Consider the following 576,716-nt stretch of genomic DNA (forward strand, 5'->3'; position numbering starts at 1 on the left):
CTTTGGCCATCTTGACGGGCCAGCGAGGGATGACATCACTCCCTTGCATGCACAGAAGTACAGCCATCCTAGCACACAGGCAGTGTGCCAGAATGTAAACTGAGCTGCACCTGTACAACTCAATGTACATTCTACAGGGAATTGTGAACAAGCAGGTAAGTGTATTTTAGTGCAGAAGAAACAGTTAGTGTCTCTTTTGCAATAAAAGGCCTGTTTGCAATTTTTATTTTCCAACTTTAGTTCCAAGTTAAGGGAAGCAGCAACAGCACTACAAGCTACATTATCACTTGCGCCTTAGTACAAGTAATTGTTGTACATTAGAGCAAACCATTGTTGTGCATCAACACTGTTTTTTTTTGTTTTTTTTTTAAACTGCATCAAAATGCAAAGATGGTTTACATGTATGCATTGTGGCTTACTGAAAGGCATGAGCATTGAGGATTATTGGAGGAGTGTATTATTCAAAATGAATGGCACTGCAACACAGTAGATTGTGGATAGTGCAATACTGTATGTTTTGGTAAAACATCCATCTTGCTGATTGTAACTGAAATGTGCAAGTCTGAAAGGGGTCTAAAGCATAGAGTCACAAAAACAACCTTAGGACCTGTAATTTAATTTTTGATTAATGGATGCAGTACAAGTTATGTGGATGTTCAAATAAAAAGTCCTGAAAATTGAGGAATATTTATTTTCTATGTTACCAACTTCAAATTCAGATGTAATTGTCCATCAGCTGTGCTTTTGCAGCATTGCCAGAATGAACTGGCAAGGATCAATGAAACATTTATCTCAGCTAACATTGTTTTCAGTGTGTCGTCTGGTCTCTGGCAGTCTTTCTGCTTGAATCCCTGTGAGATCACAATCTAAATTTCCTTCCATGCAATCTCATCATGTGTTGAAGAGAATCATCTTAAGCCTGCTATAGACTGATCAAAATGAAACTGATTGAATTTTGATCCATATTTAGGCACCATGGTTGTACTTAATATGATCTATCAATTGACTTCTGTACAGCCAAGCCATTCTTTTCACTCGACCATTGTATTCTGGTGACTGGGAAACTTCCTGCTGTCAGAATACAACAGCGCAGCCAGAGGGTTTCCCCCATCAACTTTTGACTGTTTTAAGGGGGGAATCAAGCAATTTTCTAATCTTCAACCCCTGGTTGAAGGGAAGAAAATTGCATAAAATACAGGGAGTGCAGAATTATTAGGCAAGTTGTATTTTTGAGGATTAATTTTATTATTGAACAACAACCATGTTCTCAATGAACCCAAAAAACTCATTAATATCAAAGCTGAATATTTTTGGAAGTAGTTTTTAGTTTGTTTTTAGTTTTAGCTATTTTAGGGGGATATCTGTGTGTGCAGGTGACTATTACTGTGCATAATTATTAGGCAACTTAACAAAAAAAATATATATACCCATTTCAATTATTTATTTTTACCAGTGAAACCAATATAACATCTCAACATTCACAAATATACATTTCTGACATTCAAAAACAAAACAAAAACAAGTCAGTGACCAATATAGCCACCTTTCTTTGCAAGGACACTCAAAAGCCTGCCATCCATGGATTCTGTCAGTGTTTTGATCTGTTCACCATCAACATTGCGTGCAGCAGCAACCACAGCCTCCCAGACACTGTTCAGAGAGGTGTACTGTTTTCCCTCCTTGTAAATCTCACATTTGATGATGGACCACAGGTTCTCAATGGGGTTCAGATCAGGTGAACAAGGAGGCCATGTCATTAGTTTTTCTTCTTTTATACCCTTTCTTGCCAGCCACGCTGTGGAGTACTTGGACGCGTGTGATGGACCATTGTCCTGCATGAAAATCATGTTTTTCTTGAAGGATGCAGACTTCTTCCTGTACCACTGCTTGAAGAAGGTCTCTTCCATAATCTGGCAGTAGGACTGGGAGTTGAGCTTGACTCCATCCTCAACCCGAAAAGGCCCCACAAGCTCATCTTTGATGATACCAGCCCAAACCAGTACTCCACCACCACCTTGCTGGCGTCTGAGTCGGACTGGAGCTCTCTGCCCTTTACCAATCCAGCCACGGGCCCATCCATCTGGCCCATCAAGACTCACTCTCATTTCATCAGTCCATAAAACCTTAGAAAAATCAGTCTTGAGATATTTCTTGGCCCAGTCTTGACGTTTCAGCTTGTGTGTCTTGTTCAGTGGTGGTCGTCTTTCAGCCTTTCTTACCTTGGCCATGTCTCTGAGTATTGCACACCTTGTGCTTTTGGGCACTCCAGTGATGTTGCAGCTCTGAAATATGGCCAAACTGGTGGCAAGTGGCATCTTGGCAGCTGCACGCTTGACTTTTCTCAGTTCATGGGCAGTTATTTTGCGCCTTGGTTTTTCCACACGCTTCTTGCGACCCTGTTGACTATTTTGAATGAAACGCTTGATTGTTCGATAATCACGCTTCAGAAGCTTTGCAATTTTAAGAGTGCTGCATCCCTCTGCAAGATATCTCACTATTTTTGACTTTTCTGAGCCTGTCAAGTCCTTCTTTTGACCCATTTTGCCAAAGGAAAGGAAGTTGACTAATAATTATGCACACCTGATATAGGGTGTTGATGTCATTAGACCACACACCTTCTCATTACAGAGATGCACATCACCTAATATGCTTAATTGGTAGTAGGGTTTCGAGCCTATACAGCTTGGAGTAAGACAACATGCATAAAGAGGATGATGTGGTCAAAATACTAATTTGCCTAATAATTCTGCACTCCCTGTATTTTAGCAGGATGGAATTCTTATGCCCCGTACACACGATCGGATTTTCCGTCTGAAAAACGTGGATGTTTTTTCCGACGGAATTCTGCTCAAGCTTGGCTTGCATACACACGGTCACACAAAAGTTCTCTGAACTTTCAACCGTCAAGAATGCTGTGACGTACAACACTACGATGAGCCGAGAAAATGAAGTATAATGCTTCCGAATATGCGTCAAATAGTTTCCGAGCATGCGTCAGAATTTTGCACGTCGGAATTGCTACAGACGAACAGATTTTGCGATAGGAATTTTTTCCATCTGAAAAATTGAGAACCAGCTCTCAATCTTTTGCTGGCAGAAATTCCGACGGCAAAAGTCCGATGGAACATACACACGGTCGGAATTTCCATTCAAAAGCTCACTTCGGACTTTTGCTGTTGGAAAATCCGATCATGTGTACAGGGCATTAAAATTGTACCGTTTGATGATCTACAGGTCTTAAGTTAGAAAAATATTGATCCAAATTCAGCCGGTTCCGCATGGATCAGCCAAATTTGGCTTCATCTATGGCCATTGCTGTTCCAGAGAAGTCAATCCTGATGAACAAATTTTCTCGAACTGGCTTGTTGGAAAATTGTCCTTTGATAAGCGATGCAGTAGTAGGGGTCTCATCATAGAAGTAATTGGATGACTCTGTCTAATCACCCAAGCAATGGCTCCGCATGAAAAAAAAAAGTCAGGTTATTTAGAAAGTATTAAAAGCAGTATATTATCCTCACAGCCCAAAAAAATTGAATTTTCAGAATGGGGTCACTTAGTAATAATTTTGGTACAGAAAAATTATTTAAAGACAAACCCACACTCTAAACTAATAATAAGATACATTATTTTGAATCACTGAGCTGTCCTGGTCCACTGAATATAACCTATTAATCTGGTTTCAATGTCAATCACACTATGGCTAATGAAACATGAGTGACTTTTTGCAGAAATTTGTCACCGCTACAAAACACTAAATGCCAGTGACTAACAACTAAGTCGTGATTTAATCACATCACTAAAGGCACTGGTTGTTTTCTACAGCATTGGGTTGTGCTCAGTTGCATTGTTTTCAGATCTCTCTGTGGACTACAGAACACCTCTCCTCAATGTTTTGGAGAGAAGGCAATGATAGAGAAGCTCTGTGATCATTAAACACTTCCTGTCATAGGGTGCCAACACTGTTCCTTCGTAGATACAGTATGGTAAATAAGAATTGTAATCCTAGGACAGGAAATATCTTACCGGCTATGATCCAAGGCTGCTATCTTTTCTAAGGACTAGTACATTAAGATATAATTTTTTTCTTAGGTTTAGATATGATTTAAAGTGGTAGAAAGGGCAGATGGAAACATTGGCCATTGGCTCCCACTGCTGTTAATTAAATTCAGTGATGAGGGAGCAGGGGGCAGGGCCGAGCCACACTGTGTATATCTATAGATGTACACAGTGAGGCTTGGGAGAGAGCCTGCATGAGTACTCCCCAGAAAGCTGCATGCTTTGTGGGTATTGGAAGGCAGGAGGAACCAGAAGCGTCGGTGGGGGACCCCAGAAGAGGTGGATCAGGGGCTGCTCTGTGCAAAACCAGGTAAGTATAACATGTTTGTTATTTAAAAAAAAAAACAAGACTTTAGTATCACTTTAAGTCAAATATATATTGGCTAAGAGAAGCCACAAAAAAATCTAGCCAAGCGATTTAATTTATAATCGGTTATTACGTACAAAAATTATCCAAAAGGTAGAGTACAAGGACAATACTATGTGAGTAGCCTCTTACCCTAAATCTTCCATATATATTAGGTGCTTTTCACCTAAAGTATTTTACTCTGGTACAATTTCTGTGAATTCACAGGACTTGTCCCGTTGGGATCCTGCAAATGAGGGGCTCAGGGTGATAGCTACTTGCCAAAAGAAGTGTATTTGCAACTGTTTCTGTACTAAACGTTTTTGTAATTATTCTATTATCTTCAATTGATACAAGTAGGTGAAAGATATTTTTTCTTTGTCACAATTATAAGTCAATTTAAGCTTGTGAATACCTCTATTGAGTTTTAATAAAATTACGTGGTTCTTAAAGATATAAGCACTATGTAGCTTGTTTCCATCCACATGTCACGGTGGAGATTGATCCAAGGATAAACACAGGAGCCTGGAGATTCCTTGTTAATTGAGCCCAGGGATGGCTCATCAGAGCTGATAGACCAAACTTAAGTGTGAGGTCACATATCCTGACATGAGGATATTTCCATGGGGGAGCACAAGAGTGGTGACACTTTGATAATACGTCGAGCACTTTCGAACAGATAACACTAAGAAGTTTACAAAGGATTTACATTGATGGACTTGTGTTTTTAAGATATAGAAGCAGTATTTAGAAGAACATTAATTTTGCATGTTTTTTTTAATATCTTTTGCACTTGATTTATATTTTTTTCAGTTTATCGCGATTATTATTCAATATAAAGTGTTAAGCAAATATATTATTTAGAACAACACTTGGATGTATGAATAGCGCAGCACTATATATTATTTTGAATATGATTTGGCATATGTATATGGGAATGTGAACAGTTTCAGCAGCTGTATTTAATTATTTTCAATCTATTTGAACATTATAATAAGGCACAGTGAACACACAAGGTAGCCCGCAAGGCTTTTTACATATAATAAGCCAATCCACTTGTTTTTATTTAGTGGCAGCATTTTCTTCGATCTAACTACTAAATTGTCACTCCTCTTCCAATTTGCTCATATATTTTCATTACAGGGGGAATCCCCTTAATTTTCATCAAGAATGTAGACTATGAGGTTGAATTAGTGACACTGGAAAATGCAAAATCTGGTGCAGCTGTGCATGGTAGCTAATTAGCTTCTAACTTCAGCTTGTTCAACTAGGCTTTGACAAAAAAAAACTGACGCGAGTTTTCGTGAAAAGAATGCCACGGGATGGGTCCCTTCCTTGAGGCCTTGACGTTGTGATACAATGGCCCCAACTGCTCTTTCTAAAGCATCCACCTCTACACTATAGGGTAAGGTAGAGTCTGGGTGACTTAAGACAGGAGCAATAGTAAACTTTTTTTTTTATGTTTCAAAAGCGGCTTGTGCCTCAGTCCAACAGAAGCGGATACCTTGTTACTTCAGCTGTGTAATGGGGTGAATGATAGACTAAAAGTGATAAATAAATTTGCGATAAAAGTTGGCAAAGCCCACAAAGCGTTGTATTTCCTTTTTGTATGTAGGGGCTGGCAAATCTAGTATCGCTGAGACTGTCTGTGGGTCCATCTTGATTTCTTTGGTCGAAATGATCAGCCCTAAGAACTGGATGCTCCGTTGCTCAAAGTCGCATTTCTCAGCCGTGGGTTGTAGGCCGGTAACCAGGGTAAGCCCAGGATGACGGGAAATAAGGGTGAAGAGATTTTGTCCAAACACAGCAGCTCTCGATGGTTGGTGAAAGAGATGGTCAGCATCGATGGGGTCTCCTTGGTTACCAGTCCAGATTTAATGAGACCCATCGGCCAGGAATACAGTGAGTCCCTGTTCTCTGTTTTTTAGAGGAATGAGTTGATGAACTGCAAAGAACTGATCGATGAAACAGCTGCACGCTCTAGAATCAATAATAGAGGTCACTGATATGGTTCTTCACAGCAGCTGCAAGGAAACAGGCAGAGCGATATAAGCTGAGCTAGCAGACAAGGCAGGTAGGGGTGACTGGTTGAGTAAACAAAGGGAAAGACACTTACGCAGCTTGGCAGGACAAGTACGTACAAAGTGACCAACTTCTTCACAGTACAGGCAGAGATTATTTACTTGTTGGCATTGGTATAGATCTATCAATATAGAAAAAAACATGCCCAATTGCATGGGTTCAGGCACCTTTGGACCGGGAAAAGTGGAGCTTCCAGGAGCTGGGTTAGGGGAGCAAGGATCTTAGGTAACATCCAGGTTGGACGGAACTACTGTGTGGTTCTTTCAAACCTGCGTTCTCGTAGCCGGCGTTACTAGTAAAAAGTAAATAAATAATAAAAATGCCATAAATGTATCCCCTATTTTGTAGGGTCTGCCAGGAAATTGCAACCGTCCCTCCGTTTTCCTGACCAGTAGTCTTGTTATCCCGGTATCAGGTGGGGGGACGGCTGAGATCCTGCAGCCAGGAAATAAGGGACCGCAATGGATGGTGCAGACAGCCTAACCAAAACCCCCAGCAACAACTCACAGTTAGTAGAGGCAAAGGCTGGAACCCAGGAGGAAAAAGGATAATTCAAGTAACGCAGTCAAGAACGAGCCAGCCGGGGGCCGGCAACCAGATGAGCAAAGTCCAAGGGAAAATCCAGGTATCAAAGTCAAGAACGAGCCAGGCAGGGTCAGCAACAAGATAATCAAATCAAGAGCCAAGTCTGCAACCAAAACTAAGAGCATCCACAAACAGCATCAACAGAAACCTATACTAGGGAACGGACAGGAAGGGGGAGTGGAGGTTTATAGGGTCGCCGATCAGATAACTACAAACAGCTTGTCCCAGGGTGGAGCCAACATCAAACACATAAAGCAGAAAGTAACCAGGATTCAAAACATAAAACAAGTTCCCTGGTGGTTCAGGACATAGAAAACCATCCATGAACACCAGGTCCAGGATCAAATCCCGGACACGGTGTGACAGTAGATGCCATAATTTTGCGCAAACCAATCAGTATACGCTTATTGCGATCTGTATATGTTTCCTTTATAGAGTCCAGTGCAATATGAATACCAAAAGTGTAGTCACCATGCAATTAAAATACATTTCTTACAGTGTCATCCCTGCACCTTACATGAAATATTTAACCAAGCACACGTGGAACACACGTCTTGCCATCAAACATGGACAAAAAGAGCAGGAATACATGTGAAAGAGAATTGAATAGGGGGTACACTTTAATATCAGGAATTAGGCAATATCGCCACCTAGTTGTTTCAGTGCTTTGTGATCGAGAAAGCCAGGGGGGTACAAAATAAAAAGAACAATTCCATGCTGAATCTTGTAGGAAAATACAGAAGTGTGTTTGTAAAATTCAGAAAAGGTTTAACTCCTGAAGACATCAGATGTAGGCTGACGAAACTGCATTGGGTGGTGTTTGAGATATGTCATGTTCGGTCAGCTGGAACGCAGGCAGAGCGCTAACCGGCGATTCCTATACAATACATGCTGATCCCTGTCTTCTTTGATGTAAGTGCAATACAACCTTTTTTTTTTTAATAAACTATTTGAATTACTGCACAATGAAAGCGTTCTTTCCTCTCCTTCTCTATATGGTAAAACTGGAGCTTTGAATACGCTATCTACATACATATTGAATGGATGACAGCAGTGGTTTGGATTCATTCCTGTGACCTCATGTATGACATCTTGGATTTTCCCATATGCTTAATTTGACTCCCTGTAATAGGGGTCAATTAAGGCCCTTTTCACACGGGGCGGATAAGTAATGATCCACCCCGTGAACCTCCACTTGCTCAGCGGGGATCGCTCCGTTGATCCCCGCTGAGCCAGCGGATGACAGGGCGGTCCCCGCACACTGTGCAGGGACCGCCCTGTCTTTTCTCCGCTCTCCCCTATGGAGGGATCAGATGAACACGGACCGTCTCACGGACCGGATGGAAAAGTAGGTTTTTCCTCCGTCACACTTTGGCAGATTGGAGCGGATCGGATGTCAGCGGGCATGTCACCGACATGTCGGCCCGTTCAGGTCCTCCTAAAAAACTGGCAGGCGGACCTGAACGGTCTCCCCGTGTAAAAGAGCCCTTAGTCTGGTGAGTGCATAGTGTGTCTGCATGCGGGTGGAGAGGAACCTTTCCTATATTTCCCAGTGAGGATGTTATGCGTGGGATCTATATATGGACTTCACAATTAATTTTTTTTATCATTTGAATGAAGATGGGTTTATTTATATATTTATTCACTATTGTTTATTCACTATGTATCTTATGATTTAAGAGCGTGGTTTCTTTGTTTCTTTTTGCGTCATATGTGTTTTTTACACTTTACAACATGCAACTCTTTCTTGTAGTTTGTTTGTTTTTTTGGTCATTGATTTGCACAGGTTTGGAACCTATTGGTTCTTATATTTTCTTCAATGTTTCACAGTTCATATGCTCACAAAAATAAATAAAATAGAAAAAGAAAAAATGAAAGACAAAAAGGACAAATGAACAATATGTGAAAGTCTATATATCCAGCTTCCCACATGCAGTTCTGAATGGATGATCGTGCTAAGAATCAACGAATCCCACATGGAGAAGCTGTCACCACCGTGCTGAATATGTAATGTAAGCTGCTTACCAGAAAGATTGATCCCACCAAGAGATTATATAAACATGTGTGGATCCTCTCTGTAGGGCGAATGACTAGCCAGCTTCAGAGCATGGAATCAGGCTTGAGTCGCTCCTTGTTTCCAAAGGGCACATTGGGCAATGTATAGGGCAAAGGAAGAGGCTCATAGTGCATTACTGTATGTAAAACTTATTTAATGAATAAAAAATGAAAGAACTTACATTCACAAAGATGAGACTGAGCAAATAACAGTTGGTACAGATGGAATTGGTGGGCTAGCTCCGATCCAACGTGTTTCCTTTTAGGAGACCATGACTGGGAATAGATATTAGTGGATTTAGGAGATATCCATTGCCATTTACCACCAAATGAAAGCCAAATTTGTCCTAAAAAAGCATGGTATAATCCAACTGGATGCACAAAGTAGTTCTGATAATATGTACAGTTTTACTAACACATGTCAAAGTTTAAAAATTCTGCTTAGGCATTAAGATTTGTTTTACCCTAAGGCCTTGTACACACCAGCGGATCTGTCCGCTGAAAACGGACCGTTTTCAGTGGACATGTCTGCTGCGTCGGCTGCCGGATTTCTGTCTGATGGTTGTACACACCATCAGACAGAAATCCACGCGGACACGATACGCGGTGACGTGGCCGCGGCGACGTGCGCGCCCTGGAAGGTCAATGCTTCCACGCATGCGTCGAATCACTTTGACGCATGCCAGGGCTTTCGGCCGATCGGACATGTCCGGTGAGTCTGTACAGACGACCGAACATGTCCGACGGACAGGCTTCCAGCGGACATGTTTCTTTGCATGCTAAGAAACATTTGTCTGCTGGAAACTGTCCGGTCGGCCATACACACGACCGAACATGTCTGCTGAAACTGGTCCGTCGGACCCTTTTTTAGCGGACATGTTCGGTCGTGTGTACGGGGCCTTAGATGCGAAGGGGTCAAGCTAATGTGTATATTGGACAGTCTAAGGCAGTGGTTATCAACCCTGTCCTCAAGTACCCCAACAGGCCATGTTGGCAGGTTTTCCTTTTTTTTTGCACATGTGCTTGGTATTTTGGACAGCTATTTTATCTAAGAGAAACTCCCAAAACATGGCCTGTTGGGGGTACTTGAGGACAAGGTCGAGAACCACTGCTCTAAGGCATCTGGTTACTCTGCACCTCTACACAGCTATTGGTACCCAGTGTGATCTCAGGAACGATGCACAGTACAAGAGGGTACTCTCAGTCTCTCAGTGCAGGACATTGTTGAGCATGGGGGGTAGCCAGTATCTGAGACCCTATTAGAGCTCTCACAGTCCAAGCAACCTTTGGCGCTTATAACTCAAAAGCATATAGTCACTAGGAATCCATTCAGGGTAATTACTTACAAGCCCCCAGGACAGCTACCTTTGGTGCTGTACTGCAGTCAGTTTCAAGCAACTTCCAAGTCCCATCTCTGCCACCACTGAGACCTCACAGAGCATCAACACAGTCCATAGGCTGCCTCAGGGTCAATAACCCCCTGAGGTTTGGAACTCTCCTAGCTGGTGGAATAGACCATCTCTCCAGACTATTTGTCAGCTTATACCCAGCCACTATCCGGGCACACCTCCCCAGGGATTGGATAGGCCCTGATCATATTCAGGCTAGTTATTTGAATTATCCCTCACTAAGCTCTAAAAACTTTTCTAAAGGCAGGGGGAAGCAATCAAACTCCCAGCCTCTGAAACCCTGAACAGACCAAATCAAGAAATCACTGCTCCTTTGATTACATAAGGAGCCATAAACTAAATTAACCTAGCATCCTATGCTAGGAAGGCGCTACAGGTGTCCTTACTTCCACCTGGGGTTCAATGTTAAAGAAAGAAATGGCATGCCATTCCCTTACAACATTTAAAAGCCCAGCATACCAGGCCAGTATTCCTGTGTCTGTATAACAGCAAGCCTGCAGACCTGCCACCTTGCTGTTACCATCCTTATATGCTTCAAGAGGTGTGCCATTAGAAATGTGGCCTCCCTCCCAATAAAGCAGTCTAATAGGTCATAGCCGCTAGTATAAGCTTGGGCAGGAGGGCCCACATACTAGCTTTCCTTCAGCTATGGATTTATCAACCTAAATAGCTGATGTGTTGGGCATCACTTGTTTTTCCTATAGTGGGAAGTGCCATCTTGTTTCACCATGATTATAATGGGGTACAAAAAAGTTAAAGTATTAACGCACTTTCTGAATTTCCTATTCCACAGTAATTCAGTTATTTGGGTTCAAGCACAAATACAGCAACGTTGTCTGCAGGTAGGAAGGAGCTCAACCATCAGTGCAGGCGGCTCTTACCGTTATGGCTGTTAGACTTTGTGGTGTATTATGTCTTCTATACTTTTTGCTATATGCATATTAGAGCCTGTTAGTGTCCATGTTGCTGCACTCCAAAGCCTAACCCCTCAGCCACAAAGTGGGAACTGAGCAATTTGCCTTATTACCTAGATATTAGAGTTGGCCTTTAGAGGGAACTTGACAGTGGAAAAAGCTTTTAGAAGTGTAATTTATTACATTTTTACCTAACTTTAGATCCTCAAACATTTTGAAAACCAAGGTATGTAGCTAAAATAAATTTGCTAACCATGATGTTGGGTTGAACTGGATTAAATAAACGCCAGGAGCGTCAGCTGGGGACCCCAGAAGAGGAGGATCAGGGGTGCTCTGTGCAAAGCCTTTGCACAAAATATTACATATTTGTTAATTTAAAACAAATACCATTAAAATCACTTTAACCAGTTGCCGATCACTTTAACCAGTTGCTCGGCTACGCAAATCAACATACTAGTACGTCGGTTCATGCACTGGCTTTTTCAGGAGCACGTTAGTCGCCGGTCATGGGAAAGAGAGGCAGAACGGGGATCTGCCTTTGTAAACAAGGCAGATCCCAGTTCTGACAGGGGAGGAGAGAGAGCAGCTGTTCCTAGTGGTCAGGAACAGCGACCTATCTCCCTGACAGTTAGAAAGCAACTCCCTAGTGAACACTTAACCCTTTGATCACCACTAGTGTTAACATCTTCCCTGTCAGTGTCATTTATACAGTGATCAGTGCATTTTTGCAGCACTGATCACTGTATTGGTGTCACTGGTAACCAAAAAGTTTCACTTAGGGTCAGATTTGTCGGTTGCAATGTCACAATCCCACTAAAAATTGTTGCCATTACTAGTAAAAACATCTTTCTCCTATTTTCTAGACGCTAAAACTTTTGCGCAAACCAATCAATATACCCTTATTACCAAAAATATGTAGCAAAATACATATTTGCCTAAACTGATGAATACATTAGTTTTTTTTATATATTTTTTTTGGATATGCACTATAGCAGAAAGTAAATTTTTTTTTTCTTCAAAATTGTCGGTATTTTTTGTTTATAGCGCAAGAACTAAAAATCACAGAGGTGATCAAATACCACAAAAAGAAAGCTTGTGGGGGGAAAAATGTCACCAATTTTGTTTGGGTTAGGGGCCTGCGCAATTGTCAGTTAAAATAATGCAGTGCCATATTGCAAAAAATGGCCTGGTCAGGAAGTAAGTAAATCCTTCAGGGGGTGAAGTGGTTAAGTAAATTAGCCCCACTGGCTAATGCACATCACTGCTCTTTTCAATAGCACATGCTACCATTTTATGACTATTTACTCTCTATGGATAAGAAATTGCCTAATGCTGCCATCTACTGGATAAAGCTATTATTGCATACAACATTTTGAAATTGTGCTAATACTGTTTAGCAACACAGAAACACATTTGCATAAAAACTTATACATTTTTTGTATACACAAACTGTTTGCAAATTTCCCTCTTATTTGTTGGAAATATACAAGTAAGTTAATATTAGTGGTGAATTATTTAAACCAAAAACTAGTCAATACTGTATGCTTCATTTATAAAAATCAAGTGTGATTTTTCACTAAAAGTGTATTTTCTCCTGTTTCTGTGTCCTTTGTCAGTAAATAAGCACACTTTTCATATTTATTTAATTTCTAAAAAAAAATTGTAACTGATATTTATTTTATATTTCAATATTTTATTTGAAAATAAACAATGTTGTATAAGGCACAAGTGACAAAGACTAAAATAACAATCGAGCTCTGTCAGATTATAGTACTCATACAAATAATCGTAAATATAAAACCTATAGAAAAAAAAGAGACCCAACACAAAATGCAGTTAGCGGAAAAGCCCGTTAACATAGCCATATGACATAAGAATAGTCAAGGAAAAACACAATGTCCCCTTTTTACCGTATCTTTCCCCTCTTCAGATGTTAAATTATTCATTGAATGGTAAAAAATGTTTTAAATAAAAAATAAAATAAGAGTAAAGCTAATGAGATATATTCTTGACTCCCTAGGGTCCAACTGGTGGTTGTCCCAGGAAGCCACATTAACCCATAATCTTAAGAATGATTCTCACAGGGAGAAAGATGTATAGTATAAAGAACAGGGGAGGAAGAGAGGAAGAAAGAAGGGAAGAAAAAGGAGGGGGGGTTGGGAAGGATAGGGAAGGATAAGGAAGGGTAGGGAAGGGGAGAGAAATGGGAACCCCTCCGTATACTTCTACCAGCATCATGTCAACGTAGAAATAGAAATTCCGTCAAAGCATCCCATAGTTAGCAACAATGTATTTATTTATTTTAAATGTCATTTATTTTGCTTGTTAATTGTTTAATGTCACATAAAGAAAATGCACAAAAGTGAAACAAATATAATTTTTTATTTGCAAATACCTTTGTTAACATTGTCTTAGAAACTACATTTTTACTGACGTTTTAAATAGGACAACTTATAGAACAAAATGTATATTTTTTTACATATAGATTAACTATAATTTTTAAACTGACGGTGGTAACGTCACAGGTCCCAGAAGACTGCCCTGCCACTAAGGAGGCGACGCATGTCTCGAGCATGCACAGTGCGCACCCTACTGTGAAGCGGCAAGCCCACACTTGTAACGCCAATGCCGGGGAGAGGCGAGCGAGAGAGCCGAGGGTTCGGGCCGCAGCATCACTGGATCATGGGACAGGTGAGTGAGTTTAATAAAAGTCAGCACCTATGTTTTTTGTAGCTGCTGACAAATAATAAACACAAAAATCACTGGAACGCTGCTTTAACCACATAACCGCTTGCCGACCAGCCGCCGCAGTTTTACGGCGGCAGGTCGGCTCTGCTGGGCGAGATCATGTATGTATACGTCATCTTGCCGAGCAGCCAATAGGGGTGCGCGTGCCCGGCGCGATCAACGCCGGGCACACGCGATCGCTCGTTACAGAGCGAGAACCGGGAGCTGTGTGTGTAAACACGCAGCTCCCGGTCCTGTCAGGGGGAGAAATGCCTGACCGTCTGTTCATACAATGTATGAACAGCGATCAGTCATTTCCCCAAGTCAGTCCACCCCCCCCCCTTCAGTTAGAACACACCCAGGGAACATACTTAAGCCCTTCCTTGCCCCCTAGTGTTAACCCCTTCCCTGCCAGTGTAATTTTTATAGTAATCAATGCATTTTTATAGCACTGATCGCTATAAAAATGCCAATGGTCCCAAAAATGTGTCAAAAGTGTCCGAAGTGTCCGCCATAATAAAAATCGCTGATCGCTTCCATTACTAGTAAAAAAAAATATTAATAAAAATGCCATCAAACTATCCCCTATTTTGTAAACACTATAACTTTTGCGCAAACCAATCAATAAACGCTTATTGCGATTTTTTTACGAAAAATATGTAGATAAATACGTATCGGCCTAAACTGAGGAAAAAAATAGTTTTTTAATATATTTTTGGGGGATATTTATTACAGCAAAAAGTAAAAAATATTATTTTTTTTCAAAATTGTCGCTCTATTTTTGTTTATAGCGCAAAAACTAAAAACCGCAGAGGTGATCAAATGCCACCAAAAGAAAGCTCTATTTGTGGGGAAAAAAAGGACGCCAATTTTGTTTGGGAGCCACGTCGCACGGCCGCGCAATTGTCAGTTAAAGTGACGCAGTGCCAAATCGCAAAAAGTGGCAAGGTCCTTAACCTGCATAATGGTCCGGGTCTTAACCAGTTAAATACAAAATTGTCATGTCTGACTGGAGTGTACCTTTAACACACAGACCGAAAAAGTCAACATTTGTTTTCTGCTGGTTGACCTTGTGTCGTCATAATTTCCACATGAACTTTATGTGAACTATCTCTTTCAACTAGGTGCATGGTTTGCTCTTCAATTTTTTAACCACTTAATTCCCGGAAGATTTGGCTGCTCAATGATCAGGCCATTTTTTGCGATACGGCACTGTGTCTCTTTAACTGACAATTGTATGGTCGTGCGACGCTGTACCCAAAAAAATTGACGTCCTTTTTTTCCCCACAAATAGAGCTTTCTTTTGGTGGTATTTGATCACCTCTGCGGTTTTTATTTTTTGTGCTATAAATAAAAGAAGAGCGCCAATTTTGAAAAAAAAAACACTATCTTTTACTTTTTGCTATAATAAATATCCCAATTTGTTTTTTTTAAAAAAAAAAGAATCCTCAATTTAGACCGATATTTATTTTTCTATTTATTTTTGGTAAAAAAAGTCACAATAAGTGTATATTGGTTTGCGCAAAGGTTATAGCGTCTACAAAATAGGGGATAGATTTATGAAATTTTTATTATTTTGTTTATTTTTTTATAAACTCTTTATTACAATTTTTTCTTACAAGTTAATTTACATAGTTTTACATTTGTTACATAGTTTAACATATATTTCTATTTTCATTTCATCTCTTTCTACTCATTCCTTCCTACTCATCCATCTTACAGTTACTATTTCCTTCCCCATTCTTTTCACTTTATGCTATATTTTCAGATATTCCTGTATCCGTTGTTAAATACCATCTATTCCACTTTGCCTTAATATTTTCATATTTTTGCACATTTCCCCTTTGTTCATACATTATTCTCTCGTGTGGTATGACTTGGTTTACAGCTCTCACCAATTGACTTATTGTTGGTGGTTTTGGCTGGATCCATTTTTCTACTTTTTGTTTTCGTGCCAGTAATAGTAAAATATCCTAGTATGTCTACACCTTCTTTCTTCTTTTAATACCCCCAGCAAACATAATTCCACTGTGGCCATAATAGGTTCAGTTATAACTTTTTCTAATCTGCTGACCACCTGTTGCCAATAGTACTCCCACAGTACCACATCAAGTGGAGGAAGTCCGCACCCCCCTGCCCACATCTTGTGCAATTTGGTGCAGGCATCCTCCCCATTCTGTACAGTCTGTTCGGAGCCAGGTATTTCTGATGTATTATATTTAATTGAATTATCCTATTATTCATTGCTGGGGATACTTTCAGGTGAGAAGAGCAGATTTCATCCCAATCCCGATCGCTCATATCTGGGATGACTACCTGCCATTTATCCCTTGCTCCCACCGGTTCTCCACTTATTTTACTCTGTAACAGGTGCGAATATAATTTGGATGTCAATCCCTTTGGTCCTTGTGATCTCAAGATGCCTATAAAGCCTCGTACACACGATCAGTCCATCCGATGAAAACGGTCTGAAGGACAGTTGTCCTAGGTTAACCTATGAAGCTGACTGATGGTCCATCGTGCGTACACACCATAGGTTAAATAACTGAACGCGGTGACGTAAAACACAACGACGTGCTGAAAAAAACAAAGTCCAATGCCTCCAAGCATGCGTCGACTTGATTCTGAGCATGCGCGGGTTTTTAACCGATGGTTTTGCATACCAACGATCGGTTTAGACCTATCGGTTACCATTCATAGGTTACATTTTAAAGCAAGTTGCCATTTTTTTAACCTAAGGTTAAATAACCTTTGGGGCCTACACACGATCGGTTTGGACTGATGAAAACGGTCCTTTAGACCATTTTCATCAGTTTAACCTATCGTGTGTACGAGCCTTAAGAGGGTATTTCGATATTTTTAGTTCCTTTCTTCCAAACTGTACCTGTAGTAAATGTCTAAGCTGTAAATACCTATAGAACTGCTCGGGAGGTTATATTGTTTACACAGGTTCTTATATGACACTATTATATTATATATTTCCAAACTTTACTATCTTCAAACACCTCCAATTGCTCGAATGTTGGATTATTCCAAAAGGCGGTTTCTGGTGGGATATCCTTGAATCCCGTCAGATTTTTTGCCTCCTTCCAAACTGACCTAGCCAGTTTTAGAAGGTGAATTTTTACTCCGACCCTCTTCAAGTCCATTATTTCTAGTCCTACCAATAGGTCTCTTACCTTTATTCTATTTAGCAAGTATTCCTCCACCCTCGTTTCTTGTTCCTGCGTTACCCAGGTTCTTAAATGTTTTAGTTGCCACGCCAAGTAATATAAATATAAGTCTGGTATTGCCAACCCTGCTGCAGTTGTAGGTCTTTGTAACGTTGTAAATTTGAATTTACATCTCCCATATGCCCAGATAAACCTGGTCAGCTGGGAGTTTAATTTTTTAAATGTGTGTTTTGGTATCTTTACCGCAGAATGCGCAAACACATATAGACACTTCTGCAGTATAATAGATTTAATTAACTGTATTCTCCCTGCCATTCACAACGGTAAATTTTGCCATATTCCCAATTTATTATTAACATATTCTACCACTGGGTCTATATTTGCTTTCAGGGCTTCCTCTGGGTCCAGAGTATTATTTATTCCTAGATATTTAAACGTGACCCCTAAATGATAATGGGCTACATATCCTCAACAAGGAGGGGGTACCTAGCCAGGGAGCACGACCTAGCAAAACACCTTATCCTTATTTTAATGAGGACAAGGGCCTCTTTGCCAAAATGCTGGCCTAGTGGTTTTGCGGGTCTGCGGACAAAGAGATTATCGGAATCTGGAAGCCCACTTTACCAATAAGGGAGTTGCTTTGCTTTGCCTCTATTAGGGTTCTTGCAGTAAACCCAAAAAGCTTAGACCTCTGTAGTGTATTAACATGCTTTTACTAAACAAAAATGCTACACATACAAACTATTACAATTTGAGAAATACAATACAAGACTGACAGATATTACAAAATATGTCTACAACGTACAAGCCTTCTATTAGACATGTGCATAATGGAAAATTTTGATTCGTTTTGGATATATTCGTTTTGCTACTAATTTAGTTTCGTTTTGGATTTTGTTTAATGTCAATTCGGAATTTGTTTATCCAAGGTTATTCCAAGGGAAAATCCGATTGTGTGTACAGGGCATAAGTGTTCGGCAGACAGGGAGAAGCTAGAGCAGCACTAGAGACTGTATGAAGGTGACAGGTGGACACAGTCATACTAAAGCAGCCTGTCTTAAGGTGGTGGGAACAGAAGTTGGCATAGAAGTTTCTGGGCAGCTTTAGTAGATTAAACTGGCGTGGAACTTCCTAAGCTATCATTAAATTTTTATTCCACCATGGATTCTGTCAGTGAAAAGGAAAATTAAAACGGCAGAGATTACTTTAACCTGCCTGGCGGTCTTCCCGAGACTGACTCGGGGTTAGATTTTCCTGCTACGATCGGAAACCCCGAGTCAGTCTCGGGCTTGCCTCGCTGGATCCACAGGCACTTTTTACTTACCTTGTCCCTGGATCCAGCGATGCCACCGCGCTGTGTGAGCGAGCGGGACCTCGCTCGATTCACATAGTGCCTCCGTGTGACGCCGATCTCCGTTCCCTGCGACGTTACGACGCACGGGGACGGAGAACGGCGCCAAATTCAAAAACGTAAACAAACACTATACATACAGTATTCTTATAGATTACAGTACTGTATGTAAAAAAAACACACCCCCCCTGTCCCTAGTGGTCTGTCCTGTGTCATGCATGTCATTTTATATAATAAAAACGTTTCTTTCTCCCTGCAAACTGTAGATTGTCCATAGCAACCAAAAGTGTCCCTTTATGTCAAAAATAGTTTTAGATCAGCTAAAAAACAGCGATAATAAATTATAATCACTTGCAGAATTGTGCGATAGCGATTTGTGGGGAAATTCGTCATAAAAAAAAAAAAATAATGACAGCAACAATTCTGCAACTGAGCAAATTTCAGTGATTTTAATTTGATTACATTATTGAATAATTTTTATTATAATTATATTATTATTTGTTATAATTATTTATAATTATTTATTATATTATAATTTATAATTTTGTTTTTAAAAAAATGTCATACCCGGGATGCCTATTAGAAGCTTGTTTGGTCAGATTTAAGTGAGTTATTTCTAAAAATTACAGACCTACAATATAAAACGCCAAATTTCCTTGCAAATAATGGTACCGCTTTCAGCATGTTTTTTTGGAAAGAATCATACCGCCAGGGAGGTTAAGCTATTTACTACTTTGAATTCTAATAACTGTGATATGTCTGTAGGTTCTTCCCTAATAGTACAGAGGCTGCTTTCCACTACAAGCACCAGTCCATTCACACAGGCTCCAATAACACAATCGAGGGGATGTCTTTTTAAGATTTATTGCTTAAAGAAACAGGAGAGGAGTTAAGGTATGGGATACTCCAAAGTGATTAGCATTTAGCAATTAGAGAACAATCTACTCCTTGAGAAAACATGAATGTTAGGCAGTCTAAACCCCAACAGCTGAAGACCATAAGGTCAATTTCTGAACAGGATAAGACACAACAGCTGAAGACCATGAGGCCTGTTTTTTGTACTAGTAGCCAATGCGATTTCCAGAACACTGCATGGTCACAGGGATCAATTAGGGTCTTTACTTACAAGTCCCCTAGACCAGTGGTCATCAACCCTGCCCTACAGGGCCCACTAACAGGCCAGGTATGCAAGATAACTGAAATACATCACAGATGATATCATTTGCTGCTCAGTGATTGCAGTATTCTAGACTGCATCTCCCCATGGTAATACATAAAACCTGGCCTGTTAGTGGGCCCTGTAGGGCAGGGTTGATGACCACTGCCCTAGACTGTTGGTACCTTTCAGCTTTCTCCAGACATAGACCAGTGAGTGACACAGTCCTTTTCTAGACCAGATCCCTTGGGGTAGTGTCCTGCAATCAGCTTCTAAGCAGATCCATCCAGGCCCTCATTTCTTACACCCCTGATGCCTCTAGAACAGCTGCACAGTCCATTGGCTGCATGAGGGCAGTAGCCCCCTCAGGCTCTGGGACCCTCCTGGGGAGAGAGAACCCAGCTATCCTGTGCTTCAGACTATTTAACACCATTCCAGCCCCCCCTCCTCTCTGGTTATTTTGAATCTCCCACTCTAAGCTTCTTTAAGAGGCGGGGAAAGCAATCAAACTCCCAGCCTGTGAAGCCCTGAACAGACCAGGCCAAACAATCATTGCTCCCTTGATTGCAGAAGAAGCCAAAAATGTAATTTACCTAGCATCCTACATGTCTTATAAAAAACTTTGAAATTATTGATGAAAACGCAACTGGCTTTGTGGCAGGTCTATAGACTTGAGCATGATATGCCTCGTTTAGAAGAAAAGGCTATGTTATATAATCATCCCATAGCAGTTTTCATCATACAGTAAACATATATTGGAGATGTTGGGAACAATCTTATAGGTTCTTGGCTGTTCTGTTGCAATTGGACTCCTCCTTTACCAGACATTTTATTCCATGTAGTAAAGAAATTAAAAACAAGGGCTCTTATTCAAAAAAAACATTTAATGGAACGGCTGCTTAGTTCCACTTCTATCGGATAGTGATGACAGAAGGACTAACAGCCATTGCCAAATGTAACTGTGTTCCAAAATAAACACTCAGGAGGTCTTGGAGGATGTAATAAAATGTTTCATAATTCGTTATCTTTAAAGCTGTTTATTTTGGACAAAACAACTTAAATGATTCTTTGCCTTTCTGGATAAAACCACAACAAACATGTAATACACGGATTTGTGGCTGTTTGTATCCACCAGGACTTTGCTATGCATATTCTAAACAGAGTGTCAAAGTCAATGGAATTTAAATGCTGCTACTCAATAAATGTTGAAACTAAACTTCAGGTAAGCGGCTAAATAAATGTTTGAGATACAAATTTTGTATAGAAGCTAAATTGACTACCAAATAATCTTCAGCTTTGTTGAGCCAGTCTTGAGATTTACACAGACCTGCCAGACAGTACAGCCAGGCTGGTGTCTTTGCTTTTAGTCGCTGTGGTTAGGCAGTACAGCTTGGTCACCTCCCTGCCCACATCCTGTGGTTGGATAAAGAGGCATCAGCAGTAAAATCATTACATAATTTTCTACTCTCTCATTCTGCCAGCAGGTTCTTTTATCAGCACATGTGCATTTTGCAGAACCTGACTGGCACTCCCAATCTCAGACCCCTTTCACACTGGGGCAATTTTCAAAGCGATTGTAAAGCGCCTGAAAGAAGCTGCCTCTGCATCTCCCAATGGGAAAGCCCAAGTGTTTTCACACTAAAGCGCCTGAAAAATGCCCCAGTGTGAAAGGGGTCTCAGCGTTAAAAAAAGCGACTGTAAAGTGCCTAAAAGAAGTCTCATCTGCAATCCCAATGTGAAAGCCCAATGTGTGGTTTGTTCCACACAGACCATCGGAATCCGACAGGATTTTTTTTCCATCGAAAAAAAATAAAATATGTTCTATTTCTAAACTCCGACAGAAAAAAGTCCGATGGGGCTCACACACGGTCGGAATATCCGATGAAAAAAATTCTGTTAGGCTTTTTTCATCAGAAATTTTTTTTTTTTTTAAATCCATTTTTATTTATTTGTTTTTCTTATTTCATACATAAATATGCCTAATTGGCATCCATTGCATTTCAATTGTCATAAATTATACAACATTTTTACATTCCTCTTGTGATCCACTATATGTCTCTATATTTTTACCATTTGTACCATTTATACAAGGCATAAATGGTACAAGTCTTAACTAAATAAAAAAAAAAAATTCGGGTTTACATTTACTTTAAGACTTGTAGTCTGGAAGGCTGAATAGTTATATGTATAATTTCAAAAAATGCAACCAGTATGAGAGAAGTACAGAACAATCATCATGACCACCCTGGAATAACTTACAAATAAGCAATAAAGTACATCAAAATTGAAGGTCATATACATACACAACGTTCAAAAAAAAACCACACATTATAATGCAAAATAGGTGTAGAATGATCTTTTTAACAAGTTTGTGGGCACTGTTTATGTAGGGACCTGGAGAGGTGGATGTTTATGCCCCCAGAGGCGGCTGGAGGTACAGTATATGCCTAAAAGTATGGTACTAAGGCTGCACTCCCTGTAATTAATGACACCCCCCCTGAAGACATTTAATAACTATTGGATCCTGTTACTTAGAGGAGAGAGTTATTTCATTAACCACTTCAGCTCCAGGAAGAATTTACCCCCTTCCTGACCAAAGCACTTTTTGCGATATGGCACTGCGCCGATTTAGCTGACAATTGCAGGGTCGTGCGACGTTGCACCAAAACAAAATTGACGTCCTTTTTAGAGCTTTCTTTTTGTGGTATTTGATCACCTCTGCAGTTTTTATTTTTTGCGCTATAAACTAAAGAAGTCCATTTTGGAGAAAAAAAAACAATATTTTGTACTTTTTGCTGTAATAAATAAAACAATCCTTTTCCTCAGTTTAGGCCGATATGTATTCTTCTAAAAAAAATCACAATAAGCGTATATTGATTGGTTTGCGCAAAAGTTATAGTGTCTACAAAATAGGGGATAGATTTATGGCATTTTTATTAACTAGTAATGCTATTTTTATCGTGACTGCGACATTATTGCAGACACATCGGACACTTTTGACACGATTTTGCGACCACTGTCATTTATACAGCGATCAGTGGTATAAAAATACACTGATTACTGTGTAAATGACACTGGCAGGGAAGGGGTTAAACACTAGGGGGCGATCAAGGGTTAAGTGTGTCCTAGGGAGTGATTCGAACTGTGGTGGGGATGGGCTACCACTGACATGACAGCGATTACTGATCCCAATGACAGGGAGCAGTAGATCCCTGTCATGTCACTAGGCTGAACAGGGAAATGCCTTACATAGGCATCTTCCCGTCCTGCCTCTTCTCACCACAATCGCGGGCTGCCAGTGAACATCGATTTCGCGGGACCCGCGGGCACACTCCCGAGGCACGCGGCAGGTGCGTCCGCTAGGCAGCAAATTCAAAGGGACATACAGGTACGCACATTTGCCAAGTTGTGTCATTCTGCCGAAGTATATTGCCGTGTGGCGGTAGAGAAGCGGTTAATATGCTTGCCCCTCTGTGCAGCATTTCTGAGCCGATGTCCCTGAGCATGCACTGGGCTCTACCGGGATAAGCAATCCTTCACCTCATCCCCGAGACACTGACATGCATGTTGGACTCTTTTTACTCTTTCTTAGATTTGTATCCCAGGAAGCTCTGTACCATGAGTTATCTGTACTTCTGATCTCTGTGGCCTTATTCCACTTTACATGACTCCCAGGCCAGGTCCCTTGGATGCCCTGTATAGCCATTGGACTCAAGTTGGGGCACCAATCGATAGGGAAGAAACCCATGCACACAGGCTCCCCTTTGCTACCTGGGACCTCCGTCACCTACACCAAGTCACCTCAGCTGCCCGACTGGCTGCAATAATGAACTTTGACACTAGTACTGTAGTAACTGGCAGGCATGTACTGGCCATCGGGACTACCGGGAGTTTCCCGGTGCTCAGTGGGCTGGTTTTAGTGACAGCCTTCAAATTATTGGCTACGTAACTTCCACAGCCATTAATTTGAGCACCGCTGTACTGCCCATGGCTAGGTATCTAGCTTCCAGATGCAGTGCGGCGCACTTCGGCTCTTTACGCCCCCCGCTCGGCTCTTTCCGAACACTGCACATATCTTCGGCCATCTCTAGCCCGCACTCGTCCTTTTCTGTCACTGTTTGACTTTCCCTGCCCCCTCTTCTCTGGCAGCTCTTCAGCTTCGTCCAGCAAAACTCGGCTATCTCCAGCGGCTCCCGTGATATTGGTCGCTGTTTAAATGAGCTGGAGCCGACCATGTGACATCCTGAGAGCAGCTGACCTGCAGAGAGGTCCCCGGAGCAGATGAGGGAGGTCTGAGGATGGTGGTGCTGCAGGAACCCATCCAGGTAACCTAACGGGCCGGCACGGCCATTGAATATATAGCAATGGATGTGGCACTAACTAAAATAACATCAAAAATCCATTCGGTGCAAATAATGATTCAAACAATATGCAAAATCCAACGTAGCTAAAAGTTCATCAAAAGTGTCAATTAATATTGAAATGTGCAAAAAAATAAGTGCATAAAAATATTTTCAGCAAAACAATCATATATAAACCATGCTTATAATTAAAACTTTTATATCCAAACTATGTCCAAAGTGCGAAAAAAATTCAAATTAGTCTCTTCGAATGTGCAGAGAAAAAAAATTGTGCAAAATATGCGATCAAAGCAATAAGAGTAAAGTGTCCCAGTGCAAGAGAGCCCACATGTGAAAGGTGGAAGCAAGTGGGATCACACTACTAGAGGTTTTTTCTTGCACTGGGACACTTTACTCGTAATGCTTTGATCGCATATTTTGCACAATTTTTTTTTCTCTGCACATTCGAAGAGACTAATTTGCAAAAAAATTTGCACTCTTTTTGCACTTTAACCGCTTGCCGACCAGCCGCCATCATTATACTTTGGCAGGTCAGCTTGTTCCCGAAGAACGTCTAAGCTGTATGTTGGTCCCTTTAAGCAGGATAGTGGACGAGCGCATGCCTGCTGCACAGCTGATGCTCGTAACCGGCGGTCGAGATGACTGATGGCCATGAGTGATCACAGGGGTCCCAGTCCAGCCCTGGTCACAGGTAATGACAGCCCAACCCAAGGCTTGTAGAAAGTCTATAAAGTCCATAATATTTATATCCTGGGAATCCTGACCAGGTTCTTGCCAAGGGAAGAACGTTAAGGGAAAGTTCAATCCCATAGCAACAAAATCTCCTCTCTAGTTCCCATAAATGGATTAAGCGACAGCCCCCTTTCAGCTGCTCTTCCCCTATTTATATCTGTATAGCTTATACTGAACTTAAATTACAGATGCACTCTATTTACTAATTGGGTGACTTCTGAAGGCAATTGGTTGCACCAGATTTAAGTTAGGAGTCTGAATACAAATGCACATCACATTTTTCAGATATTTTTTTTAAATTGAAAACCATTTATCATTTTTCTTGCACTTCACAATTATGTGCCACGTTGTGTTGGTCCATCACATAAAATTCCAATAAAATACATTTACATTGTTTGGTTGTAACATGACAAAATGTGGAAAATTCCAAGCAATATTAATACTTTTTTAAGGAACTGTATGCAGTAGTGTATTTAGGTTTTGTGTGGCCCTAGGCCTGACTGAACTTGTGCACCCCCTAATTTAAATATGACCAACCCATTGCTGTCAAGGCCACACCCCTTGCTGTTTAAGACCTGCCCTGAAAATTTTGAGTGGGGACACTAGTTCTGAGAGCCTGGGGGGGGGGGCAATAGAGTCCCTTAATTCGCATAGATTTCCTCTCACTTCCTGTTTCTGCTATGGGGCAGGAAGTGAAGGGAAATCTCTGCAATGGGACAGGGATGGAAAAAAATAAACTGACCGGGGCTATAACCTTACCTTACTCTATCCCCCAAAAAAAGTGTTGCCTATTGTTCTACTTTAGGCACAAATTTCTGATAATTTTATGGAGAGGACTAAGAAGATATAACCATGCCAATGGTGCTGCAGAAAATACATAGCACAGTGAGGAAGGGTTGTGGTCCAGGATGATAGGACAGTCAAAATTAGAAGCACCGCCCCATAAGACTGGCGCTACACTAAAAGTGTAGCGCAAGCCGGCGGGGACTCTTTCCATGCTGCACCACGGCAAAGTGCTGCCCTAGGCCTGGGACTTGTTGGCCTAGGCCAGGATACAGCGTTGATTGACTGTATGTATAGTTCTTTGCAATGTAGTACAATTTCTCTTTCTTTAGGTTCTGAACTGGCAAAGCTGTGATGATTCTGGGTAGTATAGGAGTTTGGTCTCTTCTTCCAGGCCTCCCATTTTTTTCCTATTGGGATGCTACCTTACAGACAGATAGGAATTTGTAGCAGGCAGACGGTAGTAGTAGGTACACCGCATTTATCCCACATTACCAGATAGTGCCAAAACTTTGTCTGGTCAAAATGCCACAAGTTTCAGACATTAGAGGGGGAGGGGGGGTAATGAAAGCTGCTTTATGTATTACCAGATAAATTCAAGTGTCTTCACATATATATAGTTGCTAACTGTTTTTTTTTTAAGTGACAGGGTCACGTTAAATGCAGATTTTTGTTTACAACATGCTCCCTTCAAACCATACAAAACCATTAGAAGCTCCATACTGTAATGCATATGTTGTTAATTCGGAAACTTCAGTCTAACTGACATGCAGGATATTGTTTTAAAATCAGTGCTGCTGAAATTATTTACAGAACATAAGACACGTTGTAAAATTAAAATCCACATACAGCATGTGAACTGTTTTACCTGCCAAAAGATTTGGAATTTTTGCTACTGTTGTGCAATCCAGAGGATCAGCAAAAGATAACACAATATGTTACAGAATCTGAACTTTCTTTTCTGACTTCCACACTGATATGAAACAGAGATTGAAGGTTTATAAAACTTTACAAGGCAATTATCTCTTAAAATGACTGGCATTGCTTTTGATCAGCCACATGCAAGCTTAATAGAAGCCTGCTTTCAGCAATAAAACTTTTAGCATGCAGTTTCCTAAAGAAAACTAAAAAAAATTATATTGTGTCAGCTTACCCCCTCCTCTGTGTCACCCCCTTCCTCTGTGTCACCCCCTCCTCTGTGTCACCCCCCCCCCCCCTCCTCTGTGTCAGCTTACCCCCCTTCCTCTGTGTCAGCTTACACCCCCTTCCTCTGTGTCACCCCCCCTCCTCTGTGTCAGCTTACCCCCCTTCCTCACTCTCACTCTCTCACTTAGCCCCTCGCTCACCTCCTCTCTCCCACCCACCACTCTTTCTCTAATCCCCCCTCTCTCTCTCTCATCCTCACCCCCTCCAACTCACCCCACCCCCTCTCTCTCACCCCCTCCTCTCTCCCACCCGCCCCTGGCACCCTGTGATTGGATCAAGTGGTCATGTGCGGCGGGCGGGCCTGGCCTATCCTCAATCGCGGGGAGCGGGGCTGGCCTTTGCTGCGAGCTGTGTATGACTGTACGCTCGCGGTATTCTCCGCCTCCTTCTCCTCAGGCTCTCCAGCGGAATTTGATCCATGAACATGTCCCTGTTTGGGCGGCCCGGGCATGCAGTGTGACAGGCGTCGGCAGTAGGAAGAAAAAAAAAGGTGAGAGACTCGTCTGCCTCGTGAGTTTTTGCTGCTGGCACGGGGAGTAGGTATTGGTCTGGGGAGAGGGAGGGAGCAGACAGAAAGTCATTGTGTAACGTGTTATGCCTCCATAGTAAAATGCTGGGGCTTTTACTATAGGAGGCATTGGTGGACTACAAGGCATTGGTGCAGTATTTTACTATAGGAGGCATTGGTGGACTACAAGGCCCAGCATTTTATTATAAGGGCATTGGTGGACTACAAGGCCCAGCATTTTACTATAGGAGGCATTGGTGGGACTAAAATGCTGGGCATTGTAGTCCACCAATGCCTTCTATAGTAAAATGCTGCAAAGAAAACTGGGGTTGGGACTTTAAATGAGGCGTATGAAAAACACATGCCTCCATCCCTATTGGATACAAAAAAAAGGGGGGTTTTGGGACTTTAAATGAGATGTGTTTTTAAACAAACAGTAGTATAAGTAAAATAGTAAACGTTTATAACCAGGCTCATACTTACCACCCAAACGGCAAGCCAAATTCAACTGTCTAACTGTATATGTTAAAAGCAGAGGATTGGTTGCACGCATTTGCAAGTACATGGGTACACATAGGTGCAAGTACACAATACCAAGCATAGGTGGAGGCGGGGACACACCCCTAGTCACCTGTCCTCCATCTACCCATCAGTCTTTACATGCGTCCATTGAGGAGACTTTAAAAGTTTAGTTAGGACTGCAGATCGCAGAGAGCCTTGTCGCTGGCTCTGCAGCTTACTCATGTACTTGCAAATGCGTGCAACCAATCCTCTACTTTTAACATATACCGTTAGACAGTTGAATTTGGCTTGCTGTTTGGGTGGTAAGTATGAGCCTGGTTATAAACGTTTACTATTTTACTTATACTACTGTTTGTTTAAAAACGCATCTCATTTAAAGTCCCCAAAAAAAACTTTTTTTTGTATAGTAAAATGCTGGGACTTGTAGTCCACCAATGCCCCCTATAGTAAAATGCTGGGCCTTGTAGTCCACCAATGCCCATATAGTAAAATGCTGGGCATTGTAGTCCACCAATGCCCCTATAGTAAAATGTTGGGCCTTTTAGTCCACCAATGCCTCCTAAAGTAAAATGCTGGACCTTGTAGTCCACCAATGCCTCTATAGTAAAATGCACCAATGCTGTCGTGTCAGTGTGTATTGTGTAGCGGTCAGTGTGTATTGTGTAGTGGTCTGTGGGTAGTTTATTGTGTAGTGGTCTGTGGGTAGTGTATTGTGTAGCGTTCAGTGTGTATTGTGTAGCGGTCAGTGTGTAGCCGGGGGGGGGGGGGGGGCGCCACAGGATTAGCTTGCAAAGGGCGCCTGAACACCTAAGGCCGGCCCTGAGTGTTGTATGTAGTATCCTGCAGCCACCAATCAGAATACACTATGCTGAAGCTAGACCACTGCACAATGAATTCTGATTGGCTTCCTAATGTGTTTATGATCCAGTAGTTGACACATATCTAAGACGAAATGGGCCTGGGTGCTCAGCAAAGCATGAAATACATATAATTCAAAAGATATGGTGACACATGAGGGACCCCCTCAACATACACATACATCGAAAGGCCCTCCTGCCAAACCTCACCCAGCTCTCTGCCTCTCTACAATACTATATACAGTAATAGAACTGATTACTCGGTCAATGAGCAATGCAATGAATATAGTGAATATACAACTCTAAATAGATAGTACTATAGCTAATCAGGATTGCCTGGCGTCCCAGGCCAAACTTCAATACAGTCTCCTGCTAATAGTTTGTGCACTTGTGCGTTGGCATGCGTTGGTGCGCAACACAAAACAACTGGGTAATAGTAAACTGTTAAAAGTTTCCTGAATAGTCAAACCGCAAAGATGGATATCAATGATCCGCCCTTCCGCAAGACAATCAGTACTTTCAGACAAGTGCCCGTCTCACCCAACCGGTTCAGGCCTTGTCCTTCTACGGCACACCGTCCGTCCGTCAGCAGTCTCCGGTCCTCAGACAGGTCGCAGGGTTACTGGGATCTCGTCCAATGACTCCAGCAGAACTCTGTTTCTTCTTCTCTAAGCCGCTCCGCCCAGGCGTATGTAGGCCTCAACTGCGGCCTACTCCCTGTGGAGACACTCCTGGCAGTGTACTCCTGGGTTGAAGAGGCGGTCCAGAGAGAGCCCGCCAAACATGTCCTCTCCCTTAAATTACCTTCCCCAGCTGGCGGTGCGGAAGGCAAAGCATCTTGGGGATGCACAGCTGCTCTCTGGGTAATGTAGTTCACTACAGGCCAGGGCAAATGGAGTCTCTTCTCCTTCTGAACTTAATTCCCCAAAATCCACTGCAGTACCAGAATGAAATGTAAACAACAGGTGGCTCTAACCCAACTCGGCCACAAGAGAAAGCTGAGATCCTTCACGATCAGCAATGGTAGCCTTTTGTATCACATCAGAAGGGCGATACCCCGCTACACAGAGAAAAACAATAAGTTATTATCCTAAAAAATCAAGCAAGAATGGGTAAAGATGGAAGTTCTGTCAATGGTGACAATGTGCCACTGAAAGGATCTGTTTCACAGGTAAGTCTTTCAAATTGTGCTAGTAAGCAGTGCATACTAGCACATTATGCCATTAACTTGTAGTGGAACTTTTTGTTTAAGATTTTTAACCTGCTCCATGTATTCCAGTCTCTAATCAATATTTTAAATTTACTGCACTGGGTGTCCCTAGAGAACATAGTCATAATGAATCTCTAACTGTACTCACTATTTAAGAGGCAGCAGGGGACAATTAGTTAACACTGCAAATTTGCCAGTGCCTGAGAGTTTCACCATGTGGTGTGGCTTAGAATGTTTTGCATTCTTTCCTAGCAGCTTCTTTTATCTTACCTTACTGTAACTCTTAGTGGACTACTTACAATGTATATTTATATATTCTCATGTGTTCCATTAGCCACGGCATTTTTCACAGCTACACATGATTCACATATTTGTTTTCCCAAAATGAAAGGACATGTGAACTTTGGATCATGAACATCTAACTGCAATTCCATTTACTGTTTCTAGAGGTGCACCGAAATTTCGGTCTAGGAAACATATCAGGCGAAATTTGTGTTTTTTTGCGATTGGTCAAAAGGGGGGCAGTCCTCCCTGAGTCCCCAGGTGCCACACATTGTGGGGTTTCATCCTGGTGCACCCCAGAGTCCTCCCCTCCAGCCTCCTCTCCTTTTCACGTAGAGCGGCGATCTCCCTCTGTGTCACAGAGCTGAATTGTTCCGCAACACCTGTAACAATGTCTCACATCCTGTGTTAAGCCTCGTACACATGGTCAGACATCCAACAAACTTTCCCTTGGATTTTTGTCCGAAGGGAGTTGTCCGGTCACACCCATAGCATACACACGCTCAGACTTTTCTGCAAACTTTTCTAAACATCACATGGTTTTTCTGCTCTTTACCGCCACCCTTTGGTTAACTTCTGCTATTGTTGGTTTATTTTAACATTGGTTCTGAGCATGCGTATTTGCACTTTGTACAAAAGTCAGATGGCTTGCTGTACACACGGTCAGACAAGGCACCATCGGACTGTTGTTGCCGAAAAGTTTGTCCGTTTGCAGACCCAACTTTTTGTCGGATGAAACCCGAAAAAGTTGGTCAGATGGAGCGTACACACAGTCGGACAAATTTGAAAACTTGCAGATTTTGAAGTTTGTTGGCAAAAAGTGTGACCGTGTGTATGGGGCTATAGACAGCACACTGATCCAATGCTGGGAAATTTAATCAGTGTGACTTGTATCATAGGAGGTAGGACTTTGTTACTGTGGCCGCCCCACTCAGGCAATTCAAATCCAGCTCCTTGACACAGCAGGAGATCGCCGACACAGAGGAGGGGGGTTAAGCTGACACAGAGGAGGGGGGTGACACAGAGGGGGGGATGGGGTGACACAGAGAAGGGGGGGTGACACAGATAAGGGGGGTAAGCTGACACAGAGGAGGGGGGGTGACAGAGGAGGGGGGGTAAGCTGACACAGAAGAGGGGAGGTAAGCTGACACAGAAGAGGGGGTGACACAGAGAAGGGGGTAAGCTGACATAGAGGAGGGGGGGTGACACAGATGAGGGGGGTGACACAGAAGAGGGGGGGTAAGCTGACACAGAAGAGGGGGGGTAAGCTGACACAGAAGAGGGGGGTGACACAGAAGAGGGGTTGTCACAGAGGAGGGGGTGAAACAGAGGAGGGGGGTAAGCTGACCGAGCAGATGAGCCCTCAGGAGACACACATCGGGAGGCAGGACTCCGGGAGCAAGCAGGCACGATTATGGAATCCACAGTGCAGCCCCGCCCCCGCCTCCACACATGACCAGCACCAGCTCTGCAGGGTCATTCACAGACCCCCCATGTCTGCTTCCCGGCCCGCCCCGCACATCGCACATGGCCCGTTCGGCCAATCACAGGGCGCCCGTTCGGCAAATCACAGGGCACCCACTGTAACAGCGATAGCGAGTACAGTACGGGATCATGCGTGCCACCCGTCTAAATGTATTGTCCGGAGACAGAGATCCGGGTGCTACTGGCCACAGGGCACATGTGTCAAAACCCAAAAGACTGTCCAGGTGCCCCTGTTACCTATGGCGCCCTGTGCGGGCACACAGCTCGCACACCCCAAAGGCCGGCCCTGACAACACTTTATCCCTGCTCTGCTTACTTACTCGAACTGAAAGGGGTTGTAAAGGTTTTTTTTTTTAAATAACAAACAAGTCATACTTACCGTATATACTCGAGTATAAGCCGACCCGAATATAAGCCGAGACACCTAATTTTACCACAAAAAATGGGAAAACTTATTGTCTCGAGTATAAGCCTAGAGTGCCCATCTGCATGCCTCACTGTGCCTCACTTTGCCTCACTGTGTCCATGTGCATGCCTCACTGTGTCCATGCCTCACTATGCCCATGCCTCACTGTGTCCATGACTAGACTGATGTTTAACATGGGAGTCTGTGGAAGGGGTGGCCGGCTATAAAAAATAGGTGCTCCCCGGCCGCAGGTCCACCGGACAAAAAACGTTGCACACTTGTAGAGGAAGAGTGGAGCTACATGTGTACCAAGTTTGGGGTCCAGAGGACCTACGGCCGGCCGGTACTGGGTCCCCAAATTCCAGGAGATCAGGCGCAAAAAGGTGACTCGAGTATAAGCCGAGGGGGGCATTTTCAAAACAAAAAAATTTGCTGAAAAACTCAGCTTATACTTGAGTATATACTGTACCTCCTCTGTGCAAGGGTTTTGCACAGAGCGGCCCCTGATCCTCCTCTTCTGGGGTCCCTCTGCGACTCCTCTTCTTGAGTGCCCCCACAGATAGACACTTTCCATGAGGGTACTCGTGGGGGCGCACTCCCGAGTCCTGCTGCTGGGTTCATTGACACAGACAACAGGACTCGGCCCCATCCCCTAGCTCCTGTGTCACTGGATTTGATTGACAGCAGTGAGAGCCAATGGCTCCTGCTGCTATCGATCTATCCAATGAGGACCCCAGACAGCTTCTGTGCTCGTCCCTATCACTGGAAGGATTGGGTTCAGGTAAGTAAAAGGGGGGCTGCTGCACTGCAGAAGGTTTTTTACCGGAATGCATAGAATACATTAAGGGGAAAAACCTTGAAGGTTTACAACCCCTTTAAAGCCCTCTATCTTTTGCAGCCAAGGAAGCTGCTATCATAGCCTCTGTGTGGTGTGCAGCTGCCATGGTACAGCACAAATAGTCAATTATGACACCAGCAATTGGATGGCTTGACAGTTTGGATGAAATCACAAGCAACTGTGATGGTTATCTATCACAGCATGCTTTGAATGTAACTGCTTGGGGAAACCGCTAAATCTATGGATTTTGTTCCCCTTTAATAAAGCATATATATCGTGGAATAAGCATAAACTGCACTCTGTTAGATTGTCTTTAGTTTTTTCAGCAAAGGTCAGTTGCAGCTTGTCTTCTACTCTTGTAACTTGCTCCACTCCCCTCCTTCCCATAATAGATCTTATACTAAGTGTGGCTCCAGACTACACCTCCCAGAGTCCTAGGTCACTGAATCTCAGCCTTCTATTATGACTCACAGTCACAGCTCTTTAAAACAAAGCAGGGGTATGAGGTTTGAACATAACATTCGCCTCTAATGAATACCACCTTGGTACGGATAGCAGCTCTGCACAGTCCTGGCAGCTGGAACCTGTTAGAATATTGATTTCTGGGGTTGTTTTTCACTGAGCTGACAGAGCATAGAAAGCTACAGAGTTCAGAGGTAAGACATACCACAGAATGGTTTTTATCTTTCCAAAGAAAAAGGATTGTAACATTTTGTTCCCAATTGCAAGTACTTTTATTGTCTGTAGACAGTTAGAAATGCAGTATTAATTATTAGGGTTTTCTGAATCAGATGAATCATACAGAACACTGAGCATCTAATTCAGTTACAATGTCTGTTTATTTGGAAAATAATCTTTCCTGGCCTTCCAAGTGCCTCACTTAGTCATTTGCTTGTTTTATTCAGCGTGTAAATTATATGGAATATGGTTGTTTTGTACCAGAAATACGCAGATAACCAAAAACGTTTACACGGATGTTTGTTTAAAAGTGGATTTACTGTCTCTAGTTATTTTCACATGCAAAAAATATGTTTTTGTATCCTATACAGTATTATTATAGCTTCAACTTTATAAAGTGTTATATATGCATAATTCTTTTTTATATTTTATAATTTCATTGCGTAGACAAAGTCTTAATCTTCCAGATAGTCACCAGTAATTACCTGTTAATTACACCAGAGGATTAATTAATAAGGCAAAGGACAAATACATACGTTAACCTAAAAACAAAGCTGTATTAAACCCAAAAATATAAATGTATTATATTGTAGCTTACCAATTGTGGTGACTGCATTTGTTTTCTACTTTTAGGCTTTTTTACCCTATATATATATATAGCAAGGATATGCAATTAGCGGACCTCCAGCTGTTGTAGAACTACAAATCCCATGAGGCATAGCAAGACTCTGACAGCCACAAGCATTACACCCAGGCAGAGGCATGATGGGACTTCTTGTAAAAAAAATAAATATATTATATCTTTTCATGTGACAACACTGAAGAAATGACACTTTTCTACAATGTAGTGAGTGTACGGCTTGTATAACAGTGTAAATCTGATGTCCCCTCAAAATAACTCAACACACAGCCATTAATACCTAAACTGCTGGCAACAAAAGTGAGTAAACCCCTAAGTGAAAATGTCCAAATTGGTCCCAAAGTGTCAATAATTTGTGTAGCCACCAATATTTTCCAGCACTGCCTTAACCCTCCACCATCTGTTTCAGGATGCCCCACAGATGCTCAATAGGATTTAGGTCTAGAGAAATGCTTGTCCAGTCCATCACCTTTACCCTCAGCTTCTTTAGCATGGCAGTGGTCGCCTTGGAGGTGTGTTTGGGGTCGTTATCATACTGGAATACTGCCCTGCGGCCCAGTCTCCGAAGGGAGGGGATCATGCTCTGCTTCAGTATGTCACAGTACATGTTGGCATACATTGTTTGCTTAAGAAACTGTAGTTTCCCAGTGCCCGCACCACTCATGCAGCCCCAGACCATGACACTCCCACCAGCATGCTTGACTGTAGGCAAGACACACTTGTCTTTGTACTCCTCACCTGGTTGCCGCCACAGACGCTTGATACCATCTGAACCAGATAATTTTATCTTGGTCTCATCAGACCACAGGACATGTTTCCATGTCCTTGGTCTGCTTGTTTTCAGCAAACTGTTTGCAGGCTTTCTTGTGCATCATCATTAGAAGAGGCTTCTTTCTGGGACAACAGCCATGCAGATCAATTTAAATCAAAGTGCGGCATATGGTCTGAGCACTGACAGGCTGACCCCCCACCCCTTCAACCTCTGCAGCAATGCTGACAGCCTGTTCTGAGTAGAGCATGTCCTGTTAATCCACTGTATGGTTTTGGCCACCGTGCTGCAGCTCAGTTTCAGGGTCTTGGCAATTTTCCTATAGCCTATGCCATCGTTACGTAGAGCAACAATTCTTTTTTATAAATCCTCAGAGAGTTCTTTCCCATGAGGTGCCATGTTGAACTTCCAGTGACCAGTATGAGAAAGTGAGAGCGAAAACACCAAATTTAACACAACTGATCCCCATTCACATTTGACACCTTGTAACACTACAAGTCTCACCGGGGAGGGAAAATGGCTAATTGGGCCCAATTTGGAAATTTTCACTTAGGAGTGTACTCACTTTTGTTGCCAGTGGTTTCGGCATTAATGGCTGTGTGTTGCATTATTTTGAGGGGACAGCAAATTTACACTGTTATACAAGCTGTACACTCACTACTTTACATTGTAGCAATGTGTTATTTCTTCAGTGTTGTCACATGAAAAGATATAATAAAATATTTACAAAAATGTGAGGGGTGTACTCACTTTTGTGAGATACCGTGTATATACATGTATTCATCTGGTGATTCAGCTAGTAAGTCTGTTATTTTTTTAGCTTCCTTTAATAAACAAAGCTGTCCAGAAAAAGTTAGAGGGTTAAGACAAACTATGTACAGGGGTGCTTAGAATAGTCAGCTTTTATTCATGTATGTAAAACGTTTATCCTAAAAGAGGAAGAAACTGTTGCTGTAACTGATTAGATGTGTGCATGTACGCGTGAGCGCGCGTGAGCGTGTGTTTTTTTTATTAATGGGTGCTACAGGAAATTAAAAAGTGGCATTTGGTCAGTTTAATGTTTTTGGATTTACACGTTTATTAATTTTTATTTTTAATTATGTATATAAAATCGCTGTTTTACAATTTAACATTTTTAAACATGGTAAATCTATGACAGTAAGTTCACAAAACACATAATGATCTAACACAAAAGTTGTACAAGCTAGGACTTAACCCTTGGGAGGTTCAGTAGATATACAGACGGCTAAAGCATAGATACCACAGTGTGGTTTTAAATGGGGTTCACTCAGAACAGAGACCAGTCAATAGTAGTGTACCACAAGGCTCTGTACTGGCTGGGTCCTGTTCTATTTAACCTGTATGTAAGGGATATAACTAAGGCCTCGTACACACGACCGAGAAACTCGACAGGCGAAACACATCGTTTTGCTCGTCGAGTTCCTTGTGAAGCCGTCGAAACTCGACAAGCCAATTTTCTCGATTCCCGTCAAGGAAATAGAGAACATGCTTTCATTTTGGCTCGTCGAGTTTCTCGACAGTTTCCTCAACGAAAATGTACACACGACCGGTTTCCTCTGCAAAAAAATATCTCCCAGCAAGTTTCTTGCTGTTTTTTGCCGAGAAACTCGGTCATGTGTACAAAGATTAAAGGTTTGTTAGGCAATGTCTGTCTTTTTGCTGTGTGTAATAGGGTCGATATCCCTGGAGGTGTCTGTAACATGATTTGGCATTGTTAGAAGATTGATCAAAGCAGTGGAGACTGAAGTTCAATGTTTCTAAAAGTAAAATAATGCACCTAGGGGAAAATAATCTCTTGAAGGAGTACAACATTTGAAATACCCCATGTTTAGGTACACAATGGGGTTTGTTTACTAAAGCTGGAAAGTGCAAAATCAGGCTCACTTCTGTATAGAAACCAATTAGCCTCCAGGTTTTATTACCAAAGCGTAATTGAACAAGCTGGGGTTAGAAGCTCATTGGTTTTTATGCAGAAGTGAGCCTTATTTTGCACTTTCCAGCTTTAGTAAATAAATCCTATTGTGTACTTAAAAGTGGGGTATGCCTGTATAGTGTTTGCAAGCACTACAGAAGAAAACGATTTGGGGGTACTTATTTCAGATGATTGCAAAATGAGCAAGTGGGAAAAGTGAAAAGAATTCTAAGAAGCATCACTAGAGGGACCACCAGCAGGAGGAATGAGGTCCTGATTCCCCTATGTAGATCTTTAGTGAGACCTCATTTAGAATACTGTGTCCAGTTCTGCAGACCTCACTTACAAAAAGATATTGATAGAATAGAACAAGTCCAGAGACAGGTAACAAAAATGGTGAAAGGTATGAGGGATAAAACATATCAAGGAGTGACTTCAAGAACTTAATATGTATAGTCTGGAGGAAAGAAGAGAAAGGGGAGACGTGATTGAAACCTTTAAATACATCTATGGGGTGAATACGGTTCAAAAGGGAAGTATTTTTAATATGAAACCAAAATCAAGAACACGAGGACATGACCTCAAACTAACTGGAGGAAAGTTCAAAACAAATCTTAGAAAGTATTATTTTACTGAAAGGATAGTTGATGCTTGGAATAAACTACCAGCAGAGGTAGTGCCACTGTCAACAGTAAATCGCTTCAAACATGCTTGGAACAAACATAGAACCATAGTCAGACAATAAAGTTAACAAAAAAAAAATGGGCATACTCGATGGACTACTTGGTCTTTTTCTGCCGGCACTTTTCTATGTTTCTAAAACATGTAGAACTGCATGCTTGTTAGCAACCCATTTATGACTAATACAGCCCATCGATGAGTCAACCCGCTGGTTGAATGAAAATAAAACTGGGCCAATTCCTCCATCCACACATTGGAGGTGGATGGGGGAATATTCCGCTATGGTATTCAGACAGTGGGGGGACTTCCCCCACGATCACAATACACTGATCAACACTGAAGGCTTTGGACTGTGTTGCTGATTGAGTGGGAAAATCTGCCAGGGCAGTTGTATAGAAGTCTATTGGTAGATCGACTTCTGTACAACTACAGAGCCCATACATGGATCGAAATTCATCAATTCCCTGCTGAATCAGATAAATTTCGACCCATGTATGGCTGGCTTGATCTAAGTGGTCCTATCTATGTATATAGAGAGCGAGATAAGGGATGCGTACCTCCTCTAAGTCATTCAACACCCTGTGTTCTCTTGCAACTTGAGTCATTTTCATAACAGTAGCATATTACAGAGCTTGAAGAAATCTGCTCTTCTGTTTGCAGTTTACCACTTTAACATTGTTATGCAATACTTATTTCCCAAATTAAAAATGATAACACATATTTCTACATATATAGCATTTGGTAAAATACTCCATAAATGCTTACTTTACAAACTGAGATCAGAGGAAGGGAGTAACCGCTCTAGTGTAGTTGCTGAACCTCTTCACTGGATCCAAAGCAACTGGTGCCGGCAATCCAATAGTAATGCAAAAAATAGGAAGGAAGGTTTGGACAGCTGCACTCCAAGAAATGGGTTCCTTTATTGTAAAATCAAATCAAATCACAAAAATACAAGCCACAGCAAAAAAAACAGATACAAGCTGACACGTTTCACACTGTAACTCAGTGCTCAAACTGAAATCAGGTGCCATTATGGATAATGTATGTACCTGGATAGAAATGTGGTTAAAGGAGCACGTCCAAAAGGTGGTGATAAATAACTTGTCTTCTGAATGGTCTGTAGTTGTAACTTAAATGAAATAGAGGTTAGGAATAAGTAGTTCAGTCTCAATGTTTGCTGACAATACAAAACAGTTTAGCAGTGTTGTAAAGCAATGTTCTTTGTTGTTCTTCTCAATGTTAACTCATCAGTCTGCTCAGGCCAAATTAAAATGGACTTTCTAGGTGACTTATTGATCTTCTCTCAGGAGTCATTTAACATGAGATAAGAATGTACAGCATGCTATTTAGATATAGACAGTAAATCAGATCCTTATGCGATCCATATATATGAAATACAATTATCAGTATATTAAAAATATAGATAGGTGTTACAATAGTGACAGGACACTGAAGTTTCATTTACAATGTAGAACTATCTAAAGTGCCCAAATACAGAGGAAACAAATTACATTTTCCAGTACTTCTCCAAGTAAAAAACTATTTGTACTTTGTTTCGATCTTCTCTATAACACTGAAGTATTGCTTCACAATTTCAGAATTTCACACATCTGCTTTAATGCATATTGAGACTAATATGGTAAGCTCTCAGTTCTAAAAGACACAATCCAGCTGTTAGCCAGTTAGACAGCACAAATACCATGACCTTTCATAGCAATGATTTATTAACCTCTGATTTAATGCAAATCCATGGAATGTGAACTATAATCAAAGTGCTGCAATGCATGATAAAATATCCAGAAATTGCAGTGTATTAAATGTAAGCTCTCAATAATCTTTAGGAGTATGAACACTGCAAATAAACATCATATACTGCTATACTGCATCATATACTGCTATTAAGCTTGAGGCGAGCACCAATTATGAAAATGATATATATGTGTGTATTGCTTTACCTACTAAAGGATTTGTTGGCTCAGAGTACTCACTCTCTCACTTTACTTTTCACAGTTTAAATAGTATGCAGTGATTTACAGGAACCTGAAATCTAAACCAATTTGGGTAATTACAGTGTTGTATTTAAAGATACATATCATTTTTAAAAGTCCATCTCCCCATTACCCTGCAAGTCTTAAGCCCCATACACACAACAGGACTTTTTCTGCAAACTTTCCCAAAATCACGTGATTTTTCTGATCTTTTCTGCTCTTTACCGCCACCCTTTGGTCAACTTCTGCTATTGTTGGTTGATTTTAACATTGGTTCTGGGCATGCGTGTTTGTACTTTGGACTAAAGTCCGATGGACTTTGCACTGTAGGACTTTTGTTGCCGAAAAGTTTGTCCGTCTGCAGAGCGAAATTTTGTCCAATGAAAACCGAAATAGTTTGTCCAATGGAGTGTACACACGGTTGGATTTTTTTGAAAACCTGCTCATTTTAAAGTTTGTTGTCAAAAAGTCAGATCATGTGTATGGGGCTTTATACTCACCTGTCCTTGATCCAGCAAGATATCAATGATGGTGTTGCCAGCAGATTACCAACCTTGTAGAGAAATGGGGCCAGGTAATGATATAGTGGTAATGATATAATGATATAGTGGCAGGTACTAGTACCACCTAGACCAATAACAATCACCCAGAAAAAGAGAGTATTTTAATAGACTTTCTCAGGAATGATAACAAACAATAAGTTGAATAAAAAATTATTTATTATACATAAAATGATACAACATTAAAACACATAAGCCAACCCCACAATAGATACAGCAGTTGTTGCTTACGGGTTACCCCGTAAGGTGTCTGTTGTTGTGGAGAATGGCCAAAGAAACCTCTACCGGTTTCGAGGGAAAACCGCTTCTTCAGGATGAATATCTGTGTCGTGGATAATACAATAACTAGCAGAACAAAAATTGCAAAAAATACATAAAGGTACACAATATATACACAGATTGTATAAAGTCATTGTGAATATCACACAGGTCTGCTTACCAGATTAAGGCCATGGACATTCCTCTGGCTCATTAGATGACCTCCCGCGGCGGACGAGGGGGATGTATGCGGCTCTCTAATAAATCAGTAATGTGTACAGTATTTAGAGTAATTTAAAAGAAAAATGGTAGGACAAGGGCACCATGTGAGCATATGGAACTGGAATTGTGTGGAGAGAGGGGGAATGGAGAGGAAAAGGAGGACAAGAAGCTGGAAATGTGAAAGGAAGTAAGGAGGGAGGGGGAAGGGAGAGGGCAAAAGGGGGAAAGGAAAAAAGGAGAGGAGCAGGAGAGGGGAAGGGAAGTGATAGGGACAGGGAAAGAAAGGGAAGGGGGAGGGGGAAGGGAAGAAAAGGGGGGAGACAAGGGGGCAAGAGGGGGGAGAGGGGAAAGGTGGCGAAAAGACAAGGGGAGGGAGGCAAAGAAGGAAGAAGGGAAAGAAGTACCAACCTTCTTTAGGAATAAATGAAAGTGCACTGTGTATGCACAGCTTGCCTCAGAAGATTTTCATTTACAAACGTTTTTATTAGGGTATTTAAGCCAGTGCAAAATATATATGCGCAGATAGGGTAAAAAATACATTCAAGACTCGAGGTGTGATTGTACAAGAATACAACTCTCATTGCGACATCAGATAAACGAGAGAACAAAATAACAGATCATAAAATAAAAATAAAATTATAATTAAAATAACAGCTTTGCTTCAGTAAGATGAAGAATATGACTACTGGGGTGAGTTTATGGTCATAATAAGCAGATCTATATGCCAAAATCAACCATACTTGATGAGTACTGATTGTATATGGGAGAAGGAGGAACCCCTAAATATAGATTAGACCTGGTAAGCTGACTAATTTGCCCATTTGCGTTCAAAAATGTGCATGAAATGCATGAGAGGGTGGTGCACTGTTTCCATCAGTCTAATAGATTCCATGCGAAGGAGCACCTGTGACCATGGAACCAAGGGGCATTGCCAATTTAGAGCAATAGCCTATTGGATGGCACTAAGAAGATTTTGAAGATCTGTAGTTTACTTACAATTTAGCATTAATCGTTCTACTGACCTGCTTATTATTTTGTCTAACTGGTGAATTGCTTGCATGCCAAATAGTTATTTTCTTGGTGACAGATTTTCTTTAGTAGTATTATAATATTAGTTGTACACTTATTAGTAGTAGTATACTTTTACTCTACCTCTAACATTTAACCCTTGTTGTCCCAAGGTCGAGTTTAAACTCTACATTGCAAACAAAACATTTTAAATAACTAAACGCATTCTGATTTTGAACACAACATTACCACTTTGCAGCTAGTAATTGTAGCTGATCAGCTGGCAAGAGTTCCTCCTATACACAATTTTGGTTCATTAAAATAATTTAATTTACATCAATAAAAATGGAAGAGAAATTAATTAGTGACATGAAATAGAAAAAAAACTCCCCATTTTTAGCCCTGCTCACCAGAGACCTCTCCGCAGTTCATGCACATTAAGATCACTCTGATCTGAATTAGTTACTCTTTTCATGAAATAGGTAACTTACAGTTCCATCTTGGCATGTTGTTAAGTGTTCCTTTGGGTGATGCTGTTTTATGCATTTACAGAATCTTGTTTTATTTTTAATGATTATGGAACATCAGAGCTTTATTTTATTTTTTTGAATTGCTTGATGTTTCACCGTAGTGATTACATTTTAATTTAGGAACACACATGATTAACTTGCTGTGAATAGAAATCATTTTGCTAAGAGGTTTTTACTATGATAGTCTATTTATATTACTACTACATCCACTCTCACAATTTATGGATCAATACTTACTGTGGGCATTTATTGAGAAATTGCACATTATTGTCATGAAGCTATTATGTATTTTTAGTAATTATCATTTGTGTGCTGGTAATTCTGCTGGATTGTGGCATGGCCCCTGATTCAATATGTAGCAATGTTATTTAAAAAAAATGTTTTTGATTTGCTTCTTTAGCAAACAACATTCATTAAGCTCCTACTCCCTTCCCCATGTCCAGCATATACTTTCCTTTCCTTAGCTCATCTTCCTCTTTATTAAGTGCTGGGCAGGTCAATGTGCTAATATATTTAGCATGCATGGCTCTCCTACATACATAACATGTGATAAATGAGGCTATTGCTTTTTCTTAATACGCCTTCTATAGGGCTCTCATCCTTATAATTCCTTTACTGACTGCAATGTCACTGTCCTAGAACAAACATGTATATGTCAACTGTACCTAATATGCACATCACTCTTCTGGGTTAGTGATTTTATTTTCCATTCATTTTTATTAACCACTTCAATACAGGGCAGTTTCACCCCCTTCCTGCCCAGACCAATTTTTAGTTTTCAACTCTGTCGCATTTTGAATGACAATTGCGCGGTCGTGCGACGTGGCTCCCAAACAAAATTGACGGTCTTTTTTTCACACAATTAGAGCTTTCTTTTGGTGGTATTTCATCACCTCTTCGTTTTTTATTTTTTGCACTATAAACAAAAGAAGAGCGACAATTTTGAAAAAAACACAATGGCCCGGATTCAGATACGAGTGCGGGCCGTCGTATCTATGCGCCTGATTCAGTGAATTAGTTACGCACAGATTTCCCTAAGATCTGACCGGCGTAAGTGTCATACACCGTCATATCTCAGGCTGTATATTTACGCTGGCCGCTAGGTGGTGCTTCCGTTTAGTTACGCAAGGAATATGCTAATTAGGTATTTATGCCGATTCAGAAACGTACATCCAGCCGGCGCATTTTTTTACGTTGTTTATGTTAGGCTTTTTCCGGCGTAAAGTTAATCCTGCTATATGAGGCGTAGCTAATGTTAAGTATGGACGTCTTTTCCGCGCCGAGTTTTGAAAATTTTACGACGTTTGCGCAAGTCGTTCGCTAATAGGGCTTTGTGTAAGTTCCGTTCACGTCAAAACCAATAAGGCTTTGCGGCGTAATTTCGAGCATGTGCACTGGGATTTTTTTTAAAACGTCAAATACGTGGGGTCACAGTGTATTTACATAAAACACGCCCACATCATCTCCATTTGAATTAGGCGGGCTTACGCCGACACACATACGTTACGCCGCCGTAACTAAGGGCGCAAGTTCTTTCTGCATACGGAACTTGCGCCCTAAGTTACGGTGGCATACCGTATGTGAGCTACGTTACGCCGCGCCGGCAGATACTGCAATGCATCTGAATCCGGCCCACTATCTTTTACTTTTTGATTTAATAAATATCATAATTAAAAAAAAAAAAAAAATATTTTCTCCTCAGTTTAGACAGATACGTATTCTTCTACATATTTTTGGTAAAAAAAATTGCAATAAGCGTATTTGATCCGTTTGCGCAAAAGTTCTAGCGTCTACAAAATAGGGAATAGAATTATGGCATTTTTTTTTTTTTTTACTAGTAATGGTGGCGATCTGCGATTTTTATTGTGACATTGCGGCCGACATATCGGACACTTTTGACACATTTTTGGGACCATTCACATTTACACAGCGATTAGTGCTATAAAACTGCACTGATTACTGTGCAAATGTGACTGGCAGGGAAGGGGTTAACACTAGGGGGCGCTGAAGGGGTTAAATATGTTCCCTAAAGTGTGTTCTAACTGTAGGGGGAGGGGGACTCACAAGGGGAGGAGATTGATGTGTGTTCCTCTGTACTGGGAACACACATCAGTCTCCTCACCACTGACAGGACATGGATCTGTGTATTTACACACACAGATCCATGGTCCTGCCGTGATTGCGGGCAATCGCGGGTGCCCGGCGGACATCGCGGCACGCCGGCCACGCGCACTGGTTCCCGAGCAATGCGGTGGGGAATGCAAGGACGTCATATGACGTCCAGTCGAAGGCCAAAAGGTCCCTGCCTACACCATTTTACTATGACTCGGTAGGGAAGTGGTTAAGGTTATAAATCATAAAGAAATAAAACCATACAATAGAGTATAGAAAAGTACTAGTAGAGGAACTGCATGACCAGAGATTAAGGGTTGCGTTTGTGATTTTCTAAGGCCGCTTTCACACCAAGGCGTTGGCAGCGGTAAAGCGGCAATTTACCATTGTTATTGAGGAGATATTCGGCCGCTAGTGGGACGCTTTATTTTATTTTTTTTTATTTTTTTTACGTGTATTTTGTGCGTGTACTCGAGAGAGGAGCCGGACTGCAGGAGTTGGGAGTAAGCAGGCCTCCCCCAGAGGCAATCTGCCACCTTTCTCCATGCCCCGGGTGGCAATGACAGGTGTGTGAGGGGGTCCTCCCACACAGCCCGCCCTACCTGCTCCGCTTTGAAGCCCAACGGGGCAGAGGGACTCCCTATAAGGGAGTGAGAGGATTTTCCCGCTCAACCAGCCCCATTAGTCCTTCGCCTCTCTTTTTTAGAGACCGCGTGGTCAAACTGCGTGCATGTTAACCCAATTTCGAGTGCATGTAAGTGTGGTGGTTTTTGTGGGAGGGGGGTGGGCGTACTAAGCGCAGGCTTACCTCGCATAGCACACCCACCGGGAGCCGGGCTGAGACCACCAAACTCAATTCACATGTAGCCGAGAGTGGGACGCTTTTAACCCCCGCTAGCGGCCGAAAAAGGGTTAAAACCACCCGGAAACCGCCGCTGCAGCAGCGCTTTGTTGGCGGTTCGGGTGTGCTGCCCATTCATTTCAATGTGCAGGAGCAGTGTATACACCGCTCCAAAGATGCTGCTTGCAGGAGTTTTTTTAATATCCTGCCAGCCCATTGCCTGAGGGCTTTCACACTGAGACTGCAGGGGAGCCATTTTTCAGGCGCTTTACAGGCACTATTTTTAGCCCAAAAGTGCCTGAAAAACACCCCAGCGTGAATGGGGTCTAAGTAATAAAGCAAGGATAATAAAGACAGCCCCAGAGCATGTACCCTTAAATACACAGCAGCAGTAAATCTCAAGTTTATATTCTGATAGGCTTTTAGATTGCTCAAATTTACACACATGAATACGCACACAAACAACACCACACACAATTTTAAAATTGCCTCCCAGAGCCCGTTCACACTTGTACCGTATTTATCGCGGTATAACGTGCTCCCGCGTATACCGCGCACCCCTAAAGTGGCCCCAATCCTGTGGAAAAAAAGTTTTTTTGTTTTTTGTACTTACAGTTTTGGTGTCATGTGCGGCATCCATCGGCGGCCTCGTCGGGTCCGCCGTCCTTCTGCGGCTTCGGGTGTCGTCTTCGGCGGGTCGGGTGTCCTCTTCGGCGGGTCGGGTGTCCTCTTCGGCGAGTCCGGCGTCCTTCTGCGGCGTCCTCCCCGCTCGTTTCCTGCCACGAGTTTGAATACTGCGCCGGCATATACCGAGCGCAGTACACTCTTGAATCTTCGGGCAGGCTCGGCAACTGTCACGCTGACGTCCTGTACGCTCAGGACGTCAGTGCGAGAGGCGCCGAGACTGCCCGAAGATTCATGAGTGTACTGCGCTCGGTATATGCCGGCACAGTATTCAAACTCGTGGCGGGAAAGCGGGTATCGGCGTATATCACGCACCCACGATTTTGCCCTGATTTTCAGGGCAAAATAGTGCGCGGTATACGCCGATAAATATGGTATATTGTGTCATGTATGCTATAACACACATTTCCACAATGCACTTGCTTTGTGTGAGCTTTTATTATCTCTGTCGAAGAGGAACTAAGGCGATACACTATATTACCAAAAGTATTGTGATGCCTGCATTTACATGCACATGAACTTTAATTGCATCCCAGTCTTAAGCCTCGTACACACGATCAGTCCATCCGATGAGAACGGTCTGATGGACCGTTGTCATAGGTTAACCGATGAAGCTGACTGATGGTCCGTCGTGCCGACACACCATCGGCTAAAAAAACGATTGTGTCAGAACGCGGTGACGTAAAACACAACGACGTGCTGAAAAAACGAAGTTCAATGCTTCCAAGCATGCCTCGACTTGATTCTGAGAATGCGTGGATTTTTAATAGATGGTTGTGCCTACTAACGATCGTTTTTTTCCCATCGGTTAGGAATCCACAGGTTAAATTTAAAGCAAGTTGGCTTTTTTTTAACCTATGGTAAAATAACCTATGGGGCCCACACACGATCGGTTTGGACCGATGAAAACGGTCCATCAGACCGTTGTCCTCTGGTTAACCTATTGTGTGTACGAGGCCTTAGTCCGTAGGGTTCAATATTGAGTTGACCCACCCTTTGGAGCTATAACAGCTTCAACTCTTCAGGGAAGGAAGTCCACAATGTTTAGAAGTGTGTATTTGGCAATGTTTAACCATTCTTCCAGAAGCGCATTTGTGAGGTCAGGCACTGGTGTTGGATGAGAAGGCCAGGCTCGCAGTCTCCGCTCTAATTCATCCCAAAGATGTTCTATCTGGTTAAGGTCAGGTAGGCCAGTCAAATTTGTCCACCCTAAACTCGCTCATTCATGTCTTTATGGACCTTGCTTTGTGTACTGTCCAAATCATATGGTGGAGGGGGGATTATGGTGTGGGGTGTTTTTTAAGGGTTTGGGCTTGACCCCTTAGTTCCAGAGAAGGGAACTTTTAAGGCGTCAGAATACCAAGACATTTTTAAAATTCCATGTTCCTAACTTTCTGGGAACAGTTTGGGGATGGCCCCTTCCTGTTCCAACATGACCACACACTAGTGCACAAAGCAAGGTCCATAAAGACATGGATAAGTGAGTTTGGGGGGGGGAGGAACTTGACTGGCCTGCACAGTCCTGATCTCAACCCGATAGAACACCTTTGGGATGAATTGATGGAGTGGAGACTGTGTGCCTGACCTCACAAATGCGCTTCTGGAAGAATGGTCAAACATTCCCATATTCTTAAACCTTGTGGACAGCCTTCCCAGAAGAGTTGAAGCTTGTATAGCTGCAAAGGGTGGGCCAACTCAGTATTGAACCCTACGGACTAAGACTGGGATGCCATTAAAGTTCATGTGTGTCTAAAGGCAGGTGTCCCAATACTTTTGGTATTATAGTGTATCTAAAGCGGTAATATAGTGTCCTTGAAACCTACCTGTGCTTCAGTAGTCTAATGCAGTGTTTCTCAACTCCAGTCCTCGGGGCGCACCAACAGGTCATGTTTTCAGGATTTCCCTCAGATCAAACTGCTGTGGTAATTACTAAGGCAGTGAAACTGATAAAATCACCTGTGCACAATAATGGAAAGCCTAAAAAAAAAAAGACCTGTTGGTGCGCCCCGAGGACTGGAGTTGAGAAACACTGGTCTAATGCCCAAGATGTTCCTCACTGGGGCTGGCATCTTCTCCATGTTTTTTTCCGAGTATTGATCTACAACCATTTTGATTAGCCGACACAGGGTGAAATTACTCCTGTGCAGGTGTTCAGTCATCCCAGAACACAGACACTGTACTAGAACAGTTCCGCAACCCTGTCCTCAGGGCCCACTAACAGGCCAGGTTTTATGTATTACCTTGGGGAAATGCAGACTAGAATACTGCAATTGTATAGGGGATATATGAAAAAAGAAAAATTGACTTTGTAGGCACTGGTTGAAAAAGTAAAAAATATATTTTAGTAAGAGAAAAGATACAAATTCACAACAAGATGCTACATGCATCCATAAAATACATAATATTAAAAAATGTTGTGAGAATATAGAACCAGATATGAGGACCACAGGTAGCGATTGTTGTTGTTGCTGTCACTGATATGAACTAGTCTGGCCTGGGTTCACTCTGTTCAATTCTTGACCTACATTCAAAACAGTTCCAGAGAATGCTCTACTAGTTTCGCGGGACGTGGCCGCTTCTTCGGGAGCTTTGGAACTAAAATATAAAGAACATCAAATAATAAACTGAAATAACATTGGAAAACAAAAAATGCTAGACAGCAAATTCCCTGCCGGGATCCTGATTTAGCATAAGAATATTTCCTTAGAGTGTACTCACCAATTTAAAGGTGTTTTAAATAAGGTGTTGCAGCATCGTTGCATTCCTCAAAGGTGGGAAGGCCCCCACTCAACTGGATCCAGCCGGGTCAGTGGAGATGAACTGTGCTCAAAGCCGAAGACCCAATGGTTGCTGTAGTGGTTCAGGTTACACACGAGGGGGTACAGCGGGTAACTAAAAAAGACGTGTTTGGTTTAGGCTGATGACCAAAACGTAATTAAAGAGGAAGGGGTTCCCTAGTTGCACCTCAAAATATTTGAAAAAGTATTATAAGAAAAATAAGGACATATAGTGGTGGAATAATGTTTTCAGGTTAAAAAAACAACTACTGTTTGAAAAATACTTTATTCACGAATAGGTTAATTAATAATGGAGGATTTTTAGGGGGATATATTTCTGGGTCTAAAGATATTAAGATAGGGTAATGCTATATATATTAACCACACCCTATATATTATTATACATACACACTTTAATATTATGTATTTTATGGATGCATGTAGCATCTTGTTGTGAATTTGTATATTTTCTCTTATTAAAATATATTTTTTACTTTTTCAACCAGTGCCTACAAAGTCAATTTTTATTTGTTCATATATACCCTATACAATTATTCAGGATGTGGCACTTTAATTACTAAGTATGTTGATTGCCATCCAAGGGCAAAGCAATCAGTTTCTAGAATACTGCAATCACTGAGCAGCAAATGGGCATTCCCCAGGTTTTTGTTGTTATCAGCAAATGATATCACCTGTGATGTATTTGAGTTATCTTGCAAACCTGGCCTGTTAGGCACCATGCCCACGAGAAGCAATTACAAACACCTCTAAACTCACGTTTTCAAAGGCAAAAACCGGCGTTTAAAACGCCCGTTTTTGCCGCAAATTGCGCGGCATTTTGCCGCGATTAGCGGCGTTTTACCGCATTTGAGGCTGTCAGCGCTTATCTCAAAGACATTGTAGACCCTCCCAAAGTTTAAAACGCAAAAATAAAACGCTTCTGAACCCAAAATGTTGCGTCTGTAAAAAACGGACATAAACCCAACTGCTTTAAAACGCCAAAAAACGTGATTGTGTGCATGGACACATAGGATAACATTAAATGTGTTCAGGGGCAGTTGAAAAAAATGCCCAAATGCCTCTGAACTCGAGTTTAGCAACGTCTCGTGTGCATGGGGCCTTAGTGGACCCTGAGGACAGGGTTGATGACCACTGTACTAGAACATAAACAGTGTACATTTTAAAGAAGACTGTGAACAGGCAGGTAGGCTTACTTTGCTGCAGAAGAGGCAGTTTTTTAATTTTAGATGTTAATTACCCTTTAAACTGTCTTATATTAACAAATGCATTATGCATATACATCAGGAATACACAGGCTTTACAAAGGCTGGACAACCGCATACTCATGCCTAAATACTGCGTTAGGTACACTTTAAGAGCGACACAGTTATAACTTTGCATATGTGTAAGTTGTCAGTGGATCTATTTATTATTATTATTATTATTATTATTATTATTATTATCATTATTATTATTATATGCAATATACACATTAGGCAATTATTGCAGCAATATTTAACTAGCAAGTTTAAACAATGGTAGGAAAACATCAGCCAGAGTACAGCAGGGTTATGTTGGTCACAGACTTCACTGTTGATTTGAGTTTGTCAGAGAGGCAGACCTGCTGTGCTGTTGATTACAGTCATATTCAATCAAACTGTCCGCACCCTTTCTGCATTTGCTTACAGAACAGCCAGACCTCAGCATTTCATCATAGAGGGAGCCTAAAAATAACACTTATATTAAAATTAGATAGATTATGTCTCTAGAACCAAAGTGTTCAACTTTCACCTGAATTCTAAACATTCTTTTTGTTCCCAGTATAATAAATAAAAATCCATACATTGAAGTTAGACTAGCTGCAAAAAAAAAACATTCCCTTCACATTCAGGAGTACAAAAGAACCTTCAACCTTTCATTCGTTTTGGACTGAGAGCCCCTCTTTCCAACCCACACACCTAGTGCTTCCAATCCACCATGTGTTTCTAATGCTCCAGTAATGGGGGACATCAGTCTGTATGCCTAGAGTGCCTGGATGTTATCTTTACTTTGGCGAGGGTAGGGCGCTTGTCATAATATTTGTAATGTAACAAACAAAACATTAAAAGTAAAGACAAAAAACCCAGCAGCAGTATTTCAAGTGATAGAGATAGAGATTCGTTAGAGATTCAATTGCAGGAAGTGATCTGGCAGAATTTAATTTGAGTGGTCTTTCAGTTATTTGTTCAGTTATGTTTATAAATGTATTGGCCAGAACAGAAAAAAAACAAGACCTGCTTAGTGGCTGGCAAATCTAGATGTCACAGGAATTGATGCATGCAGACCAAATGAGGTGTTCATGATACATTGATCTGTTTTAGAAAATATACACAGTACTGTATATATATATATAAAAAATCATACCTACCAACTTTTTGAGATGGGAATGAGGGACACCTATCAGCAAAAGTATGCAGGCATAGGACACACCCCTTGCCACACCCCCTTAAAGGAGAATTGTACAAAAAAAACAAGATTGGTTAAACCCACAAGTGTTTTTTTTTTTACCACTAATATTCCTTTATATTATATAGAAACAAGAGTGCAGCGCTAGGTTGTGCATGAAATTAAAGCAAAGGAGGAGATAAATTCAACTATGCAGTGCAATACAATAGTAAACAATACTGAAGTGATGCTCAAAATGTAAATTTTGCGACTACGTTAAGAGACCAAAGTCGCATGAAAAATACACCCAACAAAAATCAAGTGCAAAATTAAATGCTTGAATTTAGAAAACAAATCACAAAAGTTTGTAAATGTTGATATCCGATAAAGTGACTTCCAGTGCAGATATGTAGAAGCAGTGCTCAACACCTGTGTTGCCCCTCACCTCAGTAGGAAAAAAAGCTTACCAGAAAGCCTGTGACCGCCCTTACTCAGGGGGGTCAAACAAGGCTTAATCACCGAATCACTGTCAGGATGTTCAGATGTTCCTTTCCAAAGCAATCCATATACATCAGATAGAAGTCCAGTGTTGAGAGCAATACAATGATGGTATATCAAAAAGAGAAAGGAAAACTCCAATAGTGCGGAGAGTACTTCAAGTTTTGTTATTCTGTTATACCCTGTTATATTATGCTACTTCATATATAGCTTTATTCCATGCACAACCTAGTGCTGCACTCTTGTTTCTATATACTGTTGGTGCCCCATATCAGAGTTATAGTGTTCAGCTGCAGGTTATCTCTCACAGATTTATTCCATTTATTGATTTATTTATTTTATTTTATTTTTTAATATTCTTTTATATTGGCTTTTGGAATTTACAAATGCAGAAGGTTTAGCACTGGGAAACACTTTTTGAAAGATAAAAAATGCATTTTTATATACAACTATATAGATCAGACCAAAATGAGGGACAAATGGACATTGTTTCAAATCAAGGACAGTCCCTCCAAATCAGCAACAGTTGGGAGCTATATATATATGTATAGTGGTGGTGGGACTCTGTGCTACCTTAAAGATTGCTGGTTTATGCCAGATTTTGGAGAGAAAGACACACTGATTGCACAGCTGTATGTTTTGGCTATTTAGTTATGACCTGACTATGACTCAGAGCCCCACCCCACAGACAGGAAGTCTGTGCACTGGAGTCAGGTGGACTCCCATCCCTAAAGAGGCTGGGTTCACACTTGTCCGACAAACGCCCCGACATTGGGAGCTCATGTCGCATGACGTGTGAAAATCAATGTTTCCCTATTAGGCTGTCTTAACTGGTCCGACACAAGTCGGTCCGACTTTGAAAATGCTCCCTGTACTACTTTGGTCCGACATTGATCCTACTTCAGCCCATTAAATATTATTGAAGTCGGACCAAAGTAGGATCCTAGTCCTTACCATCCGACTTTTGACATCCGACATGTGATTACAGCAGCAGTAAAAGGAATTTATCTCACTCTGGGATTGTTTTAATTGGTCAAAGAACAAGTCAGACTATAACAAAGTAGGATCAAAGTAGTATCCTGTTCATGAAAGTAGGATGGATGTAGGACCAATGTAGGACCTATGTAGGGCAGATGTCGCAGAGCAAAGTAGGATGAAAGTCGTACTGCTGTCCTGTAGTATATTGTGAACCCAGCCTGAGAGTGATAGAACAGCAAGGCGCTGATTAGGAGTTTAACTCCAGGAAAGTCTTTTGGTCTCAGGAGCAGACCTAAGGCCTAGGGTAAAGCAGCCATATGGCAAGAATGTAAGCCAGGTGGCTAAAGTATTGCGTATACAAGATACAGTAAGACCCCTTTCACACTGAGGAGTTTTTCAGGCGGTACAGCGCTAAAAATAGCGCTGCTATACCGCCTGAAAAACTCCTGCCCAGCAACCTCAATGTGAAAGCCGGAGAGCTTTCACACTGAGGCGATGCGCTGGCAGGAGAGAAAAAAATCTCCTGCAAGCAGAATCTTTGGAGCGATGAGAGGAGCTGTATGTATACCGCTCCTTCACCGCTCCTTCCCATTTAAAACAATGGGAAACTGCAGTAATCCCGTCCGCAATGCGGCTCTGCAGAGGCACATTGCGGGCGGTATTAACCCTTTATCTGCTGCTAGCGGGGGTTAATACCGCACCACTAGCGGCCGAATCTCGTTGCAAATCCTACAGTATAGCGCCGCTATTTTTAGCGGCACTATACCGCCACCACGCCTCCCGCCCCTGTGTGTAAGGGGCCTAATGGTGGCACCCCCCTGTGAGGGCTACTGATGTATTTGTGAACTTTGTGCTTTTAAACAAAAGTGGGCTACCAGGCCATTAAAAATTCAGTTTTGGACTGGTGTACTCACTACAAACGCACCTACCGCTGGAGTCTGATCAACCCAATCTTACTATATGTATGTATATATATATATATATATATATAAGCACATGCATATAGAGGCGGAAAGAATAATGTAACATGATCAATCTATAAAAAAAAACATATAAGGACTAAATGTACAAGTGAAGGAAAAAAAATAACATATGAATAAAATATTACATAATACAAATTAGCCATCGTCATCCAGGTAAAGCATATAATCATTAAATCTAATACCTTGTGCGTTGATTTGTAGGGAAAATATCTTATATCTAAACCTACATTGTTCCACTTTTTTAGTGTACAAAACATGACTCCTGCAGTTAGATCTTTTAAGAATCAGAATTTCTTGGAATTGAAAACAGAATGCGTGAAAAAAGGAAGATTGTTTGAAGATCCAGAGTTCCCAGCGACTGATGAGTCCTTGTTCTACAGCAAAGCTCCCCCACACAGTATAGAGTGGAAACGGCCTGGGGTAAGATTTTTCTAACATAGCAGTGAACAAAATAATTATTATACTGTATATGTACTGACAGATAAATACAGAATTCAAAATATACAAGCTGCAAGCAAAGTAAAAAGACTACACAGTGCAAACAGCAATACAGAGCTCCTTGTACTGTGGAAATGTAAAGTTTTTTTTTTAAAAGACAGTATTACAGTACATCTAGATAGAAGCTGTTAACCATATGATACTATATTTTATAGACATTCCACTTCCCAGTAATCCCTTTATAACAAGTCTGGTTTCTTGGAAAATCCTTTTTTTTTTTTTTTTTTGTCTATCAATACTTTAGATAATACACTTTTCAACATCACAAGCTTTAGGGTCCATGCACAGTGGCCTGAGAACTGAGCAATCACATGACCACTGATTGCTCAGTTTCTGGTCTGGTTAGAAGGAGTCTGTGACAAAGTTGTATGTAATAAATAGTTCTCATATTACAAAGGAGTGCCAATGTGAACCAAGTGGAGACCAGTGTCGAATAGAGGGTTTAGAAGGTAGGAAAAGACAAAAGTATACCACTGGAGGTGAGGCTATAGACCATGGAACCATATCAAAGCAAGTGAAACTAGTGCAAGGTATGTGAGGCAATCCTTTTGTACAGAGAGTAACCAAAAAGAACAACCAAAGAATAGTGCAAAGCAGAGAAGAACCCATATGTGCCAGAATAGTTACCTTGTGTGTATATGTAGCGGTATCCCCATAGGGGCTGCTGAGTAATGTGGCCCACCTGTCACCCTGCCCAGCCCGGAATTCACTTCCAGTCACTCCAAGACAATGAACAAGTCCACCAGCTTTGTTTTTGTATTTTATTGAGGGATTTGAATTTTGGTGGGGTTAAGGAATTCATGGGATGCCCAGAAAATGATTCTTGCATGGTATGGGACAATTTAGATATTCTCCTTCTGCACAACACTTCCTGCAGACTATCTCTCTTTCTCCCTCAACACAGTTTTTTAGACTCAGTTAGCACATGGTTAGGCCTAACTCTGGTTTCAGCCAGGCCTCAGCAAAGTTCCTTATTACAGGCAGGGACTGTGGGCCCCTTCAGTGTAGCAACAAAAATAGCAAAAGTCTTTGGTGCTAGCTGACCTTTTGCAGCCAAGATTTGCAGCCTATGTTGAAGCAAGTGCATATAGACAGGAAGGACCAGATCCACATAGCGAGTACTGATACGCCGGCTTACTTTCAAATTACCCGCGTTGTATCTTTAGTTTGAATCCTCAAACCAAGATACGACGGCTTCTGGGTTCGATCCGACAGGCGTACGGCTTCGTACGCCTTCGGATCGTAGGTGCAATACTTTGGCGCCCGCTGGGTGGAGTTTGCGTTGTTTTCCGCGTCGGGTATGCAAATTAGCTTTTTCCGATAATCCACGAACGTACGCGCGGCCGTCGCATTCTCTTACCTCGTCTCTAGTCGGCTTTTTCCGGCGTATAGTTAAATCTGCTATTTTGCGGCGTATAGATAGACTTGCCATGTTAAAGTATGGCCGTCGTTCCCGCAACGAAATTTGAATAATTTTTTTGCGTAAGTCGTCCGTGAATAGGGATGGACATAAGTCACGTCTAAGTTCAAAAAATGACGTCGTTGCGACGTCATTTCGCGCAAAGCACGGCGGGAAATTTTGAAACGGAGCATGCGCAGTTCAATCGGCGCGGGGGCGCGCTTCATTTAAATGAATCACGCCCCCTACCCGCCGATTTGAATTCCGCTGCCAGAAATACACTACGCCGCCGTAACTTACGGCGCGAAATCTTCCTGGATTTGACTTAAAGCCAGGTAAGATACGGCGGCGTAGCGTATCTCTGATACGCTGCGCCTATCCAATTCTATGTGGATCTGGCCCGAAGTGTCCAAAAATGCTAAATGAGATTAGTAGCACTGAATTCCCAAAAATTTATAAAAAATAAGGTAAACAGTATTTTACAATTTTTTTCATGAATAAGTGTGACAATTCATTATGGTTTACAGTGCTTTTGAAAACTAAATGCCATCCAGTTGGGAATTAGATCTCCTTTAATAGTTTTGATGAATCAATCAATGTTTCCCATGCATATCTCATGTCTTATGCAATTCTATGACTGTAGCAGATGATGACATGAGGTTTGGTCGCCAAGAGATGTGACCTAGTAACTACTCTCATAAGTAAAGGAAAGTAAAGAGTATTCCAGATGTTTTCTAAACACTATTAGAAAATGAAGACATTTCTCTGTCTGGCAGACTCTTCTTTTGGAGCAGTACTAAATATCAAACAGTGTGTTGGGAATTGAAGTCCACTTTCTGAAAAGCGATCAAAAGTTGACTCTGGGTTCCCATTGTCTGATGATGAATTATTTGAATGCTGATCTATTTCCCATGCTATGGGAATCATTGGATGTTTTCTGAAATGCTCATTTAGTCGTGTATTATTTTCTATCACTGATTTACAATATAACACAATGTCAGGAGGCACATTAAGATGTCTAATGAGTAGATATGTGTTTGTCTTAAAATGTAGGGACTCTTGATACTGTAAATGCTGAAATAAGAGGGCTGTGTTGGGCCAGTGGATACCTTGATAGTATTTGACAAACTGGTAACAGACCTAACTTAGCCATAAACATTACATATCGATTTTATCATCTGAGCACCACAGGATTTTGCTGGCATAAACATTCACAATATTTTTTCATATATGTTCATTATTTATACGTAATGTCAGCCTTATCTCCAATAAAGGAAAATCTTTACACTTCTTTAAATGATAATGGTCAGCCAGGTGGTGTTCACATGGACCTTAAACTGGCCATACACATGGCAATTTTCAACAGTATCAATCAATTTAGATCCACTGCTGGCTCTACAACTTCTGCCTTTCCATTGGGGGATTCTGCCCCCCTCTGTGAATTTACAGAATGTGCTGGACCACAATGGCAGGTTCCTAGTCGCTATTTCTCCAGCTCTGTACCATCACGTGGAAGGCAATGTTGTGGCATCATTGGGGAAGGCAGTCAGCCACAAAGTCCACGTTAATGTTGACACGTGGTCCAGCAAGCATGGTCAGGGATGATATGTTTCATTCACAGCACGCTGGGTAACTCTGCTTGGAACAGAAGGATGCAGGACAAGGGCTCTGTGCTGCAGCTTTTTGTGCCCCCACATCTCCATACAGCTAGTGGTGATGATGCAAGATTTGTCAGCTCTACCCCCTCCACCTCTGCTTTATTGTCCTATAAACCACAAGTACCCCCTAAGCATCCAAAGGGGCTATTCAAGAAGTCAGGCTAAAAGGTGCCATGCAGTGCTTCAGCTGGTGTGTCTAGGGGACAGGAACCACACTGAAGCAGAGATTCTTGCAGCTCTGCAGGGGTAGGCCCAGAGGTGGTTCATGCCACGCCAGCTGGAGCGAGGAATGGTGTGCGAAAATGGAACAAACCTCCTGTCCGCCCCTTAGACAGGGAAAGTTGACACATGTGCCATGCCTAGCCCATGTCCTCAATTTGGGGGTGCAGCATTTCCTAAATAGGCACCCAGGGTTGGAAGATCTGCTAAAGCAGGCCAGAAGAGTCTGTAGCTATTTCAGATGGTCATACACAGCCAGTACTCGGTTGGCTGAAATTCAGTGGGAATTCCACCTGCCTGTAAACCGCCTGAATTGTGACATGCCCACCAGGAAAAACTCAACTTTGGAAATTCTGCAGCAGCTGCACATGCAGCAGAGGGCAGTCAACGAGTACTTGTGTGAGTATAGCACAATGACAGGCTCAGGCCGGTGTGACTTTTTTTTCCAAGCCAATGGCTGCTTAAAAAGAATGCATGCACTGTACTGTCACCATTTGAGAAGGCCACAAGGATGGTGAGCAATGACAATGCATGCATCAGTGACATAATCCCTGTTGCGTTCCTGCTGGAGTAGACTCTGCGTGGCATTATAGACAGGGCACTAGAGGCAGAGCAGCATGAGGAAAAGGAGGACTTCCTTTCCTCTTAGGCCCACTTTATGCAGACACCATTTTCTTTTTTATATAAATTCTTTATTTCTTCACAGCAATAGCAATATACATACGTACATTAGCACCTCCGACTTCCATTACAACTAGTATTTTCTTCAACCTTACCAATTACTACCACATAATACAACTCTGTGATATTTCCTACTCTTATTGGAATTACATTTTCCTTAACCAGGGATAGTCCTGGTTATCCTCCCCTGCAAAAACAAACATAATTATTAAGAAAAGAAAGAAATAGAAAGAGATATAGAGAAAAAAAAAGAAATCCCCCCCCCCCCCCAGAATAATATTATGCCCTTCCCCCCTCACCCAGGACCTTTATTTAAGAATTTTGTTCCCTAAATATATAATATAGGGAGTCCAGACCTCCCGATACTTCTCTTCTTGCTCTCTCAACATCATAATAAGGTTTTCCATTTGTTGGATCTCTGTTATTGTCCTCATCCATTGTATTTTAGTTAGGGCTACCGTACTTTTCCAGAGAATCGGAATACAGGCTTTTGCTGCCGTAAGCAATCCCAAAATATGTGTAGCATAGTGCCCTCTGCACCTTGGCAATGCCAGCATTGATTGGATACCTGTGGAAATATCCGGTTCAATACTGCCGGGGTTCTATACCACCTAGTCAAGATTTTATACCCTCCTTCTTGATATCTGGTTGCCATTGACGCTTTGTGCGTAAACAGAAATAATTTCCTTTTTCTGCATCTCAGAAAGCAGACACCACTATTCACACACCACAGAACAGACAAGAGGAGAGGGAGGAGGATGAGGATTCTGGCAGTTTTTGAGGCATTGAAGCAGAGGAAGAAATACGTCAAACAGTAAGAGATAGTTTTCCATACCCAGAACCTTTGGTAGCACGTGGCTGGAAGGAGGCAGTTCCAGATACTATAATCCTCAGTGACCCCAAGGAGTCTTCTCATGCCTCCACAAATTTGTTTTGCATGGGCCCCCTCATGTTTCAAAGCCTGCAAAAGGACCCAAGAATATGTGGCGTAAAGGAGAAGCATCACTATTGGTTGGCAACCCTTCTTGACCACAGTTACAGGGGGAAAGTTTCACAACTCATCCTGTCCCCACAGAGTGCAGAAGATGGAATCTTCTAAGGACATCTTAAAGAGGAGTTTATCAAATGCTTTTCCAGACTCTGGTAGGTTACAGTGTCGTGGAAAATGTTTTGAGGTTTCTATTGGTCAAGAGAGGAGCGGTGATGCCTAAGTGATGCATTTCACAATTTTGGGGCTGTCAGCTTTCACATCCCATTGGCACAGTCTGCATCGCATAGTGGATAATTATCTAGGAGCAAAAACAGAGATGGAGAGCTTTCCAATCGACAGTCCACTGGCTTACTGGGTAATGAGAATAGACCACTAGCCAGAATTTGCCTAGTATGCAATTGAGCTGCTGGGCTGCCCTGCATCCAGCATGCTTTCCGAACGAGCATTCAGTGTTGCTGGAGGTTTTGTTACTGATAATAGAACACGTCTGTCCACAGACTCCGTGGACTGTCTGACATTTATCAAAATGAATCAGTCCTGGATTACCAGCAGCTATGAAGCTCCTGATGCCAATGTTGCTGATCAAGTGTTTTTAGTATGTGGAATCTCTGCAGGACTTCTAGGCTGCCTAGTGTTGTGTGTGTTGATTTCATCTGGAAGAATGTTTTTGGTGTAGGTTTCATGGGCATAATTAACATCCAAAGACCATTTTTTCCACACCTGTTTGACAGGTGCATATCATTGCAATTTTTGGCCAATTCTTGCTTTTATTAAGAGTACCTCTTATAGGGTAACGGTGTGAGTGTGCAGCCAAAACCCAAAGACCAATTTTTCCGCACATGTTACTTCTATCCTTAAGTCTGTGGAAGAGATACCATAATTTATCCAAAAAATCTCTAATCTTATTTCCAGTGCACTACATTGTGGCCTCATCATACAGACTAGCTCTGAAAGCAGTTTTTACAAAATAAAGAAAGCTTGCTGGGAAAATAAAAATGTTTGGGCTTTATAATTGCAATTATTCTTGCAGCAACTTCTATACACAGTACAGATGTGCCACTTTACAGGTAGACTAAGCATTAATAAATCACTGCTCATTCAACCACTTAAGGCCCGGAAGGCTTTGCCCCCTTAATGACCAGGCCATTTTTTGTGATATGGCACTGCGTCGCTTTAACTGACATGTTGTACTCCAAACAATTTTTTTTCCCACAAATAGAGCTTTCTTTTGGTGATATTTGACCACCTCTGTTGTTTTTATTTTGTGCGCTATAAACAAAGAGCGACAATTTTGAAAAAAAAAATAATGTTTTTACTTTTTGCTGTAATACATATCCCCCCCAAAAAAAAATGCATTCATCAGTTTAGGCCAATATATATTCTTCTATATATTTTTGCTAAAAAGAAAATATCAATAGGCGTACATTGATTGGTTTACGCAAAAGTTATTGCGTCTACAATCTATGAGATAGATTTTTTTATGTAATTGTTTTTACTAGTAAAGGGGGCAATCTGCTATTTTTTGCGGGACTTGCGACAAGTTTGACCCCAAATTACCCATTTTGTGGACCAGTGACATAATTACATTGATCAGTGTTATAAAAATGCACTGATCAATGTAAAAATTACACTGGCAGAGAAGGGGTTAACACTAGGGGTCCATCAAGGGATAAGTGTGTTCCCTAGGTGTGTTCTAACTGTAGGGGGGATGGGCTTCCAGGGACTTGACAGAGATCACTGTTCCTAATCACTGGGAACAGAAGATCTTTGAAATGTCATCTGGCAGAACGGGGATCCACTTGTTTACACTGGCATATCCCCATTCTCCTTCTGTACAAGGTGATCGCGGGTCGCCGGCGGACATCTAATCCGCATGCACCGGGTGTGAAAGCCTGCCACCGGCCCGCAACTGCACCTGCACGAGCCGTTGTACAGCTACGGCGATTCGCACCAGAGAGCTGACCTGCCGCCGTATAAAGACAGCATCTGGTCAGCAAGTGGTTAAAACTGCAATTTTTTACCAACTTTTTTTATTGATACATGTCCCCCAGGACAGTACCCGGACAGCCATACCCATTTCATGGCCAAATACTTGTATATACTTTTTTTTTAACCGTTTTCCGACCGGCTCACGCAGATATACTGTGGCAGAATGGCTCTCCTGGGTGAAATCCTGTACATATAAGGCTTTGCCCAGGAGAGACACCAGAGGGCACACAATCGCCGATGTAAGGCTCAGCGGGGGACCCGATGCACGTGTCCGGCGGGCGCGATCAGCGTGCCCATGCACGATCGTGTGCACAAGTGGCAGCACAGGGGTTTGTGTGTGTAAACACACAAATCCCTGTGCTTTCAGAGGAGAGAAGACAGATTATATGTTTCTATAAAGTAGAAACAGTGATCTGTCATCTCTCCTAATTAGTCCCATCCCCCCAAAGTTAGAACACATACATAGGGAACACAGTTAAACCCCTTGATCACCCCCTAGTGTTAACCCCTTCCCTGCCAGTAATCCGTGCAAATTCATAAGTCTGATCGCTCTGTATGTCAATGGTCCCGAAAATGTGTCAAGTGTCCGACCTGTCCGCCGCAATGTCTCAATACCGCTAAAAATCGCAGATCACCGCCATTACTAGAAAAATAAATAATAATAAAAACGCCATATAAATGCCATAAATCTTTTCCATAATTTCTAGACGCTATAACTTTTGTGCAAACAAATCAATATACGCTTATTGCGATTTTGTTTTTACCAACAATATGTAGAAGAATACATATTGGCCTAAACTGAGAAACAAATATATATATATTTTTTTTTAAATTGGGATATTTACTTTAACAGAAAGTAAAAGATATTGGGCCAGATTCAGGTAAGACTTACGCCGACGTATCTTCTTATACGCCGCGTAAGTCCACGGATGCGCCGTCGTATCTATGCGCCGTATTCTTGAAACCAGATACGCCTGAATTCTGGCTCAATCCGACCGACGTAAGTCTCCTACGCCGTCGTATCTTGGGTGCATATTTACGCTGGCCGCTAGGGGCACTTCCATTGATTTACGCGTCGAATATGTAAATGACCTAGATACGCCGATTCACGAACGTACTTGCAGGCGTCGCAGTAAGCTACGCTGTTTACGTAAGGCGTACATCCAGCGTAAAAGTTATCCCACCTAAAGCAGGGGTAAGTCATGTTAAGGTATGGGCGCGGTAACAGCGTCGTATTTTACGTCGTTTACGTAATTCGTACGTGAATGGGGCTGGGCGTAGGTTACGTTCATGTCGTACGCATTGAGCCGTCGTATCTTAGGGAGGATATGCAACGTGATTCTGAGCATGCGCGCGCATGCGCCGTTTGTACGGCCATGCATTTACATGGGGTCGCGACTCATTTTAATACACGCCCACTACCTGCCTACTTTGAATTAGGTGGGCTTACGCCGGCCTATTTACGTTACGCTGGCGTAAATATGGGAGCAAGTGCTTTGTGAATACTCAGCTTGCCGCTCAATGTTACATCGGCGTAGCGCATATGAGAGGCGCTATGCCGGCTCAAAGATGCGCCGATGTACCTGAATCTGGCCCATTGTGGGTTATTTATGAAAGGCAAAGCCACTTTGCAAAGTGCACTTGAAATTGCAATGAAAGTGCACTTGGAAGTGCAGTCGCTGTAAATCTGAGGGGTAGATCTGAAATGAGGGGATGCTCTGCTTCCAATCATGTGCAAGCTAAGATGCTGTTTTTTATGTTTCTTACATGTCCCCCTCGGTTCTACAGCAACTGCACTTCCAAGTGCACTTTCAGTGCAATTTCAAGTGCATTTGCCTTATGTAAATAACCCCCATTATGTTTTATTTTTTTTCAAAATTGTCGCTCTTCTTTTGTTTAAAGCGCAAAAAAAAAAACACGCATCGGTGATTAAATACCACCAAAAGAAAGCTCTATTTGTGGGAAAAAAAGGATGTACATTTTTTTGGGGTACAACATCGCACGACCGCACACTTGTCAGTTAAAGCGACGCAGTGCCGTATCGCAATTCAAAAAAAGTGTGAGGTCGCTTTAAAATTCCATACCAGACCTTTATTCCAAGCATGCATCCTGACATGTCATGAAAGGTAGGGGAAAAGTGTGCGCCCCCTTCCCACCCCTCCTGAAACCATACCAGGCCACTTATCATGAGGGAGGTGATATTTTCATAATTTTCATAAATTATTGGCTTGTTCTTATTATTTCTTATTATGTCATGCTAACACTATCCAGATTCCAAGCCTGACTTCCATTTATTTGTTCAAATAATTAAATCAAATCACATGTCTTCCGCACTCATATTTCTTCTTAAGGAAAGTCTCCAGTGTATGTCTGGCTGTAGTCAACTTCATAAATCTTCATGACTTTATAAATTTATAAGGGACAAGTGATGAAAAAACTTTAGCAATAAAAAACTAGAGGTATTGTTCATGAACACTAACTATGCTTGCTTTTGTTTTCTTTGCCATTCTTGAAAAGGGACAGGCAGAAAAGATCAGGAATATTGTAAGTCTTGAAAATCCACAGCTTGAAGTAGCAGCCAAAGGCTTTAAATGCCACAAATCCTAAACTTTACTGAACTCAGCTTCATAAAATCTTAAAAAAATCTTAAAAAAATATTCTGAAGAAAGGAATGATTTGAATCTCAAAAAAACTTTAGCCTCAGACTGTAATGAAAGTGATTTCTTAAAGCGGAGTTCCGCCCGAAACAAAATAATTAAAAGTCAGCAGCTAGAAATACTGCAGCTGCTGACTTTTAATATTAGGATACTAACCTGTCCTGGGCGCCCGCGATGTGGGCACCTGAAGCCGATCTGTCCCTCGGATGTCAGGTGCCACCGCCGCGATCTTCGGTAAGGGAATCAGGAAGTGCGGCCTCACTTCCTGGTTCCCTACTGCACATGTGCGATGTTGTTGGGGAGAATGACAAGCTGCTTAGTTGAAGTTTGATTCTCCAGCAATATTGTTCCACCATACAACACAATGAGGAAAGTACCTATGGCAACACCGGCAAACAGTCCCTGCAAGAGGAGCCATCATATGTCAGTCCAGTTGAAAAGGAATGTGCAATTTCTGTAACCTCCTAGGACAATGATGAGGTCTGATTAACCTCAAACTTCGTAAAGAGGGGGGAGTTGTACTGAACAGAGTGATACCTTTATTTTTTCCTAAATTCACAAGGCGGTGCCAAATCCTCAGATTGAACAGTCAGCTACAGACACAAAACTGGCCATCATAAATTCTGTTTATCTATGGTCTGTAAGCCTCAAACAACTTTTAATTAAGCTGTGTTGTAAAATTGCTCTCTCATAAGACCTCAGCAACCGCCAATCAATCTTGCCTATGTTTGGGGAGGTTGTAGATCTCTGTTAGGACATAATTAGCAATGTTCTTGAGTTCAGTTTGCAGGACATTCACTAATATGATGAAAAAGTTCAGTAATTGTGTAAGTGAACCCCAGTCAATGACAACTGAAATTTGAAAATCAACACTTTTTGTTTTCAAGGCTAATAGGCAGGACCCATTGCCAATTAAAGACATTTCTCTGCCTCTTTGTTTATTCATACCAGACCTTTATTCTTCTTAAAAAAACTCATACCAAACTTCTATTTAGGATAAGGTTTAGGTAGGGATTTTGAAAGGGGACTACATACAATAAAGCAGCAATAAAAGGAGTGCCACCGTTTAAATACCATGCTAGACCTTTATCCATGCATTCAGCCAGGCTGGCCCTAAAAGGGAGGGGTAGTTAACATATGACCCCCCATCCTGAACTTTACTAAGCCATATGTCCTCACCATCGGGGTGAATACCTTGTACTGGGTTGATGAGGACAAGGGCCTCAGCTCCACATCTCTGGCACAGTGTATGTGGGATCTGTTTTCTGTTTTTCGAGTTTTATGCACTCCTGAGCTTGACACTTTGGAGGGGATTTATTGAAAGTGGAGCAGACAGAATCTGGAGCAGTTGTGCGTGGCAATCAATCAGCTTCTATCTTCCCCTTGTTCAGTTAAAGGGGTTGTAAAGGTTTGTGTTTTTTCACCTTAATGAATCCTATGCATTAAGGTGAAAAAACACCTGGCTGTCACGGGCCCCTCAGCCCCCCCCCCCCCCGTTTTATTTACCTGAGCCCGTTCACCTGCTCTGAGCATCCCCCGGCATCCCCCTCTACACTGAGTCTCTGCGTTAATTGGATAGATTGATAGCAGTGCAGCCACTGGCTTCCACTGCTGTCAATCAAATCCAATGACGCGGCCACCAGGGGGGTGGGACAAAGTCATACACTGTGTCTATGGACGCCGACTGTATCACACGGGAGCGTGCCCCGTAAGCTATCCCGCTCGGGAGAGAGCTTCCCAGAGGGGGTTAGCTATTGCAGGGAGAAGCCGAGACAGTCGCAGAGGGACCCCAGAACTGGAGGTTGGGGGCCACTCTGTGCAAAACAAACTGCACAGTGGAGGTAAGTATGACGTGTTTGTTAAATTAAACCTTTATAACCCCTTTAAGTTTTAAAAATTAAAGCCATGAATTAGTTGCCATGCCCTCCTGAGCCCTACCTTACAGTGCATTGGTAATTTTATACTCCTGAATGCTGCACTTTGTATGCTGGGCCATATATGACATCCTTCTTAACAGTGCATTCTAATACATTATATATTGATGACCCCTGCACTCGTTATGCTATATTGTACATCATATACTTATGATCCAAGTGTTTTTTGTCTCTGCTATTGTTTATTGTTAAGTAGCCAATGACCATATTGTAAAATTCCTCTAAGACAGACTGGTTGCACAAAAGCATATGTAATGGAAGATTAACATTTTTTAAATCCTGAAGTTTGTATTTGTTATTTAGATTGTTGCTTGTGGCACAGTAAGTAATGCATATTTTGGGGTTACCTGGACTGTGGAACATGTTTGTCATACATGTGAATCCAATGCCCCTTTAATCCTCTCCCTCTGTAAGTGTAATTTGGCCACAACCACCATTTGGCAAAAAACATGTAGCTCACTTCAATTTTCTCCTTTAGGTGCCCAATGGTGCCCTAGGTCTTTCACAATTCAAACTATTCCCCTATAATGAACATATGTACCAAAAAGTGGTATACTGAAGATTTTATCATTTATATTTATAAATTATTCCCTTGCAAATTTACTGTATTTTTTTTCCAAATCTTCACCCACCTTTAGTCAAACATTCACTGGATTCCCTGCACCCATAAAGTACTTTTTTTTATTTTTTAGCTGAGACCTCTGCCTTTGCTGCACTGAAGTCATTAGCAGTGTTATAAGACCTGACAGAAGTTCTGAACTACAGTACTGCTCTCTCCAATGAAGAGAAGGGATTTTTTTTTGCATTGGAGAACTGGGCAAGGTTGATAATACGGCTTGGAATTGTAGTCCAGCAGAGGCAGTGTTGTCAACTTGCTTCAGAAATTTAGATTAATGTACAAAAACTCTGGGTTTCTGGCAGATTAACATGCATTTTTGAGTAATTGCAGGTATACAACATGGCAAGGTGTCCATATATTGTAGAGATACACTGATTAGCATCATCTGGCCATGTAGATGCCAGCCCTTATAAGTCTTTAGAATGGGAAGGTATATTCTGAGAGTGGTTCCCCAAAAAACAGATTCTTCAGCAATCACAGTGCCGGGGGGGGGGGGGGGGGGGTCTGACAAGGCAGGGAGGCTAATGTCCTACCTAAAAGTTGTAACCGCCTATATGGCATACTGGTTAAGGAAAGTAAACAGAGGGCGTCATTCATTTTGGATAGTAACAGTTAAACAGTAACAGTTAAACACACAGCTGAAATATAAGCATATGAAGTCAATATACAAAGAAAAAGAGGCGCTGCTCCAGGTGTATGATGATAACCTGGGGTGGAATGTCTCGTAGATTGCCAGCCCCGGCCCGTCCTCTGTAGGAAACTTGTAAGAAAAGAAATGGCTGCACATCCAGGAATTCCGATTGCCTTTTATTGTTCAAAGTGATAACACCAAAGACACCAACACAAGGTCACGTAGACACGTTTCACACAAACATCTTGTGCTTAATCATGATTAAGCACAAGATGTTTGTGTGAAACCTGTCTACGTGACCTCGTGTTGGTGTCTTTGGTGTTATCACTTTGAACAATAAAAGGCAATCGGAATTCCTGAATGTGCAGCCATTTCGTTTTTTTTTATAAGCATATGAAGTGTTTTACCTGCCGGAGAATTTCACATTCTAAGATTTGTTAGAAAAGTTGGTTTGGTAGGCTGCTGCAGGTATGGCCCAGACTCCATACCTGTAACAGATAACCCGCCATATTCCAGTTTAAGATTCTCTCAGTATAGAGTGCCAAAACTTAAAAAAATAAAAACTCATGGATTTTAAAATCTATTCTTTTAGACATTCTTTTCCTTTTTACAATCACAGGAGCTTTGTAATGACCCATATTTGTTTGTGGAAGGAATCAGCCATCATGACTTACACCAAGGACAGCTGGGGAACTGCTGGTTTGTGGCTGCCTGTTCATGCCTGAGTCTTCATCGGGATCTCTGGAAAAAGGTACCAGTAAAGAGAACATGTACATCACTAGCCCACTGTTTAACATATAGAAACAGTTAAGCATGCAGTAACCCAAAGAATCCAATCAGAAACCATAGTTTTGTAGTCTCCCTACACTAAACCCCTGAAATCTGACATACTGCCATGGTTTTCTGAATGTTTTTGCATGTTATTAAAGAAACTGGCCATACATTATGCAATTTTCTTGTTCAAATTCTTTTAAATTTACCTTCAAGTATGTAGTGCAAGGGCCTGCCTGATTGCGTTCAAATAAAAAATGTTTAGTTTTGAACTCATATTTTATGTTTGTTTTTTGTTATTGTTGTTTTTAATCTAAAGAAAAATTGTACAAGACGATTGCCTTAGGCAATGTACAGTACAAACTGTAAAACAGAGATTTCTCTTCCTGCAGTTTACCTGTAGGCTGGCTTCAGTAAAAGATACAAATAAATTATGTCTACCCTTGAAGTGACTCCAGGGCCGCCATCAGGGGGGTACAGGCAGTACACCTGTAAGGGGCCTGGAGGTCCCCAGCGGCCCGGATGGCAACCCCCTTTAAAAAAAAAATAATAATATTTTTTTTCCCAGAGGCCCACAGGGCCCCAGATGGCCCGGAGGCCCACAGGGCCCCAGATGGCAACCCCCTTATTTTTTTTATATATTTTTTTTTATTTCTTTTTATATATATATATATATTTTTTATTATTATTATTAAAAGGCCATGATGGCAACCCCCCCCCCCCTCCTTTTTTTAATAAAAAAAATGCATTTTTTTTATATTATTTTATTTCTTTTTTATATATATATATATATATATATATATATATATATATATATATATATATATATATATATATATATATATATTTCTTTATTAAAGGGCTCAGAGGTCAGATGGCAACCCCCTTTTAAAAAAAAAATATATATATATTTTTGTAAAGGCCCCGCCGCTTCTCAAATCGCGGCAGCCCCCCCCCCCCCCCGCTTCTCAATTTCAGGCAGCAGCACCCACCCCCCGGTTCTCTGCTCCAGGAGGGCCCATGCCTGAAGCTGTGTAAGGGGCCCCATAATTCCTGATGGCGGCCCTGAGTGACTCTATGGCTAAATTTAACAACTACTTACCTGTCCTGCCACCCGTACTACTAATCTTTGCATCTGACACTTCCAGGAGTGTTGGGTGCCTGGTTCTCTTCTGAACTCTTTGGTTCCTCCCGAGCACACAGCAGTGAAGTACAGGCTGGCAGGTGGAGCCAGATTGGGGGACCAGGCATCCAACATGCCTGGCAGTGTTTTGGATGCTGAAGATCCACAGAGTGTGTAAATCAGTGCTGGAAAGATAAGTATTCATTTTAATTTACTTTAATGCAGTTAGCAATGCAGATCGCTTGTAATAAGGTCAAGAAAATCATATACAAGATGCAGTGTATGAGATTTCCTGCCTGTACAGAACTGCAACAACTGCTCACATCCATACAATGTATACATAAAATTGATACTATTAAATGATGTGGCTCTTTGCTATTTACTTCTTTGGTTATAGTGTATAATTATGTGTGGTGAAATAAAAATAAAGATGAAAAGTGTGTCTAAATAAACAAAGTAAATAGATATAAGTACACAAGTATAAATTCCAATATCCAACTCAATATGGGACGATAGTCAATGTTGAACTTCCAGTGAGTCACTTTTGTGAGATACTGTACATATTGTAAGTTAATATATATCAATAGCTAACATATGTATAGCTGTGTCATCCATTTCATGTCAATGAAGCTAAGATGGCATTTTTTTTGTTTGTTTATACATGTAATTTCACCCTTATGCTTATCTCTAAAATACCACAAGGATGTGTACTAGGGGACATATCAATGTATGCTAATGTTATGTTACTTGAGTAGCACTTGCTAAGAAAATCCTATAAAAGGGTGATCTGAATTCTATTAAATCAGAGCATGCTTTGACAGACTTGTATGTGTGTGCTCTCCATAACTATATAATATAATTACGTAACAAATAAATAGGATTTCAAACTCTCTCACTCTGAAGGTGTTTTCACAAGAGATAAAATCTCTATTCAGTACTTTATTTACATGATATGTGTAGCACCTGGCTACTTTCAGAGCCTGTGCTATGTTAAATTTTGGGAAGAATTCAGAGAAATAGTTAGCTCTGAATTAGTTTGACTGTTTAAATTTGGGTCTCTGCTCTAGCTTGGCTGTACTGTGGGCTGATCTTTTGTCCGGGGATTACCGTCACCCCGTACGGTAGGTGGCAGTAGTGGGGTCAAGTGAGTCTGAGTACCACTCCTTAGCAGCCAGTCAGGGGTTGGCCGCCTCGCTGTATAAAGGGGGAAAACGCCATTGCCTCAAGGTTCTTCCTCGTGTGGCGCCCACCATTGGGGTAGCCATTCCACGACATCCCCGCATATGGCCCTCCTGGCCGGGGTGTGCGTGGGTAGCAGTTTTCCTGGTTCCGGGACCACGTTGGCCATGAGCAATTGATCTGCTGTGTGGGCCCAGTGATCGACTGGGTCCCCAATCTGGAGGGGGTCCCGAGCTGTCTGTCCAATTGGAGGAAGCTGACCGATGAGGAGCCTGTCCGAAGAATACCAAGCACGAGGCTGGTGTTCCAGGAGGGGCCTGTCCATTCATCGGGGGACAACCTTGTTTCTGATAGGCTTGATGTTGGTCGCCTGTCAGTCGTTAACTTTGCAAAACTACCTGAAGGAGATCCGGGTGCTGAATATACTGAGAGAGGATTCCAAAACCATAATTGTCTCTATTCTTTTAGGAGGGTCAATGGCAGAGACTTGATCCTAAGTTCGAGTGACACTCTGGCTGCCAGTCTGGTGAGAGAGGTCTGTCCAGGTGCGCAATACCCACTCCGGCTGGAGTGGCAAAGTAAAGTGTTGTTGGAAGCAGGACTGTTTCCCGTATGCAGTTACACCTGGTCTGCTATCTTCTATTTGCTATCCCTTCACCTTTTCCACTGTTTGATCGTTTTTACCCGGGTGGGTAATAAAAGCACAAAAAAATACATTCCCTTTACTACAACTCTCATCAAATACCCTAGACGGCGGAGATACAGAGGTAACATGCCACCCAAAACAAACCAGCAGCTCCTTCGGGGGTAGTGCTACATATGGTATTATTGAGCACGGAGAGCACTTTATATATTGAAAGCATGGCATATGGATTTGTATTGAGTTGAACACATAAATTGGAATTTATAGTTGTTGATAGATATATTACATCTATTCACTTCATTTTGTTAGACACACATTTCATATTTATTTTTGTTTCACCACACAGAATTTTACACTATAACCAATGAATAACTAGCAAAGCGCCACATCATTTAACAGTATCAGTTATTATTATTATTAACTGTAAAATGATGATAATAATAATAATATCTTTATAAATGTCCTTTTGTCAAATATGTCTTTTAACTGCTACTATTTATGCTATGAACAAAATATGTTTTGTATTATAGGTTATACCAAACTGGAAGAAACAGGAGTGGGACCCAAAAAGACCACACAAATACGCAGGAATTTTCCATTTCCAGTTCTGGTGTTTAGGGGTTTGGGTGGATGTCGTCATTGATGACCGTTTGCCAAGCATAGATGGAAATTTGATCTATTGCCATTCCAATGTGAAGAATGAATTCTGGTGTGCACTGCTCGAGAAGGCTTATGCCAAGTAAGAATCTCATTTATTTATCAAACTATTAAAATGGAAGTAGTCCAGATGAACTAATAATTTATTACCATGGCAATGTTTAACATGAAGAAAGAGGGCTGTCTAGTCTATATCCACAAGGCATAACATTAATCATGCTTTCTAGACAATACGCTACACTCAACATAGATATCATACAGGTTATTATCTATTTATGTTTTTTTTTTATATTAAGAATGCAAAATGTGAGAAACATTCTCTCTGGTACATAAAAGAAAACCTAATACCTAATATTTGTGACAGTAGTCCAATAACCCCCCCCCCCCTATTTTAAACAGTTATGACCAGATTTCAGCTACGTGCAACCTCCATGACATGGCTTTCCATGACCATACATCTTTGTAGCCATGCTGTTCTAAATAACTCATAAGCATTATTATAACATGTTTCTTTTGTGGTTTTAAATCTTTCCTGAAGAGATGTAAAATAATATAACAAGATAACAAAAATCTATAACAACATTTTTTATTTTGTTTTAAATGGATAAAAGTTAACTTTTCTTTTAGGCCCTTATCTCTCTGACCCCACTATGGATATATTCCCTTTACCACAGTGTCTACCGTGCCTGTACAAGAAATAGGGGGGATTTTTGTTAGCGTAAAGAATAATGTAACCTGTATAAACCAGAGCAGCTAATGAGATTTCAGTTTACTATAGTCATTAGGGTTGTCCCGATACCACTTTTTTGAGACCGAGTACAAGTACCGATACTTTTTTTCAAGTACTCTCCGATACCGATAATTTTTTTAATGTCATGTGACAGTGGCAGTATTTTTTTATTTATTTTTTACAGTGATTTTTTTTGGGGGGGGGTGGATTGTCAGTGTGTTTTTTTTTTTATTTACATTTTATTTATTTATTTTTAAATATTTATTGCAATTATTTTTTTTTTTTTAATCAGCCCTGTTGGGGGTCTTTGGTGAGATTTCAGGGGTCTTAACAGACCGCTGACATCTCCCCTTTAAGACAGAGAAAGGGACTAAGGACACAGATTCCCTAGTCCCTTTCTCAGCAGCCTCAGCTGAAATGAATGGAGAGAAGCTTCTCTGCATTCATAAACTGAAGGAGGTTACGATGCTCAGTTATATGAATGGACAGAGTCGGTGATCACCGACTCTGTTCATTCGGAAAAGGTAGGAGCCGGGCTTAGCGGACGGACGGGGGAGAGAAAACTGCATGGACGGGGGAGAGAATGGCACGGACAGACGGACGGATGGGGGGGAGGAGAGAGAACTGCACGAACGGACAGGGGGAGGTGAGAGAGCAGCACGGACGGGGAAGACCACAGCACGGGGGGAAGACAACAGCACGGGGGGGAAGGACAACAGCACGGGGGGAAGACAACAGCATGGGGGGGGACAACAGCACGGACGGGGAAGACAACAGCACGGGGGGAAGACAACAGCACGGGGGTGAAGGACAACAGCACGGGGGGGAAGACAACAGCATGGGGGGGGACAACAGCACGGACGGGGAAGACCACAGCACGGGGGGAAGACAACAGCACGGGGGTGAAGGACAACAGCACGGGGGGGAAGACAACAGCATGGGGGGGGACAACAGCACGGACGGGGAAGACAACAGCACGGGGGGGAAGACAACAGCACGGGGGGGAAGACAACAGCACGGGGGGGAAGACAACAGCACGGGGGGAAGACAGCACTGAGCACGGGGGAGAGAAGACTTGCAACTCCCCTGCCTGCCCAGGTATCGGGTGAAGCATCGGGAGCATTTCCCTGAGTACAGGTACTCGGGGAAATGCTCGGTATCGGGACATCCCTAATAGTCATATTAGTGAAAGATGAATTCTGATTTGTTCCTGCAGGTTTTTAGGGCCTGTGTTGATGGGATGTGTTGATGGTATTTAGTCGTGTCTCCATGACATCAGTTTGACATCAGTCTGAGATGCTTCTGAGCTCATGCAACATTCCATGACAGGTGCATTTGACCTGCAATTGACCTTCTTCTTGATGGCATTTGACATGCTTCAAGAGATTTTTGCATTGCCATAGATTTGTATGGGGATGCAAAACAAAAGCCCATCGACACAGTACTTAAAGCGGCATTTCTGTAATTTTTTTCATCTTTCCATCTATTAAATCTTCTGCCCTTGTTGTTTTAACTTTGAATAGTAAAACATTTTTCTTTCTGCCAGTAAATACCTTATACAGCCCATTTCCTGTTTCTTGTCTGGTAAAAAGCCCAGGCGTATGACATCATGCATAACTCTCTCTCTCTCTCTCTCTCTCTCTCTCTCTCTCTCTCTCTCTCTCTCTCTCTCTCTCTCTCTCTCTCACATGAGAATTTGCCAGGAAGGGAGGGGAATGAGTCATAAGAGGGCCAATGAGAGCTTCAGAGCTAGAGGTATGTCTGTGTAAACCCAGAAAGTGAACAGGCAGCAGCTTCAGCTGCCCACAGTTAAAATGATTGCAGCCAGACTTAGTAAAGAGAGATTTTTGTAGCATATTTGGCAAGTACAGAATCACAGTAGATATAAAATAATATGAAAAGTGATTGGAGGGAAGCTTTAGAATGGCAAAGATGTTTTTATTACAAATTATGTAAGCAGACTGCAGTTCCTCTTTAATGTGCCATTTTTAGAATATTGTGTGCTCTACTACATACCTTAGGTTGTCAGGATCATATGAATCCCTAGATGGTGGCAGCACAGCAGATGCCATAGTGGATTTCACAGGAGCAGTTGTTGAAAATATCGACTTAACTGATGATAAATACAGTGTTAATGTGGCTGTGCAGACAAAGTTGTTTGAGGAGCTCCTAAAAGTTCATAGAGGAAGCGGGCTGATCTGCTCTCATCTAAAGGTAAGGTTGCTTTACTAATGGGGGGAAAAAAACATTAACAAAAGGGAAAAAAATGTAAATGCAATTGATGTAGCATAGTTTTGAAGGCCTAAGTTGAGGCTGAAATTATTATTTAAATCATTATAAATAAAAGGAATACCCAAAAAATTACATAAAATTGAACACCAGTCAAACAGCTAAAAACGCAACTGAAATGCATATTAAAGAGTTGATTATTGATGCTATAGACAGTTAGGCTCACAGGGTGTTTTGCTCCACTTGCACAACATCAGAATAAAAAAAAATGATTGATACATATCCATACATAATAATACATTCTGAGTATAATAAAATATAAACAAATATAATTTAAATAACAAAAATCAAATTATTTCGAATTTGGAGTTTTTATGTCAAAACTTTTATTTTAAGTTTTTGAATAGAGTTGTGAAGGATTAGAACCCCTGTCATGTTTTACTGCTACAGCACATCACATTGAAAATGGTTTCCCCAGAGAGGAAGTAGGGGGAAATCTGCAATAGGGACACATACAGCAATAAAAAGATGACAGGAATTGTAGTTTTTTCCTTTATTCTAGTGAAAAAAAATATGTTTCTGTCTATTTTGGCTGAGGCATTCGCTTTAAGGAATACAGTACAGTATATCCCCAAAAAATGTATAACCACATGGAAGATGTCTTAAAAAAGTCTTGGCAGAAAGGGTTTTCTCAAAGCCAAACTGAATAAGTATAGATAATGAAAATAATGGGAGGAAAATAATGGGTCAATACTCATAATTTGGGTCTGTTATTGGGAAATACCAACAGAGATAAGTAGACTGCATGCTGGGCCAATGAAATATGATAGATTGTGTGTTTACTTAACACCAGTTGCAATCACTTAACATTACATAAAAACGATCAATGTTTTATACTCCAGCAGGAAATAGTCTGAAGCATGTGCTGAAAGCCTGGATGAAATCTGCCCTGCCGCATTCCTGGATAAGTCCCAGGGGACCTGTTTGCAAATTTTTCATATGCATAATATGGATTTCTTGCTAACATTAAATAAACCTTTTTTTTATCTATTAGCCTCTCTGTAATTCTTACAATGTGTGTAATAACTCACTTAAATCTGTCCAAACAAGAGTCTAGTAGACATCTTGGGTATGATAAAGTTTGAAACACAAAATCATAAATTATAATATAATAAATAACTATAAATAATTATAACAAATAATAAAATAATTATAATAAAAATTATTCAATAATGTAATCAAATCAAAAACACTGACATTTGCTCAGTTGCATAATTGTCGCTGTCATTACTTTTAGTGTCTGACGGTGAATTTCCCCACAAATCGCTATCGCTCAATTCTTCAAGTGATTCTAATTTATTTATTTTAAATATTTTTTCTGTTGCGCGGATTCATTTCTCATCTTCATCCTAATTTATTATCGCTGTTTGCTAGCTGGTCTAAAAGCACTTTTGATGTAAAGGGACACTTTTGGTTGCTATGGACAATCTCCAGTTTCCAGGCAGAAAGAACAGTCTTTATAATATAAAAATACACGCAGGGCACTAACCACTAGGGACAAAGAGGATGTTTAATTATTTGATACAGTACTGTAATCTGTAAGATTACTGTATCTATATTGTGTTTTTATATTTTTTTAATTTGGCGCTGAACTCGTCGCAACGCTCGCAGAGAACGGAGCTTGGCACTGTGAATCGAGCGAGACATGGCGGCTCGCACACACAGCGGGGAGACATCGCAGGATTCAGGGGACAAGGTAAGTATGCTGCACCAGGATCCTGCAATGCAATCCCGAGTGTGGCTCGGGGTTACCGCTAATGGTACTGAAATTCCACCCCAAGTCACACTCGGGAATACCGCTAGGAAGGTTAAAATATTGTGCGCAATGGGGGATATTTACGAAAGGCAACTCCACTTTGCACTGCAAGTGCACTTGAAAGTGCTCTAAAAGTGCACTTGGAAGTGCAGTCGCTGTAGATCACAGGGACATGCAAGAAGAATAAAAAACTGAATTTTAGCTTGCACATGATTGGATGGTAAAATCAGCAGAGCTTCTCCTAATTTCAGATCTGCCTCTCAGATTTACAGCGACTGTACTTCCAAGTGCACTTGTAGTGCAAAGTGGATTTGCCTTATGTAAATACCTGTACCTTGCTCTTCTAATATGATACTTTCACTATTTGGGGAGAAGTCAATAAAGTTGCTGTGCCACTTTTATGACATTAATCTCCTGGCTAATTTGATGTGCCAATTTAATGAACCATCTGCGACACTTCTGGTTCTGACAACGACTTGTGCGCCACATTCATTTAGTTCTAAAATATGTACAAACATTGTATACTGTATGTATACATTGTCTATGCAATTGCAATGCCTGCAACAAATTCAAAATAAAATACCAACTGTTCGTATCTTACGAAAGTGGAACTGATTAAGACCAACTCGGTTTTGGTGTACAGAGACACAAATTTTGCAAAAGTGTCTCGCATGCATTGTAATTGTGGCACAGCATGAGCCAATTTTAGGTACAAGTACTAGCCAGGTCTGCGTCACCTTTAAGCCGCGTACACACGATCAGTCCATCCGATGAGAATGGACCGTTGTCATAGGTTAACCGATGAAGCTGACTGATGGTCCGTCGCGCCTACACATCATCGGTTAAAAACACAATCGTGTCAGAACGCAGTGACGTAAAACACAACGACGTGCTGAAAAAAACGAAGTTCAATGCTTCCAAGCATGCGTTGACTTAATTCTGAGCATATGTGAATTTTTAACCGATGGTTGTGCGTACTAATGATCGTTTTTTTCCCATCGGTTAGGAATCCATCGGTAAAATTTAAAGCAAGTTGGCTTTTTTTTAACCGATGGTTAAATAACTTATGGGGCCCACACACAATCGGTTTTGACCGATGAAAATGGTTCATCAGACCGTTGTGCTCTGTTTAACCTATCGTGTGTACGAGGCATTAGAATGCACATGAGACACTTTTGTCTGCACCAGACTTAATGAATTCCAGGTTATGTTTTCTATGTAATGATAATAAAACAAACCAATGCTCATATTTATACTACTTCATTCTTAGGCTCCTTCCTACAGTGACAGGGAGAAAGTCACACCTCTAGGACTTGTTAAAGGTCATGCATACTCTTTAACAAATATTAAAAAAGTGACATTGGGCGAGAAGACTCTTTGCTTTGGAAAGACTACTAAACTGTTTATGGTTAGAATGAGGAATCCATGGGGAAAGAGAGAGTGGAGAGGCACATGGAATGACAAGTAAGTATAACTTAGTGGGGTGCATTAAATAACATAAAACAGTGAATATTAATTTATTAATTTGTGACGACCTACCCAGGGCTCAAGTCCTGCGGGAACGCGTGGGAACGGAGTTCCTGCACTTTTTTCACAGCAGGAACGCAGTTCCCTTTGCAGTACTAGAGCAGCCAAGAGCAGCCGAGCCACCCGAGCCAATCCTTCACTAATCAGCGATGCCCAGCTCGCGTCACTATCAGGGGCAGGCGAACCTTAGTAATCCTTTATGTTACTGGCCGCTTCCTGTATATGAATTCATTAGGTAGTGTGCGGGTATTCCGTCACTTCCTCGATGCCGCAATGTCTCCTGGGAGCTTTTGTCATTGTTCCCAGGAGACATTGCGGAGGTCTGCAGTTATCGCGGGAATTAGAAAGAACTTGCGGTTTAGTAATTATGCATATGAGCGTATCATTTTTTTTTTTGGTGGGGGAGTGGATCTTGGGTGGGAGTTCCCACACTTTTTTCCCCAGGACTTGACCCCTGGACCTACCTAGCTTTTAAGTTTTATTTTTCTACCTGTACTATAAAAAAAACTGTCAAAATTCTGTAAACATAATAACAGACAACAAGCCAGAAACACAGCCAACTAGAATACAGGCGGTCCCCTAGTTACAAATATCCAACTTACAAACGACTCCTACTTACAAATGGAGGGAGACAACATGAAATTAGAGGAAATCTACGCCTAGGAAGGGAAATTCACTCTTGTAAGAGTTATTATGGGAAAAAAGGTGTCTCCACTGATGCGTTATCACCAAGGCTTGCTTCCATCAAAATCCAATTGTCATTGGGACAGAAAGTGAGGTGAAATCTTCTGAACGGGGGCACAGCAGTGTTACCAACATCCCGTATTTCTATGGGCAGCCCGTAAAAACAGGGCACTTTTCCCCCACCCATAAATGTTCGTAGCACGGGAAAAGTGCCAGTAAAAATGGATGTGACCAGCTTAGCTTGGAACGGCGCATGCAGGTGTTGGAAACTTGAGAGATACCCCTTCATTTTAATGCTTTAAGAGAAGTGCAAGGGTCTGAATTTCACTGACATGGTATGGGTAAGAACATAACAAGGCTAGAGCTTCTTAAAAACAAATATAAGGTGGCAATATGGATTAGAAGTTCATTGATCAGGAAGTGCCCAGGGATATAGTGTATGTTGTTCTAAATGAAAAGGGATATGTTGGCTTGGAGAACATATACAGAAACATCTGGTTATAGGCACATCCTGCTGGAATCATGCACTAACATGAGACTATGAAGTTCATATCTCCCAGCTGACGTGAGAATACAGTAGAATCCCTATGAACAAACTAAGGTACATGAATCTACACTGGACTGCTTTGCCTGCTATCCCCTGTAACCACAGCTAGGATGTTTGGATTAGAAAATATGGCAATGCTGCTGAGCTGAGCTGACTTGTGAAACTGGGCATACAAAATACTGAACATTTAAGCCCCTTTCACACTGGGGCGGGAGGCGCGGTGGTGGTATAGTGCCGCTAAAAATAGCGGCGCTATACCGTCGGATTTGCCGTGGGATTCGGCCGCTAGCGGTGCGGTATTAACCCCCGCTAGCGGCCGATAAAGGGTTAATACCGCCTGCAATGCGCCTCTGCAGTGGCGCATTGCGGGCGGTATTACCGCGGTTTCCCATTGTTTTAAATGGGAAGGAGCGATGAAGGAGCGGTATACATAGCGCCCCTCTCACTGCTCAAAAGATGCTGCTTGCAGGAGATTTTTTTTCTCTCCTACCAGTGCGTCGCCTCAGTGTGAAAGCCCTCGGGCATTCACAATGAGGTTGCTGGGCAGGAGTTTTTCAGGCGGTATAATATTTTTAGCGCTGTACCGCCTGAAAAACTCCTCAGTGTGAAAGGGGTCTTAGAATTTTGGGATATTTGTCATTGTTTTATACACAAATGATAACAATAATATCTATTATTGTTTTCTTTTCTTCTTTTTTTTAAGTTCTGAAGAATGGAACAAAGTTAGCAGGTCTGAGAAAGAAAAGCTTGGGCTTACTGTGCGAAATGATGGCGAGTTCTGGTAAGAGATTTATGCATGCCACCAATATATTGAAATAGAGATGCAAAAATGAATGAGCCCTTGAGTTCAACTCAGTGTGTAACATTCAACATCTATAATTAGGACCAGCAATGGGGCTTTTTAAAGGTTAATTAGTCATTCGTAAGTAAATCACACATTCTTTATTGAGTATCAGTCAGCAATGCATGGGATCAAGCTTATCATTAAAGCATCTTGGTGGCCAATAAAAACAAAATCAAAACGAAATAATGATTAGGAACTAATATTTGTATAGCATAATGGTCATCTCCATCTGTCACCATGCATGGGGTAATTCCCATAAAACACCATGTGGGTTATTTACAAAAGGCAAATCCACTTTGCAATACAAGTGCAAAGTGCCCTTGAAAGTGCATTAAAAGTGCACATGGAAGTGCAGTCACTGTAAATCTGAGGGATAGATCTGAAATGAGGGGAAGCTATGCTGATTTTTTTATCCAATCATGTGTAAGCTAAAATGCTGTTTTGTTATTTTCTTTGCATGTCCTCCTCGGATCTACAGCGACTACACTTCCAAGTGCACTTTCAGTGCAATTTCAAGTGCACTTTGCACTTGTATTGCAAAGTGTATTTTCCTTTCGTAAATAACCCCCCATGTGTCCTTTATATTCTAGGGAGTTCTTGAAAGCAAATATCAATGCATTTTTTCTGGTCCAGAGCCCAACACCTCCAACACTGCACCATCGGTAAACATAGTAAGGCACAGGATCTGGATGGGGAGGAACCAGGCTCCCAGCTAGGACAGCTGACCATTTGTTGTATACCTGGGCATCTGTGAATTTAGGAACTCAGGGTGCTGTATATAAAATCTGACCCAGGATCCCAGGGGCTGGAAATAGTAACTATACAATTTTTTTATGGAGAACATTGATTTGATTATAAGGAGACATCAAGGTGAAATTTAGTAATTAATATGTAAAGTCTAATGCAGGTGTGTATCAGGTAAACGCTCAAGAAAAAAAATGAATGTTTATTTTTGTAACGTACCTAAAAATTGCATGCAAGGTTTATTGCGTGCGGTTAGTTTTTAATTAGAAACCTTGTTGGAAAACAACTGGATGTTAAACATACAGTTCAACATTGAACAAAGCAAAGTTATTCTTTGTTTTCCCTCATTAGGAAATACAAGGAGTTTTATATTTTTCCACTAGTAAATGTAAGCATCTGAGACAACGGATGCAAGCTCTCTGGCTAATAAAAGTATATTTCCCCAACATTAATTTTTCCTGATCACTCTCCTTCTCCTGTCCCCTATAATTTTTTGGGAAAGGATTGTGTGGATGACAGGGTGATAGTGGATGTGAGGAGCTGGACACAGAAGGGTGAGTTGTTTCTGCATCTGAGAAGCCTAAGTCCCCGTACACACGGTCGGTTTGGTCCGATGAGAATGAACTGAAGTTCATTTTCATCGGACCAAACCGACCGTGTGTATAGGCTATCGGTCTGTTTTCCTTCGGTCCAACATTTTAAAACATGCTTCAAAACCGAACCGATGGACCGCTGCCCCATCGGACCAAACCGATGGTTAGTACAGAAAAGCATCGATTCAAAACCCGCGCATGCTCAGAATCAAGTCGACGCATGCTTGGAAGCATTGAACTTTGTTTTATTCAGCTCATCCGAGCGGTGGAAAGTCATTTAGAACAGCTTACTGAACACCTTACTGAGGAGGAACAGGAAGTGAGAAATTCGGACAAAGAAAAAAAACATTTAGAAGGGAAATCAAAAGAAAAGGAAAGTGAACCAACAATGCACGAGCTTAAAGTAACCTATTTAGAAAATAAAAAACAAACCTTTACAACCCCTTTAATATAAGAGGTATGTCTGGGTCCTCTACGCTTCCCCTGCGATTTGGGGACGATCCAGTTAAATGCAAAGAGTTTCTCAACCAGGTTGGGATATACTTTGAGATGCTGCCCCAGGCATTCCTCACGGACAGAAGCAAAGTAGGCTTCATTATTGCTTTGCTTTCTGATAGAGCCTATCAGAATTGTTTTCTTACTTTGTGAAGTTTCTGCTATCTCCAGTGTAGGCATCTGAAGCTAAAGTATCCCTCTTCCTGGATTCCGTGCATGCTGGCTACCCAGCATGCATTTAATAATCTCTTGCATGTGCGGTGCAATTTTGGTCAGCCTGACATAGCATAGCCATGCCAAGCTGGCCAAGAATTTCCATAGATGCCATGCCAAGCTGGCCAAGATCTCCCAGGAGCCAATGCAAAGCCAGAAATTACGTCTGCGGCTGTAGCCCCCTACAAGAGGAAGTGAAATTAGATATAGGAATAAATCGGGTAACAGAATTTTTTTAAATAAATTGCCAATTCATTTTAAGGATGCACATTAGTGCTGCATGGTGAGTAGTGAAAAATGTGTGTGAAACTCCGCTTTAAGCCAATAAGTTATACTGCAGGATTGAATAGTAGCAAGGGATATTCTAATAGGAAGTGAAAACAAAGTGACAGAGAAATGAGCTTAAAAATGTTCTGCTTCTCCTTCACTTCTCAAATACATACTTGTGGTGGGACAAGACCTTGTTGTATTACTGCAGTAGAAAAATGTCAAGTCTTAAGGTTAGCTGTGCTATCTGGCAGGGCAGTGTAATTGTCTGGACTGGATGGATAGAAATAGAAATTCTTTGGCAGGTAAAATATATTTCTCATGTATGTATTTCATCTGTGTATTTGGCTGCTTGCCTGGATTTTTGTTTTAAAGAATACTGTAAAGGAAATATATAGTGTTAATTTCTTTCTTAATGCATTGATTAATTATTATTAGATGTATCCTTGCGGTGTGTTTAATTCTACAAGAGACATTGTGTAATGAGACTAAAGTATTTTTACATATAATACTTTGGGCCAGATTCTCGTAGAATCGGCGTTGGCGTAGTGTAAGCCATTTACACTACGCCACTGCAACTTACTGGAGCAAGTGCCGTATTCTCCAAGAACTTGCTCCGTAATTTGCGACGGCGTAGTGTAAATGGCCCGGTGTATGGCCGCGTAATTCAAAGGGGGCGGCTTGTATTCAAATTAAGCGCGCCCCTGTTCCGATTGAACTGCGCATGCGCCGGGCTGAAAAATAGCCCAGTGCGCATGCTCCAGCTCACGACGGAAAACGTCAATGACGCCGACGTGAGCGTCATTGACGTAAAGTCGTATTCAAGAACGACTTAGGAAAACGACGTAACCGACGGAAAAAGCCGACGCGGACCCGACGCCATACTTAACATGGCATACGGCGGACTGGCGTAAGGTTACCCCTCATATAGCAGAGGTAACCTTACGCTTACGGAAACGACGTACACAACGCAAATTCGTTCGGGAATCAGCGTATCAGGCTCATTTGCATAGTCAAATGAGACCTGAACGTAAACGCCACCTAGCGGTCAGCGTTGTATTGCATTTAGGATCCGACGGTGTAAGGCCCCATACACACGACCGAGTTTCTCGGCAGAATTCAGCCAGAAACTCGGTCGGAGCTGGATTCTGCCGAGAAACTCGGTCGTGTGTACACTGTTCAGCGAGGAAGCCGACGAGGAACTCGTCGAGCCGAAAAGAGAACATGTTCTCTATTTCCTCGTTGTTCAATGAGGAAAGTCGGCCCGCCGAGATCTCGGCGGCTTCCACACTGAACTCGACGAGGAACTCGATGTGTTTGGCACGTCGAGTTCCTCGGACGTGTGTACGGGGCCTTAGTGACTTACACCAGTCGGATCCTAGCCTAATTCCGGCGTATCTTGTTTTGTGAATACAAAACAATGATACGCCGGCGGGAATTTCGAATTACGCCGGTGTATCAGTAGATACACCGGCGTAACTCTTTTGAGAATCTGGCCCAATGTTTTTATGTGGTGCTCATTCATGCAATGAAATTGCCAATATAATTTAGAAAAAAAACTATGAATATTACAGTTAGACACTTTAAGCCATTAGTATTTGTTCTGTCTTTTTGCTGATGTAGGATGACATTTGAGGATTGGTGTAAAAATTTCTCCAGTGCCGATGTGTGCCATGTAATAAACACCTCCTTGCTCAGCAAACACAAGACATGGGAAAAGGGAGAAGCACGTGGAAAATGGACAGTAAATGCAGACACTTTGCTGAATCGCTCTGGAGGGTGTTTCAATTACAAAAGTACTTTCCTTCAGAATCCGCAGGTGACTGAGATCTTGACTAGAATTTCATGATGTTTGACAGGAATAGCTTGCAGGGGTAAGGTTTTATGCTACTGGCTTGTTACTTAACTTGTCAACATTCTTCTAGCACAGCCATGCTCAACCATGGCTCCATCAAACACAAGGGCCCCTCCAGAGGTTGCTAGGAGTCCTCGAGCTCTGTTTTTTTCTCCTCCAGTTTGATCGTTTTTGCACAGTCTTGGAGCCATCTGCGCAATCTTGTTAGCTGTCTGTAAGGGTCATATTCTTACTGGTCACCAATAGTGTTGAGCAGAATATGCCATATTCGATTTCGCGATATATCTCGAATATATATTCGAATATTCAAGATATATTCGCTAAATTCGAATATTCGTGATATTTTATCGAAATTAATTGATTGCGATTTTTCGCTATTGCGAATGCGAAAATAATTGCGATTTTTTAATAACTGCGGTAGGAGCGCTCTGATTGGCTTAGAATATTCGTGATATTTTATCGAAATATCGCAACATGCGAATGCGATATTTATTGCGCAATTTCGAGATATGCTGGAGGAGCGCTCTGATTGGCTCAGAATATTCGTGATATTTTATCGAAATATCGCAACATGCGAATGCGATATTTATTGCGCAATTTCGAGATATGCTGGAGGAGCGCTCTGATTGGCTCAGAATATTCGTGATATTTTATCGAAATATCGCAACATGCGAATGCGAAATTTATTGCGCAATTTCGAGATATGCTGGAGGAGCGCTCTGATTGGCTCAGAATATTCGTGATATTTTATCGAAATATCGCAACATGCGAATGCGATATTTATTGCGCAATTTCGAGATATGCTGGAGGAGCGCTCTGATTGGCTCAGAATATTCCTGATATTTTATCGAAATATCGCAACATGCGAATGCGATATTTATTGCGCAATTTCGAGAAATGCTGGAGGAGCGCTCTGATTGGCTCACTCTGAAATCGAATATTCGAGATATTTTAACGCAATTTCACAAAATGCGAATGCGAAATTGATTGCAGATATTTCGAAAACTGCTGTAGCAGCACTCTGAAATCGAATATGTATGATATTTTAACCAAAAAACATATTACGATTTTTCGATCGCGCATGCGCAATTGCGCGAACAACACGCGACCATTTCCTGGAGCCTTGCCAGTTTCCAACTTATGATCGCAGCGCAATCACACAGCAACATGGTTGGAAGCAATTTCACTAAGTCTGAGGAAAAGTTGCTGATTTGTGTAAGTATTTTGACCACTGTTATTTCATCATCTTCAACTGCATTTTAGTCTAGTTTAAAAGTTAGTATATATGATCAGATATTAGTATTTCACAAAAAATGTGTCTCCTGCTTTTACAAAACTACAAGTCCCAGCATGCCTGGACAGCTGCAGACACCCTGGTTGGCAAATGTGTATTTAGGCACTTTTCCTTGTTATTTAGCATAATGAATTTAACATTTTTTTGGACATAGGACGTATGCGAACGTCCTGACTTCAGTGTCCTCAAGGCCCAAGGACGTTCGAATACATATTGCCCTTTAGATGTTGCAGAACTACAACTTCCAGCATGCCTGGGAATGCTGGCACTTCTAGTATTGTAAGTTCTGCAGGCCCCCATTTTTCAGGCCTTTATGCACGGGTCTCTAAACTGTGGCACCCTAGATGCAGCAAAAGTAAAATTCTTAGCATGCACTGACAGACCGTGGCTGATGGGAGTAGTAGTTTTGCAACAGCTGGAGGTGGACTGGTCGTGAAACCCAGAGTTAGGTAACAAACCCGTAGTGTTTTGCAACCATTCTGCCTCCAGCTGGTTTTTTTCTGTTGAAAAGCCTGTGGCGTGCAAAACACAACCCAAAAACTCCACCCGGTGGAACGAAAAATTTGCACACACCTAAAGAGTGACATCACAAAAAACTGCGACGGTTGCATACGTCAGTGGTCCTCCGAAAAGGTCCCGTCTCTGACCCCCCGGGGCGTTAGGCTCCTGACAGGGAAAAGAGTTACTGTGGTCCATACAGCCGAAGCCATATGGACCCATCTCGGTCCAAGCAGCGCAATCAACACGCGAACAACACGCGACCATTTCCTGGACCCTTGCCAGTTTCCAACTTTATGATCGCAACGCAATCGCAGAGCAAGATGGTTGGAAGTAATTTCACTGTATCTGAGGAAAATTTGCTGATTTGTGTAAGTATTTCGACCACTGTTATTTCATTATCTTCAACTGCATTTTAGTCTAGTTTAAAAGTTAGTATATATGATCAGATATTAGTATTTCACAAAAAATGTGTCTCCTGTTTTTACAAAACTACAAGTCCCAGCATGCCTGGACAGCTGCAGACACCCTGGTTGGCAAATGTGTATTTAGGCACTTTTCCTTGTTATTTAGCATAATGAATTTAACATTTTTTTGGACGTAGGACGTATGCGAACGTCCTGACTTCAGTGTCCTCAAGGCCCAAGGACGTTCGAATACATATTGCCCTTTAGATGTTGCAGAACTACAACTTCCAGCATGCCTGGGAATGCTGGCACTTCTAGTATTGTAAGTTCTGCAGGCCCCCGTTTTTCAGGCCTTTATGCACGGGTCTCTAAACTGTGGCACCCTAGATGCAGCAAAAGTAAAATTCTTAACATGCACTGACAGACCGTGGCTGATGGGAGTAGTAGTTTTGCAACAGCTGGAGGTGGACTGGTCTTGAAACCCAGAGTTAGGTAACAAACCCGTAGTGTTTTGCAACCATTCTGCCTCCAGCTGGTTTTTTTCTGTTGAAAAGCCTGTAGCGTGCAAAACACAACCCAAAAACTCCACCCGGATGCAGTGAAAAATGTGCACACACCTAAAGAGTGACATCACAAAAAACTGCGACGGGTACATACGTCAGTGGTCCTCCGAAAAGGTCCCGTCTCTGACCCCCCGGGGCGTTAGGCTCCTGACAGGGAAAAGAGTTAGCAACGCATATCTCCCCTATACGTGTATCCTGTGTTGTTAATAATATATTCATAATTATGCAAATGATAATGGCTGCTATATTTATGCAAAAAAGGTGGCGACCGAAATGGCAGGATATAAAATCTGTCATGTTACCCCTGTCATTGATTAATAAGGCGAGAATGCTTCCAATTGTTGAATAGCATACATTTACGTCATATATCCATAAGGCTGTCAACAGAAGTATTACAATATACTTTGTTCTTCATCTTGCAGAAGTTCCTGGAAACAGGATACGATGAGCTGCGGAGGCAGCAAGAAAAACAGGGAGTTATAAGCTCCCTGATTGAGGAACTAGGCGCCCAAAACGGCGAAGAACACACTCGCATGGCGATCCTCAAAAAGTGGTCCGACCTGAAGAGGCGCCAGATGAACCGGGTCAGGCGTATCCGGAATAAATATCATCCTGGTAAGTTATTGGTCACAGTTATGTTTTTTTTCCCCTAAAGTGTATTTTGTGCGTGTACTCGAGAGAGGAGCCGGACTGCAGGAGTTGGGAGTAGGCAGGCCTCCCCCAGAGGTAATCTGCCACCTTTTTCCATGCCCCGGGTGGCAATGGCGGGTGTGAGGGGGTCCTCCCACACAGACCGTCCTACCTGCTCCGCTTCGAAGCCCAACGGGGCAGAGGGACTCCCTATAAGGGAGTGAGAGGATTTGCCCGCTCAACCAGCCCCGTTAGTCCTTCGCCTCTCTTTTTAGAGACCGCATGGTCAGAGTGCGTGCATGTTAACCCAATTGCGAGTGCATGTGTAAGTGTGGTGGTTTTTGTGGGAGGGAGGTGGGCATACTAAGCGCAGGCTTACCTCGCATAGCACACCCACCGGGGGCCGAGCTGAGACCACCAAACTCAATTCACATGTAGCCGAGAGCGGGATCCGAACCCCTAGCTGCAGAGGTGAATGGCTTGTCAGCGCAGTGGCAATCGCGTTGAGCCAGCCCGGGTCCCTTGGGGACAGTTATGTAAGGTCATATGTAATTAATGTAAGGTCAGATGTTGTTAACCAAGACGCCATGTTGTTGTAACATATATCACCACCAGCCAAGGTATTCATAGTACTGTTGGAAAAAAACATGGGACAGCAGACAGGAACACAGAAGTTATGTGGGAACATACTTTTCCCATTGCTTTGCATGGGACTTTAAACAAAAAGCCCGACCCTCACCAATGGGGTAAGTTAAGGGATAAATTAACGATCCTATACTTTAAGTGGACGTATAGATAACATGTGACCAAGTGTTATCAAAATATCTACAGCTGTTATGAAGTAACATGTATTTCCCATAGAGTTGAATGGGACTTTAAAGAAAAACCCTGACCAAGGCAAATGGGGGTGGGTAAGGGTTAAACCACCTATCCTATGTTTGTGGCTGACATATAAGTAACCTGTGTGCCAAGTTTCATGTAAATATCTTTAGCCGTTTTGACGTGATGGTGGAACATACATACATACATGCATGCACACACACGTTGAGTTTTATATATATAGATTCCCACTAAATTCCTGTGTTAGGCGTGGGGTTGTTATAGTAATCCCGTGTACTCCATCAAGCCCTTTTTTTAACATGAGATCGTCTGAACAAAACAAAGGAGACAAAAACAGCTCATTTTACCATGGTGGCAGCCCAGCTCACGCTCAGTCCCCTGTAGTGCTCACAAGACCCTTTAATATAACATTGTCCCATTGGTTAACTGTCTATATAAATTAATTTTGTATTCATATACAATACAGCAGAGTACACAGAATTTGCATACGTCATTAGAAAACATTTTTATAATCTATGAACATTGTGTTATTATAGGAGCTCCGCTACCAACTGTGCGCCCCAAGCGCACAAGGCGACAGGCCGCAGAGGAGGAGGATGCGGCAGAGGAGGATGCGTCACAGGAGGAGAGGGATGAGGAGGAGCAGCCAGGGCCCTCCCACTCGCCAACCCCAGCTCCTGCTCAAGTTGAGGTGCCTGATGCAGAGCTTACCCCCTCCCCCCAAATTTCTGGTCAAATCGCGGCTGCAGGGGAGGTCGAGGAGGTGGAAGAGACCGTTGCTGTGAGCCTCGGTCAGGAGGGTAATTATGTGCACAAAGCTTAATAACATTTTAACAATAACATGTAGATATAAAAATTGACAACATTTAAAGCGCACCCGTCAGATTTCAGAACCATAATATGGTATTTATGATAGAAGTATACAGGTAGTGCAGAATTATTGGGCAAGTTGTATTTTTGAGGATTCATTTTATTATTGAACAACAACCATGTTCTCAATGAACCCAAAAAACTCATTAATATCAAAGCTGAATATTTTTTGAAGTAGTTTTTTTTAGTTTTACCAATTTTAGGGTGATATCTGTGTGTGCAGGTGACTACTATTACTGTGCATAATTATTAGGCAACTTAACAAAAAAAAAATATATACCCATTTCAATTAATTATTTTTACCAGTGAAACCAATATAACATCTGAACATTCTAAAATATACATTTCTGACATTCAAAAACAAAACCAAAACAAATAAGTGACCAATATAGCCACCTTTCTTTGCATGGACACTCAAAAGCCTGCCATCCATGGATTATGTCAATGTTTTGATCTGTTCACCATCAACATTTCGTGCAGTAGCAACCGCAGCCTCCCAGACACTGTTCAGAGAGGTGTACTGTTTTCCCTCCTTGTAAATCTCACATTTGATGATGGACCACAGGTTCTCAATGGGGTTCAGATCAGGTGAACAAGGAGGCCATGTCATTAGTTTTTCTTCTTTTATACCCTTTCTTGCCAGCCACGCTGTGGAGTACTTGGACGCGTGTGATGGAGCATTGTCCTGCATGAAAATCATGTTTTTCTTGAAGGATGCAGACTTCTTCCTGTACCACTGCTTGAAGAAGGTGTCTTCCAGAAACTGGCAGTAGGACTGGGAGTTGAGCTTGACTCCATCCTCAACCCGAAAAGGCCCCACAAGCTCATCTTTGATGATACCAGCCCAAACCAGTACTCCACCTCCACCTTGCTGGCGTCTGAGTCGGACTGGAGCTCTCTGCCCTTTACCATTCCAGCCACGGGCCCATCCATCTGGCCGATCAAGACTCACTCTCATTTCAGCAGTCCATAAAACTTTTGAAAAATCATTCTTGAGATATTTCTAGGCCCAGTCTTGACGTTTCAGCTTGTGTGTCTTGTTCAGTGGTCGTCGTTTTTCAGCCTTTCTTACCTTGGCCATGTCTCTGAGTATGGAACACCTTGTGCTTTTGGGCACTCCAGTGATGTTGCAGCTCTGAAATATAGCCAAACTGGTGGCAAGTGGCATCTTGGCAGCTGCACGCTTGACTTTTCTCAGTTCATGGGCAGTTATTTTGCGCCTTGGTTTTTCCACACGCTTCTTGCGACCCTGTTGACTATTTTGAATGAAACGCTTGATTGTTCGATGATCACGCTTCAGAAGCTTTACAATTTTAAGAGTGCTGCATCCCTCTGCAAGATATCTCACTATTTTTGACTTTTCAGAGCCTGTCAAGTCCTTCTCTTGGCCCATTTTGCAAAAGGAAAGGAAGTTGACTAATAATTATGCACACCTGATATAGAGTGTTGATGTCATTAGACCACACACCTTCTCATTACAGAGATGTACATTACCTAATATGCCAAATTGGTAGTAGGCTTTCGAGCCTATACAGCTTGTAAGACAACATGCATAAAGAGGATGATGTGGTCAAAATACTAATTTGCCCAATAATTCTTCACTCCCTGTATGTGCTAGACACATAACAAGTGTATAGACATGATAATGATTGTTTAATAAGCAACATAAATATTTTATTTATTTGGTAACGGTCTTTGAAATCACAATGTTTTTTTCTTATATCCTAACAGTTGCAAAAAAAATGCTGCAGAGGCAGGCTTTGATCCAAAAAACGAATGACAAGATCCTCTCGAATCAGGAAAAAATTCGTTACCTGGACCAGCAGAATCGTCAGCTGGAGCAGCAGCAATTAATAAATTATTCAAAGATGTCAGAGCTTCAGCAGCGCATGCTTAATTACATTTAATTTTTTTTTATGTTAATAAAAAATGTTATTTTTTTGAAATGTTTCCTTTCTTTTTGAGATAAATTTTTAGGTTTTTCAACACATCTAACTTCACATCTAACACATCAACATCAACACATCTAACTTCCTAATAAGCAAAAAAAATGTTATACTATTATTTTATGTAACACAAACCTAGGACAAACTAAAGTTCGCGGACACAGACACGACGAACACAAACTAAACTGTTGAAAAATTAACATAACAAAAGCAACAATATATATATATATATACAGAGAGAGAGCAAGAAAGAGAGAGAAAATGCAGTTTTGCTCTTGCAGACAGGCTAATGGTTGCAGTATAAAGGCCGCAAACCAGGCTTTAACATAAAGTTCATTGTTTTAGTTACACTTGCTGTTACGATCCGGTCTGGTAGCTTGTAGCGGAGGCTGTTGGTGGATCCGCTGTGCCAGAGAGGTCATGAAGCATTACTCAGCATGGAGGCAGCAGCAGTAGTATTAAAATGTAATGTAACTATAAAAGATACAATTTCAGGGTAAATTGTGCTGCGTGGTCTTGCCTCCACGAATACTACTGACTGGAGACGGTGCCCCTGGAGATGTAAATGTGATCCAACCGTGTGTGGATCCAGTTCGGTCCATTGCCCCATCAAAAACTGCTCCATCCAAAACTAGCCCATCAAAACTGCACCATCAAAACTAGTGCTGCGCAGCTTCACCCGTCTCACAATTCGATGCGATTACGATTATCAAGTCCACGATTCGATTCGATTCGATTCCGCAATGCATCACGATGCATCACGATTGCAGCGCAAGTGCGCATGTCTCTCCCCCCAAAATACTAAAGGAGATTATCAGAGACTGCAGACATAGTACAGCAGATGGTCAGAGACTGCAGACATAGTACAGTAGATGGTCAGAGACTGCAGACATAGTACAGGAGATGGTCAGAGACTGCGGACATAGTACAGGAGATGGTCAGAGACTGGGGACATGCTACACGAGATAAGAGACTGCGTGCATGCTACAGGAGATGGTCAGAGACTGGGGACATGCTACACGAGATAAGAGACTGCGTGCATGCTACACAAGATGATCAGAGAATGCGGACATGCTACAGGAAATGGTCAGAGACTGCGGAAATTATGCAGAAGATCAGTAGGTAAGTATGATTTTTATTTTTATTTTAATTTTAAAGAAGAAAATAATACCCTTTAGTATCACTTTAACAAAGCCATTGAGTCTTTTGGCAGCAACTTGCATAGTAAACAGGTCAACATCACTGCACAAATAAAAAAAAGGGAGACATTCCAATCAGCAAGAAATATACTGCTTGCAGATCAGTAGATGGTTCCAGAGGGGAGAGATGTTTGGGAAATCACAGCAAGAAATTAGACAGTGAAAGAGTTTGCCTTACACATTGGGGGCTGCACAAACAGTACACACACACACAGAGGATCGCTGCAGCAGGAATGGGGGGGATGCTGCCACCTCTCTACACTCACCCATATATCAAGCATGACAGGCTTATCTCTCACCTCTGGAGCACTTCCATCCCCCCCTCCTCTCAGCTCGTTTGTAGTTTGCAGAAGCCAAATTTATGGCTCATCGCACGGATGTTACAACAGCTCCGTGCAGTCATGATCTGTATGCCTCTGTCTCTCAGCTCCTCGTGCGGCTCGGCACCGCCCATCGGGGAGATGTTGCAAAACTACAAGTCCAATGAGGCATTGCAAGAATGACAGTTACCAGCATGACTCCCACAGGCAGAGGCATGATGGTAACTGTAGTTTTACAACAGCTGGAGGGCCACCAGTTTGAGACCCTTGCTTAACAGAGGAAAGTTCCCTCAACCTTGTGTGGGAGGAAACAACTCACCTCACAACTGTTTGTGAGGTGTTATTAAACTCCTCAGCTTTTCCTAGGAAACCAATTTTTGGGTTTGCAGGCTCTCTGTAAACACAGCAGAAATTGAGGAATGTTTTTTGAATACTTGTCCTTTACATTGTTCGATCTTAAAAACTATAAATCTCACAGTGAATATCTTTATAGTTTACGAATCACAAGACCCAGACCTACATTTTGATGTATAGTATGTCTCTGAAATAATAAAATTTAAGGCACAGTCGAAGTTTACAAATTCAACAGCAGATTTTAGTTTTATAAACTTTGACCTCCATTGACTTCCATTGAAATAATGGATGTCGTTGGTTGCAAACAAATCATCATATTGTGAATACCGTTTGATCATTCGCTTAGCCGTAAATTTGTGTAGGTCGGCTTGAAAATGAGGGAGTGGTCGCAGTTTACAAATCATGTGCTGATTTTTCCGGTGTTCACATTCCACACTCTAGCTCTCCTCATTCACTCCTATGGGAAAATTTCGCCGCAAAAATGACGATATTTCATGAATGATTAAGCGAAACGTTCCACAAAGTAATAGCACACCATTCTGGAACAATCCACACGTTTCGATATATTACTTGTCTATGTAGTGTAAAAACTGTGGGAGGAGATACCGTTTAAAAGTTGGCTATAATAAGAATAATATATATGTGAGATAACAATAAGTGCTCTTGCTATGCAAGACCACTTTACTCTCACACAGGCATCATTTACAAGGAGTATTGGTAATATTACTAGATAGCATCTAAACACGTGGGCAGGACTTTACAACATCAGTAATGACCATAGTAGTCAATAGTGTCAAATAACTTGTGACATAGGTGTCGTGAGCAGCAGCAGTATTAGTAACAGTAGACAATATAGTGTCAAATCACTCGGGAAAGAGGTGCCATGAACAGCAGCAGCAGCAGCAGTGGTAATAGTAGTATAGAGTGGCAATTAACTTGTGACATAGGTGTCTTGACTGAGCAGCAGTAGTAGTAGCAGACAGTGACAATAGAGAGTCAAATCACTTGGGCAGGAGGTGCCATGATGAACAGCAGTGAAAATAGTAGTATAGAGTGGTAAATAACTTCTGACATAGGTGTTTTGACTGAGCAGCAGTAGTAGTAGTAGTAGTAGTAGTAGTAGTAGACATTGACAATACAGTGTCAAATCCCTTGGCCAGGAGGTGCCATGATGAACAGCATTGTAATAGTAGTATAGAGTGGTAAATAACTGTTGACATAGGTGTCTTGACTGAGCAGCAGCAGTAGTACTATTAGCAGTAGTAGTTGATACGGAGTCATATCACTTGGGCAGGAGGTGCCATGATGAACAGCAGTGGTAATAGGAGTATATAGAGTGTGAAATAACTGCTGACATAGGTGTATTGACTGGGCGGCAGCAGCAGCAGAAGCAGCAGTAGTAGTATTACCAGTAGTAGTTGATACAGAGTCATATCACATGGGCAGGAGGTGCCATGATGAACAGCAGTAGGAATAGGAGTATATAGAGTGTCAAATAACTGCTGACATAGGTGTATTGACTGGGCGGCAGCAGCAGCAGAAGCAGCAGTAGTAGTATTACCAGTAGTAGTTGATACAGAGTCATATCACATGGGCAGGAGGTGCCATGATGAACAGCAGTAGGAATAGGAGTATATAGAGTGTCAAATAACTGCTGACATAGGTGTATTGACTGGGCGGCAGCAGCAGCAGAAGCAGCAGTAGTAGTATTAACAGTAGTAGTTGATACAGAGTCATATCACATGGGCAGGAGGTGCCATGATGAACAGCAGTAGGAATAGAAGTATATAGAGTGTGAAATAACTGCTGACATAGGTGTCTTGACTGGGCAGCAGCAGCAGAAGCAGCAGTAGTAGTATTAGCAGTAGTAGTTGATACAGAGTCATATCACTTGGGCAGGAGGTGCCATGATGAACAGCAGTATTAATAAGAGTATATAGGGTGTGAAATAACTGCTGACATAGGTGTCTTGACTGATCCAGAGGAGTCATGGGAGAAAATCATGTGGTCAGATGAGACCATAATATAACTTTTTGATCATAATTTCACTAACCGTGTTCGGAGGAAGAATAATGATGAGTACCATGCCAAGAACGCCATCCCTAATGTGAAGCATGGGGGTGGTAGCATCATGCTTTGGTGGTGTTTTTCTGCACATGGGACAGGGTGACTGCACTGTATTAAGGAGAGGATGACCGTGGCCATGTATTGCGAGATTTTGGGCAACAACCTCCTTCCCTGAGTTAGAGCTTTGAAGATGGGTCGAGGCTGGGTCTTCCAACATGACAATGACCCAAAGCACACAGCCAGGATAACCAAGGATTGGCTCTGTAAGGAGCATATCAAGGTTCTGGCGTGGCCTAGCCAGTCTCCAGACCTAAACCCAATAGAGAATCTTTGGAGGGAGCTCAAACTCCGTGTTTCTCAGCGAGAGCCCAGAAACATGACTGATGTAGAGAAGATCTGTGTGGAGGAGTGGGCCAAAATCCCTCCTCCAGTGTGTGCAAAGCTGGTGTAAAACTACAAGAAAGGTTTGACCGCTGTAATTGCAAAGAAAGCCTACTGTACCAAATATTAACATTGATTTTCTCTGATGTTAAAATAGTTATATTCAGCACTGTAAATACATCAGGTCCGGGGCTTCATCAGGGAATGCATGACAAGGGACCCTTCAGCGCCCTGAACCGACGACGGGTGCCAGAAAGTCACCGCCGATCCAGGACTCATTCATCTTTATGAATGTGAGTCTGTCCACGGAGTCTGTGGACAGACGGGTCCTCTTGTCCGTGACCACCCCACCTGCCGCGCTGAATGTCCGCTCAGACGCGGCAGGTGTCCAATCTGGCAACCCAGTACTCCATGGGGTCGTCGGTGCTCATACTGTCAGAAGCACCGACGGACGCCATGTAGTCTGCCACCATGTGGGCCAGCCGCTGGTGGTGACTGCTGCTGCTGCTGGTGCTGGTACTGGGTCGCTCGGTTTGGAAGAACATCCTCATCTCTTCCATTAGGTCCCCTGCTCGGCTGCTGCTGGGTGCAGCCACCTGCTGGGTGAGATGAGGGGGGACAACTGGAGGCCGGGGAGTTGCCTGCTCCAACCGTCTGACAATGCCTGCCTGCAGTTCCTCCATCCGGTGCTGCCTCCGGCTGGCTGGGATGAACTGCTCCAGTTTCCCCTTGCACCTGGGATCCAAAAGGGTGGCCATCCAGAAATCATCCCTCGCCTTGATGGTCTTAACCCGGGGGTCCCTCCTGAGGCATCTCAGCATGTGGGCAGCCATGGGGAAGAGCACAGCCCGCTGTGACTCCTCAATGCTGGCCAGGTGAATGAGGTGCGACTCTTCATCCCTGAGGCGCTGCTGGTCAAACTCAGAGATGCCCAACCCCCGGACTATCGGTGCCCCCAACACCGGCTCTCCCTCCTGACCAGGCCCTGACTCCGGGACGACACCAGCAACCACCTCCTCCTCATCATCATCATCCTCCTCCTCCTCCTCCTCCTCGTCCTGGCCCTGGTCTCGGTCGAGCATTGCTGACTCCTCCTGCTCCACCAAGGCACTCTCCCCAGCTTCGAGCAGGCGATCTAGTGTCCTCTCCAGCATGAACACTATTGGCAGCACGCTATTGAGGCCGATGTGCTCACTGCTGACCATCTTGGTCGCCTGCTCGAAGGAGGACAACACTTGGCAGACCTGGTTTATCTGCCCCCACTCCGCACAGGCGATGAAAGGGAGTTGTGGTGAAGCCCTCTCAGTGCCTAGTTCCATCAGGTACTCCCTCACCGCCCTTTGCTGCTCCCACAACCTCTTCAGCATGTGGAGGGTGGAGTTCCACCGCGTCACACTGTCCACAATCAGCCTGTGAAGGGGCAGACTGTAATTCCGCTGCAACTTGGACAGGGACGCGGTAGCGGTTGGGGAGCGCCTGAAGTGGCTGGCAATCCTACGCGCCTTTGCCACAATGTCACTCAACCCTGGATAAGTGCGCAGGAACTTCTGCACCACCAGGTTGAGGACATGTGCCAGACAGGGCACGTGGGTCAGACTGCCAGCACTAAGGGCGGCGAGTAGGTTGCTGCCGTTATCGCAGACAACCATACCTGCCTGGAGCCTTCGGGGTGTCAGCCACTTCTGGACCTGAGCCTGAAGTGCTTTCAGCACTTCTTCTCCAGTGTGTCTCCGGTCCCCTAAACTAACAAGCTGGAGCACGGCCTGACAGCGCATGTGCCCCACACTTGAGTAGCTACGGGGGCGCTTGCTGATAGGCTCAGCAGCTGCGGAGACAGTGGCTTGAGGGAGACCAGCAGTTCTCCCCTGGACACCCCGGGGCGGCACCACAAGATCGGTTGCCGCCGATCCCTCACCGACGCCTCGGAGGGAAACCCAATGGGCCGTGAAGCTGATGTAGCGTCCCTGCCCATGCCTGCTGGTCCAGCCATCCATTGTCAGATGAACCCTGTCGCTGACAGCGTGATCCAGCGACAGGGTTACATTCTGCACAATGTGCTGGTGTAGGGCAGGGACACCAGTCCTGGCAAAGAAATGGCGGCTGGGGACACGCCATTGGGGTTGGGCCTGCTCCAACATCTGCCTGAAGGGGTTGCTGTCAACTATGTTGAAGGGCAGCAGATGTTGGGCAATAACCCTTGCCAGGAGCCCATTGAGGGAACGCACACGTCGGTCTCCAGGGGGGAAGGGAGTGGTGCGGTCAAAGGCGTCTGAAATCGACGCCTGGCGCCGGACGGCAGTGCGGGACACAGACGTGGAGGGTGCTGTGGAAGTAGAGGTCTGGCTGCCGGTACCAGTACCTCTACTAGAGGGAGCGGGGGGCATGACCTGCTGGAAAGAGATGAAGATGTGGCAGGGGCTGCTGTACCCTGCTCACTTGTGGTGGTGGCGCTGCTACCACCACCACGCTTCATCTCGTCAAACACCGCCCAGTGGTTTATCCTCAGGTGCTGGTTCAGGGCTGTGGTACCCACCCGAGCCAAACACTTCCCTCTCTTCACCCTCACTTTACAAATCCGGCAGATGGCCACGGTAGGGTTGTCTGCCACCAGGGTAAAGTAATTCCAGACAGGTGACTTCAGCACCGCCCTCCTGTCAGATGGGGTGACGCTTACTTGCACCTGCTGGGACTCGGTGCGCACAGGTGGAGCTGCCTGCTGCTGCTGCTGCTCCTCCTCCTGACACCTCCTGCTGCCATCACCAGTGGAGACCCTGACGATGGTCTCCCTGGTGGTGACCTGGCGCACCGTTTCACCAGGGTGCCTACCTTCCCCGTCGTCACTGACGTAGTGAGCCGACGCGTCAGATGGCAACCATGATGGGTCACCCTCTTCGCCCCCAGAGATGTCAGACCAAGGGCTGAAATGTGTTGGTCTGAGGGAACCAACTGACATGGAGCCTCTAGCCTGGCTCCGCTGTCCCCTCACCCACGCCTGGGTCTGACTAGGTGCTGCTGTTTCCTGCACCAAAACAGCAGCACCAGTTTGAAGGGATGTCTCTGGGATACTGCCAGCAGGTATCCCATCCTCCTCATCCATCCCTTCAAAAAGGTCCTGACCATCAGGACAGAGCTGGAGGTCTGCCTGATGCATGGCCTCCCCCAAGAGATCCCTCTCACTGTCGCTGTCGAACAGTAAGATGCTGGACTCTTGGGGGCTGGGGGGGGGTAGTACAGGCACCGGTGTAATGGTGGTACTACTGTGAGTCGGGACCGACGACTCAGTGGCACTGCTGTGCCCCATGTAGTCCACCACTACTTCAGCCTGAGATGGCAATATCGGGCGGCTGCCCGATGGGAAGAACTCCCGGATCAGGCGTACTCCCCTTGCACCCGATCCTCTAACACTAGTAGGGGCACGAGAGGTACCCCGTGCTGGCAGCGATCCAGCACTGGGAGTAACTCCCCTACCCCTGCTGCCACGGCCACGGATGCCGCTCATTATTGCTGATATGTGTGTGGGGGGGGTAAACTTTATTGGGGGGGGGAAATGTGAACAAAATGTGTTTTTGTGTATTTTTTACAAGACAGGCACGCAGACAAAGACGTACACAGACAGCTACTAAACTATAAGAAAAGTAGTACACCAAAGACAAGGACTACAAAATGAAAGAAAAAAAAAAAACACTAAACAAACACTAACTTTTTTTTTTTTTTTTTTTTTTTAAACACAAAACACAGACACTAAACACACACTAAGCTAAGCTAGATGAAATAAATGTACACTAACAGTGTGTACACTTACTACACAAAATTTAACTAAACTGAACACAAAACTTAGCTTTTAGAAAAGCTCTTTAGGAAAAACTAAACAAAATGTGAACTGAGATGCCTAGCAAATATCACTGAACAGCGAACCTGCAAGATCTAACAGTAACACAAGATGAACAAAAATTAGCTTTTAGAAAAGCTCTTTTATAAAGCTCAGCAAAATGTGTACTGAAATCTCTAGCAAATATCACTGAACAGCGAGGATGCAGGATCAAACAGTAACACAAATGAACAAAACAGCACAAAACAGCACAAAACGTAGCTTTGAAAAAAGCTCTTGGGTCTATTGCTTTGAAAAAAGCAGTTGATATACTGGAAAAGATCCACTGGAATCACTAAATAGCAATGCTGGTGATGATCTAAATCAATCAGGAACAAAGACACAGGAACACAGAAACAGCCTCCACACTCTATAGCCAGCTTCTGAATCTGCAATGAAATGGTGTTGGGAGTGAGCTTATATAATGTCCATGCAGGCAGGTTCCTATTGGTTGCTAACCTCTGACGAGTGTGGAAGGAGAACTCTGATTGGCTCTGATGCAAAAGGGCGGAGCAAATAATCGCGCAATATTCCTATTGCCGAATATTCGCATTGCGAATATTCGGCAATATAAAATGATCGCTTCAGCTACTCGGCCCAAGGTCTCTAATCATTCCAGCAATGCTTTTAGACGTCTATGGAGATCACTAGGATGTGATCTGTTTTAAAAATGAAACTGTAAAAATCACTCTGATGCGGAAGATCGGGGCGAGGAAAGTAATCGCGCGATATTGCGTTTGCCGAATAATCGCATTGCGATCTTTCTGGAAAATTCAATGAACGCTTCAGCTACTCGGCCCAGGGTCTCTAATGATACCAGCAATGCTTTTAGACGTCGATGGAGATATCTAGGATGTGATCTGTTTTAAAAAAAAAATTGTAAAAAATCGAATATTCGGAATTGCGAATATTCACCGCGAATTTCGAAATATAGCGCGATTTCTCGAATATGCTATATTCGAGTCGAATATTCGCAATGCGAATATTCGTGAGCAACACTAGTCACCAATGTAAGGGGGGATTTTTCCAACTAACTCCCTATAAAATGGTTTTGGTTTCAGCTTGGGTTCACCTAGGCCTGAAAATTATTTCAAGGGTTTCTTGTGGAAAAAGATTGAGAAAGGCTGCTCTAACATGTGCAAAGTGCATACATGTAAATATAAAAAGTAAAAGTGGTCCTGTCATATTTTTCCTTAAAATAAAATTCCAGCCTCAATGTAACTTGTCTTAAAAATGTTCCCCGTCCCAACATCTATGCTGCCTAACCTTTGTAAAAAGATGTATATACTTACCTATTCTCAACCTGCTCAGGTCTGGCCATGTGATCCCCTGCCTCAGCCAGTGGCAACTGCAGGGGAGAGAAGAGAGAGCTCAAAAACAGCTGGGCGTGCCTGAGTGTTGACATCACTCATAGGAGTTCATTTACTAAAGTCAAATAGACTGTGCACTTTTCAAAGTGCAGTTACACTCTGCAAGACTGGTTACTCCAGAGTTACTCCAGAGCTCTGCTGACTTTCATCATCCAATCATGGGCAAGCAGGGAAGCTGTGTTTTTTTTCTTACACGTGATTGGGTATTTTTTGCAATGTGAAGCTTTACTACATTTACTAATCTCTGTGGCAACTGCACTTGCAAAGTCCAACTCCACTTTTCAAAGTGCACGGTCTATTTGCCTTTAGTAAATCAACCCCATAGGCTCCCATGTCCCATTAGTTGTCAGTGCTCCTCCGCTCCCATGCTGCCACAGCTGGCTGATACAGGAGAGTGGGATCACGTGACCGGACTAGTGCGGGTTGAAAATAATTAGGTACATACATCTTTTTTACTCACGTTAGTCAACATAGGTGTTATAGGGGTGGAAGGGGACATTTTTAAGGCTAGTTAGGTTTAGGCTGGAATTCCATTTTGAATGGGTGCTTAGGTTCGGCACATCACAGATCGGGTGGACAGGTTATTGGACGGGGCTGGGAAGGACCCAGCGGTCATGGTACATGTCACCAATGACAAAGTGAGTGGAAGGTGGAGAGCCCTAAAAAAATAATTTCAGGGACTTAGATTGAGGAAAGGGAGCTCCAAGGTAGTTTTCTCTAAAATACTACCTGTACCTAGAGCCACACCAGAGGCAGCAGGATCTTTGGGAACTGAACAAGTGGCTGAGGAATTGGTGTAGGAATAAGGAATTTGGGTTCCTGAAGAACTGGACTGACTTCTCAGTTGGTTACTGGCTCTTTAGTAAGGATGGGCTGCACCTTAATGGGGATGGTACAGCCCTATTGGGAAGAAAGATGGCCACAAAGTTGGAGGGCCTTTAAGGGGGGGTTAGAGGTAGCAATAACCATCCATGAGCATAGGATAGAGGGGAATAGTGGAGACACTAATGATATTCATAGGCGTGCACAGCCTATTGCATTAGGGTGTGCGCTCCAAAGCTCAAACACACAGCACCGATTACTTACTGTGTTCATTCAGAAAGGTAAGGGGCAGGTAAATTATATATTTACAGGCCTCTTCCCTCACTCATCCTAAAACATCCCCATGCGTGTGCCCGCAGCAGCAGCTGGTGGGAGAGAAGAAGAGGGAAGCCGGTAGCGCTGCGGGGGAGGAGGGAGCCAGGGCAGTAGGGGGAATCTGCACTGTACAGGGTGATTAGGATGTGCCCAGGCACACTTGCCACACCCTATGCATACTCCTATGGTGATATTATATATATGACATCTAATCCCAGGGTTAATAAGTTACCAGAGAAATCATATGGAAAAAAAAAGCATCAATCCAAAACTCAGGGGAATGTTTACAAACGACAGGGGCCTAGTCAATAAAAAGGAGGAACTGGAGGTGCTCATAAACTTGGTTTTACAGCTCACATGACTGGCTGGCAAACATCCAGGGGTACTGTTTGTATTAAAGGGACAAGGAGGGTAGGAGATGGGTGAGGGGTGTGTCTATATATCAAGGTGGAAGTAAGCGGGAAATTACTAGTGTGGGTATTTTACAGGCCCCCCTAACCTGAGGGAAGAGGTGGAGTTGGACCTCCTTTCACAGTTAGAAATAGCAACAACACAGGGAAATGTCATCATAATGGGGGACTTCAACTATCCCGATATTGACTCGGCAGAAGGGACAGCCCACTCATTAGAGGCTCACCTTTTCTTAAATGTTCTACAGGACAACTTCATGTCCCAATTGGTGAATTCCCTAACTAGAAGTAATGCATTGCTAGATCTTTTAATTACAAATGATACAGATCTGATTGCAGATGTGGAAACATGGGACAACTTGGAAACTAGCAACCACAGAATTATTACATTCCGCAATCATAGGAAAGGGAATCACAAGGGGAGTACAAGAACACTAAATTTCAAAAGAGCCAACTTTTTTAAACTGCGCTCAATGCAGGATATTCAGTGAGTCCAAATCCTTGAAACAGTCAACACAAATGGGAATGCTTTAGGAATATATAAAAAAAAATGTGTCATAGAGTGCATTGCAAGGGGTAATAAATATAGAAGAACAAAGGTTATACCTGGGTGGCTAAACTAAAATGTAAAATGTCATATTAAGGACAAAAAAATGGCCTTTAAAAAGTACAAAGTGGAGGGGTCATTGTCAGCATTCCATCGATACAAGGAATACAATGTGAGGTGTAAGAACACAATCAGGACGGCTAAAAAAAGACTATGAAAGACACATAGCAGAGGAGAGTAAAAATAATCTCAAGAAGTTTTTTAAATATATTAACGGTAAAAAGGCGAGGACGGAACACATAGGCCCCATAAAGGATGAGGAAGGGAAGGTGGTTACAGATGACAAGGAGCTGTACTAAATGCTTTCTTCTCTTCAGTCTTCACACAGTAAAAAAAGGGGTATACCTACCACGCCAGTATGGATTAGAGAAGCCTAGCATAAATAAATCACTGGGACCAGATGGCTTACACCCCAGAGTCCTTAAAGAACTCAGTCAGGTTATACCCAGAGCGCTATTTCTAATCTTCATGGCGTCATGCTGACAGGATTGGTAGCAGCTGATTGATAAAGGGCCCATGTGGTACCAATATTCAAAAAAGGGTAGAGATATATTCCTGGGAACTATAGGCCAGTCAGTCTAATGTCAGTAGTTTGTAAACTATTGGAGGGGATGATAAGGGACCATATCCAAGAATTTGCTGACAAAAACAGTATCATTAGCAGTAATCAGCATGGGTTTACGAAAGGTCTCTCTTGCCAACAAAAACTATTAACATTCTATGTGGAAGTGAGCTGCCATCTGGACAAAGGTAGGCCTGTGGATGTGATGTATCTGGATTTTGCAAAAGCATTTGATACAGTCCCCCACACATGCTTAATCTACAAGCTGAGGTCTGTAGTCATGGACCATAAGGTTTGTTATTGGATAGAAAACTGGTTAGGGGGTCGTGTCCAAAGGGTTGTGATAAATAACGTGTACTTAGAATGGTCTAGATTCGTTAGTGGGGTACCCCAAGATTCAGTCCTAGTACCAATTCTGTTTAATTTATTTATAAGTGAGGATGGGATACAATTTGTTTTGGTTTTTGCTGTCACAATGTAGAGTATATGATTTCCTATCATCTGTGCCCAGTCTTGCCACAAAGAGTTAATCCAGCTCTGAGCAATCCTCTTTTTTTTCTTTCAGTGAAATAAATGGACAAACAGGAGAAAACTTTTATCCATTCCTCCCCCTTGCTGTGAATGACAGGTTATTTACATATCTTATGCACTAGCCTGGAGACAGGCATTATTTTTTAATTCCCACCCCCACTCCTTTTCTGAAGTCGTGTGGTTAGTTTTCTGGATTTTGACTGGATGTTAGTGATCATAGCAGAATTTAGTGTAAGGGGAGTGTAGAGGTGGGCGGGGAGTCTACTGACATCACGACTCCACCCACCGAGCTTCAGACAACAGACCCACCCATAGAATCTGCAGTTTTTCAGTTCTTATAACACACAGAGGGGAGACATTTGACAGGTGAAGATATATGCAGGAGGCATGTATATCCTTATAGATCAGCACTATGGCAGTAGTTTAGAAAGGATGAGAGTGGGTTTACATCCACTTTAGGAGTGTATTAAAAATATGTGTGCAATCTTGTGGGTTGGGTTACAAATGGGGTGATGATTTTATTGGTGAGGTTAGAAGTGGGTGTGGTCAATAGGGTGTCCTCACATTTTATTTTGAAAATCTGGATGCATTACAACTTACCCAAGGGAGACAAATAAGACCATGCAGTATGCTAATGTATTTTTCTTTTCATCAGTACATATTTGAAGTAGAAAAAGAGGAAGATGAAGTGCTTGTTTCCATACAACAGGAAGATCAAAGAATTCACAGGAAGTCTGGCAAGGGAGACAGTTTTATTATAGGCTTTGAAATACTTAAGGTAAGTGTTATTTAGTATATTCATTGAAAGTATAAAAAGCCAAAACCTTTTGTTTGATTTGGAATAGAAGAGAATGATTGGATCCCTGTCATGTCCTATTAGGGAGATTACTAAACAATACAAAAAGGTGCGCTTAGCTCCAAATAGGTGAAATCAAAAATGGCTGCAATCAAACTCCTTCAATAGTGAGGAGAAAAAATATTGTAAAATAAATAAGATGCATTGTTTTTGACGGGGGTATTATCCTAAATATAATTAGGCAACATATGCAACAAATAATGTGCAATAAGCACAGGGCCGTCTTTAATATGGATTGGACCCTGGGCAAACATTTTCTTGCCCCCCCCCCCCCCTCTCATGAAATTTAGCTCTCCACCCCAACATCTCAAAAAACAAACACACACATAGAATTATAAAAAAAAATAAAGTTGACAGGCTGCAGAGACAAAACTGTGCCCCCCTGAATATTGCGCCCAGGGAAGCCGTACCGGCTGCCCCCCCCCCCATGCTACGCCACTGCATGCAGCATTTAAAAATTTCAGTGGACTTGAAATACACCCTGCTTTTGCACCGTGCGACTTACCTGCAGTTCCTGCACTGGCAAGCTTGCTGCGTTTTTATGTATGTGGGCCATGCATTTAAAAACACAGTGCGTTTGCATGACACAGTTAACGCAAATGTAGCAAGCTTGCCAGTGAAGGAACTGCAGGTAAGTCGCATGGTGCAAAAGCAGGATGTATTTCAAGGCCACTGAAATTTTAAAATGCTGCATGCACCTTTTTTTCTGTGGGAAATGCAGGCATAGCAGCCCATTCAAATGAATAGGATGCTGTGCCTTTGAAAATGTGGTCCCCAACCTGCATACATGTGAATCAGGCCTAAAGTAGGCCCATCAAGCAGTGTCTGGTCTGGTGGTGGCCCAGGCCATTCAAATAAATCCTTCTGGATTAACTACCTATATGGGGAGCAGGAGCCTAGGGAGGAGAAAGACCTACCTTGTCCGGTCCTGGCCAGCTCAGCTCGCTCTGATCAGTGGCTGCCTGAGCTGCCTCACTCACAGGAGCACTCTGCTTCGGCTCCACTGCGCAGTCCGACTCCTACCTCCCCGAGGCCTCCCGCCGTGTAGCGCACACACCATTCACGGCAAGGGGCGGGGTCAGAGCGTCAGTGGAGCTCAAGGCCCCGCCCACTCCTCTCTCCTCGCTCCTTGCTAGAGAAAATATTCAGCAGCAGAGACTGCACAGTGCGCCGATGCCAGGCCCGGCCGGGTGCTGGTTTCTGTGTGCAGTCAGGCGACGGGCGGACCGCGGCTTAAATTGGGCCCCTAAAGATTGACAGGGCCCTGGGCAGCTGCCCCTTTTTGCCCTGCGGTAAAGACGGCTATGAATAAGCAAAATCAAACAATACGGAATGTTTAAATGGCAAAGTGTCACTGGAAAAGTGAAAGTCTTGTTGGATAGAACGGTGTATCAATTAAATTACATCACAAATATTTTTGGGGGTAAATAGCCACGATCTGTTCACAAAAAAGACATAATAAATGGTGTAAAAAGTTAATAAATAGTCCAGTGCTCCACAACTCAATGTGTTTAGTGAAAAGATGATACTCTAACTTTTCCCACATGCAAATACAACAAACTGTGGTGCAGTTGAAATAATCCCTTATGGAAAATGTGTCACCGCTGTGCTCTATATGTGAAAAATGGCCACTTATTGAATCAAATGATCCCACCAAGAGATTATATGCGTGTGAATGGAAGTGCCTCTGAAGACAAGTGGTCAGCCAGCTCCAGGGAATGTATCCAGGCTTATGGCGCTCCTTTAATCTGGTTTGTGTAGTACGGGACTGTGCTTAGCACACTTGGCTGATATCCATTCACTGTGAATTTATGAGATCCTATTTCCTGCTTTCAGGTACACCCAAGGTACGCTTAGCTCATATTTGTTATGTAGATAAATTTGGACAGCTTAATAGCTGATGTGGGATTTTTGTATAGTACTTACAACCATTTAATGAATATCAAGATGAACCCCATTCTATGGAGGACCTCCCAAAGAAAGGGCCATTCCTCCCTTTTGGATGTCTAGGGGGGCCACCACCCTAGAACCCTCATTAAGATGTTGTGCGTGTATGTTAGTGAACCGTCCTCTCAAATTACAGTTGGTTGCTCTATGGGCCATAAAGCTGGTTTTGTCAGTCTCATTGGCAGTTGGTAATAGGGGCTGTAATCTCATGGTAAGTAGTTTAGTGAGGATTTTGAAATTAGAGCAAGTGACCTAAATGAGGCACATGAAGTAGGGTCTTTTGGTGCTTTGTAGACTATAATAACATGTGCATGACTCATAGAGACCGGGAGGGCACCATCAGTCAGACACTGGGGGCCAGATTCACAAAGAGTTACGCCGGCGTATCAGTAGATACGCTGACGTAACTCCGAATCTAAGCCCATCGTATGTTTAAGTGTATTCTCAAACTGAAATACACTTAAACATGCCTAAGATACGACTGCCCGCGCCACCTAGGGTGCAATATTTACGCTGGCCGCTAGGTGGCGCTTCCATTGCGGTCGGCGTAGAATATGCAAATGAGTCGTTACGCCGTTTCCGTAAGAGATACGCGGCGTAAAGATAAACATGCCCCCTAGGTGGCGTATCCAATGTTAAGTATGGCCGTCGTTCCCGCATCGCAAATTGAAAATTGTACGTTGTTTGCGTAAGTCGTCCGTGAATGGCGCTGGACGCCATTTACGTTCACGTCGAAACCAATGACGTCCTTGCGACGTCATTTACCGCAATGCACGTTGGGAAATTTTAGGGACGGCGCATGCGCAGTACGTTCGGCGCGGGAACGCGCCTAATTTAAATGATCCACGCCCCCTACCCGGATCATTTGAATTAGGCGGGCTTGCGCCGGAGGATTTACGTTACGCCGCCGCAACTTTACAGGCAAGTGCTTTGTGAATCAAGCACTTGCCCGTAAAACTTGCGGCGGCGTAACGTAAATGCGATACGTTACGCCGCCGCAGATCTACGTGAATCTGCCCCTGGGAGTATAACTGGGCCAGTTTAGGAGCAAGCAAATGCCCATGAGTCTTATAAAATTCCATGGGGAGGCTATCTGGGCCCAGGGATTTCCCAGCAGGGAATTTCCTCCAAAATCTCCTCCGGGGTGATTGGTCTCATCAAGATCTCTCTCTCCTCATCTGAAAGCCAGCCGAGTGCCAGTGGGTCCAGCCAGGGCACAAGGTCCCGAGGCTTAAAATCCAAAGGCAGCACAGAGGAGTAAAGGGAGCTATAATATTGGCGAAAAGTATCCAGAATATCTGGTAGAGAAGAGACCAATTCCCTCAAAGGGGTCACAATGTTAGGTATCACATTCAGGGGCTGGTCATGTTGCGCCAACATTGCCAGGAGGCGACCATTGCGGTCTCCCTGTTCAAAAAATATCTGTCTGTTCTGGTAAAGGTCTAGCCTGGTAACCTCAGCTAGGTGGAGATGAAGCTTGGCTGCCCTAAGGGAGTCAAAGTGAGTGTCCGTGGGGTCATCAGCATAGGTTTCTGTCTAGGTTTTCACAGTGTCATGCAGGGTAGTTGTAGTAACGGCTTGTTCTCTGTGGATACTGGTAATTGTGGAAATGTACTGCCCCCCTGTTGAATGCCTTGAAGGCATCCTAGGTGACTTCTGGAGAGGAGGACCCTGCATTGGGGTCCCAGTACTCTGCAAAGCGAGGAGGGATGGTGTTCATCAAATCAGCATGGGAGAGCAAATGAGTCCCCAGACGCCAGAGGATAGAAGTGCAGGAAGAAGGCACAGTGGTCTGAAAGCCCACTAGGTAAGTACAATATCAGTAAGTATAATATCAGATAGTATGTAATGTCAAGAATCAATAACACAGTTGCGATTATCCAACCATATAGACCACCTCTGGTAATCTGAGAAATAGAGAGATATGCTGCTAACAGTTTCTCCATTTGATGACAGTGGTTTAGAGTCATTAGGGTATCTCGTATACTCAGCACCTCAGGTGATTTTCGATTCCAAGTTATAGTAAGTTTATAGTAAGTTTAGCCGCTAAAAACAGGTGTATCAAACATTTTTTTTTTTAAATACACTAATGAATTTTAATGCAAAAAAAAACACAATATATAACCCAATTTTTTGATAAATTATAAAAGAAGTTACACAGAGTAAATAGATACCTAACATATCATGCTTTAAAATTGCACATGCTTGTGGAATGGCTACAAACTATGATAATTAAAAATCTCCATAGGCGACCCTTTAAGATTTTTTAAAGGTTACCTGTTTGGAGTTACAGAGGAGATCTAGTGCTACAATTATTGCTCTCACTATAGCGTTTGCGGCGATACTTCACATGTGTGGTACAAACACTGTTTACATATTCATGCGTGACTTACCTATGCATTCGCTTCTGCACACAAGCACAGAGGGATGGGGGCACTTTAGCACATCAGCATACCAAGACACTTTGAACAATTTCATGCTTCCAACTTTGTGGGTACAGTTTGGGGGTGGGCCCTTCCTGTTCCAACATGACTGCGCACCAGTGTGCAAAGCGAGGTCTATAAAGACATAGATGAGCAAGTTTGGGGTGGAGGAACTTGACTGGCCTGAACAGAGTCCGGAGCTGAACCTTGTGGACAGCCTTCCCAGAAGAGTTGAAACTGTTATAACTGCAAAGGGTGGGCCAACTGGGATGCCATTAAAGTTCATGTGCGTGTACTTTTGACATTTATAGTATATATATATATATATATATATATATATATATATATATATATATAGAAATATACATAACGTATCACCTCAATTTATACTATGTATTAATGTTTTGCTTCATGAGGTGGAACAGAATCGAGAGTGCAGGATCCATATGATGCAAGGACAGGTGAGGGCTGCATCTTCACCCTACATGAACCTAAGATCTGTCTTCTTAAGGAAAATTTTAAAAAGAGGAAGATACATCATTATTCCTACAACTTTTCATCCAGGCATAAGCTGTAACTTCATCCTGAGAATCTTTACAGATGTACCCTCTGATTTCAGGTATGCAGTTTTTACGTGTTGTTACCTCTTATTATTAAAGCCTAAGTTTCGTCAAAATAGAAAAACAAAAATCAGAACATGACTTGAGCCTCGTACACACGATCGGATTTTCCGCAGACAAAGCCTCAGACTTTTGTCCGAATGGCATTGGTCAAAAACTTGTCTTACATACAAGGGCATACAACTGTCGGCCAGCAAATGTGTTTTTTCAGCTCCACCCTTTGGGCACCTTCTGCTAATGTTGTGTTTGGTGAGCATTGCTTCGGAGCATGCGTGGTTGTACTTTGGACTTTTGTCCGACGGACTTGTGCACACACGATCGGAAAATCCAACAACAGACTGTTGTTCACTAAAAATTTAAAAGCTTGAAATCCAAAATTTGTCCGCAGAAAAAATCTGACAACAATTGTCCAATGGAGCATACAAACGGTTGGATTTTTGGCCAACAGGCTGTCAACACACAATTCCCGTCGGAAAATCCGATCGTGTGTACGAGGCTTTACTATTATTGCAATGTGTTCCTCATGCTGCTTGCTCCTGTTTTCCTGCAAACGCCACATATGTTCGGTTCGTTTGTGAACAATCGAACACCCGATGTTTGAGTCCAACTTGCGTTTAATTCAAACATCAGGACCATCCCTACTAACTACTAGAAGTGGCTGGTGGATGCCTAACCTGGCTCTAGCCTACGCTGGTCATCGATCCTCAAACTAAAACAAGCTATAGATACCCATAAGTGACAGGGCTAACTATAAAAAGCGCTGTATATAAACTTAATTACAATAAACAGGTTCTCCTACTAATATCCAGCAAGGTTACCACTACACATTTACAGTAGCACAGACTTATCTGGCACTATGCCCTGCGAGATAATAACAATAGGACAGAGATACTCTGTCTGTCACAATGATTTAAATATACACTCAGCAGCTGCAGTTGAACTATTAGAACATAGGAATACTTGCATAATAGTCCCTTCTGTTTTGGGTTTAGCAGCATAGTCAAGACATGTGGCTGAGACTTCCTATCTGTCTCTCCTCTTCCTCCTTCTGTGGTTTCAAAGCCAGTCCCCGAGAGACAGGAAGTGCTAATACATAATTTTATCTACCACAATGTTATTTACAGCTAAAAGTAGAGGGCAGCAGACTTGTTTGAGATGCATTTGCATTTCAAACTGACCATGATATTTTAAATACTGTATCAATGTACACTATCTATTAAGCTGTTATTTAAAAGCTTAAAGTCGGTTTCTAGAAAACTTTGTGCTAGATTATATTCGATAGGGTTGTGGGTGTATAGAGTGGAATAAAATTGAGGCATAATTCTGCTGACCTCTTGAGGAAGTGATTTAATATTACCTGTGGGATCGCTGAGAGAAGGTATAAAGGTTGGTCTGTGAGGACCTTTACATGGCTTGGCCAATAGTTTACCCGATTTGTTTCCAAATTTGTGGAAAGTAGCTTCTTTATGTGTGTGATTCATTAATTCTATTTTCTCGGCCCAGGTGTCAAAAGCTTGTTTAGCCTCATGACACTCAGATCTATGTTTAGGGGTTTGTATTAGATGCTAGGTTGCGCTGGGCTATATTAAGACTCAAACTAGTTTGGTGATATTGGGTCGAGGTCCGTTCCTAAAAGAGGCAGCATATAACCTGGCCCTTGAAAAAGGCCTTGCGCCTGCCTCCCAGAAAAGGTTGGGGTTATTTTTGTGGGTAGAGTTGGTGGATGAGAATTCTTCCCATGCTGTCTTTATAAAAGTTTGAAAGTCTGCATTGTTCGAGAGGTAGGAGGGGAAACGCCATAGGCGAGGATTATGTTGGGACACCGGGTTTTTTAATGATACAGACACTAGATGGTCCGAGATTGCAATGTCATGTATTTCTGCATCTAAAATTTGAGGGATAAGACTGTCAGTGCTGAAATCACAATCTATTCTGGAAAGTGTATTATGTGGGGAAGGGAAGAAGGTGAAATCTTTATCTGCCAGATGTAGAACACGCCAAACATCTGTTAAGTGTAATGGAATCTATGGTAGAAGCAAAAGGTTTTTCTAATGAGATGTTTAGATGTGGACCTGTCATCTGAGTGGTACATGACCGTATTGAAGTCTCCACCGATGAGATAAGCAATATGGGGGATGTCAAAAGTTTGGTTTATAATTTACAAAAGGATTGGCTTGGACTATTGAGAGCGTACACATTGGAAATCTGAAGATCTCTATTTGCTATGCGTAACCTGATCGTGATAAACGCCCTTGTTGGTCAGAGTCTACTGAGATTAGCTCACATTGGAGTTTCTTGTGCATTAACTGGTATTGGTATCGGTGCCGATACTAGGCATTTTCGCGAGCAACGGTACTTGCGAAAATGCTCCGATACCGGAAGTGACGTTGCGTGGGAGTGGACCGCCTCCTCGTCCCCTCCAGACAGTGCCATGCCATTCTCACTTCCTTCTCCTGTCATCGCGTGGTGCAGGCCCATCCGGCTTCCTGTCCTAACAGCCCACCAGCCTGTCTTCGCACTGCACACCTCCCTCCTCCAGCTCCCGGTCTCCAGCTCTCCCTGACGCTAAGGCTCTCCCTGAAGCTGAGGCAGAGAACAGGTATGTGAAGACACTGTACATACTATCCTGTTGTACGGAGCAGCAGGGCTATCTCCCTCCTCCTTGCAGTCCCTAACTGTCTTTTGTACAATGCCTGCAGCCCATAAATGTCTCCTGTACCATGCCTGCAGCCCCTAAATGTCTCCTGTACCATGCCATTGCCTGCAGCCCCTAAATGTCTCCTGTACCATGCTATTGCCTGTAGCCCCTGAGGCCTCGTACACACGACAGAGTTTCTCGGCAGAATTCACCGAGAAACTTGGTCAAACCCGGATTCTGCCGAGAAACTCTGTCGTCTGTACACTTTTGGCCCGATGGAGCCGCCGAGGAACTCGTCGAGAAAATAGAGAACATGTTCTCTATTTTCTCGTTGTTCTATGGGAGAAGGCGCCTCGCCGAGCTCCTTGGCGGCTTCATCCCTGAACTCACCGAGGAACTCGACGTGTTTGGCACGTCGAGTTCCTCGGCCGTGTGTACGGGGCCTAACTGTCTTCTGTACTATGCCATTGCCTGCAGTCCCTGTTTCCTGTACCATGCCATTGTCTGCAGTCCCTAACTGTCTCCTGTACCATGCCTGCAGCCCCAACCCTAACTGTCTCCTGTACCATGCCTGCAGTCCCTGACTGTCTCCTGTACCATGCCTGCAGTCCCTTCTGCCTATTGCCACCTCCTTCTCAGATTTTTACATACGGACCCTGGTTTTACTGAGGCTAGCAACCCTGATGGGGCCCCCTAGTGGCATGGGGCTCTCGGGCAGTGCCCGAAAGGCCAGTCCGCCCCTGAATGTCTGTTATTTTTTGGGGTGGATTTACTGACGTTGATAACAGTGGATTGTGCTTGTACAATGTGTGTTGAAATTACCACTTGTAGTCTCCATAAGCAGCCCATGTTACAGGGGTGTGTTACAGGGGTGAGGCTGAGGATATTTGTCCCCAAGGTCAGTACAAAATAAGATATCTTATTAAATAATACATATTTTGGACTGTTGAAAATGCAGTCAGTGACAGATGTTTTTGGATGGATAGTTACTTAGTTACATAGTTAGTCAGGTTGGAAAAAAGACACATAACTTGGTTGTGAATTCTCGTTCAACCAATAAAAAAAAATGATGGCATGGTATTATTTTAAGGCGAATGTGTGTAATTTTTTTCTCAGAGCAGCAGTCAGCTTGTTGAGCTAATAAAGTACTTTGTTGTTTACAATACATCTTTTACAATTACATTTTAGAGTATAGAGCATGCATTGTATAAGAGAATGTGCCACAGTAACCCCTGTCCTTTGAGACAACACCATGTCCACCAAACATGACAAATTCATATCACCCTGGTGACAATTCAGGAGCCCAATTGGGAGACTGGGACAACGTTTCGTATAAAGGGATGTGCCTAAACACAGACATTCATGTTAGGACCACCAAGTACAATTTTATTGAAAACTACAGAATTAAAATCTTTGAATAAACCTTTAAGATTATATTAACATGTTAATACGTATCTGAGATTTCAGAGGTTGTGTTTACATCTACTTTAATTCCATAATCAAACTTAATATTTTTAAGATTTAATTACACTTAAACAATGACCATGACATTAGAATCAGATTGAGGTGGACCTGTTATCCAGTTGTCTGATGTGCTCTGCAGGGAGCTTCGACTTGATAAACCAAGTGTGACCTGCTGGAACTTGCTATGGGGATACCCAAAAAGAGTCAGTCAGGTGTCAGTACGGAGTGTGGAAGAAGTACACCCACAGGGCGAAACAGAAGGTAATAGCATGCAAATATTCACTGAACTATACACATTAGTCAAAAGAGCAGCTCACAATCAAGTAAAAAGTGCATGTTCCAGGACCAAATAAGGCACAGAGTAAAGGGAACTTAGCCTGTTAATAAGATGAGCACTAATTTGTTAACTATATTTGTAAAATGTTTTGCAAAAATCATTTATTACATGACTTTCATATTTTTTCCATGCTTACTGTTTGGTATTTTCCTGATCCTCTCACACACTGATTTGCAGTTACTATTTAGTGTGCGCCTAACATTGTCCTCTGTTTCTGCTATCAGTTCACAAAAACATTTTTGAAGGATCTGGGATGCAGTATTTGAACTTTTAAATAAGCAGTATTGTATGGAGCAGTGCATACTGTATATCATTACCTCCATCATAAGCCACGTTATTCCTTCATACAAGTCAAACCTATTTTCAGTTGGTGTCAATCAGTCACGGACACAGACAGGAGAAGGGGGAAAATCTTCCCTACAAAGACCTAAATTCACAAAGTGTTTTTATTGCTACCAGTGAAACAAGATGATGTGAAAGGGAATACTCATCAACAAGTAGCTATGAAAGTCCAGCTCGAGGCACTGCTGAACAGTGTGAAACTCTGTCTGGTTTTACTGCTGTCTGTGTTTTCAGTTGGTTTGATTTCCCATAATTCCCTGTCCTGCTGAAACTTCATCACAACTTTACACTGGGGAAATCAATAGAAATCTACCCATCAGGGATACAATGAGCAATAACAATGTAGCATAATGTCCCCCCAATCTATTAAAATGTGTTTTTTTTATATTAGAGAAATCCTCCTGCACTTTTGACAGTGATGGGAATAAATAGTGAAGAGAAAACCAACTAAAAAGGACATTTTGGACAGGGTTGGACTCTACGTTAAAACTTATTTATTGGTCTCACAAAAAGATAAATGTGGGATTATTTATAGCAATTCCAAGATGGAACACTTGCAACTGTTTCAGATCAGCAAGCCAATAGTTTGAGGCTAGGTTCACACATATCCAGTGCAAATGTCTTCTCCATTTTCACAGCGAATTTCCTCAGCTGTGAATTTAGATGCGGTTCAGATGCAAATTTTTGGAGTCTGCGGCCATCAGCATCTTTAAACACTAGCTGGTTGTTAAGGAGTGGGCCAGGAAGCCAGTCGCCACATCCTTAACAATGATTGACTCATCAGCTGTAAGGGGGGTTCCCAACTAGCACAATGACAGTAAAGATGGCCAGTGTGTCCCCCTCACCAATATTACATCAGTAACATTACTGTTGTTCTTCCACATGTGGAGACTCTCATAAATTTATAGGATGAATGAAAAATTTATATTTTCTATGTTATAGGGCACATCTACAAATGTTAATTGTGCGTTAGCAATACCCTAAAAATCTACCTATTATCTGGAATTTATCCAAAATAGCAGTGCACCTTCTGGTATTTGACAGTGTCTAGGCACTCCTGTACCTAAAGCCTCATAAGTGTATATTTGCATTGTGAAATGTAAGGCAGTGTTGCCTTTTACTGCTAATCTCACTATGATGTCATGATTGTACTGCTCACTGTTCTGCTTGCTGGTGGCCCTGACATGAGGAAGCAAAGTCATGCCTCTATCAACTGTCTTCACACAGAGAACAAGGCAAAAGTGAGTAATAGAAAAAAAGAATAAAGAATAAATACAGGGAAACAACGGGCAATATTGGTGATGAGTCCTTTGCCCTCTGTTTGCCTTTTTTGACCACAGCTTCCTGAGTACCTATTAAAGCTGGCCTATTGAAGTTAATAGTAAAAGTACAGAAATGCTTGCACTATGCAGTTTTGTGCATTCTAAACACATTTAAACCAGGTTTCTTCCTCATCCAATACATGAACAAACAAAACATGTGAATATATGCATGCATGTGACCCCCTCCCAGGTTTCAATGCTACAGGGCCAGTTGCCAGGTCTGTACACTGCCAACTGACCAGGAGGAGGAAGAAGTAACCCCCATGTAAGCTCTGACACCATCTAACACAGTTATAAAACACTCTTAAAAGAGAACCTGTCAGTTTGCCATTAATGGACCAATGGCAAATGTCCTCTTTGCCTTCTTTAGTAAAGTGGCCCTGACAACAAAGCTGAGCACTCTAGCCATTCCCTCTCTAGATGTGCACTGAGTGCTTGGAAATTGCAACCTTTCTGGTTCACTTTGTGTTAAGGTTGTCTTTTTTTTTTTTGTTCTCTAGGCCTGTTTTTTCTGCTTACATAAATTGCTCTGTTCTAACGTGCAGGCACACATTTTATTAAGTCTCATAGGTGTACAATAACTGAATTTTTCATTCAAATTATTGCAAGTGTTACATAAATGTAAAAAAATTTGAGAACTATATTTATTTTCAGGAGATTTGTATGTTATTATAAGATGTGAACATAAGGGTGTCACGTCTCAAGTCCATCAAAATGCGACCAGTGCTGTTTTTGACATGAAAGCAATCTTCTATCGCAGGAGAACCAACAAGCCAATTGCTGTTGAGGTATGTGACTGTTCAACAATGCAAAGAAAATGTGATAGCCTTTGAATTTCCCATATAGTGGAAAGCCCCTTTATCTGCAGGGCATATTATAATATTTTTCTTTCTCTCAAGCTCCAATATCCCTTGAGAGATTTCATCACAACCCTTTGGCTTCTTTATTTTTAAATCTTGTATTCCAACATCTGTTTGAAAACCCGTATTTGATGGTTGGAGTCTGTCTGGGAGTTAACAAAAGATTTATTTCTAAGACGACTGTAGCTGTATTCCTAAAGGCATGTCATAAATAAGAAAAATATGCTGTTAGAGTCCATGTTTATTTAAATCAGACTTCCCTTGTATTCTCATTTGGGAGAACCAGAGATAGTGATCGTGGCTATTTGTCTACTGACATGAGAGAGTCCTGCAACTACACTTTGTTGTCCTTACTTCAAACCATATTCTTTCAGGTTGTTAGCATATGTGCTTACAGGAACACAGTGGTACCGATATGTATGAGGAACACGGAGGTGTACAGGGGTCCCAGGCAATGCAGGTACACATGATACAGTCTGAGTTGATGAGAAGTCTAGCACAGAAAGGATGCCTTTTGGTACTGATGGGGAAGGACAGTGAAGGGCTAAGGGGCAGAGACTCTTGTCTTCTCCAGAGCTCCTGAAGGTGGAGGTGGGTTGAGCTGCAGACCGTAACCTGGCTGCGGTCCTCTGACCACAAGAAACAGAGGCACTGGGAATGGGTAGTAGTGCACAGAGGCACACATGATCAATAGGAGCCAGTAACAAGAATTACTAAGAAGCAGGTAGCAAAAGCGCACAGGAAAACAACAGGAAAACAGACAAGCAATACACAAAAAGGCACCGATTTGGACTGCAGACACAGGTAACTGATTTTGAAAAGCAGGCTGAAACTCATACAAGGAAAAATGGAGGACAAGGACACTGAAATGCTCAGGGGATAGTACAGATACAAAGATTGCAGACAGGAACATATGGAGAGTCACTGGGAATGTGGGAATAGTGAGCTCACACTAGCAGACACTTGTGAACAGTCACAAGGATCAAGTGAGTCCAACTATAGGATCACTAAATATCTTAGGGTTACTAGCAGTCACTTAGAAGAGTCAGTGGTGCTCCAGGTGAGTGGAGACAAGGAGAAAAGAAGGGATAAAAAGCCATAGGAGAGATCCTTCTAAGAGCAGTATTCAGATAAACTTATATGGAAAGTATAGCAAAAAGTGTACTAGCAGTATACCCACATTCATACGGTTGCTATATGCAAGTTCTAGGGTCAAGCAACCTATTTTAGCACATATGGAGAATGTGACTGTCTCCAGGCATGCTTGTTTGGGTTTTCAAAAGATTCCTGTACTTAGGCTGTGGTCAGGTCCAGTGAATAATGGTAAAAGAGTTACCCAAAATGGAACCAATGTGTGGTTAGCAGAGGTACTCATTAAATATAAACATTTTTTGATCATAGTAGGTTAAAACACACCAGCAACGCGTTTCATAGCTCTAGTTGCCACTTCCACTTCCAACAGAAAAAGGTGTACAAAGAAATACGTAAAAATTTGAAAAAAATAAAATAAAAAAGGGTGAATCCAATAGGTGGAAGATATATATAAAAAATGTGTAATTAACCTCCCTGGCGGTATGATTCTGTCTGGAATTACGTACCAAAAGCGGTACAATTATTTTGCAAGGAAATTGGCGTTTTATACTGTAGGCCTGTAATTTTTAGAAATAACTCACTTAAATCTGACCAAGCAAGAGTCTTGTAGGCATCCCGGGTATGATTTTTTTTTTTAAAACAAAATTATAAATTATAATATAATAAATAATTATAAATAATTATAACAAATAATAATATAATTATAATAAAAATTATTCAATAATGTAATCAACTCAAAATCACTGAAATTTGCAGTTGCAGAATTGTCGCTGTCATTATTTTTTTTTTTTTATGACGAATTTCCCCGCAAATCGCTATCGCACATTTCTGCAAGTGATTATAATTTATTATCGCTGTTTTCTAGCTGATCTAAAACCATTTTTGACATAAAGGGACACTTTTGGACAATCTACAGTTTTTAGGCAGAAATTACATTTTTTATTATATAAAAGTACATGCAGACCACTAGGGACAAGGGGGGTGTGTATTTTTTACATACAGTACTGTAATCTATAAGATTACAGTATACTGTATGTAAAGTGTTTGTTTACTTTTTTGAATTTGGCGCCGTTCTCCGTCCCCGTGCGTCGTAACGTCGCAGGGAACGGAGATCGGCGTCACACGGGGACTGTGAATCGAGCGAGGAGGACCCGCTCGCTCACACAGCGGGTGGCATCGCTGGATCCAGGGACAAGGTAAGTAAATCAAGCCTGTGGATCCAGCGAAAGGTAAGCCCATCCAGCCCGAGCGTGACTCGGGTTTACCGATCCTAACATGAAAAACCAACCCCGAGTCACGCTCGGGTTTACCGTCAGGGGGGTTAAAAAGTGGTAAAAGTCCCTTAGTTGAAGTGATTATGAATAATTCATAAACAATGCAGTCGATTTACTAAAACTGGAGAGTGCAAAATCAGCTTTCATTTTTTTTTTTTAAAGCTTAATTGAACAAGCTGAAGTGAGAAGATGATTGGCTACCATGGCAAGTTGCACTCTCCAATTTTAGTAAATTAACCCCCTGGTTTACTGTAACCCCGAATATACATATACTAGGGATGCAACGGATCAAAAAACTCACGGATCGGATCGATCCTTGGATCAGGAGTCACGGATCGGATCATTTTCGGATCAGCAAAAAAAAAAAAATCCCTTTTCATCGGTCCAAAAAAAAAAAAAAAAAAAAAAAATATTTATATATATATATATATATATATATATATATATATATATATATATATATATATATATATATATATTCACATTCACACACACACTTAATAGTCATTGTCAGAACTGGGGGGAAATAACATGCAGTAGTAGTAAATAATCTTGCTGTAAAAACAGCAAGATTGTACTTTTAACAAGTCCTGTCCAAACAGCCTCTTTAATCCACCCTTGTGAATTGCTACTGTGCTCTTTTTTTTTTTTCCCCCCTCCTCTAAACCAGTGCTTCACTAACATTCCCTCTCCAAGTCTGCTTGCCAGAGCCCAGTGCACAGCGTGACACGCCTCCCCGGGGAGGCGTGTCACGCTGGGCTCTGGCAAGCAGACTGGGTGGAGCAAGATGGCCGCCGCTCCGGAGCTAGGCCGAAGCCAGGGACTTTCCTAGGCCTAGGCTCCGGAGCGCTCCGCGGATCGCGGGTGTGCCGATCCCAATGGGGTGACCCGTTCGGATCACGGATCGGTGACGATCCGTTGCACCCCTAACATATACCCATTACACTTTTTAACTTTAATGACTTTTACCTATATTATTTACTGCATAACTTTTTCTGATGAAGTGGCCACTAAAAAGTCATGGAACACATGCATGAGGTGTTTTAACCTGTTCTTAAGATTAATAAATACCAGCCTTCCCTTGGAAGCACCTTTTTGTTTATTAGGTACTTCTGCTGATCACAAATTGGTTATTTTTTTTGGACACTAGGAAGTACTGGGAACACTAGGAAACTTCTACACTACGTAAAACTGGGGAACTTCTAGGACATACAAAGTCCCTGGGAAACATTGGGGGGTTTGACCCCACTAGGAACACTAACTATTGCTTAAGCAATGTCTGGGAGAATTAACCCTGTTTAAACTGAAAGGGAGATCACCTGGCTGGGATGGGACTGGACATGTATCTAATTAACCACTTCAGCCCCGGAAAATTTGGCTGGTCAATGAGCAGGCCATTTTTTGCGATACGGCACTGCATCGCTTTAACTGACAATTGCGCAGTCGTGCAATGTTGAACCCAAACAAAATTGACCACCTTATTGTCCCACAAAAAGAGCTTTCTTTGGTGGTATTTTTTTTGTAAAATCTGTATTTATTTGAAAGACAAATATAAGACAAAGAAAACGACAATACAACTGTACTGTTTGTAGCTTCACAGTATTGCATGGTGAGCATATTAGCGCCCTCTTAGACCTAAAACAACAAACCAATGACAGCATAGTCCCTCTAAGATGTCGCTCGGGGGTAATGACGCCAGCGAAGGGGGGCCAAATCAGCCTCCATCAAACCTCCACCCGCGCCCCACCCAGCACGCAACACTTCATGATACAGTGGGGATCGAAAGTTTGGGCACCCCAGGTAAAAATTTGTATTAATGTGCATAACAAAGCCAAGGAAAGATGGAAAAATCTCCAAAAGGCATCAAATTACAGATTAGACATTCTTATAATATGTCAAAAAAAGTTAGATTTTATTTCCATCATTTACACTTTCAAAATTACAGAAAACAAAAAAATGGCGTCCGCAAAAGTTTGGGCACCCTGCAGAGTTAATATCTTGTACTGCCCCCTTTGGCAAGTATCACAGCTTGTAAACGCTTTTTGTAGCCAGCCAAGAGTCTTTCAATTCTTGTTTGAGGTATCTTTGCCCATTCTTCCTTACAAAAGTCTTCCAGTTCTTTGAGATCTCTGGGCTGTCTGTCACGCACTGCTCTTTTAAGGTCTATCCATAGATTTTTAATTATGTTGAGGTCAGGAGATTGTGAAGGCCATGGCAAAACCTTCAGTTTAAGCCTCTTGATGTATTCCCCTGTGGATTTTGAGGTGTGTTTAGGATCATTATCCATTTGTAGAAGCCATCCTCTCTTTAACTTCAGCTTTTTCACAGATGGCATCAAGTTACCATCCAAAATTTGCTGAAATGTTATTGAATCCATTTTTCCTTCTACTCGTGAAATGTTCCCTGTGCCACTCGCTGCAATACAACCCCAAAGCATGATTGATCCACCCCCATGCTTAACAGTTGGACAGAGGTTATTTTCATTAAATTCTGTGCCCTTTCTTCTCCAAACGTACCTTTGCTCATTCCGGCCAAAAAGTTCTATTTTAACCTCATCGGTCCACAGAACTTGTTTCCAAAATGCATCAGGCTTGTCTATATGTTCATTTGCAAAGTTCAAACGCTGATTTTTGTGGTGAGGACGTAGAAGAGGTACTCTTCCATGAAGACCATATTGTACAAGTATCTCTTTATAGTGGAATAGTGTACCACAACTCCAGTGTCTGCCAGATCTTTCTGGTGGGATCGTGCAGTCAAACGTGGGTTTTGAATTGCTTTTCTCACAATCCTGTGAGCTGTTCTGTCTGATATTTTTCTTGGTCTTCCAGATCTTGCTTTAACTTCCACTGTTCCTGATGACTGCCATTTCTTAATTACATTCCGAACAGAGGATATTGACATCTGAAAACGCTTTGCTATCTTCTTATAGCCTTCTCCAGCTTTGTGAGCGTCAACTATTTTCAGTTTCAGTTTTCTAGACAACTGCTTAGAAGAACCCATGGTGCCAATTGTTGGGGCAAGGTCAGATGAGTCTGGGCATTTAAAACCTTTGAGATTGACATCACCTGGTCAAGGGGCGTGACCGGAAGCCAGCCTGGAAGGAAGCATCCCCTGAGAGCTCCTCTCCAGCCCGCAGCACTTAGGCAGAAAACCGGGGGATTCTGCAGCCATCCATGGGCGGTTCGCGGACCACCAGATCCACAAAGGCACGGGGATCATCCCAACCCCCGCCAGGCTCCTCCACGACCTTCGAGCGCTACTTTAAGCCACCCGACATGCCGCCGGGTGAAGGGGACAAGATGGCGCCGGACGCGGCCACGTTCAACACAGGGACATCTCCCCCTCGCTCACCTCAGACCAGCCATCCAGAGCCATCCCCGACCCGATCGCAGACCTCGGCCTCCTCTGAGAGCCCGGATGGCTCCCAGCAACGGGTGAGTGGAACCCCGCACCCCTGCCCCCCTGCCGCGGACCATGCGGCACAGGCCACAACCATCCCCGACCCCCGGGACCGGGACACCCAATGTACGGGGGCCTTCCCCCGTCTGCTCCGCACCGCCCCGGATCAGGACTTCCAAAACGGGGCCCAGCACTCCTCCTCTCCCACGTTCACTGGGGAGGACTTTCCGGCTCTCCAAGCCCCCACCAACTCCCAGGCCTCCATGAGCTCCCCAGAGCAGGGCAGCGTCTCAGCCAGCGCTAGGCCTCAATACACCTCCCCTGCAGCCAGGGGACAGATCCATCAGGCCATCCAGCCCGAGGTCGGAGATCGGAGAGGGATCTCTCCCCCTTCATATGCAGCCATGGCCAGCAATAGCACCCCGTGGCACGGAGGGGCCCCCACCTCACTGGGGGATCAGGCTGAGGCCTGGTCCGAACCATGGGACTCATCCCATCAACCCCCCCCCCCCCTAGAGCCCAGAAGGCACGCAGAACTGGTCTCCAGCCACCGACCGTCCCCCACCGATCCACTTTATAACCCCACTGGCACCAGAGGAGCTCCCCAATATCCTCCCCCGCCATGGCAGTCCTATATGCAGGCCTTCCCCACGAAAGAGGATTTCAAACAATTGATTGAAGACGTTAAGGCGACATGCCGCACTGAAATACAGGCCCTACACACAGGCCTCAAGCACTTAGCTGACAGAGTGGAGATGGCGGAGGAGGAGATACAAGAGACTAAACTGGCGGTGCACCGCACCCAAACTCAGGCATCAGACCATCACCTTATGCTCAGGGACATGCAGCGGCACATTGAAGACCTGGACAATAGGGGGCGCCGCAACAATATCCGCATACGCGGTCTCCCCGAAGTCGACGGGGCGGAGGACCTCCAGCTGACCCTCCAGAATTTATTCAACGACATACTGGGCGCACCAGCTGACAAGCCCATTGAGATGGATAGAGCCCACAGAGCCCTTAAGCCAAAGGGTCCTGCCTCCAAACCGCGCGATGTTATATGCCGTGTAAACTCCTACCCGATGAAGGAAGCTATAATGCGTAAAGCGCGCCCCATTCGCAACCTAATCTTTCACAACAACCCACTACAGCTCTACCCGGACCTCTCCTGGATCACCCTGCAGAAACGACGGCTACTACAACCCCTGCTCCGTACCTTACAGGACAGAGACATTGTCTACCGATGGGGCTTTCCCTTTAGCCTGTCCGCCACCCACCAGGGGACCTCTGCCACCTTGCGTTACCCGGAGGACCTAGACGCCTTCTGCAGAACCCTGGACATCCCCGTCCCCCAGTTGCCGGATTGGGACCTTGTGGCCACGCCACCCCCTCCACCAGTGGTCTGGCAGAGAGTCCCCCCGCCCAGACGCCCCAGGGGACGTGACCCTGCCCGAAAATCCCCCAGGCACAGCCCCACCTGAGACGGCCGCCCTGGCCACAAGAGCCGCCCAGAAATCTACATGAAGCCCTCTTGATTTATTTTTATTTTTTTTTGTTATTATTCAGTTATTTTACCCCCCGGTTGCCCCAGCCCTACCTTAACGCTACACATCGGGCCTGTCTTGGACGAGACACCGTAGAGGCTGCCCTTCTGAGTACGGACCCCCCCCATGGCTGATAGCCTGAGAGTTCCTTCCTTCCCAATCCCCCTAGTGGAACCTCTCCACGCCACCCCCTTGCCCCCCCGACCCACATTTTTGGACATTTCGGTCGGGAGGTCCTTAAGGAACTGTTGGGACCTGAGGGCCCCTAGGCCACTCGGGCCCACGTTGTTGAATGTTGATGTGTGCTTTTTTTGGTCTTTTGCTCTCATCTTTCTCTTTCTTTTCAGACACCTCTCTCTCCCCCCCCCCGCAGGCAGGACCCGACGGCGCGTCCAGGTGGCTGTCGGCCCGGCGGCTCCTCCACTCGCCCTCCCAGAACCGAATGCAACGCACCTGACTCCAGCTAAGTATGAACCACGGTCACTCCACCCACAGTATGGCTAAGTTACTATCCCTGAACGTCCACGGGCTTAACTCCAACAGGAAACGTCATCTGGCACTTAGGGAATTTAGGCAGTCAGGGGCGGAGATAGTAATGGTACAGGAGTCGCACTTCTCTAAGGGCGACTCCTTTGCGTTCGCGTCCAGATATTTCCCCTTAATATATCAGGCCTTTAGCTCACGGAAACGGGCAGGGGTAGCAATTTTGGTAAAAAAGGGCACCCCCTTCACCTGCACAGATTCCTACATAGACCCCCTAGGCCAATTCATTATACTGCGGGGAACGTGGCACTCACGGGACATAACCCTATGCACGCTGTACGCCCCCAATGCACATCAGCATAGATTCCTAGGTCGGGTTTTTGCTCGTCTGGCCAGATCCCCCCACGACCTATTGGTAGTGGGAGGGGACTTTAATCTACCTCATTCGGCTACCTGGGATCGCCTGGTGGTGAATCCTCGGGCCTCGCAGGCAAGGGCCTTGCGGGACTCTAGGCTCTTCCGTCAGCTAACGAGGAGGCATGCTTTGTTTGATGCTTGGAGGGCGCTTCACCCAGGGGACCGCCAGTTTACATTTTACTCATCCCCCCACCATACGCACTCGCGCATAGATTATTTCCTACTAAACAACACCACGTTACGTGTTACTGAGACAGCACGGATTCTGCCCATCTCCTGGTCCGACCATGCCCCCATTACCTTGACCCTTGACCTGAACGCCCCCACCCGTAGGCCCTATAACTGGCGTCTAAATGATTTCCTTCTCAAGCACACCCCCTCTAAAATGGAAATAGACTCTGCCCTTCAACTCTACTTTAACGAAAATGACACCCAGGACATTTCCACTGCCACTCTATGGGCCGCGCATAAAGCGGTAATCAGAGGACGTTGCATGGCCATCTCTTCGGCCCTAAAACGGAACGCTGAGTCGGCTAGAGAGCAGGCGGAAACGCAGCTCCGAACCCTAGAAAATCGCCTACTGACCTCACCCTCCCTAATGCTCCTTAAACGTATCGCCCTGGTACGGTCAACACTCCGGGACCTGGCGCTGGGTCGAGTCGAGAAAGCCCTAATTCGCCTACGACAGGTATACTATGACAAGGGCAACAAGGCGCAAGCTTTATTGGCAAGGAAACTAACAGACCGCGCACTCGCCTCCACCCCGCACCAGGTCCAGGACAGATCGGGTAATATTGTATCACACCCCCAAAGTATTGCGGATGCATTCGCAGCATTTTACGCGGACTTGTACAACAAGCCAGAAATCCCCCATAACCCCCCCTCCCCGGACCTGTTAGATAGGATGACACGATACCTGACACAGGCGGGCATCCCTCGGCTAAAACCGGAGGACCTGGCCTCCCTAAACGCTCCCATTACAGGAGAGGAACTGACCTTGGCCATTAAGGCCCTACCCGCTCGCAAATCCCCAGGCCCAGACGGGTTCCCATACGAATATTACAAGACCTTCCTCCCCACACTCCTTCCCCATATGACGAAGCTCTTCAACGCCTTTCTACAACGCACCCCCATCCCACAAGACATGCAGCGATCATTTATCACCCTTATCCCTAAACCAGACAAGGACCCCGCATTATGCGCCAGCTACAGGCCAATAGCCCTGCTGAACTCAGATCTTAAGATCTTTACGAAGGTCCTCTCCCTCCGCTTAAACGTAGTCTTACCCTCCCTGGTCCATAAAGACCAGGTGGGCTTTGTCCCCCTCCGCCAAGCGGGAGACAACACGAGAAAGGTGATTGACCTAATTGACGTGGCGGGCAGGGAGGGCTCGGAGTCCTTGCTCCTGAGTCTAGACGCAGAAAAGGCGTTTGACCGCCTTGGCTGGCCCTTCATGCTCGCCACGTTAAGACACATGGGTTTTGGGGGACCTTTCCTCCAGGCGGTCCGACACCTCTATACTAATCCGATTTCACAGGTGAAAACTCCCTTTGCCACTTCATCCACCTTCCCCGTTACTAATGGCACTCGCCAGGGGTGCCCTCTGTCCCCCCTCCTCTTCGCCCTTTGCATAGAACCTCTAGCAGCAACGATTCGCGGCAACCCGGATATTCGGGGTATCCCAGTAAGGGGAAGGGAATTTAAAATTTCCCTCTTTGCCGACGACATCATTCTGACCTTGACGCGTCCCCGCATCTCCTTACCCAACTTACAAAGGGAACTGGAACGCTACGGGGTCCTTTCGGGTTATAAAACCAACACGTCCAAGTCTATGGCCATGCCAATTAATATGCCCGGACCCGAGGCCTTGCACTTACAGTCCGTTTTCCCGTACCACTGGGAGCGAACCTCCCTGAAATACCTGGGGGTCCAGCTCACCCCGAACTTCGCATCCTTGTACCAGGCCAATTTTCCCCCCCTATACAGCTCAATAAGGGCGTTGATCCATAAATGGAAGTCTCACCAGATATCCCTTTTGGGCCGGATAGCAGCCATAAAGATGGTGATCCTGCCAAAACTGCTGTACCTTTTCCAGACCTTACCAATCCCGGTCCCGTACGCTCACCTGCGCGCCCTACAAGCGGACCTCCTCCGGTATGTGTGGAACTACAAGCGCCACAGGATCCCACGTTCGGTCATGACGGCCGCGCGCACCGAGGGAGGACTGGCCTTCCCTGACCTGGTCAAATATTACCAGGCCTCGCAACTTCGAGCGGTGGCATCTTGGTTTCCCCAGAAGTCCTACAACAGGTGGACGGAGGTGGAAAAGATTTGGCTGGCCCCAATACACCCCAATAATCTTTTATGGAACGCAAACGCGACGGTGGAACCCGGACGTTTGCTGGGTTCCATGCGGCAGCTGCAAAGTACCTGGAGGAGGCTAGCCCAAGACTGTCGACTCACGTCTGATAGCTCCCTGCTGACCTCCTTCCTCTATAACCCTAAACTACCGACGAGTCTCACCCACCAGATGTCATGGCCCTGGGCATCGCGAAATCTGTTTCACTTTGGTCACCTAGTAGACCCCAGATCCCGCACCCTGCACTCCTTCACTGAGCTCCAAGCCAAACACGACATTCCACGACAAGCCTTTTTCAGCTACCTACAGATCCGCCACTACGCCCACACGATGGCCCCCCGGCTCCTTTTCTCAAAACCGACCCCATTTGAGCGCATCATACTCGAGGGCACAGCCCGCAGGGGCCTCATATCAGATATCTATCAAATTCTAAATGAATACCCCTTACAAACTAAAGGCAAACACACCTACATGCTCCGTTGGGAGAAGGAGCTGGGAGGGGAGCTCGAAGAGGATGAGTGGAGGGCGGTCTGGAGGCAGGCGGCCAAGAGCTCAATCTGCACCCTCTATAAGGAAAATACATATAAAGTGCTGTTCTTTTGGTACCTGACCCCAGACGTCCTCCACAGGATTTATCCTTCCACCTCTGACCGATGCTGGCGGTGCAACCAGGCCAGGGGCACATTGTTCCACATTTACTGGACCTGTCCATTGATAGTCCAGTTTTGGACTCGGGTGCAAGAGCTCCTGACCCGCCTCGTGGAGGCACCCATACCCCTCTCCCCGAAGCTGTTCCTACTGGGCCTATCCCAACCCCGCATAGCTAAACCCTATAAGAAACTCCTGAGACACATAACCACAGCTGCGAGGTGCCTGATAGCACTTTATTGGAAGAAACCAACGCCCCCACCCCAGGAAGCCCTTTATGCTAGGGTCAAGGATGTAGAGCTTATGGAAAAAATGACAGCTAGGATTCGGGATAGGCTGGAGGACCATGACCTGGTCTGGGAGAGGTGGCATTCGGTGGAGGACCCGCCGTGAGCTGACAACAGACCACCAAGGTACACTACCTCACCCGACACTCCTGCCTGCTCCCCCCCCCTCCCCTTCCCCCAGTCTCCCCCCTTCTCTTTCTTTTTTCTCTCTCTCCTCCCCCCTTTTTTTTCTTTTCTCTTCCTTCCCCATCTTCTTCTTCTACTCTACCCTCTCACTTCTTCTCCTCTCCTCTTTGTTACCTAGTTGTTTTATACGTTACTGAATGTATAACCAAGAATGTGGCCGCTGTGTAAGCACATTCAGCTGGAATTTTTGTATTACCTCTATTATCTTACACTTGAAATGCTGCTACATTCTGTATTGACCTTTTTTCGAAAATAAAAAATTGTTATTTGAAGGACATCACCTGGTCTTCCCAGACGATGATTGAGAACAATCCATGACACTGGCAGGTCTCAGCTTTGCAAAGGGGGCAGTGCATGCTATAAATTCTGCAGGGTGCCCAAACTTTTTCATATGGCATTTTTTTGTTTTCTGTAATTTTGAAAGTGTAAATGATGGAAATAAAATCTAACTTTTTTTGACATATTATAAGAATGTCTCATCTGTAATTTGATGCTTTTGGAGATTTTTCCATCTTTCCTTGGCTTCGTTATGCACATTAATACAAATTTTTACCTGGGGTGCCCGAACTTTCGATCCCCGCTGTACATGTTCTTTGCCAGGAGGGAGTAAGGATGTCCACACGTCTACGTCGGCTCTCCTCACATTCGCTAAATGGTATGACCATTGGTCCAACGAGAGCAAACAAAAAAGGAAAACCGCTTCCTAAACCATGCTGCCACGAGGCTACCGTTTGGAAGCACCACATGCTTGGCTTACCCAGCTTAAATAAGCTGAGTGTGCGCCAGGACGTTCTATGCGTGCATGCGCACACACGTGCGCGGTGCCAACAGAAGGGCATAGCAGTATTAGCATTTGATGCAAGTCTCCGTGCGCCAGAATAAAAGACTACTGCACACGTGCGGTGAAGCCTCTAGGAGGTGAAGCAGTGACTGCAGGATCGCTAAAACTCTGTCAGGATTTTTGTCATTACCTGGGTCACCTCCTACTAGTGACACTCTTGTGCCCAGAGTTTAAGGGCTCATTTCCAGTGGCCACCGGCAGGTGTCTCCCAGCAGCTGGGCTGTCTGAGTAATTAGGCTACACCTTTATGTGGGCTGCTGGAAGGAATATAATTCCACCCTTGACTGCAGTTTAGTGCTTCAGTGTTCTTCCTCTGAGCCTTGTCCCTACCTGATCTTGATCTTTTTCCTGTACCTAATTCTAAGACCTTCTCCTGGACCTGTGACCAGCTCCATGTACCCTGCTACCCTTGTTAACTGTCTCGGTCTTGACCTTGCCTTGCTTCGGGGGCTCTCTCCAGTTGTACATAGCCATTTAGGTTATTTGGGTTGCTGCACTTTCATGTTTATGTATCACTGATATTGTTTATGGTCTACTAGTGCTGAAATTGTATTATTTGTCTTAATAAACTTTTTTAAATTGAACTTCCTTCAACCGGGTTCCTGATTTCTTAAAGTACAGCCCACTGATCTGGTAATCCTTGTTGGATACCTCCATGTGGTATCCCTGACAACTGGAGAACCTGTCACTAGAGAAAAGTCTGACATAGGATCAATGTGTTATCTGCCATCTTGGGACGCAAAGCTCTCTAAGGATTTGAATGGCCATCTTGGATTCAAAGAGGTTATATATGTTATGTCAGAGAATGCCTGAATTATTAATTTAGTCAGCTAATTAGATTGCATCACAGTGCCTCCAATATAAAGTATATGTTATAAAATAATTTAACTGACTTCATTTGCCAAGCAGAGCTCTCTTTAGGAAGGCAACAATATATCAGTGTAGGTATAGACTGAAGCTATCAAATAATCAATAAATATTTATCACAATAAGTCACATACAAACACCACTAACAGTTTGATTAATAGGTGGACACAGACACTACAATTTTGCAACAAGGGTTCCAAGGGTTCAATGAGATCTATTACTGTATAATATATCTATGAGATTTCCCCCTTCTTGAGAGATCCTAACCGCTTGACTAATATTTTTCAGATAATAATCCACGTTTGACTAACTTCAGCTGTGAAACTTCTGCAATCAGATTCCCCTGGTGAAGTCTGTCCAAAGTTATGCCAATAAGACTTAAAATAAGACTTAAATAAGACTTATAACTTAAAATTACCAAACAAACTAGAATAAAATAATTGCAGGGACCCAATGCAGGTGGATGACAGCCACAATGTCTACCTGCCATTTGCGATTGCGGGCACGACAGCCAGAACGGGGATCTGGGTGTATGTAAACACCCAGATCCCTGTTCTGGCAGAAGTGGGGGGAGAGATAGATCTGCTGTTCCTAGTGATTAGGAACAGCGATAGGTCTCCTCCCCCAGTCAGTCCCATCCCCCCCACAGTTACAAACACACATGATGGAACACATTTAATACCTTGATCGCCCCCTATTGTTAACCTGTCAGTGACATTTATACAGTAATCAGTGCATTTTTATAGCACTGATGGCTGTATAAGTGTCAATTGTCCCAAAAAAGTTTCCAAACAATGTTGTAGTCCCGTTAAAAAAAAAAAAAACGCGGATTACAGCCCTTACTAGTAAAAAAAAATAATAATAATCTATCCGCTATTTTGTAGACGCTATAACTTTTGTGCAAACCAATCAATATATGTTTATTGCAATTTTTTTAATCAAAAATATGTAGGATATAATCGGCCTAAACTAGTGAAGAAATGTATTTTGTTTTGGGGGGGGGGGGGCATTTATTATAGTGAAATGTAAAAAAGTTATTTTTCAAAATTGGCGCTCTTTTAGCTTCTAGTGTAAAAAAATTTAAACCGCAGAGGTGATCAACTACCACCAAAATAAAGCTCTATTTGTGGGGAAAAAAGGACATAAATTTTGTTTGGGTACAACTTTTCACGATCGCACAATTGTCAGTTAAAACGATGCAGTGCTGAATCGCAACAAATGGCCTGGTCATTAAGGGGGAAAATCTTCCGGTCATCCGAAGATGGCTGCTGATTACAGGTTGTAGTTTGCCTTACCAAAACATCATCTAGCTATGCTGGAGCCTTGCATCCTAGACTCAGTAAAGTGTCAGATGATGGCTGTGTGTAGTCTGATCAGATGGTCTCAATGTTGTGTATTCAGATGAGGTTCCCTGTGTGTTCAGATGATGGTTTTTCAAATGTACCTGACTTGGTTTTTTTTATTGTGAAAAAAAAAGTTTTAAACACGCCAGAAGGTGTAACCTTATTCATAGATCTGTAGCATTAGAATTAAACTGCAAGTGTGAATAGTATAATTTTTGGTACAAAACATCTTTATACCATGTAGATAGTTCCTTGGGATGTGAATTTTAAACTATCGAAACATTCATGGGCATTGCCTTCTTTTTAGTGCATATAGCAAGGGCTTCCCTGCTTCAATACTTATTGAGTACCGGTAATTATTTTTGCCTGCAGACAATTTTAAAAAGATGTATATGCGTATATTTTACCATTTAACAATGGAAAATCTGTTGTGCAGTTCCTAGCCCATTTAATTTATATTAAGCAGTAAATAGTTTAAGGTATCCAATTTAAATTATGTCAAAATTATATGTACAATATTCATTTTGTTTACTGAACACATTTCATGGCATTGTTTGTGCTTTCCTAAAATTGTTTACTGAATCTGCACAGACTGAACACCAGGGGCAATGACTCACTATAATGCATTCAGACAGTGCTGGCTGCAGTAACATAACATAAAGCCAACTTTATATTCTTTGACTTTCAGGTCTGGGGGAGCAAGTTCATGTGTGACCAGTTCCTGGGCCAAGTGCTCCTGGCTGCATCGCCTAACGATTCACAAGAAGAACAGACTCTCCAGCTGCATAACAAGGATGGGCGGGAAGCAGAGAAGATGCCAGGACGGGTAAATGTCAAGGTTGTCTCTTCGGATGACCTGCTTGAACTGTGAATGTGAGATCATCCTCCAGCCACAGACAGTGCTGCGAGCTAGGAGACACTGGCCCGTCGAGCTTCTCTGCACAGACGTTGTCTCTGTTCACATGTATAGGCCCTAGAGATCTGCATCTGTGCTGTACACCAGAAGCATTCACATAACATACCCAACAGTATTTGCTTTTGTAATCATTCTACAGAACAATGTTAAGCTGGCCATACATAGCTTGAATTTCAGACCATTTCTAAAAAGCTGTCTGGAATTTGATTAGCAAGTGGTCCTCTTGTCCCTTGCATAGTGCTTTACATTATACAGCAAGACAGTACAGTTACAACACAAGTCAATTAAAAAAAAAAGTTAGAAGGGCTCTTCTCCTGAGAGCTTACAATCTAATAGGGAGAGAAACATGGAACAAAAGTTAACAACTGTGAGGGATGAGATGATGAGAAATAAAAGATCCAGTTGTTAGCTAAAGGTAGGTAGGCTTCCCTCAAGAGATGAGTTTTCAGGCATTTTCTTAATGTGGACAGAGTAGGAAAGTACTGGACAGATTGGGGTAGAAAATTCCAGAGAATGGGATAGACCAGAGATCCTCAAACTATGGCCCTCCAGCTGTTGTAGAACTACGCATCCCATGAGGCATTGTAACACACAGACATGACTGGGCATGATGGGAATTGTAGTTCCTGAACAACTGGAGGGCCGTAGTTTGAAGACCCCTGGGATAGACTCTGAAGACATTAAGGAGCATGGGAAGGGGAGAAATTGAGCAGTAGGGGGTCTTGGGAGAAATGGAGAGAATGGTTTGGGTGATCTACTGACACAGGATCAGTAATGTAGTTTTGAATGTTGTTAGTATTTTATTCACTGGACATTAAGAAGCCAATGGAGGAACTGCCAGAGGGGTAGTGGACACTGAGCAGTTGGTAAGGTAAATGAGTCTGGCAATAGGGTTCATGATCGACTGAAGCAGAGTGCCTGCATAAAGATAGAACTATGAGGAGGGAGTTGCAATAGTCAAGGTGAAAGATAAAAGGAATGGCTTACTTGGTGGTTTCATTATTTAACCACTTGACCACCGGGCCTATTTTGGCACTTCTCTCCTTCATGTAAAAATCTAAATTTTTTGGCTAGAAAATTAATCAGAACCCCCAAACATTATATATTTTTTTTAGCAGACATCCTACGGAATAAAATGGCAGTCATTGCAACTTTTTTTTCTTCGCACGGTATTTGCGCAATAATTTTTCAAACACCCTTTTTTAGGAAAAAAAAAAAAAAAAACAGTTTCATGAATTAAAAAAAATAACAAAACAGTAAAGTTAGCCCAATTTTTTTGTATAATGTGAAAGATGTCCCGCTTTAAAATTGCACACACTCATGGAATGGCGCCAAACTTCAGTACTTCAAAATCTCCATAGGCGACGCTTTAAATTTTTTACAGGTTACTGTTTTTGAGTTAGACAGGTCAGGGTCCAGGATTACATCCATCACAATGAGGGAGGAACTGATAGTTGTATTACTGATCCTGTTCTAGAAGCCAGGGCAGTGGCACGGGGAGTATTAGGAGCCAAGTTTTGGAACGATTGAGTTTGAGGAAGTGATGTGACATGGAAACTGAAGGGTTGAGGTGGGGAGTAGAGGGATTTATTTGGGTATCATCACCATAGAGATGGTATTGGAAGCCATGGCGGCTTAATGAATTAGGTGAGGCTCTGCTGATGTCGGTTATCTTTTGGGTATCCTTTAAATAGTGAATTTTAACCACATTCACCAAGCTAATGGACATTTACTTGCAAAGCAAAAATTCCATTGCAAAGCGAACAGTCTTTTTAATGCAAACTAAATGAAAAAACAAAGAAGGGAGATTAAGGCTTCCCAATAGTAATTCTATCAAGGTGCCAAAGTGCCCACACATACAAGATAAAAGCCATTCAATCCGGCCTGTATTTACTGTAGATTGATTAAACAATTTGTTGTATTCCTGTTTTTGATTTTCTGTATACATTGTACTAAGCAATAGATACCTGCTCGAAAAACTCCTTCTAGCTAATCCGCTTTTCATCTGACTACAAATATTCTGTACCACATAAAACATTTTTTTTTCAGAAAAAAAAATGAAGTATGCTATTCTATAGCAATCATAAATAAGCTCTTAACTGGAGGAACTACAGCAATCTGACCTCTGATTGTGTGCTTATGGTAAATGCATTTGACAGTTTGCAAACTTTGCACTTAGTACTATCTAAATGTAAATAATGTATACACATGTTAAAATATTTCCAGAACATAAATAATGGTAAAAATATTGTCTAACATTTGTTATGATGTAATGTAACCCTAAAACACAGCATTATTATTAGTCTCTGCCATGAAGCTTAAGAGATACATGAAGTTGTAATAAATCACTTTAATGCTACTTCATTATGTGCATGGGCTGGTCTGTCTATTATCCAATTTCTTTATACAGCTTTCATAAGTTACATAGTTAGCCAGGTTGAAAAAAGACACAAGTCCATCAAGTTCAACCATAAGAAATAAAATAATAATAATTCCGTACAATCACATATACCCAATTCTATACCCACAGTTGATCCAGAGGAAGGCAAAAAACCCCAGCAAAACATGATCCAATTTGCTACAGCAGGGAAAAAAATTCCTTCCTGATCCCCCATGAGGCAATCGGATATTTCCCGGATCAACTTTACCTATAAATGTTAGTACCCAGTTATATTATGTACATTTAGGAAAGTATCAAGGCCTTTCTTAAAGCACTTTACGGAGCTGGCCAGAACCACCTCTGCAGGGAGTCTATTCCACATCTCTTACTGTGAAGAAATCTTTCCGTATTTGGAGGTAAAATCTCTTTTCGTCTAGACGTAAGGAGTGCCCCCTTGTTCTCAGTGTTGACCGTAAAGTGAATAACTCAACAGCAAGTTCACTATATGGACCCCTTATATATTTGTACATGTTGATTATATCTCCCCATAATCTCCTCAAGAGTGAAAAAATTCAGTTCCTCTAATCTTTCCTCATAGCTGAGCTCCTTCATGCCTCTTATCAGTTTGGTTGCCCTTCTCTGCACTTTCTCCAGTTCCCCAATATTATTATTGAGAACTGGAGCCCAAAACTTAACTGCATATTCCAGATGAGGTCTTACTAATGATTTGTACAGGGGCACAATTATCTCTCTCTCTCTCTCTCTCTAGTCCATACCTCTCTTAATACAAGAAAGGACTTATTGTTAAGCATGACATTTAACAGAGGTTGATGAACTCAAGTGTTGCAACATATTAATATTTTTAGTGGAGTATTACATTTTATATACATTTTTTCTTCTATAGAGCAAGGTGGCAAACCATACTCCATTGCTTGGAATAGGTTTCCATTAATTTCATAATTTGGCCTTCTGCCCATGCAGAATCTGTAGGCCTGAAATATTTCCACTGTGCCCATAGCAAATGGAATGACTAAGTCATTAGAAGGTGGTGCCTAATCCCCAGTGGGTGTGCAGTATAATGGCTGGGGTGAAGTTTGTGGTGTTACCCTATAATGACTTCTAAGCTGATCCAGGGTCCTCTTGTTCAGTGACAAGGAAATTACAGCATTCGCTTAACATTTTTATATGCATCAGGTTAAATGTCACATTTGTCCACTTTTACATGTTTTAACCATAAACAATTGTTTTCAAATAAAATATGTTGTACAATTTTCTCCTTTATTCAGAAACATTTAGATAATAAAGTATGTCCTTCAGTCATTCCAGGAATTAACAACCCCAAACAATGGTATTTCTAACTTTTATTCACAATACTGCAGGTCCAGATTCAAACTGCAATATTTCTTTTTTTATTTTTTACACTCAAGACACAGTCATGCACAATCCATATTTCAATTTTTCTATTGCTTCAACCACAATTTAAATTAAACCTCCCCAAATAAAATGCAAAGAATTTTTGTTTAAAAATAAAAATAAAAAAAAAGTAGTCACTGAGGTATTCAGATCATACTGTATTCTCAGTGCTTACCCAACATAAATAACTTAATTCCAAAAAAAAAAAAAAAAAAAAAACTTTCCTTCAAAAAGTTACAGAATGATATCACTACACATTTTGTATTTTACAGATAACACGCCCTAAAAAAGAGGAATGTACAGCAAATGTGTTACAGTTGAGAGAGACAATGGAAATATATCATATCAATAACACCAGATTTCCCCCCGAAATTTCCATGTTTTATTTTTTGTTCTTGAAAGTTTGCAAAAATGACAATTCATCTAATCACAGTACTGGGAAAATAAGACAATAGAGGTACCCTGTGAAATATATTTTCTCGATTTTGTTCCTAGTCAAAGAAACTTTGAGATGTGTCCATTGCAAAACAAAAATTCTGGGTATTGAGGTTTTTTCTGTGATAGAATGACCACATATACACAAGCTATATTTTTTACTGTATAATGCAATGCATGGGACATAATCAAAGGACGGTGACTAGAGATAGGCATTTTTATATATGAGCAATAATCCTGTTTTTTTTTTATCTCCACTTACAAAATTTGAGAAAGGTTGTACCATAAATCAGAAATTGAGTAGCTACACTAAATTATTTAAACAACAGTTTTTCCAATATGGAGTGAAAAAAAAAAAATATTTATAGCTGATGTTAGTCCATTTTGGCTCGTACCAATGTTTGCTACATAGACATTTATTTACCATAAAAAGTTTAGTCCCCTGCAAAGAGCAACTGTGAAAACATTTACCCATGGTCTATTTTATTACAAGTGGTGGGTAATAAATAAATAAATTAAAGGCTCAGTAAGATTGTTTAACATGAAATTGTATAACATGAAATTGTATAATCCAACCAAAGAGCAGTGTGTGTGTGTATATTTATTCTTATTTTTTAATTTTATTTATTGCTTCACAAAAATATTTTTTATCTGAAAAATATGCACAAGGATGACACGCAAATTTGTAAAGCATTCCGTATTTTTATATTATCATGATTGCCTGATTGTACAGATGACGTTTTTGATGTCTTCTTGACGAATTCTTCAAATAAAATAATTTTTGTGCAGCAATCCCATTTTAATTTTCTCTATATTGAAGCTGGTGGGAAGGCTTAATTGCTATGCACTCTGTTGTGACTGACGTGCACCTCACCCTTTGTAGTATATATATATATATATATATATATATATATATATATATATATATATATATATATATATATATATATATATATATATATATATATATATATATATATTTTCCTTAAATCGTGGCAAAAAAATTGTATTTTTGAAAACTGAGTGGGTATATATGTTACATTGGATGTGTACTATCATAGAAAATGTGCCTTCCTTAACATACATCTGTACACCTTTTTTTCTTATATATACGAGCACTTAAAGATCATCTGAGCATAGATACAGACACCGAGCTAAACAGTCAATATAAGGAGTGCTGTACACAGATTCTTATAAGTCAATTCATATTAAGTTTGGATACAGGTATGAGTTTTTTTAATAACTGCTTTCAGCAATTCTTTGCATAAATACAACAAATGGCTTTATTACATGCAGTCGAGTAATTAACTAATGGAAGGTGCAGGGAAAACCAAAAGCAGCACACCAGAGGATTAGGGGACCAAGAGTATAACGCATCTAAAATTCTGATATCTTGTCTAGCCTTTTAGCACTACAGTGTATTGAAAACAATACTTGTATTTGGAAAAACTGTATATGTCATTTTGGTTCCACCTTGTGTATATAATATGTAGCTATCCCAAAAGCTTGCTTCTTAATAAAACAATAAAATAAAATTAGTCTAGTTAATGCAGAAAGTTTGGAGGTTTTCTTTTATTATTTGGTGGCCAACATTATGCAGAACTCTACTATAGCATAGACTTCCAAACGGAAGGTTGCGGTTCTCTTTCTTCAAGGGGTTATATTGCTAATTTGAGTAAAATGTTGGATTTGTGTGGGTTAACAGAGGGTTTATTTAACTCACGAAAATGATGGCTTTTTAAATCCAAAATAATGTTTCAACAGCCCTCCTCTAAAACCAGCCGCTGAAGCTTACTTTTAGATTTAACAAAACTGTTTATTCCCGAGTTGAATTAGCCCTCAATTAACTCACACTAGTCTAGCATTGCATTCAAACTAGTAGTTTAAGCCCTTAAAAATCTTTGACTTATTCACTTTGGACTTCTATGATGAAAAAAAAAAAAAACTCTGAAGCTCTTAAACCTTTGGTGTGCATGCATGTATGTATTCCCTACACCCACCAGTGTTCACCTGAGACCTTTTTGTGTTACAGCTGATTAACTATCAAGTCATTGTAAAATACAATATGGACTTAAAATTACATTAGAGAAGTAAACCAGTTCCAGATATGGCACCTCCCACTTACATCTTTAAAATATTAAATAATGTCACTATTGTCCATCATGTTGTTAGCTTGCAACTATCCTTCATTAAAACCCATCTCTGAGGCTGAGTTCACACTTAAAGCGGATGTGGCTGACAGCAGGGGTCAGGTTTGTCCCCGTTTCCATTTTAGAGATGATTCAGGCTCAATTATTTGCCTGAATTTGGACCTAAAGACAGCCGCCCCAGAGATGTGTAAACTGGCTCCATTGAGAGCCAGTCACAATCTCCTATCATGCGAATTGGATTTGCATAAGTGTGAACCCAGCATAAAGACAATGTAGGCTCCCATAGTTGATATTTTGAAAATGCTAGATGCCCGTCAGTCTCTTACCTTGATGGCGCGTAGACATGACCGTTTTTCATGATGAGAAAAATGCAATATTTTTAATTGGTCGTGAAAAACAAACAAACAGTCATGTGTATGCTCCAGAGCATTTTTCTTCGACGAGTAAAATGTCCGTTAAAAATTGTTTTGTTTTCACGTCGTTCCATTTCACGTTGTGAAAAACGATTGTGTAGGCTTTAATGAGGGGGAAAGAAACACACACGCTCAAAAGTTCTAGTAAAACTTCCATTTGTAATGGAGATAGCACATTCGTCACGCTGTAACAGACTGAAAAGCGCAAATCGTCTCTCACCAAACTTTTACCAACATGAAATCAGCAAAAGCAGCCCAAAGGGTGGCGCCATTCGAATAGAACTTCCCCTTTTTTAGTGCGGTCGTACGTCATCGTGCTTTGCTCGAGCATTTTTCACGATCGTGTGTATGCAAGGCAGGCTTGAGAGGAATCGCGTCGAGAAAAACGACGTTTTTTTGATGACATGAATAACGGTCGTGTGTACGCGGCATAATGCTTTTGAAGTCAAAGACCTGCAAGATGTATGCAGCCAAAGAAGTCAGAACTAATCTTTATACCTCCATTTGATCAGTGACTTCGTACTAAAGTCATGAGGCTTGGCAACAAGCAATTTCAGAAGGAAACTTCAGTTTTGGCAGTCTGCATATTGTTCTATAAAGTAAAATTTCCCTTTAAAATTACTCAATGCTTTATGCAAGAACATTTTGGAATACAAAAATAAATGTGAAAAAAAAAAAAATCTGAAATATTTTCTAGCACACTGCGGTCTTCTTGCTCGGTTGTCCCATATAAAAAAAAAAAAATCTGAATCATCAGTGTTATGGTCTATGTTAATAACTGGGTTTAAACTTGTAATAATGGCATCAATGTGAGAGGCTTCGGGGAACATTCAGAATTGACTGACAGATGATTTTGATCTCCTTCTGACCTGATCCAATTTTAACCTGAAATGGATAATAACATAAAAACAATACACAGCTGAAAAAGATAACTGCCATGTAACACTACCTAATTTTGTATAGATATATTAGAAAATTGAGTACTGTCCGTGATACTTTTTTTATTTGCACAAACACAATTTTTCAGGACAAGCTTTCGGGGTGTTTCCCTTTCAAGGTCCAAGCAGTACTGATTCACAAAAGAAGGGGAAACACCCCGAAAGCTGGTCCTGAAAAATTGTATGTTAGTGCAAATAAAAGTATCAAGGACAGTACTCAATTTTATCTGTCACAATTGCACCAATACAGCTACAATCACGTCAAGTGTAGATATTTGGCAAGACTTATGCTGGCCATACACTATACGAAAATTCGGCCGAAATTCGGTCTGTGATGGTGGGACTCTGTACTATGTGAAAGATTGCTGGTTTACGCCAGATTTTGGAGAGAAAGACACATTAATTGCACAGCTGTGTCTTGGGCTTTTTAGTTCTGACCTGACATGGCTCAGAGCCCCACCCAACAGACAGGAAGTCTGTTCCTGGTAATTAGGTGGATTCCCAATCCCTCTGAGAGGAGTCAGACGATGCATGGGTGCAGCTAGAGCATGCATGTCTGCAGGAGGCAGATGTCGTTTGATGATTGAGCAGCAAGGCACTGATCAGGAGAAAGCTAGGTTTGAGCTTATCCCTAGGAAACTGTTTGTTCTGAGGAACAGAACTTAGGCCTAGGCTAAAGGCCTGAAACAGCCGGATGGCAGGTATGGAAGCCAGGAGGCTAAACTGTTGAGTATGCAAGATGCAGAAATACTGTTGTATTTGTGAACTTTTGTGTTTTTAAATAAAAGTGGGCTACCAGGCCCTTAAAAACTCAGTTCTGGACTGGCGTACTCACTGGAAAACGCACCTACCGCTGGAGTCTGATCACCTCAATCTTACAGGTCGTTCAGACAGTTCATTCGTTTTTCAGCCAGTTAATGGGCACAAAAATCGATAATCGTTGGGATGTTTTTGAGCCGAAAAATACAAACGACACATTTGGAAATGTTCTGCCGAACGAACGATAAATCGAAAGGTTAATGCGTTTCCCATCCGAACTTTCTGCACTAGGTATATGTAAAAAAAAAAAACTAACCAAATTTTTTTTATTTATATCCACTGAACGATTTATCGGTCATTACATGATGGCACTATCGTTTGCGCTCAGGACCGAACGTTCGTTTTTCAAAAGTTTGTTCAGACCTTTTTTCGTGGAGTGTATGGCCAGCATAACCTGTTTATCTTTTAAGCAGTTCTTTTACATAAAGTATCTTTTTGGAGGACTGAAAAAAATCTTATGCTGAAATTGTTCTTGTTATGGTTTATGCATTTTGTTTTCATTATACAGTATATTGTGATTTTAGGCATAAATTTTGTGTCCTCTCCAGGCTACTATGCATTCCCATTAAGTGCAATTTGATTTTTTTTTCCTTTCAGTGGGGAGGGTGTTATTGCTGTCTTTATTCGCATTTAGCAGGATTTGCTGTTTCAGTGATGGTGCTCACCACGATACAAAGTAGGAATCTCTCCAACAAGGCAGAGACCACAATAAAAACACTTCAGCAGTGTAGTGGTTAGAAACTCTGTTGGGTTTTTATTATTGTATAGTGGCAGCGGTCATTGGTATCAGAGGTTAGGCCGAATCTACCCAAAAGAAGATAAAAATAGAAATCTTTAGGCATAGTTTTAACCCTTCCCTACTCTATCCACAATGAAGAAAAAAATTGTTTTATTTGAGGTTACACTTTAACTGTTTGCATTATTATATAGAGCTTTCCGGAAAAAATTAAGTTCAATGCTTCCAAGCATGCGTGGATTTTTGATCGATGGAGTTCCATACAGACGATCAAATTTTTCTATTGTTTTTTTATCCAAGGGAAAAATTTAAAACATGTTCTATTTTTTTACACCGATGGAAATAAAACCGATGGGGCCCACACACGATCGGTTTGTCTGATGAAAACCGTCCATCGGTCGGTTTTCAGCGGACAAACCGATCGTGTGTACAGGGCTTAAGTCTTAGTATGCATAATTTCCGTAAGACACAGCAAGAGGATACGTGGGTGGAGCTTTGTATCTACACAGAATAGTGAAGCATGCCAGCAAATGTCTTTATACATCCATTTGCATACGTTTTTGACGATTAGGATTTCCATTGTCTTTGATTTCAAACAGAATATAAAAACTGATTTTAGTTATTGCAATGAGCAGAATTTAGAGAACTTTGGATAATACTAAATGGTTTAAAATAAAATGCACCATAAAAAGTGAAAAGTCAAGATATAGGTTGACCGTTTATTCTGCCATTTACCTTTAGCAAGTTTAATTAATTTAGGTTTCTTACATGTTCAGTTTAAACATAGATTTAAGAACATTTACATAAATACACAACTGGGCTAAGCCCTATTTTAATATTTTTTGCCTGATATTTGAGTTTTGCTTTAAGGACAGTTTCTATGTAGCAATGAAAGCTCTCTTTTTAACATACTGTTGGGTGTCAGATATTTGACAGGCTATTATTGATAAAGGCAATCACAACTCAAAAACAGAAGTGAAAATCTGAAGCATGAACTACAATGAATTGCATCCGTTTCAGAGGAAAATATATATGAAAGCAACTGAGATTGGATTATAAAAGAAAAAAATAGAAAGAAAAAAACTTCCATTTAGGGCTGGGATATGCAATTAGCGGACCTCCAGCTGTTGCAAAACTACAAGTTCCATCATGCCTCTGCCTCTGGGTGTCATGCTTGTGGCTGTCAGAGTCTTGCTATGCCTCATGGGACTTGTAGTTCAGCAACAGCTGGAGGTCCGCTAATTGCATATCCCTGATTTAGGGGGTAAACTACCCCTGTTCCTGCCTCTGTCAAATTCTAATTGGTCTCTTGTCTTATCTATTTAATCCATTATACAAAAATGTACCCCTTCCTGCTGTCAGGTCCAAACATTTTTCTAACTTGTAATATTAATTGGTTTAATGCCAGAGCCTTTACTGGGAAATGAGGCTATTACTTTGGACTGTTGAATGGCAATTGTGCAGTGTAGCTTCAGGAAAGGCAATGGCTTAGTGCTGACTGGTCTAGAATGTGAGGCTCTGTATACAGCGCACATCCAGGACTCAGGAGCTTTACGATACATAGGAAATGATTAGAGGCTTTAATAATTTTTTATAATCTCAGGTGACAAAATAAAGAGCTGCACCAATGACAGTAAATACATTCCTAACCATCTAGGTATTTCACATTATTCATAGCATTTAGAGGTCCAAGATCCTTCAGCCAATATTGTGACTTGCTTTTTAACTCTATTTACTATAAAGTTGTGCAAAGAGCAAAAATAATGTTAAATGTATGGCATTAAACAAAAATCCAATGGGGAAAACACGAAATCAGATGATTCTCTTGTGTACTGGCTAGCGTGGGGAATTTTTGTGGATGCTGGGGACCTCCCCCCATGGGTTTAGTGTTTGTTTTGGCTCTTTTTAGGTGATATTAGCAAGCTTCCTAGGGGCCGGACTTTCTTTACTATACGCTTCCTTTGAACGAATATGGCTTTACCGCCATTACCCTAGATGTGTGGGTCTACATCCTTTGAGTTTTTACCAGTCCTGTTTGGTATAATACCTTCTCATTTTTGCCTAGATCATTTTTCCCCTGTGGACTGGTACTCCTTGGAAATACACATTCATTTTCATGCCATGATATAAAATTAAAATAATTCCACCACTTTAATATCCCTGAAGAAGACTCATACTCTCTACAAGTTGAAACGTGTTGGAGCCCACTGTTATAAGATAGACATACTTCATGCATTAAAGATGCTGTGTGGTAGTTCTCAATACATTTATTGCTTGTTTTGGGCATGTCTGTTTTTATTAGAACTATTGGACCTTTTGGCCTTTTTGTTTTGGTGTATATTAATAAAAATGATGTTGTATATTTATAACCATTGTGCTTAGTTTGGCACCTTTAAAGTCCCATTCCATATGTTGTTTAAATCATTAGGGATGTAGCATCTTCAATGAACTTTGGTCTAATCGAGGCAAGGATTTATTAAGAACAAAATGGGACTTTAATTATACCTAGTCCCATGTTCCGTTTTTCCCATGGGATTTTTTGTTTAATATTACATTTTTGGGAATGATACCTACCAGTATTGAATCTCATCTGCAATGATCCACTATAATAAGCTTTGATTGGTTGTTATAGGCTAAACAGCATTTCATATCACATCTCTTTGCACTGCCTTACTGCCAAATCATGTTATAGCTCAATAACTTATCCCATCATCGTAAGAACCTAATCAAATCATGATTAACTAAAAGGATTATGGCACCAACAAATCCCTTCTTAAAGCCACTTACGCCATCCAGGCATGTCATGGTTAAAAACCTTAGATACAGCCACTGAGCTGAAGCTAAAAACGTGACAATGGTAAAACATTTAACATTTTAAAGCTTGCACTAGTTGTGAAAGATCATTCAATAGACTGCCCCAATAGACTGCCCGTGTCTTTGGCTTTCAAGCATAAATTCGTTTCAGTTCTACAGAGAAATATCAGATAGAAAACTGCCACCAAAGAAATTAAAAGCCTAGTTTCATAATTCACTGCAAAGAATAATGGTGCCTAGCAATACATAGCAAGCAAAATTCACAAAGAGATTAACTTTAAAGGTAGCCTTCACTGAAGCCTTGAAATGCATTTCAACCTAAATAACCACCATCATTTGTATTTTGTTTTTTTTCATCCAGGCATAGTACTTTTTATAAAGCTAAATCACTGCTTTGAAACTGCCTTGTTGCCAATAATCTGTTGTCCTGGGAACACCTACTGCTATGACATTAGAATACACAGGTATTCTCACAGATCTTACCCACTATAAAATCCTTGCTGCCTCTAAAACATAGAAAAGGGACGTTGTCCAGTACTTATTCACTAACCTGAGGAAGTACACCCACCAAGAAGCACATGTGAAAAGCTTCCTGGAATGTAGCAGCATTAGATCACTTGACATTTAAAATTAAGGTAAAATAAGTGGACTTTCTGACATTAGCATAATTACAATGTTCCTGAACAGCATTAGGATTTCAATGATTCATTTCTTTCCTTGCCTAGAATTGCTCCTCATTTTATGTACCTACTGTATGGGTGCTCTTTGCAGATATATATATATATACACACACATACACACACACACACACACACACACAGCTTTTTTTCAGGGGGAACTCCGTTCCACCACCTCTGGCTCAGACCCTTTGGTGCCTGCTCATCACAATCACTTGTAAACACAGAAGTCTGGTTTCTGTGTTTACAAGCGACAGCTTTGTAACCCCCTGGACTCTGCACTCTGTATGTAATGCAATCCTGGTATTTAATGCCTCTTTAAGACCCTTCTACTGTTTGTGAAACCTGAACGGGTCGTGGTTGAGTTCCTGCACCTATTTTCTGAGAAAAAAAGCTCTGTGTGTATGTGTATATATATATATATATATATATATAGCAATTCTAACTTCCCTATACTACCCTTTTTTTCTATACACAACTCTTCGTGGTGAATTTATCATGTCAGCTGTCGATGTCTGAAGCAGAGCTCACATTTTATTAAGGCCAGCCATTTGCAGCAACAACATCTGGCCATGTCACATTTTAAAGCAGACCTTCACTATTTTATATAACTCAACCTCCCTGCATTCAGCCCCTGCACATGAAGTGAAAACATTGTTTTAGTGTTTTAGTTTTTTTCACTGTTCTTTTTTCTCTGGCCCTCCTGATATTTGTCTCCACAGCCTCCTAGGATACATGGTCACATATCCCAGGATACTGCAGGATCAGGGACAACCAGTAGCTGGTGACCCAACATGCAGTAGCAGGGGCTGGCTGCATGAACCTGGAAGAGGCAGCCAACTCCTGATCCTGGGCAATGGCAACATTGTGGCGAGGGACCCTGGCTGTGGAACCTGAGAAATGCTTCAGGGCAGGACAAAGTTAAATCCCCTACACAGGTAAGTATGTGAATCATGGACAACCCAGCATAACAGGAATAGGTGTTAAAAAAAAAAGGGGGAGTGAAGTTCCTATTTAAAATACAAAGAAAAGAATGACTCAGTAATGTGACTCATTCATTCATTGAGAAGGTTTTAGAGGCAAAGAAAGAAAAGGCATGTTGTGTATACACGTGTATATTATTTATATCTATTGTTTGTACTTGGGAAATCGACAATTTTGCTTTATTGGCACTTTTAACCCCATTATACACAAACATGTAATAACTAGCAAGCGTGTTCAATAAGAAAGTGCAAGGAGTAAGAATAATGTGTAAAGAGTGATAAACCAAAGCAACCAAGTACTTTTAATTATTTTTTTTTAGCTGGATCAGTTTAGAGGAATTCAGATTGGTTGCTTTGGTTTGTGACACTTTTCACAACATTGTTTCTGTTTGCACTACTTTACTGCCTAAGCCACATGATCGTAATAACAAATTTTATGGATTGAACCAGTGTGTAACATATCACTATGCTCCTTCGTTACATATACATTTACGAGTGGCTGAAATGAACAACACACATTCTTTCATATGATGCCCAAATTGACGCATGAATTGACAGTTATCCATTTTAAAATATTGATTCAGGCCATAAAAATGACTGTGCAGCACAGAACCATAGAACATAGTCATATAAGCCTTTTTGGCTAAAAAAAACTGTGCCAATGGGATCAACCAATGGAAAAATTACATATCACTCTGCTATGTAAGAAAAAAATTCCATAAAGCATTGGATGCAAACCACTACCTCCTCTTTGTACCCCATTTTTTGGGTGATGTAACTTTCATTTTTATAGCTCTCTTGCATCAAGGTGTACCTTCCCCTGTAGAGTGGTTACTCTCACATGCAAAATAGTACCGTAAGTAAACCGACCCTGTGCTGAAAACAGGGAAATAAGACTATCAGAGTAAATGGATGGTAAGGTCTACACAGACCAACAGACCTGTCAACGTTGCTGCATATTTGGAAATGCAGAGATTTTTTTTTTCAGTTTTTTGTTTCTTTAAAAATAAAGCAAAAAAAAAAAAAACACCCAGATCTTAAATTATTTGTTCCTTATGAAAGTACAACCCATCTATGGAAAATTTCTGCAGGGGATCAACGTGCGGACGTGCAGCACCAACTTCCAATGTGCCGAGTTGAACGTTGTAGTCCTGTTCCTACTTACAAAACAAAGGAAAAAAAGAGTTTAAGGAATCCATAAGGGCAAGTAGAAGACACGAGTAGGTGCATCATGGTGGGTCATGTCTCCCCACGACAGTAGTTGGTTAGCTTGTTAATCCTGCTGTGTGAGGGGATGAGGTTTTCTGATTCTGCTGAGTTCTGTGTTCTAATGCAGAGGCTACAGCTTTGTGTCCATCGTAGCTAGCGGCTGCTGTTCTTAATGGCTTCCTTTGCTGCTATAATCAGTGGAGTCAGGCTAGAAAGAGGCTTGGCTAGTTTTAAAAATGGATGCTGCAAGACACAAAACCATTTGACATCAGCCCAACATCCTGATATGAAAATATGAATACATTCAAAAAGACTTGTATTTTTCTGCACTGAAACTGCATGTTATAACAGTCCTCCCACTGGACCTTTAATGTATAAAACACCTGCACGTGACCCTAAAGCAACACATAGAAACTTGTGCCGCAATGAGAAAAAATGCACATGGATTTTGTGAGCCTATAGAAAATGGAATGGTGCACAGGAAAATGTATATACAACTTCAATTCCCAAAAAGTTTGCACACTGTGTAAAATCTACTTAAAAGCAGAATGCAATGATTTTCAAATCTCACAAATACATATTTTATTCACAATAGAAAACATCAAATGTTTAAAGTGAGAAAACTTCTCATTTAAGATAAAAATAAGGTAATTTAGAAATTGATGGCAGCAACACATCTCAAAAAAGTTGGGATATGGCCACATTTACCATGGTTTAGCATCTCCTCTTCTTTTAACACTCTGTAAACATCTGGGAACTGAGACCAGTTGCTTGAGTTTTGAGAGAGGAATGTTATCCCATTTTGCCTGATATACGATTCTGACTGCTCAACAGTCATTTTTAATTTTGCACCAAATATTTTCATATGGTGAAAGGTTTTGACTGCAGGCAGTACAGTTAAGCACCTAAACTCTTCTACTATGAAGCCAAACTGTTAGAATAGATGCAGTATAAAATGTCAGTGTCTGGGGGAATTTAATCAAGAGATAATTAAGGGTATTTTGGTCAATCAAGATATTCCAAAAGGCACTCGTGCATAACTCCCGAAATTCACCAATGAATTGTTGTACCATTGATGGTGGAATCAGTTTGTACCAAGTTTGATTATCCAAAATATCACGGGACATGACAGATTTGCTCTAAAATGTAGAGGGGATCCAAGTCCCTCCCGGATGCCCTACTCATGGCAGTTGATATTCAGGCTTTGTACTCGAGTATTCCCCACAAGCGGGGCATTCGGATGGCTGGATCCTTTCTCATGGCACAAGATCACACTACTTGGGCCCTAAATGGCTTTATTTTGAATCTACTTATTATTTATTTTTATGGAACACTATTTTACAGGTCCAAGGCTTGGCTATGGGCACATCATGTGCCCCTTCCTACGCCAACTTGTACATTGGTGCTTGGGAAAGAATGGTGTTCTCGGAAGATCAGTACATACCGTATCTCAATCACATTTTATGCTGGTACAGATTCATAGATGATCTGTTTTTGATTTGGACAGGCCCAAGGGATCTCCTGGTTTACATTTATCTGGCGTTTTACTTATAACTTTGATCTTGATTGCTTGACTTGGGGAGTCATCTATTTGACAACTTGGGTGCTGTGCCTTTTACGTAGAAAAAACAATTGCTGCGCCAGTGAATTGGTGACCACTTAAATTATTCAACAAATGGCAAATTCACTATGGTGGGACGCTAGATTGACCTCCATCATAGATTCAACCCTGAGGCAGTCCAATTTCTGGTCCTGAAGACCATCCCAGAGGTCACAGAGGGGGCAACTGGGATGTCATCATTCTACAGCAGGAAACTGTGTGGATCAAGAGGCTCAATGCCACCATCCCACCGGGCCTCAATGAGGTGTTGTACTATCGACCATTTCTGTGATAGGATGAAGCGTGGGATAAACGGATAGGATATTTGTTTTATTAATTTAATTTTTCCTCCTTTTTTAAAATGATGATTTGATTTCAGATTTCTATGTAACTTGCTATGGGCCTGTGTTGTATAATTGGATCTGTTTAGGCAATGTGGTCATTTGTGGGATCATTCAAGATATTTTACTGGGCTAGTTAATCTTGTTTGTTTTTCATGTTTTTGTTTTATTAATTTGTATATTTATGTAATCCAGTACATTATTATGCATATCAATTTTTTGTCAATTTTTGTAACCCTTCTGAACTAGGCATTTAATCGCTTTAAGGTGAACCCTGTCCATTGAGATGATTGGCATCAGCAGTGTCTCCGTTTCCCAGTGGCGGACATGTGATCTTCTGGGTGGGGGGCGGTGTCAGCAAACCATGTTTGACCCGCAGGCCCCGTCTGCAACATGCCGCGATACGCAACTTATGCACATGCACCTGTGCTTTTCACGTGTGAGAGAGGATGGAAGTAGGAATGGCGCTAGATTTTAAAGTGCAGTGCTGATGTGGTAAATAGTCTTACAGGCGCCTGTACTTAATAGTGAAAAACGCAGTGACGTATATTCAAATACAGGTAAATTGGTGCATTTTAATAAAACCTAATTTTGAAATCCTAGTACGGAAAGTAAAGGAAAATGCTGGTAATATCCAAAATGTGTGTGTAAATAGCAATGCGATTAAGTGAAAATAGATGATTTAGATTGCTTGTAATCCAAAAAAATATATAATAAAATAGTGCACCTTAATAAAATCCTTGTGCTACAAAGGCTAGCGATATCCACTCCAAAGGTGTGAGAAATGACAAAGAAAAAATTCATTAAGTGCCAATAATTATAAATAAATTAAATAAATAAAAATAAAAATTAGAAAAAGTACTTCATGCTGTTGTGAACGTCTGGTTCTATGCTTCACACAGTGATCCACTCCAATCTGTGCTCCTAAATGGACACGATTTGTGCCCCCTCTTTGGGTTTGCAGCATTCACAGTGTATGCCACTGTGCAGCACTCTTGCAAAGGCACGTCCTGCTGTGGTCCTGGTGGTGCTCTCAGTGTTTATCCCATATACAGGAAAAAAGAAGAAGGAAGGGGTCCCAAGATGGTGTAGTACCGTTTAAAAAATCAGCTTTTATTGGTAAAAGACAAATGGGTACTCACAATTTTGTTGAAATGACAGAGCATTACTTTAGCATGCAGAAAACGGAAGTGTTGTGGCGTTCTGTTGGATCGCTCAACACGCTTTTCACGTGTGCATTGTGGAAGATCTGACTCGGTGACGTCAGTCCTCGTGTCATCGGACGTCGAGTTGGGGACTATATCTAGTGGGCAAAGCACGCTGGATGGTGCGGTGAACAGTCAACCAGGGGAGGTTACTTACGGAGGCTCTATTGTTAGGAAAGCAGAGGAACAATATGCTGATCAGTGTATCGCAGTGCATGGAGATTTCCGTCCCTACTGCTCCATACAGCTGCTGAAGCGGCATTAGTAACCTCTTTGAGGATTTTTTTGCAATTTGTTTGATTGTTACTTCACCAACTTAAAGCGGTAGTTCCCCCTCCAAATTTTTTTTACCCTTAGTCTGATGCTCATTTTGTCTAGGGAAATCGGCTAGTTTTAAAATCGACTCTGTACTTACCGTTGTAGAGAGCGATCTTCTCCGCCGCTTCCGGGTATGGTCTTCAAGTATGGGCGTTCCTTCTTGATTGACAGTCTTCCGACAGTCGCATCCATCGCGTCACGATTTTCCGAAAGTAGCCGAACGTCGGTGCGCAGGCGCCGTATAGAGCCGCGCCGACGTTCAGCTTCTTTCGGCTACTCGTGACGCGATGGATGCGACCGTCGGAAGCCTGTCAATCAAGAAGGAACGCCTACTCCCGAAGACCCATACCCGGAAGCGGCGGAGAAGATCGCTCTCTACAACGGTAAGTACAGCGTCGATTTTAAAACAACTAGCCGATTCCCCTAGACAAAATGAGCATCAGACTAAGGGTAAAAAATATTTGGAGGGGGAACCACCGCTTTAAGGGGGTCCCACATCTTTTTTCCATCTCTAGGTCATGGATATTCACCCATAGCAGTGTACTGAGGCCAATCATACAACTTCCAATCACCATCATGGAGTGTATTTGAGTACCAGGGTCATGTCATCAATTTGTACAATTTTGCACAGCCATTACTATTGTATCTAGATGCTTTATTTTTCATTGTATATTAAAAAAGGAATTATATTTTTACCGGATGTTAAATCTGTTTAGGGTACCTTAGTCCATTTTTACCTACCCCCCCCCCCCCCCCGGAGACTCTCCTATGGGTAATTGTCTCCTTGCACACATTCATTCATTATAGCTATTCTGGATGATGGTACCCCCACAAGAATACTTTACCTTACTTAACTAGAGGATTCTTTATCCAAAAAAGACTATGGGCCAGATCCACGAAGCGCGGCGCTTCTATCCGTCCGGCGTAGCGTATCTCTGATACACTACGCCATCGTAACTTACAGCTTTTTTTGGTATCCTGAAAGAATTTGCGCCGTAAGTTACGGCGGCGTAGTGTAACTTTGGCGGCGTAAGGGCGCGCAATTCAAATGTATGTGATGGGGGCGTGTTTTATGTTAATACGTCTTGACCCGACCTAAATTACGTTTTTTTTTAACTGCGCATGCGCCATCAGTGGGGGTATCCCAGTGCGCATGCTCGAAATTAACCCGCAACAAGCCAATGCTTACGACGTGAACGTCATTCTACGCAAAGCCCTATTCGCGAACGACTTAAGCAAACAACGTAAAATTTTCAAATTTCAACGCGGGAACGACGGCCATACTTAACATAGGATACGCCTCATATAGCAGGGGTAACTATATGCTGAAAAAAGCCTTATGGAAACGACGTTAAAAAAATGCGTAAACATGCACCTTAGATCCGACTGGCGTACGTCTTAGTATGTGGATACAGAACAAAGATACGCCGGAGCAAAATAGAAGTTACGCGGCGTATCAATAGATACGTCAGCGTAACTTCTTTGAGGATCTGGCCCTATGTCTGGATAGGAGCATATGTTGCTCTAAAACCTAGATATATCTTTCTGCATTGATGGTGCTTTTCCAGACGTACAAGCTTCCCATTCCATATGCACCCCCATACCATCAGTGGTGTAGGCTGTTGAACTGACTGCCGACAAGCCAGAATGTACCTTTTCACTTTAGTCCAGAGGACGGGGTGCCCATGGTTGCCAAAAGAATGTAAAATTTTGATTAGTCTAACCACAGAACAGGTTTCCACTTTGCAATAGACCATTTTAAATGAGCTTTGGCCCACAGTAGAGGGCGGTGTGTCTAGACCATGCCTTTACCTTGCATTTTTGGATGGCACGGCGAACTGTCATCACATATAGTGATTTCTGGAAGTATTCCTGAGCCCATGCATTCCTGTTTTTAATGCAGTGCCATCTGAGGGCTCGAAGATCACGGGCATTCAATATTGCGCTTAGGCCTTGCGCACAGATTTCTCTCCAGATTCTCAGAATATTTTAATACTATGTACTGTAGATTATGATATATTTAAAGCCTTTGTAATTTTTATTACAAAATAGTTTGACAATTTTTGGTGCAGGTTTTTCACACATTGGTGAACCTCTCACCATCTTTACTTCCGAGACACTCCAAACCTCTAAGATGCTCTTTTTATACCCAATCATGTTACTGACCTGTTGCCAATTAACCAAATTAGTTGAACATTTTTATTAAAGCCCTATCTTGTTAGTACCACTTTGTTGCCATGTCCCAACTTTTTTGAGACCCGTTGCTGCCATGAATTTAAAAATAATCACTTTTTTTCCCCTAAAAGTGTACATTTCCTCAGTTTAACCATTTGTGAGATTTTCAGTTAATAAAAACAGGGTTTAAAAGATTTTCAAATCATTGCATTCTGTATTTATGTTGATTTTACACAGTGCCACAACTTTTTTGGAATTGGTGTTGTACATCAAAGTGTGTTGATTCATAAAGATAGCTGTAAAGTCGTGACATTTTTTTGTATTCATTACACCAATTTCGCCAGTATGTATTTAGTCAACACTAAGGGCTCTTTCACACGGGGCGGATCAGTGATGATCCGCCCCGTGAACCTCCGCTTGCTCAGCGGGGATCGCTCCGTAGATCCCCGCTGAGCCGGCGGATGACAGAGCCGTCTCTGCACACTGTCTGTCAGTGTTCACCCGATCCGATGACGGATGGAAAAATAGGGTTTTCCTCCGTCTGCAGAATCGGAGGATTGCGTAAAAGAGCCCTATGAGAAACGTTTTTGTTTAGGTAATCGGATTTTACACCGCTAAATTTTTTACTGCATGTTTATCATTTATTTATAATTTTTACTAGGTATAAGAAAAGCATTTACTTTACAACAAAAACATAAAAAAAAAAAAAAAAAACACACAGGACATCCATGACATGGGGTCACAGAGTGGTTTCTTTAAAATAAAGCACAGCAGTAGTACTGCAATTTGCTTTTAGACTCACTATCTAATTGAAAATCTGCATATAGCTAACAAAATAAAAGTGGGGATGAGTCACTCTTCTGACTTCAGATGTATTCAAAACTAGAAAGTATGCAATGAAATTGACTGTATAGCTATAAAATATTTAGAGTAATAAAGTTCCATTGACTGAATTGTTTCACCTAGTAATAAATAAACTTACAAGATGCATATGGCGCTCCAATGAATTCCTGCCCAAAAAAATCTTTTGCCTTACATAATCATACATTATGGAAGACAGTCAATCACCTATTTGTGAGACCCCCCACAACTCTGGGCATTCAGCAGTATTAGTCTCAGAGTAAAGGGATATTGTTAGATGTCTCTACTTAGTATGGTCTACGCATGGCAATGCACATCTCATAGGATATTTTATCCCCGTAATTACAACTATGAAAGACACGGTCGTCATTCCACAGCATAGGGATAGGTATTTTGGCGCCATCACACTATTGTGAGTTTTCTCCTTCGGTTTATATAGCTTTACATGTTAAAACCGTAGCTATACAAATGGCAAGGGTATACCTAATGAAGACTTGCTGCCACATTTTAGGTATTGTTACCTACTTGAAAATAGCCTACTCTAATGCAACCAAGTGAATTGTTTCTTAAATATGTTGAAAGTACTGTGCTCATGGTAAAGGAATATTCACATACCCATACATACATACATACACATATATTACACTGACCTGTAGAAGCTCCTTGGCAGAGCCTCTCCTATCCACATCCATCTCTAGGCATCGATTGAGGAAGTCTCTGAACACAGATGACAGCCTTTCTGGGTTCTGTAACTCTGGGGTTCCATTGGTAGCTATCAGGTACAGTGCCTTTACAACAAACAGAAAAAAATAGTAAAATGTTTCTGTCTGGCAGATAACTCCGATCCTCATACACACTTAGCACACATCAGGCATAGATTCAACAATGGCAACTAGTTGTGCGGTGAACTCATAACCTTAAAGTAGATTGACACCTTAATTCAATAACATTTAATTTAGTAAAGCACTGTGCATCATATAATAATGACATTGTTTTAATAAAGTACTTGCTTTCACCTCATTTTTATCTTCTGGTAATTCTCAGTGCTGCTAATCTTCTGCAGCATTATCCTGTCAACATGCATGCACTTTAGCAATGTCTGTACGGCATTCCTCAAGGCGGGTTTTCTGATGGTGACATCAGTGGACCATGCCTATGTAGCATATGGTAAAAATATGTTTTTTTTGTCATACCTGTAAAATCCTTTCCTTTGTGTACATCATGGGGCACAGAGTCAAGCCAACATTCATTACCTGCTGGGTTATACTTCATCATCAGTTGAATGGACACTGGTAGACCAACGGTCTTTAGAGAGGAAGTGATCTCCTATATAACAACCCCTCCCACATAGGAAGCACATCAATTTTGTAGCAAGAACTGAATCCTTTAAAAAAGAGGGGAGGGAGCTCTGTGTTCCATGATGTACTCAAAGTAAAAGGATTTTACATGCAAGTATGACGAAAAAATCCTATTTTCTTTTTCATACATCATGGGACACAGTCAGTCAGGCTAATATTCATTACCTGCTGAGACATCCCAGAGCAATAGCCTTGAGGGGAGGGAGACACCCTGCCAAACAATAGCCATCAGAACTTATACAGCAGCCCGCAGTACACTGCGGCCGAAAGCCAAATCCTCAGCTGATTGAACATCCACTTGATAAAATTTTGTGAACATATGCACTGAAGACCAGGTAGCAGCCTTACAAATTTAAGCCACAGATACCTGATGGCGAAAAGCCCAGGAGGTTTCTACACCCCTGGTAGAATGAGCTCTCACCCTAAAGGGAGAAGCTTTATGTTTCAGACCATAGGCCTGAATGACCAATTGACGGACTCAATTGGCAATGGAAACTACCTGTCTGTCTGATCTTAGAATCTCCGCAGATCTAGACAAATAAACCTTGACTGCCCAGACAATGTCCAAAGAATGCAGGCATGCAGTCGTCTCTCTTCTGCCGAACGAGGCAGAGAGAAAAAAGAAGGCAAAATAATCTCCTGATTTAAATGAAAGGCCGACAATTTCGGAAAAAAGGAAGGAACAGGTCGTAACATGACTCTGTCGTGATGAAGGATCAAGTACGATTCCCTGCATGAAAGGGCCGCCAACTCAGACACCCTTCTAGCCGAGGTGATAGCCATCAGGAAGGCTAGCTAGCGTGACAGAGTCTAATGGTATTTCCTTGATAGGTTCAAATGGTTGTTTCTGTAATACAGACAGCAGCAAATTAAAAGTCCCAAGGACACATAGGTGACCTAATGGGAGGGAACAACCGAGTTGCCCCTTGCATAAATCTTCAGTGAATTGGAGGCTAAAGGCCTTTGGAAGAATACGGATATGGCCGAAACTTGACCTTTGATTGTACTCAAAGCCAATTTGATTTCCACACCTGACTGTAGAAAAGAAAGAATTCTTCCAATCACATATTTCCAAGGATGCCATTTTCTGGCTTCACACCAGGCAATATAAGTCTTCCAGACTTTACTTTAAACCTTCCTAGTGACAGCTTTTCTAGCATTCACTAGAGTAGACAACACTGACCATGTCATCAAATTTAGAGAATGTAAATTGGGGTGGACTATAGGACCTTGAGACACTAGATCGGGGCCACATAGAATTGTCCATGGCCTGTCTATTGTCAGTCTCACAATCTCCGGGAACCAGGGCCTTCTGGGCCAGGCTGTTGCTACCAGAATGACTGGAACCCCCATTCTCCGAATCCTACGCAAAAAATGTGGAAGGAGAGGGATCGGAGAGAAAGCATAAACCAGCGAGTACTCACTCCATGGAACCATCGGAGCGCATCTGCTCCAATTGCCAGAGGATCTCTTGTTTGAGACACAAACTGCTGTAGCTTTTTGTTGATTCTGGATGCCAGTAGGTCGACCTCTGGCCATCCCCAACGTTGGAAAATATCCTGGAACATCCCTGGGTGTAGGGACTATTCCCCCCGGGCATATCTGCTGGCGGCTGAGGTAATCTGCCTTCCACTTCTCTACTCCCGGGATATGGACTGCAGATATCATTGGCACATGTCTATCTGCCCAGGCTAGCATGTAGTTCACCTCCTTCAGAGCTGAACGGCACCTGGTGCCACCTTGGTGGTTTATATAGGCCACTGCCGTGGCATTGTCAGACTGAACTCTGATGGGGCAGTCCTGAAGCTCCACTGTCCAGGACCATAGGACCAGACGTACTGCCCGTAATTCCAAGACGTTGATGGGCAGGATCTGCACTGTCCCTGAACATTTTCCCAGAGCTGTGGGCCCGTCTAGGGATTTTCCCTTTTGCAGGTTCTGATCCTGCAACCGCCAGTTTAGGCTTAAGCGTGCCCGAGGAGATAAGCACATTGGATAATCCAGGGCTGTTCTTCCTCTGTTCCAAGACAACAAGATGTCTTGTTGTAAAGGCCTGGAATGGAACTGGGCACGGCCTCAAAAGGAGGACACCATCCTCCCTAGAAGACTCATACAGAGCCCAATGAAGGGTTATCTGGTGCCCCTTATATGACACACCTGATCCTTCAGGGCACAGATCTTTACGGGTGGCAAGAATACTCTTGCTTGGACAATGTTTAGGATCAGACCTAAATACTTTAGATTTTGAGCTGGTCTCAAGGCTCACTTTTCTGTATTTATGATCCGGCCTAAGCTTTTCAAATACCGCACTGAGTACATTATGCTCTGTTCTAGAGCCTGTACTGAGCGATCTCTGAGGTCAGATACTCGAAAACCAGGATCCCTTGGGTCCTTAAAAGACCAAGTACTGGTGCTAGGACCTTTGTGAACACCCGGGGAGCTGTAGCAAGCTCGAAGGGTAGGGCCACAAATTGAAAATGAGGTTCCTCTACTGCAAAATGTAGGAACCTCTGATGAGGCTGAAAAATAGTTACGTGTAAATACACTTCTTTTAGATCGATGTAGGCTAGAAAGTCTCCCCTCTGGAGTGAGGTTACTACTGAGCAGACAGACTCTATCCTGACTGTAGATATTTGTTCAGGGACCATAGGTCCAAAATGGGCCTTGTGTCCCCGTTTGGTTTCTGAACCGTAAACAGGTTTGAGTAAAACCATGTGCCCTTTTCGAATACAGGAATCTCTACCATAACTCCTTGATGCACTAAATGATGTAGTAGCTGAAGCAATAAGTTTCTTTTTGGAGGATCCGAGGGGACGCTGGATCTTGGAAAACTCTGAGGGAGAACCCCCAGAAACTCCAGCTTGTAACCGCAAGATATAATGGAGTCGACCCACTCGTCCTGAATTGTTGTTTTCCAAATGTCCGCAAAGCGCAGCAGCCCCCCCCACCCCCGATGGAGTGGGGGCATCAACTCAAAAGGAGGGTTTTGTGCTGGGTTTAGAAGAATTTTGGACCCAGGGCCTTTTCTGGCCCTGGCCTTGCGGCGTGCCCCTGGCCCTAGCGTCCTGTTAAAACATTTGAGGAAGCAGTCCCAGGGGTTTAAACGAGGGACATATGGTGCTTTTCTTCACAGGAAGTGAACTCTTCCCTCCAGATTTTTTGGGGATATTTTCGTCCAAGTGATCACCGAATAAACATCCCCCATGAAAAGGGAAACCTGCCAATAACTTTTTACAAGGAAGCTCATCTGACCAGTTCTTAAGCCATAAAAGTCTGCACATATGTACAGACAAGAGAGCCATATGAGAAACCTGCTGTATTGAACCAGCAGCTTTGTGATGTCTTCATGGAGGAGTGGAAAAGGACTCTAGTGGCAACCTGTGAAGCTCTGGTGAACTCCATGCTCAAGAGGGTTAAGGCAGTGCTGGAAAATAATGGTGACACACAATATTGACACTTTGGGTCGAATTTGGACATTTTAACTTGGGGGTGTACTCACTTGTGTTGCCAGTGGTTTGGACAGTAATGGCTGTGAGTTAAGTTATTTTGAGGGGACAGCAAATGTACACCGTTATACAAGCTGTACACTCACTACTTTACATTGTAGCAAAGTGTCATTCCTTCAGTGTTGTCATGATGAAAATATATCCAAAAATGTGAGGAGTGTACTCACTTTTGTGAGATACTGTGTGTGTGTGTGTGTAAATATATATATATATATATATATATATATATATATATATATATATATATATATATATATATATATATATATATATATATATATATATATATATATAAAAATAAATATATATTTTATATATATATATAAAAAATAGACAATGAGACCAGTCTGAAGGAAAGGTAAAAATTAAGCCATAAACTTAAGTTGGGTAGCACAGCATACGCATGTTTTTCTATTACTGTGACTTACTCTGAGAGGATTCTCATTAAGGTAAGGTGGTTCTCCTTCAACCATCTCAATGGCCATGATTCCTAAAGACCAAATATCAACTTTTGGTCCATAGGCTTTTCTCGTTACCACTTCTGGTGCCATCCAGTAAGGCGTTCCCACCATCGTACTCCGTTTACTCTGCTCAGGCGTGATCTGAGCGCAAAAACCAAAGTCCGCTGAAAAAGTATGAAAAAACATATTCATTAAATATGTCATATGAATTTTTTTTCAAAATCAGAATTTATAGTCTATATGCAGCTGTGTATTACAGTCTATGAATGTGTAGTAATAAATTACACATTATTTTTTAAATAACAGTTTATGGGTTCTTTCACACTGGCAAAACTCTGCAAGTGGATCTACCTGCTCAGCAGGGGATCTCTCTGCTAATCCCTGCTAAGCATACGGATGACAGGTTCATGTCCGCTCTGCTGATGCAAAGCGGACACATTGGTGGTTGGATGGAAACGGACCACCTGTTTGATTACATCTGACTGTTGTCTAATTCACCAGACAGATGGGGGAACAGATCCCCACATCCGTCTGTTTTTTAGTGGATAAGATCAGATTGGATATCCGTTGATACCTGCGGCTCCATAGGAGGTACAATGGATGGTCTAATTGGATCCGCCTAAAAAAATGACAAGCGGACCTGATCGATCTGCCTGTGTGAAAGGGGCCTCGATCGGACCATCCATTGCCCATTGACACCCGCCAACATCCGGTCTGTTAAAAGCAAACAGATGAGGGATCTGTTCACCTTTTGTCTGGCAGATCAGATTGGATGACAGTTGGATATAAACAAACAGACAGGGTGTGAATTTACATCCAATCGACCATACAGGTAATCTGGCTGTGTCCATGTCCGCTTTGCAGAAGCATAACAATAAATAAAAGACATTAATATAGAATAGTTATTTATGTGGAGTGCAAGAGCCTAACTAGATATGGGCACATGAAACTGTAGTACTCACTAAGTTTTACTGATCCATCCATCCCAAGCAGGATATTGTCACTTTTAATATCTCTGTGTATCACTTGGTTTGAATGCAAGAAGTCCAAGGCTTGTAGACACTAAAAACAAACAACATATTGAAAAAACACACATAAAAAAAAAAAAATCAATGTAACAAACCTCTATTTTAATTTCAAATTGTGTGATTTGATTTGTCATCTTGGGGAAAGCCAATTGAAAAGTTTTGTAAAGCCTATCCAATCTCTACTGTCCCCCCACTCCCTTTCAGAGGTATGAAGTGCTGGAAGCTGTAGGTTCTCGCTTTCTCCTCCTTCCATTCAGATGAACATTCACACATGGGTGAGCCAAGCTTACAGGTTTCAGAAATGTTTATCTGGCCACCTTTACAGAAATTAACTTAGATTTTATAATATTACGAAACAAAAAAAACAAATAGTGAGACATCAAAGTAAAAAGAATAATCGTAAAATTATTATTTAATCAAAGAATCATTAATAAGTGTGTAAGAAGCAGCAAATACATCAAATATGAGCAGTTTACTAGGATAACTGTGCAGACAATCCCTAATGCATAGGGAAATTTGCTAATCGTAGCAGTTTCAAACAAGAAAAACCTGTCTTGTGCTTAGCATTTGCCAAGTGTTTTAAGCTGGATAAGACAGCATTAATGCTTGCAATCTTATACTGTATGTGAAGGTGTGGGTTCCTAATGAAGAGGAGTTACGTGACCATGCATGACCCTTAATTTGACATGCACTGTAGTAAATACACCAAAGCTATATCAGTACAACCATAATACCACAGTTAGAGTCGGTTCACACATAGGAGACACGACTTCGGGGGCGACTCTGCAAGTCGTCATGAGGACGACTTCAGAGGCGATTAGCAAAACGACTTCTGTATAGAAGTCAATGCAGATCGCCCCGAGCCGCCCCCGAAATACGTCAGGAACCTTTTTTCTAAGTCGGAGCAATTGCAGTGAATGGGACGCGACACGTCAGGCGGCTGTGCCGCCTGTCGTGTCGCCCCAGTGTGAACCGGGTCTTATGCAATATCTAGATGTTTTTTTAATAAACTACAACTGTATATCATTAAGCCCCACAAAGGTACATCACCCTGCCGTTGTTGGTAAAACTAAAAATACCTTAAAGATGTATCTCACATTGGGATGATGCAGTGATTTAGTTAAATATAATACATGCCTTGAAGGAAGTGTCTGGAAGCATGCAAGAAAGGAAATGTGCCATATGGAAGAAGAGTCTACTGTTTTTTTTTCAGTGTTGTATGAAATGTGGAACCCTAGGATCCCTTTAAATGTTCCTGAATGAAAAAACTTCATCCAGTGTGTCACTAGAGACCCAGTTATTACACCTATTGGTTGCAATTGTCTTGCCTTTCAAAGCACAGGTGAATGTAAAGCCAAACCATCAATCACAGCCCTAAGCTGGCTTTAAGCTAGCTTGACATGGATTTAAATTCAGACCAGCCGAATTTCGATCCATGTGTGGTCACATCGACTTCTGTTCAACAGCCATGTAGTATATTAGCCCCATCAGAGCCACAGCCAATAGGATGCAGTGCTGATCTTTGTATTCTGGTGGCAGGGAAGTCTCCCTGCTGTTGGAATACAATGACACAGCTGGGAGCATTCCTGCTGGCTGTTAAATCTGGCCATAAATTGGTCAGTTATTTTTGTCCAAAGTCATCTCACCCTTTCCTGACAATTATGTGCCACTGCTCTCTGCTGAGCAGGAAGCATAAAGCAACAATTTGGGGAGTGGTTGGGACTTCTGACAAAAAGATGAAATTTGCATATCTGTAACCGTTTTTTAGCTGCCTTGAGCTGGCCATACAAGGATCAAAATTTTGCTGGTTCAGGAAGGACTGGACGAATTTTGATCCATCTATCGGCACCTTGGTTCACAAGTCAATCAAATTGACTTGTGTACAACCAGCCGGTCAGGTTTTTCCTGAACAATTATAGCTATAGCCAGCAACACAATAATTGTGTTCTGCCGACAGGAAGGCTCCCCAAACTCCCCGTTGGCAGAACACAAAAGCACTGCAGGAGGAATTCTGTGGTGGAAGGAAAGAAAGTTTCATAATCCATGGCCAGCTTTAGGCTTCATGTTTTGGGGAAAGAAGAAGGAGTGTGAAATTATGCAGATAATTCACTTTAAAATTATGAACTCACCTCTCGACAGACAGCGGCAATTTGTCCTTCATCCATACACGTTTCTGTTACAACATCAGTCAAAGACCCTCCAGCTAGGTACTCCATCACTACCCAGAGTTCATCCCCCACCAGATAACTACAAGGCACAATAAAGTGTATTAAAATATTGTAAGACCGAATGTAAATGAGAAAAAAAAAAAACACAACAACAATAAAAAAAATTCTATACAAAATGTAGCAGAAAATTCATCCATAATATGTTTAATGCATCCCTGTGAACCTGATGACTCATTTGAAGAATTTAGGTGAAAACAGGCAAGGAAGCTGGTTTTATCCTTTCAGACTATAATGTAAATCCATTTGACAACAGTTGGATAATCAACTGGTGCTGAATTAATGCAATCCTTGTATAAATCAGAGATATTATATAGTGGTGTCCCCCCAATATCATCATATAGCAAAATCAATGTAAATTGATAATGTTCAAAACGTATTTTAATTAAAGTCAACTCAACTTCTTCACAGGGACAAATAGAAATTAATCAAAAATTTGGTTTTAAAATTCCCATTTTGAAATCTAAAATACCTGAAACAGATCTAGTTTTAAAAAAGTAAGATGGGAATTTTTCATTTGCAACAATAAAGGAAGCTTTATGATTCTCCCGAATCTGTGAAGTAATTGATTTGAATAAAAAATCAGGTTAAAAATAACAAAACATTGATATTGGTTTTTATCATTGATGTATTAAACATTAGTTAATGCCATACACCCATGCATTTCAGATCAAAACATGAAAACATCATTCAAATGCCAAATAATTTTTTTATCAATATGTGTTCAGTTCAAAACAGGAAGTTAATATGCATAAAAAAAAAAAAAAACACACCTTTTAAACAATTTGCGTCAAAGAATAGCATTTGGGTATTGGTATTCATCACACCAGTTATACTATATTTTCTTCATGTTTTCATTAAGATTGAAGATAAAAAAGGGAGCATGGTGTTAAAAAGCCTGCCCACAACTTACTGCATACAATTTGTATTAAAAACAAATTAGGCAGTATGGCTCTCTGTGGTCATCTGCTGACCATGCTGGTTTCAGCTCTTCAATGGAAATAATGGAACTGGTTACCAAGTGGTCCTCTGATCACACACACACTATAAACCTAAATGTGCTGTTAAAACCAGTAATCAAAAAATAGCAAAACCAAAGAAAAGAGCTACCGTATTTTTCGCTCTATAATACGCACCTAGGTTTTAGAGGAGGAAAACAAGAAAAAAAAATTCTGACCCAAATGGTGTACTTAAATATTTACCAGTGCCCATGAAATGCAGCCTGACCTGTGCCAAACAAATGCAGCATAACCATTGCCAATAATGCAGCCCGACCTGTGGCACTACAAATCCCAGCAGAGCAAGTTGCCATATTTCAGCCCACCACAGAGGCACTACAAGTCCCAGCAGAGCAGGTTGCCATATTTCAGCCCCCCCAGCAGAGCGGGCTGTGTCACCTGTCCTCCAAACACAGCATTAGGAGACTGCACAGCCTTCCATCCACTCACTCCTTGGCTGCCATAAACTCCTCCCCACTCTCCCCTTACACCTCAGTCTGGGCGGCATGTCGTGCTGCATAGTGGGGCAGTGGGCATGATCTCCCCTACTCTTAAGACATGTCCCGGCTCGCAGACCCCGGCCGCGAGTGCGCACTGACTGGGAATACTTTATCTGTGTGGGATGAGGCCGCGGGAACCAGGAGGAGGAAGTACAGGTAGGGGGGGGGGCAGCTTTTTTGCCGGCAGTGGTGGGGGGCTTTGACAGCGGCGGCGGGGGGTGGTGCCTGATTTACATTCGGACCATAAGACGCAGAGACATTTTCCCCCCATATTTTTTTGGGGAAAAAAGGTGCGTCTTATGGTCCGAAGAATATGGTAGTCTAAAAAGCCTCCATGAAGATACACTTGCTACCATCCCTATTCTTCACGTTAATTCATAATCCTATAAAAGCCTTTCTGACCTTTTTTTACTCTGGAGGAAGACTTGAAATCCTTTTTAGGCCTTCGGAAACCCCTGTTGAAATTGTTATTTTATAGATTGAGTTCAAGGTACATTAGTGTGATCACCAAGTTGCAGAAAGGAAAAAAAGATTGTGGCAAACATAGGGGGTTATTAATGAAAGGCAAATCTACTTTGCACTACAAGTGCAAACTACGAGTTCAAAGTGCACGTGGAAGTGCAGTCGCTGGAAATCTGAGGGGTAGATCTGAAATGAGGGGAAACTCTGCTGATTTTATTATCCAAGCTAAAATGTGGTTATTTATTTTCCTTTCATGTCCCCCTTAGATCTACAGCATCTGCACTTCCAAGTGCACTTTGCACTTGTAGTGCAAAGTGAATTTGCCTTTCGTAAATAACCCTCATAGTGTATGTGATAAAAAAGTGTAGCAATGTGCAAAAAACGCATGGGATAAATGGTAAGATAAAAAAAGTCCCAAAAAGTGGATAATGAATGTCCTTGTGTACAGAGTGCTTACCTTATGGCAGGTATATAACAGCTTGTATAAATATATCCAGGGATGGTTCCACTGAGTTGATCTCCAGCTGCTGTCTGTCACTGTGGATGGTTTCACAGGATCTCTCCTCAGTGTGTGCCAGAGTATAAAGCAAAAAGACATCCCATCGTGAAGTAAATCATGAACTTTAATTGATAAAAACGTAGAAACTTGCATAAAGGTTTGAAAAGCAATGTGAAACAGCGATTTAGCATTCAGTTCTTAGTGTTTCCTGGTGCATCAGGTACTTACTAGTTACGATGAAACCATGTGATGTGGCGTAACTAGTAAGTACCTGATGCACCAGGAAACACTAAGAACTGAATGCTAAATCGCTGTTTCACATTGCTTTTCAAACCTTTATGCAAGTTTCTATGTTTTTATCAATTAAAGTTCATGATTTACTTTACGATGGGATGTCTTTTTGCTTTATACTCTGGCACACACCGAGGAGAGATCCTGTGAAACCATCCACAGTGACAGACAGCAGCTGGAGATCAACTCAGTGGAACCATCCCTGGATATATTTATACAAGCTGTTATATACCTGCCATAAGGTAAGCGCTCTGTGAGCACAACTTATAGAAGAGCCACACAAGAAGACTGTGAAGACACCTTTGTCATTATCCACCTTTTGGGACTTTTTTGTCTTTACCATTCATCATATATATATATATATATATATATATATATATATATATATATATATATATATATATATATATATATATATATATATATATATATTTATATATATATTTATATATATATTTATTTCTTGCCTATTTTTTGCCATAAATTTTTTTTGGCATTTGACCACTAGTTACATCACTTTTAGTATCATTTATTCGTCCATTATTGATCTATTTAATTTATGCGCTGATCATTTTTTATCACATCCACTTTGAGGTATATAATCATTGATTTACTTATTCAGATTAAGCAGCATTTTGTTATTTTACCTTCATCTTTTATATTTGTGTGGTGTCGCGGAAGCACTTTTTACCTTTTTTTAACCCTCATAGTGTATTTAACTCCTACAGCTCATCTTTTGTTACCACATTTATACTATACGTGCCAAATTTTTATGAAGTAATAATCATGAAATTAAACAAAATTATAGCGTTGGACATAGTGGGCATTTTTCTATTGACTACCAGTGTAAGGAAACACTAAAATGTTCATTATCTGTGTTTATTTTCTAACCAATATTATAATATTTATTTCATGTCATGATTTTTGATTAAAAAAATGTCATGTAGTGCGGGAGGATGTTAAAAAATGATTTACTGTAGGAGTTAAATGCGTTTGTTATGTTAGGTCAGTGGAGAACTTCCTCCTTAAAGCGGGTGTAAACCGCTGAAAAAAAAAAAAACAGAAAAAAAATAAAAAAACAACAACAACCTGCAAGACATTAGCATAATGTGCTAGTATGCATTGTGCTAATATGCATTAGAACAAAGCCCCCTCAGTGGCTCCCAGTCATCGCTGAGGGAGTTGACATGCTGTGGGCGTTTCCTGTGTGTTCCGGTGCTGTGAGACATCACTCCCGCCATGTGTGCGGAATCCCTCCGTTTCGACAAGGAGCTCTGAAGTTCAGGCACGATACACTAGACCTTCAGAGCACAGGCGCAGCTCATGTCAGTGGCTGCATGCAGGGTGGATATCTCCTAAACCATGCAGGTTTAGGAGATATTCATTTTACCTACAGGTAAGCGTTATTATAGGCTCTACCTGTAGGTAAAAATCACCACGCAGGCAATACAACTGCTGTAAATTTGGGATTAGTGGAAAAGCTTCCCATTATATTGGTGGCCCCTAATAACCTGTGGAGAAACCCTATGGTGCCAAAGAACTCTGGTTGAGAAAGGCTGTCCTATAGGTTTTGACATTTAGACTAACTGAATGTTTTATTACCATTTTGCAAGCATTCAGAATGCTTTCTGACACACCATGGAGCTCAAATGATGACTAAAAGTCTAAAAAAACACCCAATTAATACTATAGAATTTATAGGTGCTCAACCTGTGGCCCTCTAGCTGTTAAGGAACTACAAATCTATTGCAGGACTGACAGTTACAAGCATGACTCCCAAAGACTGAGGTATGAGGGGACTTGTAGTTTGCTGCCAGACCAAGAGAGCCAAAGGTTAGGAACCTCTGCTATAGAGCAGTGGTTTACAACTCCTGCCCTTAGGACCCACCACCAGGCCAGATTTTAAGTATTACCTTGGGGAGATGCAGACTAGTATATTGCAGTCTCTGAGCAGCAAATGATATCACCTGCAATGTATTTCCGTTATCTTGCAAACCTGGCCTGTTAGTGGGTCCTGAGGACAGGAGTTGAGAACCACGCTAGAGAGGTTTGCCAAGTATTTAAATGTACTACCCTTGTAAGTACTTAGGTTTAAACTAAATATGTGACAACCCTAAACAATGTGCATAAAAAATAGGCTACCTCACTTCAAAAAAGGTAAAAAGGAAGTAGTGAAGCCCCAAGAAATGATGGTTAGTAAAGGCGCCCATGTATGACAGGTGTGTTAAAAGACTGTTTCTTCATAATGTTGGGGCTTTTCTACTTTTATTTATAGCAGTAAGGAGTCCGAGATCCCTGCCAAAAACAATCTAGGCAGGATGTTTTCAGAATTTAACCAGCACCATTTATCTTAATGGTTATAATTTGTATGAATAAACTCTGTGGCCCGGATTCACGTACCGCGGCATATCTTTGAGCGGGCGTAACGTATCCTATTTACGTTACGCCTCCGCAACTTAGACGGGCAAGTGCAGTATTCTCAAAGCACTTGCTCCGTAAGTTGCGGCGGCGTAGCGTAAATAGGCCGGCGTAAGCCCGCCTAATTCAAATGTGGAAGATGTGGACGTGTGTTATGTAAATGTTATGTGACCCCACGTAAATGATGCCGTCCGTGGACATATCCCAGTGTGCATTGCTCCAAAGTACGCCGCAAGGACGTATTGGTTTAGACGTGAGCGTAAATTACGTCCAGCCCCATTCACGGACGACTTACGCAAACGACGTAAAATTTTCAAAATTTGACGCGGAAAACATTCATACTTAACATTGGTACGCCGCATGTACACCTTATATAGCAGGGGTAACTTTACACCGGGAGAAGCCTAACGTAAACGGCGTACCTGTACTGCGTCGGCCGGGCGTATGTTCGTGAATACGCGTATCGAGCTGATTTACATATTTCTAGGCGTAAATCAGCGTACACGCCCCTAGCGCCCAGCGTAAATATGCAGTTAAGATCCGACAGGGTAAGAGACTTACGCCGGTCGGATCTAATACAAATCTATGCGTAACTGATTCTAAGAATCAGGCGCATAGATACGACGGCTCAGACTCAGAGATACGACGGCGTATCTGGAGATACTTGGTCGTATCTCCTTTGAGAATCTGGGCCTGTATGTTTGAAAGTATACTCTGTAAGGGCCTTGTTCATACATACTGCAGTGACCTGCGTTTGACTGCACTGGAAAAACGCAGGTCACACTGCAAGGAAACATAGAAAGCGATGGTGTCTTGTTCACACCACAATATTGGGGTCATGTGCTGAGTGTTGCATTAAATGCTACATTTTAATGCAACACAGTGCACATCAATGCAATGTAATTCTATTGAGTACAAAAGCTTGTATTTTATAAAAATGTGTGTTAGCATGACAAATCCACAAAACATGTATGCCTATGGAAGGCAATAAACATCAATTTTTCATGCATTTTCTTGCACTTTAATGCACCATTATGTGTGAACAGGTCCTAATTCCTGGGCACCTTCACAGTCTATTTCCAAACAAACAATGCACTTTTTGGATTAGAATGTGGTACTCCTGTTCTACAGCCCACAGATTTTGTTAAATTAGCATTTCCATTTCAGATTTTTTGGGATCTCCCAAACTGCTTTGCTTAGGATTGCCCTGATAACCCTACCTTGCATACATTGCGTCCACTTCTGTGTGGAGAAGCATGCGCAACTTCTTGGTTGTCTGAACCTTTTCACAGGTGTTGAAACAAACTTTCACATGTGAGAACTATTTTTTTGTTTCCTCAACTGTCATCTACAACACGGTATCAAGTTATTTTTCTTAATTACTACACTATAATCCTGCGTACACACGATAATTTTTCAGGATCTAAAAAAATAAAAATAAATTTAATGTCATTAAAAACGATCGTGTGTGGGCTTCAGAGCATTTTTCAGGTTCTAAAAATGGCAAAAAAAAACAAAAAAAAAACGAACATGCTCTATTTTTTCACGACGTTAAATCTTTTCCCCTTAGATGGATGCTCGTTTTGTCTAGGGGAATCGGCTAGTTGTTTTAAAATATGATCCGTACTTACCGTTTTCGAGATGCATCTTCTCCGTCGCTTCCGGGTATGGGTCTTCGGGAGCGGGCGTTCCTTCTTGATTGACAGTCTTCCGAGAGGCTTCCGACGGTCGCATCCATCGCGTCACTAGTAGCCGAAAGAAGCTGAACGTCAGTGCGGCTCTATACTGCGCACCGACGTTCGGCTTCTTTCGGAAAATCGTGACGCGATGCATGCGACCGTCGGAAGCCTCTCGGAAGACTGTCAATCAAAATAGGAACGCCCAGTCCCGCAGCCCATACCCGGAAGCGGCGGAGAAGATGCATCTCGTAAACGGTAAGTACGGTAAGTAGCCGATTCCCCTAGACAAAACGAGCATGAAGCTAAGGGGAAAAAGGGTCATGTGCGGGTGAACCTCCGCTTTAACGTTGTCGTTTTTTTGGGTTGTAAAAAATGGTCGTGTGTGGGCTTTAACGACGTGAAAAATCCGCGCATGCTCAGAAGCAGGTTATGAGATGGGAGCGCTCGTTCTAGTAAAACTACCGTTCGTAGTAAGCACATTCATCACGCTGAAACAGACAGAAAAGCGCGAATCGTCTTTTACTAACACGAAATCAGCTAAAGCAGCCCCAAGGGTGGCGCCATCTGCATGGAACTTCCCCTTTATAGTGCCTTCGTACGTGTTGTACGTCACCGCGCTTTGCTTGAGCATTTCACGATCGTGTGTAGGCAAGGCCGTTTTAATGATCAAGTTGAAAAAAACTTTTTTTCTAGAGCCTGAAAAACTTCATTTTTTAGAACCCAAAAATGATCGTGTGTACGCGGCATAAGACTCTCACCCGTGGCCTTATTTTTCTTCTCTCACCTTATTGGGAGTCTCTCCAGTTACTTGAAAAGTGCATGAAAAACAATAATTTCTGTAGGATTCAAGCTTGGTCTCACCTTATAACCATCTTTAATAAAATGGAGGACTTGACAAAAAGACAATTCAGTTGCTATGGGTTACTGCACATCTGAACGGTTTAAAAAAAAATAAAAACTGATAATGCTGTGCCCTGGGTAAAATATATTAACATACCATAAAACTGAACAGTTGCAAGCCTATCAAAACAAATTACTGTGTGACAATCAGCTCTTGCTACAAGCCGCCTTAATTCAAATGTTTGTATGTTAGTGATCATTTCAGTGTGCATTCACATGCATTTATTAAGCCAATAAATTGCAACACAATACAGATTGCTTTGCAACAGTGCTTGCTGTTCAGAAATCATTGGGGAAGCTGTCAAAACTTTGGGTGTAAATAGTAACGCATGCCTGAACAATTATGCAGTGGTCCAGATAATAACAGGCGCTCTATTGCTTTGTAACATCATTAGTTACTATAAATTCTGTACTGCTTGTCTGCCAATCCAAAATCAACCACAAAGTATATGCAAATGATCTTATGGAAAAATGCCACTCACCTGTCTAAATAATTCACAATGTTAGAATTTTTATTTTCCCTCATGACCAGGATCTCATTAATAATTAATTCTTTTTTGGGTTGCTGCTGCAGGTTCATTTGCTTTATTGCTACCTGAAAAGGAAGAAGAGAATGATCCAAAATAAAGGAATTCCAAATAAGTAGTAAAATAAATGAGTGAATACTTAATGGTACCCAGGAAACAATGCTACAATTGTAAAATGGGCATGAGAATTTGAAAGAGGAGCTCCAGGCTCCCCCCCCCCCAAAAAAAATTAACAGTCAGTAGCTACAAATACTGTAGCTGCTGACATTAAATGTAGGGAAACTTACCTGTCCAGGGTTCCAGCGATGTCCTCACCCGAGCCGATTCTTCAAGCGGCTTTGGGTGCAGGTACCAGGATCTCTGGTAAGGAAAACAGGAAGCGCCTTTCTGTCTCAACGTTCTACCTCTGAGAGCACTGTGCGTCCTTGTGGCTACTTTTCTAAGAAATTGTCTGCTGCGGAATGCGATTACGAGATTGGGGACAAAGAATTGTTAGCTATCATTTTAACATTTAAAGAATAGAGGCATCTCCTCAAAAGGTACCACTGTGTTGGTCCTTATTTTAACTGACCATAAGAATCTCACATTTTCATCTGAGGGAAACGCTGATCTCCCAGAAAGGCTCAATGGGTTCTGTCAAGCTTCAATGACGTAGTCTCATTCTTACCCGGTACTAAGAATGTAAGAACTGATGCATTGTCATAACAGTTTTCCTCTGCTTCCAAGATGGAGTTGGTTTCTGCTCCTGTAATACCTCCCAATCATATTCTGGACACTGTTTGTGCTAGTCTCACTTCACCGTTGGGCGAGAGAATTCTTGCCGCTCAAATCCATTCTCCGCCAGAGCTTTGTTTTTCATAATCAACACGTGTTAACGAGCCCTTAGTCTGCTTAAGACTGTACGCTTAGCAGAAAGGAGCAAGGTATCTAAAACAGCTTATGGAGCAGAATATGAAAAAAAAAAAAAAAAACAACACTATGCGGATATGCTTTGAGAATACAAAGGTGCTCTCAACAATGCATGCAAAACATGCAAGAGTGGCTGCTAAATCATATATTGTTTTATAATGCCTTCGGCTCTCAATTAGGTGTACCTTAATTTCTGCTGTAGCATGACAAATCAGGGTAATGTATGTTTTATATAAAAGAAGAACATTCATCATGCACATTTTGTCAAATGATTTTGTACAAGCAACCCCCACTGGAAATTGCATAGGTCTGTGCTGTAACCAAGGAACATTCTGTATTTGCAGGCTCAAATTCAGGGCAATTCAGAACAAATGTATACCAAACAGGGCAGCCAGCTTTACCTGTCCAAAAAGAGTATAAAAATAAAAGCCATACATTGGGAAACCTAAAAACAAAACAAAAAACAAACAAACACAAGAGGGTTAGCCCTGGGACTTTGAATGAGGTGAGAGGTTTAGCCAATGTTCACAGCGAACAACAAGACAAAATCAATTTTCTTTGTTTCAAGGTGTTATGTAACGGATTGGCAAAAACAATGATTGTGGGTTACCCGGCATAATAGCCAACACAACACAGATGAAAATAAAATATATAAAGATTTATTACAAATAATTACATAACACCTTGAAACGAATAAATTGATTTAGTCTAATTGTTCGCTGTGAACATTGGCTAAACCTCTCTCACCTCATTCAAAGTCCCAGGGCTACCTCTTTTGTCTTTTTTTTGTTTACTACTAGGGATGGAGGTGCCAGAGGGGTCACACCAGACCTTTATTTCCTTTTTCTATACATTGGGTAACCTGTGTTTCCTATTAAGTTTAAATGTAAAATCTTCATGTTTGCCGGGACTTTACCTTTAAAACATTACATTACTAAAGGAATGTACTAAAGACTGAAGGATCATATGATCAATATAAAAATCACAAATCCTGTAGAAAGCAAAACAATGCACAGCGTATGTGAATTAAATAAAATGTTTGAGAAGTCTATACTTTTAGCAAGATTTACATCCAGCCTACCTCTTGGCCTGTAGCAATGTCTATAGCTGTGTACACTGTACCAGATGCTCTGTAAAACACAAAGATCATAACAGATGATTAGCAAGTTTATGAGATCTGTTACAATGAGTGAGGAATAATAACAAAAAAAAAAAAAAAACTTATATGCAGTCTTTAAAAAATAAAGTCACTAACATTTATGGCATCTCTGGAACAGAAAAAAAATGCTGGTAATCTAAATACATTGTTGATTCAGCACTTGATCCCATAGAAATTATTGCATTGTGCTCTGACATTATTCATTTACTGATTTGTTTGTATTTCTTACATAATTATGACGCGTACGCGGCATATTTTGCCGCGAATAGTGTATCTTTTTTTTTTTTTTTTCAAATCCTTCCCATTGCTGTCAATGGCCGAACGCCAATGTCGCCTGAAAAAAAGGGTCCGGGACTTTTTTTCAGGCGACAGGCGTACGGCATCTATGAGATGTGAACCATCTCCATAGACAGCAATGGGAATTCTCCCCTCTAGCGGCACAAGCGTCCGGCGTCGGGCGTTTTGTCGCCTAGATGTGAATGGGCTCTTAAAGTCCAAGGTGTTTGGAACAACCTACTTGCCAAATTCTTTCAAAAACTGTGTGCAGGTGTACCTAGTAGAATGTATGTTGTTTTGAAGGTAAAGGGTGGTCACAACAAATATTGATTTGATTTGGATTTCTCCTCTGTTGGTTTTCTTTAAATTTTACCAATTGATAAAATAAACTATTAACACTTGTGTGCGTGTGTATGCATGTTTTGCGTTGAAATGTAATTGATTCAACTCTTTCACAAAATACGTTTATTACCGCTTGCACATTGTTAGTGACATTCACAGTAGCTTCAGAAAAGGTGCAAAGACCCAAACCTTTCCTACACAAAGATAGGCTCACATTCAATATCAATGTATCACACCTCGTTTGTGTATGCAGCACTGGAATTGCAGCACTGTCATATCTCTGTAGCAGCTGGAGATGCCAGACTGCAGTTTCAGGTCTGCATGATGGGCAAAAAGTTTAATTTTTATGAAGTAACTAAATATGCACAGAGAGATGACGGAGGGAAAATGTATCTTCCATTTATATTGACATTAATGAGCTGCCCACTCAAGCTTTCAGGGATATTGATATGCAAAACTTCTACACAGCTCTATATGGAGTCTGTGAAACTACCATGAGTGATATATTTGACTGGTCACTGCAGATGATCAGAATCAACATGGTGGCCAGGCGATGCCTTTGTAGAGAGAAATCAAAAGCCATGATGATATAAATCCAAAAGACAAGTTGTTTTTTTTTGTTTTGTTTTTAATCCCAGCATATGGTTATCCCGTTTCTGTTCTGCAAAGCCTATTAACCTAATAACTCATAATTTATTTATTGTTTGTTTAGGAGTTAACTTATCCCTGACAACACAGGCAAACATGAACACACTAGGCATGTAGTACAAGCGAGTACAGATTTAATTGTTTTATTCCATGTAGCTCTATGAATTACAACACCATATCTCCACTAGGAGGCAGTATGCAACCATCAGTAACGTATTTGTACTATAAATTGAATGTTAAAACTCATATATGAAATACAGCAGTTCAGAAAACACAAGATTACTAGAATTCCTTTGTCAGCACTAAAGAGGTCATCAATCTTAAAATGGCAAAGATGTAAAACACCTAGTAACAGAGAATGCAGAGAAAGCCCCCCACCTCTCCATTATTCCAGCAGTACTAAACATTTAGAAATACCTGAGCTGAATGTGCAACAAAAAAGCTTTTAAATACTTTTTGTAGACCATAGGTAATGTCATAATGTACTCTAACATTGTCCCTATGGGTTTATCTGTCAGGGATAAGGGTTTGAGTTTTCTCTCCATATAACTATATTGACACACACAGACCAGTCATAACTTTATGACTACCACCAAATTTTGAGTAAGTCCCCTTTTTGCTACCAAGACAGCCATGACCCATCAAGGCATGGATGCCACTGGACATCTGAAGGTAGGTTGTGGTATCTGAAGGTAGGTTGTGGTATCTGGCACAAAGTCACCAGTAGCAGTTCCTTAAAGGTTAAGTTCACCTTTACAGAAAAATCTGTAAGGTGAACTTACACAGGACCCCCTCCTCACCCCACCCAGTCCCGCTGACCTGGAGTGCGGTGACCACCCTCTAGGAGACATTGGGTCGACGCTTCACCAGTCTGGGGCTTAGAAATCCCCCGCAGCTTAATCTCCAAAACGTACCTCATAAGAAGGTACTTTTAGGAGTATTCTAATCAGTGGCGGCTGGTGAAGTTTTAGGATGGTGGGGCGCCAGACCCGCCACTCCCTTGTGACCCATCCCACTTCTCATAAGCCCCACCCCTTATATAATCCACCCACTCCGTCCCCTCTATTCCACTAACTTCCACCCATAGTGTCAGGAGTATACAGCTCAGCACCACAGGACAGAGTATACAGCCCCAGCATCACAGGACAGGATTTTTCAATCTATGTCCCCACTATTGTAAATAAGAAAAATATAAACTACTGATCAACAGCAGGAAAATCTGAAGGCAAAATCCAAGGCACAATACAAATTTCAGTAATTCACCTTTCTTCACCTAGGCCACAAATAGATGGAAACAAGTTAAAAAATAAATATAACAAACATTTTATGAAGTTCTGGCATACTCACCCTTGGCCGATCTTTTCAAATCGCGTGTATTTCTTTTTAGGATCACCTACGCTTACAATGCTTCCTGCAGGTTAAAGAGTATTTATAAAGATGAAAGATCAGAAATTTCTAAAAGACTTAAAAGCTTGGGCGCATACATTTATACATTTTTTTGCAAAGTCTTAGTAACCAACACAGTGGAAATTCTTAATCTCACATATTACACTTTGGCAAACATAGTTCAGATGATTCAAATGTAATTTACTTCACTTGTATAATGTTTTTAAATGCCATTTACAATATGGTACCCACCGACTCCTCAATTACATGTTAAGCATACAAAAATGTAATTGTATGCACACGTTTCCCATCTATTCAATATAACTTATAAAAAAAGTGTTTATACAAGCCTACAGAATAAGAACGGAGTATCGGGGTCACCTACAACTGTCTTACACATGCACAAGCTTGTATAACTTTTGAGTGGAGGCACCACATTTATTCCACCATTATGTCAAATAAAGAGAATCCTACAAAGAAGTCTAGGAAAGAGGAGAGGTTCCCCCAGGGTGGGGCTTTAGCGGTAACAATGAGTAGAGAAAGTATAGGGTACAATAAAATTTATTATGAAAAAATACAAAGCAAAAAATATGATAAGCAACACAATTGTTTAAAAACAAGGTACGTCATTGAGTGGTGTGTATGTCCGCAGGGATGAGTTCAGGCCCTATGCGTTTCAGGAAATCCGTCACTTCTTCAGGGGCCAGAGTCCATGCGACAATTATACTGTGTGCAGTAAAGAATTATAATACAACAAATTAACATGTATTCGTAAATCAGAAGGAAAAGCAAAAATCTAAAATCTACACATTACATTAGACACATACCCATCACCACGTATGTAGACCAAGAGGACCGAAGAGCACCATAGTACCAATTCCCTAAGGTGGATAGGGAGCCAACCGAGAGGACACAGAGACGTGTCCCAGAACTCCTGACGGCAGACCCTGGGCGGGCAGAGGGAAGTGTGGAAAGAAGACCACACAACTCCTACAAAGTAGAGAAAATGTTTGCAGTATGGCAAAAAGATGACATAGCTAATGTCAATGTACATCAATATCATTTGTATAAGCACACCAGGATAGGGGGAGTATATACCTGTAATGGAACTCAGATTGCTTGAAGTAGCACACGGAAGCAGTCAGAGGGTCCCCATGGATGTGGTCCCAAATATTTAAGAAATAGACGGGCACCCAGGGGAAGAGAGATCCAAACGAAGGTCTATTTAAATATCGAGCTCCTAGAAAGCATTTAAACAGGGGAGGGATGGACGAAAAGAAAGAATGGAAGTAAAGGGTTAAGAACGGTGCATACAGAGTTGATGCTGAATAAGAGATGTATAGACAGCCCTTGGTAATTGCATACCTGCAAGACAGCAAAGGGTAAGTCCCAAATAGAATTAATTATATGGGTAGGACTCCTAAAAAATGGAAGAAAAAAAAAAGGTTTTGGTATAAATGAGGTAATGAAGGGTTAACATTGATACTGAACGTAAAATAGACTGGAAGACCATAAGTGGCCACATACCTGCAAATGAGCAGGGAGTGAGCCAGGGACCGTCCCAGAGGTTCAGATAGATCACAGTGTAGTCACACAAATAGTCCAACTATGTAGGGAACATAGAATGTCATATCAATGTCCAGTCCATACTTATCATTTGCAGGTATGTGGCCACTTATGGTCTTCCAGTCTATTTTACGTTCAGTATCAATGTTAACCCTTCATTACCTCATTTATACCAAAACCTTTTTTTTTTTTCTTCCATTTTTTAGGAGTCCTACCCATATAATTAATTCTATTTGGGACTTACCCTTTGCTGTCTTGCAGGTATGCAATTACCACGGGCTGTCTATACATCTCTTATTCAGCATCAACTCTGTATGCACCGTTCTTAACCCTTTACTTCCATTCTTTCTTTTCTTCCATCCCTCCCCTGTTTGATGCTTTCTAGGAGCTCGATATTTAAATAGACCTTAGTTTGGATCTCTCCTCCCCTGGGTGCCCGTCTATTTCTTAAATATTTGGGACCACATCCATGGGACCCTCTGACTGCTTCCGTGTGCTACTTCAAGCAATCTGAGTTCCATTACAGGTATATACTCCCCCTATCCGGGTGTGCTTATACAAATGATATTGATGTACATTGACATTAGCTATGTCATCTTTTTGCCATACTGCAAACATTTTCTCTACTTTGTAGGAGTTGTGTGGTCTTCTTTCCACACTTCCCTCTGCCCGCCCAGGGTCTGCCGTCAGGAGTTCTGGGACACGTCTCTGTGTCCTCTCGGTTGGCTCCCTATCCACCTTAGGGAATTGGTACTATGGTGCTCTTCGGTCCTCTTGGTCTACATACGTGGTGATGGGTATGTGTCTAATGTAATGTGTAGATTTTAGATTTTTGCTTTTCCTTCTGATTTACGAATACATGTTAATTTGTTGTATTATAATTCTTTACTGCACACAGTATAATTGTCGCATGGACTCTGGCCCCTGAAGAAGGGACGGATTTCCTGAAACACGTAGGGCCTGAACTCATCCCTGCGGACATACACACCACTCAATGACGTACCTTGTTTTTAAACAATTGTGTTGCTTATCATATTTTTTGCTTTGTATTTTTTCATAATAAATTTTATTGTACCCTATACTTTCTCTACTCATTGTTACCGCTAAATCCCCACCCTGGGGGAACCTCTCCTCTTTCCTAGTTAAACCAGGGGTGTTGGTAACGTATCAGGGTTTTCCAATGTAAGATACTTTTCCTCTACAAAGAATTCTACTCTTGCATGCTCAGCATTTTCAAGCTAAGATTGTTGAATACTGTCTCTGTTACCTATAACCGATAGCTGAAGAGCAGACACTTTCTTGTACAAGTCAAACCTAGGTGAACATATACTTTTACTAGTGGCATTCTTAAAGTCCAACTTCAGGTAAAACCTTTTATATAGTTTTAAATAGAGTAGGGAAGGGTTAAAGACTCTGTCAGGTTTTTACTGGCATCTATATCCCTATTGAGGACAGAAAGTGATGGGAACTCTCTCAAAAGGTGACAAAGGCAAAGCAGAGGGTCAGGTGTTAGACAGCAGCTGTATTGCCTCCTTCACATGGGTGGTCATCTGCATACAGTGGATCCAGTATCAATAGAGTGAGTGAAGGAAAAAACCCTTGAACCTTTAGAACCTCTTTAAAAAAGGTACAAACACATTTTGCCACTTGTAGTCCTACACCTGCCCCTCCAAACGCTTACCAGAGTCATGTATTGGTCCAGACTTGTGCCCATCTGCCTGTCTTTTCTTCACCCTCTCTTTTCTCACAAGCTTGGCGGAGAGCAGCAGGAGCCATTGTCTCCTGCTGCTGTCAGTCAAATCCAGTAAGCAGAGATTGGGGGGCGAGACTCAGCTGTGTGTGTAAATGGATGCACACAATCCAACTCGGGATCAAGGCCGTACATCTGCTCTCATAGTAAGCGCTTGCTATGGGGACAGACAAAAGAAGAATCGGCCAAGCTTGCTGGTGGGGGACAATAGGAGATTCAGAGCTGCTCTGTGCAATACCATTACACAGAACAGGTGAATATGTTTTTTTTTCCCGAAAAAAATAAAAAAACAACACTTTTAAAAACTGCCAAAACAGCAGGCTTCATTGTCTCAAGTTAAAAGCAAGAAAAGAAGCATACTGAGTTTCTCAAGGATTTCTTCATCTGTCATCTTAGATTTTTTGCGTTGCCGGTCAGTATTTCTGTACAAAGTGCTCGTGCTTGAGTTTTCTGGCTGAGTTGTGACTGGGGAAGTGGAGGCTTCTTTGGCTGGAGCAGGAACAGCCACAGGTTCAATGACAGAACGAGTATATATCTGCATGAACAGGACAATAAACAGAAAATATTTTGAAAAATAACTGCAGAACAGAACAGCTTTCATAAAACAGTCCCAAAAAGCATTCAAAGACTCATGTACAAAAAAATGTATCAGAATGTGTTATTTCCCAGCAGTAAATTCAGTTGTACCCCCCCAAAATTTACAGTTGCAATCGGAAAACATTAAAGCTCAATGCTGGGCTGTAGAAAATGTTACCCCTACAGTGTGGCCCCCTCTGCACTACAGAGTTAAATGCTCATTCGGTCTAGTGCATAATAAATACAGTAATGTAAAATATTAAAAACTTAATTCTTACTTACTCTTTGTACAACTGGACCAGTCACAGCTCTCTGACATAATTGTGTAAAATTCAGGACCAGTGGTCCTGCATTTTATGTTGGGTGAGGACCCACCCACATCTTGGGAGCATCAGAGTGCACTGGCTGCCAGGAAATTGAGGAAAAATAAGTACAGTGGAACCTCTGATTGCGAGTAACGCGGTTAATGAGCAATACAAGCACTTTTTTTTTTTTAATCCTGAGTGTTGTCTCACAAAACGAGCAGGTTTCCATCCACAGCGGTGTGCAATTCTGCATTTGGCTTGAGGTGGGGAGTGCCAGAGCCAAGCGGAGCCGTTCGGAAATACTCAGAAATACTCCATTCTCGAGATCAGCCAAGCTGTCCTTGAGCCTTTCCGAGGCTCTCCAGTGCGCCTCCACCCATGGTCACATGCGGTATTGCATGCCATAGAAGTCAATGTGAAACTAATTATTTTCTATTCCATTGTATTCTATGGGGAAACTCGCTTTGATATGCGATTGCTTTGGATTACGAGCATTCTCCTGTAACTGCTTATGCTCATAACCCAAGGTTCCACTGTATTTCAGCCTGCTCATCCTTCCCTACACAAAACAAGCATTTAGCACTTGCTGTGCAAGAGTAACCTTTTCTCAAGCTCACAGCTTTATTGGATGTGGTTAGAAAAAAGCGGTTCTTAGCACTGACATATTGATTATTATTATTGACCAGATGAACCCATAACAATTTAAGATGGAAGTCAAGTCAGCCCAAAGTCTTGAAGCGATATCCAGACTTCTTACAGAAGGTGTGATAAATGGAAAAATTCCAAAAAGGAGTCCAAATGAGGGGTGGGCAGCACAGCCAACAAACCCCCAAAAGACCCAAAAACACAACAGGAATCTAAAGACTGCCTGCAGCACAGAGCTGCTTGAAGGGCTTAAAGTGGGGGTTCACCCAAAAAAAATGTAACATTACAGCTGAGTTGTCATAATGACAAAAGGCTGTTTTTTTTTTATTTTATCCCCGTACATACCGTATTTTCACCGCCGCTTCCGGGTACGTCTTCTGCGGGACTGGGCATTCCCAATTGATTGACAGGCTTCCGACTGTTCGCATACTGCGCGTCACGAGTTGCCGAAAGAAGCCGAACATCGGTGCGCAGGCGCCGTATAGAGCCGACTCGCAGTCCGGCTTCTTTCGGCAACTCGTGACGCGCTGTATGCGACGGTCGGAAGCCTGTCAATCAATTAGGAACGCCCAGTCCCGCAGAAGACATACCCGGAAGCGGCAGTGAAAATACGGTATGTACGAAAAAAAAAAAAAAAGACAGCCGATTGTCATGCAACTTTAAAAACAGCAAAACTTTTTTTAATTATTATTTTAGAGTAAGAGCGTTATAACCCCTTATCAGTTTTTATTGCCATTTGTGTCCATTCACTTCCTGCCCCATAGCCAAATAAGGAGGTCAGAGGAAAAATCTCTCCAAAGTAAGGGAATCCTGCTGTGCCCCCAGGATTTTTTTTTTACTTTCACTTTCAATGAGAATGTTAAACAGGACAAGTAGAGAGCGTGAATCTTCCTAATGGGGGCACAGACAGGAATTGATAACTGACAGGTGATCCAATACCTCTCCACTATAGGCAAAACTACAAAAAAAAAAGTTTTGCCTTTAGTTACATTTTAACACCAGAAACTGGTGTCAGATGAAGCTACAACATCCACATGGTGGAAATTAGAAAATGTGTGAACAGAAGACCAGTTGGCAGCCTAGCAAATCTGAGAAGCCAAAAAGCACTCACAGATAGAATGCACCTTGATAGGAAAGGGTGGATTGTCGACACCATAAGCTTGGATGCTGAGCCACCTAGAGATGCAGGTGGAACGGGAAGCTGATGCATAGCTCCCAAATGTCCCTAATTTTGAGGGATTGTCCTGTCCCCGATTTGGAACAAAGTCCCTCTGTCCCTCTTTCCTCCTTATTTGTCCCTAATTTTGGTCTGATTTATATAGTGGTATTTAAAATGCATTATTCGTTTTCAAAAAGTTGTGTAATGTTTCACAGTGCTAAACCCTTCATCCAAATTTGTAAATTGCAAAATTTCATAAGCCAGTATAAAGGAATAGTAGTGGTAAAAAAAAAAAAAAAAAAACACTTGTGGGTTTAACCAGTCAGTTTTTTTTGTATAATTTTCCTTTAAGGGGGCGCATTGGTGGATATCCTATGCCTACATACTTTTGCTAATAGGTGTCCCTTGCTCCCCTCTCAAAAAATAGGGAGGTATGCAGTGGTGTACCCTTACAAGGACAATCCAGGATTACAAGAGGGAATCAGTCTATCTGGGAAAAAAAAAAAACAACGGTTACTGAGATGTAGACGAGGGAAATTAGATTTTAGTGAACTGGCACCAGACAAACAAACAGAAAGATGTCCTGACTGAGGTGAAAGGCAAAAACTACCTTCGGCAAGAAAAAGTTCTGGGCCTTAACATCACCTTGCCCTGACGTAAAACCAAATAAGTTCCTTGCAGGATAAGGCTTGCAGTACACACTCACTGCCCAGAGGTGAATATCACATTGTGGGTGAGAGTAAAGAGAGGAATGCCTCTGGTTCTAAAGTACAGGGAGAACCAGATTCAGATCCCATGGGGTTGCAAAGAAAGAACAGGGGGAGCTATACGGGACAATCTCTCTAAAGAGGTAATCAGCATGAGGTGAGAAGTTAACTTTTCCGAAACAAAAAACGGCAGAAACCTGACTTTTGATAGTGCCAACAGCCAAAAGCTGGTCCAGACCCAGCTGTAGGGAGGAGAAAATTCCTCCCACAGAAAAAGTCCTAGGGTGGATTTCCCAAGACCCACATAAAGTGAAGTAAGCCTTTCATGTTCGAAGACAGACCTTGCCTTAAGTAGACTTTGTACCTTTTAGGATTTTGAGGAAGTCTGCCAATTGTTCATGCCTGGGATGTACATGAAAGGTAAAGCTGGTGCGTGAGGTTCTGCCCAGGATAGAATGCGATCCAACGATCTTTCTACGATGAGTCCTCTGGTTTCTGATGGATCCTTAGTATGGGTGAACCATTTCTTTATACAGTACTCCTCAAACAGGTACAAGGCCAATACATGCTTTATGGGAGCAAACACTTGTCAGGGTGTTTCCAAACTTTGTAAAGAGAGACTTGGAGTGGGTGTAAAGGAAAAGTCTTTGCGGGTGGACTTAGGAGTGCTAAAGGCCCAAAGACTGACTGAAGCAGCGCTGGTAGAAACAAAATGCTAGTTTCAGAGTAGTGATCACTACATCGATAAGAGCTTAAACGTTCTCTCTTAAAAGCGTATTTCCATTATAGGTTTGTTATTTGCTCACATTTTGAAGTCAAATATGTTTGTTGTGCGTTTCCATTCACACAGCATACCAAAAAAAAAAAAAATGAAAGGCATATTTCTTACCTTTTAATTGTTTCTTAGGAGAAGGTGTCATGGCTGACGGCAAAAGATTTTTGAAAATTGTGTGTCTGTCCTCATTAACATACAATGAAAGAAGTCTAGCTTTTAAACCTTTAACCCCCCTTTTTTTTTTTAGGACAGACCGTGTTCAACTCTAGTCATAGCAGAAAATGAAGATCTGCTTGCACAGTACAGCTAGGGTTAATTATAGCAAACACAATTGCCCAATCACTCATAAACAAAGATAACCAGTAGTATTTTAAAGTGCTGGAGGATAAAGAAGAGAGCTGCAATATTTTTTTATATATATATTTTTAAGTTATGCGGTGTGAATGAGAACACTTAATAATAAAGCTGGTGTTATCCCAAATTAGCTGCAAACATGGAAATACACTTCAATTTGTGAGTAATGGCACAAGACTGACTCCTCTAGGATAAGTTCATCAGGCAAAGGTGATTCAGAATCAGTCAGGGCCTCTGCAGCCCATAACTCAGAAGCCACCAAGGCCATGGGCAAATCAGATTCAGAGCTTGCTGGGAGTGGAATTTGCACTTGTAGCCTCTGTGCGGTCAGAGTTACTAAACTGGGAGATTTGGGCCATAAAATCTTGCATGACTGTAATAAAAACATCAGCTGAAAGGACCGAGGAACTGGTCACATTTGACAGTATTAAAAAGGCCTCCAATGCCAGAAAAGACTCTAGGAGCAGAGGGCAACTGGATTTCAGGCTGCAAACCCAATCAGTAGGCGCACCGCATGTAGCCCCAGAACCGTAAGTAGAGAGAGCAGGGGGCACCAATTACAGTGGGACTTTCTCCTACCACATAGCAGTAAGGCAACTTAGGTTACCAAACAACTAGTAGCAGTTAGGGGTCAGATGGATGAGCAGAAGTGACCAAAGCCACTGTAGGTGGGCTGCAAAGATTTATTTTTCAAATGGCTCTTTGCAAGTATGAGCAGCAGTAGGGAGAGCGTTCCTCAGTGCTGTACTGTGGAAAAAGGCACGGAGCACATACACGGAACACTCCACCCAGAAGATGTCAGTGCTCGGTCCCACAGTTTTAACCTCATGTTCAGTGGGAAACAGGGAATTTTAAAAGGTGCCCAATGACCCAAGTAAATGAATTAGCGGCCGATGCTCAGCTTGACAGGCCTACTCACTAAGTGAGTCTTCAGGGACAGGGCAAAAACTAAGGCAATGACAGCAGCTCTGAACATGGAAAATGCTCTGTAACCAACTTGTTAAAGGCCAAGTTCACATTTAAAAAAAAATAAAAAAAGTGCACATATTTTTGCAGGCGAAAAAGGTTTGCATGTATTATTTCTTTTTGTTTTTTGTTTTTTAATTAGAGCCTTCAAAGCATTGCACCTGTGATCAGCAGATCACAAGTGCAATGTCACTCTTGCTAGTTTTGTGCCCATATCCCCATAGAGCTTTCAGTTAGAAAGCAACAGGAAAACGGAATAAACTACTACCATTCAAACCACAAGCAGGTCTGCCGCAGTGGAAGACTGTACTTTTCATTCACAGAATCTGAATCTGAACAAATGACGTGGCTGTGAGAGGAGGCTGGTAAAGATTTCCGATGCATCTTTCTAATCAACTAAAAGGATCTAGAACACAGGGTTTACCAATATTTTTGTTACACATAGGGCCAGTTCACACTGGTCTATGTTTGCACTCCTCGTTACAAAACACACATTAACACATTACGATAAAGAGGAAGCAAACCCTCCTCAAAAAAAAACCTGCAAGACAAAGGCATAATGAGCTAGTATGCATAGCAACAGTTCATGCTGAAATAATGGTTTATTGACAAATCAAATCTGAGATTTTATTTATTTTAATGCTCATTAATTGATAAAGCCTAATGAGTATTCAAAGTCACAAACATTACCCACAGGGGTGTAGGGAGGAGGGGCAGAGAAACAGAGCATCAATACTGGATAACTGCCTGTTATCACTGGAGACAACAGAGGACATGGCTCAGCAAGTTTCCATGAGAAGAGGCACACAGGCAAAGTCCTTTAACCTCTTGTATATGAACTATTCATTTTTATGTCCTGCTAGAGCTGAAATTAAATACTGATATGTTGACACATCAATCCCACTGACTTTACACTGAGCTAGCTCAGATTACAATGCAAAGAGATACCACCAGTTGTAAGATAAACTGTTGTAAATAGGACCCCGTTTCAATAGGACTATTGAATATAGACCACATCATGCCTGTAATCAGGTATGATCCAGTTAAACAAGTATGATCCAGTGAGGCAAATAGGAGATTGCGTCTAACAGGTTTCCAGTCTGCCAGACCACCAAGTGTGCAAATCATACTTCTCTGATCAAATGAATGAGCTGCTAATTCTACTGCAAAGCCTATAAATCTAAGAACATTAGGTCTCACAATCAACAGTATCTGAACTAAATATTGTTCTTGCGGTCTGAAGAAATCAATCACATTCTTCTTTTCATTTCTCTAATACAGTTAAGGAAATGGACATTCAGATTTCTCCCTCTTGGAGAATCCCCCCCCCCAATTATACATTTAGTAACACAAAACAGTTAGCAACTTACTGATTTTGTATGCTCAGGACGTGGAGCTATTACAGGAGGGATTTCATTATCCTCTTCTTCTTCCTCTTCTTCTTCTTCATCCTCCTCTTCTGATACCGGAGGAGCTAAAGGAGGCTCTGATGCAGTCTTTGTGTTCTGGAAGTAAAAAAGTGCAAATTAAAGAAATGGACCACCCGAAATGGCATCCTAGATGTCTTGGATACTGAAATGTCCCTGACATTATTTCCAGCCCTGCTCCTGTCTATCGTGGTGTTTTTGGTCTTCTCTCCCACCTTTGAGTTTTAGATTTTCCTGTTGTATTATCCAGAATATAATAAAAAACTAAAATATTCCAACACTGAGAGTGGGATCTCCTCATATTTACCACAGCAAGCATACAATTCAAGCACCTAATAAGACATTTAAAAAAATAAACAGGTGGGTTTTCTCTCCAGCATCTATTAAAACCAGAAATATCATTTTTAGATGGGCTGGTCAATAAACAGAGCTGACAGTAATTACAGCTAACCAGTTTTAAGATTTATAATTTACAGTTATCCCTTTGTGTATATATTATTATTACACAGAGCTTTATGTTACATCATTTTAAAGCAAGTTGGAGAGAACCACAAATAACTGCACACCTAGAAAAAAAAATCATAGCAGTTACCTTCTAGCCTAACAATCCAGTTATGGGAATGGCTTACATATGTGCAAGAAGAAAATAATGCATAGTTTGTCTTTGTCAGAACAATTGTCTGTATTTATTTGGCATCATTCCTATTAAAAAAAAAGTGGTAATCTATTTAAAGGATTATTCCCTGCCAAACTTCTAGGATTCAGACCTGCAGGACTTACGGCTCTGGGGCTCCACTAGCTTTATATCTCAGAAAGCAAAAAATCATTAGCTAGACCCACTGTAGCAAAAGAAGTTCAACCCTGTGATGGAAGGGGCATAGCAGTAAATGCTGAATAAATTGTCTAACCAATCTAGGTCCCAAAACCAATAAGAAGGCAGAAGACAATTCATCTTCCCAATAACTGATCATTTATCCGTTTTATAGACTTTAAATACAAGGCTTGTCCTTTACATTTGATTCATGCCCATATTTCCTGTTGCCCAAGTATTCTAACAGATGTAGCACAACATGTAACAGTATTTTTCTTTTAATTTGAAACATTAAAGAAGTGGATAGTAAAATAATTTATTTCAAAGTCAAATTGTACACTCTGATGGTGACTATACAGGGAGATTGTCTGCATTAGAGACCATAGAATGCACACCATGTAGCGCTAAACATTTTTCCAAACTATTTTAGAAAACCTCACCTAAAGTTTACTGTATTGATCTTTTACAACAGGATTGGATCTTATATCTCCAACACACATTCTACATTTCTATAGCATTCCACTTTAATGTGCGTGACCAATCTAAACTCAGCGTATGTAAGCAAATTCAAGACTGTTGGATGAATATAACAATCTGCTGCACAGATTATTACATATATACTTTAAAAGGTTCTTTGTGTTCCTAAATTTTAAGCATATTATTGTCTTCCACCTGGTTATACAATCATCCCTGTACAGTATACCAAATTTTAATGTGGCCAAATTGCTGCCAAGGGAATATACTATGCAGCAGCACTGTGAAAACCAGAGAAATGTTTTTGTGACTGCTCATTTATTAGTTTAAGAAAAATAATCCACTGACAAGGTGTACATACCATTTGAATATGAACACCTAGTAATCTTGTAACCGAAACTGCACACAGAAGCATTGTGTATCTTTGTATATTACCACAGGAACTTCAGGTATGCACAGCAAGCTGTGTATATGCAAAGTCCTAATGTCACAAATAAGCTACTGTATATTAACATGTCACACAATATATACATTGTGATTCTGATGTTAGATAATAAAGAGCTGAGAACATATAAGAAAGTGAAAATAAAATGTACAACCTACCAAAGAGTGAGCAGCGATATATCCATGTGCACTTTTATCTGCAAAAAAAATAAAAAAAATCAGCACCAATTACAAATAACCTTACCAAATGTATTTTTTTTCGGATTCATAAAAAATTTGCGATAAACCTGTAGTGATACAATTGTTTGATTTTACAATTGTTTCAATAAAAGCACAATGCACAATCATTTTCACGGAACAGGCACAAAGCATCCTCAAAATAAATCTAATCAAATTTCACCAAAAGTGGACTTTATAGAGGTTGTATCTAAAGAATTTTTTATATTAAAAATTATTTAAATCCACCTTTTAGTGCTTAATGTTCAGTGCCAGACTGAGAAAATTCACCAGCCTGTCAAATCCAGTATTCCCATCGGCTCTGCTCCAACACATATCAATTTAAAGTAAATAAAATAAATCTAGTGATATTCTCTCATAATACAGAGTTGAATATGTTGTAAGATTTAAAAAGTAGTCTGTCATTATGAAATGCAACCATAAAAGTTACAAGTTTGAATAATATGTAAGATTTATTTTGCAGCTAAAGGATGAATTCCAGGTATAAATCTATAAACACTTGCTGAATGCTCTTACAGACTAACAATTTAAAAATAAATAATTATTTGTTCTAAATTTTAGCTAAAAATCCTAAGTGGAATTGTTTTGTAAAAAGAAAATAGAAAAAAAAGGATTATACCTCCAGACGTAAAGCTCATATACTTCTGGTTGTTGACAGTCTCTTTGGAATCATAAAATTTGAGGACATCTAGCACAGCCTGAGGGTTCTTCTTCTGCTCCAGTTTGGTGATGTTTGAGGTTTGCAGTAGTCTCGCCCATTGCTCTGGGATTCCCTGTGGTAAGGAAGACAGAGAACCATTTTTATCTCAGTCTCCAAAAATCTATATAACACAGTCTTTGAATACACTGGAAGACTGTTGTATTATTGAGACCTTGGTTTTGCTATGAAGAAATTACATATACAGTCATTATCTGGTAAAAACACAAAGCTGAAATCAGTATCCCAGATGAAAAAAAGTAAATTATAGCTGTGAAACAAGGTGGATGAGTAATGTGTGGTGACAGATGCAACTAATGTCTAAAAGATGGCAGAAAGGGTTAGTAGTGGTTATGGTGGTAAAGTGCAGACCAGACAATATACATACAATGGAGTGGAGTTAAATGTGCATGATCCATGTTAAAATGCATGAGGCTATGGGATTATATTATTTATATATTAGTATTTTTTTTTTATTATCTAAATTTCTGAGTGTAGTGGAAGGACTAAACATATGGTCCTGATTAATAAAAAGTGGAGCAAAGGAATGTTGGAATATTACCAAACAAGATATCAACATACTTGATAGCTTGATAAGCAACACTTTCAATTTTATCTGGATTATATAAAGAAGAATCAGTACCTAAATATGGGGAGAAGTATGTGGATTACACTGGATTTTCTGTAAACCCAGACAGAAATTCAACACTTTAAATGTTTTAAACTAAAAAGGGAACAAAAGTGCTTTTTTTTTATTATTTCTAGTTTGTACACTTACTACAAATTTTACTTCTCTAGCAACGTTGCTAATGATATAAGATTTTCAAATGTATAACCATGAAGTCTAAAAAAATTGCCTAATATGCATTAGTATCCAACATACATAGTTTAGGTTTGCTGGGCACCAAACGGACTGAATTACCCTCTTCTCTCCTAGACTGAGAGGTTGAGAATTCCCTGCAGTACTTTGCATTTCACCCCTCTGCAAAACACCCATAATATAGATGGTAATAACTTACAGATTATCTGCTGAACTTTTTGTTCATTATACAGAAAAGAAAATATCAGGGCAATGTGACACCATTATTTGACTTCCCCCAGCTAAAGCTATGAAGGCCTAGCAACTGAATTTATTGATTGTGATTCTATTAGGAATTCAAAAATAAATAAACAAATAGCGATTAATAAAACTATTTAGCAAACACATAAAGCTGAAATATCAGTTTTGGATGGGATTGGCTTTTAAAGCATAATAAACTACATTTTGAAGCTCTGTGCAAAATGGAACTACAGTACACAGTATATTCTACATTGCTATATTTTATCATTCGTATCTTTATAAACGTCCTTTGCTGGTTCTTTCACCATTAAGGTCTATAATACTTCAGTTACTTTATTGGATTTCGGTTAATTCCACTCTATAACAACCAAACATAGTGCATATTAGATTCTATTGTCTCTCCTACCAAAGCTACCAATGCTGCCCCCACTTTGACCATTATAAGCATGTCAGCCTAATAAAACTACGTGTCCTGAATGTGTTCCAATATCCAGTACAGATTCTCTACAGGGCAACCTGGCTCCCTGTTTGATTTTGTAATGACTTGGAACTTGTTGCGCAAGGGGCTACAGAAAAGAATATCCTGCCAGGAGACTGCTAATAGGTTATTATTCAAAAATCAGGAGTTAAGAATACTGGGTGAACCTAGCCCAGTGTTTCCAACTGTTCGTATTTTTACGGACAGTTCGTAAAAAGGGCACTTTTCCCCCCGTTCGTAAATGTCCGTAGTTGCGGGAATGTGCCAGTAAAAAAATAGCCGAGATCGGTTCGGCTTGGAGCTGTGCATGGAGATTGGAGGCAGGGGGTGATGGTGGCTGCGGTGGCACCGCAGAGGGGGCAATGGAGGCAGGGGGAGATTGGAGGCACCGCAGAGGGTGGGGGATGGAGACAGGGGTTGTTGTTGTTGGCACCGCAGAGGGGGGTGGAGGCAGGGGGTGATTGGAGGCAGGGGGAGATTGTGGCACCGCAGAGGGGGGTTAAGGCAGGGGGTGTTGGTGGCAGAGGGGGGTGAAGGGGTGATGTGACTAAATAATTTGCCCTTATTATAGCGAAAACAACCAAAATATGTTTTTTTACCGTAATCACATTGCTATTTGCCTAGCGTACTTGTTTGTAGCCTAAATACTGAAATTAGCACCTAAAAATGAAATTTAGTAACTTTTGTGAACTGTGCCAGTAAAAGTGACTACGCCAGTAAATTTCGGGTGTCGTGCCAGTAAATTTCAATCTGGTAGGTTGGCAACACTGACCTAGCCTTTAGTTTTAATAGGGACAGATTACCAATATAGCAGCAGAACTTGGCACTCTTAATTCATAAATTAAATATCTTAATCCAGTACACCCAAATCTTAAATATTTCAGTTTTTGGTCATTTCAGAAGAGCTAAATTATACCTCTTAAAGACTTATCACAAACGGTAGTGAAATCTTTACACTTAAGTTTCCAGATATGCACACTTGCAAATGCAACAAGAGGATCCAACACTTCCAGTTGAACTTAAAACTATGCTAACAGAGAATTCAGCAGGAGCACCAAGAACAGTCAGAGGAGGTTATTAACAAACTGGTGCACACAGAATCTAGTGTGGCTCTGCACTAGAAACCAATCAGCTTCCAGGTTTTATTGTTAAAGCTTAAGTGAACGACTTGAAAATAGAAGCAGATTGGTTACTATACACAGCTGCACCAGATTATGTGTGCTCCAGTTTTAGTAAATAACCCACAGGAAACAAATAAAACTCCATGATGGACAGGAATAGAGCCAGGAACTAGTGAATGGAGGTTTCATGGCAGAAGACACCAAGAGTGATAAGATCCAAAGATCCAAATGGAGGCATTATCCTATAACACTATGGGGGGGGGGGGATTTACTTAAACTGGTGAACCCAGAACCTACAGCAGCTGTGCATAGTAACCAGCCTCCAGGTTTTATAGACAAAGCTCAACTGAACAAGCTGAAGTAAGAAGCTGATTGGTTACTATGCACAGCTGTACCAGATTCTGTGTGCACCAGTTTTAGAAATTCTCCATTAATGTGTATACAAAATGATCATATACACAGCAAACTACAGTTTATATAAAGATAGATGACTGTTGCTGGACTTAAATGTCAGTGACCAAGCTTGAACTTAATGGGTAGGAGCTATGGTAAGCTGGTCAATGAAATGTGGTGAACTGTAAGGTCACTGTTATTATTTTACAATAAGTAATTTAGTCAGTTATATCAGTTAGAAGACTCGTGATCACTACATTTGGAGACCTTAAAATGGTGTCCCGCCTGGGATTTTTTTTTATTAAGTCAGCAGCTACAAACACTGTAGCTGCTGACTTTTAATATATGGACACTTACCTGTCCAGGGAGCCCGCAAGGTCGGCACCCCAGCCGATGTTCGGATTGGCTGTCGGGTGCTGCTACCACCATTCGTCGTAAGGGAAACCGGCTGTAGAGCCTTCCAGCTTCACAGTCGGTTACCTAATGCACATGCACGAAGAGCGCTGCCCTTTCTAAATTGGCCAAGTGGCAGAGGAAGCAGGAGGGGGGCCAAACTTCTGAGGGACAGTGCTTTGGCTCTGTTGCCCAGAAATGGGGAAGGGTACCTGTCAAAAACAGGTACCCCCTCCCCCCTGAAAGGTGCTAAATGTGGCACCGGAGGGGATGAAGAAGTAGATAAGCGGAGGTTGCACTTTCGGGTGGTACTCTTCTTTTTAGTATTTTTACTCATCAGTCCTCAGGAACACAGGCCCATTTGTGGATCTGACTGGGACTATGTCCAAAAATCCTTTGATACTAAATAAGTAAAAAAAAAGTAAAATAAATAAATAAAAATAAAAAAAAAACACACAACTCAGAATTCAACAAACTTGAAAAAAAAAAAAAAAAAAGGAAAGGAAATAAAAAGGTAATTTCTTCTACACTCGTCACTGCATCCCATGTGCTGCATACATTTAACTAATTCCATGAGAATATAACGTTAGGCATCACCTACCAAAATGTCCACCTATAGCAATTTGTATAGGATTTCTAGAACCTTACATAAAGGAATCGTTGACGCTATCTAATTTCTCCAAGCAAAATATGACATTAATGGTCATTTACCAAGGCATATATGACAAAGTATTAAGAGAATTATGTTTGTGTGTGTGATCTTTTTTTTTTATAGGAATGCAAAATGCACAAATGTGTTAAATTTTTTTTTATAAAAATGCAAGAATGTACCTTTTCCCTCCAAATATCTGTAAACAAGACAGTTATTTTCTGTGCATAGCATAATATCCTGGCCTATATGGTCAACTAATACATCTAGGGCTGCTCACTGGAAAGTATATTTAGCCTTCTTCCTGCTTTCAGGAAGGCTCATTTTTCCTTTTTAGACAACTCTTAAATGGACCATACATCTTTAGATAAGGCAAAGTTAAAAAGAGACAAACAAAACTCACTTAAAGCGGTACTTTACTCTCTCAATTAGCATTAGTAAATAGATAGAAAAGTATATAATATTTACTGGTTTTAAACATTTACATTTATTTAGTTACTTCCTGCTTTCCAGGCATAGGCAAATGAGGTCATATCCCAAGAGTCTTCAGAAGGGGATGAGGGTCTCTCTCAGCCACGTACACCCCCTTACCTGCATGTGTGAGCTAAGGGCAGATGGATTCCAGGGAGTAAATGCTACATTAATTACCTGCCCTTACTTAAGAAATGACCATAGCCAAAAATGCTAGGGGATATTTTTCAAAGTGATTTCTCAGCAAAATAAAGCATGGCTACATAAATGGTGAGGGGATTTTGCTTTGAATGTTAAAAATGAATTAAAACAGATTTTTTGGTTTATGGTGCTCAGATGCAGTGTAGTTCAGCTTTAAAGTATATAACTGATGGGGAAGCAAGTTTAACTGGCATTACTATTAAGACTTACCACATAAGAGAATTTATTCACTGTGAGGGATTCTGTTAATGGCGAATGTGTGCATGAATGCCACAGTCTGCCTGGCTCCAAACACAGAACACCTTGCATTGAGTGAAAAGAACTCAAGGTCTCAATGACAGACATAAGGCAACAACAAGAGACTGCAGTTTTAATAAAAGTAAATAATTTATCAAATGCTACAGCAGCCAGAAATGGGGCACACTTCGTTAGAGGCAACTTATTTTTATGGTGCAAATGTACAAAAATACATAGCTTTATTGTTTCTGTTAAGCGTGTTAGAGACATACAAGTTCTCCTTTTAAAACTATTTATTATAGTACACATGCCAAATACAGTTTATATATGAAAATATTCAGAAATTTTAGACTGGGCCTCTCCAGAACAAACTTACTTTCACATAGACAGTCACAGAAGGTTGATGAACCAAAGTGTAACTTTAAATTAGCCTTATACATACAATTGTGGTCAATATTAATATAAATCCATAGCTGCTTCTGTTCTGTAAATGCAGACACAGATTGTTCCAAAGTACTTATGGAATTCTATCTTTCCTATATATCAACCTGATCAGTTCCATGGTAAGAAAAAACAAACACTGAAGCCCCACCATGTTATTTGCAATAGATAAAGCTCTCAGTGCAATAGACCCAAGAACGCTGATGAGGATGCTATAAGTCAATGCTGCAGGCTATGATCTACATTTGGCTCTTTGTAGTTTTTTTTATGGGAGGCCCAGGCAGCCAATAACAAAATTGAAGGGAGCCGGTCTGAAAAAAATATTGTTCACAAAGTGAATATTCCTGCGTCAGTGGCAAGATGGGATTATCTAGTCACAGAAAAGCATGTCTGGTTGTAGATTGAAAAGGGAATGTAATGACATTAGGGTGACCCTTATATTAAATTGCAAGGTCTTACTATTGAGTAGAGCACTAGCTTTTAGCATCATTCATTTCTAAGCCACTAGAGGAAGAAAAAGTGAGAAGACAGCTGATCTCTGGGGAAACAGTAGTTGGGCAAACACCATCTCCAGAGCCACATGCAGAAGAATATAGACTCATTTGCCTAAAAAAGCTGGATCAGGTAATATTCATCTGAAGTATATGGCATGTCTGGGGAGAACTAATCTTACAGAAGGAACTGGAGACATGACACCAACTAATCACACCTAAAAATAAGTGTTTTAAGAAGTATTATTCAATTTTTTTTTCCACTTTTCTGTCCCCTATGGGACAAAGTACATGAAGTACTTTCTTTCATGTTGCCTGGAGCTGCTAAAGCGCAGCTGTGAAGTTGGACAGGGCAAAGCCTTCCTCCACCCTCGGCCGGTCTGACAACATAGTTAGGAAGGAGATGGCTGCTTTATAACGACTGCTTGTCTCAGTTCTGAACACTTTTGCAGACAAGAGGCAGCAAAAGGAATGCAGATGGAAAAGGGAGTGTTCAGAGCCAAGGAACATGCTCAGAGAAAAGACAAGCAGCCATCTCTTTCTTAGCTATGTGGGGGGGAGGGGGCTATCTTATGACTACACTTAGGATACACCTAATGATACTACTTCTTTAAGGCACTGCACTGAAAATTTACCATATTATTTTACAATCCTCAATACATTTTGACACCTTGCACTTTTATTATTTTATAAGGTTAATGGTGAAAAGGTTAAATATGATATAAGTTAATCAAAAAGAAATTCAATTTTTCAGCACCACCTCAATCTAGGTAATCTGAAAACATACCATTCCAAAAAGAAACATGGCTGCTGTCACTGTTGACCTTCTGGAGATGCCAATTGTCTGGCTATTGCTTAAATCTTAACTACATACTTGTGCCAGGTCATTGACTCAAACTAAAAAGGTCGACATGACAGCCAACCAACTAGCATTTGTAGAATAGAACAGAATAGCAACCTCCATGCTTCTTTTCAGAAAGGATTCCATTTAAAAAAAAACATTTGGCGGCTCTGAAAATAAAACAAATTAGAAATTATGAGTGACATGGGCCCCTGGAGTCCGGGAGTGAATGAGAAACGTATGAGCCAAGCAACATATCTATAGCACACGCAGAACTTGCAGCTGCAAATGCTAGCACATCTCAAAGATGCTCTTTTGATGCAAGCTTCTTTTTGGGCCTGTGACGCACCTCTGCGAGTTTCCCTGAGCCCATCTGTAAACCACAGAGATCTGGCTGCAATGAACGTAAATAAAGAAAGAAAAAGAAAAGTTAAAATAGGATGTGGGATAACTTAGATGGTGGAAAATAAATGAGTCGAGGATGGGGGGGGGGGGGGGGCTCATGTCATGTGTGAAACAGAGTCCCATGTGAAAGGGGGGAAAGGGTGTACAGAATGGAGATTCTGGGGTTTGGGTGCAGTGCAGACGGAAGGAGGACAGATTTTGGAAAACAGGTCTATTTGCGCTTATGGTAGAAAATGTATCTACAATCACTTCTCCAAAGCTCTAATATGTAGTTTTGGAACCCTACAGTTCAGATATTACTGCACTAGACTTCAGAGAGGGCAACTTGGTTTGGTGATTGCACAACTATAAAACAGCCAATGACTGTATTTGAACACCTAAACTGTCTTTGAACACCTAATTGTGTGCACAGTTTAAATCAGCAAATCATGTGCAAAAGTAATTCTTATTTTTAAAAAGTACAACTGTTATGAGAGACACATGAGCCAGTTTCTTGGTTGCAATGCTAATGTTTTTGTTTCAATGCTTTCAAAAGTCACCGACATTGCACAAGTATAAAGATAAGGAATTCTTATATTTTTCTAACTTTTATTTGCTGTATGCTGGTTCCCAATCTGACTTAAGTTGGATGCAATTAGGCAACTGGCATTTTTAAATTAGCAATAGAGGCCTTTATATTTTTTTCCATAGTAATGTACTTAAAAAGAGAAGTACAGCCAAAGCTATATTGGCTAACTTTCTCCTATGGATCACAAGAATGCAGTTCATTCTGCACTCCTGTGACCCATTTTTAGCAGGCAACAAGCTAAAGTCCGCTGTTGGCTGACATTACTGGGAAAGACTCAGTAGGGATCCACCCATATCCCTTGACCACAGCTGGCTCAGCCACTGAGAGCCTAATCCAGTCCCTTTTACCCTCTCTACAGCCTAGCGCTCCAGTAAATGTTGCAGGGGCAGAGCAGAGAGCCAGTGACTAACAGTCACTGCTCTCTGCTAAGAGTGGAGGGGAGAACTGAGCGATCAGTGGTGTTTGATCGCTCAGTTCTTGGGGTGAAGCTGGCGGGAGGACAGCTGTAGCTGTAATCAAAGCTACAGCCGTCTAGGCGAGTATTATTTTTTTTAATTCCTATACTTGCATACATTCCCATCCACATACATACTCTTTTAAAGCAAACCTGTGCTGGACCATACAAACCAAAGAAATAGGTCATATTTGATTACCCTCTCTCAAGCAAAACATTTTCTTTGTTACACTTTGTTTAGCAGTTTGGAGAAAATACTTCCAGTGTGGAAGAGCATCCGACTCACTTCCCTTACTTTCATGTAACAGCTTTGGTGCTGGGTGAGATTGGTCCAGCACTGTCAAATGGGGGCAAGTGAGGAATCCACAACCCTGTATAAGCTCCAACAAGAATGACTCAGAGCTTACACAGAGCGTCTCAAGGCTGGAATCACAGTAGTAACGTAAAGGAACTGTAGCTATGTGCCACTGGGAGGGGAATTTTCAGGTGAACCTGTTTTGTCCTTACAGATGTAAAGCACAAGTTTTCTTTAAGTACATCAACCATGAAAGAAATATGGAGGCTTCAAGTAGAACTATAGGCGTACTAGTGTCCCTATTGGAAGATTTCACCTCTTTTATTGTTCTGGGAACAACCCAAAATTTTGAATTTTCCTTTACTTTCATTCGTGACAACAGTAGACAAATAAAGAGGGTGAATATTCCTAATGGGGACAGAGGTAGCAATAAAAACATGTGTTCCAATCCATCTCCACTCTGTCTAAAACTAAAAAAAAGTTCTGCCTTTAGTTGAACTTTCAGAATATTCAGTACAGTTGCACATGCCTAAATGAAAGGCAAACTACTTCAAGAGGAGCTCTAGTCTCTCCCAAAAAATGTAACAAAAAGGACAATTGCCTGTCCTGGGATCCAGCGATGTCCTTACCCAAGCTAATTTCAATCGGCTTCGGGTCTATGCACTGGAATTCTAGGTAAAAGGAAACCAGCAGTGAAAGCCGCAAGGCTTCACTGCCAGTCTCCTACTGCACATGTGGGAGCTGCGCTCGCTCTGGCACCTGTGATGTGTCACAGAAAGCTGTGGGGGAAGGTAGGGGGCCGAACTTCTGCACAGATCACCACGGCGATCTGACTGAAAGTGGGACCGGGCACCTGTCAAAATCGGGTACCCGCTCCCCCCTCCCCAGCAAAAAAGTGCCAAATGTGGCAGTGGAGGGTTGCAAACAAGCAAAACTTTCTTTTTTGGATGAAGTTCCGCATTCAGCAACCAACACTAATTCTGATAGAGTGCAGTGAACAGTTACAATATGACCAACTGGGTCTTCCACCTCAATACTCAGCCAAGAGTTTGTGATGGATTATCACCCTGCTCAAAGAGTCAGTCTACCAGTCTAATTTCCTTAGTATTCCCTCACCACCTTCACCGCTTCAGATTTTTGCCCCCTAATAATACCTAATATACAGTTTATGCATCCCCAATATACAAATTACTGTATGTTTAAGCTTATTTTAGGTGCAATTGACATGGGGCTTATCTATTATGTCGCTTGGCTGTTGGTTGCAAAACTTTTTTAGTCACTGATCTGGAACAGGCAAAATCCTAACAATGAACATATTCAATTTGCAATATACCATTGAAAATGTTTGTGCAAAAAAAGATTCTCGTTGATTGACAGAAAATCTTGTGTCTTGATCTGATAAAGTCCTCTACTCTCTGCAGCACACATATCAGTTACATTGTTTCCAGCTATCCCTGAATTACTAACAACTCCCCCCTTGCAATGGAGCCAAGGAGCAGAGGTGGTGTCCTACAGTCATGTCCTAGGGTGACAATGCTGCCCCTCTACACATACAATACAGTGAGCGGGTTTCACCCTTATTAGCAAAGGAAGTGTTTTTTTTCCAGTATCACCAGGTGAAAATAAAGGAAGACAAGATTAAAGAAAAAATTTACTTATTACATTACTTGACTTGTAAGGTGCAGTATAATAGGATTTCTGTACTCCCTGTAAAATGCTTTTCCTAGAGTCTACTGAGTGATATCTGAATTCTTATATTGTCAGGTTATATGGCGGTCTACGAGAGAAATGGACACTTGCAACAAAGAAAACATAAAAAGTTGGCCAGAGAAGAAAACAAAAAGGCGCCTCCAGGTTAAAACGTAAATGAAGCTTTTAATACATAGATGACAGTGTGAACTTACATTTTAAAATCTTAAAATCCGGTGAGGAAATAGTAGAATCAGATGCTGGGAGAGGAGGATGAGAGGGACGTCTATCCGGGCTGGTTGTTTGTGCTGGTAGTTTCTCCGGGGACACTCCTGTACCTGTCGGGTCTTGTGCTGTAAAACAGCCGGTCCGGGAGGGTAGTGGGAAACGAGGCCCGGAGCGCAGCGTAGACCAGCATGCTTGAGAAAGAAGCGCGCTTAGTCATCCGACGGCGCCAGCTTTGAAACGCCGTCGCAACTAGGTGACGTCACCGTGGTCTACGCTGCGCTCCGGGCCTCGTTTCCCACTACCCTCCCGGACCGGCTGTTTTACAGCACAAGACCCGACAGGTACAGGAGTGTCCCCGGAGAAACTACCAGCACAAACAACCAGCCCGGATAGACGTCCCTCTCATCCTCCTCTCCCAGCATCTGATTCTACTATTTCCTCACCGGATTTTAAGATTTTAAAATGTAAGTTCACACTGTCATCTATGTATTAAAAGCTTCATTTACGTTTTAACCTGGAGGCGCCTTTGTTTTCTTCTCTGTATACATGTTTGGAGTCCCTGCTCTGGTCTCCCCTGCTTTGAAAGGCTCGCCCTAGGACAACGTTTTTGGGACAATCAGCTCTACACAGAACAGTGTTCCTTCCCTCATGACCCACTGCAACACTACCCAATCCCAGGTTTCACCATATATATTTTTATTTTTACTTTTTAATTTCAATTAATTTGTTTAATTTTTAAATATATATATTTTTTTATATTCTTTCATTTTCAATTTTTAAACAACAAATATTTTATTTTAGGTCTTAAATATATACGTTTTTGTTTATTTTTGTAACAAGGATTCACCTCCTATTCAGCGGACTTTATCCTACCCCTGTGTCATTTATTTTGCAGCGCCACAATTTTCTTTGTTAAAAAGTTGGCCAGGACAGGATAATCTCACCTACAAATATCATACCTCAGTTTTGTATAAAGTAGTACTGACAGTAGCATCTACACAGAAGAGGATTTTATGGCGAGTACATAAATCTTATTTTCTTTTTAGTCCATTGAAGGACACAGGAATATTTGACTGTTGGGGCATCTAAAAGCAGTCTAACAGAGGAGTGTGCAACACAGCTTAAAAGGGTCAATAAAATACAATCGATAACTGGGGACTGTCTGCAGTTAAAAGAGCTGCCTGAAGGACCCAACAACTGAAGGTACAATTAGATGAGACCTGAACATGCACCTGCTAGAACTTAGAAAACGAAAACAGGATCCCAGATCTTAGCCTTGCATATTAGAAAAGGTTGCATGATGCATTAAAGAGCAGGAAATGCTCACAGATCTAGTAGAGTGCACCTATGCAAGAAAAAGCAGAACCAATTGTTACGAGCATACGTTTGCATGCTGGTCTGCCTGAGTTACTAGAAAAAGTGGACCAAGAAGTTGGTGTACTCTTTTACTTATTCGGAATAAAAAGGAATCAGTCTTCCTATAGAAGCAGCAGCTAATAGATAGACTCATGGACTGAACCATATACAGATGTTGGAGGAAAATGTATCTTTGGTGAACTTGACAGAGGGAAACCACCTGATCCTTATGCAAACCCAGAAATGGTTCCTTTTAGGAGAAGGCTACCAATTCAGACACTCGCCTTATAGAGGTGATAGCTACAAGAAACACAACCTTGTGGGTGAGAGTAGACAAAGGCATGTCACTAATGGGTTTGCACGGTGATCGCTAAAGCTCAGGGAGAATCGGATTGTGTTCCCTTGTAGTCACAGGGGGGAACCACATGGGAGCCTTCCTGTACAAAAGGTGTAAAAGTGTGAAGGATAGATGGGCTCTGAAACAAAGACCCAGCAAAAATCTGTCCCTTGAAAGTGCTTGGATCGAAACACTGGTCCAAGCCTGATTGCAGGAAAAAGAGGGAGTTATCCCATGGAGGACCTTCTAGGGTGGAAGCCCCAAGATTTACGTCAAGTGAAGTATGTCTTCCATGTCCAATGATCGGCCTTATGAAAAATAGCTTACGAAGCTGTTAGCATTGTTGAGAAACAGAAATTCAGAAGGTCCAAGTGGGCTTAATACAGGAATGTTAAGAGTAAAAAAAAAAAAAAATAAAAAAAAAAAAGGGGGGCACAGAGGAAAACTCCAGTTTGTAGGCCTGGGATAAATTCTCCAACACCCAAGGGTTGGAAACGCAAGCTGTCCAAGTATCCCACCATGTTGCAAAGTTACCCAGTCTTTGAGTATTTGACAGACTGAGTGCTAGACCTTGTAGTCAGACTGTGAACCTGGCTTTGAAGGTCTTGATGAGGTAGTGGAGAAACAAAGAGAACATTTTTAAATAGTCAGAGGAGGAGGAAGACTTGACAGTCTAGTCTTGAGGTTTGTTCCACTGAGGAAGATGAGTGATCTTACCCTAAATATTATCTATAAATGATCGGTAGAAATATTGTCCCTCAAAGAACATGCAGAACAAGTGCTTCCAATACAAGATTTTTGCAGTCAAGCACCGTAACCAGGATACCCATGCATGAGTACTGGCAGGAGAATAATGCAATAGCAAACCTGAAAGATTTTAGCATAGCAGCCAAGCTGAAACTAAAAGTTACAGCCATTTATCGATGCCTGCTCAATGGTTTGACGAGGTACAATATTAATGTTAGTATTAATATCAATGTTAAATTTACAGGTTAAATCTGACTGCCAAAGAGAGAAGAAACTTTGTGAGATGTCCACTACAAAAGTTTTTAGGCAGCTGTGAAAAATGCTTTAAATTAAAGAATGCTTTCAGAAATAGAAGTGTTAAGCGAGCCATAATACCATACAATTTTCTTATTCAATTTCCTTTAGATTAAACTTCAACTGTGTAGCACAAGGGTCTGCTCGATTCAATTTCTATGCAAAGTGTTTAGATTTGACCTCATATTATATGGTTTTGGTAAATCTAAAGGGAATCTATAGAAGAAAATTGTATAGTATATGGCCAGCCTTATTCCTTTGTTTTTATCAATTAACAAAATGGAAAGTAAATAAAAAAACATAAGAGAAATCCACATCAAATCAATATTTGGTGTGACCACCCTTTGCCTTCAAAGCAGCATCAATTATTCTAGGTACATTTGCACACAGTTTGTGAAGGAACTCAGCAGGTAGGTTTTTTCAAACACCCTGAGAGCGAACCACAGATCTTCTGTGGATGTAGGCGGCCTCAAATCCTTCAATTGCTACACGTAATCCCAGACAGACCTGATGATGTTGAGATCAGATGTCTCTCTGATAGTATGGCATGATGGATAAGTACCGTATCTGCCTGTATTTCTCAACATTGCGATCCTGACCAAATCTCCAACTCGATTTACAGCAATGCAGCCCCAAACTTGCAAGGAACCTCCACCATGCTTCATTGTTATCTGCAGACACTCATTATTGAACCTCTGTTCAGCACAACTGCCTCCTGCTATAGCCAAATGCTATAGCCAAATATTTCAAATTTTGACACATCAGTACCTGCTGCCATTTTTATGCACCCGATTTCCATGTTTTGTTTTTTTGGTGCATAGTTGAGTCGCTTAGCCTTGTTTCAACGTCAGAAGTAAAGATTTTTGGCCACACTTCTCCTACACAGCTGTTTCTGTTTCAGCCAAGACATATGTTTTCAACTGACATATGAAATTGATGATCATCAGCCCCTGCTTGGTATAATTGGTTAATCATACAACCAACTCTAATCCTACAAAAGGGATGTACAAAAAAAGTGTACAAAAGTGTGCAAGTGTAAAAATTGATGCTGGTTTGAAACCAAATGTTGATTTGATTTCGATTTTTCCTCTGTTCGCTTACTTTGCATTTTGTAACTGATATAAATAAACAAAACAAAAGTTCATAGTTTTAAAAGCATTCTTAATTTACAGCATTCCGTCACACCTGCCTAAAACCTTTGCACAGCACTGTACTTCAGTCCCAAAGACAATAAGGAGGCCTGTACTAGGGCCAAGGTCAGTACTGTGCCTACTTTAAAAAAAATAGCCAGAGAAATGCTAGAAGGAAATCCACTGGTTGCTAGAGTAATAGGGCAAGGCACTGTTGACATCTGCATCAGGGTAGGTGATGCTGCATAGTAACAACTTCACACAAAAATCAATTAAAATCGGACTATTATCTGTTATTCAGCGAACCTGAATATCTTAAAATGGTAAATGTTCTTAGTTTGAGGCTGGGTTCATACTTGTCCGACAAACGCTCAGACATTGGGAGCTCTTGTCGCATTACGTGTAAAAATCAATGTTTCCTTATGAGAGCCGTCCCAACTGGTCTGACACAAGCCGGGCCGACTTTGAAAATGCTCCCTGTACTACTTTGGTCTGACTTTGATCCTACTTCAACCCATTGAATATCCTTGTCGGATCAAAGTAGGATCCTTGTCCTAATATGGGTTAATGAGATTTTCCAATCGCAAGTATCATCTAGTTATACGTGGTATCTGCATTCAGAAAATATAGTGTTCTTGGTATATAAAAATATTTATAGCCAAAAAATGCAGATTTTAACATGTGTGCAAAATTTTAAATTTATACCAGAGGGAATCTAGTTAACCCCTTAACGCCCGCCGCACGACTATATACGTCCGCAAAATGGCACGGACAGGCAGATGGGCGTATATATACGTCCCTGCCTTCTAGCGGGTGGGGGGTCCGATCGGGACCCCCCCCCCCCCCGCTGCGTGCGGATCCGGGACGAAGCCGATCCGTCGCGATCGCTCCCTGGAGCTGAAGAACGGGGAGAGCCGTATGTAAACACGGCTTCCCCGTGCTTCACTGTGCCGGCGTATCGATCGAGTCATCCTTTTTATAAGGGAGACTCGATCGATGACGTCAGTCCTACAGCCACACCCCCCTACAGTTGTAAACACACACTAGGTGAACCCTAACTCCTACAGCACCCCCTGTGGTCAACTCCCAAACTGCAACTGTCATTTTCACAATAAAAATGCAATTTAAATGCATTTTTTGCTGTGAAAATGACAATGGTCCCAAAAATGTGTCAAAATTGTCCGAAGTGTCCGCCATAATGTCGCAGTCCCAAAAAAAAAAAACAAAAAAAAAAAAACAAACACTCATCGCCGCCAATAGTAGTAAAAAAAAAAAAAAAATTTATAAAAATGCAATAAAACTATCCCCTATTTTGTAAACGCTATAAATTTTGCGCAAACCAATCGATAAACACTTATTGCGATTTTTTTTACCAAAAATAGGTAGAATACGTATCGGCCTAAACTGAGGAAATTTTTTTTTTTTTTTTATATATATATATGTTTTTGGGGGATATTTATTACAGCAAAAAGTAAAACATATTGCATTTTTTTCAAAATTGTCGCTCTATTTTTGTTTATAGCGCAAAAAATAAAAACCGCAGAGGTGATCAAATACCACCAAAAGAAAGCTCTATTTGTGGGAAAAAAAGGACGCCAATTTTGTTTGGGAGCCACCTCGCACGACCGCGCAATTGTCTGTTAAAGCAACGCAGTGCCGAATCGCAAAACCTGGCCTGGGCATTTAGCTGCAAAATGGTCCGGGCTTAAGTGGTTAAACTGGCCCTCCACCAGAATCCCCCTAACTCTGCATCCCACCTGAGGAGTAACAAAGGAGGTGCCTGAGTGGTCTACTGCTTGCTTGCTTGGGAGTAGAAGCCTAAATGAGACAAAGTTAAAAGCGGTTTTGTGTGTTTTTTTTGTTTTTCCACTGGTTGTTTAAAGGGGTTGTAAAGGTAAATGCATTTATTTTTTAGAACAACAAACATGTCATACTTACCTCCACTGTGCAGTTCGTTTTGCACAGAGTGGCCCTGATCCTGGTCTTCTGGGGTCCCTCGGCAGCCGTCTCGGCTCCTCCCCGCAAGAGTTAACCCCCTTCTTGGGAAGCACTCTCCCAAGGGGGTTACCTTGTGGGCACAATCCTGTGATAGGAGCTGGCTGCTATAGCTGCCGACTGTATCACTCGGCCCAGCCCCCCGCGTCATTAATTTAATTGACGGCTTCGTGGCTTGGCAAGTAAAATGGGGGGCTGGGGGGCCCAAGAGTGCAAGGTTTTTTTTCACCTTAATGCAAAAGATGCATTAAGGTGAAAAAACACAAAGCTTTACAACCCCTTTAAATGAGAACAACATTTAAGCCATCAGCACCATGGACAGCAAATAAGATACAGCTTCTTGTCACTCATTTAAAGCCATATTTTGCTTAAAGTGGATGTAAACCCACTCTCATCTTTTCTAAACTACTGCCATAGTGCTGATTTATAAAGGATATACATGTCTCCTTGTTATGAGACCCGAAAAACTATCGATTCTGTGGGTGGGTCCGTTGTCCGAAGTTCGTGGGTGGAGTCGTGATGTCAGGGAACTCCCCGCCCACCTCTACACTCCCCATGTCAACATGTATTTTCTCCTGTGTATTTCTTACACTGAACTTCTGCTATGATCACCAACATCCAGTCAAAATACAGAAAAGTCACCATGCCCAATCATGCTGAGGTGTGGAGCAGTTAATCCTGGGAGAGCTGGAGAAGAAAGGCGAAGGATGGGAAGTACACAGAATGTCTCTCACAGGCTGGTTCATGAGATAAGGAAATCTCCTGTCACTCACAGCAAGGGGGAAGAACTTACTATTTCTCAGTGTGTCAGTTTTTAATCTTACTGAAAAAGAGAAAAGGATTGCGCAGAGCCGGATTACCTCTTTGTAGCAAGACTGGCCACAGATGACATGAAATCCTATACTGTACAAGTTGCAAGCCTCAATGAATTTCTTTTTCGGGTTTACATTTACTTTAAAATTAATGGCTAGTTTGCACACTGTATTACATTCACGCAGAGAAAGTAATCTCACATGGGAAGATAGACCCTGCTAATAAGAAGCATTGAACTCATGCAAATGTCGCTTTTGCATGGAACCTCTTCAATCTTATGTGCAGTGGTTCCCAACCTTCCTAGTGCCATGACCCCTTAAATAAAATTTCCCAAGTTGTGGGGACCCCTAACAGTAAAAAAAAGAAAAGAAGATTGTAGCATTGGTTGTCAGCACCCAAGGCAAGGCAAGACAAGTAATTTGCACCCCTAACCCACAGACATTTAGCACTGCCTGGGTCCCTTCCACTCATACAATATTAAAACCCTTTGTGGTACATTTTAGCATGTACCACTCTCTCTTTGTTGGCCTTTCCTTTCCCATCATCTCTCTCTATCCCAATTTCGTTCCCCCCCTCCTCCCTCTCTAGCCGTCTCTCTCTCCCTTTTTCTTTGTTCCTCCCCCTCATTTCCTCTCCCTTCCATGTATTCTCTATTTTTATTCCTTCTCTTACTCCTTAGTGGGGGGATGGGATAAGTGGATTAGGTGCTCTTGATCAAGGTCATCTGAGAACTGTAGTGGGGACTTCTAAAGGCAACTATAATCACAGGTAGTGTTACTCACTGTGTCCCTGGCTTCACTGTGTCTCCGACTTTGTGTTGTCTTGTAGCAGTGACACCTATGCTGAAATCACGAGATGGTGTCTCTTCAAGTCCCTCCCACTTCACATTCCTCACCAGTCGGCTGACCTCTAGTCTCTGCCCCCCCCAGCCATGCCGTGAACTGAATGGGCAGCTGCTAAGAGGCTGAGTGGGTGGCCGCAGGCTCCAGGGAAAGCCCTGCTGGGCAGCTGAAAAAAAGGCAGGGAGAGCGGTGCGGGCTTCAAGAACAGCCAATGATTCGGTGACCCCTGGCAAATCATCATTCGACCCCCATGTTGAGAACCACTGCTTTAGTGGGTAAAAGTAGCATTTGCATACTGGAAGGTGTAGTTAAAATTAGGGCCGAAACAACTAATCGATTAATTGACCACTAATCGATGAGATTAATCAATTACAATTTTCATAATCGATTAATCGGCCAGTATAATGGGGTTAAAAAACGAAAATTAGCCTTTTATAGTACAAAAAAGCGAATCGCTACTGTAAATATTACTTTCACTGTCCCACGGTAAAAAAAATTAACCCCTTACAATAGCGATTATTTGCTCTTTTTGTACTTATTTTTGTTTTTTTTAACCCCATTATGTTACTAAACATCTCAGGCCTGGGTTCACACCTCTGTTTTTGGGTGCTTTTTGCAGAAACACACTACAGTTCATTTCCATGTTTTCCTATGGGACACGTACACATTCACGATTTTTTTTCAGCTGCTGCGTATTTGGAAAGGGCAAGGACTTTAACGCAAAACAGTGCTATTTTGATTTTTTTTGGTTCAATATACTTCAATGGAGAAGCTGCAGAAAAGCATGTAAATGTGTTTTTGCGGCAATTTGTGTTTTGTAATCTGCCCAACAACAAATTGGTCCAAAAATGTTTATAAATGCTAATTTTTTTTAAGGCGATTATCCGATTAATCGAAACAAAAAAATCGGCCAACTAATCGATTATGGTGGGGAAAGCCGAGAGGTTGCTCGCCCTCGGCGGGCGACCTGGACAGGTATGAGTTACATTTTTTAAAAGTCAGCAGCTGCAGTATTTGTAGCTGCTGGCTTTAAAAACAAAAAAAATAAATAAATAATTCAGGTGAGCCTCCGCTTTAAACTTTTAAATAGAACACCTCAGGATTGCCGTTAGCTGCCAAGTTTACCATCCAACACTCTACAGCTCCACCCCAACTCTGATTCAGATGTTAACAGTGCTTTACACTATTCATTTATCGACAAGTGGATTTCCATACAGTATTTCTCTTTGGCCACTGTTTTTTTTTTATAGTAGGCATAGTACTGGCCTTAGCCCTGGTACAGGCCTCATCATTGCCTTTGGTATTAAAGTGTACACACACACACACACACACACACACACACACACACACACTATACTGTATATAATATTACTGATTCTGTTGAGGTGCACCCTATCCTGCAACAAATGCTGTATTTTGATACAAGCCTTCAATGCTAAATAGTCTTAGCAACAGCTGTCCTTACCAGTTCCCTATATTTGTTTTATTGCCAGATGTTTTAAGAGAGAAAATATGGCAATTAAGCCATACCTTTATAACCAAATAAACATCATAGGATATATGTGCGGAAATTAAAAATCAAATTATAGACACTAAAAGAGATTGCAATAAACAGCATTGCAAGTGTACCTAGTATTTTCTACCTGACTCAGGAAGGCTTGCGTCACTGACAAGCATTTGGAGTTGGTAAAGGCCAAAACAGATTAGATTTAGTTTGAAAGCAAAAAGCAGACATAGGTAAACAGCTATGGGACTAGCATTGTAATTGCTAAATGTTTTAGGTTTCTGGTGTCCAAGTTACCCTGAATAAAGTAAGTTGCTCACAATTAAGACCACTGGGTGTTTTTAAAACGGTTTTAATTAAATTAAAGGTTTCTAAATAATGCTTATTTTCCAAAAACTAAAACTCCAAGGACATGCCTGGTAGCATTGCCAGCAAAACATGGAGTGGTATTATTCCTTTGCTCCAAATCATACTGAAACAGTAGTTAGTACAAGCAAAGAGGTGTGTTGGGCATGCAATGGTCAGTTGTGCCATGTGAAGCTTCAAAATAAAAAATTAAATACAAAACAAATCCATCTCAGGATCCCATGCAACTTTCCCCCAGTTATGGTTCTATTCATCTATTAGCAAACACAGAGCACAGCCAAGGTGAGGTGAAAACAAAGGGATTACAGGGGACGTATATGAATTACATATCACCAGAAGGAACAGACATTTGTTATGGTAACTGGTGTAATCATTTAGAGAGGAAAAATTATCATACAGTGTTACACATTCCAATGGCACTTCCAAACTTTCCAGAAAGTATAAAAGTGAAAGAGAAGGACAAAGTGGTCAATCAAATAGATTTATTTACAACAGCCTGACCATGTTGGCACATTAACAGTTTAATTACAGGATCTCATCAGCCAAAGCTAAAACTTAAAATTTTCAGGGGGGGGCAGAAAAGCTGAACACATACTTTTTTCATATTTGGGGCTCAACTGGCATCTGAGTTCCCGGCTCCACCCATCTGCTACAGTCAATAAAAGGGGGGTCTTTCTCACTGCTAAATCTTTAGAGATCTCAAATTATGGAGAAAGATGCAGGAGGAATGATATTCTTTTATTCAGAGAAAAGTCAGTAGACTATTCAACTCACCGGTATTCACATAAAGCTGAAATATTAGCTTTGAGTAGACTGACACTGTAAACAAAATCTGTCAGTTTTAAAAAGCATAAGCAGCCAATCAGCACAGAGCAATAAACAGTCTGCTGAAAGCTATTTCAGTATTATAATAATTTCATTTTTTCTAGGCTTATTATGCCTATTAATACTGGGGCAATATAATGTGTCTACAGGCCAGGCAATGAGGATAAATAATACACCAACAGACATTTCAGGTCTTCACAGACAGTAATAGACAAGCTTGAGCACACACAGATTCCTGACAATTATAAAAACATTATAAAAAGTGTTTCTAATTTGCAAAGAGAAAATGTATTTAAATGCCACTGAACACTTCCAATGGTTTTTCACTTGTGTGTGCCTGGGTTCTTTCACAGTGTTTTCTGAGGGGCATCTTATTATGTTCCACAACGATTCCAGGGCAATTCTACTAAATGTTTTTACTCTCTAACACAAAATGTGCTTTACTGACATGCAGCGTTTTAAGTTTTATATAGGCTGTGTAATAATTTGTTGGCAGATATCATTTAATAGAACATCATAACATTTGTAAGAAAGGAGGTTACATGGAAAGTTTTTTTTAGATAATCCTAAAAGTGTCAACATGCTGCCACACAAGAATATTTACAAACTCCAGACAAACAACTAAATACACATATGTGAACTGTTTGGCCTCATTCACATGGGTGTACTATACACCTGTGCAAGGGCCATGTTTCTCCATTTAGAGATGCACAATTATTCCAAACCCCCCCATGCAGGCAGTCTCATTTATTTCAATTTGGACATTACTGCTACAGGTGCAAATTCACAGCTTACAATTTGACAGCTATGTGGGTTTGGGTGTACAGTTTGGGGCCACTAACCCCTATTTGCATGGTTGTCCAAATGGAAGCAGTGGCTATGTCCATGCAGCCACTGATTCCCAATTAACATGAACGAGACTGCCTACATGGGGATGCATGGAACACCTGTGCATCTCTAAACAGGTAAACACAGCCCTAGAGGGGTGTACACTATAGTACACCCGTGTGAGCAACGTCTTTTACACAATGTAGCAAAGAAACAGCTTAATTCATACAACTCTATCAGGCAACACAACCAGGAGGGTGACACTACTTTCTCTGTTTTAAATTACAGCGGTGCCATCTCCCTTCCTTTTCCATTCAGAGTGCTGCTGTACAGGGAATGACAGAAGGATGAATAACCGCTTAACACCCGCCCGCCGTCATTTGACGGCGGGCGGAATACTCTGTTGTTTTGACAGGACGTCATATGACGTCCTGTCATTTAGAGCCGCTAGGGGGAGCGCACACGCGCACCCGTCGCATTACTGGGTCAACAATGCGTGTGCCTGGCGGCCGCCGGGCACTGGCGATTGCCCAGTAACTGAGCAGGACCGTGGATCTCGGTGTGTAAACACAGAGATCCACGTCCTGTCAGGGAGAGGAGACCGATGCCGTGTCCCTTGTACACGGGGACACAGATCAGTCACCCCCCTCCCCCTACAGTTATTACACTCTCTAGACTACACATTTAACCCCTTCCCCGCCTCCTAGTGGTTAACCCCTTCCCTGCCAGTCACATTTATACAGTAATCAATGCATATTTATAGCACTGTTCACTGTATAAATGTGAATGGTCCCAAAAATGTGTCAAAAGTGTCCGATGTGTCCGCTATAATGTCGCAGTCCCGAAAAAAATAAAAAAATATATAAATAAAAATCGCCGATAGCCGCCAATCCTAGTAAAAAATAAATAAAGAATCATAATTATGTCCCCTATTTTGTAGGCAATATAACTTTTGCGCAAACCAGTCACTATACAGTTATAGTGATTTTTTTTTTTAACCAAAAATATGTAGAAGAATACGTATCGGCCTAAACTGAGATAAAAAAATTATTATTTTTTTTTTAAATTGGATATTTATTATAGCAAGAAGTAAAAAATATTGTATTTTTTTCAAAATTGACGCTCTTTTTTGTTTATAGGCCAAAAAATAAAAACCGCAGAGGCGATCAAATACCACCAAAAGAAAGCTCTATTTGTGGGGGGGGGGGAAGGACGCCAATTTTGTTTGGGAGCCACGTCGCACGACCCCGCAATTGTCAGTTAAAACGACGCAGTGCCGGATGCTAAAATTTCGTCTGGGCAGGAAGGGGGTGTATGTGCACAGTAGGCAAGTGGTTAAGGAACAAGAAGAAAGAAGCAAGTAGCGCAAATCTATAATCCCACAATCTGGTGATGGTGAAATCCCTACTATTCACGTATTCCCTTATTATACATATGTGAAAAATAAATCCAACGTTCATACATAATGATGAACCCTGTGTCATAACACACAATAATTCATACTTAAAAATTGTGAGATCTCAAAAGTTGACCTGTATGTTCTCCAGTGAACTTTAGGTCGGATCTGTTAATTAGTTTTTGTAGGAAAGCTTCCAAATTCTCTTGTGCACCCTCCCATACAATCATACTATTGTTTATGTAGCGCCTGTAAAGCACCATCTCTGGCCATCTGTGATAAACGTCTTCCTCTTCCCATTTTGCTGTAACTATATTAGCTACACTGGGAGCATATTTGGCTCCTATGGTAACTACCTTACACTATTGGTAGTATTGTCTGCCATAGTAATTCCAAAATGATCTTATTTTTTTCTTTTTGACTGCCTGTAAGGCAGTACTTGTATTACAATGCATTGACATCCACTTTTTCTAGTAAACTATCTACATTGAATTTCTTAGAACACCATCTTTTAAATATGATTAATTTTTAGTCACTATCCCTTGAAGCAAATGGTATTCACCGACCCTTGAAAAAATAGACTCAATCCCACGGACAATGGGTCTCTCTGGAGGTTTGATCTGACTTTTTTTTTACTTTAGGGAGATCGTATATGTTCGGGATCTGAGGGGCCTTAGGGACTAAATATTAGGCTTAATTTTTGGCGAGAATTCCCATCCTTTATCCCTTTTGCAATAATTTAGATTTTTTTTATATGTATCTTTAGTAGACAACAGTCTCGCCATTTCCTCTTCATAGTCCTGTTTATTCAAAATAACAATGGCCCTTGCGTGATCTGCAGCTCTTACAATAACATATTTTCTATTCTCCAATTCTTTAATCCCTTTTTTCTAGGTCTTTAAAAAGATATATAATTATTAGTGGTCCTAACTTTTTTTTTTTACATTCTCAACCATAGTTTTAAAGACATCCAAAAATTCACTTCTCTGGTTCTTGGGGTCAAAAGAAACATTCTTGCATTTCTCAACCCACTCTGTTGAAATTCTGCATGAACACCTTTTTGTTTATTCAAACTTAACATTCATTTTATGTTTATTATAATTTATTCATGTTAACATGAGGTATAAAGTTTAAACCCAAGTCTAAAATCTCCAACTCCACGTCCGTTAAATTAAAAACTCAGTCCCCAATTGCTTCTTTTCCTTTATCCTTCCTTCTCTCGTACCTCTTCTCCTTCTTCTTCCCCTCTTGGTGGCTCCTTGTCCACTGCTCTGTACCCTCCATCTCCTGGTATTGATCTCTGTAATCCTGTCATTGGTTTCAACTCCCCCTGTGGGCTCCAGCCCCCCGTAGTAATTCACCTGATGGTAACCTCATTTGGAAGATTGCACGTCCCCCCTTATGTTGTAATCCTGATAATCCCTGCCCCAGTGATACAATTCCCAGAAACAAATTGAAAAGAGGGCACGTCAGGAGCTGCAAAGTGGAGAGTCTTATTTGCTGGATATACAACTGATGCTGCTGGTTTAGAATTTGACCAGTCAGTTCCTGGCAAGTCCATTTAGGACAAAACGGCAAAGGAGCACACTGAGTGTCTTATTATACGATTAAGACATTTTGTGATCCTTTTTTGATTTTTCCTGGGATTGAATAATGGGCTTTAATTATTGTGAATACATGAATTTTTGATGCATACACTTTGTTAATAAACAATGTATATTTATTTTCTGCACTAAGCACTTTGTTATTGTATCGGTACATTGTTTGTTTTTTTTGCACCTTTTTCAGTTTAACAGCATTTCCAGTTTAATTGTTTGATTCATAGAATGAATAATTTGTTGCATGAGAGTATGAATTATTGTGTGCTGTGACACAGGGTTCATCATTATATATGGATTGTTGGATTTATTTTTCACATACGTATAATAAGGGAATAAGTGAATAGTAGTTGGTTCACCATCACCAGATTGTGGGATTATATATTTGCGCTGCTTGCGTCTTTCTTCCTGTCATATCAACTGGCGATTCACTGTTACCAGGTGGCAGAAAGCTCATTTTAAATTCCTCAATTTTCCACTAATATATGTAGTGCCAGTTTTTTTTTTTTTTATAGGAACACACACACACACACACACACACAATTCTTTTTATAAGGAAACATACTACTAAATTAAAATTGTGTTTCTAATCTTTGACCCCAGTCAGAGGGTCAGTTCAGGCTTGGAGATTGCTTTAAAAAAAAAAAATTGCAAGTAGCCCCAGCAGTACAAGATATTTTACATTGGCGCTAGCATTAATACCAAGTATTGTCCTGTTACTGGAGGATGTATTAAGTCCCAAAACACACTGTGACAAACCCAAGCATTAAACACACTGATGAAAAATGTTTAAAGGAAATGTGGAGGTTGCCATAGCTGAAGTTTCCTCCTAAAAATGCTAGCTCCATGGCGGTCATGCTCTTGCTTTACTACTTTGGGCCAATGACCTGTAACAAGTATGCAGAAACAAATACTTTAACTCAATCTGCACACTTATTCCAGATCAATGGCTCAAATTACTGAATCCAATGGGTCACATAACAGCCAGGCTACTCACCTTTTCATGAGGAAATGGTAGCAATCTTTTCCTCAGGTGTCAGATTTGCTTTAAAGTGTATGGAAAGGTAAAACATTTTTATTTATATTGGATGGTAAGACAGGAAGTCAAATGAACCCTTCCCTTCTTCATCCAAACTAAAATAATATTTTTTTTGACTATTCATACACTTTAATGGAGTTTAACCTTCTTTTCAGACAGGGTGCAAAAACATATTTGAACCAGCCTATAAAAATCAGAAATGCAAGTGTGGAACCATAAGTATACTTAAAAAATAAATAAAAATAATAATGTAACTAAATCTTGTCAGTAGTGTTTTCTTAAAAAAAAAAACTGCAAGCTAAATTTTTCACACTTGTTGCTAAAAATATGAAAACAGTCACTTTACTCTCCATATAAAACTCTATACATAGCACATTAAAAAAAAAAAATTATCTATGGATTGGAAACATTTAACTTACCATCCCTGGTTGTACAATTCAGCAAGATCAGTAACTATATACAGTTATTCAAAAATCTAGTAAAAATATAGAAATTTAGTTTTGAAAGAAGTTTCATTAGGCACCATCACTGCAAAACTGCAGCTACAGCTAAACTGCAATTCCCCAATAACACCCGTCCTCTGCTGACATTACTGCATGTGCTTTTCACTGTTAATTCTTCAAATACAATGAAAGCAGTGGCAGAGAAAGCAGAGAGGAGCATAATATTCATAGAGAGACTTCAATAAAGTGGATTGCCATACTGAAGCTGGGGAGGTGAACATCGTATTGTGGTGATGGTGCCCATATTACTTTAATCCAATCAATGTAAATATATATATACATTTAAACTTTGGAGGAATTTTGATTGATGAGCTCTAGAAGGCAATTTCTTATATTATCTGATGAAAGTCATGTAAGCCAATTCCTATACTTAACCATTAACCACAGGCTTGGGTAAAGTTTTTATTTTATTTATTTTTTTAACAAATTTCATAACAGTTATTAGACTTGCTTACATAAGCACTTTCCATGTTGTTCATTTTCTATCAAATACATTTGTGTCAGTGTAAGACTTAAGGAGTTCCTTGCATTCTTTAGCAAACCATAAAACTATACTAAGCTTCAAAAAGTACAAAAGATGCTGACAGTGTCATTGGTTTTTCTGGATTATCTTCCAGAATGTTTTCCAATAGAATATGCTGAAGAGGAGCAACAGGGCAATAGTTTAGCTTAGGGCCCTTTCACACTGGTGCGTTTTTGCCGCCTTTTTGCCGCGTTTTCGCTGTAAAAATAGCGCTATTAAAACGCTCCCCATCTCCATTGAAATTAATTAAAAACGCAAGAAAAACGCGGTAAAATCTCAGTGTTTTACCGCGATTTTAACGCTCCGTTTTTACCGCGGGTTTACAGCGGTTTTTAATTCATTTCAATGGAGGGGCATGGGGAGCGGTTTATGGGCATTTTAATAGCGCTATTTTTACCGCAAAAACGCGGGAAAAACGCACCAGTGTGAAAGGGCACTTAGAGGCTCACTTCTGAAAGCAGGGCACATGTACTGGTCTGGTGGTGATGAACAAAGTGAAATAATAACCAATCAGCTTTTATTTTTTTAAAGTTTACTATAACAGGTGGCCGATTTCTATTTAATCAAGCCCCAAAGACTGCTACATCTATTATTTTTGTCTAAGTGACTACATCCTAATCACTAATAATCCTTATGATGAATTACTAATTAACAGAATTGCATTTATTCTATGCACTTTTAACTTCCCTCTATAATACAGCAATGTTTGTGAGCTCCATGAGCATGTGTACACAGTTGCTGTAAATGTGAAGTGTCTTATATGGGAAGCACCTTTGACCAAAATTTACACATCTGTACTTGTTCCAGAAGCTTCTGAAAAAAATATGACGGGTTACTTTTTCTAAAAAGGAGTCATTTTTAGCAGTACTGCCTGCAGTCTCCAGAATACAAGCTGCCATGCTCTGAGGCCCCTTTTACACCACTGTGTTTCGGTAACACATGGGAATACTGTATGTATGAAGTGTGAATATAAACATTACCGTGTGCTGCTGTTCATTTTGAATGGCACCCCGATACTAAATTCAGCTGTCAAGATCTTTGAACTTTACCTACTTTCACCTCTTGCCCTTTGTTTTTCCTTTTTGTATTTAATGGAAAATTCTTCTATACATTAGAAATTGTAAATTTCCTTGCACTGATGGGAGAGATACGCTTAAAGCAATACAAAGTGTAATAGTGATTTAGAAAAAATTGAGTAGATCACAGTAATCATGGCAACCAATCAAATTTCATTAATGAGTCCAACAGATTTCTGAGGCTCAATCCACTTTGCACTAGGCAATTGAATAGGTCTACCTGAGAGTATTATCTTTTTCTCAGATTGTTATAATGTCAAGGGTACTCACAGTGAATTCTCCCGTCACAGCATCAAAGCCGACATGAATAGTGTGCTCAAAATCTGAAGGAAGGGAGATCTCCGGACGTTCCTTTTCTTTCTTCTTGTTGGCTGGAGTCAAAGTTATACAAAGTTAGTTAAAGTTGCACCATTACTCTGCATACATATTGATCATTTGGCCTTTTTTGAATAAAAAGTTCTCGATCTTTGAAGAAAATTTTTAAGTGCAGTGATTCATAGCAATCAACTAGTATACATGTTGTACCGCTCTTAGACCCCTTTCACATTGAGCCGCCCATAGCGTTAGCGGTAAAATGCCAATATTTTTACAGCCGATGCTATGGGTGGATTTGCAGCGCCGAGAAAGGGTTAAAACTGCCTGCAATGCTCTGCATAGCCGCGCTGTCCCATTGATTTCAATTGGCAGCAGTGGGTATCTGGGGGCCCCCTTATTAAAGGGGTCTCCCAGATTCCGATAAGCCCCCTGCCCGCAGACCCCGACAACCAACGGCCAGGGTTGTCGGGAAGAGGCCCTGTCCTTAACATAGGGATGGGTACTTTGGGGTGGGGGGGCCGCAGGGCGCCCCCCTGCCCCAGAGCACCCAACCCCCCCCCCCATGTTAAGGGCATGCGGCCTGGTACGGCTCTGGGGGGGGGGGGCTCTCGCTCGTCCCCCCTCCTTTCTGACCGGCCGGGGGTGCTTGGATACGGGTCTGGTACGGATTGTGGGGGGACCATCCCATCTTTTCGGCGTAGGGGGTTCTCCGTACAATCCATACCAGACCTAAGGGCCTGGTATGCCCCTGGGGGGAAACCCATGCCGTTTTTTTATTTAAAATTTGGTGTGGAGTTCCCCCTCATGATTCATACCAAACGCCGTGGCTAGAATTGGCGGGAATCCAAATCGGATCTCCGTCGCTTCTATGACGCGCTCGCTGGAATGTGCTTTTTCTATTCCAGCGAGTGAAAGATGTCGACACCATGTCAGGTATTGTAAATGATGGAGACTGAATAGCCATCAAAAATCCAGAAAAAAACACATGATACAAAATGTTAACCAAGTTGAGGTTCAGTGAGTAAAATAAGTGTTTGATCCCCAAGCAAAACATGACATGGCGGAGAAAGCCTTTCTGGCAAGCACAGAGGCAAGACGTTTCTTGTAGTTGGTTACCATGTGTGAACAAATCTCAGGAGGGATTTTGGTCCACTCTTCTTTACAGATCTCCAAATCCTTAAGGCATGGGTCTTCAAACTACGGCCCTCCAGTTGTTCAGGAACTACAATTCCCATCATGCCTAGTCATGTCTGTAAATGTCAATGTGTTACAATGCCTCATGGGATGTGTAGTTCTACAACATCTGGAGGGCCGTAGTTTGAGGATCCCTGCCTTAAGGTTTCATGGCTGTCGCTTGGCAACTATGTTTCAGCTCCCTCCATACATTTTCTATAGTATTGAGGTCTGGAGACTGGCTAGGCCACTCCATGACCTTAATGTGCTTCCTCTTGAACCACTCCTGTGTTGCCTTGGTGGTATGTTTTGGGTCATTGTCATGCTGGAAGACCCATCTTCAGTGTTCAGACTGAGGGAAGATTTTACAATACATTGGCCCCTCAATGTGGCAAAGTCAGTCAGTACCTTTAGCAGAGAAACAGCCCCAAAGTATAATGTTTCCACCTCTGTGCTTGACTGTAGGGATGGTGTTCTTGTGGTCCTATTTAGCATTTTTTCTTCTTCCAAACATACTGAGTTGAGTTAATGCAAAAAAGCTCAAGTTTGTTCTCATCTGACCACACCACTTTCTACAAATCATTCAATCGGAAACTTCAGGCGGGCTGTACATGTGCCTTCTTGAAGAGGGGGACCATGCAGGCAGGCGCTGCAGGATTTTAATCCATTGCAGTGTATGTTACCAACAGTTTGTTTGGCGACTGTGTTCCCAACTGCCTTGAGATCATTTACAGGCTCCGCCTGTGTAGTTTTGGGCCGATACCTCACTTTTCTCATGATCATCTTTACCCCATAAGGCGAAAGCTTGCATGGCACTCCAGATCGAGGGCAATTGGTAATTTTCTATTTCTTTTATTTGCGAATAATCACTCCAACGGTTGGCTCCTTCTCACAAAGCTGCTTGCTGATGTTCTTGTAGCCATTCAAGCCTTGTGCAGGTCTACAATCTTGTCCCTGATGACCTTTGACAGCTCTTAGGTCTTGCCCATGATGGTGGGTTTATATGAAAGACAAATTCTGTGGACAGTTGTCTTTTATAAACATAACAATCACCTTCTTAAATTGACAGGACTAATCTGTGTAACACATGAGCACATACTGTAACCAGTCTGTGGGAGCCAGAATTATTGTTGGTTGGTAGGGGATCAAATACGTATTTTACTAACTGAACTACAACTCAATTTATAATGTTTGCATCATGCATTTTTTTCTGGAGTTTTGGTTGATATTCTGTCTCTATCATTTAAAAACACACCTATGATAAAAAAAAATTATAGTCCCTTCATTTCTTTGCAAGTGGGCAAACTTACAAAATCTGCAGGGGATCAAATAATGAGTTCCCCCACTGTACATGTAATATAACATATTTACCTGGCTGCAAAGGGAAACAAAAAAAAAACTGGAAACTTCAAAGTTCATTTTTGTGGTTGTTGCAGCTTTAAGGACAGCTCTAAATCCTGGGAACACTGACTTCATCACCCTGCTCCCCGGTGATCCGTAAATAACCCCCAGTGTGGTTGGAAAGACAATTCCAAGTCCAATTCCTTTGGGTTTCCGCACAGTCCCTTGGCACGTGCAGGCAGACTGAAATATAAGCTTTCCTAATGAAAAGCAGCCCAGTAACGTTACACTTAATGGCAGATACCCCAAATTGCTAAAACATGTGGGTATGATTTACAAGATAACAAGTAACACTAAGAATACTGTGTTTCATTGCTTAGTCTGGAACGATCAATGTTGAAGGCATTTCCTCTCTCAAGAGTCTGTTCCACATCATGGTAATTAAAGGTGCAGTCCCAGCCATTCAATTGAAAATAGATTTAAGACTTTCCCTTTTCAGTCTGTGTGCTTCATTTCTTCAATTCTCCTGAACATAATTTACCTTCCTTTTCGGACCTCTGGTTTTTCAGAATATGCTTTACATTTTTTTTTTTTTTGCCTGGACAGAATGGGAATATGGGCATTACATGTATACAAGTGCTTTCTACTTGATAAAATTAACATTGGTAAAGTGAATGAAGGTGTGTTTGTGAACGAAATGCGAATATATACCAGATTAGTCTCAGTGTTTTAATTAGAAAGGAGCAACCTGAGCATCCCTTTATAATCTGCAAGATTTTATTGCAATTTTAATTGCAAGGGATTCCTGTCATCTTACTACAACCATTGTGCAGAATTTTAGGAAACACAGGAAGCCAATTAAGCGAATAGGAAATTCTATTTCTGAGGATGTTCCAAGCACAAACAGTATACAGATCTCCTTCAGTTACCATGGTTGCAAGAAAGCCACATCTGAATGTTTTGGAGGTATCAGAAAATCATAGCGGGCTGCAGACTAAAATGATTCAATTATTTTTAATAATATTAAGATACAAAATAGTTTATGTAGCAACTATATATCTAGGAGAAGCCTGTTGTGTATACTAGATATAGCTACAGTATAGCTGTAAATATAACAAGTAGCCTTGTTTATACATGCAGGGCAAAAGGCAGCTGACATGGGTGTACACATGCCATATGTGACACTTTTCTTTGTGTCCAAGGCAAAATTGATTACCCCCCCCCCCAATTGCATTCAGTAAGCAGTACCGCTAGTAAGGTGGTGACAGATTACTTCCTCCGCTGGTCAAACGCCTCTGAAAAACCATCCAACCATGGATGACTTTTCAGAGGTTACAGACATGATGTTGTACCGAGCAGGTACGAAGGTTCTCTTGTGTGTCCTTCGCTGATGCTCGAAGCTCCTCCTCTTCTGCATGTGCCACCATAGGAAGTTGTTTCCTATGATGGCACACATGTGGGCTTGCTCCATTGACCCACACAACATAGCTCAACCCCATCGCCCCCCTCCCCTGCCTATTCCCTTCTTACTGGATTTGACTGATGGGCAAGTATCTAGGATGGGGGAAGGGGAGAAACAGGCACTGAAAAGTTTTTCCTTTTACCTTCATGTATACAATGCATGAAGGTAAAAAATGATTATAGAACCACTTTAAGGTGATCCAACCTTTTTAAGCTTAGTTTATACTTGCAGTTGGGGGGGGTATAAAAATGTGCAGTTGAGCCATGCGGTTTCCACTCCCCCAAGTGCTTCCTTAACATGTACAGATGCCATGATGCTTTGCAATGTGGTAAAAATGATCCCCACCATTGCATTCAGCAGGCAGTACCACCCATTAAATGAGAACCATTCGGGACCCCTCCTCTCTTACCCCATTTGAAAGTCTTTTTGCTAGTGAAGATCCTACCCCCCACCTGGTATCGGAGCTGTACCGCCTGCTGGGGTCCGCTGCCCCTCTGCCTACACCTGCTTACATACAGAGATGGGAGAGAGATTTGGATCAGGTCCTCACGGAAAACGCAACTGACCCATCTCTACCGCCTCACTCATACTTCCTCCGTAGACTCCAAGACCCAAGAGGCACATTTTAAAATATTGTCTCGCTGGTACCGTGTGCCGACGGACATGGCGTGCATTTACCCTACTGAATCCGGGTTGTGCTGGCGCAGGTGTGGGCACAGGGGTACGCTCCTCCACGTTTGGTGGGATTGCCCCTTGATTGTACCCTTCTGGGCGAATGTTAAGGATCAGATACTGACGATCACAGGGATTGACATCCCCCTCTCTCTGGTGCACTTTCTCCATGTCCCGACAGTCCCTCTAAGTCAGTATAAGAAAAGTAATACCACATTTACTTAACGCAGCCAGGCGGCTGCTTCCAACTTACTGGAAGCAGTCCAAAGTTCCTGGTCGTGAGGACTGGACGCGGGTAGTGAGTGCCATCGGAGAGGCTGAGAGTTGGGTGGCGACCTGCCGTGACCGCCGCGAACAGCATATGGCCATTTGGGCACCGTGGACGGATTACGTCTCGGACCCTAACTTAGTTCCCTGTAGTCTAGATGTCGCTCTGCTAGAACTAGCGGAGCCCTCCCTTAGGACCCGCAGGCTCTCGCTGGAGGAGAGGCCGGACCCCTTAGTGGCTAGTCGAGGAGGTGGTCAGTCGATACTGGAGCTTTGGACTGGAGTGATGCGCCCGGTGTGGAGGTGGACGTGCCCTTCGCTAGCTTTTGAGGTACGCACTGCTCTTCTCTCCCTCCTTTCTTGCCCCCCCCTTTTCTTCCCCTTCTTATCTTCCCCCCTTCTCCTTTCCTGCTCAGTTTCTGGGGCCTCTCCCCCTTTTCCCCTCTCTTCCTCTTATGTTTTATTTCTCTTCTTCATTTTTGTGATATTCTGCCAGTGGGTCTTTTATGCATGTACATGTTGGATATGCTGTGAGGTTAAACGGAACACGCTACTGGACCGAGATTAGTACCTCGGCCTCGCCTAAGTGCCTTTGCTGGCCCCATGGCCCTGGCCCTCTGGCTCATCCTGGGGTGGTGGGTGGTAGTTGGAGGCCTTTGTGCCCCCCCCCCCTCCGCCCTAGGTGTGGGCTACAGGTCTGGGTCCGAGCCTTGCGGCCCCTTCGTCCCCCTATTGTTTTTGGCTTCTTGACATGGCACATATATGAACTCCCTGCCTGGTTCGTCCCCGGTTTTGGGGGTTCAGTGGATACCTTAGCTTTTCCCCTCCGAGGCTCCATTCTGTTGTTGTTTGCCTCCATACCCTCTTGGATGGCTACCCACCTGGCTACCCTGTTGCCCCGGCTGCCGACACCCTCTCGGGTGGTGGCTGCCGTGGTGGTCCCCGGGCTTACAATTGCGTTTAATAAGGCCGTTCATGAATGCATATACATTGCGATATGTCCGAAGTATACTTTGGCTGTTCGACGGTCCTGCGAGGCCGGATTTCGATATGTAAAACACTGTTGGACGTGTCTGTCCTATGCTTTAGATGCCTCCCCCCCCCTTTTTATTTTCTGTTCCTTTTTATTCCTTCAATAAATACTGATTATACAAAAAAAATGAGAACCATTCATCGTCTCGTGGTGCACTGATGTGGGGTTTAAAGGTTTAAAACAGGTGTTCTATCACCTTCTCAGAGGGCACCACATGTGCAAATGAGGACCAAGTCCTAAATTTGAATGCCAATTTTAAAAATATGTATGGCTCCTGAAAAGTTTATGATGGTGCCTAAACTGGAGGGAGTAGTGTGATTGAACAACTACATTTCTTGTGTAACTTTAGCCTGATGATGTAACTGCTAGCAAGTTATATCTTTCATCAATAAGTGATTAAAATTGCCAATGTAGTTTAGCCCTGATTGTGCATATGATCTGTGCAAAATTCACCATAGACCTTTACAGAAACCTCAGTTTGCTGCTTAGGATAGCAGGTGCAGGAGTCACAATTACACAAATTTGTCACATGAATTTTTGCTAAAATGAGAGGCAGACCGATTTTCTATAAATATACAGGCATTTCTGTCCGTGATTTGCCTAATAAACCACAGGATCCTCCTATCCTAGAAGGCAATTTCATCCAATAAGTGAACAACATCAAAAGAACATGGCCCACAGGACACAATGCCTTGTTTACTGTCATACACTGATACTTTACTTTTATCCCCTCCTCCCGGGAAGATGGAGCGCAGCCTGGCTTTCTTGTTCTTCTCTTCGGGTGCCATGGGTAGTGGTTTTGAGCAGTGATTTAATGCTGAAGAATCACGGTTATTACTGTTCATTCTAAGAGGGGGGGCTGGAGGTTTCTCTTCAATATCCACACTATCGGACATCTTCAGCAGTCCTCACAGCCTTCTGTCAAATGAAAAATAAAAAAGAGGATTTAAATTTACAGCTAACCTAATGCTAAACATACATAAAATATGACAGTTCATTTTACATATATTATCATAAAATGTTTTGGTAAATTATGTCCTTCGGGAAAAGCAACTGGCTTACTTTAATCCCCACTCCCCAGCAGCATATCCTTGCTCCCTCCTCTGCTTCATTCAGCTCCAGGGGCCAGGGCTATAGAGAAGTTTGTCACCTGGGAAATACAGAGGAGCAGGCACCATGGACTCACCTTGTGGATTTTGCATGTTAAGTTCATGAGATAGCATAGACAAATCAGCACCGTCACATGGGGAGCCCATAGTCTTGTGGAACTACTGCAGCAACTTGTAGCTTACACAGGGCTACATGGCAGTGAAAGGAAGGTAGATCTATGCTGCTAGAGAGGGCTGCGTTAAAGCGGACCTCCTCCTTTGACCTGCATATTCACTTTAAAGTAAGTCTGTTATAAGATAAATACAGGGGCAACAATTGCTCCCCTCCATTCCTTGAAAAAAAAAAAGGGGGCATACTAAGTGAATGATTTATTACAGCCAGAGGTAAAAAGTAAATCAAAATGAAGGGAAAACCTGCCTGATTGCTAATGACAGCGATTTTAGCATTTTTCTCATTTTCTTTTCCCCAATTGAAATCAGAGAGCCCCTAAATAGGGACTGTTAAGACCTACAGTGGTTATGGTACTGCGGCCTTCTTTCCATCCCTCAATCGCCGAGCATAAGTGATTATCGCTACCATAGGAGGAAGAGGGATAGTGGAGATGAATGCAGGTTTCCAGGATGATTCTTCCCAATGGTTAGAATATTCCCCCAAACATGAGCCAAAACTTCATGAAGGGTGTACCAGGCATAGAACATCTTTATTGAGAAGGCAGGCTCTTATATACACCAAAAAGAATACTTGCAGTAATCAGATGGACAATGACACACTCCACCCACAACAGCATACAATGGTTTACCAACGAGCCCCCCTCAATACACATCTTTTAGTCGACAGACATTCTGTCTCCAAGATAATCTACATGAGCTAAAAGTCAGACATCTGACCTTTAGACTGCTACCTCACAATCCACATTTATCGTCAATATCAATTCATACAATACAGTGGCCATTAGCATAACACAATGGAAGGTCTTTAGGAGCCATCCTAAGGTTCATTTACATCCCTGTAGCAGACGACATTACCACAGCAAGCTTTTATAGTACACCCGCCCTCTCTCTGCCTGGGAGATATCGAGATCAGTTAAGGAATAAACCAATTATCTCCAGGCAGAGAGCACACAATTTTCCCAAAAGTTGGAACACCCCTTTCCATACAAGGTATCCCTACAATTACATATCCCCTAATAGCCCGATCTGGGGGACCAACATATCCAAATTTCACCAAGATCGGTCCAGAGGTTCTTAAAAAAACACTGAACCTATGAGAAAATACAGAATAAAGTCTAATTTTCTTCACAGGGACAAAACATTTTTTTACCTACAAAATAGTCGTATTTATTCTAAGAGGTCATCTACCAGATTTTATTTATAATGAGATGTACCGTAATGTACTGAATTGTAATATTTATTTTCTGAAAAAAAATATATTTTGAAAGAAAAAAAAAATATATTTTTACATCTCATATCAGCGCTAAGCATTATAGTTTATATAATATGGTAACAATCATGTAGTGCCAACCCCAACATAACTTTATAGATATTAAATATAGTTATAAGCAGTTCATAAAGTCCAATGTGAAAAAAAATTCAGTTGAAAGGAAAAAAAAAAAAGTGCAAGGAGATCCAAGAAATGGACAAGATCCCCTGTGGTGATGATTGACGGAAAACAGTGCTTTGAAAGAAGATGGCACAAACTCCAACAAAAAGCATCCAGAGTGGCTTGCCAGATAACAATGATGGGGAGGTCGAACAGCTCATCTGCCCCAAGGGCTATGTCAGTCTTTAAAGGGGTTGTAAAGGAATTTTTTTTTTTCATAATAAGCATCCTTTACCTGCAGACATCCCTCTTTTCACTTCCTCATTGTTCGTTTTTGCTCAGAAGTCGCTTTATTTCTTCTCTGTTCTGTTCACTTCCTGCTTGTCTGATTTTACTTACCACCGTGATGGGAGGCTTTACTGCGGTGGTGAGTAACGTTCTCACCCCCTCCTGGGAACTACATATGTGCGGCAGGACGCTCTCTACATGTTAGAGACTTCAAGGAGGGGTGAATTACTGGGCGTGCCGCAATTCTTACTGGGAAATGTAGTTCTTACATGAACAAACGATGCAAACCAGGAAGTGAATGAGAGAACAGAAACTAAAATGCCGGAGGTGATATAGATGAAGGAATATAATAGGTATTTACTTGTTTTTTAACAGAATCATTACACATTACACTTGCAGACATTAATTTTAGGCACATTTTTTTTCCTTTAGTGACCCTTTAAGCCTGGATCCTCTGAGTATAAGGACTGTGTGACGATTCATAAAGTACCTCTGGATAGGAGAACCTTGAGTGGACTCAAAAAGTAAGGTTTTTCTGTTTGAATCTGTGCAGGGAAGCTGGATTTGGATTCCTGGGCAGCAGTATATGCATCAGCAGTCCAAAAAAATAAAAATCCTAATCCAGCAATCAGCTTGCCTGAACAGATTCAAACAGGAAAGCCTGACTTTCTTGGGGGATATTGTCCATTTATTGGATCACCTTGCACTTTTGTTTTCCTTTTCAACTGAAAATGTTTTCACATTGAACGTATGAACTGCTTATCACTATATTACGATTCATGATGTTTTTCAATTTATGTTGGGGTTAGCGCAACATGCGATTGTTACCATAACCACCTCAATAACAATATGCTCATAAAATAAAAAAACTGTGGCATAAGATCAAAAATGGGTACTTTTGGAGGTGTTCGTACTTTTTCATCTATTAACGGTATATATATTTTATGACAGAAAGTAAAGGACATTTTTAGTCTTTATCTTATGTTGTAAAAAAAATACCACCAGAAAACAAAATTCTGTCTCAAAATATAATATTAATTGTGTTAGTGTTATTATCAGTCAAACGGTCACAGTGCTGAAACCAGAAAAATGTCCTGAAATCAAGGGTGGAACATGATAATGAAGGGTGGAACATGATAATGAAGGGTAGTAAAGTGGTTAAGGCACAAAGAAGTTGCATTTAATTTAAACCCAACAACTACAGGATGTAGTCCACTGTGTTTGTTGAGAAGTTTATTCTTGAAGCTTTTGGCTATAAAAGCTTTTAATACAATATATGAGTAAATGAGTATTCCGTTCAAATTCCTAAGTAAATAGTAACATAAGAAGAGTAACACTAAAATAATGTCCTGGCTCTGTTCACAGTGCAGACAGTAAACCTCTGGGACACAGCTCTTGGCCCAAACTGTAAAGGCTCTTCCTACTCATGTGACATCATTGTGTTTGAATTCATTCTCTGTAATGCAGTACATGTGACAGTCTATAAAAGCAAATCATGCCTAGCTCACAAAACTAACTTAAAACCTCACGCAAATAATTAAAACCCAAAATGTATGTTTTAGGGTGGAAGTTAGCTAGTCAAGTTCTAAAGTAACCTCAAAATAACTTAAAGTGTTACTAAACCCACAACAGCAAAATCAGTCTGTATATGCAGCATAGCATGCTTGTTATACTCACTGTGGAACTTAAGGAGTTAATCCTCTGCATTGTGTAAAAAGGTTGTTTTATCCTGTATGCACAGATCCTATCCTCCTGCACTGTCTTTCTGGAGAAGGCCAGATAACACAGGCAGAGTAACCAACCTGCACATGCTCGGATGTGTATATTATGCTGTAGGGTAGAGAATATTTCCTTGTTGAGCTGAACTAGCCAAGTCAGATAATATTGACATCACACATGTAGGTGTGTGTATACAGGCTGTAGTGGAAATCTCCTCCTACCTCAACTCTCAGTACTGGAGAAACTCTGCAGTTTATCATGTGACCGTGGTATGCAGATCAGTCAAGAAAGGTATATAGTGGCAGTATTTGAATGTAAAAAGCTTTATAAGCTGTGGGCACTGTGTGGGGGGGGGTGAACTATTTTCATATTTCTGGGTTTAGTAACACTTTAAATCAGAACACTAGGTTTTAGTAAACACACCACTTCTGAGTATTGCAACTCTGCCCCCTCAGCATTTAAAAACACACAATTACCATTTACCCCAGGGTTCTTCTGGCTTGTCCAGCAATATCACCTGCCCTTCATCTCTGGTTGGTGGTTCGTAATGCTGCACATTTATGATAATGTGTGAGCACCGTTCATTATCTCAGTTCTCTATCCCAGTGCGATAATGCACCCCAAGAGGTTTATTCAGGACAGCCTGGGCTCAGAGGAAGAGCAGTGAATGACACCCAGCAGAGAGGTAACATCTAGTGACAGAAAGAAAGTACCACAGGAGACAGATCCAGTTTGCGAGAGAGAATTGCATTAAAAGCGGACTTAAATTATTATTTTTTTATAATAGGGCTGTACTTTAAAACTAAACCTTAATTTATGCCTGAATGAATATAAAGGAACAGAATGCTTGAAAAATAACCTTTCCTTAGACCATATGCTTGAGGTTCCTTCTGATGTTGGCTATGTGATCAGGGCCCTTGATCACTTAAAACAATTTATTTTGAATATCGATGCAAGTCAAGTAATTTTCTAGTATCTAGTCTACATATCTATAATCTGCCATATAATCTCCTTTACCCCGCTCAGCAAGACCAGTTATAAAAGGAAATGACAAAAGGATTCTTATGCCGCGTACACACGATCATTTGTCGGCATATAAAAAACGATGTTTTAAAAAAAAGGTCATTTAAAAACGATCGTGTGTGGGCTTCACATAATTTTTCAGGTTCTGAAAAACGAAAAAAAAAAAAAAAAAAAAAAATTGAACATGCTGCATTTTTTAACGACGTTTTAAACAATGTCGTTTTTCGGGTTGTAAAAAATTATCGTGTGTGGGCTAAAACAACGTTAAAAACCCGCGCATGCTCAGAAGCAAGTTATGAGACGGGAGCGCTCGCTCTGGTAAAACTACCGTTCGTAATGGAGTAAGCACATTCATCACGCTGTCACAGACAGAAAAGCGCAAATCATCTTTTACTAACACAAAATCAGCTAAAGCAGCCCAAAGGGTGGCATCATCCGAATAGAACTTCCCCTTTATAGTGCCGTCGTACATCACTGTGCCTTTGCTAGAGCTTTTTTTTTTTTTTTACGATCGTGTGTGGGCAATGTCGTTTTAATGATGAAGTTGGAAAAAACGTAAAGTAGTAGCCGTCTCCTTTCAGACATGCTCATACTCTATGAAACCTCACACAGAACTCCATGTAGTGTGTATCATAGGGTATAAGTCACTGCCATTACTCATTCAGCTTCAGAACTCTATGACCATGACTTTTACTACAGAAGAGAAAAAGAAAAATGTGAATCTGCGCCACAGAATATTTTCAAATTAATAATAAGGAAGATATATATATATATATATATAGTCTAATTAGTATGAGGGGCTGCCCCTGCAGAAAAATCCCCACAAAATGGAGAAAAGTATGAGAAAATAATAAAAAGCAGGTGGTGGCGCCAACCTAAGATGTAGAATGTAGACTGATGTCAATTAATAATTATAGTAAAACAGAAAACCAAAAACCAAAAAATGTTGCGTGATGATCCAAAAACCAAAATACAAATAAAATCAAATCAAAAAAGTGTTCCAGTGCTAAAATCTCATTCCTTCTCTGCTTCATGCAAAAATTAGGTGAATTAATAAAAATATATATAGTGCAATGTGCTTTCAACAAACAGTATTCATACTGTAAGTAAACAGTCTTTATACAAAAAAAGTCCCATGCAATAAATAAATAAAAAAATATATATAAATAATTGAAATAATCAAAAGTGCTGTGTGCTTCTTCCACGTGAGAACAACGTAGATGTAAATCTTCTGTGCAAAAAAACGTGCTCACTCCCTGTGGTCCCGCACTCACCAGATACTTGAACCCCTGCAGGGGTAACAGGCGTTCCCAGTATAATATACTGACAAATCCCTGGATCTTCCCAGAATCTAAAACTCCACCGCTCAGAAGAGGAGACAAATAGATTGCCCAATAGTGTGATACCGTTTTTAAATGATGAACAATTTTTTTATTCACATTAACATTTGTCTCCTCTTCTGAGCGGTGGAGTTTTAGATTCTGGGAAGATCCAGGGATTTGTCAGTATATTATACTGGGAACGCCTGTTACCCCTGCAGGGGTTCAAGTATCTGGTGAGTGCGGGACCACAGGGAGTGAGCACGTTTTTTTACTACAGAAGGTAAGGAGATAGAGGAAAATGTTTGAAATTAAGCTTAAAAGGAGAAGTACAAAGATTGTCTGTCTGTACTTCTCCTCTGGATCATTCTGCACTCATGTGTCCCGTTTTCAGACGACAGTGGGCTGAAGTTTGCTCTCAGCTGATGTCAGAGAGCCAGTGCAGGCTCAGGCAAAATGGCGACAATTAAGTCGGGAACCACCCACATGCCTGGACCAGCACTTGGTTTAGACGCTCAGCATAAGCTGGCCATTTGTGCCCCTCCACAAGCCAGCGCTCCAGTGAGCACAGGCAGAGCAGAGAGCTGCTAAATGGCAGTTAAAAGCTCTCTGCTCATTAAGCCCTGAGAACCGAGTGATCGGCGGAGTTTGATCGCTTGGTTCTCAGTGTTAGAGTTGGCAGGGCACAGATACAACATAGGATCGATGCTGTATCCACCTAGGGAAGTACGATTCTGAAAAAAAAAGCCCATACATCTCTTTTAATGTTCCACCTGCCTTTGTAAAACAGAATACATTATTACTATGTAATATTTTGGATTTAGCTGACTAAACATTTTTTTTCAATAAGTACAAATCCACTTTACATGTCTTTTAAATATGGATGGCAGAGATAGAGATCGGTCTTCTTAGTAGGTTCCCATAGTTTCCTATGAATCAGAAAAAGTGGGGGTTTATACGTTGTGAGCCAATCATGTTCTGTTATACTGTATTACTGTCATTCTAACATGTTTTAGGCACTGTGGCCTCACCAGTATGCTGATGCTCTTTACTGCCAAATAAGCAGACTTAGAATTGAAATTGACACAAAGATCTGCAACACCACAGTGGCTATATGATATAGGAGTACATGAATCACATTCCTGAACAGAATAAAAAAATATTTTTAAGTATATATTTAGTTATTTGGCTAGGAGTTCTAATATCAGTAGGTAATAAAATGAGTAATGAAAGTAATGTGGGCCTTGGACTTATTCAACCCCAGAAGACACAGAATACATAAGGGAGCTGCGCTTAGATGTCCATGAATTTAAAAAAAAAAAATATTACACCATGGATATGGGATACAAATGACACTGTTACAAGTTTACCAAGGGTGTCAAAATACCTTCTTAACTGGGAGGCAGGTACATTGACCACAACAGCTCCCCAACCTAATTCCCACATCGCTTTTTCAGGAACTCAGTGTTGCAGAAGAGTTTGACATTTTCTTAGCATGGGGCATACTGTTTAAACCATAGGGCTTGATTCATAACTCCAAACCTCCAGCATGACACAAAATAATTAGAAAATGTTGAACCGTGTTTGGTAAGGCAGCTACTATTACGTCCGAATTCAACAGTCCCCATCTTGAATTTGTTTACCTAAATATGTTATGCATTCCTTGAATTAATTTTTTATCCTTTAATAAAGGGGTTTAATAACAGGGGGTTACCACAACCTCTATCTTTTGACAGTAATGGCCATAGGGTTAAAGGGGTTGTAAAGGTACACGTTTTTTCACCTTAATACATTCGTTGTATTAAGATGAAAAAAATATCCGAGGATTAGCGCCCCCCCGTTTACTTACCTGACCCCTCGAAAGTCCCACACCGTGAACGCGCTGGCTTCTCGGCCAGGCTTCTTGGCTCATTCATTGGTTGATTGAAAGCAGCACAGCCATTGGCTTGCGCTGCTGTCAATCACATCCAATGACGCGGTGCACCGGGGGTGGGGCAGAGTGATACAGTCTGCAGCTATGGCTGCATCATGGGAGTGAGCCCGCAAAAACGAACCTCCATGGGAGAGAGCTCGCATGAAGGGGGTTAGTTCTTTCGGGGAGGAGCCAAGACAGCCGCTGAGGGACCCCAGAAGACCAGGTTTGGGGGGTCACTCTGTGCAAAACGAGCTGCACAGTGGAGGTAAGTATAACATGTTTTTTTTTTTTTAAATAACAAACACCTTTACAGCCCCTTTAAATACATAAACTCTGCAGACCTGCAGGAGTCCTAAAGGTAAACAAGAAATTAGTTTAGTGAATAAACCAAGATAAATGGTTAATTTTCTTACAGGGTGGATGCATGCTCCCCTTTGTGAATGTAAGAACTAAGCTGTTTACTTAGAAAATTCTCTAAACATCTACTGACATACTTCTTGTCTTATCACAAATACCAATCCGATGACAGTACAGTACAAAGAACTACATGTTACGGACTTTTTATTCATTTTTTTTAGATCAGTTACCTGTAAATCTACTGTACAATTTAAAATGCAACCAGTCTGAATATCTAATTTATTCACTAAACTATGCGGAGTTATAAAAACTGGAGCAAAATAAAAATAGTAATTCTCCCATTAAACCAACCAGTTACCTTTTATACTGCACTTGATATTCTAAACTGCATTGGAGTTGAAATCCGTTTTCTCCCTTTTAGCTATTTGTAAAAGGATTAAAACACAAGCTAACACAGATATCCCAAATAATATATACATTTTTAGCGGTGTGTGTTGTAGCAATTTTTAATAAGGATTGCCATCTTTTCTTGGAAAACAAAATACAGCCTGGTCGCTTTCTCAATAAGAACATTGGCAGAATGCTCTATTTTTACAGGCAGGCCAGTAAAATACCAGTCAGCTGGTAAAGCCTTTAGCTTGAACCTGAAGTCATGCAATTACTTACTAGTATACCTGTACTTACAGATTTGCCTGGCCTCTGAAAGTTTTCCAACAACTTCTAAGCTGGGTTTGTAGATATACAGAACACACCCCACTGCTACCGCAACCAAACCAGCTAAACGAGATGTGGATTTTCTTATAAGAGAAGTGAAAGTGTCAGACTGCTTGAGGTCATTAAAGAATTTGGTTGCTTCAAATACACAGTGCTGAAGATGACTATCTAACTACGTGACATACAGCAATAATTTAAATAGTTTATACAGAACATACAAAGCTCTAAAGCTATACCAATTCTCAGCTGTTAATAAAGCTGGTCTGCACTGTTGTAACACTAGACATACCCTACAGGTGCTCTAGGACAAATAGGATATTGTTGTTTCTGGTTCAAGTACAACCCATTACATCAATTTTGGTACTTCAAAGTCATTTCATATTACATAAACTTAAAAGCTAAATTCCAGGTATTCCAGGCACTTTTTACATAGTCCCATTGCTCCAGCTTGGACCAATGTAAGTATATGCCATACCTGTGGGATCCCCCTGGAAGCTGGAAATCAATGTAGTAGGCACTGCTACTATAGTTCTTGCCGCTAGCTTCTGCATGTTATACTTGCCTGCTCTGTGCTTTGGTTTTGCATAGAGCAGCTCTAAACCTCCTCTTCTGGGGTTCCCTGCTGGCCCTCCGGGGGTCATCCAGGCTGATGAAAAGTTAAAAGTTTAATTTACCAAAAGATAAATTTTGTGGCTATAACTCTCCACTTCCTCAGTTTATATGAATCACAAATACTTGTTATTGCTCAGTTTACTGGTCCACCCAATGTGTCTGTGTGAGTCAAACATGGACACACTTGGGTGTGACAGGTTTCCTTTATTCTGTTATACTATTGTCAAACATATTTTGTAGCGTCCTTGCTCAATCAACCTCTATGATTGCAAGTATATCCTTATTTTCTCTATAGCCCCAAATGTAAGCTTCAGGCTACCCAATGTGTTCTCAGTTCCGAGCACTACCTTCCGTAGCTTTTAGAGGACAGTACATAGTTATACGGAAGATCAGATAGGAGCTATTTCACACGAAAGCCCATTATGAAGAACAAAGCAATGCTCACTAAATGCTCTTATAGCATTTATGAAGCTTTGAAAACTATTCAAAAATGCTTGTTATGCCCATGAAAGTGTTGCTTTTCTAGTAGGAAATGCTTAAAGGGGAAATTAATTTGAGGCGTAGTTAGGTTGTAGTATGATGGCAAGCATTTTGTGATTCTCTGCAAGATGGATGCTTAAATTTTAATCTCTTTGACGCTCAGCTTGGTCCAGCTCACCTTTGCTGAAACAAAAAGCTTTGCCACTGCTCAATGCCTCTGCTCCTGTATGACAGTGTCAGTATTGCTGGCTGGGTGATGCTTTTGCCTACACAGAGAAGAACATTGTGTTACCACACAGCTGCTCTGTACAACCAGGAAGTGACTGGAGCTGCTCTGTTCTAGTTTTATATTTCTCAGTGCATGATTGTGGGATACCAGAGCCTCCACGGTCTCTCCAATGCCCAGCTAACACTTCATACATGCTTCACGAACACGTCAAATGCTATAGGTGCGGTTACGATTCAGTTACAGAGCATTACCATTGAAATCAATGGAGGCGGATGACAAGACACATGCTGTCTGATTTTTAACATGATACAATGCCATCGCTCCTGTGTGAATATTCACCGTAGGTGTTGAAGGGCAGTTATGAGGCTTTAGAAATGCTGAATACATGCTGCAAAAAACACAGGGGAGGTCATTTACGAAATGAAAAACCACTTGGCACTAGGGTGCCCACGTGTCCCGGATTGCCCGGGACAGTCCTGCAATTGACATGTCTGTCCCGGGTACCTTTATTCCGGGACAATACAATGTCCCGGAATGAAATAGAGGACACAGCCACCCCCTACTAACTAATAACTACATTTTCAGAACCGGTTGCTAGGGCCAGTGCTGCCTGGTATCTTGCAACCCGTCACAATTTACTTTCAGACAGTAAAACTGGGAGCGAGGCCTGCGCCTAGTGCAGCACTGCTGTCTTCACCTCCTCCTTCTCCGGCACCCAGCGGCAAGAAGCAGGGACTGGTGTGATCTTCACTCTCCAGATAATGACGCCACTCCTTTCCTTCTACGCACGTGGCTCATGCAGAGGGAGTGACAGAAGCACTGCATCTGGTAGCAGTCTATGGGTGGCAAGTGGCACTGCATCTGGTAGCAGTCTATGGGTGGCACTGCATCTGGTGGCAAGTGGCACATTCACTTGACAAATAACCCGCCGCCAAATTCCCCATCAACCCCCGAGACTACATTTCCCCCCGCCCCCCTCATCTTTTTTTGGGGAAGGAGAGAGAGGGGGTGTGTCCCTGAATGGCAGTTTGGAAATGTGGTCACCCTACTTGGCACTGCAAGGGCACTTGAAAGTGCAGTCACTGTAGATCTTAGGGGGACATGCAAGGAAAAAAAAAAAAACATAATTTTAGCTTGCACATGATTGGAGGATAAAATCAGCAGAGCTTGTGTGAACCAGTCCTTAACCCTTTCACTGCCAGGTCCGTTCACCGTACGGACCTACAGAAGTGCCGGCAGGTGGCCAAGTCCATACGCCAGACAAATGGCCCCCTTACCGGCCCTCGCACCCCTGAATCAGTGCCATCTCTCCTTCCCTCCCGCTGCCTACAGCTTCTCCCTGCTCTGATCTCTGTGATCCTTAAGGCTAGGGATTGGTAGGGGTGAAGTTGTGGCTGGGGGGGGGGGCTTAGTAAACATATTTACCAAACTCCCCCCTGTACTGTAGTACAGTGTATATATAAACAGTGATCGCTCCAATATCTACTGACAGCTGATACATAGTAAACTACGAGTTACTATGTATCAGACTTTAATTTTATGAATGAATGAAATCTCTATGTATATTCCTCATTCATTGTGCATAGAAAAGGGACCATCTTCAGTCCCTTTCTCTGTCTCAAAAAATAAATAAAAAATATGGGGTCTGTTTAGACCTCTGATATCTCACTAAACCCCCCCCCCCCCCAAAAAAAAAAGAAAGACACACACACACACACACACACACACACACACTATAATTATACAAAACTGTGGGAAAAAAAGTGAAAGTCCACCTGCACCCCCCCCCGCACTCACCCCTCCACAGCTCCCTCAGTTTCTCCTCCTGGCCAACCCGATCCATCCTGATTGACCAGGAGAAGCCAGAAGACAAATTTATTTGCTATTGTCACAAGTGGGTGGGTTTGGGGTGCAATGCTCTGCACCCCGAGCCCAACCTTTTTCAAAACCAATTAGAACCGCAGGTATAAAAAAAAAAAAAAAAAAAAACACACCTCATACAAAAACGTACCTGCAGGGACTGGCCGCTCCTGGCAACACCCCTTCTATAGAGTGGAATCGGTCAAGCAGATCCGCCTGCTCAGCGGCGATCTGTCTGCTGATCCCCACTAAGCAGACAGATGACAGGTCTGTGTCTGCTCCACTGACACAGCCCGCTGTTCTCTATGGGGCGGTCGGATGGAAATGGACAGCCTGTCCAGTTCCATCCCATACCACCCGATCTGCTAGATGGATGGGGAATGAGATCTCCATCCCTCCGTTTTTAGCAGACTGGACTGGATCGGATGCAGGTGGGTGTAAAACGAACTCATGTCCATTTACATCTGCCTTTCCATAGAAAACAATGCAGGCCCGCCTGAAAAACGGACAAGCAGATCCGATCGGTGTGCTTGTGTAAAAGGGGCCTAAGGCCTTGTTCACATGGAGCATACACAGCGTACCTTTACAGGGATGCACAGGTGTTCCATGCATCTTTGTGCAGGCAGTCCCATTGATGTAGTTTGGGATGCAGCAACTGCACGAACAGAGCCGTTGCTCCCATGTAGGTTTGTATGCATGTCCCCAAGCTCCTACTGTCTGCATTCAGGGTTGTGTACCAACACCCATACGGATGTCAGATTGGGAACAGCAGCTATGCCTGTGCAGCCGTTGCATCCCAATTGTCATAAATGGGATTGCATGTACAGAGATGCATGGAACACCTGTGCATTACTGTGCAGGTAAACATCCCCCCCCCCCATAGGCTTACACTTTAGTATGCCACATGTGAACGATTTTGTTAAGTTATGTAGTGTTTATGTGCACTATTAAATAATTTTACTGTATTTTTGCGAAAATATTGCTTTGATAAACATCTGCGCAAATATCACGCCAACTTAAAAATCAGTAGCACTTTTTTTTAGTCTACCGTTCCCATGCTTTCAGAAAAGATATGGTTTGGGAGGGTCTTTCACAAATTCTGAATACTGTAAGGGTAAAAGTTAAACCTTCAGATTGAGAAATTTGTAGATTTACATTTTTGCATACATTCAATTATAACCATTTTGCAAAAAAGCGCAATGTAAAAATTACAAATATTTGTTATGTATTAACTCCATACAGGTTAAGATTTTATATTTAGTAGGGATTTAGCAGGAATTTTGTAAAATTAGCTGTGTTTTTATCTGCCAATAATGGTTTTAGTGTATTTTTTGTGAATATATTGTTTTGATAAACATTAGCGCAAATACTGTGGGGTCTAAAAAAATCAGTAGCACCTTCTTTTTAAAATATAAGGGGGTCATATTCAGAAAATATATGGGTTTTGTTTTTGTTTTTTTACAAATTCTAAAAGCCGTAAAGGGGAAAAATTAAAACCTTCCGATTTTTTGTGAAAATTTGGATATTTACATTTTTGAATATGTTCGATTTTCACCATTTTGCAAAAAGGCGCAAATGTAATTTTTTGCACAAATATCGTGGGACCTTAGAAACCAGTAGCTCTTTTTTTATTCTACTGATCATGTGCTTTCAGAAAATATATGGTTTGGGGGGTCTTTTACAAACTTTGAAAGCTATAAGTGAAAAATAAAAAAGCAATGGAAAAAATTGCTAAAATGGTCTGGCCACCTGAGTGTACAAAATGGAGCACAGGGCCTTGCAGTGAAAGGGTTAAAGGCTTGCTGAAACGACTGCAGTAGAATAAAAACAGCACAGGTTAAAATTGATGTCTGACCTTAAGGCCCCTTTCACACTGGGGCGGGGGAGGCAGCGGCGATAAAGACTTTTTAAGGACTTTTTTTACCGTCCTGCTAGCGCACCGCTCCAGTGTGAAAGCCCTCTGGCTTTCACACTGAAGAGACAGGAGAGAAAGGGGTCTAACCACTTCAATACAAGGCATTTTCACCCCCTTCCTGCTAAGGCCAGTTTTCAGCTTTCAGTGCTGTAACATTTTGAATGACGATTGTACGGTCATGCAACACTGTACTCATATGATTTTTTTCCCCCAAAAATAGAGATTTCTTTTGGTATTTGATCACCTCTGCGGTTTTAAAATTGTGCGCTATAAACAAAAAAGGAGCGACATTAAAAAAAAAAAAAAAAAAAACACAATATTTTCAACTTTTTGCTATAATAAATATTGCATAAAAAAAAAAATTCTTCCTCAGTTTAGGCCGATATGTATTATGATGGATGATTGTGACATTGCGGTGGGCATATCAGGCACTTTTGACACCATTTTGGGACCATTCACATTTATACAGCGATCAGTGCTATAAAAAAAATACAGATTACTGTGTAAATGTGACTTGCAGGGAAGGGGTTAACACTAGGGGGCGATCAAGTGGTTAAATGTGTATCCTAGGGAGCGATTCTAACTGTGGGGGGAGGGGACTCACAAGGGGAGGAGACCGATTGGTGTTTCTCTGTACTGGGAATATCGATCCGTCTCCTCTCACCCAACATCTGTGTGTTTATACAGGCAATCGCAGGTGCCTGGCAGACAAAGCGTGCCCCCCCCCCAGAGGCTCATATTGCGGTGTCCCAGAGGGATAGAGGGTTCCTTCCGCCGTCAAATGACAATGAAGCGGTAGAGAAGTGGTTAATGAACAAAAAAAAACAAAAAAGGGAGAAGGAGTAGCTGTAGCTGTAGCTCTGCAATACAGCACAGATTGCTGGCATGGGCAGTGGTTAAGGCAAGTATGAAGTCTCTTTTTTGCAGGTTAATTTTAAGCAATGCTGCATTGTTTTTGGCACAGCCTTAGCAATGCGCCAATTTTTCTTGTTGCCTCCTGTTGTGGGTCAGAAGCTGCCATTGCCGATTTGTATCATCACTGCCATCTTTCTTCAGTACTCAGTGACCTGGTACAAGGATATGCATATATGTCATCACAACAGATCTACAAAACGTAGATCTAGGTCTAAAACTCGCCAAATGTAAAAAAAAAAAAAAAAAGCCCTTGAGCCTACAGTTTCGAAAATGTCAGGAATAGCTGTTGCCATATACCTCTTGACAGGTTCTCTTTAAGCCTCTAAAACAGGGTATTGGTATTCAGTATCTCTTTGCATACAATGAACACATTTTGATACATTTCAGAAAAGAAAGAAACAATGAAGTAGCAATACTGTCATAACAAATGAGAAAATGTTCACTCACTTTAAAGAGATTTAATTATTGTCATCAAACCAATTATGCATCCGGTGTTAATGCAATGCTCCAGGCAAAAACAAAAATTAAACCTTGAAGTACATGCAATCACCCAAGCATTCTTGTTTTATATTAGGTGAACCCACTGTCTAAAGTGAATCTGCACTTTTACATGCAGGGCAAGGTTATGGGCAACTGGAATAGAGAAGTTGCTGTCCTGTGTTAAAGTTGGCATTGTCACATGGAGACGTACCAAGTATTTCACTTTGATATCGAAAGCCAAAAGAAGGAGCAGTGAAGCAACAGGATGATAACGGAAAGGCATGGGTGGGCCACTATAAAAGTGAACATTTTGCCTTGACCTGCATGGGCAAAGCACAAGTTCACTTTAATTTCTTCTTGGTGAAAGGGAATTCTGTGTGCTAAAAACTGTAGTGTCTTCGATTTTAAGATGCAGCACATATTCCTGATGGATCCACTTTACTGACTTTAATTCTTTAGATCCGAGATGTGTTATACTAATGAGGTCAACCTTTATAGTTCTTGCCTGTTCACCCTCCGATTCCTTGCAGAGGCCTTCTGTGCACCTCCAAACTTCTTTCATGACCCCAGTACAATCTCTTCTGCTTCCCCAACTCCATGCTGTATGGGAGATTTCCATGCCAGTAAAAGAATGGGTCATCCCTCCTGTCCCTGGGTGACAATAATGCACAGCACATCCGCAATCCAGGCTCTAGATTAGCAGTGCAGTAGCCGCTTTGCCTGGACTGCTTTATTAGAAGTGGCAAATAGTTTTAAAGTGTCTTTTAATGCACACTGGACCTTCACGGTCATTAGGATTGTAGGGAAAAGGCATAACTACATAATGTTTTATTTTCTTAATATTTCCTGCATAGCCAAATACAGCAGAGTTTATTGACAAAATTACTTATCTTATTGTGCTCCTTGCAGATCCAGGAAGCAATTCACTTAAAACTATGCCATTCAGAGGTTATGTTTAATAATGAATCTGTGGCTGGCTGCTGTTCAGCAAGACAAGATGTTCATGGGTTACCAGTTACAGTATCGAGTCATTCTAGGTGAATCATGACATGCACACAACACTTTTCTTTGTAGAAAGCACAATAAAAGTACATAGATGCACAAAGGCGACATAAAAGGAGTATGCACACCCGAAAATAAACAAACCATATATGTATATCTCTAGCAGAATAATACCTGGTTCCCTGTATCAATGGGCATGTGTAAGAATCTGAAACTTCACTCTCGAATAGGTATAAACACTGCAACCTTAATGCCGCGTACACACGACCATTTTTTGGGTTGTAAAATTTTTTTTTTTTTTTAATGTCATTAAAAAACGATCGTGTGTGGGCTCCAGAGCATTTTTCACGATGTAAAAAATGGCCATTTAAAATTTCGAACATGCTCTAATTTTTCACGTCGTTTTTAACATCGTAAAAAAATTGAAAAAAACGTGCAAGCTCAGAAGCAAGTTAGGAGACGGGAGCGCTCGTTCTGGTAAAACTAGCGTTCATAATGGAGTAAACCCATTCATCACGCTGTAACAGACTGAAAAGCGTGAATCGTCTTTTTACTAACACGAAATCAGCAAAAGCAGCCCAAAGGGTGGCGACATCCGAATGGAACTTCCCCTTTATAGTGCCGTCGTGGGTGTTGTACGTCACCGCGCTTTGCTAGAGCATTTTTTTTTCACGATCGTGTGTAGGCAAGGCCGTTTTAACGATCGGGTTGAAAAAAAAAACATTGTTTTTTTAGACCATTAAAAATGTAATTTTTTACAACCCGAAAAATGGCCGTGTGTACGTGGCATAACACTTAAGCCGCATACACAAGAACATTTTTCATGTCATGGGAAAAACAACGTTTTTCCTCGACGCGATTCTTGTCAAGCCTGCCCTGCATACACACGATGGTGAAAAAAAAAATGCTGGAGCAAAGCGCGGTGACTTATAACACGAACGACGGCACTATAAAGGGGGAAGTTCCATTCAGATAGCGCCACCCTTTGGGCTGCTTTTGCTGATTTTGTGTTAGTAAAAGTTTGAGACGATTTGCGCTTTTCAGTCTTCGTGCTTTTTAGTCTGTTACAGTGTGATGAATGTGCCACCCCCATTACAAATGCTATTTTTACCAGAACGAGTGCTCCAGTCTCATAACTTGCTTCTGAGCATGCACGTTTTTTTCCCTGTCGTTAAAGCCTACACACGACCATTTTTCACGACGTGAAAAACAACAAGAAAAATTGGAGCATGTTCTAAATTTTTAATGGCCATTTTTCACATTGAGAAAAATGCTCTGGAGCCTACACACAAACGTTTTTAATAACCAATTTAAAAAATTCTATTTTTCACGTCATGAAAAACGGTCGTGTGTACGCGGCATTAGGAGGTTTTTAAAAGGTGGATCTAAAGTCTAGCAAAAAAAAAACCTGCTAGAAGTAAGAAGAGACATTAAATAGGTTTTCTACCTATTTTTATTACTTATGTACACTGCACAGCGTATGCTCGGCACAACCCATCTTTAGCCCCAATAACTCAGTAAGAGAAGACAATTTCCACCTATTAGCTGTACAAAACAATATCATAAATTTTAATTAGACTGATATTTAAAAAAAAAAAGGCAAAGAGCAATGTACAAAAAGTAATAAGCCCCGTTTCACACTGACAGCGGGAATGAAATCGCGCGAGTTCAGCTGCACTTGTCAGTTCCGACTTTGGGGGCAATTTCAGAGATTGCCAATGGAAATCGCACCCCGAAGTCGCCAAAACTAGTACAAAAACTACTTTTGGGAATCGGACAGTGTCAAATCACATGCTAAATCGCTCCAATGTGAACCAACGCTCAACCACAGAATCCAATCAGAATTTCTCTTTTTCAGTAAAGATTTTATTGGCTGATTTACATTAATGCACTTTGCACACCAACCATGCTTTGGTCTGATTTAATACTTAAGCTCTACAGTGCATTTCTTTGAGGCCTCGTACACACGACCGAACATGTCTGCTGAAACTGGTCCGCGGACCAGTTTCCACGGACATGTCCGACCGTGTTTAGGGCCTACTGGACCGGATTCCTGGGCTAGCGGACAGGTTTCCAGCGGACAAAAGTTTCTTAGCATGCTAAGAAACTTGTCTGCTGGAACCATGTCCATCGGACATGTCCGATGGTTAGTATGACTCATCGGACATGTCCGCTGGTTATGACGTATAACCAGCGGCCCGAAATCCCGCACATGCGTCGAATTGACTCGACGCATGCGTGGAAGCATTGAACATCCACGTCAGAGAACGTTGGTGTCGTATACGTCACCGCGTTCTCTGTCCGCTGGGATTTTGGTCTGATGGTGTGTACACACATCAGACCAAAACATCCCAGCAGACATGTCCGATGAAAACGGTCCGCGGACATGTCTGGCCATGTGTACAAGGCCTGAGAATTAAAAAAAAAAAAAAAAAAAAAAAGTGTATTTATAAACTCTTAGATTTTACACATGTCAGCACAGAAGCTCTAGCAGCCAACTAAAGTGAGTAAGAACAACTAAACAGTGAAGGAGATCTGTAGCATGGCTGCTGGTTGTAGTTGCATTATATACTGTTGTACGTATACATTTAAAATAATCTATTCAGTCCGTTTGTGGCTGAGCTAAATTCAAGCCTATTTACTAGCAGAAAAAGGTATCAAATGCACAAAAATTAGGAAGATACAGGGGCTCCCTTATTAAAATGAGATGTCCGACAGTGGCTTTTTCTTGTCACAAGGGATCAAAACGGCAGAAAGACAGCCTCTTCGTCTCTATATAGTGAAGTGCTCCGATTTATGCCCACACAAATTATCTTGTAATTTCAGAAATTAATGTAAAATGGAGTTATACAAATGCAGAGCTCTTCATCTGCATTTAAAAAAACAAAAAAAGAAAAAAAAATGCTGCTTCATTTTAAAAGCACAATTATGAGAGCATGCTCTGGAAATTCCAAACCCGTGACAAGCCCTAAAGTCACAATTTCAAATGTTAGAGATGCAATGTGACACAGCCACCAGCGTTTGTGTTATGAAGACAAAATGACAAAATGCAATTTGTCAGAATCATTCTTCTGTGAATGATGCTGGTTGGTGAAAACCACACCCGTACCGGTGTAAGGCGGGGTCCACATACGCTGCGGGTTAATGCCTGGGGCCAATGCATGTCTTTTTACTGGTTCAGGTCCGAATCTTTGCCTGGATCGGACCCAAACTTGCACAGGACCTTTCTGCACCCGCCCTTGACCTGAGTAAACCAGCTCCATTGAAAGCCGGTCACACCCGTCTGTCATGCAAATTGAATGTGGGAAAATCCACATCCAATTCACACATATGTGAACCCAGCCTAAAGGTAAACCTGTCCTAAAACAAGTATGTAGGATGTCAATGCTGACCTATTTCTCAAAGTGTTTTTCTTGACAGTTCTGCTGACTCCCACTGAAAAACTGTCACTGACGTGAAACAAGCATGCAGATGAGGAATGTCAGACAGAAGTCTAATATCCTTATTACCTTGTTTGGTAAAAACAAAAGTCTCTGCAAAGGCAGAATCATAAAAGCACCCTGAATTAAATTTGACTGAAACCATAAAAATTTTCCTTATAAGATATTTGCTTGCCAAAAGCTTTGCTGATGCAAAGTTTTATTGGTACCCATCTTTCAACAAAACAATGTTACAAGATGTCAACTCACCATGACTTAGGGCCCTTTCACACAGGCGGGGATCCTCCGTAAAATCCCCGCTGAGCCGGTGGCTGACAGGGTATGTCCGTGTTCATCCGATCCGGCAGACAGAAGAAAAATAGAATTTTCTTCCGTCCGCAAATGCGGACGATTACGGGTGTCAGCGGATGGTCATCCGCTGACACCCGTAATCACATAGGGACCAATGCATGTCCCGTTTTCATCCGCAACGGACGGATGAAAATGCGGACATACGGTCCGTACGTGTGAAAGGGCCCTTACTTCAGCGACTATGGCTCCACGCACACTGGGCTTAAAAAAACTTCTGTTCTCTTTGGAGTAAAAAAAAAAAAAAAACGTTATATAGAGCGGTTTTTTGTACACAGTTTAGGCGAGTTTCGGAGAGCTCCAATCAGAAACGTAAATGAGAAGGTTTTTTTCCTTCCCTCTGAATGTTGATCTCAAAATATGCCTGTAAACGTCCTAATGTGCATGAAAACATAGGGAGAACATTGAGCTGCTTCTACAGGCAGAACACAAAACAAAGCAAAGTTTTTTACGCCAGTGTGCTTGGAGCCTTAAGGCTGAATTCACACCTATGCATTTTTAGTGCTGTTTGCAGGTTTGCACTACATAGAGTCCATGTAACATGGTTTCCTATGGAACACGTTCTGTAGTGCAAATCTGCAAAAAACACTAAAAATATGCATAGGTGTGAATCCAGCCTTGGGGTATAAATCCAATTCTATGCCAAAACGATTTTTTTTTTATTGTAAAACGATCAAATTGTAAAAAATAAACATCCAACTCAGGAAAAAAACATTTGTGTACAGATATAAACAAATAAAATAATTATAAATACCTTTTTTATAAGTGATAACATAATCTCTGTTCTCAGCTGAATAGGAGCTAGGAGGTGGGGGGGGCTGACAACAGTACACTGCCAGCATAGCTAGAGAACTGACCACAATGTGCTCTCCTGCTTAGTGTGGTTAGATTCTAATAGGAAAGCAGAGGGACTGGCAGGAACACCAGAGATTTAACACAAAGGAAGCAATACAAAGAGAACAGGATACTTTCCAATGCAAGTACATGGTTTAGCAGGCACATATCAGGAATATGAACTGTTGGGGTAACAAACACCAATTTTGTGCCATATGTCATTGGCTGCAACATCTGGCCTGTACCAAAGCTACAGATTTTGTTGCTCTCCTGGAAGTGGACATGTGGAAGTTGGGAACAATGACACCTGAATTCAATAGTAGCGGTCCTTCTACGCAGTTACACATATTCGTTTTCCTTATAAAAAGAAAAAAATCCCCTGCCTAATTGGTGATTGGTATGGGCATAATCAACTTAATGTAAAGCACATACGGCTGCTCATTGATTGGATGACAGGTGTTCAACCCTCACTGTCCTTTGTCCAAGTGCTGCACTTTGTTAGGGATCAACCAAAATCACTGCTTTTCACCACACCAAATTGCATAAAAGTTTGACTTTTTTAATTATTTTTTTAAAAAATCTAGTTCCTTTAGGTGCCAGTCAGAGGTGTTCTGACTGATCAAAGAAGAAAACAGGAAGTGTCCGTTTCATTTACTGGCCTATCCATAACTTCTCTGGTACTGCATTGTCGAATTAGGTCTGAATTATATAGGGAATTATTAACCTGGTGTAAAAACCAAAGTATGTAGTAACCTAGAGGAACCAGTACAGACAAGCTTTTATTATTCTACAGGATATTTCCAATAAACTGTTTTTTTTACAGTAAGATATCAAAGCTTGGTATAGATTTCCATCTCTTTAGCTACCACTTCAATGGAACTTCCCTCAAGAAACATGGTTTCCATTTCATCTGTTTTTGCCCACAGGTCCTGTGTTTGTCGTAGACAACGAGACCAGCTATGACCCTGACTTGCCAAGAAATCTTTGCTTGGTATTCAGCTTGCATGCACGGAGGCAACTGTAATTGTCTGTTTAAGCCAATTTGTCAAGCAATTTTGATCAAATTGAATTTTATCTCCAAGCAATCCCTGTGGAAGAAGATTAATAGCCATGAGCAATTCATGGACAAAGCCACATAAAAGGTTTGCAGGACAGCAAGTGACGAACATCATCACGAGCTGCATTTGACCCTTCTGTGCCCAGGCTTATTACAAAGCGCACTTCTTAAGTACTTCAGAACATATGCAAGAAAGCAGAACAAGGCCATTTCAAAGCAGAACATACAGTACAACTACACTATGGGGTTGATCTACTAAAGGCAAATCCACTTTGCACTACAAGTGCACTTAGAAGTCCAGTCGCTGTAGATCTGAGGGGGAAGCTCTGAAATGAGGGGAAGCTCTGCTGATTTTATCATCCAATCACGTACAAGCAAAAATGCTGTTTATTTTAAATTGTATTATTTCTTGCATTTCCCCCTCAAATCTACAGCGATTGCACTTCCAAGTGCACTTGTAGTGGAAAGTGGATTTGCCTTTAATAAATAAAACCCTATATAAAACTAAATCCAGCATTTCAATGATATTCAGAAACTTTTGCTCATTCTCCCAATGACTTATTGGTCTCAATCAGTTAACTCCCCCAATAAGAGTTTCTGGTACTGCTGCCTCACTTACTTACAGCTCCTGCTGCAGAATCAAGAGTCTCAGTACTACTGTGTCATGCTTTATAAAATGTAAAAAAAAAAAAAAAAAAAAAACACACACAACAATTTCCACACACAGAGCAGATGGTCTAGTAATGGCTGCACAAATGTACGGAGCTGGCAATTCAATCGTTTTGATATACAGATGACTCCCTCCCAAACCAGATGGGGATATTAGAGTGGCTCCTCCGTGCCATCCACCACTGCCAGGTAGGAGGAGAGAGTGGGATGTGAGGTCCCTGGGGTTCTGGACACCCTCACTGTGTCCAGTGCCACCAGTTTCTCAGGAGGGTTCTTAACATACCTGTACCTCCCCCGAGTATCTTTTGGAAGAGAGACCCCCCCCCCCCCTCGGAAGGACTACACGTCCCATGAGGCATTGCAAGGCTGGCAGTTGCAATAACACAATAGAAGCATTCATCACATGGTAAAACAGCATGAAGTTGTAGAGGGAGTGGATGCAGAAGCATAGTTTGAGAGGGTGTCAGGAAGGGTGCTTTGCATATCCCATTGCAAAGAATGGAGGTGAAAGTGTTGATTACGTTGAGCAAATTCACCTTCTCCTGGTTTTACATACAAATTACTATTTCCTTCCTTAGAGTATTGGTAAATGCAAAGTCTCAGTTATAGAGCCGTCTCCCATCTATAAAACCTGACATGGCAGGGATGGAATGACCACACAGCTATTTAAATTGTCATTATGAGTCAATTCCCTGTGTGCAATCCTGAGACCTGAACAATTAACAAGGTGGAACGGCTGAGCTTGGACTAAATCCTGGCCATGATGCGATATAAAAATAAAACTATCAATTATGCTCAAAACAGCATCAAACAAATTGTAAAGCAGGCAGAGATAAAGGATAAAACAAACAACAAAAAATTAATGTCACTCTGTATTTATTAGCCTGATAACTTCTAGCTAACAGAGACACAAATCTGCAGCAGTGAAGGGGCTTTTCAAGTCAGTAATCAAACAGTGTCCTCACTAAGAAAAATGTTTAGAGCTTCAGAACAATGGGAGACCCGAGAAAAGACAACCTGAACCTTGCTGATAAGTGTCTATACCCATTGAATGGGCAATGTAATATAAAGGGGCCCTGGTATGTGGGGACACTGATATGTGAGGGGTACTGCAATGTAAAGAGGCACCGAGGATACGGTGGGACTACATTAGGGGGGGGGGGGGGAGTATGATGTGAAGGGGAACTGTGGACACCCTTGTGAAGGAAGGGGGGGGGGGAGACTGATGTTTAAGGGGTTGCGATGTGAAAGGGGGACCAAGAACACTGAAGTAAAGAGGTACTGTGATATAAAGAGGACTATGATGTGAAGGGTAGGCAGAGGACAATGATGTACAGGGGAAACAGATTTGTTATAGTAGTGCAAAAAATAAAAAAATTAAATGTGGATGCTGTTGGCTCTGCTCAATTTGAAAGTTCATTGGGCAACTTGATTTTGTAAAGTTGTACACAGACATTACAGAATTGTTCAATCATGGTTGGATCAGTTTATGAACATATGTCTGCAAGCCTTTCTTGATAACCCGGCCTAGGCTCCTGGGTTCAAAATTGATGGACCAGGATTGATTCTTCATAGTTGATCCTTATCGTTTCCTCTAATGCCGCGTACAGACGGTCATTTTTTGTGATGAAAAAAAAAAACCGACGTTTTTGAAAACGTCATTTAAAATGACCGTGTGTGGGGAAAACGTCATTTTATGTCTTGTGAAAAACAAAAAAAAAAATTCGAACATGCTCGAATTTTTTGTGTCAATTAAAATGATAGTGTGTGGGCAAAACGACGTTGAAAACAAAGTTTTTAAACTCGCGCATGCTCAGAAGCAAGTTATGAAGCGAGCTTCAATGGAACAGAGTGCCGTCGTACGTGCTGAACGTAACCGCGCTTTGCTCGAGAATTTTGAAAAACTATGGCGTTTAGGCAACGTCGTTTTTGAAAATTAAGTTTCAAAAACGTCGTTTTGTTTCATCACAAAAAACGACCGTCTGTACGCGGCACAAGACAAGGCAGTGCCAAGGGTGTCAATAGAGCGATCTCTGTTTCAAATCAACATGCATGCTCCCCAACATGAACATGCATATTTGTACAGCATATGAGGCAACATTTACAGTCTGACTATTGGCCATCGATACAGATTGTAAAGAACATAAACAGTGCAGGCAATAAAGTGCAAATAACTCACTCTTTACTAGCTGGCTAGGATCCACTGGCTACTATCTGGTCTGGATATATTTAAGGGATGCAAAAGTCATTATAGTCAGTACAGTGCAAATTAAAACACTGTGCTGGCTGCCAAGGCTCCCTTGGCTACTAGTAATTTGGCTGGTATATCAAGGTTCTGGCTGCAAAAAATCTCATTACAGTGCTGTTTAAATTAAATCTTTCTGTGCTGGCTGGGCTACCTTGGCCAGCAGGCATCAGCTGCCAGTTATAAAGTTGCAGGCAGCATTTACACATTTAAAAAGCACTTATAGTACTAGGACTTTAGTATCTGAATCCCCTAAACTTTTGTTTAAAGTGCGTTTATAAGGATTAGGTTGTTCTCTATTAAAATTTAGTTTTAAAACCATACGTTTCAGGAGTGGGGAAAAACTTTGCCTGGAGCCCATCGGAATGTGAGCGGTACTGACCACCATGCTTGTTCCTCAATAATTCTAAGGCCCATTTCACATGGGCTTCAGCTTGTAAAAGAGCAGTGTGAACAACAAGCTTCAACAAAACATTTGCAGTGCATTCAGCAAGCACTGTTGAAGCTTTTAAAAGTACCATTCAGCTCCAGTTTGTAATTGTTGAACACACATACTAATGTGAGTGCTGATTGCCACTTCAAACAAGCTGTTACAGGCTTCAGCTTTTCTTGAAGTTTGTTGAAAGCCTGCTGAAGCCTAGCAGCTTGTTTACAGTGACCATCAACACTCCCATTAGGATCCGCGTTCAACATTTACAAACTGGAGCTGAATGAATACTTTCAAAGCTTCAACAAAGCTTGCTGTTCACACAGCTATTATACAAGCTGAAGCTCATGTTAAACAGGCCTAGCAAACGCATCTACAGAACCCAAAACACATTGCAGGTGACATAAAGGAGCTTAAAATCCTCATCTGTGTCCCCTTCCAGCTTCTATCACAGATTTTTCTTTAAATCACATGAAGCCAAACGGGTGATTGGTCAGCAAAAGAAGGAGATCTTTTGCAGGCTAAATGTCTCACACACACACACACACAATTCTTTATATTGACTAATATAAAATATTAAAGATAAAATTGTATTAATAAACAATTGTAGCAACACAGGACTTGTCTCCCAACATAGTATTAACCCCTTCCCGCCGCCGCCTTTCAGTCCTTCTAGAAGCTGGGAGGCGCAAGTCGGCATTCAGGTCATGTGACCTTTGCGATTGGCTGTGGTCCCATGATCGCTTTCCAGTCCCCGAGGGGGATTATGCCAAGATCACACAGTTTTGTGTTTACATAGGGCTGCATATATGCGACCCCTCAACGCTAAAGCCCACCCGCCAAGAGGCTGCATATATGTGTACAGCCAATGAGAAGAGTTAAACCCCAAAAGGTTATTGAAAAACTGAAAAACCCCAATGGGAATGGGATTTTTAAGGCAACAAAATATATGCGACAACCAGGTCATAAAAAGTTGTAGATTTATTACAATACATAAATATATATCAAAAAGGACAAACAAAAATAATGTCAAGAATAATGGTAAAAGTTTTTTTTTTTTTTTTTTTTTTTTTTTTTTTTAAAGCTAAGTCACCGAATGCCCAATGACAGCGAGCTGTGAGCGTGCAGGACAATTAAAAATCCCATTCCCATTGAGGGTTTTCAGTTTTTCAATTGATTCAAGGGATCATGGCAACCACATGCCACTATACATGAGCTACATTTTTCTTCTTTTTTAACCCAAAAAGGTTATAGATTGCAGCTTACCAATATTTCGACGATTAGTTTTCTTTTTTTCGTTTTTTTCCCCAGTGACTGTCTGGATTACCAGGTAAAAATAAAGAAACGATAATGCACCTATCACAACCAAGGATTGGTAAGCTGCAATATAAGAAGTGTTTGCTTTTGGGTTTAATACCACTTAAAGCGGGGGTTCACCCTTAGAGGGCACTTTTTCCCCTTAGATTCCTGCTCGTTTTGTCTAGGGGAATCGGCTATTTGTTTTAAAATATGAGCAGTACTTACCCGTTTACGAGATGCATCCTCTCCGTCGCTTCCGGGTATGGGCTGTGGGAATGGGCGTTCCTTCTTGATTGACAGTCTTCCGAGAGGCTTCCGACGGTCGCATCCATCGCGTCACGATTTTCCGAAAGAAGCCGAACGTCGGTGCGCAGGCGCAGTATAGAGCCGCACCGACGTTTGGCTTCTTTCGGCTACGAGTGACGCGATGGATGCGAAAGATGCATCTTGAAAACGGGTAAGTACGGATCATATTTTAAAACAAATAGCCAATTCCCCTAGACAAAACGAGCAGGAAGCTAAGGGGGGAAAAAAAAAAAAAAGGAATTGGTTGAACTCCCGCTTTAAATAAAATAAAATAAAAAAACACTGAATGCATCTTACATAGAACCAGCATAAAGTATTTCACACATGGATGAATCCACGTCCTGCTGCTCCTTTCTTGTCCAATCAAAGGCTTGGCATTCTTCCTGGACCATGTTGTTTTACTCACCTGGATTTAGTCTGCAGTGAATCTAAGTGCAGTCTATGCTGTCTGGTAGGAGTGCCTACATAACACTGACTTAAAACTACTATGAATCCTTTGACAGGTAAAACAGTTTGCATATATGTACGTCAATCATGTATTTAACGTTTTTCTTGGTGCTTGTCTTTATATGCTATGCTTAATCTATTTCTTTGATCACGATCAGATGGTTATACATTACATGCATATATTAAACATTTAAAATGAACTTCAAATTAATGATATGGGCAACTGTTCCCTGCATAAAGGATGGTGGTCAGTAGAGATGGTATGGTATATGCCATCATCTTGTTAATATATGGGATCCTGGAAGACTGCATTTGCTGCCTATTACTAGGAGTATGCAAATTACAATATGAAATACACCATTCATGTGTGTTGGTTATATAAGAACTGCTGCTTTATGAAATGTGTAAATATCAAAACATGCAATTACCGATTTAATGTCTACAATCATATATTGTAACTGACTCACTTCTAATGTTAAACATCTGAGGAGAGAATGACCGACTATTTATAGTCCATGCACCCTTCCACCCAGAATCTTCCATAGTTACGTGCTTTAATATTTAAAGCAGTACAGTAAAAGGAATCTTTTTTTTTCCCCGCCCATTTATGCATTCTGTGAAGGTAAAAAACCTTCTCTGTGCAGATATTTTTGGACACAGCCAGGTAATCAAAATTCATGATCATCAATAGAGATTTGATTTGTTTGTGTCCAAAGAGAAACACAAGGGAAGCGTACCACTAGTGCAATAAAAACAATTGTATTTCACAAACAATTAAAAACAAATATGTACTCACATGACCCCATCACAGCCTGTTACAGATGTACATCTATAGCAGAGGTCTCCAAACTGCGGCCCGAGGGCCATATGTGGCCCTTTGCTAGCCTTTATGCGGCCCTTGGGGCACTATTCCTCCAACTGATATGAGGCACCATTCCTTCCACTGACACCAACAAGGGGGCACTATTTCTTCTACTGATATCAATGATGGGATACTATTTCTCCTACTGATAGGGGCCCTACTCCTCCTCCTACTGACCACCAACCCTGAGGCCACATTTATTCTTACTGGTGCTGGGCCCGGGACATTTTCTGCACCCACTGGACACAATCCGGCCCTTTCTAAAGTCTGAAGGACAATAAAGTGGCCCTTTGTTTGAAAAGTTTGGAGACCCTTGATCTATAGCATGGGTGCTCAACCTGTGGCTCTCCAGCTGTTGCAGAACTTAAAGTCCCATCATGCCTCTGCCTTTGGGAGTCATGCTTGTAACAGTCATTAGCTTGCAATGCCTCATGGGAATTGTAGTTCTGAAACAGCTGGAGAGCCACAGGTTGAGCACCCATGATCTATAGTCTTGGCCAGAGAAACAGCCTGGTATACACCAGCAGAATCCATCTTCTGCACGGGTAAACAGCAGGCTTGCAAGACAGAGCACTTTGGCTCCCGACGTATGCCAATCCCTTCTGAGGCCCTGAAGAAAGGTATACTGACATCCCTCTGAGTGAATAATGGGTCACATAACAGGTTGTTATGATGACACTTGTTTCGAGGGAGTATCCCCCCTTTTTCAAGTTTGCTGGCAATACTGACTGAGTGTTTAAATGTAGGAGTTATCATCCTCTGGGATAACCCCTTCAGCAATCTCTCCTCCAGTGGAGGAGATTGGGAAATGCATAGCAAACAAGGGTCAAGCCTAGTTAACCCCTTTTAACAACTGTGAATATTCCATTGTAAAATCAAATACCCTCATAAAGATGTTTGCCGTGTAGGAGAACTCCACAGCCAACATCTTTATACATTTTATATTTAATAATGAGTACATAGGGTATATTCTGGATTGGGGTAGTTTTGGATATGACTATTCCTGGGTTGAATTCTATGCTGTGGGTGGGTCTGTACATACAGGGGTTGATTTCCTAAGTCTGGAGAGTGCAAAATATTGTGCAAATCTGGCAGCTCTGCATAGAAATCAATTAGCTTCTGGGTTTATTTGTCAAAGCTTAATTGAACAAGCTGAGAAGTTGGAAGCGGATTGGCTACCATGCACAGCTGAAACAGATTTTGCACTCCCCAGCTTTAGTAAATAAACCCCATGGGCTCCATGTTCAAAAGGATAAGATCCCTAGTGCCCAACCTGCAGTGCTTTGGTATATGGTTTACAGCCCTCAACATTTAGCAGTCTGTAAATCAAGGTATCAGCAACGATCTCTACTAGCCTTGTGTGACACGTGCCCAGCTTTGTATTGTCTTCTGTAGCATATCCCCATTTAAAAATGTAGCATTTCCAAACTCTCTGACACCCATTTCCTCTAGGAGGTCTGCAGTTTCTGCCAGTCTTTTCAAGTATTGCATATATTGAACATTATGTGTAGCCCTTTGATGTCAGGGGCCGCATCTGCGACCCCCTTTAGTTAGATGCTCTGTATGTTTTTATGGTCTTGTTTTTTAAATTGTTATTATTCAACCTGATGTTTGGTTGAGGTGTAACAATAAACATATTTTAAAGCTATATATCTGTGTCAATTCTTTGAGAGATGGTTATACACCTTAAAAATCCCACAAAATCCCATTATGTCCTGATGGGCCTATGTTGATATTATTGGGATGTGGTAATCATTTGCTCCACTTATACCCTTGGCACTGGCATATTAGTATATGCACCATAGGGAACCTAGATGTTTTTTGTAATCAAATATTGACAAATTGATGTGCTTTGGGGGTGTTGACCACATCAACCATGTGGTTATATTTTATAATAATAATAGCCAACCCCCCAGTTAACTTACCTGAGCCCTCAAAGTCCTGCATCGAGAATGCGCTTGATCTCGACCCGGTCTTCTCTGCTCTTCATTGGATGGATTAATAGCAGCGAAGCCATTAGCTCCAGCTGCTGTCAATTAAATCCAATGACGCGGGCGCCGGGAGCGGCATTCGTGTATATGGACTCGGGGGCGCGCCCACAAGGTAACCCCCTTGGGAAAGCGCTTCCCAGAGGGGGTTATCTGATGCGGGGGAAGAGCCGAGACAGCCGCCGAGGGACCCCAGAAGACGAGGTTTCGGGGCCACTTTGTGCAAAACGAGCTCCACAGCGGAGGGAAGTATGACATGTTTGTTATTAAAAAAAAAAAAAAAAATTGAATGCATTAAGGTAAAAAAAATAAACAAACCTTCTACTTTTACAACCACGTTAAGTGTGTATGTATTGTTTATTTAAAAAATAAAATAAATTTGAAGAGCAAAAATGGGATTATTTTTTTCACCGAAATCCTTATTCGATATTATGTACTAAAAAATTTATTTTTTGCTAAGAATCCTAGATATATGTTACCTTATTCTGAATTCCATATTAAAGCACGGTTGACCTCATTACCAGTGAGGGAATAAAGGACCAATGACTGCTGGTCAGTTTAAGCAGAAAACAGGAGGCTCAGAGAAGCTTCAGATAAAAGGTCTCTTAATGAGGCACAGTTGGAGAAAGTCAATGATCAATGTAGCAGATGTCGCAGGTTTATAGACAATTAATGGTTGTGCAAGGTCTTTGTATTGTACATCCCAGTCCACCCACAGGATCTGACCGATTATGCCAGGACTTTAAAAAGAGAGGGGGGGGGGAAGGTTATCAGACAGTGTTAATAGGTGATAAGAAGATCCAATGTTCCACATTGAGCAAGATAGCCTCCAAAAGTATATTGGTAGGAACAATGTTAGAATTGCCTTCTGTTGTGTCCAGATTATATGTGGCATGAAGCCAAGCACAAAAAAAAAAAAAAAAAGAAGAAGTACAGTTCTGGGCTAGAATCTCTGCGGGCACCACTCAAACTTTATTGGTCTAGTGACATAACACCAGCATATGTAGCCATAATGCTTGGCATCATTGGAGTATGGCTTGCTGTATGTAATACAACCCCAATTACAAAAAAGTTGGGATGCTGTGCAAAATCTACATAAAAACAATGCAATGATTTTCAAATTTCATAAACCCATGTTTTATTCACAATAGAAAACATGCCAAATGTTTAAACATAGAAAATGTACCAATGTACTGTGGCAGCAACAAGTCTCAAACTATTTTAAACAGGGCAACAAAAAGCTTACAAAGTAAGTGGAAGCTAGAAGAACATTTTGCAACCAATTAAGTTAATTGGCATCTGGTTAGCAATATGACTGGGTATAAAAAAGAGCATTTTAGAGAGCAAGAGTGCCTCAAAAGTAACGATGGGCAGAGGTTCACCAATTTGTGCTACATCTAAAAATTGTCAAACAATTTCAGAATAATGGTCAGCAAAAGATTCACAGATGCTGGAGAAATCTCTGTGCGCAAGGGAAAAGGCTGAAACACAATATTGAATGTCAGCGATCTTCAGGCCCTCAGATGAGGGCCCGGTCACTGCATTAAAACAGGCATGCCTGATGCTCGTCACTGCATGGGCTGAACACCGTTAGCTGTGCCACCCAAAAATGCAAGTTAAAGCTTTATCATGCTAAGAAGCCATGTCTGAACATAACCCAGAAATGTTGCCATCTTCTCTGATCCAAAGCTCATTTAAAATGGTCTGTTGAAAAGTGGAAAACTGTTCTGTGGTCAGACTAATCAAAATTTGAAATTTTTGGCAACCATGCATGCCATGTCCTCCAGACTAAAGCAAGAGGCACCTTCCAGCTTGTTATCAGTGCTCAGTTCAAAAGCCTGAATCTCTGATGGTATGGGGGTGCATTAGTGTGGAATAAATCTTCTCTCTAGCGCCTTATGGCAGACCTATTTAGAACTTCTATTGATAATTTTGTCTCAATGTGCAAAACCGCTGATTCAGTTTAGCTAATCTCACCAAGTATACTTTTGTGCACTATCCATGCAAATGTTCCTCAGCTCTTTTCATTCTCTCAATTTATAATTCAGACCTCAGATCAGTGGATACCGATATTGCAGCTGGAAACACTAGTGTCATCATACTGCGCACAAGTTTTTCACTTTAGGGCTCCATTTAAAAAAACAGCGGTATGGCCTTACCACACTATGTCTAAAAAGCCATAAAATTCAGACCGTAGTGCGGACCTGCAAATAGCGAATAGGGATATCCACTTTCTGTTATACATTTGCCTTACGATGTACACACTGGCCCAGATTCAGGTAGATCCGTGCAATATTTGCGTGGGCACAGGGCAACGAGTTTTGCTCTGCGCCCACGCAAATATTTTGAAATGCCCGCGATTCACGGAGCAGTAGCTCCGTAAATTGCGCGGGCGATATGCTAAACAGCCGGGCGTAAGGCTGCCTAATGTAAATGATCCCGCCGGGGGCGGGAATCATTTAAATTAGGTGCGCTCCCGCGCCGAGCGAACAGCGCATGCTCCGTCGGGAAACTTTCCCGACGTGCATTGCGGCAAATGACGTCGCAAGGACGTCATTTGCTTCTAAGTGAACGTGAATGGCGTCCAGCGCCATTCACGAATCACTTACGTAAACGACGTGAAATTTAAATTTCACGAGCGGGAAGCGCAGCTATACTTTAGCATAGGTTGCCCCTGCTATAGCAGGAGCAACCTTGCGCTAAAGTCGCCGTATGGAAACTCCGTACCTTGCGTGCGCAGGGCCCGCGCAACTTTTGTGAATCGGTGGTAGTATGCAATTTGCATACTATACGCCGATCACAATGGCCGCGCCCCCTAGCGGCCAACGCAAGAATGCAGCCTGGGATATGAAGGCATAAGGAGGCTTATGTCTGTCATATCCTAGGCTGCAGTCGGTGTAACGAGGTTCCTGAATCAGGAGCACTCGTTACACCGGAGCAAGTAAGCACTTGCGCCGCGCAACCTATGGTTGCGCGGGCGCAAGTGCTTCTTGAATCTACCCCACTGTCTCTTTCTCTAGGCGCACACAGAGGAGAACTCTTCATGGAAACCTTTGACATAGGCCACAACTTTAGTACAGGGACTGGAAACTTTAAACTTCAGCTAAGCAGACGTTTGTTATTAATATATTTCATTATCATGGCAGAAATGTGGGGCATCTGAGTAGATAGTGCGCTTATCCTCCCTGATCCCTGGGAGCCATGCTCTGGCCTCAGGTATTAAATAACAAACGAAGTAATTTCTGGATTTTTTCCTCTTGGCACCTGCTCAGTTTAAACTATTCTGCTAGTATTGCAATTTACAATGTGTAAAACAATGACTTGCTAACCACTACACATACTGTTCTTCAGTCAGACACTTCATGCATAAGGCGTAGCTATGATGTATCCATACTTACCATTGAAACTATGAGAAGCTTGGTAAGAGTGCATATATGGCCTTTTTTTTTATGTTTTTGTTCCCCTGGTGTTGGCTGTAAGCACCATTTTGTTTTTCTATTCCATTTAACAGGGGGAAAAAAATAAAAAAAAAATAAAATATGGATTACAGGGGCCCTTTCACACAGGCTTTCTATTTAGGTTTGCCTTTTTTAAAGGCGAACCTGATCGGAAGCTCCATGCAGCTCTGTAGACAGTCAGATGACCTATGTCTGTTTATATCTGCCTTGACTCGGAGTCCATCCAGGGGATAGATCAGAGTTAGCCATGTAAAATGGACAATTTACATCCAGCCAATATCCTACAAGCACCTTTGATTGAACAATCAACTTTTGTGAAACACAGCGGTGTACACAAAAATCTAATTTTGGCCTAGTCAACAGGAATCATCAAAAAATTGGTGGGGGGAGAAGCAAGTTCCTACACCTTCAGATCATTAAATACATACGAGCGGAGGACTATGGGAAAGGCTATGGTACCAATTTGATATTGGGAGGAAGGAGGTATTGGTGACTTTTTACATAAAGTTATTGTCACCACAAAAAAAAAAAAATAGGCAATATAAAAAAGATCCTTGGCTGAAATGTGCATACCTTCACATCACACAATGCTAATTATTCTATCTCCGATTTAAAAAGAAATGTGATATAACCCAGACCTTGTTCTATTTCTCTGCAGACACCAGAGAATCAATGCTCCAACTCATGCCAATTAATCAAACATCCCTGCTGAAATTGCCATTTCTTTTTAGGTTTGTTTGTTTATCAGGGGTTGGCAGGAACGATACACGGTTACATGGCTATGAGCTGTTCCAGAGCCAGCATTAACACCAGCTCTCTATGCCAGCAACTAGATTATCAGGACAGTGGCTATACATATGTGGACATCACTTGCAAACACGCAGCCATTGTCTAGCTGTTCTGCCTGGTTTTAGAACAAGACCTCTCCATGGATGCAGGCTGATAATGCCAGTCAGGGAACTGTCACTGGAAACAAAGCAAGAGCCGGCTTATGAAGCTCTATGCACTGTGCACAAGGTAGCAGCAGCCGTGCTAAGCTGACACCGTGGCTGAATGCCTCCGATAAATAGAGCTTGGCATGCAGACACTGCAGCTCCAATTTAGCTGCAGGCATATTTCAGGTCAGAAATACCACTTAATCTATAAGCAGAACAATGTTTAGATTCTTTGGGATATGTGAAACGATGTTTTCCCTTTAATAAGATGTTATCCTCATTAAGGAGTTGCACTACTAAATAAGTTATTTTTTCATTTCCCTGTTTAATATCCAGTCAGGTCCAAATCCATATGTGGACCTTTTGTTTGCTTGTAAAAATAGTTCTTTTTTTCTTATGATCAGAATTGTAATTTAAAAGGAAATGTGCAAGAGTTCCACAGTTCCTGTGCCTCGTACACACGATCCGATTGATGGCCAACTGAGCATCTGATTTTTGTCCAAAGGGCTTGTGCCTGGATCTTGTCTTGCATACGAACGGCACACAATTGTCAGCCAACAAACGAGAATGTTGTGATGTACTACGAGGAATTTCAGCTTGAGCACCACCCTTTCTGCCAATTTCGTGTTTTGGTGAGCATCGATTCTGAGCATGTATGTTTGTACTTTCGACTTTTGCTTGACGGACTTGTGTACTGAGTATAAGAAAATCAGACAACAAACTGCTGTCCACCGAAAATTTACTAGCCTGACATCCAATATTTGTTGGCCGAAAGTTGGACAACAATTGGCAGAAGGAGCGTACCAACGATCAGATTTTAGGACAACAGTCTGCCAACAGACAATCCCTGCCAACAATCGGATTGGATAGGGTGTACAAGGGTTTAAAAAAAAAAAAAAAAAATGACCAATGATCATTAAGTTCTCAGTCTACACTGAGCAGAGAGCTATAACGGTTGGTCACCAGCTCTCTGCTCACTGGAGTGCTGGGCTGGGGAGAGGGCTGGAGCGACTGGCTTAGGCTCTCAGCGGCAGCCATCTCCTCTTCTGGGAGTGTCCAAGTACTGTCTGTGGTGGCCCAACTCCTCTGTCCCTCCCCTCACATCCCTACATAAACTTTACGTAGCTGTGGGAAAGGGGCAAGAGTACCATTTGGCTGATAGATTTGAGTCTACAGGGGCTGCTGACATCACATCTAACATGGCGGAGCCCAGCATCAGTCTATATGCCCAGGCTTCACTGCAGTGCTGAACAGGAAGAGGAAAACTTCCAATACGATCTGAACTTGCTAAAGACATGTAAAACTCATGTAGGGAGCTTTGCTTCATCCCTGTGCATCATCTGAGGCTGTTCACATCACTGGGTATACGTGAGGGTTTACATCCACTTTAAAAAGATAGCTACCCCCACTCTTCCACTGCATCTGTGGAAGAACAACGTATCCACACTTGGACAGCAACATCGTCAACTCGTGGAGAGGATAGTGTTGGATGCATATTCCATAGGTGAATAACAAAGCCTAACTCCAGATGGATGCTTTTTAGGAAAAAGTTAGAAAACATTTTGCCCTTTATAAAGGCCATTGTATGCACCCGTCAAGGGTAAATGGTTTGTTTCCACCCTCTAACTGCCAGCTTGGTCTGTTAAAAGAACCTGAAAAATAACGGGTGGAAAAAAAAAAAAAGAATAATATTATTATTAATAATTGAATGCAACCACCACATCTAAGAACTAGTAAGATTCAATATATAAAGATCTAGTTTTTGGGTTGGGATATACTTGAAGCTGAACTAAAACGATAATTTTGAAAAACAGTTACATTACCAGTATGCTGGGACTGTAACTATCACATTGTTTCATAGTTGGTTGAGAGCACAACAATCAAATGTCTGGTCTCATAACGTATCACATGTGCAGCACCATGGCAATTGCAGATCAAAAAGAGGCCAAGATGGCAGCTTCGATGAAAAGGGTAGGAGGGTTTAAAGTTCTGTTTTAACTGTATGCAGTACTGGAGTTCAGCTTTAAACCCCTTGTATAAATGTTGTGCTCCAATCCAATAATATCATTCAGGCTGGGTTCACACTTGAGAAAGCAGTGGCTCACAGCAGGAGTCAGGTGCATCTCCATTCACCGTTTCAGGTCTGATTTAAGCCTGCATTTTGGGCTGAAAACGGAGCAAAATTTGCACCAGAGCAACTGCGGCGATGTGTGAACCTGCTCCATAGAGATTTGGTCATAATCTCCTGCAATCTGAACTGGATGGAGGGAAACCCATATCCAATTTGCAATAGTGTGAACCCAGCCTCAGAGGCTTGAAAATGATTACCGTCACTGGTTCAGGGGTCAAGAACTTGTTGCATCCTCCATATATTTCATCAATCATAAAAACTGTATAGCTCCCACCACCACGTAAACTAGGTGCTCACATTTATTCCTCACACTTTGGGTTACCGCACTTTAGTTTTCTTTCAGACCTACCGATAGAGACAAAGGGGCTAGGAAATATTTTTTACATGTAATAAATCCTCTTTTTACATTATATGTATGCCAATTTTATCGTACCAAGATAGTCCTTAATCTTTAGGGGGAGGGAATGTTATGGGGTCAGCCTCGGCCACTGTCCCTTGTTTGCTCTACCCCCCCCCCCCCCATCTCCTTTCGTTGTTTCACTACCTGTCTGGAGTTCGCATGTGCTCCCTGCATGGGTTTCCTCCCACACTCCAAAGACATGCTGGTAGGTTCATTGCCTCCCATCTAAATTGGCCCCCTAGTATGTGCATGTATGATTGCGAGTTAGGGACCCTAGAGTGTAAGCTCCTTGAGGGCAGACACTGATGTGAATGTTATATATGTAAAACGCTGAGTAAATGGATAGTGCTATACACAAGTATGTAAATGTGTTAATCCCACGTGACCATTTGTTAATGGTTGTGAACATTAAATAAAACAGCAAAATTACAATGTTTAGGTGGCTGCTAGCAGCACCCCTGAGGAAGTCATGAGACCATGACAAAACACAGTGGGCAGAGCTGGGTGGCTGACAGCTGAAACTGGAAGTGACATTTTTTGATATGCGATTTATGCTTTTCTTTTAATGCAAGTGCAAATAGTAAAAAAAAAAAAAAAAAAAAAACTAACAAAACATGTTATACTTACCTCCATTGTGCAGCTCGTTTTGCACAGAATGGCCCCGATTCACGTCTTCTGGGGTCCCTCGGCAGCTGTCTCTGGTCCTCCCCGCAAGAACTCCACACATTCATGCAAGTTTCCTCGCATTGTGTGGTGTCCTTGTGGGTGCGCTCCCTGTGCTACAGCGAGCGACCATAGACGCTCACTGTATCACTCGGCCCCGCCCCTTGGCGCGACACTTCATTGGATGCGATTGAAAAAAATGTTTACCTTCACAACCCCTTTAAGAAGTTTGCTGCACTATGGGGATCCATTGTGCTTTATGAGTCCACTGCAGAAAGGAATCTAGATCTCTTAAAGGGCCATGCACCTATATAAATTGGATGTGGTATTAAGAATCTAAACAGGAGATTGGAGAAGAGAATTAAAGTGTAATCTTATCCAAGTGAGATTTACAACAAGCCCTGAGTGGGAGAGGTGTTTGACAGGACATTGTACAGGTCAACTAAAAAAAGTGAGCGCATAGGTGAACGGTGGTGGGCTACACAGTGCATTTCATTTTTGTTGGATCAACAGAGGTGGAAGATAATAATAAATAAATTATTTTGACATTGATAACTTTATAGGTTTGAGGATTATTGCATCACAAGTTAGCTGTGTATTAATATAGTGTTTTATTACAGTTTGATAAGTTACCATATGCCAATGAGCATGTACATACATAGAGGGATTAGGTAGCAGCAGTGATTTTAGATAAAAAAGTACCTGTAATTAATAAATAAAAAATTGTAAATGTTCAAAAGTAACTGTCTGTAAATTCAAGCTGTAAAAAAAGACAAAAAAATTCTCCAGTACATTTTAGTCGACTAAAACTCATTTTAGTCATCTAAAATCGAATGGGTGTAATTAAATTGTAATTCATTAGTTAACATTTCTCTACACTGTCCAAACTCATTATATAATGCTGGAGTGAAAAATCTAATATGTTATTATTTATGGTATTGAGGTATGAACATGCACTACACACCAGTGTTCATTTTGAAGTCAAATTTGTATTTAGTTTTAGTCATCTCAATTGTTTTAGTCATATTTTAGTCCACTAAAATAGCATTTAGTTGACTAAAATGTTTGTCATTTTAATCTACGAAATTAACACTGCATACCACCCACCTCTCTCATGTACATACCACCCACCTCCATAGACTGCACACCCCTCTTATGTACATACTACCGGCCGCCATACCCTCCACTTTCCTCTTCTACTTACAGTACCATCATAATAACATCACGGGCAAAGAGATGCACTGGGGCCCCTACTAGGGAGATGGTGACCTGTATCATACAGGAAAAAAAAAAAAAAAAAGTGAGTGTGGCTAAATTATGCTACATATCGGACATGGCTTTTTAGTTTGATTAGAAATTTTAGTCAAACATTTATTTATTTTTTACATTTTTATAAAAATTTTATTGGGAGTTTTTTGGCGAGATATCAGGGGTCTAATTGGACCCCTGAAATCTCACTATTGAGACAGAGAAAGGGACTGAGGAAATACATTCCCCAGTTCCTTTCTTTGCAACCTCAGCTGCACTGCAGATGAATGAACAGGAGACAGATGCTCCTGTTCATTCATAAACTAAAGCTTAGTAAACACAGTATACTGTGCTTCAGTTAGAAAAGGTAGGGGTTGGCAAATGACGGGAGAGCAGAGAAAAGTCAGCAGCACTGTGGAGGATGACACCGTTTTTTTTTTTATCGCTTGAATTTTTTTTCCCCCGTTATGAGCGTGAGTGGGGCCTCATGTCCAAGTCTTGCCTAAGGCCTCACAAAGCCCCTCTTCATGCACACATTTTAAACTACAAAACCATATGCATTTATTTTATTAATTTTTTATTAAAGGTGAACTTATCATTTAATAAAATAACTGAGGAGTAGATCAGTCCAGCCTTGGAACCAACAGATTTCTTTAGGTCATGTGTAAACCAATCAGACACTTCTCATGAGCTTGAGAACATATGCTTCCAATGACAAGCCACTCAAAAGAAAAGGCCCAGCCTATAAATGTGAACCATACCACCAAATACAATGAGCCTTCATATATGCTTTTTATTGCAACACACCTCTACACTAGGACAGTACCATTGAAGCATTTTTATAATGTAGCGATCTTGATTTTCTGCAACAGTGTCCTTCTGAAAGTTTGCACTATGCAAACCATAACACAAGATCAGTTTACACAACAATGTAACATTTCTTAAACAGGCTGATAAATATTTACACAAACCTATCGGTAGCAATGTTGTCTTGATTAATATTATTAACATTTTGAACACTTCAGTATAAACAAGAGAACAATATTTTATGAATCACTTTACAACCAATCTATTTAAATATAAATCAATACATACCATATACACATTTTGCTATATTATTGGAGCACTATTTATTTAAGGCTTCATATACACGGGACATTGTTCAACCTCTCCTGAACGATTTAACTTGACAGCTAGAAATCAGTTTCCAAAAACGGCAGTTAAGTCGTGTTTACATGCTGCGTTTAGCCACGTTTGCGTCTAGAAGCATTTGAAAAAAAAAAAAAAAAAAAAATTTTTTGTTAAAATTAAAAACCACTATAAAACAAAACGCTGCTAAACGCGAGTTGCCGCGTTTGGCGCTTCAACTGCCTTTAAACACAGCTTCTGAACGCATTTATTTGAGTTTAAGAAAAAGCCTCTAAACCATGGGTGTCAAACACAAGGCCCGCGGGCCGAATCCGGCCCTTAAGGCCCCATTCACACCTAGGCGTTTTTACGCCTGAACCGCACTGCTCACAAACGCCAGAGGGGAGAATTAACATTATTCCCTATGGTGACTGTTCACACCTGAACGCCCAAACGCCTGTCGCGCGAAGCTCAAACAAGTCCCGGACCTTTTTTTGTTGCGCTTATTGTGCGGTTTGGGCGTATTTGAGCGTTTTTTTCCCATAGAAAGTAATGGGAAACGCGCGAATTGAGCGTATCGCGCGACAACGGGCGTTTGCTACGGGCGTTTCGTCGCTTTAATAAATAGAACTTGTCGCCAATGCAGAAGATTAAAAAAATCTACCAACATAGCAACAAGTGATGAAAAGATGATAATTTTTCCTATTGGCTAAAATAAAAAACGCCGAAGTACAAAAAAGTTGCACGACGCTGTATGCAAATACGCGCGACAAAACCCCCAAAAAAACGACCGATGCTCAGGTGTGAATGCAGCCTTAATGTGGCCCTCGCACCTCTCCTGCAGCTGCAGAAGAGCTCCAGCCCTCCTCTGATTCTCCTCCAAACCCTTACTTTCCACTTTCAGGCAATGCATCCTGTTTCTTCCCAGCAGCAGCATAAGGAAAGGGAGGGGGGGGGGTGCACTGTGATGTAAGGAGGAGTGGGGGACTCAACTTCTGATGGTTGGGTGGCTCTTGACATCTAATGTGAGGGGAGGGGATGCGCTTGACACCTAATCTTACAGATACAATCGGCCCTTTTGAAAACTATTATAATGCTGATGCGGCCCATGATAAAATTGAGTGCTCTAAACACATTTGCCTAGAAACAACTATAAATGAACCAGTGTACATGTAATGATAAGATAACAGAGAAGAGTTCAGGAGCAGTTGAAAAAAAATCCCTAACTGCTCCTAAATGTCCGTTTACCAGCAGCAGTATACATGAGGCCTAAACGTGTGACCTTTTTAGGCCCCTTTGGCACTTGTGCGACTTGTCCTGCAACTTTGGACTACAAAGTCACATGACAAGTAATTTCCCATGATTTTCAATGATAACCATTTATATGTGCGACTTCAAGTCGTGCCAACCTAAAAGTAGTCCCTGTACTACTTTGGTCCGACTTTCATGCGAATTGAGGTCCATAGACCTCAAGTTTACACAGGCATTCCCTGAAATCGCAGCCACAAAAATTGATGTAAAAATTGTGCGCCTTTAAAGTCGCAGCAGTGTGAATGGGGCTTTAATAAAGCTAAACATTAGGCAAGCAAGTAAACACAATACAAATAAGAAAACGGATGTGGTTGCGATTTAGGCACCTTTGTCAGACAGCACAGCCCGGTCCTCACTACTGCAGCACAGCTTGGTCAGGACCCCACACACACCTCATGCTGACGAGACAACAAAGAATCAGAAGAACACTGATGAGTCATCATTCAGCTACTCTGTGCCTGTCTGTGTTTTCACTTTCAGCATATGTGCATGCGGCAGAAACAGAATGGCTCCTAAAGCTGGTTCTCCCTCTCTTTATCTCAGTGCCGGTTCAAACCATTGCGATCTCTATGCAGATCCAAAAAGCATAGATTTGCATGTCATGTAAAAAAAAAAACATTATTTCCAATGAAGGCTGTTCACATGTATGTGGTGCAAATTTGATCCGGTTTAATAAAAAGGGACCTGTGCGAGTTTAGTGTGGTGCAAATTTCAGCTCTATAGACTTCTATGGGACTGGATTATTGCAATTTTTTTTTTTTACCTAGATTTTATAGGAAAAAATAAAATAAAAAATTGCAGATGTGACAACAACCCTCACAAATTCACACTAGATTTGCATTGAAATCGCACATGGCAAGCAGAAATGTACCGCTTTAAATTTTGCGCCAGATTCGCAGCACTTAGTCCTGTTTAGGGATGAGCTCCGGCGTGTTCGCACAGTCCACGTGCAGAGCCCGCCAGGAATTCTGCATGGCGCTGCGCTAACCACAGGCAGGGAGACATTTACTGATCTCCGCAGCCGAGCATCGGGAATATGTCTCCCTGCCTGTGGTTAGCGCAGCGACATGCAGACTTCCTGGCGGGCTCTGCACGTACACGCCGGAGCTCATCCCTAGTCCTGTTATGAAGGGGATCACAGGGTGTTGCTATCAAGACATATTCAGGTACAACTGTGGCCTCCATACATTGGCCTGTGGGCCAGATATGGTCCTTTACTTGCCTTTATCCTGCCCTTGGGGCACCATTCCTTCCATTGACACCAGCAATGGGGCACTATGCCTTCTACTGACAGAGGATGGGGCATCATTTCTCCCAGATATAAACCATTAGGCACTAGTTCTCCTGCTGACACCAGTTATAGCGGGAGGACTAGCGCCCCATCATTGGTGTCAACAAGAGGACTAGCACCCTGACACCAATGACAGGGCGCTGGTCTTCCCGCTGGCACCAATGAGAGGAGAGCAGGTCCTCCCGCTGACAGGGTATGTCGTTTTTTTTTTACTCCTATTGGCCACCAAGCCTGATATATTGTCTACTCCAACTAATCATGGGGCATTTTGTACTCCCACTGGCCATAGTCCAGTCTTCCTAAAGGCTGAAGGACAGTAAAATGGCACTTTGTTTAGAAAGGCACACTATTAGCATTTAAATATAACTGCAATGAGTTTGTAATAATTGCAGAAATGTATAAAGTTATAGTGTGTATATGTGTATGTGTATGTGTATGTGTATATATATATATATATATATATATATATATATATATATATATTTGTAGTTGAGCTATAAATCTGAAGGTTAGTAATTTATTACGGCTAGTGCTGTACGAGTTAACAACAGCTACAGCAGCTAGTGTGGAGAGTTGAGCCACTGGCCACTTCCTTATATCCTCTCTACCATATGGAGACATCATACTGCTATTCTCCCACAATACACTGCTTTCTGTAAATGGATAGTGGATGTCCTGTCCTTCCTCTGCCCCTCCTCCATTCACAGAATGTGATGCATTGTGGGGAGTATAGTAGTACAAGTTGGTCTGTGAATGGCGAAGAGGGCACCTGGGGGGAAGACAAGCTTCACACTAGCAGCAGCTGCTATTAACCCATACAGCACCAGAAAATGGCTGTTCAGGGCAAAATCTGGCAGTTATGAAGGTGGAACAAATGGATTTTTGAATTTTTGTAAGAAGCAGCAAGCTGCAGGCGATAAGATACAGACCATTACAGAAGAAGTGCTTGGTACCATATCAACCCCCCCCCCCCCCAAAAAAAAACACCTTTGTTTATTATATAATATTGTTGATACAAGCAAGCTTCAATTGGAGTGTTCAAATTGCCATAACCCACCACAACCAATAAGAAATCATCTTTCCTGTTCAGATTGCTCTGCACTGGTTTTTGGGAAATGAACAAAATCATGCTCTAAAAATCTCCTGTGGCTACTGTCAGCATGGGTCAGAAAGGGTTAAGGACTGACACATCAGAGACTGTCCCAGTGGTACACAGACAGCAATTGTCAGTGCTGAAATCCTTCTTCCCAGCAGGTTAATGACAGAGAGGGGAGTGTGTGTACACTGACAGCCTCACCAATGGTGCAAGACTTGGACAAAGGCGAATATGCATATGGGGGCCTATTACTAAGCTTCCAAGTCACAAGAGCAGAAGAGCAGGTGTCTTCACAGGGAGCAGCACAAAAGGGCTAGAGGATAATGTATGCAAAGTGTATTTATGACCCATTCACAGAATCACACAGCAGATGGCAACGATTGCAAGCTCCTTTGTACAGTGAACCTCCATTTGCTCAATATATGTGTTTTATTCACTACAAAAATGGAATAACTAAACAACCAGCAACAGAACACTGATGCACAATAGACACTTTAATATTAAAGCCAACTATTAATTTCTGCCTAGAATTAGTATAAATCTCATGCCATATATACAGATCCTGCTTATATTATATACACACAGCACCACCACTACAGACACACAGAGGTCTACGTAACCAGATATACACAAATCCTGCTTCTCCATTTACATAGACAGGTAATACAATAAAGGCCATCATTGCACTGCTATATAGGCTGAGAAATACATTAGCATCCAGATGATATTTAGTGCTGCTAGAAAAGGGATCTCCTCCTTCCTACAACAGCATATAAAGCACCGGGGTCTGTAGCTTGGATTCTGCAGGCTGCGCCAGAACAGGGAGAGACCAGAGCAGGCCATTGCTTGCTGAACACAAGACAGCATGGGCTGCAACTGCAGCATGATCAGCTAAGAATAAATGAGAGAGGATTACCTGGCACACACCCTGGCATGTTGCATCCACTGTGTCCCTGCTGCCACTGATGAAAGGGAAGCCCCAGATTAGTCCACCAGCAGAACTGCTGCCATCCTTTATCCAGCTCCTGACCTCCACTGCTCACATTAGTGGCTTGGATGCTTCAGCTACCTCCTTGCTGTTCCCTAGCCCATGATGTCACCATCTTTCTCCATCCCCGATTGGCTGCCAGGCGGCTGATAATAATACTACTAATAGCACTAGGAGGGCTGGGATAGGCAAATCTTTTGTTTCGAAGCAGGAAGTGCACAGAAACCTTTCAGAACAGAGGGAGGGAGGGAGCTTAAAAAATGTGATGCTTTCACTAACAGCACCATAGCAGGCTGCATTGTGTGTGGCCAGAGGTGCAATTCCATCAGAAGCAAACACACTACAGTCTCTGCTGCATAAACACAACTATGACATGAACACAGCACATTCCTCCTGTGTCTCTGCAGCAGACAGCTACTCAGCAGGATACACTGGATACCAGTCTACAGGGATCAGCTGAGCAAATACAAAATAGATCTACTAGATTCCCAGGATCCCACAATTCAGAGCATTGATCACATGCAAAGTGCAACAACCAATCAAGATCCAAGGTTCTGTAGTCAGATCTATGTAATTGGTATGGACATTCCAGGGAACTCTCAGAATCTTATATTTAAAGACATATTACAAACAAATGCAAACGTTTATTATATTCCAACTTACAATTCTTACATGTGGTGACTGCATTAGTTTTCTTTTTAGACTTTCTTTCCTTTGCTTTCATCTGATGATCCAGCCAGTAAGTCTACTGCTCTCCTGTAAATGTAGCAGTTAGAGGGATGAAACAAATCATTTGCCACTGGCAGAGGGGTGCTTATAATAAGAAAGAAAGACAAACTGTTGCTGCAACTGCTTGTTTGACTGCAGTGTGTGAACTGGGGTTTGGCTTCAATTTGTAAGTGTATGTAAATCTTCTAGCACATATAACGCTCCCCCCCCCCCCCAGACCGACAATCCTGCTGTCCACAGGTGACCCTGTGCCCCTTCATCTAGAGCGGGGGTTGGCAAACCGTCAATCACGATTTACTAGTCAACAGGTCCTTCCCCTGCCTTTCCAGTCCTTTAGCTCCTTCAGCCTCCGCTGCGCCCCAGCCCCCCCACTGCAGAGCAGAGAGTGAGACATCACAGTATGGGAGAAGTTAACTGTTCACATTAAAGCGGAGGTCCACACAAAAATGGAACCTCTGCTTTTCAGAACCCCCCCTGTCTAATATAGGTATTTGCACCCACTTCCGGGCATAGACCTCTACGTCACATCCCGTCAGAAGACAGGAGGGATCATTTTGATTGCGCAGTGCGACTCGCGCATGCACAGTAGGGAACCAGGAAGTGAACCTGCAAGGCTTAATTTTCTGATCCCCTTAGCAAAGATGGCGGCGGCAGCATCCAAGGACCGAGGCATAGGTCGGCCTCGGGTGCCATCCTCACGGGCTCGCTGGACAAGTAAGTGTCCATATTTTTAAAAGTCAGCAGCCGCAGTATTTGTAGCTGCTGACTTTTAAAAAAATATATATTTTGGCGGACCTCCGCTTTAACCAGCAGGTGATTGGTTGCTAGGAAGCTGGGCAGCCCTAGCAAGCAATCACCAGCTTGTTCATGTGAACAGTTGACTCTGGCAGCTCTCACTTCCACCCTCCATCCAGTACTGGCACACCTCTCCCCCTCCGCTCTGCTGCACAGTGTTCACCAGTGTAAGGTAGGAGACAGCTACCTACACTGTGTGTGTGTGTGGGGCGGGGGACAGAGGACACTACATGGAGGGGTGATGTGAAGGGAGGCAGAGGGCATGGGAAGCTGCAATGGGGGGGGGGGGGGGGCACAGGATGCTATAGTGGGGGAATGTGATGTGAAGGGGACAGGGTGGAAGATACTACAGTCGGCTGGGGGGTGATGAGGTGATGTGAAGGGTAGACACAGGACTGTGTTATGTAGGGGGGCAGAGGACACTACAACGAGGGTGATATGAAGAGGGCAGAGGACACTGCTATGGGGGCACAGGACACTAAAGTGGGGGGGGGGTAGGTGAAGGGGGCAGTACACCACATTTAAGGATTTAAGCTGCTATATATTACATTTTTGGTTTTGGGTTTATTACTGCTTTAAAAAAAACTTTGCTTCTGCATTTTCATGCAGGTTTTTTATTTTTTTAATGTATTTGATGCACAACTTTCGTGTGCTGCCATTGAATTCCATGGGATGCTGATGCACAAAAAAAAAAAAAACACCTACAGCATGTTTCCTCTTGCACAGAAACACAGAGCAGTTGTGAACTGGCCCCATATAAAATAATAGAAATCCACTTGTTGAACAGTGGCGCACCATCCATAGTGGGCGCAGAAGCGCCGCCCCTTCTCTTTTCTGCACCGCCACTAAAATACAATACATAGATTCTGTATAGATTCAACATAGATGTTGTTGTTGCTGCCGCCCACTATTCAGATGGCCGGCCCCCTGGTGAGCGACGGCCATCTGAATAACGGAAGCTGGTTGGCTTTGGAAGTGCCTATCAGAGCCAGCGGCTCTGATAGGCTTTCCGATTACAGCCTACAGCTCTCAGGCTGTAATCGGCTTCCAAATAGTTATCCAGGGGACGCACGAGGGTGTCTTCCCTGGATAACACTGACAGGCAACTCAGCCAATCAGGTTCATGGGTTCTGGTTACCGGTAACCTGATTGGCTGAAGCATCATCGAGGGTGGGAGAAGACATCGAGGGACGGTGGAAGCAGGATGGATGACCCCAGAAAGGTAAGTGCCGGGCGGGGGCATTTTATAGGGCACAGTGGCAGCATTTAACAGGACACAGTGGCTATAATTGATGGGCACAGTGGCTATAATTGATGGCACAGTGGCTACAATTGATTATTGATGGGCACAGTGGTGACAATTGATGGGCACAGTGGTGACAACAATTGATGGCACAGTGGTAACAATTGATGGCACAGTGGTAACAATTGATGGCACAGTGGTAACAATTGATGGCACAGTGGCTGCGTTTGATGGCATGGCACAGTGGCTGCGCTTGGCATGGCACAGTGGTGACAATTGATGGGCACAGTGGTGACATTTGATGGGCACAGTGGTGACAATTGATGGCACAGTGGCTGCATTTGATGGCATGGCACAGTGGTGACAATTGATGGGCACAGTGGCGATAAATGATGGCACAGTGGCTGTGTTTGATGGCATGGCACAGTGGCTGCATTTGATGGCATGGCACAGTGGCGACAATTGATGGCACAGTGGCGACAATTGATGGCATGGCACAGTGGTGACAATTGATGGCACAGTGGCTGCATTTGATGGCACAGTGGCTGCATTTGATGGGTACAGTGTCTGCCTTTAATGGTCACAGTGGCTGCAATTGATGGGCACAGTGGCTGCAATTGATTGGCACAGTGAGGCTGCAATTGTTTTTTTGTTTTTTTTCGTTTGTTTGCACCCCCCCAAAAAATTTTGAGCACCAGCCGCCACTGTTGTTGAGCTTTAACACGTCAGACAACGCATGTTAAATCTCACAGGTGTGAACAGGTGCTAATGGGACCCTTTCATAAATTAAAACCGCAGGTAAAAGCACAGAAAAAAATCAAGTATTTTAAATGCTTACCTAAGGTGTTGTTTCTTTCCATAAATTATATTTTATCCACCTCTAATTTGCCATTGAACTTGCTAGAAAATGTGACTAGTACATTTCCTTAGCACAGTCCCTTCCTTCCTTCATAGCCCTGTCTGTGCTGGCCCAGCTTCTCCACTCCTCCCATTACCTCTCTAAATAACCTTGTATGTAGCTGCTGAGAGAGAATCAAAATGGAATATATCATTGAGTGTCATTTGATGAGGCTGCTGTCATCACATCTATGGCAATGCACCGAAGCGGTCTCGGGGCTGTAGGATGTCTACACAAGGGAGCATTTTACAGGTAAATAACATACAAAAATAGGTTATATTCACACATAATCCTCTGGGAAGAACAAAGTTTCTTTAAACTAAAAATGTTCAGATGTAAGGCTAACCGTACACATTAAAATCTTCTTTAGATCCTCTAACAACTATGTAGGGTTTGTCTGGTTGGATATAAACTGAATAGTCCTGTTATGTGGCTGTATAATCAATAAAACACGTTTCTGTTTGTGGTCGGAGTTAACCTCCATTGAGAGAGTCTGTTGTTCAGGTGCTGGTCCCAAAACAGTGCAGTCTACCCAAGACTGGCAAAATATACACTGCAGGCTGATCTAGAGAGAAGCTCGAGCAGCAGTTCCCCAGAAACAGGAAGAGGTACAAAAAAAAAACCATACTTATCCTTTAAAGATTCTAACTACCAGCAACTACCAGTCCTTACATTTAAAAGACACCTGTCAATTCAGATCTATCATGGCAGTGCCTGTGAGCGGGCATCCACTCACCTGCTGCCACCACGTCCCTCACCTTGTTGCGTCACTGCCGTATTACCAGTCATCCCATTAAAGTGAATGGGACTGTCGGTGAGTCAACAGCGGGTCAGAGGAGGAGCCACTGTGGGGACAGGGATGACAGTTGCTCTTTAAAAATTATGATTTAAATCAAGCCTTTTTACTAATGATTTAAATCAAACCCACCCTGATTGGAAGTGACAACTTTCTGGAGCGATAGTTCAGGCAGCTCATTCCTACTCTATAGGTGATACACAGTACTGGTATTTTTTACAACTGACCACACGGCAGTAGAGCTGCACGATTCTGGATAAAATCACAATTTTTTTGCTTAGAATAAAGATCACGATTCTCGCATCGTAACATCATCTTTCACAATATACAAAAACATTGGGCTAACTTTACTAGGAGTGCATTTAGGGAAGTCCTGCATAAGTGCACTTATCCTTTAAATACATAAAGCTGTTTATATAGTATCAAAATATCGCTGTAAACTGACTTCATATATTTTTACTATTCTATTTATTCTACTATTTATTGCTGGATTATGTGAAGAAAGTATAATAAAAAAAAATTACAATCTTATAAATGCACAGGGACATTTAACCATTGTAATCATCAAAAAGACCACCCTGAACAAAAAAAATAAGTGTCTAAAAAGAGGCTGCAGGAGATCAGCAAGACTGGGATTCAAAAAAAGGATGAAAAGAAACGAGAACTGTATTTTTCCAAGAAAAAACATTACAGTTGTTTATGATGCACAGAGCTTTTGCAAAGTAAATGTCATCCAGTTAGAGTTTAGATCTGATTTAAACTTGTCCAGAGAATAATTAGGGGTTAGGTTTGAGTTGAGATTTAGTAAGCGATTGTTACTTTCTGGGTGTGATAAGTGTACACCAAGTGACAGATTTCAATACAAAAAAAAATTGTGTGGTGAAATTTATGGTGCTAAAATAAATGCAAATTTAAATTGAAACCAAACAAGTCAAAATTATAGATTTTTTTTTTTTTTTTTGAAAAGCCTATAGCGTGTGAACACACCCAAAAACTCCACCCGGTGCAGAAAAAATGTGCACACACATAAAGAGTGTTCACAAAAACGTGCAGACGGGTGCAATGTCAAGTGGTCCTCCTGTGAAGAGGGACCCAAACCCTGATCCCCCGGGGCGTTAGGCTCCAGACGGGGACTGAGGTACTGTGGTCCGAGCAACCGAAGCCGACACGGACCCAAATTCCTCGGAGGGACTGCCGAAACAGAACCCTCCCAGTACTAGGTGGGGCTCCCCCGAAGGGAGACCCCATGAGAGCAAGTGAACTAAGCCAGAAGGCCATGTCCACCTACTCCCAAGACGTTCAGGGCTGGCCCGAGGACCGGCACCCTAATAATCTCACAGTGAACAAAACGTGCACAAACAAAAATAAGACAAAAACGTGACAAACATAGGCTTAAAATAAAAGAAAGTGGGGGAAAGGGATAGTGAAGAGGAGAGTGAAAGAAGTGGTCATTGTGATTAACAATGACCAGGCCCTCCGGCCAGGAATAAAAAATTCCTCCGGTCCTAGCCAAAAGGCCCGGCCCAGGAGGCAGGTGCTAAAAAAAGCGTGTATCTGGTGCAGTGACCGTGGTATCTTAAATCAATGTGTCCCTCACACACAGTGATCTTCAGATACCCCTGGACTGCCACTCCAGGGGCACATGCACCATAGGCTTTTCGTTCCATATCCGACCCCCCGACCGTCCAGTGCAGCCCTCCACCCCTGCCAGCTAGAGAGCCCTTCAAGGTTTTCTTGGGGAGAACTGCCACGCCAGTTAGCAGCCTCCACCAATACTAGCCCCTCCGTCAACCCGGCAGATTTGCATGGTCCTACCCCGTTCCACCACACAGGGCATTACCAGCTCCTCCTACCAGATCGCTGACAGAGATAGCACTTACACCAGCCAGCCAGAAGGCCAGACTTGAAACTCGGCAAAAAGACCAAGACCAAGCGCAGCACCCATCCTCACCAGGATCACCCTTCCAGATGGCTCAGACTCAACCATGGGCCGGCCCCCAGTATCTGTCGGGCAGCACAGCGTAGTCCCTGCTGAAACCATCCTTCCAGGTGCAATGACGTCATTGGATTGCATCCACCCTCCCCATGTAGGAGGTGCTTCAGCGCTCCGCTGACAACTGATAAGGACAGATACCACACCCAGTCCTAGCCAAAAGGCAGAGAAGCGACAGGGAAGACACCACGATCAGCACGGCCAGAGTGCAATAGCCGAGCCTCGCCCTGGGAGAACCACCTTCATGATCATGGTGTCTCCCCTGCTGGCCCAAGACATGGTGCTGCCTGGGACCAAGAATGAAATGCTGCCCCCCCCCCTTCCGTGCTTTACCTTTGTTTTAGCTCTACTTTTCGGCCGCCAGCGGGGAGCTTTGGTGGTGCGGGTACAGCGTGGCTCTCTGGTTGGTGCGGGTACAGCGTGGCTCTCTGGTTGGTGCGGGTACAGCGTGGCTCTCTGGTTGGCGCGGGTACAGCGTTGCTCTCTGGTTGGTGCGGGTACAGCGTGACTCTCTGGTTGGAGCAGGTACAGCGTGGCTCTCTGGTGGTGTGGGTACAGCGTGGCTCTCTGGTGGTGTGGGTACAGCGTGGCTCTCTGGTGGTGTGGGTACAGCGTGGCTCTCTCTGGCTTCCCCCAGCATGAGCACAGTATTCTCTTTTTTCCTTTTGTAACCCCCCCCCCCCCAGCAGAGTGCTTGCATGCTGGGGGCTTTAGCATGGTGTCTGTGGACACGCTGGGGCCGCCACTCTTAAGGGACTACATTTCCCATGATGCCCCCAGTCCCCAGAGTCTTTTGATTGGCCCTCTGCTGTGGCCAATCATGGCGAGGAAAGCTGGAAGCAAGGCGGCGGCATGGCGAGTCCATTTAGAGCCACTACTTTTCTTCTAGCTCCAGCTGACAGAGAGGGGGAGGGGGCGATCGGGGGAGATATACAGTACAGACAGCCCGCGGTTCTCCTCTCCCTGTCACAGCGCCGCTGCCGAGTTCTCTGGTAAATGGAGCAGCGGCGCTGTGACAGGGAGAGGAGAGCCGCGGGCTGTCTGTATTGTATATCTCCCCCGGTTGCCTCCCCCCTCTCTGTCATCGGGGCCGGCCACAGCCGCACAGGCAGCTCTCCTCATAACCACACTTCCCTCACGCAGGAGATGGAAGAGGTGGGCGGACAAATTGATTGGCGCGGAGGCTGAGAGCTGTGAATGCTGGGGCGGCCGCGATCTCTGACATCACTGGTTGCTAGGTGACGTCGGCAAGCAATTTTAGCAACCAGTGCAGGAGATAGCGCACAGCGCAACGCCGACCAGCATATTCTCCGCTCTGCTCTCTGCTACGAGTCTCCTCTCATGAAAAAAAATGCCGCCTGGAACCATGGTCCCATTGGGTCCTATGGTAAGGCCGGCCCTGGCGGCGTCGCACCAATTCGGACGGTGCCATTCCCGGCAATTGCCGCCGATTTGTCATGCAATTTGACGTGTCAAATTGCATCAATGTAAACCAGGGTCTAAGGACAATAACTAGTGACAACCGATTAGAATTCACACTTGAAGTTTGTTACATACTTATGTAGCGCTACCCCCTCAGGAGCCGCTGGTTAGATTTGGGATCGGCGTAATTAGGTTACCTCTGTGATGTGTCTAGGGATGATGATGATGGAGAGGACCAATAACGGAATGTCCAGATAGCAGGGTGACGTTTTCAATGCTTTTATTTGCCGCCCAACACGACCAACAATCAACTTGAGGTAGATAGGACAGATTGGTGAAAGGAGAGAACTTTGCAGATTCAGGCCTATAGATAAACGGAAGCAGTCCTGCTTCTAGTAGCAACCCTTACTTCGTCGCCACTCCAGCCGGAGTGGGTGTAGTGCCCCCGGACAGGTCCCTCTCACAGGCCTGGCAGCCGGAGCGTCACTAGAACTTCTGGAAAGGAACAAGTCTATGCCACCGACTTGGCTCTAGTAAAATGTAGATTAGTAGTGAGACCTCTGCCACAGGCCCAGTACTCAGGAACTTGAATGGTAGAGCAAATCCTTCCAGCAACACAATTTCGCCTGAATCTCCCTCAGGTAGACTTGATAGATAGGGGTCACCGACTGACAGTTTGCAGCATACAATCTGTCAGTGTCCGGTCACCCAGATCCCCGATGGATTGTCTAAGCCCTGTTGGATCACCTGCCTCCGGGTTCACCTCAGACCGACTCCATATCGAACAGCACAACTCGCTTGGGATCTTCCCACAGGATGAGGGAACCCAGTAAATCACTGGGGTCCTTTCGCAGCATCAGCCGCTCCTGGCCATGAGGGCCCAAAGTCAGGAACTCCGCGCAGCACGTGGGCCCAGACCTGACAGGCCAGGCAGGGGCCCGTGACGTGCGCACACCCCAAAGGTGGGCGCCGCACCCGAAACCAGGAACCCCGAAAAATGGCGTTCGCCTCAGAAAAACCCTCCCCCAGCATGCCCAGCGAGGGAAACACTCCTCTGATTGGCTGCTGGAAAAAGGGTGGCTGCTGGAAAAAGGGTGCCTCCGCCTGGACCCCTCTAGCGCCACCTGCCATCCAGAGATGGAACTACATCTCTGGAGCACAGAATGAACCACAGGACAGTCCAGGGCTGGCGACAGACAAATTTAAACAATCAACAGGGATGAGAGCAAATAACTCTCTCATCCCACTAAATTTGAGATAGCACCTGTACTGAAAAGTACACAGGCGCTACACTTGGTTGAAAAAAGACAAGTCCATCTAGTTCAACCAATGAAAAAAATTATAAATAAAAAATCATGTCATGCAATCCCATATACACAATCCTATACCCACAGTTGATCCAGAGGAAGGTGAAAACCCCAGCAAAGCATGACTCAATTTGCTACAGCAGGGGAAGAAATTCCTTCCTGATCCCCCGAGAGGCAATCAGATATTCCCTGTTATTCTACAAATGTAAAGTTGAAATTCTATTAGTTGCTATGGGTTACTATTATGGTTGCTATCTAAAAAAAACATATTCAAACAAAAAAAGGCAATCGTCTCAAAATGTTCACAGACACATTATGATAAAATTTGCATATCGTAATCACCTGTCTATACAAATAAATGATCATATATATGAAAGAAAACACAAAGATTGCTGGAATCCATGTGCTTTCTTTGGGTGGAGAAATGCCATAGCCAGGTAGTTTTCTAGGAGACATATTTCACTTGTTATATTGCTCAACATAAGCTCTGGGTGAAATCTTTTTATTGGGAAGATCCATTTATAAAGTTCAGGAGTGGCAGGTCTTGTTTTGTTTATAAAGCCAGCAGGCTATTGGGTAAGGCAAGATGCAGGTACTACACAGATAAACACATGATGAGAGTAATTGTAGCTGGAAGACACATGGTGCTACCAGGTCAAGGACCTGGTTTGTAACAAGAAGGATTTTTCAATCTGAAGATATACTGTCTTTGCTTTGTAGACTCATCCTGCTAGTGACAGAAACTTCGCCAGAACTAGTCTGACTGGTCTAACTAGACACACATTAACACTTGTTTGTATTGCCTGTTTGATTTGCTACTTCTTTCACGTTGTAGAAATATTACCAAATCATCCAAAACTAATTCTTGAAATTCAGGAAACGGTCTAAAGTTTCTGTTCTGGGATTCTGCAAAATGTGGACTGAGCACAAATTGCATAATCCGTTATACACAAAAAGAAGATGAATTACTTGGCAGTAGAAAACATTTCACCTCACAACCTTGGAAAGAGTCAGTCCAACCAAAGTTGGAGCATGCTTAGTTTAATTGCAACCCAGAGCAAACATTTTTTTCTGCACACCCATCCCCATTTTTGCCACCAATACATTCTTGTATTGCCACGCCTACCTTCTGTTGGTTGCTTCAACTCTTCTGAGAAGGCTGTCCACAAGGTTTAGGAGTGTGTCTATGGGAATGTTTGACCATTCTTCCTGAAGCGCATTTGTGAGGTCAGGCACTGATGTGGACGAGAAGGCCTGGCTTGCAGTCTCTGCTGTAATTCATCCCAATGGTATTCTAATGGGTTGAGGTCAGGATTCTGTGCAGGCCAGTCAAGTTTCTCTACCTCAAACTCATTAATCAATGTCTTTATGGACCTTGTTTTGTGCACAGTCATGTTGGAACAGGAATGGGGCCATCCCCAAACTGTTCCCACAAAGTTGGAAGCATGAAATAGTCCAAAATGTCTTAGTATGCTGACTCCTTAGGAGTTCCCTTCACTGGAACTAAGGGGCCAAGGCCAACCCCTGAAAAACAACCCCAAACCATAATCCCCCCTCCACCAAATGATTTGGACCAGTGCACAAAGCAAGGTCCATAAAGACATGGATGAGCGAGTTTAGGGTGGAGGAACTTGACCATTAGAATACCTTTGGGATGAATTAGAGCGGAGTCTGCGAGCCAGGCCTTCTCGTTCAACATCAGTGCCTGATCTCACAAATGTGCTTCTGGAAGAATGGTCAAACATTCCCATAGACACACACCTAAACCTTGTGGACAGCCTTCCCAGAAGAGTTGTCATAGCTGCAAAGGGTGAGCCAACTCAATATTGAACCCAAGGGACTAAGACTGGGATGCCATAAAAGTTCATGTGCGTGTTAAGGCAGGCATCCCGATACTTTTGGTAATATAGTGTATGAAGCTTGTAATTTAACCCTTTTCTTATCTACATCGTAAAATTATCCCTTAGGCCAACAGATAGATCACCTTGAAAGTATATATCCAAAGTGGAAATATTTAGTTTTGGGCAGACTGACATATTGAAAAAACCTGGTCTTTGTCCATGCACATACTCACCCTTCCATCACTCTTCTACTGCTCATTTCAGCCACTAGGATCAAAGCATATACTTTGCACTTCCAAGTATGAAGGAGCCTGTAACTCACTTCCCTTCCTCTAATGTGACAGCGCTGGTGCTTGAAGCTTAGCCTAGGGCTGTCACATGGAGGCAGGGATAATGTTCTCAGCACTATGAGGGTTCCAGCTAGAGTAACTTTCACATTGCCCAGGGCTTCTTTATTCACTCTCAGCAGCTCAACAGAGCAAAGGAAAAGTTAGTATGTGCTGCCGTGGACGATGGGGGGTTGGGGAGAGCATTATTGCTAACCTGCATGGCCAAAAAACAGGTTTATTTTAAAATGCATACTGATACTTATATTCTTAAACACATTTTCATTAGTATGAAGCATTTAATTTGAGAATATGCACTAAGGTCTTTTTATAACATCAGCAAACTCACCTAAGAGTGGTTTGACTGCCTGGCTGGAGATGGTGATTTTGTACAGGTGCACACTGCGGTATAAAATTGTTCCCTGCTGCCCTAAACCTTCAGATTAATTCACTGTAAGAATCGCTGGCAGGTTCTTGTTGTGAAATGGGACGCCGAGAAAAACAAGCCAAGATTTCACTGTCTTTGCTATCAGTGATTACGAGGAACATCCGAGTCGGTCTGCTAAATTTGTTTTTTACATGCTGTTTTCTAGAAAAAATGCAGCCGATTTTAGAACGCGAGAACAAGAAGGATTATACTTCAAATATTGTAGCCAGGCATGTAGGATAAAGTTTAATAAAAAGTAAAAGTTATATAACTATGCAGCTTGTGGCCTTTCATATTAAACAATGTTAATCTGTTGTGTAAAAAGATTCTCTTTTTTGCTTAATTCACTATTACAGATGCATCTCAGAAAATTTGAAAATTATGAGGGCGCATGTGCAAAGCTCTGAAGATGGCCACTTGAGCCGAGAGCTCCGCTCCAGTCGTGCACTACAGCATACATTACGGCGAACAGTTTGCCCCCAAAATCGCACGGCGGACTCAAACAGACCGGGAACCCCCTACACGTATAAACCCTCAATTAGGAGGGAATTACAGCCGCAACTCGAGTCTGTGGTCACAGCTGAAAAATCCAAAATGGCTGCTGCAGCACAGCATCCAGCCTCCAGCACGCTCTGCCACACAGGAAGGTAATCTCCTCAGCGGCCCTAAACTTCACCTCAGGATCTCAGGCAGGACTCTCACAGGCACTTCTCCAGCCTCCACTGAACCCCTTATTAGCCACACAGTATCTGACTTTTCCCACCTCTCCTCAGGGCATAATTCTACAGCCCAGAACTGCTCTATTCTCTCAGAAATTCATCCCAGAGATCAGGCCTATCAGATGGCAGACCTATTCCAGAAATTTTCAGAACTCCTAGACAGAGGACTAGCACAAACAGCGGCCAAAATTACTGGGGACCTGAAAGCTGACTTTCAAAATCTAGGATTAAGGATAGACAAAATAGAACATAAACTGGAATAAACAGTGACTGCTTCAAATCAAAATGCAAAACATTTATCCACAGTTCAGGAGCAACTTGACTACGCAATTTCTAGAAGTGATGACCTGGAGAACAGGTCACGCAGGTACAACATCAGATCAGGGGGTTACCTGAAACTGTTCTGGATATTTCATTGGCAGTCCAGGAACTGATCAGAACAATGCTACCTAATGTCCCCCAGCACTGTCTTGAGCTAGACAAGGCCCACAGAGCCCTAGGACCCCCCAGGAAGGATGGAAAACCTAGAGACATTATTGCCAAGCCTCATTTTTATTCTGTAAAGGAAGAGGTCATGAAACAGGCCAGATCTGCTCCCCAAGTAATATGTCAAGAACACCCAATCCAGCTTTTCGCGGATCTCTGTCCCTCCATGATCCAACGTAGGAGGGAACTAAAACTATTTCTGGTCTTGACACAGAAAGAAATCAAGTATAGATGGGCCTTTCCTTTTGCGGTCAAGTTTACTGACAAAGGAAGATCATACTCCTTTTCTAACCTCCAGGAGGGCGAATGCATACTGCAACAACTTAAGCTCACCTCCCACGAGGCTGATATGGATACCTCCACAATCAGTTGCAGTTCAGCTAAAAGACCCACTCCGACAAGCCCACAATCTCCCCTTTGGAAAAAAGGAAAGATGAAGAAAATTAAAGATAATACTTCCACCTGACCAAAGTCCTTCTCCCACTCCATCACCATTTTTCTATCTTGGACCTAGAGTCCGACCACAGACCATTGATAGGGGATCTTCTCCTCCCAAGTTTATTTTGTTCTCCATGCCTGTTCTACAGTAATGCCGCATACACACGATCGGTCAAACCGATGAGAACGGTCTGATGGACCGTTTTCAACGGACCAAACCGATCGTGTGTAGGCCCCATCTGTTATTTATCCATAGGTTAAAAAAAAAGCAATCTTGTTTTAAATTTAACCGATGGATACCTAACCGATAGAAAAAAAAACGATTGTTTGTAGGCACGTCCATCGGTTAAAAATCCACGCATGCTCGGAATCAAGTCGACGCATGTTTGGAAGCATTGAACTTCATTTTTTTGAGCACGTCGTTGTGTTTTACTTCACCGCGTTCTGACACGATCGTTTTTTTAACCAATGGTGTGTAGGCACGACTGACCATCAGTCAGCTTCATCGGTTAACCGATGAAAACGGTCCATCAGACCGCTTTCATCGGATGGACCGATCGTGTGTACGCGGCATTATTCATAGTTCTTTGGACTTACTATTTTATTTTTTGTCTTTTATGTTCATACTATGTTCCTCTGAACTGTAGAAACGACCAGACCACAGTAATCCTCCTGGTCTTTACCTTCCACCCTAACGGACCTTCTGTCAATTACAATAAATGTGTTCTACTTCTAATGCCCCGTACACACCATCACTTTATGTGATGAAAAAAAACGACATTTTCTGTGAAGTAAAAAATGACGTTTTTGAAACTTAAATTTTCAAAGACGAAGTTGCCTACACACCATCGTTTTTCTCACAATGTTCTAGCAAAGCGAGGTTACGTTCTCACCACTTTTTCCATTGAAGCTTGCTTCATAAGTAGCTTCTGGGCATGCGCGGGTGAAAAAACGTCGTTTTAAACGACGTTTTTTGCTACACACGGTCAATTTCTGTGAAGTAAAAAATGACGTTTTGAAAAACGACACATAAAATTGAAGCATGCTTCAATTTTTTTTGGTCGTTTTTTACAAGACATAAAACGACGTTTTCCCCCACACACGGTCAATTAAAGTGACGTTTTTAAAAACGTCGTTTTTTTTCATCACATAAAGTGATGGTGTGTACGGGGCATAAGTCCACGAGAAGACACAATGTAAGGGTAGTTGCGACAAAGATAACTACGCACAGCCGAGAAGGACGCCTATGGTCACCTAGAACCTCCTGACCCCTGTTTTCTTTTAAGGGGTTAAGAGGAATAGGTTTGATTTAATACATTGGAGGTCATGACGTTATAAACACGTCCAAAAATAATTAGCCGTGCTAACATTAATGGTTATTTGTGGTATGGACGCCCTGTGCAGGGGTGGTCCATATGTGCCTCCACCTACCCCTTGGAAACCTGTGGGTCTTTGAGGGTTAGGTTGTCTGATCTCCACGGGTCAGACACCTTTTGTTTTATTGTACGGCTTTGGGGGGCGTCTCCCCTCTAAACCCTGGTTCTACATGTTAGGAGACTTTTCTCTAACCTTTCTCCTTTCTCCTTTCTCTCTACTCCGTTATGTTGTTTTACTTTTACCTAAGTGCCTAACCTTCTCGTATATTGCAGAACTTGAATCCCAAGATTACCGATGGACATCTTACACCTCGCCTACTTGTTGGGAGAAACCTCTGAAACGCTTCCCAATAGAAGACTACTAAGGTTGCGTGGGGACATCGACAGCGGGTATGCCTCTCCTGGTCTCCATGGCTAATAACACATAGACCTACCTTAAAATAGCCCCCCACAATGTCCAAGGCTTAAACTCACCAATCAAACGGAGAAAAAATTTGGACTATTACAAGTCCCTCAAAATAGATGTCCTTTTGCTCCAAGAGACGCACTTTCCTTTACGGTATAGTCCTAAATACATACACCCGCATTTTCCTCAATTTCACCTAGCCAGTGCAGAAAACCAAGGGGTGGCAATTATGGCAAGGTCTTGTAAATTTAAAAAGTCTTTTGAATACATTGACCTCGAAGGAAGAATTCTATTGATACAAGGCACAATAGAAGGACACCTTTACTCCCTAATATCCTATTATGCCCCCAATAGAGGCCAATCTGCTTTTTTTAAGACCATGAGCCCTATGCTAGTAGGCACAGTCATTTTTGGGGGAGACTCAAAAGCAGCATTCGATCAGGCTCTTGACAAATCCAAACCCCCAAAGAACCAAAATGACTCGTCCAACCAAAGAAAGCCACAAAATTGCTAGAATAATATAATCTTGCTGATACCTGGAGGGAACTAAATCCCTCTAAATGGTATTTCACGCATTATTCACATCCTCACAAAACATATGCTATAATAGACCATATTCTTACCCCCACACCCCTACTCCCATTTATAGTTAGCGCTCACATGAAAGACACGGTCCTATCAGATCACTCGATAGTAATGATATCTATCTGCTCCAGTGTATTAGGTAGGTAACAGGGTCAATGGAAACTTAACAAGTCCATTCTTTCAAATCTGGCCACAATCGAGATAATCAATAAGGCACTTCAGGAATATTTTTCTCTTAATGACACAGGGGACACCTCCTCCGAAATGCTTTGTGCTGCCCATAAGGCCTTCATTCGGGGCAAAATTATTCAAATTTCCACCCAAATCAAATGGGAACGTAGGGCTGATAAAGAGCATTGGAATATGCAGCCCTACGAGCTTGTCATAGAAGAGACCCCTCCAAGGTCCCCATGGCCCTAATAGATAGAGCCAGATTAAATCTCAATCTAGTCCTCACTACGCAGGCAGAAAAAGCAATCTGATGGAGCGGTAATAAATATATATATATATATATATATATATATATATAAACGAAATGGGGTGATTACTTGCTGCAAAACTCTCTCCCAGAGTCAGGACTATGCATAAGTCCATACTATGCATAAGATCAGGATATCAGGCCAACCCCCTACAGCCAATCCAGTCAAAATCCTGGAAGCATTCAAACATTTTTACTCTGACTTGTATGATTCTCACTCTCAGCCAGACAAAGACTCAATCTCTAGGTATTTAGACGATCTTCCCATCCCAACCCTAAACACCACACACAAAAATTTACTTGAAGCTGCTTTTACGGTGGAGGAGGTTCTAGAGGTCATTAAATGCCTCAGAGAAGGGTCAACACCGGGTTCTAATAGTTTATCCGTCCCCTATTATAAGGCCTTTGCGAGCACCCTAGCACCTCATTTAACCAAAATCTTCAATGCTAAAACACAGGGTGAACACCTAGACACCTCAACACAGCATATTTCACAGTCATCCCTAAACCAGACAAACACCCTGAAGAAGTTAGCAACTATCGTCCTATTTCTCTCATAATTAATGATGTAAAAATAATGAAAAAAATAGTGGCCAATCGGTTGGCATCTTTTATTAATACCTACATACATAAAGACCAAGTGGGCTTCATCCCGGGCAGACAAGGGCCAGACCGAATAAGACGAGCGATTAATATGGTCTCAATACTACAGTCTAACTGGGATGGAGGAGCAAAACAGCAAGGGCTTCTCTTTTTGTCACTGGATCTACAGAAGGCCTTTGACACAGTGTCTTGGTCATACATATTCTCCCTTGTAGAACTTTGGGGATTTGAAGAGCGCTTTACAGGTCTTTTACACTCCCTCTATTCTCATCCTAAGGCACTGATTCAACTACAAGGATATTACTCTAAACCAGACCTGGGCAAACTACGGCCCGCGGGCCGTATACGGCCCGGCGGACCTTTTAATCCGGCCCCCCCCGCCGCCGCTGAAATCGCCGCCGCCGCAGCTGCCACGTTAATCACCGGGGCGGGGAACATTACAGACAGCGTTCGTTTGAACAGCTGTTTTCCCCGCCGCGCATAAACACTCCCCCTTGGACGGATCTGTCCAATCGCGAGCAAGGGGGAGTCACATAGACACTCCCCCTTGCTCGCGATTGGACAGATCCGTCCAAGGGGGAGTGTCTATGCGCAGCGGGGAAAACAGCTGTTCAAACGAACGGCACCTAGCAAGCAGAGTGATCAGGACATCAGGAGGAGGAGCCGAGGACGCCTTGGCCGCCCCAGCCAGCCAGCCTCTCAGACACTGAAAGAAAAGTATAGCTGTGGCATGTGTGCTGGGGGCCTGGGGCCTGGGCAGCTTTTACTTCCTCATGGTACTGTGCACTGTCTGTCTGCATTAGTTTGTCCAGTGGCCTGCGGCTGGTGCTCAAATTTTTTTGTTGGGGGGGGAAGGGGGGGGGGCGCAGACGAAAAAACAAAAACAAAAAAATTGAAGCCTCACTGTGCCCATCATATGCAGGCAGCCACTGGGCCCATCAATTGTCACCACTATGACATGCAATCAAACACAGCCACTGTGCCATGCCATCAAACGCAGCCACTGTGCCATCAATTGTCGCCACTGTGCCATGCCATCAAACGCAGCCACTGTGCAATCAATTGCCGCCACTGTGCCGTGCCATCAATTGTCGCCACTGTGCCATGCTATCAAACGCAGCCACTGTGCCATCAATTGTCACCACTGTGACATGCCATCAAACGCAGCCACTGTGCAATCAAACACAGCCACTGTGCCATGCCATCAAACGCAGCCACTGTGCCATCAATTGTCGCCATTGTGCCATGCCATCAAACGCAGCCACTGTGCCATCAATTGCCGCCACTGTGCCATGCCATCAAACGCAGCCACTGTGCCATCAATTGTCGCCACTGTGCCATACCATCAAACGCAGCCACTGTGCCATCAATTGTCGCCACTGTGCCCATCAAACGCAACCACTGTGCCATCACGCAGCCACTGTGCCATCACATGCAGCCACTGTTTAATCAATTGTTATTGATTAAACAGTGGCTGCCTGTCCCCAGCGTCTGTCCCCCTCCTGTGTCATGTCCCCAGCGTCTGTCCCCCTCCTGTGCCTTGTCCCCAGCCTCTGTCCCCTCCTGTACCATGTCCCCAGCCTCTGTCCCCCTCCTGTGCCATGTCCCCAGCCTCTGTCCCCCTCCTGTGCCATGTCCCCAGCGTCTGTCCCCCTCCTGTGCCATGTCCCCAGCCTCTGTCCCCCTCCTGTACCATGTCCCCAGCCTCTGTCCCCCTCCTGTGCCATGTCCCCAGCCTCTGTCCCCCTCCTGTGCCATGTCCCCAGCATCTGTCCCCCTCCTGTGCCATGTCCCCAGCCTCTGTCCCCCTCCTGTACCATGTCCCCAGCCTCTGTCCCCCTCCTGTGCCATGTCCCCAGCCTCTGTCCCCCTCCTGTGCCATGTCTATAACAAGTACTCGTACCAGTTTTCCAACAATGATATTTACTGCTTTTTATAAAGAAATACAATTGATTTTATGCAGTATTGAGTTTAGCCTTTTGGCCCGGCCCTCCAAAATATTTTTAGTTTCTCATGTGGCCCCATCGAAAAAAAAATTGCCCACCCCTGCTCTAAACCAATTGAATCGATATAGCACGAGGCACTAGGCAGGGGTGCCCGCTTTCCCCTCTCATATTTGCTATCTTCATAGAAACGCTGGTGATAGCTATTCGACAAAATCCAAACATTAAAGGGGTATCCTGTGGAGACCAATCCCAGAAATGTGGACTTTTCACAGACGATATCCTCCTATTTGTGACATTTCCGTTGATTTCTCTTACCAACATCTGCCAAGTCCTAAATAACTTCTCTAAGGTTTCTGGCCTTAAAGTCATTTACACTAAATCACAGGACCTTAATGTCTCGCTCCCCCTCCCAGGTGTCTCCCTGCTAAAGCAATCATTCAAATTTGAATGGAATGACACCTCAATCAGATATCTGGGCAACAGCCCGCACCAAGACTCTCTATGCACACAATTACCCCCCACTGTTCAAGAAACTAGAAACTGATCTTTCGACCTGGCCCAAACACAAACTATCCTGGTTGGGTAGGATCAACTCGATCAAAATGACATTACTTCCAAGAATCTTATATTATTTTAGGTCACATTCTATCCCCATCAAAAAAAAAAAAAAACATTTAAAAAAACTTCAGAGCAAAATACTCAAATACACTTGGGGTACCTCTGGCTATCGAATACCCCAAAACACCCTATTCCTTCATAGAAGTAAAAGAGGGCTAGGTCTTCCTGATTTACATAAATATTATATAACAGCCAGACTGGCACAGATTTTCATGATCTACTCCAAGATCTAAAAGCTAGACAGGATCAATATCAAAAGACAGTCAGTACCCCTGTCAGGGACCTGCTGGTATAGGAAGAAGGCTCTTGCGTGCCGGGGCGTGTCGGGTGAACGCGTGCACGTTAGCGTTACTTGGCGCCATTATGCCTTTAAAAAGCCAGAAACTGCAATGATGCATTGCTGTTTGATCTGCAGCTTTGTACCAGTAATCTGCATTACCGACCCGGCTCTGCTTGACCACCCGATATCTCCAATCCCGACCTTGGCTTGCTTTGACCCTGCTCAGTCTTCTACTTGCCTACCTGCTGCCAGACCTTGCCTGTACCTCTGACCATGCTTAGTCTCCTGTATCCAACCGTCTGATTACCTTCTCCGGCCCGGCCTGTCTGACCCTGCTACTGTCTGCTGCTCTGTGTTACACCTAACCCAGCTTATCTCACCCTGCTCCAGCTTCATGCTGTTTCTTTACCTGCCAGATCCTGGGTCACAGACCTACAACCATCCTTACTGCTGCCTACAGTTCCAGCCATTCCTGGAGGATCATCACCCTACCACTGTGCCAGGCTACTACAACTACCCCAGGCACTCATACCTCACTGCACTCTCGAGCTCACTGTCCCCACTCCAGTGACTCCTGAGCCAGGGCTGTAAGAGAGGTCTCCTCCTACAAGTCAGACTCTACTACCAGGTATGCTCTGTACTTAACTCTGCTTCACTCTAGATAATCTTTTGTGGTGTCCACCTAAAAAAAGACCTTTCATACTGGACCCATTCCCATCTCAATCCTTTGCGCTTTGGGATAACCTCAGAAATCCCTCGGCCCTTGTCTCCGCAGGGCGACCACTTACACACCTGTTACATAACCCCCCGACTTTCCCCCTGGCTTAGATATAGAAGCATTTAAATGGTGGGTGGACAAGGGATTATACCGTATAGGACATTTCTTCAATTCTGGAGGACCTATAACCCTTAAGCACTGCATCAAAAAACTGGAGCTCCCAGATTCAGAAAGACTCAGTTTCGGTCAAATCTCACAATTTTTACACCACGTCTGAAAGGAAAAAACACTTCCTCCCCAATTCACGAAATACGAGATATGGTGTGGCCAGTCCGGAGAGCAAAGGGGAGGCATATCCGTGATATACTCTTGCATCACTTACCCTGTAGAGAAATCTTCCTATATGGAGGCTTGGAAAACCGATCTCCTAAGTAGTTGGGACCTGGACACCTGGCATACTGCCTACTCAAACTCCTTCAATTAAATTCTGAATGTTTCCCTGATGGAGGCTAATATTAAAGCGTTTGTAAAGGAAACATTTTTTTACCTTTAAAATAACAAACATGTCATACTTACCTCCACTGTGCAGTTCGTTTTGCACAGCGTGGCCCCGATCCACGTCTTCTGGGGTCCCTCGGCGGCTGTCTCTGGTCCTCCCCGCAATTACTCACCACAGTCATGCGAGAGCTCGTATGGTGGTCAGTAATTGCGGGCGCGCTCCCATGATACAGCGAGCGGCCAAAGCCGCTCACTGTATCACTCGGCCCCGCCCCTCGGCGCACCGCGTCACTGGATGTGATTGACAGCAGCGCCAGCCAATGGCTGCGCTGCTCTCAATCTATCCGCTCTAGCCAATCAGTGGCGAGGATGAGCGGCGAAGAGGAAACCGGGACCTTTGAGGGGTCAGGTAAGTATAACGGGGGCTCGGGGGGGGGGGGGGCGGCAGCATTCTATGTTTTTTCACCTTAATGCATAGATTGCATTAAGGTGAAAAATGTTTCTTCTTTACAACTCCTTTAAGGTCTTAACCAGGTGGTATTTAACCCCTTCTAAACTTGCAACCATATACCCTGCAGCGGATCCAACTTGTTTCAGAGGCTGCCAACTCTTAGGGTCAATGTCCCATATTTGGTGGGAATGCCCTAGGATGCGCCCCTTTTGGAGCAAAGTTTTCAATATGATTTTCAAGGTAACTAATTGCCAGGTTTCTAGGTCCCTACCAGTAGCTCTTCTGAATGCTCATATACCTCAAATACCAAAGACTACACAAATGAATTCACTTTATTCTCACAGTAGCCAAAGCATGGAAGATACCTAAACCCTTCTTTTCGGAAGCCAAAAAAAAAATATCTTGGATAATGACACAAAAAATTGGCCAGTATCCTGACTGATACGACTGCAAAGTTCAACAAAATGTGGGAACCTTGGGCTAGATTTGTAGGGATTTCACTTGTCCACGGTGTTCCATTGGTTCTTACAAAACCCTAGGATATGCACGTACCCCTCCATCTCTCCCTCCCCCTTTCTCTCCCTTTTCTTTCCTACCTGTCCCCTCTCTTTTTCCCTGCTATAGGGGTACCTAGAGATGACCTGTATACTGTTCACATGGCCATCCCTTCTGACCTGGTGGCTTTGGGGGACCCTGAGGTGAAGCCGTAAGGATGGTGGGAGGTCTCCTCCCCTGGTGCAGTTAGATCCCGATAGGAGCACCGGGAAGACAAGTGTTTCTTCATCTCTCCGTTGGCTTATTTGGGGGGCTTCCCTTGTTTAAATGTATTCTTATAGTTACTTTACACATTGAGAACACAACTATTGATGTATTAATATGTCTTTATCTGTTTAAACAATAAAAGTGATTATCTTAAACTGTCATCTCCCAGGTTTTGTTATTAAGAATATGTAATGTAATGAAATAAATTGTACTGTTTACCTTTTAAAAATAAAATATTTTGAAAGAAAATTAGAATATTACATAAGACCATTAAAAAAAAAGGATTTTTATTAAACGTTGGCTTACTGAAAAGTATGTCTACGTACAGTATAGTATATGCACTCAATAATTGGTCAGGGTTCCTTTTGTATCAATTACTGCATTAATGTGGCGTGGAATGGAGGCAATCACCTTGTGGCACTACTGACTGTGGAAACTTCACACATGACCTAATGCAACCTGGATTCTGTGCCTCTCCACTCTTCCTCCAGACTCTGGGACCTTGATTTCCAAATGAAATGCAAATTTGTCTACAGTCCGTGATTTGGGGAGCCATGTCATCTGCTGGTGTTGGTCCACTGTGTTTTATCAAGTTCAAAGTCAGCGCAGCAATCTACCAGGAAATTCTAGATCACTTCATGATTCCCTCTGCTGACCAGCTTTATGGAGATGCTGACTTCATTTTCCAGCAGGACTTGGCACCTGCCCACACTGCCAAAAGTACCAATACCTGGTTTAATGATCATGGTATCACTGTGCTTGATTGGCCAACAAACTTGCCTCACCTAAACCCCATAGAGAATCTGTGGGGTATTGTCAAGAGGAAGATGAGAGACACCAGACCCAACAATGCAGATGAGCTAAAAGCCACTATCAAAGAAACCTGGGCTTCCATAACACCTCAGCAGTGCCACAGGCCGATCGCCTCCATGCCACGCCGCATTGATGCAGTAATTCATGCAAAAGGAGCCCTGACCAATTATCGAGTACATACTGTACATGGACATACTTTTCAGTAAGCCAACATTTCTGTATTAAAAATCGTCGTTTTTTTTAATTGGTCTTATAAAATATTCAAATTTTCTGAGATACTGAATTTTTGTTTACTAGCTGTAAGCCATAATCAAACGTAAAAGAAAGAAATGCTTGAAATATATCACTCTGTGTATAATGCATCTATATAAAATATATGAGTTTCACTTTTTTAATTGAATTACTAAAATAAATTAACTTTTTGATGATATTGTAATTTTATGAGATGCACCTGTATGTTTTGTACACAGTTTTTGTTATTAAAGGATTTTAGGGTGAATTTATCGAGCAACCAACTTTTTTTATCTTCTGATTCATTACTTGATTTCTGATAAAGGGAACTGTATTTTCATGAACAAATGACAGCTTTGCATAAGTATGGTGAAAACTTATTTTGGTGCATGAAAATTTATAATTTGAGTAAATTTGGCAAGCATGTCATAAGAATGCTGTATTTTCTATTGGCACTGGAATTTTGCCAATGCATGATCTTGCAATGGAAAACTGCATGCGGACAGCGTGGCACGAGGTATGTTGCAGAATAGGGGGTGAGAGTCGAGGCAGAGGTATTAAAGCAATTGAAAAATAAATTTGGGAAATTTACGTGAGATTGTTGTATTCATTTTAAAAGTACATTTTAAAATATTTTAAGGAATACCTAACTGTCCCATATATTCCCTGTACTGCGGGATAAAGGCTTGGAGCAGAAGAGGTCACCCCTTTAATCCAACTGGTCCTGACAAAATTGCACAATTAGCTGGCCGATAGGAGAAGAGAGCACATGACTGACCACATACTATCCAATTATAGGCTGGACTGACTCTTCACCAAACTGTATTGTTTTAAAGAAAAGAGTAGTGAAGTCAAGAAAAGGGAGGTCAAAATCTGACTGTGCTTTCTAACAGGGATGACTGGATTAGAAACAGGGCCATCTTTTCCATTGGGCACGCTGGGCAGTTGCCCGGGGGCCCTGCTTGCCTGGGGGGCCCCACCGGCTGCCCAGCAACCCCAGTAAAAAATTATGGAGAGTGACGGGTTAGAACTGCCCATGCCCAGTTCGCGGAAATCACAGAGAAGATCCGGTCCTCCACGAGTGCGGGGGGTTGCTGATGTAAGGGGGGAGTGAATGCAAAAATGTAAGGGGGCACTGATATAAAGGTTCCCCCTCCTATATTAGTGACCCCCCTTACCTTAGTGTGTTTAATCTAAGGAAGGTGGTCTCTGGTCACCAGAGTACCCCCCACATCAGAGTCTGCAGGATTCCCCCTTACAATGCAAGGGGGAACTCAGTCTGCGGACCCTGATGTAAGTGGGAAAGAGAAAGCAGTGGACTCTGATATAAGGTTGTCTCTGGTCACCATAGCCCCCCTCCACATCAGAGTTCCCCCCTCAGACCATGATCTGCAGCGTTCCCCTTTACATAAGAGTTCCCTTTCACTGTAAGGGGGAATCCTGCAGACTCTGATGTAAGAGGAAACTCTGTGCTGGCTGGGTTATAGTAACCTGACCTTCATGTCAATGAAGACATTTTTTTTTTTTTTACTTTTGTTTAACTTAAACACATTTCTAATGGCACTAGCTATATGTTTATAGTTTAAATACTGACATTTGCATTGTTGGGCACTGAAAACTGTAATTTTAGGTACTTTTTTTGCAGTGGCAGTAAAAAATGTGGTTCTGCCAGTAAATTTTATGATTTTTGTCAGTAAATTCTCGTGCGTGATTGTGTAGACAGGGCCCCAGTGCACTGTATTGCCCGGGGGCCTATAATGCTCTTAAGATGACACTGATTAGAAAGGGAGCAGAACATAATTGTTTTATCACCCTGGCCTTATATTTACCTGTCCTTGATTCAGCAAAATATCTGCTCTGATATAATGATGCTTTCTGGAAGCTCACTGCATAATTTACATACTCAAAAATACTTCCCAGATACCTTTTTCTAAAACGATTCTAAAAGGTTGATTGGATATGGTTGATTTTCCTATACTTCCTTATAAAATAAATTGGCTTAAAGAATGTAGGGGCAAGGGTTATACAATTTGTCCTTCCAATGCCTAAAGCAGCATTAACCCCATAACCCCAAAAAATATGAATTGCAGAGGCGATTCAGTTCGCATGAGTAGCGCTATACAAGTCATTCATTCATTCATTCATTCATTCATCAATTCCTATATGTAGTGGCTGCTTTAGTTTTCCTTTTTAGGCTTTTTTCTTTTAATTTTTACCCAACACTCGCCAATTTTTACCCAAATTTGCAGGGGAGCTTGTTCTGTTGAAGAATAACAGACTTACTGGCCAGATCACCAGGCCAAGAAATCCTAAAAAAGAAAATGAATGCAGCCATCACACCTAAGAATTGGTAAGCTGCAATATAATAAATGTCTGCTTTTGGGTTTAACACTGCTCTAAGAGCTTTTTCTTGTAATTGTCTATTTTTTACAGTGTTTTGAAAAAGAAAAATCAATAAAGAAAGTTAAACAGTAAATACCAAAATAATGAGGTTCCTAAAGGAATAGGTGCAATAATGCAAAGCGACATATACATGCACACACACATACACTGTAAAATTCATCTTTTAAAGGAGATGTGCTATTACGAGACACTTATTTTTAATGTCATCGAGAACTACTCGTACAAGTTATAATCTCATGAAACTTATGACATGGCATTGCAGGAGTTAAGACCACACCGCCAAATACTATTCTGCTGTAACATTAAAAAAAACTAACAGGAAGGGAACTGCAAACCAAGTATTAAATCTTTGGGACCGGCTGGAATATGATGTCATGGTTTCCCAGCTCCTCTGTGATTGGTTAAACTACTCAGCATCTGCTGAGAGCTCAAGGCTGCCTATTTGCCTGGGGTACGAACCTTTCACAGCGGCTTTGAATCACGGATGGTTGTCGTGACAACCTGAGTAGTGTCAGCTACTGATAACAGAATAATGAGGTTGTCGGGTAGAGCAAGCTGAATCCCAACCTTAAAGGATGCGTAATTATTAATACATCTTAGAAGGCGCTGCTTTCAAAGAACCAAAATCCATTTATAATGCATTCCTCCCACAAAGGGGAGTGTGAAGGGATGGAGAGACTTGTTAATTTACTATGCGTCTGAATGGGCTGTTTGGAGCATTTCAGGGGGTCAAAGTAAATGAATGCATACTGCAATAAAAATAGCTAGTAAAAGAGGATGAAGGATAGAAATCGTGAATCGTCATGATGGCCTTCACACACAAGCTCTCGGCAGAAGCTGTAATAGATTTCACATCACCAAAGGGACTGAAAATCCTATCGGGAAGACCTAGGCTTGCAAGCTCAACAATTTATTTGCAATGCTTGTGGAATTATGGAATTTTGAAACACATAAAGAATTATTAAACCCAAAAACCAAACATTTTATATATTGTAGCATACCACAGTTTGCAGAAAATACATTTGCATGATTCCCCCATCAACACAGACAGTGCTGACAGGGGAATCAGCAATTGTCTTCTCCCGGATGGGGGGTGAGCAGGGGAAGTCGTCCCCACCAGGAAAAGACCGTGATTATCGCTAACAGCTATAGCAGCCGTTAGTGATAATCACAATAGAATCTGCCAGGCTGGTTGTACCCAAGTTGATCGATTGATCAACTTGATACATTCAGCCTGCCCATTAACGGTTTGATTCATGTATGGCCGGCCTAAGCCTACATTTACCTTTATATGGAATCTCTTGACGGCTGGTGGTGAGTACCTTAAAGCGGAGGTCCACACAAAAAGTGAACATCTGCTTTTCTGAACCCTCCCCCCCTTCAGTGTCACACGTGGCACCTTTCAGGGGGGAGGGGGTGCAGATACCTGTATAATACAGGTATTTGCACCCACTTCCGGGCATAGATAGCCGCAGAATCTGCAGATATCTATGTCACTTCCCATCCCCTGTCCCCCCCGCTCTGTTCTGGGAAACACACAGTTCGCAGAACACAGCAGAACCAGTGAAGATGCGAAGCGTGACTTGCGCATGCGCAGTAGGGAACCGGGCAGTGAAACCACAAAAGTCAGCACCTCCCGTATTTGTAGCTGCTGGTCTTTAATATTTTTTGTTTAGGTGGACCTCCACTTTAAGAATCCTAATTAAAATAGTAGAATTAGAAGGGGACACTCATGCTTTTCCCTGCCCCTACTTAGGCTTTCCATACACGGCTATTTTTTCGTTTTTTTTTTCTTTTAGCCAGCCAGAGGACTGAAAAAAAAAAATAGATTCCTCCATCCACACAAATTAGGTGTATAAGGGAATCCACCAATGTGCATTCCGTACTCAACTGTATTTAATGATGGGAGGCAAACATTTTTACACGATGGACTGTTTTCATCGGACAAACCGATCGTGTGTGGGCCCCATCGGTTTGTTTTCCATCGGTGAAAAAAAATAGAACATGTTTTAAATTTTTCCTATGGATAAAAAAACTATAGAAAAAAATGATCGTCTGTGTGGAAGTCCATTGGTCGAAAATCGACGCCTGCCCGGAAGCTTTGAACTTAATTTTTCTCACACGTCGTAGTGTTTTACGTCACCGTTTGGACACGGTCGGATTTTTGACGGATGGTGTGTAGGCAAGACTGATGAAACTCATGCTTTATCGGATATCCGACGAAAAAATCCAGATTCCATCAGATATCCGATCGTGTGTACAAGGCTTAAGTCTGACCTTTTTTGCCAGTCTATATGAATTAAAGTCAAAACCTAGACCAAAAGTAAAAAAAAACAAATGAATCTCCAGCCAATAGATGAAACCGCATGTGATCTGTTTGAAACTGAATCCCCGGGTAAAAATGTCTTTACATGTGCTTGTTGCTTATTTCCTACCCTCACTGAATAGGTTTCCCATCTTCTGGTTCTCTCGGTAGTTGCTCAGAAATAGCCTGTTCATTTTTAAATCAAACATTTCATTCCACAGGGTTTCCTGTTTGTAAGACCAGTAGCCACTATGCCTCCTATTCCTCCGGCCACCTGTCTTGTCACACCCCCACTGTAGTTTTCTCTACTGCAAGCAATTCGATGTAATTTCTCAGACTCTTGGTCGGTATCGCCCATGGAGGCAGTGTCCTAAGAATGACAGTTAGGACTACAGATATAGACACAATCCCATAATTAAATAGTTTATCCACTGCTGCCCGCTGTACTTTAACCACTTCAGCCGCAGAAGATTTGATCAATGACAAGGCCATTTTTGCGATGCGGCACTGCATTGCTTTAACTGAGAATTGCGCGGTCTTGCAAAGCTGTACCCAAACAAAATTGGCTTCCCTTTTTCCCCACAAATAGAGCTTTCTTTTGGTGGTATTTGATCTGCCGTTTTTATTTTTTGCGCTATAAACAAAAAAATTCGACAATTTTGAAAAAAAAACATATTATGAACTTTTTGCTATAATAAATATCCATTTTTTTTTTAAAAAGCATTTTTTTTTCTCAGTTTAGGCTGATATGTATTCTTCTACATATTTTTGTTAGTAAAAATCGCAATAAGCATATATTCATTGGTTTGCGCAATTGTTATAGCGTCTACAAAATAGGGGATAGATGTATGGCATTTTTATTTTTTACTAGTAATGGCGGCGATCTGCGATTTTTATCAGGACTGCGACATCATGGCGGACACATCGGACACTTTTGACACATTTTTGGGACCATTGGCATTTATACAGCGATCAGTGCTATTAAAATGCACTAATTGTTATAGGCATGTCACTGGCAGGGAACGGGTTAACACTAGGGGGCGATCAAGGGGTTAACTGTGTTCCCTAGTTTGTTTTCGAACTGTGGGCGGAGGGGACTCACTATAGAAGATGACAGGTCATGGTTCCTAGCCATTAGAAACTCACGATCTGCAACTCCTCTCCTCACAGAACAGGGATGTGTGTGTTTACACACCCTGTTCTTTCTCTCGTGCCCACGATCGTATGTGGTTGTCGGTCATCGCGCATTGGAACACCGGCCTGCTATCCCGCTTAAAGGAGCCAATGTACAGCTACGACGGCTCGCGGGATCATGCCAACCTGGCGCAGTATAATGACAGCGGCAGGTTGGCAAGTGGTTAATATGAGGATTATTACGCTTTCACCTTTCAGATTTTTTCTAACAGAACCCACTGCTTGCATCGCATTCCAGGCCGCAACACAACAGAAACAATGTGCTCAGACATGCTGTATTAAATTGCAAACGAAATATGGGCATTTGATGAAAGCTAACGTGTCCAGCGCCACCTCTTTGTATCTGTTCAGTGGGGATGAGTCATTGGTTGGCGTGGGTTTCCACGGGGATTAGACAGCCCCACACTTTTATTTTTTTATTTTTATAAACGGCTCTTCTTTTGTTTACATTCTGCTGTCAGTTGCTGCTGGTGCAGGATCAGATTCCAGGTTTTATTATCAAAGCTTAAGAGCCCATTCACACAGGGGCAACACGACTTCTAGCACGACTTTGGGAGGCAACTTGAACACGACTTGAGTATGAATCATCAGGCAACTTACAAGGCAACTTCAAGTTGCCTCCAGGACAGTACAAGGCAACTTCAAGTTGCCTCCAGGACAGTACAAGGCAACTCCAGGACAGGAGGCTTTTCAGTGGCCAATCAAACAACAATCAGCTCTGTGGGAGGGAGGAGGAAGGGGGTTTACCTGAGAAATGTATGTTATCTTCCTGTATTGTTGCTTCAGTTAAGACAGTGATCCGACTTCTGAGGGGACTTCCATTGAAATCAATGGGTACAAGTTGCCTACAAGTCGCCTAGAAGTCGGATTGAAGTAGTACAGGAACCTTTTCTAAAGGCGGAGCGACTTCAGTAGTGTACATTAAGACAGCTCCATTCACTTCCATTCATTTTCTCGATCGTGCGACTTGGGGCAACTTGGGGCGACTTGAAGTCGGATCCCAGGTCGCCCCAGTGTGAACCGGCTCTTACTGAACAAGCTGAAGCTAGAAGCTAATTGGCCACCATGCACAGCTGCACCAGGTTCCTTGTACACCAGTAAATCTCCCCCATAATGTATAAAATAAAGAAAAACTAGGGTTCACATTGTCAGGGGACTTCAAGGAGAGCACAAGACCCAATTATATTCTATTGCTTAGAGCCCTGATTGGCCTAAACTTTTCTGTGACTGCTTCTGACCATTTTTTTTATAAGCCTGAAATTCTAAAAAAGGAAAAGTGGAGTTCTTTACAGTGGTAATCGCAGTGTGCTAAATGTGGAAACAGGTGGCACTGATTGTAGTGGAGCCACAATTTGTATAATTACCAAGTGCCAAGCAAAAGTTGCAACCTCACTGATCAAAAAAAAAAAAAGTTTCAAAGGTTTCTCTCCTATACATGCCAAAAATAGAAAATATTTGACTATATAAATATTCTAAAAATAACACTAAGGCCTCATACACACGACCGAACATGTCCGCTGAAACTGGTCCGCGGACCAGTTTCCGCGGACATGTCCGACCGTGTGTACGGCCTAGCGGACAGGATTCCTGGCCAAGCGGATAGGTTTCCAGCGGACAAAAGTTTCTTAGCATGCTAAGAAACTTGTCCGCTTGAAAGCTGTCCGTTGGACATGTCCGATGGTTAGTATGACTCATCGGACATGTCCGCTGGTTATGATGTATAACCAGCGGCCCGAAATCCCACGCATGCGTCGAATTGATTCGACGCATGCGTGGAAGCATTGAACTTCCGCGTCAGAGAACGTCGGTGTCGTATACGTCACCGCGTTCTCTGTCCGCAGGGATTTTGGTCTGATGGTGTGTACACACCAGACCAAAACCTCCCAGCAGACATGTCCGATGAAAACGGTCCGCGGACCGTTTTCGTCGGACATGTCTGGCCGTGTGTACAAGGCCTCAGAGAACAGAGAGGTAAACCCCGTTTCCTATATTACTAAAACCTGTGTGTGTGTGTGTTTTTTAAGATATAGCTTTGCTGCTCACAAATATTGATTGGTATCAACTTTTTAAAGAAGCACTCTACTTATAATGGATTTATTTTTGTGTCTGGTGTAGAGTGGGACTCATGCTTCTGACTTGGGATATTATAGCTTGCCCAAGCTGGGGAAGCAGATGGGACAGGCCAAGCTTGAATGTCTTTCAATGGCAGCTGCTTTAGTGGATCCTGCAGGCATTCCTGTGGAAAATCCTCTTGAAGGCATGAGGCTCACAAAATCTGTGTTACCTGCAGTCTATAGACCTCCAGGAATATATTTATAAAAAAAAAAAAACACTCTAAGAGATGACCCCTTAATATCTGTTGAGAGGACAAACTAAGTACGTCACAGCTTTGCTTAAAGTGGAGCTCCACCCTAAAGTGGAACTTCCGCTTATCGGAACCCTCCCCCCTCCGGTGTCACATTTGACACCTTTCAGGGGGGAGAGGGGTGCAGATACCTGTCTAAACACAGGTATTGGCACCCACTTCCGGCCACACAGTCTCGGGCAGACTGTGGGCATGACGTCACCTCCCCCCCCCCCCCCCCCGTTGTGTTCTGGGAACACTCGGCTCCCAGTACACAGCGGGAGCCAATCGGCAGATGTAGCGTGACTCGCGCATGCGCCGTAGGGAACCGGGCAGTGAAGCCGGAGCGAGAGGGGCAGAAGAGTGATGAGCGATCGCTCGTCCTCTGCTGCGGATGGCGCTGGACTCCAGGACAGGTAAGTGTCCTAATATTAAAAGTCAGCAGCTGCAGTATTTGTAGCTGCTGGCTTTTAATATTTTTTTTTCAGCGGAGCTCTGCTTTAAGATTAAAAAAAGAGGTCTTCCAGGTAAACTGTGCAGCCCTGGGACAGGAGGTTAAATACTTCCACTTCACCCAAAATGACAGGGTTTTCTACAATACCCATCAATCTCAGCTAGTATAAGATATTTCACCGAGTTGAGCATTCAATTTGCCTGTTGTGAATTTCAAACTTCATCAGTATACTCCTAGAAAGGTTCATATTTCATCAGGAATGTCATACAGATGACATCTAAGAAATAAGTCATTTCAGGGGACGTGAATGTTGTGCCTTTATTTGTATAGTACATTTTGTTCAGATTTAATATTCATATTGAAGCAAGTGTTACAAGTCTATTAAAATCAACAGGGCCACATGAATTGTGAGCTCTTGTGGTACAAACATCTCCTAATGCAGCATATTTTTAGTAATGTTGTCATCGAGTCCTGAAAATAGCAGTGAACAGTAATACAGGCAAGTTACTGGAGAATATAATAACCATCTGTGTAACAGAAATATTCATGTTTTTATGATTCAATTAAAGAGACCGTGCCACATGTGCAGGAAAAAAAATGTGTTAATTAACTCTACAATAACAAAACTTGTGTTTTTAGTTTAAAGCTGAATTCCAAGCAAATGGCTAAATACATCAATAAAGTACATACATCAGAGGCATTACATCTGCTAAAAGGTTATATTTCTGTCCATTCATTTCTGAAACTTACATAATCCTGCCAGACAGCACAGCCAGACTGGTGAGCTGACTTCTCTCTACACCAATTAAAGCTTAAGGGCCCTTTCACACGGGCGGACGAACAGACCGTTTTTTACAAGTCTGTTTACGGACTTGTAATGTATCCCTATGGGATTGTGGACGTTAGCGGATGACGTCCGTAACGATCCGCCTCCGCAAAGATCCGCTTTTTCAGTCGGAAGAAAACCCTATAACGGATCGGTCTGTATTCATCCGATTCCCCATAGGGGAGAGCGGAGGAAAGACAGGGCGGTCTCTGCACAGTGTGCGGGGACCGCCCTGTTCGCCGACAGCTCAGCGGGGATTTTACGGATGAACCCAGCTGAGCCGACGGACACACACGGGGCGGATCAATACAGATCCGCTCTGTGTGAAAGGGCCCTTAGTCACATAACTTACCTGTAAATAAGTGTATCCTATGTCCTGCTGATTGCTCCTGTGTAGTGTAGTGATTACCAGTCCTCTGGTTAACTCTCTTAGGTTAAAGAAGTCCTGATGGCAGCCTGTCCCTTTTTGTCCTCTCCCCCTTATAAAACTCCCTGCTCTGTTTTCACAAAATGCAACACGTCCTACCAAACCTATTTGAGATTGCCTGCTCCAGTAGATAAAAACGTACAATTCCAAAACAGTTGGAACGCTCTGTAAAATCCACATATAAACAGAATGCAATGATTTGCAAATCTCATAAACCTGTGTATTTATTCACAATAGATATTAGAAAACATTTAAAATGTTTAGGCTAAAGAAATGTACCATTTTAAGAAAAAAAAAAAAATGTTGAAATTGATGGCAGCAACATCTCTCAAAAAAGTTGAAACGGGGCAACAAAAAGTTGACAAAGTAAATGGTACTAACAAGGAAGAGCTGGAACAACATTTTGCAACTAATTAGGTTAATTGGCAACTGGTCAGTAGTATGATTGGGTATGAGGCTGGGTTCACACTACTACACTACTTTCATCCTACTTTGCTCTGCTACATTGGTCCTACATTTATCCTACATTGGTCCTACATCCATCCTACTTTCATGAACAGGATACTACTTTGGTCCGACTTCAATGATATTCAATGGGCCTGAAGTAGGATCAATGTAGGACCAAAAAGTAGTACAGGGAGCATTTTCAAAGTCGGACCGACTTGTGTAGGACGCTACAAGACGCTCTCATAGGGAAACATTGAACACAGAGCAAAGTAGGATGAAAGTAGTGTAGTAGTGTGAACCCAGCCTAAGAAGGGAATCTAAGGCTCTGTACACACAATCAGTCCAAACTGATGAAAAAGGACTGAAGTTCAGTTTCATCAGTCCAAACCTACCGTGTGTATGGCCCATCAGACTTTTGTCCTTCAGACCAAACTTTTAAAACTTGCTTTAAAATCGGACTGATGACCGATCGGTCAAAACCGATGGTTAGTACGCAAAATCATCAGTTCAAAACCCGCGCATGCTCATATTCAAGTCGACGCATGCTTGGAAGCATTGAACTTCGGTTTTTTAGCACGTCGTTGTGTTTTACGTCACTGCGTTGGACTCGATCGGATTTTGAACTGATGGTGTGTAGGCACATCAGACCATCAGTCCATCAGACTTCAGTCCGTTTTCATCAGTTTGGACTGATTGTGTGTACAAGGCCTTAGAGAGTCAGAATGTCTCAGAAGTAAAGATGGGCAGTGGTTCATAAATCTGTGAAAAGATGTGTATAAAAATTTTCGAACAGTTTCAGATAAATGTTCCTCAATGTGCAATTGCAAAGACTTTAAATGTATCATCATCTACAGTATATAATATCATCACAAGAATCAGAGAATCTGGAGAAATCTCTGTGCGCAAGGGACAAGGCTGAAGCGCAATATTGTAAGCCTGTGATCTTCAGACAGCACCTCATTAAAAACAGGCCTGAATCTGTCATGGACATCACTGCATGGGCTTAGGAGTACTTTAAAAAAAATCACACTGTGAACACAGCTCACTGTGCTATCCAAAAATGCAATGTAAAGCTCTATTATGCAAAGAAGAATACATATCTTCTCTGGACCAAAGCTCATTTAAAATTGCCTGCTGCAAATTGGAAAACTGTTCTGTGGTCAGACAAATTAAAATGTTACATTCTTTTTGGCACTTATGGGCGTGGCACGTCAACCAGACTAAAGAGGAGAGGGGGCTTCCGCTTGTTATCAGCACTCTAAAAATCTTTATCTTCGATTGGTATGGGGGCATATTTGTGCATATGGAATGGGCAACATGCTTAATGAAAGATATATCTAGGTTTTAAGTATATGCCCTCCCAAAACTCCAGCAACTGGTCTCCTCAGTTTCCAGTGTTATTAAAAGAAGAGGGGATACAACACTGTGGTAAATATTGCCCTGTCCCAACTTTTTTTGAAACTGTGGCTGTACTTTGCCATATTTTTACTGCCATATCCCAACTTTTTTGAGATGTGTTGCTGCCATCAATTTCAAAATGACCTTATTTTATTAAAATGGTAAATATGGGTTTATGAAATTTGCAAATCACTGCACTGTGTTTTTTTGTAGATTTTACACAGCCTCCCTACTTTTTGGGGATTTAGGTTGTATTTGTTGCTTTATTTTGCAGTTTGATGGAACAGAAACTCTACATACAGACATTCACACATTATAAAAAATGTCATCTTATTATGAGGAGAGAATGTGGCAACCCTTTCAAGACTAGTAGATGTTGCTGTTGAAGGGTAGGGTGAGTGAATCCTAGAGTTAATGCTTTTGTGATCAGGGCTTCTGGAGTGTGAAGAAGACAACAAAGCAGTTTTTTTTTTCTAAGTGATGATAACAATAGTTAATGAAATACTATAAATACATTGCTTTCATTCCCAATACCAATCTCCCACTGTCCACTGATATGGTAACCTGCTCAGCACTGGAGGTATAATGGCATATTGCGACATAATCTCTACCAATGCATTGCAGGTTTAAGGGCACCAGCAACTGTACAAATATAGAAAGCAAAGCAATCTGCCATACAAGACACGTTTCAAGGTGAAAGTAAAGCCATCTATCAGTTAGGTATGTCTGCTAATTTCAGATGGCCGTAGATGGATGGAAAGTTGTCTGGTTCAGCAAGGACTGCCCAAAATTTGATTAGTCTATGGTCATTCCCAATAGGCTTCTGTCGAACAGGAATGTTGTAATTTTGACAGTGGAGTAGTAAAAAATAGATTGGCACAGCAGAGAGGATTTATCCATCCACCTTGTCTGTTTTGGTTTTTGTTATTGACCCGCTGGCTGATCAAAAAGAAAAAAACAAGCCATCCATGACCAGCCTTAGCATAACTGCATTTAACTAGTATAGATCTTTAAAGAGAAACTATACCCGCTATTCTGAAGGAGAAGTATGGGCAAAGATGTTAAGGCCATACTTCTCATGTTGGTCACAGGAGTGTGCCTAGCTCTGTACTCCTGTGACCCAGATTACCTGACAGCGGGCTAAAGCTAAAGCCCGCTGTCAGCTGACATCCGAGAGCCGGTCCTGGCTCTGCAGGGATCCAGACAGTAATGTCAGGATCCGCCCACATGCCTGACCGGCAGCTGGCTCAGCCTCTCAGCTCCTGACCAGCTGGGTTCTCCATTGAGTGCTAGAAGGGCAGAACACAGAGCAGTTACTAATAGTATGGACTGTGCGATCAGCAGCCATTGATAGCTCAGTTTTCGATGTAGAGCCAGTGGGGGACAGCTACAGAATTGAATCCATGATGCAGCTATCTAGGAGAGTATGTATGTTTATTTTTTTTATTCCCACACTTCTCTTTTAACTGTTTCTCAAAACAGAAGTATGGCTTTAAAATAATAAACATGTATACCCACCTAGGTGGATGCAGCATCGATCCGATGCTGTGACTATCCCTTCCGACTCTTCACTGAGAACTGAGCAATCAAAGACAGCTGATTGCTCAGTTCTCAGCATTCTGACAGTCTCCAGCTCTCTACCCTGCTCCCCCTGCACTCCCTGGAGTGCTGGGCTGTGGAGGGGACCGGAGGGGCTGGCTAAGGTTCTCAGTGGATCACCGAGAGGCTGAGCCGGCTATCAGTCCAAGATTCTGGAAATTACCACAATTGACCACAGTTGAATGTCAAATGGCTTTGTGTGCCATGTAGAAGGCTACACCTGACTGAATTCACAAGTCATTTTTAGGGGGGTGATCCTTTTTCCAACTCAGTGATTCTGTTTTTGAAGTAAATACAGCTGGACAAAATAAAAATTGTCTATCTTCATTTCAGGCTGCAAAGTAACAAAATGTGATTATTTTAAAGGGGTCGGGGGGGTGATTATTTTTCATACCCGCTGTATATGATCCACAGTGGCTAGATTATAATGAGCCAGGTTCCTAAGGTCTTGTTAATACGGCCGTACATAAGTGTACATCTATCTGAGGGCCGTGTTGTTCCATGCATCCGCGTGCAAGTAGTCCTATTCATGTTAATTTGGATGCAGAGGCTGCAAGGACACAGCCACTGTACCCAATTTGACATCCGTGTCAGTGTGGGTCAGGGTGCTTAAACACAAACAGCGTGGATGAAGGGACACACACCTTCACCCATGTGGATGTTGAATTGTGAGCAGTGGCTGTGTCTGCAGAGCCTCTGGGAACCAACTGACATGAATGGGACTGCCTGCATGCAGATGCATGGAAAACCTGTGCATCCCAACCTGGCCCCCATATGGGCGTATGCTTAAGGACATCTGTGTGAATGAGGGCCTTAGTCTTTGCTGTGTGACTTTTTCTTTGTATCTAATATATAACCAATTAGCTTGGACCTTACAAGTTAAATTTAAATCAAATTGGTATTTTGATGAAGCAACTCCACAGAACTAAAGAAAACCTGCATGGGAGAGATAAGTAGACTCCTACTGCTGACATCCTTTAAGCCTAGGTTTACATTGATGCAATGTCATGTTAAATCGCATGCCAAATCAGCGGCTATTGCCAGCAATAGCACCGTCCAAATCGGTGCGACGCTGACTTTGCAGCGCCGCCGCACCGATTCCTAAAAGCAGTTTCTGTACTGCTTTTGCCGACTTTGGGTGTGATTCAATAGACATCTGTGCAGGAACCTGCAGAGATGTCTCTGATATCGCCCCCGAAGTCGGACTGACATGCGGGTTCAGCTGAACTCACATGATTTCAATCCCACAGCAGTGTGAACCTAGGCTTAAATAGCAGTTGCCTGGCGGTCTTTGGTTTTAAATACTTTACGGGTCGCTGACCCAGATCAAGCACACTGAAAGATATAGGAAAGTGAAATGACTTTATCTAATCTTCTAACCAGTTATGAGTCAGTGACTTGGAATATGATGAAGCCAAAGGATCAGCATGTTAGCCAGGCAACTTTCATTTTCAGAAGCTGATGTCAACAGTTGCAGCCTTCATTCTACGCTGATAACTTGAAATATTGTGTATAATGTTTGCAAAGAGCCCAAAGTTTGTGTATATGGGAATAGCTCAACTGCATTACAACTAGGCAAATAAATAATGCTCTCAAATTATCAGATTACTGAAAAATAGAGTGAAGGTGGAATGGTGCAACATAGCAATGCCCAGATGAAAAATATACCCTTTGAACAAGGGTAAGCCTGTCTCAAAGGCTTACCTTTTAAAAACACACAATTAATCAAAATGTTCCTTTTTCTAAGAATCTGGTATATATCCATGTACACGATCAACTTTTTCATACATAAACATCAGCATAGACCCAAGTCAGCATCTAGTAAATGTTTCAGTTATCCTTAAACAGAATTCTGTGTGCATTATCAAGGCCCTGTCACCAGAAGGATCACTTTACTCAGCGCTGCTCTGTCATTCACACCCCACTCAAATATTAAGTAGACAGCCCACTCAGCTGTCCGCTTTGATGCCAACACTGGGCTTGGTGAAAGGATGGGGTTACAGTGAAACTCACAAGATAACAAAGAAGCAATACCTGTGAAGCTGATATGTGCTGAATCATGAATACCATATTAGTCATTAGTGAATGTACTAATGACTTTTCACTCTGCCTGATTATTAACCCCACACACCCAACAGCAGGGACTGCTGCAGAGCATTGCAAAAACAGTTTAATCCTCCAGTAACAAAAGTGTTAGTTACTTAACTATAACTAGCCATGCCACAAGTCCAGAGTGTCTGTACCTTAGTCTAAGTCCCAGCCTATACCACAACCTCGGGTGTGTTAAGCTACAGCATCTCCTAATGTCACACAACTAAATATGTATGCCCTCATGTGCATTCATTTAAAATAAATTTTAAATGGGTCAGACTAAATTGGTATTGGCAGCGATAAACCATGTAGGATATGGGACATCAAAGCAGGTTTGTCCTGCACTTGTATTCAACAAGGCAGCAGTTTCAATGCAGAAAGGCCTTGAAAAGCAAGTACCGTACATAGCATAAAACAAAGCACTTGCTTTGCCTGGTCACAGATGGGTAGAATTTTAAACCAAAATTTGTAGGAAAAGAATGTTCTAAGAAAGTTCATTTGTTTTTCTAATCATTAATGGGTCAAATCGACATTCGATTTGACCGCAATGACAAGATAATTCAAAGGAGCAGAATGAAACTTTTTTCACAAACTAACAAATTTCTAACAGTGTATGTGGTTTTCCTTCGGTAAAGTCCTTTCATTCCAAAATCAAATGTTAAAAGCAAATTAAATCTTTCAAATGACATTTAAATGTTCTGAGAGTCTTCAAACAAATGTTTCTAAGATTTTTCTATTCAAAATTCTATCTATGGCCAGCTTAAGGGGGATCTTCTAAAAGCGTTTCTCCTGGCAGGAGAAAAACAGCTGCAAAAACATGCCTATGCGATGTTTTTTCAAACACATTTAAAGTGTAATTTCACCTTTACAGAAAAATCTGTAAGGTGAACTTACACAGGACCACCTCCTCGCCCCCCCAATCTCGCTGAACTGCATGGTGGGGATCGCCCATTCTGAGCCCCGGTATAGCTGCCCCACGGCTCTGGCGCTTAGAAATCCTCTCAGCTTTCTCTCTTCTTCTTCCCCGTTGAGAGGATGGTCTACGTGGGTTCTGATTGGTCAGCGCCACCAATCCTGATGGGGTACGCTTAGAAGATTAAGCTCCGGAGTCCAGAAGCGGCTATACCGGGGCTTAGAACAGGCGATCTCAGCCATGCAGGTCAGAGGGACTGGGGGGGGGGGGCAAGGAGGGGGTCCTGTCTAAGTTCACCTTACAGATTTTTCTATAAAGGTGAACTTACCCTTTAAGCACATCAAGCTCTTTGGCATTCATTAATTTCATTGACCAGGATATTGATTTATTCTGGCCATTGAAATAAATAACTAAACACATCTAGTGCGCAGATGTGTTTACATGGGTTTAGGTGCATCAACACACAAGTGATGGTAATCTCCTGAAAACGCCTATGTGCGTATGGACCCAGGCTAAAATTAAGTGGAATTTAGAGGCAGAATAAAAAGTCAAACACCTGTAAGCCAGGTGTTATTGAGCGCAAGTGTGTGTGAAGCCTAACAGTGCCCAGTTGGTTCTGCAAAACAAGCAGGTCTTGCAATTTTTTATTGTTCTCTAAGCAGTCAGTTTGTTTTTTTCACATCAGTTACAAACCCTGGAGCCCCTCACCATGTGTAAACGAGAAACATAGGTGACAAACGCTGTCCATCATCCTGCCAGCTAGTGCCTGTAATATCTGCCCCCTACCAACTCTTCTCAGTCCTGTGTAAAGCACATTTTACCATGATACAGTTGATGCATGACAGTCCATTAGCATTCTCCTAATAGGTCCCTGGCTTGTGTTCTACATAAAATGTAAATTCTTGCAGAGCCAGAGATCATATTGCGACCCTTGCATTGTTCGCTTTGTTTTAAGCCATCTACTGTACTGGAGAAGGGTGTGTGTATAATCAATCAGTACAATCTGCCCAAAAAGCATAGATTTTTTTCTCATAAAATAGGTGCAGGAACTCAACCACGACCCCGTTCATATTTCACAAACAGTAGAAGGGTCTTAAAGGGGCATTAAATACCAGGATTGCATTACATACAGAGCACAGAGTTCAGGGGGGTTACACACAGAGTGCAGAGCTGTCACTTGTAAACACAGAAACCAGACTTTTGTGTTTACAAGTGATTGTGGTGAGCAGGCACCAAAGGGTCTGAGCCAAAGGTGGTGGAACTGAGTTCCCCCAAGTTCCCCTTGAAAAAAAGCCCTGCCAAAAAGTAATACCTTAATGACTCTAGTGCCCACCAGATACCTCCTTTCCACTTCACAAACTCCTCTCTGCAGGGGTTACTGTCCAGCTGAGGCTTGTTGTTGGATGTTCTTTCCCATCAATTTTCTGTGACAAAACTGCACCAAGGCCATTCTTGTACAAAATTATTACTCTGTTAACAACAGAGTAATCATTTTGTACAAGAATTAATTGACTAAAGTTAAAGGTGGTTAAAACTAGTCCCTTTCACGACACTACCTTCAGCTCCAGAAAAGCTCTCTCTGTCTCTTAATTCCATTTCATGGTAAATGTTCTCCTTTTGGTAAGGTCAGTGGGTGTAGCTGCTATGATAGCAAAATTCGACACAAACCCCCTGTAGTATTCCACAATCCCTAGATGGGTTCTAACCTGTTTTTTAAATAGTGGTTGAAGCCAACTTTAAAGGTCTGTCCATATGACCACCCCACCCCCACCCATTGTAAAATGCTGCAGTCCAAATACTGGTCTTCATCCTATTTCACATTGTTTGGATTTTCTATTAGTCCAACCTTACAAATGGAATTTAACCACTTGCCGCCCGCCTTATGTAAAAAGACGTCGGCAAAATGGTTTCAATATCCTGAGTGGACGCCATATGACGTCCTCGGGATATTGAGCCGCTGCGCACCCCCGGGGGCACGCATCGCCCCGATCGTTGTTGCAGGGTGTGAGTCTGACACCCCGTAACACCGATCTAGGTAAAGAGTCTTCGACTGAGACTAAGGAGTCTTTGATGGAGTCTGATAAGCCTATCATGAATTGAGTCAAGTGCCCAGAGGCCAAAATCAGAACAGTATTGTTCAGCAGTGCATTTACCCTGACGTAATGACCTAAGGTTAGCTTCAGCTGAGTGGGCACGGTCAGGATCATCATACAGTAAACCTAAGGTCTTAGACTTGGCATGTCAGTTTGCAAATTTCCTTAGCAAATAAACGAGCCTGTATAGAGTTCATCTTAACAGAATTATTATTTTTTTGTTAATGTCGTGTTTACCCCTACACAGGTGGTCACACACTATAGCTGGCTCCTGTGTTCTACACCTATAGCAGCCCCCTTTCCCATAAGGCAAGCAGGGCTACAGGTACTTGGTTGCCCCCAGGACTTATACACAATGCTATAGTGGCCACCGCACCAGGACAGATGTGAACTGAGCAAAGCAAACAGATATTTGCGGTTAGCAGACAGTCTAGGTAATAGCCAGCCAGGGAATAGTCCAAAATCCAGTCCAAAGTCATACACAGGAAAATCCAATCTAGCAGAGCAGGGCAGACAGAGAGGGAGCTTTATCAGGAACCACACATATCACTGTCTATCACAAGAATCCAAATGAGGGTTTAGTTGGCTCATAACAGGTTTGAGTTTCCACCCAGTAACTGACCACATCAATCAGCTTGCAGGTGGACAAAGACAGGGAGAATGCCATAGCCAAAACCCAGATGCTGAAATGAGGAGCAGGAGCGTTAGATGCTCCTGACACCCCCATAGCAAGTTGCTTACTGTGGGGAACTCAGCAGGAGGGAGGGGCCAGGAGCAGTCAAGAGGGACCCGAAAAGGGGAGGATCTGGGCTGATCTGTGCAAATCCACTGGACAGAGGAGGTAAGAATAACATGTTTGTTATAAAAAAAAAAAAAACAAGACTTTACAATCACTTAACATGGTATATTTGGAAGAAATTTCTCTTGTATACCTGGTAGATTACATCACTGGTATTCTCTTTTATCCCATAGGGACTTTAGTATAAAATTATGATCTGAAGAAGGCACCTCAAATAAGACTGTCTCCTGGGTTAGAGATTCTGGGGCAGATCCACAAAAGAATTCCGCGGCGTATCTATTGATACGCCGCGTAATTTCAAATTTTGCGCGTCGTATCTTTGTTTTGTATCTTCAAAACACAATACAACGGCATCTGGGATCGATCCGACAGGCGTACGTCTTAGTACGCCGTCGGATCTTAGGTGCATTTTTTCCGCCGGCCGCTAGGTGGCGTTTCCGTCGAATTCCACGTCGAGTATGCAAATTAGCTAGTTACGGCGATCCACGAATGTATGTCCGGCCGGCGCATTTTTTTTACGTCGTTTGCGTTTGGCTTTTTTCAGCGTATAGTTAAACCTGCTATATGGTGGCGTACTCAATGTTAAGTATGGCCGTCGTTCCCGCGTCCAATTTTGAATTTTTTATGTCATTTGCGTAAGTCGTTCGCGAATAGGAATTTGCGTAGAATGACGTCACCGTCGTAAACATTGGCTTGTTCCGGTTAAATTTCGAGCATGCGCACTGGGATACCCCCATGGATGGCGCATGCGCCTTTCAAAAAAAACGTTGTTTACGTCGGGTCACGACGTATTTACATAAAACACACCCCCATTACATCCATTTGAATTCCGCGCCCTTACGCCGCCAAAGATACACTACGCCGCCGCAACTTACGGCGCAAATTCTTTGCGGATTCGAGAAAAAAAAATAACCTACGGCGGCGTAGTGTATCTTAGATACGCTGCGCCCGGCGGAAAGATGCGCGGAGGTACGTGGATCTGCCCCTCTGATCATAAAAGACCACTTATAAACTCTTGCCTTCACCTCTTGGGCTTGCTGCATATTGTGCCACTATATAATCTTGCATCTGAGCAATGTGTTTGCTTACACTTTTGTGAGGCATGTTCTCTTCCATCCATGTTTACCTGGTTATAAACAGAAGACTGCAAACATCTACCATACACAAGCCAAAAACCCTGTGGAGGACTGTGACACTTCCATTATTAAAAAAATTATTAAAAACATTAAATAGGGTAATGGGAGGTCCCTGTGTTTTCCATGCTTATCAAACACTTTTCATCTTAATTTTAGATGGGTGTAACTTGATCTGTCAAATCTGTCAAATCAGTAAAACAAGTTGAACAGCTATTTTGCTGGGACCTTAGAGGAGGTGTTTCTGAGAAAGATTGCTTCTGCACAACGGGTCACATAGTCAAGGACAACCAATATGAAGTTCCTGCTTTAAAGCACAGTGGCCACAGACAATTATTCTAATGGCATGTTACAGAAGATTAGCTATATTGTATTTTAGATGCCATCCTGATTTAGAAATGGAAAAAATCTTGAGACGATAGATTTATAAAATCTGCACAGCCTGACCCTACATCTCCCTAATTCATTAACCAAGTGCAGGGTTTGGGAAGGATCAGGGGCCAGATCCACGTACAGCGGGCGCAACTTAATTTTTGGGATTTAAATTACACCGCCGCAAAATCTCTACCTAAGTGCCCGATCCACAAAGCACTTACCTAGAAATTTTCGGCTGTGTAACTTAAATCTGTCCGGCGCAAGGCGTGCCCAATCTAATGGAGCGAGTCCCATTTAAATTAGGCATGCTCCCGCGCCGGAAGTACTGCGCATGCTCCCGACGCGATTTTCCCGACGTGCTTTGTGCAAAGTTACGTTACGCCGAGTTCTGTGAATCGCGCCGGGTAAAAAAAGTTGCGGCGGGAAAAAAAAATTTGACAGCGTCAAACTTTACACTTTGTAAAAGCAGCCCTAATTTTGCGACGGCAAACTAATACTTATGGAGAAAAAACGAAGCGTAAAAGCTTTGTGGATCTCCGTAAGTGCTAATTTGCATACCCAAAGCTGGATTTCGACGAGAAATGCCCCCAGCGGCGGCTGCGGTACTGCATCCTAAGATCCGACAGTGTAAGTCCCTTACACATGTCGGATCTTCTGCCTATCTATGAGAAACTGATTCTGTGGATCAGTTCCATAAATAGAAACAGGGATACGACGGCGTATCAGTAGATACGCCGGCGTATCCCTTTTGTGGATCAGGCCCCAGGTCTTTAGGTTTACCCTATAAAGCCACAACGAGCACTTTTAAGCCAGTCGATTACAGAAAAAGTATTGTTTAAACCAGAATTATTCATTTAAAAAAAACAATGTGAACATAAAAATTAAAGAAGGTCTATATACTTATTAAAATTCCTGCAATAAATTAGTGTAGCCCTCAAATAACAGGACCAGCATCACATTATCTTGAACAAGTTGCTTTATCTTTGATTGTACTAGCTTGCAAAAAAAAATGAACGTAACAGAGCAAGCAAGCCTGTGGCAGACACATGACAGTGTGCAAAAAAAAGCATTCTGGATCATGTACATCAGCTACCCAAATCCTCGACCAACAAGTGGTTCACAGATGACTTAGTCTAATAAACAGGCAGGCAGAAACAAATATAATGTCAATGTGGAAACACATTTACCCTTATTTCTATTTTAACATCTGTCTAGAAATGTGTAGACAGGCTTCCTAGGATCATAGCCTTAGAAAGCATTTGCTGATAATAGTGTTGCGTTAGAGACCTCTAGTGGCAAACACAATGTCATATGTATAGTAATAACCAAAGCACACAACTTCTAACCCTTTGCCCGTAGAGGATAAATCCTGTACTGTACATCCTGTGTCATATCCATTAATCAGCATGTGTATTTAATTTTCAATGGCTGCAAGAGCACCATTAGACTATTTTATGGGAAAAGAGTATAGGGTAATTGTAACTTATAACTATATTATCTGTGACTGAGTATACAGGTGCATCTGCAAAAATTAGATCATCAAAAAGTTAATTTATTTTAGTAATTTAATTCAAAAAGTGAAACTCATATTGTATAGATTCATAATGCCGCGTACACAAGGTCGTTTTTTTGTGATGAAAAAAACATCATTTTTTCTCATGAAAAAAAACAACATTTTTCAAACTTCATTTTAACCACTTAAGCCCCGGACCTTTAGGCAGCTAAATGCCCAGGCCAGGTTTTGCGATTCGGCACTGCGCCGCTTTAACAGACAATTGCGCGGTCGTGCGACGTGGCTCCCAAACAAAATTGGCGTCCTTTTTTCCCCACAAATAGAGCTTTCTTTTGGTGGTATTTGATCACCTCTGCGGTTTTTATTTTTTGCGCTATAAACAAAAACAGAGCGACAATTTTGAAAAAAATACAATATTTTTTACTTTTTGCTGTAATAAATATCCCCCAAAAACATATATAAAAACATTTTTTTTCCTCAGTTTAGGCCGATACGTATTCTTCTACCTATTTTTGGTAAAAAAAATTGCAATAAGCGTTTATCGATTGGTTTGCGCAAAATTTATAGCGTTTACAAAAAAGGGGATATCTTAATTGCATTTTTATTAATTTTTTTTTTTACTACTAATGGCGACAATCAGCGATTTTTTTCGTGACTGCGACATTATGGCGGACACTTTGGACAATTTTGACACATTTTTGGGACCATTGTCATTTTCACAGCAAAAAATGTATTTAAATTGCATTCTATATTGTGAAAATGACAGTTTCAGTTTGGGAGTTAACCACAGGGGGCGCTGAACGTGTTAGGCTTCACCTAGTGTGTGTTTACAACAGTAGGGGTGTGTGGCTGTAGGTCCGATGTCATCGATTGTGTCTCCCCTATAAAGGGGATGACACGATCGATGCGCCGCCACAGTGAAGCACGGGGAAGCCGTGTTTACATACGGCTCTCCCCGTTCTTCAGCTCCGGGGAGCGATCGCGACGGAGCGGCTATAAACGAATAGCTGCGCCGTCGTCCCGGATCGCTCGCCTCGGGGGGTGGTCCCGATCGGACCCCCGACCCGCAGAAAGGCAAGGACGTATATATAAGCCCATCTGCCTTTCCGTGCCATTTTGCGGACGTAAATAGTCGTGCGGCGGGCGTTAAGTGGTTAAAAAACGACATTGCCTACACACCATCGTTTTTTCAAAATGCTCTAGCAAAGCGCGGTTACGTTCAGCACGTACGGCGGCACTCTGTTCCATTCAAGCTCGCTTCATAACTTGCTTATGAGCATGCGCGGGTGTAAAAAATTTGTTTTAAACGTCGTTTTAGCTACACACAGTGATTTTTTATGACACAAAAAAGGACGTTTTGAAAAACGACATAAAAAATTGAAGCATGCTCAAATTTTTTTTTGGTTTTCAGAAGACATAAAACCATGTTTTTCCCACACACGGTCATTTTAAATGGCGTTTTTAAAAATGTTGTTTTTTTTCATCACAAAAAACGACCGTGTGTACGCAGCATTACACACATATTTAAAGCATTTCTTTCTTTTAATTTTGATGATTATGGCTTACAGCTAGTGAAAACCCAAAATTCTGTATTTCAGAAAAATGTAATATTACATAAGACCAATAAAAAAATAATTTTTAATATAGAAATGTTGGCTTACTGAAAAGTATGTAATGTAGAGTGAATTGCACTAACTTATTAAATATATATATATATATATATATATATATATATATACACACACACATTTTTTACCACTCCTCTATCCCTATGTTATCGAAAACAATTGGGTGTGCAAATCATGTGAACTTTGTGCTCTATAAATATGGTTAGGGTTGTCCCGATACCGATACTAGTACACACACACGATCAGCGCTGACTGTCCCGTGTCCTCCTCCAGCCCCCCTCCGTTTTGCTGCAGTCTCCCTCCCTCCATGTCCCCCTCCGTGCTGCTCTCTTCCTCAGTGTCCCCCGCCGTGTTTCTCTCTCCCTCTGTGCCCCCCGCCAGTCAGTGAACACTGACTCTGTCCATTCACATAACTGAAACATCGTAAACTGTGATTACAATGTTTCAGTTTATGAATGAAGAGAAGACACTGTCTTCTCTCCATTCATTTTTAGCGCAGCTGAGGCTGCTGAGAAAGGGACTGGGGCACATTGTTGTTGATGGCACCTATAATTTGATTGGTATTTTATAGGTAATTGTAGATACCATATTCATAGAGCACAAAGTTTACATGATTTGCACACCCAATTGTTTTCAATAACATAGGGATAGAGGAGTGGTAATTTATATATATATTTAATAAGTTAGCGTAATTCACTCTACATTACATAACTAATATCCAACCTATATGGTTGTATGTTCTATTTAATTGCAGCAAACTTAATAAGGACACAGTTAACAGCATCTTGGCGCCGGTAACACATTTTTTTACTGAAAAGTATGTCCATGTACAGTATAGTATGCAAGCAATACTTGGTCGGGGCTCTTTTTGCATGAATTACTGCATCAATGCAGTGTGGCATGGAGGCGATTAGCCTGCGGCACTGCTGGGGTGTTATGGAAGTCCAGGTTGCTTTGATAGTGGCCTTCAGTTCATCTGCATTGTTGGGTCTGGTGTCTCATCTTCCTCTTGACAATACACCACAGATTCTCTAAGGGGTTTAGGTCAGGCAAGTTTGCTAGTCAATCAAGCACAGTGATACCATGATCGTTAAACCAGGTATTGGTACTTTTGGCAGTGTAAGCAGGTGCCTAGTTCTGCTGGAAAATTAAATCATCATCTCCGCAAAGATGGTCAGCAGAGGAAAGCATGAAGTGCTCTAGAATTTCCTGGTAGAGTGCTACGCTGACTTTGGACTTAATAAAATACAGTGAACCAACACCAAATCCTAACTGACTGAAAACTTCACACTGGACCGCGTGCAATTTGGATTCTGTGCCTCTCCACTCTTCCTCCAGACTCTGCAACCTTGATTTCCAGATGAAATGCAAAATGTACTAATGCGAAAAGAGGACTTTGGACCACTGAGCAACAGTTTAGTCCTTTTTTCCTTATCCCAGGTAAGATGCTTCTGAGTTCTGACATTGTCTCTGGTTTAGGAATGGTTTGACACAAGGAATGCAACAGTTGTAGCCCATGTCCCGGATACTGTACATCTGTGTGTGGTGGCTCCTGAAGCACTGACACCCGCCATAGTCTCCCTAATACTTGAATGACTTTTGCTTCACAATCCTCTCAAGGCTGGAGTTATCCCTGTTGCTTGTGCACCTTTTTCTACCACACTTTTTCCTTCCACTCAACATTTCATTAATATGCTTGAATACTGGGAACAACCAGCTTCTTTAGCAATGATTCTTTGTGACTTACCCTCCTTATGGACAATTGTCAAGTAAGCAGTCTTCCCCATGATTGTGCAGCCTACTTGCCATTTAAGGGCTCAGGAAATCTTTACAGGTGTTTTGAGTCAATTTGCTGATTAGAGTGTGACACCATATGGTCCACTTGGATTGATCTCATGGTCCTGTCATATAGTAAGACCATTAATCCTCTTTCTTGTGTCATCCCACACCCCCCTCACATGTTTTTCCCCTTCCCCCTTTATTTCTTGCCTTGTTGTTTGCCCTGCTCCTCGATTCTGTCCCCCCCCCCCCCCTTATGATGGGGAAAGTTTGGCGGGACTAGCTGTAAGCCATAATCATCAAAATTTAAAAAAAGAAATGCTTGAAATATATCACTCTGTGTGTATTGAATCTATATAATATATGAGTTGAGTTTCACTTTTTGAATTGAATTACTGAAATAATTAAACTTTTTTATTTTCTAACATTTTCAGAGGTGCACCTGTATATTATGAACTTCAGCCCCGGAAGGATTTACCCACATCCTGACCAGGGAATTTTTTGCGATACAGCACTGCATCATTTTATCTGACAATTGCTTGGTTATGTGACGTTGTACACAAAAACATTTATGTCCTTTTTTTCCCCCACAAATAGAGCTTTCTTTTGGTAGTATTTGATCACCTCAGCGGTTTTTATTTTTTTCCCTATAAACAAAAAAAAAACAGACAATTAAAAAAATAAAAAAACATTACGTTTTAGTTTTTTGCTATGGTAAATGGTAAAAAAAAAAAATGTCAGCAGTTTAAGCCAATATGTATTTCTTCTACATATTTTTAGTAAAAAAAAAAAAAATCACAATAAGCGTATATTGATTGGTTTGCGCAAAAGTTATAGCGTCTACAAAATAGGGAATATATTTATGGCATTTTTTGTATATTTTTTTTACCAGAAATGGTGGTGATCTGTGATTTTTATCAGAACTGCGACATTGCATCGGACACTTTTCTGGGACCATTGACATTTATACAGCGATCAGTGCTATAAAAATGCACTGAATACTGTATAAATGTCATTGGCAGAGAAGGGGTTAACACTAGGGGCGACCAAGGGGTTAAATGTGTTCCCTGGGAGGTGTTTCTAACTGTGGGGGGATGGGACTGAATGGAGGAGAGAGACTGCGGTTCCTGATCAGTAGAAACAGCAGATCACTCTCTCCTCCCCTGTCAGAACAGGGATCTGTCTGTTTACATCAGTGTTTCTCAATTCCAGTCCTCAGGCCCCCCCAACAGGTCAGGTTTTCAGGATTTCCATTATTTTGCACAGGTGATTTGATCAGTTTCACTGCCTTAGTAATCACCACAGCCTTTTTATCTGAGGGAAATCCTGAAAACCTGACCTGTTTGGGGGGCCTGAGGACTGGAATTGAGAAACACTGGTTTACATTGACAGATCCCTGTTCTGGCTCTCTGTGGAGCAATCGCAGGTGGCTGGCAGACATCACAAACATGTGTGATATAACAATACTTATTGCATATTTTCTATGTACTATCTTCTGTTTTAGTCAGTGAAAACCCATGGGTAAGAACCCATATAACACTTTGCTAGTGATGATGTAGAGTCATCAATTTAAAGTAATCATATCACTTAAAGAGTACTTTTCCTACATGTTTATCTTAACATCACAATTAAACCAATTACCAAAAAAACGACATTCAATTTAACAGATGTACTTAATTTGCATGTGGCCTTTGCTGCACGATTGCAGGAAAGGCCTTTTATCATATGTCTAAAAAATATGATAACAAATTTGATTTTTTTTCTGTAATAGTTATACCCAAAGAAAATAATTACTGTGCTTTTAGCCCTTAAAATATGTTAAGTGGGAAATTGTCAAAGTTTCAGATGTGTTTTGTCTATTTATCTGACTCAGAGATGACACGGATGACTCATAGGCCCAGAACTCCAAAGATACATTGGGTGGAATTTAGTTCTATCCACCGTGTGCAAAATTGTACCAGTTACCATAGAAACACAAGAGGTTTAAGCCTAATGAGTGTATAACCTGAAGATGTCTAATTAAGTGGCTGGATCCTGTAACCAGACATGCTTAGTTTCTGTCCCCAAGGATCAGTAACAAGTTTGAAATCATTCATGTACCAGCTAATAACAGGTGAGGCACCAAGGCTCTCTGAAATACACACCACCTGTTCCACTACTCAGACTTACTTTCAATTACTGCTCAACCTACTCAACCTCAGTATACCTCAATGGTCTGTACCCAAACATACCTTGGCCCTATGTACAGAAAAAAAAATTGGCAAAATGCTGATTGGCCCTGTTTCAAGAGACATTTGCACCGGACCTCCATGTGTGGAGGATGAGATCCACGTTATTCTACACCACATAACGATAAGGTGTTGGTTACTTCACTGGTTTCCTAAACAGTTTTCTGCTTGAAGCTTATATAATATTGTTTATTTATGTCTTGCTGTGCTGAACCATGCCAAACTAAGTGACATAATGAAAAAGGCTGCTTTTCTGCCTGCTCGAAATTTTTCTTGGATTATACAAGTCAGACAGGAGTAGCTAAGTGCACAATCTCTGCATGCTGTGAAGGCTGGGGTGAATGGACACCAAGCACATGCGGGGGAGCTACATGATCCTATGCTGACCAATTTGGTGCTGAATATGTAAGAAGACCCAAGGAAAATTTCAACAGATGATAGAGCAATGAGCAAGAGTGAGGATTTAGCATTGCTCGGAAGGAGGGTAAAAGGCCATAATGTGCAAATTTGATGTGGCTCTGGCACTCTATTTAGTTCTGCCTTAGAAATTATTTTTATAATCGTTATCTATATTGGTACAGATAAAACATATTTTCCAGTTCTGTTGACACGGTCAAAAAATAGATTCACTGTCTCTTTGGGGAAATTTCCACTCCGTTCAAATCTCTAGGGCAGGAAATTTAAGAAAATGGGAACATTAAAAAGGATCCAAACCTTGCTCAGACTCTCCAAAATTAGGTTAAAAAAGGAAAATTGTCAGGAGTTCTACTTCTAGTTATGAATCCATGTACTGGCGTGACTGCCAGGCAACTAGCATTTTTAGTCACAGAGGACAGGTCTTCTTTAAATAGTTTTTAATGACGACTTTTTCAGCTAAATTCAGGGCTGGAGAAAAAGTCCCCTAGCAGCGGGGGCCCTTCTGCATTGCAACGGTTAAATGCTCATTTTGTGTAGTGAGACTGGAATAAAGAGTAGTACTTGCCTTATATCTCTATCCCCATGCAGCTGCCTGCTCTTAAACTGTTCAGGGTTGTGGATGAGCACTCAGCATTCTCACTTACAATGCAGGGCAACTGCATTGCACTGTACGTGATGACAGAGATCTCCAACCAGTCAGGCAGAGAGGTGGAATAGCTTTAGGGGATCAGTCTTTCAAAAAGAAGGAAGGCTATTGGAGCAAGGAATAAGGTACATTGTTCACTATAATTCTGCTCCGTAATTTAACCCTTGCAGTGAAACTTTTTCTTTAGACTGGACTTCAGCTTTAAGATCTGTATGTATAATGTATTAACAAATGTGTTTGTGTTTTTGAAGCTGGGAAACTGCTGGCATGCAAATTAGCCGATCTCCATAACCAGACAAGCAGAATAATTTATTGTGTCTACCATACAGTAAGGTCATTAGGAAATAGCAGGAGGAATGCCACTGATAGCTATTATATGCTGAGAAGGAAAGATATATATTTTATTTATTTCAGGTACTTATATACCATATATTATATATATATATATATATACACACACACACACACACACACACTTTATTGTCAAAAGTACTGGGGGGGGCCTGCCTACACGCACTTGAACTTTAGGGCACCCCAGTCTTAGTCTGTAGGATTCAATATTAAGTTGGCCCCCCTTTGCAGCTATAACAACTTCAACTCTTCTGGGAAGGCTGTCTGCAAGGTTTAGGAGTGTGTCTATGGGAAAGTTTGACCATTTTTCTAGAAGCACATTTGTTAGGTTAGGCAAGTTGGACGAGAAGGCCTGGCTCGCAGTCTCCGTTCTAATTTATCCCAAAGGTATATTGGGTTGAGGTCAGGACTCTGTGCAGGCCATTCAAGTTCCTCCAACCCAAACTCGCTCATTTATGTCTTTATGGACCTTGCTTTGCACACTGGTGAGCAAGTTGGAACAGGAAAGGACTGTTCCCACAGAGCTGGGGGCATGAAATTGTCCAATTCATCTTGGTATGCTTACACCTTCCCTTCACTGGAACTAAGGGGCCAAGCCCAAGCCCTGAAAAACAACCCCACACCATAATCCCCCCTCCACAAAATGATTTGGACCAGTGCACAAAACAAGGTCCATAGAGACATGGAAGAGTGAGTTTGGGGTGGAGGAACTTAACCTCTGACCTTAACCCAATAGAACATCTTTGGGATGAATTAGAGATGAGAATGCGAGCCAGGCCTTCTTGCCCAAGGTTAGTGCCTGACCTCACAAATGCGCTTCTGGAAGAATGATCAAACATTTCCAAAGACACACTCCTAAACCTTGTGGACAGTCTTCCAGGAAGAGTTGAAGCTGCAAAGGGTGGGCCAACTCTATATCGAACCCTACGGACTAATGCTGGCCATACACTCTACGAACTTTCGAAAAACGAACGTACGGTCGTGAGCGCAAACGATATTGACATCATGTAATGACCGATAAATCGTTCAGTGGACATAAATTAAAAACATTTTTTTTTTTTTTTTTACATATACCTAGTGCAGAAAGTTCGGACGGGAAACACATTAATTTATCGTTCGTTCGGCAGAAAATTTCCAAATTTGTCCTTCGTTTTTTCGACCTAAAAACGTCCAGACGATTATCGATTTTGTGCCCATTAACTGTTCGAAAAACGAACAAACTGTCTGAAAGACCGAATTTCGGCCCGATTTTTCATATAGTGTATGGCCAGTATTAGTCTGGGTTGCCATTAAAGTTCATGTGTAAAGACAGGTGTCCTAATGCTTTTGACAATATAGTGTATTTATATATATATATATATATATATATATATATATATATTCATATATATATTTATTTATATATTTATCTATCTGCATGCCAGGCATGGGAACACCATTACTCATTGATAGAGTTGTTGCGTTTCTGCAGTTTCACCAGGGTTGTGTTGTTTTGTAAGTTTAGATGCGCTTTAATTAAGAGAAAAAATATATTTAATACCTGTTAAATAATTTAGCACATTAACCACTTAACCCCGGACCATATTGCTGGTCAAAGACCAGGCCACTTTTTGCAATTCGGCACTGCGTCACTTTAACTGACAATTGCGCGGTCGTGCGACGTGGCTCCCAAACAAAATTGGCGTCCTTTTTTTCCAAATGGAGCTTTTGTTTTGGTGGTATTTGATCACCTCTGTGGTTTTTAGTTTTTGCGCTATAAACAAAAAAAGAGCGTCAATTTTGAAAAAAATGAATATTTTTTACTTTTTGCTATAATAAATATCCCCCAAAAATATATATATAAAAAAAAAAAATTCCTCAGTTTAGGCTGCCCCTATTGCCTGCTCGGCTACGTGATCTCGCCCAGCAGAGTCGATCTGCCGCCGTATAACTGCGGTGGCTGGTCGGCAAGCAGTTAAAGTAGTTTGAAAAACTTCAAAGTTCCCATTTTAGCCAAGAATATGCTACTTTGCAATACTTTGTGGGATTTTTAGGATATGTAATAACATTAGGTAGAATATATTATATGGAAAACTACTGTATATAATAGGTGGAATGCATAATATAAGTTACTATACCATAAAGAGTGTGAAAAACTTTATGACGGGGTGTCAAACCTTTTGACCTTCCTGGGTCACATTAGAAGATGATAAATTGTCTTGGGCCACACATAAAATACACTAACAATAAGGATAGCTGACGAGCAGGTGCTCCTGCGGCTCTCAATGGGTAGGTGCAACTGGCGGGCCAGTTCACTATAATGACAGGTTACCAGTGACCTATTCACAGCTCTCTACACAGTCAGCGATTACCCTAGGCATCTGAATGTCTAGGGTAATCATATTGGCATTCTCCAGTAGATATTTCCATGCAAAATTTCCAAAACACCAGAAATTTGTTTAGGAAACTTAGATTGATAATCATACGAAATTTGCCTGAGGGCTTCTGGACCAGGAACGCGTTAGAATAGAAGCCCTGTGACTTTTGATCTTCTGGAACCGGTACAATTACTTGCTCTACTTCCCATTGGGAAGTTAACTCTAGCATTGCCTGATTCCTAATTTGGTCTCTCGGCAGCTGCGTGAAAAAAAAACTTTGAGGAAGGGAAAGACTGAGTTCCAATTTGTAGCCAACTCTTATGGGTTGTAGAAGTAAAGAGTACTCCTCCTTTGGCCTTATCCTTATTGAAGGACCATTTCTTTTTACCCTGACTTTTACCTGCCTTACCATTAAGAAATGGACTCCTGTTGAGAAATCTGTTCCTCTTCCTAGACAAGACTGTCTCCAGAGCTGACCCGAATAAGAAATTCACTTCAAAAGGGATACCACAGAACTTCTTTTTTTAAATAAGGTCTCCTTCGCAGGATCTAAGCCATATAGCTTTTCATGCCTAGTGCTGAGCTTCTGGCTACTAACTTAGCTGAATCTCTGCTGCTGCATCTGTCAGGAAAACCAAGTATTTTACTGTAAGTGGCAGAGACTCCCTGATTAGTCCAGTCTTTGTACCCAGATGTCAAGATTCCTATCAGAGCATGTGGAGGCTAACACAGGCCCCAATGCAAACAAGGAATTCCAGACTTTCTGCAGCAGAGAATCCGTTTTCCTGCCCATATAATTCTTAATCTTTAAATGAGGGATACAAATTTTCCAAAACCTGAGAAAGTGGAAAGTCCAAATCTAAAACAACTCCTTCTTCTTGGAATCAAAAGGGAAATGTTTCTTGTGACCTCTAGATAGAAACAGTTTCTTCTCGGATTCCCTCCATCCAGAAAGGATCATATCCCGTAAGGACTGATGGACAGGAAAAAGTCCTATGCTTACACTCCTGTAACTGCCTATACATCCTATCCTGAACAGAAAAGGGTATAATCAGTTTCCTCAATCTGCTCGAAAGTGTAGATAGCCTTTAAAAGTTTGTTGACCTCCTCTACTGGAAAGAGGTATCTCGTAGAGCTACCAACCTCCCCTGCAGCCAAGGATATTGCTCCTTTAGAAGCTGATGCTGAATTCTTTCCCTCTTCCAAATAAGTGATTGCCTGCAAAATGAATGCTTCTAATTCCAAGGGGGAAGAGTTCTAGCAGAAACTAAGGACTCATTTTTTACTGTGATTGCCTAAGATGTTGAAGGACCCAATCCTGTCAGCATAGTCCTAACAGACTGAAAAGAAGAAATACATCTCCTTCAAGGAAGACATTAAATCCTTAATGCATGCCACCGAGTTTGCTACAAGCGAGATACAGCTGTTGCACAATAACTTGAAATAAAACTGAAAAAAATAGTTTTGTACCAGAGATAGATTATTAAGTTGCCAACATCCCGTCTGTAGGGGTTGGCACTTTAAAGGCAACAAGAATAACAAAAATTATAAATTTGAAAATCATTTAATTATCGTATAAATGTCTAAGAAGCCAGGTATATGGCGACCAAATCATGAATATAATTCATAACAATTCAGAATACATAAAAACAATCATAAATGAATACAACGTTGTCTCAAGTATTGTGATGGGCCTCATCACAATACTTGAGACAACGTAATAACTTGATATAGGTGTCAGGTAGCTTAGTTCTGCAATTCCCACATCTTTTCTTAAAGAGGAAGTAAACCCTCTCTAAAAAAAAACAACCTGCAAGACAAAGGCATAATGAGCTAGTATGCATCGAAAACTAGCTCATTATGAATTAGTTACCTGAGATCGAAGCCCCCTCCGCCACCACCATCTCTCCCAGGGTGACTTGCGGGTATTGCTGCTCCGACACTGTGATTGGCTGGAGCAGCGATGATGTCAGTCCCGCGTATGCGAGCGGGAGCCGGCAGTGATGGCATGATCACCTTCACTAACGGCGTGCTCAGTGCACCTGCGCCGTTGTCTATGGATCTAGAGTAATCTCTGTTTTACTGATCTCTTTCTCTTTTTAAAACAAAACTCTTTTTTTAAAGAATTGTATAAAGCTTTGAATAAAGATCTGTGAAAAATGTTTTATAACTTTTTGGTCAAGTGGTTATTACATCCAAGTAGGTACATGAAAAGTCCCAAAACAAGTTCTTTATTTGTCTTCTAAGGGATGGTGCTTAGGGTAATTTAAATAATGTACACTCTACCCACACACACAATATTTTGTGTCTTCCTTCTTATACCCTTTCTAGTTTTCCTTCTTAGATCTTTTCCAGTGTATAGAAACAATTGGTTAAAAAAATGCCTACTGGTATCTTAGCAAGCCATTCTTGTATATTCTCCTCTAGATATGCCCCCTTGGCACTATTTGATGATTTAATCACAGACCCAAACATGCATTGATGTTTAATGATGTCTTTATGCACTCACCCATGCACTGATGTTTGATAATGATTAAATAATCGAAAATAAGCTATGGAAGTTTGCTTGATACACACCTGGGATTCAGTTTATTTTATTTATCTACACGATTAACCCCACTCCCTGAAATATATGACACACAAGGCCTATGGGCTAGTATCCCTGTAAGGGAATGAGCCTAAGCATTTCAGCTCCTTGCCAAGTTGATAAAAACACATATGCCCATCAGCACTAGGCAGGTGCTTAAAAATAGGGCCTGAATGAATTTAGCTCTGTCTCACAAACACCAGCCCAGTATTTTGCACCTTTGGGATTTTGGCAGTCCATCTTCTAACCAGATGAGGAAAAGCACATGGATTTGTATCAGAATGGGAGAGGACTCACACACTCATAGCCCTTTTGCTATGAAGATACTGATTTATTTGCCTAGTGTAGCAGGGGTCAAATGCACAGACTTACTTCTATGATACAAGTATGAAAGTGTATCTGTAGGGATGGAAAAAATATTGTCATATTGCTTTCTAATATCAGCTTAAGCAAAGGTTTTTTATAACATGATTTATACGAGGAATGCATTCCACATGTAAAACTTACAGTAGGTGAATTTCACCAAAAGCTAATATACCAGTTCTGGGTTCAGACCAGTGTTTTGAATCATTCACAGATTCCTACAGGGAAGAATCCAGTGTAGAGAGTGGAAACTCCTTACAATGGTTTTGTCAGATGGAGGAAGCCAAAAATGTTGGCATAAGAATTATCCTGCTGCAATACTAATAAGATAAATCAATAGTAATGAGCCGATGACTGAGTTGTTCAGCATTCACCCAAAATTGACATATACCTGTAATCTTAAAGCCTTTTAAAGGAGTCTGGTGCTGGTCTCATTCTAAAAATTTGAATTGTCTGATTTTATCTGTTTTGAATACTTCAGACCCTAAACAAAACTGCCCTAAGCAACAGAATACATAGACTTCTTTAACTCTATACTTGTTCAAGGTCAATTACTTCAAGTACTATAGCCAGAGAACCAACATGCCAGCATTATTCTGAGGAAGACTTAAGTGATGGCAGGCATGTATTTCACTCATGACATGTTCCTTTAAGTGATAAAAAATGGTGTAGATAGATTAGCTCAGCTATTTCTGTCCGATCTGGTTGAATGCCCTGCAGAAAACCCAAGCAGTTCATAGCAGCTGTCAGTTTCCCTGTTATTACTGCCAACACCAACAGACTTAAACAGATGACTTCCACAACATACAGCTTAGAATACAATATTCCAAAGACAAAGCACCAGTGTATTGCCCTCATGACCACAGGTCCTAGGTAACTTGAGAACTATAACAATACAAGGGGTTCTCTAGAATTGGAATGTCAGTAGTCCTTGGCTTTAGTCAGCCTGTAATATATCAGTATCTGGAGTCAGCTGGATAGCTATGACTAATAATGAATCCCAGTACAGATGCTTATCCTCAGTGAAAACTAAGCCTTTGGCCCTTGACCCTTCCCGGACTTGCATTCATATTATACAGATTGTTATACATTTAATATCTGCAAGCTCAGAACTGAGATTTGTTCATCATCTTGAAAATACTGAGTCTGAGTCTAACAAAATATCTTGCATTTATAAACTACACAACTCAGAGATCCTAATATCCTGCCATACAGTGAGGGAAAAAAGTATTTGATCCCCTGCTGATTTTGTACGTTTGCCCACTGAGAAAGAAATGATCAGTCTATAATTTTAATGGTAGGTTTATTTTAACAGTGAGAGACAAAGAAACAACAAAAATATCCAGAAAAACGAATTTCAAAAAAGTTATACACTGATTTGCATTTTAACCACTTCAGCCCCAGAAGGATTCTCCCCCTTAACGACCAGACCATTTTTTGTGATACGAAACTGGGTCGCTTTAACTAGCTATTGTACGATGCTGTACCCAAACAGAATTGACATCCTTTTTTACCCACAAATAGAGGCCCAGATTCAAGTAGAATCGCGCAATATTTGCGTAGGCAAAGAGCAAATTTTTTTCTCTGCGCCCACGCAAATATTGCGCTTTGCCCGCGATTCACGGAGCAGTTGCTCCGTAAATTGCGCGGGCAATATGCTAAGCAGCCGGGCGCAAGGCTGCCTAATGTAAATGATCCCGCCGGGGACGGGAATCATTTAAATTAGGCGCGTTCCCGCGCCGAGCGAACAACGCATGCTCCGTTGGGAAACTTTCCCGACGAGCATTGCGGCAAATGACGTCGCAAGGACGTCATTTGCTTGTAAGTGAACGTGAATGGCGTCCAGCGCCATTCACGGTTCACTTACGTAAACGACGTGAAATTTAAACGTCGCGAGCGGGAGGCGCAGCTATACTTTAGCATTGGCTGCGCCTGCTATTAGCAGGAGCAACCTTATGCTAAAGGCGCCGTACGGAAACTCCGTACCTTGCGTGAGAAGGGCCCGCGCAACTTTTGTGAATCGGTGGTAGTATGCAATTTGCATACTACACGCCGATCACAAAGGCCGCGCCCCCTAGCGGCCAACGCAAGAATGCAGCCTGGGATGTGAAGGCATAAGGAGGCTTATGTTTGTCACATCCTAGGCTGCATTCGGTGTAACGAGGTTCCTGAATCAGGAGCACTCGTTACACCGGAGCAAGTAAGCACTTGCGCCGCGCAACTATGGTTGCGCGGGCGCAAGTGCTTCTTGAATCTGGGCCAGAGCTTTCTTTTGGTGGTATTTGATCACCTCTGCGGGTTTTTTTTTTTTACGCTATAAACAAAAAAGACCATAAATTAAAAAGAAAAAAATTCTTTCTGCTATAATACATATCCCAAAAAATAAATAAAAAAACAAAATGTATTTATCAGTTTAGGCCGATATATATTCTTTTACATATTTTTGGTAAAGAAAATCACAATTAGGTATATTGATTGGTTTGCGCAAAAGTTATTGCATCTATAAACTATGGAACAGATACAGGGACTTTTTTTAAATTGTGTTTACTGGTAATGGCGGAGTTCTGTGATGTTTAGCAGGACTGTGACATTGTGGCGGACAAATCTGACCCCAAATTACCCTTTTTGGGGACCAGTGACATTATTACATTAATAAGTGGTTTGAAAATGCAATGATCAATGTAAAAAAGACACTGGCACGGAAGGGGTTAATAATAGGGGCCGCCGATCAAGGGCGTAAGTGTGTTCCCTGGGTGTGCACTAACTGTAGGGGGGATGGGCTCACTGGGACATGACAGAGATCACTGAGAACAGAAGATCTCTGACATGTCATTAGGCAGAACGGGGAATTGCATTGTTTACATAGGCAGTTCCCCGTTCTGCCTCTGTACACAGTGATCGCAGGTCGCCGGCAGACAGCGAGTCTGTGGAAGCTCTCTCACGCGGTGCACCTGCTATCTTCCTTGCACGGACCAATGTACAGGTACGTCGGTTCATGCAGAAGAGCCAACCTGCCACAATAAATTTACGTGAGCAGGTCGGCAAGTGGTTAATGAGTGAAATAAGTATTTGATCTCCACCATGGCCAAGATTAAAGAGCTGTCCAAGGTACAGAATTGTAGACCTACAGAAGACTGGAATGGGCTACAAGACCATCGCCAAGCAGCTTGGTGAGAGGGTGACAACAGTTGGTGCGATTATACGCAAATGGAGGAAACACAAAATAACTGTCAATCTCCATCGCTCCATGCAAGATCTCACCTTATGGAGTTTCAGTGATCATAAGAATGGTCAGGAATTGGACCAAGACTATATGGGAGAATCTTGTCATTGATCTCAAGACAGCTGGGACCATAGTCACCATGAAAACAATTGGTAACACACTACACCGTGAAGGACTGAAATCCTGCAGTGCCCGCAAGGCCCTGCTTAAGAGAAAGCACATGCACAGGTCTGTCTGAAGTTTGCTAATGAACATCTGAATGGTTCAGAGGTGAACTGGTTAAAAGTGTTGTGGTCAGATGAGACTTAATTCGGAGCTCTTTGGCATCAACTTAACGTGTTTGAAGGAGGAGGAATGCAGCCTTTGACCCCAAGAACACCATCCCCACCATCAAAAATGGAGGTGGAAACATTTGTTTTTGGGTTGTTTTTCTTCTAAGGGGACAGAACAACAATCAAAGGGACGATGGACGGAGCCATGTTCCATCAAATCTTGAATGAGAACCTCCTTCCCTCAGCCAGGGCATTGAAAATGTGTTGCGGATGGGTATTCCGGCATGACAATGACCCAAAACACACGGCCAAGGCAGAAACTGAGTGGCTCAAGAAGAAGCACATAAGGTCCTGGAGTGGCCTAGTTAATCCCATAGAAAATATGTGGAGGGAGCTGAAGGTTCGAGTTACCAAGCGTCATCCTCGAAACCTTAATGACTTGGAGAGGATCTGCAAAATCCCTCCTGAGATGTGTGCAAACCTGGTGGCCAACTGCATCAAAAGTCTGACCTCTGTGATTGCCAACAAGGGTTTTGCCACCAAGTCATGTTTTGCAAAGGGGGTCAAATACTTTATTCACTCATTAAAAACCAAATCAATGTATAACTTTTTGGATATTTCTGTTGTTATTCTGTCTCTTGCTGTTAAAATAAACCTACCATTAAAATTATAGACTGATCATTTCTTTGTCAGTGGGCAAAAATACAAAATCAGCAGGGAATCAAATACTTCTTTCCCTCACTGTATAAACAAACTGATACATACAGTAATTAAAAAGAAAATATCCATAAGCAACAATTGTTCTTTCGAAAAAAAATATACCTTTCCAATAGTAAAACTTGATAATTCCCTCTGACTTAAAATATACTAAAAGCTATTTTTTTTTGTTTGTTGTTTGTGTCACCAGTGGAAAAATTCACACTCTCTATATGTCCAGAGTGAACATTGACACCAGAGCTAAAATAAGGAAAATCCAATACTTGGAGCTGTCACTAAAATGGAGTAATCTTCAAAATCGGGATACTTTCTCCTGGGACAACTGACCAAAAAGGGATTTTCGGTTTTTGAAAAATAGATTTCTTCTTACTACCTGTTGTGTCTATGAGATATGAAGTGAGGTAATTTCTCCCCAATGGCACACAGACAGCAAGAAAATAGATTTTGGTTAAACCGCTTGCCGACCATATAACTTACATATACGGTGGCAAGGCGGCTCTGCTGCGCAGTACGTGATCCTGCACTTACGGGTCTGGGGCGACCCGCTCCCGCTGAGATTATACACAGCTGGAGCTGATCTGCGGGTACCATGGACTCGATGTCTGCCGGAACCTGCTGAATGGCGATCTGCCAATGCAAATCGCCTTTTTGTCAGTGGAGAAGGCATTGATCCTGTGTTCCAGCTAAGCGGGAACATGGATCAATGCTTTCCCCTAGTAAAATCACCTCCCACACAGTAAACAAGCACTGGCTAGGCACACAGTTAGACCCTTTGATCTCCTCTGATGTTAACCCCTTCCCAGACGATGTCATTAGTACAGTGAAAGTGCATTAATCACTGTATTAGTGTCACTGGTCCCCAAAAAGTGTAAAAAGTGTCAATTAATGTCTGATTTGTCCAATATAAGTCGCTGATCTTTGCCATTAATAGTAAAAAATAATGAATTCCATAGATATATCTTGTAGTTTGTTGACACTATAACTTTTGCCCAAATTAAACAATATACGCTTATTGGGATTTTTCTAGCCCAAAAATTTAGCAGAATACATATTGGCCTAAAATGATGATGAAGATATTAGATTTTTTACATGTTTTTATTGGATGTGTTTTATAGCAGAAAATAAAAAATGTTGTTCATTTAAAAAACAACAGACTTACTGTCCAGAAAACCATTGCAGCCATTACATCTAATAATTAGCAAGCTGCAATATAATAAATGTTTGCTTTTTGGTTTAATGAATAAAAAGTTTCAGCTAAATATATATTTTTAATTATACAATATATATATATATATATATATATATATATATATATATATATATATATATATATATATATATATATATATATATATATATATATATATATATATAATATAATTGGTATAATTTTGTTTTCATCAACCTAGCTAAAATAATTTACAAAAGTACTTGCACAAATCTTTTAGGTCTACAGTTTTATGCAGACCAGGGGATATATGGCCAGGCAGAGAAGGCTAGTATTTCTCGCTTTTTGAAATAAGAGACATTGGGGCGGATACCAAAAGAGAATAGATTTTGCAAGGAATTTTTTTCACTTTGGAGAAAATTCACGTGAAAAATGTAGCTGAGATCTGAGGTCTTTTTGACCCCAGATCTCATATTTAAGAGGACCGGTCGTGCTTTTTTCTATTACAAGGTATGTTTACATTCCTTGTAAAAGGAATAAAAGTGACCCAAAAATTTTTGTTTTTAAAAACAGTGTCAAAATAAAATAAAAATAAATACGATTTTTTTTTTAAAGCGCCCCTATCCCGACAAGCTTGCACGCAGAAGCAAACGCATATGTGAGCAGTGCCCGCATATGAAAACGGTGTTTAAACCAAACGATCGTTAGAGCGAGAGCAATAATTCTAGCCCTAAACCTCCTCTGTAACTCAAAACATGCAACCTGTAAAAAAAATTAAATGTCGCCTATGGAGATTTTTAAGGGTAAAAGTTTGTCGCCATTCCACGACCGGGCGCAATTTTGAAGCGTGACATGTTGGGTATCAACTTACTCGGTGTAACATTATCTTTCACAATATAAAAAAAATATTGGGCTAACTTCACTGTTGTCTTATTTTTTTATATAAAAATGTTTTTTTTTTTTACAAAAGTGCGCTTGTAAGACCGCTGCGCATAAAATGTGACATAAAATATTGCAATGTATAATGTTTGGGTGTTCTAAGTAGTTTTCTAGAAAAAAATATGTTTTTAACTTGTAAACACTGAGTCTGAAAAAGAGTCTTGGTTCTTATATTGTTAAAGGAGAATTATACAAACATTTTTTTAAGTTAAATCCACAATTGCTTTTTTTTTACCACTACTATTCCGTTATATTGGGCTTTAAAATGTACAAATACAATAATTTAGAAATTGGATGAAATGTTTAGAATTGTAAAACACTTTTTGATACCAAAATGAGGGACAAATGAAGAGGAATGAGGGACAGTCCCTCTAAATCAGGGACAGTTGGGAGCTATGTCACAGTGTAAGGGAAAATGTGCACAAGCATGAACTAACACGTTCTACAATTTTTGGCACTAAGCAAACTATTTAAACAGGATAGCTGCACAGTGCCAGTGCTGACTTGTCTCCAGCATCACCCGTTAAGCTGTGTCCACTATTTCCTGATGTACTTGCTGGTTTATCATCCTCCAAGGGGAGTTCACACATCTCAGGCCCGACCAGTGGCTGCCATTTACTTGTACCAGCATTCAGCAGACTAGCAAGGTACTCCTGCCACTCTTTTGCCCTTACACTCTGTGTCCACTTTATCATAGGCCCTGAGCTAGCAGTATAAGGCTTGATTTACATATATGCAAATTAGAGGTTTTGAACCACATATGACATGTGAACCAAAGCGGCTTTCTATGGAGCCAGTTAACATATCTACAGTGCAGGGGCAGTGTGAATTCAGTGCGAGCTTCACCCTCCTTCTGAACCATACCAGGCCACATGCCATCAACATGAGGGGGGGGGGGGTGCTTTGTTGATGGTGACAAGGGCCTCTTCCCCACAACCAAGAAAATAAGAAATGGGCGTGGGCGCTTTAGGAGCAGTGTATTCACCACTCCTAAAGTGCTGCAAAGAAGCTGGACTTTTTTTACTTCCTGCCAGCGCAGCAAGTGCTTTCACACTGGGGTTGCAGATGAGGCATTTTGAAGGCGCCTGTATTTTTAGTTCTAAAGCGCCTGAAAAACGCCTCCAGTGTGAAAGGGGTCTTACTGTCTTTTTTTGGGGGGTGGGACACTGTGCCCATGATCTTTCACCTCATCAGTGTTGTTTAGGCAGATCTCCATCATATCATTTCTTGTGCTTCAGACACACCGTTGGTCCATTTCTGTGTTTGTATCAGGGGTCAAGTCCTGGGGAAAAAAGTGTGGGAACTCCCACCCAAGACCCCCTCCCCCACCAAAAAAATTAACAATTATGGGGGTGGGTGGTATGTAGATGAGAGGGGTGCGGAGTGTATGGGGTGGGTAGTATCAAATGCACCACTGGCCACTGATGCATTGGTGACCAGTGGCAGGTAATTAACCCTTTTGTGCTGCATTAGTGACACCAGTGTCAGTGTTTATGAACCCTTTCATGCTGCACCAAATAGGGGTAATAAACACTGACGCTGGTGTCACTAATGCAGCACAAAGGGGTTAATTACCTGCCACTGGTCACCAATGCATCAGTGGAAGTACATTAACCCCCTCATTGCTGAATACCATTGTAAATTACCCCCCCCCCCCCAAGAAGCAAAAACGTCAGACAGTTAACATAGCTAAGCCACTGTGATACAAAACTGTCTTAGGTAGGTTAGGTCTCCACAACTGCACCTCTGGACCCCTTTACATTACACAGCACCTTGCACCTCTGGACCCCTTTACATTACACAGCACCCTGCACCTCTGGGCCCCTTTACATTACACAGCACCCTGCACCTCTGGACCCCTTTACATTACACAGCACCCTGCACCTCTGGGCCCCTTTACATTACACAGCACCCTGCATCACTGGCCCCCTTTACATTACACAGCACCCTGCACCTCTGGACCCCTTTACATTACACAGCACCCTGCACCTCTGGGCCCCTTTACATTACACAGCACCCTGCACCTCTGGACCCCTTTACATTACACAGCACCCTGCACCTCTGGGCCCCTTTACATTACACAGCACCCTGCACCTCTGGACCCCTTTACATTACACAGCACCCTGCACCTCTGGGCCCCTTTACATTACACAGCACCCTGCACCTCTGGACCCCTTTACATTACACAGCACCCTGCACCTCTGGGCCCCTTTACATTACACAGCACCCTGCACCTTTGGACCCCTTTACATTACACAGCACCCTGCACCTCTGGACCCCTTTACATTACACAGCACCCTGCACCTCTGGGCCCCTTTACATTACACAGCACCCTGCACCTCTGGACCCCTTTACATTACACAGCACCCTGCACCTCTGGGCCCCTTTACATTACACAGCACCCTGCATCACTGGCCCCCTTTACATTACACAGCACCCTGCACCTCTGGACCCCTTTACATTACACAGCACCCTGCACCTCTGGGCCCCTTTACATTACACAGCACCCTGCACCTCTGGACCCCTTTACATTACACAGCACCCTGCACCTCTGGGCCCCTTTACATTACACAGCACCCTGCACCTCTGGACCCCTTTACATTACACAGCACCCTGCACCTCTGGGCCCCTTTACATTACACAGCACCCTGCACCTCTGGACCCCTTTACATTACACAGCACCCTGCACCTCTGGGCCCCTTTACATTACACAGCACCCTGCACCTTTGGACCCCTTTACATTACACAGCACCCTGCACCTCTGGGCCCCTTTACATTACACAGCACCCTGCATCACTGGCCCCCTTTACATTACACAGCACCCTGCACCTCTGGACCCCTTTACATTACACAGCACCCTGCACCTCTGGGCCCCTTTACATTACACAGCACCCTGCACCTCTGGACCCCTTTACATTACACAGCACCCTGCACCTCTGGGCCCCTTTACATTACACAGCACCCTGCACCTCTGGACCCCTTTTACATTACACAGCACCCTGCACCTTTGGACCCCTTTACATTACACAGCACCCTGCACCTCTGGGCCCCTTTACATTACACAGCACCCTGCACCTCTGGACCCCTTTACATTACACAGCACCCTGCACCTCTGGGCCCCTTTACATTATACATCATCCTGCACCTCTGGACCCCTTTTAAATTACACAGCACCATGCACCTCTGGGCCCCTTTATATTACACAGCACCTTGCACCTCTGGACCCCTTTTACATTACACAGCACCCTGCACCTCTGGGCCCCTGTACATACATTACACAGCACCTTGCACCTCTGGACCCCTTTACATTACACAGCACCCTGCACCTCTGGGCCCCTTTACATTACACAGCACCTTGCACCTCTGGACCCTTTTACATTACACAGCACCCTGCACCTCTGGACCCCTTTACATTACACAGCACCCTACACCTCTGGGCCCTTTTACATTACACAGCACCCTGCACCTCTAGGCCCCTTTACATTACACAGCACCTTGCACCTCTGGGCCCCTTTTACATTACACAGCACCCTGCACCCCTTTACATACATTACACAGCACCTTGCACCTCTGGACCCCTTTACATTACATAGCACCACACCTCTGGGCCCTTTTACATTACACAGCACCCTGCACCTCTGGGCCTCTTTACATACATTACACAGCACCCTGCACCTCAGGGCCCCTTTACATTACACAGCACCCTGCACCTCTGGGCCCTTTTACATTACACAGCACCCTGCACCTCTGCACCCCTTTACATTACACAGCACCCTGCACCCCTTTACATTACACAGCACCCTGCACCTCTGGACCCTTTTACATTACACAGCACCCTGCACCTCTGGGCCCCTTTACATTACATAGCACCCTGCACCCCTGGACCCTTTTACATTACACAGCACCCTGCACCTCTGGACCCCTTTACATTACACAGCACCCTACACCTCTGGGCCCTTTTACATTACACAGCACCCTGCACCTCTAGGCCCCTTTACATTACACAGCACCTTGCACCTCTGGGCCCCTTTTACATTACACAGCACCCTGCACCCCTTTACATACATTACACAGCACCTTGCACCTCTGGACCCCTTTACATTACATAGCACCACACCTCTGGGCCCTTTTACATTACACAGCACCCTGCACCTCTGGGCCTCTTTACATACATTACACAGCACCCTGCACCTCTGGACCCCTTTACATTACACAGCACCACACCTCTGGACCCCTTTACATTACACAGCACCACACCTCTGGACCCCTTTACATTACACAGCACCCTGCACATCTGGACTCCTTTACATTACACAGCACCCTGCACCTCTGGACTCCTTTACATTACACAGCACTCTGGACCCCATTACATTACACAGCCCTGGACGCCTGTATGCTACACAGACACCCCCCCCTAACAGTTATGGACCCCCTGCATGTTACACAGACCCCCTACAGTGAAGACACTCCCCATTCAGTACAGACCCACCCCTGTATAGTAGAATCCCCCCCATTCAGTACACATTCCCCCCCATTCAGTACACATTCCCCCCCATTCAGTACACATTCCCCCCCCCATTCAGTACACATTCCCCCCCCCCATTCAGTACACATTCCCCCCCCATTCAGTACACATTCCCCCCCATTCAGTACACATTCCCCCCCATTCAGTACACATTCCCCCCCCCCATTCAGTACACATTCCCCCCCATTCAGTACACATCCCCCCCCCCATTCAGTACACATTCCCCCCCCCATTCAGTACACATTCCCCCCCATTCAGTACACATTCCCCCCCATTCAGTACACATTCCCCCCCATTCAGTACACATTCCCCCCCCCCATTCAGTACACATCCCCCCCCCATTCAGTACACATTCCCCCCCCCCATTCAGTACACATTCCCCCCCATTCAGTACACATTCCCCCCCATTCAGTACACATTCCCCCCCCCATTCAGTACACATCCCCCCCCCATTCAGTACACATTCCCCCCCCCATTCAGTACACATTCCCCCCCCCATTCAGTACACATTCCCCCCCCCATTCAGTACACATTCCCCCCCATTCAGTACACATTCCCCCCCATTCAGTACACATTCCCCCCCCCCCTTCAGTACAGATTCCCCCCCATTCAGTACACATTCCCCCCCCATTCAGTACAGATTCCACCCCCCCCCCCCTTCAGTACAGATTCCCCCCCATTCAGTACACATTCCCCCCCCCCCCCATTCAGTACACATTCCCCCCCCCCCCATTCAGTACAGATTCCCCCCCATTCAGTACACATTCCCCCCCCCATTCAGTACAGATTCCCCCCCCCCCCCTTCAGTACAGATTCCCCCCCATTCAGTACAGATCCCCCCCCCCCATTCAGTACAGATCCCCCCCCCATTTAGTACAGATTCTCCCCCCCCCCATTAAGTACAGATTCTCCCCCCCCCCCATTCAGAACAGATTCTCCCCCCCCCCTTCCGTACAGATTCCCCCCCCCCCATTCAGTACATACCCCCCCCCCCATTAAGTACAGATTCCCCCCATTCAGTAACCCTTATGTACCTCAGATGATCGGGACATGCCAGACAGCACTCATGGACTTGTCGGATCCCCTCCCCCTGTGTAAACATACAGGAGGAGGGGGAGGCGGGCCGCTTCACTCGGCTGTGCCGAGACTGATCAGAGCACGGAGAGCAGGGAGGGATCTGACGGCCGGGTGTCACTACAGTGCGGTTCGCACCCCCGCAAAGCCACACTACCTCAGGCTCCTCTCTCCGCGTACTTTCTAAAAAATGCGCGCCGCTGCCTAATCCCGCCCGCTCAGCCTTGCTGTCTCTTCAGTCGCGCGGGGGGTGGGCGCCTGCCGCTCCGCTGCTTAACCTGCCTGCAGTCTCCGCTTCAGTCGGAGGGGGGGCACCGGCCTGACACCCCCCAGTGGGTGCCCCCCCCGCCCCTCACTTAGTAAACGCTGCATTCCCGACTATTCTCTGCTCGAGTCCTGCAGGGGGAACGTGCGTTCCTGCTGTGAAAAAAGTGCAGGGACGCCGTTCCCACGCGTTCCCGCAGGACTCGAGCCCTGGTTTGTATCAAGCATGTCTTGCCTAGTCAAAGGCGATAAAGACTAGATTACATTAATGCAAACATTTCTGTGTGTACATTCACCAACTTTTCCTCACAATACATTAATAGAAATATTATTCAACCACTTCCACACCGGGCCTATTTTGGCACTCCTCTCCTACATGTAAAAATCATATTTCTTTTGCTAGAAATTACTCAGAACCCCCAAACATTATATATGTTTTTTTAACAGAGACCCTAGAGAATAAATTGGTGGTCAGTGCAACTTTTTATTGCACATGGTATTTGCGCAGCAATTTTTCAAATGTGTTTTTTTGTAAAAAAAAAAAAAAAAAGCTGTATCATGAATAAAAAAAAACACTTAAATTAGCCTGATTTTTTTTTATAACATAAAAGATGATGTTACCCGAGTAAATAGATACCCAACATGTCACGCACACTTGTGGAATGGAAACTTTGGTACTTGGGCTAGAATTATTTCCTCGCTCTAACGTTTGCGGCGATACCTCGCATGTGTGGTTTAAACACTGGTTACATATGCGGGCGCGACGTACGTATGCGTTTGCTTCTGCATGCAAGCAGGCGGGGACGTGGGTGCTTTATATTTTTTGATTGATTATTTTACTTTTTTTTTTTTTACTCTTTCCCTTTTTTTTTGTTTTTGATTACTTTTATTCCTATTACAAGGAATGTAAACATCCCTTGTAATAGGAATAGAGCAGCCCTCAAACTTTCTACTCGCCTACTCGCAAAATGTCAGTGGAAAATAGTTTCTGGCGAGGAGTGGGGGGTGGAAGCGCGGGTACCGCCGACTAGCGCGGATCGATCCGGAGCAGTTCTCCCATCGATCAACCCGGGGAAGAGAAAAGCTGCGGAATTACAGAGCCGATAGCCCGCTTTAACAGCTGACTTTACATTGCAATTGCCTCCTCTCCGCTCGTGGTTACACACAGCCCCGCCTCCTGACCCCGTGCCTGTATCAGATAGACAGAACACGTACCCCAGCATTGGACTGGCATTCTGTCTATCATTCTGTCTAAAGCTGTCATTGTCATAAAAGGGAGCTGCATTATCTGATGATGTCAATCAATTATCTTGGGAGGAAAACAGACACACATTAGGGTTGATTTACTAACGGAAAATAGATTGTGCACTTTGCAAAGTGCAGTTACACTCTGCAAGTACAGTTTCTCCAGGACTTAGTAGATCACTCTGCAAAGAATACCCAATCACGTCCAAGGAAAATAAAAAAACAGCATTTTTGCTTGCACATGATTGGATGATGAGCTTCTGCTCATTTACTAAGCATTGGACCAACTGCTCTTGCAGAGTGCAAGTGCAGTTTGCAAAGTGCACAGTCTATGTGTCTTTAGTAAATCAAACCCATTGTGCTATGCATTACATTAGGTTGGCAATGTTTAGTTAAGAACAGAAAAGTATTTTACCAACACAAATGTGTGCACTGCATAAATCCCGTGCAGCTAAAAGCTTACATGAAAGCAGTGTTTTTTTCATAGTGGAAAAGAAAGGAGCAGGGTGGATGTGGTGCTGCTAGTGCATTTTTTTTTTAAATATATCATGGTATGAAAACATATAGATAACAATGTGACAAAGTGCTAAGTGCATTAAGTAAATATTCAAATTAAGTATCAATCCTAATTAAATTGATTCAATCTGAAACAGTTATATCAAACGAAGTGCTAATGTGCAAGATTAACTGATATTAAAGTGCTACAACAAAAATTATTTTGTGAAAAAAGTCCATTGGTGATTCTGTGTCCCATCTATCCAATATAAAGTGATAAGTGTTAAACCAAGTTCATACAAAAGGTAATATAGAATCAATGTATCAGTGCTCCCAAAGTGCATACAATCGAGCAATGTATCCATGTCACACTCCTGCCCCCTTATCTTGCTGCACTCACCAGATCAAACTTCCCACTAGGGGGTAGCCAGCATTCACAGTACCACTGACTGTAAGTGAATCCTTATCCAGACGGATGTCTTCTTAATATTATCTGCCCCAGTGATCTCATGCAATGACAATTAATTGCTTTTCCATAGCATAACTTTGTATAAAAAATGCTTTATTGCGCAAAATATACAGTGCACTTACATGAATACGAATAGATTCAAGCGTTTTCTAGGTAAACAAGGAAGTCCGGGAGGCAATGCGCTCCACGGACTGAAATCGGATGTGATGCAATGATGCTGTAGCTCTGCCTTATGTGTTTCGTCACAAAGGCGTCATCAGAAACGGCCAAGTCTTTGTGACAAAATGCGTAAGAGGGAGCTTCTGCGTCATTGCGTCAAATCCGGTTTCAGTATTCATGTAAGTGCACTGTATATTTTGCGCAATTAAATCATTTGTTATATGTAGTTACGCTAAGGGTCTATTGCTTATTTAGTCTAGGGTGATATAACAGAGAAAAACGTACCTTATTCCTCGCCCCCCTGGCTGCCAGCTCCTCTCCTCCTGCTCAAGAACTGGAGTGTAGATGTGCACTTAACGTCCTGACGTACAATGTGAGTCCACTAGATCTGTATTATAAGTGATAATTTCGGTGGGGGGGGGGGGCACACGACCATTGAAGAGGAGCACCTTCAGGGGACTGCTTGTCCGGTGGATAGGAAGCCTGCGAAAGCAAGGAATATGGTAAATAATCCTGTTTATTAAATGTCCCAATAGACTAAACTAGCTTTAAAGTGATTATAAAGTTTTTTTGTTTTTTTTAACAAACATGTCATTTTTACCTGCTCTGTGTAAAGGGTTTTGCACAGACCGGCCCTGTTCCTCCTATTCTGGTTTCCCCCTCTCGGCGCTCCTGGCTCCTCCTCCTCATCGGGTGGCCCCACGGAAAGCCGCTTTTCATGGGGGCACTCGTGCACGCTCCCAAGTCCTGCTGCTGCGTCCGTTGACACAGACAGCAGGACTCGACCCCACTCCTTAGCTCCCATGTCACTGAATTTGATTGAAAGCAGTGAGAGCCAATGGCTCCCGCTGCTATCAATCTGTCCAATGAGAACCCAAGACAGCGGCTGGAGCTGCTGGGCGCGTGCTCGTCGCTGGATCGACTGGGTTCAGGTAAGAAAACGGGGGGCTCTTGGGGACTGATGCAGCACAGGAAGTTTTTTACCTGAATGCATAGAATGCATTAAGGGGAAAAAACATGAGACATTAAAACTCCTTTAAGGCACTATGTGTGGCTGCGGGGGCCCAGCAGGGGTGGTGCGACCCGTTCATCATTTCAGGTCCAAATTAGATCCACATTTTTGGCTGAATTTGGACCTGAAACAAAGGCACATAGGACTCTTGAGAACCGGTCACACTGGATTCTGGGAAGCCTGCATCCAAATCACAATAGTGTGAACCCAGCCTCAATCCTTACTTTATATTATATATTATTTATTAGACTGAAAGAATTAAAAAGCCTGTGTTGCCTAAAGTAGCCAATCACATTGCAGTTGTTATTCTAGTGCAGAACAGAAAAAAGAAAAACACAATTTTTATCTTCCACAATGTATATACATGAAGATCACACACACCTCAAACACATGTAGCTCAATATATTCCACCCCAAGGACAAAACAAAAGTATAAATTGTGAATGGCATGCTCCATATATTTATTGTTACAATATATAGATCAAAATATAAAATTAATAAAAGAATAACCTACTATAGAAACACTTTCTGGAATAATACATGCCTTTGTTAATTTGACTTTTTTTTCTGTATATATAAATGTTAATGAGCAGTATTTTCTGTGCTGTCCAACGTATTGAGGGCATGTATATATAGGGTGATCTAAATCAAAACTTTTTTTTAGCTCAGGATCTCAAGTTTTACTGTTGTCTGTATCCCTGTAAGACAGTGAGAGTTACTCTCTCTGTCCCGGTGCTCATTGTCACCAAGACAGAAAGTAAGGGAGATATGCAATCTTAAACTGTCCTCAGAAGAAAAATAATCTTCGATTGTGGACATTTGTCCCAGTGACAACTGGGACTTTGGAGTCACTGTGAAGAGAAAATTATGACATATGTTTTGTATTCACCCTACAACTGCCACATGTTGTCATTACTTTCTCCAACCCCTACATCACTACTTTGTTCTGTATTGGGGTAGGGGTCAGAGGATGGAACCTCAGGGAGTAGCAGCCAACACTATCAGAAGTGGCAAATTCTGAAGATTCAGAAAAAAAATCCCCAGACACTAATGAATTGATATAATGCTTTTAAAAACGCAGGATGCCATTTTCAAATGCCCTGTCTGTCCAGTGTGCCAAGAGCTGCATTTGGGAACTGTGGAAGACCAAGGCCATGGTAGAGTTGGGAAAGTAAAAAATTTCCTACTCTGCAATCCTGGGATCTTAGGGCCAGATTCACAGAGCAGATACGACGGCGTATCTCCTGATACGCCGTCGTATCTGTTGTCCTATCTATGCGACTGATTCATAGAACCAGTTACGCATAGATAGCCATAAGATCCGACAGGTGTAATTGTTTTACACTGTCGGATCTTAAGATGCAATACCGCGGCCGCCGCTGGGGGGAGTTTGCGTCGTAAACCAGAGTCGGGTATGCAAATTAGGAGTTACGGCGATCCCCGACAGATTTTCGCGTTCGCTACGTCACCGCTAGTCTAGTTTCCCGTCGCAAAGTTAGTCGTTTTTTTTTGGTGCCCTAACTTTAGTCAGCAAACGTATTGCTGTCTAAAGTATGGCCGTCGTTCCCGCGTCAAAATTTAAAAATGAACGTCGTTTGCGTAAGCGCGTCGCCGTTCGAAAAAATGACGTCACGGCACGCAAAGCACGGCGGGAGTTAGGAAACGGAGCATGCGCGGTAGGTCCGGCGCGGGAGCGCGCCTAATTTAAATGGCACACGCCCATTTGAATTGGCCCGCCTTGCGCCGGAGGCCGCCGGCGTAGGTTTTCATCGCAAGTGCTTGGTGAATCAGGCACTTGCGATGAAAACTTGCGGCGGTGTAACGTATCTACGATACGTTACGCCGCCGCTTACCTACGTGAATCTGGCCCTTAGTTCCTAGATGACATAAGAAAACATAAGAAAACATGGTAGCACAAAGGACCATCTTCTTCAGCAGATAAAGCTAAATACCTTATTTCACAGTGCTTCTGTACGGTCACGTGACCTCCAGCTGGTCTCTAAGGACCACAGCGGGGGGAGCCAAGATTCCCCTCTGACATCAGCCGGGAAGTCACGTTACCTTCATAATAAAAAAAAAAAACATCCACTCTAATGTATAGCTTGTTATAGCAGAGGGAATGCCAGTAATTGTGTCAGTCACTTTACAGTCACACAGAATAGTGGCAGGAGGGAAGGGGAGATTGGCTCACTCACACACACACCCACTAGGAACTGACAAGCAGTGAATGAGGGGGAGAGGGAGAAACTCTGAACAAAGCAGGATGACTGAGGTACGTAAACTGACCACGGTATCATGGATCAGCAGCCATGATTATTTTATTCAGTGCACGCAGAAACAGGCAGGATCAACCAGGTATTTTACAGCATAGAAGGGGACAAGTGACACTGCAGAAGCACTTTGCTGTTTATCATGCTTTAAAGGAGCAGGAGCATTTTTTTTAGAGCCCTTTCACACTGAGGCACTGCAAAACGCACTAAAACACCTTTATCGCTATTACTGCGTTTTTAGGTAGCTAGCGGTAAAATTAACACATATGGTCCATTTTTAATATAGCGCTATTTTCTAAAATGCTGTAAAAATGCTCCAGTGTGAAAGAGGTCTTATTGTTTTTTGGGTTACAACCACCTTAAGTAAGCTCCCTATTGTGAAGAATTGTGACTGGTGTTTCATCTGCATTAACAAATAACAGTAAGGGCCAGTTCACACCATAGAAACGCAATCCAAATGCGTGTCAGGTGCTTTTTTTGCATGCGCGTTTTTGATGGTTCCAGTGCGTTTTTGGTACGTTTTAAACCCTTTTTTTATTTACCTTAGATAAGGACAAGTGTGTTCCAGTGCGTTTTTAGTGCATTTAGGTGCAATTTGGTGCGTTCCAGTGCATTTTTTATGCATTTTACAGCGTTCCAGTGTTTTTCTGGAACTGGAACGCACTGGAAATGCAAGCACTGGTGTGAACTATGCCATTGAAAACCATATAACCTACTTTCTATGTGTTTTTGATGCAGAAAAAACGCACTGGACTGCATATGGTGTGAACTGGCCCTAAAGAATTGTGCAAAACTTTCCAGCCTAACAGATTTCCTGTAGAGAGTAAATCTCCTAACATAGATGTTTTATGCATAGGGTAATAGTCACTTGACTCCATAATCAATAAGCTTGGCCAGCTGAAAAATGTGTTTACTGCAGTACAACTATGCAAAAGCATACGACTGACTAACTTGTTATATTTTTATTTTTTTAAACCTACAGCGTGTCGGTGACTCCTTGCTGTATGATAAATAATCACTATACAACTGCACAATTAGTGCACACCTAATGAATAACACTGCTAGAATTCTTTGTGCAAAACAACTTCCTTAATCTGTATGCTTGCTCAAACTAGTCAGTTATTTTAAGGAACTTAGACCTTCCGCCAAGAACACTGCAGTGTTTATTCCTTGTATATAACAAACCACACAACACTTTTATAAATACAGTAACTGCTTTTGGTGGGGCAGATGAGGAGGGAGTTACAGTGGTGGGGCAGAAGAGCAGGGGGAACAGTGGTTGGGCAGGAGAGTAGGGGGAACAGAGGTGGAGCAGAAGAGCAGGGGGCACAGAAGTGAGACAGATGTGCAGGGGGTACATTGGTGGGGAAGATGAGAAAGTGGGTTACAGTGGTGCGGCAGATGAGTTCAGTGTTAGGACAGATGAAAAGGTGATTCAGTAGTGAGACAGAAGAGCATGCGGATGCGGTGGTGGAGCAGATGTGCAGGGAGGTACAGTGGTGGGGCAGATGTGCAGGAGGTACAGTGGTGGGAGGGATGAGAAGGGGGTTCAATAGTGGGACAGAAAAGCAGGGGGGTACAATGATAGGGCAGATGAGCAGGGGGTTACAGTGGTGGTACAGATGAGCGGGGGGGTTCAGTGGTGGGCCAGATGAGCAGGGGGTTCAGTGGTGGGCCAGATGAGAAGGGGGTTACAGTGGTGGAAAAGATGAGCAGGAGGGTTCAGTGTTGGGGCAGAGGAGAAAGGAGGTACATTGGTGGTAACAGATGAGCAGGGGGAACAGTGGTTGGGCAGGAGAGTAGGGGGAACAGAGGTGGAGCAGAAGAGCAGGGGGCACAGAGGTGAGACAGATGTGCAGGGGGTACATTGGTGGGGAAGATGAGAAAGCGGGTTACAGTGGTGCGGCAGATGAGTTCAGTGTTAGGACAGATGAGAAGGTGATTCAGTAGTGAGACAGAAGAGAATGCGGATGCGGCGGTGGAGCAGATGTGCAGGGAGGTACAGTGGTGGGGCAGAAGAGCAAGGGGGTAAAGTGGTGGGGCAGATGTGCAGGAGGTACAGTGGTGGGAGGGATGAGAAGGGGGTTCAATAGTGGGACAGAAAAGCAGGGGGGTACAATGATAGGGCAGATGAGCAGGGGGTTACAGTGGTGGTACAGATGAGCGGGGGGTTCAGTGGTGGGCCAGATGAGCAGGGGGTTCAGTGGTGGGCCAGATGAGAAGGGGGTTACAGTGGTGGGAAAGATGAGCAGGAGGGTTCAGTGTTGGGGCAGAGGAGAAAGGAGGTACATTGGTAGTAACAGATGAGCAGGAGTTGCAGTGGTAGGGCAGAGGAGCAGGGGGTACAGAGGTGGGGCAGATGTGCAGAGGAGAAAGGAGGTACATCGGTGGAACACATGAACAGGGGATTACAGTGGTGGGACAGATGTGCAGAAGGTACAGTCATGGGGCAGATGAGAAAGAGGGATACAGTAGTGGGGCAGATGAGCAGATAAGTTTAGTGTTAGGACAGATGAGAAGATGGTTCAGTGGGGGAGCAGATGTGCATGGAGGTACAGTAATAGGGCAGATGAGAAAGGGGGAACATTGGTGGGCAGATGAGCATAGGGTTACAGTGGTGAGACAGAAGCGCAGGGTGGTACAGTGGTGGGGCAGATGTACAGGGGGTTACAGTGGTGGGACAGATGTACAGGGCGTACAGAGATGGGACAGATATGCAGGGTAGTACAGTGGTGGGGCAGATGTGCAGGGGGGGTTACAGTGGTGGGGCAGATGAGAAAGTGGGTACATTGGTGGGGCAGATGTGCAGGGTGGTACAGTGGTGGGGCAGATATACAGGGGGGTTACAGTGGTGGGGCAGATGAGCAGGGGGTACAGTGGTGGGCCATATATGCAGGGTCGTACAGTGGTGGGGCAGATGTGCAGAGTAGTACAGTGGTGGAGCAGATAAGCAGGGGGTACAGTGGTTAGGCAGATGTACAGTGGTGGGGCGGATGTGCAGTTTAGTACAGGGGTGGGGCAGATGTGCAGGGGGTTACAGTGGTGGGGCAGATGAGCAGGGAGGACAGTGATCTGAGGTGTGAAGGTGCAAGAATTGGGGCTCATCTGACGTGTGGAGTTGCAGGAATTGGGCCTGATCTGAGACGTGAGAGTGCAGGATGTTAATGTTTCACTATTAAAGTAGTTTACAGCATTTACTTTATAAAAAAAAAATTGTGATTGAGAGTGTGAAGTTGACGTTTTTTTGTTATAGAATCGGTTCGCTCAATTTCTTTGAAAACATTTTTCGGCACACTGTGCTCAAAAGGTTGCCTATCCCTGCTCTAGTTTCTAGCTAAGCTTCTAGGAAGTTTCATATTCTCTCTTGACTACTTTATCTATTTTGGAGTTTTTACTTTATGCATATTGTTTTGGTTTTGGCTAGTTTAATGCAATGAAGCTCTCCTAATTGCCTGGCATAGTCAGTCATATATCAGTAAAGAGGTGGAGACTGCTTAGTAGTCAAATGATGTAACGTACTAATTTAGGGCACAATTTGGCTGAAAGCAAAAAAGCAGGATATGAAGGATATTGTTTAAATGTAAAAAATATAGCTGCGATTTATTTAACTGTGACCGTGACATTGCGGCGGACACATCGGACACTTTTGACACGTTTTTGGAACCATTCACATTTATACCGCGATTAATGCTATAAATATGCATTGATTACTGTGTAAATGTGTCTGGCAGGGAAGGGGTTAACCACTAGGGGGCGTTGAAGGGGTTAATATGTTCCCTAAGGCGTGTTCTAACTGTAGGGGGGAAGGGACTCTCAAGGGGAGGAGACCGATGTGTGTTCCTCTGTACTGGGAACACACATTGGTCTCCTCACCGCTGACAGGAGGTGGATCTGTGCGTTTACACACACAGATCCACACTCCTGCCGTGATTACCGACAATCGCGGGCACCCGGCGGCAATCGCGGGCGCTGGGCACCCGCGCCGGGTCACGAGCGTTGCCGCGGCTGCGCGCGCGCCCTAGATCGCCGGGAAACACAGGACGTCATATGACGTCCACCCGGCTCGGCGAGGGGTTCCTGCCGCCGTCATTTCACAATGACGCGGTATGGAAGTGGTTAAAGAACAACTCCTTCCAAAACTATTCTGTTTTTGAGAACTTAGTTGTAAAATACTGTGGGGCAGATTCTCGTACAATTGCATGGGCGCAGCGTATGCGAGATACGCTACGCCGCTGTAACTTACTTTTCAAATCTTTGAATCCAGAAAGAATTTGCGGCGTAAGTTACGGCGGCGTAGTGTATCTCTCGCGGCGTAACGCCGCGGAATTCAAATGCGGCGAGTAGGGGGCATGTTTTATTTAAATGAAGCGCGTCCCCGCGCCGAATGAACTGCGCATGCGCCGTCCCTATATTTCCCGCTGTGCATTGCGCTAAATGACGTCGCAAGGACGTCATTGGTTTAACGTGAACGTAAATGGCGTCCAGCCCCATTCACGGACGACTTACGCAAACAAAATAAAATTTTTAAAATTCAACGCGGGAACGACGGCCATACTTAAAACATTGCGTACGCCACCAGATAGCAGCTTTAACTATACGCCGAAAAAAGCCGAACAAAACCGACGTAAAGGAATGCGACAGTCACTCGTACGTTAGTGGATCGTCGGAAATAGTTAATTTGCATACTCAACGCGGAATACGATGGGAACGCCACCTAGCGGACGCCAAAGAATTGCATCTAAGATCCGAAGGCGTGCGAAGACGTACGCCTGTCGGATCTAACCCAGATGCCGTCGTATCTTGTTTTGAGGATTCAAAACAAAGATACGACGCAGGAAATTTGAAAGTACGCCGGCGTATCAGTAGATACGCCGGCGTACTTTCTTTGTGGATCTGCCCCTGTATCTCTGAGACCCTAATAATTAGAACACCCATGACAACAGCCGATACAAGCACTGTTTGATTTGTCTTATTTAATGACAACATTCATGGCATAAAGCCATGGATATTGTCTTTCAAGGTCAAGGTGGTCAGAGATCTTACCACGAGAGCCCAAGAGTTTTTTTTTTTAACCACTTCCATACCGGGCCTATTTTGGCACTTCTCTCCTACATGCAAAAATCATATTTTAGCAAATAAAATCATATTTTATTTGCTAAAGAACCCTCAAACACTATATATGTTTTTTAGCAGACACCCTGGGGAATAAAATGGCAGTCATTGCAACTTTTAATCTCACACGGTATTTGCGCAATAATTTTTCAAACGCCTTTTTTTTGGGGGGGGGGGGGGAACGGTTTCATGAATTAAAAAATAACAAAACAGTAAAGTTAGCCCAATTTTTTTGTATAATGTGAAAGATTAAGTTACGCCGAGTAAATAGATACCTAACATGTCACGCTTTAAAATTGCGCACACTCATGGAATGGCGCCAAACTTCAGTACTTAAAAATCTCCATAGGTGTCGCTTATTTTTTTTACAGTTTACAAGTTTAGAGTTAAAGAGGAGGTCTAGAGCTAGAATTGTTGCTGGCACCCTAACGCACGCAGCGATACCTCGCATGTGTGGTTTGAACGGCGTTTACATATGTGGGCGGGACTTCATGTGTGTTCGCTTCTGAGCGCCAGCTACCGGGGATAGGGGCGTTTACATTTTTTATTTTATTTATTTTTTTACTTAATTTATTTAATTTTTACACTTTTTTTTATTACTTTTTTTCCTATTACAAGGAATGTAAACATCCCTTTTAATTGGAACGGTTCGTGACAGGTACTCTTTATTGAGTGATGCAGGGTCAATAAGACCCCACATCTCTCCTCCAGGCTGGAAAGCATTAGATTGTGAAAAAAAAATCACGGATCTCATGCTTTCAGCCGCGATTGCAGCTTTGTTTACATTCCGGTACCCAGGCGTGACGTCATAACATCGCGCCCAGGCCTCCGACGATCATAGAGATGACTGGTGACCATCTGGTAGGGAAGTGGTTAATAGCCCAATGATGGATAATCGTCACCTTCCCCACTTCACCCATACAAGGAATTTTGTAGAAACATCCAAATATTCTTACATAAGCTCACCTACCATTTAGTTACACTGTATTAACTTTTAACACTTTGCCTAGTGCATATCAAGCAATTTGCTGGGAATTATACAATTCAATATCCAGCACATTTGTATGTTTGAAGCGCAATGGTTTCGGTCATCCATGTTTATACACAACCTGTTCTAAACTATTGTTTAAAGCACATTGACCAGATTTGAAAATGTGAGGGTTTTACTTCCAAAGTCAATGGGTTGCGCTTGAAAGGCCCTAAATACTATAATCCAGCCTTTTGCAAGTTATCAGATTGACAGTCAAGAGAGATATTGTCAAATATTTTCTGCTTCACAAAAATCTTGACTCAAAGACAACTTAATACAGAAAGGTAGCTTTTGTAGGTCAATGAAAAGTGACAGGTCTGGTTTTCTGTGATCGTGTACTTCTATCACAAGTGCAATGCTCACACATCACAATGAGCCTAGCAATTGAAAATTCACTTTCAATTTACTCAACATTGTTATTGAAGGTCTCTCGCTTTTTTCCTTTAGCTGGCCAAGCTACAATAGCTTAAAGGGACAGTATAATTAACATCATGTATACAGTATTTACATTTTGGTTGCATTTACAATTGGTACATTTTTTAACAGTTAGAAAGAATAACAACAATAAAAAAACAGGAAAACGCTTTTCAAAAAAGTTATATATTGATTTGCATTTTAATGAGTGATATAAGTATTTGACCCCTTTGCAAAACATGACTTAGTACTTGGTGGCAAAACCCTTGTTGGCAATCACAGAGGTCAGACGTTCACCAGGTTTGCACACATCTCAGGAGGGATTTTGTCCCATTCCTCTTTGCAGATCCTCGCCAAGTCATTAAGGTTTCGAGGCTGACGTTGGGTAACTCAAACCTAAAAAGCAAGGGAAGAGGCGCCTCTAAGTGTAGATGTTTTAACGTAATTTAATATATAAAAGAGTGCAACTCACATTTTTGAAGTTAAAAATAGGCATTTGTACACATTTCTCATATTCCTTTTTACGCATTTTTCTCCTGGTAACTCAAACCTTCAGCTCTCTCCACATATTTTCTATGGGATTAAGGTCCGGAGACTGGCTAGGCCTCTCCAGGACCTTAATGTGCTTCTTTTCGAGCCACTCATTTGTTGCCCTGGTCGTGTGTTTTGAGTCATTGTGATGCTGGAATACACATCCACGAACCATTTTCAATGCCCTGGCTGAAGGAAGGTTTGAAGGTACATGGCCCCATCCAATGTTCCTTTTGATGAGGTAAAGTTGAACTGTCCCCTTAGCAGAAAACACCCGCAAAGCACGGCAAGTTGAGTTGATGCCAAAGAGCTTAATTTTGGTCTCTTCTCAGATGTACATTAGCAAACTTCAGATGGGCCTGTACGTGTGTTTTATTGAGCAGGGGGACCTTTCAGGTGTTGCAGGATAGAAGTCCTTCTCGGCGTAGTGTGTTACCACTTTTTTGGTGAATATGGTCCCAGATGCCTTGAGATCATTGGCAAGAGTCTCTTGTGTAGTTTTGGGCTGATTCCTCACTGCTCTCATGATCATTAAAACTCCACAAGATCTTGCATGTAGCCCGAGACAGAGTGAGATTGACTGTTATTTTGTGTTTCTTCCATTTTCAAATAATCACACCAACTGTTGTAACCCTCTCACCAAGCTGCCTAGTTATGGTCTTGTAGCCCATTCCAGCCTTGTGTAGGTCTAAAAATATTGTCCCAGACATCCTTGGACAACTCTTTGGTCTTGGCCATGGTGGAGAGATTGGAACCTGATCGATTGATTGCTTCTGTGGACAGGTGTCTTTTTATACAGGTAACACGCTGAGATTAGGAGCACTCCCTTTAAGAGAGTACTCCTAATCTCAGCTTGGTACCTGTCTATAAGTCACCTGGGAGACAGAAATCTTGTCAATAGATAGGGGATCAAATACTTATTTCACTCATTAAAATGCAAATCAATTTATAACTTTTTTGAAATGTGTTTTTCTGGACAGTTTTGTTGTTTTCTGGTCTCTCACTGTTAAAATAAACCTACCATTAAAATGATAGACTGATATGATATCCTTTCTTTGTCAGTGCGCAGATGTAAAAAATCAGCAGGGCATCAAATACCTTTTTCCCTCACTGTATATACATTTTGGGTATGAAGACGGTCATCTGTTTGGAATGGACCCTACAGGCAAAAATATAGGTTTCCCTAAAAGGGCTATGTCAACTTTGCTTACAACTAGATCTGCTGCGTTTTTGCCACTTACAAGATCAAATGTGCTGGTTTCCAATCTGGCATTGATACAGTGGATAGTTTATTATATATTTAACTTTTGTTTCTTTTTCTTTATTTTTATTTTTTTTCAATTAAAGATTGATGTGCCAAGCAAAGAGAAATTCACTCAACACAGCATGGCTATACCTTTTCTGTGGAAAAACATCTATGGCTGTACTTGGAAGAGAAACACTTAACCACATCTCTACTAAGGAGCTTATATGATAACTTGTTTCTGACTAATAGTTAATCAGTTTATACCCTAGTCCAGTGTTTCTCAACTCCAGTCCTCAAGGCGCACCAACAGGTCTTGTTTTCAGGCTTTCTATTATTTTGCACAGGTGATTTTATCAGTTTCACTGCCTTAGTAATTACCACAGCAGTTTCATCTGAGGGAAATCCTGAAAACATGACCTGTTGGTGCGCCCTGAGGACTGGAGTTGAGAAACACTGCCCTAGTCCATGAATGGTCATTAGGTTCCCTGACACTACTTCCCATGATCTGACTAGCTATCATTCAGTAAGAACTATTGTGGTTTTAGAGCATACCACACAACCATGACATGTATTGCTATATTAGCATCAGCACTGGACAGTGGGACTCCTCGCCACCACCACCATGGTCCAGTTACTGAATCTTTTAGGATCAGTCACTTTAAATCTGGAAAAACAGCAATGATGTGGAAGAGTGGTTTTCCACCCACAATTAACTCCAACACAGGACAGTTGCAATGCTTTATAATAATCGTGGGTGCAATGCTTTTTATTGATCAAATGGAAAATCACATTGCAATAGTGTGAACCAAGCCTAAAATTGCTAGTTTGTATGCAGCCTGAAAGTCTTTGGCTTTCCTATGCAAGCAAGCATTTTGGAGGCAACAAGTAAATTCTCTTTTAGTCTTTTAATTTTTTTGTTTAATTAGTTCTTGGGCAATATCTCTCAACTTAATGTGTTTTGCTGCATTTTGTAACAGTTTGTTACACAATTATTTTTCTTCTACTTTTGTTGCTAATGGAGGAAATATTTAGATGTTCAGAGCTCAGGTTAATGAGTGTGGTTTGATCTCACCAGCATTCCAGCTACCAAGAGCCTTTTGAGCAAAATAATTTTTTGGTTTCTTCATAAAGCATTTCCTCATGCCGCGTACACATGATCAGATTTTCCATTGGAAAAACCTTGGATCCATTTTTCAACAGAATTCCGCTCAAGCTTGGCTTGCATACACTCGGTCACACAAAAGTTCTCTGAACTTTGGACCACCAAGAACGCTGTGACGTACAACACTACGACGAGCCGAGAAAATTAAGTTCAATGCCTCTGAGCATGCATCTAATTGTTTCCGAGCATGCGCCGTAATTTTGCGCGTCTAAATTGCTACAGATCGGCTTTTCCTAATGGATTTTTTTCCGTCTGAAAATTTGAGAACCAGCTCTCAATCTTTTGTTGGTGGAAATTCCGACAGCAAAAGTCAGATGGAGCATACACACGGAATTTCCGTTCAAAAGCTCACATCGGACTTTTGCTTTCAGAATTTCCGATCGTGTGTACGGGGCATTAACCACTTAAGGACCGGACCAATATGCTGCTACATGACCCAAGGGGTTTTTACAATTTGGCACTGCGTCGCGTTAACAGACAATTGCACGGTCGTGCGACGTGGCTCCCAAACAAAATTGGCGTCCTTTTTTCCCCACAAATAGAGCTTTCTTTTGGTGGTATTTGATCACCTCTGCGGTTTTAATTTTTTGCACTATAAACAAAAATAGAGCGACAATTTTGAAAAAAATTCAATATTTTTTACTTTTTGCTATAATGAATATCCCCCAAAAACATAAACATATATATAAAAAAAAAAATGTCCTCAGTTTAGGCCGATACGTATTCTTCTACCTATTTTTGGTAAAAAAAAAAATCGCAGTAAGCGTTTATCGATTGGTTTGCGCAAAATTTATAGCGTTTTCAAAATAGGGGATAGTTGTATTGCATTTTTTTTTATTTACTACTAATGGCGGCGATCGGCGATTTTTTTCGTGACTCCGACATTATGGCGGACACTTCGGACAATTTTGACACATTTTTGGGACCATTGTCATTTTCACAGCAAAAAATGCATTTAAATTGCATTGTTTATTGTCAAAATGACAGTTGCAGTTTGGGAGTTAAACACAGGGGGCGCTGTAGGATTGAGTGTTCACCTAGTGTGTGTTTACAACTGTAGGGGGGTGTGGCTGTAGGACTGACGTCATCGATCGAGTCTCCCTATAAAAGGGATGACTCGATCGATGCAGCGCCACAGTGAAGCACGGGGAAGCCGTGTTTACATATGGCTCTCCCCGTTCTTCAGCTCCGGGGAGCGATCGCGATGGAGCGGCTATAAACGAATAGCCGCGCCGTCGTCCCGGATCGCTCCCCGACCCGCGGAAAGGCAGGGCCGTACAGGTACGCCAATGTGCCTGTACGTGCCATTCTGCCGACGTATATCTACATGCGGCGGTCGGGAAGCGGTTAAAGTGTTACTAAACCCAGGAACCTGCATTCACTATATCTTGTCTCCCGCAGTACAACATGAAAATGCAATAATTTTAGTAAATATAAACTGCTAAATACCTTTTCTCACCAGCAATATATAGCAGTCCTGTGACTTCTATCAGTGTCTGGCGGAGCACTGGTTAAAGCTTGTAGGAGTTTTTATTCTCCCCTGGCTGCCCTATGAGGCTGCATGACCCCTAAACCCTCTATCTGGGCAGTGTTGATTGGCTCTCAGCCGATCACATGCATCCTCCCAAAAAAAAATTGTCTTAGAATAAAGATCACGATTCTCTCATGATTCTCGTCACGTAACATCATTTTTTACATTATACAAAAAATTGGGCTAACTTTACTGCTTATTTTTTTTTATTATTCATTAAAGTGTATTTTTTCCAAACAAATTGCGTTTGAAAGAGTGCTGACTAAATACAGTGTGACATAAAAATATTGCAACAACCGCCATTTTCTTCTCTAGGGTCTCTATTAACCGCTTCCCGCCCAGCACATGCAGATAAAAAAAAAAAAGATTTGACGGAGCAACGAAACTGTACGATGCCGCAATCGTACATTTCCGGTCAAATTTTCCGCCTACAAAGGGACATGTATGTATCAATGCAAAAAAAAGTTGTAAAAACGGCCGTACATGTACGCCCCTGCCTCCCAGCGGGGACCCCCCCCCCCCCATCGATGCCTGACGTGGTCAGAATCTTTCCAGGAGCAATCCGTGATGCGAGGGAGGCCACCGATTCATGGCCACCCCCTCGCTCCTGACAAATGGTAGGCTTCCTCTGCCTGTAAAAGTGTAAACACAGGCAGAGGAAGTGATGTCACTCTCCTCATGTCGGTTATTTCAACTGGTGCCGAGAATAGAGAAGACATCTCACAGTAAGTGCACCAACAGTACACTGACACCAGTACACATAGGCACACTTTTCACCCCCAATCACCCCCTGCACCCCCAGTCACAATGTCACTGATTGCAGTGTTAATTTTTTTACTGATCACTGCATTTGGTGTCATTTGTGACTGTAAAAAGTGTTAGGGCAGTTAGTAGTAGGCCCCTTTAGGTGTAGGGTACCCCCTACTAAAGGTTTAACCCCTTGATCGTCCCCAGGAAACCCTTTCACCCCCTGTTGCCAATGTCACTAAGCGATCTTTTTTCTGATCGCCGTATTAGTGTCGCGGGTGACGCTAGTTAGCCTGTTAGTTATTTAGGTTCACCGTCAGGTACCCCCATATACTACCTAATAAATGTTTTAACCCCCTAATTGCCCCGTAGTTAACCCTTTCACCAGTGATCACTGTATAAGTGTCACTGGTGACGCTAGTTAGCCAGTTAGCTATTTAGGTTCACCATCAGGTTTTTATAGCATCAGGTACCCCCATATATTCCTGGTCTTTGCATCAGTGAATGTTTTGAACGCTACCACACACTAGTGCAGTTTTAGCGTAGAGTACAGCATTTCACAGACTAGGACACACTTTCACAGGATCTCCCAAGATGGCATCGCATTTTGAGAGACCCGAACCTGGACCGTTACAATTAGTTACAAAAAAAAAAGTGTTAAAAAAAAAGTACAAAATTACAAAAATAAAAAACACAAAAAAAAGAAAAAAAAAATTAATAAAATAGTTGTCGTTTTATTGTTCTCACTATTCTCTATCTATTGTTCTGCTCTTTTTTACTGAAATTCTATTCTGCAATGTTGTATTGTTATTAGAGGTCGACCGATATGGGTTTTTCTCTGGCCGATACCGATGCCGATATTTCAAAATTGGGGCGGCCGATGGCCGATATTTTAGGCCGATATTTGCGGCCGATTTTCTTTTTTTTTTTTTATTATTATCTCAGAAAATCTAGGTTGGGGAGGAGGTTATTGTTTAGGGTGGAGAGGTGGAGTGCAGCCTATCAGTGTCCATCAGTGCCCACCAATGCAGCTCACCAGTGTAGCCTATCAGTGTCCATCAGTGCCACCTCATTAGTTTCCACCAGTTCAGCCTATCAGTGCACCCCTCATCAGTGCCTACCAGTTCAGCCCATTAGTGTCCATCAGTGCCACCTCATTAGTGCCCACCAGTGCAGCCCATCAGTGCCACCTCATAATTATTAAAAAAGAAAAAAAAATACAATCTTAGTCATTTTAAGGAGGGGGGTACAGAGAGGTGGTTGTGGAGGAGGGGGGTACAGAGAGGTGGTTGTAAAGCTACCTCTCTGTACCCCCTCCTCTACAGCCACCTCTCTGTACCCCCTCCTCTACAGCCACCTCTCTGTACCCCCTCCTCTACAGCCACCTCTCTGTACCCCCTCCTCTACAGCCACCTCTCTGTACCCCCCTCCTCTACAGCCACCTCTCTGTACCCCACTCCTCTACAGCACCCCACTCCTCTACAGCCACCTCTCTGTACCCCACTCCTCTACAGCCACCTCTCTGTACCCCACTCCTCTACAGCCACCTCTCTGTACCCCACTCCTCTACAGCCACCTCTCTGTACCCCACTCCTCTACAGCCACCTCTCTGTACCCGCCTCCTCCACAGCCATGTGTTGTGGAGAGGGGTGGGTGGTGCTGGGCATGGGTGGGGATGCATTGTGGAGAGGGGTGGGTGGGGATGCATTGTGGAGTGGGATGGATGGTGCTGGGCGTGGGTGGGGATGCGTTGCGGTGATGCGTTGTGGAGAGGGGTGGGTGGGAATGCTTTGTGGAGAGGGATGGATGGTGCTGGGCGTGGGTGGGGATGTGTTGTGTGGAGGGATGGATGGTGCTGGGCATGGGTGGGGATGTGTTGTGGAGAGGGATGAATGGTGCTGGGCATGGGTGGGGATGCATTGTGGAGAGGGGTGGGTGGTGCTGGGCGTGGGTGGGGATGCATTGTGGAGAGGGGTGGGTGGTGCTGGGCATGGGTGGGGATGCATTGTGGAGAGGGGTGGGTGGGGATGCATTGTGGAGTGGGATGGATGGTGCTGGGCGTGGGTGGGGATGCGTTGTGGTGATGCATTGTGGAGAGGGGTGGATGGGAATGCGTTGTGGAGAGGGATGGATGGTGCTGGGTGTGGGTGGGGATGTGTTGTGGAAAGGGATGGATGGTGCAGGGGATGCGTTGGAGTGGGGTGGATGGTGCTGGGTGGGGATGAAGATGATTGTGTTGCATTGTGAAGATGGATGAGGATGACTCTGTGTGGGGATGAGAGTTACATTGTGAGAAGGATCTCCACAATTAGGGTTGTCCCGATACCACTTTTTTAGGACCGAGTACAAGTACCGATACTTTTTTTCAAGTAGTCGCCGATACCGAATACCGATACTTTTTTTAAATGTGTCCCCAAATGCAGCCATGTCCCTCACATATGCAGCAATGTCCCTCTAGCCATGTCCCTCACATATGCAGCCATGTCCCTCCAGCCATGTCCCTCCAGCCATGTCCCTCCATACCTTTGCCGCCGAAAGCCGCCGCATGGAGAAAATCACAGCATTCATTTGAATAGCTGTTTTGCCCGCGTGTATAGACACTCCCCCTTGCTCGGGATTGGACAGATCACGATCACCCATCCAATCCCGAGCAAGGGGGAGTGTCTATACGCGCGGGAACACTACAGCTATTCAAATGAAAGCTGTGATGTTCCCGCACAGCGTTTAACCCATGCGACGGCTTTCGATGCGGCGGTGCGATGCGGCGGCTTTCGATGCGGCGGGGGGGGTGGGAAGTATTCTATTTAGGTATCAGGGGTATTTGCGCGAGTACGAGTACTCCCGCAAATACTCGGTATCGGTACCGATACCGATACTGGTATCGGTATCTGGACAACCCTATCCACAATGTAACTCTCATTTCCACCCAAAGTCATCCTCATCCATTTTCTCAATGCCAGCCTCAGCCAGGTTTCCCTTTTAAAAGGAGTTTTAATAAATTCTGCAGGGGGGCACAGTAGCACATAATTTGGGCAACTTACCCTCCATACATGCTGGTATCATAATCCAATTCTATCTGCATGCACCTAATAGGCTAGGTGCATGCTGATGAGCTGATCAGCCAATCATTGTTTAGAACTTGGTGTAATGCCAGCAGGGAAGGAAGACATTCCTGCTGGGGGGAGTTACATTAGTCAGGCAGCAGTTGTAAGCCAATGATTGTTTGTCTTTCACCGGTCCCTAATACAGCAAGCCGAGGGAGGGGGCGGGGCACGGCTGGCGGCGCGATGCCAGTGAAATCTATGTCCCTTCTGTGGTGGCCGTGCAGATGGAGGAATCGGATACATGGGAGTGGGGTCAGTACTGCAGGGCAGGCAGCCATGCGGGCCGGACACTTTAGCCGCGAATCGGCCGATTCTTTCACAAAAATCGGCCGATGCCGATTTCACAAAAACGGCCAAATATCGGCCGATATATCGGCCGACCGATATATCGGTCTACCTCTAATTGTTATTATGTTTTATCATGTTTGCTATTCAGGTATGTAATTTTTTTACACTTTACTGTTTACTGTGTTTTATTGTTAACCATTTTTTTTGTTTTCAGGTACACCATTCAGCTGCAGCACGGATTTATTTATCTTGACAGCAACATCATGTACTCCCACGATACATAAAGCAGTGACTCCAGTGCTATAGGAGGTGATTTCACCACCACCAGTTAAAAAAGCCAAAGCATGGGGGCAGCAGGGGCGGAGGAGCGATTTGCTCCTAATTTTTGCAGGCGGATGACCCCCATGCTTCAGCATATATATATTTTAGGCACAGATTGCGTTAAATGTATTTTTATTTTTTAAAAAATTTTTGGTGTCTTACTGTTATACTGTAATGCTACTTTGTTTTATTGTTAACCATCATTTGCTTAGCAGGTACGCATTGCGTCACATGTCACGTGACTTTTTCAAGGGTTGATAAAGTCACCCTTGAAAAGTCACATGACATGTGACGCAACGTGGCATGAGGAGCCTAGTGACGACATCTATCGTGTATGATTACATTGGATGCTGGAGCGAGGAGGACACACGTTGTTTGGACCTGATCATTTTACACCAACACGCGCTTAACAATCTGGTTAATGTAAGTTGTTTTAAAAACAATGCAAACCTCAATGTTAGTCTGTTTCACTGCGCAATGATATCCTTTCTTTATTTTGTATGAGAAACAACACGCATAAGAATATATATAGGAGACACTCAGGAAGATAACATGAACATTGGCAGAGAAATTGGATGCTAGTAGGAGTATTATTTAGGAAGACTATTGTTTGGTAACCAACACCTGCACCATCAAAATACCCAATCGCTTGGTGGACTTATTGGGCCAGATTCAGATAGGAGATTACGACGGCGTATCTCCTGATACGCCGTCGTATCTCTAAGGCCGGCCGGTCGTATCTATGCGACTGATTCAGAGAATCAGTTACGCATAGATATCCCTAAGATCCGACAGGTGTAACTGTGTTACACCATCGGATCTTAGGCTGGAATTCCAGGCCGGCCGCTAGGTGGCGCTTCCGTATATTTTACGTGTCGAATATGCAAATGAGGAGTTACACCGATTCAGAAACGAACGACCGCCCGGCGCATTTTTTTTACGTCATTTGCGTTCGGCTTTTTCCGGCGGAAAGTTACCCCTGCTATATGAGGGGTATGTGCGGCGTATCCTATGTTAAGTATGGCCGTCATTCCCGTGCCGAGTTTTGAAATGTTTACGTCGTTTGCGTAAGTCGTTCGCGAATACGGCTGGACGTAATTTACGTTAACGTCAAAACCAATGACGTTCTTGCGACGTCATTTGGAGCAATGCACGCTGGGAAATTTTGCCGACTGCGCATGCGCAGTTCGTTCGGCACGGGGACGCGCCTTATTTAAATATTACATGCCCCCTACCCGCCGAATTTGAATTCGGCCGGGGGATTTACGCTACGCCGCCGCAACTTTACATTTTTATCATTTATTTCTCTTTTAATAATATCATAACTTAATATTCATATCAGCGCTTTAGTATACTATTTATCACGTTATCATATAAACTTGGCAGGCCTGATTTTTTTTGTTTTTTTGACAGCTGTCAGCAGTGAGCAGAGAACAGCTCTGCACTGAATCAAGGAAATGCTGTTTGAAGACCGTGAGGGAGGGTTGAATCTCGATTCTTTACCGATTAATCATGAAGCTCTACTCTGTGCTGAAGATGAATAGGGGACAGTGGAAGAAGGGAGGATCAGAGAAGATAGGATCAAAACTTTTTACACAATGCGCAGGATAACCTCTTAGGTTCCACAGTGAGTATAACAAGCATGCTTTACTGCATATACAGACTGATTTTACTGTTGTGGGTTTAGTAACACTTTAAGTTATTTTTAGTCATTGATGACACAGACTGTAAATTTGTAGCAAGTGACAAAGTAGGAGGCTGAAGCTGAGGGCTGATCTGTGTATGCAAAGCTAAGAAAATAACAGCTTCTTCAGAGGGGCAGAATTGTTTAAAGTAGAGCTTTGATTGGCTAGTGTGGGATGACATCACTCCTGCACGTGAGCAGGAGTTATTGACCTTGGAACATTGGCACTGTGCCAGAAATGTAAACAGAGCTCTGCATTCTCAACTATGTGTACATTCTGCAGGGGATTACAATCGGGCAGGTAAGTTGACCTGTTCGCAATTTTTCCTGGATGCCTCTAAAAAGAGGGTATCTGCTCCCCCCCCCCCCCCCCAAAAAAAATGACATGCCAAATGTGGCATGTCAGGTGGTCACCATCACTTAAAGCGGAAGTTCCATTTTTGGGTGGAACTCCGCTTTAAATGGCTGCACCAGCATTTCAGTCCAGGAAGTGAATGCTGATTCTGCATAGCACCTGAACAAAGATGGCACCTTCCATCTAGAGGCAAAAGCAGATGACAGCAATGGATATGTGAAGTACCTTTAGGTGTTATGCCGCGTACACACGACCGTTATTCATGTCATTGAATAAAAACAAAGTTTTTCTCAACGGGATTCCTAAAAAGAAAAATGGGAAAAAAAAAACGGAAACAAAATGCTCGAGCAAAGCACGGTGACGTACAACATGTACGACAACACGTATGTCGGCACTATAAAGGGGAAGTTCCATTCGAATGGCGCCACCATTTCAGCTGCTTTTGCTGATTTTGTGTTACCGCGTGTTATTAAAGGTTTGGTGAGAGAGACGATTCGCGCTTTTCAGTCTTCGTGCTTTTCAGTCTGTTACAGCATGACGAATGTGCTATCTCCATTACGAACGATAGTTTTACCAGAACGGGCGAACCCGTCTCATAACTTGCTTCTAAGCATGCTTGGTTTCCCCCCCCTCGTTAAAACCTACACACTATCGTTTTTCACAACGTGAAATAGAACGACGTGAAAAACGACGAGAAAAAAAAGAGCAGGTTCTAAATTTTTTACAGACATTTTTCTCATCAAGAAAAATGCTCTGGAGCATACACATAACCATTTTTCACGACCAATTAAAAAAATTGAATTTTTCTCGTCATCAAAAACGGTTGTGTTTACGCGGCATAATACTTATTACTTAGCAGGTACACGTTTAAAATTAAAACACATTTCTGACGGTAGGTCCACTTTGACTCTTGAAACACAAAGTATGCTTTGAATCTCATGGGAGAATTTTTTTTTTCTTTTTAAACTAATGCTAAAGGTAAGTCAGAATGTTTTATCGTACATAGATCATACAATTGCTTTTTGTATTATGTTGGTAGAGTAGCTTAGCACATATCTCAGCATAACCCTTATGTCGCGTACACACGATTGGACATTCCGACATCAAAACAGTGGATTTTTTTCTGACGGATTGTTCGCTCAAACTTGTCATATTTCTGAATGTCAAGAATGCGGTCACGTACAACACTACGACAAGCCAAGAAAAATTAAGTTCAATGATTCCGAGCATACGTAGGATTTTTGTGCATCGCAATTGGCTACAGGCGACCAAAATTTCTGACAAGAACTTTTGTTGTCGGAAAAATTGAGAACCAGCTCTCAAACATTTGTTGTTGGAAATTCCGACAGCAAATGTCCAAAGGAGCATACACACGATTGGATTTTCCAACAACAAGCTCACATCGAACATTTGTTGTTGGTAATTCCGATCGCGTGTACGCGGCATTACAGTAAAAAAAGGTTCCCTATGTAGTGCACTCATGCAATGGCTTTCAGCACTACTCACAAGAAGATACTTTTCTCCATGCGTTCTTTACTGTTCTTGTTCTTGGTTTCCCTTGAACCTTGCTTTACACTCCATTGAATTAGGCGATAGATGCGGTATTCACGAACTGCTGCCTCCTCTATGCCTGGCAGAAGAGACCTTCAAGCTGTGAGGCTTTGTTCTGTTTTCTACCACTGGCACCTTGTACAATAAACTCTACCAGAAAATGCTAATAGCTTCACGTCAGCCTTATACAAATAATCTACCCTGCTGGTCTCAACACTCCAAATGGATTATTCCACTGGCTTTGTGGCTTCAGCATTTGCTACCATGTAACTTCCTGAAAACACTAAAAGAGTAATGTAGGCCTGGCAGCAGAAGCATTATACCTGCAATTTTCAATATAAATTTGCCTCATCTGCCTTCCACAAATAACGGCCCATCAACAGGTGTATAGGACATTGACAACAAACTGTGCCTCAATGGTAACAAAACAGAGGTCATGATAGTTGGAAAAGGCAAGACCGACTTTCTTCAAAATTGGCCCACTGAGTTGGGCTTGACACCAAATCCGAAAGATAAGGTGACGGTCCTGGGGGTTATCCTGGACGAAAAACTAAGTATGATTCCCCAGGTTAGACAATCGGTTTCGAGAGCCTCCCATTTTCTACGACTTATCCGCAAGGCAAAACATCTCCTGACCCAAGACCAGAGGAAAGACTAATTATTTCTCGCCTTGACTTTTCAAATGGAGTCCTACTAGGCATTCCAATGAAATGGTCTAAGAAACTGCAGCTGGTGCAGAATCAAGCAGCCAGGCTTATCTACAATCTCCAAAAGCAAGCCCATATCAGCCCTGTGCTCAAAGAACTTAACTGGCTCCCTGTTACAAAGCGGCCGATTTTAAAATCCTTTGTCTGATCTACAGAGGCTACCACCAGCTGGGCCCACAGTTCCTATCAGATCTGACTCCACACTATATACCTAGACGCTGTCTTCGCTCAGCCGACAAAGCTCTACTCATTGGCAATACTGACAGGCTAATTTCTATAGGAGGAAAACGGATTGGCTTCTCGGGGGCGACTCTCTGGAACCAAATCCCGCTTAACATTCGCATCTCCCGAAGCCTATATGCGTTCAGGAAGAAGCTGAAGACCTGGCTATTCTGCCAAGCATTTCAATCCTAGGCCAATTTTTCTTCGCTGATTTCTTGTTTTTTTTTCTCCCTTCTCTTTTATTTATGCTCCCCTCGCCAGAACATCCAGGCTATTTTGTCACAAAGCGCTTTGGCACCACCGACCGGTGGTATATGCGCGCTTCCTAAATAAATAGTAATAAATAAATAAATAATTGATGTAGCATTGACTTATTGCAGCTTGTGAATTAACGACCTGAGTGCAGCACCTACTACAATATATTATCTTTTAAATTAACAGGACTCATAAAATTGAGAAGTAATGGGGAATTATTCCAAGTAGTACAGGGGGAAAAAAAAGTACAGCGGGAAAGGGTTAAACTTTCATCAATGTTTTTTTTTTTCAGTCTGTGCCTTCCTGTCCCAGTGACTACCGCTGCCCTCATTTTTCGTCCGGGTGTCACAGGGAGAAGAACCTTGGGGAATAAATTGTTCAATGAGGTCACAGACAGAGATAAAAACTTGACAGACACTAAATTTAATGCAAATTGTTAACTGGAATATAAATGAACGCTGGTGTCCTAGCCTAGCAGATGCCAACAAAAAATGTAGAGACATTAAACAAATCAACAGCATCCAGTTAATCACAGAGTGGCATGAGATAGGCAGCAGGCATTATCCCTTATTATGGCCGATGGATGAAGAGGCTTTAATCTGGTGTCGCTCTGTAATAAAAGGCATGAAGGATCAGGGATGTCACTCCTCTAGGCATAGGCCAAGCAGATGGTACAGTGCAGAAAATCGGCAGCATTCATGAGCTTACAGATATAATTAGTTTACTCGCATTCTGCAGGATTTCCAAATAACTGGTTGGGTTTACAGTATTTCATCACAACATCTGAGTGCTTTCACAACCAAACACAGGACTATCTCCCATGGCTCTCTGCACACCGCTTGCTAGGCCACATACTTCTGTCTTTCTAAGCCCTTCTCTCCCAGCAAGAGCAATGCAGCAGGAAACAGCAGATTAAACAAACTGATCAAATGTTAAAACTGCTATTGGAACATATTTATTGAAAAACAGACCTACAGTAGTTCTCATAGAAATCAATTAAGATATAAGCTATCATTCCACCTGCACTGTATTTTGAAGGCAGTTGCTGACTGGTTGCTAAGGGCAACACCTATTATTTTTCTTTTGTTTTATAAATTAAATGCCATCTTATTTTACAATGACCTGGTGGTAATAAAGTATTAAACTATATCTTTACAGTATGCTAGTTTTTGACCAGATATTTGCTAATAAGTTGTGACGATTACACTAAGATCCCACCTCGTACAGAGATGTTTCTGCTCTGGGACAACAATTTAAGCACTATCAGACTGAGAGTGATAGTCAATGGGCAGGTTAAAGGAGAACTACAGTAATACCAAAACTTGTTTTTACTGTAAAGGATGGTTGTAAGTCATCTGCTTCCAATTGGGGAGATTTCCCTTCACTTCCTGTCCCATAGCCACAACCAGGAAGTGAGGGAATCCCTGATTGCCAACAGAGCAACCAGAACTAGTGTTCCCATTGGAAGACATTTCCTCTATACCCGTTTTGGTGACAACCCAAAATGTCATATCCTGTTACTCTTTTAGTGACACTGGCGGTGACAAAGAAAATGCAAAACTAACTTTTTTTTAGTTTTGGATAGCGTGGAGAGAGAAAAGAAAACTGAAAGGTTATTATTGCTGTCTGGTTCCCCATAGGGGAGATTTACCCTTTCTATTTGTTCTTTTTACCATTATCATCTAAAGTGAAACTAAAAGAAAATTAAACATTTTGGGTTGACACCAGAACAGTCAGTTAGAAAGAAGATAGCTCAGCAGTGCCAGCCTAATGTATATGTTCCATCAGTAAAGGTTTCATCAGAGCACAACAAGAGCTTCAACTGTATTTGTAAATTAAATATATAACACGTTTTCTTTTGTAAAATATATTTTTGACAAGAATGAGAAATGGGCCTAGAAGACGTCTTGTGGAGTGCCAATCCTTCTATTATAACTGTTTCCCAACCACAGTCCTTAGAGGCCTTTAACACACACCTGCCAAGTTTAATGACCGCCTGTAAAACTTGCCATTTACTGCCATGCTGCACCATATTAAATGCAGCCTAAATCCTTACATGGCCCATCCCCTGACATCTGTGTCTTCTCTGAGGGTCACAAGGGAATAGAAGACATAACTACCAGTGGGAGTTATTGCTGAATGAACTGCAGATAAAGCATTGTCTGGTATTCCCACTAAGGTGGTCCTGCTGCTTAAAACTCACACCCAGGAGTCACAATCAGCTCTACGCACTGAAAGAAGCATGCTAATAGGGAAACAATATGGTGAATGGTCAAGTAACCAGTGATGTCTAGTACTAGATTTTTTGAAAGTGTTGTGGGTTATGATGGACTAAATAAACAATTTTATCTATATAAGTTGGGCACTTAAGAATGATAGCCAATAAACTAAAGAATATTAATATACTGGGAATGTTGTGTCTTTGTCTATTTAAAAATAATCAAATGAGCAGCTCACTACAAAGGAAGCTGTCCGGTTGCTCACATGACTGAACTGTGCTTCATTGCAGGTATTAGCCTGTCACCAAATGAGAGGAGAGCGAGGGGAGTAGAGCTGCTGCAGATGGGCACAGTGCTGGATCGAGATTGAGTTCAGGTAGAGCAGCTTTTGAAAGGTTTTTCACCCTAAAGTGTTTGTAAAGCCTAAACATTTTTTATCTTAATGCATTCCTTGCATTAAGATAAACGATGTTTAGGTGTTAGCATCCCCCCCCCCCCCTTTTTACTTACCTGAGCTTTCATTCAATCCAGCATCAGGCTTATCTATATAGCTCTTCTCTCCCCTCACTTCCAGGTCTCCATGGCTTTGCTGGGGCACCAGGAGCCATTGGCTCCCAATGCGGTCAACCAAAGTCAGTGACGAGGGAGCAGGGGGCTGGGCCGAGTACCGCTGGACAGAGGGGAGGGGCCAGGAGAACCAAAAAGAGCAGGTTTGCGCCTACACTGAGCAATTCCATTGCACAGAGCAGTTAAGTATAGACATGTTTTTTATTTTATTTTATTATTTATCTTTACAATTACTTTAATGCAGAGAATACATTAAGGTACAAAACCTTTTACATTTATAACCACGTATCCCTGCCATTGTTTTTCATTTACACCAACTATTTACTGGTTTAAGAAGGAAGGCAAAGTGCATGTAAATACTGTGAAGGGGCCACAAAACCCATGCTTGGGTTCATTAATTTTTACATTTCCTTAGACTCCTTTCCAAAGGTGCCTGCCCACCTACAAATGAACATGATATTACTCGAGGGTATACATATTGGCACAACCGTGATGCTTTGCTTCACAGTGCAGCAATTTTAACACTACAACCAGAGTCTGACAGGTGGCACCACCTGTCAAACTCTCTTTTGTAAGTGAATGGGGCAACCGTGAGTAGTGCCAGTATCGCCTCCTGAACACCTGCAAACCTACTTAAATCACCCTCTGAAAAGATCTCCACTGCAAATCGTTTTAAGGGGTGGGGGGGGGAGGGTGTTTACAAATGTAAACCCCAGAGCTCCTGTCCTAGCAGTTACAGCCTTCATACTGAAAAATAATCCCACTGGGAGGGGGTGAACTAGCTTCTAATGGCCTCAACAGGTAGGTGGATTTTGAGGTTTGTAGTGGAGAGATCTCAAAGCCAGAATCCCTGTAAGACAAAATAGCTCAATAGGGGATTCAACCTATTGGCATCAACACAAAGTATCAATATAGGTCGGGCTGAACAAATTAGAGGCATTATTGTTATAGCATTTAAAAGTTGAACTTCAGGCAGAAATCAAAACATAATTTAATGCAGTTATGTATTGATTACAAAAAAATAAAAATAAAAAATGGTAAAGAGCCATGTGTATTCTTACTTGGTATCCTTTATGTATTTCTTACAACTATTTGCAGTAAACCACCTAGACAACTCCAGCACTTTGACTTTGTGCAGGAGTTTCCTGTAACAGACCAATCACTGCTGCTCTCTTACCCTCTGCATGCTGACTGGTCTTTTATCTGCCTCCCTGTAGTGGATAGCAGGCAGTCTGTAGTAGATGAACCTGATAGGTCTGCTGTCTATGCATGCTATGTGCAGTCCCTTGATGATTATCCAATGCTGAAAAACAAGTCACAGCACATACAGTAGTAAGAACAAGCTTTTTATCTAAAATATTTTTTTTTTTAAATAATGTGGATGGTATACATGCCTGCTCTCTGCAATGGTTTTCTCTAAGCAGGCCCAGAACCTCCTCTACTGGGGTCCCCTGCCAGCACTCTTAGCTCCTCCTTCCTCCCAAGTGCCCCATAGCAAGCAGCGCTAAATCCCATCTACTGATACGCACAGACTGATTCGGCCCCATCTCTTCCTCACAGGATTTGATTGACATCAGTAGGAGCCAATGGCTCCTGCTGCTGCCTCTGAATCCAGTGAGAAGAGAGAAGGAGCAGTGCTGCTGCTTTCGGGCACAGTGCAGGATCGATATCAGCCCCATAACAGCATGTCTTTGGAGTGTTGGAGGAAACCCATGTAGGAACAAGGAGAACATGCAATCTCCATGCAGGCGGTGCCATGGTTGGTATTTAAATGGACAACCCCAGTGCTGCTAGGCGGAAGTGCTAACAACTTAGCCATTGTGTAGCAGGAGTGCCTGGATTTAATAAATCACTCACACAGGAAGCAACACAGAAATCACAACATATTGAAAACATAAATAATAAGTAAGAAAATAAACTAACACATTTTTGAAAATTAATAAATTGTCATAACCACTACCATAAAGCTATGCTGTAATATACAGTCATATATTATAATGTAATTGGTTAATTCCTTAACCTTAATGTGCATCAGCAGCAATGATTTTCTGTTCAAGAAAGAAAAAAACACGGGGTAGCTCAGAGCTATCTCTAATTAAACTGTCACTTGTTAACTGTGGCAGAGAAATACCCGCAGGTCTGTCTGAACTTGTCAGAGGCAGCCAATCATTATCACTTAACCTAGGAAAAGATTCTCCATGGAGGTGGCTGGCATACAGTGCTAAAGAAAAATATGGTGCAGGGAAGGAGTTAATATCCCTTGCATGCTTGTGCTTCATTAGATGTGACAATTGCACACATGTAAATAGTCCATATTATATTAGGAATTAAGCATGCAGCTGATGATCCGGATCGCCTGTCACTAATAAAACAGACATGCTTTCAATGCTCTCACTGCCCATGGCCTGCACTTTGGGGGTAGCAGATGGCAGTTGGGACATTGGATCCAAATTAACATGAAAATGCCAGGGAGTCAGGCACAGATTGCCTATGAGCAATGCATTCTTTTCATCTCCTCTGCCCCACTGCTAACGCTGACTTGCTTTGTTGCCTAATGTGTTGCTTTCATTAGTCCTTCATTAGCAATGGCAAAAGCCATTTAGCACGGTGCAGCCGCTGCAGTCAAACAGGAGCGTGTCAATAACAACAAGTTATTCATGTTTCCAAACAAATTAACAAAGCATTTTCTGCAGGCCCGAGGCTTCCTTTAAAGGTATACACTACTGAAATGATATGACTTCATACAGTGCTCTGTATTAAAATGACTGGCTGTGCTTATGGCTGTTTGTAATGTTTTCAAACCCGCGTTGAAATTTTATACAGCAGAGAGTTTGTTTTGCAATGCACTACATGCACTGGACTATTCATGTAACCAAAATAATGAATTATTATCTACAATACGGCTTCTGTTGTGATGGATAGTGTACTCTAAAAACTGATGTGCTGTAGCAGCACATGAATATGAACAAGGCCTGAAAGAAGAGAACAAGACATGTTAGAATTCTCACTAAAGATTGCAGAGATTCTAAATGATGAAAAACAAAACTAACCATAGACAATCTTTTTTTTGGGTGTTTTGGGAAATGGAACATATCTGTCGGGTTATAATTTCTGTATTTGACTCCAGTAGGGTGATTTTGCTTAATTTCCTGTCCAGTACATGAAATAGGGAGAGGAAAACAAGGTTTCCCTTCATCTCTTCTCCTTAAAGCGGGAGTTCACCCGGAATTTTTTTTTTAACATTAGATTGATGCTCATTTTGTGAAGGGGAATCGGGTGGGTTTTTTTAAATCGAAGCCGTACTTACCGTTTTAGAGATAGATCTTCTCCGCCGCTTTCGGGTATGGTCTTCGGGACTGGGCGTTCCTATTTGATTGACAGTCTTCCGACAGGCTTCCGACGGTCGCATACATCGCGTCACGAGTACCCGAAAGAAGCCGAACATCGGTGCGGCTCTATACGGCGCCTGCGCACCGACGTTCGGCTACTTTCGGAAAATCGTGACGCGATGTATGCGACCGTCAGAAGCCTGTCAATCAAATAGGAAGCCCAGTCCCGCAGCCCATGCCCGGAAGCGGCGGAGAAGATCTCTCTCTAAAACGGTAAGTACTGCTTCGATTTTAAAAAAAACACCCGATTCCCCTTCACAAAATGAGCCTCAATCTAATGTTAAAAATAACTTTTTGGGTGAACCTTCACTTTAAAATCTTCACACTAGATACAAACAGCAATAAAATTATATAAAACCATCCTGGTGGGTAGAGTGGGGAATAGTTCAAATTTCTGCCAGATTTGTCTGTGATCCCATTGGGGGGATTTTCTCTTAATTACTGCTTCTGTGAAGCCTCATACACACGATTGGACTTCCATCTAACTTTTCCGTGGATTTTTGTCCGAAGGGACGTTGGCCACGAACTTGTTCTGCATAAACATGGCAGAACTTTTTCAGCCAACATTCACCAAACCGTGTGGTTTTTCAGCTCTTTACCACCACCCTTTGGGCAACTTCTACTATTGTTGTCGGATGTTTAGCATTGGTTCTGAGCATGCGTGTTTGAACTTTGGATTTTAGTCCGATGGACTTATGTACACACGATCGGATGATCCTCCATCAGACATTTGTTGTTGGAAAGTTTGAGAGCATTCACAGCGAACATTTGTCCGATGGAGCATACAGGCGGTCGGATTGTCCGATAAAACATGTCCCTTGTACCATTGTTGTCAAAAAGTGTGAACGTGTGTATGGGCCTTGACACACATACATAAAATGAATGTTGTGGTAGTCCCTAGGGAGGGAAAGGATAAACAGCAAAAGAACAAATGTATGTCAGATGTTCTAACCCATACTCATTCTTAGGCCTCAGGCATACTGCAGCTGTTAAACGCCCATTTTACAGGCGTTTGACTTTTTTTTCTGCCCCAAAATGTTCCTCTATGTTAGCCTTTGTGTCCATGCACACATAGGTTTTTAGAGGAGTTTAGCAGCAAGAGTGTTTAGGAGCACAAATCTTAACACACCAAAATCTCATTCAGGAAAGGAACGTTTAGGCAGAAAAATTACTAGACGTGCCTATACGCGTCTAAATGCACCTAAACACTAGACACGGTTAGAGCTTGAGCATTTATTAATTTCACTGGCTAGAATAAAGCAATATTCTGGCTAATTAAATAAAAATAAATGCCCAGATGCTTGACACACCTGAACATCCTTTAACGCATTTAAAATAAGCGTCTTTGAATGCATCTAAAAATGTATTTTTGATTCTTTTTTTCATTGAAATCCCCATTTTATCTGCTGGAGCATGGAGTACAGTAAATCCCTTAAAGATTGAATGGAGCGTTACTGCGTGTAGGCAGGCTTCCACAGTAGCATTTTGATAAGCAGCAGATTAGCTGGATCAGGGACAGGTGAGTATAAGATGTAGGGGTAAGGAACAGGAGAATATAAGTATATTGCACCAGATATACAGTTACATTTTAGGCCTCATGCACACTGGTTTCTTGTAAACGCTGTTTATCCTGACAGGAGAAAATCAGCATTAGAATTTCACATAAGCTGCATTTTTTCAAAACAAAATGTATTTATTTAATTGGAAAATTTAATTTATTCTGGCCATTAAAATAAACGCTGAAATGTGGAGCTGCGGTGGCTCAACGCGATTGGCACTGCACTGACAAGCCATTCACCTCTGCAGCTAGGGGTTTGGATCCTGGTCTCGGCTACATGTGAATTGAGTTTGGTGGTCTCAGCCCGGCTCCCGGTGGGTGTGCTATGCGAGGTAAGCCTGCGCTTAGTACGCCCACCCCCCTCCCACAAAAACCACCACACTTACACGCACTCGAAATTGGGTTAACATCACGCACTTTGACCACGGGGTCTCTAAAAAGAGGGGCGAAGGACTAACGGGGCTGGTTGAGCGGGCTAATCCTCTCACTCCCTCTGCCCCGTTGGGCTTCAAAGCAGAGCAGGTAGGGCGGGCTGTGTGGGAGGACCCCCTCACACACCTGCCATTGCCACCTGGGGCATGGAGAAAGGTGGCAGATTGCCTCTGGGGGAGGCCTGCCTACTCCCAACTCCTGCAGTCCGGCTCCTCTCTCGAGTACACACACAAAATACACTTTAAAAAAGAAAATAAAAAAAATTAAATAAACGCTGAAGGGCTAAATGTGCCCAGAGTTAATGCGTGTTTATTAGCGTTTAACAGCGTTTTTTGTGGTCAGAGTTTCTGCTCCTGAATGCGATTTTAGGGCATTGAGAAAACACCCTATAAACTCCCATGCTGATAAACTGCTAAAAACGTCCATGTGTGCATGGACACATAGGATAACATAGAGTGGAGTTTAGGGAAGAAAAAAAAAAAACCTGCCAAAATCACAAGCATGTGAGTTTAAGGCCCCATGCACACGAGAAGCTGGTAAACTCGAGTTCAGAGGCATTTGGGCATTTTTTTCAACTGCCCCTGAACACATTTAATGTTATCCTATGTGTCCATGCACACATTCACGTTTTTTTGCGTTTTAAAGCAGTTGGGTTTAGGCTCGTTTTTTCAGAAGCAAAATTTTGGGTTCAGACGCAAAAGTTTTTGCGTTTCAAAGCTTTGGGAGGGTCTACAATGTCTTTGTTGTAAAAGCTGATAGCCGCAAACGCGGTAAAACGCTGCAAAACGCAGTGAAATTCGCAGCAAAAACTGGCATTTTAAACGCCGTTTTTTGCCTTTGAAAACTTGAGTTTACATGTGTTTGCATTTGCTTCTTGTGTGCATGGGGCCTAACAGCAGCAGTGTGTATGAGGCCTTAAAGCAGAATTAAAGCCATCAGTATAACTTTTCACTACATAGTTACATTTAAGGCAAGCTTCAACTCTTCTAGGAAGGCTGTCCACAAGGTCTAGGAGTGCGTCTATGAGAATGTTTGACCATTCTTCCAAAAGGACATTTGTGAGGTCAGGCACTGATGTTGGACGAGAAAGCCTGGCTCAAGTCTCTCCAATTCATCCCAAATGTGTTCTATCAAATTGAGCTGCAGGCCAGTGAGGTTCCTCCACCCCAAACTCACGCATCCATGTCTTTATGGGCCTTGCTTTGTGCACTGGTCCAAATCATTGGGTGGAGGGGGGATTATAGTGTGGGGTTGTTTTTCAGGGTTTGGGCTTGGCAGTGAAGGGAACTCTTAAGGCGTCAGCAAACCAAGACATTTTGGACAATTTCATGCTCCCAACTTTGTGGGAACCGGTTGGGGATGGCCCCTTCCTGTTCCAACATGACTCCGCACCAGTGCACAAAGCAAGGTCCATAAAGACATGGATGGGCAAGTTTGGGGTGGAGGAACTTGACTGACCTCACAAGTGCCTGACCTCACAAATTCGCTACTGGAAGAATGGTCAAACATTCCTATAGACACACTCCTAAACCTTGTGGACAACCTTACAAGAAGAGTTGAAGCTGCAAAGAGTGTGCCAATTCAATATTGAACCGTACAGATGAAGACTGGGATGCAATTAAAGTCCATGTGCGTGTAAAGGCAGGTGTCCCAATACTTTTGACAATATATAGTGTATACACATATGTATATGTTTTGCCTTTCATTTCTATTTTAAACTAAATGGGTTGTTTTACAAGTTAATTGTTTAGATATACTTTAAAGCTTAAGGCCCCTTCCACCCTTTTATTTCCAATGACAACCATTCATATTAGTAAGACTTCAAGTCGTTCCAACTTCAAAGTAGTGCCTGCACTACATTGGTCCAATTTTGCCACTTACACAGGCATTCCCTGAAATCGCGGCAAAATCGTGGCCATGAAATCGTGGTAAAATCGAGTGACTTTGAAGTCGCAGTAGTGTGAAAGGGGCCTTAAGCATAATTCAGCCGATTCAGCAGGGTCCAGCCGAATTGTTATCCATATGGGCACTGTGGTTGTACAGAAGATCGATCTTCTGACTGAATACAGTTGAATAAAAGAAATTGACTCCTGTATGGGATGCCTGAATAAGTCCATTAAAATGGATGTAAACCCCGATTCATGAAATTTTAGCTGGGCACATATATCTTCAGTGTTTTCTAATCTCTCTTCAAAGCACTATGTCCGGTAGCTGTCTCCTGCTTCTTCTGTTATCAGCCTGAGAAGTTCTGACCAATTCTCCGCCAACTGAGATAAAAGCAGACACCGTTTTGTGTTGGGGAGGATGCTATAAATAGATTAGCACAGAGCTGAACTATTCAACAAACAGTTCTGAAAATCTCTACCTATGAGGAGAGGGAGTGTGTGCCTGTCCTCCAATCAGCTGGCTTGTCTGTATGCCTGGGCTTCACTGCAGTGCTGAACAGGAAGAGAAAATCTCCTAACACAATCTGAACATTCTAAAGAATATATTAAGCTGAAGACAGCAGATATGCATGTAAAATGTATGTAGGGAGGTTTCATCACCACTTTAATTAACATAGGAAAGCTAAAGTTGAAGTTCAGCTAAAACCTAATCTAACACTAAACCTACTCTCAGCCGCATTCTAAATCAAATCTATCTAACACTGTAAAGAAGAGATCGCTATACTTATCTATTCTGCAAAAAACGGCGTGGGGGTCCCTCCAAAATCCATACCAGACCCTTATCCGAGCACGCAGACCGGCCGGTCAGGAAAGGGGTGGGGATGAGCGAGCGCCCCCCTCCGGAATTGTACCAGGCGGCATGCCCTCAACATGGGGGTGGGTGTTTCGGGGCAGGGGGGCGCTCTGCGCCCCCCCCCCACCCCAAAGCACCTTGCCCCCATGTTGATGGGGACAAGGGCCTCTTCCCGAAAACCGTGGCCGTTGGTTGTCGGGGTCTGCGGGGGGCTTATCGGAATCTGTGAGCCCCCTTTAATAAGGTCCCCCACCCTATGTGAATGAGTATGGGGTACCCCTACCTATTCACCTGGTGGAAGAAAAATGTCAATAAAAAAACACTACACAGGTTTTTAAAGTAGTTTATTAGGCCCCCCTGCCCCAAAGCACCCACCCCCCCCCATGTTGAGGGCATGCCGCCTGGTACGGTTCAGGAGGGGGGGCACTCGCTCGTCCCCACCCCTTTCCTGATCGACCGGTCTGCGTGCTCGGATAAGGGTCTGGTATGGATTTGAGGGGGACCCCCACGCCGTTTTTTCAGCGTAGGGGGTTCCCCTTGAAATCCATACCAGACCTAAGGACCTGGTATGCTCTTGGAGGGGGAACCCGTGCTGGTTTTTTTATTTAAAATTTGACATCGAGTTCCCCTTCCTGGAGGCGACTTCAAGTCTTGTTGTAAGTCGCGTTGTGATTCATACTGAAGTCGTGTTCAAGTTGCCTCCCAAAGTCGCGCTGAAAGTCGTGTTGCCCCTGTGTGAACCGGCTCTAAGGAGAATGTTTATGTCACAAAATAATATCGTAAAGATGTGGTATTCGCTTATTATTATTAATTACACAAAAATTGTTATATCTACCTCTACTGCTCTCCTCAACAGACACCCCACATAACCTCACTACTGACACCAGGCAAACACTAGTGATATTAGAAATACTGGATAAACTTGGACAAATGTTTATCACTATCTATGTGACGGCTGGAAGCTGTTGTATGAAAAGAGGGTCAACAGGAAAATGTCTTGTGCCCATAATAATCATTGATAAACATTGCTTATTTTTCATCAATGGACTATTTAAATAAGAACTAACAGCTGATTGGTTGTTATGGGCAAAAAGAAAATGTTCTTCCTAGCACCCTTTTTATATGCAGCCCTGTGGGTTCTGGAAGTGCTCAATATATAGGACTATTCATTGCTTGCAGGTTCTCCCATCATGCTCTGTGTACCTCTGGGAATAGACCGGTGATTTGTCCGTTTTCGTTCTGCTGGGAATGATGGATAGCTATCCTACATTTGATGCTGTAAACTGCTTACAATTAATCACAAAGTGTGTTGTGTCAGTGTTGAAATCCAATCAGCACTGCACTTGATTGATTTTATTTACCAGACGTTACTATGGCAACAGCATTCTGCATTATGAATATGTAACACTCTGATGAGATGAGCATTTGATTTTTACAAACTGCTGAACTAGTACTTCCCAGTAAATGCTCTACTACTTCCTTTAGATATCCTATCTCTTATGAGCAGCATCTTCAGGAGCCCCATATTCTAGGTACTACATAAAGTCACAATGCACTTACCAATTCTTACATGTGGTGACTACATTAGTTTCCTTTTTCCACCTGTTGATCCTGCCAGTAAGTCTGTTATTTTTCAACTTCTTTTAATAGACCAAGCTGCCCAGCAAAAGTGACAGTTAAGGCTGCATTCACACCTGAGCGACAAAACGCCCGACGCCGGACGCTTCTGCCGCTAGAGGGGAGAATTCCCATTGCTGTCTATGGAGATGGTTCACATCTCATAGACGCCGAACGCCTGTCGCCTGAAAAAAAGTCCCGGACCCTTTTTTTCAGGCGACAGTGGCGTTTTCCCATTGACAGCAATGGGAAGACTTTTGAAAGAAAAAAAAAAAAATGAAAGTTTCATAATCGCGGCAAAATACGCCGCTACCGCAGAACGCGCCTGTCGCTCAGGTGTGAATGGACTCTAAAGGGTCAAGACAAACTATTTAATACGGACAAGGAAGGGATGCTTACAATGGTCAAACATTTATATAAAATCTTTATCCCAAAAAGGGAACAAAACTGTTGCTGTAACTGCATAAAGGTTGTTATCAGGAGTCCATCTTTAATAAGGCCCCATGCACACGAGACGCTGCTAAACTCGAGTTCAGAGGCATTTGGGCATTTTTTTCAACTGCCCCTGAACACATTTAATGTTATCCTATGTGTCCATGCACATGATCACGTTTTTTGGCATTTCAAAGCAGTTGGGTTTAGGGCCGTTTTTCCAAACCCAAAATTTTGGGTTCAGAAGCTTTAGCTTTTGCGTTTTAGACGCAAATCACGGCAAAACGCCGCTAAACGCGGCACAAATAGCTTGATTCTGAGCTTGGGGAGGGTCTACAGTGTTTTGGGGATAAACGCTGACAGCCGCAAATCGCGGTAAAACGCCGCAAAACGCCACGCAATTCGCGGCAAAAACGGGCGTTTTAAATGCCGGTTTTTGCCTTTGAAAAGCTGAGATTAGAGGCGTTTGTAATAGCGTCTCGTGTGCATGGGACCTTATTTGTTAGGTTCATCTAAATCTGCCAGTCCATCTAACATTCTATTTTCTCCCCAAATTGATAATGCTGCTCAGCAAGGGTGGCTCATTTACTCCTCCACCCAGAGTGAAGACACCCTACGATAGGTACGGTAGTGTGAATAAGTGATAGTGACGCGCTGTCTAGTAGCAAACAAAAAGTGATATAAGATCCACCAACTGGGTAAAGTGACCACTTGGGGCAATAAACTCTAAAAGAATGTGGGTATAAGGTATACCAAAATATAGCAACAATGTGAACCAACAGTGCAGTAGTATAAATGCTCAAAAGAGCATAGGGCAAACATACACAAAAACAGAAAACTATATAAATGTCCAATGAATACACATATACGTGAAAAAGAAAACACAAATGTAAGATAAAGTTGAGTAAAGTCTGATAAATGGTGATTCCAAGAAAAGCCAAAATCCAGTGTTTAGGGGAGCAAGATTCAGTGCAGACACCTCTTGTGGTACCTAAATGCTCACCTCAGAGCTATAGCACGGATAGCTCAAAATACCACAGGTGTATCCTCAATGATGCAGCAAGACTGGTATGTAGCTGGGGGAGGGCTCCACATCAGATAGGCATAAAACAAGGAAAAATAGCAAAGGGAAAATAGCATAATCCTGTAAGAGTACTCGAGAAAAAATAATAGATCACATATGCATGCACTCACATGGAGGCCATGAATAGTGGGTCTATCTCCAACAAACACAGAGTTCGTACACTGGTCCTGTCTGTGTTTCCTGGGTGTTCCTGAATGTTACAGAGTGTCTCTCTTCTGTTTCTTCCACCTCCTGCCTTGCCACGTAATGTCAAGTGTATTGCTCAGAGAGTTTGGGTAAAAGGAAAGAGAAGGAGACGCATAGTGCAATACCGCATAAAAGTTTAATGAAAAAAATGGAATAAAATGCACATTAAAACGAAGGGACAGTTCCAAAACACAAAACGAGCGGCGAGCTTGTCTCCCTGCCGTCAGAGCGTGTAGGATCTAGTGCTGGTGTGACGACACACGTAAGGGACCAGGAGCACTAGATCCTACAAACACTGGATTTTGGCTTTTCTTGTAATCACCATTTATCAGACTTTACTCAACTTTATCTTACATTTGTGTTCTCATTCTAGAAACATTAATGCACATAAAAGGTGTACAAATGTTTACACTTCTATGTAAACACTTTACAGACCATACTCACATTTTTATGCAGGAAGATCAGTACCCTTTGCAAAGACCTTAATACAGTAAAACCTTGGTTTGCGAGCATAATTTGTTCCAGAAACATGCTTGTAATCCAAAGCACTTGGATATCAAAGCATTTTTTTTACAGAGTATAAAAAGAGAAGAGAGGCGCCTCTAAGGCCCCGTACACACGACCAAACATGTCGGCCTTAGTGTAGCAATAAGTTGCTAAATGTTGTACCTTCATTAAATGTAACCATATTGCTACACTTAGAGGCTCCTCTCTTCTTTTTTTATACTCAGTTGTGACATGACGCTACTCTTATATCGAGACATCTGTTGTATATCAAGGGAAAATGTATTAAAACATTTTGATTGTCTTGCAAAACGCTCTCAAACCAAGTTACTCTCAAACCAAGGTTTTACTGTATACTGTTCTGCTTCTTCGACTATTTTGTCTTTTCACATATAAAAACATACAGATACACTAGTGCCATAGATAAAAAATACAATTTGTTAAAGTGGTGTTGCAATTTATAAATAGAGTAGTAACACCTGCAGTGTCTGCAAGCACTGGGTAATAACTTTCCTATCCATCTCTATCTCCCCCATGAGCACATTCATTCCAAACAACCTTGTGAAACAATGGCAGCTCCAAGTCACACATAAGGAAGGTCTCTACAGCAACCTGTGTGTCAGCCTGGCTTAACTCGTTCACTGCTTTACAATATACAGTTATGTCACCAAGTGTGACTTCCTAGTATAACAAATCATCCCGATGAACAACAAACAATGGGCGCTGTGTACAAATACCTTTGGGTAAAATCCTGCTGGGTTCCATTCTCCAAGATCACAAATGTAGATACTATTGGCATAATCATGCAAACTAAGCATAGGACATTTATTTAAATTCATCTGGATTTAAAACAATATGTGCACTGTGTAGCCGGCTTTGACGACCTGTGACCCCAGAGGGCCCTAATGCAGAAAGGCAATGCAAAATATAATAACCTGCAATATGCTATACTAGTGACCAATATAGACAGTGTATAAATATTTAACATAGGATGCTATGCGGGTGCGACCCCTTGTGACAACTTCCATGCTCAAACCTTTGCACACCGTCTTACGCTCTAAAACATTTCTTGCAAATAACACATTAAAAAAGGAATTCTTGGTCTTCCTTCATTGAAATACATGTTTAAACTAGCCAGCTGTGCCAAAGTGATCCCTCTCTGATTACCCCCCTACTCTTCCATATGTACAGCTTTAGGAACAATATATTCCTAAATAACCACGTAGGATATAAAACCACCAAATGCCTTTGCAAACCCAGATATAGCCTTATATAAGTATAAGTGACATCATCACTGTGCACAGGCTATGTGGATGGACCCATCAGGCTCCACCCACAACAGGCTGACTGTGTTCTGTCAAAATAGCCAACTCGTCAAAATCTCAAATCAAGACACTTCTGGTTACTCTCCAGTATCACTAATTGCAGATTTTGACGAGTTTGCACTTTTGACACAACACCGGTAGCTTATACACTACAGCAGGGGTGTCAAACTCAATTTCATCGTGGGCCGCATCAGCATTATGATTGCCCTCAAAGGGGCCGGTTGTATCTGTAAGATTAGATGTCCAGCACATCCCCTCCCCTTACATTAGATGTCAAGAGCCACCCCACCATCAGAAGTTGTGTCCCCCACTCTCCCTTACATCACAGTGCACCCCCCCCCCTTTCCTTATGCTGCTGCTGGGAAGAAGCTGGATGCATTGCTTGAAAGCTGAAAGTAAGGGTCTGGAGTAGGAACAGAGAAGGGCTGGAGCTGCAGGAGAGGTGTGAGGGCCACATGAAATGGCCTGGAGGGCCGGATTCGGCCTGCGGGCCTTGTGTTTGACACCTATGCACTACAGTATATGATATTATGTGTGGACATTGTTACTCTGCCCGCTACTAACCAACAACATGGCCGCCTCCAAGGCGGCGACAACGTTTTCCTCCGTAGCTGCTGTTCGGTCAAAACAGACAAGTTGTACACCGTAGTGTTGTAACAAAACAGCAAACTCATCAAAATCCCCAATTATAGCTGCTGGAGAGTAACCGGAAGTGACATGATTTGAGATTTTTTTTTTTTAATCCATTTTTATTTATTTGTTTTTCTTATTTCATACATAAATATGCCCAGTCGGCATCCGTTGCACTTCAATTGACGTAGATTATACAACATTTTTACATTCCTATTATGATCCACTGTGCGTTTCTATATCTTTATATCCCACCCCCTCCCTACCACCCCCCCTCTATCCTCTGCACTCTACATAGAGAATCTATCCATCACCAGTTTTGGTGGTGCGACACTCTCATCTCTCAATCAGGAGTACCAAATCTCCTCAAATTTGCCTTCTGTTTTCCTTCTTTTGTATGCCAGGTGTTCTCTACCCAGCAAGGAGTTAACATAAGCAATCCATTGCTTCCCTGTGGGGACCCCCGGGGCCATCCAATAACGTGCAACAAGTTTTCTTGCCAAATACAACAATCTTGTTATTATATAATACTTTCCCTTTGTATGCTCTCTAGGATCAATGCCCCCTAACAAGTATACTAGGGGATCCAATGGAACTGGTACCTGTGCCACTCTAGTGATATACTGTGATATTTCCTCCCAATATCTGTGAAGCTTTGGACATCTCCAAATCAGGTGTATGAAATCCCCCTGCTGCACCTTACACTTTGGGCACATAGGGGTGTCCCTTCTTCCCCATCTGTGTAGTTGTGGCGCTGTTCTGTAGGCCCTGTGTACAATAAAAAGTTGCGACAGTTTGTGGGATGCCGAAACAGACACCACCGGGACAGATTCAAGCGCCCTCTCCCACTGATCTCCGTCTATCTCTCCGATGTCTTCCACCCACTTCCTGCGACTTCTATGGGAGGCATGACTCTGAATATTTGACAACAATCCCTCATATATTTTTGTTATCAGTCCTCTCCGAGCTTCTGCCTGCAGAACCACCGTCATCAAACGTGACGGTGGAATCACCACCAGTGATCGTGTTTGTTGTTGTTTCTGTAGAGCGGATTCGGCTTGCGGGCCTTGTGTTTGACACCTATGCACTACAGTATATGATAATATGTGTGGACATTGTTACTCTGCCCGCTACTAACCAACAACATGGCCGCCTCCAAGGCGGCGACAACGTTTTCCTCCGTAGCTGCTGTTCGGTCAAAACAGACAAGTTGAACACCGTAGTGTTGTAACAAAACAGCAAACTCATCAAAATCCCCAATTATAGCTGCTGGAGAGTAACCGGAAGTGACATGATTTAAGATTTTTTGACGAGTTGGCTATTTTGACAGAACACCTGCAGAAAACAGCATTAGAAAAGCAGAGACAAAACCAGTCACCTTGCACAAGGAGCAGTGAGTGACCAGTCTTTGTTATAGGAGGCTCCTGCACAGGGGTAAAGTTTCACACTGGATTACTGCACAGATCTGGAAGAAATACACAAAACACACCAAGATTCAAGTAAGATTACACATGACGAATGTACTGAGACATAATTTGTTATCCCAGAGTTCAGCTTTAACCTCTTTCTGCCTGCCTCTGCATCCCTTTAACCGGACTTTTATGCCCGGAAGATTTACCTAAATCATATGACCATTGTGATTGGCTGTCACAGTGGTCACATGATCATGAGTGGGTCCCATTCATTAGTACAGTCTTTGACAGCTCGGTCACTGTGCTAGGAACGTGCACTGAGTGCACTCTCAGCACATAAACCTATGCCGCCCATAGACGCATATGTGTGGCATCTGGATGTTAAAGCTCACCCTCTTTACAGCCACACATATGTGTTACATGGGCATCAAGAGGTTAAAAGATGAACTCTAGGGGAAAATTAAAAACTACCCTTGCAGTGGGGCTCTACCCAAGCCGCAAGGGTTAAAGAGGAAGTAAACCCTGGTGGGTTTAACTTCCTCTTTTGTTCCCTGCAAAGTAAGAGTATAATGGGCTAGTATGCATCACATACTAGCCCATTGTGTGCCACTTACCTGCAAACAAAGACCGCGATGTCCCTGCTGGTGGCCAGAGTCGTGTGACGTCACTCCCGCACATGCGCACAGGAGCCGATGGTCACGGCACACTGCTGTAGAAACAGCACAATCGTGCCCTTTCTTTAGTGGGAATGCACCGATGAGGTCAGCGTAAGCGTATATGACAAATCTCCCAATCCGTGCAGGTTCAGGAGTTATTTCCAGTACCTACAGGTAAGCATTATTATAGGCTTACCTTTAGGTAAAAGTGGTATATAATGCTGCGTACACACGATCATTTTTCGGCATGTAAAAAACTACGTTTTAAAAAAATGTAATTTAAAACGATCGTGTGTGGGCTTCACATCATTTTTCGGGTTCTGAAAAACGACAAAAAAAATTCGAACATGCTGCATTTATTAACAATGTTTTAAACAATGTCATTTTTCGGGTTGTAAAAAATGATCGTGTGTGGGCTTAAACGACGCGAAAAACCCGCGCATGCTCAGAAGCCAGTTATGAGACGGGAGCGCTCGTTCTGGTAAAACTACCGTTCGTAATGGAGTAAGCACATTCATCACGCTGTAACAGACAGAAAAGCGCAAATCGTCTTTTACTAACACGAAATCAGCTAAAGCAGCCCAAAGGGTGGCGCCATCCGAATGGAACTTTCCCTTTATAGTGCCGTTGTACGTGTTGTACGTCACCGCACTTTGCTAGAGCATTTTTTTTTTAACGATCGTGTGTGGGCAACGTTGTTTTAATGATGAAGTTGGAAAAAACTTTGTTTTTTTCTAGAGGCTGAAAAACGTTGTTTTTTACAAGCCGAAAAATTATCGTGTGTACGCGGCATAAGGGTTGTAAAGGCAGAACGTTTTTAATTCATTCTATGCATTAAGATAAAAAACCTTCTGTGTGCAGCAGCCCCCCCTCAGCCCCCTAATACTTACCTGAGCCCCATCTAGATCCAGCGATGTTGCAGGAGTGTCTCGGCTGCCCGGGACTTCCTCCTCATTGGATGAGACAACAGCGTGGCGCCATTGGCTCCTGCTGCTGTCAATCAAAGTCAACCAGCCAATGAGGAAAGAAAGGGTGCAGGGCGGGGCTCCAGCTCTGTGTCTGAATGGACACAGGGAGCTGTGGTTCAGCTCGGGTGCCCCCATAGCAAGCTGCTTGCTGTGGGGGCACCCAACAGGAGGGAGGAGCCAGGAGTGCCAAGGAGAGACCAGAGAAGATAAGGATCTGGGCTGCTCTGTGCAAAATCACTACACAGGGGAGGTAAGTGTAACATGTTTATTCTTTTTAACGAAAAAAATAAATAAGACTTTAGTATCAATTTAATTGATTGTAAGCCTTTGTTTTTTTTTATAAAAAGTAGTTATACTGTTATGCCTTGTGCAATGGTATTCTCCCTCTTTTGGAGTCCTCTGCCAGAGCTCTCCTGTTCTCCTCCTGTGTGCCACCATAGCAAGCTGTTTCTTATAGGGACACACATGCGGGTGCGCTTCCAATGTGGGCTGTGTGCATACATAGACACACACTGAATTGAGGGCAGCAGCCAATGACTCCCACTGCTACCCTGTGAGAGCAGGTTGAGTGTAGAGAAGAACTGCAGATGGGCACAGCACACGATCAATACAGGACTCAGGTAAGTGTTAGGGAGGTAGGTCAGGGGAACAGGCAGTGAAAGTTTTTTCCCCTATGTTTATTAAAAGTCAGCAGCCGACATCTCAACTGTGGGCACCTGGCTGTGACAGCTTGCGGCTTTACAGCCGGGTGTGCACTGCACATGCGCGAATGCAGAGAATTAATTACGGTGGAAAAAAAAAACTTTATGCCGCGTACACACGATTGTTTTTCGGGTTGTAAAAAATGAAGTTTTTAATGGTCTTGAAAAAACAACGTTTTTTTCAACCCGATCATTAAAACGGCCTTGCCTACACACGATCGTGAAAAAAAAAATGCTCTAGCAAAGCACGGTGACATACAACACGTATTACGGCACTATAAAGGGGAAGTTCCATGCGGATGGCGCCACCCTTGGGGCTGCTTTTGCTGATTTTGTGTTAGTAAAAGTTTGGTGAGAGACGATTCGTGCTTTTCAGTCTGTTACAGCGTGATGAATGTGCTATCTCCATTACAAACGCTAGTTTTAGCAGAACGAGCGCTCCCGTCTCATAACTTGCTTCTGAGCATGCGCGTTTTTTTCACGTCGTTAAAGCCCACACACGACCATTTTTTACAACGTTTAAAACGACAACGTTAAAAACGTAGTGAAAAATTAGAGCATGTTCGAAAATTTTAATGCCCATTTTTTACATGAAAAATGCTCTGGAGCCCACACACGATCGTTTTTAATGACATTAAAAAAAATGAAATTTTTTACAACCCGAAAAACGGTCGTGTGTACGCGGCATTATGCCGCGTGCACACGATCATTTTTCGGCTTCATTTAAAATTATCGTATGTGGGCTTCAAAGCATTTTTCGGGTTCTGAAAAACGTAAAAAAAAAAATTAGAACATGCTCTATTTTTTCACGACGTTTTAAACTATGTCGTTTTTCGGGTTGTAAAAAATTATCGTGTGTGGGCTTTAACGACATGAAAAACCTGCGCATGCTCAGAAGCAAGTTATGAGACGGGAGCGCTCGTTCTGGTAAAACTAGCGTTCGTAATGGAGATAGCACATTCATCACGCTGTAACAGAAAAGCAAGAATAGTCTCTCACCAAACTTTTTACTAACACGAAATCAGCAAAAGCAGCCCCAAGGGTGGCGCCATCCGCATGGAACTTCCCCTTTATAGTGCCGTCGTACGTGTTGTACGTCACCGTGTGTGGGCAACGTCGTTTTAACCACTTCCCGACCTCCGCATGTATATGTACGTCCACAGAATGGCACGTACAGGCAAATGGGCGTACATGTACGTCCTTGCCTTGTAGCGCGTGGGGGGTCCGATCGGGACCCCCCCGCTACATGCGGCGGTCGGGTTCCCTCGGGGAGCGATCCGGGACGACGGCGCGGCTATTCGTTTATAGCCGCTCAGTCGCGATCGCTCCCCGGAGCTGAAGAACGGGGAGAGCCGTGTGTAAACACGGCTTCCCTGTGCTTCACTGTGGCGGCGTATCGATCGAGTGATCCCTTATATAAGGGAGACTCGATCGATGACGTCAGTCCTACAGCCACACCCCCCTACAGTTGTAAACACACACTAGGTGTACCCTAACTCCTACAGCGCCCCCTGTGGTTAACTCCCAAACTGCAACTGTCATTTTCACAATAAAGAATGCAATTTAAATGCATTTTTTGCTGTGAAAATTACAATGGTCCCAAAAATGTGTCAAAATTGTCCGAACTGTCCGCCATAATGTCGCAGTCACGAAAAAAAAATCGCTGATCGCCGCCATTAGTAGTAAAAAAAAAAAAAAATTAATAAAAATGCAATAATACTATCCCCTATTTTGTAAACGCTATAAATTTTGCGCAAACCAATCGATAAACGCTTATTGCGATTTTTTTTACTAAAAATCGGTCGAAGAATACGTATCGGCCTAAACTGAGGGGAAAAATTGTTTTAGATATGTTTTTGGGCGATATTTTTTATAACAAAAAGTAAAAAATATTGCATTTTTTTCAAAATTGTCGCTCTATTTTTGTTTATAGCGCAAAAAATAAAAACCGCAGAGGTGATCAAATACCACCAAAAGAAAGCTCTATTTGTGGGGGAAAAAGGACGCCAATTTTGTTTGGGAGCCACGTCGCACGACCGCGCAATTGTCTGTTAAAGCGACGCAGTGCTGAATCGCAAAACCTGGCCTGGGCATTTAGCTGCCTAAAGGTCCGGGGCTTAAGTGGTTAATAATGAAGTTGGAAAAAACATAGTTTTTTTCTAGAGGCTGAAAAACGTTGTTTTTTTACAAGCCGAAAAATGATCGTGTGTACGCGGCATTACAGTTTAGAACCACTTACCTTTAAAAGCAGTTTTACTTACCTTTTCTCTCACTTTCTTGGCAGCCGGTACCAAACTCTACCCTTGGACAATCTGGGTTGTGACCAGGCTGTCTGTGTCCTCATTTACAATTCAGGGCTGCTGGTCCTGCATTGTACGTGATGACATCAGAGCGTGACTGTGAGATGGAGTGCCAAAGAGAAGGTAAGTAATACTGCTTTTCAATGTTCGCCTTGACCAAAAGGAGCATTTCATGTTTGCCGTGCAGGGGAGCCCCACTACAAGGGTAGAATATAAATGTCCCCAGTACAGTGATACATGTACATAGAAGACCTATGTGGGGTAAACTTACACAGAAGAAGAGCAACAGATCAACATTTAACATGTATGAAAATATTTGCAAAACAAGGATTTCTTTGTTTTCTTTTAAACAAAATATTTACAGTCCAGAGTGTATAGCCAGGAACAGAGAGTGAACTGACAGTTCTGCTTATGGCTTCTTTATAAAACATCACCATTCCTATTTACCCGGCCATGCTGAATAAAATCAGTCAGAAATCCTTATCTCTGTATGTGTTCCAGGTCAGTGACACAAACTACAGATGGCCAGCATAACAGCCAGACAAATAGTATTTTCATGAGAAGAGCTCAAGAATGGAAGCCTCCACATCTCTCTCATGTTTCCTTACAGCAACCTAAGCTTCAGGCATCCTTAGACTTGTAGTTCTCCAATAAATGAAAATGTATGTATATATATTTTATTCTCTCTCTTAATAAGCGAAACAAATATTATGCCAATGCAGAGGATATTGTTCCACCATGCGACCATCAAAACCCCAGACATTGTTACTTCTCTAAAAAAAAGAAAGCAGGATGTTGCAGCAGAAAGTTTTTCTCGCTACTCTGAGAACTGTGATAATCCGAAGCCTTAAGATTTTACTAACCCAAGCCATTGTGAATTTCTCCCCTGCAACCAAGTCCATCAGTCCACCCCCCAGACCAATGGCAAGTGCCGCCAGCCGGGCCAATCCATGGATGCAGCTGGCTATCATGTCTTCCCTTACACACATATATAATTGACTCCATAATGACATATTCATCTAACACAGAGCTACTGGTGCAAAACATCATGGTGATCCTTATCGGTCCATGGCGAAAAGCAGGTTCATACCTATGTGGTGCTACAGCCCAGACACGGGACAGGTGGAAGGACAAAGGAGCAGGTGTAGTCACAGATCCATTCACAAAATCCTCCACTCCATCTCCTCCAGCCATGCATCTTCTATTAACCCCTTCACTGCACTGCAGCCCCCTGACAACATACAGTAATCAATGCACCATCCATTCCTAGTCTTGTCACTGAGCAGATCCTGGGTGCACTGCTCCCCAGAATGACGTCAATCCCTACTCCTGTCACTGAGCAGATCCTGGGGACACTGCCCCCACAATGATCCATCCATCCCTACTCCTGTCACTGAGCAGATCCTGGGTGCACTGCTCCCCAGAATGAGATCCATCCATCCCTACTCCTGTCACTGAGCAGATCCTGGGGACACTGCCCCCACAATGATCCATCCATCCCTACTCCTGTCACTGAGCAGATCCTGGGTGCACTGCTACCCAGAATGATCCATCCATCCCTACTCCTGTCACTAAGCAGATCCTGGGGACACAGCTCCCCACAATGATCCATCCCTACTCCTGTCACTAAGCAGATCCTGGGGACACTGCCCCCACAATGATCCATCCATCCATCCCTACTCCTGTCACTGAGGAGATCCTGGGGACACAGCTCCCCACAATGATCCATCCATCCCTACTCCTGCCACTGAGCAGATACTGGGGACAATGTCCCCACAATGATCCATCCATCCCTACTCCTGCCACTGAGCAGATCCTGGGGACAATGTCCCCACAATGATCCATCCATCCCTACTCCTGTCACTGAACAGATCCTGGGGACACTGCCCCCACAATGATCCATCCATCCCTACTCCTGTCACTGAGGAGATCCTGGGGACACAGCTCCCCACAATGATCTATCCATCCCTACTTTTGTCACTGAGCAGATCCTGGGGACACTGCCCCCACAATGATCCATCCATCCCTACTCCTATCACTGAGCAGATCCTGGGTGCACTGCTCCCCAGAATGACATCCACCCCTACTCCTATCACAGAGCAGATCCTGGGGACACAGGTCCCCACAATGATCCATCCATCCCTATTCCTGTCACTAAGCAGATCCTGGGTGCACTGCTCCCCACAATGATCCATCCATCCCTACTCCTATCACAGAGCAGATCCTGGGGGACACTGCCCCCACAATGATCCATCCATCCCTGCTCCTATCACAGAGCAGATCCTGGGGGACACTGCCCCTACAATGATCCATCCATCACTACTTCTATCACTGAGCAGATCCTGGGGGACACTGCCCCCACAATGATCCATCCATCCCTACTCCTATCACTGAGCAGATCCTGGGGACAATGTCCCTACAATGATCCATCCATCCCTACTCCTATCACTGAGCAGATCCTGGGGACACTGCCCCCACAATGATCCATCCATCCCTACTTCTGTCACTGAGGAGATCCATCACAATGTATGTGACCACACAGAGGATCAGTAAATCCTTGCTGCAGAGCTCCAGCTGTGTCCATAAAAACACACATGTGTCCATGCATGTATGGCTTGTAAAGGAGCCACCTGCCTAGTAGAAATGACTGCAGATAGAGAAGGTGTTCTCCCCAGAGGATGCTTCAATGTCACCATAGCCCCTTACCTTGCTGAGTGTGTGCTCTCCTCTTGTCGGTGCTCGCACTGTATGAGACTCTCCAATGGTGTCTGCTCAGCCCTTCAATGGCTCATCTGCTCTCCATGACACAGACAAGGAGCCGCTGCTGATCTTCCAGTCAGAGATGCTCCCGCTTCTTGTTCCTGCAGCCAGGCGGAAGTGATCCTTCCAGCTCAGTGTGATGACAGAAAGGCTGCTGCCACAGCCTCTGCTCACCTCCCTCCTTCCTTCCTCTCCTCAATGTCTCCTCACACTCATATCTATGGGGTTCCTCTTTACCAACTTCGATGTCTTTATTCTGTGTAACACTAAAAATACATTTCTACACTAGTGGTATCTTACTGTAAGCCATCATATGATTGTATTATGCTTCCTTATTTTGTAAACCCAATCTGTTATAGAATATAGAAACTGCAATACAAGCCCAATTTATGTCTGATCCCAGTCCCAGGGTATAAAACATATTCAGTCACCAACCATTTCTCAAAAGCTAGCCTCCTGTGTTTGGGTCATTCACATCACATTCACATCACATTCACACTAGACAGCTGTGTTTGGTTCATTTGGGGCTCATTTATACGACCATTCACATCACATTCACACTAGCCTTCTGGGTTTGGTTCATTTGGGGCTCATTCACATGACCATTCACATCACATTAACACTAGCCTTCTGGGCTTGATTTATTTGGGGCTCATTCACACAGCCATTCACTCCACATTCACATCACATAATCATATACATATACAAACAGTCACAATAGACAGCTATGTTTGGTTTATTTGGTGCTCATCTACATGGTCATTCACACCAGACTGCTGTGTTTGGTTTATTTGGGGCTCATTCACATGGCCATTCATTCCACATTCACATCACATAATCATATACATATACAAACAGTCACAATAGACAGCTATGTTTGGTTTATTTGGTGCTCATCTACATGGTCATTCACATCACATACATTCACACCAGACTGCTGGGTTTGGTTTATTTCACATGGCCATTCACACCACATTCACATACATTTACACCAGCCTTCTGGGTTTGGTTTATTTGGGGCTCATCCACACGGCCATTCACATGACATTACATACATTCACAAACATTCATACTAGCCTACTGGGTTTAGTTTGTTTTGGGCTCATGCACACCACATTCAGATCACAAACATTCACACTAGACAGCTGTGTTTGGTTTATTTGGGGCTCATTCACACTACGTTCACATCACATTATATACAAACATTCACACTAGACTGCTGTGTTTTGTTTATTTGGGGCTCATTCACACCACATTCACATCACATCATATACAAACATTCACACTAGACTGCTGTGTTTTGATTATTTAGGGCTCATTCACTTCACATACATTCACACTAGACTGTTGAGTTTGTCTAACTTGGGGGTCATTCACACAACCAGTCACACCACATTCACATCACATCATATACAAACATTCCCGCTAGACTGCTGTGTTTTGCTTATTTGGGGCTCATTCACATCACATCACATACATTCACAAACATCACAAACATTCACACTAGACTTTCACTGATGACCCTTCATTAGCTAACCGTAAAGGATAGGGTCACATTCAAGACCCTCTGTCTTACCCACAAGTGCACACAAGGAAACGCTCCTCAATACTTGTGCGAGAAAAGCATTACACCCCTAATCACATTCTCCGATCAACCAACCAAAACCTCCTCCACATTCCCAAGTCCCGATACAAATCAAAGGGAGAACGAAGATTTACAGTCCAAGGACCACGGCTATGGAACGCTCTGCCCACAAACATCCGCATGGAAGAAAACCATCGGGCCTTCAGGAAAAAACTTAAAACTCATCTCTTCTGAAGGATAAGGACGACACTGGATAGAAATAGCGCCTTGATGCGATTCAGTTCGCATTTGTAGCACTATACAAGTTATTCACTCACTCACTCACTCTAGACTGTTGTGTTTGGCTAGCTTGGAGGGTCATTCACACGGCCAGTCACACCACATTCGCATCACATCCATTCACAAACCTTCACACCAGATATCTGGGTTTTGTTAATTTGGGGCTTATCCACACAGCCATTCATAACTGCCCACCACCCAGATCAGCGTATTTCTTTGGCGGGTACTGCCAGGTGCTTACCAGCTGTATAAATCAAGGTCAGTCTGAGCGGCTCCACAGCTGTCCCCATGTAAACGCACATGGAGCGATGGGACAGTAGCCTTGGGTGCAAACACTTTGCCACTCATCTGTACCTAGCGGTATTTAATTGCTCCTTGGGGGCCCGGTTCACACTAAAATATACTTGTTTTTGTGCATTTCTGCGCCCACAGTTGAAAGGTCTGGTGCATTTTCACATCAATTTGCCAGGACCACAAATTTCCAACCCGTTGGATCTTCTGTGAAGCTAAGGTAGCAGTGAACCTGAACCTCATTCCTAGTATTGCCATGCGGCCAAATAATAAACTACTATGAACTTTCAATGTGTATGGGTGACTTGGGTATGTTTGTTGCTAAATTTTTAAAGAATATCATTGGAATCCAAAACATAATAATATTGAATAAGAGAGTAAATGTAGGGACCATTCATTTTGTTAATGATATGTATCCAGATGGGAATGTTTCATCTTTAACCCCTTCACTGTGCGGCTTCTCTATCACTTGACTGCTGTGATTAGATCTCGAAGCAGTCATGTGATCGGGAGTCTGTCCCACTGGCTCCCAATCAGAAGTTGTGACCAAGAATTGTTGAAGACAAGACAACAGGGAGCATGTTGTGAGTGTGTTCTCAGTACACAAACTCAACCCGCCATGGACGCATATATGCGATGGCTTGGCTTTAAAGCCTTCTTTTTCTGCTGCTGCATATATGCGCTGTGCGGTCAGCAATGGGTTAAAGAATGACAAAATATAGTGACCAAGACCAGGATATTATAGTGTGTCTGTGATAGTGTAGCAGACAATCTGGCCCTAACTAACACTGGCTGGATAGGACACTAAAGTGTCGATTTACTAAAACTGGAGAGTTCAAAATCTAGCGCAGCACTGCATAGAAACCAATCAGCTTCCAGTTTGTTTCTGTCAAAGCTTAATTGAACAAACTGAAGTTAGAAGCTGATTGGCTACCATGCACAGCTGCACCAGATTTTATACTCTCCAGTTTAGTAAATCAACCCCTAACTGACATCCCTAATGACACTAATACAGTGATCAGTAATAATACTGTACACTGTACTAATGACACTGTCTGAGAAGGGGTTAACATCAAGGGCAGTGGCGTATCCAGGGTATGGCAGCCATGGAAAGTGCCATGGGAGCCATGGGGAGGGGGCGTCAAAATGTCAATGTCTCCTGGGAACAATGACAAAAGCTCCCAGGAGACATTGCGGCATCGAGGAAGTGACGGAATACCCGCACACTACCTGACGAATCCATATACAGGAAGCAGCCAGTAACATAAAGGATTACTAAGGTTCGCCTACCCCTGACAGTGACTCGAGCTGGGCATCGCCGCTTAGTCAAGGATTGGTTTGGGTGGCTCGGCTGCTCTAGTCCTGCAAAGGGAACTGAGTTCCTGCTGTGAAAAAAGTGCAGGAACTCAGTTCCCACGCGTTCCCGCAGGACTTGATCCCTGGTTATAGGGGACTATCTTCTCCCTAAGGCTGGATTCACACTTATGCAGTTTTAGTGCTTTTTGCATTTTGCAGATTTGCTCTACAGTCCATTTAACATGGTTTCCTATGGAACACGTTCTGTAGTGCAAATCTGCAAAATGCAAAAAGCACAAAAAATGCCATAGGTGTGAATCCAGCCTAAGGCCTCGTACACACAACCAAGTTTCTCGGCAAAAACCAGCAAGAAACTTGCTGGGAGATATTTTTTTGCCGAGGAAACCGGTCGTGTGTACATTTTTGTCGAGGAAACTGTCGAGAAACTCGACGAGCCAAAAAGAGAGCATGTTCTCTATTTCCTTGACGGGAATGGAGAAAATTGGCTTGTCGAGTTTCTCGACGGCTTCACAAGGAACTCGACGAGCAAAACGATGTGTTTCGCCCGTCGAGTTCCTCGGTCGTGTGTACGAGGCCTAAGGCATTATTTGCCTGATTGGATCTACCTTACCCTGTCTGGACTGCACTGGTGTATGGGGAAAGGGGAGCTCGATGTCCTATATTGAGGGATTAATATTGTGGTAAGATGGCTACAATATAAACATTTATGGACTAACTATTCTTGACTAGCTGAGATGGATTCTCACAGCTGTTCTATGTGTTTTTTTTAGAGTAAACAGCCTTTTCGCCTAGCAAGATGAATTTTAGCTTTGAAATATCTATCTCCCTATTAGTGACAAGATTGTTTGTGGAACTTCCTTTTGTCCATGACCATTTGCTTGAAAAAGGTAGGTGTAGTGGACCAGACAGGCAACATTTTACATGCCTAATTAGACATCTATAATTGTGTCCAAGTATAATTGGTTTTATGTTCCTGCAGGCTCAATTATATGACACACTGATACTGTGCTGCGCTGTCTGTTTGGGGGTCCTCTGGAGTTGTGTCTACATTGGGGTGAGTTTTCTTTTATCAGATGACCTATATGAATATGATTGTATTTTGTTATGTATATATGTAAATTAAATATTTTCAGACCTTAGTATGGTCTCTATATGTCCTATGAATTTATAAATATGTATACATTTTTCTTGTTTACTTATATATCTCCTTTGTTTACCCATAGTGATATTGTACTTAAAGCGGAGGTCCGGCGTTTAAAAAAAAATAATTGAAAGTCAGCAGCTACAAACACTGGAACACTTTAAAATCATATCAGATCTCAACGGGCAAAAATCGCATGCTGGATATCTATACTGATATGGACTGGGTAATGTGTTAGGAATGAAAGGATGGCACATCATTTGATGGAAATGAAACGTATTCACCTACAGAGGACTGAATTTAAAGACCCCCCCCCCCCCCCGAAAATCAAAGTGAAAAAATTATGCAGCAAGCTAGTCCATTTTACTGAAATTTGGTCCTCAGTAGTTTGTATGGCCCCCCAAGTGCTTGTATGCATGCCTGACAACATCAGGGCATGCTCCTAATGAGACAACAGATGGTGTCCTGGGGTATTTCCTCCCAGATCTGGACCAGAGCATCACTGAGCTCCTGAACAGACTGAGGTGCAACCTGGCGGCACCGTATGGACCGAAAAATAATGTTCCAGAGGTGTTCATTTGGATTTAGGTCAGGTGAGCATGGGGGCCATTCAATGGTATCAATTTCTTCATCCTCCAGAAACTGGCTGCATGCTCTCGCCATATGAGACCGGGCATTGTCATGCACCAGGAGGAACCCAGGACCCACTGCACCAGCGTAGGGTCATAAAATGGGTCCAAGGATTTCGTCCCAATACCTAATGGCAGTCAGGGTGCCATTGTGCAACCTGTAGAGGTCTGTGCGTCCCTCCATGGATATGCCTCCTCAGACCATCACTGACCCACCTCCAAACCGGTCATGCTGAACGGTGTTACAGGCAGCATAAAGTTCTCTGCGGCTTCTCCAGACCCTTTCACATATGCTCAGGGTGAACCTGCTCTCATCTGTGAAAAGCATGGGGCACGGAGACCTGCCAATTCTGGTGTTCAGTGGAAAAAGCCAATCGAGCTCCACAGTGTACGGCAGTGAGCACAGAGCACACTAGAGGACATTGGGCCCTCAGGCCACCTTCATGAAGTCTGTTTCTGATTGTTTGGTTAGAGATATTCACACCAGTGACCTGCTGGAGGTCATTTTGTAGGGCTCTGGCAGTGCTCATCCTGTTCCTCCTTGCACAAAGGAGCAGATACCGGTCCTGCTGATGGGTTAAGGACCTTCTATGGCTCTGTCCAGCTCTCCTAGAGTAACTGCCTCTCTCCTGGAATCATCTCCATGCTCTTCAGACTGTGCTGGGAGACACGGCAAACCTTCTGGCAATGACATGTATTGATGTGCCATCCTGGAGGAGTTGGACTGCCTGTGCAACCTTTATAGGGTCCAAGTATCGCCTCGTGCTACCAGTAGTGACACTGACCCTAGCCAAATGCAAAACTAGTGAAAAAAAGTCAGAAAAGATGAGCAGGGAAAAAAAATGTCAGACATCTCCACCTGAAAAAACATTCCTGTTTTGGAAGTCTTCTCATTGTTGCCCATCTAGTGCAACTGTTGCTAATTTCAATTAACAGCAAAGCAGCTGAAACTGATTAACAACCCCCTCTGTGTACACCCCTCCCCCTCTGCTACTTAACTGACCAGATCAATATCCCAGGAGTTCTGATTCAAAAGTGTTTCTTTAATTTTTTTGAGCAGTGTATTAATATGCTTGTGTGCATGATGCCCTGATCACAACAACAAAATCTATAGCAGCTATATTATTGTTACAATAGATTTATAACTGAAGAGGCTGTTACATTCTTCCTTCACAACAGAGCCCAGAGCAGAACCCCTGTAGACTGTACTTGCTAGAGTGAACCTAGGTGTACTCATTGGACCCAACATCTAAAAAAAAAATAGGTTTGTAGTGACAGTTATTATTTTCCTGTCCTCACCATTTTCATATTTTTAAATGGTCAAAAACATGTTTTAGAGCAGCTTCACACTGCCCACGCTGCACTTTGGCTAAAGCTTAGCAAACCCATGTTTCTTGTGCGGGTTTGCTGCGCTTTCCCATAGACTCAATTATGTCCCATGGTTTTGGTGCGTTTTCTGAAAGCGCCCCAAAGCCACAGGACATAGTAGAAGTCTAACGGTAAGCACAACTAACTGGTACAAAAATGCGGGGCAAAACACAGTGGGGCAGTGTGAAGCCACCCTTAGGGTTGCCAATTATGGCTGTTTCCGTTAAAAATATGTATCTTTTGGCCTTTTTAAGAAAAGCATTATTAACATAACATTTTTATTTTAGCACGACAACAGTTTGAAAGTTATTTGTCATTGAACACACTGTGGCAAATCTATTTATGTACAGTTAGAGATGTGGTACACCGACCAGATGGGCACAGCTGGGGAGGGAGTCTGGTGTTTTTGCCAGGAATGTATGTAGGTTTCCAGATGGCCCTGTATTTTATCACAGATTCACTGAAAACACATTTTTATACTGTTGTCTACAGATTTATTACATTTTTTTTTTACAGAAAGTGAAATCGCTGCATTGCAGACATCATTGTGTGCTAAGACAGAGTGTATGTATATCGTGTAATCATTTCATGACACCTTTCTTCATAGACCCACTGCATCCTTTATGTAATGTCATTTACATTGGTTTACATATACACCAAGGCAGAATAAAGCATTATACTCACTGAGGCCTCGTACAGACGAGGGGTTATCCGCTGGAAACGGTCCTCCGGATTTTGATCCGATGGCTTGTACACACCATCGGATCAAAATCCGCGCGGAAAACAGCCGCGGTCACGTGTTGCGCCGTCGCCGCGACGATGACGCGGCGACGTGCGCGACGCTGGAAGGTAAATACTTCCACGCATGCGTCGAATCATTACGACGCATGCGAGGGAGGGGAGCGGACGGACTGATCCGGTGAGTCTGTACAGACGACCGGATCAGTCCGCTGGACTGGATTCCAACGGATAGATTTTGTAGCATGCTACAACATTTTTATCCGCTGGGAATCCGTCGGCTGGATTTTTATCCGCCGGGAAATGTCCGCTCGGACATACACACGACCGGATCTATCTGCTGGAACTGATCCGCGGATCAATCCCAGCGGATAGATCCGGTCGTCTGTACGAGGCCTGAGACTTTTATAACTGCTCCTGGCAGGAGAAAAGCAGCTCCAAAAATGAACCTAAGCTGTGTTTTTGTAAAGCATTTAGACACATCAAGAGCTTGGGCATATATTTATTGAATTGGCCAGAATATTAATTTATTCTGGCCATTGAAATTAAAAAACGTTCAAGCACTAAATGCGCCTAGCGCTTAGGCGCGTTTAAATACATGTATCTGTGTTTAAGCACGGTAGGCATTTTTTAATATTCCAAACAAAGGGCCACTGCCACCATCTATAACTGGCCTTCACAGCAAGGAGCACATAAAAGGACGACACATACAAAACAAAACCAGAGAAAATTCTCAGCTGACACACCGATACACCGATCACCGATCTCGGTAAAGAGCCTCTGATGTGGGGTTTTTACCACGTGATCAGCCGTGTCCAATCATGGCTTATCACAGGTAGAGACGTGTATTGGCTTTTCCTCACTCACGGGCCCCCTGCAGATGCTCACACTGGACCACAAGGGATGCCACCAGGACCACCAGGGATGCCCATCACACATGGTTGACCAGGTATGCCCCCATGGCCACCATGGATATCACACAGTGCCCAAAATATGACAATTAGTGCCCACAAATGCTGCCAGTCAGTGCCCACTACTAATGCCTGCCAGATGTCTCCTCATCAATGATTCCCAGCAGTGCCATCTATCAGTGTCCACCCGTGCCCACCCATCTGTGCCACCTATCAGTGCCACCCATAAGTACCCATCAGTGCCGCCTATGAGTGCCCATCAGTGCTGCATACCAGTGCCGCCTATCAGTGCCCATTAGTGCCACCTCATTGGTGCCACCTCATCAGTGCCCATCAGTGCAGCCTTATCAGTGCCTATTATTAAAGCCTCACCAGTGCCCATCAGTGAAGGAGAAAACTTACATATTTACAAAATTTTATAACAGAAATAAAAAAGCACTTTTTTTTCCAAATTTTCGGTCTTTTTTTATTTGTTGCACAAAAATTTAAAACCCCAGCAGTAATCAAATACCACCAAAAGAAAGCTCAATTTGTGGGAAAAAAATGAAAAAAAAATTGTTTGGGGAAAAGTGTGAAAGCGCTGAAAGCTGTGAATTGGCCTGAGCAGGAAGGGGGTGTAAGTGCCTGGTATTGAAGGTGTTTAATGCAAACTGTTAGACAGGATAATTTGGTTGGTAGCAGATTGGTTGGCGAGGTGAGCTGGGAATTTTCTCTGGTTTTGTTTTGTATGCTTTACCCTTCCATGTGCTCATTGCTGTGAAGGCCAGTTATAGGTTGGGGCAGTTGCTATTTGTTTGTTACTGATGTAATACTGATGAGGGGACACACTGGACACCTTTGCTGCCATTGTGCTATGTGCTGGGTGTCCAGTGTGCCTTTGTGCCTTTAAGTATCTGTGAGGTATGTCCGGCTCACCTGCCCTCCATCTATCCATTAGAATGCATGTGCTTCCACTGTGGAGACTCTCAAAAAATTTACAAGAATTAAGACTGCAGAAATATCGGGGTGCCTTGGAGTGGCTCTGCAGCTTACGCATGTATTTGCAAATGTGTGCCAAATAAACCCCTGGTTTTAGCGCAAACTGTTAGATGCGATAATTCAGTTAGTAGCAGACTGGTTGGCGAGTTGAGCTGGGAATTATCTCTGGTTTAGTTTTGCATTTTTTTATGTTCAAAAGCTCCTCTCCTGAACACAACTTTGGTGTTTTTTTTGTTCAGCCAAAGTGCCCATGCCACTCTAAACTCCTATAAATGCCTGCAATAGGGTTGATTTACTAAAATAACTAAAATAGAAATCAATCAACTTCCAGGCTTGTTTTTCAAAGTTTAACTGAAGAAACTGAAGTTAGAAGCTGATTGGCTACCATGCACAGATGCACAGCTGATTTTGCACCCTCCAATTTTAGTAAAAATAAGCTCAAACACCTGTAAAAGCCATGTTTTTGAGCTCAAGTGTGCATGAGGCCTAAGGCCCCTTTCACACGGGGCAGATCCTTTTGAGCGGAGTCCGCCAGCTCAGCAGGAGATCGCTCTGTTGACATCCGCTGTGCCGACGGATGACAGGTCTGTCTCTGCTCACTGAGCAGGGAGTGGCTTGTCAGAGAGCTGCTGATTCCTATGGAGAGATTGGATGAAAACGGAGAGCATATCTGTTTTCATCAGATCTCATCCGATCCGCCAAGATGGATGGTGAACCATGCCATACCATGCATCGCCATACGTCTGTTTTTAGCGGATCGGATGGCAGACGGGTGTCAGCGGACACATCTCCGCTGACATCCATCTCCCCATAGGAGTCAATAGAGGGCCCGCTCCGATTCGCCTGAAAAATGGACAGTCGGATCCAAGCGGGCTTGTCGTGTGAAAGGGGCCTAAGACATACAAACAAAGTCATGTTTACATAATATAATTAAAAAGATAAAGTTTCATGAAACATTGATTGTGTTGATATACTAAATCAAAGGTGACACTGAAAAATATCCCTATCCCCCCCAAAATCCATACACATCCACTACTTAATGGCCCTGCAATTTATTTTTCATGAAATTGTTTCTTACTATGTTTTCTGCCTTCTTGTCTGCCTTTCTGCCTTCTTGCCCTAATCTAGAAGCCATCTGGTTCCCTGACCTTTCGTCATAAGAACTGCTCTCTCTACATGAGCCAACTTTGTTTTTTCCTTTATTGGATACAACGTTTACAATTATATATCAATCAAGATTTATATCCCTGCTTCGACTGTTTTTGCAAAATTAGAAAGCGTCCTGATAAAGCCTTATGGCGAAACGTGTTGATGCAATTGGGCTCATACTTTATACTCTGCAATCTCTTGTATATGGTTTTTAAGTACTTGTTTGTCTCCCCTGTATACCATGTATGTGTCGATACCGTATTAAAGATTATTATTTTTGGATACTACTATAGTTTACTGTGCTGTTAAAGTTCGACCTGGGATTACCCTATGGGTCCCCTTTCTTTGTATTTCTTTGTATTTCCCCAATTGATTTCAGATGAGGCAATGTGAGTGCTTTCTCTATTTAATCTAGCAAACAAGAGAGGGTGACTACATTCCTACATATAGTGGGACCACAGAGAATGAATGCAGCCACCCTTTAACAGCACAAAAAAGATCACAGCACCAACAAAAAAAGAGGTTAGGAGGAGGCTGAGAGCAATAGAAGGTACTTTTTTGAGTTAGAAATACATACTTATATAGAATGATATTTTTTAAACCAGTGTTTAGTGTCACTTTAACTGATTCTCTGCCAGAACGTTTTTTTTTTTTGCATACATGTTTAAAAAAATAATTTTAGGCCTGTAGGTTACTGAAAACAGTAAATGTTTTCTGAATGCAGAGACATTGGAGAACAAAATGATGGTAGAAGATAGATCTGGCTATAGTTAGTGGGGTGCCATCAACCCTGATATAAATATCTACAAGCATTACCCTCTAGGATTGGGACTATATCGGCACTACTAGTAGTCAAGAATAGATAAAAAGTATCATTCTTTGATACAAAACAATTAAAACATATATTACAAGGTACAATACAACCATGGAAATACAAATATAGTGATATATTGCAGAAATAATGTACAGATTAAATGGTGACAACTAATGAGTTTTGAGGACTCTTCTTCAGATGTGTCAGAAAAGGTATTGTACTTAATTTGGTGCTCTGGGACGCAAGGTATGCGAGCAGCCTTTCCACCAAGCTTCCGAGATTGCCAGTATGGTGAAGCATACCTATATAGATTCCAAAGGACCCTCAGCAACTGACGTTTGTTGAATTGCTGTGAATCTATCCTCTAATTTGAATAATTGGCCTTTTCCTGGCCTTTATTTCAGTACCTTTATAAGATACCTAGATTCCCAGTTCTCAGCAACACCAGGGAGATCTTTTGCAGTTTGGTATCCTGAGTTGGGTCACATTGTCTGGCAGTGGACATTCCCCATTTTCCTGTTTTAGTTTCAACATATAGCGGCATGTATATGTGATATAACCATTATTACTTGACATTTACCTACACTGCCCTTTCTGACACCTCTCAAGAAGAGTCTTCGAAAATGCGTTAGTTGTTTATTTAATCTGTACATTATTTCTGCAATATCTTGCTATATTTGTATTTACATGGTTGTATTGTACATTTCAATGCACGTTTTTAATTTTTGTATAAATGAAATTATACTTTTTATCTATTCTTGATGATTAGTAGTGCCAATATATTCACAAAATGATGGTAGTTCAAATTTATTATGTCACACAATATTAGTGCAATGGTTTATCAACCAAAAAAGTTTCAGTAAAAAATGCACTAACGTTAATGTTACTGCACAGAGAAATGCAATTTATTACCCTATTTTTGATAAAACAAAAAAATGAGGCTGCACTGAGTAAATATATATCAAACATGTCAACCCTTAAAATTGTGTGAGCCTAGAAAATAGTAACACATTTTGGTACCTACATTTTCCAAAGGCAAAGCTTTAAAAGCCCCTGCAGGTTATCAGTATAGCGCTAACTGAGAATTATGTTACAGAATTCTTAATCTCATGCCGCGTACACACGATCATTTTTCGGGTTCTAAAAAATAATGTTTTTCAGGCTCTAGAAAAAACAACGTTTTTTTCAACTTGATCATTAAAACGGCCTTGCCTACACACAATCGTGAAAAAAAATTCTCTAGCAAAGCGCGGTGACGTACAACACATACGACGGCACTATAAAGGGGAAGTTCCATGCGGATGGCGCCACCCTTGGGGCTGCTTTAGCTGATTTTGTGCTAGTAAAAGACGATTCGCGTATTTCTGTCTGTTACAGCGTGATGAATGTGCTTACTCCATTACGAACGGTAGTTTTACCAGAACGAGCGCTCCCGTCTCATAACTTGCTTTCACGTCGTTAAAGCCCACACACAACCATTTTTTAATACCCGAAAAACGACAACGTTAAAAACGTCGTTAAAAAATAGAGCATGTTCGAAAAAAAAATAGAATTTTTTTAGAACCTGAAAAATGCTCTGAAGCCCACACACGATCGTTTTTAATGACATTAAAGAAAACGCAATTTTTTAGAACCCGAAAAATTATCGTGTGTACACAGCATCAGGCCTCGTACACACGGGCAAGAATCTTCTCAGGAAAAAAAAAATGTTTTTCCTGACGAGAGGCTTGGCAAGAATCTCTTGCCGCCCAAGTGTACAGACAGACCTTTCAAAAGAACCGCGGTTCTCTTGAAAGGCAAGAATGCAGTGACGTCATCGCGTACAACGAGCATGCGCTTGTCACATTCGATGCCGTCGCCACCATCTTGCTTCACCCTATCTATGCTGTGGAAGCTACCGCGCATGTGTCAAAGTCATTTCGAGCATGTGCGGGTTTCCACGGCGACAGGTAAGTATACACACTCTTGGGTTTCTCGTCGGAAAACAGGCCGACAAGAATCTCGACGAGAAAATAGAGAGCAGGATCTCTATTTTTCTCGTCAAGATTCTGGCCAGATTTCCAGACGAGAAACCTGAAAGAAAGAAAGCTCTGCCAGCAGTTTTCTTGCTGGTTCTTGCAGAGAAAACTGAGCATGTGTACGAGGCTTCACTCTGGCATGTGCTGTGATAAGTAATATGGTCAGCGCAATTGACGTTTTCATGCATAGGCTCCCCTCAAGCGTGTTTATGTTTGCAATATCATGAATATGGGAGAGGGGGAGGGGGCGGCTCCAAAAAATATTGAAGGAGGTTTGAGGTGCTTGTGTGTTACTTTAGTTTTTAGACTTTTATTCCCTTTGAATATTAAATTTTTTTTACCCAAAAGTCCCCTACGTGACACTATTCTGTTGTTACAGGTTCTCTTAATGGGACATCAAAGGTTTTTTGACTCCTCCATTGCTTGCCATTGAAGCTAATGGAGTGCAGATCTCCATTTACTTCTTTCATGGCCTTAGCGGCCAGGGAAAGTGATAATTATTCCCAAAGTAAAGTAATGTATCATGATGTCACTTCTGTATTTTGACTATGTAGGGAAGATCAACGAATAGATGTACGCTGGTCTCCTCCCTTCTAGCCAGTGACACCAGCCATGTTGATCCTGGGTCTGCAGGTGTGGGATACCGAGGGTGTGTGGAAGCGATCAGGGGCTGTACAATCGAGCACCCGACAGACGACATTTGGATTGTCAGATTTACATATATTCCTGGCTATTACAGGGAGTGAGTGTAAAAAACTGTCATATGATATAAATTGGTGACAGTGAAAGGGTTAACAAAAAAAATAGGTAAAGAGTTTGTCCAAGAAAAATGAATATGTTCTATTTTAATGGGTTCTTCAGTGTACTAGCCTAAAGACTCACATCCTACTGTTACTAACATTCCTCTTGAAAATGGTGGTACGGGATACGAGGAGGAGAAAGAGTGCATTAGTGTGTTGCAAGAGTAAAGGAGGAAGCAAGCAATTATCTTAATTATCTTTAAATGTGTTTGTTTAACTATGTACAGTACATTAATGGTGGTATGATTAGATGAGGGGGAAGGGGAAAGGTCTGCTTAACTGTAATTTTGCAGCATTTGAAATGTGCATCTTAAATAAATATCATGAATCCTCAGGAACTCCTTGCATCTTTCCAAGACCTTTCTCCCAAAAGAACAACATTTTCTGAGAGGATGTGGCTTGTTGTAGAGGTGACAGTAATAATCTTGACCCATAAGTCACCCCACCATCACTCTTGGCAGCAGCAGGTGCAATCCCTGTCTTTCTGACAGGGATAGCATCTCTAAAGTCCTTGTACTTAGGTTCTCTAGCCTTGTAGCTGTGAGGTTGGAAGCATTTATATCAACAACAGAGCCTTGGCTATATCTCTCATGCACTCTGAGAAGAACAAAAAGAAGAAAAGGACACTTGATGTTGCCTTCTACACCTAGAGCATGCTGTTGCCTACTTTTCTGGAAGATAGTAAGGCAATTTTACCACCACTAGGTTCAGACCACATGCAGTATGCTAAAGTCCGGTAAGTGTGGGTAGCAATTTCTAGTTCAAGAAGATCGCTCAGATTCTGGAATGTCTAGTTGTATCTGCTAGATAGTTTAGCAAAGTCCTGCAATTGTTTGAAAAATGAAAGTTTGATGTCTTCAGGGCTTTCAAAAATGTGCCCTAATCTCTCCCACTATGCAAGATTAAGGACCTTGTCTGGTTCCTGGATATGAACAGTTGTATGTCTTTTTTAACACAGTCCAAAGATTGAGGGCCTAACCATCTAATCAGCAAATCAACTTCATGAGCCCAGTGTTAATAGGTTCTCTGTTAGGCATTTGGCACCCTCTAGCGTGCTACTAGTGTTAGTGCAGGAAAATTTAAGCTATGACTTATGGTAAGTTTCGTGAGTCAGAAATTGGGTCAAGGTTACTGCAGGTCAGGCTGGATGGCTCTACAGAGGCAGGTCTCTGGTACCCCCCAGATCTGGAAGCTGGTACAAACATATAGAAGTTGGTGGGTGGAGGCCAGGAGGTGCTGTTCTCCATACTTAAGGGAACCTGACCAATCCCCAGCCCTAAATATGGTGGAGCAATGCCAGCAGGAGAGTTGGGTGGAAGAGATGGAGTGCTGAGAAGGCTGTCGGTGGCCTATGAGGTCTGGGGGGGGGGGGGCTCTGCCATTAGGCTGGGCTCAGGCTGCCTTGGGAAGATCCTATCAGCATCTTGGGTTGAGGAGGAATATTTCCCAAGGAGCAGCAGGGAGCAAGGAGGACAGAGTGAGTACATCACAGAACATCCACGGATTCACAAGGGGAAAGATTGCCATATATAGCAAGATTTCTGAAGGACTGCACTGTGCTTAACCCTTTCTATCCCTTGTAGTGACCTGCAAAAAAGTGGGTGTGGTCAAACATAATAGTGGGAGGGTCTTAAGGGACATGGTTAAGCAAAACCTGGGCTTTCCTGTACATATAAAATATGATGAGGCTGAGTCTTCCATAATTGTTGTTGCGTTAGCCTGTTAGGCCCTGACCGTTCACATTTAGCGATTCGGGATCGTGGGTTGAAACGCAGCACATGTGTTTGTGGTCCAATTTTTAGTGGCACCAAAACACAGTGTGGTTTTGTATGTTTGTTGTGCGATAAATCATTTAACAATAACAGCAAAAAGATACCACATTGAGTTGCCAGTAAAAATGAATGGACCACAAACATGTGTGCTTTGTGATGTGGAATCGAGCACGGTGGCGGCAAAATCACAGCAATATTCTGCCCATGATCCCAAATCGCTACATGTGCCTAACAGGCTAATACAGCAGCAATTATGGAAGACTCAGTCAGTGCCTCAATCACCAACTTTGCCAGCAAGTTGCAATAATAACATTAATCTCAGTGACCTAGTAGAATGACAAGAAGAAACTCTGCAGCACTGCCAGGGCCGATCCAAGGGTCATAGGAGCCTGGGTGCAAAAATATTTCTGGCGCCCCCACATGGGCGTTGTCATTTTACTAACTCCTCCCCTTTACATCTCATTATACATTACATCTATAGATGGACTAGGCGCAGGAATGGGCAGGGGATGTGTATCCTATGCAATCTATCATGCCATAAAACATCTAGAGCAGGGGCAGCCCAGAGCACGTGTAACGGGATGCTGGGGATGCCATCCCCCAGCACACAGCACACTGAACACTGTGACTCACCTCGATTCTCTCTCTGTGCAGCCTGAGATAGAGATGGGAGTGGGAGGCATTCCAACTGGAGTTGGTGGAGACAGTATGGGATCCAAAACTCCCAGTGTTAGGAATTCATTCCTGCACATCAGCACTCTGCAGCCACTGAAAACTAAAACTCTCATGTCAGGAAGAGGAGCGGCCCCTCCCCCGAGCACTGCCAGGCTGGACGGGCTGCCCTATGCTCACAACACTAGTACCTATGCTCAGAACACTAGTTCTGGATGGACACAAACAAGGAGAGAAGGAGGGAGGGGAGAACTCTGGCACTTCGGCGCCCCCACCTCTGCAGGCGCCTGGGTGCAATGCACCCTGTGCACCATGCCTAGGATCGTCCCTGAGCACTGCAGTTTTTAACTACCCTGAATAAGAAGGAGGGAAAGAGGGACACACCTGGTGACCCAGGGTGGACTGGGTCAACGGACAGCAGAAGCAGCCAGCAGCATGTCAGGACATCATCCACATTCACATCCACTGCGGTTGCGGGGTCAGGCAGAAGCATAGTCAAGACAAGCCAGGTCACACACAGATAAAACACAGGTCTGAACAGTACACAATCAGCAGCGAAGGGAAAACAGGGTCAGAACAAGCCAGATCATATACAGTAAAATACAAAGCAGATATAAGCTGAGTCAAGCAGTAGAAACCAAGGTATGAGCTGCAATCATGAGCTGAGTTGAGGTGCAGATTCTTCATTTGGAGACAACAGGAAGACGAGAGCCTCACTCATTTTGCAGTGGCAAAGCAAAACCTCTGGAAATGGATAGAAAAGAGCGATGCACGTGGCTGTGTTGATAACACCAACTCGGATCACCTGTTGAGGGACCAGTTTGTGGTAGGAATAAAAGCTGGCCCAGTAGGAAGGGCCCTACAAGAGTGAATCAGAGCACAACCTGCCATCTCTTTCCATTAAGTGGTAGTAGAAGTGGTTGGAAAAAGGACTAAGATATCTGGGAGTATTTTTGTCAGTATCAATAGCAGATGTATACCAGGATAATTATTTACCTCTTTGAATAAAATCAAACAAGAGCTGAAAGGACTGCACAACTGGGCAATTTTCTATATATAGATAGCTATATATCTATCTATATATAGATATATAAATCTATATATACCCTGCTTCCACCATTAAAAAAGACAAAGTTGTCTTTTTTATTGGTGGGAGAAGGATATTTATTTATGTGTGTGTAGCAGGTACTTCTCCAGACTGATCTAATCTATTAGGGGACAGCTGTCTGTTGCAGCAGCATGGGCTTTTTCACCCCCCTTTCTCTCTTCACACAGACACTCAGATCTACTTGTTTGTAAACTCCCTATTGAAAGTTGTCTGTAAACTCCCTATTGGAAGAACCTGAGCCAATCATCAGACAGCAGCAAAGGTCTGTGGAGGAGGAGATAAAAAGCCAGAGGAACTTTTGGCCTGCACCCCATCAGGAGAGCATCTTCTGCACTTTATGTGTGTGTGGAATTGCGGCCTACCAAGGGGCACACAGCCTGCAACTCCAGCCCAGAGGAACAGATTGTTCATGCAGCTCCAGCCCAGAGGAACAGACTGTCCATGTTAAAGAAGGACACCCTGCAACAGCTCAAGGACTGAATGCCACTGCAACACACCTGCATCTAAGATCCGTCGATCGCTCAGGGGAGAACCGCTGACTGTGTACAGGATTTGGTGAGGGGGCTTTGCCCAGGAACCTTTAATGCTTTTCATAGAATACCACATCCAAATATTGTCCACAGATCTCCTACATTGCCGGTGAAGATAATAAAATGCAAAGTTTTGCCTTCAGGACATTACCACGGTTGCTCTTAAAGGGGACACACCACGGGTATTGATAATTTCACTGGGTGTGTACTAGAAGCATCGTAGGCCGGCCTGTGGTTCCCCTTTAGTCACAGCATCCCACAAACACCAAAAGTTATTGGGTGTCTATTTAATCTGTACATATTGTTACCTATTGATTTTGTTGTTTGCATAGTGTTCCTGACTTTTGGAAAGTAGACACCCCAAGCTATCTGCTGAGAGGCATGTTGAGTCCATGGAATATTTTATATTTTGCCACAAGTTACGGGAATATTACAAACTTTTTCTTTTAGCACAAAGTTGTCACTAAATTATATATTGCTCACACATGCCATGGGCATATGTGAAATTACACCCCAAAATACATTCTGCTGCTTCTCCTGTGTGGGACTTTTTGGGAATCTAGCCGCGTACGGGGCCCTGAAACGAATCACCGCCTTCAAGATTTCTAAGGGCGTACATTTTTGATTTCACCCCTCATTACCTATCACAGTTTTGAAGGCCAAAAAAAGCAAAGATGGAAAGTAGACACCCCAAGCTATTTGCTAAGAGGCATTGTGAGTATTTTTCAGCTCTCATTTGTTTTTGAAAATGAAGAAAGAAAATATATATATATTTTTTTTCAATTTTCAAAACTTTGTGACAAAAAGCAAGATCTGAAAAATACTCACCATACCTCTCAGCAAATAGCTTGGGGTGTCTATTTTCCAAAATTGGGTCATTTGGAGGGGGGGGGGGTTGTGACATCTGGGCATTCCATGGCCTCCGAAACTGTTATAGGCAATAAGGAGTGAAATAAAAAAATGACACCCTTAGAAAGCCTGAAGAGTCCCGTAAGCGGCTAGGCTCCCAAAAAGTCTCACACATATGGTATCACCATACTCAGGAGAAGCAACAGAATGTATTTTGGGGTGAAATTCCAAATATGCCCATGGCATGTTTGAGCAATATATCATTTAGTGACAACTTTGTGCAAAAAAACAACTTGTGTCAAAATATAAAATTTTCCATGGACTCGACATGCCTCTCAGCAAATAGCTTGGGGTGTCTACTTTCCAAAATGGGGTAATTTGGGGGGTTTTAAACTGTCCTGGCATTTTATGGACAACATTTAGAAGCTTTTGTCACACATCAACAACTCTTCTAACCACTTGAAGAAAAGGCCCTTTCTGACACTTTTTGTTTTCATGAAAAAAGAAAATTACCTTGAACCCCCAAACATTATATATTTTTTTAAAGTGAAGGCCCTACAGATTAAAATGGTGGGTTTTGTATTATTTTTTTCCATACAGTATTTGCACAGCGATTTTTCAAATGCATTTTTTTGGAAAAAACACACTTTTTTTAATTTTAATGCACTAAAACACACTATATTGCCCAAATGTTTGATGAAATAAAATTACAGAAGAGGTCTACTGCTAAAATTACTGCCCTCGATCTGACCTTCACGGCTGAAAATAATGATACCAAGATGATACCTAAACCCGCAGGCATTATTCTGGTATAACCATTCAAAGTCCAGCAACATACCAGTATGTTGCTGGTCCTTGTTGGGCATATATTGTAATCTTTGTTTTCATGCAGCCTGTTGGCTGAACGGAAAAAAAGAGATTGACCGGTGGGTATCCCCACCATTAGAAAACCTCCCTTCATCCACTCACTTCTAATGATGGGCATACATGCACCATTTATATATGCAGAAGCATGGGGGCATCCTCCTGCAAAAGTTAGGAACAAATCGCTCCTCCGCCCCTGCTGCCCCCATGCTTCAGCATATATGCTCTTTTAACTGTGGTGGTGAAATCACCTCCTACAGCATTGGAGTCGTGGCTTTATGTATCGTGAGAGCAAACGCTGTTGCTGTCAAGATAGGTAAATCTGCGCTGCAACTGAATGGCGTACCTGCTAAGCAAATGATGGTTAACATTAAAACCAAGTAACATTACAGTATAACAGTAAGACCTTACCATACCTGCAAAGCAAATACAAAAAAACATAGTAAAAACATTTTTTTTTAACGCAACCTGTGCCTAAAATACATATTTGCCGAAGCATGGGGGCATCCTCCAGCAAAAGTTAAGAGCAAATTTCCCCTCTGCCCCTGCTGCCCCCATGCTTCTGTATATATGCACTTTTTTTTAACTGTGGTGGTGAAATCACCTCCTAAAGCACTAGAGTCACTGCTTTATGTATCGTGGGAGCAAACGCTGTTGCTGTCAAGATAAATAAATCCACGCTGCAGCTGAATGGTGTACCTGAAATCGAAAAAATGGTTAACAATAAAACACAGTAAACAGCAAAGTATACCTGAAAAGCAAACATGATAAAACATAATAACAATAAAACATTGCAGAATAGAATACAGTAAAAAAGAGCAGAACAATAGAGAGAGAATATAGAGAAGAGAGAAAAAACAATAAAACGACAACTATTTTTTTTTTCATATTTTTTTGTGTTTTTTTCTTTTTTTTACACTTTTTTTTTGTAACTGTAACGGTTCAGTTCCAGATTTGGGTCTCTCAAAATGCGATGGCATCTTGGGAGACCCTGTGTAAGTGTGTCCTAGTCTGTGAAGTGCTGTACCCTACGCTAATACTGCACTAGTGTGTGGTAGCATTCAAAACATTCACCAATGCAAAGTCAGGACAGCGTGGACAATAATAGTGGGTGTCACTCCTATATCCGCGCTTTCTAGAGACACAACATTTTCTTTGGGGGCTCGTTGGGTAGGGGTACTAGGGAGGACATACGGAAAATGTCTCTAATGCAGCCGGCTTACTGCATTTGGTTGGGGATGGTACAGGAGGTACAGCACCGCCTGGATACAGAAGGGCTCTGAGATCTCTTCCTGGAATTTAAGGAAAGATCAAGTCCGTCCTGAAGCTCTATATAGCACACTTTTTTGTATCAGCGTCTGGCCTTACGGGCAGCTAGGTACGGCGCCAACAACTGTTTGTTGAGGTCCACCCCTCCAATATTTTGCTTATATTCGTGGACACAGAGGGGTTTCTCCACAACACCAGTCGCCATACGAATTTGGACTGTCGTGTCTGCGTGAAGGGAGGACAGAACAAAAACATTCTTATTTTCCCTCCACTTCACAGCGAGCAAATTATTACACTTGGAGCAGGCTCTCTCCTCCAGCCTAAGACGGGAATCTACAAGCCTCTGGGTTAAGCCCCGGTGATACGGTCACACAGTGCCACATGCGTCAATTTGATGATCAAACAAGTGACTAAAAAGTGTCACGCTCCTGTAATAATTGTCCACATACAAATGGTACCCCTTTCAGAATAAGGGTGACACCAAGTTCCACACTATCTTGCCAGCGCTCCCTATGTAATCTGGGCAGTTCTCCGGCTCTATGTAACTATCTCTTCTCTCATAAACCATAAAACTACATGTATAGCCTGTTGCCCTCTCACAGAGTTTATACATCTTGACTCCATATCTGGCATGCTTGCTGGGAAGGTTATGTTTGAAAGACAAGCGGACAGAAAGTTTAATCAGGGGCTCATCAACACAGACAACTTGATGGGGAGTATACAAGGCTGTAAAATGTTCGTTGAAGTGGTTTACGAGGGGCTGAATTTTGTAGAGCCGATCGTATTTAGGGTCTCCACGAGGACGACAAAGTTCATTGTTGTTGAAGTGCATGAACCGCAAGATCTGCTCGTATTGTGCCCTGGCCATGGAGGAAGAGAACATGGGCAAATGGTAATTTGGGTCAATGGACCAATATGACCTCAACTTACTCAATTTAACTATGTAATTGGTTTCCATTCTTTGGCAAGGGAGGACTGGGGATTAGTGGCGATGTATTGACCAGAATACAAATTACTTTGGTCCACAATAGATCTATAGAGATCTTCCGTGAAAAACAGCGAATAAAAATCAAGTGGCGTAAATCAACTGTTTCCACCTGAATTCCGGGTTGGCCAGTGAATGGGGGAAGTACGGATGCTGCAGATGTGGTGGGCTCCCAATTAGGATTGGCAAATTCTGCTGGAAGGACATGATGGGCATGACGGGCCTGTCGTTGTCTTATTGGTGGCAGCGGGAGACTACTTGTACTTGCCACCTCGCCAGCTTGAACTGCACTTATTGGACTCGCCACATCACCAAGTGTTACTGCAGTGCTGGATGTATGACCAGGATTGTAACGGGAGGGCCCGTGGGACCCAGAGGCTCTTGCAGGGTGTTGGGTACTCCTGTTTCAACTTCACCGATGGCTCTTGTGTCCAAAGTCATCCTATGTCCACATAGGATAGGATGACTGAGAAATTATATCTTGGATTACAGGAGATGGGACAGTAATGATAATTCACAATGTATTCCAGGATATGTTGAAATATTACAGGTTGTTGATTCTAAACCCAACCGGTCAATAGAAAGAGTGATTCATTCAATGTGGGAACACAGACTGTTAAGGTGTTTAATGTCATCTGCTACTGTCATGTAAATGAACCTTAGTCTGGCTCTCAAGAACCTTTCATTGTGTGATGCTAATTGACACTGTAACCTCTAGCAACCAACCAGTGAGTGATAATGATAAGCAGTAACCTATAGCAACCAATCAATGAGCAGTAATGATGTGTAGTAACATCTACAAACCAATCATTGAGAAGTAATAATGTGCAGTAACCTCTATCAACCAATAAGTGAGTGGTAAGGATATACAGTAGCCTCTAGCAATCAATCAGTGAGCTTGGACCAATCATACCAAATATTTGTTTACATCATTAAAGTTTTCTTTTTAGATAAGTCTATGTGCGTGTTTGTTTGTTTTTGGGATGTTGGAGTGGAGAGTGAAATTGCTTGGAGGGGCCAAGAAAATGTTTTCCCAGGTTCCATGTCATGTATCAGGTGTGACCAGACTGTGTGGATTGCAAAGAGAGAACCAAAACGCATGTAAAAGTGAATATAAATGTTTATTAAGATTAGTGATATATAAATACACAAACACCTCCAATACCAAACAGATCAGCAGATGGACAAAGGGATGTTCCAGAAACATAAGCCTTAGCCAGGCCAAGGTCATACACAGGGAGTCAGCAGATGAGGACAGGGAACAAACAAGACAGGGAGAGGATGGATGGATCAGACTGCAGGGCAGGGATACAAGGTAACAGGTAGGACCAGATGGGGATCAGGACAGGTAGTCAGGATCAGGTACACAAGTAACAGGTTCAGGGTACAGGAACAGGTTCAAGATCAGATAACAGGCTAGCAGGTCAGGGCGCAAGGACAATACCAAGGCCAGCATGTGAGTGCTATTGGGTATTTATATGCACACCTGCAATTAGCCTTAGGTGACACCTGACCACAGGAGGTGCTGTCTGCTCCACACTGCCGGGATACACCCACTGGTGGACACCGGTATTACGGCCCAAGGATCCAACAGTGCCATCAGCAGGTGAGTCCTCTCACTACAGGTCCAGAGTGTTGGATAACACCCGCTGGTGGACGCTGGTACTGCGATCCAAGAGACCTATAGCGCCACCAACGGGTGAACCCTTTCCTGACAGTCCAATTAATATTAAAGGGAGACAGTCCTGCTCCCACACGTAATGTCTCTTTCACCACTCCAGCCTGAGTGGGTTTAGCGCACCTAGACAGGCCTCTCTCACCGGCAGCCAGAATGTCACTCGAACCTCAGGAAAAGTCATAAAGCCACAGACCCTCCTAGTAAATGAACAGCGGAGATAATCCTCCTTAGCAGACTTGGCACCTGGATCTCCTTCAGGCAGTTTTGAATTAGGGTACCGACTGACAGGCGGCCAATATCCAGCCTTTCAGTGTTCCGGTTCCCCTGGTCCCCAATGGATAGTCAGGCCCCTATCGGAACACCAGCCTCTCTTGTACTCCTCAGGCAGACTTTCCACCGTACAGCCTCCTCCAACTGGACGGACGACCCAGGACCTTCTTAAGTGGGACCCAGTCGATTACTGAGTCCCCAAGCAGCAGATCAATTGCTCCGGGCCAACGTGGTCCATAGCCAGGATCCTTGCGTTGCACACGCAACCCCGGCCCGGAAGGCCATTCGCCGGGGCGGCATGAGTGGCTACCCTAAAGGTGGGCGCCACACGTAGAGAGACCCAGGAAAATGGCGTCTGCCTCATAAATACCCTCTCCCAGCATGCACAGTAAGGCCAAACCCTCCTGATAGGCTGCTGGGCAAGAGTACCCAGTCCTTGACTCCACTGCTGCCACCTGTCGACTTGGGTAAGGATCAGCACCCAGAAACAACAGAATGGACCACAGCACAGCCAAAGCTGAGACAGAGACCCAAATTTGAACAAACCAACATGGTCAGAGTCAACTAACTCTCTGACCCCCTCTAAATTTAATATAGCACCGGTACTGGAAAGTGACCAGGCGCTACACATGTTTAAAGTCTAAGGGCCAGATTCACATATGTGATTTACGTTACACCGCCGCAGGTTTACAGCGTAAGTGCCTGATTCTCAAAACTCTTACCTGTAAACTTGCGGCGGTGTAACGCAAATGTGCTCGGCGCAAGGCGGCCAATTCAAATGGGGCGGGCACCATTTAAATTAGGCGCGTTCCCGCGCCGAACATACTGCACATGCTCCGTCGGGTAAATTACCCGACGTGCATTGCGCTAAATGACGTCGCACGGACGTCATTTGTTTAGACGTTAACGTAAATGGCGTCCAGCGCCATTCCCGGACGACTTACGCAAACTACGTTGTTTTTTAAATTTCGACGCGGGAACGACGGCCATACTTAACATGGCTTAGGACACCTAGGAGGTAGCCCTAATTTTACGAGGCGTAACTCGACGGAAACGACGTAAAGTTAGATCGACGGGCAGCTCGGACGTTCGGGGATCGCCGTAACTAGTCATTTGCATATTCTAAGCCGACCGCAATGGCCTCGCCACCTCGCCGTCGTATCTCTTTTGTGAATCTGGCCCTAAATACTTAGGGGCATATTTATAAAGCATAAAATGTAACATTCACCAAACATTCACTGAAGGTGCATTAGTCACTGTATTATAAAAATACATGCACCAGGAAAATGCACCACCTGCAATGACTATTTGGTGAATGTCAAATTTACTGCTTATAAATATATCGCTTAGTGTGTATGTACCAAGTTGTTTTTAATTGAAACTAGACATCAATTTTCTATAATACCACTAGGTGGCACTCTCATACAGTTATTAACCATCACATGTTTAGAGCTCTTATAGTATACAACAGCTATTGATTATCATGTACAGTGAACTTTACTTCTTTATTTAGGTCAAAACTATACATTTGTCTCATCCTTATGGTCAAAGCAACTAAAATATGCTCAGTGATAGGAGCAAATTGAAATGATGACAAAGCAGAAACTTACAATGTTTACATTTTACTTATTTAATCACTTAGGCAAAATTAGCTTGGAATAAAAAAGTTCTTTTTTTTTTTTTCGTTAGAGGTTTTGCACAGGTGATTTGATCAGTTTCACTGCCTTAGAAATTGCCATAGGTGTTTCATCTGAGGGAAATCCTGAAAATATTGCATGGTGGGGGTACTTGAGGACTGGAGTTGAGAAACATTGTCCTAGAGTACAGTGAGCTCAGCCTGGTTTGTGGCCTAGCCCCTGGGAGCACACAGGTTGGGCACACAAGACAAAACATTGGCATAATAAGCGTGTTCTGCCCTGAATTGGACCTCTGGCGTTGAACCAAGGAGGAAGTCAGGGTAAAGAGTTATAGAGAGGTGGGTTGTAGAACCAAAAAACGGAGGAAAAATATTGGTAACCCTTAAATTTTTGCTATCCTCCTTGACTACAATGTATTTCGCTGAAATCTCCCAATCATCTTTAAATAATACCCCTTCCCCGAGCAAAGTCTACCATGTTAAATACTTACCTTTCTTTTCTAAAGCACATGTGTACCGTGGTCCCATTAATACCTGTAGGGGGGCCATGTTCCAGCGTTCCTGGAAAAAAGCCTGTGTGGAACCAGATGAAAGGCTGTGTAGCACTATGCAGGGGCTAACAGTGAACATCAATGGAATGTGATCTAGGCCTTACCACATAAAGACCTGATTATAAAAATCAAATAACTTCTTCAGCTGCTGGAGATTTTCTGCCTGATACCCATTCCAAACACATAGAATGGACAAGTATGACTTTGAAAAGCTTGTCGAGGCACAGAGAATGGTACATCAAAGGATGGAGGGATGGTTAGAAGTCATATTTACATCCTCTAGATAATATGTATAAAGGGGACTGATTTATTAGTAAGCACAGATTAACAGTCAACTTAAAGTGTTACTAAACCCAGGACATTACATTCACTATATCTGGTCTCCCACAGTCCATGAAAATTAAATTGTATTAGTTAAAATAAACTGCTAAATACCTTTTCTCATCAGCAGTATATAGCAGTCTTGTGACTTCTATCAGTGTCCAGCCGAGCACTGATTAAAGCTTGAAGGAGGAGTTTTTATTCTCCTCTGACTGTACCATAAGGCTGCATAACCCCTTACTTTCTGTCTGGGCAGTGCTGATTGGCCCTGTGCTGATCACATGCACGCTCCCATAAAAAAAACTTCTCTAGCAATACACACCAAACTGAGCATGTGCAGAGTGGGATATGTTTCAAGTTACAGGGCTTTGATCCAGAGAATAAGATAAAGTTCATCAAGGGTTAAGACAGCTTCCCAGAAAGTCTTAGGGAGAATACAGCTGCCATAAAAGATACAAAAAGAAGCAGGGCACAGAGATGCGCCAGTAAAATGTAGGTTTAATACAACATATAACAAGAAAGCAAAGTAATCACTTACGTTTAAAGTAAGGAGTGATCAGTGTGATGTATTCTGTAAAATACATTTTTCGAGCTTGAGAAAGGGGCCGACTGCCCAGAAATGTGTTGCCTGCCAGTACACCAGCCCACTTCTGCTTTTCTTGATGTACTGAGTGTCCGTGTGCACGCTGCATGCTATTTCCATCTCTGAGCCCTGTTTATTTTTGTATCTTTTGTGTCAGCTGTATTCTCCCTGATCCTGATAATATCAACACTTTTTAATATTCAATTTAACAGTATAGTATACCTCCTAGTATTTGGTCCTCATTGAGGAATAAAAGTTCCACTAAACAATTGCCAGGAGGCAGGAGGGGTTGCTGTGGTTCTCACCTATGTAGAATAAAATGTTTCTTGGTGTAACAACCTCAGCCTTTGCCATCGGGGTGTTTCACCCAAGGTGAAAAGTTCCCCTCTTACATCTACTTCTACATGGCTGCTCTCTTCCCAGACAGGGACCCCATTACAGCTCTTCTCTGATCATATCTAGCAAAGGGTCCCAAGTATTTACACAGCTTGGCGGTGCACTATGAACCCTCGCGCCCATTAAGATCCAAGACCCAACATTTAGCCACAGTTATTCCATCTAAACTTTCTTCCATGGGAGGCAAACGACTCCAGAGTAGAGGTGCCATGCTGTGGAATGCCCTCTCCTTGGAACTTAAGATGACACCTAACCTGCTCCTCTTCAGAAAAAAACTGAAGACGGAGCTGTTCGTCCAGGCTTATGGATACATTTTTTTTTTCTTTTCCCTCTCACAGTCCGCCCCATTATTGAAGGGGCCACTTGCCTCTCTAATAACTATGATGTCTTCTACCCCTTCTCTAGTATCCCCACTGTTCCTTTTTTCTTTTCTATTTTTCTTTTATACACTTCACAGCTCTTTCCTCTTGCTCCCCTAAGGGCTGGATACCCTTTCCTTTCACCGCCCTCTCTTCTCTTTTCTCTCTCTTCCTCACCACGGATTGATTCAAAGTAACATCTCACCAGCAGCGCTTAGACGCTCACTTCACAGTGGGCATTTGGCACCTAACTAAGCTCCAAAATCAATTAATCAAAGGGGTGGGGGCACTAGAGGAATACATGCCCTGTGATACAAGGTGTATGCACTAAAGTGAAACCCCTCTTACATATTGGCCATAAATAGTCAAGTAACTTATCTCAAGACAAAACTACTGTCCACCTGATTCCTGTGTACAATTTGTCATTTGGTTGAATAAAGTCCATTACACTGTCATGCACCTGTGATCTAAGCTGGCATAATCAACAGGGTTTCTAAACTGTGTCCCCCTGCTCTAGTGAAGGTCACTGCTTTGTTTTGGCAACTTTGGCTGCTTCCCATAAGAAGGCACTACGGATTCTTTGGTATTTAGACAGGACACAGACCTTCCTGCCTTCAGAGGAGAGAAGGACCCCTGCTGCTCTTCACAGCTAGAAATTACAACCTAACTTTCACTCACAGCTTTTGTGAAGGTCTGCCAGGATTTAGATCCAATTAGATGACCTTGCACAACCCAATACACCATGCAAACATCGACTTAGCTTTGAAATCACATTTAAATGGTTAAGACAGTTTTTTTTTTCCCGTTTCGTTCAAATAACTAGTCTAGAATGATACGTGGAGCTAATAATCCCTCCAGGATGTATTGTAATGGGATGTATTGTCAACACCATAACAGTATGCAAGACATGAACCCATAAAAAGGTCAACACAAAACAATTAGCTACGTGCTACCCAAGGTTCCTTGCAGCTTTGTTTCTATAGGTCAGGTTTTGTGCCTCAGCAGGTTTTCCAGCGTAGAATAATCTAAATTCTAAAACGTTAAAGTATATCTAAATCCAGTCAGTAAAATCTAATTTATTGTGTAAAGTATATCTAAAGCTAAACCGTTTTACATTTTAAAGTCAAATTTTAGCGCAAATTACTACTGGTAATTTAAATCAGCACAAGGGACATACCTTAAATTTAGTATGATGTGTCCCTAGTGCTGATTCTTCTTGGTTTAGGAGTAATTTTCATCTTTCCTACCCCCGCCGCTGTAATCTTCCGATGCTATGGGGATAATACAATTGAGGGGCTGTCAGGAGCTCTCATCAAGAGAGCTCAACTTAACCTGCCCTTTTTGCAATGCTGCGCCATTTGTATAATCCATACTACAGTTTCTATGAGACACAGGATCTTGGAATGGAGGGGGAGCAGCTAACAATCACCCACCCATCCCCATTCAGAGACCTGATTTAACACCAACAAGACTGGGTTATAAATTTTATCCCACAAGCCAGTGAAGTTGTCAGGGTCTTTTGCTTATTTTATGGCCTTCTTTATGTCAAGTGTGTTGTGCTTTAAATTCTTTAAATTTGCATTTGTTTGCCTACCCTGTTAAAAAACCCCATTAAAACATTTCTAGGTGTGTCAGTGGTCATTTCAGGTACCGGCCAGGTCCTCACTGGTGCAGGAAAGAGCGACCTAAACAATTTAGCGACCTCCCAGGGGATAGCACTACATGTGAGGTCTTATCTGCAATTCCTTCTGACCAATTTTTGCAGACTGATGACCAGTGTCAATGAGCCAAGTCACCAAGAATGACCCAGTCACCACTACCAAGTGGCGTGAAGAATGTTATGGGAAGTCAGAGTTAGGTGTGGTAATGGACATCTCTGGAGACAGATGGACTAAGATCCGATTCTTCAGGAAACATTAGACTGCTGAGTGGTCATTTTAGACATATAATCAGACACAGGCCCCCACCTGTTCATTCTTTGGTTGGGTTACAGGCCTACCAGAGTGTCTTTGGGTCTCAAGTCTTCATTTAATGATGAGGTCCAGCTAATCCAACTGGAGTAGTCTACCAACAACCTAGGGAGTTAAAGCCAGGCAGCACAGAGCCCAAGTGAGGACTTCATCACCCCTGGTGTTTCTGCACTTGTATCTCAGGGAAATCCTCTTGCCTTCTTCTTTGCCTGTGTGGCAAGATTGGTAGAATATGTGGTAAAGAATTCCTCTTCAACCATTAAGTATGAATATAGAAATCTAAGAATCTTCTTGCGGGTGCAGCCTGTATACCCACTGGACAAGAGGAATATGAATCCTGAATTGGACATGCCATACAAGCACTGGAAAAATGGGATGTTCCAGGGATCCAGAAGAAACAGCGAATCACATAGTCTGGGAGGTACTGTAGCAGAAATTTGAAATGCAGTCCAGAGAATTGCACAGCTGGTGGCTATCTTAGAATGCTACAAATTGAATTTGCGCAAACTGAGGGACTTTTTAAATCTGATTTACCATTTCAAACACATATTTCAGTGTGAGGGTGAGCAAATGTATGAGTATATTTGATGCTTAAACAAGATTCTGTACCAGATTGTATTCCCATCTAGGTCTAACTGAAAACTTTAGGGAGGGAAATATCCATGGTATCATGAACTCAGGATACTGGAAGAATAAGATGCCAAGATCATACAACCAGCTCCTCCCAATGGTTCTGAGAGAAGGTCCCAACTGACCTTTCCAACTGACCTTCAAGACGTCGCAGAAGAAAGAAGGTACAGTCCAGCCTGCCAAATTGATAGGCCTTTTGTCTGTGGTGCATGTTCAAGTGGAAGAACACTCCTTGACTCAGGGACACAAGTGACTCTGCTGTACCAAGACTTATATGACAAGCACCTGAGACATCTGCCTTTGTGAGAATTTTGAAGAATTTATAGGTTCAGGACGTGAGTGAGTGAATAACTTGTATAGCGCTACAAATGCGAACTGAATCGCCTCAAGGCGCTTGGTATCCATTTCCTTCTATTTAGCCTTCAGAATAGGTGGGTCTTGAGTTTTTTTTTCGAAAGGCTTGGTGATCCACTTCCGTTCGGATATTAGTTGGTAATGCGTTCCATAGTCGAGGTCCTTGGACTGCAAATCTTTGATGTCCTTTGGTCTTGTAACGGGCCTTGGGGATTTGTAGTAGATTTTGGTTAGTTGATCGCAGAACGCGATTGGGGTTGTGGTATTATATTTTCTCACATACATATTGGGGGGCGATTCCTTGTATACATTTGTGCATCAGGCAGAGGGACTTAAATGTGATTCAGTCCTTTACGGCCAGCCAGTGGAGGGACCTTAGTAATTGATTCCCAGGGTTTTTTACCTGTTACCAGTCGTGCCGCCGTGTTCTGGACGACTTGTAGATGGGCAATCTGGTATTTTGGGAGTCCAAGGTAAAGGGAGTTTGCATAGTCGAACCTGGAGCTGATAATTGTTCCCACCACTACTGCGATGTCTTCTTTAGGGATGAAGGGAACAAGTCTTCGTAGCAGACGCAGAAGATGGTGAGATCCACTGACTACTGACCCGATTTGTGCATCCATTGTCATGTCGGATTCAAAAGTGACTCCGAGGCTTTTGACTTTGGTGCTAGGGGTAATGGTTTGTCCCAAGATGGGAGGGGAGGTCCATGTCGTCCTAGCAAGTCTCTTTTGGTTTACGTGGAGCAGAAGGAGTTCTGTTTTTGATCCATTGAGTTTAACGTGACTCTCCGTCATCCAGTTGTCTATCAAAGTGAGGCATTTTTCTAGTCCTAGGTATTGGTCCTTTTTGTTGTTTATACGAAAGTAGAGTTGAGTGTCATCAGCGTAGGAATGGTAGAGTAGGTCCTGGTTACTGATAATTTTGAGGAGTGGGCAAAGATAAATATTGAATAGCACGGGCAACAGGGGCGACCCTTGAGGCACTCCACATGCCATGGTACGTGCTTCAGAAGTAAAGGGTCCTAGTTTCACTGTCTGGGATTGATTTTCCAGGAATGATGAGAACCAGGGTAGATCCGAGTCTGCGACTCTAGCCACTTCTGCGAGGTGAGTCAGCAACATTTTGTGGTCTACTGTGTCAAAGGCAGCACTAAGGTCCAGCAGTATCAGAAGACATGATTCTCCTTCGTCTGCTGCTTCAAGGGCATCATCCCATATTTTGAGAAGTGCTGTTTCAGCCCCGTGACCTGGACGGAAACCCAATTGTAGTGGGTCCAGTAGTTTGTGGGTGTCCAAATGGAGTTGTAGCTGTTGTACTACAGTTTTCTCAATAACCTTTGAGAAGACGCTTAGGGCGGTTATAGGTCGACGGTGGTTTGGGTCTTTAGGGTCAAGGTTGTTTTTTTTTAGAATGGGTTTTATTATGCCTTGTTTAAGGGAGGTCGGCACCATGCCTTCCTTAAATGATTGGTTTATAAGGTGCGTGATCACAAGTGCCAAAATATCCGCACATTCTTTCAGCATTTTTGTGGGGATGATGTCATTAGGCGCTGTGCTGTCTCGCAGGCTACCGATGATATTTTTAGTGGTGTCGATGGAGATTGGCTTCAGTTTATCTGGCTTTTATGTTGCCATTCAGACCTGTAAAGTTCTCTGGCCGGAACGGCAGTGTAGTTGCAGTAGGCATATTCACCCTGTGCAGGTTGTGGCTGACTGGCTGTGTTGTAAAGGAATGTGATTTCAGCCCTGCGGAGGAGGAGCAGTATAGAGTGCTGTAATGGGAAAGGAACTCAGCAGCTGAACATTGCATCCAGGGTGGAGGGGTGGTCAAGGGGCTTTGGGGGAGGGAGAGGGCGCAACTTAGATCTGGGGGTGCAAGGCCATGTGACACAAAATCTGTAGCCTGTAGCCCCTCAGGTGCCCCTCAGGAGATGTTAAGGGATTTGTTTAAGCAATTTCTGAAGGTTCTCTGTCAGTGTTGGCAGGTGTTGGAGGAAGGTCACCTCCCGGAGGTGTGTGTCTTTTCCCCAGTTGTCAGGGAACAACTGAGCGGTTTCTTACCTCACCAGTAACATTGGTCCCATCGTGGCTACAGAACAGCACTCTCCTCCTCTTGCCACACTGAGCTTGGTTGCAATTCCATGTTGCCAGCACACAGCACAGGCACTTTCCCATCCTGGGCTGTTCTCACCCTGTACTCCTCTCCATTCAGGAAATGGCTCACAGCTTCTCCCCAGCCAATGAGAAGGAGTGTGGACTGTTGAAGGCAAAGTGGAATCCCAGTACTGGAGCGTGGCTCTTGGGCACTAGGGCAGATTGGAGCTGGACTTTGTGGAGGATATGATAATATAACAGGAAGGCTACAGGGGCCCCCTGGAGCTGGTGGCGGGGTTGCAATTGTGATCCACGCAACCCCTTATGCTATGCCCATGTTCCCTTCACGCATTTTTTTTTTATTTTTGGTTCGGAGCTACCCTTTATATTCATACCAGACCAGAACGGCCTGGTAATGGACTGGGGGGGGGGGGGGGGACCCATGCTGTTTTTTTCAATGACTTTTATCTGTATTCCCGAGATCCGACAATTCATTACAGCCACGATCAGTTTTAAATGACTTTTTTTCCTTTAGAAATGTCATTTTGCTGCGTTTATTGTTTCACTGTAAGCATTATTAAAATCACTGCTCCCGGAAAAAACACAGTTTTTAAATCTTTTTTTTTATTGCATTGATACATGTCCCTCGGGGCAGGACCCAGGTCCCCAAACACTTTTTATGACAATACCATGCATATAATAACGCGTACACACAATCGTTTTTCGGCATTAAAAAAAACAACGTTTAAAAAAAATGTCATTTAAAACGATCGTGTGGGCTTTTTTCGGGTTTGAACATGCTGCATTTTTTAACGACGTTTTAAACAATGTCGTTTTTCGGGTTGTAAAAAATTATCGTGTGTGGGATAAATTGACGTGAAAAACCCACGCATGCTCAGAAGCAAGTTATGAGACGGGAACGCTCGTTCTGGTAAAACTACCGTTCGTAATGGAGTAAGCACATTCATCACGCTGTAACAGACAGAAAAGCGTGAATCGTCTTTTACTAACACAAAATCAGCTAAAGCAGCCCCAAGGGTGGCATCATCCACATGGAACTTGCCATTTATAGTGCCGTTGCACGTGTTGTACGTCACGCTTTGCTAGAGCATTTTTTTTAACGATCGTGTGTGGGCAACGTCGTTTTAATGATGAAGTTGGAAAAAACTTTGTTTTTTTTAGAGGCTGAAAAACTTTGTTTTTTTTACATGCCGAAAATTGATCATGTGTACGCGGCATAAGCCTTTAAAATGAGCACTTTTGATTTTTCATGTTCATGTCCCATAGACTTTAACGATGTTCGCATGTTCGAACAAATTTTTTGCCTGTTCGCAAGTTCTGGTGCAAACTGAACCGGGGAGGGGGGGGGGGGGGGTTGGCTCATCCTTACTGGTAAGTAAGCTTTTCCCTATCCAGAACAGCATTTACTGCATTTACCTTTGTAGGGTTAGACGGGTTAGGGGGTTGCCAGCATTGGGATATTTGCAGACTAAGGCCCCATACACACGATAGAATTTATCCGCGAATACGGTCCAGCGGAACATTTCCGTGGATAAATCCTCTCGAGGATTTCGGCGGATTTTCATGCGATGGAGTGTACACACCATCGCATTGAAATCCGCGCCGAAATCCTCTGGCGATGACGTGCCGCGCCGTCGCCGCGATTATGACGCGGCGACGTGCGCGACGCTGTCATATAAGGCATGCGTCGAATCATTACGACGCATGCGGGGGATCCCTTCGGACGGATGGATCCGGTGAGTCTATACAGACCAGCGGATCCATCCGTTGGGATGGACTCCAGCAGATGGATTTTTTCTGCATGTCAGCGAATATTCGATCTGCTGGAATCCATCCCAGGGGAGAAATATCCGCGGAAACAGATCCGCTGGCGTGTACACACCATAGGATCTATCCGCTGAAACCCATTTGCTCGGATTTATCCGCGGATGGATTCTATGGTGTGTACGGGGCCTAAGAATAATAGGCAACTGATTTTTTTTGTAGGAGATGGACAGTCATCCGGAAGTATACCCAAAAGAGCAAGTTTCTGGTCAGGGGTCATTTTGATCAAGCACAGATCTGATAGAGTTTGGAATATATTTGTTCAATACTGGTGTGATGTGAGTTAAGGTTTCCAACACATTGCGGGCAGTTGGGTAGTAATTGACAGCTTTGTGAGAAAAGATTTTGGGGGTAAGATACAAACTTTGTAGGATGAATAGTTGAGTCGGTTTTTGAGAAGGAAAGGGGAATACATGAGGGATTATTTTTAACCCTGCCATTCATTGGTTGTCATATAAATTATCTGTCTTAACTCCACTTCTGCTTACAATACTCAAACCATTTAATGAAAATTATGAAAGAGTTACAGAGTGAAAGATGGTTAAGAAAATTCTTGATTCCAGGATCTTTATGAACAAATTACAATATCTGGTTTAATGGAAATAATAAGGGCCAGATTCACAATCTAGAACCTGAGCAGAATGTTCATGCCTAAAGATTAACAAGAGAATTCCACCACAGGTTTCCTCACAAACCTGACCACTGTCAATACTGTCAATACCTAATCTAAATCTGTGACCTCTGCTATGTCTGCCAGTGTCTCTTCTTGCCAGAGCCACCAGGGATGCTGGACAGCTTATTGCCTGATTCCTTAGACAGCCTTGCCTTGTGTGTTGTTTCTGGTGAATTTTAAACTCCTTGCTCCTTCCATCACCTTACTGATTTAAGCCATGTTTCTGCACTTCCTGTTTGATAGATTATTGTGCTCGTTCCAGCCAGTATATCGATATTGCCACTCCTGCTGCCATCTGTATTTTCGGTACCCTTGTTAACAACCTTTGGCTAGTTCCTCGACTCTGTTTCTGCTTAATCCCTGTGGCTCATTTACTGAATACGCTTCTGCTTGATCCCCACCTGCTATATCTGCTACTGGACCCTGGCTTGCTCAACTACTGCTGAGATGAACCCAAGGACTGTGACCTGGTACAAACATGCAGCAAAACTCATCTCCGCCACCAGGAGCTCTGGTGAATACCGGTTAGTGCTTAGACCCTGCACCTCATGTGAGCTTGCGTCATCCTTTTCTGCACCTGACCCCTGACAGTGACAATCGCATTTCTGGGGGCAGCTATGTATCAGTATGCTAGGCTTGCTTGACTTATAGGAACAGGGACTGTTATAGGTGCCTCAACAATAAGCTTTTTTTCCCTGGCCACTCATATAAAGTGGACCATTACAGTACATTGGTTTTGATACAATTGGTTGATTTGTGCCATAAACAAGATACAATTCATCTTCGTTATCTGTTTATAGTTATATTTTATAGTCCTGCACTATACAGCAATGGCGGCCCATCCATATGAGGCGCAGGGTTGCTGCCCCCCTAATCCATGCGTCTGGCCCCCTAATCTACATGCGGGGTGTCAGACGCATAGATTCCAATGGGTTTTTCTTTTTTAGAAGCACATGATCAGCGTCAGAGACTCTACTAGGCATCAAAAAAGGTAGGCTCGGGGTGCAGAATTAATATTCATTATTGTCTTCCCGATTCTCCCCTTGGCCAATCAGGAAGCAGGTCCGAGAGGAGAAGCGATCCTATTGGCCACGAGGAGGAGGAGGGAGGAGACGAAAGGGGAAGCCGCCATACAGCACCAGGTGAAACCCGGAGGAAGCAATGCCCGTGACCTTGATGGGGTAAGTGCGGGGCTAGTGACCAAACGACTGGTAGGGCAGTGGCGCGGGTAGATTGTTTGCTGCCCTCCCCCCAATAATAAACCACGAACTGCTATACAGTATTATCAGTAGAGTGGTTGCCACCAACAGGCTCTTGAATGGGGTCATCCATTTTATTACTTCACTGACAATCATTCCTCTCTGCTGATTATCGCCAGCCTGCATTATATAAGGCAACCCAATGCAATGGCTCATTTTCCTCTCCTCTAATGAAATGTTAAGATTATTTTATTTTAATAACAAAACATATTTTATTGTTTGAAAAAACATAAGCACGAGAAACTGATATATTTAAGTATATAGGATTCAACGGCTCCCTTGAAAGAGGCTATTACCTTGTCAAAGAAGGTGAACTACAGTGCTGACCAGACTCTTCTCAAAAGCATATATTGAGGTGGTGTGATAAAGTAACAAATCATGCTTGAAACTTATACAACCCCCCACACATGAGTCTGTAAAGCTGTTGTTCTCTATTTCAAATTCATTAGAAGCTGACAATGGTTTACTGCTGATGTAGTAAATGGATGTACAATGACTTCACACCTTTTTTTTATTATTAATTTATTTTTTTATAATGGAAGTGTAACTAAAAATCCCCAGTTTGAAATATGCCAGAGGGTTAGAGGATTGCATAAGGTCTAGTCACTTAGAGCTCACTCCCCAGCCCCCTCAGAAACATAATGAAGTGTTGTCCACATTTCACACTTGGTGCTAAAGAGGAAATGTCTCGGTACGCACTGTGTAAATTGTGATGTAGGGCTGTGTATACTGCACACAGCTGAGGCCTGTTTGTTACTGCTCCCTGCTGAGCTATGCCACAATTAATCAAGCTTTCTAGGTTTTAGTTAATTGTCAGTCCCTAATAATTTTTTTATTTTTCTGGCCCCATGCCAGGTCTGATAATTTCACAGTCTTGAGTTTGATGTTCACACACTACCAGACTTGGAATAGTCAGGGGAGAGAGTGGGGTCCCCAGTCTTGTGTATTTTTATATCTGGAACAGTTAACTCTTCTGGGTCTGAGATTTTCTGCAATACTTTGTTTATCTAAGTTTAACTTACCTATAGCTAGATCAAGTGTACAGTCGCAATAAACTTGCTCAGTACAAAACCAATTTAATAATTCTGTACACATACAATAAAAGGCACAGTTTTGCCAATTATTTATTAGAAATGCAAAGGGGAGTTGCTGCCCTCCCCCCAATAATAAACCACCAACTGCTATACAGTATTATCAGTAGAGTGGTTGCCACCAACAGGCTCTTGAATGGGGTCATCCATTTTATTACTTCACTGACAATCATTCCTCTCTGCTGATTATCGCCAGCCTGCATTATATAAGGCAACCCAATGCAATGGCTCATTTTCCTCTCCTCTAATGAAATGTTAAGATTATTTTATTTTAATAACAAAACATATTTTATTGTTTGAAAAAACATAAGCACGAGAAACTGATATATTTAAGTATATAGGATTCAACGGCTCCCTTGAAAGAGGCTATTACCTTGTCAAAGAAGGTGAACTACAGTGCTGACCAGACTCTTCTCAAAAGCATATATTGAGGTGGTGTGATAAAGTAACAAATCATGCTTGAAACTTATACAACCCCCCACACATGAGTCTGTAAAGCTGTTGTTCTCTATTTCAAATTCATTAGAAGCTGACAATGGTTTACTGCTGATGTAGTAAATGGATGTACAATGACTTCACACCTTTTTTTTATTATTAATTTATTTTTTTATAATGTAGAAGAAGAAACCAGAAAGCAAAAATGCTGGTCTATCATTTTTACATATTGGTTACATTATTATGACATATAACATAATTGTTCTTTTTATACTAATATTATAACTATTTGTTATTTCATGGTTTTAACGTACAGTATGTTCAAGCCTGTAAAAAAAATTAATATATATTCTTGAAAGTTGACCTTTCCCCTCTTTTACTAGAAATTACATTAGCATGCATCTTTCACTGCTGATATGAAATCATCTTACATTCATTTGCTAAACAAACATGTTTTACTTATGTAGCACCCTCTAGCTTGTGTGCTAGATGTACAGTAAATAGATTTGTTGTAAATAGATTAGAGTAGACAAAATTGGCTTGGCTAAGAGGCAGGCCTGGGTGTGAACCTGGGTAAGGGATGAGTGACTCAGGGGCTTGATGACTCATCCTGACAACTCTACTGGTGAATCCCCCTCTCCCATTGGAGAATGCTATAGACATAGTTGGTGGAAGCTAGGAGGGGCTGTTAGGAATATTTATGAGGGCCTCAGCCTATGCCCAGTAAAGGACTGACAGGAGACAAGACTCCTCATAAATAGGCTTGAGTCATGCCAGCAGGGGAAGTCGGATAGAAGATGGAGATGGAGTGCTGAGGAGGCTGTCGGTGGTCCTTGAGGTTGCCCTTCTTGTATCGGGGGGACCTCGGGCCTGGGACTCAGGTGCTGGAAGATTTCCCCTACAACACATGGAGGAAACCCTTCCTGGAGGTACTGGAGCAAGTGAGAGGACAGAAGGAGCAGGTCAGCATGTCCAGTAGATCTCCTGGGAGTCAGCCGGTTTGTAGGTAAGTGTCAATCTGGAGGCCTGTGGGAAGAAGTTAGCCTGGAGGGCTAGTGAAAGAGGCAGCTGCATCCAGGTGGGTTGGCAGTGCCTGAAGAGGTGGTGCTGGGATCAAGGGGCCTTGGGTTACTACCTATAACAAGCTATTGCTCTAATCTGAGTGCTTTTTTTTACAAGTGTCCTAGCTGGGTTTCTGCAAGCAAGTAAGTGCTGGAGGAAGAAGTGGAGTGTACATAGAGACTGTATATAGACTGTTAAGTAAAGTGTTGTCCCTGAAGTTGTTCTGAAGTCAGGTAGCATCCCATAATCTCCAATCCCTATCCAAGTTATAGCCCTCAATAAAACAAACAAAAAACTCTGGAGTGACTGTGGAAATTTGGTGTGCCTGGTTGTGTAGAGTGGGGGATCCCAGTTACCTGTGGTTCCTTAGGGTGTGCGCTACACTTACAAATATTGTTTTTCCACTTTCTGGTTGAGTGAGACACTGGTGATGTAACCAGGGCTTACCAATGCAGTCTGGGAAGGCTACATCATTAGTGCCTTCTTCTTTTTGATGATGTGCACTGTCACTTGTTCCAGTAGGCAGACCCAGAGCTCCAAGAAGTAAAGGGAGATGGATTAATTTGCCCATAATCAAAAATGACAGTCTAAAATCAATTCAATCAGGAGAAGAGGAAAATATGCCATTTACAATGATGGTCAGTGGAAGGCACCCATTACAGTGGTCATCAGAATTCAACACTTTGACACAACAACAAAAAAGAAATGATGATGGCATACCACTGGTTCTGCCAAATAGTGATTTCCCTGGAACTAGACAGGCACCATTAAATAGGAAGCCAATCAGCCACAGTTCAAGGAACCAATAGCAATCTCTGGAGCAAGGGTCTCCAAACTTTCTATACAAAGTGCCAATTTACTGTCCTTCAGACTTTTGAGGAACTGGACTGTGACCAGTGGGAGAAGAAAATGTCCTGGCATCCAGTGAGAGTAAACAATGCCCTATCTTTTGTGTCAGTTAGAGGACTCGTGCCCCATCATTAGTGTCAGTTGGGGGATTAGTGCCCAATTGTTGGTGTCAGTGGATGGAATAGTGACCAGAGGGATGGATAAAGGCAAGCAAAGGGCCACATTCAGCCCCAGGGCTGCAGTTTGGAGACCGCTGTTATAGAGGAACCCTTGTTGAGAATGGCTGGGGTAGAGTATAGAAATTCACAGGATATCTACAGCAAAGCTTGTGTACAAACAAAGCTTCCTATTTTGTCTCCAGTTACCTGACACATCTCAGAATGCATATTCATTGCAACTATGTTCTCACTGGCATGACCTGTACCGTGGGCAATCACTTCCAGCGCCAATAGACTTACTGCCATCATGCAACCCATATTGGGAATCCTATATGAGGTCTGATTCTCCCCAGAGAAGAGACAAGCTGTCAGTAGCAGAAAGAAGTCCTTCTCATCTTCATCAAATGGCCCTCAATTGGCTTCCTTTCCACATCCTATTGTCCTTCTTCATAATTTCTGTCTTCTGTGCAGGGGCATCATTTCCACAGCTATTATGGTCACTCTGCTAATTAGAAAATATACGTTTATCAGTGCTGTGACTCTTAGGAAACTTTGTAATGACATTGCTGTGCTAAAATCATGGCATGCAGAACATGTAATTGTCAAAATACCAATGTATCCATTGGCTCCATTTACATTTAAATCCACTGCCTTTGTAGCTACAGCTTAATATTTTTTCCACAGCCATAACTTTGACATTCTTTCCAGTGTGACATGGAGAGTTCATTTATTGGGTGGCCATTATGATATACATGACCAACTTAAAATGTATCTTTTAAAAATATCTTGATGACTGTCACTAAAGCATAGTTAGTCACATGGCTGAGCTTCTTTGCGTTATTGCATCCCTTGTAAGGGGCTCAGTTTTTCCAAGGGAACTGTAATGTAAGATTCCAATTTTATTACAGGAGTAAAAAAAATGATCTCCCTTCAAAGGCTGCTGTCTATAATCTCCCATCAAGGTTATTATGTTAGTGTTTCGGAGTGCATGCCTCTCCCATTCTCTCAGATTACTGACCCACATATTGCTTACATGAGAAAATACGAAAGAAAGCCTACTAATTTAAGAATATCTTGAGTACTTGATTTTTCCAATTCATTTTTTGGGAAGTCAGGTCAACATTAGACCCGAATCTGATATAACCAGTCACAATACTTATATGAGATTTTTACCCTCTAGCTTTTGAGGTGAGAGAATAATTGTATTCTTAGTAGAATTTTTCTTTGAAGCGCCAATAAACCAAAAATTTTATATATCGCAGACTTACCAATACTTAGATGTGGTGGCTGCATTCATATTCTTTTTAGGCTTTTTCCCATCTGTATTCATCTGGTGATCAGGCCAGTAACACACATGTATTCAAGTGCCTACACTATGGAGGAAGGGGTGCCTTGGACAGCAGCATTGTTAATCTGGGAGGAGGGGAGTGTTAGATGCACCAGCAGATTTAGATACACTTACAAATTGAAGCTGAATGTGATACTAAAGTCTTGTTTTTTTTGTTTGAAAATAACAAACATGTTATATTTACCTGCTCTGTGTAGTGATTTGCACAGAGCAGCCCAGATCCTCCTCTTCTCAGGTCCTTCACCGGCGCTTCGGCCCCTCCCTCCTGCCACGTGCCCCCACAGCAAACAGCTTGCTATGGGGGCACCCAAACGGAGCTGCTGCTCTGTGTCATTCAGACACGGAGCCGTGACTCGGCTCGGACCTGCCCCCTCTCCTCATTGGCTCACTGACTTTGTTTGACAGCAGCGGGAGCCAATGGCACCCCCTGTGTGTCTCAGCCAATCAAGGAGACAGATGAGTCTCTTGTGCAACATCACTGGATCTAGATGGGGCCCAGGTAAGTATTAGGGCGGGTAAGGGGTGGGGGGGGTCTGCACACAGAAGTTTTTTTTATCTTAATGCATATAATGCATTAAGATAACAAAACCTTCTGCCTTTAGAACCACTTGAACTTCAGCTCATCCTTTATGAGCTGTTACAGCAAACATTTTTTTTTTTCCTTTTGGGATAAAGGTGTTACATAAATAAATAAAAGCCGATCATTGTAAGCACCCCTGTCAGTAGAAAATTGTTTCTCTTAATCCCTTATATTTTACATATATAGAACAGCTTGTTCTGTTCAAAAACAACAGACTTACTGGGCAAAACACCTGGTGAAAGTCAAGGAAAGTAAGCCTTAAAAATAAACAAATGCAGACATCACTTTTAATGATTAGTAAGCTGCAATATAATAAATGTATAGTTTGGGGTTTAATACATCTTTAAATCTCCCTCCTTTACCCCCTAAGTATTATAACTTGAATAAAATAAAGACAAATAATATAGCGCAACCCCCAATAAAAATAGTGACTTACCTTTCCCCCCTCCTCAGAGATCTTTGGCGTGTGGCCCATAGCCTCTTCACTGAAGGTGCACCAGCTAGGCTCTGCTTCTTCTGCATATACACACCGGCCCGGATTCAGAAAGGAGATACGACGGCGTATCTCCGGATACTCCGTCGTATCTCTGAGTGTGCGTGGTCGTAACTATGCGACTGATTCAGAGAATCAGTTACGCATAGATTTCCCTAAGATCCGACCGGCGTAAGTGTCTTACACCGTCGTATCTTAGGCTGCATATTTACGCTGGCCGCTAGGTGGCGCTTCCGTATATTTACGCAAGGAATATGCAAATGAGCTAGATACGCCAGAAACGTACGTCCGGCCGGCGCATTTTTTTACGTTGTTTACGTTAGGCTTTTCCCGGCTTAAAGTTAGCCCTGCTATATGAGGCATAGCCAATGTTAAGTATGGACGTCGTTCCTGCGTCGAGTTTTTTAAATTTTACGTCGTTTGCGTAAGCCGTTCGTGAATAGGGCTAGACTTAATTTATGTTCACGTCTAAAGCAATGACGACTTGCGGCGTAATTTCGAGCATGCGCACTGGGATTTTTTTATGAACGGCACATGCGCCTTTTTGTAAAATACGTCAAATACGTGGGGTCACAGTGAATTTACATAAAACACGCCCACATTATCCCCATTTGAATTAGGCGGGCTTACACACATACGTTACGCCACCGTAATTAAGGGCACAAATTCTTTCTGCATACGGAACTTGCGCCCTAAGTTACGGCGGCGTACCGTATATGAGATACGTTACGCCGCGCTGACAAATACTCTAATGTATCTGAATCCGGCCCACCATGTTCATTTTTATGGAAAGTCTATCCACCATTAAGACGAATAATAGCCTTTCCATTGAAATGATTGGAATTTCTTCTGAGAACTAGGCCTGGCTAGAAGAATTTTGGGAAGGGGTGGTGCAGCTCCCAGAGGGCCCCCCAGCAATGCACTCAGTTGAGTTGTGGAGACAGGTAAGTAGAAGGCTGAGAGGGGTTGCCGAGGAGAAACTTTAAAAGATATCTATGCTAAAAGTACAGTTATACTTTAAAAACCTGTTTCAAGAACGCTACAATGATCTGCAGAGGGCACACTATTTACCAGCTGTCATGAATGTAGTGGACCCTCTGCATTGGAACCGAATGTAGGCCCTAAGAGGGTAAAATCTAAAGATCTGCCTGTTTTACTAAGAGCACCCTGCAAGCAGCTATGGTCTTCGCTGCAGATGTCTGTGGCCATTGGATACACCCTCACTGGCAACAGCTGACAGATGGTAGAAAAGGAGTGAGTTACAGAATGGTGAGGAAAGATCAAGGTCAAACAATCAAGAAGTCAGGATTGGCAGCAAACAAGGATTGTTAAAAAGTAGGCAGAGGTTGCAAACAATTATCAGACATTGGAACAGGGGATATGGGAATGGGAGCCTGGGAACAGAATTTTAGAGAGGTCTTTGCTCAGGCAATTACAAATGATCAAGTTTAAAGGCTAAGGCTGGCCATACATTATACAATTCTCTTGTACAATTTTCCTTCAGATTTACCAAAACCATATATTATGAGTTCAAACCTAAACACTTTCAATTTATATGCATTTAGGTAGGCACTTGCACTACATAGCTGAAGGTAAATCTAAAGAGGATTAAATAAGAAAATTGTATAATGTACTGCCAGCTTTAGTTCAGTTTTGTGACCATGTTTATCTTGCACCCATATTTAGGGTTTAACATGAAACATAATCATATTCTCCACTTTCATAGGTCATGGTGGTTCTCATATAATTCTTTATCAGTGCCAATTTGCTGAACAAAGTTTCTCTCAAACAACTAGTGACCATCATGCTCAAATATATTCTAAGAGCTACAGTAACATCTGGAAAGGTATCAGTGAGCCCATCATGTAATAAAACTGCCTGTTAACATGGAGTGAGACATGAAAGGAGCTTAGCAAAGTAGAATACAATACTGCAGTCTTAGGGGAATAATACGTTTCATTTTTTTTATAAAGGAAGTCTGAGCCCCCTCTGGCAAGGGGGCCTGAGGCAATTGTCCCTCTTGCCCCCTTATAAATCGGGCACTGTACATGGTGTGCATGAACAGAAACACGCAAACCTGTAGCCTAGAATAGCAAGGCACTCTACTGCTCCTGCCACCTGCTCCTTTCCTTCTCCAAGTTAGGACTTGACTAGAGACTACACTGTCCACTTTTAAAGTGATAATAATCCCTTATATAAGCCCAATGAAACTGACTAGACTCATGTGATAAACAGTGATGAATTAAATCCTCTTATGTAAGCTGTATATGTTTATCTGCAGCTCTCTCTCCTCCATAACCTTCTAAAGTTAACAGTTTTATGGTATTTCTCAGCTTCCAGGGGGCGGGGTGAGAATCTGATGTCACACACTGCAAAGCACAGAGCTGAGTGTAATCTGAGACCTGAGTGGAGGGAAAATACACATGCTCTTCTACACAACCTCACTGGTAAACATGCACATCAGAGGCTCTCAATAACTGGCTTTGTGCTGTGGGGGTTCTTTCCAGGGATTGCGTTGTGTCTAGAAAAACTTTCAGAAGTTACTCATGAAGATAGCAGAGGAAGTAGAGAGCAGACAAAATTCACACTAAGCTCTATGGACTTAAGCAAGTAGACACAGTATGCTGTGTTCATCTTTTATTTTAGAGGTTATCAACCTTTTTATCAACCTTTTTAACTCTAAGGCCGCGTACACATGTTTTCTCGGGCAAATTCAGCAAGAAACTCAATGGGAGACGTATTCTGCCGAGAAAACCGGTCGTGTGTACACTTTTCGCCGAGAAACCCGTCGGGAAACTCGTCGAGCCAAAAAGAGAGCATGTTCTCTATTTCCTCGTTGGGCAATGTGAAAATTTGGCTCGACGAGTTTTTTGACAGCCGAACAAGGAACATAAACGCGGCCAGTTTTCCCCATCCAAAATCTGTCATGGTAGTTTTCCCGACGGGAAAACTGGTCGTGTGTACGATGCGTCAGGCAGCATACACACGACCGAGAAACTCGACGGGCGAAACACATCGTTTTCCCCGTCGAGTTTCTCGGTCGTGTGTATGCTGCCTGACGCATCGTACACACAACCAGTTTTCCCGTCGGGAAAACTGCCATGACAGATTTTGGATGGGGAAAACTGGCCACGTTTATGCTCCATGGCAGTTTCCCGACAGGAAAACCGCCGGGAATCTCGGCGGGAAAAATGAGAACATTTTTCTTTTTTCCTGCCGGGATTCCAAGCGGTTTTTAATCCGGCAGCTTTTCTATGGGGAACGCCTGCGGTGGAGCATACACACGGTCGGGTTTCCCGACCAATGCTCTCATGGCAGTTTTCCTGCCAGGAAAACCGGCCGTGTGTAGGTGTAAAAAGCTACTGAGCAGGTTCTCGGTTTTCTTCTTGGTTTTCCCGGCGGACTTTTTACTGCCGGTAAAACCGATCGTGTGTACGGGGCATTATCTGTGAGAACCGGACGTTCGGAGAAGCAGCACTAAGACAGTACAGCAGGATCCAGCAGCATTGAAAGTTGTAAACTGGAAGTGCTGAGGTAAGAATTTGAACAAATAGGGGATTTTTTTTTTTTTTGGTGCTGAATGTTTATTCCTAGTTTAATAATATACTGTATACAGTATAGTTTTACTCTCTTCCCTGCTCGAATGTTCTACATTATTTGAAGAAACTGTATAAACTACACCATTTTTTTCCCTCCTCTTTAGGAGTGCTGAAAGGTGCAGAGACATTCAATAGATTATCTTCTAACCACTGGAAGAACTACGCAGTCTGCCTGAGTAATGTGCTACCCTTATGCTCTGAGGGGCTGAACATCTACACCTCCAGTCCAGGCTAGTGGCAGGTGTCCAGCAGCTCCAGAGACCGAGAGAGAAAAGGAGGGATGTGGGGGTGTGGAGGGAGGAGAAGGGGGAGGCAGGTACCCCTGCTCTGGCAATCAATCAGTCAGTCAGATACAAGCACTGCCCTCTCCTTCTACACACTTTGCATGCAACTGACTTCCCCAGGGATAGCCAAAGAGCTCCATTCTGAAGTACAGGACTGCACAGTACCACAGACACAGGATTATTAATTATTCAGTCTGCTAGAACACATCTGACCACACATTGGGACAGCCCATGAAGGTGAGTTATCTGTGCATTAGGCACATCTCTAGTGTTGCTGTTAGGAGGAAATACAGGGAACTATGTATAGTAAAAATGATTAATAGTCAGTAACTGATTTACTCAAAAAATACAAGTATGCGTATACAGCAAATATCCAGGTAAAATAAATTATATTATTTGCTTATTTTGGTTGAATACAGTAAATGACTCCCAGTTTAATGGATACCAGTTGTAGACTTTTAATTGGAATACATGGTTATTATCTAATGCTTATGTAGTGATGATATGTATAAAATACTGGAAATCTTCTAATTTAAAATGCATTACAATTGTGTTACTTTTGCTATATCGTTGTATATTTCTCTTTTATTCAGAGAAAACTTATATTTCTATGATACGTTTAAATGCCAGACTATGATTGTGCAATAATAGCACTATTTGATTAGTGATGTTTATACTTTATATATCTGGCCAACATACCAGGACATCAGATTATATTCCACAGCCAGATTTTGCTTTGTTTAAAAAATATGCATGTGATGAATACTTTGTCCTATTCTGAAATTTTAGTACAGGCAGGATTTGATGGAAATGTATTAGTGATTTCAGCAGTTTTCGAAGCTAGACTGTTTTGCAGTAGAAAACGCAGAGGAGCTTCTAGAGTGGTAGTCATGGGTCTGCTTGGTGATTCTGCCATGTATATGTAATTGAGAGTTGAGCTCTCATCAAGCAGTCACAATTAGGGCCACAATAAAGGTTTTTTTTTTTTCCGGGGTGGAATGTAAGATTAAAGCCCCTTTAACTTTGCAATGCTGGCATTTTAGTTTTGGCTGGACCAACTGGAATTGTACTATCAACTAGCTTTCTTAAAGAACTAGTGGTCCTGGCTCTCACCCCACTTTCCTCAAATGATTATGAAACAAACTGTCAGAGCCTCACTTCTCCGGTTCCATTCTCTACAATGTAACAGCAATATAGAATTCCTCAGTAAGCATGTAAGTTAGCCAAAAGACCAACATTTATGGCCAGAGCAGGAGATGCAGTGGTTTAAGGGCGTACTCACACTGGGCACGGTCACCTTGTAACCTGATTGAGCACAAATGTCCTCACTCCCCCACTAGCCTACACTCACAATGTGCTGGGCTTGAACATGCTTACATCATCACCTTGGGCTCATACAGATGCACAGCATGCTCGAGTCCAACTGATCCATGCTTTTCAAGCAGACCAGGGCATGGTATACTGAACTAGTCAAACAAAATAGACTTTGCAGGTGAAACATGCTTGGACATAGTATAGTTTGCCTAGTGTGAGTACTCCCTAAAGCCTTGTACACACAACCGGTTTTCCCGGCAGAAAAACTGCCAGGAGAGCTTTTGAGCGGGAAAACTGGACGTGTGTATGCTTCCTCACAGTTTTCCCGTCAGGAAAACAGCCGGGAATCCCAGGGGGGAAATAGAGAATCTGCTCTCTATTTTCTCATCAGGATTCCCGGCATTTTTTTTTTCGGACAGATCTACTACTTACCTATGGGAAACACTGCAAGGCAGTGCCGATGGAGCATACACACGGCCGGGATTGCCAGCCAAAGCTCCATGGCAGTTTTCCTGCCGGGCTCTTGGCTTTCCCCTCGGTTTTCTCTGCAGACTTTTTACCGCCGAGAAAACCGAGCGTGTGTACAGGGCTTCAGGGTCAATATCTACAAGAGAAAAAAATCTACCATGGGTAATTATTAAAGTATCTCTAATATATTAGCTGTGGCTATTGTCCCTCAGCCACCTATCAGGCTTTAATCCTGTGGTGGAAAATAACAGTGAAGATTTAGGTCTCACGATTGCTACAAAGGAGGATTTCTTGCACTCAATGATATATAAGGCTAGTTGTTATATAATATAAATGCAAACGTGACAATAGTTGAATTATAAACCCAGATTATGTATATGGAGGGCTTTCTTTTTATTTATTCAATTATTATTATTTCAATTGGTTGAACTAGAATACATGCAAATATATTGGAAAGGCTAAAATCCCCAGCCTTACAGAAGCTACAGTACTAGCAAACCAGCCAGTGGTTAATAAAGATATTGTAGAATGGTGTACAAAAAGAAATGGGACTTTTCAGGTACTAACCTACTAGTATAGTACCTACTGGTACTGGTCCTATTTCTCTTTGTACGCATTTATATAGTCAATCGAAGATATTGGTACAAGAGATATACTGATATATAAGTTCCATATACCATCATTTATAGAAATGTATTATCATAATAAATACAATTGTACTCAGAAGTGTTATATACTATTTGAAAAGAACATTTTTGGAATTTTTTATTTATCTGGATGGCCTTAGTTTAACCTTGATATAAAAAAAAGTACATCAAATACAAATTGTAATTATGTTTCTTGATTCAGACAGTGCTGTCAAATTTAGTGGCACTGTACAAAGTAAAGAATACATACAAAGGTGTATAATAGCAAATACGTAAAATGACAAGAACATGTACAGTTGCATAGCAAATACATAGCAAATACATGCATAGCAGCAACAAGATAAAATAGGATAGAAAGTTATGTCTATACAAGCTTACAGTCCAGAAGATTGTGTCATTACTTCACAGTAGCTAGAAAATAACAATAAAAAAATTGTTAAACTCATAAAATGATGTATGGTTGAAATATTATTTATGAATTGAGGCCTAAACTATGTGAAGCAAAAACATACTTTCTAGAGTGGGTCAAAGTGTAGATCAAGACATTTTATTTCTTAGTGGGCTGCTAGGTGGCGCTCTTGTATCAGATCACCCAAAAAATGAGAGTTCTACTATAAACATACAGTATAATAGGCAAGCCAGTCATAGGAACATCATCTCTGTATATTTCTAAAGATAGATTGCCTTTGTGGTGTTCATGCAATGTCTAACATTTTAAAAGACAAGTATACAAGATGGAAATATTCCAAAATATTTTATTACTGTCTTTCATTTTTTTTTATGTTTTCTCTTAATATCCTTACATAAGTATATACGTATGCTCAGATTGGCTGAGTTTTTGCCAATGCAAGAATGAGGGGGCAAAATGTGCAAAGGCAAGTATGTAAAAACTTTAAAGTCAAGGCAATAATTACTTTAAGGTGAAATAAGTAATTAAAAGGATGAGGACACTGAAAATATACTAAATCTTCCTTTAAGTTAGAGGAAGAAAGATTTTAGGTTGCAATATGCCTGGTTACATTTTAACCACTTTAGCCTCGGAGGATTTGGCTGCCAAATGACCAAGCCACTTTTTGCAATTCGGAAATTTAACTGACAAGTGCGACGTGGCTCCCAAACAAAATTGACGTCCTTTTTCCCCACAAATAGAGCTTTCTTTTGGTGGTATTTGATCACCTCTGCGGTTTTTATTTTCTGCGCTATAAACAAAAATAGAGCGACAATTTTGAAAAAAAAGCAATATTTTTTACTTTTTGCTATAATAAATATCCCCCAAAATTTAAAAAAAATAAAAATTTTCCTCAGTTTAGACCGATACGTATTCTTCTACATATTTTTGGTAAAAATATCGCAATAAGTGTTTATTGATTGGTTTGCACAAAAGTTATAGCGTCTACAAAATAGAGTATAGTTTTATGGCATGTTTATTAATATATTTTTTTACTAGTAATGGCGGCAATCAGCATTTTTTATCGTGACTGCAACATTATGGTGGACACATCGGACACTTTTGACGCTATTTTGGGACCATTGTCATTTACACAGCGATCAGTGCTATAAAAATACACTGATTACTGGATAAATGTGACTGGCAGGGAAGGGGTTAACCACTAGGGGGCTATGAAGGGGTTAAGTGTGTCCTTGGGAGTGATTTTAACTGTGTGTGGGCGGGGCTTACTGTGACACGACGCTGATCACTGCTCCCGATGAGAGGGAGCAGACGATCAGTGTCCTGTCACAAGGCAAAACAGGGAGATGCCTTGTTTACTCAGGCATCCCTCTGTTCTGCCGCTCTGTGACCCGATCGCGGGACACCGGCGGACATCGAGTCCGCGGGTTCCACAGGCATGGTCATGGAGTTTGCGGCAGGGGCGCGCTCACACGGCGGCAAATTTAAAGGGACGTACCTGTATGCCCATTTGCCTGTCCGTGCCATTCTGCCAACGGAAAAGTGTGTGTGCTGGTCGGCAAGTGGTTAAAACTGCTGTATATTATATCTAGTATTCTTGAGGATAAAAAGGGGTGTGGAATCATGCTATGAATAACCAACCAAAAACTGGTAACCAAACTAATTCATTTTTATGCACCTTTTCTGCAGCATATTACCTGGTTATTCATAACACATACAATATTAAAATGCCATTGAAAAATTTTATAATTTTTCATTGAACTTATTTTGCAGTCACTTATGACATTGAAAATATAATTGCAACATATTGTAAGTGGAGATTGTGTGGTTGGAAATTATGACAAAGGTTTACAAATTGAAAGTTTATTGATACTGCATTACAATCCCATAGACAGCCCATAGACTCTAGTTGTCGATGGTTCCATTACACAAAAACATGTTCGATGCATTTGACTAAGCAGTTTGTTCACAATATGGGCCGAGTATTGCCTTGTTCACTATGCCGGGCCTGGTTTTACTCCCTTTGTGGTGCAGAAAGACAGATATGACTCTTGATGGCATAATTTGCCCTTTTGTTTGGTCTCTAGCTATTGATATAGAATACATTTTTTTTAAATAGCAAGTTTATGTGACTTTATGCTGTTATGCCGCGTACACACGATCGGAAATTCCGACAAGAAAACCGTGGATTTTTTTCCGACGGAATCTTGGCTCAAATTTGTCTTGCATACACACGGTCACACCAAATTCCGACCGTCAAGAACGCTGTACGTACATCACTACGACCAGTCGAGAAAAATTAAGTTCAATGCGTCGGAATTGCATACAGATGATCGGAATTTCCTCCAAGAACTTTTCTGGTCGGAAAATTTGAGAACCAGCTCTCAATTTTTTCTTGATGGAAATTCCGATGGAGACTACACACAGTCGGAATTTCCGACCAAAAGCTCACATCTGACTTTTCTTGTCGCAATTTCCGATCCTGTGAACGCGGCATAAGACTGTCATATTAACCACTAAATCTATTAACATATGCAACTGAAGGAATAAAATAAATTCACTGAAAATGTTATGGGAATGTCAACATAATTAATACAAAACAAAAACAAAGTTGTCTGTTGTGTTACATAGATAATAAAATAAACTGAATATAACTATCATGCTACACATGCTTTGTCTGTTTGTTTGTTTGCCTACCTACCTCACTCTGTAGATCGGGGATGCTCTATTTTAGACACACTATGAAACTGTAAGTTAAAGCTATTTCACCACAACTAGATCACTTAGAAAGATCACACTTGCAGTGCGTAGTTTAGGCAGAAACAAAAACATTTGAGAAAATAAATATTCATGCACTGTGTATTCTGAACTAACATAAGTAAAATAACCACAAACAATATTCTACAGTGTATCAAATAGCGCTTTATGGTCTTCAGAATGTTTAGGATTTGTAATTCTGTACAGCCAGTCTCATGATTTAAGTCTGCATACTGAACAATGAATTCACAGTATCAGCAATCACATGATCCTGAAAATAGTTACGTTGAACCAGGAAGTAACAGGGAGCGATTTTTGTGGCTGTGCAATGTGCTAGATATGTGTGACTCACAAGACCAGCTGCACAGAATTACAAATCCTATAGCAGAAGAAAATGTATACATGAATATACTTTGAACTTCAACTCTAGGTAGATACAAAAGACACAAATGAATGCAACTGTTTATTCATTAATACATCATTTTTAATGCAAGCAGAGTACCGTATATATACCTAAATTTGACCTGGTATTAGATTCCTGCAGTACCTGTTCCACAGAGATAGAGTGTGTGAGGAAAAAGCAGCAGAAAGAGGCAATCAGTTCTTGTGCTGACAACAAACATACCGAGATGAAGAAGAAAGCAGAGGGACAGAGAGATCATCACTGTGCTTCTGCTTACACTGTCTAGTCACAGACTGGGACAAGTCCAGGATGACCTGGGCTCGGAAGATGTGGGTTGAATGCTGGGAAATGCTGGGAGCATCATGTGATATAAAATAAGTACTACAGGGCAGAGCTTCAAATTAAAAGTAAATATTTCACCAAAAGCATATTTTTTTTAAAGTTTTAATAAACTCTTATTTTCTGTCTTGAGTGAGTGAATAACTTATATAGCGCTACAAATGTGAACTGAATCGCCTCAAGGCGCTTGGCATCCATTTTCGTTCTGTTGGTCCTTCAGAATAGGTGGGTCTTTTCTGAAGGCCAGGTGATCAATTTGCGTTCGGATGTTAGTCGGTAATGCGTTCCACAATCAAGGTCCTTGGACTGCAAATCGTCGTTCTCCTTTGGTCTTGTAGTAGTTTTTGATTAGTTGATCGAAGAACACGATTGGGGTTTTGGTGTTTTATTTTCTCACTTAAATATTGCGGGGTGGTTCCGTGAACACATTTGTGCATCAGGCATAGGGACTTAAATGTGACTTGGTCCTTTACGGCCAGCCAATGGAGGGATCTCAGGGACGGGCTGATTGGTTCCCAGGTTTTTTTTCCTGTTACCAGTCGAGCCGCCGTGTTTTGGACAACTTGTAGACGGGCAATCTGGTATTTTGGGAGTCTGCATAATCTAACCTGAAGTTAATAATTGTTCCTACCACTACTGCTATGTCTTCTTTCGGGATGAAGGGAACAACTCTTGATGTTTTTATCTCTGTTTAAACTCTTTATTTAGTTGCTTGACTGGGGTTCCGGAACGTTTTAAATAAATGGGCTTTCTAACTTTTGCTTAATTGCATTGATTCCTCAATAACACTGACTGGTTTAATTAGATTGTTGTCACTTATCAGTTGAAGTTACTCTTTAATGTGGACAATGATTAGGGAATTCACCAGCCACCTTTATGGTAAATTTATGATAACATTTTTGGGCTTGGATATTTTCATAAAAGTAACTGCACTTCTTTATATTATAGTGAAGGTTGTCAAGGACTTTAATTGTAGAGAAACTAATCTTTCCATTATGTTGCTTGATATTTTTACAATTATGTTCTGCTGATTTAATCTTCTTTGATCAATATTTATCTTATAGATCAGATGGATCCTAGCAAAGGATTTATTCTGAGAAAGATGTTATGGAGGGTGTCACATGGTAGAAAAGTGTGAACCTTTTCATGTGTCATATCTCATTACTTAAGGTATATAGATACATTCCTTTGTAAAACATTAACAGGATTTCTTTTTGGACTAAGAATATTATTCTTTGATATAAACCCTTTCATTTTTTTTTTAACTAGCAATAGTATATGGTTTTGGCAGTCAGGCTTGTAATGCTGTAAGAGCATTAAAGTTTGAGAACAAATATCTCTTGTATCATAGCAACATCAACATAAAAAAAAATAGGTTGGGAGGGTTCCATTAACGAGAACCAGTCATGACTGGACTGTTTTCCAGATTCTGAGTACGTGAAATAGGGTAGTTGACAGTGAAGCAACTGTACCACTTCAGTTGGCCTATGACCACCTGGTTCAAGCAATATACAGAAGCAGATAAAGCATTTTTGAATAAGCAGTTTTGACAGGTTCTATCTAAGTGTTGCACCCTCTACCTTAGATAGGTAGGTGCTAGTGCTAGTGTAGTTTTTTGTGTAAGCTACCAGCGGAGGTAAATTTAAGCAGACCTATGCTGTGAGCTAGGCCTGTTTTTGATCTGGGGGCAGGGGAGTGGTTTAGTGTAGCAGTAGGTGACTGACATGTACTTCAGCTTTTGGGCGCCTTCTCTGTTTCCAGGGAGAAGGTTCTGGAAAAGAAGCAGAGCAGGGAGCTGGAGTGACATGGGGTGCATGTGAGGAGCTCTGACCAATCCCCAACTAGGATTGGCATGGGGGCAAACCTCCTACATATACCCATGGTCAGCCTGCTGGGAGGGAGTTGTCGGCTGGGTGAACTGGATGATGGAGTGTTAGACTGTCGTGTCTGAGGGAACCCCCATTCTGGGGAGGGTGTACCTCAGGCGGGGAGCTTGGGAGGTGGGAGGGAGCCTCTTATTACACGGTCATGGAGAGGTGTCCTTGAACAGGAACTGGAGGAGACAGTTGGTCTGCACATCTGACGTAAAGTCATTCAGGAAGGATCAGGGCAGATGTCGGTGAGTGGAAAGCACAGTGGAAAGGGAAAGCTCTGGAAGATGCATGCCAGGGGAGCTGAGTCAGAGGTAGAGACTGTGGGAGTTTGTGTTAGGTTGCTGCAGCCAGGAGGGCAGGCAGGATTTGAAAGTCGGACTTGCTAGGATCAGTAGTCCATCTACATTTAATCTTCTCAAGTAAATCGGTTGCTGCCACAAAGTGGTACTGCAGGCCCCGGCCTACAAAAGGCTATCAATTAAAGACACTGGGAATTATTCAGAGTGAGGTCTAGCTATGCTGATGGTGTGACAGGAGTACTAAAATTTGACAGTGAAGTAGTTTGCTGGAGGAAGTGTACTGGAAGAAGTGTTCTGAGGTAAAAGTCTGTCAAGTTTAGAGTCAGCCATCTTGCTCTGCTGAGAAGTGTGACACAGTTAATTTTATTCTACAAAGTACAATTTATCCTATGGGCATCCCATGTCCCTTTTCCCCAACCAAGTTCAATCCCCTGACAAAAACAACAAAAACAAGCAAGAGACTGTTCCTTGACTGAGAAGTGTGTCTAATGGATGTCTGGCAGCAGGGTGAAATGTGTGGATGCTGTGACGCGTAGCAACCCCACTGGGCCATCGCTACATATAGCACATAGAATGCTCAGCACATAGAATGCTCAATATCCTAGATATTGAGTTGCTAGCTAAATATTTGCAGTTACATTTATTGCTGTGTATAGCCCAAATTCCGAGCCCACATACACTGCCCAAGGGCCCCATGCCACTAGGGGGCCCCATCAGGGTTGCCAGCCTCGGTAAAACCAGGGACAGTATGTAAAAATCAGTTTTTTAAAAAATCCCAAGATTACAGCTGCCCCGCCCCTCCAGTATCTATTCTGTGTGTATGTATACTGTGTGTCTGTGTGTATATACTGTGTGGCCCCATAATATTTTGCCTGGGGGCCCCATAATCTCCTATTGCCCAGGGGCCCCACAATCTCCTACTGCCTGGGGGCCCCACAATCTCCTGTTGCCCGGGGGCCCCATAATCTCCTATTGTGGAAAAAGTGTAGCGCTAGAAATGATTTGAATTCCTAGTGATGAATTCATAAATAAATAAATTAAAACAATGTTCATATATAACACCACGTGTGACAATGGATAATGTTACCATTAGTAGTAGTCCATAAACCTCCAATAAATGGATACTAGTGACAAGAAACTGGACGGAGGCAGAAAATAAAAGTGAATGAAAACTGTTCATAAAAAAATTCATATATGAAGAATCCAGTGACTAGGTGAATAAACAAAATCCAACGGTGATAGCTAGACAGAAGATCCACCACCACTTATGATAGGGGGCTTACCGGATAGATTGGACCCACTAGGCCAATCAAGCTTGTAAATACGATACACTGTAGAGGATATATCACAGATGTCTCAAAACCAGGAATCATTGACAAGACCTCAGGCAGGGAAATCCAGGGGTTCACACCAGGTGATGGTTTACAGCAAATCCCAAAGATGACACATCAGATATCCCAATGTAAAAGAAGAAATTGGAGCGCACATAGCATAATTCCGTATAAAAAAACAAGGAATTTATTAAAAGAGAGAGACTCACATATTGCAGTGGTAAAACAAGCTCATAAAATCAGGGTAGCAATAACGACAGCAGTCCTTCCCGACATGTTTCGTAACAATAGTACTTCATCTGGGGTAGATGAAGTACTATTGTCTTATATTTGCAGAGCAAAACCAAATGAGACTAAATGTGAAATTGTTGACAATAGTAGCCAATCAAGTTTTCTCCCTTTAGTAGTTTTCCCTTCCAAGCCTCAAGTATACTTTTCAGTATGTGAAAGAGTGGCAGACAGGGTTTGATTGGGGAAGAAGTGAGATTGGTTCAAAGATAGGGGAGGCATGTGAATTCCCAGTGGTAGGGGAAGGAGTCCTGCAAAGGTTGTTCTTGTCCTTGTGGGACTGAAATATTTAAGATCTTAGATTTGGAGTGATTAATATAGGAAAGCCCCACAGGCTTTCTTCTCGACGTACCGAAAGGCATGTACTGACTTCATCTGGAGCGGACTCCGACCCAGACTAAGTTACGCCAGGCTCACCAGCCCTAAACTCAAAGGGGGCATAGGCCTCCCAGACCTCCGCAAATATCAACAAGCCTGTCACCTGGCTAGGATTGTTGATTGGAACGTACATCTTGCCACTAGCATGGGTCCGGCTAGAACATTCTTTGTCACCTGTCCCACTTTCCCAAACCCCTTGGATTAAGTCGAGCCATAACCCCCCCCACCCTGCCGAGTTCACCCTCTTATTCTTCCAACGCTGGCCTCTTTCTGTGAGGCATGTACTAAATATCGAATCTCCTCTATTCTGGGCCCGATGACCACGCTTAGGCATAATCCTGATTTTGCTCCAGGGTTATCTTCCTGCTTTTTGTTAGATATTTGGCCTCATACACATGTCCATGCAGAACATTTTTTTTAAAATGACCAGCTCGTTTCCCACGCGACTCTGGCGACCAAAATGGTGAATGGATCATTTCCCTTTTGAACCTATGTTCAAATTAGAATTTTTTTCGACAGACCCAACCCAAAGCCTGACTGATCCCGACGACACACCCCTTTCGAGGCACTATGCCTGAGCGCTGCACCTCTAACTCACATAATCTCCTCTATGTATGCATTGCTATTCCTAGACCAACGTCTGAAACTTAACTTGGCTAGCCATAAATGGGAGAAAGAGCTTTCCATTGACCTAACAGACCGGGACTGGGAAGCCATATACTCCTGCATGTATAAGGGAATGGTGAATGTACATGTGCAAGAAAACCCTTTTAAAATATTTTCAAGATGGTACAGGACCCCCCTTAGGTTACATAACATCTTCCCCTCGGTTTCCCCACAATGTTGGAGATGTGGAGCTGAGATTGGTTTGCTCCTACACATCTGGTGGTCATGTTCTAAACTACAACCTTTTTGGAAAGAGGTCCATCGACTTACTAACCATATCACCACATACAACCTTGAATTCTCGCCAGCACAGTTTCTGCTCCACCACTCCAACCTACCAACTAAGACCTACATACGATCCCTGGCCATGCACCTGGTCAACGCAGCGAAGCTCTGTATCCTGGCAAAATGGAAATCTCCAGAACCCCCAACCCTGTCTGATTGGTTCAAATGTATACATAGGGCGGCAGACATGGAGGAACTGATACATCAGGCACACGACACACCATCTAAATACACCGAACTCTGGGCATGCTGGCTACATTTTACCACAACACGCCTAAGAAGCTGCCACTTCTTAGGCGTTTTCCGAGAGCTGTGGTGAGACACCGAATGACCCCTATACCAGTTTCCTTTCTCTACCCCTTTTGGACTTTTCTTCACTGCTCCCTTCCCTTCTCCGCCCCTCTCTCTTAGAGGTCAACCTACAACACACATACACATGGTGGCACCTCTCCCAGACCTCCTATCACCCAACATACTTCCTCCTTACCCTGACCTGTCCATATACATTCTCCCATGCTACCCCATACAACCCGCTTACTCTCCTGGTTGTATAATCCTTATTGATAAACATATCTCCTCATTGTTCACTTTGGCACTTGACATTGGATGACTACCGTCAACGACCCCTGGGTCACTTCTTCTAGGTTCATTTTTCCCTAGGATGTGTCCCTTGACATGTACATGTTTTCATGTGAAAGTTTTTGACTTGCTGTGCTTTCATGATTGTTTATACTGTTTGTACTGCTTGTACTGTTCATACTCTTTTCACTATTTTCTCTACACAGCGGCTGCGAATATGCATTTTATTGACTAATGACAATGCATTATATTTCCTGTTCTGTAACCATTCTTTTCAATAAAAACTTTTGAAACGAATATAGAAAAGGCATGGGTTAAGCACCAGCATATTTAATATGGGCCATGGAAGAAATGTAGAAGGCCATTATCTATTTACAGAATTGGAGTCCAAAACCAGATTTCTGCAAAATGTAAAATAGATAGAGCCAGATAAGTGAGTCACTTGCCTTAGTGATACCAATTGACAGTGGCAGGAGTGGAATAGCCAAGTTGTTACCTTTCATTTTATAGAAGATTAAACAGGAATTCTTACTGGGCAATGTCAGCAATAAATCCACCTTCCTTATGATTTTCTTTTCTCCAGTTCTAATGTATCAACCCCATTATGTCTTAATGTTTTACCAAAATATGGGAAATGACAGTTGATGGTTGTGTACAGGCGGGTTGACGTTATTCTATTCAGTGCTTGGGAAACGCATGAAACATACATTTTGTATTCTCTAGGATTGGCTGTATGTTGCCTCGTCATCTGAGAAATGTGGGATATCATTGGTGGCCTCTTTGGCTGTTATGTTATTAGCATTATTAAACTATAAGTCACTGACTGGGAATAACTATGTAGATTATAGAAGCCCTTATATGTGCCAGGTCAGTGCTAGTTAGTTATTGACACTGCCCTAATTTGTCTTAGGTTACATTGAGTAGAAGCTGGAAGCCTGCATGCTGTTATAGCATTTGTAATGCTGCTTTATGATCTTGATACAGTCCACATTACACCTTATTTTTTACATAATAGTGTAGTCTTAGTTAGGGCCATCGCTACTGCTAGAGGAACTAGGCAGCCGCCTAGGGTTCACTACTGCCTAGGGCGCAACCATGGCAAATTGTTGCTGGGTCCCCAGAGCGCCCTGCTCAAATATCCAGTCAGCATGCCTGCTGACACAGCCGCGCTTCTCAACAACAGCAAAGGCTGTGTAGCAATGAGAGTTGTCCCTGGATATTTTGCATCTAACAGTATCTGCCGCCGCCATCCACTGTTCTCAGCTATAGGGTTTGATTGTTAGGACCGCCCATGTCCTAGCAACCAATCATGTGCTTTCCCTTCCCAGGCTCTGGCACCTATCCAGTCCCAGTGCCCAGCCTTCCTGCTTCCACCTGTCCTGTAGCCGACTGCTGCAAAGAGAAGGAATGAATCCTGATGTAAGCTGGGGTTTTCAACAATACTGCCTGCTCCCCTTCAACTATCCCAACTATTCTCTTAAACCTCTCCACTGTCCTTACCCCACTTTGCTCTTCCCTTCTAACTTTGAGGACCCTATTGAAAGGGAATGGGCTCTAGAAACCATGATGTAAGGAAGTTTTGGGGACCCTAAATAAAAGTCGCATTAAGGACCCTGGTATAAAGGGGGCTCTTGGGACCCTGATGTAAGATTACTCTGGGCATTTGCAGCCCTTATTTTTTTTTGGGCAAGTAACTGGTATTGCTTGGGGCACAAAATAGCCTAGCACTGGCCCTGGTCTTAGTTTGTGCCACTATCCAGCTATCTTTTTCTAGTCAGTTCTACTTCAGCCAACTTAGATCACACAGGCAAGGTCAGAGGATTTTTTTAGAAATCAGAAAAACATCTCACATCTCCCATATGCAACTAGACCTGCAACTAAGCTTTCTTTGGATCGTCCACATACAGATTGGTTTCTCAGTTTGGGGGGGGGGGGTTGAAATAGAGTAAACTAACCGAAGATGAGGGATATTAAAACATTAAACACTCAATTTTTTTAAACAAAAACATTGGAAACTAATTTTTGTGTCTAGGGTACTAAAACTGTAAAGAGCAACCCCATGCAAAACGTGAAACCAATCAGTGGTTGTGCTAAAATGTACTCAACTTACCTTCAAAAATGATTTAAGACTAACTTTTTTTATTCTAGTTTTGGACAGAGATTTTTTTCTTTCTGTGATCTAACTAGAGATCTATCTTTACTTCCTGACCTATTAACACATAAGTATATGAGAGAAAATCTCTCCAAAGTGAAGAAAATCTTTACTTAGGCCTGCTTCACACCTATGCATTTTTTAGTGAGTTTTCAGTTTTGCAGAAACAAACTACAGTATATTTAAAATGGTTTCCTATGGATCACGTTCACATATGTGCATTTTTAGGGCCAGGGACTTTTTTTCTGGTTTTTGGTTCCACAGACTCCAATGTATCAAAAATGTGTACTGAAAAATGCTAAATGCACCCGGAGTATTTGTGAACCAGGCCTAATGCCACGTACACATAATAATTTTTCGGCTTGTAAAAAACAAAGTTTTTTTAAAAATGTAATTTAAAATGATTGTGTGTGGGCTTCAGAGCATCTTTCGGGCTCTGAAAAACGACAAAAAAAAATTCGAACATGCTCTATTTTTTAACGACATTTTTTAACGACATTTTAACGACATTTTAAACTATGTCGTTTTTCGGGTTGTAAAAAATGATCGTGTGTGGGCTTTAACGACGTGAAAAACCCGTGCATGCTGAGAAGCAAGTTATGAGACGGGAGCGCTTGTTCTGGTAAAACTACCGTTCGTCACTGCGCTTTGGTAGAGCATTTTTTTTTCGCGATCGTGTGTGGGCAACGTTGTTTTAATGATGAAGTTGGATGAAACTTCGTTTTTTCTAGAGGCTGAAAAACATTGTTTTTTACAAGCCGAAAAATGATTGTGTGTACGCGTCATAAGTTGTCACCCCCAACAAGTGTCCCCATTGGAATAATTCTCTATTCCCATTTCGTGACAATTCAAAATTTCTGATTAGTAGTTAGTGTGAAAGACAGCAAGTGTCTCCTGCAAGTGTTCTTAGATCACCAGATCCCTGACAAAAGTAAGACGGGTGTACCACAGCAATGCCTGGATGAAAAATTGTAGCTCTGAGCAGGTTGACTGTGCTCCCTTTATGTGTGCCAAGGCTTAATTTTTCATAGTAGAACAAACAATGTTTATAATTTATTATACGCACAGTGTATTGTTAGTTGATGTTTCCTTATGATGTGTGAGATTTCTCATTTTCTTGGTTGCTTTTATTATTTATTATGAGTACAATTTATTTTCAGGTAATGTTTCTCTCTGGTAGGATTTTTGTTTTCCCCAGTGGTATTTTTTTTTTTTTTAATTTTTGCTATTTGTACAGTTTATTATCGGTTAACCTTTCTCTATCAAGAGTGTGTCTCCTCTGATGTTTTCAGGCATGCTGTTTATCTAAGATGTCAAGCTTTATTTTAATTTTAAATGGATTGTACCTTTAACCACTTGCCTGCTAAACAAAAACAAAAAACACTTGCCTGCTGGGCACTTAAACCCCCCTCCTGCCCAGACTAATTTTCTGCTTTCAGTGTTCTCACACTTTGAATGACAATTACTTGGTCATGTAATATTGTACCCAAATTAATTGTTTGTAATTTTTTTCATACAAATAGAGCTTTCTTTTGGTGGTATTTGATCACCTCTGGGTTTTTTTATTTTATGCGCTATAAATGAGAAAAGATGAAACATTTAAAATAAAACACATTTTTCTTAGTTTATGTGATAACATTTTGCAAATTAATAATTTTTCCTCATCAATTTTGGCCACAATTTATACTGCAACATATCTGTGTTAAAAATAACCCAAATTAGTGGCCAATTATTTGGCATGTGTGAAAGTTAGAGAGTCTACAAGCTGTGGTGCAAATCATAAAAAATTGATCACACCTGATGTACTGGTGGCATATCTCATTTCTTGCAACCCGAACAAGCCAGGAAAGTACAAATACCCCCTAAATTACCCCTTTTTTGAAAGTAGACATTCCAAGGTGTTTAGTAAGATGCATGGTGAGGTTTTTGATGTTGTCATTTTTTCCCACAATTCTTTGCAAAATGAAGATTTTTCTTCCACAAAATTGTAATTGTAATAGGTTATGTCTCTCATATGGCATGTGTATATCACAAATGACACCCCAAAATACATTATGCTACTCCTCCTGAGTATGGCAATACCACATGTGTTGGACTTTTTTTACAGCCTAGCCACATAGAGAGGCCCAACATGCAAATAACACCATCAGGTGTTCTAGGGATACATAGCATGCACATACCAAGAATTGCACCCCAAAATACATTCTGCTGAGCAAAGGGTAAACAAAAGATTACCTGTGGTTTTATTAGCGCAGTTGTCCACAGGAGGATAGAACCGGTACAGGCAGCAGGCAGGGACTTGGTCAGTAAAAGTGAACGCAATTGTCCAGGCAACAGGCAAGAATACTGTCCATAGTCAGTAAAGGGTATCAGGCAGGGATACAGTCCAGGGTCAGTGCAGGCAGATATTGTCAGCAGTGCCAAAATATTGGTCCTGGTAGTAGGCAGGTCCATGTGGTGTGGTCAGTTCATGCGACAGGTAGAGGCATGATGGCATAGGCCCTACAGGCAGCAGGCAGAAGTATGACCTCGTTCAGGACAGAATGGGGACAGGGGTAGAGGCTTCTCCCACACAAATCTCTTTAAAGCCTCCGAGTCTCCAGACCCTAATCTAGAAATAAGAAAACAAAAACTTTTTTTTTCTTCATTCAGAAAAATAATTCTGGAGCCCCTCACATATGTGAGACCCCTGTGTTATGAATATCACTAGTCCAGTGGCAGGGTACAAGATCAGTCCAAGAGGCAGGCAAAAAGCATGGTCAAATAGTCCAGAGTCAGTTCCAGATCAGGCAGAGGTATGTACAGAATTGGTAGGCAGAAGTGTGGTTGAATAATAAGCCAGGGTCAGTTCCAGATCAGGCAGAGGCATTTACAGAATTTGTAGGCAAAAGCGTGGTCGAATTACAAGCCAGGGTCAGTTAAAATACAGGCAGAGGTATAAACAGAATCGGCAGGCAGAAGCGTGGTCGAATAACAAACCAGGGTCAGTTACAGAGCAAGCAGAGGCATAAGGGGTGTGAAGGTAAATGGAAGGAAGTGAGGGTTATGTTTACCATACTTCACTAATAATTTAGTGAAGTGTGGTACCGGCGGAAACAGTCAACTATGCTGAGGCCTGGTTGGGAAGGACATTGGGTGCAATGATAAGTGGTGTCTCTTCTCACTCCTCCTTTGGTGCACACCCGGCATTTTTTCTGACATTTTTGGCCTGTTGGTCTGGGAAGGATTTTATCGGGAAAGTGGCGTTCGGATAGTCTGCTAATCACATCGGATCGAATGTTTTCTGGTGGGCTGTTCGGGAATATAAAGGCAGTGTTGATTTCCTCCTGGTAGCCAAGGAAGGGTTTGGGGCTTTCAGTGGAGTTACAATAGATTATATAGGTGTTGTATTTGGCCAAATTTAACAAGTAAATTGAAACTTTTTTTATACCTCTGGTATGTTCGTCTTGTGGCAAGGTAGGGTTCGAGCATTCGAACATATTGTATTCGTGGATATATGGTGGCTTTTGGATTGGGCCATTCCTCCTGGTGATCTCAATGAATGTATTGTTGTGGATCGAAGAAAGCATGTAGGCATCCCTTCTGTCCCTCCACTTCACAGCAATAAGCTTTTATAAAGCATATCGAAATCTGGGTCATTTTGGAGAGGGTATCATCATTATAGTGTAGGAATCTCATAATAGTGAGAAATTTGGTTCTGGGCATTACTGAGGAAAAGATGGACATGTGGTAGATGGGGCGGGATGTCCAATATTAACGTAATTCATTTTTTTTGTTTAGTCCCATACAGAATGTGAGGCCCATTTTTTTTTTTAAACTCCTCCACTGTTAGGGCTCTCCACTCGCAGGGACGGCATAATGGGACGTTGGGTTACTTGTTATGAATTGTTGTGCATACAGGTTGCACTGGGCCACAATTGATGCAAGCATGTCCTCAGTAAAAATTTTATGAAAAAAGTCTATCGGGGAAAATATTTCTTTGTCCACCTGGACTCCTGGCTGGGCAGTGAAAGAGGAAACGTTAGCTTCTCCTGAATTAGGAGGAAGCCACGAGGGGTTCTAAAGGGAATAGGAAAGGCTGGCATGGGACCTAACCCTTTGGGACTGAGGTGACACCCCACTGGTACGTGGCCTTTCTTGCCGAGGTACTGCATTGCTGGTGGATGGCACTGCGGTGCTGGTGGATGGCACTGCCTCCTCACCAGAATGGCTTTGTCTGGTGGGTGGGATCTCATCCTCCTCTGAGGCTGTCAGTGTTCCACTGCTTAGGACAGGCTTGTAGTCAACGTCAGACTCTGACAGGTGGCACTGATGACAGATGGCACTGACAGGTGGCAATGATGACAGAAGGCACTGACAGATGGGACTGGCAGATGGCACTGGCAGGTGCCACTTTTGGCGCTGTATATTGTGTTTTTTTACTCACAATCGCTGAAGCTGCAGCACAGAAGCTCTCCCTCCTCACACGCTGTCTCTGTGTGAGGAGGGAGAGCTGACAATGAGAGATGATCTCATATGTTTACATTTGAGATCATCTCTCATTGGACACGAAGATCAAGTGCTAAATAGCTGCTGTGATTGGCCATTTAGCATTATCTGTGATTGGCTGTGTCCAAGGGATTTTCCCCAATGCGTGCCTGTGGGGGCGTGCGGGGAACGAGTAAACAGGAGGACGTCCAGGGACGGCAATTGATCGCCGCGTTGTAGACATCTTTCGATTACAGCTCGGGCGCAAAGTGGTTATAGTAAACCATGCATTTTTTCCTATTCCATAGGAGCAGTACCTATACATAGAGGATGCTGTCAGCCTTGTAACTCTCACTTTAAAGTGGAAGTAAATCCTTCTATCGTTTTCAGCCAAGGAAGCTGCCATCTTGTCCTTTGTTTGATCTTCAACTGCCATGATGCTGCAAATGTGATCAGTTATGATGCCAGTCATTGGATGGTTTGACAGACTGGTTGAGAGCACAACCAATGTGACAGTTACATTCCTGGCACGTGCTAGAAATTTAACTGTTTTTTGAAACTCAATTGATGGGATAACTTCCACTTTAATGTAATTGTAAAGACTAGTTTTTAAAAAAAAATAACAAACATGGTATACTTACCTCTTCTGTGCAGTTGGTTTTGCACAGAGCAGCCTGGATCCTCCTCTTCTTAGGTCCCTCTTCGCTGCTTCTGGCCCCTTCCTCCTGTTCAGTGCCCCCACAGCCAGCAGCTTTCTTTGGAGGCACCCGAGCTGAGTCACAGCTCTGTGTGTCCATTCTTCAGACACAGAGCCCCACCCCCTCAACCCTGATTGGCTAACTAACTTTTATTGGCAGCCAATCGGGAGCCAATGGCGCTGCTGCTGTGTCTCAGCCAATCAGGAGGGGAGTCCTGGACTCGTGTACATCACTGGAGAAAGATGGGGCTCAGGTAAGTAATTAGGGGGTTCTGGGGATGCTGCTACACACAGGTTTTTGTTATCTTTATGCATTAATATGAAAAACCTTCTGCCTTTACAACTCCTTTAATATCCCAGTTCACTAGCCTGGAAATCAGAATCTAAAGTTGAGTCTAGCTGAGGTTTTTCTATTGGCTGAGGTCAAGAATAGCTTACTCCTGCCAATGAGTATTGAATGTATGAAGGACGTCAAAATCAAAGACAAAATAAGTAAAATTTTTACATTAAGTTTTCATAGTCTAGGTATTGCTAAATAGCTGCTACAAAAAGAGGAAGCAATAAAGAGCAAGTAGCAGCCTCTATCCATCAATATTGTTAGAAAGTATGGTAAGAGCAGGGCTTTTTTTCAGCTGGAACTTGGTGGAACTCAGTTCCACCACCTCTGGCTCAGGCCCTCTGTTCCTTACTGACCACTATTTCTTGAAAAGACAAAAGTCCGGCTTCTATGCTTACAAGTGACAGTTCGTTCCTCAACGGCTCCCACAGATGAGATCTCCTGAGTGGCTCCCACTGAGTGAAGGATGGGGAAACGGGAGATGCAGGTACAGGGAATGCATCGCAAATGCCAACATCACCACTGGATGATCTCCCAGCAAGTGAGAGAGCTGGAGCCAACTACAGTATGTGGGGCCGTACTAGAGCTGGCTGGGTTCTTCAGCTTAATACAGCAACAAAAATAAGACATGTGGAAGATGGTGGAGCTTTTAAGGATTTGGGGAGAAGATGCTTGCAGAGGTCAGAGCTGAAGAGGGTTTAATTCGAGATATGATGGGGGATGCAGAGGTAAGCAGCTGACACTCTGTATGCAGCACACCCCTGAACTCTGCACTATTTACGTAGCACACCCTGAACTCTGCAGTTTGTGTGTAACCCCTTCCCTGAATTCTGGGGGTTACTGTACCCTATTTCCAGGAAAAAAAGCCCTGTGTAAGAGGAATGGCAAAGTTTATTTTGGGTTTCCCCAATTAGCCTAAGATGCAGAGTACCCATCCTTGAGCTAGTCTTCTATGGTATGAAATAGTCCATATAATGTGTATGGTCTTATATAGCATTTAATCTACCATGCTATATACACAACCACTGAATATGGATTGTAGTTAAGGGAATATCAATTTATACATTTGTAAGCGTTGTGTCTATATATGCTGATTTTTTTTTATGTTAAACATGTTTTTTTTTTTATATTTGCAGCCTGACTTCACAAAACACAGAAGAATGGAAAAGAAGCGAGCAATTTCTTGCTTACTATTCTTACTCCTAATGGATGGGTGCAGACTAGAACATGTAAAGAGTAAGTCAAACATGTTTCTGTTTTGCAGCAATAGAAGACACAAATGTATGTTCAGGTAGCATGAAAGCCCAACAACCTTAAATGTATATTTTTTTTCAGGTACAGCAGGCAAGAGTTAGAGCCTCTGTTAGTTTGTGGAGATTTCCTCTCACTGCCTGCTCTGATAGGAAGTGATGTCAAATTTCTCCAAGTGGGACACAGACAAAAGCAAAAATTTATTTTCTGAACCATAAAGTATGTGACACAGGATCTCAGTCATAACCATGAGTTTTATGCAACATATGATTAGACACTGGCAAATAAAGCTGCAGGGATATCCACTTTAGCACTTCCATCTGAGCACCACAAACCATAAATGCTATTTAATTTGTTTTTAATATCCAACCAAACTCGCCCATCCATCCATCCATCCATCCATCCATGTCTCAATGCTTTATTCTGCTGAGGAATCATTTTGAAAAACACCCCCTGGCATTTCTGGCAGTGGCCACCTAGAGTAAGGGCAGATGATTCCTGTATCATTTACTTCCTGGAATCCATTTTCCCTTAGCTCAGGGATAGGCTGAGCTTAGAACCCTCCCTACATGGAAACCAGGAAGTAACGAAAGAAATGTAAAAAAAGGTTTAAAACAAGTAAATATGATATACTTCCCTATCTATTTACTAATGCTAGCAGCATAACGATTAAAAAAAGGTCAATGTTGATTGGGAGAGTGAAGTTCTGCTTTGAGTAATTGATGTTTACTGTCCTTAATGTTTTACTGAGGTTGTGTAATGCTCAATAGCCACTGTAGCTTTCATGTGCAGCTTTCCAGATCAGTTGCTCCTTGGGTGAACCTTGGGAGACTGCACTTGGACCCCACGTGAAAGAATATGTGGGGCTGGCCTGTAATGCTACTTCAGACACTGTATCCCGCGTAATTCAACTTGGCATGCATCTTGTGAGTTAGCTATACAGGTCCAAGGCCATGGTCTAAGAGCAGGTAGAATCCCATGTAGGTAGTATGCCCATCCAGGAGGGAAAATCCAGGATGGGGTCTTCTCTCTTTAATCCTGCTCCCTGACTGTAGAACATCTGTAATATTAAGTGGGGCTTAGCCCCTTTAAAACTGGTCTATAGTGTGCTCTGTGTCACGGAGTGCAGGCTGTGACATATAACAGTAAGTTTCAGCCATGGAGCAAGAGAGCCTGTCTGTTTAAATTTGACACAATTTTGGGGCCCTCTTTGTTGCAGATCCTTTGCATTGTGGCCTTTTGTGGGGCTTCATATTCCAGGCATACTGCATGTGCCAATGCCAGGGCTTCCTCTGGGTAAAGGATGAGCTGAACACCCCCCTTTCGGTTCGTACCAGAACTTGTGAACAGGCAAAAAACAGGCAAAAAATTCAGACGAACCATAAAAAGTGTTTGGGGACCTGCATCCTGCCCTAGGGGACACGTATCAATGCAAAAAAGTTTTAAAAATGGCCGTTTTTTCGGGAGCAGTAATTCCTTTAAATTTCGTGCCTGGGGGGTGTCTATATTATGCCTGTAAAGTGGCACATTTTCCCCTTGTTTAGAACATTACCACAGTAAAATTACATTTCTAGATCTCTGTAATGCCGCGTACACACGATCAGTTCGTCTGATGAAAACGGTCTGATGGACCGTTTTCATGAGACGAACCGATCGTGTGTGGGCCCCATCAGTTTTTTGTCCATCAGTCAAAAAACTAGGAACTTGTTTTAAAATGATCTGATGGTTAAAAAAACGACGTCTGTTAAAAATCCACACAAGCTCAGAATCAAGTCGACGCATGCTCGGAAGCATTGAACTTCATTTTTCACAGCACGTCGTTGTGTTTTACGTCACCGCATTCGACACGATCAGATTTTTAACCGATGGTGTGTAGGCACGACTGATCATCAGTCAGCTTCATCGGATATCTGATGAAAAAATCCATCAGACCGTTTTTATCAGATGAACTGATCGTGTGTACAGGGCATAACTCAAAACTGGTAACCTATAGACATTTTTAGACGTCGCTTATGGATATTTTTAAGGGTCAAAGTTTGTATAATTTTTGAAGCAAAGCCAAAGTAAAGCAAAGTAAAAGCAAGGTGTAAACAGGACTGTAAGCTAACAATTTTATTTAGTGACCGGAGCTTTGACTAGTGTTCAGAGAGCTTTAAAAAAGCCTGTCTGAAGCTTTGTTTTAAACTAGCCGTGTGTTAAAGCCCAAGCAAGTATAAATGAGCCCTAAAGTGTTTGAAATGAACTTTGGACAGACTCAATGAATATTTAGATATAGTTCAGCTGGATAAACAACTCTAATGCCGCTGAAATAAAAATTGCAATGCTATACACTCTATTGTACCCTATATAACTATTGCTTATATGTATTGATTAGTAAATTCCTATAATCAGCTAGTCTATCAGATTATACTAGGCCTAATGATATAATGTTAGGTATGAAGACAGACACATTTGCTTAAATAATGTTACATTTATTTCCCAAGAAAATAGGAATATAACAAACTAAACAGATGATATTTACAACATATAACAGCAATCATCAAAAATACTTATCGCCTCCTCTAGGTAAACTCCTCGCTGGCTGAGCTCAGATGTTAACTAGAGGGCTAAGCCTCATGGCTTAGGCCCAATGCAGGATTCCATGAGGCTCTCAAGACGGCAGAGAGACAGCCTTGTGGCAAAGGCCTTGCAGCGAAAGAGAAAGAGCTCTCTGTTGAAAACCCTTTTTGCAAAACTCAGTCACACATTAATCCAAACCCCCCCATTGCCAGCCCCATTTGCTTTTGGACCAATCATAGTGTTCACAGGGCAATCCTCCTCAATAAATTATATTACTGACTGTCCTGATGTACTTGGTCTCTGGGGGCAATATTGCCCATATCATCTCCAGGCGCCCTGGGTCGTCTTTTTCATCAACCATTGTTTTCTTTGAAGCTGGAGCCAAGCCCTCTTGCTATGCAGATTCTGCTTGGGGCCACATTCCTCTGTACCTTTTAAAACCATGGAACTGCACGTATCAGCCTGAAGAATCTTGGGAATAGGAACCAGATATGTAGAACCTCCAGAAATATTATATTAACTCATGTTGCCTTCCAACACCCGCGTACACATGGTCGGAAATTCCGACAAGAAAAGTTCGATGTGAGCTTTTGGTCAGAAATTCCGACCGTGTTTAGGCCCCATCGGACCTTTTCTGTCGGAATTTTCAAAATCAAAAATTTGAGAAAAATAATTAAATGTTGAGCCGGTGACAATTTGAAATATTCAGGTGACTTTCTGTGACATCTTCAAAATCAAAAATTCAGGTGACTGTCCATGCTCCCCTCCTGGGTCCCCACTCACCAGATGGAAATGGTATATGTGCCTGTTTTTAGGTAGCGATGTCCGTCTCTTGTGCTTGTGGAATCTTGTGCATGTTTGATCCTAGTGGGGATCATATTTTCTGGTAAGCAGCTTGTTTGTCTGCACATGCACCTAGGTGGAAGTGAAGCGGTGGATAAATTGGGATTTCTTTACACATAATATCCTAAGGGCACCTTCTTTTGCACCTAATAAGACTTTTTGGACTTTTATCACATCTCCTGTCTTGATCCAACTTTATTTGTGTATCGTTTTCATCATAATCATGTAATGGGCACATATGAATATTTTTTTGTCAGAAGCATTGTTGTTTGCTCAGGACAATTAACATTGCACTTTGCACTTTATATAGTTGAATTGGTTTATAAAATATTGTGTGATTCAATTTTTTGCACAATTGATTTTGCACTGTTAAAGTTTTGCAGCATAAAACAAAAGTTGATTTTTATATCTTTTGAGATAACGCACATTTATATTATTTTCTGTGTCTATGTAGTTAAGTATTCAACTACTTTTTTGTGCAGCAGTCTTGTTGTTTACAGCCAAGTGCGAGTCACAACATTTTTTTTTTAACTATAATACCAGTCCAGATAGAGGATATTTTCACTTGGGCTATATTGGATACAGGAGCACAAGTAACCCAGTTATATTGAGAATTCTACGATAAACACCTTAAGTAATTGCTCTACAAAAGTTGGCAGACCTAGAGATCTGGGGTATTGGAACTCAGAAGTTAACTTTCAATGGGTACTTGCTGATTAAGTATACAATCGATTTTTTGAAAATTAGGCAGAGACATCTGACAACCTAGCTGTGGTGTGCCCACATGGGGCTAAAAAGAACTCCCTCCTAGGGATGAATATTGTGTGGAGACCACTCGCTCCCCTCGCAGCAAAAAGTGACGCAGCAAAAATCAACCTCAAGCTACAACAAGCGTATCAGCGCATAGTACAGGAGCAGAAGGCCCCAGCTAAAGGAGCGGGGAAGTTATTGCAACTGGAAATACTGCAACTGGGGGAAATAGTATTTTTATGAGCTACAGTCAAGTTAACCTGGAGCAAGCCAGGGCCCTTTGTTGTCCAGATGCTGGGCTGACCTAACCCTTAAAGTTAAGGCAAACAGAGACTACAACAAAGCCATGGGAGCATTCCTGTCAGTGTTTGCAACACCACTGAGTCTCCAGTGAAATTGCGGGCCTGAATGTTGACAAGTGAATTCAGCTACTCCAGTTTCACCATCTGATCTGGTGGGGGAGCAGCAAATCTAGTCACAGAATACCCTGGTTCCACCTGAATGGAGAGAAAGAGCTAAAGTCTAATTCTTGAGATGGTGAGAGACGATCTTTAAAACGACTTTGATGTGAGGTGTGCAAAAACTGTCCAACACAGAATTCATTACTGGCAGGGCCGATCCTAGGGTCACAGACGCCTGGGTGCAGAAATATTTCTGTCGCCCCCGCATGGGCGTGGTCATCTTACAAACTCCTCCCCTCTACACGTTTCGATGGCAATGACTCAAACACAGAGATGCTCCCCTAAGAAGTCTTGGTTACCCTGGAATCCTCCCATGATCTTTTAACAATAAAGAAAATACAGGAAGAGCGTACATTAATGAGACCTGGATGGGAGTCTCTCTGATGCACACAGAGAGGGCTTCTGTTAGAGAGTCTGTTATGCTGCTTACACACGATCATTTTTTGGGTTGTAAAAAACAACGTTTTTCAGGCTCTAGAAAAAACAAAGTTTTTTTCAACTTCATCATTAAAAAAAAATGCGCTAGCAAAGCGCGGTGACGTACAACACGTACGGCGCCACTATAAAGGGGAAGTTTCATTCGGATGACACCAACCTTTGGGCTGCTTTAGCTGATTTTGTGTTAGTAAAAGACGATTCGCGCTTTTCTGTCTGTTACAGTGTGATGAATGTGCTTACTCCATTACGAACGGTAGTTTTACCAGAACGAGCGCTCCCGTCTCATAACTTGCTTCTGAGCATGTGTGGGTTTTTCACGTCGTTAAAGCCCACACACGATCATTTTTTACAACCCAAAAAACAACATTATTTAAATCTTTGTGAAAAAATAGAGCATGTTCGAAAAAATTTGCCCGTTTTTCAGAACCCGAAAAATGCTCTGAAGCCCACACACGATCATTTTAAATTACATGAATTTTTCCCCCATTAGTACAGACCACCCCCCTGCAAACCACCCCCCCATTAGTACAGACCACTCCCCCTCCGCTCCATTAGTACAGACTCCCCCATTAGTACAGACCACCCCCCTCCATTAGTACAGACCGCCCCCTCCGCTCTATTAGTACAGACCCCCCCATTAGTACAGACCACCCCCTCCATTAGTACAGACCACCCCCCTCTGCTCCATTAGTACAGACCACCCCCCTACATTAGTACAGACCACCCCCCTCCATTAGTACAGACCACCTCCCTCCATCAGTACAGACCCCCTTCCACTCCATTAGTACAGATCCCCCTCTATTAGTACAGACCGCCCCCCCCCCTCCATTAGTACAGATCACCCCCCTTCATTAGTACAGACCCCCCCAAAAACAAACCCCACCTGGGCGGCAGCTGGAGAGAAGAGGACAGTGTGCAGCCGCGCCGCCAGGGTGGAGAAGATCATGACAGAGGAGAACAAATGCACGCTGCATGGCACGGACCGCCCCGCCCGCTCCACGGTGCAGCAGAGTAATGCAGCAGTCAGTACACCTCAGCAGAAATCACCAGAAAAATGTGGCTTATAGAACATGGCCGCCAGTGAGAAAAGAAATACAGCATGGACACCAACCTGGGCGTCGACAGCATGGAGCAAGACACACAGGAAAGCAGAATCTCTTATGCAGCTTTATATATTGTGCAAGTAAAGAAATACAGCATGGACACGCCAAACATGGCTGCCGACAGCATGGAGCAAGACACACAGAAAAACAGAATCTCTTATGCGGCTTTATACATTGTGCAAGTAAAGAAATACAGCATGGATACACCAAACATGGCCGCCGACAGCATGGAGCAGGACACACAGGTAAACAGAATCTCTTATGCAGCCTAAACACTGATTTAGTGACTTATGGTTCCCCAAGAGAAGCTCCCCAGAGGAAACCCTGCCCAGCAGCTAGCTCAGAGAGCCTAGGAGGAGGAGGGGGAGGGGAGAAGGGGGATAAGGCCCTTTACTCACCTCTCCAAGGATGCCTAGCTCTGTCTTCTTGCTAAAGAAAGGTAGTAGCTACTTACCCTTCCTGTGAGTTTATGCTGGAAGCATCCTGGACAGTGCATCTTCCGCATGGTAACGGAGATGACTGTCGGCCAGGCTACTGCGACTCGGCCCTGTAGACCGGTCCTTATGGAAGCCCTGGAGCGTATAGCTCACCGGCCACCCCGTAGAGCGACGGTTATGTCGTGGACGACCCAGCGCGCAGCTATGGTCGGCACACGTTCGATGGGCGAAACTGGGAAGAATACAAGGATCTGGGATCCAGCCTGTTGCCCAGTCGGCAGTTGATCGAAGCACATCTACCACATGGTAACGGTGGTGGCTGTCGGCCAGGCTACTGCGACTCGGCCCTGTAGACCGGTCCGATGCAAGCCCTGGAGCGTATAGCTCCCCGGCCACCCGTAGAGCGACGGGTATGTCGTGGACGACCCAGCTCGCAGCTATGGTCGGCACACGCTCGATGGCCGAAACTGGGAAGAATACAAGGATCTGGGATCCAGCCTGTCGCCCAATCGGCAGTTGATTAAAGATTGCAGGAAAAACTTAAATAAATAAATGAATAAAAAATCCCAAAAATGAATCCAAACTAAAAGCCTCCAAGCCATGGGCCTGAAGGGAGCCATGTCTTCTCCTTAGACTAGGCAGAAAAACGGAATTGCTTGATGCAGGCTGAGGGGATATAGTCAGTGGGACTGCACCCTGGGCGGTTCTGCTTTGAAGTTAACACTTCTGCCTAGTCACTCCTGTAGCGCTCACCCCGAAGGAGCCACTGATTCGTTTGGGATCGGCTTACTGAGTTACCTTTTTGACTTGGTCTAGGGGTGATTTATGTGTGTGTGAATAAAGAGCAGGTGTCCAGACATCAATTCAGTTTTCAATGCTTTATTCCAAGGCCCAACACGGCCAACATCAACATGGCACACGACAGGGAAAGGTTGATGAGCATAGAGAAAACTTTAGTATCAGGCCCTGGATATGAAGAGAGAGAGCAAGCCTGCTCTCAGCAATGATATAGCTCAATACGTCGCCACCCCAATCAGGGTGGGTAAAGTGCCCCCGGACAGGCGGTTATCTCAGGCCTGGCAGCCGGAGCGTCACTTGCGGATCACTGGGAGGAAACAGACCCCTGCCACAGGCCTGACTCAGGGCCTCTGCCACAGGCCGGACAACTTGGGATCTGTGAAATCAATTTGAGCAAATCCTCCCAGTTAGTTCAATCAGTGTCACCCACTGACAGCTTGAGCATACCTGTCATATGGTGTGGTTACCGGATCCCCGATGGTTCATCTAGGCCTCCTGGACAACCTCTAGTTCTAGGTTCCCCCGAGCCAATCCCCCAACGCACAGCCTCCAGCTTAGGATCCTCTCAACAGAAGGCCCCTCTCAATGTCAGGATGAGGCTCTGCATGGTGCACAACCTCAGCGAAACAGGCCATGGTGGCGGGGCCCATGGATGCGCATACCCTGAAGGTACAGACGATTGGAATTTCCAACAAGAACTTTTGTTGTTGGAAAAATTGAGAACCAGCTCTCAAACATTTGTTGTCGGATATTCCGACAGCAAATGTCTGATGGAGCCTACACACAGTCGGAATATCCGACCAAAAGCTTACATCGAACATTGGGAGCAAAGGAAGAAAACCTTTTAGGCATAACCTTACTAGTAAGATTGGGGATAATCACTTGTTTTATAATGTTATAGTATTCATTTGCAATGCCATAAAGCTGTGAGGTTTTACTGTTTGCTAAAGAAGAAATTAACTCCTCGGTTTTGTTCCAAAAAAATTGTGGGAGAGAAGTCTAATTGAGAACAAGTCTGTTCCTTTCATGGTCATGATATAGTTGGGTATAGCAGATTTTGAAGGTTTCCTGAATGTCTTCTTGTGAAGTATATATAAAGAGTTGCCTTTATTGGACATTACTTTTAAATGCTGTAGTCATACTTGTGTGGTTTTGCAAATGTAGCTAGTAAGAAACTCATTCTTTTGTCCCAACTCAAATATTTTTTTTTTACTACATCAATGTTCCATTTGGCTTAAGACTGGAGAATGGCATCCAAGGGAGGCATATTATCTAAATATGTTTGTTCAGATTGTTCTGATTGTTGGTTATGCAAGTTTGGTATGAAGATGTAAATGTATCGTTTTATTCAGTGTAATTCATGAGATACATTTTTGTCTGTGCTCCGCATAGATGAGTATGTTTTCTCCAGATGGATTTCAAGAATCATCCATGGATGGTAAAAAAAAAAGCGAAAATATATAAAAGAGCCTACATAGCGTAATTATTGTTCATCCCCTTAAAAGTAATCTGTCCTAAAGCAAAAAAAGATATGTGGGAAGCCATCCACACGGTACTTTCAGGGTTTGTCATTTGCACTGAAGCTGCTTTTTGATTTAATACTGGATTTAGTTATTCAGAACAACATTGCTTATGCTGAACTCATCATTAGCTTCTAAAATTGAGATAAATATAGAGTCAACAATAACTCGTTATTTTAAGTTATAAGCATCTGCATATTAATTGTTTCCATTTACACTTAAAGGGTAGTTATATGCAAATAGCTACCTGCACAGTAGAAATACATACCATAGTTATGAAATGTAGTAGGCTAAGATTAGACTTGCATATAAACTGCCCTGGCTCTAAAAAGCAATCCACATTCAGATCACTTCTCAGAAGCTTTTGACAGATGAGCGGTAATTTTTGTTGTGGAAGCAAAACATCGTGACTGTGGCATGTAAACACCTCCATCCACTGCATTTACAGATTAAGGTGGGGAAGTTGGGTGTTCAAAAAAACTGCTCAGCCATGCTTTTTTAATTATCCCCAACTTCAAGTCTATAGGAGCCCTTCTTATCCAGGCTTTGAACATTTATTTATTAGATTCATAACACTGTGCAGTGACATAAAGCCTGATTGGCTTAGACCAGGCATGTCCAAAGTCCGGCCTGCGGGCTGGTTTTGAGCGGCCCGCCTGGTTCTCAGGTGTGCCGCGCTATCAGGAGAGATAAAGGCTGTCAGATGAGCCCGATCTCCCGATCCCCTGCCGAACTATACATCGGCACTGTAAGAAGGTCCGTCAGCCCCAAAAGTGAAAGTAAAATGCAGGGTAGTGTGCTGTGCTCTCTGTTTCCCCCTAGAGTGCAGTACCCGGCTGAATGAGGAAACTGGAAAGGTACTTGGAAGCTAGATTTGTTATAAAAGGGCTTTATACATGTGAGTGTCTGTCTGTATGTGTTTGTGTGCATGTGTCTGTGTGTGTGTGTCTGTATGTATGTGTGTGTATGTGTCTGTGTATATGTTACTTTTAATCCGGACCCCCCCCCCCCAATTCCTGTACCATCAGAACTGCTGTTTGTGATAGCAGCCAGGACTGCTTTTCCTCTGAAAAGCAATCCATGCACAGATTGCTTTTCAGAGGCATTTGACAGGCAGTAAAGCCTATACCGCAACAGTGCAGTACACACAGTTACGGGTAGTTGCAGTGCAGCACCATTCAGCCTGGGTATACCTCCAGCTGAAGCTACAGCATGTTTACACCCCCAGCTGCTGCCTCTACAGCTATAGAGGGAGAAGTTGGGGGTGGTAAAAAACGCTCAACTATGTTGTTTTACTGTCCCTCCAACCGGACATGTAAACAAGCACTTGGTACACATCTGTGTGGCTGTGTGCTGAGTGTAGGGCAGCCCATTCATTTCAATGGGCTTCCTTACCCACAAAAATGCAGGGAAAGAAGTCCCGACCTTTTTTTTTTTAATTGCACTGCACCAAAAGCACCCCTTGTTTTCCAATGTGTGGGGTCCCATTAAGAATTAACGGTACCCCTAAATAGCAGAGCATTCGTCTGTGTCGGGAACGAGCACGACATAGGCAAGAGAATTCTTGTTGGGCAGTGTATTAGTTGCTCGGACGAACACACTTAGACCGAATTTTAATGGTTCAAAGAATGTCAGGCAAAATGGTCAGCTCTCACGCATGTTCACTTCATCAAATCTGGCCCTCTTTGAAAAAAGTTTGGACACCCCTGGCTTAGACCTTTATTTTGCTTGCCTCTAGTAAGGTCACGTTGCAATAAAGCCAAGGAAGCTTCGACTTCTGTAGTGTGTTGATACTTTTATGCTGCGTACACACAATTGGACATTCCGACAACAAAACCGTGGATTTTTTTCCGACAGATGTTGGCTCAAACTTGTCTTGCATACACTTGCTCACAAAAATGCCGGAAATTCCGATCGCCAAAAACGCCGTCACGTACAACACATACAACGGCACTATAAAAGGGAAGCTCAATACCAAGTGTGCCACCCTTTGGGCTCCTTCTGCTAATCTCGTGTTAGTAGAAGTTTGGTGAGAGATGATTCGCGCTTATATGTCATCTGCTGCTGTTCCCGATCTCTCGGAGTCTCGGAAAAATCAGTTTGTCAGAACTCTGTGTGAATATCAGCAGCAAAACAACTTCATTATTCTAGCATTATAAAGAAGAAGATAATGCACTGCATTAAAAGATTTAAACATTTGCAGCGTGATGAATGTGCTATCTCCATTACGAATGCTAGTTTTACCAGACCAAGGACTTCCGTTTCATACCCGATTCAGAGCATGCATGGAATTTTGTGCGTGGGAATTGTCTACACATGCTCAAATTACGAGAACGAATTTTGTTGTCGGAAAATTTGAGAACCAGTTGTTAAAGTTCTAAAACAGCACATGGTCTTTAAAATCTAACAATTAAATGTCTTTGATATAAACTCACCCAAACATATCGATAGCAACACAATCTTGTTCACACTTTTGCTTTGCAAAAGCTTTGTAAAATCTTGCTGCACACACTGTTTGTGTACAAGCTGAAGCCTGTGTGAACAAGGCCTTACAATGCTTCCCATTCCTCTCCCCAGTCTGATTGTTTATGTATTGGAGATAACAGTACACTGGTACAGAGAAAAGTACAGAGTGGTGGTATTTAAAAATATGCATTTTTACCACCCCTTAACTGCTCCCCCTTTTGCATGCAGAGGCAGTGGTCTGGGGTGTACACATGCTGAGGTTGGAATTTTACTCCATGTTTCCCTCTTCAAAATAAAACACCTTAAGGGCTTGTTTACACCTATTTTACCCTCTGAAGAGTGGTCTGGGTTTGGATTGCTCTTTAGAGAGAGTTTGACAGGCGGTGAAGAGGCATACTCTATCCAAAATAATATGTTTTCGCTTGAGATACACTTTAAAGCTTAAGTCCAACCTTATCTTTTTGCTCACACTTGTAGAAAGTCCATTTCTATGTTAAAACTGATTACTATTTTTTCCCTGCAAACTTGCATCTCCACAATATAATATTTTGAAGATACAGCAGATATCTCAAGCCCACCTTCATTTCCTGTCTGAATGACTTTAGTCATTCATCAATTGCCTTTTCTCTCTGATTCCTCTATGGATCACTGAAGAAGCAGTGTTGTTCTTCAGTGATTTCCAGCATCCAGGGACATTTGCATGGTACATACAAAGTTATTTTGGTCTAACCTGGTTCAATGTCACCATGTAAAAATACACTGGGCCAGATTCTCGTAAAATTCACGGCGGCGTAGCGTAGGCCATTTACACTGCGCCGCTGCAAATTACTGGAGCAAGTGCCGTATTCTCCAAGCACTTGCTCCGTAATTTGCGGCGGCGTAGTGTAAATGGCCCGGCGTAAGGCTGTGTAATTCAAAGGGGGCGGCTTGTATTTAAATTAAGCTCGCCCCCGCGCCGATCAAACTGCGCATGCGCCGGGCGTAAAAATAGGCCAGTGCGCATGCTCCAGCTCACGACGGAAAACGTCAATGACGCCGACGTGAGCGTCATTGACGTAAAGTCCTATTCGCGAACGAGTTAGGAAAACTACGTAAACGACGGAAAAAGACGACGCTGACCCGACGCCATACTTAACATGGCATACGACGGACCTTCGTAAACTTACCCCTCATATAGCAGGGGCAAGTTTACACTTACGGAAACGTCATAAATTCACTGCGTCAACCGCGCTTACGTTCGGGAATCTCGCGTAAATAGCTAATTTGCATAGACGATGGGGAAAACGACGAGGCGACACCTAGCGGCGGGAAAAATATTGCATTTAAGATCTGACAGCGTAAGAGCCTTACGCCTGTCAGATCTAATGGATATCTATGCGTAACTGATTCTAAGAATCAGTCGCATAGATACCACGGCCCAGATTAGGACTTACGACGGCGCAAATGGCGTTGCGCTTTCGTAAGCCCTTTGAGAATCTGGCCCACAATGTCCAGAATTCATTTTTAAATACTTTTCTAATAGTAACATCTTACAGACTGGGCGACATAAAAAAATACTTTTATATGGAACGGTTTTACTTTTCTTTATACCCTGATCTTTAGAATTCCTTGAACATTTGCTTATTATACTGATGTAAAAAAAGCATTGCGGCCTTAGAATCTAGCGGGTTCATGTATTGAAGGGTTATTTTTTTCCTTGTAATTTTTTCCTTTAATGTTTGTAAACCAACATATCATGCCTCAGTCTAAGCTGTAGCAAGTGTAAGTCTGTGCTTTTCAGCTGCTTTCTCTTCTTCCCTGGCGTGAGACAAGAGCAGAAGCTGCCAAACCATGAAAGATTTTCTTTCAGCCCAAGTGTTTGGCGTATTGGTGGACTTCACAGTCAGAGGTGCTGACAGCTTTGGGGTTACCTCCAATTTCAAGATCTAGTTGGGTAATTCTTCTGTGGTCTGGTTTATATGGATTTCCCAATAGTCACTGATACCAACACTGCTCCCTTTAGACTTGCTCAGACTCCAGAGACTTAGAACATTAAAGTCTCTTTTTGGAATGCCAAGAGACACAGAGCAAAGAACCCACACGAATATTTCATTAACTTCTTGTGCATTGCTTTTACACAAGCTTTTGAATCTTGACTCTGGCCAAACCACCTCTTAACCACTGATATGCACCACATTGTAAGGATGTAACTGAAAGCTGCCTCTGTTATCCTTGCAGATTCAGACACATACTGTGTGTTCCAAGACAGAAAATATCGTTTTGGAGAAAGATGGCACCCCTACCTGGAACCTTATGGACTTGTATATTGTGTGAACTGTTTATGTCGGGAGGTAATGTTTTTTCCCTTGCTTCTGTTTTGGAATTGTTTTAGTAGTTTTTAAATTCTTGCTATCTCTGATGATATTTGTCTAAATAGAAAAGGAGAATGCAGATTGTCATAATGAGGTTTTCTAGCAGGATTTGTTAACAAAAACAATATATTTTTCAGATCATGGCAATGGCAACATTAGACTATCCAAATTCATTATATTGTCTAATTATAAGTGATATAAATGTTGACATTAGCACATAAAAAAAGAATGTGAAAAAAAAACATTGTCAAGAAGGTTGTAAAAAAGTTGAAAGTGCTAGGGAGATTCAAAGTACTCATCTATTAGGCCCCGTACACACGACCGAACATGTCTGCTGAAACTGGTCCGCGGACCAGTTTCAGCAGACATGTTCGGTCGTGTGTAGGCCCGAGCGGACAGGATTCCAGCGTACATTTGCCCGCCGGGCCTTTTTCCAGCGGGCAAATATTTCTGAACATGTTTTAAAACATGCCCGCTGGAATCCTGCCCGTCGGACATGTTCGGTCGTCTGTACAGACCTACCGTACATGTCCGAGCGGCCGCCATCCCTCGCATGCGTCGAATGACTTCGATGCATGCGTGGAAGCATTGAACTGGCAGGGCCGCGTCATCGTCGCGGCGACGGCGCGGCCACCATCCGCGTATTGTTTACGCGCGGATTTCTGTATGATGGTGAGTACAGCCATCATACAGAAATCCCCGGGCAGACATGTACGGTGAAAACGGTCCGGCGGACCGGTTTCATCGTACATGTTTGCTCGTCTGTACAAGGCCTTAGTGTCAGGCCTTGTACACGCGATCAGTCCAAACTGATGAAAACGGACTGAAAACGGACTGAAGCAGACTGATGGTCTGATGTGCGTACACACCATCAGTTCAAAAACTGACCGAGTCCAACGCGGTGACGTAAAACACAACGACGTGCTGAAAAAAACGAAGTTCAATGCTTCCAAGCATGTGTCGACTTGATTCTGAGCATGCGCAGGTTTTGAACCAATGCTTTTGCATACTAACCATCGGTTTTGACCGATTCGGTCAGTCCGATTTTAAAGCAAGTTCTAAAACTTTGGACTGAAGGACAACAGTCCGATGGGGCATACACACGGTAGGTTTGGACTGATGAAACTGAACTTCAGTCCGTTTTCATCAGTTTGGACTGATCGTGTGTACAAGGCCTAATGGGACTATTGCTTGAGCAGTATGGCATCCCACTGTAGAGTTTAAGATCTCAAACTTTTACAATCACTGTAATGGTCAATAGAATACTAAAGCATTTGTCAAGGCTAAATAAAAAAATAAAAAAATGCGGTGGTATGTTGTGCACAAGCTGTAATTTGTAAGTGGTGCCAGATTATGTATCCATGTGTAGGTGTTGTTTTTAGATGTCATGTGATTGAACTAGAGATTTAGGCTTATCAAGATTATTTGAAAGTATACAAATTTATGAGGACATGCATCTGATGATCATCCCCTGCCCATTGTCATGCTTCCATCATCTTTTACCCTTCCTCCCTCCTGTGACAAAAAAAGCGAAATTTTTAAATTTGGAAAATGTTTCTACATAGAATCACCATACAGATACCCAAAACTCCCCCGGTTGTGACAACAATACTGCAGATGTCATTAATATGTTGTTAAGATGCCCTAACCTAAGCTGTTCTATTACTGGAAAACAGTGATAGCCACTATTATTTGTGCTGTATGTTTCATGTTGCAATAGTCCTGAAACCATTTGGGTGTCTATTTAGCTCATTGGACGAAGAGGAATTCCCCCCCAAAAATATTTGCCCTGATTGTCACAAACTAATAGCTTAAAAATGTTGTCTGCTCATCTACCAGCAATCATATAATTGAGAAACCAGGCTAACTCTCCATTACTAAAATAAAGCACCTGTACTAGCACCCGTGCCAGCACCTTTACAAGCATAAAGCACCTGTAAAAAATTAACATATTTTGGTACCCTTGATTGCGTAGGTGTGCCTAGCCTAACCTCAAACACACATGTGTGTGTGTGTGTGCATGTGTATATATATTGACAGTGTCAGTAGGGCAGAGATTGGTGTCAGTAGAATTATTATTATTTTTTTATAATTTCTTTAGGAGGTTTTGGTGAAATATCAGGGGTCCAAACAGGGGGTATCTATGCCACATGGGCTTATTAGGATGTGCCCAGGCACACCTGGCACACCTTGTGTGCGCGCCTATGCTTGATTGACAGTACCTTTCATAGTCTTTTATATTATGTCAGTGTAAACAATGTTTTAGTTAGAATTTAAAAACATGAGGGTGACAATATAAACTCTGCTCAAGAGATGGAAGCTATGGTGCTAAATGTTTCCTTTAGTAATACAATCTGTTCAGTCACTAAATAAATATACCCTGTACTTCAGGGATTGGAGGAACATGTGACTTTCAGCATGGTTAAAGCACAGGCTCATGTTAAAGGGGTTGTAAAGGAATTTTTTTTCTTCATAATAAGCATCCTTTACCTGCAGACATTCCTCTTTTCACTTCCTCATTGTTAGTTTTTGCTCAGAAGTTGCTCTATTTCTTCTCTGTTCTGTTCACTTCCTGCTTGTCTCATTGTTACTCACCACCGTGAAGGGAGGCTTTACTGCGGTGGTCAGTGATGTGCTCGCCCCCTCCTGGTAACTACATCTGTACGGCAGGACGCTCTCTACGTGTTAGAGACTTCAAGGAGGTGTGAATTACTGGGCGTGCCGCAATGCATACTGGGAAATGTAGTTCTTACATGAACGAGCACCGCAAACCAGGAAGTGAATGAGCGAACAGAAACTATAATGCCGGAGGTGATATAGATGAAGGAATTTAAAAGGTATTTACTTAATTTTCCTTTACAACTCCTTTAAGTTGATATATTTTAGAAGTATTTGAATGACCTTTGAAATAGTCAGAAAAAAATCATATGTTTTGTCACAGAGGACTGCATCTTTAGCACTTTGATGCAGGCAGTCCAAGTAAAGCCTCTAATGATGCATAATATGTTAGTGACTCACATCATTTTGTTACAGGGGGGAAATGTTTTGTGCAGTAGAGTGAGATGCCCAATTCTGCACTGTCCCAGTCCAGTTTATGTTCCACAGCTGTGCTGCCCACGATGCCCAGGTAATTTATTGCATATCTCAAGAGGCTGATCTGAGTGTCTATAGAGTTATATTTATTCATGCTTGACCAATTGTGAAAAAACAAACTTTCCTAGAAATAGTATAGACATTGTAAGTGTAGTGATGTGATCATTTCTTTGCCCATTTACCAAGTATTTACTCTTATTATGCAATGTTTGTTTGCCCTTTTCCAATATGGTTGCTATGCTCTCTTTCTCACCAAGGATGAGGTCATCAAGAAGAGCAGAGGATGGCAAGTTGTTTTGTGGGTAAGTGGTTGTAGAGAGGGGACATGTGGAGAGTGATAGAACAGTAATGCCTGCTAAGAGAACACAGACTGAGTAAGTGCTGCAGATTCATCTCACTGAGACATACACAGAGACTGTTAATGATTTCATGTTCCCGTTTGGAAAATACTTATGTTGGATGGTTCACTGACTGTTTCTTCAACACATGGACTTTCAAATACAATGCTGTGTAGATTACTGTCTATGTGGAGATATATTTCTCAATTGGGATTTCACTTGCTATTCATAAGTCCCAATTGAGTGGAGGCACTGTGTTATTTAAGCTCCTGTCCTGATCCATCAGATTATTAAGAGTCTGCTCCTAATTACTATACAGGTGGTGCCATCATACCTTAGAAGCCGCAGAGAGAGAGAAAATAGTGCTACATAATTTAAGTCAAATTTAATACAAAGCTGTTCCTGTATGTTTAGATTTCAAGTCTTATTATTTTTTAGGACTTTCGCCTAGAGTGGATTATGCTACCTGTTCTTCGTTATACTCCGCTGGGGAATGCACACAGCACCCTACATTTTAAACCCCATTCACAAAATGCAGGCCACAATGTGGAGTTTGTGTTGCCCCACTGAGTTCTCTCTGGTCATGTGAATTCAACAGGTGACTGGGCTGTCATTTATTTTTTCATTGAGAAAAGTGGTGCTCATAACAGTGCTTTTATAAATGTGTTGTATGTTTTTAAACAGGAGTATGCCATGACAAAAGTTGCTTCCCTCACTTGCACATGATCAATCAGAGCGATCAGGATTCTATTAGGCCTGGTTCACACTATTGCATGTTTGCAGCCTGTGTTTGCGTGGTGTGAGGGGGTTAGCCCAGCAGCGAGTGTGTGTGACCCCCTGGATGGGTTCAGCACACAAAAACAATTAGGCACAGCAGACCGTGGTAGGAGGAAAACAAAAAGGTGTGTTTTTTATTTGAACTATATACAAAAATAAATGTGACAGAAACAAAAGAAACACAAAAATAAACCCTGGTCACTTGACCGCTCACTAAACACATCGTTGTCCCTAACCAACACCTGGGTACAGCCTAGTGCTGCCCAGTCCCTAACTCCCTGCTGTTTAAAGTTTTGGTAGTAGTAGCCACACAGGCTTTGTTTCACCGCACAGAGACCACTCCCCAGACTATTCACACAGGTCTGGTTCCAGGTTGGAGCACATCTCTCTGCATGCTGGGAGTTTTTGTAGAGGATCTAACGAGCCCACCTAATTCAGCTGGGCTCATCAAGTCCTCCCAGCAGGACTCCCAGCACTCCCCCTAGAGGTATAAACTGGCATAAAGCCTGAACCTAGGTGATATATACATTGCATCCTGGATGCAACCAAGGAATTTAACCTGCCTGCTTCCACAGTGGGCACAAGAGCCCATTAATTTGAATGGAGCACTGTGCCTGCATTTTCTGCAGAAAAAAAAGGTGCATGCACCGTTTTCAAAACCCACTTGCAGGGAGACTTCCCTGCAGTTTTGCTCCTGCAAATGTGCTGAGTTTTTAGATACTTGGGGATGCCATTAAGAATGAATGGCAGACTAGCACGTTTTTTAACAGCACGTCTTGAATACGGGTGGTTTCGGATGCTGAAATCACAGTGATTCCTGCACCCGCAGCCACCCTCGATAATGTGAACCAGACTTTAAGGAAATTCTCAGAAGCACCATCATTACCTTCAGAAGAAATATTTGTATGCTTTCTGTTAAAAAAATCATTGTGTCCCATTAATCTTTTAAAATATTATGTGTGCGTAACTTGACGCATAAGGGTAACTTTTCACAAATGTAATCTATGAGCATATCAGGAAGTACAAAGCTATGAATTGTAGAATACCCAAATTAAAGGTATTCCTAATATATTGTATAATACCCAATAATAAGGTATTCCACCTCTACATATGTTAGGTGAAATACAACATTGTGCCTAATGCATCTAACGTTATTATCGAATGAATGTCTTCACGAAAATGTAAAACACTATGCTGTATAGAAATGAATAAATAAAAAAAAATTAAATAATTTCAATAGGATTAAATTAGCAATTCTTTATAATAGACTAGCTCTACAGTTAGAATAGCAAATAGTCCATGTATAATTTGCAATAGAATGCCTAAACAGTAATGCCCTGTACACACGATCGGTTTGTCTGATGAAAACGGACCGATGGATTTTTTCATCAGATATCCGATGAAGCTGGCTTTCATCAGTCTTGCCTACACACCATCGGTTAAAAATCCGATCGTGTCCAACATGCTGAGAAAAATTAAGTTCAATGCTTCCGAGCATGCGTCGACTTGATTCTGAGCATGCATGGATTTTTGACAGTTGAATTTCCCCACAGACGATCGTTTTTTTCTATCGTTTTTTTAACCATAAGAACATTTTAAAACAGATTCTATTTTTTTTCACCAATGGGAAAAAAAACGATCGGTCCCACACACGATCGGTTCGTCTGATGAAAACGGTCCATCGGTCCGTTTTCATCAGACGAACCGATCGTGTGTACAGGGCATAAGAAGTGTCAATAGTCCATATACAATGAAGCATAAGACTAAAGAAAATTGTTGCCAGGAGGAACTCCCAATCACCACTGGATCCAAGGTGCAAAATAAAGTGGCACTGTCTACCTCATGAAATCAGGGGTAAGTGCCTGCTCCACACAACAGGTGCAGTGTGCACGCCATGATGAAGCAGCCTACACACAGTTATAATAGTGATCCCTCTGTGGTGGTTCTTTCTCTTCACTCACCTCCTCTGATATTTCTACTATGGATCCTATGGGAGCTGTTTCTTATGCCACAGTGCATGAAATAAGACAATCCCAGAGAAGGATCATTGTGCAAAACATTTATTAAAACAAGTGTTTAAAATCCAAAATAATGAAAAACTACTTACATTTTGTGGGTGTCTGTGAGACACCAACCAGGGCGGGTGCTATCACTACGCAAACTTGGCAGCCACCTAGGGAGCCCTGCTGCCTTGGGTGCCCAGCCATTGGTGTTCCCGAAGCCCCTGGGCGGGAAGAACTGACATGGTCACCTGACTTCTTTCCATTAAATAGCCTTTCCCAGCATGCATTGCAGAAAAGATGATTGGCTGAGAAAAGTATGTTTATCCATAACTTGCATATACTGTTGCTCATCACACTAATGGCAAAGGTAACAGTGACACCTACTGACAAAATGGAGAAACCACACTTAGAACAGAAGTCAATTGACCATTAAACACTACCAATTAGCCAGGCTGACTACCACCCAGCACAACTAAATTTACCTATAGTCCTATTCTAGGGACAGGGGTGGTACATACTATAAATAATAAAGATATATGAAAATGTTTACATATGTAGCGCTACCCCCGCAGGAGAAGCTTGATAGCACGAGTCCTCATTATTTCCCCCGACCTTCTTAAGAATCTCAACCCCTCTAACACATCTGAATGAGTGTACAAACCTACAATACCACAGAAACTCACTAAATGTAATACTTAATACCCTGTGGTATCAAGGAAACCGGCACCAAACTGGGTAATAAAAGTAAACTTAATGTATTATCACCCAATATGATTGATAACAACAATACGATTTATAACAAAGCAAGCTTAAAATTGATTAACAATGGCAATGGCATTACTAGCACATGGGATTAGCTGTACTGTTTGTCAACCTCACCCATTGAGTTCAATGGGGTTGCGCCACCACCGCATCTAATGCATGTGATTTCAGTGCGGTAATGTGGTATATTATGGTTAAATAAGGCAGTGATATAATGCCTCCTCACTGCCTGTCAAATCCCCTGTAAAAAGCACTGTTATTAAAAGGAGAAAAACAGTGATTCCTGCACAGTTCCTGGGGTCTGCATGTAGATGCTAACACAGGAAGAACTGGGTGGCAGGAGCACTTCCTGCTGCAATGATCAACTCCTCAAGCTCTTTCCTTCCTTCCATTTCTTGCCACTCCCCACACATACATCTGTCAGACTGCCAGCCTGAGCCTGTTAGCTTCTCAGTGAAGAACCGGACAGGCTCAGAGAGATATGCTGACAGCGGAAGCATCAATGGCTGGAAAGGGACAGTCAAAGGGCCAGATATGGTCCTGGAACCGCAATTTGCCCAGGTCTGATCTTACTGATAAAACTTGTTAAATTCACTGGGGTTAAAGTGTAAAAGTTCACCTTTACAGAAAATCTGTAAGCTAAACTTACACTGGACCCCATCCCCCCAGTTGCACTGTACTGGAGTCCCACGATCCCCGCTGTCAGACACCAGGATGCCGCTTCACTGGCCCGGGGATTTTAAATCCCTGGGGCTTAATCTCCTATCCGTACCTCTCAGCGTGTACGGATAGGAAGCATTCTAACTGGGTTGGTGCAGAGACAATAATTTAGAGCTAAATGTGGATAAGACAAAGGAAATTATTAAATATATTAAAAGTACAGAGACCAGTTATGAGCCAGTTGTGATTGATGGGATGGAGGTTGAGAGGGTACAGGATTTCCACTTCTTGGGAACAGTAATTAGGGAGGATCTGTAAGGAACAGGGAGCATATCCTGTCTGGTGGGCAAGGCTCATCAGAGATTCTACTTCTGAAGGAAGCTGTGGAGGACAGGCTTTTCAGAGCATGTCCTCCTAAGCTTCTATAAATCCAGATAGCATGGGTAACTTGCCACAAATTTGTGGCAGTGTTCAATTGTAAGTCTCGTTAACTTGCTGCACACTTTTACTGGGGAGTTGTACATTTGCAGAGCGCATGAAGCACACATTCTAGCTGACACTTTTCCAATTTTTCAGCAAATTTGCATGACAAGCCTCTAGAAAGAGCAAAGTTGCAGTGATGAGTCTACAGCAATAGCTCTGCAAGTCACAGTGACCCCTGTGGTGGAATGACTATTGCACAACATAACTGAACCAGAACTTGCAGCAGACTTGCAGAATGTTTGCAAAGAAAGTTGATCTGGAGTCTTGTAATGCAGACTTGCTGCAATTGTGCAACAAAATTGTGAAGCCTGGCAAGTCTAGCAATAGCTTAGTAAGTGATTTTCAAACTTGCAGTTCATTTGCTCGCTATCTAGGAAGCTGCCTTTCATAGTGTACTGGCTTATCACATCTCTCTGTGGCAAGGTATGTGCACAGTCAATGACAGAAATGCCTTACAGAGGGTAATAACACAGCAGGAGATTATTAAAGGAACATATTTAAGTAATGAAGAACTTGTAGGGTTGGGTGCCTTTGTAGAGCTATTAATATCCTGAAGGATAGCTTGCATCTTGCAAATACCTTGTTTACAGCATTACCTTTTGTCTGGTGATTTAGAAATATTTCTCTCGTACCACCTGGCTACAACAGCTTATGTACGTGGTTCATACAGTTTTTAAATGCTAGAGGTTAAATTAAAAGTGCAGTGTTTATTTATTGGGTGATATATGTGCTATTTTCATGAAGATAGTGTTTTATATGAAGTATGTGATGTCTTTTATTGGAAGGGGGTTGCATCTACATTTGAGTTTTATTGTAAAATGACAATACATTTTTCTGACTCTGATGTTACATTTTGGGTTCAGGAGTGCATAATGAACAGATTTCAGTGCTTAGAGGTGCATATTGAATAGACTGCAGGGGTCAGGAGTGATTATCATACAGAGTGCAGGGGACAGGAGAGTGGTGCACACAGAATACAGGGTTCAGTTCACAACCTCAGTATGGACCCCTGTCAGCATTTTTACTGGCAGACAGTAACAAATGGGCACTTTTGCCCTGCTAGTAAATGCCAGTGAAAGGAAAAAGTTGGCAGTAAAAGCTGTGACGTTCGCTTTAGAACTGTGCATGCGCAGTTCCAGGCCAGCACCGGCCAAGACCATCTGAGTGCTTGCTACAATGTGTTCAGGCGGCACTGGTGGGGGGTGGGACTGGTGGAAGCGGTACCTGAGCATGTCATGTGATGTCATGGTGCAAGGAAGCCAAGCAGGCGGAGCTTGTGGGTCTGCGGGATCAGGAGCGAGATTGGCCGCGCTGTTTGGACTGGAGTGGACTGAAGGGACCACCTGGCATTGAGAAATCCCTGGACTGTGAGAAACTGTCACTGTGAGGGGACGTGTCGTGTCGTGATCTGTGCTGCTGCACACTCTGTGAAAATCAGTTTTGTGTGTATGCCTGCCCATTCTAATAACTTGCCCTCCTAAGTCCTGTCTCTGAACTACTTACTATATTGGAAAATAATTAAGAAATATGTTTTTTGACTTAATATCTACCTTAAATCACCTTGTTAATTGCATATTGTACTTGTTTGTGGCCTAAATACTGACATTTGCACTTAAAACTGTAATTTTGTAACTTTTGGAAATGCCAGGAAAAACGTGGTTGTGCCAGTAAAGTTTGGGTGTCGTGTCAGTACATTTCAGTCTGGTAGGTTGGCAACACTGCTCCCCATCATTACAGACCCCCTTCCCCCTTAAAATCACCAGATGCAATGGAGCTCAGCTGTGTTATATGAACCCAGCCAAGAAGTAGTTTTGGCTTTTTGGCTTTGCCTACGTACCCTTTCTTCACTACTTAGTCAGTCCCTGACTAGGAATTTGCATTTGTGCTCTTTGTGCCAGGAAAAATTACATTCACATACATAAGGATTGTGATTCAGTAGATGGTGAGGTAGGGGCATGGATGACAGCCCTGGAGCATATACTTTCCAGAATATGTGAACACTGACAAGCCCTTTAATGAATTCCTGCCAGGTTCCTGTAATTGCAATTCAATGCAGATGTCTATGGAAAGGCAAGGTGTGATAAGTATCATGGAAAACAGAATAAACATGTTTGATCCAACACAATTGTTTCTTAAATTCAGGGCTGGTAAATCTCTCTCTGACAGTTTGGCAGTCACCCCATTTGTAGCAGACTGAAATCAAAATGCTACTAATGAGATTATTAACAAATGGTTAAATCTTTCAGCAGCAAAGACTAGGGTTAATTAGCCAGTGCTTGCAGAGTTGCAGTGCTAGGCCATTTTTACTGTGCATTCCCTGTGGCCTTGATAAACACAAATCCCTATGTATACAAAATAATAACCATGGAAATACAAAAAAGAACAATAAATTGTAAAAACAAAATAATTCACAACTCTACAACTGTAATAATTTTGAAGTATTTGGTTCAAAGGATATACTTGTGCAGTTATGGATCGTGCATGAGAAACCATATTGTATCCTCACATCAACTACAAGGCCCAGACACACACAGGGTTTAGCATAAATACACATAATTTTTCTTGTACAAGAAATAAACATCTAATATAGGTAAGCTGACGTTTTTAAATATCTTTTAAAGTTTTGTTATGTGAATGGGCACATGTAACAACAAATAAAAATTAGGCAGTATCCCAATTTGGTGTCAAAAAATGTAAATACTCTTTAAGCAAAAATAACTGGATTTACATTGTCATATCATCTCTGAGCCAGAAGATGCAGACCCTGGACAATGCCCAATAATGAAGCAGATGCCACCAATCTGTTGAAATAGGCTAGTAGTGAGTGGGTTCAAGTATAACTTTTTTTTAGTTTTGGATAGAGTAGAATTGAATCACTTGAGCTCAGTCTTGCCATTCTGAGGACAGAGGAGGTTCTCTTTCAGGTTTGGTTGGGGGATTTCACAGTCCTGGCCAATCAGGTTGTGCAGTGTTTAATTTTAGTGAGAAGTTCACTAGGAACAATTGCTCTACATTCACCTTTATGGCTTAACTACAGACCTCTGAAGGAAAGAAATTTATAAAACAAAAATAAATTTAGTATGCGTTTTACCTGTAACTGCAATAAATCGATTATTTGTGACAAATCGCTAGCAACTGCAGTGATTACATTTCTAGCTACAAACTGCCGTTGATTGCTGGCATTAGTGATTTGTTGCAGAAATTAATCACTGCTACAAAATCTTCAGTCTGACATGCCAAATAATTATCTAAATATTCCTCTTTTACTTCATGCTTTAGCTGTTTAATTTTGTATCAATGCAAAAGACTCCATCACAAGGGTGGTTCCAAATCGGTATTAGGTACTTGGGCTGTATATATATATATATATATGGGGGCGCTAGACAATACTAAATACACTATAGATTAGATAGTGTTGCCATAAAGTGCATAATTAGTGATTATAGTTCATAATAAACAAGGATAACGTGCATGCAACAACTATAAACTGAACAATATGCAGGTGGTTAGAATACCTACACCCTTAAATGGTACAATAAAGTGCTATTGCAGTTGATAATCAACTAAAATAAAGTACATAATAAACTTTAAAGTGAATTAAGTGCATGAAAAATAACAGCAATTAAGTACGGGAAAAAGATCAAGAAATGTCCATATATTATTGGGTGTTCCAGGTCTTTACACCATCACCATGGAGAATGATCTTATGAAGAAAACAAATGACACCCGGTGGATAAGGTAAGTAGCCCACTTACCAGATCACCATGACCCCTTTGTTTTAAAAAGACAGGTCAGATGAGACTTGAATGATTTAAATGCTGTACTAAGCCACTGGGGAAATCTGAAGGAAACGCCGTCTCGTGGTCAATCAAAAAGAATGGGAAGAAGCAGGACCATAGTGTGATACCGTTTATTAAAAATAAGTAAAAACAAAGACAAGCCAAATGGCCTCTTACTTGAAAGTGTGCCTATGTTTCGGCACTAGAGGAAATCGACAAAGTCAGGTGGATGGTGCAGCAGTCGTGATGCTCGCGCTGTGTGGCGTATTAGGTACCGTTTAGATCAATGTAATACGTTTAGATGATACTGTATTGTATATGGTACATTTTACACTTTTGGAGAATAGGGTGCCTTTAAATAGGCACTCAAGCAAGCTTCAATTAGCCAAGGCCAAGGGAAGTTATGATACTTGGATATCCTTTCTTCATAAAGAATTGTTGGGCTTTTAAGTCTTCTCAGCATGTGGGTAAAATAACACAAACAGGAATGACATACTGTATTTCCTTTCCTGACCAGGGTTATATTTACTAATGAGAATCATAGGTAAGGGCCAAGCCCCCCCCCCCCCCCAAAAGAGAGCAAATAGCACTTCCAAATGTTCATGTAAAATAAGTATTACAGCCAATCAGTGAATTTCCATGGACATTTAGGTGTGAAGTGGTAAAATGCTGAGCTCTGTTTCTGGAATAACTCCATGTGTTTATTGCCAAAAGACAAAAAATTTATGACACTGTTAAGTCCACCACGAAGTTTAGGAAACGCTGTGTGCCACATTGCGTTCCTGTGTGATCTAATTTTCCAGAATCTTTGCTATTAAAACTAGACTGAAAAATGCTAAGTCATAGATGCCATGTATCCATATTGTGTGTCCCTGTAATGCCCTTGATTCTGAATGCCACTGTAAAATAAAATCTTTCTTTTGGTGAATAGTACAGTATATTCAAAATGTATTAGTATTTGAGGGGTTTTCACATAAGTGCTTTTTGAAGGGAACAATTTTAAATGCACCAAATATTTACATTTCAGTTTGATGCCTTTAAACACAACTCCAACCAAGCCAAACCACTCCAACCAAAATTGTTGTTCATTTTTAGACATGGGGCAAAAGGTTAGAACCTGTCAGGTTTCTATTGATTTTTCTTTAGCCGGTGGAAAGATTTTCCATCGCTTCCTGTGTGATCATGAGTAAAATCTCCCTACCAGGGGCAGAGACATTAATAAAAAGGTTTTGGGTGGAGTTTGAACATCAGTTTGACCATATTTCCGTAAAGTACTAAACATTTAATTTTTTTTTAAATATGCATTCTTAGCTACCTATTAAACATTCTCCATTTTTATATGTGTCCAAAATGCACTTACCTTCTTAATAATGCAGCTACACCAGCTCAAGGTCCACCAAATCATTGGCCAACCTTCTGGGTAGAGGAGCATGCTCTGATTGGTTTACTTATAGGACAGTGGAGGCTCCAGCTATAGCAATCGCTCACAGGGAGAGGAGGGGAAAGGGGAGTAGCTTGCCACAGAGGCTTTCTGTTTCTGTGGACACAAGAAGACCTATCCATAGTTCCAGCTGGGAGCATGCATTTACCAGTCAAAAACAGGGAGCAGGAAAGGTGGTGGTTGTGGAGAGATCCAATGCCAGGCAGCCACAATATGTAAGCAAAAAGAACACTGCAATTATGGTTAGTGCTGAGGTTCGTAACACTATATGATTTTTGCATTTGTGGATTTAATAACACTTTTAGGAGCAGAGTAAACATTTTTGAAAGCATATAATAGCCTGTGGGCCAGTTTCTGCATGTTGGCCCACCTCTCTGATGTTTACATAATATTTTTTTAGGGACAGATATGTTTTTTTTTGTACAAAACTTTAGATCAGCCTTTCTTAATTCCCCCAGAGGTTGATATGGGTTTCTTGAACAGTGGCTGCTTGACCTTCCATTTGATGGTGCCCGCACAGTTCCAATGTCACTTGGCGGCACCAGCACCACAATACCAATAATTCTTTAGCCATCTGTAAGGTTGACTATCACTGACCATTCTGACCATCATTGTAAAGAGGGCATTTTTGGCACTGGGGGGGTTTCCTGACATCTAAACAACATTTTCAAGGGTTCCTCTGGAGTAAAAAGGTCGAGAAAGCTTGCTATAAATGATAGATTTTAAAGTATCATATAAACATCAGACAGTCATCTTCTTTTCTGCAGAGGTACAAAGACTAGAGACTGCAGGATAAGAAGATTTTTGTGGACTCATTCACACTACCTTTATTTAAACACATAGGGCCAGATTCTCGTACATTTGCGGTGGCGCAACGTAACACGTTTACGTTACACTGCCGCAAGTTTTCAGTGTAAGTGCCTGATCCACAAAGCACTTACCTGTAAACTTGCGGCGGTGTATCGTAAACACGTCCGGCGCAAGCCCGCCCAATTCAAATGGGGCGTCTACCATTTAAATTAGGCGCGCTCCTGCGCCGGACGTACTGCGCATGCTCAATTTAGAAATTCCCGCTGTGCTTTGCGCGATGTGACGTCATTTTTTAGAACAGCGACATGCGTAGCGTCCATTCGTATTCCCGGACGTCTTACGCCAAAACAAAAAAATATTGAAATTCGACCCGGGAACGACGGCCATACTTTAACATGGCTCGACTAAAGTTAAGCCATGTTAAAGCAGGTGTAAATTTGCGATAGGAAAAAATTACTAGCGACGACGTAACAAACGCAAAAACCGCTGTGGATCGCCGTAAATGCTCATTTGCATAGCCAACGCAGGAAAACGACGCAAACTCCACCCATCGGCGGCCAAAGTATTGCATCCTAAGATCCGACAGTGTAAGTCAATTACACCTGTCGGATCTTAGGGCTATCTATGCGGAACTGATTCTATAAATCAGCCGCATTGATAGGACAAGAGATACGACTGTGTATCAGGAGATACGCGGTCGTATCTGTTCTGTGAATCTGGCCCATAGTATTTTAGCAAGCAGGCAGCTGTCGCTTGTACCCTGCAGTGAGCTGCAGTGAGAGAGTGGTGTGATGCATCTTTCAGTACACCACATGGTTTACTATTTTTTCATTTGTTTGAAGTGCATAAAGGTACACTTCCTCCATGTCCCCACAAAGTACATTGTATTGTTTATTTTTTTGTTAAATTTCTCCTGCTTACAAAGGGGTACCATTCCTTTCACTTACACAGGGACACCATTCTCACTATTGACATAGGGGCACCATCCATCCTACTGACAAAGAGGCACCATTCCTACTATTGATATAGGGACACCATTTCTACTACTAACTTAGGGACACAATTCCTCTTACACAGGGGTAGCATTTTTCCTATTGACAAATGGGCATAATTCCTACACTTGAAACACCTTTCCTACTACTAACACATGAACCCCTTTCCCTCTACTGACACAGTAGCACTATTCTTACCGCTAATACATTGGTACCATTCCTCCCACTGAGACATGGGCACCATTTCTAGCAGAGACACAGGGTTTGCTCCCTTCCACTGATATAGTGGCACCATTCCTAACACTGACAGAGGAGCACTGTTCCTACCAACAACACAGGGGCTCTATTCCTTCCACTGGCACAATGCTACATTTCCTCCCGCTGACACAGTGGTACCATTTCTTTCACTAAGACATGGGTACTATTCCTCCTATTGACACAGGGGCCCCATTCCTACCACTGGCACAGGAGCCCTATTCCTCTCACTGACAAAGGATCACCAGGCTTCCCACAGACACGGATGGACCATTTGTGTCACAGACATGAGCACAGTTCTGACCACTGACACAGGCATTTATTACTCCCACGAACACCAGGGTGTTTATTGCTACCACTCACACAAAGGAACTATTCCTCCCACTGTGATATGGACACCATTCCTCCCACCAAGATATGGGCACCATTTCTTGCCCTGACACAGGGGCCCCTTTTCTACCGCTGATATAGGAGCACCACATTCTAACCCCACATCTCTATAAGCCCTGATGAAGGAGGCAATGTTTGGCCCCTAAAACACATTAGATTTCAGATTCAAATCTAGATGTAAAAAGATGACAGGGTTTTAGACTTCTGACTTGGATATGTCATTTTAAAAAGTGTAAAAATTATATAGGTGGATAAATGAGTGAATAGAGTTACAGTTAAGTTAATTAAGGATGGCCATACATTTGAGATGAATATGGGAATCTTCCCCACTGTGTCTTTGTATTCTGACTTCCCTGCCATCAAAATAAACAGTTCTGATCAAGCAAAAAAATACAGAGAGAGTGGGTAAACGTAAGTCGATCAGTACAACTTCTGTTCAACCACAGTGGCCATACCTGGATCAAAATTCAGCCGGTCCCTGCTGAACTGGTCAAATTTCAATCCATGTATGTCCAGCTTAAAGCGGTGTTCCGCCCCAAAATGTAAAACCAGCAGCTACATATACTGCAGCTGCTGGCCTTTAAGAAATGGACACTTACCTGTCCTAGAGTCCAGCGATGTCAGAACCCATAGCTGATGTTCCCATCAGCTGTCAGGTGCTGCCGACGCCATTGCGGGTAAGGGTACAAAGCAGTGAAGCCTTTCGGCTTCACACTGGGAACCCTACTGCATATGTGTGGGGCCCGCTCGTCTTTCCTACTGGCTCGGGAGCCCGCGCTGATGTCACGGGCCATGGCACGGACTCCCGGAAGTGGGAAAGGATACCAGGTATGAGCGGAAGTTCCACTTTTGGGTGGAACTCTGCTTTAATGCACACTTGGTATCTAGGTTTCAGTAACCTCTGGCCAAAAGGGTTAAAAAAAACTCAGATCATCAGCAGATACAGCTATTGTTAAAGCCACCAGTTTGCTTGCCAGTAGCTTGGTCATTTTAGTTATATTTTAATTTAACATCTCAAAGTGCTTTTTATCCTTCCCTGCTCTTTCTAAATTTAGTTTCTCCCTGTAACCTTTCCCAAATGTCAGCAAACACTTTTACTTTATATGGAGAGTATGAAATAGAAATCATGCTAAGTCACAATGAACAATTAGAACCTGACCGTGCTGTTGGATGTCTGGGACACTGGCCAAATAAATAGTTCCTATAAAGAAAACAAGAATCTAATCACTCAGTTGATGGAGAAAGGACTGAAATAGTGAGTGTGTAACCTTCTCCATCAGGCAGCATGAGATAATTTTTAATGCTTGAAAAGTCATGTATATGAGATTTTTTAAAATGTTAACCAATATAAATGTTTTTTTGTATTAACTGTAATAATATATGCCTATGCAGTAATATTTAGTAGTCATTATCATACCTTCTAACCTTCGGAGATGGAAAAGATTAGTGTATTTAGGCAAAACACACCCTAGTTACACTCCTGATCAAGAAGACTAAAAAAATTCAAAGCACAGTAATGATCATTCAAACAACCTGGAGTTTTTTCACAGCTGTTCTTCCTTTATATTAGCCTTTGAAGCAGTGGCAGCTGATGAAGTTTTAAGATGGCGGGGGGCAGACCCCGCCCTTCCTTATTGATCACTCCCACTTCTCAGAAGCCCTGCCCCTTGTAGTCTTCACCACTCCATCTCCTGTATTTCACTTTCTTTAATGCCCCTTTCAGACTGGGGTGGGAGCCGCGGTGGCGGTATAGCGCCGCTAAAAATAGCAGCGCTATACCGTCAGATTTGCCGCGGGATTCGGCCGCTAGCGGTGCGGTATTAACCCCCGCTAGCGGCCGATAAAGGGTTAATACCGCCCGCAATGCGCCTCTATAGAGGCGCATTGCGGGCGGTATTGCCGCAGGTTTCCCATTGTTTTCAATGGGAAGAAGCGGTTTACACACCGCTCCTCTCACCGCTCCAAAGATGCTGCTGACAGGAGATTTTTTTCTCTCCCGCCAGCGCATCGCCTCAGTGTGAAAGCCCTCGGGCTTTCACATTGAGTAGGCAGTGAAGGAGTTTTTCAGGCGGTATAGCAGCGCTATTTTTAGCGCTGTACCGCCTGAAAAACTCCTCAATGTGAAAGGGGTCTAGCACATTCTCCCAGTTTATGCCAGAATAGGGGCATATTATGGGATATAATGTGAGAGACACCCTAAGGGATATACTGAGAGACCACTTGTTATGGGATATACTGAGTGAGAGACACCCCCGCCCCCCACCTTATATGGGATATATACTGAGAGACCCTTATTATGGGATATACTGAGAGAACCCCTATAATAAAATTGAAGTTCTCTCAGTATATCCATAATAGGGGGTCTCGGTATATATTCCATATTAGGGGGTCTCTTACTCTCAGCATATCCCATATTAAGGTGTCTCTCAATATATATCCCATAATAAGGGATTAGTGGCCCTATTATGGAATATACTGAGAGACACCCTAAGGGGATATACACACACAACAGTATGACACACTCGGGGGCCATCATGATGCCAACATGAATATTACCCTTTTTTTTTTAAGGAAGCAACCTATTAGGCAGCCAGGTATTGGATGGAAATGACAACCTCCACACATATACAGGAGAAATTGACCTTGCCCAAGGTGCTTACACTCCCCACCATGGAGGGTCCCTGGGTAGGTCTAGAGGCACACCTCCACACCAGCACTCAGCAATGATATGTGTGGTAAGCCATGATGCAATGTGTTTTTCAGTGCTCACAGACCATGGAACATTCAGATGCCCTGGTTGAGTCAGACTCAGGCTGCACTGTTCTCAAACTAAGGACCTGTATCTGATCTACAGAAGCCCATCATCAATACACTTGACAGCATAGGTGTGCGCAAAGGGTGTGCCTGGGCACACCCTAATCACCCTGTGCGGTGAAGATTCCCCCATGCTGCCTGGCTGCAGAAAAGGGGATGGGGGAATCTCTGTCCTCACTCCCTTTCTCTGTCTCAAAAGTGAGCCATCAGGGGTCTGTTTAGTCCCCTGTTATTTTACCAAAGCCCCTCAATGGGGCTCCTAAACAAATGTAAAAAAAAAAAAATGATTGTAAAAAAGAATAAAAAAATGTAATAAATTGTATTTTTTTTGTTAAAAGAAAACAATGATGCAAATAAACTACTGACACCAATCTCTGCCCTACTGACATCATCCACTGCTCTGACACTGACCATTGCCTTACTGCTCTGTATACATATATACAAACATACATGGGTGTTTAGGCTTTGGGGTGCACACCCTAATGCAATAGGCTGCGCACACCTATGCTTGACAGCCACTAAAAACCACCACAGCAAGATTATCTTCCAGAGCACACCCATCCAGCACTCATAGGGGGTGGTGAACACATACATGTCAGCTTCCCCCATCCCTTCTACAAGCACAGGAGCACTGTGCCCCCACCATAATTAATTGTGTTTCCATGCAAATAGCTCTGCTTTGTTTAACTGAGGATTTTTATTCTGTAACTAGTCAGAGTGTTTAGTTTATATGCTCAGTTTACACTTTTCATTGTACAGAGCTTGGATAACAGAGTTAAATGGCATGGCCATGAATTAACTTCAGATTAACTGGATATACTGAATGCCTTGGGGATGCTGTGATGTGAGGGTGGGGCTGTTTGTGCTGGGAAGGGTAATGGGGGAATGAGGGGTTCATTTGTGCTAGAAGGAGGAATGGGGGAAACGTATGTGTTAGGGGGCAGAGTTGGGGAAGATTTGTGCTACGAGGGGAGAATGGGGGGGCAGAGATTTGTGCTGGGAAGGGTACTTTAGAGGGGGTTGCGCTAAAATTATGGATTTGAGGAAAGTTGTGCTAGGAGAGGGGACTTGGGGGCTGAACTTACACTAAGTGGGGGGATTTAGGGGGAGGATTTACTCTAGGAGTGGGGATTTGGGGGAGGGATTACTCTAGAAGTGGGGATTTGGGGGAGAGGATTTGTGCTAGGAGGGGGGATTTGGAAAAAAAGAGAATGTGTGCTGGGAGGGGAGATTTATGGGGAATTGGGGGGGAATTGAGCAGGGGGGGGGATTTGGACTGAGGATGGAGAATTTTTGGATTGTTGTTTGGGGAGAATGTTAGCTTGCAGAAAGAATTTATGCTTAGGGGTAAGCATGTTAGTGTTGGTTTCTTTTTTTCTTTTTGGGGGGGGGGGCGCTTCAGACGTCTCTGCCTATAGGCTCTTGAGATGTAAACAATCCGACAGGCTGGTTGTACCCAAGTTGATTAATTGATCAACTTGGGTACAATCAGCCTGCCCATACATGGATGGAATCTTGGCCAGTTCCTGCCAAAATTACGATCTGCTGAATTACGATCCGTGTATGGCTGGCTTAAGCCTAACTCTGGTGACAATAGGACGGCACAGTCATATTTAGAAAATGCAAGGTAAGATTATGAAAAGGTATTTAGTACAACAGAATATATTTTTTTTTTCTTCAACTTGGCTTTGAGAGAATGAGAAAGGTTCATTCTTTTAAAACAAGTTATTTTGTTTAATTTACACAATATCTGCAAGAAAACTAATTAGTTGCATTTTTTCTGGAAGACATTTCTAAAACGTAATTAGAAATTTAAATTAGCATGATTTGTTAAAATCTCCTTATACTATATCGCATGTTTGACAGAATAGAACAATGAGGTGTGGCAAACTTCACACTAGCAGTGCTTGAAAATTCCTGGCAAAATCATGCTTTATTTCTTGACGTTAACAAATGCTGACAAGTGTTTTCAAAGTGTTGGGTTGACTTTTGAGTGTTACGTGCTTTTTGTATGTGATTCTCGGTGATATTGCTTTTGGGCATTTTGAAAGCTTTTTGAGAGTGTTTTTAAAGTGTTGCCATAGACTATATAATGAAAGATGAAATCACTTTAGAAATGCTGTATGCATTTTTATTTTATTTTTTGCAGTCCTGCTTTTCATAATGATCAATGTGAATAAGTATTGTTGAAAACACTGCATGTTTTTACGGCCAAGACATTTTCCAGCTCCGGAACAAGCATCAACAGCTTGGAAATTCTGATAGTGTTAAAGTGTTATGCCGCGTACAGACGAGCATACATGTACGATGAAACCGGTCCGCCGGACCGTTTTCACCGTACATGTCTGCCCGGGGATTTCTGTATGGTGGCTGTACTCACCATCATACAGAAATCCGCGTGGGGCGTGTCCGCGCCGTCGCCGCGACGATGATGCGGCGACGTGGGCGGCCCTGCCAGTTCAATGCTTCCACGCATGCGTCAAAGTCATTTGACGCATGCGAGGGATGGCGGGCGCTCGGACATGTACGGTTGGTCTGTACAGACGACCAAACATGTCCGAGCGGGCAGGATTTCAGCGGGCTGTTTTAAAACAAGTCCAGAAATATTTGCCCGCTAGAAAAAGGCCCGGCGGGCAAATGTATGCTGGAATCCTGTCCGCTCGGGCCTACACACGACCGAACATGTCTGCTGAAACTGGTCCGCGGACCAGTTTCAGCAGACATGTTCGGTCGTGTGTACGGCCCATTAGGCTACATTTGCACCTCTGTGTTTTACTTGAAGTGCAATTTTAGTGTTGTATTCAGGTGCATTTTAGATGCATTACTATTCACCGTCATGGAAAGTGAGTGGAAAATGCACTAGGAGAGAGCAAGAATTATTTTACAGCTTCACATCTGCAATGCATCAGAAGAAAAAAATGCTTTTTATTTGACTATGGTGGCGGTGATCTCCATTTTAATGGTGCTGTGGTTATCAGTGAAAACGATGTCTGCATCTAAATTATACTGCCCCCCCCCGCTCCAGTTTCTGATACATACCTGCTGGGTCCCTACCCCCCCCCCCCCATTCCCCTTTTTTTACCTCCTGAGTTTCTAGTTCAATCTGCTCTAAGAGGAGGTCTAAATAGTCATGGTAGCTCACCCTGCCTAATCATATAGATGTTCTATGGATATAATATTGTTTTACACTGGTAGGGTGATATGATATGAGCAATCATCTAAGACTAATCAATATACTAGACTGTCCAATTCATTCATATTTGTATCAACCTGACATGATGCGTTTGTTGAAATAGGATTGTAAGTATTAGACTTGTGTCCTTATTTCCAAGTGTATTGTGCAGCTAAATAAACATTCCTTCTATGAAAAAAAAAAAATTATACTGACTAATCAAATCTACCCATATGCATTATGTGTGTGCATTGCAGCACTAATCTAGAATTTTCAACATAACTGGATAATTTGATATATGGTTTGTTTATCCTCCTCCTAAATGAAATTTGGGTATCTGTCCCCTTTTTTTCTTTCAGGAGATGGAATGTTATCTTGGGAACACCATGAGCCTGAAACCTATCGGCAACCTGCTAACAGAGAAGCAGTAAGTGCAGTCATTTGCAGAAATGACACTCTGGTTTGAAAATATTATGTGTACCACTGCTTCTTGAAGGGCTACTGGATAATAAAACATTTGGAGCCTGATTTACTAAAGTTTGAGTGAGGAGAAGTGAACTATGGCCTATTTTGTTTTTATGTTTCCCTGCAGGTAGTAGATCAGGCACAGGACTATATCACATTATCTCACTTCATGCTTTTGTAAACTAGACCCTTAAGCCCTGTACACACGGCCCAGAATCTCGTCACGAAAAAAACGTTGTTTTTCCTGATGAGATTCTTGGCAAGATTCTCTTGCTGGCCGAGTGTACACACACTCCATTCAAAAGAACCGCCGTTCTTTTGATTGGCATGTGCTCGTCACATTCGATGCCGTCGCCGCCATCTTGCTACACCCTACCTATACCACGCATGTGTCAAAGTATTTTTCTCATCTAGATTCTGGGTAGTTTTCTTGACGAGAAACCTCAAAGCCTCGTACATACGCACAGTTTATTCGGCAAGAAAGCTCTGCCAGCAGTTTTTTTGCTGGTTCTTGCCAAAAAAAAATGTGTGTGTGTACGAGGCTTTCAAGTAAACCTGTGCCCAGGTCAAGCACACTAGTATTTGAACATGTAGGAAAAACAGATTAAAACAAGCTTTAATTGATACTGTATCTGTATCTAAAATGATTGTAAAAAGTCAAAAGTTACAATACAGGCACTGAAATCTTAGCTCTTTCCCTATTACTTTTGTTGCACCAGCCAACTTGGCAGGTTGCCAGTCCTCTAATGTCTAAGCTATTAGAAACCGACATAGGACCTGTTCATACCATGTGTGTTTGGTTGTGCTGGGCAACTCTGCCCAATGAAGTCCCGACGCGTAGACAAGGCAATTTACTTTAGGTCTCATGAGTTCAGTTTACACCACTGTGCTACTTTTTTCAACACAGTGGGCCAGATTCATGAAGAGATACGACGCCGGATCTCCTGATCCGCCGTCGTATCTCTGAGATCCGACGGTCAGATCTATGCGACTGATTCATAAGAATCAGTTCCGCATAGATCTCCCTTAGATCCGACTGGTGTAAGTGACTTACACCGTCGGATCTTAGGCTGCAATCTACTGCCGGCCGCTAGGTGTCGTCGCGTTTTTTTTACGCATCGGATATGCAAATGAGGAGAACCGCCGATTCTAGACCGAAAGCCCGCCCGTCGCTTTTTTTTTACGTCGTTTGCGTTCGGCTTTTTCCGGCGGATAGTTACCCCTGCTATATGAGGGGTAGCTAATGTTAAGTATGGCCGTCGTTCCCGCGCCGAGATTCAAATTTTTACGTCGTTTGCGTAAGTCGATCGGGAATACGGATGGCCGGAATTTACGTTGCCGCCGAAAACAATGACGTCCTAGCGACGTCATTTGGAGCATGCGCACTGGGAAATTTCGCCGGCGGCGCATGCGCAGTTAAATCGGCGCGGGAACGCGCCTGATTTAAATTGTACACTCCCCCTAGCCATGGAATTTGAATTCCGCCTGTGGGAGTTACGATCCGACGGTGCAATTTTCGAGGTAAGTGCTTTGTGAATACTGCACTGGCCTCGATAAATTGCACCGGCGGATCGTAAATCACGCAGATTACACGGATCTAAAGGTCCGCTAATCTATGTGAATCTAGCCCAGTGTGTCTTGTAACCTGCTGTTGTGAATAAAAATTAATGAAATGTCACTTTGTGCCTTTTTCAATAAAGCTGTAAAGAAGGGAAAAAAAGTAAACAGCATGATGAAGTTAAAGCAGAGTTCCACCCAGAAATAGAACTTCCGCTGATCCGGTTCCTTTCCTCCTCCGGTTTTACATTTGGCACCTTTCAGGGGGGAGAAAAGAGGGGGGATTTTGGGACTTTGAATGAGGCACATGTAGTGTGCCTCCATCCCTGGTTCAAAAAATAAGGCGGGAAGATTGGGACTTTAAATTAGGCTATTTAACATGGTGAGGTGAATTGGATGCAGGTATATAAAGACTCTCGAAATCTGGGCGCTGGGTAATAACAATGGTGAAAAAAGTGGTGTTACATAAACTGTAGTGAATTGTGGACATGCCTATAATTGTTGTGTTTTGCTCATACTTCAAAATAGTTTAGAAGTTTAATCTATATAGAAAAAAAAGTGCAGAACAAACAATTTGCACCTAAGGGTAATGTCCCCCCCCCCCCCAACAATCACAAGACTGTCCAATCAGCATGTTTTAACTTCCTGTTAGTATTGAAGGCTTGACCCTCTCCTTTCTCACATTTCTGTTGGCTCATCGCTTTGATGACAAACCGAAAGATGGGGGAGTTATGCAAATGTCAAAGCGCCTTGATGGGTGGATGTGATTGTCAATTGAAACAACTGAAATGCAATGGTTGAAAGGGATGGGCCAGGAAAAGTAAGGCTAGGGAGAAAAGCACTATATTATAGTTGGTGTCCTCCACCCAGGAAATCCAGTCTGTCTGATTTGCTGCAACTTCACACTGTAAGAAGCTGAGAGTGTGTAGTGAAATCAGAGTAAACAACTTTGTACAAGAGAAGAGCCTGCACAACTGAACAAGACTGAAGGGAAGGCTGGGGTTCAGCTTTAATCAGAGAAATAACTTTAAATGCTGGTTAATATACAAGGTGATTTTTCTAAACAAAAAAATCTGGCTAAAATGTTTTCCTTTATTTATTTTTACAGAGACATTCCTATCAGCGCTCTTATGACCATTCTTCAGGTTTTGGTTCAGTGAGACAGGCTGGAAGCTTGCCAAAATATTCCAACTCAAGAACTAACCGTGGAGTCGTTGCTGACCCTCAGCAAGCCTCGGGAACTATAGTGCAGATAGTTATTAATAACAGCCACAGGCATGGAAGAGGTAAACACTGATAATGCAGATGTTCATAAGAATAGGATATTTATTTTTTCTGTGTAAAGTAATTTAAATGATGTAGTACAATTAAGATTTGTATTCATTTACATACTTTTTCTTGGTTATGCTTTCCTAATGTTCTATTGTTTTGTCATTACTGTTTGGCTTAAAAAGCTGCCATCACAAGATGAGACAATTTTAAAAACGGTAGTGTTTACATTTAGCCTGACTATGTCTGTTCCTAGTTATTGTTCCAGGATAGCAAATCAGAAATAAGCTTCTTAGAGTCCAGAGCTTACCTCACTACTTTTTTTTCTTCTGGCAATAGGTGACATTATTGCAGTGGGGATTGCGCTCCATTTTCTGGGGGGGCGCAAACAAAGCCCCAACCAACCCCATACTCCACCCCCCACCCCCCTGTCACTTGCCTCTAATAGGGCCTACAGATAGATATACAGACAGATAAATAGACGAATAGACAGACATTGGGTGAGAGGGGGAGAATGAGAGATAGATAGATAGATAGATAGATAGATAGATAGATAGATAGATAGATAGATAGATAGATAGATAGATAGATAGATAGATAGATAGATAGATAGATAGACATTCGGTGGGAGGGGGGATGAGAGATAGACAGACAGACATTGGGTGGGAGAGGTAGATAGATAGATAGATAGATAGATAGATAGATAGATAGATAGATAGATAGATAGATAGATTTCAAAAGATAGAGTGGATCCCAATGGTTTAAAAAACAAATGTAGAAAACGCACCTCATCCCAATAAGATAATATATAAGAAGAGAATTTGGTGGGATTATAGCGGTGCTAAATCATATCAACATATCAATATTTTTTATATATTTATTAAAATATCATGAAATATACATGACAAACAGAATGTTTAAAAACATATGTATTACAAACATATTGATTTATTCTGGGTCGCTGGAAGTCCCAATTCAGAATATGTAAAACTTAGTGATAACAGCTCTACAAAATAAGCTTAATGCCTTGTACACATGATCAGAATTTCCGATGAAAAAAATCAGACTGAATTTTTTCATCGGATATTACGACCCTGTGTGGGCCCCTTATGAATTTAGAAATAGAAGGAAAACTCAGGCGGAGAAAAAAACACGCATGCTCAGAATCAAGTCGATGCATGCTCGGAAGCATTAAACTTCATTTTTCTCAGCGCGTCGTAGTGTTTTACGTCACCGCGTTTTGGGCGGTCGAAATTTGGTCTGACAGTGTGTACGCAAGACAGCTTGAATGGAATTCCGATGGAAAATTCCGTCGGATTTTATCCCATCGGAAATTCTGATCATGGGTACAGAGCAGAAGAGGTTCCACGACATTACATAAACATTTTTTTATACATTTATTGTTGTATTCAGAGTTTTTTGCCAGTTTTAATTTGAGATAAATATCTGAGATTGTACTAATTACAGTACATATCTGGAAAAATATTTTCAAATGTATTATAGCTATTTTGTTCCATTTTACTCTTAAATGAATGGCCTACTTATCTTCACCAAACTTCACACTTTAATAAATGAGGGTCTATATAAATGTTGTGTAGAAACAGGTTCTGGTCTTCACAAAATGGAATTTAGAAACCTACCTTTTTATTTGAGCTAGGTTTAGGCCATTCATTATTTTATTTTTATTTTATATATTTTTTTCATCTGGAGTTGGGCTTTAATTGAAATAAACACAAACATTCAGTTATGTGCAGGAGAATTTTAAAAATATAGCTTCTCTTGCCCATGATTGGATGTTTAAAATGAATTACAGCTTTACTTCACCTCACTTCAGTAAATCTGGCCCCTAAGTATCTAATAATTCATCTTGGGCAAGAGCATGTTTGTGCTTTCGCACAGTAATAAAAAAGGCTTTTACCAAGTTCATAATCATTACTGTAACCAGTAACTGGACAGTCTCTCCAAATAAAATAAACTTTGCAATAACAACAGTAATACATTCCTGCATGCAGAATATATAATTCTGGGATTTATAAGTAGGCCTTTACATGCAATTAGAGCAGGGTTAATTCATAATTTTATTATATACACAATCACCGTTATATCCTGAAGATGAATGTCTGCCATGAATAGCAGTGCCTTAGCAGAACACATGGGCCTTACTGTTTTAACTGACAATGTTTCTGATTCACTACAATCTTTTTAAGATGTTGGGTATCATTTTAAAGCAAAATCAAGCTATACCTGTTAAAGAGGGGAGTAATACTTACTTCTCATTCTACCTCATTCTACCTGTGCAATTGAACGCTACTCCAATCCTGAGAACTGGCACCCCCAAGGCCTACCTGGAAACGGACCCTTTGAGGAGTATGGATCTCCGTGGTTTCCCACAAGTCTCAATATTTCATCCTGAGGACTGTCTTTCATTACAGGATACAGTAGTAATGTGGAGGTCTGAAAGAAGAACCAGTGAGAGGGAGTTCTGGGAATCATTTTTGAGGATCATAGCTGTGTTAGCTGCATGGGGAGGTAAATATTTACTCTCATCTTTAACATATATAGCTTGATTTAATATATCATCAGGGATGCTTAACGTGGGCTTGGTATACATGTAGACTCATGTACAGAACAGTGGGCATCAAGAATAATTTACAACATTAAACTGTTCAAATCCTGAAAATACCCTTCCCCCTACATGAGTAAACACAACCCAGAAATTCCCACAAAGCTCCAGTTTTCAGGTCCACTGGAACATGGTATAGACCTGAGAAATTGTGGCTCACAAACATAATGGAAAAAACTGTTATGGTGATCATTTTGATGGCGGCTTACGGTGAGTAAATATCCTTCATTTACATCCCCTATTCTACTAACTCTTGTTTTTAAATTCCTGCAGTATGAACCCTTCGGTCCTGTAGTTTTACATCTTGCCTGCCCTAAAAGTTAGACCTTTATAAAAAAAAGACATATATGCACACAATATAACTTTGGAATGGCAGCACATGGACATGTAGACAGGGATATTTAAAAATGGCAGCCTAATTTTTCTTTTCAGAAACATTTACCATATATTAAAGCTGAAGTCAAAGAAAGATGAAGATATAATATTTAGAGAGTGAGGGAGTAAATTGGGCCACATCTGGAGAATTCTAGCATTCTTAATATAATCTATTTATTTGCCAATTATCTGTGCAAGGTCATATAACTCTTGGTTTCATGATTGCTAAATACTTGGCTCTGTGCTGTCATCAATGCTTTGTGTTTATGATCAACTTTTCAATATAAGTCAAGGTGTCTGGCAACACCACACATTTCATAAAAATGTTTACACCAAATAAGGAATTCCCAGTAACCCTGAAAAAAAAAAGATGCAAGATCATTAACAACCTGTTTTTTTTTGTTGTTGTCCTTAATAGGATAAAACAAATCTTGTAGAGAAAGCATTACTAGATCATTGATGATATACAGTTTTTGGTGCCTTCTTTCACATTTCTGTCCCTTTAAATTATGAATACTTGCTTTTCTTTGTATCCTTTGACCCTTTACCTGAATATTGTTAGTACTCAACACCCCGCTTGTATTTGCCATGTTCCCTGCAGTATGTGTCTCGAATGGGAAAACATATTCCCATGGAGAATCTTGGCACCCCACCTTGCGAGCCTTCGGAGTAGTGGAATGTGTGCTGTGCACGTGTAACTTCACCAAGCAGGAGTGCAAGAAAATTAGCTGCCCAGAGCATTACACATGTAAATATCCTCAGAAAATAGATGGCAAATGCTGTAAGGTATGTCCAGGTAAGTTCATCAAAAACTGTCAGGGTTTTTAAATGTTTAAATATAATTGTCCTGCCAAACAGATTTTCTGTTAGGGTTCATGTCAACAGGTGTCCTAGTCAAAAGCAGTGTTTTCCAATCGAGACATGTGCAACTGCATTTAAATGGGACATGCAGCCTTTGACATAAAAAGGCTGCATTTGACCCGCTTTCAGTTTGCAGTTTAAAGGTGCAGAACGTGCTGTATCTACAGAAATGCAGGGCAACACAAAGCATGCCAAATGCTACTTCTGAAATGCCATGTGTACCGCTTAATTAAAGGCAATCATATTTTGCTAACCTGCCTTTGGCGCTCATGCCACATGCATATCAGACACAGGAAAAGGAATGCCCATCAAAATAAGTACTTAGCCTTAGACAGAACATGTTGTTTGGTACAAACCTTGGATCCATTACAGAGAACTGACTTCTTAACCACTTAAGACCCGGACCAAAATGCAAGTAAAGGACCCGGACAGTTTTTGCAATTCGGTACTGCGTCGCTTTAACTGACAATTGCGCGGCCATGCGACGTGGCTCTTCTACCTACTTTTGGTAAAAAAATCACAATAAGCGTTTATCGATTGGTTTGCGCATAATTTTTAAATTGTGTTTGAAAAAATGATGTGCAAATACTGTGTGGCATAAAAAATTGCAAAACCCTCCAATTTATTCTTTAGAGCCTCTGTTTTAAAAAAGCAAAAAAAAATGATTGTTACGTGAGCAAAAAGTTCCAGTGGATATACAGTAAATATATAGTATGAATATCTAATCTATATACGTATACATATAATCACATATACATACAGTACACAAATATGACTAAACACATATATATATAGGCCCGGATTCACAAAGCACTTACGCCGATGTATCTCGAGATACGCCATGTAATTGCAAATATGCACCGTCGTATCTATGCGCCGTGTCCACAAACCGAGATACGCCTAAAAATAGGCTTCATCCGACCGACGTAACTTGCCTACGCCGGCGTTTCGTGGGCGCATATTTACACTGGACGTAAGTGGCGCTCCCATTGATTTCCTATTCAAATATGGAAATGAGGGAGATACGTCGATTCACGAACGTACTTGCGCCTGCCGCATAATATACGCGGTTTGCGTAAGTCGTACGTCCGGTGTAAAGTTATTCCCCATATAGGAGGCGCAACCCATGCAAAGGTATGGACCAGGGAACACAAGCCGTTGTATCTTATGTCGTTTACGTTGTACGTGAATATGACTAGGCGTAGGTTACATTCACGTCATAGGCAGTGATCCGTCGTATTTTAGGGAGTAGTTCCGACGTGAATCTGAGCATGCAAAGCGGGATGCGTCCACGGGACGGCACATGCGCCGTTCGTTATTCGTATCTTTATGGCGCTCGGCCCATCATTTGCATGGGGTCACGCCTCATTTGCATGGCTCACGCCCACTTCCACTTACGACGACTTACGCCTAGGAAACCCAGCGCAGATTTGGCAGCACTGGCTTTGTGAATCCAGTGCTTGCCTCTCTGCGCTACGTCGGCGTAGCGTATATGAGATACGCTACGGCGGCATTAATATGCGCCGATGTATGTGAATCCGGGCCATAATATATATATATAGCCTAAATACATACGTAATATATAATATAAATATACAGTCTAAATACATGAGAATTGTTTTACCTGCCAAGGATTTGTAATTCTTTTTAGCCAATCCTGTGATCTAGGTGCCCTTTCTAGACACCACAGCCAGCTCAGTAACCTCTGCTGTAGTTATCCAATACAGGCTATGCTCGACTTACCCAATCTAAGCACTGAAATTGTGAGCTCTTTAACTGATCCAGTTGTGGTGAGATATCTTAGCTTAGAGCCTCAGTAGCTAGAGTGACAGTGACTCCATCCAAATGACATCTTGCAGATCGTAGAAAGCTTTAATCCTAAAACTTGTGCAAATCATAACAGATGAACATCAGATAGGTAACAAAATCATAGTGTTAGATTAAATGCACTGTGCAAATTTAAACCTTTAATTGACCTAGCACACCGATAGCATCTATGCCAGTGTAAGTGCTGTTAAAGAAGCTTATGCTGCTTCTAACTAATACAGTGTTTTACTTTCTTTTACTTTCTCCATCAGCTCATCCCCCACAGCTATTACCTTTTGTATTAACTGACCCTCCCTCCTAGATTGTAAGTTTGAGCAGGGCCCTCTGATTCCTCTTGTACCAAATTGTAATGTAACTGTACTGTCTGCCTTCATTTTGTTAAGCGCTGCGCAAACTGTTGGCGCTATATAAATCCTGTTTATTATTATTATTATTATTATTATTATTATTATTATTAATAATAATAATAATAATAATAATAATAATAGATAATTATGGTAGACTCATATAAAGACATATTTAGACAATTGCTCAATTTGTATTTAAAATGCTTTTCAAGCCCAATTTCACACATTTAGAGTGGCATAGAACTGTTGTCAGGTTTTATTTCTGTGTGTGACCCAGTTGGGTAGATTCCCTATCATTTTTCATCCCTGTGACAACAGGTCAGGAACTAAAGGGAATGGAGTCACAAGGGACTAGAAGTCAAAGACTTTAAAAATCAACTTTTCCTTACTCGACTACAAAAATGTTTTTGTTTCTGCCCCATTATTTCCAGCCCCTTAGCCCTCCACTCCTTAGCAGCGGCAATATTTTTTTTTGTGCCCCCATTCTATCCCAACCAAAACAATTTTTTTTTATAAATGTAAGTAATGAATGTTACTTAACAAATATGTGAACCCTTACCTTGTAAAACAACCCATTCAGTTTAAAATAGAAACAAAAGGAAAAACATTTGTGTATATGTATAAAAACATTATAATACCCATATGTTTTCTTTTTTTAATAAGTAATCACATAATCTCTGTTCTCGGCTGTATAAGGTGTTCAGAAGGGTGGGGGTGGAGAAAAAGCAGTACACAGGTATTCCCAATTAATGGCTGTGCAAAGGAATGTCAGTAAAAGTCTGCCCAATTGGAGGACAGGCAGGCTGTGCTCCCAGCACAGCCAGAAAACTGACCTAGCTGGGATGTATGTGCTCTTATACCTAGCATGGTCAGTTTGAACTGGCAGGATCATGAGATATTTGAAAATTGTACGTTGTTTGCGTAAGTCATTCGCGAATAGGGCCTTGCGTAGAATGACGTTCACGTCGTAAGCATTGGCTTGTTGCGCACTGGGATAGCCCCACGGACGGCGCATGCGCCGTTAAAAAAAATGTCATTTACGTCAGGTCAAGACTTATTAACATAAAACACGCCCCCATCTCATACATTTGAATTGCGCGCCCTTACACTGCCAAAGTTACACTACGCCGCCGTAACTTACGGCGCAAATTCTTTCAGGATACAGAAAATACACTGTAAGTTACCGGAGATACGCTACGCCGGATGGAAAGAATCGCCACGCTTCGTGGATCTGGCCCAAACTGTTCTCTTTATTGCTATGTTGTTCTCCCTGATGACAGAAACAAAGTCAGGCTATCTCAGAACACAATGTACAGGTCCTCTTTAAGTAGTGGATTGCAAGATGACTAAATGCTGAAGACCTGTCTGGCAGACAGAAGCTTATGTATTATATTCCTGTACATTCTACCTCAATATTTTGGATAAATAACAGCTTTACTTGGCTGGTGAGAATATTAAATTCTTGATGACTTTCCCACAGGTCAGCTGAGGATAGTCTATTGCTTAGATTCATTGCTAAGATAGCAAAGCAGCCATCTATGTTCAGTTTATAATTACTGGCAAGACATCCACCCTTCATTTGGGCCCAAAACATCAGAGGTCAAGGAAAATGGCTTGACGACCTGTTCTTTACAAATCCTCCATCATTAATGGCTTCCAGACATCTCTTCTTATATGAACATACACATTACAGAATATCTACATAGGCCCAGAAAAGCCGAGAATCGTTACTTTCATATTATTTTACATACTCCACCATTTTCTATACAATTAATACATACATAAAATGAAAATTAACAATAGCTAAGATTAGCCTATTGGACAACATATAATCAGTTTATTTTCATATTTACAGTCTCTATACAACTAATTACTACATTATGATTAATATCTCTTAGTTATCCCTGAAGACCTATACAATTTTTTTTTTTTTAAAGACCGGTGTATCACACAAATGGTCCAAGATTTATGGAGAACATTATCTAGATATAAACTTGGATAATATATTAGTATTAACTTTCTTTTTGTTGTGTAGTACTGTAATTCTTTTAAGAGCACACACAGGGGGTCTTTTACTATAGCGCCAATATGCAATCCGGCAGTCCATGAAAACAGTTCCCAATTAAAGCCAATTAGGACTTCAACTCTCCGAAACTGGGCGGACATGCAAATGGAAAGCGTGCTATTGCTGGCGAACATGCCTGTCAGATCGCATATGGGGGGAATAGTTGACGTCAATGGGGCTCAAACCTGTAAAATCCAAAGTCCTCCCTAAAGTCTTATATGCAAGTTATTTGCCATAAAAACTGTTTGGGGACTGGGTACTGCCCCAGGGGACATGTATCAATTGAATTTTTTTTTCAGGAGCAGTGATTTTATTAATGCCTAAAGTGAAACAATAAAAATGAAATATTCCTTTAAATAATGTGCCGGGGTGGGGGGGGGGGGGTTGGCTTAGTCTGCCTTTAAAGTGGTGCACCTGGCCAATGTGTATAATTGTGCTGCAACAAAATAAAATTTCCAAAGGAAAATGTCATTTAAATCTTTCTCGAGCTGTCTTCTCCTGCCTCCATCTGCTCCTGACGCTCTCTCTCCCACCACCATCTTCTCCTACTGCTGTCTTCTCCATCCTCCCAGAGCCATCTCTCATGCCACCATCTCTCCTGTCACTGCCATCTTCTCATGCTGATGTATTCTTTCCTGTCCCCCACTGTGTAGCATCTTACATAGCCATGGGCCAAGTGCTCCGGGTCACGCCCTACATGTTTTGTCAGGTGTGACTTCATCCCCATGTCCTTCTGGACACATCCTTAAAGACTTTTATATTTATATATTGCATTTACTGTTTATCCTCACATGGAAACATGTCATGGACTGTTGTTTGACATTTTATTTGTTTTCACTACTTTTTGCTGACATAGCATGGCAATTCAGGTTTTATATGTTGTTACACAATTTGTTCTGTTGTGTTATTGCTAGCAGCTTTTTTTCATTTAATTTTTATTTATTTTTTGCATATCAACTTTTATCACCTGTGCGGTAATTTTTTTCTATATACACAGTGTTTTATTTTATTCTATGACTCTGTATCATACAACGAATAACCAGAAATCTGAAAAAAAAAAAATGTTTTTCTACTTATTTTTTATTTCCAGAATGTATTGCCTTTTTGTCTGTGTTCTGTTACAGAGGAAATCCCAGATCCACATTCAGGTGACAAAGACTACTTATGTGAAGAGACCATTCCAGTGTTTGAGTCTGTGTTATTAGAGGAAGGAGAAACAGTCAGGAAAATAGCAGTGGTGACAGAAGATCCATCATTGGCGGAAATTCATATGTGGATAATCCAGAAAGGTAATCGGACAATATGAGGTTTGCAAACGCTGCTTTTTGGCTATGGCATTTACTTATGCCAGACATGATGAGACACAAATGTCCTTTTACATCTGTATAGACAATGAATCTTTTGTTCTTCAGGTGTCCTGCGCCAGTTTTACACTGAAAAAATGTCCAAGGAAGAATTTGAAGAACAGCAGGAATTCAAACAGATAACAAGGACAACAGCAAGTGAGTTCTCACTTCTCTTAGCATAAAACTATAAAGAGCTAGTGTATTTGACTGTGCCCAGTTTATTACATAAGCAAAGAGCAACGTGCAAAGTGAGTAACAAATATCAGAAATCACCTTTTACTGATCAAAACGGCAGTAATCCAAAAACAGCCTTCTGCATTTTGATTTTTGTTGTTTTTTTCCAGTGTTTTTAGAGTGAATTGGTATGGCAAAATAATGCAAACTGACATTTTGAAAAAGAAAAAACAAAAGAAAGATAATATATATATATATATATATATATATATATATATATATATATATATATATATATATATATATATATATATATATATATTGATTTATTTATATTTATACTGTTTATAAGAATGTTGGTATTTCAGAGACTAAAAATGCACAATATTTGCTCTATGTTCTGTTCTATATTTGTGCTCTATATTAGGTACTAAATCCAGTACATATTACTATTATTAGCTGTTACAGAACCTTTTGTCTTTCCCCTTACAAACATATTATTTTTCACATTGCATGAAGTGATTGTAGCCATATTAGTGCACAAAAACTTTAAATATATCAGTTGAGACCTAGTTACTATGCAGTGCAGAAGCAGATCACAAATAAAATAATTTAGACTGTCTCCTGCACCCCACATTATGCTAAAATACAGGAAAGTGACAGCAACATAGGAGAAACTCCTATACTTGTTCCATAATAGGATTTTATATTTTTCTAGGCCAGTGGAAAATCTTCAGTGAGGGAGAAGTACAGATCAGTCACATGTGTGAAACTCGAATTTGCCGGACAGAGCTGGAAGATTTGGTAAAGGTTCTGTACCTGGACAAGACTGAAAAGGGTCATTGTTGAAAGCAAAAACACTGAAGGGGAAAAGAAAATCAAAAGCAGCCTAAAGACATTGGATTTGTAGCTGGACTGCAGGCTGATTCTGCTTAAGTCAACATCGTCGCCAAACCCAGAATGCAGGGACTATTAAGCATGGCGTGTTGCAGAAAAGTAACTGGCAGATCCAAGTGTGTAGGAGTCTGTGAGCAGTTAAATTCTTCCTCTTATGCCTTAGAGGGTTGGCACAACTATGAAAAAACACACAGGTTTCTTCTTTATGAGCAAAAAATGTTTATTCGGAAAGTGAAAATTAATGGAATACGCATAACTTGATAGAAGGATGGAGGGCTGTTATGTAGAAAATACTGAACTGCTCGATATATGTCTGTGTCTGTCTAAATATACCTGGGTGAACAGTTTTCTTATTGGCCAAGTGTCATTTATTAAGAGTGATACATTGTATTGGTATAGACACAGCTCTGCATGATTTTGCCATTTAATGTGAAATTGTTTGCTTATTATACAACCTTAAGTTGCATAAAGGTTTCCATTTTTGACTGAGCGTGCTTTGTACAGGTTTTTTATCGTAGGACAATCTGACATTAACGTGAATAACAAAGTCCCCTACCACCATGACCACACTGCTTGGCCAAAAACTTTTCAATTTACCCTTTAGCCTTGCTAGATTTTTTTTTCTAAAAATTACTTTTCATATTACTATGACTGGGATGGTTAGAAATATATAATGTAAAAGGTTTTAGTGCTTTGTTTTTGTTTTTAAACCGTTTTAAATATAACATACAGACAGATCACATGCTCACTTCCATACAGTTAGCAGAATGAGCAAAATGTATGATTCTGAAAGAGTTATTAGACAAATGTTATCAAGTGTAAGAACTCATCCAAGCTCTACTGCAAAAAAAAGATGATGGGCTGTGTGCCGGGTTTCTAGGCTATCCCGTTCAATATGAATTCATAGAAATCAAAAGCCGACACACGATCTCTCCTTCTTTGAATTTTTTTTGCACTGAAGCAGTTACAACATCTTTGAAATGCTAACGTGTTTCAGCCTAAGCCTTCCTCATAGCATGTTATCAATCGATGAAGCTACAGTATTTGGCACAAGTGTTTTAATCTGCATTTATGGCTCTAAAAGTACTTAAAACCACCATAATATTTGTTTTGCACCAAATTTTCTGAATACAGAGGTCTTGTAGAATAAAAAGAGGGAAATTGCAGTTTTTTTTCTATTTCACAATATTTGTGTAAGTGTTTAACAAATCTATACTTTCAGTAAAAAAAACTAAAATAAATTTTATATAACAGATCTATATTTTAAGGAAAAAAACTCAAATCAATTTCATTGCACATTAAAGCAATTGAATTCCCTTTTTTTTTTGTCAAGTAGATACCAAATATAAGTCTCAAAACCTGTTCACCTACAAAATGGCCAAACATTATGCTACTGTGCTCCATTTTGTACATTCAGGTGGCCAGACCATTTTTGGAATTTTTTCCATTGCTTTTTTATTTTTCACTTATAGCTTTCAAAGTTTGTAAAAGGCCCCCCCAAACCATATATTTTCTGAAAGAACATGATCAGTAGAATAATACTGATTTCTAAGGTTACATGATATTTGCGCAAATGTTTATCAAAACAATATCAAAACGATCCACTGAAATCATGATTAGCAGATAAATACACAGCAAATTTTACAACATTCCTACTAAATATAAAAGCTTAACCTGTATTGGATATATTAATAACTATTACAAAAAATATTTGTAACTTTTTAAATTGCGCCTTTTTGCAAAATGGTGAATATTGAACAGACGCAAAAGTGTAAATATCCAAATTTTTCGAAAATCTAAAGGTTTTCATTTTTACCCTTACAGCTTTCAGAATTTGTGAAAGACCCCCAAAACCATATATTATCTGAAAGCATAATTACCTCTAGAATAAAAATAAGGCATTACTGATTTTTGCAGTATTTGCGCAAATGTTTATCAAAACAATATTTTTACAAAAAATACACTAAAACCATTATTAGCATATAAAAACACAGCTAATTTTACAAAATTCCTGCTAAATTCAAAATAAATATAAAAGATTAACCTCCATGGAGTTCATACATAACAAATATTTGTAAATTTTAAATTAAATTAAGTAATGAGTAGCAGGAAAAAGGTTAAGACAGGAACCAAGGTAGCAATCGATATTGCAGAACCCACAAGAACAGTGAATGAGGTGCAGACAGTTAAACATACAATCCAGCAGGAATTTATCTTACAAAAAAGTTTATAAAATTGTAAAATTTCAAAGCATGAATCCAATAGATACAATCGGTGCCGCTAGGAATTTCTAAAAGTCTCTTTCACGTCAGTCCAACTTGACTTGATCAAATTTGGTACATTGCAAATGTGCATTGGAGGGGTGTATTAGCTTACCAATTTTTATTTTTTATTTTTTACTAAAACTCATTTTGTTTGTACTAAAACCATTTGCTGTGACTTTGCTGGGCTGCCCCATCTTCCCTAGGATTCTCTCTAACCCAAAATGAGGTTTTTCTCATATGTAACCGTCTATAAAGAAGGGTATTGTAAACGTTTCTGCTTATGTGAAATGTATCCAGTATTTAGGAGAAGGCTGCTTTTTTAGGTGTTGTGAAATGAAACTTCTGATATGCTGCATTTCTTAACAGCTGCAGACAAAAATGCAAGTACCATTTTGCATCACTCAGGCCGCATACACACGGTCAGACAAAACCGATGAGAATGGACCGAGGTTCAGTTTCATCGGTCCAAACCGACCGTGTGTATAGCCCATCGGTCTTTTGTCCTTCGGTCCAAAATTTTAAAACATGCTTTAAAATCGAACCGATGGCCCGCTGCCCGATCGCTCCAAACCGATGGTTAGTACAGAAAGCATCGGTTCAAAACCTGCGCATGCTCAGAATCAAGTCGACGCATGCTTGGAAGCATTGAACTTCGTTTTATTCAGCACGTCGTGTGTTTGACGTCACCGCGTTCTGACCCGATCGGTTTTTGGAACGATGGTGTGTACGCACATCAGACCATCAGGCCACTTCAGCGGTGAACCGATGGAAATGGCCCGTCGGACCATTCTCATCGGTTTGGAACGACCGTGTGTACGCGGCCTCATGCCTTGTACACACGATCGGACCTTTGTCCGACCAAATTCACATCGGAATTCCGATGGAATTCCATCGGAGGAAAACATGTTCTCTATGTAAACTCCGATGGAATTCATCTGAATTTCCAATGGAATTTTCCCGATGGGGCATACACACGGTTGGAATGCCTCTTTACCATAGTGCCAGGGATTTTGCCAGATTTCTAACATAAGAGAGAAGCCACCTTTTTACAAAATTGGCAGCGCAAAGCAGACACTTTTCAAACCGCTGTCACTTATCAGAAAAAAAGAAAAATGTGTTATTGGGTCATATTATCTGAAACACACAATTACCACCACAATACTCATTCATTTGCCAAATTGCTAACAAAGGAAACTGACAGGCTGACTATTTACATTTATTTTACAGAAAGAAAAACTGCTGGTATTCTGTGTAACATTACTTCTTTCGAGTCACAATGACTAGAACAGAAAAGGAAAATAAAATCTTATAAAACTTTATTTTAGTGAAACTGTCAGTAGAGGTGGGAACAACCTAATCAAAACTAGGGTTGCATAAGGAGGTATGCATACTGGTCAAGGGGTGTAGCTCACTTCAGGTTCCTCTGCAAAATCCTTGGGGTGCTAGTAAGGCTTAATGCATTTCTACAAAATACTGTGGTCTGAAGTGCAGTGATTTTCTTTTATGACTTGATTTGAATTTGGGCTTGTGGCTGCCTTGAATTGCTCAATCAGAATGGTAAACAAAATAGTTTTATTTACTTGTTTATTTGGTTCTCTATTTTTCCTTGCTGCAGCAGGTTACTCAACATATGCCAGCTTGAAAAGACACCAACAACATTTTTTTATTTTCCAAATCCACACATCTAAATCACTGATCTTCACTGCTGTCATCTGTCCTTGAGCATCTATGTTTTCTATCTAGCCATTCTTAGATAAAATATATCCCAAGATCCCATTAATATATCCCCCCCCCCACTTCATAACCCACGTGGACAGGCACATACCTGATCAATTACAAATATACTTTGATACTATTGCCCTTGGCTTCTGGAGGAAAAACCAACACATTAATTTTCTACTCTCTCTTCCAAAATCCCAAGAACTCACCCAAAATTCAACTCCCTTTGAAAAATTCTCTTCATCCTTAGCACCGATTTAAGGCATTTGATCCTATCAGATTGCAACCTGTCCTATCTACAAAAATCTGATAGAGATCTTAACCTCCTTTTCATAGAGTTAAAAAACTCATATCATCTAATTAATTCACCGTGCTGCTTATCAGGGAAGATATATTCCTGTGCACAGTCTCAGAACTATAAGGAACTGAGCCAGTCTCCTGTGACAGTTCTTCTGCCAGTGGGCATCTGTCTTTCTTGTCTTCCCTCCTATTCCTGGATGCACAGTCTACTCATCAGCATCTGTCAATGGAAGACCAGTCAGGCTCTCATGCCCACTCTATGCTCTGGAGCTACCTGTTACCTTACCAGGGCTCCTGAGCCAGAGGTGTAAGAGAAGCCTACCTCTGCATGTCAGGAAGATTTGATTCTAGGTGCAGTATTAACAGATTTAATTTAGCACACAAGGTCGTTAAAAACACTTACAAGAGCGTGGAAACAATCAGGCATGTAATGTGGATTCCTAATGGATGTTTCCTGTTCTTCCTCTTAGTGGAAGAGAAGTAATTTGGAAGATTGGGAAGGAAGAAAAGGTGCCTCTAAATGCAGTATTAACAGATATATGTGACAAACAAGGGGTTTAAAACACTTACAGGAGTGTAGGTATAATCAGGCATAATCAGGCATGTAGTGTCAAGTCCTAATACAAGTTCCTTGTCCTTCCTCTGTGGAGAGTGGGGAAAGCCATCCAGCAGCTGTCGGATTTTCTCCAATGGCATTCAGGAGCAAGGAGACAGTGAGGAGGCCCGGGTTCCGGATTAACGCTGGAACGCACAAGGCCGATGGCATCAGTGGAGGGTGGTGTGTTGTAACTCATTTCAGAGCATGTGCAGCTCCTTCATCATGGCTCCACCACCAAGTAGGTTACACTGCTTTTAGAAATATATACTGTACCTTGAAATAATAATATAAGCTCATCCACAGATGGTATAGAACTCCAGAGAAGCTCTCCCACCTATTCGCAGGCTCCTCTATTTTTTGATAACAACAAAAACCTGGGGAATGCCCAGGGAAAAACCAAGCCTACTTACCGACCAGCTTGCAGAGAACCAATTAACCTGTCTACAGTATGCGTTAAAAACAGGGGTTCAGTCCGCACGCATTTGCAAACTGCTCTATTTTTTGCTGGAGAAGTTGGAGCGGAAACGGTACGCTGCTGCATACATTTTAGATTTCCCAAACTGACTCACTTTTGCTCATAGGTTACTTGAATGATTTGCAGCTATAAATCTCTGTGACAATTCAATGAGATGCCTGTTACATGTCACTTTTATACCTAGCTCTAGATACAGAAAGTGCATTATCCTCAATAAATTGCTTTAATAAAAAGGAAGAATAATACTCACAAGTATACGCTTAAAAACAGCATTTCAAATTAAAAACAGCTTAACGTCCATGGTATCACATTACAGATAAACCTTCCACAAGTAGACTGGCTAATACGTTTCGAGGTATCACCACTTCTTTAGAGCCTCTGAAGAAGGGACTTTGAAGAAAAGGTGATAACTTGAAACGCGTCACCCAGTCTACTTGTGGGACTTTATTTGTAATGTGATACCATGGATGTTAAGCTGTTCAGCATTTGAAATGTTTTTTTCAAGCATATGCTGCTTGTTAGTATAATTCTTCATTTTTTTAATAAAGCAATTTCTTGAGGATAATGCATTAGGCCGGGGCGCCCTATGTTTATTTCCTATGCCAAAAAATTGGTATAGGAAAAACAAGTTGGAGGAGGGACCACCAGGGAGGACCCTCTAATGTTTGGACAAGACTGGCCAGTACCAAATCTTATCATTTAAGGACTTTGGCAGTACCAGATGAATAAAAAAAATCTCAAAAATGTATTGTATAAAGTTTAAAAACATAGGAACATATATTCAAGACAAGACATAACACATACAGTAATTGCATATAATTCCATACTATCAACCCTATAAGAAGCAGGTGAAGATTAGTATCACCTGATTCTTACAGAAATACAATTTATATATGGAATTAAGTGTCAGGTCTTGTCTTGAATATATGTCCCTATGTTTTTAAACTTTATACAATACATTTTAGATTATTTTTTATTCATGTAGTACCGTCACAGCCCCCAATAAATTGGTATGTACTGTATGTAGGGCAGCCCACAACACTTACAGATTTTTATTTTATTTTGTAATACACAGCCCTCATAACGTAAATAAACACACACCATCCCGTGTGTTCCTGTGATGGACAGAGGGAGAGGGGAAAGGGCCTGTGCACAGATCCTCGAGACACTGTAATAAAACAAAAGAATGAATTAACACAAAAAAACAAAACAAAGAGGGAGAAAGGGGAACATAGGGGTAAACTCTAAATGGTACCCTATTCCCCATTTTAGAGGGTTGCCATTTCATTTAGTTTTTCCTTTTATCCTTTCCTTTTTTTATTCTATGCTTTTAATTTGACAATAATAAAGCTGTGTTTATTTTAAGTAATAGATTGTGATAGGTGGCGCCACTAAAGTCCCCTTCACCCAATGTACTCTTTTCTACCTCTATTAACATTGGGTTGTTGGCACCATGCATAGTCTCTAGTTCACACTGTCAACTTTTGTAGCTTCATCCTGAACCTGTCCATCTTAACCTCTTACAAGATTTTCACTTCCCCTCTGGGTAGGGTAGGCCGCCACATCTGGTCACTCCCCATCCTTTGTCCCTCCACCTTACCCAATCACACCCTCTTGCATCCCCATTTGTACCCACCTAGCCTCTTCTGTATGACATTTAAATAGAAATGTGTTGTGATATCATAATATGATAAAATCGTCTGTCTGGTTTTGTTTAAAATTGTATATATACATATCTCTTTACAAGTTATTGATAGCAGTACCGCTACATTCCAGGTTAGATATAACCATGGTAAATCAGACTAATTTATAAAGCATTTGTGTTTCTAAAATATGCCAGTGTTTTAATTATCAATACCACAAACAAAGCACCTTCAGCTTAATTGTCCCAGCTGGTAGCAGGAACAAAGACAGCTCTGTTGAAGTTATGTCAAAGTTTTGAGCTGGCTGAGCATTAGAAAATTTAGGAAGAGAATGGTAACATCCAGTCATTAAGAATTTGCAACCCATGTGAGTTATTTTAAACACAATGCCTTTATCTCACAGCTGGTCCTTTGAGTGAGATGGATTCTTCAGGCTGAAAGCATCAGCTGGGTACAACAAAAGAGGGTTGCTCATTTAAAGGGAGCTGTGGATGTCATGTGTGCACAGCATTCACTGGTCGCAGACACGATTCCTAATGAGCTCTTGGCGAGAAATGGTGCTGCCCATTCTACCCTTGTGTCCACTTCACAGCGCTGCTGAGAGAGGCTGCTGTATATGTGTTGGATCTGTAAATGAGACTGGGAAACTGAATGTTGCGTAATCTTTCTGGCTTTGATGTGTGGGCAGCAACAATGATGATAGCTTTTAATTATTCAGTGTCTTCTCAGTTAAGCTGCTAAACTTTAGAACCAGTCACAAAAGAATGATCACCAGGCCTTCGGGGGGTGGGATTTATCAAGACTAATTTCCATGTATGAAATATAAAGAACAGCAGAAAACATAATGACCAATATTTAGATATTTTAAAATAGGATAAACTGAAACCTTGCCCCCTATCTACCACCACTGTAACCAGTGGGTATGAAGTGTATGGCAGTGGGAAGTATGACATGAGAGGGGTGTGGAGTGTATGGCAGTGGGTATTATGACATGAGAGGGGTGCGGATTGTATGGCAGTGGGTAGTATGACATGAGAGGGGTGCAGAGTGTATGGCAGTGGGTAGCATGACATGAGAGAAGTGGAGAGTGTATGGTGGTGGGCAGTATGACATGAGAGGGGTGTGGAGTGTATGGCGTGGGTATTATGACATTAGAAGGGTGCAGAGTGTATGACAGTGGATAGTATGACATGAGAGGGGTGCAGAGTGTATGGAGGTGGGTATTATGACATGAGAAGGGTGCGGAGTGTATGGCAGTGGGTAGTATGACATGAGAGGGGGGCGGAGTGTATGACAGTGGGTAGTATGACATGAGAGGGGTGCAGAGTGTATGGAGGTGGGTAGTATGACATAAGAAGGATGCGGAGAGTATGGAGGTGGGCAGTATGACATGAGAGGGGTGTGGAATGTATGGCGGTGGGCAGTATCAAATACACCACTGTAACCAGTGGCTGTTTATTAACCCCCTTGTGGCTCCTCGCAGGTCTTGGAAGCAGCACTCTCCTGTGCTCTTTGATCCCGCCTCCCGGCCTGTGAATGACATCAGGCCGGGTGGAACTAAGAAGCTCCTGTCGGGCGAAGATCGCTCCGCCTGACAGGAAAGTGACTGCGTTGGACTCCTAGCATGCTCGCACCACTCTGCTGCATATATAACACAGACAGTGTATCGTGTCATGTCTGTCTGCTGCGGTGCAGAGCAAGCAGTATTTCATTGGCAGCAGGCAGTGCTGTATACTAAAGACAGTGATCCTTTACCAGCCCGGCCCGCTCACCCTGCCAGCTTGGGGTCACTGGCCGTGGACATTCCCTCCCATTCTCCCACACACACATATCAGGCAAATTAGGTGGCCGAGAGGCCCCCGGAAGCGTGAGGTCTTAGACGACCGCCTTATTTGCCTAATTAGAGAGCCGCCTCTGGCGGAGTGTCTCCAAGGCCTATTTTGTTGCAAGACACTCCCTTTCCACAATGGAAAAATTGCTCTCAGCTGGCGTGAGCTTCCGGCTCAAATGCACAATGGGGTTAACTCATCTACCCGGGGCATGGGATATGCGTCTGGCTTGGAGACTTCATTTAACTTGCGTAAGTCATTGCAGAACCGCCAGGTTCAATTTGGCTTGGGTACAAGGACTATAAGGCTGGACCAGCTACTTGAAGACTATTCAATGATCCCAAGGTCCAACATACTCTTAAGCTCGGCCAAGACAATATTCTGGCGAGCTTCAGGGATGAGGTAGGGTTTGAGGTTTACCTGAACGCTAGGGTCTGTGATGACATTGGCCCGGATTCAGAGACACTGGCGCATATTTATGCCGCTGTAGTGTATCTCCTTTACGCTACGCCGACACAGCGCAGAGAGGCAAGCACTAAATCCACAAAGCACTTCCTCCCAAATCTGCGCTGGGTTTCCAAGGCGTAAGTCGGTGTAAGTGGAAGTGGGTGTGAGCCATGCTAATGAGGCATGACCCCATGCAAATGATGGGCCGAGCACCAGACAGATACAAATCACCAACTGCGCATGCGCCGACCTGTGGGCGCATCTCAGTGCGCATGCTAACAATCACGTCGGAACAACTGCCTAAGATACGTCGGATCACTGCCTACGGCCTGAACGTAACCTACGCCTAGTCATATTCACGTCCTACGTAAACTACGTAAAATACGTCAGCTTGTGTTACTTGGTGCAGCCCTTCGCATGGATGCTGCTGAGTTACACCTCCTTTATGGGGCATAACTTTACACCGGACGTATGACTTTACGCGCACTGCATCGGACGGACGGACGTTCGTGAATCGGCGTATCTTCCTCATTTGCATATGTGAATAGAAAATCAATGGGAGCGCCAAATATGTCCAGCGTAAATATGCGCCCACTCTACGTCGGCGTAGGCAAGTTACGTCGGTCAGATGAAGCCTATTTTCAGGCGTATCTTAGTTTCTGAGTCCGGCGCATAGATACGACGGCGCATATTTGCACTTACGCGGCGTATCTCCAGATACGTTGGTGCAAGTGCTTTGTGAATCCGGGCCTATATGTTCAATTACCGTGGTTAGTCCTAGCAGGTTTGAAAAAATATCTTGATTTCTCAGCAAAAACTCCTAGGACTCCTGTTTTTGAGAAGGGGAGATAGCCTCTACAATGCCTACTTTTTTAAATCTGAGCGTCAGGATCTTCCGGAACTTTCAGATTGACTGTCAAAACCTGTCTATCTTTCCATGGTTTGATCAAGTTGACGTGGTAAATTTGGTAGGATTTACGTTTGGTGCGCTGATGGACTTTATAGTTGACCTTCCCCATCCTCTCAACTATCTCAAAGGGTCCTTGCCACTTGGAGAAACGTACTCTCCACGGTATGCACTAACACCAGCACTTGATACCCAGGTTTAAACTCCCTAGCCTTGTCAGACGGTTGTATACATGACTCTGGGCATTTTGTGAAACCTGCAAATGTTCCCATACTATGGGCATAACTTTTGTTATTCGGTCCTGCATCTGAGTGATGTGTTCTACCACACCCTGATACGGCAAAGCTTCTTGTTCCCACTTTTTTTTCATTATGTCCAGTAGCCTCCCAAAAACCAAGTCAAAGGGGGGGGGAAACCTTTGGAAGCAATCCCAATCCCGATCATCCTCCTCAACTGATTTTTTTAGCATTCCCTTTAAGGTTTTGTTGAACCACTCCACTAACCCATCAGTTTGTGGGTGATACACTGAAGTCCGTAAGTGTTTAATCTTAAACAGTTTACAGAGTTCCTTCATCACTTTTGACATGAACGGGGTGCCTTGGTTTGTCAAGATCTCAGGTGGGAGCCCTGTTCTCTCGAACATCTGAAACAACTCCTGTACAATGACCGTGGATAAGCAATTTCTTATTGGACCGCTAATGGATACCTGGTGGAATAGTCAAGAACAACTAAAATGTATTGTTGTCCTCTAGCTGACTTGGGTAAGGGGCCCACCAAGTCCATGGCTATGCGATAAAAAGGGAACCGCTATAATTGGAAGCGGTACCAGGACTGCGAAAATGGGCTGTGGAGCTGTTCTAGGACAGGCGGGGCAGGACTCACAGTAGTCCTTAATTTCCCAATATACACTGGGCCAATAAAAATGCTGTTCCTGAGTTTTAGCCGCTCCAAGGTGACCAATTATATGACTATGAGCCAAATATAATACCTTAGACCTAAAAGGTTTGGGTACCACCAGTTGTTCCAACACTTTATCATTGACTTTAGGGTGCTGTGGTTCACCATATAAAAAGAAAACAAGGGCGCACCGACCTTGTGCATTACCAATGGCAAGGTTTTTTTCATGAAATGTACAAATAAATTAACTACTCACAAATGAGCCTAAAATCTAGCACTAAATAGGCCCAGTCTTAAAGTGGTTATAGCCATATATAATTTAAACGTAACAGTAAAATATAAATGAAAAATATATTTTTATTGTCTAAAATACTGGTTTTACCACTTTAACTGGCATAGAGATCAAATGGTAATATACTATTATCTGTTTTAGCAGAAGGTGATTAGTAATCAGACAAAAATGTTACACCTTACTTTGTTATGGTACATTCCTGTGAAATCTGGCAAAAATGAATGCCAGGGAAATATTACACAGACACTGGAGGACTTTTGGCCAGAGATTTACTGTAAAAATGTCCCTATAAATCACTTTGAAATATTTTTTAAAAAGGGAATGCATTCAGTGATTTTCTGAGCTGTAGTACAACCACTGAGACATCTGTAGCAAAAAGATTTATTTACCATCCACTGAAAAGGAAAGACAAATCTAACTATAGTAGCTTGAATTCTTTTAGGGTGCACCTACTTACCTCCCAGTTCCTGACAAGAGTTTTAAAACTGAATTCCAGAAGGAAAGAAAAAATGCAGATTACGGCAGCTCTGTATTCATTATGCATCATTAAAGTCCAAGTAAAATCTTCCCTTGTAGTGGGGATGGCACTCCACTACAAGGGTTAAATGCTTGTTAAGGTCTAGGGGAGCAGAAAAAAGCAGTTCTCCAGCTGATGCATGCCTGTGCTCCAGCAGTTTCCCATACCATAACGTATTCCCTGCATGAAGGTAAAAAAAACATCCACGATCAGCTCCCCCAGCCTCCCTTAAAGCGGAGGTTCACCCTAAAAAACATCTATGAACCATCCCATACAGCATACTTGCGTCAGCTATAGTATTTTTTTTTTTTTCGCTGCATTTACCGTTTAATCCTTCAGTTTCGTTTCAGACGTAGGCGTTCCAATGAAGAGGGGAACATGATTGACGTCCGGCTATGGCGCGTCACGCGTTCCGAAAATAGCCGGAGTAGGACTCGGCTCTTCGCGGCGCTATACGGCGCCTGCACACAGACTAGGAGCTGACTGCGCAGGCGCCGTATATATCCGAGTCCTATTTTGGCTATTTTCAAAACGCGTGAAGCGCCATAGCCGGACGTCAATCATGTTCCCCTCTTCATAGGAAAGCCTATTTCCCTGCCAGAGTCTGAAACGAAACTGGGCGATTAAACGGTAAATACAGCAGCAAAAAAAAAAAAACATACTATAGCTGACGCAAGTATGCTGGGTGGGATGGTAGATAAAGACAAACATTTTTTTAGGGTGAACCTCCGCTTTAATATTTACCTGGCTCCTCTTTCGATCCAGCGCTGTGCCCTTCTACAGCAGCACTGCTCTCTCTTCCTATATTTGCAGAAGTGGCAGAATTATCAGAGTCGCAGCAGTCTCACTTGAGACTGGGCCCTGTAGTTCCGACACTTCAGGGGGGCCCGCTGCCCGCCCGTTCGCCAGTGTGAGGGGCCCGCCCGCTGCCCACCAGTGTGAGGGACCCACCTGACTGTCCTGTGTGTCCATTCTGGCTGCTGTGGTGAGGGCGTCATGTGTCAGTGATTCGTACCGCCGCGGGGAGGGGGGCTTTTGCCTGCTGAGTGGAGAGGGAGAGAAGGCAAAGGCAGTGCTGAGAGACTGTGAATGTAGGGAGGCAGGGCGGACACTGAAAAATAAAGACAGCAGACCTGCTGACACCAATTGAGTGAAGGCGGGAGAGGAGCTCTCCCCTCTGTGACTTTGTGTAGTACCTGTCCCGTCTACCCATGAGACAAGGCATTCCTGGAGGAGGCACGTGACAGAATTCTATGGGGAAATCAATTGATGGTAAGTCAAGTGACATTTTGCACTGCAATCGATCCCAACCTCCACCACCTCTGCCTCTTACTGATCCCATCCCCCCCACCACCACCGCAGATCTCTTCCCTATCCCCCCATCGAGCTGATGGGGGATAGGGATGAGATCTGTGGTGGGGGATAGGATCAGTAAGAGGTAGAGAAGATGGCACCGCCACTGCTGCCACCCCCTCAAGTACTACCGCTGCCACCCCCCTCAAGTACCACTGCTGCCACTCCCCTCAAGTACCACCACTGCCACCCCCTCAAGTACCACTGCTGCCACCTCCCTCAAGTACCACCGCTGCCAACCCCCTTCAAGTACCACCGCTCACACTCCCCCTTAAGTACCACTGCTGCCACCCCCCCAAGCACCACTGTTGCCATCCCCTCAAGCACCACTGTTGCCACCCCCCCTCAAGCACCACTGCTGCCATCCCCCGCAAGCACCACTGCTGCCACCCCCCGCAAGTACCACCGCTGCCACCCCCACATCAAGTACTACTGCTGACAACTCCCCTCAAGTACCACCGCTGCCACCCCCCTCAAGTACCACCGCTGCCACCAAAAATCAAAATCATGCTTTTTTGGAGGGGCATCATTATTTTTTGCACCGGGGCCCTGAAGTTTCTAGTTACGCCTCTGATTTACAGGACACAGAGGCAGCAGTGGGAGCCAATTGCTCCTGATGCCAAAAATGTAATTCTTTAACGAGGGAGCCAGAGGCTGGGCTTAGCTGGGCTGTGTGGGTCTGAGGACACACACAGCCCAGCTTGGGAGTGTGCGCCTGCACGAGTGCCCCCATAGCAAGCAGAGAGGAGGAGCCCAGAGCCCCAGTGGGGGATCTCAGAAGAGGTGGTAAGGAACCACTCAGTGCAATACCATTGCACAGAGCAGGTAAGTATAACATGTTTATTATCTCAATTTTAAAATAAATCAGCCTTTACAACTCCTTTAAAGATGAAATATGTGGATTATTTTATAAGACCAAGCTCTTCGGGGGATCTATTTTTAATAACTAAACCTACAAAGATATCTCATTACATGGTATAGCAGGCACATATTAGGTACACGTGTGCGATTCAATACGAATCGAAACTTGGACGAAATTTGCATTGTTCGGAGATTCAAATCAGAATAGTAATGAATTTCAACTAATCTGAAATAAATTATTACAAAAACAACAAATTAATTTGTATTCATTTGTTTCATTCCGATGACAAGATGTGATAGTTTGGGCCTTTTGTTAAAGCAGAGCAAAGTCAAAACCAAACTAAATTTAAGCCTATTCTCAGTCATATTCTAAGACAAATCTATCTAACCCTGTAGAGAAATAAATCACTATACTTACCTGTTCTGCAGCCGCTTCGGTTTCAGTCCCAGCATCAGCTGTCAGTGGCGGCTTCAGTGTGTGGGAGTGTGCAGGAGAGGCAGCTGACAACAGAAGCCCCATAGTAACTCTATGGGTGACATCACTTCCCAGGCATTTCACAGCCATTGACAGTTTTCTACTGCATGCTATCGCTGGAGACTGGACCCGAACGGCTGCAGAATAGGTAGGTATGACGATTTTTGCTTTATAAAGATAGATAGATTAGGCTTAGAATGTCGCTGAGATTAGGTTTAGAATTAGTTAGGTTTTGACTTTACTTCCACTTCAATGTTTGAAGCATCCAAAATAACATAACGACATTATAAATGATCCAAATTGATTTGCATCCATTCATTTTTATTCTAGTGAGCATAGCGTGAATATTCTAATAAGATTATTTTTGTATTGTGTTTGAGAGGCCATTTATTTAATTTGTATGTGCGAGGCCCAACAAACAAAGTCAGTAGTTGGGAATGGGGAAATTAATTTAAATTAATAATATATAATGAATGAAAACAGAACTTCTAAAAATTATAAATCAATTCAGAACAACGAATTTATACTCTGTCGAAATAACAAATCGTTCTGAAAACAAATTACATAATTAATATGATGAAACTAGATTATTTACTCTAGTGAAATGAAACAAATGTTTCCATTGTACACATCTCTAATATCAGGAATATGAAATGTTGGGGTAAAATATTTTTAACTTCGTAAAGAATGCCAATCAAGTTAAAGGAAAAAAAATAAGAGCATTTTTGCTTGCACGTGATTGAATGGTGGAAATCAGCAGAGCTTTACTACATTTACTAAGCTCTGGGAAAATGAATGCAACTGCGCTTGCAAAGTACACAGTCTATTTGCATTTAGTAAATCAACTCTGCTGAATGTTCACCTGTGTAGATACTGTAGGTGACATAAAATCTTAATGAAATCCAATTTATTTACATGTTGTGCACTTTTAAAATGTGCAAAAGTCTACAAGGTGCATACTTTTGCACATCAACTTACTATACAATCTAAGGATACTGCTGTTTCTGAAAGAACAGTGACCTTTAAAAACCTTCATCTTTGGTAATAAAACAGGGAAATATCAAGTTTCTCTATTTCCACTTAGGTGTACAAAGAATGTGTTTGATCTTTATTATTGAATCTATCAGACTCCTAACGGAAGAGCATGAACTTTCTAGTGTTCCAGAGCTCATGAATACCCGAGGATCCTGTAAATGATGACAAGGTCAGAAGCAAACTCAACACTTATTAAAATCTCCACTACCGAAGAAAGCTTCGTTTTCATCAGGTTTTACAAGGTTTGGCACCGTTTTTGGAGCTTAGTGTTAAATATATCTAAGATGAAACAGTTCTGGATGCCAGGTTCGCATCCGGATGCTAAAGCTATAAAAATACTAACTGTTCTGAAATCCATGACACAGTTTTCAACTGTTGTTAAACCTTTCCAGCTTATTTTTATTATTACAAAGTAGGCTTATTGTCTCAGTTTTAGCTATAGTACTTGATAACGTATATATCGACAAGGCATATAAGCACAATGATATCTATAATGAGGCTAATGACCTTGAGATTGCTGTAGTTGAAGTCTAAGCTTCCAAATCTTTACTTTAAAGAAATCCTATATGGTAAAGTTGATCACATAAATGACCTCTTCTGGATTCAGACTAGATTCCCTTGATGTAAAGACTGAAATTCTAGTTTATGGAATGTAGATTAAAGTTAGTATACATCAGTGAAACTTTCATAATGTATACTTTTTTTGTGAGCTGCAACAGTATGTACTTACTGAAGATATCTACCCTTTGTGAAAAATAAGTGATTGGGGAACAAGTGATTGGGTAGCATTAAAGGAGTTGTAAAGGTTTAATTTGTATTTATTTTTTTAAATAACAAACGTGGTATACTTACCTCCGTTTTGCAGTTTGTTTTGCACAGAGTGGCCCGATCCTGCTGTTCTGGGGTCCCTCGTGGCTGTCTCGGCTCCTCCCCGCAATAGCTAACCCCCCTGGAAAGCTCTCTCCCGAGGGGGTTACCTTGCGGACACGCTCCCTGTCATACACGGTGCACCCATAGACACAAAGTGTATGACTTGGTCCCGCCCCCCGGTGGCCGCATCATTGGATTTGATTGACAGTAGCAGGAGCCAATGGCTGCGCTGCTACCAATCTATCCAATCAACGCCGGGGGACGCGCACAGCAGGTGAACGGGCTCAGGTAAGTAAAACGGGCCCGTGACAGCGAGGTGTTTTTTCACCTTAATGCATAGGATGCATTAAGGTGAAAAAACACGAACCTTTACAACCCCTTTAAGTGCATTGTATTATGAGTACTTTCCAGCATGGGTCCAGTTCCAGCTTACACATTTATTGTAATTCATCACAGGAAACTTCAACTAGCTCTAGCATATCTATGTTAGTCCTTTATATTAATAAAATTGAGCTATTCTTTTTACATATGTGCATTTATACCTTACTTTATTTGTTCATCTGTACCGTGATAGTCCAACTGCCCGTAAACCCCCCCTTTTTTCGGAGTTTTGATTCGGGGACCATTGCTCCGATTTTTATATATTAGAGAGGGGGAAAGAGTGATTAGGGGATTATTACACAGAACCCACTCCGAAATTCACACCAGGGATGTGAGAGGAGAGATCCAGCAGCTGCACACACAGCCGAATGCTCCTTTCTACCTATAACAGTTCTCCAGGTGGGAAGAGACAACCCACTCTGTCAACGCTCTGTACAACCTCTCTATACACAACAGTGGCACTAGTGGCCGTCTCCATTGCTCTTCCGTCCAGAGTAGGGACACACTAAGGCAGGAGGTGTGTTACTGTCCAGATCACCAGGTGAACATAGAGGGGGAAAAAGTCTAAGAAAGGAAAACAAATGCAGCCACCATATTTAAGGATTGGTAAGTTGTATTATATTACGTTTTTGGTTTTGGTCTTTACTCTGCTTTAATTGCATTGATCTTCAGATTTTATCACCCCAGATTCTGTCCCAATAATATATCCAAGGTTACAACAATGATGTTGCACAATTTGGATGACATTTGCATTTACTGTATAAGCATAAAACCTTCATTCAACTTAATGTCATTCAAATTTTTAGAAATTGCAAACTTGTGAAAAACTCACTGTTGTGCTATTTGTGCCCTTGTCAACTTAAATTAATCTTATTTTAATGTTACAATAATAATTTAAGATACTGTATATCTATAATTCAAACAAAAGTTCATTGATGAGAATTCGCATAATCATAGATTATACACATGACATATGTAATACATTATTATGATATATGCGCTATAATTATATTTGGTTGCTATAATGGAAAATGATATACCATGGTCAGTTTACAGAGGGGAGGATCAGCCAGGTTTTTTAGGTGATAGAAGGGGCCAAATTACACAGCACAAGCACTGTGCTGTATAACATGCTTTAAGGGAACAGGATCAATATTTTAATTGTTTTAGGTTAACAAACCTATGATAGCACGTACAGGGCATAACCTGTCCAAAAGACATGTAAATATATATATATATATATATATATATATGCATTAAAGCTAATGCATCAGCATACCCTCTACAGTTGCTTGAGACTAGGACGGTGTTTATGCTGCTGACTCTTCTTTTTTGAAAAGAGGGAGTCAGCAAGTTTGCACAAATTTTGGTCTTAAAATGGAAGGACAAGTGGGATGTCTAAGTCCTTTCTTCCATCCATGAAGATACCTCAGTAAAAGAAAGGCACAGTCTGGTCCAAAAACCTCTTTGTGTACACACCTACAAATAAATTCATTGGGGCGTAGATTATAACGACCAAATGATGAAGCCCTACCTGGCAACCAGAGGATATATTCATTGGTATAAAAAAGTGTCCATCGTTCTGTTCCAATTGGCCATTTACAACTCATATGTCATCTACAGTGCCACACAAAGACCCTTTCTAAACTACCATTAAGAGGTTTTTTACAGCCCTGACTTACCAGCAAGGCCCTACACCTGAAAACATTTGCTCTGCGTATGCACCAAAGATGGAGTAAGACATGACACATGTTACTGTTGTCCCCAATTTCCCTCATAACCTGGCTTTTGCCTGGTTTCCATCACTACCATATCTCACTATGATATTTGTGAACGTATGGTGAAGGTGCTTCTCCTATGTTTGACTACCTGAATTTTATCTGCATACTGACAACTTGACTGTTTTCTCAACCATGTTTCTGCCTGCTGCCTGGACCAACACCGTGCCTGAATACTGACCATGCTTTTGCTTGCCTCCTAAACTGACACTGGCCTGTTATTTGACCATGTTTCTGCCTGTCGCCTGGACTGATCTTTTGCCTGCATATTCACCACATCTCTGCCTGCTGCCTGAACATTTGCCTGTTGCCTGGACCAACCATTTGGCTATTTGCTGGCAATGTCTCTGCCATCTGCCTATATTGACTCTGGCCTGTTTATTGACTATGTTCCTGCCGGATGTCTGGATCAATTATTTGCCTATTTTTTTTAACATGTCTCTGCCAGGCACCAGTAGGGACCCATCTGCACATCCCACTGACTACGAGTCAGCAATCCCATCCATCCTCTGTGAACAACCGCACTACTGGACCCACAGGTACTCTTTTGTTCAGCCTTTGTTTAGCCTACTGTACTTCCTGTACGGCCAGTGAAAATAGCATTGTGCTATGGGGACAACCACATGTCGGTAGATTAGGCCTGTTTGGCTTTTAGGATCAGGGACTGCTATAGTTGAAGCTACACTATGTTATATTCCCTGTCCACAGATACAGAGGCGACCATTACAGTATATTGTTATATATACAGTGTTGGTTAATTTTTGTAATACACAAGGTCTGGTACATAATCAGTCAAAACATTGAAAAGGTCGTACTAATGTGGCATCCTCATACTCTGAAACAGTGGCACCCCTTACATTGTGGGTGCAAAGGTGCCGCCCCCCTAAGACCTCCGTCGCCTTCCCTATACATGTGTCTGGCCCCTTTCAGGACACCGGGCACATTAATTCCTATGGCGGGGTAGGCTGAGCCAGAGGCTCTAATAGGCTTCAAAATAAAGTGGGCTCAGGGTGCAGAGAGTGTGTCCTGATCCCACCCAATTGTGTAACCATAGCAAATGAATGTTCACACTACAGTTACTCCCCACCAATCAGGAGGCAGGTCAGTGAGACCTATTTCCCGATTGGCCAAAGGACCAGACGATAATATTGGATGCCTAGCGCTGTGGAAGAGGAGACACACAGGAGACGGACCCGCCGCTGCCCGGAGGACACAGCAGTAAAGGAGAACACAGCAGAAGAGGAGAGGAGGACACATCATGCCACACAGTAAGTGCCGGAACCTCCGCGGGGGCTGGATGACAGTGCCACAAGCCCTGCAGCCGCCCCCTGGAAATAAGTAGGAGGGACAATGTTTGCAATGGGGCCCTTACCTTGACAGTGATGTCACTGACTGAATGTGTTAAAAATTGTGGGCCAGATCCTCAAAAGAGATACTCCGACTTAACTGCTGTTCAGTCTGTGTGTAACTTTGGAAACGATCCTCAAAAGGCTTTTTCCAAAGTTACACAGAAGATCCGGCATGTGTAATTGATTTACACTGCCTAATTTTAGGATGCAGTACCGCATCCGCCGCTGGGGGCATTTCGAGTCGAAATGCCGTTGCTAGTATGCAAATTAGCACTTAAGGCGATCCACAAAGCTTTCTAGCTTCTTTTTTGCGCCGTAAGTGTTATTTTGCAAGTGTAAAATTAGGGCTCGTTTTACAAAGTGTAAAGTTAGTCACACCTTGTAAAGGCCCATTGCAGCGACGGCATTTGGTATGCTTTCTCGAGGGAGAACTCCACGTCAATTTGTAAAAAACAAAACCGGCATGGGTTCCCCCCCAGGAGCATACCAGGCCCTTAGGTCGGGTATGGGTTGTAAGGGGACCCCCCCTACGCCGAAAAATTGACGTAGGGGGTCCCCCTACAATCCATACCAGACCCGTATCCAAAGCACGCTACCCGGCCGGCCAGGAAGGGAGTGGGGACGAGCGAGCGCCCCCCCCCCTCCTGAGCCGTGCCAGGCCGCGTGCCCTCAACATGGGGGGGTTGGGTGCTCTGGGGCAGGGGGGCGCACTGCGGGCCCCCCCACCTCAGAGCACCCTGTCCCCATGTTGATGAGGACAGGACCTCTTCCCGACAACCCTTGCCATTGGTTGTCGGGGTCTGCGGGCGGAGGCTTATCGGAATCTGGGAGTCCCCTTTAATAAGGGGGCCCCCAGATACCGGCCCCCCACCCTAAGTGAATGGATATGGGGTACATCGTACCCCTATCCATTCACCTGGAGGCAAAAAGTAAAAGTTAATAAACACACAACACAAGGCTTTTTAAAATATTTTATTATTCTGCTCCGGACGCCCCCCCTGTCTTCGTTATTAGCTCAATTACCAGGGGGGGCTTCTTCTTCCACTCTCCGGGGGTCTTCTTCCGCTCTCCGGGGGTCTTCTCCGCTCTCCGGGGGTCTTCCGCTCTCCGGGGGGGCTTCTCCGGACTCCGGGGGGGCTTCTCCGGACTCCGGGGGGCTTCTTCCATCTTCTCCCCTCTTCCGCTCTTGACTCGGCGAACCCCGGTTCTTCTGCAGCTCTCCGGTGCCTTCTTCTTCAGCGCTGGCTGCCTGCTATGTTTGTGTGTTAGCTCGATTTCAAACAGGCAGCCGGCGCGGTCTTCTGTGGCGTCAGGGTCTTCTGGTCTTCTGTTCTTCCGATGTTGCCTCGTCGCCTGTTGTCGCTGTAATGATGGAAGCGCGCCTTGCATCACATTTATATAGGCATCACCGTCCCATCATGCTCCGGTAGGTACCCACGTGGTGATAACGGGCCTCCGGAGCAGATTAATAAACTATTTTAAAAAGCCTTGTGTTGTGTGTTTATTAACTTTTACTTTTTGCCTCCAGGTGAATGGATAGGGGTACGATGTACCCCATATCCATTCACTTAGGGTGGGGGGCCGGTATCTGGGGGCCCCCTTATTAAAGGGGACTCCCAGATTCCGATAAGCCTCCGCCCGCAGACCCCGACAACCAATGGCAAGGGTTGTCGGGAAGAGGTCCTGTCCTCATCAACATGGGGACAGGGTGCTCTGAGGTGGGGGGGCCCGCAGTGCGCCCCCCTGCCCCAGAGCACCCAACCCCCCCATGTTGAGGGCACGCGGCCTGGCACGGCTCAGGAGGGGGGGGGGCGCTCGCTCGTCCCCACTCCCTTCCTGGCCGGCCGGGTACCGTGCTTTGGATACGGGTCTGGTATGGATTGTAGGGGGACCCCCTACGTCAATTTTTCGGCGTGGGGGGGTCTCCTTACAACCCATGCCAGACCTAAGGACCTGGTATGCTCCTGGGGGGGGAACCCATGCCGATTTTTTCTTTGAAAATTGGCATGGAGTTCTCCCTCAGGAATGCATGCCGCTGTCATTTTTTTTTTCCCCGACGCAACTTTAAGCCGTCGCGATCCTCAAAACTCGGCGTAACGTAACTTCGCGCATGCGCAGTACGGCCGACGCGCATGCGCAGTACGGCCGGCGCGGGAGCGCGCCTCATTTAAATGGGACTCGCCCCATTTGAATAGGAACGCCTTGCGCCGGCGGAATTTTAGTTACACAGCCTGAAATTTCTAGATAAGTGCTTTGTGGATCAGGCACTTAGGTAGAAACTTTAAGCCAGTGTAACTTAAATTGGATTTTTTAAGTTACGTCAGGTTTTTGTGGATCTGGCCCTGTATTCTGTTGTCAGCCTGCTACGTATAAGAACCCTTTTATTATTTAATATATCAAATATGCAAAGGGAGTTGAAGAGAAGATCTATTAGTTGGAGTTGCCAAAAGCCTGAGATAGCATTCTTTTCACACATTTAATCAGGAGCAGAAGTAAGTAGACATCTGTTTGCCGAGGAGATTATTGTTCATGTACTGTATATGTATGATTCCTCCTATGCTTGTTGTTCATTTAGTAACTGTTTGAAACACTTTCTGCTTATTGCTAGGACTCTAGCAGATTTCTTCCCTGAAAGGAGATTTTTTTTTATTCTTTATTTTTTTTAAAGAAGCAGAAAACATTCTGTCAAAACAGAAACGGTGACAGTACCTGTCAGGGCCTGGACTTGAACCTGGGACCTCTGCTGTGTCTGTCAATGACTCTTCTCATGCTGAACCTTGAACTCTTTGCTCCTCTCATGAACCTCCTGATTTAAGCCATGTCTCTGCACTTCCTCTCTTCAGCCAATATCTCGCTCTTGTCTTCCCTGCTGGTGTCCATATTTTGCTACCACTCATTATTAACCTTTGGCTTGTTCCTCGACTATGCTTCTGCTTGATTCCAATCTGCAACTACTCGTTACTGACCTTTTGGCTTGTTTATTGTTCACTTCTGTTTGATCCTTACCTGTTTATCCACTGCTGGACCCCAGGTTGCTCACCTCCTGGTGGGGCAATTCTGAGGACCATGACTGGGTACTAACTGGGTAGCACTGTGATGTAAGGGAGGGTGGGGAAGTCTTGGCTCCCTCATTGAACTGTAGCTCCCCAGTGCCTGCAGAATTAATGCAGCCCCAGACCATGACACTCCCACCACCATGCTTGACTGTAGGCAAGACACACTTTATACTCCTCACCTGGTTGCCTCCACACACGCTTGACAACTCCTGACCCAAATAAGTTTATATTGGTCTCATCAGACCAAAAGACATGGTTCCAGTAATCCATGTCCTTATACTGCTTGTCTTCAGCAAACTGTTTGCAGGCATTCTTGTGCATCATCTTTAGAAGAGGCTTCCTTCTGGGACCAATTTGATGCAGTGTGCAGCATATGGTCTGAGCACTGACAGGCTGACCCCCACCCCTTGAACCTCTGCAGCAATGCTGGCAGCACATGTATGTCTTTTTCCCAAAGGCAACCTCTGGCTATGACACTGCGCACATGCACTTAATTTCTTGTATGGTCTTGGCCACCGTGCTGCAGCTCTGTTTCAGGGTCTTGGCAATCTTCTTATAACCTAGGCCATATTTATGTAGAGCAACAATTAATTTTTTTACAGATCCTCAGAGAATAATTTGCCATGAGGTGCCATGTTGAACTTCCAGTGACCAGTAAGAGAGAGTGAGAGAAATAACATCAAATTGTGTTGTCACATGAAAAGATATAATAAAATATTTACAAAAATGTAAGGGGTGTACTCACTTTTGTGAGATACTGTAGACCGGCCCTTTAAGGGCAACCAAAATGCTGATGCGGCCCAAAATTAAATTTAGTTTAACACCCCTGGTTCTCTTGCAACGTCCTATGGAGCCATCCGTGCATGTAGGGACTAGAGTTTTATCTCCCCATGCGGTGTGCATCAATAGAAAACACATAGCGCTGTATTTCAGCGTTTTGCCTGGTTTATACATCTTTGAAAAATAAATCTGGCAAAGAACAGACAAACAAACAGCAAAACCATATTGAATCGAACAAAAGCAATGACACCACCTTAATGAACATGTCACCAGCTTTTCTATCCCTCCAGTGCAAATATTTGATTTTGGCAGATTATCATGGTGTGAGTTATATGCAAAAGGTTCAGCAAAGAAGTAGGTAGAAAGGATTCATAGTACTGTAGGTAAAGGGGGCCGGCTTAACTTGTAGTAGCAGTGATAAACCAGTTTCACTGCAGGAAGGTTTTTTACAGAAAGTCCATAGTATAAAACAATCAAAATATATGTTCACTTGAGACATTAACAAAACTTGAGGCAGTTCCCAAATAATAAGGTGTCCCACAGTGGGTTCCCTGAAACAAACAGGAATTTCAGGTACATTTTTAGTGTTCTTTCAGCAGTCAAACTTTTTCCCCCAACATAAGTCATTTTACATGTATAAAGACCTATGTACAGCTAAGACCAAATAATGAGACCTAGCTAAAGGGTAAGACATTGACCTAGGAATGGAGGCTTTATCCCACACAAAGCTCCATGAAGTCTCTGAGCTCCAGGACCCAGTGCAGAACCTATTAAGATCTGAGAAAACAAATAAATTGTTTTCTCCATATTAGACACAACCTGGCTCCTTACCATGTATATGTGAGAAACCTAGGTGCTACATACACACCACCCACAATCTTGCAAAAACAGTGCTTTACATATTGCATAGTTGATAAAAAAAATCTATCACCAAAACATATGTTGTTAGTTACTTTTCACTTTTGTTGATGTATAGTGAACATGGGAGGTGAAATTGCCAAGAAGTGTTCTAAATATGCAAAATGTTTAAAATCAAAATGTCACAATGTCAAGTTCTTTCTTTTGTAGCACCCTCTAGTGCAGGGATCTCCAAACTACGGCCCTACAGCCTTCCCAAGAGGCATTGTAAAACCCTTACATTTACAGACATGACTAGGCATGAGTTTTGTAGTTCCTGAACAACTGGAGGGCCATAGTTTTGAGACCCCTGCTCTAGTGTGTGCTAGAAGTTAGTGTAGCAAACCATACTCTGACTCACATTTAAGCTGGTGAGTCTTATTTGGGTCAGGGTTTATTAAAGGTCAGCCCTGGATGACTCATCTCAGCAGCTCTCTCATGCCTCCCCCTGTTTCCAAAGTGTTGGAGAACATTCTGGAAGATAGTGGGTGGAGACTAGGAGGGACTGCTCAGCATATTTGGAGGTCCCTGGTCAATCCCCAGGAGTGAGCCTGGCAGGGAGCATGGGAGCCTTTAAATATTGGTAAGTCATGTCAGTAGGGGCAGTCAGATGGAAGATAGAGATACAGTGCTGAGGAAGCTGTCGGTGGCCCTGAGGGGTGCCCCCTAGTCTGGGGGGGTGACCTGCCTGGGCTCGGGTGCTGGAAGAATTCTGATAAATCACACAGGAGGAGATATTCCTGGTGACACGGGAGCAAGAAAGAACAGCGTTAGTAGTGTAACACTGTTGGGGACTAAAATGTAGCCAGTCTCCCTTGAAGACAAGGGTGGGCTTACGTCTTTAATCCTCCCTGAGAGATTTCATGAGAATCAGCTGGGTGGGCTGGTGAAAAGTCAACTGGGTGGGCTGGTGAAATGTCAGCTGGGTGGGCTGGTGAAATGTCAGCCAGGCAAGCTGGTAAATATTCAGTCGGGTGGGCTGGTGTGGAGAGGCAGCCAGGAGGGCTGGTGAAAGGGTCAGCTACAGCCAGGTGGGCTGGCAGTGCCTGAAGAGGTGGTGGTGAGATCAGTGGCCACAGAGGAGAAGTTACATGCTGTTTCACTATTTCTGAGCTACACACAAAGGGGCTGCGAGTTGCTGCCTGTAATGGACTGTTGCTAAATCTGACTGGGAGCCTGTCAGAACATCTCAAGAGTGATTCAGCTGGAGCAAGCGTTTGTGCTGGATAAAAGTGAGGGAGACTGTATATAGATGTATATAGGAAGTTGTCCCCGAAGAGTGCTAAAGTCAAATGGGCATCCCATAACTTCTCATCCATATCCAAGTTATTAACCCCCTAATAAATAACAAAAACAAAGCTACGGACTGTTTTCTGACTCTGGGTGCTTGTGAAAATTTGCTGTGCCTGGCTGTGCAGCAGTGGGGGATCCCTTTTATCTCCAACTCCTACAGGTATTGTGCTACAGTTTAATAAATAGGACCGAAGATGCAGGGGGAAGCTTTAGTTTTTGGTGAGACTTTCTCACGCAAGGACTTCTCACCCAAGGACTACAGTGTTGTATGTTTTACAATAACAGATCATTTACATGCAAAAGACTTGCTTATATCTACAGTAATCTATAAAAAAAAGAACATTCCAAGATGGCTCTTGAAAGATATTTAAAGTCTTCATAAAGGCCCAACATTAGCCAAAAGATTTTGTTCAGTTTTGGAAAGGTTGAAGAAAACTTAATTTAATGAATTTGTACTGCTGTCTGTGGCTTTGCTGGGGATATTTTACCTTACGTTCTCTTAATTTGATGGCGTCACACAGCAAGAGAGGGGAGATATTCATAGTGGGACACACTTACACTAGAGGTCATTGGGGAGAATGCTCCTTACATTAGTGGTCATTGGGAAGGATTCCCAATTACATAAAGCTGAAAATATCATTGGTGTTGTGATAACTTCCTCATGGCTCAAGAATCCCATAGCAAGCTCTGGAGACTTAGAGTTCCACAGAACCCAGGTTGAGAAAGTGTTAGGAATCAGCAGCAGGGATGACCAGATCTGCATGGCTACTCTCAGGAAACTGGGACTAGACAGTATATGCTTTAAGTGAGATTTATTTATAGTGAAATTAATTATTTACAAACACCAGCACACAGCAAACATGGAAACATAAGTGAACCAAACAACCCAGCGACAGAATACCTGGCTAATAACTGACAGACAGAAGGCCTAACAACTAACTATACAACATATACAAAATGGGGAACACTAAAAAAACAGAGAACACTTGAGCTGCTCACTGCAGTGCAGTGAGCAGATGGGAAGGGGGAACAAAACTGGGATAAGGCAAAAAGGAAGGGTACAGGACAGGAAGCAAAAGCAGGATCTAGGCAAACATAATCTGGCAGCAGCAAAACACTGGAGTAGCAGTAGTAGGAGAGGACCTAAATACCCTCCCAGCAGCCAGCACCAGGTGTAAACTGATTACTTGGGTCTGCTGGCTAATGGAAGACACCTGCTGGTGGACACTGGAATTCTAACCCTCGGCCCAAGGAACCACAGTGCCAGAAGCAGATAATCCAGGTCTCGTTGCTCCTTAAATCGGCATGTTCATTATGTATGCACATCAAATGACTAGCACTCACCATAGTATACTACAATTACAGACTTTTTCTTTTCAAACCATACTAGAGTATGGTAGTACTTTGTGATTTGTACTTTTAACATAAACAAAGCCCCCAAAAATGGGGTGAGTAGTAGGAGCAATCATGTTTCTAGCCTGCAATATACTTATACTATATGTAGTGCTTATTAGACAATATCTAGAGTACATAGGAAGTGGGGTGTGACACTACTATCTTTAGAAATCCACTGACAGAGAACGATAGGAAACCAGAATAATTTTTCCCACTTGCATTATCAAAGTTCAAATGCTAAGTTTGATTTTTGAAAACACTTTCATGCCACACTTTTAAATAATGTTTATGACAGTGTACAATTCACCAGTTCCACGCAACATTCACAATGTAATACATACTGATACATAAGTAATTCATTATATTAATTTCTGTCTAACATTGCATGAATTGAGTGTACTCTCTCATGTCCTTTTAATATTACCATTCCACTGCTTCAATTTATTTCTCACAACCCTTTCCGAACCTGTTGAGTAAGAGACTTCATTATCCCTCAACAATTCCTGCTGTGGTATTTTTAGATACCCTGGAGAATTAAGTCAAACAAACTACCTAATGTTCGCTTCAAAGGCTTCTTTTGATAAAAATCATAATAATTCCCTTGTGTTCCAGCTTGTCTGTGTTCCAGTGTTCAGAGGAAGTTAAAGAAACTATTCAAAAAAGACTTAGAGGGGATCATCAGAAAGCCATCCCACCAGTTGAGTTATAGAAGAGATCCTCGCTCTGAAAAATAATTAAACCATCCACTGCCTTTGTTATGTCATTGAAAACATAAAAGCCCACAAATCAAATTGGACCACACATACAGGATCAGTGTGGAGAACTTACATCACTGCCCATTGTGTCGCAATACACTATAACAATCTGTCTAAACTAACCTTAAACTGTAAGGTCTTGTGAAAAGGGCCTGCTTCACCGTTTATGTTGGCCCATCCTTTTATTTGATTTGCCACAAAGGTTGGCCCACTAATGAGAGGGATTAAGACTGCTAAAAGCTGTGAGAGCAACAAATGATTCCAGGTTTATTTTAATATATTTCTCTGGCTATTCATACCCTCTAAACTAATATTTATGACTAAGGCTAAATAAAATGTTCACATTTGTCTTTTACAAACTATTATATAGTATAAAGGATATGTAAAGAGTTTGGGAATGTGAATTGGATGCAGGTTTTTCCCGCATCCAATTCGCATAGCAGGATAATGTGACCGGCTCTCTATGGAACCGGTTCACATGTCTCTGGGGTGGCTACAGAGCGCACTGCACAGAAATGCTATGTGTCTTTGCCTGAAACGGAGAACAGGGATGGACAGCGTTGCTGTGCGATCCGCAGCCGGTTGTGAACCAAGCATAAGGCTCTTTGTCAACCTGAATTGCATCCCTCCTGGCAGTTTAGGACTGAACGCTGTGCCAAGTGGTGAATGTGTTTAGAGCCTTGTGTGTTTAGGGATAGGTGCCCAAAATGCAGAAGACGTGCGTTTCAGACTTTTGTCCCTGCACACATAGAGCCCTTAATGCGGGTACAACTTAGAACAGCATTAAGCCCATCCATCCAGCTAATGCCTGCCATAGAAATTTTCAGGCTGCAGGCAGTTGGGCTGGATGCGGCACCTGTCCCTCCCAGGTGCAATAAAAAAGCCAGGATTGATGCAATACAACTAAATTAGAGATACATTGAGATTTGTTTAAAACCTTTGCTTAGATCAAAATTGACAGCTGTGAGGTGAGGCTAAGGACCAGTTCACACCAGATGCAGTTCCGTGCATTTTTTTCTGCACTAAAAATGCACTCTGGATACAGTATATTCCGGATCGGTTTTTGCTTAGGCATCGTACAGACGACCGAACATGTCTGATGAAAACGGTCCGCGGACTTTTTTCAGCGGACGTGTCTGCTGGGAGGTTTTGGTCTGATGTGTGTACACACCATCAGACCAAAATCCCCGCGGACAGAGAACGCGGTGACGTAGAAGACACCGACGTTCTCTGACACGGAAGTTCAATGCTTCCACGCATGCGTCGAATCAATTTGACGCATGCGCGGGATTTCGGGCTGCTGGTTATATGTCATAACCAGCGGACATGTCCGATGAGTTGTACTAACCATCGGACATGTTCGACGAACATGGTTCCAGCAGACAAGTTTCTTAGCATGCTAAGAAACTTTTGTCCGCTAGAAACCTGTCCGCTAGGCCAGGAAACCGGTCCGCTAGGCCGTACACTTGTGTGTACGAGGCCTTACAGTTCACACCACACGCAGTTCCACTGCGTTTTTGATACCAGTTCCTATGTTCCAGTACAGTTCTGTGCAGAAAAAAATGCAGCACTCTCTACTTTTTTTCTGCACTGAAAACTGACCAGAAACTGACTGCACTGGTGTAAACTAGAGTCATTAGAATACATGGAAAACACTGCATGCATTTTTAGTACAGAAAAAAAGCGCACAGAACTGCATCTGGTGTGAACTAGAATATAAACCCAACAATTAGATCAAAAAGGAAAAAACAGGTGCAATCATCCTTTTAAATTAAATAAGATGTCTGTCCCTTTCAGAACTTATATAGCCAACAAAGTATAACTTATATACATAATATCTCAGCATTTAACCCTTTCGATCTCAGGCCCTGTGCTCCATTTTGTACAATCAGGTGGCCAGACCATTTTGGTAATTTTTCCTTTGCATTTTATTTTTCAATTATAGCTTTCAAAAATTTGTGAAAGACCCCCAAAATCATATATTTCCTGAAAGCACATGATCAGTTAAATAAAAAGAAGGTGCTGATTTTTTAGACCCCCCCAATATTTGTTTATCAAACCAATATATTTGCAAAAAACACACTAAAACCATTTTTAGCAGATAAAAACACAGCAAACTTTACAAAATTCCTACTAAATATAAAAGCTTAACCTGTATTGAGGTAATAAATAACAAATATTTGTAACTTTAAAATTGCGCCTTTTTTGCGAAATGATGAACAGGCGCAAAAGTGTAAATTTCCAAATTTCTCAAAAAAGCAGAAGATTTTCATTTTTCCCTTACAGCTTTCAGAATTTGTGAAAGACCCCCAAAACCATATCTTTTCTGAAAGCATATGACCTCTATAATGAAAAGAATGTGCTACTGAATTATTTAGCCCTGCGGTATTTGCGCAAATGTTTATCGAACCAACATATTGGCAAAAAATACACCAAAACCATTATTAGCAGATAAAAACACAGCTAATTTTACAAAATTCCGGCTAAATCCCTACCAAATATAAAAACTTAATTTGTATGGAGTTAATAAATAAATAAAAAAGTAAGAATTTTTACGTTTGCAAAATGATGAGAATCAAACGTACGCAAAAATGTAAATATCCAAATTTCTCAAAAAATCTGAAGGTTTTAATTTTTCTCTTCCAACTTTCAGAATTTGTGAAAGACCCCCAAAACCCCCAAAATCAATGCTTATCTCATTATGGGTATGTGGGAAGAGTCCTATATTTGGAAATATAACCCTTTTGCTGCCCATTTGGTGTTTTTGAAAGGTACATTGATGATATAATTATCATCTGGGATAGCTGATCATCTGGCATTAAGGGGTTTGTCCAACATTGCAACAGCAATATCATGGATCTTTCATTTACCCATGTCTGTGACTCTACCTATCTGGTCTTCCTAGATTTAGAACTTAGCAATCATGAAGGCAAAATGTTCTCCAAAACATATTTTAAACCCACTTCCGGAAATTCCTATTCACACTTCAACCACCGCAGGTGGATTAATAACATCCCTAAGGTACAATTTTGTAGATTAAAGTGGTTCTAAAGTCTAAACATTTTTTCATTTAATCCATTCCTTTCAATAAGGTAAAAATGGCCAGGACCCGTCAATCGTCAAAGCGAGTGACAAGAGAGAGCTTTGTGTATTTAAACAACACAAAGCTCTTTTCTGACAGACCTAATGTGCTGGTCTTTGTTTTACAGGGATTAAAAACCTGCACATCCCTTAGTAAAATACCACATAGTAAACACTTAGTATACATTGTTACACACACATTTAACACTTTAATTGTCTCAGATGTTAACCCCTTCCCAGCCAGTGTCATTAGCACAGTGTCTGTGTATATTATTAGCATTGATCACTTTATTTGTGTCACTGGAAATGTCAGTAGCAGTTAGCCAGCTCCCACAAAGTGTGAGTTAGTGTCCGATTTACCGCTGTACTATCACAGTCCCGCTATAAGTCGCTGATCATCGCTAAATCATCATTACTAATTTTTAAAAAATCAAGAGATGTAAATTCCAGTATATATCTCATAGTTTGGAAATACTATAACTTTCACGCAAACCAATTAATAAACACTTATTGGGATTTTTTTTTTACCAAAGACATGTACCAGAACACATTTTAGCCTAAATCTATGAAGAAATTTTATATTTAAAACATTTTAATTGTATACATTTTATAACAGTAAAAAATGTTGCTGTTTTTTTCAAAATGTATGTATGTTTTTTTTGTTTTATATTTAAAAAAAATTAAAACCCAGTGGTTATTAAATACCACTAAATGAAAGCTCTATTTGTGGGGGAAAAATTATACAAATTTAGTTTTTAGTCCAGCATTGCATGACCACGCAACTACCAGGTAAAATAGAGCAGTGCTGAGAAGCAAAAAATGGCCCGGTCATAAAGGGGTCAAAATCTTCAGGAGCTCAAGTGGTTAAAGAGAATCTGAAGATTTGTAGATTAAAGAAAAATTCAAGAAGCAATTGCGCCTGTGTAACCATAGGTTACACAGCGCAATTGCTTACTTGCTCCGGCGTTACGAATGCTTCTGATTCAGGAACATCGTAACGCCGACTGCAGCCTAAAATCTGCATGGCATAAGGCTCTTATGCCACGCATATCTTAGGCTGCATTCTTGCGATGGCCACTAGGGGGCGCTCCCATTGTGCTCAGTGTATAGTATGCTAATTGCATACTAACACCGATTCACAATGTTGCGCGAGCCCTGCGTATGCAATTTACGTCGTTTCCGTACGGCGTGTTTAGCGTAAGGCTGCCCCTTCTAATAGCAGGGGCAGCCAATGCTAAAGTATACCCGTCGTTCCCGCGTCGCGACGTTCGAATTTTACGTAATTTGCTTTAGTGATTTGTGAATGGCGCTGGACGCCATTCACGTTCACTTTGAAGCAAATGACGTCCTTGCGGCGTCATTTGCCGCAATGCACGTCGGGAAAGTTTCCCGACGGAGCATGCGCTCTACGCTCGGCGCGGGAGTGCGCCTAATTTAAATTATTCCCGCCCCCTACGGGATCATTTACATTAGGCGCCCTTACACAGGGCAAGTTTACACAGCGCACACGCAATTTACGGAGCTACTGCTCTGTGAATCGCGGGTAGCGCAGTAAATTTGCGGGGGCGCAGGGCAAAAACGTTGCCCTGCGCCTCCGCAAGAAAGGGGCAAATCTACCTGAATCCGGGCCAATGTTTTTTGGCTCAGGGCTCCCTTCTTAAAGATAGATTTTTAGACAAAGGTTACAATGCGGAGCTTGAAGATAAAGCCCAGCTGGAAGCCTTTCTTCCCTCTTTTAAACCTAAGGATAATGAACTACCTCCCAACTAAGATATAAAGTTTATTACCAATTTTTATTGTAAGTACAATCAAGTAGAGATTATCCATCATGGTTGGGTGATCCTGCTACAGGACCCCAGTGAATGCAGGTGATTGATTGAAGACAGTGAACCATGTCACTTCACTTTGAAACATAACAAATCCACCAGAGGCCTTGGGGTGTGGGTAAATTAATTCATACCAAAAGGCCAGGGCAGGACTTAGGGTGGTGGGGGCCCCTGGGCTTGAGTGTTGAAGGGGCCCCCTGGAGCCGAGAATTGGGGGGGATCGAAGATGTTGAGCGAGGGGGGGATCATAGTTGTTGAGCGGGGGGTGCGCATTAAAGTTGTTGAGCGGGGGGGTGCGAATTAAAGTTGTTGAGCGGGGGGTGCCTCTCACCTGTGCACGGAATGTGTCAGCTCTCTTCCCCTGCTGGGGGGGTTTTGCAATTGTTGAGCGGGGGGGAGTGCCTCTCATCTTTGCCAACAGCCAGGGCCACAGACTGTCATTAGCCCGGCTGTCGGCTTTCTTCCCTTTAGCAGCCACAGTCCTCCACACCGCTCCGGTTCCTCCTGCTTCCGTGCTGCCTCCTCTTGCAGTGCGGGAAAATTAACCCTTTCGCGGGACTGCGGGAAGAAGCTGCCTGTGCGGGAAAGTCCTGCAGAATCCGTGCGTGTTGGGAAGTATGTGCAGGGCCGCCATCAGGAATTTTGGGGCCCCTTACACAGCTTAAGGCATGGGCCCCCTGGAGCAGAGAACTGGGGGAGGGGGGTGCTGCCGCCTAAAATTGAGAAGCGGGGGGGGGGGCCTTTACAAAAAAAAGAAGAGATAAAGAAAAATATATATATATAAAAAAGGGGGTAGCCATCTGGGGCCCTGGGGACCTGTGGGCCCTTTAATAAAAAGAAAAAAGAAACCTCTGGGCCCTTTAATAAAATAAAAAAAATAAACATTTATAAAAAATACATAAGAAAGGGAGGTTGCCATCCGGGGACCCTGGGGACCTCTGGGCCTTTTAATAAAAAATAAAAAAATATAAACAAAAATAAAAAAATAAACATTTATAAAAAAAAAAGGGGGGTTGCTACATGGGGCCATGGGGACCTCTGAGCCCTTTTTTTTTTAAAGGGGGTTGCCATCCAGGGCCCCCTATTGGGCGGGGCCCATGGGCTTGAGCCAAGTCAAGCCCAATGGTAAGTCCGGCCCTGCAAAAGGCCCATCCTGATTCTAAAGGTTGTGCAAATGTGAAACCTTTTAGATTTTCACACTAAACACCTTAGCCACAAAAGGACTTAATGAGGAAATCCAGACTCATCTTAAAATTACTACTTAATGTGGAAATACAGGGCAATTTAAGAAACAGCGATCACAGGTCAATTCAAAAGTAGCAAAATAGGGAAAAAAACTGCGCTAACTAAAACAATAAATTAGCTGCTACATACAAACAAACAAAGCTAAGTAAATGGTGAACAAAAAATGTAGCGCTAAAAATACAATGTGAGATGCCAAGTGGGGCACCGACATTAAATGGTGCAAGTGCACATATCTGACTGACATGAAAGTCAGAAATAAAGTTCCATGTAGAAAAGAAAAAACACAAAACATATAACCAATTCTCTGTTAGGAACTTGAAGTGGGTCATCAATTAAACAATTGGTGAGGGGTGTAGGGTGGACTGATGTCCAATGATTGAAGAAACAAACAGGTGATCAATTTGTCTGCAGTGATGTATGAGAATCGCAATGACATCAGATGTATGGTAGGTATAAATACGCTTACCGGATAAGTTGGACTCTGATACTGTACAGCAAAAGAGTCAGACGGGCATAGTGGTCATTTGGAAACCGGGACCACTGCAACCGGGTATAGGATGGAAGTTGTAGATGAAACTCCAACTGGCATGGACACCGGGAACCAGTGATGTTCAAATGGCGTTCTGTAAAACTGCAACGGATTCCAGATGGGATCCTTAGACTACGTATCCAAGAGTACAAGCAATGAACTCGGCTGAAGCTCCGGTCAGACCATGAGATGAAATAAAGAAAAGGGGGCTCCAATAGCGCAGGTCAATAAAACCAAAATAGGGTTTATTCAGTAAAAGTCATACATGAATGATGACATAAAAGTGATCACGTGGTGAAGCAATATGGGGTGCTCAATGGCGTGGTCGGACAGCCTATCTTTTAATCTTCGGATTGTACGGCCCACATACTGGACTTGACATGTATGACAATTAATGACATACACTATAAATTTTGTGTTGCAGTTGATGAACTGTTTGATCTCAAAACTCTTCTCACAGGTATAAGAGTGAACGTGTTGCCCTGTTTTTATGTGACAGCAATATCTGCAGCCCCTTATCCCACACTTGAAAGTCCCTTGGAATTGTAGCCAATTTGTACCTACTGGCTTGCTCTGGAACAAACTGGGTGAAAGAGTGCCCCCCAATGTGGGGGCCCCCTGAGACACTGTTTTAATTCATTTTTTTAGGATTTGTTGGTAAGTCACATCATTGTATAAAATCGGAAGGTATTTATCAATGGTGTGTTTTATTTTATTAAATTCCAGGCTACATGGGGTAGAGAAGACCGGGATGTCACTAAAGGATGTGATGGATTGCTTACCAGTAGAAGTTCCATTTCTATCCAAAAGGGAATCTCGAGGGAAAATGCTTGCTTTGGATAGAGCTCTGTTAATGATCTTAGTAGGATAACCTCGCACTAGGGTTCATAGCACTGAACCCTAGTGCGAAACGCGTCACCCCACTGCTTGCTGTGTTTTGTAGTGCTTTTTTCCTTTTACCATCAAAGGCTACCCTTTTAAGGGTTTTTTTTTGGTGTGCGGCTGTCCATACCTCCTCTTCAAGTTTTCCTCTGCATAGTGTGGTTCTCCCATTTTGACTAAACACTGCTGTGTATTTAAAATACTGGCCCATTCCCCGTGAGGATCAGCTTGACAAAGGGGGCAGGGCTCCTGAAATACATGGAAGTCCGCCCTCCCTGAAGATGTTGACAGTACCTGTTGGAGGTCCACAAGGGATGGCAGTAGATGTCACTGGCTTTGTCTCTGCCACTGGCAGATCCAGCTCCATTGGAAGTAGTACATCACCGAAACAGCTATTCTGTGATTTTTCATCTACTTCACAGCTTCTCCCTTCCTGCCCCTAAGTGTGTTATTTCTTTTTGGAAAATAAATGATTCTATAAACTGATCCTGCACCCTGCTGTTTGCCCTCTTACATGTACATGGATGCATCAAGTTAGGAGTAGCAAAACCTAGACTAGTGATATTAGTGAATATCTGGTGAATGAACCTGGAAAGCGACAAGCAATTTTTCACTTCTGGGTTTACACGTGTCATTCCCTGACAGAGCTAGAAAAAAAGCTGATTAAGCATCAAGGGTAGACTTAGCCAGGGGGCAGGGGAGCAATTGCCCCCTTGGCCACTCTGACGCCCTGTAAAAAGGCAACACCTGAGCCTTCGATCATTCCCCAATGAGGGTCTTGGTGTTTCTACATCCTGCTAAGGTGGGAGTCCTTGGCTGGGAGTGGGTGCACAGTGCCCTGTACTATCTGTGGCTGCCTATGCCAATTCTGTTACCAGGGCCGGGACAAGGGGTGAGCAGGAGGGGATGGCTGTCCTGGGCACTTTTGTGTCATGTGAGGTGAGGGGGCACCAGGAGGAGAGAGGGGATATGTGTTAGGATGGGGGAATTTGGGGGACAGCAGGGAGTAAGAATTGTTCTAGGAGGGGACATTTGGGGATGTTTGCTAGGAGGGGAGATTTGGGGGGTTTTGCTAGGAGAGGTGATATGGCAGAGGGGGAAACGGAATTGTGTCCACTGTCCAAACACCCCCCCCACCTTGACAATTGCATGTGTCCCTCCCTTGACACCGCTGCTCTGAGTCTCTGATCACAGCAGCAAAAAAATTAAAAATTTGGAGATTTGGAGTCTAAGAGCAGAGAAGATGCTTTCCTGAATAGAATTTTCCTATTTCAAACCAGAATTTTGTGTCTCTTTAAACAGCATTTTAAGGCAGAGTTAACAATTAAATTTCCACCATTCTGCTCTCAGGTTATAACATTTCAAATCAGGTATAGAGTGATGCTGTCTGCATTGGCTGTTGAAATATGAGAGAAGATGTTGACCTTGTGTAAATACTGTATTTCCATCAATCTACTGCCATCTACTCCTGCAGTCTTCAAATGTTTATAGTGCTGTCATGTTTCAGGCACTGGGAGAGTGTGGAGGAAGTGAACAGTTAGCACACACAGGTTTAAGAACGTGGCAGTCAGGGACCATATAATTATTTTATCAGAAGATCAAAAGATGCATTTGCAAGCTTCAAGCTAAATAGCTGTAAAGCATGAGGATACATTTTCTTATCAAAGGCATAAAAAGATAAAAAGTACAAAGTATAAGGATCCAACAAAATGAAAACACAAAAGCAAGGGAAAGGAACAGAAGGGTCGCAAAGGAGACACAAGGGTCCACTCATCTCCAATCTGGGTCAGGTATGTCACCTTTTGCCAGTCAAAGAGTTATGAAGTCTCCATCAACTCCCGCTATTCAGAAGTGTAAAGGAACTCATGCCAGTAAAACCATTTGTAAAAAAAATAAATTGTCACACGTGCCCCTATTAGTCATTATCAAATATTCCATCTCACATACTTTCATTAGTTTTAGCCAACCATATAACCTGGAGGATGACAACTTTGTGTTGCATTGATAAAATGTGGAAATATTGCTCGTCAATAAGAGGAACTAGGGAAGTCATTATGTTGCAACAGAAAAAAGGCAGAGTTCTATGGAAGTTGATGGTTTGTAACCCTTCTGTTAAGTTGGGGACCAAATCATCGGGAGCAAACTCTTCCAGCCCGCCCCCACCATTACCCACTCATAGACCCTCAACTGAGTGAATCATTTGAGGGCAATCTCCAACCTTTAAGAGCAACAGAAAGAAGGTAAGGTTCAATGGAAGTTCATGATTTGTAAATTTCTGGGTAATGCGGTGTACCTCAGACCAGAATTATATAAGGAGGAATGCCCCTGGGATTGTATGGATTGGTACAGAAATATGGATAGACAAAAAAGGATATAAAAAGTGGAAACGTTTTATTATCAGAGTAACAAAATACAAAATATAAAATTAAAAACAAGGACAAAAGATTGACATATAAATATTACAGTACATATTTATCACACCCTGGCAGCAAACAAAGAGTTAATGTAGCTGGGGGTGATTAGAAACCAAAATTTTTCGGATACAGACGGCTGAGTTTGTTCAAAGCTCATATGTATAAATTCCTTCTTCAGGGTTCTATGTACTGGAGGATAATATTTAAATAGGTTGCACTAGTAAAGGAAAGCAAAAAAGCAAAGTATCAATATCAAAGTGAATAAAATAATATAATATTTTTATTTTCGTCTTTTTCAAAGACTATGGTTCACAATGTGCATAATGATAAAGGTAACCAATAAAGCTTAAACATTCCTTCCATAGTTGGAAAAAATTGTATAAAATCCTTAATATGTATGCATGGTACTTACATCTCAACAGGGGGGTTTTCAGATGTACACACAAAGAAATTGCAGTGGGGGAGGCATGTCAGATGGATGAATCCCCAGGGGGTTGGGAAGGCCCAGTCACAGGGATATTGCACAATATGCGAAGAAAATGATAATATAATACTGCCTGGCCCTTTAAAAGAAAAATCAATATTGGTAGCCCGGGGTGTATTGAGGGCTTTTGAGTTTTTGAGGGCAAGGCTAGATGGTCAATTTGTACGTCTGTCGGTCAGTGGATCAACACAGTGCACTAAGGCTCACAAGGATGACAAAAAGAAGGAAGAGCCAGATAGATTCTGTTTAAGAAAAATGAAAAAAAAGGAATATATAAAAATAATAAAAAATAATAAAGAAAATATGTATCAAAATATAAAGCCCAATGGTGTAAGATAACACCATATAGGACATCAAAGAGTAAAGCTTTTTAAAGATATTTAGCATAGATGGAAAATATCCCCATATCCACATACCTTCTCTCCCAGCTTAGTACTGCATGTGTGGATCCTTGGATGTGCTGCAAAAAGTAAGCAGCACACCTTAGATTTAAATAGGACAAACAGGTGTATCAGAACAATTTAATTGGTCTGAGGTTTGCGCCAAGTGAAAGGCGGGGGGGTTTTGGATGTGTCTGGTGGGTGTATTGGATTCGTCCAGCCAGTACAGATCCGCCCTGTGGATGTGTATGGTCTGGCTCTGCCTGAAGCACCCCTCGGTCATCGCGGCGTCCGGTGTTACCGCGCGATGATGTCAGACGTCGACGTGACCGCCAGCACTTGGATGGCACAAGTGGCAGAGCAAAAAAACAGCTCAGGGCGCCTGCGTAGAGGAGAAACATCTCCAAGATGCACCAATACCATGGAAATTGGTTAGGTGGAAGGGGATCCCAGTTCCATGGTAGCAGAGACATCTGAGTAGGATGACAAAAACATTTTGATGCGCCTATAAACGGGATATAAATCCCTGGGTATGCCATCTGCCTATATGCACTGAATAAAGAGTGCTGCCCTGCACTTGCCAAAAAAGGGTGAGCTGGGGCTCCCGTGGGCTGGGGAGCCTCTGTGAACCATGCAGATCAAAAGACCAGCCATTCAGACAACACTGACCAAAAATGAAAAATATATAGTATATATGTGTATGTATATATGGCAAAATTGTTGTAACAGGGGGCCATATTTTCTCGAGCTGCGCCTCTCAGTTCCCAAGGGTTTCATCCTTACAAATATTGACACATTGCCCCGTCCAAGCGATGAATATCTAAGAATACATAAAATAGAAACAACAGTAACATTTTTGTATTATTATTGAGATAGAGTATCATTTTATACATGCTAAACACAATATGAATATATAGGTATACAGAAGATTGGATACACAATAATGTTGTCAATTTTTTTTAATGAAAAATGGAGGAGAAAATTTAGTGTAACAGTTCTCTATCAAAGACCCCAGAGGAGAAACTGGTAAAAAATGGTTTAAAGTTTAGTGGCTGATTGAGTCCTGGAGGCATGGTAGCATTTAGGGTCTAAATCCATCTCAGCTCCCGTTGGAGGAGGAGCTTATCAAAGTCTCCTCCCCGGAGGCTGGGATGCACCCAATCCAGGACCAGTACCTTGATTTTGGGGCATATACCATCATGAGTTAGGCAAACATGTCTACCCAGAGGTAGATCAGGGTCGTTGTCTTGCATGGTCTCTTTAGATGGCGATTGAGCCTCTGCCATAGTTTTTGAGCAGTTTTCCCTATATAGAAACAGTTGCAACTACATGTTAGAAGATAAACTATCCCTGTAGTTTGACAATTGGTATAATGTTTAGGAAAAAACCTTGTGCCATTAGGTAAATAAATGTCTCTATTGGTGTTCATATATTTGCAATAGGTGCATGCACCACATGGGAAAGTTCCCAAATTCTTTTTGCACGGATCTCCTCTTGTTGAGCCTCGAAAATTCACTCTGGACGAGTAGGTCCCCTATAGATGTAGCTCGTCTGTAAGTTATAGCTGGCCTAGGGGGCACAAGTGGTCCAATCACTGGGTCTGAAGTCAATAAGTGCCAATAGTTTTTACAAATATCCATAACTTGGGCATAGTCATTAGAATATGTAGTAATTATTCGATTGCTACACTCTGTAGTTTTAACTTGCTTAGATGTCAGTAAATCATGTCTATTTTTAGTTTGAGTGCGTTTAAATGCTTTTTTGAGGCATTTGTGGCTATATCCCCTCTCCAAAAGGCGTTTTCTAAGATTATTCACTTCCCGTTTATAGTCCAATGGGTCGGAGCAGTTACGTTTAAGTATTAGCCATAGGTAATAAACTTCACCAATGGTTTAGGGTGGGAACTTGAGGAGTGCAATATGGTGTTACACGCTGTGGGTTTGCGGAATAGTTTGCAGGACAACATATTAGCGTTGTCCCTGAAAATTTCCACATCCAAAAAGGTGATGTTCGTAGGGTTAGATGTTATTGTAAACTTTAGATTAAATTTGGTAACGTTTAAGGCCAAAAGACATTCATCGAGTAATTGTTGGGAGCGGTTCCAGATGACGAGGATGTCATCTATGTACATGTGCCACATCACTACGTGGCACAGGTGCATAGAGAGACACTCGTCATAAAAAATTGATCGCTTCCATTCCCCTACCATGAACAGCTGCACAAGGTTGTGCACTATGTTTTTGAAATAGGAAATACTGTAAAATATGCAGGAAAACATAATGACAAGTTGTAAACACATGGGCAAAAAAGAGAAGACCTGTTTGTGATGTTTGTGCTGCAGTTTCCTTTCTAGAACAAATAAAAACAGATTAAGTAGTACTAGGCCAATGGAAACACAATGGCCAAAATGTGAAATAATTGTAAATCACTGTCACCTTAATCAATATTTTGCACTTGTTTGGCAGGTAAATGTGCAGTCTCTATGGGTACAGTAATCTATTTCTTTCAATTTTCTGCTCTGTAAAACGAGTGTTGTAAATATTATGTGTAGAAGGCTGGCACAGGAACTGCATTTTTAAGTGTGGACATTGATATTTTGCTTGGACTATGCTGTAAACCACAAACTGCACTGAGGAAAGCAGCTCTGTTTGTATAGAAGGGAGAATGTTTGACCTGCTTTTAAAAGAAAAGTGACAAATTACACTATGGATGGGTGAAAATGAGATTCATAGTTGTATAATGCCCTTTACTTTATTTGGAATCTCGCATCCTACCCTTGTACAGCAATAGCTGAGATGTCAGGGAACACTTGATACAGTTGTGATTGCTTCGTGGTCCATCTTGTAGTAGTGATAGGCAGCATCCAGCAAACTGTGATTTGAGTATGAGGGTATGAGTATGAGTAGCTTATTTCAACAGTATGCAGAGTCAGATGAATATATGTGGGGCTTTCACAGTCAAAGGGTCAGGCTCGGAGACCAAGACCAGTAGCTATAGCATTAGAGAGGCTCCCACCAACCAGCTGGAAAAGTACACAAGTAGGTCACCCTAGCGGATGACACAGGCTCATCTGAGGTGTGGCCAGAGCGCCCAGAATTCAACTACTTGCCGACCAGCCACCATCATTATATGGCAGCAGGTTGGCACAGCTGCGCGAATCGCCAGAGGAGTATGTCGGCCGCTTTAAGATCTATAGGGGGCACGCATGCCCGCGGCGCGACACCGGAGCCGGTCGCTCCTCAGAGAGCAAGAACGGGGATCTGTCTGTCAGGGAAGGAGAGAGAGATCAGCTATTCCTAGTGATCAGGAACAGCAATCTCTCTCTACTCCATGTCAGTCCACTCCTCCCACAGTTATAAACACCTCCCTAGGGAACACTTAACCACTTAATCGCCCCTTAGTGTTAACCCCTTACCTGCCAGTGACATTTATACAGTAATCAGTGGCTATTTTTAGCTCTGATCACTGTATAAATGTCAATGGTCCCAAAAAAGGTGTCAAAAGTGTCCGATCTGTCTGTCGCAGTCCCACTAAAAATTGCTGATCACTGCCATTACTATAATAATAAAAAATGCCATAAATATATCCCCTATTTTGTAGATGCTATACCAGGGCTCAAAATTTCAAGTCCTGAGCTACTAGCCAGGCCTCAAGAGTTAATCGCCACCAGTTGCCCCACCTAATTCATACACTGCTCTGCGCCTAATTGCACCCGTAAACACGCCCTCGTAGATTATCTCATGGAATGACAATGTTTTATGCAGAATCAAGTTACAAAATTAAATATTACCAACAACAACTTTAACAAAATGGGACAGGGCACTGGGGGCAGACCAGAGGGACAGGGCACTGGGGGCAGACCAGAGGGACAGGGCACTGGGGGCAGACCAGAGGGACAGGGCACTGGGGGCAAACCAGAGGGACAGGGCACTGGGGGCAAACCAGAGGGACAGGGCACTGGGGGCAAACCAGAGGGACAGGGCACTGGGAGCAAACCAGAGGGACAGGGCACTGGGGGCAAACCAGAGGGACAGGGCACTGGGGGCAAACCAGAGAGACAGGGCACTGGGGGCAAACCAGAGGGACAGGGCACTGGGGGCAGACCAGAGGGACAGGGCACTAGAACTGGGTCTCTTCCCCATTCTCTTGCTGTCTCCTCTGCAACTCCCATCCATCCTCTCTCTCTCTCCCATTCATTTCATCATCAGGAGCCTGTGTGTGCGGCTCCACGCTTGCATGTCCCCACTTCCCCCTTTTATTCAGGCTGGCAGTGAGGAGAGGAGCTGCAGCACAGCGGGAGGGAGTACAATCCAGCGGTGAGATCCACACAACTGCACAGCCATTGACACCATAGCACAGCGCACACTGACAGCGCACAGCACACATTGAGACCAGTCTGTTCACAGTGCTCAGGCTAAACTGTTGAACACTTACATGGAGCACAAGGAGAAGAAAACTGAACAAACTAGAAGGCTGCCGCTCTCATGTCAGGGCAACTTTCAGTGAGCGCTGCACCAGAGTGGTAATTTCTGCAATCCTCCACCTCACTCATTACTTTCTGCTCTCCAGCTACATTGGTCGGGGCCCGGGGGAGGGGGGCAGGCTCAGAGAGGTCATACTGTTAGGTCCCATGGCTAAATGAGAATTGTAAGTAGAGCACCTGTGTACTGCTCTGCCTGTGTGCGGCTCACCAGACTACTTTTCCCGAGCATGCACCTTTCCTCTTCGGCCACCAATCTCATCTGGACTCTAAGTGTAGGCACAGATTGGAGGGAGATTGGTCATGCAGCCCTGTCATCACTCGCCCCCAGCTTAAATCCACTCGCCAAATGCTAGTAGGCGAGTGGAAATTTTGAGGGCTGTGCTATACCCTTTATGCAAACCAATCAATGTACGCTTACTGTGATTTTTTTTCTTTTTAACAAAAATATGTAGAAGGATACATATTGGCCTAAACTCAGAAATAAATGTGTTGTTTTATATTTGGGGGGGGGGGGGATATTTATTATAGCAAAAAGTTAAAAAAAAAAAAAAAAATTCAAAATTGTCACTATTTTCACAGAGGTGATCAAATACCACAAAAAGAAAACTCTATTTGTGGGAACAAAAGGCCATAAATTTTGTTTGGGATCAACTTCGCACGACTACGCAATTCTTAGTTAAAGCGACGCAGTGCCAAATCGCAAAAATGGCCTGGTCATTAGGGGGGTAAATCCTTTCCGGTCCTTAAGTGGTTAAACAAAACTTCTGTGAATAGTTGGAGAGAGCAGAGAGGTGATCTTATTAGTCTGTTGCTGCTCCTCTACTATCCAGTCCAAGATTGAGGTCAGGAAGGCGACCTAGCTGTGTTGCTTAAAGTGGAACTTTAGTCAGAAAATTAAGTCCTGCTAGATCACTTCAGGCTGGCCCCTTTTTAGGCATAGCTTTGTAGAACAAATAAGTGCCTATACTGTTTAAAATCAAGTAATACACTGTCTGACCCTGCTCTGCACATGCTCAGTTGTTCTCTATTTCAGATATAAATAGGCTGATCTGCTGACAGCCTAAAGATTCACTGCTCTTCACAGGCTCAGGGCTTCAGCAAAATGGCACCAGCTGTGAAGAACAAGCAGGAACAATCCTGCGGACAATTTACAGCACATACTGATTTTTGTGGCAAAACTGTTAATGTGGCATGTATGTTTCCTGCTAAAGATTAAGGGGCAGATTCACAGAGCAAGTACGCCGGCGTATCTACTGATACGCCGGCGTACTTTCAAATTGTGTCACTTACCTGAAACCGAAGCCTGCGATGTCCCCGCTGGCTGGAAGCTTCCACCTTCACCCCTATTTCCTTCCACCCCCCCTGTGACTGGCCTGAGTCGCGTGACGTCATGCGCGGGAGATGGCAGTCACGACATGACCCCTTTAGAAAGAGCACGGTTGCGCCCTTTCTACAGTGCACATGCACTGAATACATTGGCGCATGTGCAGAAGACCTTGGCGTATGGGGACATTGTAAATATCTCCTGAACCTTCCAGCACCTACAGGTAAGCTTTAATATAGGCTTACCTGTAGGTGAAAGTGGTTGTACTGAGTTTACAACCATTTTAAGTCTATCCTCTACCTGAATGGCTCTAAAATCATTCTCTCACAGCTATTTATTTATTTTTTATTGTTTTGCTTTTGTTTTTTGTTATTTTTGCAGATGCTTCAAAGTCTGTTTGCCTCGCACAGTGCTTTCCAATATTCTGATAGCCACTTTGATCTTTTATACTCTGATTCACACACAGTACAACATTTTATAAAACTACTAAAGTAACTAAAGACCTTCATGTACTTAAGTCCCAAGGTCTTCCCTTGGTTTTCTTTCATCTTGATCTTTCACCATGCTTTGATACAGTTGCAGTAGACTACTGATCCTGATTCATTATTTGTGCACAGGTGGCATTAGCAATTACACACATGTTTTTTATGTTGCTGAGGTAATCATATCAGTGTTTCTTTTTGCCTCCCTTTTAATTTCTCAGATAGTTTTTGGGAGTAGCCTTTTCCTGCATGGCTGTGACTATTTTAAAGTCATTTCCAGGGAACCTAATAATAGGCCAGGACATCAAAGCCTAAACTCATAAAACTTTATTGAAGAATGACAAAGCATTACATTTCCCAACAGGAATTCGTTTTCGAAGTTGTGTTACAAATTTCCTAAAGGGCAGCTTGAGTAAAACAGCAAAGTAGACCATTGAAGCACATACATAGGAAAAGTTTTGCTTATAATATAAACTAAGCTGTAACTTTTTTTTTTCATATTTCCATTGTTCCATGTCTTGCCTGCACTTTTGTTAGCTGTTTTTGTCCTAAAAGCCAACCTACAGTAAGTACTTCTACCTCCAATCTGTCACGAGTGTAGTATGTGTTTCTCTTTAAAGTTTATATGTGGGTGCCTTTTTGTCAGGGCTGCTGTGCCTGTCTGTGTTTCTGCACTCTTTCACCTGTATCACTGTTGTTTGTGCCTATTTAACCACTTCAGTACCTGGCACTTTCATCCCCTTTCTGCCCATGCCAATTTTCAGCTTTCAGTGCTGTCACAATTTGACTGACAATATGCGTAGTCATGCAATACTGTCCCCAAACTAAATTTGTATCATTTTGCTCACACAACTAGAACTTTCTGGTATTTAATCACCACTGTTTTTTTTATTATTATTATTGTTGCTAACTAAATGAAAAAAGACAAACATGAAAATAAGTGCATGTTCACACTACCGCGACTTGGGATCCGACTTGTGTTGCCCCAAGTCACTCCATGTCGTGCGACATGAGAAATTCAATTGAAGTGAATGAGAGCCATCTTAATGCACACTACTGACGTCGCTCCGACTTCAGAAAAGGTTCCTGTACTACTTCAAGGCGAATTCTAGTCAACTTGTACCCATAGATTTCAATGGAAGTTGCCTCCAAAATCGTATCACTGTCTTAAATGAAGCAACTTTACAAGTAGAGAAAATGGTTTACTCAGGCAAACCCCTCCCTCCCACAGAGCTGATTATTCTGTGATTGGCCACAGCCAATGTCGCCTGTCCTGGACGTTGTAAGTTGCTCCAAGTCGCACTGAAGTCGCCTTGCAAAGTCGCGTTGTAAGTCGGGTTGCCCCTGTCTGAAACGTCTCTAATGCATTTTTCTTTGTTTCTGTTATACAATTTTGCAAATAAATAATTGTTTTTTTTTTATAAATTTAGGCCAAAATGTATTCTGCTACATTTCTTTGGTGAAAATAACCCACAGCAGTGTATATTATTTTGTCTGTAGGAAACTTATAGAGTCCACAAACTATGGAATATATCTGAAAATCGATCAATCCTCATGTACTGAAGGCCTATCTAATTTCTTGAGGCCCAAAAATGTCAGGACAATACAGATATCCCCAAAATTACCCCTTTTTGGAAAATAGTCATTCCAATGTATTAAGTAAGAGGCATGGCAAGTTTTTTCAAGCTGTATTTTTTTTTGTCATCATTTTTGTAAAATTAAGAAATTAAAAAATAAAAATTCTACATACTTTTACCAGTGCAGTACAGCATCATCATATAATTAGTGTGGTGGGGATTAGGGACACTGACTGGTGACAGTACAGAAAAAAAAATAACTTTAAAACAAAAATGTATTTTTTTTTCCCATACTTTTTATTGTTTTATGAATAATTTGTACAAACAAAAGGTTATCATGCAGAATGTGTCAAATAACGCTTATATTGGAAGAATGGTAAATACAGTATGTGCGGTTCATCTGATAATAATAATTTGTACGCTTAATGTAAAGTAATTGTTATGGTTTTTTAATTATATATTTTTTTTAACACACTGTGACCACGGCAATATAATGTTACCATACTAACATTGTTCTACTCTAGGGAAGGGATCTGGATTTTTTTATTATGATTGCTTATAGCAGTGAATTTTATTGCTATAAGCAAGCATTTTACTGAATAATGATTGTGTCTGCTTATGCAGTTTTCCTGGAACTTTCTATTTAGAATATCCTGTTAACTGACCTGCATTGGCTCTTGTAGTGTTCTGATTTGACTAAGAGGTAATTTGGGAAAACAACTGAGCCCCGTTGGAGGCCAGAAGATCGACACTACCAGAAGTGTCAGTTCCAGAAGAAGACTTCCTTTTCAGTGGAGCAATGTTGTACAGCATGGGCGGCGGGAGAGGTAATTACTGGCTTCTTTTTGTAGAAAAAACTTTTTTAAAGCTGAACTTCAGCCTTACCTTCAGTCTTAGACAGTAGTGTAGGAACCTCTCCTGTTCTAAAAAATTGCTTATACTTCAAAGAAGGTTGAAGTTCAGAGTTAAGTGTATTCCTGGGTTTTCAACCTAAAAAGGGAAAAGAGTAAGGAATTGCTGGAGTCGGATTGGGCCCAGAAATGCAGGGGTTGGAATGCTGCCATTGTGTTCATAAGAGCCTGGAAGACCAGAGAATTTCTGAAATTGGAGTTTAACCCACTATGGACTCACTCAATTATGGACTTAAGCAGGTATGCTGGGGCAGCCACAAGCCTGAAGATAGGGATTTGGATTTAAGGAGAATGTCTGCACCTTACTCCGAACTGTTACCTGTAATTGTTACCGTGTTAATTTATTCTTCAGTAAAGCTTTATGAACTTTGCCTGGTCTAAAGTTACTAAAGGGGTGCACTGTAAGTAATGTAAGCACAAATAGTCTACAGATTGGGTCACTAAATACATGGGGATATGAAGACATTAGTACAAAAGTATTACAGTGTGAAGATACAAGTGGTTACCAAGGGAAACAAAGGTTTCTTTAGCAGTCTGTCAAAAGCGTGTACATGTAGGAGGTGAAATAGTCTCTTGCAGCAAGTGAGATGTTATCAGCACTCATTCAGCCCACAATCCGTAATGCTTAGCCATTGTAGCAGATCTGCACCATGGGTACAGTAGAGGAAGAGTTAAGTGAAGTGCACGCATGGAGTTTACGCTTGGTGCATGGGGGAACACCATACAGTTACTGGGAGTGGGGTAGCGGTGATACGCTGGACAGGTGGAGAGGGCATTGACTCTGTGTGTCCCTCCTAAATGCACAAGTGACTGTGGTGATGCTTAATACATCAAAGAGTTTACTAAAGTTTGTTCATGTTTGTCATCCATCAGGTCATGAGCTCAAGTAAAGGTACCCCATGTCAGGGGTTGACAAATTTGCTTGGAATCTAGGAGCCAGCTAAAAAAGTTAGGAGCCAGAAAACGCACCCCGTCCCGACGAGCTTGCGCACAGAAGCGAACACATACGTGAGCAGCGCCCGCATATGTAAACGGTGTTCAAACGCAATTTTGAAGCGTGACATGTTGGGTATGAATATACTCGGCGTAACATTATCTTTCATAATATTAAAAAAAATGGGGATAACTTTACTGTTGTCTTATTTTTTAATAAAAAAAAAAGTGTAATTTTTTCCCAAAAAAGTGCGCTTGTAAGACCGCTGCGCAAATACGGCGTGACAGAAAGTATTGCAACGATCGCCATTTTATTCTCTAGGGTGTTAGGATAAAAAATATATATAATGTTTGGGGGTTCTAATTAGAGGGAGAAAGATGGCAGTGAAAATAGTGAAAAATTACATTAGAATTGCTGTTTAACTTGTAGTGCTTAACTTGTAATACCAACGGCCACCACCAGATGGCGCCAGCTCACATCTGGTGGTAATAACTTGTAATACCAACGGCTCACCACCAGATGGCACCAGCTCACAAAAAAAAAAATTTTTTTTTTTTTTTTTTGCCCACCTTCCAAGCCAAGTCGCCAGGACACTATTTCTAGTCGCCATGGCGACCTGGCGCCCGGGATTTGTCGATCCCTGCCCCATGTGTAGTGCACTGACCCTGTCCAAAGTGCCTAGCATAGCCCAGAAAAACAAAACCCAAGCCTGTTATGTGACCCTTGATTGGCACCTAATGAGAAGGGAAACATGGAGGATGTGATGACCATCCTGTCAGCCTGACCATCCCCACATACTTGTTTCATTGCTTTATATGTGTTTCTCATTATTGCATAGTAGGAGCTACAGCAAATCAAATAGAGCCCATTGCATTTTATGTATAAAATTGCAAAACAAACAATTGTACAGATCAACGATTGGTCAAGGTCGACTATTTTCGCGGGAAATACCGCTTCATCAGGACAACCAATCTTTATAGATTGGCTGTCCTGATGAAGCGGTATTTCCTGCGAAACTAGTCGACCTTGACCAATCGTTGATCTGTACAATTGTTTTTTTTGCAATTTTATACATAAATAAACTTTTTATACTATTATGTTTATTGCGAGATAGTCCCCCCAAACCAACTGAGTGGGTAGCTATGGGTTTAGCTTCAGCTACTATTCCCTTGCCCCCACTCTCCCGCTTTCTCTACTGTAACTGGGATGATGGTACGTTTTTATTATTTATTATTAATATCTACATTAGGCTATACTCCCCTTTTGTTCATAATTCAGACCTATTGTATTCCTTGGATTGTTGCCAGGGACATTCCCTAACAAAATGCAGATGCAAACAATAAACTGAGCTTAGGAAAAACCCAATTAAAACAAAAACTATAACAATTGCAAGCTTTGGCTGACCACAGCTTAGCTACAACACTAAATTTAAGTCAGGGACACTCCTGCTTAGGATATGGTTCATACGCTTACCTTTGTAAATATATTTGGAAGTCGCATTGTCTCATCAAGACTCCTCTGTAAAGTGTGGTACCCAACTCTAATCTAACAGAGCTTTTATGTTGGGACATACTTAGCAATTAATAAATTGAAAAAAGAATGCCTGAATGTTATTTGTTCCTACTTAAAGTGTAACTTTACCCATAACATCTTTATTAAAAATATTTTTTTTTATCAACGAACATACATTTCAAAATTAATGTGTGCTGTAAGTTGCTTCCAGTATAGCTCCTGTTTTTTCTTGCCGGAGGCTACCATTTTGCTGAACTCCAGTGCTCCTGAGCAGCAGTAAATCTATCGGCTGTCAGCAGATCCGCCTCTAGTGACTCTGATTTTAAGCACAGTGCCAAAAAATAGAAAGCAAATGAGCATGTGCAGAGAAGGGAGAGACAGTGTTTTACAGTATTTTCATGTTTTACATAGCTATATCTGCAAAAGGGGCCAGCACGAAGTGATCTAGCAAGACTTAATTTTCTGGGTAAAGTTCCACTTTAAGTGCGTACACACCAGAAGTCTAGCACCACCAAATGGCAGCTAAGATTTCCAGTGTGTCTCTGCACCAAATCCAGAAAGCAAACAAAAATGGCAATGGCTCCAAGCAATTAATTTTAGCTTTTTAGTGAAAGGTGCACATGGACATGGCATTTCACAGAACAATACAATACAAAAAATGATCTCCATACATTTTGGCCTCATTCACTTTGGTGTACTTAAGCCTACACCCATGTGAAGGCCATACTTGCCCATACAGGATTCACAGGTGTAATTTGGGACTCAGTGACTGCATGAATACAGCAGAGGCGTGTCCAGAACTCACACAATATGCATTCGGGGTCATGTACCCACACCCATATGGATGCCAAATCAGGATCATGCGGCCGCTGCATCCTAGTTGACATGAATGGGGCTGCTCGCACGCAGTTTCTCAGCACACCTAAGCATCTCATGCAGGCAAAGGCGACCCTCACTAGATGTACAGTCAATGTACAGTACACTTAAAGTGGATGTAAACCCACTCTCATCCTTTATAAACTACTGTCATAGTGCTGATCTCTAAGGATATGCATGCCTCCTGCATGTACCCTTACCTGTCAAATGTTTCCCCTCTGTCTGGTATGAGATCCGAAAAACTGAAGATTCTGTGGGTGGATCTGTTGTCCGGAGCTCGGTGGGTGGAGTCGTGATGCCAGTAGACTCCCTGCTCACCTCTACACTCCCCTTGTCAACATGCATTTTCTCCTGTGTATTTCGTATGCCCTGTACACACAACCCGTTTTCTCATCGGAAAAAGTCAGATGTGTGCTTTTGGCCGGGATTCCTGACCGTGTGTATGGTCCATCAGACTTTTTCCCACAGGAAAACTGCCGGGGAAAAAAAGAGAGCAGATCTCTTTTTTCCTGTCGGAAACATTGAACTTCATTTTTCTCGGCTCGTCGTAGTGTTGTATGTCACCGCGTTTTTGACTGTCGGAATTTGGTGTGACCGTGTGTACACAAGACAAGCTTGAGCGGAATCCCATCGGAAAAACCATCGTTTTTTTTTCGACGGGAAAACCGGTCGTATGTACGGGGCATTACACTGCTATGATCACTAACATCAAGTCAAAAAACAGAAAAATCACCACATGACTTCAGCATGCCCAGTCATGCTGATGTGTGGAACAGCCAATCCTGGGAGAGCTGGAGAAGAAATGAGGAGGGGGATCTGAAGTACACAGAATGTCTCTCTCAGGCTCCTGCATGAGATATGTAAATCAACTCTCACTCACAGCATGGAGGACAAAATGATATCTATTTCTCTGTCTGTCCATTTTTATCTCACTGAAAAAAGATAAGAGGACTGCTCAGAGCTGTATTAACTATTTGTGGCAAGACTGGGCACAGATGACATGAAATCCTATACTGTACAAGGTGCAAGCCTTAATTAAAAAAAATTGGGGTTTACATTGACTTTAACTACGCCTGTGTGAATGAAGCCTTACCAGGTAATCAAAAAAAATTATACACTGTTTCAAGAATGAATAAAAAAAACTAAGCTATTGGTTGTATATACTTTCAATGATATGTAGACGCCATACTACCTCGTCAAGGCCCCTCTCTAAAGTGTAGTCGCTAGACTAGAGTTGCAAGCCTTGGGTGAGTTGTCAGAGAGGGTCTAAGGTGGGGTCTCATGTTGTTTGCCTGGAACAATAAAGTTTATCTATGTGGGATTCTAAAGTGTGCTGCTGGTCTTTTCCCGTGACTCACAAATGGCTATAAAACTTGGCAGAGCCTGTAACCCTCTATTATTCTATCCAAAGGTTAACAAAAAAAAGTTTGTCTGGACTGGGTTTTAACTGCAGTTGAGAAATGTGCAGACTTGCCAATGCTCTCTTGTAGGGGTCATGAATTGCATAACTAGCTAAATACAAATGAAGGTCCTTTGGCAGGTAAAACAGTATACATTTCTGTATCTTAAGCTGTTTGCCTGATGTTCAGTTTTATCCTTTAGACTAGCTAAAAATCCTAAATTTCAGTTTATCAGATCCTGGATGATGTTATTTAAGAATATTTTAACCAGAAACAGTATGAAAACTTGAAATAAAAATGCTCAGCTTTTCCTTGACTGTTTGCGGGTCCACTGTTCACTTAAATTGTACAAGAGCTCCCCCTATCTAGCTATTAGACCTCCTTATAGTTTAGTTTAGCTCCATGGTTTTCCTGCTGATGGGAAAAATTACTGCATATAAATTGGCTTCTCAACAGTTAGATATTGTTTTTAAATAATAACTATTTTTTTTGTTTACTTTAGTGTTTAGGGCTCTTTCTCATAGGCAGCAGTGTCTGTGGTGGATCGCTTTTCAGAGGGTGGTAAAGCAGCAGCTGCCAGGTGTTCAAAAGGCAATTCTGGCACATCTGGGATGTCTGTTTTTTTTAAACCGTCAGGCGAATTATGTATTAAAATACCACACCGCAACCGCAAGCCAAGCATTTGGCTAATTGTTGCGGCACACTCTCATTGATTAATGGACACATAAGGCAGGTGATGCCATCTGTCAAACTCTGCAAATTGAGATAAAATTTCTGCAGCTAAGCATCGTTCATTTTTTCACAATAAACATTTTATTGTTTAAAAAAAAATAAGGTAAAAATCAAATCAATTAGTAAACAGTGGCATTTTGTTTCCTTGTATATCGTATTATTAGTTTTAGAATTAAGTTTATTGTATTTCATGTTAAAATTTTAAGATACCAAGAAGATATCACTATGGGGGGCCAAATAGCCGACCTTCTACAATTCTTATACAGTGCCTTAAAAAAGTATTCATACCCCTTGAAATTTTCCATATTTTGTCATGTTACAACCAAAAACGTAAATGTATTTTATGTGATAGACCAACACAAAGTGGCACATAATTGGAAGGAAAATGATAAATGGTTTTCAATTTTTTTTACAAATACATTTCTGAAAAGTGTGGCGTACATTCAATACTTTGTAGAACCACCTTTTGCTGCAATTACAGCTGCAAGTCTTTTTGGGTATGTTTCTACCAGCTTTGCACATCTAGAGAGTGTCATTTCCCCCCTTTCCTCTTTGAAAAATAGCTCATGCTCTGTCAGATTGGATTGAAAGCATCTATGGACAGCAATTCTCAAGTCTTGCCACAGATTCTCAATTGGATTTAGGTCTGGACTTTGACTGGGCCATTCTAACACACATTAGTGGCTGGTGTTTTTTTGTTCGGGAGGTGTGAAACAACCACTCCCCCCGCTGTCTGCCGGTCCACTGGCACTTACCCCATTGTTGGGGGGGATCAATGGGCACACATCGGCAGAGATCAGCGGGCACATTGGGCAGGGCATCTGGCAGCATCTCCTGTGATCTCTTCTGAGATCATGGCGGCTTCCACCATGTGTCTTCTCCCCTCCTCCTAGGTGTCCAATAGGATCGCCTGACCTTTCAGCCAATCGGGAAACAGAAACAGACGGCACTTTCTCATTGGCGGAGAGGCGATTCAGTGTTAGAAAAGCGAATATTAATTTGCTTTTATAACACACCTGGATGGGCTCCGAGCACAATGCTCTGCGCTCCAAGTCCACCCTAGTTTGAAGCCTATTAGAGCCTGTCTATTGAGAGGTATCTGGAGTGCCATGCTAGGGACCGACCCAGCAGAGATGCGGGGGTGAGGATTGAGGAAGATACTACAGTGAAGATGGGAGGAGCTCAAAGGATTTACTGGCAGTGAATCATCTAGTCTAGTGAGAGAGACTGGGAGCTCAGTGTGTAGAAAAACTACAAGAAGTGATTGTAGTGGAAGCGAAGGAACTGTTGCCATAGGAGACAGCATTCCTTTTTTAGATGTGGTATCTTGCTGGATGCCTTTCCTTGCATTGTAACTGCCTAACGGTGTCCTGGCCCCAACCCTCTCTCCTAAAGTTCTGTTTAAGGCCCCATACAGATGACCGAACATGTCTGCTGAAACTGGTCCGTGGACCAGTTTCAGCAGACATGTTCGGTCGTCTGTACAGCCGAGCGGACAGGATTCCAGCGTACATTTGCCCGCCAGACCGTTTTCGAGCGGACAAATGTTTCTAAACATGTTTAGAAACATGCCCGCTGGAATCCTGTCCGTCGGACATGTTCGGTCGTCTGTACAGACTTACCGTACATGTCCGAGCGGCCGCCATCCCTCGCATGCGTCGAATGACTTTGACGCACTTGACGCATGCGTGGAAGCATTGAACTGCCAGGGCCGCACACGTCGCCGCGTCATCATCGCGGCGACGGCGCGGCCTCGTCGCCGCGTATCGTGTACGCGCAGATTTCTGTATGATGGTGTGTACAGCCATCATACAGAAATCTCTGGCGGACCGTTTTCATCGTACATGTTTGCCCGTCTGTACGGGGCCTAAGATAAATAAATCTCTTTGTATTTAAGGAGTGTCTGGCACCCATGAATCTACTTTACACTACACCAACTATGCCTTACAACCCACTCTATATGGAAGGAAGCAGCTTTTGGCTCTGGAGGTTTTCTTTAGACTGAAGGAGGTCTGGGACCTTGCTACATCTATATATAAGAACTGGGGGATATGTTTTAGGAGGGGTAATTTGAGGGATTTTTGCTAGGAGGGGGTGAGGTGATTTTGGCTAAGAGAGGGAATAGGGGGGATTTGACTCCCTGTACTCCCTGTACCCTGCCCTTCTGACCCCTGTTCTCCGCTTGCTGACCCTTGTCTTCCATCTATCTTACCCCTGTCTTCCATCCTGCTGACCCCTGTCTTTTGTCCGAATCCCATGTTTTTTGCCTGCTGACCCTGTCCTCTGTCCTACTGACCCCTTTCCTTTGACCTGCCAACCCATGTCCTCTGTCCTGCTGACCCCTGTCCTCCGCCAGAAAAAATAATTCTCTGGCCTGCTGACTTGTCCTCTGTCTTGCTGACCCCTGTCCTCTGCCCTGCTGACCCCTATTCTCTGTCCTGCTGACCCCTATCCTCCACCCTGCTGATCCCTATCCTGCTGACCCCTGTCCTCCGCCCTGCTGACCCCTATTCTCTGTCCTGCTGACCCCTATCCTCCACCCTGCTGATCCCTATCCTCCGTCCTGCTGACCCCTGTCCTCCGTCCTGCTGACCCCTGTCCTCCGTCCTGCTGACCCCTGTCCTCCGTCTTGCTGACCCCTGTCCTCTGCCCTGCTGACCCCTATTCTCTGTCCTGCTGACCCCTATCCTCCACCCTGCTGATCCCTGTCCTCCATCCTGCTGACCCCTGTCCTCCGCCCTGCTGACCCCTATTCTCTGTCCTGCTGACCCCTATCCTCCACCCTGCTGATCCCTGGCCTCCGTCCTGCTGACCCCTGTCCTCCGTCCTGCTGAACCCTGTCCTCCGTCCTGCAGACCACTGTCCTCCGTCCTGCAGACCACTGTCCTCCGTCCTGCAGACCGCTGTCCTCCAACCCTGCTAATCCCTGTCCTGTGTCCTGCTGGCCACTGTCCTCTATCCTGCCGATCCCTTTACACTGCCTTTCTGGCCACTTTAGACTGCCTTTCTGACTCCCTTACCTCTGATCTTCTGATCCCTGTCCTCCATCTTGCTGACCCATGTACACCGCCCTGCAGACCCTTCTCCTCAGCCATACTGACCCCAGTACTTTGCCCTGCTCACCCCTGCCCTCCATTCTGCTGACCCTTACACACTGCCACGCAGATCCTTCTCTTCTTCCCGGCTAATCCCTTTCCTCTGCCCTTGTGACCCCTGTCCTCTGTCCTACTGACCCCTGTACACTGCCTTACTGACCTCTGTCTTCTGCCCCGATAACCCCTGCTCTCCACCCAGCTGACCCCTGTCCTCTGCCCTGTTAACGCCCTGTACACTGCCCTGCTCACTGCCCTGCTCACTTCCTGTCCTCTGCCCTGATGACCTCTCATCCTCTGCCCTGGTGACCCACCCTGCACACTGCCCTGCTAACCCCTGTACACTTCCCCGCTAACCCACTCTACACTGTCCAACAAACGAATGGCCTCTGTACACTGCCTTACAAACTAACGGCCTCTGCACAAGTCCTACAAACTGCTGACCCTATCCTCTGCCCTGATGATCCCCTGTACACTGCCCTACCTACTCCTATAAACTGTCCTGCTGTCCTTGAATCCTCTGCCCCCCTGACATTTTTTACTGCATCCCCACATCAGACAGGCTAAATCCAGCCCTGTTTCTGAGTAAGAGGGGTTACATAGGGAAACTCCCTGCCTGTTTTTTCTGCCAGTGTCCATTCATCTATAGGTGGCGCATAACTCACGTAGTCATGATTTATAGCCTGCTCTGTGTCCCATGATGTACTCCAAGAAATTGATTTTACAAGCAAGTATAAAAATCCACATTTTGCTTCTCTTCCTCCCAAAACATTTTATTTTGCATACAGATATTTCACTAAAAGTATGCATTATAAAGAAATCATAGTAAATCCATTCTGATGCGATCTATTGTAATAATACATGCTAAGATGTTAACACACAACACAATGTGCATTGTGGTGTCATTCATTAAAAGAAACCTGCACACTTGCCCATCAGCGGCCAACCCACCTTCAATACAATTATTTGTCTTAAAAATACTGCAGGTGTGTTTTTCTGTGAGTTTTCTAGGGGTAGGAGAGATTTTCACTTATAAACTGAAGATGGAAAGCCCCTTTATGTAGCTTTACTCTTTGTTATAAATATGCTTATTACACCAAAACTGTATAATATGACCAGTATTGCCAACCTATCAGATTGAAATTTACTGGCACGACTCCCGAAATTTACTGGCGCAGCCACGTTTTTACTGGCATTTACCCAAATGTTACTAAATTACATTTTTAAGTGCAAATTTCAGTATTTAGGCTACAAACAAGTACGCTAGGCAAATAGCAATTTGATTTAAGGTAGATATTAAGGTAAAAAACATATTTTTGTTATTTTTGATATAATAAGGGCAAATTATTTAGTCACATCACCCCCAGCCTCCATCCCCCTCTGCCACCCCCCTCTGCGGTGCCACAATCGCCCCCTGCCTCCAATCTCCCCCTGCCTTCAATCTCCCTCCAATCTCCCTCTGCCTCCAATCTCCCCCTCCCTCCAATCTCCCCCAGGCCCCCTGCCTCCAATCACCCCCTGCCTCCATCGTCCCCTGCCTCCATCCCCCTCTGCAGTGCCACCAACACCCCCTGCCTCCAATCACCCCCTGCCACTAACACCCCCTGCCTTCAATCTCCCCCTGCCTCCATCCCCCTCTGCGGTGCCACCGCAGCCACCATGCCCCCCTGCCTCCAATCACCCCCTGCCTCTAATCTCCATGAGCAGTTCCAAGCCAAACTGATCTCTGCTATTTTTACTAGCATATTCCCGCAACCACGGACATTTACGAACGGGAAAAAAGTGCCCGTTTTGTACACTATTTGTAAATGCAAATCTTTTTTTTTTTTTTTTAATTAGGTAGAAATTAGAACTGCTTATATTGTTTACTTCCATTAGTAAAACCCAGTCCTGTACACTTCAGCTTATAAGGAAATCAGCTCAGGACATGTATGTATGTATCAATGGAAAATGAGGGTTAGGGGGAACATGATGTGTTTTTCTTTTAGAAAAAAAAAAAAATACCCAATAAGAAGCCCTAGCTGCTAGAAATAAGTATTATTTATGTGCAATTTTATTTTCCAGAATCTCTGTAGAGACTGAAGAATGAATGCAGTCTTGCAAAACAGTAGAAAGTCATCCCATCAGCTTTTACATGGTGTGAAAGACAGAGATAGACTTTGTTTTGGAATGCCAAGAGCTCTAAAGTAAGTGGTGCTTTTAGTATTTGTCATTGCAGTGTTACCCTCACTAGGTCAGCTAAGCAGAAAGAACAATGCAAGTAAAGACAAGACATCAGAATAAATGCCACAAAATCGCAATAGTTCTGGTGTAACATGTTTTGCCTACAGGTTTTCATCAAATATTAACATCATGAAAATGCTAGCTTGTGGCTTTTTTTTTTTTACATTATTTGGTATGCCCTTTGCATGCTTTTGTATTGAATTTTGTATTTCAAATGCATTTTGAAGTTACCTATTCTTGGTTGTCAGGATAACAAAGCAAAAAACATTTTGTAAATAAAGTTGGAAATAAATGAGAAGCTGTGCAGTTAAATTAAATTTTATTTACCAGTATGCAGCATGTCTCTTCTTTGCACATGAGTAAGTAGTTGCCACCTTGTGGTGTGTTAGCAGTAGTGATGATAAAAATGTTGTAAAGTTTATTAGTATTACAGTATGTTGTAGCCCTTCGTTTTCAAGTTTTGAATTGACATTTGTTCCATAGGATTTGGTCATCAGACACTAGATGCATTTGCAGGCATATCAGGTCTTCAAGTAAACTATTCCAAAAATCCCTTGCCATGAATGTCTCCCTCCAGCTACCGTTCAGTCTTGAGGTGATTAAAGTACCTTAGGGTCAGTTTTACTCAATAGCCCACCTGTAAAAGAAGCATGGATATTTGTATCTTCTGACATCCCATGTGTCAAAAAGCATATATAAAAAAATTTCCGCTGCTACATGTTTTTTAGACTTGCTCCTCAGCTAGTCATTCTGTTCCCTCCACTGGCCTGCACATCACTACAGGACGAACAAACAGGAGTTACAACAGCCAATGGCAGGGGAGCAAGTAGTTAAGCCATCCGGTTGGTCGAATACTTAAGGGGCTTTTCTAAATACATGCCACAGAAATATAAGTATATTCCCTCTGCTATAAAGTGACTCTGTTGTGACAGGGTCCCTTTAAAATGAAAATTATTATATATATAAAATATGTCACAGAACTGCAAATATCATCCACAACTACAAACACCCACACTGAACATAAATTGATATAGCTGACAATCATGTAATTATGCTGTGCAGCGTCTACATTAGCTACTATTGCTCATACTGTTTACAGTATAATCATGTGTCATATAATCAATAACATTTTCCTTGCTCTAGAACAGTGGTCCCCAACCTTTTTGGCAACGGGGACCGGCTGCATGGAAGAAAATTGTGCCAAGGCCCGGCAAGGGGGGGGAATGTACGCACACGCGGGGGTAAGCGATTTTTCGCAGGCAATTTATCGGGGCAATAGCTGGTGTTCTGCTGTTGGCACTTTAATCATCACGGCACCATGGTTGGTATGGTGTCAGAATGATTGAAGAACATTATTTCTTATATTACATTGTAAAATAAATTAAATAGTTCAACTCACCATAATGCAGAATCAGTGGGAGCCATGAGCGTGTCACTTGCCATGTCGCCTGCCACCAGATGCAGCTTGTCACTTTACACGTCGCCTGCCACCAGATGAGGAATGTCACTTTCCACGTCACCTGCCAGTGCCACCAGATGAGGAATGCCACTTGCCACGTCACCTGCCAATGCCACCAGATGAGGAATGCCACTTGCCACATCACCTGCCAGTGCCACCAGATGTGGATTGTCACTGCATTGGTAGCACTGGTTCAGTGGTCGTTGAGTGGGGGCAGGAGAGCAGAGTAAAAGGGAAGGTGGTGAGAGATGTAATGGCGATTGGATGGTGCCAGTGCAGGGTGAGCGGTATTCGTGTGTGCCCCGCTCAAGGCGTCTGACGTGGATGTGCAGGGAGGCCGTGTAGCGGGCCGCGCGCGCACATCGTAGCAAGGGGATCGTTGCCGACGTCGTCATGGAGACATGACGTCGGCGTATCCCACCCCTAGATCGGAAAGCGACCAATCAAGGGAGGTGGGGGAGAGTGAGCAGACGTGAGTGTAGGACCAGCAAGTGGGCAAAGAGTAAGAGCACGCTTCTCTCATCCGCCCGCCCGCCTGCCTTACAATGTCATGCTGCCGCTGCGGCCCGGCTGTAGAGGCGCCGCGGCCCGGTAGTGGGCCGCGACCCGGAGGTTGACGACCACTACTCTAGAAGACTGCATAACAAAAAAAATATTAAGAGTACCCTCATCAACAAGGACTAAACATTTTCAAACTTTTTAGTTGTTTTTAAATTCAGCATAAAAAAAAGAGGATTGAAAAATGACGATACATAGATAAATACTTCTTGTCAATCTTATAAGTTTATTGATTTAAGGAAGTATCTTTATTAGTCTTTCATGTATGATTGGATGCTTGCCAACAGCAGGGCCAATCACTGCAGATGGTGATAGGAGCTGAGCTGGCCAGGACCCGGTAGGTCTTTCTCCTTTCAGCTAAAAACATTTTACACCTACTCAGACAGAGACAGCCAGGGCGCATGCCCACGGATTGACAGCCCACATATGTGCTACATAAGTACTCAGCGCAAACTTCTCTTCAATGTTTAGATGTAATTTTTAAAGTAGACATGCAATAGGGAGAGCATTTTGGTGGGAAAAGTGCATTTTATCCTTACTTTGACATAATTTTGCATTTGCCTAGTATATGTGAAGGAGGGTTAGACCTGGATCAGGATATCTTCATAGTACACTGGATCTCAAATAATAGACTGGGCCAAAAAATCTTCTAGATCTTTCTCTCCAAAGTCTGTCTTGGTAACTTCCGAATCACAGAGCGTACTGGTTGGACTTCTACAGAGCTCTGGCTCCTTGGCAACTTTGGTTCAAGTGGTATCCCAATCTTCGCAAGGCATAAAAGCATTAAAAGGTTCCCACTCAACTATAGCTCACCACATATCCATATGAGGGGGACGTTTGCAGTTTTGCTTCTCCTATGGCTTTATGCTCTTGTCTCCAGCAGCCACCCCACCTGGAGGGGACATCCATGCATCCCTCCATGTGCTAGTTTCAAGGCCTAAGAGAGACTGACTTCTAATGTCGCGTTCAGATGGTCGGAATTTCCGACAACAAATGTTCGATGCAAGCTTGTTGTCGGAAAATCCGACCGTGTGTATGCTCCATCGGACATTTGCTGTCGGAAATTCCGACAACAAATGTTTGAGAGCTGGTTCTCAATTTTTCCAACAACAAAAGTTCTTGTTGGCATATCCAATCGTCTGTAGCCAATTCTGACGCACAAAAATCCTACGCATGCTCGGAATTAATTTGGCGCATGCTCGGAATCATTGAACATCGTTTTTTTTGGCTCGTCGTAGTGTTGTATGTGTAAGACAAGTTTGAGCGAACAATCAGTCGGAAAAAAATCCACGGTTTTGATGTCGGAATGTCCGATCGTGTGTACGCAGCATTAGACTGACATCCTCACAGAGCAAAAGCCAAGAATGGAAGAGAGAGAACAGAGAATGCTTTGAATATTTATTATTTTTCCTGGCATGCTTCAGCAGATTTCCCAGGCCCACTGATGGACCAGGCTATCAAGCATCCATAGCACAGAATCATATCTTTCTAGCACACCCTACTGGAGCAAGCTCTAACAACATGTAGCAGAGAAAATATTATCTATACTTAAAGGATCATTGCTGTTGTGGTACAAATAAGCTAACTACAACCCACTTATAAAATACAATGTGCAGTAGATACCGTCCTATATCTCTCATTAATATATACAACAAACGGATAGCTAAATGCCTCACACTCCTGATCTTGAATATTGTTCATTTAGACCAAGTAGAGAAGCCAAGGATAATACCCTTAGTACTATTTAACTGAATAAATATACCCAGAAACGCAATGTACCAGTCTGTTTCATATCAGTCGGTGTTGAGAAAGCATTTGACCAAGTACACTGGGAATTCCTCAGAGCAATGATTCAAAAAAGTGGGATTGGGTCCATATATTCTTTAGAAAATATTGGCTCTTTATCATAACCTCTCTGCTTGTGTCCATACAAATGGTCCTCTCTTGGATTCTATTTGGATCCACAATGGTACTCACCAAGGGTGTCCTCCCCATTATTATACATTCTAACCATGGCACACTTAACTAAGATCTGTGTAATAACCCAGATGTTTAGGGGACTGCAGTGGGTACCCACCACTATAAACTGCCACTTTATGCAGATGACCTCCTTTTGTATGTCACAACTCCACATGCAACTTATATCACTGCCATCTACTATCAGAGAATTTGACAAAAAACAACTTTAAAATTAATTATGACAAGACAGATGCCTTGAAGATATCTTTACCCTCTCAGGAATTATCTCATAATTCAATTTCTCTTGAAATGGCAGCATGAGGCCAATAAATATATAGTATAGGCATACATATTCCAACTTCCTCATCCAGCATCGCGGAACTAAGCTATAAACCCCTTCTGCACATGGTCCAAACACGTCTACAGTCTTAAAAAAAAACAAAAAAGGTTTATGGTCTGGATGTATAAATATTATTAAAATGGATAAATGACATAAATTATTGTGCAGTTCCTGTGCATTCAACCTTCAGGCTTTTTATCCCATAGTAATACTGTCATACATAATTTATGGCAACAAAAAATTAAGAGTTAAAAACACTAACCTATTTTTTTGCCATGGACATTACCCACACACAAACCTCCTGAAGAATTCCTGTCTCTTCTGGAGTGGTATCAGCCACTCTGCATATATGGAACACATACCTTAATTATGGATTACTCTCCACTAGACCTGGTCCCTTGACCTGGTAATAATGCGTTCCCTCCAACCTTGTACCAATTAAATTTGTACTTCTGGAAAATTAACAAGAACCTTTTATGCCATGTAGTAAAGGTATCAGAATAGGGTACTTACCAAGGCCGAGATGCCGAGAGCGGTTAACTGTTGCGACTAAGCGCAGTCCACCCCCTGGAGGTGGTACAGAGGGTGGATGGCACCAAGAGGCACAAGCTACCAGCAGGCAGGGTAGAACTTGCGTGGAAGTCCTGTAGACAGGTAGAAAGTCCAGAGCAGGCTGAGGCTCAAACACAGGTAAGCAGACAATCCAGGATACAGACTGGGGGTCAAGGCACTGGAGACAGGAGGCAAAACCGGGACACAAGCAGAAGATCAAAGCACAGGAGACTGAAGGTGAATCCGGGTCACAGGCCGAGGTCATACACAGGAGGCAGGAACAAAGTCCATAGAACAATCCGAGGTCGGGTCCAGGAAAAGATCAGAGTAAGTCAGGGTCAATACGGATCACAGCAGGTAATCAATCAATCAGGAAACAGGAACTCAGGCACAGGAAGCTGAAGACAAACCAGCAATTCCCCTGGGAATCTGCTCAGCTTTATAGGCAGCCAGGAAGTCATGTGGAAGTCATGTGGTGCGTGTCATGTGACAGCCAGTCTGCAGCTGAAGGTTTCTTTGACAGCTCCCACTGACAACTTTGCTGCCATTTAGTGTTCAGAATCCAATATGTTTCTCTGACAAAAGGCCATTTCACATCATAAAAGATGCTTTAGCATGTTTATGCAGGGTTCCAGGCAGTTTGTTTTTGACAACTCATTAATTTAAACAAGCCGGCCAACATGTGGAAAGGCACAAAGAGTTCAGCAGGTGTGACTTTTAAAATCGAGCCACACCAAACCACATGGTACTGCAGTACCTTGTGTTTTGGTGGCAGCAAACACACCCGCATTTGTGAAATGAGAGAGGGTGCCATTAAGAAATAATTACACCCTCGTGCATTGGTTCCTGTGGTGCTGTAAAACACATGCTCCCCGCATCACAATTGGTGTGAATCAGCAGCCCTAAATCAGGGAAAACTGCTTCATTTGCTAGAGATTTTACGAAGTCTGAAGTCTTGAGAGGAGACTGAGCCACGCCGCCCGGGCGGAGAAACCGAAAGTACTGTGTAGTAACGTGACTGACGTCACATCATCACACGGTGCAGTGCCAATGTGACAGGCACAGGCTGAGCTGAGGCTCGCCCCGCCGCTCGCTGGCTCAGTAGGGGAGCGGAGCAAGAAGAAGGAGGACAGAGTCCGACTGACACACACGTGGCGGCGGCGCTGGACGTGTCAGCTGAAAAAAATAAAAAAATAAAAATTACTCAATGTCGGGATGGTGTCACCCCTCTAGCGGGTGTCACCCGAGTGCGGACCACACCCTGTTGTTGCCATCTAGCCTCCTCCGGTGACAAGCCCCTCTTCACCTCCTGCTCTCTCTCTCTTCAAAATGGCAGCTGCTCTATCCAGTTGGCTGGGTATTATGGTTGAACTAGATGGATTTGTGTCTTTTTTCAACCTGACTATGTAACTATGTATTCACACTCTTTACCAAGCTTTGTGTAAAGAAGCATTGCACATACACAGTACACTCTCTGCATCTTCCTCTCTAAACAACGCTACAAGGATGCCTGTCCTGAACAAGGCAGCAGCTACTTCCACATCCTCTCAGCACACTGGCACTGGTTCAGATGGTGGGTTCATGCCAAAATCTTCCAACCAATGCAGGGACAAGGATTCAGTGACGGTTAACTTCATCACTACTAGCCAAAAAAAGCAAATGCTGGAGTGCTTTTCCAATAAAAAATCTAATCACAAAAGGCTCTGCAGATGTCTCTATTTAAAAATAAAATAATAGCCCACAAAGAACCACTCAATTTCAAATACAATTCTAATTTCAACCTACATTTGCTATGAGCAACACAATTCACGGCTTCGTGTTGGGCACCAAAATGTAGCACTATTTGTACTGATTGTTAACAGTTACACATGAATAATGATTTTTGGCTCTCAGTAAGCTACAGTAACAATGTTCTTGGGGCACTTACTTGGCAGTAAAGTCCCAGACACATTAACTCTCAGTGTGGATATTTGCTCAAGATGATTAGAAATTGGTGTCATGCACTTTGGTGAATTTTAAAACAGAATAAGATTTACTGCATATTCAATATAGGAAGGCCGGTGAGGTCTGGATCAGGATATCGCCATAGTACACTGGATTTTAAATAGTAGACTAGGCAATAATTGCTTCTGGATCTTTTTCTCTAAAGTCTTTCAGGGTTACCTCCTGAACCACAGACGGTGTTGGCTCGACGCTTGCAGAACTCTGGCTACTTGGCAATTGAGGTTCATGTGGTATCTAAATTTTCTTTCCCATGGTATGATAGAATGGAATGATTTCTGGGTATAACTTCACACTCAACTATGTCTCACCATGTATACATTCCTTTAAGGCCTCGTACACACGACCGAACATGTCTGCTGAAACTGGTCCGCGGACCAGTTTCAGCAGACATGTTCGGTCGTGTGTATGGCCGACCTGACAAATGTCCGTTCGGTCGTCTGTACGACTTACCGGACATGTCCGCTCAGCCGAAAGCCCTCGCATGCGTCTAAGTGATTTGACGCATGCGTGGAAGCATTGACCTTCCAGGGTCACGCACGTCGCCGCATCATCGTCGCGGCCACGTCGCGACCACGTCACCGCGTACTCTGTCCGCGCGGATTTCGGTTTGATGGTGTGTACAACCATCAGACCGAAATCTCCGAGCAGACATGTCCGTGTGTACGTGTGTACGAGGCCTTAGCCTAGTACACAGTCACACTAGTATTTTATTTTTTCGTTCAACCCAGCAGGACTGAACTAAAAAAAATCTGACATCTCAGGAGGAGCCACTGTATCGTTCTGATGTTAGTAACCTTTTTTGGTCATGTCCTGTGCCCCAAACGGCTGGCTTCTGTCGATCTGGCTGCAGTGCACACAGGCCGAATGCTGGCCAGTTTCTATTGAAGCAGCCCCACATTCGGCCTGTATGTACTAGGCTTTAGCCTCTTGTCTCCAGCAGCCAACACATCAATTGGTTCTTCCTTGCAAGGGGAAATGCCTGTATGCTACACCCAAGGCCTAGAAGAGACTGACTTCTTAGGCTGACAAGGCAAAAGCCCAGGATAGGAAACACAGAACGGGAAGTATTTTGGATATTTAATAGCTCTCCAAGCATGCCTCAGCAGATTCCCCAGGTCCACTGATTGGCACGGCTAATAAACGTCAGCAACAAAATCAAATCTTTGTAGCACACAATGCTGGTACAAGGTCAAACAATACGTGTCAGAGAAAATGCACTATATGCCAGTGTTTCTCAAAGTTATTTCAGCAGAGGTTCTCTTTAAAATGATGGTCATTTTAAAATGTAAAATGTAAAAAAACACACTCATAGTTTTACACAATGCAACAACATCCACACATGTAGAACACCACACCCAACATAAGTAATGATTTATTTTTTAAAGCAATATACCTTGCACGCTGGTACTGACTAGTGTTCCAGCATTTCTCTTCTCCTTCAGTGTCTCTTCCTCATTCAGTTAACATGACTCCATTTATGACAGAGAGGGGCAAACAAGGATGTCCTCAGGTACCCAATAGCCTCCTTATCAACCCTATGATGTCATCAGTTACTAACCACTTCACCTCTCACACCTGTTTACCCACTATGAACCTGAGCAATTTTTACAATTCTTCTATGGACTTGTTTGTCATTACTTAAAGTGTAACTAAACCCAGGACCCTGCATTCACTATATCTGGTCTACCATAGTAAACAGAACATGTAAATGCAATTATTTTAGTAAATATAAAATGCTAAATACCTTTTTTCATCAGCAGTTAGAGCAGTCTTGTGACTTCTATGAGTGTCTGGTTGAAGCTTGTAGGTGGAGTTTTCATATACTGCTTTCACTGTTCTATAAGACTGCAGGACCCCTGACCCCCTGTCTGGAGAATGCTGATTGGCCCTGTGCAAAAAAATCTAGCAATACACACCAAACTGAGCACGTGCAGCCTGCCCCCTGGCTCTGTAAATATCTGTTTTTTTTAATTGAGACAGTGGAAGAAGGGGATGAATGGAGAAGACAAGATTAAACAGCCTTTTTACACAATGCAGAGGATTAACCCCTTAGGTTCCACAGTGAGTATAACAAGCATGCTTTACTGCATTTGCAGACTTATTTTACCGTTGTTGGTTTAGTAACACTTTAAGACAGGGGTGTTCAAACTTTTTTCAAAGAGGGACAGATTTGATGAAGTGAACATGCGTGAGGGCCGACCATTTTGCCTGACATTCTTTGAACCATTAAATTCCGTCTAAGTGTGTTCGTCCGAGCACTAATACACTGCCCAACAAGAATTGTCCTGCCTTTGTGGCTGTGTGTGGTGAAGAAATGAGCTTGGGTGTGTTATTTGGATATACCATATTTATCGGTGTATAACACACACCTTCACTTTTAGAGGGAGGTTTCAAGAAAAAACAAACATTTTAAATAAAGAACTGTGAAGCAAAATAAGGGTCAGTGCCCATCTGTAGCCTCACAAGTGCCATGAATGCAGCAGACCCACCATTGCCATGAATGCAGCAGCCCCACTATTGCTATGGATGCAGCAGCCCCACCATTGCCATGAATGCAGCAGCCCCACCATTGCCATGAATGCATTAGCACCATCATTGCCATGAATGCAGCAGACCCACCATTGCCATGAATGCAGCAGCACCCACCTTTGCCATGAATGCAGCAGCACCCGACATTGCCATGAATGCAGCAGACCCACCACTGCAATGAATGCTGCAGCACCCACTATTGCCATGAATGCAGACTCATCATTGCCATCAGTGCAGCCTGATCGATGCCCATCTGCAGCCTCAGAGGGGACAGGGAGGGGGGGCGGGACGAGCGTCAACAGATTACATACAGGAAAAACTCCTGTTTTCTCTGTGGCCTCTTTAATAGAAAGCCTTCTTTGATGGACAGAACAGTCGTCCAATAGCAGCGCAGGAGATGGAACTTCCTATGACAGATGTTGCTGCGTTAACAGGAAATACTCCTATATATACAGCACTTGTTCCGCCCCCCTCCCTGTCCCCTCGAAGGCAGCCAGCATATATATCTTTTGTGGCCACTGGTACTCAGAGATTCGTTGGGGGCCACAAAAGATATATATGTCGAAATTACCAGGCGGACGGTTCGGAAACCGCAACGCAAGTTGCAGTTGGCCAGTGGGCCACACTTTGGACATGCCTGCTTTAACCACTTCAGCCCCGGAAGGATTTGCCCCCTTAATGACCAGACCATTTTTTTGTGATACCGCACTGCGTCGCTTTATCTGCAGAGGCGTGCGCACAGGGTGTGCCAGGTGTGCCCAGGCACACCCTAATCACCCTGTGCAGCATAGATTCCCCCTACTACCCCTACCCCCCTTCCCGCTGCACCCGCTGCTGGCTTCCCTCCTCTCCCAGCAGCTGATGCTGCGGGATGTTTTTGGATGAATTGGGGAAGGGGCCGCTAAATATGTAATTTACTGACCCCTTCCCTTTTCTGAATAAACATAGTGAGCGGTCGGTAGTGTGCGTTTGAGCTTTGGGGTGCACACCCTAATGCAATAGGCTGCGCACACCTATGTTTATCTGACAATTACACAGTCGTGTAAAGTTGTACCCAAACTCAATTTATGTCCCACAAATATAGCTTTCTTTTGGTGGCATTTGATCACCTCTGCGGTTAAAAATATATATTTTTTACTTTTTGCTATAATAAATATCTCCCACCAAAAAATATAAAAAAAACGATTTCTTCCTCAGTTTGGGCTGATATGTATTCTTCTACATATTTTTTCTAAAAGAAAATCGTAATAAGTGTATATTGATTGGTTTGCGCAAAAGTTATAGCACCTACAAAATAGGGGGTAGATTTATGGCATGTTTATTATTATAATTTTTTTTACTAGTAATGGCGGCGATCTGCAATTTTTATTGAGACTGCAACATTACGGCGGACAGATCGAACACTTTTGACAGTTTTTTGCAATCATTGACATTTATACAGCGATCAGAGCTAAAAATAGCCACTGATTACTGTATAAATGTCCCTGGCAGGGAAGGGGTTAACACTAGGGGGAAATCAAGGAGTTGAATGTGTGTTTTAGGGAGTGATTCTAACTGTGGGGGGATGTTCATACTTAGTACATACATACATACAAATCGCTATCCTCACCCCTGACAGAACGGAGATCTGTCTGTTTAGACTGACAGACCTCTGTTCTGTGTCTCCCAGGAGCAAGGGTCAGGAAAACATTGCGGCTGCCATGCACAAGCATCGGCTCCGTTGTCACGCAGCGGGCGTGAGCGCACCCTCTAGCAGTCTTAAAGCGGCCGACGTATACCTATGGTGATTTGCCCAGGCGAGCCAACCTGCCGCAGTATACGTGTGGCAGCTGGTCATATAGTGGTTAAGTTAACAAAGTAATATATATATCATTTTTTTTTCGCAATCCTTAGACAAAAAGAAATGCAAATAAACGAAACAAGGCTCACCTTTTCTCATTTGACCAGTGTTAGGTTGCTTTAACTGACAACTTAAACAAAAAATGAAAAATAAGTCTGACAGCGTTTATCAAACACTTCTCGGACTGTAACAGAAAAGATACAAAGTAAGATAATGTTATATTTGTATCTACTTGGTTCATTCATCTGCAGATCTAAGTCAACTTCGATCTGCAGATGAATGAACAGAGTAGATACAAATATAACATTATGTTACTTTGTATCTTTTCTGTTCCAGTCTGAGAAGTGTCTGAGAAGTGTTTTAAAAACACCGTCAGGCTTCTTTTTTTTTTGACAGATCAGCTGCCCAAAACTGCTGCTGTGTACAGAGCAGTCCTGGCTTTGATAAATCAGAGTGGAGAACTGCTGGGGGAGTGGTAGGGGTGTACCTGTAGCAAGGCAGACAAACTGGACATGCTACACACACCCTCTGTACAGTGAGGTTTTTGGGCGTGTGGCACACAGCCAAAGTCTGGAACTGGTTAAGACTCCAGCAGCTGGCCCATACGGTGCCCATGGTTGATCATATAAATCATCAACATGGTGCAATGGGTGCAGCTTGGGCTGAGACAAACTACATTGATGGAAAGTGCAGTGTGGTCCAAATCCTCAGGATAAAT

At 42.4% G+C, this 576,716-nt stretch overlaps 3 protein-coding genes and 1 pseudogene across 8 annotated transcripts; 2 read left to right on the top strand and 2 right to left on the bottom strand.

The window, feature by feature from the left end:
- The first annotated feature begins 33,429 nt into the window (after positions 1 to 33,429).
- CAPN6 (calpain 6) lies at positions 33,430 to 133,190 on the top strand. Its single transcript, XM_040323874.1, has 13 exons — positions 33,430 to 33,700; positions 53,854 to 54,028; positions 67,504 to 67,635; positions 71,131 to 71,339; positions 74,009 to 74,201; positions 77,303 to 77,496; positions 79,494 to 79,571; positions 83,570 to 83,765; positions 104,311 to 104,433; positions 109,298 to 109,500; positions 113,743 to 113,864; positions 116,259 to 116,392; positions 131,893 to 133,190. Exons 2-13 carry the CDS (start codon positions 53,864 to 53,866, stop codon positions 132,073 to 132,075), a joined length of 1,932 nt encoding a protein of 643 aa, XP_040179808.1. The 5' UTR covers positions 33,430 to 33,700; positions 53,854 to 53,863; the 3' UTR covers positions 132,076 to 133,190.
- Positions 133,191 to 145,994: 12,804 nt separating this feature from the next.
- PAK3 (p21 (RAC1) activated kinase 3) lies at positions 145,995 to 389,530 on the bottom strand. Of its 5 annotated transcripts, XM_040323877.1 has the most exons (18): positions 389,322 to 389,530; positions 340,641 to 340,838; positions 222,624 to 222,820; positions 215,910 to 216,010; positions 208,249 to 208,278; positions 195,178 to 195,222; positions 187,975 to 188,128; positions 187,278 to 187,315; positions 185,333 to 185,467; positions 178,836 to 179,010; positions 175,121 to 175,184; positions 172,430 to 172,478; positions 170,395 to 170,507; positions 162,070 to 162,187; positions 159,875 to 159,974; positions 158,880 to 159,076; positions 154,238 to 154,375; positions 145,995 to 147,330 (listed from the first exon to the last, which is right to left on the bottom strand). In XM_040323877.1, exons 3-18 carry the CDS (start codon positions 222,796 to 222,798, stop codon positions 147,241 to 147,243), a joined length of 1,722 nt encoding a protein of 573 aa, XP_040179811.1. In that variant the 5' UTR covers positions 222,799 to 222,820; positions 340,641 to 340,838; positions 389,322 to 389,530; the 3' UTR covers positions 145,995 to 147,240. The 5 variants fall into 5 exon arrangements, with proteins under 5 accessions (XP_040179811.1, XP_040179812.1, XP_040179809.1 ...); XM_040323878.1 differs by lacking the exons at positions 340,641 to 340,838; positions 389,322 to 389,530 and adding an exon at positions 267,890 to 268,145; XM_040323875.1 differs by lacking the exons at positions 340,641 to 340,838; positions 389,322 to 389,530 and adding an exon at positions 267,879 to 268,144.
- LOC120914664 lies at positions 274,568 to 274,670 on the bottom strand (annotated as a pseudogene).
- A 46,463-nt stretch (positions 389,531 to 435,993) lies between the features above and the next one.
- Positions 435,994 to 506,694, top strand: CHRDL1 (chordin like 1). 2 transcript variants are annotated; one of them, XM_040323881.1, is made up of 10 exons: positions 435,995 to 436,199; positions 456,789 to 456,888; positions 470,496 to 470,608; positions 473,663 to 473,756; positions 492,758 to 492,825; positions 495,529 to 495,706; positions 499,289 to 499,483; positions 504,912 to 505,076; positions 505,200 to 505,289; positions 506,026 to 506,694. In XM_040323881.1, the coding sequence occupies exons 1-10, from the start codon at positions 436,194 to 436,196 to the stop codon at positions 506,154 to 506,156; spliced, it is 1,140 nt and encodes a 379-aa protein (XP_040179815.1). In that variant the 5' UTR covers positions 435,995 to 436,193; the 3' UTR covers positions 506,157 to 506,694. The 2 variants fall into 2 exon arrangements, with proteins under 2 accessions (XP_040179816.1, XP_040179815.1); XM_040323882.1 differs by lacking the exon at positions 499,289 to 499,483 and having other exon boundaries at positions 435,994 to 436,199.
- Positions 506,695 to 576,716: the final 70,022 nt, after the last annotated feature.

Source organism: Rana temporaria, chromosome 9 (assembly GCF_905171775.1).
Source record: "Rana temporaria chromosome 9, aRanTem1.1, whole genome shotgun sequence".
NCBI classification, from domain to species: domain Eukaryota; kingdom Metazoa; phylum Chordata; class Amphibia; order Anura; family Ranidae; genus Rana; species Rana temporaria.

Excerpts from the sequence above, each read along its gene's own strand:
- PAK3 (XM_040323877.1), bottom strand. The coding sequence starts at position 222,798 with ATGTCCGATAGTGTGGATATTGAAGAGAAACCTCCAGCCCCCCCTCTT. Across the intron at positions 187,316-187,974 it reads TATGAGCTTTACGTCTGGAG|ATAAAAGTGCACATGGATAT; the intron begins GTATAATCCTTT and ends TTTTTTTTGCAG. Across the intron at positions 147,331-154,237 it reads CTGCCAAGGAGCTTCTACAG|CATCCATTTTTAAAACTAGC; the intron begins GTCAGTGTAATA and ends TGTGTCTTGCAG.
- CAPN6 (XM_040323874.1), top strand. The coding sequence starts at position 53,864 with ATGACTCCTGCAGTTAGATCTTTTAAGAATCAGAATTTCTTGGAATTG. Across the intron at positions 67,636-71,130 it reads ATCGGGATCTCTGGAAAAAG|GTTATACCAAACTGGAAGAA; the intron begins GTACCAGTAAAG and ends TTTGTATTATAG. Across the intron at positions 79,572-83,569 it reads CGAAATGATGGCGAGTTCTG|GATGACATTTGAGGATTGGT; the intron begins GTAAGAGATTTA and ends TTGCTGATGTAG.
- CHRDL1 (XM_040323881.1), top strand. Across the intron at positions 470,609-473,662 it reads TGAACTGTTTATGTCGGGAG|GGGGGAAATGTTTTGTGCAG; the intron begins GTAATGTTTTTT and ends ATTTTGTTACAG. Across the intron at positions 495,707-499,288 it reads CAGCCACAGGCATGGAAGAG|TATGTGTCTCGAATGGGAAA; the intron begins GTAAACACTGAT and ends TGTTCCCTGCAG.